A 539,084-nucleotide genomic window follows, 5' to 3' on the forward strand; every position below is an offset into this window, starting at 1 on the left:
AGATCAATCCCAACATGGCAGAAGGATTGAGCCCAGTGTGGGAGAGTGATCGAGCCCAGTGTGGGAGGGTGATCGAGATCAGTGTGGGAGGGTGATTGGGATCAGTGTGGGAGAGAGATCGAGATCAGTGTGGGAGGGTGATCAAGATCAATGCGGGAGGGTGTTCGAGATCAGTGTAGGAGGGTGATCGAGAACAGTGTGGGAGGGTGATCGAGATCAGTGCAGGAGGGTGATCGAGCCCAGTGTGGGAGAGAGATCGGGATCAGTGTGGGAGGGTGATCGAACCCAGTGTGGGAGAGAGATTGAGATCAGTGTGGGAGGGTGATCGAACCCAGTGTGCGAGAGAGATTGAGATCGGTGTGGGAGAGAGATCGAACCCAGTGTGGGAGAGTGATCGAGATCAGTGTGGGAGAGTGATCGAGATCAGTGTGGGAGAGAGATTGAAATCAGTGTGGGAGAGAGATCGAGATCAGTGTGGGAGGGTGATTGAGATCAGTGTGGTAGGGTGATCGGGATCAGTGTGGGAGAGAGATTGAGATCAGTGTGGGAGAGAGATTGAGATCAGTGTGAGAGAGAGATCGAGCCCAGTGTGGGAGGGTGATCGAGATCAGTGTGGGAGGGTGATCGAGATCAGTGTGGGCAAGTGATCGAGATCAGTGCGGGAGAGTGATCGAGATCAGTGTGGGAGAGTGATCGGGATCAGTGTGGGAGAGAGATCGAGATCAGTGTGGGAGAGAGATCGGGATCAGTGTGGGAGAGTGATCGGGATCAGTGTGGGAGGGTGATCGAGATCAGTGTGGGAGGGTGATCGAGATCAGTGCGGGAGAGAGATCGAGATCAGTGTGGGCAAGTGATTGAGATCAGTGCGGGAGAGTGATCGAGATCAGTGTGGGAGAGTGATCGGGATCAGTGTGGGAGAGAGATCGAGATCAGTGTGGGAGAGTGATCGGGATCAGTGTGGGAGAGAGATCGAGATCAGTGTGGGAGGGTGATCGAGATCAGTGTGGGAGGGTGATCAAGATCAGTGTGGGAGAGAGATTGAGATCAGTGTGGGAGAGAGATCGATCCCAGTGTGGGAGAGAGATCGAGATCAGTGTGGGAGAGAGATCGAGATCAGTGTGGGAGAGTGATCGAGATCAGTGTGGGAGGGTGATCGAGATCAGTGTGGGAGAGAGATCGAGATCAGTGTGGGAGGGTGATCGAGATCAGTGTGGGAGGGTGATCGAGATCAGTGTGGGAGAGAGATCGAGATCAGTGTGGGAGGGTGATCGAGATCAGTGTGGGAGGGTGATCGAGATCAGTGTGGGAGAGAGATCGAGATCAGTGTGGGAGAGAGATCGGGATCAGTGTGGGAGAGAGATCGGGATCAGTGTGGGAGGGTGATTGAGATCAGTGTGGGAGAGAGATCGAGCCCAGTGTGGGAGAGAGATCGGGATCAGTGCGGGAGAGTGATCGAGATCAGTGTGGGAGAGAGATCGAGATCAGTGTGGGAGAGAGATCGGGATCAGTGCGGGAGAGTGATCGAGATCAGTGTGGGAGGGTGATTGAGATCAGTGTGGGAGAGAGATCGAACCCAGTGTGGGAGAGTGATCGAGATCAGTGTGGGAGAGAGATCGAGATCAGTGTGGGAGAGAGATCGGGATCAGTGTGGGAGAGTGATCGAGATCAGTGAGGGAGGGTGATTGAGATCAGTGTGGGAGAGAGATCCAGCCCAGTGTGGGAGGGTGATTGAGATCAGTGTGGGAGAGAGATCCAGCCCAGTGTGGGAGAGAGATCGAGCCCAGTGTGGGAGGGTGATTGAGATCAGTGTGGGAGAGAGATCGAGCCCAGTGTGGGAGAGAGATCGAGCCCAGTGTGGGAGGGTGATTGAGATCAGTGTGGGAGGGTGATCGAGGTCAGTGTGGGAGAGAGATCCAGCCCAGTGTGGGAGAGAGATCCAGCCCAGTGTGGGAGAGAGATCGAGCCCAGTGTGGGAGAGAGATCGAGCCCAGTGTGGGAGGGTGATCGAGCCCAGTGTGGGAGAGAGATCGAGCCCAGTGTGGGAGGGTGATCGTGCCCAGTGTGGGAGGGTGATTGAGATCAGTGTGGGAGAGAGATCGAGCCCAGTGTGGGAGGGTGATTGAGATCAGTGTGGGAGAGAGATCCAGCCCAGTGTGGGAGAGAGATCGAGCCCAGTGTGGGAGGGTGATTGAGATCAGTGTGGGAGAGTGATCGAGCCCAGTGTGGGAGGGTGATTGAGATCAGTGTGGGAGAGAGATCGAGCCCAGTGTGGGAGAGGGATCGAGCCCAGTGTGGGGGAACCAATGGAGCCCAATGTAAGAGAGAGATCGAGCCAAGTGTGGGACAGAGATCGAGTCCAATGTAAGAGAGAGATCGAGCCCAGTGTGGAAGAGAGATTGAATCCAGTATGCGCAAGAGACCAAGCCCAGTATAGGGGAGAGATTGAGCCCAGTGTGGGAGAGGGATCGAGCCCAGTGTGAGAGAGAGATTGAGCCCAGTGTCAGAAGAGATCGAGCCCAATGTGGGAGAGAGCTTGAGCACAGGCTGGGAGAGAGATTGAGTCCAGTGTTGGGGAGAGATTGAGACCAGTGCGGTGGAGTGATCGAGCCCAGTGTCAGAGAGAGATTGAGCCCAGTGTAGGAGAGACATCAAACCCAGTGTAGGGAAGAGTTATCGAGCTCCCTATGGTAGGGAGAGAGGTCGAACTTAGTGCGTGAGAGTAATTGAGGTCACTGTGAGAGAGGTCAAACCCTGTGCGGGAGAAAGATTGAGATCAGTTTAGGGGAGAGAGATCAATTCCAGTGTAGGGGAGAGATTGGGCCCAGCCTGGGTGAGAGTTGATGATCAATGTGAGAGAGAGATCTATCCAAGTGCAAGAGAGAGATTGAACCCAGTGTGGGAGAGAGATCGAGATTACTACAGGGGAGAGAGATCGATCCCAGTGAGGGAGAATGTTTGAGCTCAGCGTGGGAGAGAGATCGAGCCTAGTGTAGGAGAGCGATCAAGTCCAGTGTGAGAGAGAAATTAAGCTCAGTGCATGAGAGTCATTGAGATCAGTGTGAGAGTGATCAAGCCCAGTGTGGGAGAGAGATCGAGCCCCGTGTCAGTGGGAGAGAGATTGAGCTCCATGTAAGGGAGAGGGAGATCGAGCCCAGTGTGGGAGAGAGATTGACACAGTGTAGGGGAAAGAGATCATGCCCAGTTTAGGGGACAGTAAGTAGACCCACTGGAGGGGAAGAGAGATCGAGACATGTATGGGAGAGTGATCGAATCCAGTGTGGGAAAAAGTCATCGAGACTAGTGCAATGGAGAGTGATCAAGCTCAGTGTAGGAGAGAAAGATTGATCCCAGCACGTGAGAGTGCTTGAAATCAGTGTGAGAGATCGAGCCCAGTGTATAGCGCAGTCTGGGGGAGATTGAGATCAGCGTAGGGGAGAGAGATCGGTCCCAGTGCTGGAGGGAGTGATTGAGCCCAGTGTGAGAAAGGGATTGAGCCCACTGTAGGGGAGAGAGATTGAGCCCAATATGGGAGAGATCGAGCCCAGGGTAGGGGAGACAGATTGAGCGTGGTGTAGGGGAGAGTGATCGTGCCCAGTGTAGGGGAGAGTGATCGATTCCAGTGAAGGGGAGAGTGATCGAGCCCACTGTAGGGAAAAGTGATCGTGCCCAGTGTAGGAGAGAGAAATCGTTCCCAGTGAACGGGAGAGAGATCGATCCCAGTGTAGGGGAGAGTGATCCTGCCCAGATTAGGGGAGAGAGATCGAACAGAATGTAGGGGAGAGAGATCAAGCTGAATGTAGGGGAGAGTTATCGATCACAGTGTGGTCGAGAGAGATCGAACCCAGTGTAGGGGAGAGTGATTGAGCCCAGTGTAGGGGAGCGTAATCGAACTGAATGTATGGGAGAGTGATCGAGCCCAGTGTGGGAAATAGATATCATGCCTAGTGCAGGGTAGAGTACTCGTGCTCAGTGTAGGGGAGACAGATGGATCCAAGCGTGAGAGTGCTTGAGCTCAGTATGAGAGAGATTGAGCCGAGTGTCTAGTGGAGAGTGATTGAGCCCACTGCAGGGGAGTGAGATCGAGCCCACTCTGGGAGAGATTGACATCAATGTAGGGGAGAGAGAGATTGATGGGGGAGAGTGATCGAGCCCTGTGTGGGAGACATTGAGCCTAGTATTGGGGAGAGTGATTGAGCTCAGCATAGGGGAGAGTGATTGAGATCAGCGTAGGGGAGAGAGATTGGTCCCAGGGTAGGGAGAATGATCGAGCCTAGTGTATAAGAGAGAGAGTGATCCCAAGTTAGGGGAGAGTGATCGAACCCAGTGTAGAGGAGAATGATTGAGCCCAGTGTAGGGGAGAGTGATCCAGCCCAGTGTAGGGGAGAGAGATCGAGCCCAGTGTATGGGAGAGAGATTGAGATCAGTGTGAGAGAGATCGAGCCCAGTGTCTAGTGGACAGTTATCCAGGCCAGTGTAGAGGAGAATGATTAAGCCCAGTGTAGGGGAGAGAGATTGGTCCCAGGATAGGGGAGAATGATTGAGCCTAGTGTATAAGAGAGAGAGTGATCTCAAGGTAGGGGAGAGTGATCGAGCCCAGTGTAGGGGAGAGTGATCGTGTTCAGTGTAGGGTAGATTGATCGAACCCAGTGTAGGGGAGAGTGATCGTGTTCAGTGTAGGGTAGATTGATCGAACCCAGTGTAGGGGAGTGTGATCAAGCCCAGTGTAGAAGACAGTGATCCAGCCCAATGTAGGGGAGAGTTATCGATCCCAGTGTAGGGGAGAGTGATCGTGCCCAGTGTAGGGCATAGTGATCGAGCCCAGTGTAGGGGAGAGTTATCAATCCCAGTGTAGGGGGGAGAGATTGGTGGTCGCAGGGTAGGGGAGAGTGATCGAATGGAGTGTAGGGCAGAGTGATCGTGCCCAGTGTAGGGGAGAGTGATCGAGCCCAGTGTGGGAGAGAGACATTGAGCCCAGTGTAGGGGAGAGTGATCGTGCTCAGTGTAGGGTAGATTGATCGAACCCAGTGTAGGGGAAAGTGATCAAGCCCAGTGTAGAAGACAGTGATGAAGCCCAGTGTAGGGGAGAGTGATCGATCCCAGTGTTGGGGAAAGTGATCGTGCCCAGTGTAGGGGAGAATGATCGTGCCCAGTGTAGGGGACAGTGATCGAGCCCAGTGTAGGGGAGAGTGATCGAGCCCAGTGTAGGGGACAGTGATTGAGCCCAGTGTAGGGGAGAGTGATCGAGCCCAGTGTAGGGGACAGTGATCGAGCCCAGTGTAGGGGAGAGTGATCGAGCCCAGTGTAGGGGAGAGTGATCGTGCCCAGTAGAGGGAAATGTGATTGAGCCCACTGTAGGGGAGAGTGATCGAGCCCAGTGTAGGTGAGAGTGATCGAACGGAATGTAGGGGAGAGAGATCAAGCTGAGTTTAGGGGAAAGTGATCAAACACAGTGTGGTGGAGGGAGATAGAGCCCAGTGTATGGGAGAGAAATCGATCCCAGAGTAGGGGACAGAGATGGAGCGCAGTGTAGGGGAGAGTGATCGAGCTCAATGTAGGGGAGAGAGATTGAACCCAGTGCATGGGAGAGAGATTGGGATCAGTGTAGGGAAGAGAGATCGATCCCAGAGTAGGGGAGAGAGATTGAGCCCAGTGCAGGAGGGAGTGATCGAGACCAGTGTATGGGAGAGAGATCGAGCCCAGTGTAGGGGGGAGTGATCGAGACCAGTGTAGGGGAGAGTGATTGAGCCCAGTCTATGGGAGAGAGATCGTGCCCAGTGTAGGGGAGAGTGATGGAGCCCAGTGTAGGGGAGCGTGATCGAGCTGAATGTAGGGGAGAGTGATCGAGCTCAGTGTAGGGAAGAGAGATCGAACCCAGTGTAGGGGACAGAGATCGAGCGCAGTGTAGGGGAGTGATTGAGCCCAGTCTATGGGAGAGAGATCGTGCCCAGTGTAGGGGAGAGTGATGGAGCCCAGTGTAGGGGAGCGTGATCGAGCTGAATGTAGGAGAGAGAGATCGATCCCAGTGTATGAGAGTGCTTGAGCTCAGTGTGAGAGAGATTGAGCCGAGTGTATAGCGGAGAGTGATCGTGCCCAGTGTAGGGGAGAGTGATCGTGCCCAGTGTAGGGGAGAGTGATCGAACGGAATGTAAGGGAGAGAGATCGAGCTGAATTTAGGGGAAAGTGATCAAACACAGTGTGGTGGAGAGTGATCGAGCCCAGTATGGGAGAGTGATTGAGCCCAGTGTAGAGGAGAGTGACCTAGCCCCGTGTAGAGGAGAGTGATCTAGCCCAGGATAGGGGAGAGTGATCGAGCTGAATGTAGGGGGGAGTGATTGGGCCCAGTGTAGGGGAGAGTGACCTAGCCCCGTGTAGAGGAGAGTGATCTAGCCCAGGATAGGGGAGAGTGATCGAGCTGAATGTAGGGGGGAGTGATTGGGCCCAGTGTAGGGGAGAGAGATCGAACCCAGTGTAGGGGAATGTGATTAAGCCCACTGTGCGAGAGTGCAATCGAGCCCAGTGTAGGGGATTTTGATTGAGCCCAGTGTGGGAGAAAGATTGAGCCCACTGTAAGGGAGACTGATTGAGCCCAGTGTAGGGGAGAGTAATTGAGCTGAATGTAGGGGGGAGTAATCGGGCCCAGTGTAGAGGAAAGAGATCGAGCCCAGTGTAGGGGAGAGAGATTGGTCCCAGGATAGGGGAGAATGATTGAGCCTAGTGTATAAGAGAGAGAGTGATCCCAAGGTAGGGGAGGGTGATCGAGCCCAGTGTAGGGGAGAGTGATCAAGCCCAGTGTAGGGGAGAGAGATGGTCCCAGGGTAGGGAGAGTGATCCAGCCCAATGTAGGGGAGAGTGATCGATCCCAGTGTAAGGGGGAGTGATCGATCCCAGTGTAGGGGAGAGTGATCGTGCCCAGTGTAGTGGACAGTGATTGAGCCCAGTGTAGGGGAGAGTGATTGTGCCCTGTGTTGGGGAGAGTGATCAAGTCTAGTGTAGGGGGGAGAGATTGGTCGCAGGGTAGGGGAGAGTGATCGAATGGAGTGTAGGGTAGAGTGATCGAGCTCAGTGTAGGGGAGAGAGATCGATCCCAGTGCATGAGAGTAATTGAGCTCAGTGTGAGAGAGATTGAGCCGAGTGTATAGCGGAGAGTGATTGAGCCCAGTGTAGGGGAGAGAGATCGTGCCCAGTGTAGGGGAGAGTGATTGAACGGATTGTAAGGGAGAGAGATCGAGCTGAATTTAGGGGAAAGTGATCAAACACAATGTGGTGGAGAGTGATCAAGCCCAGTGTAGAGGAGAGTGATCTAGCCCCGTGTAGGGGAGAGTGATCGAGCCCAATGTAGGGGAGAGTGATCGAGCCCAGTGTAGGGGAGAGTGATTCAGCCCAGGATAGGGGAGAGTGATCGAACCCAGTGTAGAGGAGAGTGATCGAGCTGAATGTAGGGGGGAGTGATTGGGCCCAGTGTGGAAGAGAGATTGAGATCAGTGTAGGGGAGAAAGAGATCGATCCCAGTGTAGGTGGGAGTGATCGAGCCCAGTGTAGGGGAACGAGATTGAGCCCAGTGTAGGGGAGAGTGATCAAGCCCATTGTAGGGGAGAGAGATTGAGATCAGTGTAGGGGAGAGAGATCAATCTCAGTGCAGGGGGGAGTGATCGAGCCCAGTGTGGGAGAGAGATTGAGCCCAGTATAGGGAAGAGAGATCGAGCCCACAGTAGGGGAGGGAGATCGAGCCCAGTGCAGGGAGGAGTGATTGAGCCCAGCGTAAGGGAGAGAGATTGATCCCAGTGCAGGGGGGAGTGATTAAGCCCAGTATGAAAGAGAGATTGAGTCCAGTGTAGGGGACAGAAATCGAGCCCAGTTTAGGGGAGAGAGATCGATCCCAGTGTAGGGGAGAGTGATTGAGCCAAGTGTGGGAGAGAGATCAAGCCCAGAGCAGGGGACTGGCCTAGCCAAGTGTGGGAGAATGATCTGGCCTGATGCGGGGAGAGAGGTCGAGATCAGTGTTGGAGAGAGATCGAATCCAGGGAGGAAGAGAGTTCATGCCCAGTGTAGGGGAGTGATTGAGCCCAGTGTAGGGGAGAGTGATCGTGCCCGGTGTAAGGGAGAGTGATCGAGCCCATGTAGGGGAGAGTGATCGTGCCCAGTGCAGCGGAGAGTGATTGAGCCCAGTGTTGGGGAGAATAATCGAACCCAGTGTAGGGGAGAGAGAGCGAACCCAGTGTAGGGGAGTTTGATTGAACGCAGTGTGGGAGAAAGATTTAGCCCACTGTAAGGGAGAATGATTGAGCCCAGTGTAGGGGAGAGTAATTGAGCTGAATGTAGGGGGGAGTGATCGGGCCCAGTGTAGAGGAAAGAGATCGAGCCCAGTGTAGGGGAGAGTGATCGTGCCCAGTGTAGGGGAGAGAGATCGACCCCAGTGTATGGGAGAGAGATTGGGATCAGTGTAGGGGAAAGAGAGCTCAGTGTGAGAGAGATTGAGCCGAGTGTATAGGGGAGAGTGATCGAGCCCAGTGTAGGGAGAGAGATCGTGTCCAGTGTAGGGGACAGTGATCGAACGGAATGTAAGGGAGAGAGATCGAGCTAAATTTAGGAGAAAGTGATCAAACACAGTGTGGTGGAGAGTGATCGAGCCCAGTACAGGAGAGTGATCGAGCCCTGTGTAGGGGAGAGTGATAAAGCCGAATGTAGGAAAGAGTGATCGAGCCCAGCGTGGGAGGAGAGATAACGAGATTAGTGCGGGAGAGAGATCGAGATTAGTGCGGAATGAAATCGAGCCAAGTGTAAGGGAGAGAGATCGAGCCCAGTGTGGGAGAGAGAGATCGAGCCCAGTGTGGGAGAGAGATCGAGCCTGGTGTGGGAGAGAGAGATCGAGCCCAGTGTGGGAGCGAGATCAAGTCCAGTATAGGGGAGAGATCGAGCCCACTGTGGGAGAGCGATTGAGTACAGTGTGGGAGAAAGATTGATCCCAGTGTGAGAGAGAGATCGAACCCAGTGCGGAAGAGAGATCGAACCCAGTGCGGAAGAGAGATCGAGCCCAGTGTGGGAGCAAGATCAAGCCCAGTGCATGAGAGTGTTTGTGATGTAGGGGAGAGTGATCGAGCCGAATGTAGGAAAGAGTGATTGAGCACAGCGTGGGAGGAGAGATATCGAGATTAGTGCAGGAGAGAGATCGTGATCAGTGTGGAAAGATAGCGAGCCAAGTGTAAGGGAGAGAGATCGAGCCCAGTGTGGGAGAGAGATCAAGCCCAGTGTGGGGAAAGATTGAGCACAATGTGGGTCAGAGATTGACCTCAGTGTGGGGGAGAGATCAAAGCCAGTGTGAGGGAGAGATGGAGCTCAGTGTGGGAGAGAGATCTAATCCAGTGTGAGGGAGAGATGGAGCTCAGTGTGGGAGAGTGATCAAGTCCAGTGTGGAGAAAGATTGAGCATAATGTGGGACAGAGTTCGACCTCAGTGTGGGGGAGAGATCAAATCCAGTGCGAGGGAGACTTCGAGCCAGATGTGGGAGAGTGATCATGCCCAGTGTGGGAGAGAGATGGAGCTCAGTGTGGGGAGATTGTTTGAGCCCAGTGTACGAGTGAGATCGAGTCCAGTGCAGGGGAGAGATCTAACGGGGCAGAGATCGATTCCAGTGTGGGAGAAACATTGAGCCCAGTGTGAAAGAGATTGGGTTCAGTGTGGGAGGCAGATCGAGCCAAGTGTGGTGGTTAGATAGAGCCCAATGTAGGAGAGAGATCGAGCTCAGTGTAGGAGAGACATTGGGCCCAGTGTGGGAGACAGATTGATGGTGGAGAGTGATCGAGCCCAGTGTAGGGGAGAGTGATCCAGCCCAGTGTAGGGGAGAGTGATCAAGCCCAGTGTGGGAGTGAGATCAAGCCCAGAGCGGGGGATTGGCTTAGCCCAGTGTGGGGGAGTGATCTGATCCAGTGTGGGGAGAGAGATTGAGATCAGTGTTGGAGAGAGATCGAATCCCGTGAGGGAGAGAGTTCGTGCCCAGTGTGGGAGAGAGTTCGAGCCCAGTGTGGGAGAGAGTTCGAGCCCAGTGTAGGGGAGAGTGATCGAGCTCAATGTACGGGAGAGTGTTCGAGACCATTGCATGGGAGAGGGAATGAGATCAGTGTAGGGGAGAGAGATTGATCCCAGTGCAGGGGACAGTGATCTTGCCCAGTGTACGGGGGAGTTATCGAGCCCAGAGTAGGGGAGAGTGATCGAACTGAATGTAGGGGGGAGAGATTGAGCCCAGCATGGAAGAGAGATTGCGATCAGTGTAGGGGAGACATAGATTGACCCCAGTGTAGGGGGAGTGATCAAGCCCAGCATAGGGGAGAGAGATTGAGCCCAGTGTAGGGGAGAGTGTTCGAGACCATTGTATGGGAGAGGGAATGAGATCAGTGTAGAGGAGAGAGATCGATCCCAGTGTAGGGGACAGTGATCGTGCCCAGTGCAGGGGACAGTGATCGTGCCCAGTGTAAGAGAGAGTGATTGAGACCAGTGTAGGGGACAGTGATCGAGCACAGTGTAGGGGAGAGTGATCGAGCCACGTGTAGGGGAGAGTGATCGAGCCACGTGTAGGGGAGAATGATCAAACCCAGTGTAGGGGAGAGTGAGCATGCCCAGTATATGGGAGAATGATTGAGCCCAGTGTGAGAGAGAGATCAAGCCCAGAGAGGGGGACTGGCTTTGCCCAGTGTGTGATCTGGCCCGGTGTGGGGAGAGAGATCGAGATCAGTGTTGGAGAGAGATCGGGGAGAGTGATCGAGCTCAATGTAGGGGAGAGAGATCAAACCAAATCAGGAAGAGAGATCGAGCCCAGTTTGGGAGAGAGATCGGGTCCAGTGTAGGGGAGAGTGATCAAGCCCAATGTAAGGGAGAGTGATCATGCCCAGTATATTGGAGAATGATTGAGCCCGGTGTGGAGAGAGATTGAGTCCACTGTGGGGGAGAGTGATCGAGCCCAGTGTAGGGGAGAGTAATCGAGACCATTGTATGGGACAGGGAATGAGATCACTGTAGGGGAGAGAGATCAATCCCAGTGTAGTGGGGAGTGATCGTGCCCAGAGTAGGGGAGAGTGATCAAGCCCAGTGTAGGAGAGTGTGATTGTGCCCAGTGTAGGAGAGAGTGATTGAGCCCAGTGTAGGGGACGGTGATTGAGCGCAGTGTAGGGGAGAGTGATCAAGCCCAGTTTAGGGGAGAGTGATTGAGCCCAGTGTAGGGGAGAGCGATCGTGTCCAGTGTAGGGGAGAGTGATCGTGCCCAGTGTAGGGGAGAGTGATCGAGCCCAGTGTAGGGGAGAGTAATCAGTCCCAGTATAGGGGAGAGTTATCGTGCCCAGTATATCGGAGAATGATTGAGCCCAGTGTGGGAGAGAGATTGAGCCCACTATAGGGGAGAGTGATCGAGCCCAGTTTGGTGGAGAGAGAGATTGAGCCCAGGGTAGGGGAGAGCGATTGAACCCAGTGTAGGGGAGAGTGATCGAACTGAATGTAGGGAGGAGTGATCGAGCCCAGTGTGGAAGAGAGATTGAGATCAGTGTAGGGGAGAGAGAGATCGATCCCAGTGTAGGGGGGAGTGATCGAGCCCAGCGTAGGGGAAAGTGATCGAGCCCAGTGGAGGGAAGAGAGAGAGATTGAGCCCAGTGTGTGGGAGAGAGATTGAGATCAGGGTAGGGGAGAGAGATTGATCCCAGTGCAGGGGGAAGTGATCGAGCCCAGTGTAGGGGAGAGAGATCGAGCCCAGAGTAGGGGAGAGAGATCAAGCCCAGTGCAAGGGGGAGTGATTGAGCCCAGTGTGGGGGAAAGATTGATCCTAGTGTAGGGGAGAGAGATTGAGCCCAATGTAGAACATAGAACATAGAAGGATACAGCGCAGTACAGGCCCTTCGGCCCTCGATGTTGCGCCGACCGAATCCTACCTAACCTATACTAGCCCAATAACTTCCAAATGCCTATCCAATGCCCGCTTAAATGACCATAAAGAAGGAGAGTTCACCACTGATACGGGCAGGGCATTCCATGAACTCACAACCCGCTGTGTGAAGAATCTACCCCTAACATCTGTCCTATACCTACCACCCCTTAATTTAAAGCTATGTCCCCTAGTAACACCTGACTCCATTAGCGGTAAAAGGTTCTTAGTATCTACCCTATCTAAACCCCTAATCATCTTATACACTTCTATCAGATCTCCCCTAAACCTTCTCTTCTCCAATGAGAACAGCCCCAAGTGCCTCAGCCTTTCCTCATAAGATTTTCCTACCATTCCAGGCAACATCCTGGTAAACCTCCTCTGCACTCGTTCTAAAGCTTCCACATCCTTCCTATAGTATGGCGACCAAAACTGCACACAATACTCCAGATGAGGCCTCACCAGAGTCTTATACAACTGCAACATGACCTCAGGACTCCGGAACTCAATTCCTCTGCCAATAAAGCCCAGTACACCATATGCCTTCCTCACAGCACTATTTACCTGGGTGGCAACTTTCAGAGATCTGTGTACATGGACACCAAGATCCCTCTGCTCATCCACACTACCAAGTAGCCTACCATTAGCCCAGTAATCCATCATCTTGTTATTCCTACCAAAGTGAACGACTTCGCACTTAGCTACATTGAATTCCATTTGCCACATTTCCGCCCAGCTCTGCAACTTATCTATATCCCGCTGTAACCTACCACTTCCTTCCTCACTATCCACAACTCCACCGACTTTTGTGTCATCCGCAAACTTGCTTACCCAGCTTTCAAGTCCTTCCTCTAGATCATTTATAAAGATAACAAAAAGCAATGGTCCCAAAACAGATCCTTGTGGTACACCGCTAGTAACTGCGCTCCAAGATGAACATAATCCATCAACTACTACCCTCTGTCTCCTTCCAGCCAGCCAATTCCTAATCCAAACCTCTAATGTATCCTCAATGCCATACCTCCGAAGTTTTAGCATTAGCCTACCATGGGGAACCTTATCGAACGCCTTACTAAAATCCATATACACAACATCTACTGCTTTACCCTCATCCACTTCCTTAGTCACCTTCTCAAAGAACTCAATAAGGTTTGTGAGGCACGACCTGCCCTTCACAAAACCATGCTGGCTATCCCTGATCACGTTATTCCTACCCAGATGTTCATAAATCTTATCCCTTACCATTCTCTCTAAGACTTTGCCCACCACTGAAGTCAGACTCACTGGCCTATAGTTACTAGGGCTATCCCTACTCCCTTTCTTGAACAATGGGACCACATTCGCTATCCTCCAGTCCTCTGGTACTATTCCCGTTGACAATGACGACATAAAAATCCAGGCCAATGGCTCTGCTATCTCCTCCCTAGCTTCCCATAGGATCCTGGGGTAAATGCCATCAGGCCCAGGAGACTTATCTATATTCATCCTTTCCAATATTCCCAAAACCTCTTCCCTGCATATTTCCAGGGCATCCATTCTAATTACTTGTGATTCCATATTCACATCAGCAACAGTGTCCTGTTCCTGAGTGAGTACTGATGAAAAGTACTGATTTAATGTCTCTCCAATCTCCTCCGCCTCCACACACAACTTCCCACTACTATCCTTGACTGGACCGATACCTACCCTAGTCATCCTTTTATTCTTGACATACCTATAGAAAGCCTTTGGGTTTTCCCTAATCCTACCAGCTAAAGACTTTTCATGTCCCCTTCTCGCTTCTCTTAGCTCCCTCTTTAGCTCCTTCCTGGCTACCTTATAACTCTCAATCGCCCCTACTGAACCTTCACGCCTCATCTTTACATATGCCGCCTTCTTCCCTTTCACAAGGGACTCCAATTCCTTACTAAACCACGGCTGCCTCACAAGGCCCTTTACACCATGCCTGACTGGTACATACCTATCGAGGACACGCAGTAGCTGCTCCTTGAACAATCCCCACATCTCATTAGTGTTCTTCTCTTGAAGCCTGTTTTTCCAATCCACACATCCTAAGTCATGCCTCACTGCATCATAATTTCCCTGCCCCCAGCTATAGCTCTTGCCCTGCGGCGCACGATTATCCCTCTCCATCACTAAAGTAAAAGTCACCGAGTTGTGGTCACTGTCCCCGAAGTGCTCACCTACCTCCAAGTCTAACACCTGGCCTGGTTCATTACCTAGAACCAAATCCAATATAGCCTCCCCTCTTGTTGGCCTGTCGACATATTGTGTCAGGAAACCCTCCTGCACACATTGTACAAACACCGACCCATCTAATGAACTCGAGCTATAGCTCTCCCAGTCAATATCTGGGAAGTTAAAGTCCCCCATAACAACCACCCTGCTACCTTCACTCTTTTCCTGAATCATCCTCGCAATATTATCCTCTACTTCTCTAGGACTATTAGGAGGCCTGTAGAAAACACCTAACAGGGTGACCTCACCTTTCCTATTTCTAACCTCAGCCCAAACTACCTCAGATGGCAAGTCCTCTTCCATCGTCCATTCTACTGCTGTGATACTGTCTTTGACAAGTAATGCCACGCCTCCCCCTTTTTTACCCCCATGTCTGATCCTACTAAAACATTTGAACCCTGGAACGTGCAACAGCCATTCTTGTCCCTGTTCTACCCACGTCTCTGTAATGGCCACAACATCGAAGTCCCAGGTACCAACCCACGCTGCAAGTTCACCTACCTTATTCCTTATACTTCTGGCATTGAAGTATACACACTTCAATCCACCTTTCTGGTTACAGGCACCCTCCTTAGAGATCGCTGCATTATTCCTAACTTCCCTACACTCAAGGTCCTGTACCCTAAAGCTACAGTCCTGGTTCCCATGCCCCCGCAGAGTTAGTTTAAACCCTCCCAAAGAGCACTAGCAAACCTCCCCCCAAGGATACTGGTGCCCCTCAGGTTCAGGTGTAGCCCATCCTTTTTATAGAGGTCCCACCTTCCCCAGAAAGGACCCCAGTTGTCCAGAAACCGGAATCCCTCCCTCCTGCACCATCCCTGTAGCCACGCATTTAACTGCTCTCTCTCCCTATTCCTCGACTCTCTATCACGTGGTACGGGTAACAAACCAGAGACTACAACTCTGTTTGTTCTAACTCTGAGCTTCCAACCTAGCTCCCTGAAAGCCTGTCTGACATCCTCACCCTTCTTCCTACCTATATCGTTGGTGCCAACGTGGACCACGATCTGGGGCTGCTCCCCCTCCCCCTTAAGGACCCGGAAAACACAATCAGCGACATCACGTACCCTTGCACCTGGGAGGCAACATACCAAACGTGAGTCCCTGTCGCCCCCACAAAACCGTCTGTCTGTACCCCTCACTATCGAGTCCCCAAGAACTATTGCTCTACCTTTCTCCACCCTACCCTTCTGAGCAACGGGGCCAGGCTCCGTGCCAGAGGCCTAAACCTCGTTGCTTGCCCCTGGTAAGTCATCCCCCCCACAAGTATCCAAAACGGTATACTTGTTCTTGAGGGGAATGACCGCAGGGGGTCCCTGCACTGGCTTCCTCCTCCCACTCCCCCTCACTGTCACCCATCTATCTTGAACTTTCGGAGTAACTACTTGCCTAAAGCTCCGATCTATGACCTCCTCTGCATCCCGAATGATCCGCAGTTCATCCAACTCCAGCTCCAGTTCCCTAACACGGGTTTGGAGGAGCTGGAGATGGGTGCACTTCTTGCAAGTGTACTCAGCAGGGACGCTAATGGCTTCCCTCACCTCATACATGTTGTAAGAGGAACATTGCCCTCTCTGCACTGCCATCCCTCTAAAAGTAAGCTTTCCTTAAAAAAAACAACAACAAAAACCAACTAAATCTAAAGAAACAAACAAGGAAAATGCAGCACTTACCCGCTAGTCACAATTGGTCTTATTATTAGGAGAGAGATCGAGGGCAGTGTAGGGGGAGAGTGATCCAGCCCAGTGTGGAGTAGAGTGTGATCCTAGTGTAGAGGAGAGTGATTGAGCCCAGTGTAGGGGAGAGAGATCGATCCCAGTGTAGGGGAGAGTGATCCAGCCCAGTGTAGGGGAGAGTGATCCAGCCCGGTGCAGGGAGAGAGATCAGTGTTGGAGAGAGATCGAGCCCAGTGTAGGGGAGCAAGATCAAGCCCAGTGTGGGAGAGAGATCGAGCCCAGTGCAGGGAGAGAGATCGAGATCAGTGTTGGAGAGACATCGAATCCAGTGTGGGAGAGTGATCGTGCCCAGTGTGAGAGAGAGATCGAGCCCAGTGTGGGGGAGAGTGATCAAGGTCAATGTAGGGGAGAGAGATCAAGCCAAGTCAGGAAGAGAGATCGATCCCAGTTTGAGCGAGAGATCGACCCCAGTCAGGGAGAGAGATCGGGCCCAGAGTAGGGGAGCGAAATCAAGCCCAGTGCACGACAGTGCTTGCGATGTAGGGGAGAGTGATCGAGCCCTGTGTAGGGGAAGAGTGATGAAGCCGAATGTAAGAAAGAGTGATCGAGTCCAGTGTGGGAGGAGAGATATCGAGATTAGTGTGGGAGAGATATCGAGATTAGTGCGGAATGAAATCGAGCCAAGTGTAAGGGAGAGAGATCGAGCCCAATGTGGGAGAGAGATCGAGCCCAGTGTGGGAGAGAGAGATCGAGCCCAGTGTGGGAGCGAGATCAAGTCCAGTATAGGGGAGAGATCGAGCCCACTGTGGGAGAGCGATTGAGTACAGTGTGGGAGAGAGATCGAGCCCAGTGTGGGAGAAAGATTGATCCCAGTGTGAGAGAGAGATCGAACCCAGTCCGGAAGAGAGATCGAGCTCAGTGTGGGAGCAAGATCAAGCCCAGTGTATGAGAGTGTTTGTGATGTAGGGGAGAGTGATCGAGCCGAATGTAGGAAAGAGTGATTGAGCACAGCGTGGGAGGAGAGATATCGAGATTAGTGCGGGAAAGAGATCGTGATCAGTGTGGAAAGATATCGAGCCAAGTGTAAGGGAGAGAGATCGAGCCCAGTGTGGGAGAGAGATCAAGCCCAGTGTGGGGAAAGATTGAGCACAATGTGGGTCAGAGATTGACCTCAGTGTGGGGGAGAGATCAAAGCCAGTGTGAGGGAGAGATAGAGCTCAGTGTGGGAGAGAGATCGAATCCAGTGTGAGGGAGACATGGAGCTCAGTGTGGGAGAGAGATTGAGCCCACTATAGGGGAGAGTGATCGAGCCCAGTGTGGTGGAGAGAGAGATTGAGCCCAGGGTAGGGGAGAGCGATTGAACCCAGTGAAGGGGACAGTGATCGAACTGAATGTAGCGAGGAGTGATCGAGCCCAGTGTGGAAGAGAGATTGAGATCAGTGTAGGGGAGAGAGAGATCGATCCCAATGTAGGGGGGAGTGATCGAGCCCAGTGGAGGGAAGAGAGAGAGATTGAGCCCAGTGTGTGGGAGAGAGATTGAGATCAGGGTAGGGGAGAGAGATTGATCCCAGTGCAGGGGGAAGTGATCGAGCCCAGTGTAGGGGAGAGAGATCGAGCCCAGAGTAGGGGAGAGAGATCAAGCCCAGTGCAAGGGGGAGTGATTGAGCCCAATGTGGGGGAAAGATTGATCCTAGTGTAGCGGAGAGAGATCGAGCGCAGTGTAGGGAAGAGTGATCCAGCCCAGTGTGGAGTAGAGTGTGATCTTAGTGTAGAGGAGAGTGATTGAGCCCAGTGTAGGGGAGAGAGATCGAGCGTAGTATAGGGGAGAGTGATCAAGCTGAATGTCGGGGAGAGTGGTCAAGCCCAGTGTGAGAGGAGAGAGATCAAGCCCAGTGCGGGAGAGAGATCGAGCCCAGTGGGGAGAGAGATCGAGCCCAGTGCAGGAGGGAGATTGATCTCAGTGCTGCACATAGATCCATCCCAGGGTCGGGAGATAGGTTGAACTCAGTGTGGGAGAGAGATCTAGCCCAGTTTAGGGGAATGAAATCAAACCCAGTGTAGGATTGAGATTGAATTTAGTGTAAGGGAGAGTGAGCTAGCCCAGTGGGTGAAACAGATTACGCCCAAAGTAGGGGAGAGATAGATCAAGCCCAGTGGGGGAGAGAGATCGAGTCCAGTGTGGGGTAAGATTGAGCACAATGTGGGACAGAGATTGACCTCAGTGTGGGGGAGAGATCATAGCCAGTGTGAGGGAGAGATCAAGCGAGATGTGGGAGAGTGATCGTGCTCAGTGTGAGAGAGAGATGGAGCTCAGGGTGGGGAGATTGTTTGAGCCCAGTTTAAGAGAGAGATCGAGCCCAGTGCAGGGGAGAGATCTAACGGGGCAGAGATCGATTCCAGTGTGGGAGAGACATTGAGCCCAGTATAGGAGAGAGATTGGGTTCAGTGTGGGAGACAGATTGAGCCAAGTGTGGTGGTTAGATCGAGCCTAATGTAGGAGAGAGGTCGAGCTCAGTGTAGGAGAGACATTGGGCCCAGTGTGGGAGACAGATTGATCCCGGTACAGGAGAGAGATTGAATCCAATGTGGGAGAGAGTTTGAGCCCAGTGTGGGGATAGAAAGAGAACACGCAAAATGTGGGAGAGAGATCAAGCCCAATGCAGGAGATCGATCATTTTCAGTGTCGAGGGAGGGGGGGGGGGAGATTGATCCCAGTGCAGGAGAGAGATCAAATCCACTTCAGGGGAGAGATGGAGCCGAGTGCGGGAGACAGATCGATCCTAGTGGAGGGGAAAGAGATCGAAACCAGTGTGGGAGAGAGATCGAGACCAGTGTGGGAGAGAGAATGAGTCCAGTGCTGGAAAGAGATCAAATCCAGTGTGGGAGAGAGATGGAGCCGAGTGTGGGAGATAGATTGATCCTCGTGCTGGAGAAAGATCAATCCCTGTGGCAGGGGTGGTGTGGGGAAATCGATCCCACTGCGGAGAGAGATCAATCCCAGTGTCGAGGAGAGACATCGAGCCCAACACAGGAGATAAATTGAGTCCAGTGCAGGAGAGAGATCAAATCCAGTGTGGAAGAGAGATCAATCTGAGTGTAAGAGTGAGATCAATACCAGTGCTGGGGAGAGAGATCGATCCCAGTGTGAGAGAGAGAGATTGACCCCAGAGCAGGAGAGAGATCAATCCCAGAGTCGGGGAGAGAGATTGATTCCATGTGTAAGAGAAATTGAGCCTCGTGAGGGAGAAAGATCAAGGCCCAGTACCATGGAGAGATCAAGCCCAGTTTGGGGGAGAGATCGAGCGTAGTGTCAGAGAGAGATCGAATCCAGCGCAGGAGAGAGATCAGTGAGTGCAAGAGATAGATCATTCTCAGTGTCGGGGGTGGGGGGGAGATTGGTCCCAGTGCAGGAGAGAGATCAAATCCAGTGCATGGGAGAGATGGAGCCGAGTGTGGGAGATAGATCGATCCCAGTGGCGGGGAAAGAGATTGAATCCAGTGTAGAAGAGAGATCGATCTCAGTGCAGGAGACAAATCGAGTCCAGTGTGGGAGAGATTGATCTCAGTGTAAGTTTGAGATTGAGCTCAGTGTAAGGGTGAGTGATCTTGTCCAGTGCGAGAGAGAGATCACGCCCAATGTAGGTGAGAGAGAGATCAAGCCCAATGTAGGTGAGAGAGAGAGATCGAGCCCAGTGTAGGAGAGAGATCGAGCCCAATATGGGAGAGAAATCCAGCCCAGTGTGTGTGAGAGAGAGAGAGAGATCGAGCCCAGTGTAGGAGAGAGATCAAGCCCAGTGCAGGGGATAGATTGAGCCTGGTGCAGGAGAAAAAGTAAGCCCAATGTGGGAGAGAGATCGAGCCCTGTGTGGGAGAGAAGTTGTGCCCACTGTGGGAGAGAGATCAAGACCAATGTAGGGAAGAGATTGTTCCCAGTGAGGGATAGTGATCGAGCCGAATGCGGGTGGAGAGAGATTGAGCCCAGTGCAGGTGAGAGATCAAACCCAGTGCAGTGGAGAGATCGAATCCAATGCTGGACAGTGACTGAGCCCAGTGCGGAGAGAGATCGTGTCCAATGTGGGAGTGAGGTCGAGTCCAGTGTGATGGAGAGAGATCAATCTCAGTGCAGAAGATAGATCAATCTCAGTGTTGGGGATCAGGGGGGAGATTGATCTCAATGCAGGAGAATGATCAATCTCAGTGTTGGGGATCAGGGGGGAGATTGATCTCAATGCAGGAGAGAGATCAAATCCAGTGCAGGAGAGAGATCGAGCTGAGTGCAGGAGATGGATTGATCCCAGTGTCGGGTAAAGAGATTGAATCCAGTGTAGAAGAGAGATCGAGACCAGTGCGGGGGAGAGACTGAGCCCAGTGCGGGCAAGAGATCGAGCCCAGGGTAGGGGAGAGACCAAACCCAGTGCCGTAGAGAGATCGAATCCAGTGCGGGAGAGAGATCGAATCCAATGCCGGACAGTGACTGAACCCAATGCGGAAGAGAGATCGAGCTCAGTGTGAGAGAGAGATCAAGTCCAGTGTGGGAGAGAGACTGAGCCCAGTGTGGGAGAGAGATCGAGCCCAGAAAAGGGGAGAGATCGAGTCCAGTGCGGGGAAGAGATCAATCCCACTATGGGAGAGAGGTCGATCCCTTGCAGGAGAGATATTGAGCCCAGTGTGGAAGAGAGATTGAGCCCAGTGAGTGAGAGAGATCAAGCCTAGTGCAGGAGACAGATTGATCCCAGTGCGGGGAATAGTTCAATCCCAGTGTGGGAGACAGATCAAGCCCAGTGCAGGAGAGTTCGATCCCAGTGTGGGAGAGAGATTGATCCCAGTGTGGGAGTGAGATCGATCCCAGTGTGGGAGAGAGATCAAGCCCAGTTCGGGAGAGTGATTGAGTCCAGTGCAGGAGGGAGATTGAGGTCAGTGCAGGGGATAGATCGAGTTCAGTGCAGGGAAGAGATCTATTCCAGTGAGGGAGAGAGGTTGATCCCATGTAGGAGAGGGATTGAACCCAGTTTGGGAGAGAGATTGGGCCCAGCGTGGGAGAGAGGTCAAGCCCAGTGTGGGTGAGTGATCGATCCCGGTTTGGGAGAGAGATCAAGGCCAGTGTTGGAGACAGTTCAAGCCAGTGAGAGAGAGAGAGAAAGCTCAGTGAGATAGAGAGAGAGATCAAGCCCAGTGTTGGAGAAAGATCCAGCCCAGTATGGGAGAGAGATTGAATCCAGCGCGGGAAGAGATCGAGCCTAGTACAGGAGAGAGATCGAGCCCAGTACGGGAGAGAGATCGCGTCCAGTGTCAGAGAAGGATTGAGCCCAGGGCGGGAGAGAGATCGAGTGCAGTATGGGAGAGAGATCAAGCTCTGTGTGGGTAAGGGATCAATCCCAGTATGGGAGAGAGGTCAATTCCATTGTGGGAGAGAGGTCGATCCCAGTGAGGGAGAGAGGTCAATCCCAGTGAGGGAGAGAGGTTGATTCCAGTGAGGGAGAGAGGTCGAGCCCAGTGAGGGAGAGAGGTCAATTCCATTGTGTGAGGAAGGTCAATTCCAGTGAGGAAGAGAGGTCGATCCCAGTGTGGGAGAGAGATTGAGACCAGTGCAGGAAAGAAATCGAGCCGAGTGCGGGAGAGAGATCGAGGTCAGTGCAGGAGAAAGATCAAGTCCAGTGTGGAAGAGAAATCAATCTCTGTGTAAGAGTGAGATCAATCCCAGTGTCGGGGAGAGATTGAACCCAGTGCGAGAGAGAGAGATCGACTCTAGTGCAGGAGAGAGATCGATCCAATGTAGGAGAAAGAGTGAACCCAGTGTAGAAGAGAGATCGAGATCAGTGTAGAAGCGAGATTGATCCCAGTACTGGAGAGAGATCGATCCCAGCGTGGAAGCCAGATTGATCCCAGTACTGGAGAGAGATCGAATCCCATGCAGTGGAGAGATTGTATCTCGTGTGGTATAGATTGAGCCCAGTGTAGGGGAGAGATCAAGCCAGTGCAGGGGTAGAGAGTTCAAGCCCAGTGTGGGGGAAAGGTCGAGCCCAGTGCACAAGAGAGTTCGAGCCCAGTGTGGGAAAGATATTGAGCCCAGTGTAGGAGAGAGGTTGATTCCATGTATGAGAGAAATCGAGCCCAGTGAGGGAGAAAGATCGAGCCCAGTACCGTGGAGAGATTGAGCCCAGTACGGGGTAGAGATCAATCTCACTGCAGGGGATTGTTCAATCCCAGAGTCAGGGGTGGGGGGAAATTGATCTCAGTATAGGAGAGAGATCAAATCCAGTGCAGGAGAGAGAGTGAGCCGAGTGCGGGAGATAGATCGATCCCAGTGTCGGGGAAAGAGATTGAATCCAGTGTTGAAGGGAGATCAAGACCAGTGTGGGAGCGAGAGTGATCCCAGTGCAGGAGAGAGATTGAATCTAGTGTGGTAGAGTTTGAGTAAAAAATGAGGTCTGCAGATGCTGGAGATCACAGCTGCAAATGTATTGCTGGTCAAAGCACAGCAGGCCAGGCAGCACCTCAGGAATAGAGAGTTTGAGCCCAGTGTATGGGAGAGTGATCGAGCCCAGTATGGGAGAGAGACTGATCCCAGTGCAAGAGAGAGATCGATCTTAGTGTGGGAGACAAATCGAGTCCAATGTGGGACAGAGATCGATCTTAAGTGTAGGTTTGAGATTGAGCTCAGTGTAAGGGTGAGTGATCTTGTCCAGTAGGTGAGAAAGATCGCGACCAATGTAGGTGAGAGAGAGATCAAGCCCAGTGTGGGCGAGAGATCAAGCCCAGTGTGTGGGGAAAAATTGAGCCCAGTGTAGTGGAGAGAGATCTAGCCCAGTTTAAGGGAGAGAGATCGAGCCCAGCGCGGGAGAGAGATCGAGCCCAATGTGGGAGAGAAATCCAGCCCAGTGTGAGAGAGAGAGATCGAGCCCAGTTTAGGAGAGAGATCAAATCCAGTGCAGGGGAGAGATCAAGCCGAGTGTGGAGATGAATCGATCCCAGTGTCGGGGAAAGAGATTGAATCCAGTGTAGAAGAGAGATCGAGTGCAGTGAGAGAGACAGAGAGTGATTAAGCTCAGTGGGAGATAGAGACCAATCCCAATGCGGGTGAGAAGTCGATCCCAGTGTGGGAGAGAGAGCGAGCCCAGTTCAGGAGAGGGATCAAGCCCAAATTGGAAGAGAGATCAAGACCAGTGTGTGAGAGAGAGCAATCCTAGTGCAGGAGAGAATTCAATCCCAGTGTGGGAGAGAGATCAAGCCCAATTTGGGAGAGAGATCAACACCAGTGCAGCAGAGAGATCGAGACCAGTGCGGTGGTGAGATTGAGTCCAGTGTGGGAGAGACATCGAGTCCAGTGTCGGGGAGAGTGATCGAACCCAATGTAGGAGAGAGATCGTGCCCAATGTTGGAGTGGGGTCAAGCCCAGTGTGGGGAAGAGAGATCGATCTCAGTGCAGGAGATGGATCATTCTCAGTGTCGGGGGTAGGGGGGAGATTGATCCCAGTGCAGGAGAGAGATCGATCTTAGTGTGGGAGGCAAATCGAGTCCAGTGTGGGAGAGATCGATCTTAAGAGTAGGTTTGAGATTGAGCTCAGTGTAAGGGTGAGTGATCTAGTCCAGTGGGTGAGAGAGATCGCGTCCAATGTAGATGAGAGAGAGATCAAGCCCAGTGTGGGCGAGAGATCGAGCCCAGTGTGTGGGGAAAAATTGAGCCCAGTGTAGTGGAGAGAGATCTAGCCCAGTTTAAGGGAGAGCGATCAAGCCCAGCGCAGGAGAGAGATCGAGCCCAATGTGGGAGAGAAATCCAGTCCAGTGTGAGAGGAAGCAATTGAGCCCAGTGTAGGAGAGAGAACAAATCCATTGCAGGGGAGAGATCGAGCCGAGAGTGGAGATGGATCGATCCCAGTGTTGGGGAAAGAGATTGAATCCAGTGTAGAAGAGAGATCGAGACCAGTGCGGGAGAGAGATTGAGCCCAGTGCTGGAGAGAGATTGAGACCAGTGCAGGAGAGAGATTGAGACCAGTGCAGGAGAGAGATCAAATCCAGTATGGAAGAGAGATCAATCTCCATGCGAGAGAGAGATCTACCCCAGTTCAGGAGAGAGATTGATCTCAGTACAGGAGAGAGATCGAGCCAAGTGTGGGAGAGAGATCAAGCCCACTCTGGGAGAGAGATCCAACCCAATTTGTAAGAGAGATCAAGCCCAGTGTATGAGAGAGAGTAATCCCAGTGCAGGAGAGTGTTTGATCCCAGTGTGGAAGAGAGAACTATCTCAGTGCAGGAGGGAAATCGATCCCAGTGCAGGAGAGAGATCGAGCCCAGAGCAGGAGAAAGATCGAGCCCAGTTTGGGAGAGAGATCAAGCTCTGTGTGGGTGAGAGATCAAGCTCTGTGTGGGTGAGAGATCAAGCCCACTCAAAGAGAGATTGAGCTCAGTGTGGGAGAGAAATCAAGTCCAGTGCGTGAGGCAGTTTGATCCCAGGGTGGGAAATAGTTCAATTCCAGTGTTGGAGAGAGACCAAGCCCAGTGAGAGAAAGAGAGATCGAGCCCAGTATAGGAGAAAGATCAAGCCCAGTGTGTGAGAGAGAGCAATCCCAGTGCAGGAGAGACTTTGATCCCAGTTTGGGAGAGAGATCAAGCCCAGTTCAGGAAAGAGATTGAGTCCAGTGTGGGAGGGAGATTGAGTTCAGTACGGGAGGCAGATTGATCCCAGGGCGGGAGATAGTTCAATCCCAGTGTGGAGAGAGATCAAGCCCAGTGTGGGAGAGAGATCGGTCCCAGTGTCGGAGAGAGATCAATCCCAGTGTTGGAGAGAGATCAAGCCCAATGTGTGAGAGAGATCAATCCCAGTGCGAAACAGAGATTGATCACAGTGTGGGCGATACATTGAGTCCAGTGCAGGACAGAGATCGAGCCTAGCGTGGAAGAGAGATCAAGCCCAGTGCGGGGGAGATATCGAATTCCAGTTTGGGAGAGAGATCGGGCCCACTGTGCGAGAGAGATCAAGTCCAGTGTGAGGGAGAGATCAATCCCGGTTTGGAACAGATCAAGCCCAGTGTAAGAGAGATACCAAGCCAGCAAAAGAGACTGATCAAGCCCAGTATAGGAGTAAGATTGAGCCCAGTGAGAGAGAGAGATTGATCCCAGTGTTGGAAAAAGATCAAGCCCAGTGTGGGAGAGAGATCAAGCCCAGTGCAGGAGAAAGATTACATCCAGTGCAGGAGAGAATTGAGTCCAGTGTTGGAGAGAGATGGAGCCCAGTGCAGGATAGAGATCGAGATCACTGTAGGAGAGAGATTGACCTCAGTGTAGGAGATGGATCAAATCCAGTGCGGGGGAGAAAATGAGCCCAATGTGGGACAGAGATCGGGCCCAGTGTGGGAAAGAGATCGATCCCAGTGCAGGAGAGAGTTTGAGCCCAGTACTGAAGAGAAATCAAGTCTAGTGTGGGAGAGAGATCAAGCCAAGTGTGTGCGAGAGAACAATCCCATTGCAAGAGAGAGTTCGATCCCAGTGTGGAGAGAGATCAAGCCCAGTTCGGAAGAGAGATTGAGTCCAGTTCGGGAGGGAGATTGAGTCCAGCATGGGGAAGAGATCGAGTCTAGTGCAGGGAAGAGATTGACTCCAATGTGGGAGTGAGGTCGATCCCAATGAGGGAGAGAGGTCAATCCCAGTTTGGGAGAGATGTCAATCCCAGTGTGGGAGAGAGGTCAGTTCCAGTGAGGGAAAGCGGTCAATCCCAGTGTGGGAGAGAGGTCAATCCCAGTGTGGGAGCGAGGTCGATTGCAGTGTGGGAGAGAGGTCGATCCCAGTGAGGGAGAGAAGTCGATCCCAGTGAGGGAGAGAGGTCGATCCCAGTGTGGGAGAAAAGTCGATCCCACTGAGGGAGTGAGGTCGATCCCAGTGAGGGAGAGAGGTTGATTCCACTGTGGGAGAGAGGTCGATCCCAGTGTGGGAGAGGGGTCGATCCCAGTGAGGGAGAGAGGTCGATTCAGTGTGGGAGAGACAGGTCGATCCCAGTGTGGGAAAGACGTCGGTCCCAGTGAGGGAGAGAGCTCGATCCCATGCAGGAGAGAGAGAGAGATTGAAGCCAGTGTGGGAGAGAGATCAAGCCCAGTGTAGGAGACAGATTGATCCCAGTGCGGGGAATAGTTCAATCCCAGTGCTGGAGAGAGATCAATCCCAGTGTGGGAGAGAGATTTATCCCAGTGTGGGAGGTACATTGAGTCCAGTGCAGGGCAGAGATCAAACCCAGTGTTGGAGAAAGATCAAGCCCAGTGAGGGAGAGAAGTCGATCCCAGTGAGGGAGAGAGCTCGATCCCATGCAGGAGAGAGAGAGAGAGATTGAAGCCAGTGTGGGAGAGAGATCAAGCCCAGTGAGTGAGAGAGATCAAGTCCAGTGCAGGAGACAGATTGATCCCAGTGCGGGGAATAGTTCAATCCCAGTGCTGGAGAGAGATCAATCCCAGTGTGGGAGAGAGATTTATCCCAGTGTGGGAGGTACATCGAGTCCAGTGCAGGGCAGAGATCAAACCCAGTGTTGGAGAAAGATCAAGCCCAGTGTGGGAGCAAGATCAATCCCAGTGCAAGAGAGAGATCAAATCAATTGTGGGAGAGATCAAGCCCAATGCGGGAAGCAGTTCGAGCCTAGTATGGGAGAGAGATCGCGTTCAGTGCAGGAGAGAATCGAGTCCAGTGTCAGAGAGAGATTGAGCCCAGGGCGGGGGAGAGATCGAGCCCAGTGCAAGACAGAGATCGAGATCACTGTGGGAGAGAGTATCGGAGATAGATCAAAACTAGTACAGGGGAGAAACGAGCCCAGTGTGGGAGAGAGATTGGGCCCAGTGTAAGAGAGATATCCACCCAAGTGTAGGAGAGAGATTGAGCTTAGTGTAGGAGAGAGATCCATCCTAGTGCAGGAGATTGTGATCGAGCCCAGTGTGGGAGAGTGATCAAGCCCAGTTTGGGAGAGAGATCAAGCCCAGTGCGGGGGAGATATCGAATTCCAGTTTGGGAGAGAGATCGGGCCCACTGTGCGAGAGAGATCAAGTCCAGTGTGAGGGAGAGTTCAATCCCGGTTTGGAACAGATCAAGCCCAGTGTAAGAGAGATACCAAGCCAGCGAGAGAGACTGATCAAGCCCAGTATAGGAGTAAGATTGAGCCCAGTGAGAGAGAGAGATTGATCCCAGTGTTGGAAAAAGATCAAGCCCAGTGTTGGAGAGAGATGGAGCCCAGTGCAGGATAGAGATCGAGATCACTGTAGGAGAGAGATTGACCTCAGTGTAGGAGATGGATCAAATCCAGTGCGGGGAAGAAAATGAGCCCAATGTGGGACAGAGATCGGGCCCAGTGTGGGAGAGAGATCGATCCCAGTGCAGGAGAGAGTTTGAGCCCAGTACTGAAGAGAAATTAAGTCTAGTGTGGGAGAGAGATCAAGCCAAGTGTGTGCGAGAGAACAATCCCAGTGCAAGAGAGAGTTCGATCCCAGTGTGGAGAGAGATCAAGCCCAGTTCGGAAGAGAGATTGAGTCCAGTTCGGGAGGGAGATTGAGTCCAGCATGGGGAAGAGATCGAGTCTAGTGCAGGGAAGAGATTGACTCCAGTGTGGGAGTGAGGTCAATCCCAATGAGGGAGAGAGGTCAATCCCAGTTTGGGAGAGAGGTCAATCCCAGTGTGGGAGAGAGGTCAGTTCCAGTGAGGGAAAGCGGTCAATCCCAGTGTGGGAGAGAGGTCAATCCCAGTGTGGGAGCGAGGTCGATTGCAGTGTGGGAGAGAGGTCGATCCCAGTGAGGGAGAGAGGTCGATCCCAGTGTGGGAGAAAAGTCGATCCCACTGAGGGAGAGAGGTCGATCCCAGTGTGGGAGTGAGAGGTCGATCCCAGTGAGGGAGAGAAGTCGATCCCAGTGAGGGAGAGAGCTCGATCCCATGCAGGAGAGAGAGAGAGAGATTGAAGCCAGTGTGGGAGAGAGATCAAGCCCAGTGAGTGAGAGAGATCAAGTCCAGTGCAGGAGACAGATTGATCCCAGTGCGGGGAATAGTTCAATCCCAGTGCTGGAGAGAGATCAATCCCAGTGTGGGAGAGAGATTTATCCCAGTGTGGGAGGTACATTGAGTCCAGTGCAGGGCAGAGATCAAACCCAGTGTTGGAGAAAAACCAAGCCCAGTGTGGGAGCAAGATCAATCCCAGTGCAAGAGAGAGATCAAATCAATTGTGGGAGAGGAATCAAGCCCAGGGCAGGGGAGAGATCAAGCCCAATGCGGGAAGCAGTTCGAGCCTAGTATGGGAGAGAGATCCCGTTCAGTGCAGGAGAGAATCGTGTCCAGTGTCAGAGAGAGATTGAGCCCAGGGCAGGGGAGAGATCGAGCCCAGTGCAAGACAGAGATCGAGATCACTGTGGGAGAGAGATTGACCTCAGTATCGGAGATAGATCAAAACCAGTGCAGGGGAGAAACGAGCCCAGTGTGGGAGAGAGATTGGGCCTAGTGTAAGAGAGATATCCACCCAAGTGTAGGAGAGAGATCGAGCTCAGTGTAGGAGAGAGATCCATCCTAGTGCAGGAGATTGTGATCGTGCTCAGTACGGGAGAGTGAACAACCCCAGTGCAATAGATAAATCAAGCCCAGTGCAGGAGAGAGAGAACCAGCCCAGTGTGGGTGAGAGATCCATCCAAGTGTAGGAGAGAGATCGAGCCCAGTGTGGGAGAGTGATCTAGCCCAGTTTGGGAGAGTGATCTAGCCCAGTTTGGGAGAGTGGTCTAGCCCGGTTTGGGAGAGAGAGCAAGCCCAATGCAGAAGAGAGTTCGATCCCAGTGTGGGAGAGTGATCTAGCCCAGTGTGGGAGAGTGATCTAGCCCAGTTTGGGAGAGTGGTCTAGCCCGGTTTGGGAGAGAGAGCAATCCCAGTGCAGAAGAGAGTTCGATCCCAGTGTGGGAGAGAGATCAAGCCCAGTTCAGGAGAGAGATCGAGTCCAGCGCAGGGAATAGATCGATCCCAGTGTGGGAGAGGGGTCGATCCCACGAGGGAGAGAGGTCAATCCCAGTGAGGGAAAGAGTTCGATCCCTTGCAGGAGAGAGATTGAGCCCAGTGCGGGAGAGAGATCGAGCGCAGTGTGGGAGTGAGATCAAGCCCAGTGCGGGAGACAAATTGGTCCCAGTGTGGGAAATAGTTCAATCCCGGTAGGGGAGGGTCATTGAGCACAATGTGGGAGAGAGATCAAGCTCAGTGTGGGAGAGAAATAGAAATTAGGGACATGCTTTCAGAATTGCGCCTATTTACCCAACAAAACTGTTATGCCTTCGATTACATACTTGCAAAGGAAGGTGCAGCTTGCACCATTTCTCCACAGAACACAGAAGCTTTTAACCTCCGTGTTGCTGGACCAATCTGCGCCAGGCTGCCTTAATTATGAAACTGGTGACCTTGCTTTAAACAGATTGTACTTCTAGTGAATTTTTTGACCGATCTCGAACCAAGAGGCCCCTTTGGAGGGGTCCATATCTTCATTTGTATTTTTTGATTACCATCTATAAATTTGCTAAACTCGCAAACTGCAGGAATGTGAACTTATGTAAAACGAGACAGGCTCAGTCTTAATGCTTTCTCTCCTCTGGTGACGTTCCCTAGTTGTAACTCCAGTAATATTAGATTTCATGGACTGGATTTTCAAATAAGGGCAGAGCCAGGACACTTCTGGGCACAATTTCAAAGACATGGCCTTGGAAGAACCTCTTGGGACAGTTTGTAATTTTCAAAGTACCAGCGGGGGTGTAAGGGAACAGGAATCCCAGTTGCTGCTAATTAATGGCTCATTAAACTCCTTTAGAAGCTTCTTAATAGGCCTGTGCAGTCAGAACTGAACCTTTTAATGTTTATCCCAGAAAACCCGAGCAATCTGTTGCACATTAGTGCACAGCTGTCGGGGTTCATTGCGGGGACATCAGAATGGTTCTTATTCTCCATTCGAATCTGAAGTGTTGGAGGGGGCTGGTCAATCTCGAGCAGTTTGAATGTTGTCCCTTTATTTTGCTTGCATGGCCACTTTCCTCTGTGTTCCATCCAGGGAGAGATTTTGGAGATGGGTAGTGGCTAGTTTCTGATACTTTCTTGACAGTTGGGCCCGATGTCATTAATCCTCAGATTGTGACCTGTCAAGGCAAGTGAAAATGTGAGCAAACAATGGGCCAAGTGCTGGCAAACGGATCTACATTAATTTAGGATATCTGGTCAGCATGAATGAGTTGGACCGAAGGATCTGTTTCAGTGCTGTACATGTCTATGACTCGAACAGCCAATTTGCTCACAGGATCACTGTACCAGCAGCAGGTGACCCATTCAGGATCACTGTGGTTTAGGCTCAAGTTGTCAGTAGCATTGAAAGGAGGTTGAGAGTCAGAAAAGGCCAGCGATCGGGAAGACGAGGTGTAGTGACAAGCCTTTTGTATATGAGGCCAGTGTCGCAACTCTGTACAGAAAAGTAACATCGTACCCTATCCATAAGGATCACAGGAGCCAGGTTCATAGATTTATTTCTCTTTGCCTGTCAGCTTGGTCACAGTGTGGACAGATCAAACCTGGATGCTCTATGGCCATACCTGAGATTAATTTTCACCCAAATTCTGCATCAACATTTTCTCAATGTTTGTGCTGTAATCAGTCACAGAAACATAGGTATGTAGGACTTAGGCACAAGTCTAGACCAATCAGCCCTTTGAGCTTGCTCTGCTCATGGCTAATCTGGTTATGGTCTTAACTCTACTTTTAACTCCGGACTCCTTTGTCTCACAAAAATCTTTCTAACTCAACCTTAAACAAACTTAGTGATCCATCCATCTCTGCTTCCAGAGAAGAGAATTCCACAGACGAATGACTTTCTGGGAAACAAACTCATCGATTCCATCTAATAAAGGAGACCTTTTATTCTTAAAATCCACCCCTTGTTCAAGTCTCCCTAACATGAGGAAACATCCTCCCAGAATCCATTCTGTCCAGGCCCTTCAGGAATTTACAAGACCCAAAAATGCACACAATACTCTGGATGTGGTCTCACCAATGCCCGACATCTTTCCAGTAAAACATGTCAAATTCTTTACTCACTACCCCTTGCAATAAACAATAACATTCCATTGGCCTCCCTCATCATTGTTGGACCTGCATGCTAACATTTTGTGATCCATGTTCCGGGACGCCCAGATCCATCTGCATTACAGATTTCTCTTCAGGTAAATAGCATACTGTTTTTCTATTCTGCCTGTTCAAGAGTCCATGTTCACATTCAGCTGCATTAAACTCCAGTTACCAAATTTTATTCGCTCCCTCAACGTATCTATATACCTATTTAGATTCGCTACCTGTTCTTGATAATTTATTTCTCTACCTGAGTCATCGGGAAATTTCCTCCTCTCATTCAAGTCATTGATATAATTTGTAAATAATTGCACTGATCCCTGTGGTACTCCACTAGATACAACCTTTCAATTCAAAAAAGACACACTTATCCAAACTCTCTGCTTCCTGTTAATTAGCAATCCTTTATCTTTTATATTACCCCTACATAATTTTCACTTAACTGTGTAGTAACCCATGATATGGCATCTTGTTAATACCTTTTGAAATTCACATGTAATCCACAATTACACGTTCCCCTTAATCTTCTTGCCTGCTGATTATTCAAATAACTCTTACCAAATTAGTTAACATGATTTCCCTTTCACAAAACAAAGTGGCTCTGCCTGACTTTCTATGTTACCTGCTATAACCACCTTAATGATGGGTTCTAGCTATTTTCCAACTGGCTACAGTTTTGTGTTTTCTGTTTCCTTCCTGGCTTGAATAAAAGTGTTACTTCTCCAGTCCTCTGGGACCCATCCTGGAAGCTAGATGTATTAATAACAATTATTCTGTTTCTTTGCAGACAGAAACAACATATACACAGACTGTGTCTGTTCTAACTCAACAAGATAGGTGACAGTCATTCTCTGGTTCACTTTTCAAGGCAAATTCTGGGATTCAGGACCTTCGTTACCTCATAAAGACAGCAGACTATTCATTAGGAATTTTCAGATTATTTAAGTTTGCTATGGAGCAATAGTTTTGACATGACAATCATTATTAGACAGATAAGCATAGAGTGTTAGGGGCAGCATCATTCTCTTCAGCTGAAGGATTTTTGGGTTTTTTTTAAGATTAGATTCCCTACAGTGTGGAAACAGGCCCTTTGGCCCAACAAGTCCACACCGACCCTCCGAAAAGCAACCCACCCAGATCCATTCCCCTACACCTAACTCTACAGGCAATTTAGCCAATTCACCTAACCTGCACATCTTTGGACTGCAGGAGGAAACTGGAGCACCCAAAGGAAACTCACACAGATACGGGGAGTACGTGCAAAGTCCACACAGACAGTTGCCCAGGGTGGGAATTGAACTCAGGTCCCTGGCGCTGTGAGGCAGCAGTGCTAACCACTGAGCCACTCTGCCACCCTTCCTCTTCTCCTAGTCTACCTTTCAAATGAAGGATGCAGCTTCACTGAACTCTAATAAAGATTGCCCTCTAACCCTGGGCTCTCATTGATGTTTTTTTATTTCCAGAGGATGATCATATACACTATATCATTTTGAGTCCTTCTCACTAAAATGACTGATCTACCAAAATGCATTACCTCACATTTCTTATGAATTTCAATGCAGAGAAATGGAAGGTGACATATTTTGCCAGGAGAAACACAGGGAGACGATTCAGGCTCAAGAGTAAAACTCTGAGGGAAGTACAGGAGCAGAGGGATCTTGGGGTTCATGTGCATGATTCTCTGAAGGTGGCCAGGCAAGTTGGGACAGTTGTTAAGAAGGTTTATAGGATCCTTGGGTTTATAAGTAGATATAAGTGCAAGGAAGTGATGCTATTCCTCCACAAATCATTGGTCAGACCACATTTGGAGTATTCTGTTCCATTCTAGGCACCTTATTAAAGGAAGGAATGTAAAGCCCTGGAGAGATTACAAAGGAGTTTTATTAGAATGAGACCAGGAATGAAAGATTTTAGACTCAAGGAAAGGTTAGAGAAATTGGGCTTCTTCTCCCTGGAGCAGAGAAGATTAAAGGGGCCACAGTTGAAGAGGGTGAAGACTTGACTGCCCAGCTGGTTCAGTGTGCTATGTGCTTGATGTGGGAGGTCAACGACTCTGGTGTGTCTGGCTCGTATATGTGTGGGAAGTGTGTGCACATTCAGCTATTGACCGAGCATATTGCAGCGCTGATGAAAGAACTCGAGGACCTTAGGCTCATCCGAGAGAGCGCGATCTTTCTGGACAAGACCTTCAGCGAGGTTATTACACCAATCATGCCAGAAGAGAGCAGAATAGAGCAGACGATGAGGAAGGCAGAGAGGAGACAGGTGCAAGAGACCCCGGGAGAAGTACCTGTCAGGAACAAGTTGAAGCTTTTGGAAACAGTAGAGACTGATGACACTGCCAGTTCGCAAGGCGGCCAGGTCTGTCAATCAAAAGTTGACGCAGAGGCAGAGCGGAAGAGTCGGACATCGCACAGAGCCGTGGTAATAGGGGACTCCATCGTGAGAGGAACTTTCTGGGGTTTATGTGGCAGCAGACGGGATTTAAGGATGGTGTGTTACCTTCCTCGTGCCAGGGTGAAAGACATCGCGGACAGCGTGCAGGAAATCCTCAAGGACGAGGGTGAAGAGCCAGAGGTGGTGGTACATGTCAGCACAAATGATATCGGGAAGAAGAGGAGGAACATACTACAACGGGACTTCGGAGAACTAGGAAGAAGGCTGAAAAGCAGAACGTCCAAGGTGGTTGTCTCTGGTTTGCTTCCAGTTCCTCGGGCTGGTGAGGCCAGAAACAGGGAGATAATGGACTTGAACATGTGGTTGTATTTGTTGGAGTTCAGAAGATTGAGGGGAGACTTAATAGAGATGTACAAGATAATACATGGCTTGGAAAGGGTGGACGCTAGGAAATTGTTTCCGTTAGGTGAGGAGACTAGGACCCGTGGACACAGCCTTAGAATTAGAGGGGATCAATTCAGAACAGAAATGCGGAGACATTTCTTCAGCCAGAGAGTGGTGGGCCTGTGGAATTCATTGCCACAGAGTGCAGTGGAGGCCGGGACGCTAAATGTCTTCAAGGCCGAAATTGATAGATTCTTGTTGGCTCGAGGAATTAAGGGCTACAGGGAGAACGCTGGTAAGTGGAGTTGAAATGCCCATCAGCCATGATTGAATGGTGGAGTGGACTCGATGGGCCGAATGGCCTTACTTCCACTCCTATGTCTTATGGTCTTATGGTCTTATGGTTGGGGAACTGGTGCAGGAAGCAAGGATAAAAGTTCTTGAATCACTGGGGTATACTTTGTGGTAAACATAAATTCTACAAGAGAGACGGTTTGCTGTTAATAGGTTAGGGACCAGCATTCTGGCAGGCAGGTTTTCTACTGCAACACCGCTACATTTAAACTAAGTAGCGGGGGGGAGGGGACAAACTGGGTGTATAAAAAGGAAATTGAAGGGAAAGTTACAACAAGAGAAGTCAAGAAAGACAACTGTATCAATGAGGCAGAAAACTCGGAAAGGGATCATGCTGTAAGGTTGAGTGAAATAGGGGTTGATGGGAAGGGTGAGAGCAGTAACAAATTAAAAATACTATATATGAATGCACGAAGCATTAGACATAAGATGGATGAGCTTGAGGCTCTTTTAGAAATTGGCAGATACGATATTGTGGGGATAATTGAGATGTGGCTTCAAGTGGACCCGGGAAATGAATATTCAAGGCTATACGTGCTATCGTAAAGACAGATTGACGGGCAGAGGCGGTGGGGTGGCCTTGTTGGTAAGGGAAGATATTCAGTCCCTTGCACAGGGGGACCTAGAGTCAGGAGATGTAGAGTCAGTGTGGATAGACCTGCAAAATACTAAGGGTAAAAAGACCCTCTTGGGAGTCATCTACAGGCCCCCAAACAGTAGTCTGGATGTCGGATGGAAGTTGAATCAGGAGCTGAAATTGGCCTGTGGTAAAGATGTTACTTCAGTTGTTATGGGGGATTTTAACATGCAGGTAGACTGGGAGAATCAAGATGGTATTGGACCTCAAGAAAGAGACTTTGTGGAGTGCCTCAGAGATGGATTCTTAGAGCAACTGGTGCTGGAGCAGACCACGGAGAAGGCAATTCTGGATCAGAGACCTCGAAGTGAAGGAGCCATTGGGAAGTAGTGACCATAATACATTAAGCTTCAATCTGCAATTTGAGAGGGAGAGGGTACAGTCGGAAGTGACAGTACTTCTGTTGAACAAAGGGAACTATGGAGCTATGAGGGAGGAGCTGGCCAAAGTTCAATGGTGCAATACCTTAGCAGGGAAGACTGTGGAGGAACAATGGTGGATATTTCTGTGTATAATGCAGAAGTTGCAGGATCAGTTCATTCCTAAAAGGAAGAAATATCCCAGGAGGAGGTATGGGCGGCCGTGGCTGACGAGGGAAGTTAAGAAACATATAAAGTTAAAAGAGAAAAAGTATAACATAGCAAAGATAAGTGGGAAAACAGAGGACTGGGAAGCTTTTAAAGAACAACAGAGGATTACTAAGAAGGAAATACGCAGAGGAAAAATGAGGTACGAAGGTAAACTGGCCAATAATATAAAGGAGGATAGTAAAAGCTTTTTTAAGTATGTGCAAGGCAAAAAAATGGTTAGGACTAAAATGGGGCCCTTGAAGACAGAAACAGGGGAATATATTACGGGGAACAAAGAAATGGCAGAAGAATTAAATGGGTACTTCAGATCTGTGTTCACTGGGGAAGACACAAGCAATCTCCCTGAGGTAACAGTGGCTGAAGGACATGAACTTAAGGGAATCTATATTTGCCAGGAATTGGTGTTGGAGAGACTGTTAGGTCTGAAGGTTGATAAGTCTCTGGGGCCTGATGGTCTACATCCCAGGGTACTGAAGGAGGTGGCTCGGGAAATCGTGGATGTGTTGGTGATTATTTTCCAGAGTCCGACAGATTCGGGGTTGGTTCCTGAGGATTGGAGGGTGGCTAATGTTATACCACTTTTTAAGAAAGGTGTGAGAGAGAAAGCAGGAAATTATAGACCAGTTAGTCTGACCTCAGTGGTGGGAAAAATGCTGAAGTCTATTATAAAGGATGAAATTACGGCACATCTGGATAGTAGTAACAGGATAGGACAGAGTCAGCATGGATTTATGAAGGGGAAATCATGCTTGACTAATCTTCTTGAACTTTTTGAGGATGTAGCTCTGAAGATGGACGAGGGAGATCCAGTAGATATAGTGTACCTGGACTTTCAGAAAGCTTTTGATAAAGTCCCACACAGGAGGTTAGTGAGTAAACTTAGGGCGCATGGTATTGGGGGCAAAGTACTAGATTGGATTGAAAATTGATTGGCTGACAGGAAACAAAGGGTAGTGATAAATGGCTCCATTTTGGAATGGCAGGCAGTGACCAGTGGGGTACCGCAGGGATCCGTGCTGGGACCGCAGCTTTTTACAATTTATGTTAATGATATAGAAGATGGTATCAACAATAACATTAGCAAATTTGCTGATGATACAAAGCTGGGTGGTAGGGTGAAATGTGATGAGGATGTTAGGAGATTACGGGGTGACCTGGACAAGTTAGGTGGTGGGCAGATGCATGGCAGATGCAGTTTAATGTGGATAAATGTATGGTTATCTACTTTGGTGGCAAGAACAGGAAGGCAAATTACTATCTCAATGGAATTAATTTAAGTAAAGGGGCAGTACAGAGAGATCTGGGTGTTCTTGTACACTCGTCAATGAAGGTAAGCATGCAGGTACAGCAGGTAGTGAAGAAGGCTAACAGCATGCTGGCCTTCATAACAAGAGGGATTCAGTATAGAAGCAAAGAGGTGCTTCTGCAGCTGTACAGAGCCCTGGTGAGACAACACCTGGAGTACTGTGTCCAGTTCTGGTCTCCAAATTTGAGGAAAGACATTCTGGCTATTGAGGGAGTGCAGTGTAGGTTCTCGAGGTCAATTCCTGGAATGGAGGGATTACCTTATACTGAAAGACTGAAGCGACTGGGCTTGTATACCTTTGAGTTTAGAAGACTGAGAGGGGATCTGATTGAGACATATAAGATTATGAAAGGATTGGACACTCTGGCAGCAGAAACATGTTTCTACTGATGGGTGAGTGCCGAACCAGAGGACACAGATTAAAAATACGGGGTAGACCATTTAGGACAGAGATGAGGAGAAACTTATTCACCCAGAGAGTGGTGGCTGTGTGGAATGCTCTGCCCCAGAGGGCAGTGGAGGCCCAGTCTCTGGATTCATGTAAGAAAGAGTTGGATAGAGCTCTCAAAGATAATGGAATCAAGGGTTATGGGGATAAGGCAGGAAGCGGATACTGATTTGGAATGATCAGCCATGATCATGTTGAATTGTGGTGCAGGCTCGAAGGGCTGAATGGCCTACTACTGCACCTTTTGTCTATTGTCTATTGACCTTATAGAGATGCTGACAATTATGAAGAATGTTGACAGGATAAAGAAGGATATTATGTTTCCACTAGTTGGTGTGTCAGTAACCGTGGGTTTCAATTTCAAGAGAGCTAGGGGTGAGGTAAGGAGAAAACTCTTTAACTCAGAGAGTTAGAATTTGGAATACACTGCCTGGGAAAGTGGTGGAGGTGGATTCCATAGGAGATTTCAAAAGAAAGCCAGATATATATTTGGAAGTGATGAAGTTAGAGGGCTATGAAGATAAGGCTGGAGAATGGGACTAACTGTATTACTCTTTTGGGAGCTGGTGCAGACAAGATGGGTCAAATGGCCTCCTTCTGTACTGCAAAATTCTAGGATTCTCTGATTCTATGAAGGCAGGAAACTACCTGAAGGTACTGGAATAAAGCCACCTTATTATCTACCCCTAGTTTGAGGTCAGCTAACATTTTATTGAGAACAGAGCCGTCTGTTTTGCGAATGATACTTGGAACACCAGGCATCATATTGGCTGTAATCATAATCTTTAACTTGCCTTTTGTCCTTCGCGATTGTTAATTTTTAGACATAGAGGGATACATCCAAAGCTGCCTTATCAAACGGTTCAAACCTGGCAAAGGGAAAATAGGAAAATTAAGATCTCAAGTTCTTGTAGTTTCCACTTTGAGAAGGAAATATAGGTTTCTCACAACTCATTCTCAACCTATCTATTTCTAAAGTACAAATTCAGTTTCCTACTTTCCAATGCAAATGCTATTGGAGCTGTTAATATTAATACTAGGCTGGCTACTAAACACAAAGCTAACCTTTTAAAATTTATTCACAGGAACACAGGATGAGGGTAACTGGCTGGCCAGCTTTTATTATTCATCCCAAATGGCAGCTGAGAGCCAATCTGATTGCTGTGGGACAACATGAAACTGGAACAATATAGATTAGAGTTAGAATTCCAAAAGAGAAAAGAGACTTTCAAGAATGGCAAGAAGGTTCTGATCTCCCTGCTATAGGAAGAATGTTGTGGAACTTCAAAGGGTTCAGAAACAATTTACAGGGATGTTGCCAGGGTTGGAGGGTTTGAGCTACAGGGAGAGGCCGAACAAGCTGGGGCTGTTTTCCCTGGAGCTTGAGAGGCTAATAGAGATTTACAAAATCATGGGGGGCATAAATAGGGTGAGTAGTCAAGGTCTTTTTACCGGGGTAGGGGAGTCCAAACGATTCCCCCCAGACGTGATCGACGATGCCCTCCACCGCATCTCCTCCACTTCCCGCTCCTCCGCCCTTGAGCCCCACTCCTCCAACCGCCACCAAGACAGAACCCCACTGGTTCTCACCTACCACCCCACCAACCTCCGCATACAACGTATCATCCACCGCCATTTCCGCCACCTCCAAACAGACCCCACCACCAAGGATATATTTCCCTCCCCTCCCCTATCAGCATTCCGCAAGGACCACTCCCTTCGTGACTCCCTCGTCAGATCCACACCCCCCACCAACCCAACCTCCACCCCCGGCACCTTCCCCTGCAACCGCAGGAATGTAAAACTTGCGCCCACACCTCCACACTCACTTCCCTCCAAGGCCCCAAGGGATCCTTCCATATCCGCCACAAGTTCACCTGTACCTCCACACACATCATCTATTGCATCCGCTGCACCCGATGTGGCCTCCTCTATATTGGTGAGACAGGCCGCTTACTTGCAGAACGCTTCAGAGAACACCTCCGGGCCGCCCGAACCAACCAACCCAATCACCCCGTGGCTCAACACTTTAACTCTCCCTCCCACTCCACCGAGGACATGCAGGTCCTTGGACTCCTCCACCGGCAGAACACAACAACACGACGGCTGGAGGAGGAGCGCCTCATCTTCCGCCTGGGAACCCTCCAACCACAAGGTATGAATTCAGATTTCTCCAGTTTCCTCATTTCCCCTCCCCCCACCTTGTCTCAGTCGGTTCCCTCAACTCAGCACCGCCCTCCTAACCTGCAATCCTCTTCCTGACCTCTCCGCCCCCACCCCACTCCGGCCTATCACCCTCACCTTGACCTCCTTCCACCTATCCCACCTCCATCGCCCCTCCCCCTAGTCCCTCCTCCCTACCTTTTATCTTAGCCTGCTTGGCTCTCTCTCTTATTCCTGATGAAGGGCTTATGCTCGAAACGTCGAATTCTCTATTCCTGAGATGCTGCCTGGCCTGCTGTGCTTTGACCAGCAACACATTTGCAGCAGAGTCCAAACTATAGGGCATGGGCTTAAGGTGAGAAGAAAAAGATTTAAAAGGGACCTAAGGTGCGATGTTTTCACACAGAGGGTGATGCATGTATGGAGCAAGCTGTCAGAGGAGGTGACAGAGGCTGGTACAATTCCATCATTTAAAAGGCATCTGTATGGGTACATGAATAGAAAGGGTTTAGAGGGATATGAGCCAAACAATGGCAAACGGAACTAGATTAATTGAGGCTGTCTGGTCGGCATGGACAAGGCTATGAGCCCATAAGACACGGGTGCAGAAATTAGGCCATTCAGCCCATCAAGTCCGCTCTGTCATTCAATCACGGCTGATAAGCTTTTCAACTCCATTCTCCTGCTTTTTCCCTGTAACCCTTGATCCATTTGATACTCAAGAACCTACCAATCTCCTTCTTAAATATACTCAATGATCTGGCCTCCACTGCCTTCTGTGGAAATAAGTTCCATAGATTTACCACTCTCTGGCTGAAGAGGTTTCTCCTTATCTCTGTTCTAAAAGGTCTTCCCTTTACTTTGAGGTTGTGCCCTTGGGTTCTAGTCCCTCCTACCAATGGAAGCATCTTCCCAACATCTACATTTTCCAGACCATTCAGTATTCTGCAAGTTTCAATTAGATCCCTCCATATCCTTCTGAACTCCATTTGAGGACCCAGAGTCCTCATATGTTAAACTTTTCCCCCCTGGGACCATTCTCCTGAACATCCTCTGAACACGGTCCATGGCTAGTGCATCCTTCCTGAAATATGGGGCCCAAAACCGTGCACAATATTCCAAACGTGGCCTGACTATAGCCTTATAGAGTTTCAAAAATACATTCCTGCTTTTTTATTCAAGTCGTCTCAAAACAAATCACATCATTGCATTTGCCTTCCAAATTACTGACTGAACCTGTAAGTTTACCTTGAGAGAATCCTGGACTAGAACTCCCAAATCTCTTTGCGCTTCAGATTTCTGATTTTTTTCCCCAAATAGAAGTCCATGCTTCTATTCTTTCTACCAAAGTGTATGACTTCACACTTACCCACACATGGTGTTCATCTGCCATTATTAGCCCACTCTCCTAATCTGTCCAAATCCTTCTGCAGCCTTCCTGCCTCCTCAGTGCTACCTGTCCCTCTACCTATCTTTGTATTGTCTGCAAACATAGTCAGAATGCCCTCAGTTCTTTCATCTAGATCGTTAATGTATAAAGTAAATAGTTGAGGTCTCATCACTGAGCCTTGTGGAACTTGTCACCAGCTGCCATCCTGAGAAGGAACCTTTTATTCCCACACTCTTTTTTCTGCCAGACAGTCAAGCTTCTAGTCATGCTAGCACCTTGCCTCCAAGACCATGGACCTTTAGTTGAGTCAGCAGCCTCCTGTTTGGCACCTTGTCAAAGGGCTTCTTGAAGTCCAAGTAGATAACATTCATTGGCTCTCCTTGGTCTAACTGCTTGTTACTTCTTCAAAGAATTCTAGCAGTTTTATCAGGCGTAATCTACCCTTGATGAAACCATGCAGACCTTGCCTTTTTTAACAATATATTTCCAAGTATTCGGAAACCTAATCCTTCACAATGATTTCCATGATCTTACTGAGGTTAGGCTAATCAGTCTGTAATTTTCCATCTTTTGCCTTACTTCCTTTTTAAATAGTGGTGTTATGTTAGTGATTTCCAGTCGTCTGCGATCCTCCCTGATTCTAGTGATTCCTGAAAAATCACCACTAACGCTTCCACTATCTCTCCAGATTGGACTATTTCCCTGCTGTGTGACTCTATGACTTGATGTAGTCCAGACCATGCAAAGATGGCAGTTTCCCTCCTTAAAGGATATTAGTAAATCAGATGGGTTTCTCTAGATTAGTGTGGTGCTGGTAAAGCACATCAGGTCAGGCAGCATCCGAGGAGCAGGAAAATCGACGCTTTGGGCAAAAGCCCTTCATCGGGAATAAAGGCAGGGAACCTCTGGGGTGGAAAGATAAATGGAAGGGGGAAAGGCTGGGGAGAAGGTAGCCAAGAGTACAATAGGTGGATAGGGGTGGGGATGGAGGTGATAGGTCAGAGAGGAGGGTGGAGCAGCTAGGTGGGAAGGAAGATTGGCTGGGAGGACAGGTCATGAGGATGGTGCTGAGCTGGAAGATTGGAACTGGGGTAAGATGAGGGGAGGGGAAATGAGGAAACTGGTGAAGTCCACATTGATGCCCCGGGGTTGAAGTGTTCTGAGGCAGAAGATGAGGTGTTCTTCCTCCAGGTGTTGGATGGTGAGGGAGTGGTGGTGGAGGAGGACCAGGACCTCCATGTCCTCGGCAGAGTGGGGGGGGGGGGGGGGGGGTTGAAATGTTGGGCCACAGGGCATTGGGGTTGATTGGTGTGGGTGTCCTGGAGATGTTGTGGCCCTTTCAGAGACATAGTTGAGCAGGGACAGGAATGGTAGTTGCAGGTTCCAGAATTTAGATGTTTCAATAAGAATAGAGAAATAGTAAAAGAGGGGGTGGTGTGGCACTGTTGGTCAAGGACAGTATTACAGTTACAAGAGGATATTTGAGGACTCATCTACTGAGGTAGTATGGGCTGAGATTAGAAACAGGAAAGGAGAGGTTACCCTGTTGGAAGTTTTCTATAGGCCTCCAAATAGTTCCAGAGATGTAGAGGAAAAGATAGCAAAGATGATCCGTGATAGAAGTGAGAGAGACAGGGTTGTTTTTATGGGGACTTCAACTTTCCAAATATTGACTGAGAATACGATAGTTCAAGTACTTTATATGGATCAGTTTTTATCTAATATGTGCAAGAGGGTTTCCTGATACAGTATGTAGACAGGCCAATGAGGGGCGAGGCCACATTAGATTTGATACTGGGTAACGAACCCGGCCAGGTGTTAGATTTGGAGGTAGGTGAGCACTTTGGTGATAGTAACCACAATTCAGTTATGTTTACTTTAGCAATGGAAAGGGATAGGTATATACCGCAGGGCAAGATGTATAGCTGGGGTAAAGACAATGACAACGCGATTAGGCAAGATTTAGGATGCATAGGATGGGGAAGGAAACTGCAGGGGATGGGCACAATCGAAATGTGCAGCTTATTCAAAGATTAGCTACTGTGGGTCCTTGATAAGGATGTACCTGTGAGGCAGGGAGGAAGTTACCGAGCTTGGGAGCCATGGTTTACTAAGGAAGTTGAATCTCTTGTCAAGAGGAAGAGGAGAGCTTATGTTGGGATGAGATGTAATGGCTCAGTTAGGATGCTTGAACGTTACAAGTTAGACAGGAAAAACTGAAAGAGAGAGGGCTAAGAAGAGTCAAGAGGGGACGTGAGAAGTCATTGGTGGAGAGGATCAAGGAAAACCCTGAGGCTTTCTATAGGTATCTCAGGAATAAAATAATGACTTGAGTAAGATTAGGGCAAATCATGGCTAGTAGTGGGAAGTTGTGCGTGGAGTCAGAGGAGATAGGAAAAGCACTAAATGAATAAATTTCATCATTATTCACACTAGAAAAAGACAATGCGGTCAAGGACAATACTGAGATACAGGCTACTAGATTAGATGGGATTGAGGTGCATAAGGAGGAGATGTTAGCAATTCTGGAAAGTGTGAAAATGGATAAGTCCCCTGGGCCGGATGGGATTTATCCGAGGATTCTCTGGGAAGCTAGGGAGGAGATTGCCAAGCTTTTGGCTTTGATCTTTATGTCTTAATTGTCTACAGGAATAGTGCCAGAAAACTGGGGGATAGCAAATGTTACCCTTTTGTTCAAGAAGGGGAGCAGAGACAACCCTGGAAATTATAGACCTGTGAGCCTTACTTCAGTTATGGGTAAAGTGTTGGAAATGGTTATAAGAGATAGGATTTGTAATAATCGAGAGAGGAATAAGTTGATTAGAATAGTCAACACAGTTTTGTGAAGGGTGGGTCACGTCTCACAAACCTTATTGAGTTCTTTGAGAAGGAGACCAAACAGGTGGATGAGGGTAAAGTGGTTGATGTGGTGGATATGGATTTCAGTAAGGCATATGATAAGGTTTCCCACATTAGGCTACTGCACAAAATATGGAGGCATGGGATTGAGGGTGATTTAGTAGTTTGGATCAGAAATTGGCTAGCTGAAAGAAGACAGAGGATGGTGGTTAATGAGAAATATTCATCCTGGACTTCAGTTAATAGTGGGATACCTCAACGATCTGTTTTGGGTCCACTGTTGTTTGTTATTTATATAAGTGCCCTGGATGAGGGCATCGAAGGATGGGTTAGTAAATTTGTGGATGACACTAATGTCAGTAGAGCTGTGGATAGTGATGAAGGATGTTGTAGGTTATAGAGAGATATAGGTAAGCTGCAGAGCTGGGCTGAGAGGTCGCAAATGGAGTTTAATGTGGAAAAGTGTGAGGTAATTCACTTTGGAAGGAGTAACAGGAATGCAGAATACTGGGCTAACGGTTAGATTCTTGATCGTGTAGATGAGCAGAGAGAAGGTACAAAGATCCTTGAAAGTTGCCACTCAGACTGATAGGGTTGTTCAGAAGGCATACGGTGTGTGAGCTTTTATTGGTAGAGGGACTGAGTTTCGGAATAATAAGATCATGCTGCAGCTCTATAAAACTCTGGTGCATCCACATTTGGAGTATTGCATACAGTTCTGGTCGTCACATTATAGGAAGAATGTGGAAGCTTAGGATAGGGTTCAGAGGAGATTTACATGGAGATTGCCTGGTATGGAGGGAAGGTCTTATGAGGAAAGGCAGAGGGACTTGAGGCAGTTTTTGTTAGTGAGAAGAAGGCTGAGAGGTGAATTAATTGAGACATATAAGATAATCAGAGGGTTAGATAGGGTGGTCACTGAAAGCCTTTTTCCTCGGATGGTGATGGCTAGCATCGAGGGGACATAGCTTTAAATTGAGGGGTGATAGATATAGGACAGATGTCAAAGATAGTTTCTTTACTCAGAGTGATAAGAGCGTGGAAAGTACCGCCTGCAACAGTAGTAGGCTTGCCAACTTTAAGGGCATTTAAATGGTCAATGGATATGCATATGGATGAGAATGGAAGTAGGGCTTCAGATTGGTTTCACAGTTTGGCGCAACATCAAGGCTGAAGGACCTGTACTGTGCTGTAATGTTCTAAGTTCTATGTTCAAAGGATTCACTTGTAGTGGTCCACATAGGTACCAACAATATAGTTTAGACAATGTAGGGGAATCCCAGTGGATTAGTAGTTAGCACAGCTGCCTTACAGTGCCAGGGCCCTAAGTTCAATTCCTCCCTCGGGTAATTATCTGTGTGGAGTTTGCACATTTTCCTTGTGTCTACGTGGGTTTCCTCTGGGTGCTCTGGTTTCGTTCCACAGTCCAAAGATGTGTAGGTTAGGAAGATTAGCCATGGAAAATGTCTGGTTACAGGGGTAGAGTCTGAGTGGGATGCTATTGGGAGGGTCGGTGTATAGACTCAATGGAGATGAACGATAACTAAAGTGTGACAGCGAGCCCCAGGACATTTAGGCAGAAAAAGTGCAGTAGAAATTAGCAACAGAATAAGTAAGAGTGGTCAAAGATAAGGCTTAAGGCTCTTTAGCTGAATGCACACAGCATTTGTAACAAGATTGAGGAAATTTGACAGAGCAAATAGAAATAAACAAATGTGGCTTGATAGATATTACAGAGACATGGTTGCGGGGTGACCAAGCCTGCGAACTCGATATTCAACTCGATAAAAAGCTGAATAGATAGGAGAGAAAAGGAAGGGGGATAGCATTGTTAATAAAGAAAGGTATCAACTGGGTGATGAGCAATGTTCCATTGAGGCCAATCCGAGGTTCTGTGCATTGGTATGTGGATTGTGGCATTGAATTGCAGTTCCAGAAGATCACTGATGCCCATGGATTTAGATGGCCATTGCAGCTGGAAAGAAATGAGAGGGAACACTGGTCTTGAGTGGTGACACAGATCAGGAAGTGGAAACAATTTAGGAAAATGTAGGGAATAACAAGGGAATGAAATCATAGGAGGGAGTTTGACCATAGGCCCCCAAAAACTTGCCTCATTGCAGGATATTGTATAAATCAGGGAATCTTGGAGTTAATAGCCATGATCGATTCTAACTTGCACAATGACTGGCAAAATTAGATGGGTGAGTCTAACATACAACACAAATTTGTCGACTGAATCAGGGATTATTTCTTACAGCAATGCATTGCAAAAATCTCCTGGGAACAGGCTACTTTCGATTTAGTAATGTGTAATGAGGTATGTTTAATAATAGTTAAGGATCCGCTAGGGAGTAGCGATCACAACAAGATAGAGTTTCAAATTCAGTTTGAAGGAGAGCAACTTAGGTCTGAAACCAATGTCCTCAGCTTAAATAAAGGCAATTACAGAGATATGAAGAGTTGCCTAACTATCCAGCTGGGAAAATAGACTAAGAGAAAATAGGTAGGTGGGTAGTAGCCAGATATTTAAGCAGATATTTCACAATGCTCAGCAAGAATTTACTCCAGTCTAAAATAAGGACTCTATGTTAAGGATGAATGACCCATAGGTAATAACCATGGTCATGGAGAATTTCTAACCAAACATTTGGATATTCAAAGTGGTGAAAAAAAAAGTAGGCCAGAAGATTGTGTCCAGTTCTGGTCACTCTACTATAGGAAAGATATAGAGGCTTTGGAGAGGGTGCAAAGAAGGTTTACCAGGATGCTGCCTGGACTGGAGGGCTTGCCTTATGAAGAAAGGTTGAATAAGCTCGGACTTTACTCTCTGGAGAGAAGGAGGAAGAGAGGAGACCTGATCGAGGTGTACAAAATAATGAGAGGAATAGATAGAGTCAATAGCCAGAGACTTTTCCCCAGGGCAGGATGGACTGGTACAAGAAGTCATAGTTTGCAGGTATTAGGACGAAGGTATAAAGGAGACGTCAGAGGTAGGTTCTTTATGCAGAGAGCAGTGAATGCATGGAATGCATTGCCAGCTGTGGTGGTAGAAGCAGAGTCACTGGGGACATTTAAGCGACTGCTGGACATGCACATGGATAGCAGTGAGTTGAGGGGTGCATAGGTTAAGTTACTTTATTTTACATTAGGATTAAATCTCGGCACAACATCGTGGGCCAAAGGGCCTGTTCTGTGCTCTACTTTTCTATATTCTATGCTCTAAGATTGGGATTTTCTTTTTAGGAACTAGCTGTGGACAATTGAAAAGTTAATAAAAAGGGAGAAATTTGATTATGAAGGAAAATTGTTAAGAAATATATAAAAAAAGCCAAGAGCTTCTTCAAGTAAACTAAAAGTAATTGAGTAGTTTATGTGAGTGTGGGATCATTAAGAATGTGATTGATGGATTGATAATGGAGAACAAAGAAGTGGCAGATAATTTAAACAAATATGTTATATTGTTCTTCACAGTCAAGGACACTATAAACAACCCAAAAGTAATGAATTAACAAGGCTCTATGGAAGAGAAAGTGAGATGGTGGAGATCAGAGTCAAAAAGTGTGACACTGGAAAAGCACAGCCGGTCAGGCAGCATCCAAGGAGCAGGAGTGGATCTATGGGAGGAAGGATCTTGTAACAGCCTGGATCATGAGGCTCAAAGCATTTGACAAATTAATGGGATGAAATATAAGCAAGTGGCCAGGGCCTGACAGTCTGCATCCAAGGGTTTTGAAGGAAGTTACTCCACAAATAGTGGAGGCATTGGTCAAAATATTCCAGAACTCACTGATTCCAGCAGATTGGAAAATCCCTAATGTGTTGCTCTTGTTCAAGATGGAGTGAGACAAAAAGCAGGAAACTATAGATCAGTTAACTTAACATCTGTCATTGGGAAAATGCTAAAGCTCTTATTAAGAAAGGAATAGCAGGATATTTAGAAAACTTTAAAGCAATCAAAGAGATTTGATATGAATAAGGGTAAGGGAAGTCATATTTGACAAATTTGCTAGAGTTCTTTCTGGATATAACAAGCAGAGTTGATAAAAGGGAACTGGTAGATGTAGAATATTTGGATTTCCAGAAGGTATGCAATGAAGTGCTACATTAAAAAGTTATAGGGGAAAGGGTATTAGCATGATTTGAGGATTGGTTGACCTGTAGAAAACAGAGAGTCAAAATTATTTGGTCTTTTTCAGATTAACAAGATATAACTAGTAGATTGCTGTTAGGATCATTTGTTGCACCTCAATTATTTGTGATCTATGTTATTGACTTGAAAGAAGGGGAATAGTTTAGTGTATGGTGGCTCAGTGGTTAGCACTGCTACCTCACAGCACCAGGGACCTGGGTTCAATTCCAGCCTTGGGTGACTGTCTGCATGGAATTTGCACATTCTCCCTGTGTCTATATGGGATTCCTCTGGGTACTCCGGTTTCCTCCCACAATCCAAAGGTGTGCTGGTCAGGTGAATTGGCCATACTAAATTGCCCATAGTGTTCAGGGATGTTTGGGTTAGGTGCATTAGTCAGGGGTAAATATAGGGTTGGGGAATGGGTCTGGGAAGGTTACTCTTCAGAGGATCGGTGTGGACTTGTTGGGCCAAAGGGCCTGTTTCTGAACTGTAGGCGAGTTCTGAATTCTATGAAATTGGCTGATGACACTCAATATATGGGAGGGTATGTTGAAGTGAGGACTTAAGGAATTTGAAAGGGGCTACATAAAGATTGAACAAAAAGTTAGTAGATGGAGTCTAATTTAGGAAAATGAGAGTTCAAGGTAGGAAAAGTTCAAGAGGCACACTATTATTTAGGTCCATGCCCCCCACCAACCCATTCTCTACTTCCGGCACCTTCCCCTGCCACTGCAGGAATTACAAAACCTGCACGCACACCTCACCCCTCACCTCTGTCCAATGCCCCAAAGGAGCCTTCCATATCCACCAAAGTTTTACCTGCACATCCACCGATGTCATTTATTGTATCCATTGCTCCCAATGCGGTCTTCTCTACATTGGGGAGACAGGATGCCGACACGAATGCGCTTCAGAGAACATCTCCAGGACACCCGCTCCAATCAAACACTTCAACTCCCCCTCCGTCTCTGCCAGGGACTTACAGGTCCTGGGCCTCTCCACCGCCACACCCGAATCACCCGACACCTGGAGGAAGAAAGCCTCATCTTCCACCTCGGGATCCTCCAACTCCTTGGCATCAACGTGGATTTCATTTCCTCTCCTCCCACCTTATCCCTGTTCCAACCTTCCAACTTGGCACTGCCTTCATGACCTGTCCTACCTGTCCATCTTCCTTTCCATCTATCAGCTCCACCATTCTCTCCGACCTATCACCATCTACCTATCGGACTCTCAGCTGCTCATCCCAGCCTCACAAACCCCCATTTATCTCACCAGTCCTTCAGCTCACAAGCCTCATTCATAATGAGAGGCCTTTGCCCAAAACGTTGACTCTCCTGCTCCTTGGATGTTGCCTGACCGGCTATGCTTTTCCAGCACCACACTCTGAACTCCAACCTCCAGCATCTGCAGTCCCCACTTTCACCTAGACTATTATTTATATTGAGAGAGACTCCAAAAGGTATAGCATAGAAGCATCTATGAGTTCTTGTGCTGGTGCAGCAAGTAATGAAGAAGCGAAATCGAATTTTGGTCTTTTATCATGTAAGAGTTGGAGCTTACAAATGAATATCTAAAAATTCGATACTGGTGAAATTAAACACTGAGTACTGTGTGTGTAGTTTTACACCAAGTACTAGTTTGTAAAGTGACATGAGTTGGCATAGCTCAGTTACCTGGGCACCAGTACAGGTCCAATGTCTGTGCTCACTGAGGATACCATGAAGGTCCCACCTTCTCAACCTTGACCCTCATCTGACAAAGTGTGATGACCCTTAGGTTAACCTACCACCAGTTGTCTCTCTCTGACTTTGCACTTCCATTACTTAAGAAAGGATTTATTGACATTGGAAACATGCAAAATAAGTTCACTTGGATGATTCTCAGGATGAATGGGTTGCCTTATCAAGAACAACTGTGCAGATTATGCCTTCATACTCTAGAGTTTAGAAGAATAAACGGTAATCTTCCTGAAATACAAGATTCTGAGGGAGGGGCCAGACCGGGTATATATTGACAAAATGTTGAGAAGACTAGTTTGAGAATCTTGAATAATGAGACATAGTTATGGAATAAGAAAAAACTCATTTAAAACTGAGATGCAAACGAACTTCTCTCAAAGGACAGTGAATATCTGAAATTTTCTATTCCTTCTAACCTGAGGAAGGACATTCTTGCTATTGAGGGAGTCCAGCGAAGGTTCGCCAGACTGATTTCGGGGATGTCTGGATTAGTGGTGCTGGAAAAGCACAGCAGTTCAAGCAGCATCTGAGGAGCAGTACTGCGCATCGGATGCTGCCTGAACTGCTGTGCTTTTCCAGCACCACTAATCCAGAATCCGGTTTCCAGCATCTGCAGTCATTGTTTTTACCTAGTTGATTTCCGGGATGGAAGGACTGACGTGAGGAAAGACTGGATCGACTAGGCTTGTACTCACTGGGATTTGGAAGAATGTTGGGGGGTGGGGGTGGCGGGCTTGCGGAATCGCATAGAAACAAATGAAATTCTGTTGGGACTGGACAGACAGATGTGACAAGAATGTTCCCAATGTTGGGGAAGAGTAGAACTAGGGATCACGGTCTAAGAATAATGAGTAAGTCATTCATGTTTTAGATGAGGTAGAATTTCTTCACACAGAGAGTGGTGAACCTGTGGAATTCACTCCCACAGGAATCTGTTTGAACCAGTTCATTAGATTTTTCAAGGGGGAGCTGGACGTGGCCCTTGCGGCTAAAGGGGCCAAGGGGTATGGAGAGAAAGTGGGAATGGCTACTGAGAATACATGATCAGCCATGATCATATCGAGTGGCGGTGCAGGCTTGAAGGGCTGATTGGCTTACTCCTGGCCTATTTTATGTTTCCTCGCACAAAAGGAAAGGATAGTAAATAATTTCTTCCTGTATGCATCTAGAGAAGGAAAATTTGGAAAGCCTAAAAGGAGAGACATCGGGTCCAACTCAATCTCGGTTCCCAAAATCTTTGCCAAGGCATTTGCTACACTGTCCCAATATCTACAAATCTTATGGCATGTCCACAGACAATGAGTGAGAGCACCAACTTCTATTATACATTTAGGGTGCATTGGGGATGCTCCTGCCTTAAACTTTGCAAGTCACTCTGGTGCCATGTGAGCCCAATGAAATATCTTCACTTGAATAGCCTGAGTTCTATTACAGCACTTTCCCAGATATCCTCCCACATCTCTAAGGAGATCTCCATCCCTATTTCTTGATTCCAGGTTCTATATAACCGTTCCATGTCCTTCAATACCTTATTACCCAGTGAGTGGTAACGAGTACTGACCGAGGGTGCACCCATCGGCTGAAGCACTCTCCTTTCCATATCTGATTTGTACGGATTAGTCATCAATGTGGTCTTTTTTATGTATGAAATCTCGTACTTGAAAATATCGAAAATGGTCCTTGTTAGGCAACCCAACTTCTGACGCAACTGTTCAAAGGACATCATGACCTCCCCATCAAACAGATCTCCAAAACAAGACATGCCTCTGGACTCTCAAATTTTAAATCCAGTGTCAGTCAAGCCTGGCTAAAATGAAAGTAGTTTTTAAAAAAAGCAAAATCTATTGAGGCTCTGGTTGGAGTACCCAATGGGTTAATAATGTCCAATTCTTTTGGTAAAATATAGTAATGTCCAAAATCCTATCATAAATGTGTGGTAAAATATAACAAAAAGCTGCAGAAAGTGGTAACTCTCTGTAGTCTAAAAAGGGGTGGGGCAAAACAGTCACCAAATGACATCATGTCATTTTACGAAGTAATTTTACATACTTTGTTTTAAGAAACAGAGAATTTTCCTCATAATTTTAAAACATTACTTTTAATTCTATTTTTGGTTTTTCTTTGAACTTACACAAATTTTCCATTGTCTCAAAATATTTTCTTTTGTGATAAAGAGGATAGCATACAGACAGAATCTTCCCCAATCTCTTTTGTTTATCCTTTATCTCCTGCAAGGAGTTCAGTTAGCTTAACGCTGCAAAGAGATACCAAAAGCATGGTCCAATGAGGTTACCATAAAGGATTCTCCTTCTCAAACACTCCCCTCACCTGAGGCATGATGACCTTCAGGATAAATCACTATCAGTTGTCTCTCCCTAATGAGAGGAAGCAGCCCTATGGTCTGGCAAGACTGTGGTAACCTTTTAATCGCCTGGAAACAATTTTCAAAATCTGAATCGAAATTGGATGATGTGCCAATTTTCTTTGCATATTTTAGGAACAAAGTGCAGATTTTCACAGCACAGGACATTTTGTTTCTTATCCTTAGACCAAATCTTTTTGAACCTGTAATTCTTTCAGACCATCCCTTATTTCAGCACTGAATATAAAGAAATGTCCTCCTCCATAGGGTCAGGATAAGGACATTGGGGAGTGATGTTGGGGCAGCCAAATTCCTGGGTAAAAACAATGACTGCAGATGCTGGAAACCAGAGTTTAGATTAGAGTGGTGCTGGAAAAGTACAGCAGTTCAGGCAGCATCCAGGGAGCAGTAAAATCGACGTTTCGGGCAAAAGCTCTTTGAAGGGCTTTTGCCCGAAACGTCGATTTTACTGCTTCTTGGATGCTGCTTGAACTGTTGTGCTATTCCAGCACCACTCTAATCTAAACCCCGCAGCCAAATTCCTGACTGTTTTCATCATTGGCTTCCTCATCGTTTTCTCTTGTCTTAATCTCACGTGTGGCAGCTGGTGACCTTCCTGTCCTTCTTAGCTCTTTTGCTCCTCTGTTATAGGTGCATCTTCATTTTGTGTTCATTACACTGGTGAGGGTGAAGCACTTTTAACTCTGCTCCAGCACCAGTATTTTTAAAGAGTCCGATATCATCTCCTTTACAAACGACTTCAATATTTTCCCCACTGCTGATGTTAGCCTAACTGATCTGAAATTTCTGGTTTTCTCTCTCCCTCCCTCCTTTTTCCCATCATGGGATTACATTTACCCCCATCTCATCAGTCATGACTGTTCCAGAATCTACAGAATTTTGGAAGATGACATACAACACATTCTTTATTTCCATGCCCACCTCCTTTAGAACCCAGTGACGTAGAAGAACAGGTTGTGGAAACTGATACCTTTAATTACCATTAACTACTGTGATTTTTTAAAATATTAATTTCTTTCAATTCCTCTACCCAAAAAGCGACTGCTCTTCAAATACTTCTGGGAAGATTTTTGCATTTTCTACTGTGAAAACAGAACAAAACTATTTGCTTAATTCCTCTGCCATTTCCTCACTCACCATTGATGAAAATGTGTTGCTGGTTAAAGCACAGCAGGTCAGGCAGCATCCAAGGAACAGGAAATTCGACGTTTCGGGCCAGAGCCCTTCATCAGGAATGAGGAGAGGGTGCCAGGCAGGCTAAGATAAAAGGTAGGGAGGAGGGACTTGGGGGAGGGGCGATGGAGATGTGATAGGTGGAAGGAGGTCAAGGTGAGGGTGATAGGCCGGAGTGGGGTGGGGGCGGATAGGTCAGGAAGAAGATTGCAGGTTAGGAAGGCGGTGCTGAGTTCAAGGGAATCGACTGAGACAAGGTGGGGGGAGGGGAAATGAGGAAACTGGAGAAATCGGAGTTCATCCCTTGTGGTTGGAGGGTTCCCAGGCGGAAGATGAGGCGCTCTTCCTCCAACCGTCGTGTTGTTATGTTCTGGCGATGGAGGAGTCTAAGGACCTGCATGTCTTCGGTGGAGTGGGAGGGAGAGTCCCACTCTCCCTCACTCACCATTATCAATTTCCCCATTTCAGACAATGAGGGAATTACATTTGTCTTCACTCGTCATTTTCTCTTTAGACACTTAAAGAAGTTCCTTACAAGTTTACTCTCACAGTTTATTTCCCCTCTCCTTACTTTAACCTCTTGGGCCTCCTTTGTTGAATGCTATACTGCTCCCAGTCATTAGGGTTGCTATATTTTTGAGTACCTTTTTACAATTTATTTATGAATCTCCCAATGTCCTTAATTTCCTTTGTTAGCCCTGCTTGTGTACTTTTCCTGCTGTGTTCCTCCACCTGAAAGAAACACATAACTGAAGCAAAGCATGTATTTGTTCCTTAAATTTTAACCATTGCCTAATTTTTAAAAATGAAATTACCCAGTCTATTACAGTCAACTCACCCTCACACCTTTGTTGTTTCCTTTGTTTTGATTTTGGATCCTAGTTTTGGATTGGATTACTTTACTTTCTATCTCAGTGAAGAATTCTATCAATTATGGTCACTTTTTCCGAAAGGACCTCCCATATGAAGATTGTTAGTTAACCCCTTCTCACTGCATCTAGGAAATGCTGTTCTCCAATTAGTTCTTCAAAGTACTGATCTAAGAATCCATGTTGTACAGACCCAAGGAATTCATCCACCAATGTCATTGGGCATGTGGTTTGCTCAGTCTAATTGTAGATTAAAATCACCCCCGTAGCATACCTTGTGTGCAGTTTTGGTTGCCATACTATAGGAAGGATGTGGAGGCACTGGAACGGGTGCAGAGGAGGTTTACCAGGATATTGCCTGGCATGGTAGGAAGATCGTATGAGGAAAGGCTGAGGCACTTGGGGCTGTTCTCATTGGAGAAAAGAAGGTTTAGGGGAGATTTGATAGAGGTGTACAAGATGATTAGGGGTTTAGATAGGGTTGACCATGAGAACCTTTTTCCGCGTATGGAGTCAGCTGTTAGTAGAGGACACAGCTTTAAATTAAGGGGGGATTGGTATAGGACAGATGTTAGGGGTAGATTCTTTACTCAGTGGGTTGTGAGTTCATGGAATGCACTGCCAGTAGCAGTGGTGGACTCTTCCTCTTTATGGTCATTCAAGCGGGCATTGGATAAGCATATGGAGGTTATTGGGCTAGTGTAGGTTAGGTAGGCTTCGGTTGGCGGAACATCGAGGGCCAAAGAGCCTGTACTGCGCTGTATTTTTCTATGTTCTATGTTCTATGATTCTTTATTTTCCTGTTTATTGTCATCCCCTGTGTCTCCACTACTGTTTAGAGACTGACTGACAACTCTCATTAATATTTTCCATCCCTCTGCTTCTTAGCTCCACCCAGACTCGCTATGTCAATATCATTTCTCACTATTACACTGATTTCATCTTGCACGAACAATGCCACCTCAACAATGCCTGTTGCTTGTCCATCGCTAGCTCGGTATTTTGTAAAATGGACCCTTCAGTTTTTATTAATCGATTTGAGACACCAGATGTCAGTGGCCTTGTAGCTTTCATAGCTACAATCTTTAACTTGCTTTTGTCCTTGCTTGTTAGAGCCTTTATGCATTCGGACATTTTGAGAGAGGTTCAAAGCTTTCTTAGTTAAATTTATAATAAGTTTCAAAAGGGAATTAGGAAGATGTCGGTTCTAATTTCTAACATGTTGCCTTGACAAATCAGAGACAACCTGCCTGGTTTAGAATTTAAACAAAACTCGGCAGTTAACTGTCAATTATTATTAACTGGTGCATTCTCCATGGCAATGACTCCAACCATCACAGTTCATTTGCCAAGCAATCAGTACTCTCCTCTCATACAGTATGAATATTATAGAATCATAGAATCTCATAGAACAGAAGGAGACCATTTGACCTATTGTGTCAGTACTGGCTCCCAAAAGAGCTACTCAGTTGTCCCACTCTCTCGCCCTATCACTGTAGCCTTCTAACTTCATCACTTTCAAATACTATCTAGCTCTGCTTTGAAACCTCCTACTGTTTTGAACCTGCCTCCACTACTCTGCCAGGCAGTGCATTTCAAATCCTAATAATGCTCAGAGTTAAAGAAGTTTCTCCTCATCTCATTCATAGCTCTGTTGCTAACAATATTGAAATTGTGACCCCTAGTTATTGATATACCAACTAATAGATACTTTTTTACTCAGTGAAAATTGTTATAATTTTGGATACCTCAATATAGTCACCTCCTAATCATCTCAGCACCAATGAGAATAAGTCAGATCTCTCTAATCTCTCCTTGTATCACAAATCCCTCATTACCAGTATCATTCTAGCAAGCTCCTTTGAACTCTCTCCAGGGCTTTAACATCCTTCCCTAAATAAGGTGTGCAGAATTAAGCACAATACTCCAAATGTGGTCTGACCAATGACTTGTAGACGTATAGCATCACTTCCTTGCTTTTAAATTCAATGCCTCTATTCATACGTCCAAGGGTCCTATTAGGCTTCTTAACAACTGTTTCAACTTGCCTGGCCACCTTCAGAGAATGATGCACATGAACCCCAAGGATCCTCTGCTCTTGTACCCCCCTCAATGTTGTACCATTGAGCTTGTATTGTCTGTCCATGTTTCTTCCTACCCAAGTGATAACTGATATTCCTGTGAATTGTCCTGATGAGAGCTTGGTGAACAGGTTTGACAAAATGTGTCTTTTTTTTTAAAGCAATGGTCAAGTTCTCTAATAGCAAATAACTACACCTATTATTGACAAGCTAACAGCATCTCACATTTCACTTCAGTCACTCAAAGCCAACAAGTTCAGTTGAAGCTGGGCAATAATGAACTTACCAAATGCCAATAAACAGGATAACTACACAGATGAGTGACTAGAATCCCTTCAAACGGAGGTAATAAATATTTATATTGCAAAATTCACTTATCCAGATGCAAACAATTTACATCCCATTAGTCTTCAGAGTAACCACTGTTCCCTGACATTTCCATCTGATTGGAATCATTTTAATTTACATCAGTGGATAACTTACTTTGTTACCTAATTAATTTAATTTGGCTTTATTTATCCATTTTCTTTCAATGTGCTTCCTGTGGAAAAAAGTTTTATTTTTTTTAAGAGACATCTCCTTAAGATACTGGTGCAGGAGCATCAGCTGGTGAGAGCTGTGTGGGGGGCATTTGTTGGGGTGAATGAGGGCAGGGAAAGGAGGTAGAGGGATTGAGAGGCAGTTGGGCTGCAACTGGTCTATGACCCCACCCCAGGTCAGTGAGGAGGAGATCAGCTAGTCTTCCTGCTCCTAATCACACTCGCCTCTGACTGGATGTGTGCCGGCAGGAATAGACTTTGGTGACTCTTCGTGGTTAACAAACTGCTGGGGTAATTTGCTTATCTCACGAACGAAAAATGGCCAATCAGATGAAATATCAACGGACTCATGGTACAACTGTCACTAAAGATTTGAGGGATCAACACCAATACAAATCAAAGGGTCACGGGGTTAAATACGTAATTGTTTTGTTCTCTCTTAAAGTCTTGATTATTTACATATGGCTCAGTAGGAAGCACTTCTCTCACTGAGCTAGAAAGGCATGGATTCAAGTCTGACCTCAGAGACATGGATCCAGGAATCTAGACTGATATTCCCAGTGAAACGTTCAAGCAATGTTGAAGCTGCTGGCAATCAGCTCACATGTTAAATTCCTGATGAAGGGCTCTTGCCCAAAACATTGATTTTCCTGCTCCTCGGATGCTGCCTGACCTGCTGTGCTTTTCCAGCACCACACTTCTGACTGAGATGTTAATTGTTAAACCGAGACGCAGCTTGGAACTGGTTCATTGTTCCATTTGACTCAACATTTTCTTTTCATTCAGCCCTGGGCTGTGGACATCACTGGCAAGGCCAGCATTATTGCCCACCCCTAATTACCACTGAGAATGTGGCGAGGCACTTCTTGAACCCTGGGAGTTCACATGGTGTAGGTACATCCATTGTGCTGTTGTCCGGCAACAGATGAAGGAATAGTATCATAGCTTCAAGTGAGGATAGGGCATCACTTTGGGGCAATGTCTAGGTCATAAGGTTCTGCTGCATCTTTTACCCCTTTCTTTTAGGTGGTAGTTGCCATGGATTTGGAAGATGCTGTTAAAGATCCTGGGTTTATAGCAGGATGCAGTTGCAGAGAGTGGAGGTTAATCCGAGATCACTAAGCAGGGTTTAAGTTCCATGTGAGCTTTCTCCCACAATGAGTCCCAACAGCTTATTCTTTATTCAAGCATCTCCTTAAATACATGCTGTTGTGACAAAGATCAGGGGAATTCTCTCTCTACTTTGACTAATACTTGCCAACCAAGCCTAAACACCTAAAACAGCATACTGAATTGAATTGGATTGGATTGAATTTATTGTCACTTGTACTGAGGCACAGTGAAAAGCTTTGTCTTGTGAGCAATACAGGCAGGTCACAGAGTTAAGTAGCATAGATAGTACATAATAGGTAAACAGCGGCAAAAACAAAACACAAGTGCTGGTGAATGTTAAGAGTTTGTGAGTCCGTTCAGTATTCAGTAGGGAAGAAACTGTTGTGTTCAGGCTTCTGTACCTTCTCCCTGATGGTAGAGGTTGTAGAAAAACATTGCCAGGGTGGGATGGATCTTTGAGAATGCTGGTGGTCTTTCCTTGACAGCGGGCCTGGTTAGATGGGTTCTTTAGATGGGACATTGACCCTTGTGATTGTCCGAGTCGAGTTCACCACTCTCTGTTGCCGTCTCCGATCTTGAATGTTACAGTTGCTATACCAGGTCATGATACATCCAGACAGAATGCTCTCAATGGCGCACTTGTAAACAATGTCAAGGGTATTCGCCAACATGCCAAATGTCCTCAGCTGCCTGAGGAAGAAGAGATGTTGTTGGACCTTTGTAACTAGTGCGTCCACATGAAGAGTCCAAGACAGCTTGTTGTGGATGACCACTCCCAGGCGCATGACGCTCTCCACTCGTTTCACCTCTGTGCTGTTAATATGTAGGGGGGCATGAGTAACATCCTGCTAAAAGTCAATAATGAGTTCTTTGGTTTTGCCAGCATTGAGAGCTAGGATGTTCTCAGTGCACTATTTTTTCAGGTCTTCCACCTCCGTCTGTAGTCTGTTCCGTTGCCATCTGAGATTCGACTGGCTATGGTGGTGTCATTAGCAAACTTGTGAATGGCATTAGTCTGGTATTTGGCAACACAGTCATGGGTATACAGTGAGTACAGTAGGGGGCTGAGTACACACCCCTGGGGGCTCCAGTGTTGAGTGTTAGTGAGGATGAAATATTGTCCCCAATCTTCACTGATTGTGGCCCGTGGGTCAGAAAACTGAGGATGCAGTTGCAGAGAGTGGGGATTAATCTGAGATCACTAAGTTTAGTAATCAATCTTGAGGGAATAATAGTGTTGAAGGCTGAACTGCAATCAATGAGCAGGATTCTTATGTAGCCATTCTTGGTGTCAAGATGTTCTAGGGAAGAGTGAAGCACAAATGATATGGCATCTGACGTGAATCTGTTGGCCCAATAGGCTAATTGGAGTGGGTCAAGAGTAGTGGGAAGGCTGGAGTTGATTAATGTCATGACCAGCCTTTCAACACACTTCATAACCACCGAGGTTAGGGCCACTGGGCGGTAGTCATTGAGACATGCTGCATGAGCCTTCTTAGGAACAGGGGTGATGTTGGCATCTTGTAACAGGCAGGGACAGTGGCCTGCTGCAGGGAGAGGTTGAAGATGTCCGAGAAGACCTCTGCCAGTTGATCTGTGCATGCCCTGAGTGCACGGTCTGGTACTCCGTCTGGTCCCATCACTTTACTTTGATTCACATGAAGGAAAAGTGATCTGACCTCTGATGCAGTGACTGTTGGAATAAGTTCATCAGAATTTGTCGAAATAGGTTACCTCTCTGCCAAAATTCTGCTCAAAGTGAGCATAGATGGGGTTGAGATGATCTGGGAGGGATGTGTCATCGTCTGCTGTCTTGTCTGCTATCGGCTGCTACTGGGTCATTATCTTGTGTGCATGGCATCTCACTCACTGTGTAATTTGGCTGTTGCAACCATGAGTAAACTTTATTGAAATTTAACAGGTGTGCTGTCTGACCATCAAACTTCATCCAATTGGAAAATGGGTCTTTTTAGTTTCCAACTCATGTAGCAAAACAGCATATCATAGGGATAGGGTATTGGATGACTAAAGGATGGAGGGATGGGGACAGTACCTCTTATCATGGTTGACAATCCTAATTAAGCATAGGAATTTCATTAAGAACTTTGAGACGTTTCAAGTCATGAGAGGTGTTTTAGAAATGCAAGATCTTGCTTTTAAAGAAGCCATAAAAAATTGACACAATTTTATATAAATGATTAAGTTTGGCAGGATCAATACTTTATATTCGATGTCATCAGGCAGGTTTTTATCTTTCATTACTTGGAGTGGAATGGGCCATTGCAGGTCCTCGTGTTGGTGTTTCAGCCAGGTTGGGCTTAGCCTGTTTACCAGAGGCACAAATCTCCTGCAGTACACTGATTATCAAAACCCTCTCAGTCAGCACTCCACTCCCTGTGGCAAAGTCTATTCCATGCTGTAGGAATCAGCTGGGGTCAACACTGTGGAATGTATGCCCATCTGAATGAAAATGTCATCATGGCAAATAGAGCAATACAGAAAGGTTCATCTGCTCCCTGGAGGCAATTGTACTGTCCTCACTGAAATCACTGTGGTCCCGTAACAGGGACAGAATCAGGACAGTGTAATTACTTCACTCCTCAACTCATATACGCTCTCCAAGCAGATACAGCCTTGTTCATACATATATACTCATTTGTAATACATCAACCCACGAAATGCAACAATTTTCACAATGGGCATGAGATTTTTGGGCAGCAAACGAATTATATTTGTGTAGAATTATACCTGTTAACATACGAATATATCTTCCATGAACACCAGGATATATTCTCTGTACAGTTATCAGTTATAAATTGCCATGGGATAAATGCACATTATAGTAGGAACAACCTGGACAATGAAATAACTGGCTATTGGGTTTCCACTCAGTTTGTTCACCTTTGGGAGAAAGAGGGAACAGAGCACTGAGTTAGATGATCAGCCATGTTCATTTGAATGGTGCAGCAGACTCAAAGGGCCAAATGGCCTACTCCTGTTTGTATTTTCTCTATTTCTATGTTTATAACTCTTTCTACGACCTACTTTCATGTTCCCTGCACTTAGAAATTTAAGGAAATAAACAAACAAACAAAGAAACATACAGCACAGGAACTGGCCCTCTTGTCCTCCAAGTCTGTACTGACACACTTAGCCCTTCCACACTAAAACTGCCTTCACTTACAGGATCCATATCCCTCTATTCATGTATTTATCCAGGTGCTTCCTGAATGTTGCTGTTGTGTCTGCTTCCACCATCTCCTCTGGCAGACCCTTAATCTTAATGATGATGGAACCATGGCCCCCATTTCCACCTGTAAAGTATCAGGAGGGCTTGAGATGGGCTAATGATGGGCAGTGGATATTCTTTGGGGGCAGTACACTTTTCTAATGAGTAATGGTCACGATTCTCTGGAGCAGAGGTTTGGCCAGAGGCTCGATAATCATGCTGTGCCAACCCTGGAGAGAGGCAGGTTACTCCAAAAATGATAGCTTAAAAACCCAAATGTGAACAGATGAAGTTAAGGTTGTAAATATATCAATGGCTGGGCCATTGCTGAGTACAGTGGGAGTTTTCATCGGCAATAATAACAATAAAGATTGTACAGAACAGGAAGATATCAGGTGTGAAAAATTAGTTACATAGAGAGGCCCACAATTTTACAATTATCTATGAAAGCAGTGGAGATTTCTAAATGGCCTTAAATTTATGACGCATTTCACAGGAGTCAATAGAGAATGACACTGTTCTCAGGTCACATTCTAAAACTATCACAAAGGATAATGAGAGAAGTTAAACTAAGATCTCCATAGTTACGTTCCAACAGAGATCAATAAGTTTTCAATAAAGGTAAATAACTGAAGGTCAAGATTTCATGCATTAAGGCCTTTGCAATCAAATTCGAAGCTAACATAGATCAAGCATTACTTAGCAGGCAGCTAATTCATCAAACTAAACAAAAGGTACTTTTGCATCGGAGCTGAAAAATGTGTTGCTGGAAAAGCGCAGCAGGTCAGGCAGCATCCAAGGATCAAGAGAATCGACGTTTTGGGCATAAGCCCTTAATAGAACATAGAACATAGAAGGATACAGCGCAGTACAGGCCCTTCGGCCCTCGATGTTGCGCCGACCGAATCCTACCTAACCTATACTAGCCCAATAACTTCCAAATGCCTATCCAATGCCCGCTTAAATGACCATAAAGAAGGAGAGTTCACCACTGATACGGGCAGGGCATTCCATGAACTCACAACCCGCTGTGTGAAGAATCTACCCCTAACATCTGTCCTATACCTACCACCCCTTAATTTAAAGCTATGTCCCCTAGTAACACCTGACTCCATTAGCGGTAAAAGGTTCTTAGTATCTACCCTATCTAAACCCCTAATCATCTTATACACTTCTATCAGATCTCCCCTAAACCTTCTCTTCTCCAATGAGAACAGCCCCAAGTGCCTCAGCCTTTCCTCATAAGATTTTCCTACCATTCCAGGCAACATCCTGGTAAACCTCCTCTGCACTCGTTCTAAAGCTTCCACATCCTTCCTATAGTATGGCGACCAAAACTGCACACAATACTCCAGATGAGGCCGCACCAGAGTCTTATACAACTGCAACATGACCTCAGGACTCCGGAACTCAATTCCTCTGCCAATAAAGCCCAGTACACCATATGCCTTCCTCACAGCACTATTTACCTGGGTGGCAACTTTCAGAGATCTGTGTACATGGACACCAAGATCCCTCTGCTCATCCACACTACCAAGTAGCCTACCATTAGCCCAGTAATCCATCATCTTGTTATTCCTACCAAAGTGAACGACTTCGCACTTAGCTACATTGAATTCCATTTGCCACATTTCCGCCCAGCTCTGCAACTTATCTATATCCCGCTGTAACCTACCACTTCCTTCCTCACTATCCACAACTCCACCGACTTTTGTGTCATCCGCAAACTTGCTTACCCAGCTTTCAAGTCCTTCCTCTAGATCATTTATAAAGATAACAAAAAGCAATGGTCCCAAAACAGATCCTTGTGGTACACCGCTAGTAACTGCGCTCCAAGATGAACATAATCCATCAACTACTACCCTCTGTCTCCTTCCAGCCAGCCAATTCCTAATCCAAACCTCTAATGTATCCTCAATGCCATACCTCCGAAGTTTTAGCATTAGCCTACCATGGGGAACCTTATCGAACGCCTTACTAAAATCCATATACACAACATGATTCAGGAATCATTCTTGAAGAAGGGCTTATGCCCAAAACGTCGATTCTCCTGTTCCTTTGATGCTGCCTGACCTGCTGCGCTTTTCCAGCAACACATTTTTCAGCTCTGATCTCCAGCATCTGCAATCCTCACTTGCTCCTACTGCTTTTGCATCAACTGACTAATGCAATTTAACCTCATCTGGCATTCTTTTGCTACAATTCTGGCAATTTCACAAGAACATGTCCATGTTACTCCCATTCTCAGCAGGCTCAATTCTCCTGGCCTTGCTATGTCAGACTGTCCGGTATCCTGTGAGAACCATTCCCCATGGAGTTTCTCCAAACCTGACTTCTCCAGCAAAGCCCATCTCAATGAATCCCTGTGCTTTAAATCTCCAAGGGTCACATCCGATGTTGTAAACAGAAAGCAAATTCTCACAAGGTTCCTGCTTGCTTGCCAATATAAAGCAACTCCTCTCTCTGTTTTGATCCTACCACGCAGCCAGTACTGCCTTCTTTTTCTTCCTCTTCCTTTCTCTGAGTCAAAGAATAGCTGTCCCAGGTATGAAAATTTCCTTCTAGATATTTTATTAATTTCCTGCTTGAGCTTCTTTCCCCATGGCACCCAGATTACAACAGCCTGTCTCCAAGAGAACATATTTAGTATGACCTCACCAAACCCCTTCCCAGAACATTCGCTTTCACTTTAGGTTTGAGGAGATATTCTGGACCATAGAAAGTCCAATGCCTATAACATCATTCTAAGGAGCATGGGCTGCTAAACACATGGATGGGGTCAGGGGACTGACCATTGCCTCCATTTCGGGAAAACTGAATGATTATTTGAAAGAGAGGAATTTGCCAGGCTATTTGGAAATTAGAGAGCAGTGAATTGAGTTTTACATGGATCCAACAACAAGATACAATGTGTGGATTGAACCAAATGGTCACCTTAAAGTGTAAACATCTCTGATTCAACAAAATTATATTTATTTATCAATATTCAAAAGAATAGATAAATATATCTGAATACAACAATTATTACCAAGGAGGTTTAGATGGAAGGAGAAGTCCATTATAAAGAAATGGAATAATAATACTTGATCCAGAGAGAGAGGTCCAACTGCAATGCCAAATAAATAGACTAGGCTCAGCATGACCTGAACTGTAAAATAGTTTTGTTCAATTGATTTATTAACAAGGATGTTCAGGCAATGACAGAGCAACAGTTTAGTTCCTAAAATTTTACATCTTCATAATCAGTGAAATCTATCTGTTGTATGTGGCAGGAGAGCAAATATGTTTTGCTTCCCATTGTCTGTACTTCTCTGTTGCTTGTTTCTGGGGTCTAAGTACACACTGCTTCCTCTACTTCCTCTGTAAGTTCATTCCACACACAAACCATACTCTGTGTAAAAAAGTTGTCCTTATGTCCTTCTTAAATCTTTCTCCTCTCACCTTAAAAATACACTCCTTAATCTTGAAATCCCCCACCCTGGCCTTCACCTTATCTGTACCTCTCATGATTTGCAGCAAGGATATCTTGCTGCAATTGAACAGGGCATTGGTGAGGCCACACCTGGGATTTTGAGATTGAGGGCTGACCTTATAGAGGTTTATAAAATCATGAGAGGTACAGATAAGGTGAAGGCCAGGGTGGGGGATTTCAAGATTAAGGAGTGTATTTTTAAGGTGAGAGGAGAAAGATTTAAGAAGGACATAAGGACAACTTTTTTACACAGAGTATGGTTTGTGTGTGGAATGAACTTACAGAGGAAGTAGTGGATGCAGATACAGTTACAATGTTTAAAAGATATTTGGATAAGTACATGAATAAGAAATGTTTGGAGGGATATAGAACAAACATAGGCAGGTGGGATTATTTTAGTTTAGGATTATGGTCAGCATGGACTGATTGGGCCGAACGGTCTTTCCTATAAATCTATAACTTCAACCCAATCCATACTTGCTTTGGACCCACAAGTAAACTTGGGCCAAAATCAAGGTAAAATGGTAACCTAATGTGAGAACTGAAGAACTGGCCCATTGGTGCTTTCGATGACCAATGCCTACTCGTGCGCCAGTTCCATGACGTTGTCTGTCTGTGGGGCCTGACCTCAGGTGGGTCAGGGGAAACTTTAAAACTGTGCCATAGAGAGCCAGAGATAAAGAAGGAGTGTGTTAGGAACAAGAAATGCTCAATTAACTTTGGCTCCTTGCAGGATATAACTGGGAGACATTCCAAAATGGGCATGTAGGGGACATTAGATCCCTCCAACTGTATGTCAGAGAGAGAAGAGGGAGACACAGTTAGAGTAGAGGTTTTGGAGGCAAACAAGAGTTGTGGGGGGTCAAACAGGAAGAAGGAGCAAAGCACAAATATGCGAGTGAAGAGATTGGGAAATAGGCATCTTTCCAAAACACTTATTCCTTTACTCACTCAGGCTCTGTGGGTGTTGAGTGCAGGATTAGCTTGCCTGTATCTAAGTGACTTGTGACAATAATTACATTGCTATGGCAGTTATCACACATACTGTCAGGAAATATTTCCTAAATGACTTTTGTGAGACAAGGCGTTAGTAAAATGGTTGTTAACGCTAATACAGTACTAGCTTTTTGTTGAATTAACTACATTTAAATTCTTTCACTGATATGTTGGGACTTGAACTCACGCTGTACAGTTCAGTAGTCCCAGATTCTGGATTGCTAGTTTAACAACATCATGCTCTGCTACCATTCCTGTATCTAATGCAGGAGCTGGAGGCAGTGTTTACCCTTTATTCTGCCTGATTCAGCAGTGATTTCATTAAATATGGCTCGCTCATTTTTTACAAGGAGGCACAATGGCATAGTGGTAGTGGCCCTACTTATGGATCAGAAGTTCTGTGTTCAGGTCCCATTCCAGGACATGGTGGCTAAGCAAAGTATATTTGTAATGTGGCTCAACCAGTTGATTATCAACTTGCAAATCCTTCCAATGTTCCCTATTTGGTGGGGAGAGTATTGTGCACAGTCTCATGTGAGATGTGGAGCCGGCCTCTCATGTGATAAACTGGTGCTGTATTCCACGGAAATCTAACTAGAGGCGAGCAGCTGTGACGTAAAGCCGCAATAATATGCACCAAATGATTGCCCTCAAGAGCTGGGAGTGTTCTTCTGAGAGTTGGATTCATGTACATAGTTAGAAAAGAGAGACAGATTTACTTTGCATCCTGGAAGTGTTTGAAGCATTCAAAATCACCAGCACATGCGAATGAACAAGGTTCCTGAATCCATCCTGTGGAATACTGGACAATTTTGTTCAGGGAAGTTTTAAAAGAAAGAGCAAAAAGTATTTGCAGTTAATTGACATCTGTATGCAAACATAAACCTTTGATGTGTAATGCAGGAAATTCAGCAGGAAACTTGCACACCAACTGCAATGTGATCATTGTAAGATAGTTTGTTTGTGTGATAAGCTTTGACAGTGATACCCTGAAGAACTCCCACACTCTTGTTCAAAGAATCTTCATGATCCCCCCACCCGCTCCCAAAAAGGCAGACAGACCCTCAGTTAAACACCTAATCTCTGACAAGTTGGAGAAATCACAAGCCCTGATGCTGTTCTTGGTCCAGGCCTTTGTTCCTAGCCTCATCCCTCCCCACCCCCAGACCTGAGCACAGTTGTCCCACCCCTGAACCAAGCACAATGTCGCCATCCTCACACCATGAACATTGGGCACCTCTCACTTCATGGATTTGTAACCAGTTCCTTGGATCCCTGGGTCCCAGTAATTGGTCTCTGATGTGGCCAACTGTGCTGGGCCCTGCCTCTGACAGAGCAGCACTCCCCCTGTTTGTACAGAGATCCCCTAGAGTGGAATATAGAGTGAAAGTTGTTGCTAATGGATTCAGTGCTGATGCTTAGCGTGTAATGTTCTCCTCTTTTCTGATGTTAGACAGCAGATTACTTTAGTACGACACAAATTGTTTCAGACAGCAGGAAGTGTAGACTGTTGACATTGCAACATATTTATATTCTGGCAATCACCACTCTTCCTCTACACTGTAATCTTTGCTGAAATATTTTCAAGGTTGAGGTAAACTAGGACTGACCCAGTGTCCTGGTTCTTTGACTATTTAGAGATAATGCACAACCTGCAAATTCTCTCTATCCTCAGCTCTCATTATCACTTACTTAACTTCTCTTCTGCCCTGGTTTAATGTCAATAATCTCCTCATCAGCTTAGCCATTTCATACCTCTCTCTCTCTCTCTTTCTTTCTCTCGCTGTCTGAATTCCACCTCCACCTCTCCATTTACCTGCCCTACCTCCACCACCTAGTCCTCAGCAAAAATACTACTTTTTCCAGCCGCTGTCTGTTCTGATGAAGAGTTACCAAACTCAAAATATTAGCCCTGCTTTCTTCCCATGGATGCTGCCAGGTCTGCTGATTTTCATCAGCAGTTTCTGTTTTGGATGCAGATTTCAAGTTCTTTGTTGTATTTAAGAGGATGTGATATTCTAGAATCTGCCCAACTTCTTTTTCTGTTGTGGATACAGAACATTCTAGAATGAGTTCTCTACCAATTGACTTCACAAACTATCTAGATTACCCTTCATATGGTTCCACAATATTGAAACTTTCAGAACGAAGTTGAAACTTTGTTTCGTTTATTCCATCTTAGATAAGACCAACATTTGTTGCTACCCTGAATTGCTCCTTGAAGCAAGTGTCTTACTGCACCATTTTGGAGGGTATCGATTGGGTTGAAGTTATAGATTTATAGGAAAGACCGTTCGGCCCAATCAGTCCATGCTGACCATAATCCTAAACTAAAATAATCCCACCTGCCTATGTTTGTTCTATATCCCTCCAAACATTTCTTATTCATGTACTTATCCAAATATCTTTTAAACATTGTAACTGTATCTGCATCCACTACTTCCTCTGTAAGTTCATTCCACACACAAACCATACTCTGTGTAAAAAAGTTGTCCTTATGTCCTTCTTAAATCTTTCTCCTCTCACCTTAAAAATACACTCCTTAATCTTGAAATCCCCCACCCTGGCCTTCACCTTATCTGTACCTCTCATGATTTTATAAACCTCTATAAGGTCAGCCCTCAATCTCAAAATCCCAGGTGTGGCCTCACCAATGCCCTGTTCAATTGCAGCAAGATATCCTTGTTCCCATATGCAAATCCTCTCGCTATGAAGGCCAACATACCAGCTGCCTTCTTTATTGCCTGTTGAACCTGCATGCTTACTTTCAGCAACTAATGTACAAGGATGTCAGGTCCCATTGAACAGTCTGTTCCCTCAATTTACATAATAATCTGCGCCTTCCTATTTTTGCTACCAAAGTAATTGGTCTTTAGTTCCACTTCTGTGGCTAGATCTTGTGGTTACACTCATTGTGGCAGTGATTTGAGATGTAAATCTTTCACATCATGATTTCCCCACTTATATTATGGCACTGTTTTAAAGGTACCCCTGGCCAACCTGGGATCTTAAACATTACTCTCAGAATCTCGAATCTCTTTTGGTTCCCCACTGAACTCTGACTTGGACAGTTCCAACAGATCGTCACCTTGGTGCTGCAGTTAATTATTTGTTTTGCTACTTGCTAAAGGCTAAGCTTGTTCAGAATGACTGATTTCTCTCCATAGATGCTGCCAAACTTGCTGAGCTTTTCCAGCAATTTCTCTTCTTGTTCATAGTGAATAGGTTTTGATGTTTGTTGATGAAACTTGGGAGGGGATTTTTCCATGATCTCTTTAACAATAAAGAGAAAGAAATGTAACAATCCTGGTGATTCTAGTTGGACATTTACTCTTAATGGCATCCCATGGATTTGAAGGACTTGATTATCAGCACAACCCTGCTGTCAGACTTGTTACATGTGGGAGAGAAAAATCACCTTCTGGTCAAGCTGAAAGTGTCTTGTGTACTTAACCAGGTAAACTTTATTGCATTTTGGCAACTAGTTACAGGATGACACGTTGCAAAGACTTTGAGAATTAGGTCTCACTCCTGTCAAATCTTAAGCTGTTGTGCTTACAAATCCGTAAGATATTATCATAGTGTGTGCACTCAGGTACTTCTCAGTATTAACCCTTTCAGATCCCTATGCAACAAAACTTGTACGACAATGCTCAGAGAAATGCAAAGCAGGGAGGAGAATACATGAAATAGAACACCTATTACTCTTTGGGTTTGCGCTGTGCAGCAATAATTGATGGTACACAGAAATAAAATACTGAAGACACCAAACGTTTGAGATTAAAAACTGGCAGTGCTGGAATTACTGAGTAGGTCAGGCAGCACTCATGAAGAGAGAAAGAAAATTACAGCTTCGGATTAGACAGGATTCCTTACAGTGTGGAAACAGGCCCTTCGGCCCAACAAGTCTACACCGACCCTCCAAAGAGTAACCCACCCAGACCCAGTTCCCTCTGACTAATGCATCTAACACTATGGAAAATTTAGCATGGCCAATTCACCTGACCTGCACATCTTTGGACTGTGGGAGGAAACCGGAGCACCCGAAGGAGATTCATGCAGCCAGGAGGAGAATGTGCAAACTTCACACAGTCACCTGAGGCTGGAATCGAACCTAGGACCCTGGTGCTGTGAGGCAGCAGTGCTAACCATTGAGGATGTGCCATTCAATGGATATTCACACTCACAATATATCTAGACAAATGCAAAATATATACCTACGCACATGCATTCATGGCCATATGCTACAGATCATGCACATGCAAAGTAGAGACACTTTTCCCTAAATAGGCGTAGTGTTCTACCATTATCTCTGCTAAAATGCTATGCAAATGTCTACCAGAATTCCAACCCATGGTCACAGCAATAGACAACGCTGCACAATTTATTTATGTGTTACAAAGTTGCCTTCCTTCCACTTCACTTCAAAAGACTGAAAACGCCGACAATGTGTCTTCTGTTAGTGGCTTTTGTTTTACTGCACATTATGCGTGCTTTTATCCCACGCACATGCCTTCGTGTTTTATGCTGATTCCAATTGCCTGCTTTCACTGTAAAGCTAATCCAGGGGATTGTATTTCGATACATGTGGTCCGAGGCTTGCTCGGGATTCATTGAAAGCAGCTGTGGTATCCGGTGTTGGGGCGGCTCACTGAAGATGAGGAGCATGTCTCAGCACACAGACGCCCAACGCAAGGTCAAAACAAAACCTGTCGCTGGGATGGTAATGGACACTAGCCCAGTCTGTGGCTCAAGCACCTGGAAACAGCCTCATGACTTGATCAAGAGTTCATTATGTCCTGAGCAGAGCGGGAGAGAGGAAGAAAAACAGCCTGGGTCCCTTAGATTTGCAGCAGCTAACTATTAGTTGCAGCTGTTTCAACAATAAACCACTTGAAATACAACCTTGCTGAATTAATAAAATTTGTAGCGGTGCGAGACGTATGATCTCAGATAATTTTTATTGTGCAAGCTGCTGTTTTGAGAGGATATTACACCCTGCATGAAACAACAGCTGAGGAATGTAAATCATTTGGAGCCCTTGGTATATTAAAATTAAATTTAAAAAGCTGCCAGTATCTGATTAGCCTTAACGTATAGACTGATGCTGGTAACAAATCATAAGCCATTAGCAATATTACGTTGCGAGATGTTTTGTTTCACTCAGTACCAAAGCCATAACATGTGCGTTAAATTGGCTCCATAGAGACCATTCTGTTTAAAAAAAATTACATTTGGTTATTAATAAATCCCTGTCCTGGAAGAACAAATATCACTGTCAAGATACATAGTGATTCGAGACATCAGTTCTTTAATGCTTTATAAATGAAATATCATTATTTAGAGCCATGATTAATTTCCTTGATGTGACTGTCTAAGACATTCCTGGACTACATACAACATCTTTGAAAGAAATGTAATCAGTTTTATTCATAAATTGATCTTTGTCAGCATGAGGCATTATGTAGTATTAGTAATTAAATGGAAAGCATGCTTTAAAGGTGAGTAATGTATTTGAAGATTAGCAGAAGCATTCAACGAGTAAGATTCAGGCACATTAGTTACCAATGGTCAGTGCAGTGTGTTACATTATTCCATGGCAGCCATCAACTTCAACTTGAGTGGTAGCAAAAAGATCTGAAAACCCAACCAGCAAAATATTTTGCAGCACATTTTCCAGCCTGTTGCTGGACTGTAATTATCATTCTGCGATCCAAGATGGCGCTGGAATGTGGCAACATCATCCACTTTTCACAGTGCCTGATACAAGTGACAATACTTTAAATAAATAACTCTACTGACTTTCTCTTTGTCAAATACTTCCAGTGGAAAAAGAATCAGTATAGTATGATTAAAGCATTTGCTTTCCCAGGAAAATTTAGAATTTACAATAAAAATGGGTTAAGACAGCCTTTATCAGGAACGGGATGATCTGTCTGTTTTTGCTCCCAGTATTTGTCCCTCCTTCCTCTTTTTCAGGAGTCTTGACATTTAATTAGGCTTCTATAGAGGATGCTGGAAAAGCACAGCACTTCAGGCAGCATCCGAGGAGCAGGAGAATCAATGTTTCGGGCATCAGCCCTTCATCAGGAATGTCACGACACTCATGTCCCATAATGTGAAATGTCAATTATCCTGCTCCAGCCTGACCTGCTGTGCTTTTCCAGTATCATATTCACGACCCTTACTTCCAGCATCAGCAGTTCTCACTTTCGCCTTCTTTAAGGGATGGTTAAATTTGCATTAAATCTCCAAGTATCAACTTTGGGAGTCTCTGACCAAAGGGTTTCTGGGGCGTAGGTGTAGGGTGAGAGAGGAAAGATTCAAAAGGGACCTAAGGGACAAATTGCTCACACAGAAGGCAGTACGTGTATGGAATGAGCTGCCAGAGAAAACGGTGGCGGCTGGTACAATTACAGCATTTAAAAGGCATCTGGATGGGTACATGAATAGGATGCGTTTAGAGGGATATGGGACAAATGCTGGCAAATGGGACTAGATTTATTTAGAATATCTGGTCGGCGTGGGTGAGTTGGACCAGAGGATCTGTTTCCGAGCTGTATATCTCTATGACGATGACTGCATAACCAAACTAAAGGGGCTCGTTGTCTTCTCACCCCAACGTCAGTTTGTTAAAGATAGATTTCCTTGACATAAATTCCTGGCCCAAAGTTAAGAGGAAATTTTAAGGCCTTGGAAAGTTGGGGGAAAGGAACCAAGGTTCTGCTTTCATTTTGTGCCTTGTATTTCCATCACTGAAGTGCAAATTAAACAGGAGAGGGCTTTCCCCAGTTCCCGCCTGGTTTTCCTGAAGAAACACTGTAAAGCACCAAGCACAAGAACACCGGGTGGAACATGGGGTGCTGCGGCTGCCCCTGAATCTCAGCCTCCCAGAGTTTGGGGATCCTCAACAGGAGATGGAGGTTGACCCACTGAAAAAGGTTTTACTGGTGTAACATAACATTCCCTGCAACAGGGACAAGACAACAGATCCATCCAGGTGCATCTGGATAGGTTCAGCAACCTTCCCTAGCCCGACACTCATGTCCCATAATGTGAAATCTGCTGTACACTGTTTAAAAATCAGGCTTCATCCATTTTAAACAGAGCTGAGGTGAAGTTCTTTATCTCTTGGAGGGTTCTGAGTCTTTGCGATTCTCTTCCTGAAAAGTTGGTGGAGGCAGAGTCCTTGAATATCTTTAAGGCAGTATTACAATTGCTACAGTGCAGAAAGAGATCATTTGGTCAATCGTGTCTGCAACAACCTTCCAAAGAGCAACCCACCCAGACTCCCTGCCACTGTGACAACACAGCTAATACACTTAGCACATCCCTTGACACTACAGGGCAATTTAGATTGGCAAAGCAACCCAACTTGCACATCTTTGGACTGTGTGAGGAAACCAGAGCACTCAGAGGAAGTCCACACAGAACTGGGGAGAACATGCAAACTCCACACAAACAGTCACCTGAAGATGGAATTGAACCCGGGTCCTTTGCGCTGTGAGCTAACCGCCCCAGATTATACAGATCCTTGCTCAGCAAGGGAGCTTATCGGGGTAGATGGGAATGTGGGTTTGAGAATACAATCAGATGAGCCATGATTGATCAAATGGCAGAGTAGGTTCAAGGGACCGAATGGCCTCCTTCTGATCAATGCTTGGATGTTGATATGCTCCTGAGGGCATGTGTCAGATGAGCACCAGTTTTCATTGGTCCTTCCATTGCTTGAACCTGCCAATGGAGACAATGTTATGTTGGGAAAGATTGAAAATAACTGTCCTTGATGCAATTTGAATCTTCACAAGTTCATTATAGCGAAGGGGCAACTATCTAATATTCTTGATAAATAATTGCAGAAGTCACACAACACCAGGTTAAAATCCAACAGGTTTATTTGAAATTGCAAGCTTTTGGAGTGCTGGTCCTTCGGCAGATAAAGTGGAGGAAAGTGCACAGGCACATGCCTAATGAAGGAGCAGTGCTCTGAAAGCTTGTGATTTCAAATAAACCTGTTGAACTATAACCTGGTGTCGTGTGACTTCTGACTTTGTCCACCCCAATCTAACACTAGCACCTTCACATAGACTTCATTGAATCCCTACAGTGTGGAAACAGGCCCTTTGACCCAACAAGTCCACACCGACCCTCTGAAGAGTATCCCACCCAAATACATTCCCTTACCCTATTACTCTACATTTACACCTGACTTATGTACCTAAGCTACACAACCCGACTCAGGCGACTGACTGTGTGGAGTTTGCACGTTCTCCCCGTGTCTGCGTGGGTTTCCTCCGGGTGCTCCGGTTTCCTCCCACAGTCCAAAGATGTGCGGGTCAGGTGAATTGGCCAAGCTAAATTGCCCGTAGTGTTAGGTAAGGGGTAAATGTAGGGGTATGGGTGGGTTGCGCTTCGGCGGGTCGGTGTGGACTTGTTGGGCCGAAGGGCCTGTTTCCACACTGTAAGTCTAATCTAATCTAAACCCTGAACCCTATGGGCAATTTAGCATGGCCAATTCACCTAACCTGCACATCTTTGGATTGTGGGAGGAAAGTGGAACAGTGGAAGGAAACCGGAACAGTGGAAGGAAACCCACGCAGACACGAGAAAAATGTGCAAACTCCACGAGACAATCACCCGAGGCTGGAATCGAACCCGGGTCCCTGGCACTGTGAGGCAATAATGTGAACCCCCATGAGTCACCATGCCATCATAAATAGCTCCAGCTATTGCTTTCTATCAGATTCTAACAGTTCTTACCTCACTGAATTGGCAAGGGAAAAGAATAAGTCACCAAGTGACTGAAATGTGCAAGGAACCCAAGCTCTTGATGTCACTTCCCTGGATAACTATAATACCAGAGGGCTAGAATAAAGAAGGAAATAATTGGGAAGGCTAACCATTGCCTGATAGCTTACAAAGGAGTTTGTTCGATTAAGAAAAGAACAATCCGTTCATATGTTGGAATGTCTAAATATTATGTTTGGTGAATTGCAATGCGCTGACACCAAAATTGCAACTGAAGAGAGGAAACAAGAGGCACCTGGAGCTGTTTGAGTTATGATGCTGGAAACGAGTCGAAGAAGAATTTAACAAATGAGATGGTCCTGGAGTTAGAGCAAGAACAGGATGAGTGATGAGGCTGATTACGATGAGAAAAATAACACAGTCTGGGCCACATTATTCAGGAATTAGAAGCAATGAGGCTGGATTCAGTACCAGCTGGGAATGTTACTGGGAATAGATCAAGAGAGGAACAATTAACATAGCTCGATACAAAAACAGAAATTGCTGGAAGAGCTCAGCAGGTCTGGCAGCATCTGTGGAGAGAAATCAGAGTTAATATTTCAGATTGAGTGACCCTTCCTCAGAACCTAAGGAAGTTCAGTAAAAGTTAACTCCAATTTCTCTCCACAGATGCTGCCAGACCTGCCGAGACTTTCCAGCAATTTCTGTTTTTGTTTCTGATTTACAGCATCCGCATTTCTTTCAGTTTTTATTTACGTAGTTCAATGAGGCTTTGCATTGGACAAGTATGTTATCAAGGTAGATACAATCTATCTGCACAGACACCAGACAGTATGGAGTGCTGTGAATCTACAGGGAAAATAAAATGGGAATATCTTCGAACAGCTACTGATCCACTACCTAACTTTGCTGGAAATGGCACAATTGTAACTGGTATCCTTGATGTGTTAATGAGAGATATAGTGCAGAAGTGATGTTTCTGTTATGTGGGTTTGGCACCTCTTTGAGTAGCTTTGTGGTGGTAGAACTAGGTTCCATGAGCCATTTTAAGGCAGAGGTAGATGGATTCTTGATAAGCAAGTGGTTGAAAGGTTATCAGGCGAACTGGGAATGTGGGTTTAACATTATCTTATCGAATGGCAGAGCAGGCTCAAGGGGCCGAATGGCCTACTTCTACTCTTTGTTTGTATAACCAGCATCCAAGGTGTACAGACAGAGTTTTGGATAGGCTTGGGCATGCTGCATTTCTGTCAATGCTGCAGACTTGACTGGAAGCTGTTCTGTGCAAAATCACGGTCGATGGAGAGATAGAGACGTCAAGGCCTTACCTCCATTTTCCACAACCAATCCCATTCCACTCATGGGGATGCCAGACACCAGTCAACTGAGTGAAGATTACAGTGATGGTGGAAAAGCACAGCAGGCCAGGCAGCATTCGAGGAGCAGGAAAATCGACGTTTTGCCCTTCCTGATGAAGGCTAGAATGAAAAGTGGAAGGGCAGCACAGTGGCTCAATGATTAGTACTGCTGCTTCACAGCGCCAGGGGCCTGGGTTCAATTCCAGCCTCAGGCAACTGTGCGTGTGGAGTTTGCACATTCTCCTCGTGTCTGCATGGGTTTTCTTTGGGTGCTCCCGTTTCCTCCCACAATCAAAAGATGTGCAGGTTAGATGAATTGGCCATGCTCAGTTGCCCGTAGTGTTCAGAGATGTGTAGGTTAGATGAATTGTTCAGGGAAAAATATAGGATAATACGGTAGGGGAATGGGTCTGGGTGGGTTACTCTTTGGAGGGTGGGGTTGAAGGACCTGTTTCCACAGTGTAGGGATTCTATGACTGGCTTTACTAGGACTTGGAATTCAAAGATAGGGAGTAGGATGTGCTTGATCATAACAGTGGTTGCAGAAATGTAAATTGGAGGCTAAGGCTGGATAGTTCAATGTTCCAAGTGCAGTGGAAGTTAGTATTTTCTCCAGGGTTAGATACAGAAGGAAGTAACACTGAGAAGTTGGAAGAGCATGTGATAAGGCCTGATGTTACTGATACAGCAGCTACTCCACATGAGATGGCAAGATTAAGGGGGAGATGGTGAAAATGAGTTGGAGAGTTTACATAGAGTGAGAGATCAAGGAAGGGTAAAAGACCAGTGAATTCAGAGGAGAGAAAGCTGGATGAGTGTGAAATCACAGAAAATGCGAATTTGTTCGGGTCAGAGGCCAGTGCAGGAAAGAAGTAAAGAAATCTTGGTAAGGAAGGTTTTATTGTATTTGGGGTGGACAGTAAGGGTTAAAGGTTTTAAGTGAAAGGTAAGTTGGACACATGGAACAAGGTAGAGATGTTAAAAGAGCAAAAAGTGACAGATAAATAAAGGATCAGACAAAGGTACAGTGTGGATGTAGATAAGGTGTGGCACTTTGCCGGGTAGGCCTAGAAACAGGGAATATAACCAGAACTAACATCAGCCATCCAATTGACAGGCAGTCCTTTAAGGTGGGAGCTTTTCTTCCCTGAATGAGGTGGGCAGCAGTTTTGCCTGAAAGCAATGGCCACACTTCCTAACATGAACTGCTGGGATCTTAACCAGGTCCATCCCTGAAATTTCAGTTTCTAGATGAAGAAGCCTTTTTTTCAGTTTGTAAACTTCACAACCATTTCTTAATATTCAAAGTATAAGCTGTAGGATAACCTGGCCATGCAGGATTAGCAATTTGAGGGTTCTCTTGTGTTGTGGTGTTATATCTGCTGGAAACTTCATTTCCACGGGACGCATACATTTGGCAAAGTAAGCAAGCTTGTATCTAATTCATCTGGGCTGTATTTGGGCTAGATTCCACAATTTGAACACAAATGCCTATACCATTGTACCCCACAATGGTACCTTGTGCAGCTGTCTAACTTTTCAGCCAATGTATTGGTTCCACTTGTTCCTTGGGCATCTTTAGCTTGTTAAAACTAACCATGAGGCAGTTTCTACTGATGGTCAAAAGAATGAACTGTTGTGGGTCATGTTTCAACCATCCACATAGAGTACATTAGAGAGCAATGCTTCACCAGCGAAGGTCATGGAGCCATGTTGTTCCATCATGCCCTTTCAAAGGGGTCTGCAAAACCCAAATGCAGTAATGGCCTGAGGTGGGATTGATACAAGGGCTGGGGGAGGTGGGTAGTTGGGAGTGACAATAGAGTGTCACATTGGGTGTGTATCTGTCTTACCAGGGTGGGAAGTGATCATACAGGAGTAAGGAAATTGGTACAAACATCGCCAGATAGACCCACAATTCCTAAGGATTGTCATAGGTGCCAAGCAAATTCAAAATGTCAAGCGTTATAAAATCATTGTACATTCAGTGCTTTCATGTTGACAGTCATTCAGTGGTACAAGACTTGAATGTTGCTGTAAAAAGAGTCATGTTGCTGTAAAAAGAGTCATGTTGCCAACATGTTTTGGTTTATACACATCAGGACCAATGCAAGAATGCCAAATTTCACAACAGTCAAAACAAGTTATACTGCAGGAGAAAAAACGTGTGAATTGCTTCGGAAGCCAACTCTAATTGGCTAATGTGTTGTCATGGGAAAAAATGAATCACTGCTTGAAAATATTTTTCTTAAATTGCAAAGAATAGATAGTTGTGTAAGTATGAATAGATGTGGTTTCTCACACTTTTATATTATGAGTTTTATCATTTAGATTGAGCGCTGTCTGAGATTGTGAATATATCTGATAATCTAAAAGAGATGGAAAACCAACGCTATCGGGCAATGAAAAGAAATCGACACTGTCCAACTATTGGATATTATCCTTAAAGTAAGAAAGATTTGCATTTATAAAGCACTCTTCATGACCCCAGAATATCTCAAAGAGCTTTGTTTTGAAATGTATTCACTGTTATATTGTGGGAATCACAGCTACCAATTTACTCACAACAAGCTCCCATATATAACAATGAAGTTTTTACAATTATTATTAGATTGGATGTGGCATCACTGGCGGGACCAGTCCCTTGTACGGAATGGCTTGCTCGGCCATTTCAGAGGCCAATTAGGAATTGACCATAAAGCTATGGCCAGATCAGGTAAGGATGGCAGATTTTATTCCTTGAAGGTCATTAGTGAGCCAGATTGAATTTTATAACAATTGGCAATGGTTAATGGTTACTGTTAGATAACTTTTTCTAAGTTCGAGATTTTATTGCATTTAATAATCACCAAGTACTCTCGGGGAGATTTGAACCTAAGTCCCCATAGGGTCTGAGACTATAGACTATCAGTCCAGAAACACAGCCACTACATCACTACCTGGTCAAATGAACACAAAGTCTGCTATTGCAATTAAACATAAAAATTGCTGGAAATGCTCAGCATACCTGACAGCATTCAATGATGTTTCAGATCAATGAACTAAAAACTGAAATGCCGATGGTGTCATAATTTTCTGAGCTTCTCTAATACTTGCATTTTTATTTCAGATTTACAGTATCCGTAACATTTTGATTTCATTGCTTTTTTTTATATTGATTAAGGGAAATGTCAGTTGGGACACATTTCTCCAGTCTTCCTTGAAATAATGCCGTAGGATCCCTTACATCCAACTGAAGGGCCAGGTGGGACATCGGTTTAATGCATTATCCAAAGGATGCACCTCTGACAGTGCAGCATTCCCTCAGCACTGTCCTGAATGTGTGCCTTAACTTTGTACTCAAGGCCTGGAGTAGGACCTGAATGTGGAACATTGTGATTCAGCATTGACAGCTGACACAATAAAAAAAAGTAAAGATAATCCTAAACATGTTCAGCAGGGTAATTTAGACCTGAAAAGAAAACAATTTCAAATACAATTTTGTAACTGAATGAGCCAATGCGCAATGAAACATTTTTTCATGTTTGTGGATGAGATGCATTCAATAGGATGGATAGGTCTGACAGCTGCAGAAGTAGGCCATTTGACCCATCAACCCTACTTGCTCTTTAAACAGTTCATAGCTGATCATCCACCTCTATGTCACCTTGCTCCACCATCCCCATATCTCTTGCTATTATGAGCAATGGGAAAGAGCAGCACTGAGACATAATGTAATCTTTTATCTTTTAGATGCAGTTCCAACAATGTTTCCTGCATGAATCGAAAATAATCTTCAGAGTATTTTCTGGTTAAGAGGTGACCCAATCAAAAGGAGACCATCATGGTGATCCCTTGTGAGGGGGCAGTGGGAAATGAGCTAATGGTATCATATTAAAGAAGAGTTTGCTCCAATATGTAAATGGTTTTTATGTCATCCCCTAAGGATTTCTTTGACCTAAACACAGCTAAGGCTTTAAATAAACATTTAGAACTAATGAAAATAGGTTGAAATCAACATGTGTGACTTCAGCAGGAGATCTGTGCTCTGCTGGAGAGAGGTGACGCTGGGTTAAACACCATGTGGTTTTCACTTGCATAAAATAGGCTCAGGTTTTGTCTCTGTTTCAGAAGATAGTTTGTTCAACAACTGAACAATGACCACACTGAAAGGGGAGGCAATGACTTTGTGGCATTATCGCTAGACGTTTTAACCCAGAAACTCATCAAGGGATCTGGGTTCAAATCCCACCATGGCAGATGATGGAATTTGAATTCAATAAAGGATTTCACATTAAGTATCTGCTGATGACTGTGAAACCATTGTTGGTTGCTGGGAAAGCCCATCTGGTTCACTAATGCCCTTTAGGGAAGGAAATCTGCCATCTTTTAACTGGTCTAGCCTACATGTGACTCCAGGCCCACAGCAATGTGGTTCGCGCTTAATAATCAGGGATTAGAAATAAGCACTGATCTGGCCAGTGATACCCACATCTTGTAAGAGAATTTTTAAAAAATCAATAGCTTTTGGACTTCTGATTGTAGATTCTGTGGTTGCTCCATATACAAACACAAACTACAGGAGCAAGGGTAGGCCATTCAGCCCTCAATCCTGTGCCAGTATTCAGTAAAATCAATGGCTGATGTGATTGTGGCATTCTGTCTGCCCCCAATAACCTTTGACTCTCTTCTCAATAAATAACTTGATTCAGAAGATAACAGAGGCAATGATGAGCTTGGCATTGATCTGACTGATCTACCTACATGAGTTTGGTAAAATGAAGGGGGAGCTCATAGAAAACCATTAAAGTTTGACATGATTAGACAGGAAGGATGTTTCCAATGACCAGGGAATCCAGAAGCAGGTAGCACAGTCCAATGCAGGGTCAACCATTTAGGACTGAGTTAAAAATCGCACGATAACAGGTCATAGTCCAACAGGTTTATTTAGAAGTATAAGCTTTTGGAGCACTGCACCTTTGGCAGGTAGTGAGCTTCCAAATTAACCTGTTGGACTACAGCCTGATGTTGGGTGATTCTTAACTTTGCTGAAAATGTGTTGCTGGAAAAGCACAGCAGGTCAGGCAGCATCCAAGGAGCAGGAGAATCGACGTTTCGGGTGTGAGCCCTTCTTCTCATGCCCGAAACGTTGATTCTCCTGCTCCTTGGATGCTGCCTGATCTGCTGCGCTTTTCCAGCAACACATTTTCAGCTCTGATCTCCAGCATCTGCAGTCCTCACTTCTCCTAGATGATTTTTAACTTTGCCCACTCAGACCAACACCAGCATCTCCACATCATTTAGGACTGAGTTGAGGGGAGATTTCTTTATCCAGAGAGTGGTGAATCTGTGGAAGTCTCTGCATCTGTAGGTAGTTGAGGCCAAATCATTGAATCTTTTCTAGGAGTTAGATATAGTTCTTAGGGTTAAAGGGATCAAAGGGTGGGAGAGAAAGTGAGAACAGGGTATGAATTGGTTGATCAGCCATGATCATATTGAAAGGTGGAGTCAGCTCAAAGACCTCGTATTTTCCATGTTTCTGTGTGCCTAAGTGCTCATGTTTAGAGACAGAAAAAGTGCTAAACTTCCCTTTTATAATCTTGTACTCTGAGACTGGAAGGTTTTCTTGGTGGCACTGGGTACTCCAACAGTGCTAGTCTAACTTGGCCATGTGTTATGCTCTCAGCTTGTTCAGCCACTTCATAATATCCAGTGGAGCTAGTCAACAACAGGTCTCATTCACAAGGTTTTATCCATTGGATTTTGAATGGTTTGGGTGGGGATGGGAGGGAAAATGGAAAAGATTGGGATTGCCAGAAATGGCAAGTATTAAAATTGTGTTACGCTCACAGCACTAACATGGTTACCAATAATAAAATTGGATTTTGCTGGAGGAACTCAGCAGGTCTGACAGAATTTGTGGAGAGACAGAGAGATAGGCAATGTTTTGAGTCTGATATAAATCTTCTTAGGAGTTGAAGTGGGAGGTGAAAAAGTGATGGTGTCGAAAAGGGGCGGGAAGGATCAAGTAGAAACAGAATGGCGACGTGACAGAAGGAGATCAGTGAGCTTACACTGATTCTAATTCCTGGCGCCAATCAGGAATGAAAGGTCAACAAACGTTTGCAGGGCATTGGTGACTGGAGATCAAAGGAGACCAAAAGTCAAAGAGAGTGGTGATGGTTGTCATGTTAAAAACAAAGTATTTGTCCAAACCAAGTGTTAACAGCAGAATAAAAATCAGCCCTGATCTTTAGTTGCCAGGTCTTCAAGATGGAGTTTTCAGCAATTAAAGGTCCTTCTTTTGGGCTTTAATATAAAGAGAGAAATCACAGCAGTGTTAAAACTCACAGCTTTTTTAAATCCACACTAAGCCATATGATAAAGATGTTGGACACAAAGGTTGCTGCATGACTGGGCGGAGTGTTTCGGGATGGGAAGCCATGTCATGTGATCTCCAGGAATGCATCCAGTCAGAATTGGCAACTCTCAATGATTCACCTTCATCAGGAATATAGCATTGTAGGCCCACAGTGGGCCAGGAACAGCGTCGGGAAAATCATCACAAGGACAGACAGTAATGAAAGGGGGGGGGAGGGGGGGGGGGGGGGTGGGGGAGGGGGAGGGGGGAGGGAGGTGGGAGAGAGGAGGGGGAGGGGGAGGGAGGTGGGGAGGGGGAGGTGGAGGGAGGTGGGAGGAGGAGGGTGAGGGAGGTGGGGAGGGAGGTGGGGGAGGGGGAGGGGGAGGGAAAAGAGTTTGGACCAAGAAAGGAACAGGCAGGAAATGAACCTGGAGAAGGAGCAAGTGCAGGACTCCTCAGCAATGTGCCAGGGACTGTGCGTGCAGGAATGTGATTCTCCTGATATCCCTGCACCTGGTAGGACAGAGCCACTCTGAAGGGGACTGTGATATCAAGCTCTCCAGGAGAACCGGGGGAACAGCTTAACACAAAAGGAGCATTCAATAAATGACGAGGTGGCTGCTTTGATGATTGAGCTTTGTTTGAGCGACTCTGATCCTGTGAAATGAAACAGGTGCTCTCAATTAGAACGTTCTGGAGCCACTTTCTTACAGAGGAAGGAATGCCTGAGCAGTGGGGAATGGAGGAGGGGCACACGAATATTATGGATATGTTTCAGGAAGTGCACCAACATCATGTACTTTCACCCACATCAAGGCTGTTTGCAATGGAACACCGCTTTCCCCCATTCCTGTTGCTGGATTCCTTTATAGCTTCATGTCTCTGATTGTGACCCAAGCAAGCTTTCCCCTCTTCCAGGCCAGTTGGAAAAAAAATCTTTGACAGGCGCTCAGTGATTTATGAAAAGCAGTGTTCACACTTAACAATGTTTCTCTGTCTTTCAGTTGCACACTACAAAACCCACCACTACTCCCCTACTCACTTTTCGCTGCCTTCACTAACTCCCTCCCACTTCTCCACCCCACCAGCCATCTCCCTCACCGTCCCCTCGACACCTCCTTCAGCTCCCCCACCCTTACTCCTGCTCCGTCAATGACTACATCGCCAAACCTCTCCCCCACTGGCCCCTCACCCCTTTCCCTCAGACCACTACCACCTACACTTCTTCCCCAACACTCTTTCACACCTTCACTCCTGTTGGCTACTGACACCCCCATTATATCTGCACCCCCACATCTCCCTGGATTCCCCCCTACCTCCATCTTCCTGCCCACAATCCCTGTTCCTTGCAGTTCCCACACCAACACTCACCACAAGGTGCCCCATTATAGCAAACACTCTCCATTGTCCTCACAATCCCACTCCACTCATAACCAGCTCCCAACATCTCCATCCCTCCTACAGCCGTTTCCTTAAACACCCCCCTCCAGCCTTACATTCCCTCCCCCATCCCACCAATATTCTGTTACCTCTCCGATTCCCCGCTCTCCCTATCACCCCTTCTTAAAACCAAAATAAATTGTGAAAACTACAAAACAAGTCTGAAAGAACAGATTATTTTAACTCAACATCAAGGAAACACTTGTTGCTTTCTTTTATTATATTAGTATTATGTTGTTAAAATTTTTAGAATCCTCACTGCACTGAAATCAAATATTCTGGCATAGTTTTATCTCTTTGTCTGGTCAAACTCAGCCTTTCCTTGTTTGTTTGGTAGCTTCAATCTAATAATATTTGTGTTTGAAGATTCCTGGATTTCCAAATTTGTTTTAAGAATGAATGGACAGTGGAACGTACATTTCTAATAAGCACTTCTCAGAAGGTCCATATCTTGCGATAACTCCTGTTTACTACAGAGCCGCAGTCTGCAATTTTAATTGTCAGGCTGCAGTTTCTTTTTTGAAGATTGTTCTGAATTTTCAGCTCTTGGCCAGCCTAGAGGATGAAAAGAGCTTCCTAGTCCAACTCTCCTATTACTGAAAAAACTCATGCTGTGGGCCCAGTTGGTGCCTGGAGCCTTAGTCCATTCTGAACCTTAACTGTTCTCTTGAAGAGCACCCAGAAGATTTCTGAGCAAGCTGCATCAGCAAAGATCCCAGAGACATTGGCTTGAGTTTTCTCCTGTAGATTAGATTAGACTTACAGTGTGGAAACAGGCCCTTCGGCCCAACAAGTCCACACCGACCCGCCGAAGCGCAACCCACCCATACCCCTACATTTACCCCTTACCTAACACTACGGGCAATTTAGCATGGCCAATTCACCTGACCTGCACATCTTTGGACAGTGGGAGGAAACCGGAGCACCCGAGGAAACCCACGCAGACACGGGGAGAACGTGCAAACTCCACACAGTCAGTCGCCTGAGTCGGGAATTGAACCCGGGTCTCAGGCGCTGTGAGGCAGCAGTGCTAACCACTGTGCCACCGTGCCGCCCACGCTTTTGCCCGAAACATTGATTTTCCTGCTCCTCGGATGCTGCCTGAACTGCTGTGCTCTTCCAGCACCACACTAATCCAGAATTGTGTTTGCTCACATCCATATTCGTGCACCAGAATGTCAGACAGACAGCTGCCCGATACCTAATGTTACCTTTCCTTTCAAAATTAAAGAGTTAATGGCCAAAGTGTTTTCATTTTGCAAAGTGAACCTTTGCAGAAGCAAGTCCATTTTCTTCCTCTTGGTCAGTATGTGAATGCTTGCTTGTGGCTATGTCTTAGATTTATTTGGCATGGGGGGTAAACATCCATATTTTCATATTCCAAACTGAGTTAATCAGATTTAGGTGATCATTGAATGAGTTTTATTTATAATAAATTAATAATTTGGTATTTAGCAAAGAAAACTGGCTCATGGTGTTTTATTTTTTACTTTCAATCTATTATAGTGAAAGCATAGTATTGACCGCATCAAAAACTGAGTAAAGCAATTAATTATATTGTGAGAGAGAAAGAGTGGGGCCAGAGATGGGCTGTACATTCCTCCAGCCTCAGTTATAACATCCAATACTCTCAACAGTGAAAACCCTCACCAAACTTTCCTTCCCCCTATCAGCCTATGATTTAGATCTCCCAATCATTATTATTTCTTTCAACCACTTAACAATAGAAAATCATATGGAGATTCTCTGGTGCATTTGCTGCACTCCCTCTCAGGATGTGATTACAAAGCAACACTGATGTATATTGAAGAATAGTTTCTCTGCATTCAGAGGAAGTGATAGCCTACCTATAGTATCAATCCAGAGACTCAAGTAATGTTCTGGGGACCTGGGTTCACATCCTACTGTGGTAGAATTTGAATCTAATAAAAATCTAGAATTGAAATTCTAATGATAACCGTGAAACCATTGTCAGGAAAAACCCCCAGGTTTACCAATGCCCTTTAAGGCAGGAACCTGATATCATTACTCTGTCTGGCCAATATGTGACTCCAGATCCTGTTTGACTCAACTTGCCTCTGGACAATTAGAGTAACCAATAAATGCTAGGGGAAAGTGAGTACTGCAGATGTTGGAGATGACAGCCAAGAATGTGGTGCTGGAAAAGCACAGCCAGTCAGGCAGCATCCGAACACTTTAACTTCCCCTCCCACTCTGCCGAGGACATGCAGGTCCTGGGCCTCCTCCATCACCATTCCCTTACCACCTGACACTTGAAGGAAGAACGCTTCATCTTCCACCCTAGGACCCTCCAACTCCAGGGCATCAATGTGGATTTCACCAGTTTCCTCAATTCCCCTCCCCTACCTTATCCCAGTTTCAACCTTCCAGCTCAGCACCATCTTCATGACCTGTCCCAGCTGTCAATCTTCCTTCCCACCTATCCACTCCACCCTCCTCTCCGATCTATCACCTTTACCCTCACCTCCATCCGCCTATTGCGCTCTCAGCTACCTTCCCCCAGCTCCACCCCCACCCCCCCCCCCACTTATCTCTCCACCCTGAGCCTCCCAGCCTCATTCCTGATGGAGGGCTTTTACCCGAAACGTCGATTTTCCTGCTCCTCGGATGCTGCCTGATCGGCTGTGCTCTTCCAGCACCACACTCTAGACAATAAATGCTCCTGGATAGTGACATCCACATCCCATGAACAAAGTAGTACTTTTGACTGTAGCTGACAAATTACCTGAATGAGCTGTACAAGGAGAGAAGAATGGATGGAATCTGAGATTTTACAACTTCAATTAACCATGATTACATAAAAGAAATTCAGGTTTTTGCTTAACACCTCTTCTGTATGAGCATCTCAGTTACATCTGTAGTAAAATGATCAATTTTGACATCAAATCCAAGTGTTACAGAAAATTTAAAGTCACCACTCAGGCTTCCATGAGGAAATTGGAATCACTACCATCCAACAAGTTTGTAAAGTGGACTAACACTCTTTAGAACATAGAACAGTATAGCATAGTTTAGGCCTTTTGCCCCACAATGTTGTTTCAAGCACTTACCTTAATCTAAGATTGTCTGTTGTGTGTTTTAAATTGATTTGTTCCTGGGATTTGGCCATCACTGGCTCTGCCAGCATTTATTGTCTAACCTTAGTGAACTGGGTGGGATTTTTGTGAAAATTGCCAGATCTACTGAGTTTCTCCAGCATTGTCTGCGTTTGTTCCAGATTTCCAACATCCACAGTATTCTGCCTTTCCATTTTGAGGAGGCCTGTTTCTCTTATCTCAATGGGCATTACCCCACCCTTGGCTCTGGGCTGCTGCTGATCCCAATGAGTTGGTGAGTAAGCTCGGGGGTGGCATGATGGCTCAGCGGTGGGTACTGCTGCCTCTTAACGCCAGGTTCCCAGGTTCGATTCCAGCCTCAGGCGACTGTGTGCAGTTTGCACATTCTCCTCGTGCTCCAGTTTCTTCCCACAGTCCAACGATGTGCAGATCAGGTGAATTGGCCATGGTAAATTGCCCATAGTGTTAGGTGCATTAGTCAGAGGGAAATGGGTCTGGGTGGGTTACTCTTCGGAGGGTTGGTGTGGGCTAGTTGGGCTAAAGGGCCAATTTCCACACTGTAGGGAATCTAATCTATCTAATCTTTTTGCCCTCTAGCATTGGGGGTCCTGCTGAATTGGTCAGGGCTCATTTCTATAGCTGCTTAATTGGCTGTGTCTGCAAAAAGTCATCATTGGGGTCTCATAGCCGGTTTGGTGCTTAACAACACTTCCTGCCGAAGTCATGACCAGCTCCACCACAGAACACACCAGATGGCCTCCTTCTTTAGAGACCGCAATTTCCTTTCTCATGTGGACACTTCGTCCACATCCCGCACCTCCGCCCTCAGACTCCACCCCTCTAACCGTAACAAGGACAGAACGCCCCTGGTGCTCACCTTCCACCCTACAAACCTTTGCATAAACCAAATCATCCGCCGACATTTCCGCCACTTCCAAAAAGACCCTCCAAAAAGATATATTTCCCTCCCCACCCCTTTCCGCCTTCTGCAAAGACCATTCCCTCCGTGACTACCTGGTCAGGTCCACACTCCCCCTACAACCCACCCTCCCATCCTGGCACTTTCCCCTGCCACCGCAGGAACTGTAAAACCTGTGCCCACACCTCCTCCCTCACCTCCATCCAAGGCCCTAAAGGAGCCTTCCACATCCATCAACATTTTACCTGCACATCCACCTATATCATTTATTGTATCCGTTGCTCCCGATGCGGTCTCCTTTACATTGGGGAGGCTTTAGGGAACATCTCCGGGACACCCACACCAATCAACCACACCGCCCCGTGGCCCAACATTTCAACTCCCCTTCCCACTCTGCCGAGGACATGGAGGTCCTGGGCCTCCTTCACTGCCACTCCCTCACTACCAGATGCCTGGAAGAAAAACGCCTCATCTTCCGCCTTGGAACACTTCAACCCCAGGGCATCAATGTGGACTTCAACAGTTTCCTCATTTCCCCTTCCCCCACCTCATCCTAGTTCCTAACTTCCAGCTCAGTACTGTCCCCATGACTTGTCCAGACTTGCCCTACCTGCCTGTCTCCTTTTCCACCTATCCACTCCACCCTCTCCTCCCTGACCTATCACCTTCATCCCCTCCCCCACTCACCCATTGTACTCTATGCTACTTTCTCCCCACCCCCACCCTCCCCTAGCTTATCTCTCCACGCTTCAGGCTCACTGCCTTTATTCCTGATGAAGGGCTTTTGCCTGAAATGTCGATTTCGCTGCTCGTTGGATGCTGCCTGAACTGCTGTGCTCTTCCAGCACCACTAATCCAGAATCTGGTTCCCAGCATCTGCAGTCATTGTTTTTACCTGGCTTGTAAATCCAGCATGGTTGATTCTGAATTGGTGCTGGAAAGTGATTCAGTTTCAGGAGCAATTAGGGATAGGCAATAAATGCTAGTCTAGCCAGCGGTGCCCACATACCATAAATGAATAAAAATATGTCTAAACATCTGACAATGTGTACACACCAAGGTACATGCGCTAATACACAGGTAATGCCACTGAATGTGTGCATATGAATATGTCAATTAATGTAATTTACTTGTCTTTGTGTGTGTCTGACTGTCTTTGAGTGTGTGACAGCATCTGTGCAGATCACCAGTTTGAAAGAGGCTTAAGTTTGGCCACTCACTGAAGCAGTTGTTTCACCATGAACTGCAAGAGTTAATATAACAATGCCTTGGAGAAGTGATGGCTTCATTTGTGTAAACGTAATCTGTTTAATCTTATTAATCAGCACTGTCATTCCTGTGTTCCCAAGGTGACCTGTGGACTAGATTCGGCATTGTTTACTGGATGTTAAGGTTTTTTTTGTTATTCTGAATAGATTTAAGAACAAACAAAAAGGAATCTCTCTATACACAGTGCCACATGTCAGTTTGCTTTTAGAAAAGCTGAAGTTAGCCCACATGTATTGGTTGCATAGTGGCAACTTGAAGCTTATTAATTGGGAAATTAAATCATTCTCCTGCACACGATTGAAGCACAGCATCCAGTGATGTTCATTTAAAATCTGTACTTTGAAAAACAATTGATACCCAAGAGAAATTTCCCATTGAGGGAATGTCTGTCATTCTGAATGAAACACATCCTATTAACAGGCATCAGGGATTGTCAGTGTAATCTATGTATTGGAATGGAGCTCAACGTCTGTAGGAAACTGTGATTTCTGCAAGGAACATGCAACTCAGCTACTATTAATATGGTTCTGGTATTTGGAGATTGAATCAGACCCCAAAGCCTCTTAACAGGATCTCGATCTTCCCATTGTAGTTGGAATAATTGATTTGGTTCGATTTGATCTATTGTAATCACATGTACCTAAGTACAGTGAAAAGTACGCAGAGGGTGGTACGTGTATGGAATGAGCTGCGAGAGGAAGTGGTGGAGGCTGGTACAATTGCAAAATTTAAAAGGCATTTGGATGGGCATTTGAATAGAAAGGGTTTGGAAGGATATGGGTTGGGTGCTGGCAGGTGGGACTAGATTGGGTTGGAATATCAGGTTGGCATGGACGGGTTGGACCGAAGGATCTGTTTCCATGCTGTATATCTCTATGACTCTAATGATATTTGAAGGGGGATGGGGCAAGAAGGTGGGAGCCTGGAAATAATTGGATGAGTCATTTACATAAAAAGGTAACGTCACCATAGTCCTGCTCTCTTCGAGAGAGATAACTGGTGGCAGCTTAACCTGAGAGTCACCATGTCTCAGGAACAAGGGAGATGTTGAGAAAGAGATGTACTTTATGGTAACCTCAGCCAGTACGGGAATGGAACACACACTGTTGGCTTCACTCTGCATTATAAACTAGCCTCCCAGCCAACTGAGCTAACCGAGTCCATCATTTACATTGACGACAGGCTGAATGGTCTCCTTTTCTGCTGCACTTTTAGTCCTCACTCCAGTTTACAAATTCAAGTTTAAAAAAAATTAATTAAATTTAAATTCCATGATGGCATTTGAACCCATGGTTTGCCTGGGTTCCTGGTTTACTAGCCCACTGACATTACCGCAATTTTACCATCATAGGATCAGAAAGTCATAGAGATATACAGCATGGAAACAGACCCTGCGGTCCAACCCGTCCATGCAATTCCAAACCAAGCAATCATATTGACAGGCAATATTAAAATCGACACATTTTAATTTTGTTATGCACCTTTGGAAAATACATGAAAAAGAAGCATTACTGTCTGAGAGGTCACCTTACAACAACAGGGCTAAGACTTTGTTGATTGTCTGGTAAGGCTGTGCATTGGCATGCTTCATGATATCATAGGTGCCAAAGTTGCTCTTCAATAGAATGACAACATCGTATAGCAAGCAACCTTTACCAATATTTCTGCTCCACTTCATCCTTCTCCTACCCCATTCCCTCTACCCTTCCCTTATCAGTAAGTACTTCTCTTACTTCCCCTCAAGTAGAGAAATAAAACACTGGGAATCTGAAAAAGAAGCAGAAAATGCTGGAAGTCTCAACAGGTTTGGCAGCATCCAGGGAGAGAGAAAAACTTAGCTAATGGTGGCACTTGAATGCCAGGGGGGTCGGGTTGGACATTCCATCTGAATCCTGGAGAGCTGATTGGAGACTGAGGCTGGGGTCACAGGAGGTGGGGGCAGCATTGTAGCTGTCAGTGGCAGCCTTTTCCCTGAGTCCAAGCCCTTTACTATCATTGATCAGAGGAGTCCCTCTCCCTTCATGGTGACAGGTTAAGCTGCTGGGCACACCCCATGATGAATCCCAGCAGTAGTAGGTAGGAGGACTCACATGGTCTTAAATGGATTAAGATTCAAATTCTCATAGAATCCCTACAGGGCACAGAGAGGCCATTCAGCTCTTCAAGTCTGCACTGACCCTCTAAAGGGCATTCCAGCCACACATGCATTTCCCATGGCTAACCCACCTCGCCTGCACACTATGGGCAATTTTAAAGCATGACCAATCCTATTAACCTGCTTAATTTTGGACAGTGGGAGGAAGCCAGAGCACTTGGCAGAAACCCACACAGACATGAGGACAACACACCAACAGTCAGCCAAGGGTGGAATTGAACCCAGATCCTTGGTACTGTGAGGCAGCAGTGCTAACCACTTAGCCACTATGCCCTCCTGGTGATGGCTTGCTAATGGGACTGCCCTGACTAGGAAACTGTCCTTCCTGCCGCCAAGCTCACCACTTCTAGAGCAGGAGATTCCATTCATCAGTGTGACCTCATGTCAGAACTAGGAAAAGTGGGAGATGGAGCAGGTTCTGGTTACGTGTCAGGGGTGAGGATGTGTGGAGGGTTTGGGAAAATGTGAAAAGGAAAGTTTCTTTGATAGAGCCACACTGACCTTAAATACACCTATTCAAAAGGCCTCGAATCCTCTGTGTAACCCCAAGCTCTCTAGGTAGAAAGTTCTATATTAACACCACCCTCTGAGCTGACAAGTTGTCATTGTTAACGTTAGCCAAATGGAAAGGCATGTGTGCTTGAGTGCACGAAAAATCCATTAAAAATCTGTAGCCTGTCCAATTTTCCTTAATGTACAATCACAAAATGAAAGGCCACCTCATGGGAATAGGTGCAAGTGTTTTGTACCTTTTCCAAAAAGGACACAATAGAAATTGAAAACTGCTTTATGTGGCACACACTATAGAAAACCATTAACAACGGTCTGCTCAGGTACAATTTAGTCAAAGACAGCTCACAAGCAAGCTCCCTGCTGTCAGTTTAATGACAATCCACAACCATTTCCACTGGTCAAATTTGTCATTAATAACAAAGACAGAAGATTATACCAAACACACAGGGGATACTTACATGTGTGAAATATATTTTACATCTTTTAAATATGTTTATAAGAGTCCACTCTATGAGGCGGGTTAACAGAAGCAGGAACATCCAGGAGACTGCAAGCATACCTGTTTGCTCCAAGTGTGCTTAGGTTTTGTGCTAATGTTGTTAGATGAGTCATGGACACAGAAACTGACACTTTCACTTGGGCAGTAGAGACACAGTGAGCTGACCTGACATTGAATGTACACACTGGATGTAAACACGCTGACAGGCCATGTTAGAAGCTAATGCTTACACTACAGCTGGAAGGTTGATGTAAAGTTATGTCATATCACACTGACGTTGCAGCTACATTGCAAATACAACTTGAATTCAGCATCAGTGCCTTAGCCAAAATGAGAACAAATGGAATCCAATTCCCTGGGGAAAAGGGAATCACATTTTGCCTCAGTCCAGGGCAGCACTATGGAAATGCTGCATTGTCAGACTTGCTGTATTTTAGACGAGACATTAAATCTGCCCTCACAGATCCCATGGCATCAGTTAAAAAAGGAACAAGGGCGGTTTTATTTCATCCACTTATGCGACATGGGTATCACTAGCCGGGCCAGTATTCATTGCCTGTCCTTAGTTGCCCTTGAGAAGGTGGTGGTGAGCTGCCTTCTTAAAACAGTTCAGTCTGTGTGCTGTGGGTTGACTCACAATGCCCTTAGAGAGGGAACTCCAGGATTTTGACCCAATGACAGTGAAGGAACGGTGATATATTTCCAAGTCAGGATGGTGAGTGGCTTGGAGGGGAACTTGTACGTGATGGTGTTCCCATGTATCTGCTACAGTTCTCCACAATTTCCTGATTAATATTTATCACTAACCTAACATCACAAAAATATATCATCTGGTCATTATCTCATTATAGTCTATGCATAACTTGGCCACCCAACCACCAATTTTACAACAGTGACTACACTTCATGGTCATTAAAGATGGGTCATCCTGAGCTCATGAAAGGACTATATAACTAGGACAGATCAGGCCTTCACACCTGATTGACACAACAGACGTTGCATTTCAGTGAGATCATTTTGTACGGACACCAATAATGCATATTTGAATTTAATTCTGCATAAAAATGAAATCTCATGGATTCTTTTAACATGTAGCTGAAAAATATGACGGTGTTTATAAGCCCTTCGATAGATTTAAGGTCTACAAAGTCTTAAGCTCCCGAGCAAGTCTCATGTGTTTGGGTGAGAAAACCATATGGGTTGGAAGGGCAATTATCCAGTCATCAGATGAGACATGATCATATGTATTTCACACCTAGACTCACACAGAATAACAGTAACTAGGGAGAGGCATCAGCAGCTGACCTATCATCCTGCAAGAGTATAGAATCAGTGCCTTCAGCTAGAGGAGAGCTATGTGTGAGGGGACGAACTGGCTTTAAAATGGGGAAAAGAAGAAAGGACTTATAGTTACACAGGACCTTTCATAGTCACAGGGAGTCCTCAAGTGGAGTCCATTTTAAAGTGGAAAATATTGGAGTCAATTAGCATACGGAAAGCTCACTCCATTAGTAACTAACAGCCAGTGTGTTTTGTCACACCCAGAAATAGTGAGTGTCATCTCTGGGATGAAGTGGTCTGATGGCCAATATCTCCAACCCGTGGAGAGAGTCATGGACTGACAACACACAAAAGGGCACTTTAACCACAGTGAAACTGGAGGTAAAATGAATGAAATCCATAATCAATATTCCACACAAAGGAGCCAACGTGACTCAGTGAAACATACTCACATCAGGTATATCCGATTTTAATTTGGGGCTAGTTAACCAACAGAACAGCAGACGGGCAATTGGGGACAGGTCGTGTTAGCAAGCTGTAGGAGCTGTGATGTAACATTCCTGCCCTATTCCTGGGATAGGCCCAACGCTGGCCGATGTGGGTCAGCTTCCATTAGCAAACAGACCAACAGACTGCTACACTGACTAAACAAAAGCAAAATGGTCCATGTTCAGTTTGACAGTCTAAATAAATAAACACAATTGGAAAATTATTAGTTAAGTGTTAAAATGAATAGCCATCAAACACAACATAATAAAAGATCCAATCAAGAGGGTCAGTTGTTTTTGGTGTCAATGAGTTGCCACCTGAAGATTTCTTTCAACGTTCACTGAAATGAGCTGTGAAAGCTCTGTGACACTGGATTTATAAATATAGGATGAAGGAGGAGATTACTGGATTTCCTTAGAAATATTAAACATTCTGTAATTAAAATTCAAAGTTACTTCTCCCTGTTTATTGGTGACGACAGAGAGTTGTGTGCAACTTGGCTGTGACCCAGTTATTCTGACGTGATGTAAATTATTTTAGCGAGCTACTTCCAGTTGTTAGAAACTGAACCAAAAGTAAGGGAAAGTTAAAAAGTCACAAAGCATGCGATGATCGCAAAAATGATATGCATTTGATGCCCAAAATGAAAAGATGGTGAACTCTGTTGACTTGAATATGATTCCATTGTCATTGAGCAGCTGGCACCTTCTGTCCTGCATTTGGGACTTCTAAACATAGCTGTTCCATTGCATTTCTGAATGGTCTCTCACAAGCAACCATTCTTAAACTTGGCATCATCCAAAACTCTGCCTCCCCTGTCTTAACAAACGCTAAGTCCCATTCTCCTCCTAACCTTGTGCTCATTGACCTACATTGGCTCTGTTGAAACCAAGTCTTGGGTTAAATATTCTCAAATCTTTGCTTTCAAACCCCTCCAGGGCATCAGTCTTCCTCTATCTCTATAATCTCATCCTGATCCACAACTGATTTTTTTTATAGATGTACCATAGAAAGCATCCCAGGTGGATGCATCACAGTGTGGTATGGCTACTTCTGTTCCCAAGATCACAAGAAACTACAGAAAACTGTGAACACAGCTCAGTCTATCATGCAAACCAGCCTTCCACCCATTGACTCCACCTACATTTCATGCTGCCTCAGGAAAGCAACCAATATAATCAAAGACACCTCCAACTCTGGTTATACTCTCTTTCACCCTCTTCCATCAGGCAGAAGATATAAAAGTTTGAATACACTTACGAACAGATTCAAGAACAGCTTCTTCCCATTTGCTATCAGACTTTTGAAAGGACCTCTCAAATGTTAATTTTGATCACTGTCTTTGTACCTTCTCTGCTGTAACACTGCATTCTGCATTCTGGTCTGTTACCATGATGCACTTGCATGGTGCAATCTGCCAGCATAACACACAAAACAATGCTGTTCACTGTATCTTGGTACATATGATAACAGTAAATCAATCAATCAATTAACCCTCTGAGGTATCTGCATTCCTTTTAGGTGTATCTCCAATTTTAATTGTTGTCCCATGGGTGGTTGTGTCTTCAGTTGCCTAGTCCCAAATTTTGGAATTCCCACCCTTCCCCTCTCAAGTTTGTTTTCCTCCTTTAAGACATTCCTTAAAGCCTGCACCCCTGAGCAAACCTGAGCTCACCCAACCTAATACAGCCCCAATGTGGCTCGACGTCAGACTTTGCTTCGCAGTCGCAAAGCATTCTGGGAAGTTTCTTTGAGCTAAAGGTGCTATGCGAATGTAGTGAAGAGTGAAGGGTTCTGGGAAGTTTCTTTGAGCTAAAGGTGATATGCGAATGTAAGTTGTTGTTGTGCACGGCTGCTTGTGGCAGGATATAAAAATGGAGGGGTATGCGGTATGAGAGGGAGGTCTCTCCACGTATACCACCCAGCACTGAAATCAAACAGATAAAGTAGACAAGGCCTGGTCTGAAGCTGCAGCTGCCCTTCCATTTCAAAGGAAAGTTAAAGAGTTCTGATTTCCCGGGAGGAAGCAGGGAGGGTCAGTGAATTTTTCCTCCCGATCATGATCCTGATCATTTCTGGCTGCCTTGCTGAAGATCAGCAGAACCCAGCCTCGAACCTGAGATCCTCGGGGTCAACATGACATGACCCTGTGAAGACAATGGTATCACTAACAAAGCCAACCAGGAGTGTCAGTCCATCACCGTCAAGCACAATTCGAAAATGATTTATTTATGAACATAAAAGGGAACCTTTTAACTTCTGCACCAAATACCATTTTTTAAATCAGTTGTTGTAGCAAATGGAGAACTTATCAGATGGGATTTTTTTCTGGTGAATGCAAATCTCTGTTAATTATAAATACTGCAGAGCTTTTAAAGATTGAATCTTATCGGACAGTGGGGAGGGAAAATAATGTTATCTTAAGTAGATTGTTATCTGTAATCAAATAGCGGCTAATGTAGAGCAGGGCTGCGTTCCGGCAGTGAACTTCTCTGGAATGGACAATTCAGGAACACACCTCATTAATGTAAGGTGTGACACACACTAAAAGCAGCTGCTGCCATGTTTCAGTCCTGCACAGTTTCCTTGAATTCAGTTGTTAGCCAGAAACACACACACACACACACACACACACACACACACACACACACACACACACACACACACACACACACACACACACACACACACACACACACACCATCGACCACTGGACGCAGAAGCAGAATTGACATGTCCACAGTTACCCCTGGAGAGGTGAACCTCCAGTTCGTTCCCACTCACCAGGACATCTTCAATTTGGCAGAGTGGAAGCAGAGGGGTGGGTTGGGTGAGGAGGTCTGACACATATCTGGAAGTTTCAGTTACAGCCCCATCCTAAGAGTGAAATACAGACAACAGGTTGGAGAGAGGGGTGACCAGAGGTGTTTCCAGCTCAGAAACCCATCCAAATAGCATGACATAGGCCTCAGCTGAGCGATCACCCTCTCCAAGATCATGATCTGGTAGCTGTGGATTTTTTGATCCTTGGATTTTTCTTCAGTCGGCATTGAGGAGCAAACAAGGAAAGACTGGACAGAGATACAGAGTTTTTTTCTTTGAATTCACTCATAGGATCTCGGCATCTCTAGTTGGACCAGCATTTATTATACATCATCAGTTGCCCTTGAGAAGGTGGTGATGAGCTGCCTTTCTTTACCACTGCAGTCCATATGCTGTTGGTAGACCCACAATGCCCTGAGGGAGGGAATTCCAGGATTTTGACCCAGTGACAGTAAAATAACAATGATGTCGTAAAATGCCTAGAGTATGGAAGCAGGCCATTTGGCCCATCAAGTCCACACAACACTCTGAAGAATATCTCACCCAGATCCACCCTTTCCCCTATTTCTGTAACCCTACATTTCCCATGGCCAATTCATATGAGCTGCACATCTTTGGACTGTGGGAGGAAACAACAGCACTTGGAAGAAATCCAGACAGATCAACAGGCTGGAATTGAACCTGGGTTCCTGGTGCTGTGAAGCAGCAGTGCTAACACTGAGCCATCGTGCTGCCCCACGGTATAATTCCAAACCAGGATGGGGAGGGAAATTGCAAGTGGTGGTGTTCCCATGTATCTGGTGCCCTTGTCCTTTAAGAAATACAATGTTTGTGGGTTCAGAATGTGCTGTTTAAGGATTTCTTTTAGTGAATTTCTGTAGTTCTGGAGAAGAGTCACACCAGACTCAAAACACTAACTCCGTTCCTCTGTCCACAGATGCTGCCAGATCTACTGAGTTTCTCCAGCATTGTCTGCGCTTGTTCCAGATTTCCAACATCCACAGTATTCTGCCTTTCCATTTTGAGGAGGCCTGTTTCTCTTACCTCAATGGGCATTACCCCACCTTTGGCTCTGGGCTGCTGCTGATCCCAATGAGTTGGTGAGTAAGCTCGGGGGTGGCATGATGGCTCAGCGGTGGGCACTGCTGCCTCTTAACGTCAGGGTCCCATGTTCGATTCCAGCCTCAGGCGACTGTGTGCAGTTTGCACATTCTCCTCGTGCTCCAGTTTTTTCCCACAGTCCAACGATGTGCAGATCAGGTGAATTGGCTATGGTTAATTGCCCATAGTGTTAGGTGCATTAGTCAGGTGGGTTACTCTTCGGAGGGTTGGTGTGGGCTGGTTGGGCTGAAGGGTCAATTTCCACACTGTAGGGAATCTAATCTATCTAATCTTTTTGCCCTCTAGCATTGGGGTCCTGCTGAATTGGTCAGGGCTCATTTCTATAGCTGCTTAATTGGCTGTGTCTGCAAAAAGTCATCATTGGGGTCTCATAGCCGGTTTGGTGCTTAACAACACTTCCTGCCGAAGTCATGACCAGTGCTATCCCATATTCCCAATTCCTCCGCCTCCACTGTTTCTGCTCCCAGGAGGACCAGTTCCACCACAGAACACACCAGATGGCCTCCTTCTTTAGAGACCGCAATTTCCCTTCTCATGTGGACATCTCGTCCACATCCTGCCCTTTCACCCTCAGATCCCACCCCTCCAACCGTAACAAGGACAGAACGCCCCTGATGCTCACCTTCCACCCTACCAACCTTCGCATAAACCAAATCATCCACCAACATTTCCGCCACCTCCAAACAGACCCCACCACCAGGGATATATTTCCCTCCCCACCCCTTTCCACAAAGACCGTTCCCTCCGTGACTACCTGGTCAGGTCCACATCCCCCAACAACCCAACCTCCCGTCCTGGCACCTTCCCCTGCCACCGCAGGAACTGTAAAACCTGTGCCCACACCTCCTCCCTTACCTCCATCCAAGGCCCTAAAGGAGCCTTCAACATCCATCAAAGTTTTACCTGCACATCCACCAATATAATTTATTGTGTCCTTTGCTCCCGATGCGGTCTCCTCTACATTGGGGAGACTGGACGCCTCCTAGCAGAGTGCTTTAAGGAACATCTCTAGGACGTCTGCACCAATCAACCCCATCGCCCTGTGGCCCAACATTTCAACTCCCCCTCCCACTCTGTCGAGGACATAGAGGTCCTGGGCCTCCTCCACCACCGTTCCCTCACCTCCAGACGCCTGGAGGAAGATCGCCTCATCTTCTGCCTTGGAACACTTCAACCCTAGGGCATCAATGTGGACTTCAACAGTTTCCTCATTTCCCCTTCCCCCACCTCACACCAGCTCCAAACTTCCAGCTCAGCACTGTCCCCAGGATTTGTCCTACCTGCCTATCTTCTTTTCCACTGTCCACTCCACCCTCCTCCCTAACCTATCACCTTCATCCCCTCCCCCACTCACCTATTGTACTCTATGCTACTTTCTCCCCACCACCACCCTCCTCTCATTTATCTCTCCACCCTTCAGGCTCTCTGTCTCTATTCCTGATGAAGGGCTTTTGCCTGAAACGTCAATTTTACAGCTCCTCAGATGCTACCTGACCTGCTGTGCTTTTCCAGCACCACTAATCCAGAATCTGGTTTCCAGCATCTGCAGTCATTGTTTTGACCCAGTGCTATTAAAGGAAAATCCAGCACAAGGCTTCTGTTGACTTTCCAAGAGCATTCTGATAACCAAGTAGGTACCCTGTCCCACCAAAATCTCTATGAATTTACTACTTAAGATTTTCCCAATGAACTTGTTCAAAAGAAACTAGCACACGAGTAATGCAAATGTTTCAAGGTGTTAATCAATTGTTTACAGATGTTTAGGGTAGAGCCAATTACTGATACACAGTCAGACTTTATGAAGTACAGTTGTGGATGGCACGGTGACACAGTGGTTAGCACTGCAGCCTCACAGCGCCAGAGACCCGGGTTCAATTCCCGACTCAGGCGACTGACTGTGTAGAGTTTGCACGTTCTCCCCGTGTCTGCGTGGGTTTCCTTCGGGTGCTCCAGTTTCCTCCCACAGTCCAAAGATGTGCAGGTCAGGTGAATTGGCCATGCTAAATTGCCCGTAGTGTTAGGTAAAGGGGTAAATGTAGGGGTATGGGTGGGTTGTGCTTCGGTGGGTCGGTGTGGACTTGTTGAGCCGAAGGGCCTGTTTCCACACTGTAAGTAATCTAATCTAATCTAATCAGTTATTGCCATGAGGCAAATGCAGTAGCCAATTTGAGCACAGGAGGACTCCACAAACAACACTGTGGTGTTTTGTTCACTCTGGGAACTGCCTCTGAGCTAGCTGGATCGATATTATGTACTATGCACCTGTAATTAAAGGATGACTTGGTCTTGGGAATAAAAACAACACTGTGGTGGATAGCCAGTTAATTAAATCTGTTGCTCAAAACCCCGTCCTGTTTAGGCTGTACCAGGATAAGCATTAACTGCTGCTAGAGGACCATTAGCTCTGTGAAAGTCCCTCTTTAGTCTCCATAAACCCTGGGGTCTTTCAGTTTTGTTGATGACTGAGCACTGCAGACTGAGAGATACAAAAGTCCAGCACTTAATGTTGAGGGACACCCTAAACCTGGGCACCTCCAACACAGAATTATTAGATGAAGACCTGTTAGCTAAGACTGTCCTGTATAGTATACCAGAGACCGGGAAATGTCATAAAACCCCTTGGTTGGCGTGTACTGGGCAATGTTTAATATAAAATCCAAATGTACATTGTAAACGTAACTTGCAATGGGAAATGTAGTGAGGCTCCTCATGTACTGTACCAAAAAAAACTGAACTGCATTGCACTCTAACTTACACAGTTAATGGTAGGGACCTGGGGAGTGGCATCAAACAGAAAGACCTACAGTTTCAGGTACAGTTTCAGGCGTCACAGGAAGACAGGGTGATGAAGAAGGCGTTTGGCATACATCCCTTCATTGGTGACAGCATTGAGTATAGGAGTTGGACATCATGTTATGGCTGTATAGGGCTTTGGTGAGGCTACTTTTAGAATACTGCATACCCTTCTGGTTGCCCTGCTATGGGGCAGATATTATAACATTGGAAATGGTGCAGAAAAGATGCTACCAGGGCAATGGGACTAGATTAGGTTCGGATATCTGGTCAGCTTGGACCGAAGGGTTTGTTTCCATGCTGAACATCTCTATGACTCTGGAGGGTTTGAATTATAAGGAAGGGCTGGATAGGCTGAGACCTTTCCATGCAAGACGCGAGGTTGAGGATTGACGATATAGAAATTTATAAAATCACGAGGGGCATAGAGAAGGTGAATAGCAAAGCAGTTTTCCCCAGGGTATGGGAATTCAAAACTCGAGGGCATAGGTTAAAGGTGAGAGGAGAAAGATTTAAAAGGGACCTGAGGGTCATTTTTTCACACAGACGGTAATGTGTATATGGTATGAGGTGCCAGAGGAAGTGATAGAAGCAAGTACAGTTGCAACAGTTAAACAACATCTGGACAAGTGCATGAATAGGAAGGGTTGGAGGGATATGGACCAAACACAGACAAAGGGAACTAGTTTGGTTTGAGAAACCTGATTGGCACGGGCGAGTTGGACTGAAGGGTCTGGTTCTGTGTTGCGTCACTCTATAACTCTATGTATTGTCAAAGTTGACAACTACATGATGAACTTTTACAAATGTTATGAATAAATTTGTAGCAATAAATGTTTATTTGATAATCCTGCCTAAGGGATGTACATTCGCCAGGACAGCAGGGAGTGTCTTCAAATTAGTGCCAAAGATCTGCTACACTCATGTGTGAGGGGAATAGAGGGAAGACTGGGCAGCAATGGGGGGAAAATGCAGAGAAGTGCAGGGTGTGAAATTCTCCTTCATGGAAGTGGCAGAGACATGAGAACGATTCGATTAGATTCGATTAGATTAGAGTGCTATAATAGCAGGAGAATTAGATGACTAATGTTCGACTTTCTTCATCCAAACTTAACACCTTGGACCTTTCATGGACTATATAAGGTGGCAGAGTGGCTCAGAGGTTAGCACTGCTGACCCACAGGACCAGGGTCCCAGGTTCAATTCCACTCGTGAGTGACTGACTGTGTGGAGTTTGCACGTTCTCACCCTGTCTGGATGGTTTCCTCTGGGTGCTCCCATTTCCTCCCAAAGTCCAAAGATGGGCAGGTTAGATGGATTACCTGTGGGAAATGTGGAGTTACAGGTAATAAGGTTGGGGGGGCAGAATAGGTCTGGGTGGGATGCTCTTCAGAGGGTGGGTGCAGACAGAAGGCTGAATGGTCTGTTTCTGCACTGTAGGGAATCGAAGGCACAGAAAACGTTGATTTCAGATAAATGTAGTTGGCACCTGTCCAGACTGAACCAAGCTTCATGAAATCATCAATAAACGATACCCTGGCTCAACTAAAATTAACATGTCACCAAAATGATTGAAATCGATCACTCTGATCTTTGTCTCCTGTTTGATTTACACCTTTCTGGAAGATCTACATATTGGAGTGAAAGGTACCTGCAGATTAGATTCATAGAGTCATAGAGATGTACAGCACAGAATCAGACCCTTTGGTCCAACCTGTCCATGCCGACCAGATATCTCAACCCAATCTAGTCCCACCTGCCAGCACCCGGCCAAAATCCCTCCAAACCCTTCCTATTCATGTACCATCCAGATACCTTTCAAATGTTATAATTGTACCAGTCTCCACCACTTCCTCTGGCAGCCTGTTCCATACACGCGCCACCCTCTGCGTGAAAAAGTTGCCTGAGGTCCCTTTTATATCTTTCCCCTCTCACCCTAAACTTACACCCACTAATTCTGGACTCCCCTCTACCAGAGAAAAGACTTTGCCTATTTACCTTATCCATGCCCCTCATGATTTGATAAATCTCTATAAGGTCACCCCTCAGCCTCCGACGGTCCAGGGATAACAGCTCCAGCCTGTTCAGCCTCTCCCTCCCAAACCCTCAAACCCTGGCAACATCCTTGTAAATCTTTTCTGAACACTTTCAAGTTTCACAACATCTTTCCAACAGGAAGGAGACCTGAATTGCAATATTCCAACAGTGGCCTAACCAATGTCCTGTACAGCAGCAACATAACCTCCCAACTCCTCTACTCAATGCATTGACCAATGAAGGAAAACATACCAAATGCCTTCTTCATTATCCTATCTACCTGTAACTCCTCTTTCAAGAAGCTATGAACCTGCATTCCAAGGTCTCTTTGCTCAGCAACAATCCCCAGGGCCTTACCGTTAAGTGTACAGGTCCTGCTAAGATTTGCTTTTTCAAAATGCAGCACCTTGCATTTACCTAAATTAAACTCCATCTGCCACTCCTCAGCCCATTGACCCATCTGATCAAGATCCCCTTCTAATCTGAGGTAGCCTTCTTTGCTGTCCACTATGCCTCCAATTCTGGTATCATCTACAACTTACTAACCATACCTCCTATGTTCACATCCAAACCATTTATATAAATGACAAAACATAGTGGACCCAGCACTTATCCTTGTGGCATTCCACTGGTCACAGGCCTCCAGTCTGAAATACAACCCTCCACCACCACTCTCTGTCTTTCACCTTCACGCCAGTTTTGTATCCAAATGACTAATTCTCCTTGTATTCCATGAGATCTAACCTTGCTAACCATGGGGAACCTTGCCAAACGCCTTACTGAAGTCTATATTGATCATGACTCTCCCCTCATCAATCCTCTTTGTTACTTTTTCAAAAAACTCAATAAAGTTCATGAGACATGATTTCCCACACACAACGTAATATTGACTATCCCTAATCAGTCCTTGCCTTTCCAAATACACATAAATCCTGCTCCTCAGGATGCCCTCCAACAACTTGCCCACCACCGATGTCAAGCTCACTGGTCAATAATTCCCTGGCTTTTCCTCACCGTCTTCTTAAATAGTGGCACCACGTTAGCCAATCTCCAATCTCCAGCACCTCACCTGTAATACAAATATCTCAGCAAGGGCCCAGCAATCACTTCCCTAGCTTCCAATAGAGTCTAGGTACAGCTGATCAGGTCCTGGAGATTTATCCACTTTTATGCATTTCAAGACATCCAGCACCTCCTCCTCTGTAATATGGACATTTTTCAAGATGTCACCATATATTTTCCTACATTCTATATCTTCCATGTCCTTCTGCACAGTAAATGTTGTTGCAAAATATTCATTTAGTATCTCCCCCAGCTCCCTCGGCTCCACACAAAGGCTACCTTGCTGATCTTTGAGGGGCCCTATTCTCTCCCTAGTTATCTTTTTGTCCTTACTGTATTTATAAAATCCCTTTGGATTCTCTTTAACCCTATTTGCCAAAGCTATCTCATGTCCCCTTTTTGTCCTCCTGATATCCCTCTTAAGTATACCCCTACTGCCTTTATACTCTTTTAAGGATTAATTTCATCTTTCCTTCTCTTTTCTTAATCGAAACCTCAAACTCTCTAATCATCTATCCTTCCCTGTACCTACCAGCCTTTCCTTTCACCCTGACAGGAATATACTTTCTCTGGGATCTCGTTATCTCATTTCTGAAGGCTTCCCATTTTCCAGCCGTCCCTTTATCTCAAACATCTGCCCCCAATCAGCTTTTGAAACTTTCTGTCTAATACTATCAAAATTAGCCTTCCTCCAATTTAGAACTTCAACTTTTAGATCTGGTCTATCTTTTTCCATCACTATTTTAAAACTAATAGAATTATAGTCGCTGGCCCCAAAGTGCTTCCTCACTGACACCTCAGTCACCTGCCCTGCCTTATTTCTCAAGAGTAGATCAAGTTTTGCACCTTCTCTAGCAGGTACATCCACATACTGAATCAGAAAATTGTCTTGTACATACTTAATAAATTTGTCTCCATCTAAACTCTCAACACAATGGCAGTCCCAGGCTATATTTGGAAAGTTATAATCCCCTACCATAACCATCCTATTATTCTTACAGAAAACTGAAATCTCCTTACAAATTTGTTTCTCAATTTCCTGTTCAATATTAGAAGGACTTCATTCCTTTCTTATTTCTCAGTTCTACCCAAATAACTTCCTAGCATGTATTCCCAAAAATATCCTCCCTGAGTATAGCAATAATGCTATCCCTTATCAAAAACACCACTCCCCCTCCTCTCTTACCCCAACCCATCCTTCCTATAGTATTACTATCCTGGAACAATAAGCTGCCAGTATGCCAGCCCCATGTTCCTAATCATGCCCTAAGTTCATCTGCATTCCTGTTAGGCCTCTTGCATTGAAGTAAATGTTGTTTAATTTATCAGTTCTACCTTGTTCTCTGCTTTGTTCCTTCCTGCCCTGAATATTTGACTCACTCTTTCTCCCAACTGTACCAGTTTCAGATTGATCTCTTTCCTCACTATTCCCCTGGGTTCCAACCCCTACCTTACAAGTTTAATTCCTCCTGAGCAGCTCCAACAAATTTTCCTGCCAGTGTATTCATCCCCTTCCAATTCAGGTGCATTCCGTCCTTCTTGTACTTATCAAACTTGGGAAAAATAATGAAGCCAAACTCAAGATTAAATAAATGAACTGTATTTCAGGCAACAGATTTTTTTTAAACCACAGATATTGAGGCAGAAGAGAGCTCGATGATGGACTCACAACAGCCAGACTGGAAGGCATGTTCTCTTCCTGCTTGTTTTTTTTTTAAAATCACGCAGGTTATAGTCCAACAGGCTTAATTGGAAGCACTAGCTTTCAGAGCACCGCTCCTTTATCAGATGGTTGTCCTGTGCCTTTGCACTGTTTAGCTGACTCTTCATCGGACTGTCTCTCCATGGACGCTGTCTGAGCCGCTGTGATCTCCAGCATTTGTTGTTTTCAGTACAGATCCGCAGTAATTTGATCCTGGAAATTCCTAGGTCTGTGTGTGCCTCCACCTACTCATGCGTCAGTTGTTCTAGGTTTTAGAAAAACCATCCAAAGCTTCACAAGTTGTTTATAACCTCATCGATGGGTCAGTGCCTGTCCTCCCAATCTCTCTCTGAAAACAACGGACAAAATGAGCACTTAAAGCCATAGCATCATCACTAGGGTCAGAACAGACTTTGTTTTCTTTTATTCCTTCGTAGGATGAGGGCATCACTGACTAGGGCAACAGTTACTGCCCAGAGGGCAGTTAAGAGACAACTACATTGCTGTAGGTCTGGAGTCACATGTAGGCCAGACCAGGTAAGGATAGCATTTCCTTCCTTAAAGAACTCTAGTGAACCAGATGGATTTTTCCTGACATTGGGGACATTTAAGCGACTGCTGGGCATGCACATGGATAGCAGTGAGTTGAGGGGTGTATAGGTTAAGTTACTACATTTTACATTAGGATTAAATCTCGGCACAACATCCTGGGCCAAAGGGACATTCTGTGTTGTACTTTTCTATGTTCTATGTTCTAATTAACATAGTCATCATTAGATTTTTACTTCTAGATTTTTATTGAATCTAAATTCCACCATCTGCTGTGGCCGGATACAAACCCAGGTCCCCGGAACATTATCGGGATTGGTGGGTTGATAACCCAACAAGAATACCAATAGGCCATTGCCTTCCATTGGTGAAAACAATGACTGCAGATGCTGGAAACCAGATTCTGGATCAGTAGTGCTGGAAGAGCACAGCAGTTCAGGCAACATTCAACGAGCAGCAAAATCGACGTTTCAGGCAAAAGCCCTTCATCAGGAATCTTGCCTTCCATTGCTTGCCCATGATGTAGCTCAGCGATCCACAACATAGCAAAGTCCTTCCCCTCTTAGCTCTGAGCAACCATATGGAACAGAAACACTTTTAAATAAAGGAACCCATTCCAAAGCCCGATGCTTGGCAATAGGATATATCTTGCCTTGTGTCCCCTTATCCTCCTGAAATGCAGTTTGTGACCTCTGACTTAGTGGTTATGCAAAAATTACATTTGCTAGAGTAAACAACAATAGTTCAAAAAGAGGGGAAGAAAAACCCTCAGTGTAATGAATTCAACTTGAAGTGCTTTTGTAGTTGTGAACCGAGCTACAAGTATGCCATAATGTCAGGCACACTGCAGTTTATTTGAAAACTAATCACGCTCAAAAATTAATCATCAGCCACAAAGAATCACAATGGGACAATGGTAAGTAAAGGACGTACTTTGACTGGAACATTATTATTCAAATGAAAACAACTTCATTGTGAGACCGATTTTTTAATTAGTGGATACTGTTGCTGGGAGTTGAAAGGTAAAACCTTGGTTTTCCTACAGTTTCCAAATGGGGCTGGCAAACTGACAACAGGGTAATTTATTGATCAAGAACCACTTTAAAAACAAAGACAAAACAAAGCTCTGGTACAAATCTCAGCAGCCTCTCCTTCCCCCCCCCCCCACAAAATGGCTCCCAGCCTGAGAGAAGCTCGAAAAGTATGCAGCCAATTTGCAGTTTTATTTGCGTCTTTTTCTGCTCCAACTTGTCTCATCACAAAGTTTGATGGTTGGGGTGTGTGGGGAATTAAGGTGAAACGCAGTTTCAGAGTCCCTGCAGTGTTCAGGTCGTCTTGACAATATTAAGGAACAATAAAAGTTTAAATTCATTCCTGAAGAATAATGTTATTATTACTATTGGCAGTCCCTTGCAGGCAGAATCAGTGTCCTCCATGTGTCTGATACGAGTTGATGAGGCCAGTAATGAAGGTAGCTGAAAAGAACTTGTTTCCACTGGCAGAAGGGTCAGGAGCCAAAGGATGAATATTTAGAATAATTGGCAAAAGCACCGGAGGGAGGCGATGCGGATATTTTCATTGGAACTACAGTAAGTTGTTCTGTAAAGTATTGCGTGAAAGCAGATTCGATTGTAACTTGCTGAGGGGAATTGGATCTCGACTTCAAAAGGAAAAACACTTCCAGGGTTATGGGGAGAGAGCAAGGAGTGGAATTAATTGTAGATCACTCTTTGAAAGAGACCAAGGGCCAAATGCACATTCTCCCTCCCCCACCAAATCCCCTCCACCACCCCTCCATGGTGTCTGATTCTAACCAAATTTTCCTGTTAATATTTGACTTGATATCCGTTTGGTATTTCCATCCGTTCCCTCATCAATAGACCCCCACTGAAAGATCGAGCCAGATTCATTTCCACTGGCTTTGAAATAACAATTGGAATTAAATATGAAACAGCACTGAAATGAAAGGCTTGTGTTTGCTGCTGCTGTAACTGCATGTGCTGCCTCTACAGTTGAAGTGCCTGCAGTGTCAGTGCCAGTGTGTCAAAGGAACCGATCAATCACTGTCCCACTCATCACCACTTGTTTCTACCCTCTCCTCACCTCACACCTCCTTTACTCTCCTCTCAACTCCCTTCATCGCCACTCCCCTCACCTCCACTATCCCCTCTCCCCCTCTCCCCTCTCCTGCATTCCCCCTCTTCCCGTCTCTTCCCCTTTCCCCCACTCCCATCTCCCCCACTCCCATCTCCCCCACTCCCCTCTCCTCCAATCCCCTCTCCTTCAATCCCCTCTCCTCCACTCTCCCTCTTCCCGTCTCTTCCCCTCCCCCCCCCCGTCTCCCCCTCTCCCCCTCTCCCTACTCCCCTCTCCCCTCCTCCCCTCTCCCCTCCTCCCCCTCTCCCCACTCCCCTCTCCCCTCCTCCCTCTCCCCTCCTCCCCTCTCCCCTCCTCCCCCTCTCCCCACTCCCCTCTCCCCTCCTCCCCCTCTCCCCTCCTCCCCTCTCCCCCTCTCCCCACTCCCCTCTCCCCTCCTCCCCCTCTCCCCTCCTCCCCTCTCCCCCTCTCCCCTCCTCCCCACTCCCCTCTCCACCACTCCCCTATCCTTCACTCCCACTCTTCCCATCTCTTCCCGTCTCTTCTCCTCCCCCCTTCTCCCCCACTCCCCTCTCCTCCATCCCCCCTCTTCCACTCTGACCACCTCCCCTCCACTCCCCCTCCCTCACTCTAATCTCCTCTAACCTCCTCACCCCCACACACCCCCACCCCCACTTCCCTCTCCCCCACTCCCCCGACACACTCCCCTCTTCCCCACACCCCAACTCCCCATTCCCCACTCCCCCCTCCTCCATTCCCCCTCTTCCACTCTGACCACCTACCCTCCACTCCCCCTCCCCCACTCCCCACTCCCCAACACCCTGCTCCCCCACTCCGCTCTCCCCCTCTCCCCTCTCCCCCACCCCCTCTCCGCACGTCCCCACCCCCCTCTCCCCCTCTCCCCACTCCCCATGCCCCCACCCCCCTCTCCCCCTCTCCCCACTCCCCATGCCCCCACCCCCCTCTCCCCCACTCCCCACGTCCCCACCCCCCTCTCCCCCACTCCCCACGTCCCCACCCCCCTCTCCCCCTCTCCCCACTCCCCATGCCCCCACCCCCTCTCCCCCACTCCCCACGTCCCCACCCCCCCTCTCCCCCGCTCCCCACGTCCCCACCCCCCTCTCCCCCCCGCTCCCCCTCTCCCCACTCCCCACTCCCCCACCCCCCTCTCCCACCCCCCTCTCCCCCAGACTCCCCTCTACCCAACTCCCCCTCCCCTCTCCCCCACACCACCACTCCCCCACTCCCCACTTCCCCACCCCTCTCTCCCCCTCTCCCCCACTCCCCCCACTCCCTCCTCCTCCATTCCTCCTCTTCCACTCTGACCACCTCCCCTCCACTCCCCTCTCCCCCATTCCCCTCTCCTCCATTTCCCACTCCCCTCTCCCCCAATCCCCAACTCCCTACACCCACTCCCCCTCTCCTCCATTCTCCCTCTTCCACTCTGAACACCTCCCCTCCACTCCCCCCCACACTCTCCACTCCCCCTCCACCTCACCCCCCTCTCCCCCACTCCCCACGCCCCCATTCCTCCATCCCCCCTCTTCCACTCTGACCACCTACCCTCCACTCCCCCTCCCCCACTCCCCTTTCCCCAACTGCCCTCTCCCTCACTACCCTCTTCCCTACCCCCGTCTCCCCACTCCCCCACTCCCCCACTCCCCACTCCCCTCAACCCCATCCCCCCCTCCCCCACTCCTCACTCCTCACTCCCCCACTCCCCTCTCCCTCACTCCCCACTCCCCATGCCCCCACTTCCCTCTCCCCCACTCCCCTCTCCCCCCACTTCCCACTCCCCCCACCCCGACTCCCCTCTCCCCCCACTCCCCTCTCCCCGACTCCCCTCTCCCTCCATTCCCCACTCTCCCCACTCTCCTCTCCTCCACTCCCCCTCCCCGACTTCCCTCTCCCCTCCCCTTCTCCCCCACTCCCCTCTCCCTGACTCCCATCTCCCCGACTTCCCTCTAGCATCCCCCTCTCCCCCACTCTCCTCTCCCCATTCCACACTCCTCATCTCTATTCCCTCACCTGCTCTTTTCCCCTCACCTCCCACTCACTTCCCCAATTGTTAACAATCTTGCCATCCCCTCTCAAATTGTGCACCATCTCTGCCCCAACAGGGATATGTTGGGCAGGAAGGGGGTCTGAGGGACTCTGAGTGAGGTGAGAGTGTATAGTGAGGGTGGTAGGGAACTGAGGGGTATGAGGAGGCTGTGATGGGGGTTTTAGTGAGTGAGGATGGCTTAGGGGACAGTGAGTGGGATGAGAAGGGGTGGTGGGGGTAGGGATAGTGAGGGGGGGTTGATGGAGCAGTGAGGGGACTGAGAGGTCAGTGAGGAGGATGAGGAGGTAGCGAGGGGGTGAGAGGTCAGTGAGGAGGGTGAGGGGGCAGCGAGGGTGGGTGAGGTCAGTGAGGTGGGTGAGGGGGCAGCGAGGGGGGTGAGAGGTCAGTGAGGAGGGTGAGGTGGCAGCAAGGGTGGGTGAGAGATCAGTGAGGAGGGTGAGGGGCAGCGAGGGGGGTGAGAGGTCAGTGAGGGGGCAGCGAGGGTGGGTGAGAGGTCGGTGAGGAGTGTGAGGGGTAGTGAGGGGGGTGGGGCAGTTAATGAGGGGTCATCAGCGAGTGAGAGTGGGATGGTTGGGGTAGGGGTAGGGGCAGTGATGGGCATGAGGGGGTTAGTGAGAGGGGTGAGGGGGGTCATTGAGTGCGGATGGGGAGGGTGAAATTGTCAGGGTGAGGGGAAGAGCAATGAGGGTGGTGGTGGGTTAGTGAGGGGGCAGCCAAGGGGGTGAGGGGGTTAATGAGTGGGTGAGTGTGGGTGGGATGGTCAGGGGTAGGGGATGGGCAGTGGGGCGTTGGGGGCAGTGAGAGGAGTGAGGGGGTCAGTAAGGGGGGTGACGGTGTTAGTGAGGGGGGAGTGGGGGTAGTGAGGGTGGGATGGTCAGGGTGAGGTGAGGGACAGAAGAGAGGGCGAGGGGACAATGAGGGGGGTGAGGGGGTCAGTAAGGGGGCATGAGGGGAGTTAGTGATGGGGGAGTGGGGTGGTGAGGGTGGGATGGTCAGGGTGAAGTGAGGGACAAAAGAGGGAGTGAGGGGGCAGCGAGGGGGTGAGAGGGTCAGTAAGGGGGGTTGAGGGGGGTTAGTGAGGGGGGAGTGGGTGTGGTGAGTGTGGGATGGTCTCGGTGAGGGGGTGTGTGGTTTCCAGGGTGGTGGTGACATAGTGTGAGTTGGCAATAATGGAACCGGCTGATCAACCTTCCTGTTCCCTGGGCGATGACCGGAGACAGAGTGAAATGGAAAACATTTGTGATGAGGCTAATTTTACTCCAGCTTGTTGTCCTCACACATGGTTCTGTCAGGCAAACACTTGCCTTCATGTAGGTGTAAACTGATATTGTAGTCACAGTGTGAGGACCATGTCTCCTCATCTCCGTTCAAATTACCACGAAGAAAACATCCTCACCCAAGTGCAAATTAATTCTCATTCAGTTCTTATCCTTCACACAAGAAGCTTCGCTTTCAGTAAAAGAACTCCTTTGCAAATGAGCTCAGAAGTTATTGCATTTGGTTTTTGTTTAACAGCAACATAATATGCATCTCCTGTTACCAAGTCTACTTCCCAAACTTTAATATATTTCTACCTCCTGCCTTATAATCTCTGTCAACAGGAGTTCTTCCAAACCACTGGTACAAGACCAAATCACATTTCATCATGATCGGAGGTCCCTCACAGACTCTCTTCAACTCTCAGGGTCAGTCTGTCAGTGGCTCTACAGACCGAGGGGGATACCGCAGGCTCTGTTACACTTGGGGCAGGAGGTGGGCCCACGAAGCAGGAGGATCGGCTTTTTCACTTGGTTTCTACTTTTTCCCAGCACCAAGTGTCACCACCACGCTTTCCCGGATGCTCCTCCTCCACTTGGACAATCTCGGCCCTGTGATTCCCAGTTCTCGATGGGAATACCGCACCTCCCCGGTGAGGCCTTGAGGGTATCCCTGAAGCACTTCCTCCATCCTACCTAGGTACCTCACCTGCCATTTTGGAGCTGGGAGTAGAGCTTCTCCTTGGGGAGTCTCGTGTCAGTAATGGTGACGACGTGCCCAGCCCATCGCAGCTGATCAAGGTGTGGGGGGGCAGGGTCAGTGTCTCGATGATGGGGATGTTGGCTTGGCAAGGACACTGGTGTTGCACCTGTGTCCCCAGAGGATTGGCAGGATGTTGCGCAGGCAGCATTGGTGGGACTGCTCCAGGGCCTTGAGATGTCTGCTGTAGACAGTCCATGTTTCAGAGCCATATAAGAAGGCAAGAACCACAATAGCATGTATACCATGATAATGAGGTAGTCGCTGACCTGCACTGGCTTCTGAGCTGACAAATTCTTATCCTCATTTCCAAATCCCTCTGGACGTAGGTTTGCTCACTGAGCTGGAAGGTTCATTTTCAGATGTTTCATTACCATACTAGGTAACATCTTCAGTGAGCAAAGCACTGCTGAAGTTTCCTTCTTTCTACTTATATGTTTGGGTTGGTGATGTCATTTCCTGTGGTGATGTCATTTCCTGTGGTGATGTCATTTCCTGTTCTATTTCTCAGGGTGGTAAATCGGGTCCAAGTCAATGTGTTTGTTAATATAATTCCGGTTGGAATGCCATGCTTCTAGGAATTCTCGTGTGTGTCTCTGTTTGGCTTGTCCTAGGATGGGTGTGTTGTCCCAGTCGAAGTGGTGTCCCTTCCTCATTGTATGTAAGGATACTAGTGAGAGAGGGTCATGTTGTTTTGTGGCTAGTTGATGTTCATATTTCTTGGTCGCTAGTTTTCTGCCCGTTTGTCCAATATAGTGTTTGTTATAGTCCTTGCACGGTATTTTGTAAATGAAATTATTTTTGCATGTTATCTATGTCGGGGTCTTTCAAGTTCATTAACTGCTGTTTTAGTGTGTTGGTGGGTTTGTGGGCCACCATGATGCCAAAGGGTCTGAATAGTCTGGCAGTCATTTCTAGGATGTCTTTGATGTAGGGTTTCTGGGCGCATTTTGTCTGCTTGTTTGGGTTTGTTGCTGAGAAATTGGTGGACTGTGTTCATTGGGTACCCATTCTTTTTGAATACTCTGTACAGGTGATTTTCCTCTGCTCTGTGTAGTTTCTCTGTGCTGCAGTGTGTGGTGACTCGTTGAAATAATGTTTACTGCAATGGCTGTTGGGATGATTGCTTCTGTAGTTCAGCATTTGGTCCGTATGTGTTGTTTTCCTGTAGACGCTGGTTTGAAGTTCCACATTGGCTGTTTGCTCTAGTGTGACATCTAGGAATGGCAGTTTGTTGTTTGCCCAGTGAACAAACCTATATCTAGAACCTCAACCTGAGCAACAAATCTTCTCAAAACTCGCTTCCAAATCCCTCCATAACCTCAGCCCTTCCTTCCTGGGTAATCACCTCCAACCCTCCGAGATACCTGTCCATTCCTGATTGCCCCTTTGTTCCTGACTCAGCCACGTGGGTGGGCCTGCCTTCAGTCTCTAGGCCCGAAAGCTCCAGGTTTTGGAGTCATAGAGTCATATAGCACGGAAACAGATCCTTCGGCCCAACCCATCCATGCTGCCTAGGTTTCCATTTGCCTGCATTTGGCCCATCATATCTCTCCAAATCTTTCCTGACCATATCCAAATATCTTTTAAATGTTGCAACTGTGCCCATCTCGATCACTTCCTCTGGCAGCTCATTCCACAGAACACAGAAAAGTACAGCACAGAACAGGCCCTTAGGCCCATGATGTTGTGCCGAGACTTAATCCTAATGTAAAATATAATAACCTACGCACTCCTCAACTCACTGCTATCCACGTGCATATCTAGCAGTCGCTTAAATGTCCCCAATGACTCTGCTTCCACCACCACAGCTGGCAATGCATTCCATGCGTTCCACATATGCACTACCCTCTGAGTGAAAATGTTGTCCTTCAGGTCCCTTTAAAATCTCACCTTAAACTTATGCCCTCAAGTTTTGGACTCCCCTACCCTGGGGAAAAAGACTTTGACCATTGACCTTACCTATGCTTCTTATGATTTTATAAACCTCTGTGAGTTCACCCCTCAGCCTTGTACACTCCAGGGGAACAAGTCTCAGCCTATCCAGCCTTTCCTTCTCATTCAACCTTCCAAAGATTTACGACCTTTGTAAATCTTTTTTGCTCCTTTTCCAGTTTAATAACACCTTCCTACAGCAGGGTGACCAGAATTGTATGCAAGCGTCTGCAAGTGGCCTTGTTCCCTGAATGTTGTTACATCTCTATGTTTCTCTTTTACTTCAAGATGCTGATTAAAAATCTACCTCTTTTCACCAGGATTTGGTTCATCTATTCTGACACGTCTTTATGTTATCAAGTGTCACACTGTGAGTGTAGCAGCCTGGGAGGTTTTGATGACCTGTATCAATAAGGTTGTCTTGTCACCACAATGAAATGCTGATGCCACACCCAAGGCCAGGCACAGGAACATTTTCTCTTCCTTGGTGGTGCTTTCAAGGAACATTTCACTAGTAACGATCGCTGGATGCACCTTCCTCAACACGGTGATCAGCCTGACTGAAATGGGGAATATGCTGTGTATGCAACCATGCAGAGTCTACAGCACGGGGCTGAACACACTGAGGTATTTGGCAAGCACTCTACTCTCCCAGTCACAGAGAAAGGGCAACAACAAACAAACCGACGTCACCTCTTGGGAGAAAACATTCATGTCAGTGTTGAGCCCAGTTTGAACACCATGCACTTTATGTCAGTTTTACAAATGTTCCTTAACATGTCGTGGGTCACATTACTTTTATAGTCGTCTCCCTGGTAGACAGGCAGGAGGCTGGGAGAACACAGCAAGGCAGGCAGCATCAGGAGGGACAGGCAGGAGGCTGGGAGAACACAGCAAGGCAGGCAATCAGGAGGGACAGGCAGGAGGCTGGTGGAACACAGCAAGGCAGGCAGCATCAGGAGGGACAGGCAGGAGGCTGGGAGAACACAGCAAGGCAGGCAGTATCAGGAGGGACAGGCAGGAGGCTGGGAGAACACAGCAAGGCAGGCAATCAGGAGGGACAGGCAGGAGGCTGGGGGAACACAGCAAGGCAGGCAGCATCAGGAGGGACAGGCAGGAGGCTGGGGGAACACAGCAAGGCAGGCAGCATCAGGAGGGACAGGCAGGAGGCTGGGAGAACACAGCAAGGCAGGCAATCAGGAGGGACAGGCAGGAGGCTGGAGGAACACTGCAAGGCAGGCAGTATCAGGAGGGACAGGCAGGAGGCTGGGACAACACAGCTAGGCAGGCAGCATCAGGAAGGACAGGCAGGAGGCTGGGAGAACACAGCAAGGCAGGCAGCATCAGGAGGGACAGGCAGGAGGCTGGGAGAACACAGCAAGGCAGGCAGCATCAGGAGGGACAGGCAGGAGGCTGGGAGAACACAGCAAGGCAGGCAGCATCAGGAGGGACAGGCAGGAGGCTGGGAGAACACAGCAAGGCAGGCAGCATCAGGAGGGACAGGCAGGAGGCTGGGAGAACACAGCAAGGCAGGCAGCATCAGGAGGTGGAGAAGTCGCGTTTCAGGTGTAACTGATCCATGTCTTCAGGATTGGGTCAGACACAGAGTGTAAAACTATCCACCTCAGCAATATTATAAACCCTCACATAGGCAGGTACAGAGTATCCTAGGATTCATTCATAGGGTCATAGAGTGCAAGAACAGGAACGTTCTGCTGATCTTGACATATCTAAAAAGGTTAAGAAACTCACCTTCAGCTGGAGTATTGCTGACAGCGCTGGGTTCCACACTTAAGGAAGGACCTTGCCACACTGGAGAGATGGCAAAAGAGGTTTAGAAGAATCATTCCAAGGATGAGAAACTTCAGCTTGGAGAACGAAGTGGGTCTTTCGAGTTGAACATCAACGATGGGGTTAAAATAATACTTGAGCTCCAAGCTTAGGTCGTGCATGATGGCACTGCGCCTTTAAGAGAGATGCATTCTGTCCTGGTCCTCATGCAAAGAGGTGTTGTAACAGTGGAACCAAAACGTCTGCTTCGGACAGGCTGCTGGTAAACAGCTTTTGAGATCTCCCTGGATATTTTCATTTAAAAGGAGATAAAAGAATCATGAGGGGTTAGGTCAGAGCTCATGCAGACACAGGAAGATGTTTAGTTAGGTGAACAGTTAGTGATAAGGTTTCTGCTGGCCGTTGAACTAAAAGCTTGAGTTCCTAGCTACCAGAGGAAAGTCTCAGACAGTGAAACTTCCTCTTAAAGATCAGAAGGATCAGATTGTTTCTTTCTTCTGGATCAGAGAGAGACAGAATGTGAGAATCACAACTGTTTTTGCTGCAGTACATTTTTGCCAAAGGGTGCACTTATGGGATGTTGCCTTTATTGAAACAATCAATGATTAGTGGCTAAATAATACATTGTCTTGTTAAGGATTGAGCTATAGGGAGAGGCTGAATAGGCTGGGGCTGTTTTCCCTGGAATGTCGGAGGCTGAGGAGTGGCCTTATAGGGGTTTATAAAATCATGAGGGGCATAGATAGGTAAATAGACAAGGTCTTTTCCCTGGGGTGGGGGAGTCCAGAACTAGAGGACATAGGTTTAGGGTGCGAAGGGAAAGATATTAAAGAGACCTAAGGGGCAACTTTTTCACGCAGAGGGTTGTATGTGTATGGATGAGCTGCCAGAGGAAGTGGTGTAGGCTGGTACAATTACAGAATTTGAAAGGCATCTAGATGGGTATATGAATAGGAAGGATTTAGAAGGATATGGGTCAAGTGTTGGCAAATGGAACTAGAATTATTTAGAATATCTAGTTGGCATGGACGAGTTGGACTGAAGGGTCTGTTTTCCTGCTCTACATCTCTTTGACTCTATGACTCTTCAGTAGAACTAAAACTATGCCATTTCTTTATTTTTATATTTTAACTTTGTTGTAAGAATAAAGTGTGTTTTGATTAAAGCCTTGTGGTGGACCAATCAAATCACATCTTGAACACAACACCTTACACTTACCATTAAACAGAATATAAAAACTCAGGTCTAGCACATCTCCTTATAATACTTTGGGCAGGGATGTGGGGCCTGGTCTGCTCTATAACACGTGCAAAAACAGCCAAACTGCTTTGTTCCAATGTCATTGATGTGGAGCCGCTGGTGTTGGACTTGGGTGGACAAAGTGAAAAATCACACAACACCAGCTGATAGTCCAACAGGTTTATTTGGAAGCACTAGCTTTCGTACCGCTGCTCCTTCATCATAACCACCTGATGAACAGACAGCACCTCAAAGGCTAGTGCTTCCAAATAAACCTGTTGGGCTATAAGCTCGTGTTGTGTGATTTTTCTTATTCCAATGGGAGAGTCACATGGCTTGTTCCAGTGAACAACAGCACAACACATCTGCTGAGAATGTCCTGCAGCACCCACCTCTGATCCTACAAAGCTGATCGTGGTACTGAAAGATAGTTTTACTACTGAAAACGTTACATTCCATGAAGGCATCAATGTACCCCTGGCTCCCAAGCCAGTTTTTATGTAAAAAACGTACTCTCTTGTGGCAGGAGGGGTTAGATGCTGCCTGTGACCATTTGGTTATGGTAATGGGCTGCTCCGTTTCTTAATTAGATTCTCCTAAATGTCAGTAAGTGTCAATCCTCTTGGAAAGGTCACTATGATTGTAACACAGCTAGAATACAATAAGACTGCTTGTTTTGTTGTTTTGTTTTGTTGTCTCGCTTGTAAGAGGAACCCGAGGCACTACAGGGATAATGCCTCCCACCCACCCTCCTCCTCTAACCTAATAATAAGACCCATTGTGGTAAGCAGGTAAGTGCTGCATTTTACTTGTTTTATTCTTTAGACCTAGTTTTTTTTTAAAGGTTACTTTTAGAGGGATGGTAATGAAGGCAGTGCAATGTTCCTCTTGCAACATGTTTGAGGTGAGGGATGCCATATTCGTCCCTGCTGATTACACTTGCAGGAAGTGCACCCATCTCCATGCCTTCCAAGACCATGTTAGGTAACTGGAGCTGGAGTTGGATGAACTTAGGATCATTTGGGAGGCAGAGGGAGTCATAGATCGGAGCTTCTGTCCAAAGATTGCAGACAGATGGGTGACCGTGAGGGGGACTGGGAGGAAGCAGCCAGTGCAGGGACCCCCTGCAGTCGTTCCCCTCAAAGACAAGTATATCGTTTTGGATACTTGTGGGGGGGATGACTTACCAGGGGTAAGCAATGGGGTTCAGGCCTCTGGCACGGAGCCTGGCCCCATTGCTCAGAAGGGAAGGGGGGAGAAGAGCAGAGCAATAGTTATTGGGGACTTGATAGTTCGGGACACAGATAGGCGGTTTTGCGGAGGCGAGAGAGACTCACAATTGGTATGTTGCCTCTGAGGTGCAAGGGTACGTGACGTTTCTGATCGTGTTTTCCAGGTCCTTAAGGGGGAGGGGGAGCAGCCCGAAGTTGTGGTCCACATTGGCACCAACGACATAGGTAGGAAGAGGGATGAGGATGTTAGGCAGGCTTTCAGGGAGCTAGTTGGAAGCTCAGAGCTAAAACAAACAGAGTTGTTGTCTCTGGTTTGCTACCCGTGCCACGTGATAAGTCCATAAGACCATAAGACATAGGAGTCAAAGTAAGGCCATTCGGCCCATCGAGTCCACTCAGCCTTTCAATCATGGCTTATGGGCATTTCAACTCCACTTACCAGCGTTCTCCCCGTAGCCCTTAATTCCTCGAGACATCAAGAATTTATCAATCTCTGCCTTGAAGACATTGAGCGTCCCGGCCTCCACTGCACTCTGCAGCAATGAATTCCACAAGCCCACCACTGCCTGAAGAAATGTCTTGCATTTCTGTTCTGAATTTACCCCCTCTAATTTTAAGGCTGTGTCCATGGGTCCTAGTCTCCTCGCCTAATGGAAAAACTTTCCTAGCGTCCACCCTTTCCAAGCCATGTATTGTCTTGTAAGTTTCTATTAAGTCTCGCCTTAATCTTCTAAACTCCAATGAATACAATCCCAGGATCTTCAGCCGTTCCTCATATGTTAGACCAACCATTCCAGGGATCATCCGTGTGAATCTTCATTGGACATGTTCCAGTTCCAGTATGTCCTTCCTGAGGTGTGGGGACCAAAACTGGACACAGTACTCCAAATGGGGCCTATCCAGAGCTTTATAAAGTCTCAGTAGCACAACGGTGCTTTTATATTCCAACCCTCTTGAGATAAATGACAAGTGATAGAGTGTCGAGGAATAGGGAGGGAGAACAGTTAAATGGGTGGCTACAGAGATAGTGCAGGAGGGAGGGATAAGTATGCACTGCAGGGCAAGAGTTATAGCTGGGGGCAGGGAAATTATGATATGGTGAGGCATGACTTAGGATGTGTTGCTTGGAAAAGTAGGCTTCAAGGGAAGGGCACAATCGATATGTGGAGCTTGTTCAAGGAGCAGCTTTTGAGTGTCCTTGATAAGTATGTACCTGTCAGGCAGGGAGGAAAGGGTCATGTGAGAGAGCCACGGTTTAATAAGGAATTGGAATCCCTTGTTAAAGGGAAGAGGGCGGCCGATGTAAAGATGAGGCGTGAAGTTTCCAATGGGGCGATTGAGAGTTATATGGTAGCCAGAAAGGATCTAAAGAGAGAGCTAAGAGCAGCAAGGAGGGGACATGAAACGTCCTTGGTTGGTAGGATTAGGGAAAACACAAAGGCTTTCTATAGGTATGTCAGGAATAAAAGAATGACTAGGGTAGGTATCGGTCCAGTCAAAGATAGTAGTGGGAAGTTGTGCGTGGAGGCTGAAGAGATTGGAGAGACACTGAATGAATACTTTTCATCAGTATTCACCCAGGAACAGGACATTAATGCCAATGTGAATATTGAGTCACAATTAATTAGAATGGATGGTTTTGAGGTATGTAGGGAAGAGGTGTTGGAAATTCTGGAAAGGGTGAAAATAGATAAGTTCCCTGGGTCTGATGGCATTTATCCTAGGATTCTCTGGGAAACAAGGGAGGAGATTGCAGAGCCATTGGCCTTGATTTTTATGTCCTCATTGTCTACAGGAATAGTGCCAGAAGACTGGAGGATAGTAAATGTGGTTCCCTTGTTCAAGAAGGGGAGTAAGGATAACCCTAGTAACTATAGGCCTGTGAGTCTCACTTCTGTTGTGGGCAAAGTCTTAGAGAGAATTGTAAGGGATAGGATTTATGAACATCTGGATAGGAATAATGTGATCAAGGATAGTCAGCATGGTTTTGTGAAGGGCAGGTCGTGCTCTTATTGAATTCTTTGGGAAGGTGACTAAGGAGGTAGACGAAGGTAAAGCGGTAGATGTGGTGTATATGGATTCTAGTAAGGTGTTTGATAAGGTTCCCCATGGTAGGCTACTGCAAAAAATACGGAGGTATGGCATTGAGGGAGCGTTAGAGGTTTGGATTAGGAATTGGCTGGCTGGAAGAAGACAGAGGGTAGTAGTTGATGGTAAAGGTTCAGCTTGGAGTGCAGTTGCTAGCTGTGTTCCGCAAGGATCTGTTTTGGGACTATTGCTGTTTGTCATTTTTATAAATGACCTGGAGGAGGTGCTAGAAGGTTGGGTGAGCAAGTTTGCAGATGATATGAAAGTCGGTGGAGTTGTTGACAGTGAGGAATGATGTGGCAGGTTACAGCAGGATATAGATAAGCTGCAGAGCTGGGCAGAAAGGTGGCAAATGGAGTTCAATGTAGGTAAGTGTGAAGTGATTCACTTTGGTAAGAGTAACAAGAAGATGGAGTACTGGGCTAATGGTCGGATACTTGGTAGTGTGGATGAGCAGAGGGATCTTGATGTCCATGTACACAGATCTCTGAAAGTTGCCACCCAGGTAAATAGTGCTGTGAAGAAGGCATATGGCTTTTATTGGTAGAGGAATTGAGTTCCGGAGTCCTGAGGTCATGTTGCAGTTGTATAAGACTCTGGTGTGGCTGCATCTGGAGTACTGTGTGCAGTTTTGGTTGCCATACTATAGGAAGGATGTGGAGGCACTGGAACGGGTGCAGATGAGGTTTACCAGGATGTTGCCTGGTATGGTAGGAAGATCGTATGAGGAAAGGCTGAGGCACTTGGGGCTGTTCTCATTGGAGAAAAGAAGGTTTAGGGGTGACTTGATAGAGGTGTACAAGATAATTAGGGGTTTAGATAGGGTTGACAATGAGAACCTTTTTCCACGTATGGAGTCAGCTATTACGAGGGGGCATAGCTTTAAATTAAGGGGAGGTAGGTATAGGACTGATGTTAGGGGTAGATTCTCTACTCAGCGAGTCATGAGTTCATGGAATGCCCTACCAGTAGCAGTGGTGGACTCTCCCTCTTTATGGGCATTTAAACGGGCATTAGATAGACATATGGAGGATAGTGGGGTGGTGTAGGTTAGGTGGGTTTGGGTCAGCGCAACATCGAGGGCCAAAGGGCCTGTATTGCATTGTATTTTTCTACGTTCTATTATGAAAGCTTGTTAATTTGAGCATGATAAAATTGTCTCTCTACTGGTACAAATGAAAATATCTTAAAATAGTGAGTTAAAGTTCTGGTGTTGAATGTTTATTTCAAATACACCACAACCAAGGAGTTGGGACTGGGTTCCTTGGACAAGAGAAAATTAAGAAAAAGTTTGAGAGAAGCTTTAACATCATGTGAGAGCAGGACAGTGTAGACAGAGAGAAAAGGTCCCTGCCTGTAAATAGCTCAAGAACAAAAGGCACAGATTTCCAAATGAAGTAAAAGCGAGGGGAGAAGAAATGATTTCACACAGTGAGGATCTGGGATGTACTGGCTGGAAGTGGGGTGCAGGTAAGTTCAATCATGGTGTTTGGGAGGTATTGAGATGTTCATTTAAATAGAAATAGTGTGCAGAGTAATGAGGAAAAACATACAGTTAGAACTAGAATTAGCTTTGTTGTCACATGAACCCACATGGGTTCACAAGTTGCCAATTATGATGCCAACTTAGGTGCCTAGGTACATAATCTTCAGTACAAATTCTGAGGGGAAATAATTAGAAAAATAAAGAAATTAGAGTTCAGAATAACAGCCGCTCCAACCCAGATCAAGCTGGAGGATGGCATTAAATCATGATGCTCACTCAGAGAGCTGGTGCAGACAAGATGGGCCGAATGGCAGCCACCTGCACTGTAACATAACCACTCTGTAACTCAGCGACTGACAGGTACTAGCGATGGAAGTGCGCAGGAAGACAATGTTTAGCGAGAGGGGATGTGACAGGCTGCATGCAAAACATAAAACAGCACAGCAACACACCTGCCAGCCCAGAAGGTGTTTGTTCCCCTGACATTAACTCTGCTCCTTCCACTGGTTTCATCCTTCACACTGATCACTAATGAAGACATCTGTGCACAGTTTTGCTATTTAAAGATCATACATGAGCATAAAAGATAAGATCAGGACTTGAACCTGCTTTTTCATTCACTCATGGAGCATGGGTATCTCTGGCTGGACTAAATTCATACCCCATCCCTCAGAGGACAGTTAAGAATCAAACACACTACTGTGGGCCTGGAGTCACATGTAGGCCTGACCACGTAAGGATGGCAGTTTCCTTCCCTAAAGGACATGAGTGAACCAATGGGTTTTCCTGACAATGCCATGATTAACCTATTAATTCCGCATTCTTCATCGAATTCAAATTCTACCATTTACCATGGTGGGATTTGAACCAGGATATCCCAGAAGCTAAGCTGAGTGTCTGGATTAATACTCTAGCAATAATATGGCTAGGCCATTGCCTCCCACCTAATCTACCAGTCAGTGAAACCCTGGTCAATCTTTGGTTTCAACCCCACTCCCCAGAGAGACCAAAAACCTGTCTATCCAAACCTTAGAAATATTCATTATTTGCGGGTTGTTTTACCAACCAACCTTTGGTTCCAGGATATCCAGTCCAGCTCTGCTCTTGAACAGAAACAGAGAATGCTGGAGAAAGATTCAGATTTAACATCCGCAGTCCTTTGTGTTCAATTCAGCTCTGTCCCACCCCCATCCACTCTCTGCCATTAAAGTTTTCTTGCTCTGGATTGACCAGATGTTTTTGACTGTCATCTTTAACCTTGTGATACGAACATCTCTGTCCCTTATTGTTCCCCCTAGTGACACTGGACCTACACCTCCCACCTGGTTTACACAGTTCTAGTAATATCTTCGTTCAAGATGGACAAGACACACATTGCTGTAGGAAATTTACCTGAATCCGACCGAGGAATCCTTGTCCCTTGCTACTCCTTTCACTGACACTGCCCCATTCCACATAAAAGTAATTGAGACATATAAGATAATCAGTGGGTTAGATAGGGTGGACAGGGAGAGCCTTTTTCCAAGTATGGTGACAGCGAGCACGAGGAGGCATAGCTTTAAATTGAGGGGTAATAGATATAGGACAAATGTCAGAGGTAGTTTCTTTACTCAGAGAGTAGTAAGGATATGGAATGCTTTGCCTGCAACGGTAGTAGATTCGCCAACTTTAAGTACATTTATGTTGTCATTGGACAAGCATATGGACGTACATGGAATAGTGTAGGTTAGATAGGCTTCAGATTGGTATGGCAGGTCGGCGCAGCATTGAGGGCCGAAGGGCCTGTACTGTGTTGTAATGTTCTATGTACCTAAGCGACTCCATTATAACAACTCTACTACACCTCTCTGCAATGTATTTGTTCCTCTATATTCTTCCCACTAGCTGGGGTTTACATACTACGCAGAGCAATGCCGCTGCACCCTTCATTGCTCTCCATCATCAAAAACACCACAACTCCAGTTTTTTCTCTCCCTTTCTCATCTTTTCTGAGTCACCCTGTAGCCAGGAATATTCAGCACCCAGATCTGCCCTTCCTTGTGCCAAGTGTTTATGGAATGAGCTGCCTCGGGAAGCGGTGGAGGCTGGTACAATTACATTTAAAAGGCATCTGGATAGGTACATGAATAGGAAGGGTTTAGAGGGATATGGGCCAAGTGCTGGCAAATGGGACTAGATTAATTTCGGATACCTGGTCGGCATGGATGAGTTACTCTGAAAGATCTGTTTCTGTGCTGTACATCTCTATAACTCTCTTCTTGCCACTCTGTCATAGTCTCACATGGTAATCTGTGCCTGGAATGCACCAATTTTATTGATTATATTCCATACACTTACATACATCCTCTGTAACCCTGGTATACACATTGTTACTTTCTCTGTCAGTCTGTCTTTACTTATTAACTCCATTCTAGAGCTATATGCCTGTCCCAGAATTTGTAAACCTTAGTAATATCTCCTAATACTCTCTCCTGGTTCCCATACCCATGCTATGTTAGCTTAAACCTGCACCTGACAGGACTGGCCATGTGTCCTACAAAGAGCCCAATGACTAGCTCTGTTTTGTGCAAACCATTCCCAATATCCTGAAAATCTAAAGCCCTCCCTCAAGAACCATCTTTCCAGCCACATGGTCAAACTACCTTACCCTCCTATTTCTGTCCTCACTTGCACAAGACACTGGGAGTAGTCCAGAGATTATACTTCAGAGTAGTACTACTTGCTGCTAACATTCAACCAACTCTCTACATTTTGATTACAAAACCACAAAGTCCTTTCTACCAGTCATAGGCCCTACATGTGGAGAATTATTAATTATTCCCCCAGTGGAAAGTTAAAAACCACACAACACCAGGTTATAATCTGCCAGGTTTAACTGGAAGCACTAGTTTTCTGAGCGTTGCCACCTACAACCACCTGATGAAGGAGCAGTGCTCTGAAAGCTAGTGCTTCCAATTAAACCTGTTGGACTATAACCTGGTGTTTTTTTTTAGATTAGATTACTTACAGTGTGGAAACAGGCCCTTCGGCCCAACAAGTCCACACCGACCCGCCAAAGCGCAACACATCCATACCCCTACATTTACCCCTTACCTAACACTACGGGCAATTTAGCATGGCCAATTCACCTGACCCGCACATCTTTGGACTGTGGGAGGAAACTGGAGCACCCGGAGGAAACCCACGCAGACACGGGGAGAACGTGCAAATTCCACACAGTCAGTCGCCTGAGTCGGGAACTGACTGTGTGGTGTTTGCACGTTCTCCCCGTGTCTGCGTGGGTTTCCTCCGGGTGTTGTGTGATGTTTTAACTTTGTACACCCCAGTCCAACACCGGCATTTCCAAATCATTGCGCACCAGTTTCCTTGGTAACAGGCAATGGCCTGTCCAGGTGGAACTCATCACCTGAACTTCCAGACAGCAGATCCAGGCCCTGTCAGTTGGAAGCTCAGATGGTTAGAGTGTGGCGCTCAGGACAGCAAGGTTGCAGGTTCAATCCCCATCCTGTTCAAACCAAGACTTAAATGAATTGCTTTGAGGGGCCCAGTGTGGCTTAGTGGTAATGTCCTTAACTCTGAGGCCTGGATTCAAGATCCAGCTGCTCTGGAGGTGTGTAATAACATCTCTGAACAAGTTGATTAGGAAAGATTTGTTAAATAAGAAATAATACAGCATACTGAGGGGGCCTTCTTGTGGTGAAGTGGTAGTGTCCTTGCCCCTAGACCAAGAGGCCTAGGTTCAAGTCCCACCTGCTCCAGAAGTACATAATAACAGGTTTATTAGGAAAATAAGTCAAACAAATAAAATACAGCTGACCCAGAAAATTTAATTGGCTACACAGGTGATTACTGGTGGTAGTCAATATGAAAATAAAAAGAGTTATAGTGATTTAGTGGTCACTCAATTGTACATAATAGCTCTTTGGAATATAAAAGTAAAGCCAACCCAGTTTTTGGAACATTTTATTGATGTGATTTATTTCCAAGTCAGGATGGAGAATGGCTTGGAGTGAAACTTGTTGCTGGTGGGTTCCCATGTAACTGTTGCCCTTGTCTTTCTAGATGGAAGTGATTCTGGGTTTGGAAGGTGCTGTCTGAGGATCTCTGGTGAATTTCTGCAGTTTGTCTTGTAGATGGTACAAGTGTCTTGCAGGTACTGAGCGTCGGTGCTGGAGAAAGTCGATGTTTGTGGATGTGGTGCCAGTCAAGAGGGCTGCTTCATCCTGGATGGTGTCAAGCTTCTTGAGTGTTGTTGGGGCTGCACTCATTCAAGCAACTGGGGAGTATTCTATCACACTCCTGACTTGTGCCTTGTCGATGATGGACAGGCTTGGGGAGGTCAGGGGGGGAATACTTGCTGCAGTATTCCTAACCTCTGACCTGTTCTTGTTGCCACTGTATTTATGCAGCACGTCCAGTTGAGTTACTGGTCAATGGTAACCCCAAGGATGTCAATAGTGGGTGATTCAGTGATGGTAATAGCACTGAATGTCAAGGGTGGGGGGCTAGGTGGTGAATAGATTGCTTTTCCTACACTTTGTTTCCACTTCCCTTGTCTATTCTTATTTGCAAAGGATGTAGGTTTCCTTTTAATATTAAAGGTGCTTTATAAATGCAAATTGGTGTTTCTGTGGGTACATTTCTGACAGCTGTTTCTTGATTGGACAGACATCAATTCTGCCGTTTTTCCTGTTGCTTAAAAATAACTTATTAACCACAGTTGGCCAGTTTGAAAGTTAATTAGTTTGTATTAAAATAAAATCAAGGAAAGCTGTTTGGTTCCTGCAGTCCTGCCTCTTGGGCCTTATGCAGCCATGGCACTAGGAAAATGCAGCACATTTGTGTTGTTAGAAGGGATAGATTGGAATATGCATATGAGGTAATACAATTGTAGTAACAAACAATTACTTCATTTTCAAAAGGATGTTATAAAACATGTGTGGAAAATATCAAAACATCTTCCATTAGGTTTCTGAACAATTACAGAGTCTTACGATGTCTGCACCAGTCATTCTAACCATCTGGGGGGGTTGTGTGAGACACACAACATAGGAATGGGAAAAATGAAAAACAAAGTTGCAAAGGTTTCAATCGTCTGTGCATTAACTTAACCTCCCCCCCCCCCCCCCCCCCCCCCCCACACACACACACACCCCACATACACTCACCCCCCACACACCCCCACACACCCCACACACACACCCACACACTACACACTCACACACCCTCACACACACTCACACCCCCTTCACACACACATTCACACCCACACACACTCACACTCCACACACACACACCCTCACACATACACATACACACACACACTCTCACACATACACACACACACATACACAACCCACACACACACTCACAACCTCCCCACACACACACCCAACACACACTCACACCCCCCCCACACACACACACCCCACACACTCACAACCCACACACACTCACACCCCACACGCTCACACACACACCCCCCACACACACTCATATCCCACACACACATGCACACATACGCGCACACACTCACACACACATACACACAATCCCCACACTCACACCCCACACACACTCACACGCCACACACACTCACACACAACCCCCCCCCACACACACACAAATACACACACACTCTCACACACACAAAAATACCCCAAACATATCCCACACACACTCACACTGCACACACTCCCACTCCACACACTCACACTCACACTCCACACACACTCACACCTCTCACACACACACTCACACACACACACTCACACACATACACACACACTCACCGCACACACACACACCCGCACTACATACACACACACACGCACATCCCACACACACACATACACACACACCCACACACACACCCCACACACATTTACACACACACACACACACACACACACACACACACACACACACACACACACACACACACACACACACCCCAAGAGAGATGTTGAAAGAAAATTAACAAGTGGAAGCTTCTAATTCTCTTGGGATTTATCCTCAGCTTATTCTGCAGCCAGTTCAAGCTGGTGGAATAATGCCATTGACGATTTGCATGGGATACATGTGGGGACAGGTATGGAGTAAGGGCAGCCTCAAATGGAATGTTTTCTATTTCATAGTCACAGGAGAGTTACAGCTCAAGATGAGGCCATTCTTCAATCATACCTGCACTGGCTCATTACCTCTAGAATCATTATCTCGTGCTATTCTCCCATTTCCCCCCTTTCGCATATTACTTTTTTTTATCAAAATAAGCCTCTTGAATTTGAGCAGCTTTAGGATTTTGCTGTAAGGAAAGTCAAGGTCCGAGCTTTGGGAAATATTTCCACGTGCACCAGACTTGCCTGCCCCTGGTTTATTCATACAGTCATAGAGTCATGGAGATGTACAGCATGGAAACAGACCCTTCAGTCCCACTCCTCCATACCGACCAGATATCCTAAATTAATGTTGTCCCATTTGCCAGTACTTGGCCCATATCTCTTTAAACCCTTCTTATTCATATACCCATCCAGATGTCTTAAATGTTGTAATTGTATCAGACTCCACCACTTCCTTTAGCAGCTCCTTCCATACCCCTACATCCTCTGTGTGATAACGTTGGCCCTTAGGTTTCTTTTATATCATTCCCCTTCACCCTAAACCTATGCCCTCATGTTGTGGACTCCCCCACCCCAAGGAAAATAATTTGTCTATTTATCTTATCCATGCCTATCATGATTTTATAAACCTCTATAAGGTCACCCCTCAGCCTCTCAACTCCTGTACTCAATGCTCTGACCAATAAAGGAAAGCATACCAAACACCTTCTTCACTATCCTATCTACCTGCGACTCTACTTTCAAGGAGCTATGAACCTGCATTCCAAGGTCTCTTTGTTCAGCAACACTCCCTAGGAACTTACCATTAAGTGTATAAGTCCTGCTCTGATTTGCCTTTCCAAAATGCAGCACCTCACATTTAGCTAAATTAAACTCCATCTGCCACTTCTCAGCCCATTGGCCCATCTGATCAAGATCTCGTTGTACTCTGAGGTCACCTCCTTCGCTGTCCACTCCACCTCCAATTTTGGTGTCATCTACAAATTTACTAATTATGCCACCTATGTAACCATCCAAATTATTTATATAAAGACAAAAAGCAGTGGACCCAGCACCAATCCTTTTGGCACTCCACTGGTCACAGGCCTCCTAACTAAAGTCAGCTGTTGGCTGTCGGACGCAGGATTACTAAAACACCAAATGATCAGACAGCATTTTGGTGTCTGTGTTGTCTAGAATTATCCAATGCAACTAATAAATTAAGTGTTTGATTTTGTACTCTGTGCAGAACCTACGTTCAAGTCCTATTTTGTGTTGATCTGGGCCAAAAGGAAACACGTCAGTTTTAGCCTGGCTGATAAATTTTGTTTACCCAAAGTGCATTCTTGAAGGTGAACACCTGGTGCATCTTCAAAGTCAGCTGATCACTTGGAATTAAAGAGCTCCTGAAGATGTTTCCAAATAAGCTTTTGTCTAAATGGATTATGGTGCACTGCTGTCATTTTAATGAACAAATTATAATTGTCAAGCTCTATAGCATTAATTTAGTGATAACTGCATCCACTGATCGGCTTTTATGCTGTTCAAGGACCCTTTATAGAATACTTCAATTCAAAGATTCATAATATGTTGAGATACACAGGGCTAATGAACACACAAGGCTAAATGCAAAATGTTCATAAAAATACTTTTTCAAACGTCTTCTCTTGCATTAAACTAAGCTCCTTCTGTCATTTGTCAATTAAATATCATTTATTTTATTGCGTACTCACATGCAATATTAAAAGGATATTGCAGTGTTGAGGGAGAATCACACAATATTGACAAAGATTGATATCAGAATGGAGAGGTTAAACCATCAGGAAGGACTGATAGGCTGGGAATAAGGGGAGGCAAACAAGTCACCCATAAGGCTGCTGTGAAATAGTAAAAGAATTTGAGAGCATAGGAGTGGAGAAAATGTAGACACAGACCTAAACTAGAGCCCATAAGTATAAAACTTTAGAGTCCAGAAGACCATAAAACATAGGAACAGAAATTAGGCCATTCAGTCCTTCAATTCTGTTCTGCCATTCAATCAGGAGTGATAAGTTTCTCAACTCCATTCTCCCCCTTTCTCCCTGTAACCCTTGATCCCCACTATACTCTATAACCTATCTATCTCAGCCTTAAATATACTTAATGACCTGGCCTCCCTAACCTTCTGTGGCAGTTAATTCCATAGATTCCCCACTCTCTGACTGAAGAAGATTCTCCTTATCTCCATTCTAAAAGGTCTTCCCTTTACTCTAAGGCTGTGCCCTCGGGTCCTAGTCTCTCCACTCTATACAGGCCATTCAGTATTCGGTAAGTTTCAATTAGATCTCCACTTATCCTCCTGAACTCCATTGAGTATACACCCAGACTCCTCAAATGTTCCTCATATGTTAAGTATTTCATTCCTGGGACCATTCTTGTGAACCTCCTCATAGACATGCCATAGACATCTACAGATAGAAACAGGCCCTTCAGCCCATCAAGGCTGTGCCAGTCAAAAACAATCACCTCACTATTCTAATCCTATTTTCCAAGGACTTGGCCCATACCTAACACTCACAAATGATTCCAATGCAGAATTCAGGAGACATCTCTTTCATAAATAGTGGCTAGAATTTACAATTCACTGCTGTCATGGACGAGGCCAGAGCACTCAAAACATTCTTAAGCAGTCAGCCTGGACCATAATTTTGCAATTTGTTTCAGGGAAAATTACCCAGAGTAAGTTAGCGAGGTTGACTATCAGGTTTAAAAACAGACAAAAATTTATTCACAAAGTTTCAGAATGAAACACAGGAAGAGAATATAGAATACCCACAGAACTCAGTCTGTCCAAACTAGACTTAATGATACTGTTCCAAAAATACACAGAAGTCCCAATAAACAACCCCTTAAACACAGAATAGAAATGAAACCGTGGCTTACAGGGCAAAGATAGAAAGGTGGAAGGAGAGAGAGTCTAGCAGTCTGTTTCCACACAGCCCACTGCTGAACTGATTCAGATAAGACTTCAGCTTTTAGGACTGGCCACTTACCATTCATTATACATTATAGGTCACTTCTAAAACATAAAAGCTCCTCATACCCTTTTCATCTCCGTACCAACCCAGCCGTTTCGGAGCCCAGTCTGTTTTACGACCCCTCTGAAAAAAAAACCAAGGACACAATATCCTTGAGAAAAGGAACAGCTTTTAGAAAAACGAACCAGCTTTGTGACACTACCACCGGGAGCAGTTCAAGTGAGTAGCAGAGATACATTCACATGGGAGCTAGGTAAACGTGTGAGAGAAAGTACAGGAGATAATGTTGGTGAGGGTTTGTATGGAGCTAGCTTACACCAGTCAGGCTAAGTAGCCAGTTTCTCCTTTGAAAGCTCAGCCTGTGTTAAGTTACACAATTGTGGGTTTGTTCATCTGCTCATTCAGTGGTGTGTGCCGAATGTTGCACACTTGTATATTACATAAAACAACCACACCAATCAGGCAGGCAGAAGTGGGTACTGCGGATGCTGGAGATTAAAGTCAAGATTAGAGTGTTGCTGGAAAAGCACAGCAGGTCAGGCAGCATCTGTGGAGTAGGAAAATCGATATTTTGCGCAAAAGCCCATCATCAGGATTCCTAATGCTGCCTGACCTGCTATGCTTTTCTAGCACCACTCCAATCTTGAACCACACCAACCATACTTACCCAAGGCCGGGCTTGGATCACCTGAGAAATACAAACTGTCAAGATACTGTGTGTAAGGTAATGGGGAGCATGGACAGTGTGAATGGAAAGCAGATGTTCCCTTATTCAAAGGCTCAACAGTAAGGGGGTCATAATTCTCAAGTGAAAGGCAGCAGGTTTAAGGGGGATTTGAGGAAAAGCTTTTCCATGATGTCTGCAGCAAGAGTGTCTGGCTGCAGATCCTCTCAGGCCGCATGGTTGGAGCAGCAGTGTGGACACACTGAGGAGCAGTGGGGGTGTGGGGGCGTGGGGGGTGGCCAGAGTGTGTTAGGTATTGATTCTGGGGTGGAGGGGGTGTCTCACTACAGGTAAAGTCAGGCAGAAGGATGACTGCCAGGAGAGCATTCATCCCTCCTATCGACCAATCAGGTCATACCCACTACCTGAGTTCATCCGCCACTACCTCACCACTCCTCCCCCTCTTTATCTGCAGCTCCCCCTACCCCTGAAGCATTGACTTCCACACCTCCTGACACTCTGGAGGCAGGAAACATGTTTCCATTGATGGGTGAGTCCTGAACCAGAGTTTAAAAATAAGGGGTAGGCCACTTAGAACAGAGTTGAGGAGAAACTTCTTCACCCAGAGAGTGGTGGGTGTATGGAATGCTGTGGAGGCCAAGTCTCTGGATACTTTCAAGAAATAACAGGATAGAGCTCATAAGGATAGTGGAATCATGGATTATGGAGATAAGGCAGGAGGAGGATACTGATTGAGGATGATCAGCCATGATCATAATGAATGGTGGTGCTGGCTCGAAGGGCAGAATGGCCTACTCCTGCACCTATGGTCTATTGATGCTGCCTGGCTTACTGTGTCCGTCCAGTCTCCTGTTTGTCTGCCAGGAGAGGTAGGCAGATAGTGCAGGAGTCTCCTGTGACCAAGCCCCTCTCAGACATGAGTACTGTTTTGGATACAGTTGTGGAGAGCCTCTGAGTGGAAAACAGCAGCAACCACCAGGTCTGTGGCAGCACCTCTGTCTCTGCTGTAAAGTAAGGGAGGACAAAGTCTAAGCGAGCAATTGTAATCGGGGACTCCCTAGTCACAGGCATGGACAGATGTTTCTGTGGTCGTGAGCGAGAGTCCAGGATGTCGTGATGCCTGCTGGTGCTGAGGTCAAGGACATCGCGGAGCAGTTGCAACAAATTCTCAAAGGGAAACGTGGACAATTGGAGGTGGCTGTGCAAATTGCTACCAATGACATCGATAGGAAAAGGGATGAGGAGTTAGGCAGGTAAAGCAAGACCTCACAGGTAATAATTTCTGGATTACTCCCAGTGCCCCGTGTCCTACTGAGAATAGCAATAGAAGAAGGCTGAAGAATGTGTGACTGAGGAGCCGGTGTGGCTGGGAGGGATTCACAGATTTGGACTCATTTGGAAATGAGTCGGAAAGTGTGGCGCTGGAAAAGCACAACCAGGCAGCATCTGAGGAGCAGGAGCATCGATGTTTCGGATATAAGCCCTTCATCAGAAATGTGGGGGGTCGGGAAGGAGGCTGAGAGATAAATAGAAGGGTGGGGGTGGGGAACCTGGGAAGGCGATAGGTAGATGAAGGTGGGGAATGTGGTGATGGTGATTGATTGGAGCAGAGGGTGGAGTGGATAGGTGGGAAGGAAGATGGATAGATAGGACAGGTCATGAGGACGGTGCTGAGTTAGAGAGTTGGATCTGGGGTGAAGTGGGGGGAGATGAGGAAACTGATGAAGTCAACATTGATGCAGTGTGGTTGGAGGGTCCCAAGGTGTAAGGTGAGGGACAAGAGGGACAGGTTACACCTGAACTGAAGGAGGAGATATGGGAGATCTACTCAGGAGGATTTAAACTGGCAAGGGATGGGATCCTAAGCAGTCATGAGAAAACAGCGACCTCCTATTGGGAAAAAGGCAGGGCAAGTGATTGAGGCTTTAGTGAGGGAACACTTTGGGACCAGTGACCATAATTCTATTAGCTTTAACATGGTCCACATTTTAAAGTTCTAAATTGGGGCAGGGCCAACATTGACAAAATTAGACAGGAACTTTCAAAAGTGGATTGAGGTTGGCTGATCGCAGGGAAAGGGACATCTGGCAAATGGGAGGCTTTCAAACCTGACATACCATCAGGACCAGCATGTTCCTGTTAGTGTGAATGACAAGGTTGGCAGGAATAGGGAACACTGGAAGACCAGGGATATTGAGGTCCTGGTCAAGAAGAAGGATGCATACGTCAGGTGTAAAAGATGGGATCAAGTGAACCCTTGAGGAGTACTAGGGTTGTAGAAGCATACTTAATATGGAAATCAGGAGGACAAAAAAGAAGATATCAAATGTAACCCAGGACATTGTGGGAAGCTAGGGAAAAAATTGCGGAGCACCAAGTGGAGATATTCATATCATCAACAGCCATGGGTGAGGAGCTGGAAGACCAGAAGGCGGCTAATTTTGTGCCATCATTTAAAAAGGCAGCAAAGAAGTGCCAGGGAATGTCAGGCTAGTGAGCCTGACATCAGTGGTGGGTAAGTTGTTTTAGTGGATTCTGGGAGACAGGATCTACAAGTGTTTGTAAAGACAAGAACTGATTAGGAATCATTAACATGGCTTTGCGCGTGGGAAATCATGTCTCACAAACTTGACTGAGCTTTTTTGAAGAAGTGACCAAGAACATAGATGCGGGCAGAGTGGTTGATATTATTTACATGGACTTGAGCAAAGCTTTTGACAAGGTTCTGCATGATAGACTGGTTAATAAGGCTAGATCACATGGGATCCTGGAAGAGCTAGCCAATTGGATACAAAATTGGCTTGACATCTGGCAAGTGGGAGGCTTTCAAAAGTGACATACCATCAGGACCAGCATGTTCCTGTGAGCCAGTAATTGATGATAGAGGGTTATTGTTCAGACTGGAGGCCTATGACCTGCACTGTGTCCACCGTTGTTTGTCATTTATATAAATGATTGGATGAGAATATAGCAGGCAGAGAAATCGAACCTTCAAATATAAGTGAAACGGCTTTTACTACAAGCACATGACTCTGCAGTGAATTAACTCAAAGTGATTACAATTATGTTGACTGTCCTTGAGCATTTTCCCTGCCTGCTTCATGCTCTTTTAGAAAGATGAAAAAAATAAGCTGTTTTATTAAGGACAGCCCTACCTCACTGAGGAAGTTTCAGGTCAATAAATTTTCAACAACCTGCTCTGAAAACTCTGCTCACATTTTGACAGCTACAACAAATTCCATCACAGCAGCTGAGACACAATGCACAACGATTTAAAAACAACTGACCAACAACATTCGAAACAACTCACAACATTCTAATAAAATAGTCAACTCCCGTATCATCAACATAGACAGACCCTTTATTAATTTCAAGGATTCAAAGCTGTGTATATGCCAAAAATAAATCACTTATTCCCTGGTTAATGTCCTATCTCTGTACCAAATTTCATGGAAACATAGAAAATAGGCATGCCCTTCGAACCTGCTCCACTACTCAATATGATCATGGTTGATCATTCAATTCAGTCCCCTTGTCCCCACTTCCACTCCATACCCTCTCAGCCTTTTACCCCATATCTAACTCTTTCTTGAAAACATTCAATGTTTTGCTCTCAACTGCTCTCTGTAGCAGAGAATTCCACAGGCTCCTCTCTCTCTGGGTGAAGAAATGTCTCCTTACCTCAGTCCTAAATGCTCTAGGCTGTATCCTTTAAATTGTGACCCCTGATTCTGGACTCTCCAGTTCTTTTGAAACATTCTTCCTGCATTTACCCTATCCTGTCCTGTTAGAATTTTATAGGTTTCTATGAGATCCCCCTTCTTTCTTTTATCATGAATATAATCTTAACTGATCCAATCTCTCTTCATACATCAGTCCTGCCATCCCGGGCATCACTCTGGCAAACATCTAATGCAGGCCCCCATGGCCAGAACATCTTTCCTCAGATAAGGAGACCAAAACTACACACAATACCCCAAGTGTGGTCTTACTAAGTCCTTGTACAGTTGCAGCAAACATTCCTGCTCGCTATGATGACCAACATACTACTTGCCTTCTTTACTGCCTGCTGCACCTGTAATGCTTACTTTCAGTGAGTAATGTACAAGGAAACCTATGTTTCATTGCATCTCCCCATTTCCTAGTCTATTGCCATTCAGATATAAAACTGCCTGCCTGTTTTTGTGGATAACCTCACATTTACCCACATTATACTGCATTTGCTATGCACTTGCCCACTCACTCAACTTGTCCAAATCACGCAAAATTATCTTGGAATTCTCCTCACAGTTTACTTTCTGACCCAGCTTTGTGTCTTCTGCAAACTTGGAGCTATTATATTTAGCTCTAAATCATTAATGTATATTGTGTAAAGCTCGGGTCCAAGTACTGGTCTCTGTGGTACCTCACTAGTTACTGTTTGCACTCAGAAAAAGACCTGTTATTTCATTGGAACCCATCCAATAGTCTTCGAGATATAATGTTTACAAAAAGATTAGTAAAGAAAGGAGATAACTTAGCTTAAACGGTGGACACAACATACTGAAATCCAGAAAAAAGAATCCAGTAAGTAAGATAGAAGTAATTTATATAAAATCAGATAATGGAAATACACAGCAAGTCTAGCAGCATCTGTGGAGGGACAATGTTACTCACGACCAGCCACTTTCTCTTTATTTAAACCTAATATCTCTTATTGTCTTATATGTCTCTTGCATGTTTCCTTTCATAACCCTTTTTTTTAGTGGCTTCTATAAGTTGCTTTGTGGCCCTTTGTTAGTCTTTATTCTGTGGAATCCACACTGTTCTTTGCATTTTTATAAGCCCTTTGTTTTAATTTTACGCTGTTCCTTAGCTCCTTTTAGATGTCTGTAGCTGTTTAGTTTCTGTGAGGTGGAGCTTCTCCTTCCCACGGTCACAAACTGCTTCTTTGAACACCATCCATTTTAGATTAGATTAGATTAGATACAGTGTGGAAACAGGCCCTTCAGCCCAACAAGTCCACACCGACCTGCCGAAACGCAACCCACCCATAGCCCTACATTTACCCCTTACCTAACACTACGGGCAATTTAGCATGGCCAATTCACCTGACCCGCACATCTTTGGACTGTGGGAGGAAACCGGAGCACCCGGAGGAAACCCACGCAGACACGGGGAGAACGTGCAAACTCCACACAGTCAGTCACCTGAGGCGGGAATTGAACCCAGGTCTCTGGCGCTGTGAGGCAGCAGTGCTAACCACTGTGCCACCGTGCCGCCATTGTTCCTCAGCAAAGCTGATTCTCCCGGGAAGTTAGTGAATGCCTTCATTCCTGATTGGCTTTTGTTTGTGAAGAGGAGAAAGTGAGGACTGCAGATGCTGGAGATCAGAGCTGAAAATGTGTTGCTGGAAAAGCGCAGCAGGTCAGGCAGCAGCCAAGGAGCAGGAGAATCGACGTTTCGGGCATGAGCCCTTATTCCTGAAGAAAGGCTCATGCCCGAAACGTCAATTCTCCTGCTCCTTGGATGTTGCCTGACCTGCTGCGCTTTTCCAGCAACACATTTTCAGTTTTGTTTGTGAATGTCTAATGCTTAGACCTTGGACTTTCCGAAAAGTGGAAGCTTCTTCTAATCTACTTTGTCAAACACAGTCATGCTTTTAAGGATCTCTACTAGGCCACCTTGCAGCCTACTTCATAGAATCTCAATGGTGTGGAAACAGGCCATTTGGCTCAACAGGTCCACACTGAATAGCATCCCACCCAGACCCATCCCCCTACCCCTGTACATCCCACCTAGCCTGCACACCCTTGAACACTATGGGCAATCTGCCTAACCTACACAGCTTTGGACTGTGGGAGGAAACCAGAGCACTGGGAGCAAACCCACGCAGGCACGGAGAGAATGTATAAACTCCAGACAGGCAGATGCCCAAGGCTGGAATCAAACCCAGGTCCCTGGTGCTGTGAGGCAGCAGTACCTTCTTCTGAAGGAACAACATTGCTTGTTGTTTAGTCTTTCCCAGATGCAACCTCCCATTTCTTGTCTAACCCTGACCAAAACTGAACAAAGGTCAGCAGTTAACTGTCAATCATCATTAACTGGGGCATTCTCCATGGAGATATCTTTACCAATCAGAAAAATATAGTTAATATTTGATGAAGATGAGTTGGACCCAATGTGAGATATGACTTTCAACACCTTCCTCCACTTCGATGGTGATTGTGGCCTGGATTTTCTTTGACTCATTTTCATTTGGGAACCCTTTAAAAATGGTGGTTGTATCCCAAGTCAATGAGCCCCGCACTATCCCCGGGGTTTCCAATCTGTGGCAATTGTCTTAAAAGGGTGTGGGCTGGTTCGGGTCACTCTGGCACCCCTGACCTGGTCAGCCCAATCACGAAGATTAGCTGGGCCATGATTCTGTGGTTTTTCTGGAGTCAGGTCAACATTTCGAAGAGTTGTGAATCCTGGTCCTGGTCCTCAGAGGTGTCATGAGGTGTCTGCAGGAATGAACCTTTTGAAAGGGGAGTCCCAAAGATCCTTTCATACCCAATACACTGACCTATGCCACTCCACCCACACTCCTATTACTCCTCATTCATGTTATACCAAACTATGGTACTTCCCTGCCCGATTACTGACTACATATGTATAGAATCAATGAACTTACAATGACAGCAAGAGTTAGGCAAAAAAAAACCATATACAGTAGCGCCTCGACTTACGAACTTAATCCGTTCCGGGACCCGGTTCGCGAACTGAAAACCGAACTGAATCAATTTTTCCCATTGCTCGGATAGCGTAAGAATGCTTGGACAGCTGTTCACCGCACACGTGCCAAAGACGAACTTAATGAGATCACGCGGTGCCCGAGAGCTTTTGCGTTCAACAAGCGCGTAGCAAAGCAGAACAATGAAACCATGTGGTCGCACATGGGCTTTTTGCGTTCGTGCCTAGACTTTTGTACGTACATTGAAGCAAAATTTTACGTACAATCCTGTTCGTAAACCGATTTGTACGTGAACGGGGTCGTTCGTATGTCAAGGCACTACTGTATTTTGCTTTTAAAAAGTAATTGTGCTAAAGGCAATGAAATGTCAATATGCCAGATCCTTTAAAGTACCAACAGCAGAAACTGTAAGCACTTGAAACCCCTTAACTTGTGTAAATAAATCTCAAGCAACTGGCAGCAGAGGCTAGAAAGCCAGAGGAGCAAACCAAGCAATGTTTCCCTGGGAGCTCAGGTGTTGCAGCTGTTACTAATTTTGAAGCTCTCACTCAAGTCTCATCATATATTTTTATTATTGACTGGGGAGTAATCCTTTGTTCCCCCGTGGGTTCCTGCAAATTCTTTTCCAGTTTGGCAGGTCCAATGGCAACCAGCGCTCACACCTGTTAGGTAGGACTAACACGCAGGCAAATGTAAGATGGATATAACACTAAAATGTTAGATAGAAATAGCTCTCAGGCTGATGTGGCCAGGGGGCCCCAGAAGGGGAAACAGACACGAGGTCTGAGGGAGATAACTGAACCAGTGGAAAAGTACTGAAAGAGCAGTAAAACTTGAAAAAACAGAACAAAGGGGCCATCTGGTACATAGCAAGTTGAGCTAACTGATAGCCGAATAAGGCATGGTCGAACACTGATAAGAGACTGGGGCCAATGACAAACTGTAGAACCGACCACTACCAAATAAGGGAACGGTGCAGGAATAAGGGGGGTATAAGAATAGACAACTTAGAACAAAGGGGTAGAACGCCTTCTCCAGCAAGCCTGATACCTTGCTGTAACTCGATTCTCTCTCGAGTAAAGCTGTCTGTTTCTTAGAATCTGACCCGGTGTCTCATTCCTCCGAAACGAACACGGGGACGGTAGCCCGTCTTAACACACCCTTTCACAAAAACGATCCAGACTTTTTGGGCACTTGTTGGGAATCAAAGGTCAATGTATCATCTAGATCAGAGGTGATGCACCCTAGGATTTCAAAGGCAGGAGCAACGGAAATAGTGGATGTACTGTTCCAGAAATCCTTGGATTAGGGAAAAATCCCAGAGGAGTAGAAAACTGCCAATTACTCAGAATAAGTAAGGAGATAAACAGGTAGCTGGAAGCCTGTTAGCTTAGAATTTATCATTGGAATAATGTGACAAAGGATGCATTGGAAAGCATTTAGAAATATGCAATGAAGGTTTCGGCACCACACATAAAGAAACACATGAATACCCCATTGTGTTAAGTGTTTGATATGACCGAAAGGATTCGCTAACCAATAGAAGACAGACAACTGGAATCGAGAGAGATTTTTCAAGATGGCAACCTTTAACTGGTGAAGTGCCACAGGGAGTGGTTCTGGAGCTATAGTTACTTGCAATATATGTTAACGACTTGATGACAGAAGTGTATGTACTATTGTCAAGTTCGCAGATGACACAAAAATAGCTAGGAAAGCAAGTAGTGTGGCTGACATAAAGATGTTGCAGAGGGTTTTAGACAGGTCAAGTGAGTGTGCATGAGCATGGCAGATAAAATAAAATATGATAAAATGTGAGGCGATGCACTTTGAGAGGTCGAATAGAACAGCTGAAGATTATTTAAACGAGGAAAGATTACAGAAAGCTGCAGTGCAGAGGTATTTGGATCTCCTTGTGCACAAAAAGTTAACTCCCAATTTCTGCAGGTAATAAGGAAAGCAAATGATAGGCAACCTTATTTCAAAGGTAATAGGTGCAAAAATAGCACGGTTTTGTGAAAATTACACAAGTCACTAGTCAGACCTCAGCTGGAAAATACTGTTAACAATTTTGGGCACCTTATTTAACGAAAGATTTATTGGTATTGGAGACAAATGATCAGAGGTTGAATAAGTTGAGTTTGCAATCGTTGGAATTTAGAAAAATGAGAAGCAAAACATAGAAGATTATTAGGAGGTTTGACAAGGTAAATGTGGAGGTGATATTTCCCCTCGTGGGAGAATCTACGATCAGAGGGCATAGTCTCAGAGTAAGGCATCACCCATTTAAGACAGTGATCGGGAGGAATTTTCTCACTCAAAATGTAGTGAATTTGTGAAGTTCTTTACTCTGGACGGGTATCGAGGCTGGATCATTAAATATATTCAAGACTCATATAGACAGACCAGATCACTCAGGGAATCTAGGGTTACAGGAAAGAGGTGTAGGAAAGTAGATCTGGGGATAATCAGATAAGCCATGACCTCATTGAATGGTGAAGCAGCCTTGATGGGCTGAATGGCCTACTTTTAAACTTGCACCTGATGGTCTTAAAGGACGAGCAGAGTACTCTGACTCAGAAGTGAGTGTCACCAGTAACTGAAGTTGACACTGTAAAACTTAAAAATACAGTTAAGTAGAAAGGTCACAGATCTTGTATAAATATCAAGGTGAAATGGATGTAACACAGTGACAGCAAAGGTGGGATTCAATCAGGAGAAAGCTGACCACAGAGATAGTGAGGTTTTTTTTCCATCTTCCATCATTCTTTGCAAGAAAAACTATAGTGACAGCATCAAAGACTGTGAAATATCTGAAGCTATATTGAGAAACCCTGACCAATAATAAAAAGGCACAGCAATCAAACTAATGAAAAGAGCGAGATTTGCTCTCCGTTCATGAACAGCAGATTTAATGTCAGACAATTTCACAATGGGCATTTTGATATTGCTATGCTGCCATCTAGTGACCATAATACAACTTGCCGCAATTTATTATTCTCTTGGCACACGCGTGTTGCCATTATGTGGAGGTGCCAGTGTTGACTGGATTGGACAAGGTCAGAAGTCACACAGACCTGGTTATAGTCCAACAGGTTTATTTGAAATCATAAGCTTTCAGAACAACACTCTTTCGTCAGGTGAGTGAATTCACCCGAACAATGGAGCAGTACTCCAAAAACCTGTGATTTCAAATAAACCTGTTGGACTCTAACCTAATGTCGTTTGACACTTGAAGCTGCATTCTGCACCAGGCCTTTTTTCCTATACGGCATAGTTTATCTGAAAACGTGACAGTTTGCATGAATTACTGAAGTAACAGACCAACTGTTTCGAGTCAAGCTCTTAAAATTAAAACCATTTTCACAGCCTCTTTGTAACAACATTCTAATATAATGATGGATTATCAGATAATAAAATTGTTTTAGAGGATATGTTGGATAAGTTTACTCTATTTCATTTATTGAACCTCAAGAACACCTCATGAGTACTCGCTATGACAGTTTTGACAGCTTGTCATGCTTGTACACAGTTCCGAAACTGTTAGCAAATGCTAAGCATCTTTATCTGATTTGTTCAACATAGCAAACAGGAACATAAATCTCCAAATAAACCTCAGCACTAACACAGTCTACTTGCACAAATTGATCAAAAGCACACACTAATGCGAGTTTGGACAAAGTTCAGGAAATGGGCACATATGAACATAGCTAACATCAAAATGAATCAATGTGGCTATTTTGGTTCTGTTTCATTTAGTAAAATTAAAGACAGCGCTGCCTTTAAGAGTGATCCTTCTTTCACATTACCACTATCAGAAAGTACTGAGGAAAGGAATCAGAGGGGTTGGGGAGGCAATGGCTTATGAGTGTATGCAATCGTTTTCTAAAGAACTTCTATTATCAGGTGACTATCCTGTTGATAATTGATGATTGATCTTAATGTCAACAGGGTCAAAACAGAATCTAGCCAATTCTGGTGATGTTGCTGATGGCTGAAACACTTAAAACAGATCAGAAAAACATTGGAACATGTGCAGCACCTCAGCTGAGATAAACATCTGTTAATGAAAAGCTGGAATCTGCAAAGACAAACACATTTCAGTTATAAAAGCAGCATTATTTACTGACATAAATAACTCCCTCACACGAAATGCTTTCAAAATCATCAGTAGCTTTGCAGATATATACTAACATGCTGCAAAGGTGCAGCTCAATGAATCAATCCACTTTCGCTCTCAGTCACTGTGTGTTCCCCACATTTCTTTGTTTCCCACTTTAGCATTTTTAGGAATTTTAGAATCATACTCTAGGAATAGAAGAACAGGAGGGGGCCAATCAGTCCCTCAAGTCTGTTGCCTTCTTCAACAACATTATGACAGATCCATATACTAAGGATGGATAAGTCTCCTGGCCCTGATGGAAGGTATCCCAGGGTACTAAAAGAGATGGCGGGAGAAATAGCAGGACTGGTGGTAATTTTCCAAAATTCGCTGGACTCTGAGGCAGTCCCAGCAGATTGGGAAATAGCAAATGTGATGTTATTGTTTAAAAAGAGTAGACAAAAGATGGGGACTTATAGACCAGTGAGCTTAACCTCTGTAGTGGGGAAAATGCCTGAGTCTAATATCAAGGAAGAAATAGCAGGGCATCTCAAAAGGAATTGTCCCATTGTATAGTCACAGCATGGGTTCATGAAGGGCAGGTCATGCTTCACAAATCTTTTGGATATTCTATGAAGACATTTCAAACACATGAGGCTGCTGCATAAGATAAGGATGCATGGTGTTAGGGGTAGAGTATTAGTGTGGATAGAGGATTGGTTGGCTAACAGGAAGCAAAGCATGGGGATAAATGCATGCTATTCTGGTGGCAATCAGTGACTGGTGGCATGCCTCAGAGATCGGTGTTGGGAGCACAATTATTTACAATCTATATAGATGATTTGGAGTTGGGAATCACGTGTAAGGTGTTAAAATTTGCCAATGACACGAGGATGAGTGCAGGGCAAAGTGTACAGAGGACTGTGAAACTTTGCAGAGGCACATAGATACATTGAGTGAATGGGCAAATGTGTGGCAGATGGAATACAATGTTAATAAATGTGAAGTCATACAATTTGGTAGTAACAGAAAAATAGATGATTACTTGAATGGTAAAGAGTTGTAACATGCTGATTTGCAGAGGGACCTGGGTGTCCTTGTGCATGAATCGCAGAAGGTTGCTCTGCAGTACAAATAATTAGGAAGGCAAATGGAATTTTGTCCTTCATTGCTAAGGGGGTTGAGGTTAAAAGCAGAGAGGTAATGTTAGAGCTGTATATAGTGCTGGTCAGGCCACACCTGGAATACGGTGTGTAGATTTGTTCTTCTTCCTTAAGAAAGGATGAATTGGCACTGGAGGGGATGCAGAGGAGGATCACTAGGTTGATTCTGGAATTGAGGGGGTCGGCTTATGAGGAAAGGTTGAGTAGACAGGGGACTGTACTCATTGGAATTTAGAAGAATGGTGGGGGGGGGTGTGGATCTTACAGAAACATATAAAATTATGAAGGAAATTAATAAAATAGAAGTAGAGAGGGTGTTTGCACTGGTAGGTGAAACTAGGACAAGAGCTGAAAATGTGTTGCTGGAAAAGCGCAGCAGGTCAGGCAGCATCCAAGGAACAGGAAATTCGACGTTTCGGGCATAAGCTTATGCCCGAAATGTCGAATTTCCTGTTCCTTGGATGCTGCCTGACCTGCTGCGCTTTTCCAGCAACACATTTTCAGCTCTGATACTCCAGCGTCTGTAGACCTCACTTTCTCCTCGAAACTAGGACAAGAGGGCATAGCCTGAAAACTAGAGGAAGCAGGTTTAGAACTGAACTGAGAAGGACATATTCCCCCAGAGGGTTTTTAATCTATGGAATTCCTTGCCTAGGGAAGTAGTTGATGTTACTTCTGTAATTGCTTTTAAAGCTAAGGTAGGAATATAAAATAAAGGAACTAAGGGATATTGTGAAAACGATGAAGTGGAGCTGAGGCCATGAAAAGATCAGCCACAATATTATTGAATGGCGGAGCGGGCTTGAAGGGCCAGACGGCTTACTCCTGCTCCTAATTCTTATGTTATGTTCAGATACCCTTTAATATAGTGAATAAAAATCACTTAACACACCTCGTTTTTTAAAAGCAAATTTGACCAAGCATTAATTTCTACTTATGGAGTAGATTTTCAAACTTCTCATCATTTTTCTTAACTTCTCCACTAGAAGGACCAGCTCTAAGTTTTAGACAATCCTACAATTTGGTGCGATTGCATAGTTTATAAGTGAAATGAAGTGAAGCAACATGCACAAAACTTCACTTGGTTGAATTGCAAGACCTCTTCTGCATTCTGAGTTGACCTCCTTGCCCGTTTAACAAAATAATTACTGGAAATAACTTAGTCGAGCAGACGACACATTTCAATATAATCTCATGGAAGAAACTGAATAATGAAAAGATTAAAGATAGATTTGCATGCATATTATGCTTGGTACTACATTGGGAGGTGAAGACTTTGTGCACTTTATAGCTAGTTAAGTACTGCTGAATTGTAGTCATTGCTGTAGTGCAAGAAATACATCATATTGAATGGTAGATTCTTTATGTTCCTGTCACATTTCTGGGTTGACAGACATTTCTGGTAGAGTTTACAAATGAAGTACATACAAACCAAAAAGAAACCTCACAGCTCTGTTACATCAGTTATTTCAAAGCCTAGTTTTTCCCCATTTTAACTACAGAGACATTTCAGGACACGTTCAGGAGCAATATCTCTGAACAACTGGCAAAAAGCATACTGTCCAGGTGCATAACAACCCGGTGTGGCAATTAGTCTGCCCAGAACTGCAAGAAACTGCTGAAGCTGGTTTACACAGCCCAGACCATCAAGGAAGCCAACCTCCCATCCATGGACTCCATTTACACTTCTCGTTGCCGGAGAAAGGTGTTCAACATCATCAAAGATCCATCCCATCCCAGCAATGCTCTTCTACAACCTCTTCTAATCGGGCAGAAGATACAGAAACTTGAACACACACACACACACACACACACACACACACACACACACACACACACACACACACACACACCAGCAGGTTCAAGAACAGCTTGTCCCCTGCCATTATTCGACTGATGAATGGAATAAGTTCAAATAATGCTGATCCGGTTAATGTTGATCTGGTCTAGCACACGTCCTGTGTAAAGTAACCTGTATGCCTTACTCTGTCCCAGTTACCTTTCACTCTATGATCTGTCTGTACTGCTCACAAACAAAGCTTTTCACTGTATTTTAGCACATGTGACCGTCAAATCAATCAGAAAGTCTTGCAGCTATGATCTTGAAATGACTTCAAACACATATTTACATCAAACCACTATAAAGCAACAGATCCCAAAGCATTCTTCACCACCAATTAGTTTTAATTCTCTTTCATTCCATCAGATTATTGATTGTTATCAAATGTGAAAGCATGGCCTTACAGTTGAATTCAAAGGATTTGCACTGTTCAAGGCAGTCATTTCATCACATTGACAAATTCGATAATTGATAGCCTGGCTAGTTATTTTCTATCCCATCAATGATTGCCACTCTTGTGAGGGCACTCCCTTTTGGCTTGCCAACATAACTTCAGTTTCAGACTATAACCCCCAGGAGTGCCAACCGAGTTATCACATTTATAAGATATTGATAAACATGTAATTACTTAGATTAACAAAATTTAGAGATAGTCAAACCATTGTTCAGATAATATATTTAAAATACTATTGGCTATAATTTGTTTGCTTGTTTAATATTTCATAATTGTTTTGAGCACGTACCATAGATCCTATGACAAAATAAATCTGTTTGTGCTTATGGCACTGTTCAGTACAAATCAAAGTGGTCTGTTTTTATTCCTGGGTCCGGCAGCTCCTTTTATGATTTCCCCATCTCAGCTTCTTCAATATCTTAGCTATTACATCAAAAAACATTTACACAGCCTTAGGCAGACCTATACAAAAGACTTGCTTTGACAGTGTTTTTCATGACCACAGAATGCCCCAAAGTATTTTACAGAGAATGAAGTATTTGGGAAGTGCATTCACTGTTGTAGCATAGGAAACACGGAAGCCAATTTGTGCTTAAGGAACATCTACAATCAGCTATTTAATATTTTTGCAACACAGGCTGAGGATAGACTGTTTGAAATAGTGCACTGGAAAATTCCCACATCCATCTGAGGAATATGACTTGGCAGGCAAAGGGGAAAGAGGCTGAAAGCAGCAAAGGGGCAACTAAATGGATAATCACTAGTTTACAGACCAAACAAGAGCAGAGCATTGGTTGCATTTATTGTGAAGCTGGGGAAGAAAAGTTTAAGGTGACATGGTGTTATGAAATAAACTTTTGGGCAAGTTTTCTGCAGTAGGAAAACAGGATTGCACAAGGACGCTTGATGCTCGATGAGGTCCACCCAGTTGTATGTGTTACAGAGTTAAACCAATATTAAGTGAAACATGCTGAAGTCAACAGATGTTGTAACTTGAGAAACAAGAAGTAGGCACACAGGGTTATTCCCAGCTTTTTCCAAACTAGCGCACATTGATTTTTAGCATTGACCTGAATAATCAGCTCTGGTAAATATGACCTCTATTTATTATTTCAAAGGGCATTTCTGAGAAAACAATATTTCTTCAATACTACACACTGCAGGTTCTGCAGCAAAAAAAGTATTTACTTAGATGAAACCGCTCATGACTGAAGAATGCCCCAAATAACTAAGTCTACCCTACACAAGCCTGAGATCATACAAAACTCACATTATTTAGGTCTTAACCTTCACCAAGTCCTATTCCTTTATCATTGCTGACCTATATCAAACAAAAATATAAATTTACTGACTTAAAATAAGCATCCTTGTTTTCAAATCTTCCTATGGTTGCAACCTCCCCTATCTCTGTAAACCCATCCATACCCACAATCCTCCATAATACTTCTGTTAATCTAATGCTGGCCTCAATGAGCATCCCCAATTTTAATTTCTATACAATTTACGATTGTACCTTCAGCAGCAGAGGCTCTAAAATCTGGGAGTTTGTGAAATCACAGATAGATAGTGGCCTATTGGTATTAGCACTAAGCTATTATTCCAGAGACCGTGGTAATGTTCTGGGGTCTTGGGTTCAAATCCTGCAAAGAGCAATAAATGTCTGGAATTCGGAGTCTAATGGTGATCCTGAAACAATTGTCAGAAAACGTCCTTTAGGGAAAGAAACTGCTGGCTTACATGTGTCTCCAGATCCATGGCAATGTTTGGTGAAATCTGACTGCAATTAGGGATGAGTAATAAATGCTGGTCTGGTCAGTGATGCCCATATCCCATGAATTAATTTTAAAAACTCCCCCACCAATGTGTTTCCTTCCTTTGAGGCACTCCTCAACACCTACCAAGCTTTTGACCACCTGCCGACACCTCTCTGTGTTACTCAATATATTATTTTGTTTCATGATGCTTCTGTCATGCCCCTCAGGTCATTTTGTTATATTAAAGCTGTTAGAAAAATACTAGTTAAGTCTTTCTTTCAGACAGTGCATCACAGAAGTCAATTCAGTCAATATTTATCAGCGTGGGTGTTTGAAGCTAGCTCTGAAATGGATATGTCAAAGTTACAGATACTAAAGGACATACAGATTACAATGCAAAGAGTTTGTACAGCTTTCTTTATTAGGGAACATTTGCACCAAGGAAACTGAAAAACTACAAACAAAAACTAAAACAGAAGAATCATCTCTAATTGATTCTATGAAAAGTGTTAAGACATTAATTTTTCTTACAATGCACAAATGAATCCAAAATGTACACTTTTTTTTTACAACATGGACCGTGGTAAGGAAGGCACTATTCAGCTGCTTATGTTTTAAAACAGTTATATAGAGCACAATCCATGTTTTCCAGTATTTACATTCTGTACCTTATATATTTCGTGCCTTCAGCACTAACGTTATGCTCCTTGCATGAAGAGAAACAACGATGAGAATAACATCATTCATACGTTGGGAACATAAATTTCACCCCCTCTTTAAATATACAGCAAACATCTAAAATCTTAAAAATCTTCTAACACCAAATATTGAGAATCCCAAAACCAGATACGCAATAAATTTAGGAAATGTACTTTATAGTGGTTAATGATAAATGCCCCACCCTCCCCATTGTCGTCAGCGTGTAGGGATTACAGCTCCTCAAAGGCATCAGCAGCTCCATTTTTTAAAAAATTCATTCACAGGATGTGGACATTGCTGGCCAGTCAAGCATTTATTGCCAATCCCCAATTGCCCAGAGAGCAGTTAAGAATCAACACATTGCTGTGGGTCTGGAGTCACATGTAGGCCAGACTAAGTAATGACAGCAGTTTCCTTCCCTAAAAGACATTAGTGAACCTGATGGGTTTTCCCATCAATCAATAATGGTTTCATGGTCATCATTAGACTCTTAATTCCAGATTTTTTAAAAAATTGAATTAAATCCCACCGTCTGTGATGGCAGGAATCAAAACCAGGTCCCCAGACCATTAATTCAGAGAACCAGGTAACAGTTTAGCGATAATACCACTAGGCCATTATCTCTCTCAGAACAGAGATAATATTAAAATAAGTACAAATTCAACATGTGCCTCTTGAGGGTCTTCACAGTAATGAAATCTTAAGCACAATTTTGGGAAAATTAAAAATATTATTTTGTTGCTGCTACAAAGTTCAAAAGATGGTTAACAGCTCAATTGAATCTATGTCACTCAACTGGGCCTTATGGTTTCACCTTCTGTCCATATCAACTTCCTGCAACAACACGGAATGGCAAGGCTAACCAACCAGTTGTCCTGCTGCCTTCCTGCCAACTACTGAAACAGCCAACCGCTGACAGTTCTTCAAGTTGGAGTGCAAAATAGTCACCAAGGAGGGACAGGACATGGCTAAGTCGCCAATGCTTTAAATCCTCTGCTCTCCCAGTTAGTACATTTGATGTAGTCGCATTCAAGGCTAGTTTGAAATACATTTTTGTTAACTGCACAGAATTATTCATAGAGTCATCATACCATGATGGTTTGGGAGCTTCTATCCCTTTTAACTATTGCTCCTACTCTTTGGTGCAGAAGTGGGTGCCACTGCTGCACATGATTTTTTTTTTACACTACTTGTCAACTGCCAAGAGCCCAGTCTACATCTTTAACTCAACTGAGAAAAGTAGCTCAGCTTGCACTGGGATAGGGCAATGACCGACTGTCGTACCTTCACAACCACGAATGAATTTACTGTCCAGCAGAAAATATGCCTCAAGCCACCCATATTTTAAAATACTGGTTGATTAATCCTAGGAGGGGACAAATTTTTAAAAGAGACAAAACAAACACAAAGCGGCGAAGTATTTGCAAAGATTGCAGGAGTTGGGACAGATTTTCTCAATTGTTAGCATGCATGTGAGAGAGAATGCAAGGAAATCACTCGTGTAAAATTCAGCAGTGCAATGCACTGACTGAAAACATAGCAAGCCTATTGGATATATCATTTCATTTGTGAGAAAAGTACATTTAGAAATGCAATACATTAATCTATATAACTTTTTAAACTGGGATGGGAAATAACAATGAAAACCTACTAATACTGTTTCAACCAGAAGGGAAATTAGGCGATGACGAGATTAATTAACACTGAATATTTCCCTTCACTGGGCAAACACCATTATTTGTTTAAAAAGTTTGCTTTCTAATTTCAGGTCTGTGTAGCCATAATTGTAATGCAGCACATTGTCAAAGATGGCATTTCTGTAAGCTTCAGGTCTCTGCAATGTAGTTTTGCCTTTTGCCACATTATTCTCCATGATACAAACAAGCGAGGAAATTCAAGCTTACAAACCTAAATTGACACAAAGTATCTAACAAAAGGGTGTATAGTATGATGGATGCTACGTGTTCAGTTACACCACCTGTAATAAAATTGGTGTGAAATAAATACTTCAAACTTTTTGTAACCTTTTGGCCCAAACACATAAAAAGTGCAATATGTACAGCATTTTGTCTTTTTCTTACTGTGAAATTACAATACTTTGAAACACTTTAGAAAGCACCCTAGTAAAAAATAGTTCTACAGGTAAAAGTTTACAAGACACAGGAGTCCCTAAAACATACCACAATCTGATTAGTAATAATGACAGAATGCCATCTACACAACTGGTGCGCTGTTTGTGTAAACGGATTTCCTTGCTCATTCGTCCATTAATGCACCTAATGCTTGACCCTAAAATCTTTACAGATGCAAGTGGTTCACGGCAGATTTGATACAAACTGTAGAACAAGATTTCTTTTCTGCTCTTATTGGGGAAAAAAATCATTAGACTGTTCAAGGTAACAACTGATTCAGCAGAAAGACATTTTTGATACAGTTCTTCAGGTCACTGTAGTGAAAACTGTTTTTAAGTTGCTTTAGGATAGATTTTTTCATAGAAAAAGCTCTTGCTAAGGAGGTAAAGTTCACCATCCTTTTCTCTCACTGCGTGAGCTCTAATAAATTGAAACTGTTCCAGAGCAAACTCGTAGAACTCGTTTTCCATTTTCCAGATCTCAGACACTTGCAGTCTCGCAATGGTTTCTTTAGTTGGCAGTTTCTTCTCTGTTGTTTTTCTAAGATGAGATTTCTTTCCTGGTTGTAAATAAAGTAACAAGTCAGAAACAAAAAACAGCTCAAGAAGTTTTAGCATTAAATGCCCTTTTGCATGGGTTAAATTTGTAGGTTACTGTAGGTTTTACTTCAGTTGCAAAACTAAATTATAGGTTAGTTGAAGCAGAAAATATTACCAGTGAAAAAGATTAATAAGGTCTTGAGAGTTTCATTACACATGGACAACAGCACAAATCTTAGAGAAACCTGCTGTATTTTGTCAAATATTTTCACTTTTAATGTTTCTTCTTCAAAAATTGGACAAAATCCGAAAGTAACACGACAAGCTAGAAAAACAAACAAACAAATGGCTTTGCAGTATCTATTGTTCTGGTCACACATTTGAAACACCATCACAGTAAATACTGCACCTGAACTAAACTGACACATACACTTCAAGAAGGTCTCAACAGATATTGATGATTAATGGGAACTCTAGTCATATGCTCCCTACATCCTCAGCTTAATGACATTGAAGCCAATTGCATAGCTCTGAAGTGTCACTTAAGAGACTGGAGGATGGTGTTTCAACAGAGACAGGAACTATGCAAAATACTTTTTAAACATTGTAAGGGTTAACTGTGCAATAGATATTTTTGTAAACTGGCTTAAAATATAGTAATTACTACCATTCCATATGTTACAAAAGCATGTTTATGACAAAAATAATAAAGAGATAGGATGGCTTTTTAAAAAAAATTTAGCTTTAGTCTTTGTTGAAATCAATTACTGCTGATGTAGAATGGCCATCAAGATGGAGGAGGTCACATCAAAGTTGCAACTACGTCTCCTCCTTCATGGAAGGGTTTGGCTTGTTCCCCACCTTGGCAGCTTCATGCAGTAAATTCATTGGAGTGGGACTATCAAGTTTTGGCATCTTTAACATTGCAGTGACATTCCGTTTATGTACAACGTTTACTCATTAACATTTTAAAAGCTTTTGGCCATCGTCTAAATTTCATGCCAACACAGCCAAATTTGTATTGTCTACCAACATATCTATTGATACATACCACAAAAAGCAAAGGACCTCATAAAAAGCCCTGTGGAACCCCAACGGAAACAATCTTCCAATCTCAAAAATACTCCTGACAACTGTCCCTTGTTTCCTGTCACAAAAACAATTTTGGATCCAACTCTTCACTTTGACTCAGATGTTTATAGCAGAGGAGGAGACAAATCAGCATATTATGCCCCTATCAGTAAATGGAAGTCCTATTTTTCAGCTCTTAACTCGCTCTCCTGGAGGCTATGACACACAAGTGAATATCTAAATACTGGCAAAATGTTTCATTACAGACATTCTTTTGCTCCATTCTATGCAGAGAAATTAATTTGACTGGGCCTGTATTCATTAGAGTTTAGAGGAAGAATGGGGGGGTGCGGGATATCAGATTGAAACATATATAATTCTCAATAGACTAGATACAGGAAGGATGTTTTATCAGTTGGGGAGTCTAGAACCAGGGGTCATATATCTCAGAATATAGGGTAAGGCATTTAGGATTAAAATGAAGAAAGCTTTATTTACTCATAGGGAAATGAACCTATAGAACTCTCTACCGCAAAAGGATATGGAGGAGGAGATGACGATCTAATGGTCTTATCACTGGACTGTAAAGTTCTGGGGATCCAGGTTCTAATACCATCACTGCAGATGATGGAATTTGAATTCAATATAAATTAAGAAACTAATGATGACCATGAATCCATTTCTGATTGGCAGAAAAACCCATCTGGCTCACGAATGTCCTTCAGGGAAGGAAACGGTCATCTCTACCTGATCTGACCTACATGTGACTCCAGACCCATGGAAATGCGGCTGACTCTTAACTGCCTTCTGGGCAATTAGGGATTGGCAACATTTCACACACATCATCCCTAATTGCAATGCCTCTTTTGGCATTCTCTTTTGAGAAAAGAAATACAAAGTAAACATTAAGAATCTTACTCGATTCATGCACAGGTTACCTCAGTGGTGCTGGAAAGATCGCATTCCTTGTTTCATTTATTCTGTGAGTTTGTGAGAATGATCCTTGATCTGGCTTGACAGGAGTTACTTTTTTTTTTAACTTCTAGACCTACATGTTCTATATCCCTTCTGGTTTTAGACAGCGTTGAGCCCATTGGTATTTGGCTTTCTTTTTTCATCCTCTCCTTTCAGATCTTTGACACTCTAGGGCCTCTGGATCTGTTAGCTTCATCCTTTCTATTTAAGAGGCAACACTTGCTTTGACCCTCACAATTTCATTGAATTGCCCATGCTGACCAAGTTTCCAAGTCTAAACCAGTATGACTTGCTTGTGTTTGGCCAATATCCCTTTAAACCTTTCCTATTCCCATACCTATCTAAATGTCTTTTAAATGCTGTGACTGTACTTGCATCAACCACTTCCTCTGGCAGTTCATTCCACACAAGAACCACCTTTTGAGTGAATTTGTTGTCCATCAGGTTCCTTTAAAATATTTCTTCTCCCACCTTAAAATTATGCCCTCTATTTTTGAACTCCTCCACTCCACGGAAAAGACTTTTGCCATTCACCTTATCCATGCCCATCATTTTATAAACCTTGATAAGGTCACCCCTTAGCTTCCTACACTCCAGTGAATAAAGTCCCAGCTTATACAATCTCTCCTTTCAACTCAGTTCTGGCAACATCCTGGTAAATCTTTTCTGAACTCTGCCTAAGTTAATAATATCCTACCTAGGCAACCCGAACTGTACACAGTACTCCAAAAGTGGCCTCATCATCGCCATGTATAACCTAAACATGATATTCAAATGCCTATACTCAAAGGTCTGCGCAATGAAAGCAAGTGCACTAAATGCCTTTTTAAACAACCCCTGTCTATCTCTGATGCAACTTTCAAAGAACCATGTGTCTGAACCTCTAGATCTTTCTGTTCGACAATACTACCCAAGGCCCTACCTGTAACTGTATAAGTCCTACCCTTGCTGTTGTACCAAAATGCAATATTTCACATTTATCCAAATTAAATACCACCTGCCACTCCTCAGCCCATTGGCCTAATTGACCAAGATCCTTTTGTAATCTTAGGTAACCTTTGACATTGTTGCCTCTACCACCAATTTTGGTGTCATCCACAAACTTAGTAACTGTGTCTTCTAAAGTCTCATCCAAATCGTTTATATAACTGACAAACAAAAGTGGACCCAGTACCAGTCCCGGCAGAACAACAGTGGTTATAGGTGCGCAGTCCATAAAACACCCCTCCACATCACCCTCTATCTCCTACTGTTAAGCCAATTTTGTATCCAATTAGCAATCTCTTCCTACTTCCCATGTAATCTAACTTTACTAATTAGTCCACCATGCAGAACCTTGTCAAAGGCTTTACTGAAGTCCATGTAGACAACATCTACAACTCTGGCCTCAAACTTTTTGATTGCATTCTCAGAAAACTCAAGTTTGCAAGACAACATTTCCCACATATCCCCATGCTGACTATCCCTATTCAGTTCCGGCCGCTCCAAATGCATGTAACTCCTATTTCTCAGAATCCTCTCCAACAACTTACCCACCACTGATATCAGCTGCAAATGTGTTGCTGGTCAAAGCACAGCAGGCCAGGCAGCATCTCAGGAATAGAGAATTCGACGTTTCGAGCATAAGCCCTTCATCAGGAATATCAGACTGATATCAGACTCACCGGCTTATACTTCCCCGGCTTCACCGTGCAGCCTTCCTTAAACAAATACACAACATTAGCCACCATCCAGCTCTCTGGCACCTCACTCGTTGTGGTAGATGATACAAATAGCTCTGCTTGAATGTCTCCCATTAAAGTGGCACTGATGTATTGACAAGTAGTGATCCCAGAAGAAAGTGAAGACTGCAGATGCTGGAGATCAGAGCTGAAAATGTGTTGCTGGAAAAGCACAGCAGGTCAGGCAGCATCCAAGGAGCAGGAGAATCGACGTTTCGGGCATGAGCCCTTCTTCAGGAAGTAGTGATTCCAGTCCACTTCAGCAAAATCATATTACCGCTTAGTAAAACTGGTTTTTCCACAATTGAGAATTTTCATTCCTGGGCTTTGTTCTTTTCTATCAATACTCTTAATCTAGCAGAGTTATGGTCACTTCCATCAAGGTGCTGCGGTGGCAAAGCAAAGCAGGCCAGGCATCGAGGAGCAGGAGAGTCGACGCTTTGGGCATAAGCCCATCATCATTCCTGATGAAGGACTTGTGCCCGGAACTTTAACTCTCCTGCTTCTTAGATGCTGCCTAACGAGATGCTGTGCTTTTCCAGCGCCACACTTTTCAACTCAGATCTCCAGCATCTGCAGTCCTCACTTTCTCCATCACGGTGCTCACCACTAATATCTCTTTCTTCTGTCCAGCTGCATTCTGAGCTAAAACTATGTCAAAGCCTCCTCACTGCTCTTATTGGGTTTGCTGCATACCAGTTCCAATGATACTGACTTATCCATAATACTGCAAAGCAACCCCAGGTCTCAGATGACAATAGTTCCCAGAAGCCATTTTTCCAAATTTCTAAAATGGGCCAAAGGGCTGAGGAGTGGCAGATGAAGTTTAATTTGGAGGAAGGTGAGATATGCATTTTGGTAAAAACAAACATCGGCTAGACTTATACAATTAATAGTAGGGCCCTGGGTAGCATTGCCGAACAAAGAGACCTAGAGGTTCAGATACATACTTTGAAAGTTACATCACAAGGAGATTGGGTGGTTAAGAGATTAGAACTACATTTCCAAGCATACATCATTTTCAGACAGACCTGTACGATATAATTCTGTTGCTCCTCTAAAGAAGCGTGGCAAGACGGCTTCCAAAAGCATTATAAAGTCTTCTAATTCCTCAGTTATTCCAACAAGAAGGTACTCGTTCACCAAGTTGTATTTGGCTTGCTCCAAAGCCCATTTGCTTCCAACATTCCTGTAAAGACAAAGAGTAATGGCAGTTGGCAGTATATAGACAGAAAAAAGGATTTGTACAAATCCTTATATATTTTAATTACAACTGGAACAAAACAAGTAATTAATCTCTCTCTTTTCTGTCGCAGTTACAATCTTATTAAAAACATTGATGTTTAGGAAATAGGTCACAGATGCCACTACCTTTACCAAGGCGAATAATAAGCTTTTATTGACAACCTTTTCTCTTCAAGTCAGATGGGTAAACAGACACTCTGACAATACCAATCACTGGGCATTTTATATCATTCACAGCCAGTTAGCTATCAACAGGGCCAGTAAAAAATCCCAGGCATATTGTGTAAATTAATGCTTAGCATAAATCCCACTGAGCACTGCAATTTCTAAACTGTTTTTTAAAAATGCAAACTAAATCAGAATGTACTTTCGAGTAAAACTGAACATAATCATGTTAAAGTACCCATTCAAACTGAGAAGATGTCATTTGGTGATTATTCGCATACAGCATAATATTTTAAAGATTTCATTTTTAGAAATATAGGTCATTGACTATTTTACAGCAATGTTGCAGTTGCTGCTATTAGCCTGCAACACCAGTAACTCTTCTGTCTAGACATTCTAAACTTCTGGCTGTGCACAAGGTGTGAAATCCCACACTGTGACAAATGGCCCAAATGCTTCTCAAAAGCTCAATGGCTAAGATTGCAGGAACATTCCCGAATCTAACCAAAAGGTTCTTGCTTTAAATATAAAATTTAATTACGGCTACCAGAGATTCACTGTTTTTCTACAATGTTAGCTAGTCAGCACCTACTCTGACGACTCAAAAACTTACATCTCAAAAGATGTCTTGATGTTTCACTTTCATAAAACCTACTGGTTGGATTTTCTAAGGAGTGGCAGTTACAGTTACGTTGCCACTCAGCTCCTACATCTTGAAGAGTGAGTTCCGAACCTCTGGCAGGAGATTCTGATCTTGGAACCTGTAGAAATGTGGAATAAGCCTTCAATCCAACTGTGTCTTCATACTGCAGAATTTTTATGGAAAAGCAAAACATACCGGTTTCTTCACGGCAATAATTGTCAGATTGTGACTAAGTGTCGAGCAGCACGGATGGCTACTGAGATAGGGCAACATGTAAGGTAGGTGAAAGTTTAGAGTCTCAGGTGTCAAGGCCACCAGGTAAGCAACTGATGTTTAGGGTAGGTTAAGGGGATATGGCCTATCAGGGAGATTGGAAGTGTTGGTGGGGGTGGAAATGTAGGCAAAAATGAGGACTGCAGATGCCGGAAACCAGAGTTTAGATCAGAGTGGTGCTGGAAAAGCACAGGTCAGGTAGCATCCAAGGAGCAGGAAAATCAACGGTTTGGGCAAAAGCCCTTCATCAGGAATGTGTCAGGAAAGTAAGTGATGGGAGAGAGGGGAAGTGTCGGATTGCATGGGGCCAGCTTTGTTGACAGCAGCAATTGGTGGGAGACCTTTCTGGAAGCAGAGGTGTAAGAGTCTGATGACGTGTAGTCGACGAGTGAATGAAATTTAGGAGTTAGTTTAGTACTTACGCAGGAGTTAGACTAGACTTTACATACTTTGGATTAGTGGTGCTGGAAGAGCACAGCAGTTCAGGCAGCATCCAAAGTGCAGCGAAATTGACGTTTCGGGCAAAAGCCCTTCATCAGGAATAAACCTTTATTCCTGATGAAGGGCTTTTGCCCGTAACGTCGATTTCGCTGCACTTTGGATGCTGCCTGAACTGCTGTGCTCTTCCAGCACCACTAATCCAGAATCTGGTTTCCAGCATCTGCAGTCATTGGTTTTACCTCTAGACTTTACATAGTTATGCAGGAAATGTTAGACCATCAATTTAAGTGTAGAGAAACCTTATGAATTCTTCAGTTCAAATGGATACTTTCAGAGGAAAAGTGTAGGGAAATTGCCCAGAAAATCTTCAGTTTTCTGAGTAATTCCCTTGGAGTCTGTTATTTTGTGAATTCTGCAGGGTTCCTACACACAACTCTAGCCTGTTCTGCGCAAATGACAATCTGGCTACTGGTAAATCAGGGCCTATGTTTCTGTCAGATGAAGTTGAAACACTACAGTCACTTTTAACAGCAAACAACCTCCATTCAGAAAAACGTAATTGGAAAACCAAGCAGAAATCATCTAATATTGTTTTCTTCCCATTCATGACGCCTCCACAGATGTATCAATGCAGAAGAACCTTGGCTTTCCATTAAGATGACGTGGGTTGTATGAAGAATGTGCCCTTGATGGCAAATCAGATTGTGTGAATACAAGCACTATATAACTTTTATAAAATAGCACATCTCAAGATAAACATGTTGGAAAATCGGATCTGAGATTCTATTGTTTCAATAGTAATGGTACTTCAGTTTATTGCCCTATCCAAAGGATAGTCATCACGCCGGATTTAAGTGCCACCTGGAGTTATGTACTCAACTCTAGAATTCTGGATCCTTACACTACATCTGTCACACAACCATGAGTGCTACCAATCAACCCCAAATTGAGATTAAGAAACGCAAAGTAAAACTCCTGTATGTCTTAACCATAATCCCACCAATACTTCTTATTTTTCATTTCATTCATCCTCATTGTGTCCTAAGTGAAAGGGTACAGTATATTACACTTTGTGCAAATCAGACAGCTTTGAATTGTGGGCATGTACCCAAATGAAAATTATTTCATCTGTGACTGATTTAAAAGTGGTAGACTTTTGAACTTAATGGACTACATTGAATTCAAAACCCAATTCAGAAATTGAGCAGAAATTAATAAGATTAATAGTTTGGGCAGTAGAAAATCATTGGTCACCTCATCTACCTTTCCAAGTTTTCCACCTGGATCCTTATGTGATTCAGAAATTAAGTGTTTTGCATTTCCTTTCCCAGTACAATTTTATTCAGTCCTTCTTTTAAATTGCATGTTACATTTTAAAACAAAAACAAAATCACTCATGAAGTGGGCATAATTGGCTGCCAGTATTTATTCTCCAGCACAAGTTGTCCTTGTGAAGGTGGTGTGAGCTTCATTCTTGAACCACTGTGCTGTCAGTAGACCCACAATGACACTTGGGATGGAATTCCAGGATTTTGATCCGATGACAGTGAAGGAATGACAGTATATTTTCAACTCAGGATGATGAGTGTCTTGGATGAGAACTTGTGGCTGCTGGTTTTTCTATATATATGATGCTCTTGTCCTTGTTGCAGGGTTGCAAGGTTCAAAGAATCTTTGGTATATTTCTGCAATGCATCTTGTAGATGGTATACACTGCTGCTACTGAATATTGGTGATGGGGATAGAGTGGATGTGGTGACAATCAAGTGGGCTGCTTTGCCCTGGATGCTGTCAAGCTGTAAGCGATGTTGGAACTACACGGAGTCATACAGCTGGAAAGGGAACCTTCGATCTAACTCATCTGCGCCGACATGATATCCTAAACTAATCTCCTCCCATTTGTCAGCATTTGGTTCATATCCCTGTACCCTTCCTATTTGTGTACCCATCCAGAGGCCTTTTAAATGTTGTAACTGTGCCAACTTCCACCACTTCCTCTCACAGCTTGTTCTATACAATACACCACCCTCTGCATAAAAGTAGGGTTAATAAGCTTAAGCTGGAAAATGTGCAGCTCAAAGATTGGTGTGGGAGAAATGGATTTGAATTCATGGGATACTGGCACCAGTACTGGGGAAGAATGAATCTGTTCTAATGGGACGGACTTCATCTGAAGCATGCTGAGACCAGAGATCTACCAAATCGCACAACTAGGGCTGTAGACAAGGCTTTAAGATAAATGTAGGCAGCAGGGGTGGGAGTGTTCAGTTACAGGGCAAATTAGAAAGCCCAAATTAAAACAGGAAGTAACAGGGCAGACCTCAGGAAAGGTTATTAAAATCTCCAGCACAGGCACAAATTGGACAGAGTATCTGAAAAGGGTTAGCAATCAATCTTCAAGTACACTGGACAAACAAATGATAATGAAAAGAACGATGGTTAATACAGGACTTAAGGCGTTCTATCTGAACGCATGCAGTATAAGGAGTAAGGTAAATGAGCTTGTGGTGCATATCAAAATTGGCAGTTATGACATGGTGGGTATCACGGAGACGTGGCTGCAAGGGGATTAGGATTGTGAGCTGAATATTCAAGGATATACATCCTATTGAAAACATAAGCAGGTGGGCAGAGGGGGTGGCATTGCACTAATAGTAAAAACTGCAATTAAATCAATAGTAAGAAATGAAGTAGGGTCAGATGGTGTAGAATCTATGTGGGTAGAAATGAGGAACTGCAAATGTGAAAAAACCATAGTTGGAGTCATATATAGGCCTACAAACAGTAGTCAGGAGCTGGGGCATAAGATACACCAGGAGATAGGAAAGATTTGCAGGAAAGGCAAAGTTACAGTGATCATGGGAGATTTCAATATGCAGGTGGACTGGGAAATTCAGGTTGGTACTGGGTCACAAGAAAGGGAATTTGTGGAATGTTTATGAGATGGCTTTTTGAAGCAGCTTGTGATGGACCCCACTAGAGAACAAGCAATACTGGACTTCGTGTTGTTCGATGAAACAGATTTTATAATTGAGCTTAAGGTGAAGGAACCCTTAGGAAGCAGTGATCATAGCATAATCAAATTTACTCTACAATTTGAGAGACAGAAGACAGAATCAGAGGTAGCTGTATTTCAGCTGAATAAAGGCAAGGACAGAGGCATGAGGGAGGAGCTGGGTAGAATTGACTGGGAGAGGAGCCTAGCAGGAAAGACAGTGGAACAACAACGGCAGGTGTTTCTGGGAGTAATTCAGGAGACACAGCAGCGATTCATCCCAAGGAAAAGGAAGCATGGTCCAGGGAGGATGAGGCGACTATGGCTGAGTAAGGAAGTCAGGGATAACTTAAGCAAAAGAGAAAGCATATAAAGTACTGAAGAACAGTGGGAAACCAGAGGATTGGAGAGCTTACAAAGACCAACAGAGGGCAACAATAAAAGAAATAAGGAAGGAGAAAATTAAATATGAGGATAAGCTAGCCAGTAATGTAAAGGAAGACGTAAGAGTTTCTTTAGATGTATAAAGGGCAAAAGAGAGGCAAAAGTGGACAATGGGCTGCTGGAAAATGACACAGAAGAGATAACAATAAGGAACAAAGAAATGGCTGAGGAACTGAATAATTACTTCGTGTCAGTCTTCACAGTAGATGACACAAGTAATTTCTCAAAAATTCAAGACAGTGAGAGGGCAGAGCTGATTATGGTGGCCATTATCAAGGCGAAAGTGCTAGAAAAACTGAATGGCGTGAAGTAGGATAAATGATCTGGACCAGATAGACCACACCCCAGAGTTCTAAGGGAGACAGTTGAAGAGATAACAGAGATATCAGTGGTAATCTTTCAGGAATCACTAGAATCAGGGAGGGTCCCAGAGGACTCGTAAATCGCTGACATAACACCCCTGTTTAAAAAGGCAGCAAGGCTGAAGATGGAAAATTACAGACTGATTAGCTTAACCTCGGTCATGGGTAAGATCCTGGAATCCATCGTGAAGGATGAAATTTCTGAATACTTGGAAGTTTATGGTAAAATAGGACAGATTCAACATGGTTTCATCAAGGGTAGACCTTGCCTGATAAACCTGCTAGAATCCTTTGAGGAAGAATTTAGCAGATTAGACCAAGGAGAGCCAATGGATGTTATCTACTTGGACTTCAAGAAGGCCTCTGACAAGGTGCCACACACTGAGTAAGATCCGAGCCCATAGTTTTAGAGGCAAAGTGCCAGCATGGATAGAAGCTTGGCTTCTGGCAGAAAGCAGAGAGTGGGGATAAAAGGGTCCTTCTCAGGATGGCAGCTGGTGTTTCGCAAGGTTCAGTGTTGAGACCACAACTATTCACTTCATACATTAATGATCTAGATGAAGGAACTGAGGGCATCTGGCCAAGTTTGCAGACGATACAAAGATAGGTAGAGGAATAGGTTGCAATGAGGAGACAGAGAGGCTGCAGAAGGATTTGGACAGATTAGGAGAGTGGGCAAAGAAATGGCAGATGGAACACACAATGTGGGAAAGTGTGAGGTCATGCACTTTGGTAGGAAGAGCAGAGACATGGACTATTTTCTAAATGGGGAGAAAAGTCGGAAGTGCAAAGAGACTTGGGAGTTCCAGTCCAGGATTCCCTCAAGGTAAACCTGTAGGTTGAGTCAGTAGGGTAGTTAGGAAGGCAAATGCAAAGATGGCATTTATTTCCAGAGGACTTGAATATAAAAGCAGGATGCACTTCTGAGGCTTGAGAAGGCTCTGATCAGATCACATTTGGAGTTTTGGGTCCCATATCTCAGGAAAGAAGTACTGGCTCGAGTGTTCAGAGGAGGTTCACAAGAATGGTCCCAGGAATAAAAAGCTTGACATATGAGGAACATTTAAGGAGTCTGGGTCTACACTCGACGGAGTTGATAAGAATGAGGAGTGATCTTGAAGCTTACAGAATACTGAATAGCCTGGACAGTGTACATGTTGGGAGGATGTTTCCATTGGTGGGAGAGACTGGGACCTGAAGGCACAGCCTTAAAGTAAACAGAAAATCTTTTAGAACAGGAGAAACTTCTTCAGCCAGAGAGTGGTGAATCTCTGAAGGCTGTGAAGGCCAGGTCATTGAGTATATTTAAGACTGAGACAGATAGGTTCTTGACTGTAAAGGGATCAAGGGTTACAGGGAGAAAGCTGGAAGATGGGGTTGAGAAACTCATCAGCCATGACTGAATAGCGGAGCAGACTAAATGGGCCGAGTGGCCTAATTTCTGCTCTCATGGTCTAAAATGTTGCCCCTCAGGTTCTTTTTAAATCTTACCCCTCTCACCTTAAACCTGCCTTCTACTTTTGGACTCCCTTATCCTGGGGGAAAGGCTATTACCCGATCAATGCCCCTCATGATTTTATAAACCTCTATGAGGTCACCCCTCAGCCTCAAATTCCAGGGAAACAAACCCCAGTCTATTCAGTCTCTCTCTCTCTCTCTCTCTCTCTCTATAATTCAAACCCTCCAATCCTGGCAACATCCATGTAAATTTTGACTGAAGCCTTTCAAGTTCAACAACATCTTTCTTATACCAGTTAATAGTGTTCATTCAAGCAAGTGGAGAGTTTTCTGACATACTCCTGATTTATGTCTTGTGGATGGTGGACAGACTATGGGGAGTCGGGAAGTGTTACTCACTACAGTAATCATAACCTCTGACCTGGTCTTGTAGCCACTGTACTCATATGGAGAATCCGGTTCAGTTTCTGGTCAATGGTAACCTCAGGATGTTGATAGTAGAAGATTCAATGATGGTAACGCCATTGAATGTCAAGGGTGGTGGTCTAATTGATTTTATACAAGATGGTCATTGCTTGGCAATTGTGTGGTATGCATGTTATTTGCCAGTTGTCAGCCCAAGCCTGGATACTGTCCAGGTCTTAATGCATTTGGACATACTTCAGTGTGTGAGGTTGAGCAAATGGTGCTAACACATTGTGTAATGATCAACAGATATCCTCACTTCAGACCTTACGATGGAAGGAAGGTCATTGATGAAGCAGCTGAAGATGGAGTCTATGCCACTCTCCTGAGGAACTCCTGCAGAATAAGTCTGAAATTTTATTTTCTCCCCCTTGTTAATATATGTTCCACAATTCCCCTTCTCAAAGATTTTTTAAAATGTATGTTTCCTATTTTCTTTCCAAATTAAACTTATGTCTCAGCCTTTTAATCTCAGCCTCAGCTTTAACATTTACCAACATTGAACTAAGTATTACCATTAAATGGGGTGAATCTGCCATTTCTCTCAAGATTGCGGCTGTCTCCATTGATATTTTAGTGCCAATAAGTGCTTGTGCCCATTCTTACTTCCCACATTCAATAAGGCTTCACAGGCACTAGTGAGAAGGGAATTTTCAGTGTCATCAGTCCAAGCTGCATTTCAATCTAAATTACAAATAATACTCTGTGGAATGGATTTATTTTTCAAGCATTAAAAAATATTCTGTAAAGGTGCAACAAATAGTCTGCCAAATGTACATAATTATGTCAAGTCAGTATTTAATTTTGAAAAGATGTTTAATATACGTTTTGAGCTTTAATTGAATACTTTAAATTTTCTATTGTACCTACCAGCATTCTGAACTGTGGCCACAAAAGAAAGGAATCTGAAGCCAAAGTTTCTCTGGAGCACAGTCTGACCCACCAGCTGCAACACATTCATCAAATGTCTGACGATGGGGAGGGGTGAGGGAAGAAAGAGAAAGAAATTGCTGCAAGCTAACAGTAAATCAGTACAAGCAGAAATAAGTGCTACCAATCATTTCATGTTCTCAAATCAATGCTTCAGAAGCATCAGGATGTCAAAGCCAGTCTAGCAATCTTAAGACACTATATGATTTTTAACTCAACTAATTTTGAACATGTTGCAACAAACTATATATCAATTGAACCAGTGCCCTAAATGCTTATGGCTCCTTAAATCTTACTTGGACCAGAATTCCAATTCTTAAACAAATATATATCAAAAACAGTTGAGAAATGCTGATTAAAAATTTTTTATTAACCTGCCACAACCACAATATTACAACACCAGCTGGGCTTGATAAGTTTATTAGAGTAAGTCCCAGTATATTTAATTTACAAAACTATACTTCAGCCAAGTATGCCGTTAAACAGTATGAGCTGCTAGTATTTAGAAGGTGGTTGTGCTTTTAGATTAATACTGTAGGTTAAGTTGAATTTAATTTGGAATGAAGACCATCCCTGTAAGTAGGTTATTAACATGCTTGCCAATTCAACAAAAATATAACCAAGCAAAAGCAGGGATATAAAAACAGAAATTGCTGGAAAAGCTCAAATGGTCTGGCAACATCTGCAAAGAGAAATCAGAGTTAATGTTTCAGATCTAGTGACCTTTCCTCAGGCTTTCTTTCTTTCTTTTTTCTTTTGCTCTTTCTCTTTTTTCTTTTGCTCTTTCTCTTTTTTTTTGTTTTCTTTTAAGCCTGGAGTGTGGCAGGGAGTGAAGGGGTAGCGTCCAGCAGCCACAGCACCAACGCCAGGATGAGCTGGCTATGGCCCAAGGCCTCCCGATGAGCGAGATACAGGTTCTGCGCTGACACCCCAGCCTGGACTTGTGAGCTAAGCTAAGGCTCCAGGTCCGCAGCTAGGCCTGAATGCCTAAAGGAAGAGAAAGGCTGTCTTGCCCCCTGTGTGGAGGTTTTCTTTGTCTTTGGTATCCAGGTATTCCAGTGGCCTGGCAGGTGACCTTGTCCAGGGCTGGTGGTCTCAGTCCAGCATGGCGGTCTTCTTCAGGGGAATCCTCCAGCCCATTATTCCAGCAATCCGGCGTGGCAATTTTGTCCCTGCTACATCTTTCCTTAATCGGCCTTTCCAAAGCCGAGCAGTCATGAACTGAACTGATGAACTTTGTTTTTTTAAATTATGTATGCAAGTGCCATGGTGGGACGACTTATAAAATTATTCACTGTTCTTTTCATGTAAAAGTACACTTGATAAGTTTCTATTCAAGACTGCTCAAGACTACACTGTAAGCAACCAGATATTTCTATAAACCAACAGCTATTCATCCTTGTGATCATAAATTATTTTAAATATCACACAAAGAACTTTTACATGCAGGATCAATAGAAGAGAAGGTGCTCAAGGCTGCAATCAAATCTTGTTCAAGTAGGCTATTAAAAATATTGAGATCTGCCTTTGTGATTCACAGTTATTTGACATTCATTTGATTACATTATTTTCGGCTAACTTGAATGAAAGTATTCTCCATTTACAATTATATATCTGACAGCAAGAATTACAAGGGTGAACTGAATTCAAGTTTTTTTGAAATTTGTTTTGCTCCACGAATTTCCTGCCATATCTCCTTTCCCAGAGTCTCAAGAAAGGATTCAGAAAAGATTTACAAGGATGTTGCCAGGGTTGGAGGATTTGATCGATAGGGAGAGGCTAAATAGACTGGGGCTGTTTTCACTGGAGCGTTGGAGATAGAACCTATAAAATTATGAGAGGTATGGATAGGGTAAAGAGACAAGGTCTTTTCCCTGGGTTTAGGGTGTGGGGAAAGATTTAAAAGGAATCTAAGGGGCAACGTTTACATGCAGTGGGTAGTGCGTGTATGGAATGACGTACCAGAGGAAGTGGTGGAGGCTAGTACAATTGCAGCATTTAAAAGGCATCTGGATGGGTATAGGAATAGGAAGGGTTTAGAGGGGTATGGGCCAAGTGCTGGCAAGTAGGACTAGATTAATGTAGGATATCTGGTCAGCATGGATGAGTTGGACCGAAGGGTCGGTTTCCATGCTGTAAATTTCTATGACTCCATGATGTGTCAGCTTTGGTTCAGGAGCAATATTCTTGTCTCAAAGTCTGATCGGGTAAAAAGTGAGGTCTGCAGATGCTGGAGATCAGAGCTGAAAATGTGTTGCTGGTTAAAGCGCAGCAGGTCAGGCAGCATCCAAGGAACAGGAAATTCGACGTTTCGGGCAAAAGCCCTTCATCAGGAATTTCCTGTTCCTTGGGTGCTGCCTGACCTGCTGCTCTTTAACCAGCAACACATTTTCAGTTCAAAGTCTGATCGGCAAAGGATGAGCAGAGAGGGAGAGAGTGGTGTAGTGGTAATGTCACTGGACAGTAAGCCAGAAACCCGGTTGATGTTTGTGGTCATGGGTTGGAATCGTACCATGACACAGTGAAATTTAAATTCAATAAAATCTGACATTAAAACGTAGCCTAATAGCAACCGGTGTCAACTGTCGTCAAAAAGAGAATCAAGTTCACTAATGCCCAAAGGAAATAGATAAATTCGCTGTCCTTACTTGTAGTTTATGAACCCCTAGACACAATGACTGTTAACTCTCCTCTGAATGGGCTGAGCAAGCCATTCAGTTCCTCTGTAATTAGGAACTGGCAATAAATCCTGGCCTAGCTACCAACACCCATACTCCATGGGCAAATGAAAAAACTTTCAAGGTCCAGTTCTGGAACTTGAACACTATTTCACATGACAATTCAAAGCTTTACTGAGGAATGCCGTACTATTGAGGGAGCCATTCTTTGGATGATTAAGTTAAAGTGAAGTTGAACTTGCAGTGTCAAGGGAATGTAAGAAATACCAAGGTCGTACATAAAGAACAGTAGGAGTGTTCTCTTGGAATCAATGCTAACACCACAGAATTCAGATTGTTTTACGTTTTTATTTTTATTGCTGTCCTCCTCTCATTCTAATTTCTTTCCTCAATTAAGTTTTCAGTCATTCTCTGACCAATCATTTGGCCTGCACTACTTTTTGCACAATAGCATTTCCACAGCTGTCTTAGCTAAGATGGGTTAATTCCAAATAGGCAGCTCTTTCAAACTTTTTAGTCACTAGGACTTAGGTGCCCACAGGATAAAGTCACTAAGCTATCAGATAAATCAGAAATTAATTTACTTAAATTTCATTACTTAATGGAGCCAATAAATATTTAGTTTAGCATTTAGAAAAAGATGTTAAGTAAAACCAAATATGAAATAAGCATCTGCATCTTGCAAATATTCCATTCTAAGAACAAACTCTAAGTCATCTAAGTCATGAACACTGTTCAGTGGTGAAAATGCAACAAAGCTTTGATAGACAGCTGTTCAAAACTAGGTTCTATTGAAAGCTGCTTTTTTTTTAGGTTTAATGTCATTGAGGGCATACAAGAGACACAGAGTTCGATGGCTAGATTGAAAAGTGATTACACAGCAGGATCAGTCAGATAGATGGGTGACTTTCAAGAAAGGTAAGAAATCTCCTGTGGCTATTCCTCTCTCAAACAGATACTCAGTTTTGGGTACAGCTAAAAAGGATAGTCTCTCAGACGAAAATAGAAGATGCAGTCAGACCTTGGGCACTAAAAATGAATCTATGTTAGGCAGGGTTTAATAAAATTTAAAAGAATAATTTAATAGGGGATTCACCTGTCAAGGGCACAGACAGAAGATTCTGTGGGAATGTGCATGAATCTAGGATAGTATGTTGCTTTCCTAGCTCCAGGATTAAGGATGCCTCAAAATATTTGAAGCATATTGTTAAATGGGAGAGTGAGAAGCCGTAAGTTATTGTACACATTGACAGGAATGAGATAGTTAGGGAAAAGATTAAGCGCTCTACAGAGTTAATATAAGAGGTTAGGTAGAAGATTAAAGAGCAGAACCTTAAAAGTAATAATCTCCGATTTACCCATGATGCCAAGCTCAAACAAGGGAAGGAATGAAAGAATAAAGGAGATAAATCAATGGCTGAAGAGATTCAGTGATTAAGGGCCTTGGATCATTGGGATGTCCTCTGCAGTAGAGGGGACCCCTGCTCAAATAGGATGAGTTTCACCTGAACTGGAAAAGGACCAATATCCAAGCAGGGAGACTTACAAATTCTACGGAGGGGGAAGGAATCCTAAGTAGCGGAGTAAATAGAAAGACAGACGAGACTGTTTTTGAATCTGAAAGAAACAAGTTCATTACAAAAGACAGACAAGACCAAGTAAGAGAACAAAGTAACTCTGAAGTAATGTAAGGGTCTTCCAGGTAAGGCTGATGAACTCAGGGCATGTTTGGGAACATGGGACTGGGATATTATATCTATTACGGAAACTTGGCTGAGGGATGGGCAGCATTGGCAGCTCAACGTTCTGGGTTTCAGATGCTTTGAAAGGATAGGAAGGGAGGCAAAAGAGGAAAAGAGGCATTTTTGATTAAGGAAAATATTACTGCTGTAACTAGAGAAGATATTTCTGATAAATCATCCAGTCAAAATATATGGGTTGAAATTAGAAATAAGAAAGGAATGATCACCTTGCTGGGATTGTAGTACGGACCCCCACCTCCCCCCCCAATAGTCAGAGGGAAATTGAGGAACAAATAAGAAGAGAGATCTCAGATATATGTGAGAATAATAAGATTGTAATAGTGGGTGATTTTAATTTTCCAAACATTGAGTGACTAACATAATGTTAAAAGTTTAGATGGTGAAAAATTTGTTAAATATGTTCACGAAAATTTCTTTATGAATATATAAATGTTCCTACTAAAGAAGGAGCAAATCTTGACCTTCTCTTAGGTAATAGGCCAGGGCAAGTAACTCAAGTGATAATAAGTGAACACTGAGTCTAGTGATCACAATTCTATTTCTTTTTAAATAGTTATGGAAAAGGATACATCTCCGATAATAGTTAAAGTTTTTAATTGTATTAAGGCAAATTTAATGGTATGGGGCAAGAACATTCAGAAGTTGTTCAGAGTAGACTGTTTGCAGGTAGAGGAACATTCGATAGGATTAGAGAACAATGAATAAATAAAGAAATTAAGGTTCTAGTCAAGGATAAAAAAGAATCAAGACAACTAGGTTCAAATAAATCTTTTAATCAGTATAAAAATTAAAAATCACACAACACCAGGTTACAGTCCAACAGGTTTATTTGGAAGCACTGGCTTTCTGAGCGCTGCTCCCTCATCAGTCAGTATAAACAGTGTTGTGGCATTTTTAAGAGAGAGATCAGGAAGGCAACAGGGATTCTGAGGCAGCCTTGCCAGATAAGGTTAAAGATAATCCAAAGAGATTCTACAAGTACATTATGATCAAGACAGCGACTAGATAAAAAAATACGACACATTATAGATCAAAGAGGTTGTCTTTGTGTTGAATTTCACGAGATGGAAGTGATATTAAATTAATATTCTACTGTGCAGAAAGAAATGGAGGCTAGAGGACTCAGGGAAAAGAATATTGATTTGAAAACAGTTCACATTAAAGAAGAGGAAGTGCAGGAGGTCTTAAAGTGAAAAAAAGTGGAAAAATCTCTGGGATGCAATTTCATGGAGTCATAAAATTGCACAAACTGAAATAAACCCTTCAATCACTCATCCGAGCCGATCAGATATCCTAAGTTAATCTACTCCCATTTGCCAGCATTTGACCCATATCCCTCTAAACCCACCCTATTCATATACCTGTTAAATGTTGTAATGGTACCAGCTCCAACATCTCCTCTGGCAACTCATTCCATACAGGAATCACCTTCTGCAAGAAAATGTTGCGCCCCAGATCCCTTTAAAACCATTCCCTTTTCACCTTAAACCTATGCCTTCTAGTTTTGGACTCCTCTACCCTGGGAAAAAGGCCTTGACTATTCATCCTATCCATGCCCCTCACGATTTTATAAACTTTTAAAGGTCACCCCTTAGCTTCGGACTCTCCAGGGAAAATAGCCCCAGTCTACTCAGCCACCACCCCCCCCCCGCTTATAGCGCAAACCCTCCAAACCCAGTAACAACCTTGTAAAGCTTTTCTGCACTCTTTCAAGTTTAACAATATCTTTACTGTAACAAGGAGACCAGAATTGAATGCAGTAGTTCAAGTGGCCTAACCAATGATCTGTACAGCCTCAACATGACATCCCAACTCCTATACTCAATATATTGATCAATAAAGGCAAGCATATCAAATGCCTTCTTCACTACCCTGTCACTTTCAATGAAGTATGAATCTGCACCCCAAGGTCTTTTGTTTGGCAATGATCCTCAGAACCCTACCATTAAGTGTATAAGTCCTGCCCTCATTTACCTCATCAAAATGAAATACCTCGTATTTATCTAAATTAAACTCCATCTGTGACCCCTCAGCCAAATCTCCCATCGAATCAAGGTCCCTTTGTACTCCAAGTTAACCTTTTTCACTGTCCACACCACGACCAATTTTGGTGTCATCGGCATACCATTCCTCCTAAGTTCACAAGCAAACCGTTTATATTTAGTGTATCCCAGGATTTTGAGAGAGGTTAGGGAGGAAATCGCGGGGCCCCTTGCAGAAATATTTATACCATCTATAATTAGGGGTGAGGTACCGGATGACTGAAGAGTGGTTAACATTGTGCTTTCGTTGAAGGGATGTAAGAAGAAGCCTGGAAAGTACAGACCTGAGGGTCTGACTTCAGTGGTGGGTAAGTTGTTGGAGGTAATTCTGAAAGATATAACTTATATACATTTGGAGAGGCAAGGAATAATTAGGAATAATAAGCTTGGTTTTGTGTAAGGGGAATGATGTCTCTCAAACTTGATTGAGTTTTTTCCACAGGAATCGATGCTGGACATTTGTTTGTCATTTATAGAAATGATTTAATTGAGAATATAGAAGGCATGGTTAGTAAGTTTGCATTTAACATCAAAATTGGTGGTATCGCGGATAGTAAAGACGGTTATTTAAGATTACAATGATATATTCATTAAATGGGTCAATGGGCTGAGAAGTAGCAGATGGAGTTTAATTTGGATATATGTGAGAAATTGGCATTTTAGTAAAACAAACAACGGCAGGACTTATACAATTAAATGTTGGGCCTTGGATAGTGTTGTCGAACAGAGAGACCTAGCGGTTCAGGTATGTAATTCTTTGAAGTTCCTGTCAAATGTAGACAGGATAGTTAAGAAGGTGTTTAGCTCAGACCTTTGAATATTGGAGTTGGGACATCATATTGAGGTTGTACAGGATGTTAATGAAGCCTCTTCTGGAGTACTGTGTCTAGTTCTGGTCACTCTGTTATAGGAAGGATATTATTAAGCTGGAGAGAGGTCAGAAGACATTTATCAAGATGTTGCTGAGAATAGAGACTTTACGTTATAATGAGAGGCTGGATAGGCAGGGACATTTTTCACTGGAGTGTAGGAAGTTAAGGGGTGACCTGATAGAGGTTTATAAAATCTTGAGGGGTATTGATAAGGTGAATGGCAAGTCTGTTTTCCCTAGGGTGGGGGATTTCAAGACTAAGGGGCATATTTTTAAGGTGAGAGGAGAAAGATTTAAAAAGGCATGAGGGCCAATTTTTTTTTTTACACAGAGTGGTTTATGTGTGGAACATACAGAGGAAGTAGTGGATGTGGGTACAGTTAAAATGTTTAAAATATACTTGCATAAATACTTGAATATGAAATATTTGGAGAGATATGGTCCAAGTGCAAGCAGGTGGGTCGCGTTTTGTTTGGGATTATGGTCAGCATGGGCTAGTTGGACCAAAGAGACTGTTTCCATGCTGTATGACTCTTGACACTATGACTCTATTTAACAGATGAAGGAAAGAATACTTTTTCATGATCTCTACTTGGAATGATTACCAGTTACATGACTAATGTCATTTGTGTGAAAGTGCTGCAAAAATTATTTGCAGTCTATACAGTACAATTAAACAACACAGAAGCATGTTCCAGGGTGAACACCAATGATAGCTTGGCAGAAAAAAAGTGTTGGACAGCATTAGGTCTGTCCTACCCTCATGTCTGGTTATAAAATTTAAAAAAAGAGAGTGGAATGAGTATTGTATCCATTACAATCAAATGCAAGTAGATAGGATAGTGAAGAAGGTGTTTGGTATGCTTTCCTTTATTGGTCAGAGTATTGAGTATAGAAGTTGGGAGGTCATGTTACGGCTGTACAGGACATTGCTTAAGCCACTGTTGGAATATTGCATGCAATTCTGGTCTCCTTCTTATAGGAAAGATGTTGTGAAACGTGAAAGGGTTCAGAAAAGATTTACAAGGATGTTGCCAGGATTGGAGGATTTGAGCTATAGGGAGAGGCTGAACAGGCTGGGGCTGAGGGGTGACCTTATAGAGGTTTACAAAGTAATGAGGGGCATGGATAGGATAAATAGACAAAGTCTTTCCCCTGAGGTGGGGAAGTCCAAAACTAGAGGGCATAGGTTTAGGGTGAGAGGGGAAAGGTATAAAAGAGACCTAAGGGGCAATGTCTCCAGAGTGTGGTACATGTATGGAATGAGCTGCCAGAGTATGTGATGGAGGCTGGTACAATTGCAATATTTAAGAGGCATTTGGATGGGTAAATGAATAGGAAGAGTTTGGAGGGATAAGGGCTGGTTGCTGGCAGGTGGGACTAGATTAGGTTGGGATATTTGGTCGGTATGGATAGATTGGACCGAAAGGTTTGTTTTCATGCTGTACATCTCTATGACTCGATAACAAAGTAAATTGAACTGTCCTAAAATCAACTCTCAAAAACGGTCAAGTAGCTCTCACATTTTGTTATGTTGCTCTGGCTATTGAGATTTTAAATATTATTCCAATTACTTTTGTATTGTGCACATTACCTTTTTATCTCCCTGTTTTCTTCTCTTTAGACCAGGCCTATAGTCATCACCAAAGCGCAGAAAATAGTAGTACGACACTAGTCGCTCAATGGGATCTCGAATAACATTTACATAGATGGGTTTCTTTTTCACACCATATCTGAAGCAATGAAAAGAGAAACAACATTTATTGTTGATTTCAGTGTTAAATACTATGCAAAATGATTTTCAATATTGCTCTGAGAGCAACTGTAAATATTTGTGACTTTAAATATTTTCTGAATTTACAGTTCTACCATTCCACTGCTTTTGTTTATACTTGCTATGTCTATAAATATAGCATAGCAACTAACCCAATAAGTCAATGTTGTACATATAAACACACATCATGTATTTACTGCACCCAAATGAATATTCTTGTTATTTTCAATGAATTAAGAAAAACAGCATCTCTTAATTTTAACCAAGTTTCTATTTTGTTAAGAACTTTGTTCAGGTCTTTATTTGTAATGATGGATGCTAAACATTTTGCAAACAGATTGCTAACAATATAAATGCCAAAGCTTTAAACCCATTTTTATGTTCCAGGAGGATTTCATTTAAATAGAAAACCTTTTACTCCCCCCTAAGAATTAAGTAAGGAATGTTTGTTCAATGAATATAGAATACACCTCATTAATGAAATGAAATGAAAACAGTACAGTGATATCAGTTAACCATATCTGCTCTGCTGCTATCTCTTTGGTTTATTGCCAGACAGCAAGTTAGCATCTTTTTTTAAAATCACCAGTGCACTCCTGAGTTACAGCAAAACAGGGAGCAGAAAAAGTAGTCGTAACTCCTCTGATACTCAAGAGTTTTAAATTTTAAGTAGGTTTGCACTGACAACTAGAGTGTGAGCATTTTCATGGGTAACTTTTATCAAAAGTCTAATTTTTGATTTAAGTTTAGCAATTAACTAAACATTACTCTTTTATGTTAAATTAAAGGAGTTTATTGCTGCCTTAAATCAGTGATAATAGGCTCAAACCCAAAAGATGTAGCTAGTTAATTGCTGACTAAACCAGCTTTTTTGAAATTGGAGTCAGTTGTTTTCAGGAAACAGAAATAGAAACCTCCTATTCAGAAGAATGAAACAGCAATAGTGAAAGCAGATTCCATAATGAGATGTGGCTGTTGATGCGATTCCAAAACAGCACGCTGCCTCTGTGGTCCTATGGTAAAAAGAGATTATGGAGCAGTTCAGGGCACTCTTCTAGGGGAGGGTGTTCAGGACGAGGTCTTGTTCCACATTGGTACAAATGACTTGAGTAGGAATGAAGATGAGGTCCTGAATTAAAGATTTTAGGAAGTTAGGTAAGAGATTGAAACACAGGGCCTTGAAAACAGTTGTATTCAATTATATCCAATTTTCACATACTCGCGAGAAATAAGACAAAACAAGGCGTTGGTTTGGTAAATGTGTGTTCTAGACATGATATCAGGAGCAGGCTACTGTTGTTGTTAAATTTCACTATTCACTTTTTGTTGATTACATGTCCCCAGAGGTCTTGGAACATAGAACATTACAGTACAGTACAGACTCTTCGGCCCTCGATGTTGCCCTGACCTGTGAAACCAATCTGAAACCTATCTAACCTACACTGTTCCATTTTCATCTGTCTATCCAGTGACTATTTAAATGCCCTTAAGGTCGGCAAGTCTACGACTGTTGCAAGCAGTGCATTCCACACCCATACTACTCTCTGAGTAAAGAACCTATCTCTGACATCTGTCCAATATCTATCACGCCTCAATTTAAAGCTATGCCTCCTTGTGCTAGCCATCACCAGAGGAAAAAGGCTCTCACTGTCCACCCTACCTAACCCTTCGCAAAAGTGTCACTAAAGTTGCCAGGGAGGATCACTTTATCATGAATTTGGACTCAGGTCAGGGACTGTCCGACATATAAAACTCTTCTTTGTCTACAGCATCCTCTGTTGAGGAATGTAGTGCACACAAGTTTTGGGTAAGCTGAAGTGGTATGAGGAGTTCCTTTATTCCACAAGGCAAACCTCTGGGATGACCAACTTGTTTTTCATTGTGAAACCCATCCTGAGTAGGTGATTCTGTTCTTCTGATTTACTCTCCTAGAGTAAGGTGGAACTGCCACGTTGTTTCTTGATCAGGTTTTCCCCTGCTTGTTGTATCTTACTTAAGGTGGTAATGTCAAGTCTAAACTTTGAGTAAGGCTAGTAGTTCCAGTCTGTGGATGTTGGTTTACGTTCCAAATTTCATTCTGAGGAATGGAAGTTATCTGCATATGAATTCTTTTAACAAGGAGGGCCATTGTACACCTGCTACCACATAGGTTAGGAAGACCAAGATCTTGATCCAGTGGCAAGGATTTCCAAGACAACTGAAGATTAGGCTGCCTTTAGTTAGGAACGCAAAATGGTAAAAATTACCCTTACTGTGGTCTCAGATAGAGCCTCAGACTTCATTACTCTTACACTCCAAGAGTCTTGGACTCTTACAATTAATGGCCAACTTCCCAATTGCTTAACAATTTTGGCAGCACAAATTCATCAATTGTGTTACGTAGTAAGCCCAGAATTTTGCAATATTTGCTCAAACCTCCCAGGCGGGAGAGTCAATGTCATCAAACAGGTTAACTCACACTGTCAGAAACATGCATCTCCAAAACTGACAGGACCATGTAGAGTCTATGGAGCACCAGAATAACCACTAATGCACTAGTCCCAAAATTGTACAGAAATTTTCATATATTCTATGCTTTCTAAGAATGCCACAATTGATAATGATATCAACATATTTCTTAAAAAAGCTAGCTCTGCCTACATAATGTCAATTCCATGACCATGCTTAGAACAGCATGACATTAAACCAAGGCTAAAAACAACCAGGTCATTGGACTTACCAGAGTGGTAAACTGTGGTGCTGGCAAAGCACAGCAGGTCAGGCAGCATTTGAGGAACGGGACAGTCGACGTTTCAGGCATAAGCCTTTCACCAAGAATAATGAACGTTCCTGATGAAGGCTTATGCCTGAAACGTTGACTCTTCTGCTCCTCGAATGCTGCCTGACCTGCTGTGCTTTTTCAGCGCCACGCTTTTCGCCTCTGACCTCTAGAGTCTGCAGTCCTCGCTTTCTCTTATTATACTAAACACCCTACTGTATGACATTACATCTGGTTCTGCTACAGGCATTCTATCACTGCTTTGGACGTTTCCAAAGACACAAGGGTGTCAAGATCATAGGAATCACCCGAGAGAAAACTCAACTTAAGTGGGCAGGCCATGTCACCCGCATAGATACCTACAGAATCCCCAAGTGGATTTCCCATTGGGGAATTGCTTCTGAGCCAACATTCAGATGGTCACTATAACAGTGCATGGGCATCCTAAAAAAAAAGAGCCTTACTAATGTTTTGCTTTGCAGGCTACTTCTGAGAAACATATGGAAGCAAGCACTGAAATCAGCCAGATGGAGGCAAATTAATTCAGCTTGCCATGCACTGTGTAGCACATGCATGATAACATTATTTCAACTAATGTAATGATTTTCCAAAGCAAAAATTATCTTCAGTAGCTTAGCTCTGATTTTAACAATGATTCCTGTTGGGAAACTCTGCTTCACTTAAAGTTGGTAAAGTCGAGTTGTGCTCCTAAAATTCTAAGGAAGGACATCCTGTATTACTCTAGAAAATTGTTTAGAATGAACTTCATGAAACTGCTCTTCATGTTAATTCTCCCAACTTAGTTTGGTCCATCTTTATGAAAATTAAAGCTTCCCATATTTTTGTCTTATGCTCATTACATGCACCTCTAATTTAAAGAATCATACAGTATGGAAACAGACCCTTCAGTCCAACTTGTCAGTACTGCCCAGAAATCCTAATCTGACCAAGTCCCGTTTGGCAACATTTGGCCCACATCCCTCTCACCCTTCTTATTCATATATCCACCCAAATGCCCTTTAAATATTGTAATTGTAACAGCCTCCACCACTTCCTCAGCCAGCTCGCTCCATACATGCACCAGCTTTCCTGTGAAAATGTTACTCCTTAGGTCCTTATTAAATCTTTCCCCTCTCCCCTTAAACCTATGTCCTCCAGTTTTAAACTCTCCCACCCCAGGAAAAAGACTCTGGTTATTCACCCTATCCATGCCTTTCAAAATATTGTAAACAACTAAAGATCCCTCAGCCTTTGATGCTCCCAGGAAAAGAAAACCCAGCCTATTCGGCCTCACCTATAGCTGAAACTCTCCGGTCCCAGCAACATGCTTGTCAATCTTTTCTGTACCCTCTCAAGCTAACAACATCCTTCCTATAGGAGGGAGACCAGAAAACTGTCCACAGTATTCGAAAAGTGACATCACAAATGTCCTGCAAAGCCTCAACAAGTCGTCCCAACTTCTATACTCAATGTTCTGATCAATGAAGGCAAATGTGCCAAATGCCTTCTTCACTACCGTGCTTCCCAACAACTCCATTTTCAAGGAATTATGCACCTGCACCCCTTGGTGTCTTCGTTCCGCAACACTGCCCAGAGGCCTACCATTAACTGTACAAGCCCTACCCTGGTTTGCCTTACTAAAACACAACACCTCATATTTATCGAAATTAAACTCCATCTGCCACTCCTCATCCCACTGGCTCACCTCATCAAGGTCCTGTTGAACTCTGAGGTAACCTTCTTCACTGTCCACTACCCCACCTATTTTGGTGTCCAAAGTTAAAAATCACACTGCTTTTTTATCAGGTGCCCCGAAAGCTAGTGCCTCCAATTAAATTTGTTGGACTATAACCTGGTATTGTGAGATTTTTAACTTTGTACACCCCAGTCCAACATCATCATCATCAAATCATTTCCATCTCCAAATCATTTTGGTGCCATCAACAAACTTTCTAATCATGTTTCCTATATTCACTTCCAAATCATTTATATAAATAATAAAAAAAGCAGTGGACCCAGCACCAATCCTTGTGGCACACCCCTGGTAACAGGCCTCGAGTCTGAAAAACAACCACTCACCACCACTCTCTGTCGCCTACTTTCAAGCCGACTTTGTATCCAAATGGTTACTGACCCCGGATCTCATGTGATCTCATCTCAATAACCAGTCTACCTTGCGGAATCTTGCCGAATGCTTTGCTGATTACTTGATACATAATTTGCTCAATTATCTAATTACTCAGGGTGGTGGGGGATGAGTGGGCTATAAAACACATCAGTGATTTATATCTTTTCCTATTTCCTAACTCCACCTGCAGTGATTTCATATCTTGATCAAGATTATTGTTTTTGGCTGCCTTTGTCTCATCCTTTATCAGTCGTACTTAACATCCATTTTAGTTTTGCCCATCTCTTCTGAAAGTCCAGTGTTCAAATTTATCAAGAATATTTTCTACATTTGAATAGCAACAGTTGAAAGATTTAAGATTTTATAAATTGAAATTAAATCCAGAGATGAGTGATCAAAATGTAAAAATAAACACATTACGTGGAAATCATGAGTGAAAATCTCAAATGTTTTCAGGATACAACATCTCCAATGAATCAGAAAAGGTATTACATATCTAATATCCATATCTACCTCATCTGCCTAAACAGTATAAGGCAGTGGCTTAGTGGTATTATTGCTAAACTATTAATCTAGAAATTCTGATACAGGGCTGGGGACTTGGGTTTGAATCTCGTCACTGCAATTGAAAAGAAAAACGTTTGGAATTAAGAATCTACTGTTGTTCATCAAACCATGGTAGATTGTCGGAAACACCCATCTGATTCACTAACGTCCTTCAGGGAAGGAAATCTGCCATCCTCATCTGGTCTGCCATACAAGTGACTCCATACACACAGCAATGTGGTTTACTCTCAATTACCCTCTGAAGTGGCCCTGCAAGCTTCAAAATTGAATGGATCACCAGGCATTGACCTAGGCACCAGAAAAGACAACAGCAGAAATAGCCTTGTTGACCCTGCAAGGTGCTCTGCATTTACATCTGTGGCCTGGTACCAAAATTGGGTGAGCTCTCTCAGTCTAATCAACAACAGCCTGACAGTCATATTCATGGAATCACACCTCAAGACAATGTCCCAGGAGCCACCCTGGATATGTCCTCTCCCACTGGCAGGACAGACCCAACAGTGGTGGTGGCACAGTCAGGAGCTACCCTAGGTGTCCTCAATATTGACTTTGCTCTTCATGAAATCTCGTGGCTTCAGATTAAACATGGCCAAGAGAACCTCTTGCTAATTACCAACTACCATCCTCCTCCGATTGATAAATCCGTACTCCTCCAAGTTGAACAACATTTGGAGGAAACACTGAGGATGGCAAATGCAAAAAACATACTCTGGTTGGGGGAATTTCAAAGTCCACTATTAAAAGTGGCTCCGCAACAGTAATACTGATCTAGAGTTTTTGAAAAGATTTGTGGTTCAGGTGGTAGATGAGGTGTAGATTTGTTCGCCGAGCTGGTGTGTTTTTCTGCAATTGTTTAGATTAGATTAGATTACTTTCAGTGTGGAAACAGGCCCTTCGGCCCAACAAGTCCACACCGACCCGCCGAAGCGCAGCCCACCCAGACCCATTCCCCTACACCTAACATTACGGGCAATTTAGCATGGCCAATTCACCTAACCTGCATATTTTTGGACTGTGGGAGGAAACCGGAGCACCCAGAGAAAACCCACGCAGACACGGGGAGAATGTGCAAACTCCACACAGTCAGTCGCCCGGGTCTCTGGCACTGTGAGGCAACAGTGCTAACCACTGTGCCACCGTGCTGCCCAATGCCATCGTGCTGCCCATAATGTTAATAACCTCGCTAGATGACATCGCCAGTGTGTCATGCCTTGTTTTTAAGTGCTTATATAGCAGGCAGGATAGAGCACCAACACTTTGTCAGAGATGCACTGATGATGTCTCCTAGCAATCAAATCTCCACCTCAGTACTACTGATTGACCTGACCGGGTTTTAAAAGACCTATAGCTGCTGGATGAGCTCTGTAGCAGGTGGTGAAAGAGCCAACTAAAGGGAAAATATTCTTACCAATCTGCCAGTTGCCGATGCATCTGTCCAGGACAGTACCGGTAAGACAAACCACTGCAAGTCCTTGGGGAGATGAATTCCTGCCTTCACATTGAGAATAATCTCCATCGTGTCAAAAGGTGCTATCACTGTGCTAAATGGGGCAGATTTCAAACAGATCTAGCAACTCAAGACTGGGCATCCATGAGGCGCTGTGAGCCATTAAGAGCAGAATTGTATTCCAGCACAATCTGTAACTGCATGGCTCAACCATTATCATCAAGCCAGGGGATGAAACCTGGTTCAATAGAGTTCAGAAGGGGGTGCCAAGAGCAGCAGCAGGCACACCTGAAAATTAGGTGTTAACCTGATGAAGCCACCAAACAGGACTACTTGCATGCCAAACAGCATAAGCAGCAAATGATAGATAGATCTGATCAGTTGTTGTAGCTCTAAGCTCTGCCATCTTGTCACATCCATTCATGAATGGTGGTGAACAATTAAACAACTGACAGGAGGAGGGAGCTCCACAAATATCCCAATCCTCACATCAGTGCAAAAGTTAAGGCTGAAGCAATCACAGCAATCTGCAGCGAAAAATGCCAAATGGATGATCCATCTTGGCTTCCTCCAGCAGTCCCTAGGATTATAGGTACCAGCTTTCAGCTGATTCAATTCATTCTATATGACATAAAAAAATGGTTGGACACACTGGATACTGCAAAGGCTACAGACCCTAACAACATTCTAAAGATAACACTGAAGACTTGTGCTCCAGAACTTGCTACTTTTCTAACCAAGCTTTTCCAGTACAGTTCAACTTTGGCGCCAACCCAACAATATGGAAAATTGCCCAGGTATGTCCTGTAAATAAAAAAGGACAAATGCAACCCAGCCAACTGCTGACAGATCAGAACACTCTCGATCATCAATAGCGCTATCAAGCAGCACCTGCTCAGCAATAGCCAGCTCAATGACGCACAATTTAGGTTCCACCACAGCCATTCAGCTTCTGATTTCATCACAGCATTGGTTCAAACATGGACAAAAGAGCTGAATTTTAGAGATGAGGTGAGTGTTACAGCCCTTCACATCAAGGCTGCATTCAACTTATTCTGGCATCAAGGGGCTCGAGCAAAAAATGCATCAATGGGTATTGGGGGCATACCAGACACACAGGAAGATGGTCATGGTTGTTGGAGGTCAGTCATCTCAGCTCTAGGACATCTCTGCAGGACTTTCTCAGCGTAGTGTCCTCGGCCCAACCATCTTCAGCTGTTTCATCAATGACTTTCCCTCTATCATAAGGTCAGAAGTGGGGATATTCATCGATGATTACACAATGTTCAGCATTATTTGCAACTTCTCAGATACTGAGGCAGTCCATGTTCAAATGTAACAAGATCTAGACAATATCCAGGTTTGGCTTGACAAGTGGCAAGTAACATTCACACAACACAAATGCCAGGCTATGACCACCACCAATAAGAGACAATCTAACCACTGCTCCATAACATTCAACAGTGTTATCATCACTGAATCCCTTACTATTAACATCCTGGGAGTTATCACTGGCCAGAAACTCAACAGGTCTTGCCACAAATACAGTGGCTACAAGTTCAGATCAGAGGCTAGGAATACTACAGTGAGTAACTCACCTAACTCCCCTAAACCTGTCCATCAGCTACAAGGCACAAGTTAGGAGTGTGATGGAATACTCCCCACTTGCATGGACAGTGTAGCTCCAACAACACTCAAGAAGTTTGACACCATTCAGGACAAAACAGTCCACTTGACTGGCACTAAAGCCACAAGCATCTACTCACTTCACCATCGACACTCAGTAGCAGCAATGTACATTATCTATAAGATGCAAAAATTCACGAAAGATCCACAGACAGCACCTTCCACAATCATTTCCATCTTGAAGGACAAGGCCAGCAGATACATGGGAACACCACCACTTTCAGGCTCCCCTCCAAGCCACTCAGCATCCTGACTTGGAAATATATCATTATTCCTTCACCACTGATAGATCAAAATCCTGGGATTCCCTCCCTAATGGCATTGTGCATCAACCCACAACAAATAGACTGCAGTGGTTCAAGAAAGCAGCTCACCCCCCACCTTTTCAAGGGCAACTAGGGATGGACAATAAATGCTGGCCCAGCCAGTGACACTCATTCCCTACAAATGAGTTGAAAAAAAATGATGCTTCTCTTGGAGGACGCAAAATGAAATGTCTAGTACATTGTTAAATTGCTCCTCAGGAATTTCTGATTGCTTGGCTCAACATTTCTAAGTCTGTAACTCATATTCCAATACTGTATATATTGGTCTCAAAGAAAGTCAGTCAGTTCAGGTGGTTCTCCATAGGCAAGAAGCAAAAATAATAGATTTTTTTGGGGAGAATGGGGGAGGAGACTACCTAAGCTGTACACAGTTAAAAATCACAACACCAGGTTATAGTCCAACAGGTTTAATTGGAAGCACACTAGCTTTCGGAGCGACGCTCTTCCATCAGGTGATTGTGGAGGACACAATTGTAAGGCACAGAATTTATAGGAAAAATTTACAGTGTGATGTAACTGAAATTATACATTGAAAAATACCTTGATTGTCTGTTGAGTCTTTCATCTGTTCGAATACCATGATAGTTTCACTTCTTTCATGTGTAAATCACAAAACCTTTTTAAAAGTTGCATTCTCAGGTTAGATGTAACAATTGGTGTGAGCTAGACAGGTTGTCTAGTTAACACCAATTGTTACATCTAACCTGAGAATGCAACTTTTTAAAATTTACATCACACTGTAAATTCTTCCTATAAATTCTGTGCCTTACAATTGTGTCCTCCACAATCACCTGACGAAGGAGCGGCGCTAAGAAGCTAGTGTGCTTCCAATTAAACCTGTTGGACTATAACCTGGTGTTGTGTGATTTTTAACTTTGTGCACCCCAGTCCAACACCAGCATCTCCACATCATAAGCTGTACAAGTGTTAAATAAAAGCTTAAAAACTTAACCTTTTGAATTTTTCTCTCCTCCCTTGTCCCTCACCACCATTCATCGATCCTCAGCTCATTTAGCAGAAAGACACCATTATTAAGGCTCCTGCTGGAAGTGCTCCTCAACCATCCGCTTAGAAATGCGTAATTAGATTAGATTAGATTAGATTACTTACAGTGTGGAAACAGGCCCTTCGGCCCAACAAGTCCACACCGACCCGCCGAAGCGTAACCCACCCATACCCCTACATTTACCCTTACCTAACACTACGGGCAATTTAGCATGGCCAATTCACCTGACCCGCACATCTTTGGACTGTGGGAGGAAACCGGAGCACCCGGAGGAAACCCACGCAGACACGGGGAGAACGTGCAAACTCCACACAGTCAGTCGCCTGAGGTGGGAATTGAACCCAGGTCCCTGGCGCTGTGAGGCAGCAGTGCTAACCACTGTTTGATTCTTCCCAAACAATTAGAAAATGCCTACTCACTGTTAATATTTGTAACCTTTCAAAGAACTAAATGACAACGTTAAAGTTGTGCAATGTTGCTGCATCACTCTCAAAGTCTACACCAATTTTTATTCATAGTGCATTTGCTATTTTAAAAGTTTTCTTCACTTGCAGGATATTAACCATTTTTAGAACAGGTTGATAGTCCACTTTTGATTATAAATTAAAATTGATCAAAATTCCAATTAACAGCAGGTGAGAATTGAGGAGACAACTGCACCAGATTTATTTTGATTGGCTTAAAGGTGAACCACTTCAATGAATAATTCAGAGGTACTACTTTCCTATTTGGAGATGTGAACCAAAAACAAACAGTAGTTATTACATAAAATATAATATACCTTACATTTTAAATTTGAAGTATCTTGATAAAGTTCACTTGGAACCAGTTAACAACAGCTTGAAGAGAATATGTTCTCATGCTGTTGCGGCAGATATTTTAAACACTACATGTGTTCATCAATTTAAGTAATCAAATGAGGTGCAGAATGCAGTGTGACATAATGCAACCAAAATCAAACATTCTAAATTTTTCTTTCAGTTCATTTTCAATGATTTCCATGTTTCTCCAGCTTTGAACAGGTCAGTTTTGATTAAATATCCTCCTGACAGCCAAGACACTTCAATTTCCTTGCTGTACTAATTTAACATAGATTAAAATTGGGTGATAGAGTGCCTTTACATCAAACTGAAATCAGACTTCTCCAATAATTTGATGTAATTCTACTCAGTTTTTTGAGAAATTTAAAAGGCACATACACAATAACGAATTTGGACAGGAAGATACCACTTTGAGCAATTTTAACTTTAGATTGAAATTTGGTTACTTATAAATAGACATAGTCAGGGTTTTAAAATGAGAGAAGCTGAAAGATATCAATAATTTAGGAAGAAAAAGTACTTATTTTGGCCTAGTCCTAGACCTGGTCCTAGCCAATGATTATCAAAAAAAAACAAGAGTTTACCTCTATAGAAATTACTGAAGTAATGGAACGTAAAATTATTTGTATTCATTGAAAGCTCATACCAGATTTACTGAACATATTTAGCCTCACCAGCAGCGTTACAACCACACAAGGGTATTGATCAACTTCAACTAGGTTTACTTGTGAAATACTCAAACTGGGATGAAGCCAGACATTTACAAGCAGTCAGGATTTAAACTGCTGCTGACCTGGAATATGTTTCAATGCAAACTGGATTGTCCTACAATTCACACTGACTGCTAAAAAAAATTACTTCCCTCAACTTTTTTTTGATATATATATTGAATGTTACCTGCTTTGGATGCCCTTGAGAGATAGCTGAGTAGTTTGATAAAAATGAATGTCAGTTAACAATTCTGATATGGGACTAGAAGAATGTAAATGCTAAAGGCTGCAAGTCTACTTCCTTAAAAGGATATCAGCAAACCAAAATCCAAAATACATGAGGAATACTTAACATGTACTTAGTAATGGCGCTTTAAAAGGGACATTCGTGAGAAAGCAAGTCATCAATTGGTTTAAAAATAAAATATATTTTTAAAAAGCTAAGTATTAAAGAAGTCAAAATGTCAGGACATTCTAGAAAACATCCTAAAGTGCCTCAGGAAAATGGGGGAATAATTTGCAGAGGTGTATAGAAATTTGGAGGAAATTTTAAGCCCTACATTTCATTTTGAAAGCATTTGTGGTGGAATATAAAAGCAACATTCCACTCAAAATTAAACTGTGTTTTTCAGGGTTTCACTGAGATTGCAGGTGTGGAGAAGCACTGGAGAGTGGCCAATCTAATACTTATTTCCAAAAAGACAGAGCCAACCCAGGTTAATTTAACATCTGTGGCTGGGAACATATTGGAATCTTTAATTAAAGATGAAATTATTATAGATGAAGAGAAAATAATTAGAAACAGCCACCACAGATTTCAGAATGAAAGAACATGCCCAACAAATCTGGCAAACTTCTCTGACAAGGTGACAGATGTAGTGAATGAGAGAAACGCAATGGATATTCTATATTTGGATTAGCACAAAGCTTTCAGTGTGACACCATGAGATTATTGGTGAAGGAAGGTGGTCAGCACAGCTGGTTTGCAGTGCACAGTGATGCCAACAGTGCAGGTTCAATTCCTGTACTGTGAAGATTCTGTCTTCTGAACCTCAAGACCCTTTGCCCGAGGTATGGTGACCCTTCGGTCAAATGCATCACTGGTTATATCTCTCTCTAATGAGGGGGCAGCCCTTTGAGAATATGGCAATTTTATCACTACCTATTGGAGAAAATCAACTGGAATCCGGGAAGAATGTAATAAAGCCTCTGTGCCATAATAACTCAATGGCTAAGATTAATGTGGAAGGAACTAAGGAATGGATAGTAAATTAGAATCACAGGAACAAGTCGAATAAGATTCAAATTTAGGTTCACAGGGTAATAGTATTTTCAAAAGGTTTGTTTTCTGTTCACTTTATACACCAATGATTTAATTAAAGGGTTTGATGGAATTATGTCAAAATTTACAGATTGTACTAGAACTAGACTCTATCAAAAGTCCCTGCTTAATGTTGACTCACTTAATATTGTTTGTCCCCTGTTCTTCTGCTCTTGCCTTCACTGATTCCTTCCCCCTACTGTCCCTGCTCCCTATCCTCCCTCACCTTGGCCTTGTCACACACCAGGCCTTAAGTTCTTATTCTTCCCAGCAGACTCCACTCTGCTCTTACTTTAAGCCTGGGGTATTGTCCTGGATGTTGGCCTCACTCCAGGATTTGCCCATTCATACGTGCATTGAAGTTCCAGGACTTTGTATTGAACAGCTGCCATTAGGTTAAGCTAAAAGCATTAAATGATGAGCGCATTTTTACGGTATATTGTGTTTTTTGTATATTTAAAGATGTGTTTTTATTTTGCAAGTTACTTCAGATAGGAATACACAGTACTGCACAAGCATTGTACAATAATTCAACTTTGTACATTGGTTTCTCTGAGCAAGAAATGTCCACAGTAACCTAACTCTACCTTTAGTGTTGAACCCTATGAGAACATATGATTCAGTTAAAGTTGCAATTTTCAGGACAAAGAATCACAACTTTTAAGCCATAACTTACTATCTAAGTAAATGTGAAAGCAAAGTAAACTGCAAAGGGATATCGAAAGCTTTGTAGGATTGATTAAAAAGAGATCATGAAATTCTATATTGGTACAAATTCATAGAGCTAATGCCCATTTTCTGCAAGGAACCATCATAAATATCTGAACTATTATGGGTGTGTTAGTTTTAGACTTAGTATGCAGTCAGCAGCTCTATTGTGTTTTTATAGCAGGTGAACATGACTCAGTTTATGAGATTTAAAAAGAGAATATTGTTCTGAGCAATTCTGGTCGCCTTCCTATCAGAAGAATTGTGAAACTTGAAAAGGTTCAGAAAAGGTTTATAAGGATGTTGCCAGAGTTGGAAGATTTGAGCTATAGGGAGATGTTGAATAGGCTAGGGTTGTTTTCCCTAGAGTATCGGAGGCTGAAGGGTGACCTCATAATAGTTTGCAAAAGCATGAGGGGCATGGATAGGATAAATATAAAATCTTTTCCCTGGGGTGGAGAGTCCAGAACCAGAGGGCATACGTTGAGAGTGAGACGTGATAAATTTAGAAAGGGACCTAAGGAGCAACCTTTTCACGTATAGGGTGATGAGTGTATGGAATGAGCTGGCAGAGGAAGTGGTGGAAGCTGATACAATTACAATATTTAAAAGGCATCTAGAGGGGTACATGAATAGGAACGGTTTAGAGGGATAAGGGCCAAGTGCTGACAAATAGGGCTAGATTAGTTTAGGACATCTAGCCGACATGGACGAATTGGGCCAAAGGGACCGTTTCTGTGCTGTGTTATGTACAGTATGGAAACAGACCTTTTGTCCAACCCATCAATGCCGACCAGATATCCTAAATTTATCTAGTCCCATTTGCCAGCATTTGGTCCTTACCCCTCTCAACCCTTCCAATTCATAAACCAATCCAGATACCTTTTAAATGTTGTAATTGTATCAGCCTCCACCACTTCCTCTGCCAGCACATTCCATACACTCACCACCCTCTGCATGAAAAAGTTGCCCCTTAGGTCCCTTTTAAGTCTTTTTCCTCTCAGCTTAAACCTACATTTTCTAGTTTTGGACTCCACTACCCTGGGGAAAAAAAGCCTTGACTATTCATCCTATCCACGGGGTCTTATGATTTTAAAAACTTTTAAAGGTCATCCCTCAGCCTCTGACTTTCCAGGGTAAATAGCCCGAGTCTATTCAGCTCCTGACAACCACCACACCCCCACATAACTCAAACCCTCCAAAACCAGCGACAACCTTGTAAATCCATTCTGCATTCTTTCAAGTATAACATCTTTCCTGTAACAACGAGACCAGAATTATTTCAGAATTATTTTAGACCAGAGACACAGTATTTCAAAAGTGGTCTAACCAATGTCCCATATAGCCACAAGTTGACCTCCCAACTCCTGTACTCAATGCACTGACCAATAAAGGCTGTAAGTTGGTAAATTTTGGTAGAAACATGAGAAATTATTATACTTGAACAGAAGTAGTAAGGGTGATATGGAACAGAAGGGACTTAGGAGTTCTGCTTCAGAATACATTAAAAGCAGCTACCCTCAAGTGAGTAGATATTGATCTGCCCTGTTAGTGCACTCATGCAGCACAAAATTGGAGTTCTAATAAAGCTAAATCATGTAACAGTGGAAGCTCCCTTTCTTGAAGGGCATCAGCTGCTCATTTTCATTAATCTGGCAGCTTTCTGGATCTCAATACAAATTAATTACTCTGAAGATATTTAATTCTGTAACTTGTGTAATGCTAATTCAGGACCATAAACACTAGTTACCACAGAAGTCTACAGTGGCTTAGTGATAATCCACAACTCCAGACTAATACCTTAGGTCATAGTTTAAAATCACACACCTTGGAATGAAGGCCACCATGTCAACTGTTGTAAAAACATGGCACTAATGTCTTTTGACAAGATGACTCAGATGGAAGAGCAGAAGCAGACAATTCAGCCAATGAGATCATGGCAGATCTGATAATCTCATCTCCACTTTTCTGCTTTTTACCTGTAACTCTCAAGTCCCTTACTGAATTACAATCTATTTATGTGTTGCTGGAAAAGCGCAGCAGGTCAGGCAGCATCCAAGGAACAGGAAATTCGATGTTTCGGGCATAAGCCCTTCTTCAGTAGTTTCCCGAAGAAGGGCTCATGCCCAAAACGTCGAATCTCCTGTTCCTTGGATGCTGCCTGACCTGCTGCACTTTTCCGGCAACACATTTTCAGCTCTGATCTCCAGCATCTGCAGTCCTCACTTAGTGGTTAGCACTGCTGCCTCACAGCGCCTGAGACCCGGGTTCAATTCCCGACTCAGGCGACTGACTGTGTGGAGTTTGCACGTTCTCCCAGTGTCTGCGTGGGTTTCCTCCGGGTGCTCCGGTTTCCTCCCACAGTCCAAAGATGTGCGGGTCAGGTAAATTGGCCATGCTAAATTGCCCGTAGTGTTAGGTAAGGGGTAAACGTAGGGGTATGGGTGGGTTGCGCTTCGGCAGGTCGGTGTGGACTTGTTGGGCCGAAGGGCCTGTTTCCACACTATAAGTAAGCTAATCTAAAAAAAATTTAGTGACCCAGCTGTCACAACAATGTTGTCTCACAAAAGTAACAAATCCAGTTCTCCAAAGGCTACATGGCCTCGTGTAACCAAAAGTGAACATCACACAGTTCCACTTTTCCTGAGAATTGTAAAGGAAACTGGTACATTATCTCCAACACAGCAGTACACAAACCTTCAATTCCCTGGTTTACATTTCTAATTAAAATGTATTCAGTCATTTATATTAAATTAATTTACACTAGTCCCTGTAATGGTGAACATTAAATTATTTATTAACATAAAAATATCTAATAAAATAATGCCCTTCAGGGAGGTTAATCTGTTATCTGTCTAGCCTAAATGTGATTCCAGACCTTTGTAGAACTATGTGGTTGACTGGCTCTCTAAAATGACTTAATAAACCAATCAGTTCAACAGCAATTAGGGATGGGTAATAAATGCTCGTGACATCATATTCAAAGAAAGAATTTTTCAAATTGAATGAAAATCGTAAATTACAAAGCCCTGTGCACCTTGGCTTCAACAAGCCACCATCAGCAACTTGTTTCCAGCCACTCCAAATTCAATGACGATTACTTTCTACATATGGGCATTCAGACAAATCCCACTAATTTCACAAGATCTTAACCTGCAGAAAAGTCTTGCACCTTCTCAAATACTATCTAACGGTGCAGGTTATCAATATTGACCAGGTTACCTTATCCATTAAACTTGCAACTGCCCCAAATATTTATACCACACTGTAAGGCACATCATTTTCTGAAATTTACTTTGGATTTCTCTGAATGGACATTTTTTATTTAAGTGCTCATATATTTCATCCCCAATGATTCCCTCAAGCATTTCCTTTATTATCAAGATAAAGATATTGAGCCAATACTTACATTTTCCATTAACCCCTTTTAACAATTATAACTATATCAGTCTCACTTTATTCTTAAGGGAGCAGTTTCCAAAACCAACCGGCTTTAAAAATAACGATGAGGAACTTGTTCAGGATCTGTCCCATCTCCCTTTAAAGATACTTTGGTGACTATTATTCTAAAAACAATTTCCTCAGCTATTTTATTACCCTTCTTTTTTCCACAGTATTATTCAATGTTATCTCTTAGACACAATTTTCCAGAGTGAAGGAAAATCATTTGCTTTCCAAATTTCCAATTGCTTTCCAAGTTTTCAATACAGCAACTCACCTTCTAAATAGAACTTTATATCAGTGCATTTAAGGAAATAGAACTTCAAAGGCCATGCTTCAGGCCACTGTCAAAACTTATCCCTCTCTTTCATGAACACTCACAGTAATGGCTCTCCTCCCCAAATACTGGCAGGCCCTAAACATCTGCTCCTATTATGTGATTCAAAAAATTCTTTCAAAATTTCAAAATGATTGATGTCTGTGGCAATAAAGGTACATATGAAGGACGTTCTACAGAAATATGAGTTGATTGCTTTAGGTACTTTAAAATTAAAACAATAAAGCCCTTTGTGGATCTCTCTTCAAACACTTCATTGCCTTGCAATCCATACATATAGTTATATAGTGATGTCAGAATGCATTGGAAATACTAACATTTTTGTTTGTGTATCAGAGTTAATTTTCTTAATGTAAAATCCTGCAGTTGGGATTCTCATCAATAAAAATCTTGGGTGCTTATTTTACCTTGTTTTTGTCAGACTTCCACATTATTCAGAAAGACATAGATTTTAATCTATAGATTTCAATCCTTCTGAACCTACATTATCTGCCTAGTCCAGATTTGGGCAGATAATCTGGGCTACATTTCAATGAAACATGGAGGCATGCCACCTTCCAGAAAAAGTGTTAAATAGAGACATCATTTGTCACCTCACGTGGAATTTTAAAAGTTCAAAAACACAATTGAAGAGGGGGGATTTACAAATCCAAAGTAAAAAAACCTAATCATCAAAAATTCTGTTAAGAATGTGCAATCTTTAGAGCATATGTAACCCATTCAACTCTTCAAACCTGTCTGTCATTCCATAAGTGGTAAGTACCAAGATTTTGACACAATTACAATAAAGGACTGACACCATCTGGCAGGAGAAAGTGAGGACTGCAGATGCTGGAGATCAGAGCTGAAAATGTGTTGCTGGAAAAGCGCAGCAGGTCAGGCAGCATCCAAAGAGCATTAGAATCGACGTTTCGGGCATGAGCCCTTCTTCAGAAATGAGGAAAGTATGTCCAGCAGGCTAAGATAAAAGGTAGGGAGGAGGGACTTGGGGGAGGGGCGTTGAAAATGCGATAGGTGGAAGGAAGCCAAGGTGAGGGTGATAGGCCGGAGTGGGGGTGGGGACGGAGAGGTCAGGAAGAAGATTGCAGGTTAGGAAGGCGGTGCTGAGTTCGAGGGATTTGACTGAGACAAGGTGGGGGGGGGGGGGGGGGGGGGGGGGGGGGGGGAAGAGGGGAAATGAGGAAACTGGAGAAATCTAGGTTCATCCCTTGTGGTTGGAGGGTTCCTAGGTGGAAGATGAGGCACTCTTCCTCCAGCCGTCATGTTGCTATGGTCTGGCGATGGAGGAGTCCAAGGACTTGCATGCCCTTGGTGGAGTGGGAGAGGGAGTTAAAGTGTGGAGCCACAGGGTGGTTGGGTTGGTTGGTCCGGGTGTCCCAGAGGTGTTCACTGAAACGTTCCGCAAGTAGGTGGCCCATCTCCCCAATATAGAGGAGGCCACATCGGGTGCAGCTGATGCAGTAGATGATGTGTGTGGAGGTGCAGGTGAATTTGTGGCAGATATGGAAGGATCCCTTGGGGCCTTGGAGGGAAGTAAGGGGGGAGAGGTGTGGGCGCAAGTTTTGCATTTCTTGCAGTTGCAGGGGAAAGTGCCGGGAGTGGAGGTTGGGCTGGTGGGGGTTGTGGACCTGACGAGGGAGTCACGGAGGGAGTTGTCTTTTCGGAACTCTGATAGGGGAGGGGAGGAAAATATATCTCTGGTGGTGGGGTCCATTTGGAGGTGGCGGAAATGATGACAGATGATACGATGTATGTGGAGGTTGGTGGGGTGGTAGGTGAGGACCAGTGGGGTTCTGTCCTGGTGGCGATTGGAGGGGCGGGGCTCAAGTGCAGAGGAGCGGGAAGTGGAGGAGATGCAGTGGAGGGCATTGTCGATCACGTCTGGGGGGAAATTGCAGTCTTTGAAGAAGGAGGCCATTTGGGTTGTATGGTATTGGAAGTGGTCCTCCGGGGAGCAGATGCGGCAGAGACGAAGGAATTGGGAGTATGCGATGGCGTTTTTACAGGGGGCAGGGTGGGAGGAGGCGTAGTCTAGGTAGCTGTGGGAGTCGGTCGGTTTGTAGTAGATGTCCGTGTTGATTCGGTCGCCTGAGATAGAAATGGAAAGGTCTAGGAAGGGGAGGGAGGAGTCTGAGATGGTCCAGGTAAATTTGAGGTCAGGGTGGAAGGCGTTGGTAAAGTGGATGAACTGTTCAACCTCCTCGTGGGAGCACGAGGCAGCGCCGATACAGTCATCGATGTAGCGGAGGAAAAGCTGGGGCGTGGTGTCAATGTAGCTGCGGAAGATGGACTGTCCCACATATTCTATGAAGAGGCAGGCATAGCTGGGGCCCATGCGGGTGCCCATGGCTACTCCTTTGGTTTGGAGGAAGTGGGAGGATTGGAAAGAGAAGTTGTTCAGGGTGAGGACCAGTTCAGTCAGTTGAAGGAGGGTGTCAATGGAAGGGTACTGGTTGGTACGGCGGGAAAGGAAGAAGTGGAGGGCTTTGAGTCCTTCATGATGGGGGATGGAGGTGTACAGGGGCTGGATGTCCATGGTGAAGATAAGGTGTTGGGGACCGGGGAAGTGAAAATCATGGAGGAGGTGGAGGGTGTGGGTGGTGTCTCAAACGTAGGTGGGGAAATCTTGCACTAAGCGGGACAGGACCATGTCGAGGTATGCAGAGACGATTTCTGTGGGGCAGGAGCAGCCTGAGACAATGGGTCGGCTGGGGCAGTCAGATTTGTGGATTTTGGGCAGGAGGTAGAAACGGGCGGTGTGGGGTTGTGGGACTATAAGGTTGGAGACGGTGGATGGGAGATCCTCTGAGGTGATGAGGTTATGGATGGTCTGGGAGATGATGGTTTGGTGGTGGGAGGTGGGGTCATGGTCAAGGGGGCAGTAGGAGGAGGTGTCCGCGAGCTGGCGTTTAGCCTCAGCGGTGTAAAGGTTGGTGCGCCAAACTACTACCGTGCCTCCCTTGTCTGCCGGTTTGATAGTGAAGTTGGGGTTGGAGCGGAGGGAGTGGAGGGCTGCACGTTCCGAGGGTGAGAGGTTGGAATGGGTGAGAGGGGTGGAGAGGTTGAGGCGGTTAATGTCGCGGCGGCAGTTGGCTATGAAGAGATCGAGGGCAGGTAAGAGGCCAGCACGGGGTGTCCAGGTGGATGGGGTGTGTTGGAGGCAGGAGAAGGGGTCTTCAGAGGGTGGGCGAGAATCCTGGTTGAAGAAGTAGGCGCGGAGGCGAAGATGGCGGAAGAATTGTTCGATGTCTCGCCACGTGTTGAACTCGTTAATCCGAGAGCGTAGGGTGATGAAGGTGAGGCCTCTGCTGAGGACTGATCTTTCATCCTCAGAGAGGGGGAGGTCTGGAGGGATGGTGAAAACACGGCAGGGCTGGGAGCTAGGACCTGCTGGATCTGGGATTGGGGGTGGGGTTGGCGTGGGCGTGGGGGCAGGGACGGAGATCGGCTTGGGTGCGGGGTTAGGCGTGGTGACGGAGATGGGCATGAGGCGGAGTCAGGCATGGTGAAGGAGGTCGGTGAGGGGGCAGGGACGCATGCAGCGTGTAGTTGTGCAGGTTAGTGATGTCACTGGGGGTGGAAGTGGCTGCGGTGACGGCAACGCAAGGGGCGGAAGTGGCTGCGGTGAAGGGAGAAACGGTGTTCCCGACAGCCATGGACCCCGTGGAGGCCTCGAATCTGTCGGCGATGGTCTTCCTGGTGATCGTGGAGGCGGTTATCTGGCCGGCGATCACGGAGGCTGCAAGGTCGGTGAGGGCGGAAGTGACATCATGGTTCACGGCGGCGGTTGCTGCAGGGGCAGCGTGGTTAATGGCGCCAGAGTGATTTCAGAGGCTGATGGAAGATTCTGGAACGGTTGAGGAAACCGGGGTGTGGGTGTAAGTACATGAAAGTTTTTGGTACTTACTGTCTTTAATTTCCGATATAGCTAGAAAGAACTGTTTGTTTAGTGTATGGATTCTTCTGTGGATGAAGAACAGTAGAGGTCCTTTGTAGGTCTGTGAGAGCGTTGTCCTGAGCTGGGATAGGTCTAATTGCAGGAAATGTAGGTAGCGGTGCATGGCTGCAAGCGTGGCGTGGAGGATCCGGAGAGAGGTCGGTTGCTGGAGGCTTCGGATTTGTTGTAGGTACTGGTTGTCCTGGTTGGGTCCAAATTTTGTTGGTCTGAACGTAGTCCGGAATCCGTGCGGGATTAGTCGGTTCCGTAGACAGGTGCTGAGGAAGATGTGGCTGTGGTAGTGAGTCTGTTTGAGAATGTGGCTGAAAAGAGCTTCTGGGCAGAGGAGATGACCTGGGGTGTGCAGTGAGAGAGGGACTCACTGAAATCCTTGTAGAGGGAGGAAGAGAGCTTCTTCAAGGAATGCATCCTTGCAAGAGGATTCACAGTAGGTTAAAATCTTCGAGGAGAAAGTGAGGACTGCAGATGCTGGAGATCAGAGCTGAAAATGTATTGCTGGAAAAGCGCAGGTCAGGCAGCATCCAAAGAGCAGGAGAATCGACGTTTCGGGCATGAGCCCTTCTTCAGGAATGAGGAAAGTGTGTCCAGCAGGCTAAGATAAAAGGTAGGGAGGAGGGACTTGGGGGAGGGGCGTTGGAAATGCAATAGGTGGAAGGAGGTCAAGGTGAGGGTGATAGGCTGGAGTGGGGTTGGGGGTGGAGAGATCAGGAAGAAGATTGCAGGTTAGGAAGGCGGTGCTGAGTTCGAGGGATTTGACTGAGACAAGGTGGGGGGAGGGGAAATGAGGAAACTGGAGAAATCTAGGTTCATCCCTTGTGGTTGGAGGGTTCCTAGGCGGAAGATGAGGCGCCCTTGTGGTTGGAGGGTTCCTAGGCGGAAGATGAGAATATCTGGCAGTCAGGATGGTGTGCAACTTGGAGTTACTGAGGTAATCTTCCATCCCCCTTCCCTTTGAATCATCCCTCCGAAGCCACTCCATCAGGTATTTATTATCCCTTCAAACCTCCCACTCTGATGTTGAATATTCTGTCCTCTGCAAAGGACTTAGTTTGACTGTGAGTTCTTCTTCTGTCATCTCTTATCTCTGCACACATTTCTTTGGACAACAGTCTTCCTCCTGTCCCGCAAACTTTTTTACCGCCTCCAAAACTCTCCCTCGACCGGGAAAATCCCTCTAGCTTTTTATCTGGGATTCGAGGTAATCTAAGATGGAGGACGGAAAAAATTTCTGGCTGTAAGAGCTGCTTTTTTTTGGGGTATTTTGGGTGTTGGAAGTGATTTCCTCGAATTCCAGGAGCAGCAATTACTGTTTCATATGCTGTTGCATTGTTTTGGAACTTTAAACAAAGTGAAAACATCAGTTTAAAAGGGAGAAGGGCAGACAAAGGAAGCACATGGTGAGGACAGTGCAGAAGAGAGAGAGAGAAAATCTGCAGTTACCGCCTTTGCTGTTTGAATTTGTGTATCACTGGACATTGGAGTGCATCTGGGAAAATTAACAAACAGTGAAGTTCACAACTAATCTTGGAGGAACTGTTGGACGAAATTCACAACAAAGAATCAGATAAGTTAATTGTTGTTTTAAGTCTGTCCAAGAGAATGGCTGCAGTAGTGAGTATAGTGGATTCTTTCTGGATCGTATGTTTTTGGAGATAAGACTCTTGATTAAACTTAAAATATAAGCCATAGCTATTAAGTTAACCTGGGGCAGTGTTTGTAGAGGAAAAGACGGTGTTATTTTCTAGGTCTGTAGGTTGTGAAGGAGCAAAAATGGCCTTTGCAGTGATATGTACGTCTTGTCAGATGTGGGAGTTGAAAGAGAGTTTAAGGGTTACTGAGGATTATATCTGCCATAAATGCTGTTGGATGCGAATCTTATTAAATTAATGGATTGGTTAGAGAGACAGATAGAAGCGATGAGGAATTTACAATAGCAACAGTATGTGATGGATGGCAGATATAGGAAGGGGGGGGGGGGGGAAGTCTCAGATACAGTCACATAGATGGGTTAACTCAAGGAAGGGTAAGGGAGGGAGGCAGCTAGTGCAGGAGTCTTTTATGGATATATCCATTTCAAACAGGTATGCGGTTTTGGAAAATGTAGGGGGTAATGGATTCTCAGGGAAACGTAGCTTGAACAGCCAAGTTTCGGGTATTGAGACTGATTTTGATGCAATGAGGGATACGTCGGCTTCCAAGAGATCAATTGTGTTAGAGGATTCTATAGTAAGAGGTACAGATAGACGTTTCTGTGGCCAGCAGAGAAAAAGCAGAATGGTGTGTTGTTTCCCTGGTGTCAGGATCAAGGATGTCTCAGAGAGGGTGCAGAATGTTCTCACCGGGGAGAGGGGCCAGCAGGAGGTCATTGTCCACATTGGAAGCAACGACATTGGAAAGGAAGATTTTGAAGGGAGATTACAGAGAGTTAGGCAGAAATTTAAAAGGTCCTCCAGGGTAAGTAATATCTGGATTACTCTCAGTGCTATGAGCTAGTGAGGGCAGGAATAGGAGGATAGAGCAGATGAATGCATGGCTGAGGAACTGGTGTATGGGAGATGGATTCACATTTTTGGATCATTGGAATCTCTTTTGAGTTAGAAGTGGCCTGTACAAGAAAGATGGATTGCACCTAAATTGGAAGGGGACTAATATACTGACAGGGAAATTTGCTAGAACTGCTTGGGAGGATTTAAACTATAAGGTGGGGTGGGTGGGACCTCGGGAGATAGTGAGGAAAGAGATCGATCTGAGACGGGCACAGCTGAGAACAGAAGTGAGTCCAACAGTCAGGGCAGGCAGAGACAAGGTAGGACTAATAAATTAAACTGCATTTATTTCAATGCAAGGGGCCCAACAGAGAAGGCAGGTGAACTTAGGGCATCGTTAGGAACATGGGACTGGAATATCATAGCAATTACGGAAACATGGTTCAGGGATGGGCAGGACTGGCAGCTTAATATTCCAGGATACAAATGCTACAGGAAAGATAGAAAGGGAGGCAAGAGAGGAGGGAGAGTGGCATTTTTGATAAGGCAAAGCATTACAGCTGTGCTGAGGGAGGATATTCCCGGAAATACATCCAGGGAAGTTATTTGGGTGAAACTGAGAAATAAGAAAGGGATGATCACCTTATTGGGATTGTATTATAGACCCCCCAATAGTCAGAGGGAAATTGAGAAACAAACTTGTAAGGACATCTCAGCTATCTGTAAGAATGATAGTTATGGTAGGAGATTTTAACTTTTTCAAACATCGACTGGGACTGCCGTAGTGTTAAGGGTTTAGATGGAGAGGAATTTGTTAAGTGTGTACAAGACAATTTTCTGATTCAGTATGTGGATATAACTACTAGAGAAGGTGCAAAACTTGACCTACCCTTGGGAAATAAGGCAGGGCAGGTGACTGAGGTGACAGTGGGGGAGCACTTGGGGCCAGCGACCATAATTCTATTCATTTTAAAATAGTGATTGAAAAGGATAGACCAGATCTAAAAGTTGAAGTTCTAAATTGGAGAAAGGCGAATTCTTACAGTATTAGGCAAGAACTTTTGAAAGCTGATTGGAGGCAGATGTTCGCAGGTAAAGGGATGGCTGGAAAATGGGAAGTCTTCAGAAATGAGATAACAAGAATCCAGAGAAAATATATTCCTGTCAGAGTGAAAAGGAAGGCTGGTAACTATAGGGAATGCTGGATGACTAAAGAAATTGAGGGTTTTGTTTAGAAAAAGAAGGAAGCATATGTCAGGAATAGGCAGGATAGATCGAGTGAATCCTTAGAAGAATATAAAGGAAGTAGGAGTATACTTAAGAGGGAAATCAAGAGGGCAAAACAGGGACATGATACAGGTTTGGCAAATAGAATTAAGGAGAATCCAAAGGGTTTTTAACAAATATATTAAGGACAAAAGGGTAACTCGGAAGAGAATAGGGCCCCTCAAAGATCAGCAATGTGGCCTTTGTGTGGAGCCACAGAAAATGGGGGATATACTAAATGAATATTTTGCGTCAGTGTTTACTGTGGAAAAGGATATGGAAGATATAGACTGTAAGGAAATAGGTGGTGACATCTTGCAAAATGTCCAGATTACAGAGGAGGAAGTGCTGGATGTCTTGAAACGGTTAAAGGTGGATAAATCCCCAGGACCTGATCAGGTGTACCCGAGAACTCTGTGGGAAGCTAGAGGAGTGATTGCTGGGCCTCTTGCTGAGATATTTCTATCATTGATAGTCACAGGTGAGAACGTGGTGCCACTGTTTAAGGAGAGCGGTAAAGACAAGCCAGGGAACTATAGCCTGGTGAGCCTGACCTCGGTGGTGGGCAAGTTGTTGGAGGGAATCCTGAGGGACAGGATGTACATGTATTTGAAAAGGCAGGGACTGATTCGGGATATTCAACATGGCTTTGTGCGTGGGAAATCATGTCTCACAAACTTGATTGAGTTTCTTGAAGAAGTAACAAAGAAGATTGATGAGGGCAGAGCAGTAGATGTGATCTATATGGACTTCAATAAGGCGTTCGACAAGGTTTCCCATGGGAGACTGATTAGCAAGGTTAGATCTCATGGAATACAGGGAGAACTAGCCATTTGGATACAGAACTGGCTCAAAGGTAGAAGACAGAGGGTAGTGGTGGAGGGTTGTTTTTCAGACTGGAGACCTGTGACCAGTGGAGTGCCACAAGGATCAGTGCTGGGCCCTCTACTTTTTGTCATTTACATAAATGATTTGGATGCGAGCATAAGAGGTACACAGTAAGTTTGCAGATGACACCAAAATTGGACGTGTAGCGGACAGCGAAGAGGGTTAATTCAGATTACAACAGGACCTTGATCAGATGGGCCAATGGGCTGAGAAGTGGCAGATGGAGTTTAATTCAGATAAATGCAAGGTGCTGCATTTTGGGAAAGCAAATCTTACAGCAGGACTTATACACCTAATGGTAAGGTCCTAGGGGGTGTTGCTGAACAAAGAGACCTTGGAGAGCAGGTTCATAGCTCCTTGAAAGTGGACTCGCAGGTAGATGGATAGTGAATGCGGCGTTTGGTATGCTTTCCTTTATTGGTCAGAGTATCGAGGACAAGAGTTGGGAGTCATGCTGCGGCTGTACAGGACATTGGTTAGGCCACTGTTGGAATATTGCGTGCAATTCTGGTCTCCTTCCTATCGGAAAGATGTTGTGAAACTTGAAATGGTTCAGAAAAGATTTGCAAGGATGTTGCCAGGGTTGGAGGATTTGAGCTACAGGGAGAGGCTGAACAGGCTGGGTCTGTTTTCCCTGGAGCGTCAGAGGCTGAGGGGTGACCTTATAAAGGTTTACAAAATTATGAGGGGCATGGATAGGATAAATAGACAAAGTATTTTCTCTGCGGTCATGGAGTCCAGAACTAGAGGACATAGGTTTAGGGTGAGAGGGGCAAGATATAAAAAAGACCAAAGGGGCAACGTTTGCACACAGAGGGTGGTACGTGTATTGAACGAGCTGCCAGAGGATGTCGTGGAGGCTGGTACAATTGCAACATTTAAGAGGCATTTGGATAGGTATATGAATAGGAAAGGTTTGGAGGGATATGGGCCGGGTGCTGGCAGGTGGGACTAGATTGGGTTGGGATATCTGGTCGGCATGGACGGGTTGAACCGAAAAGATCTGTGGACTCGATGTGCACTTGATGTTGGTCGCCTTAATTTCTCTGCTCCCCCCAACCAGTCTATAGAACATAGAACAGTGCAGCACAGAACAAGCCCTTCAGCCCCACGATGTTGTGCTGACCACTGATCCTCATGTATGCACCCTCAAATTTCTGTGACCATGTGCATGTCCAGCAGTCTCTTAAATGTCCCCGATGATCTTGCTTCCACAACTGCTGCTGGCAACACATTCCACACTCTCACAACTCTGTGTAAAGAACCCTCCTCTGACATCCCCTCTATACTTTCCTCCAACCAGCTTAAAACTATGACCCCTCGTGTTAGGCATTTCTGCCCTGGGAAATAGTCTCTGGCTATCGACTCTATCTATGCCTCTCATTACCTTGTATACCTCAATTAGGTCCCCTCTCCTCCTCCTTTTCTCCAATGAAAAAGTCTGAGCTCAGTCAACCTATCTTCATAAGATAAGCCCTCCAGTCCAGGCAGCATCCTGGTAAACCTCCTCTGAACCCTCTCCAAAGCATCCACATCTTTCCTATCATAGGGCGACCAGAACTGGACGCAGTATTCCAAGTCCAGTCTAACCAAAGTTTTATAGAGCTGCAACAAGATCTCACGATTCTTAAACTCAATCCCCCTGTTAATGAAAGCCAAAACACCATACGCTTTCTTAACAACCCTGTCCACTTGGATGGCCATTCTAAGGGATCTATGTATCTGCACACCAAGATCTCTCTGTTCCTCCACACTGCCAAGAATCCTATCCTTAATCCTGTACTCAGCTTTCAAATTTGACCATTCTAAACTATCTCCTTCTGAACTGATTGCACTCTGTGCTCTAAAACCCATCTCTGATTTTATAATTAAGCTTGACAAAATTGTTGTTGCCTGGTGTACTGACCTCTATCTTGCAGAGGCTGAGCGACAGCTCTCAGACAGCTCCGGAGGAGTTGAATAAATACTTTGCATCAGTCTTCACAATAGAAGACACTATCAGCATTCCAAAATTACTAAATATTCTAGAAACTAAAGGAGGAAAATAACTAAATACAGTATGTTATGGACTAGGCCAGACCACTCAAAACATTCTTAAGCAGGCAGCCCAGACCATAACTTTTGCTGTGTGTTTTGGTAAGTGTACAGTGAAAATTACCCAGGGTAAGTTAGCTAGGCTGACTACCAAGTTTTAAAAGACAAAATTTATTCACAAAATACAGAATTAAACACTAAGAACAGAATATAGAATACCCACAGAACTCAGTCTACCCAAACTAAAAGCTTAATTACGCTGTTCTGAAAATACTCAACATTCCCAATAAACAAACCCCTTAAACACAGAGTAAAAATGAAACAGTGGCTTACAGGTCGAAGTTAGAAGGGCAGAAGGAGACAGACAAGTTCCAATCTCAACTGACTGACACGAGTAGCCTTTCTTCACACACACCACCAGCGAAATGCCCCAAAACCCTCAGCTGGCCACTCCCCTTTCATATACAGGTTACTTCTAAAACTTAGAAGCCTGAAGTGTGAAGACTCATTTGTTTAGGTATAAACAAAAACCCTCTCAATCACCCTTTCACCTCTGTACCACCTCAGCCAAATCGGAGTCTGGGCTGTTTTACAATCCCTCTGAAAAAATCAAGGACTTGGTAACCTTGAGAAGAAGGAACAGCTTTTAGAAAAAAGGACCAGCATTGTGACAAGTAACCATTACTAGAGGAAAAGTGCGAGGGCAACTAACAGGCTGAAGACCGATAGGACCTGATGGGATAATAAAGGAAGTAGCTACAGAGATAGTGCATGCATTACTACTAATCATCAAGGAATCCTAACATTCTGGAAAACTGCCAACATGACACTTTAATTTAAAAAGAGGCAGAAATCAGTAAAGCAACAGGTAACCAAAGGGTAGATGGTTTAACATCTGTGGTTGGAAAAATGTTAAGATTCTGTTATAAAGAATGTCTTAGCAGAGCATTTAGAAATATATGGTATGAACAAGTCTGCAAAGCTGCACAAAGGGAAATCATGCCTGACAATTTTACTTAAATAGTTCAAGGAGATCATAAAGAGGATTGATAAAGGAGGAGTACTGGATATAATATATTTTTATTTCAGAAGATGTTTGATAAGGTACCACCCATTGGGCTGCTTAATGATGACAGCTAGTGGTGTTGAAGATAGTACACCAGCTTGGACAGATTGACAAACTAATGAAAACAGAAAGTTGGCGTAAGGGGCCGGGAGGAGGCACTTTTAGGATGGTAATTTGTAACTCGTGGTATGCCAGAGAGATCACTGCTGAGGCCACAATTATTTACAGTATATATTAATGTCATAGATGAGGGAAGTGTGTGTACTATGTAGTCAAGTTTGCACGTGAAAATCAATGAGAAGGCAAGGAGTGAGAATGACACAGAAAGTCTGCAAAAAAATAACCAGGTTAAGTGGACAAAAAGAAAAACCCTATCAGGTGGAATATCATATGGGAAATGTGAGGTGATGCACTTTGGCAGAAAGAATACAGAAGCTGAATCTTATTTAATGGAGAAAGACTGCAAAAAATGTCAAAACAAAAAGGATTTAAGAGTTCTCTTCAATGAATCACATAAAGCAGGTAACAGAGAAGGCAAATGGAATAATTATTTTATTTCTAAGGGTATGGAGTCTAAAAGTGGGGAAAAGTTTATTAAAACTATGCAAGGAACTAGTTAGACCATAGCTGGAATATTGTGAACAATTTGATCCCCTTCCCTACAGAAATAGGTAATCCAAAGAAGGTTCACTAGGCCGATATTATTATGGAAGGATGACTTATGAAGAGTGGGTGAGTAGATTGGGTCTGTACTTGTTGGAATATACAAGAGTGACAGACAACCTTATTGAAAGTTAAGGTTTTTGGGGGAACTTGACAACATCGATGTAAAAAGGTTGTTAGCCACATATTCTTCTTTATTGTTATTGGACAGTCTAGGATGAGTGCGCATGATTTCAGAATAAGGGGTCACATAATTAAGACACAGACAAGGAGGAATTTCTTCTCTCACCATTAACTTGTGAGATGAATTAGTCATCCTTCACTCTTTACTGGGTTAAAGAAATGTGCTAGCGTCATTTTGAAATTGTTAACAGTTTTATTAATTTCATTTTTATGGGGCTAAAATAACCTGCATTGTGTCTAATTCTGAACACATACAAATAAAAAGCAAAATACTGTGCATTTTGGAAATGTGAAACAAACACAGCAAATACTGGAGAAATTCCGCAGGTCTGGCAACAATGGTGGACAGAAAAAGTTAATGTCTTGAGTCTGATATGACTTCTTCAGATCCACCTTCAAACATCTATAACTTAAAATATTCAGGAGGATGACTCACAGCATCTCCAGCTCTTCACTGTATATGGACGTTTGGATATGGATGGACTTCACTCAAACCTTTCCAGGTAAGGCAGCACTGTCATGGGAACAGTGTAGAACAGAAGTTCCTCATCAACCTCCTCAATCCACCAGCTTCACAGCGACTTATTAGCATTCTCCATTCCCCAATACATCCAATTTTCAACAGAGTCCCCTGTCAAATGCTGAGTCAATGAGGCAACGCTCTATTAAAGAAGCGTCCCCTTTACACTGCTCTTGCACTATCGAAAGGGGTGGCGAGAGTGTGTTCCCTCTGATCCCTCCTTAGTACCCCAGCCCTGTCCCTCTCACAGAGGAAAACGAGATAGAGAAAGACACTGGGAGGCAAAAGAGAGAGATGGATAAAGAGACAGAACAAGAGAAACAGTGAGTGAAATACAAGGAGACAAAGATAGATGGAGACAGAGGCAGACAGAGAGAGAGAGAGAGAGAGACATGGAGGGAATAAGGGAGACTGGACAGAGAGAGTGGGGCAAACAGACAAAGATGGAGACGGACAGAGAAAGAAATAGGCGGAGGGACAGGGAGATAGAGGGAGAGAGATGGAAGGAGACAGACAGCGTGAGTGAGAGACACAAGAGATAGAGAGAGGCAGACAGGGGAAAACAGAGACGGAGAGAGAGATATAGAGAATGAGGGATGGGGAGACAGACGGAGAAAGAAATCGAACGAGACAGATTGGGAGGCAGACAGAGAAGATTTACGAGGTGTTGCCAGGGATGGAGAATTTGAGCTATAGGGATGTGTGAAGTAAGGGGTTAGGGTTAGGATTAGGTTAGAGATGGTTAGCTCACTTGGCTGGACAGCTAGTTTGCAATGCAATATGCGACAAAGTTTGGATTTATTTCCCACACCTTGAAGGAATCTCCCTCTCAACATCTCCCCTCATCTGAGGTATGGAATCAGTCAGTTATCTCCCCAATGAGAGAGCAAACTGTGATCTGATAAGACTATGGCAACTTTTACTTCGTTTGATAGCCACGGGACTGAAGGTATAAGCATAAGCTTCCACGAATGCATTGTTGCACTATTCAAAGCTAGTGCTTGGAACATTAAAGTTTTGTGATTAATGTGGCATTGACATTTCTATTCCTTTCATAACTTTCTGCAAGTCTTTTGATCAAGTGCCTGAGGTTACTTTCATGAAGCAACTGAGATACATAAAGCCAAATCTTGCAATTTATCTGGCAATCAAGAATAGACAAGAGACTTATTAAACTTATCCCTCTTGAAAACTGTATGAGCTGAGGTTATTAAACACCACACACCCCATTAGCTAGGTCTGCTAAATACTTGTTGAGTAGTGTACAGTTGGCCTCAGAGACATTGCTAAAAATGTGGTTTAATTTTCACAGTTGAAATGATGATGTTGATGGACTCATTGGGGGAATCTGGTGCATTTGATGCACCACTTTTAACCAGTGTGGTATGGGTTTTAACCAGTGTGGTATGGTGCTATGTACCTCAAAATTATAGACCCAGATTCTTTACATGAACAAAGCCATTTAGTCTATCGGCTCATGTCAGGTGCACAGCAATCTGGTCAACTTCATTTCAGTCCTTTTCATTTTTATAAACCTCTGTAAGGTCAGCCCTCAGCCTCCGACACTCCAGGGAAAAGTGCCCTAGCCTATTTAACTTCTCCCTATCGTTCAAATCCTCCAACCCTGGCAACATCCTTGTAAATCTTTTCTGAACCCTTTCAAGTTTCACAACATCTTTCCGATAGGAAGGAGACCAGAACTGCACGTAATATTCCAACAGTGGCCTAACCAATGTCCTGTACAGCCTCAACATGATTGGCACCAGGGAATCAACACACCATTCTGATTTTTCACTGCTGGCCACAGAAACGTTTGTCTGTACCTCCGACTAGAGAGTCCCCTAACACAATCGATCGCTTGGAACCCAACGTACCTCTCATTACATTAGAGCCAGTCTCAATACCTGCAACTTGGCGGTTCGTGCTACGTACCCTTGAATGTCCATCACCCCCTAAGTTTTCCAAAATAACATACTTGTTTGAAATGGGGATAGTCACAGAAGATTCTTGCTGGGTATTCAGCCCCCCTTCTACACTCCTTATACACACGACTGTGTGGCCAAATTCTGCCCCAACTCCATTTACAAGTTTGCCGACAACAGCACGGTTGTAGGACAGGTCTCAAATGACGGAACAGAACACAGGAAAGAGATTGGGTGCTTACCAGCATGGCTTAAAGACAACAATTGCTCCATCAACAAAATGAAGGAGCTGGTCATTGACTTCAGGGAGAGGGGAGGAGGGCACACTCCCGTCTGCATAAAAAGTGCTGAAGTGGAGATGGTCAAAAGCATCAAATTCTTAGGAGTGATGATCACCAGCAACCTGTCCTGGTCCACTCATGTTGATGCAATGGTCAAGAAATCACAACAATGTCTCGATTTCCCCAGGAGGCTAAGGAAATTTGGCAAAGACACTTAGCAATGTTTGTAGATATACCATAGAAAGCATTGTACCTGGATGCATAACAGCATGGTTTGGCAATTGTTCTTCCCAAGACAGCAAGAAACTACAGTGTTGTAAACATACCCATCAAGTAGACCAGCCTCCTATCCACTGACTCCATCTATATTTCCCACTGCCTTGGGGAAGCAAACAACATAATCAAAGACCCTTCCCACCTCTGTTATGTTATCTTCCATCCTCTTCCAAAGACAGAAATGTTTGCATACTCATGTGAATAGATTCAAGAACAGCGTCCTCCAATTTAATACTGACCTCACTCTCTGTAAACTTCTTCTGTAGCCATAAGATTGTATTCTTTGCTGTGTCCTATTACCCTGATGCAATTTATATATGATCTGCCCATACTGCACGCAAAACAAAACCTTTCACACAATCTAGGTACATATGACCATAATAAACCAAACCAAATTCAATTCAATCTTCATCATTCTCAAGAACCCCAGCTTCTCTAACCTAATTTCATCACTGAGATCCCATCCCTATTACCAATCTGATAAATCTCTTCTGCACTGTCTCAAAAACTTTCATTACCATTCCAACGTGCTGTGACCTGAAATAGGCACAATAGTCTCGTAGTGGCCTAATCAGATGCTCCTAAAATGATTCAGCAAAATCTTTCTGCTTTTGTACATAGTATCTCAATTTATGAAGTACAAGCTCCCATATGTTTTATTAATATCCTGCCTCCTTCAAGGATATTAGTATTAGCACGTGAACCTCAGATCCCACTTTCCCTCAACCCTCTGTAGAATTATGCAATTAAATCTATATGACCTCTCCCTGTTTCTTCTGCCAAAATATATTATACCCTTATATGAATTAAAGTAAATTCATTCCCTGCCTTCCCACATTGCTAACTTGTCTATGTCCTGTTACAGGTAACTTGTATCATTCACAGTTTGTCTCACCTCCAAATTTGGTTTAATCAGAAATGCCTGCACCCCATTGTACAAGTAATTAACATACAAAGAAAAAGCAACTGACCCTTGGGGAACACCGATATGTGCATCTTCCTATCTGAAAAATAACCATTTACCACAACTTTCTGTTTTCTGCCCTCAAGTCACTTTTTAAAAATCCAAGCTAACATTGATTCACCATATTCACTAAGCCTCAATTTTGTTAACTGGGTTTCAAATATTACTTAACAAAAGCTTTTTAAAAACTGGCACAGATAACTTCACTGCGTTCCCTTCAGCAACTTCCATTACTTCATCAAAAAAATCCAATTGTATTTAATAGCCAAACATTTGCTTGACAAATCTCTGTTCTCCCTCTTTAATTAGCTCAAATTTCACCAAGTGCCCAGTGATTCTTTGTCTGATTAGGATATCTAAAACCTTACCATTTCTGATGGTACACTGCTAATTACCAGGAGTGTACTTGCACCCTTTCTTCAAAATGTGCGACATATTTGCCTTTCTCCAAGTTTCTGGCAAATCCTTTATATTCTGGCAAGATTTGAAGATATTCCACAAACTTTTCACTTCATTGAGCAACATGGGAAGCAAGTCATTCAGACCCCAAGCAACCGATTCATTTTCACACTGTTTAATACACCCCTTCTATCAATTTTCACTTCATCGATCTCTACCACCTTCACTTATCATAATAAACCTCCTACTATATTCACTGTATACCCATGACTGCATCGCCAAGTACCAGACTAATGCCATTTACAAGTTCACTGATCACCATAGTCAGCTGATTCTCGGATGGAGACGAAACAAAGTACAGACGACAGATGGAAGACCTGGAAAAAATGGTGCACTGAGAACAGCCTAACTCTCAACGCAAGCAAAACCAAGGAACATAGTATTGATTTTCGGCAGGATGTTACTCATGCCCACCTACACATTAACAGCACAGAGGTGAAACAAGTGGAGTGTGTCAAGCTCCTAGGAATCCACAACAAGCTTTCTTGGAGTCTTTATGTCGATGCAATGGTTACAAAGTCCCAACAATGTCTCTTCTTCCTCAAGCAGCTGAGGAGATTTGGCATGACGGCAAATACCCTTGCCAACTTTTATAGATGCGCCATCCAGAGCATTCTGTCTGGACGTATCACGATCTGGTATGGCAACTGTACCATTCAAGATCAGAGACAGTTACAGAGTGGTGAACTCTGCCCGGACAATCATAAAGGCCAACCTCCCGTTTACAGAATCCATCTACCAGGCCCACTGTCAAGGAAAGGCTGCCAGCACTCTCAAAGATCCATCCCACCATGGCAATGTTTATCTACAACCTCTACCATCAGGGAGAAGGTACACAAACCTGAACACACACACACACACACACACACACACACCAGCCGGTTTCACAACAGTTTCTACCCTATTGTTAGAATACTGAATGGACTCTCAAACCCTTAGCAATCGCCTATACCTGTGTTTTTGTTTTTGCCACTGTTTACCTATTATTTACTTATCTATGCTACTTAACTATGTGACTGTCTGCATTGCTCACAAGACAAAGCTTTTCACTGTGCCTTGGTACATGTGACAATAAATTCAATTCAATTCAATTCAATATTTTGCCAGCAATATTTCTTACAAAATATTGTTCTTAAATATTCTTGTCTTGCTCTGTATTCCAAAGCAAATAACATCTTGTTTGTCCCCAGTGAGATATACTTTACCATTAACCACCACATACTCCATACATGCCAGAAGATTTATGGCTTTTTTATGTTAACTGCCATTCTTTTCCAATACTCTCTTTGCCAGTTTTATTTCTTTGTTACTTCCTCTCTTACTATATTATGTTTGGCTTAATTTGCACTTAAACAATGTACCTAACTTGCATCATATACCCACTTTTTAAATATTTTATCTTCTCCATTTAACTCCTTATCCATGGACAACTGGCTTTGGTGCCCATATCTTTAGCCATTATTGGAATGCACCTTGCATACATCTTGCAGAGAAGAGAACAACAAAACATGTCCTGTCAACAATGTGTAATTATTTTGGTTCCATTTTACTTTGGTTAGATTCATTCTCATTCCATTGAAATTAGCCAACTTCCATTTTAGAAGTTCAACTTTAGATTGTTTCTTGCACTTCTGCATTGTTACGGATTAACCACATGGACAAACACAAAGTGGATCTGTAACGTCATGAAAGTTTTATGCGGAGCTATGCTTATTACAAGATTCCTGACACCAGTTAATGTAAAACAGGAATAACTAACAAAAAAAATTTTACAAAATTCTAGGAATGGCAATGATACAAACTCTTAAAAAACACTAACTAACTACACAGAATATTATTCTGAAATTGTCCCTCTTTCCCAAGCCAGCACTTATACCTGACAGGGTCTAGATTAGAGTGGTGCTGGAAAAGCACAGCAGGTCAGGCAGCATCTGAGGAGCAAGAAAATCGACGTTTCGGCCAAAAGCCTTTCCTCAGGAATAAAGGCATAACCAGCAGCTGCAGTCCTTGTTTTTACCTACTTAAACCTGACAGACAAAAGGTTAGCAGTGGAAGTTAGATATTACATTAAAGATAGAAAGGTGATCAGCTACGTGATTGGACTCAAACAGCATTTAAATCTCAATTCCAACCTCCAAACCTGTCAAAGCCCTTCTGACCAGCTCTGCAATACTTTAGAGAGGAAAGAGCTGATTCCTTTCAAAGAGTCAGGAAGTTGAGTTGGTGCCCTCTTCTGGGCAGTCCCCTCATGGTACCCTATCAAGTGAAAACACACAATACAACTCTTAGCTGAAAACATCCTTCCAGTCCAACTTTACTCATCCACACTGGAGGGAATCTAATCTAATCCTCGTTTTTCCCTCTACATTGTAACTTTTCATACTGGGATTCTGCTGATTGATCACCCTCATCCTGCAAAACACAAACCAGAGCTAAGCGGGAGTTCAACCCTATGACTTGGCAACAACCACAAAAATGCGGTCATTATTGTGGTTGTTGCCAAGTCATAGGGTTGAACTCCCTCTTAGCCCTGGTTGGCATTTTGCAGGATGAGGGTGATCAATCAGCAGCAATCCCAGTCAATGCTAATCTCTGCTGTCTCCAAGGTTAAGTTCCCAGCAGGGTCTGGCACTGACTATGTCACGATCCTTACACAGAATCCTAGTTTTTGCTGATAGTCTCCATCTTAAAACTTATTTTAGAAGCTAGTTATAAAAGGAAAAGTTAGAAAGAATGGATAAGGCTATAACAATATAAATTACAAAGTATGATGACCACTTTTACCGCCTTACAGACAGTTAGTTCATTGAGCTCACCTAATTTACCAGCACCAAATCCAGAAATACGGGTTCAACTACAACATATCAGTTAAGGAAGCTCTCCTGAACACATTTCAGGAATTCTTCCCCCTCCTTATCCTTTATTCTAGCATTATCCCAATCTGCATTTGGATTATTAAAACACCCCTGTCTTATCATATTTACAGATTTTGTACACCTCCCTGCAGATTTCCCACCAGGTTATAATCTAACAAGTTTATTTGAAAGTACAACTTTCAGAGCACTGCTCCTTCCTCGGGTAGCTAGTGGGGCAGGATCATATGACACAATTTATAGCATAAGGTCAGTGTCATCAATTAAAATGATATATTGAACAAATCTAGATTGCTGTTAAGTCTTTCATCTTGTAGAATGGGTTGCAGGTTTCTGTTCATCAATATGTGAATCCCAGAACTTCTTTTAAGTCACATTCTCAAGGTAACTTAAGATTTTATAAAAAGGTGACAATTCAGCACAATGTATTAAAGGTGCGAGGCTATACTCACAGGCTTATACTCTGTCACGCTCATGCACACATACACACACACACACACACACTCACACTCTCTCTCCCTCCCTCACATTCTCTCTTTCACAGTCTCTCTCTCTCTCTCACACACACACACACACACACACACACGTCTATGGGATGCATTTGCACTTGCAGAATTGTATTTGCAGATACATTCTATTTTTGCTCAAAATGCATCTAACCTATAAACAGTCAATCCATATAACATTTTATAAATTCCTACTTTGGAAATAGAACCAGTCTGACTCAAGATTAGGATACAGAGACTCTAACTTCACACCCTAATGCATTGTCTGAGCTGAGATGTCACTTTCTTTTACAAAACCTTAAGTTATCTCGAGAATCTGACTTAAAAATAGTTATGGGATTTCCATATTAATGAACCGAAACCTGCAACCCATTCTAAAAAAAATGAAAGACTTAACAACAGTCTAGGTTTGTTCAATACATTATTTTAATTGCATGACAATGTCGTCTTTGCTATAAATTCTGTGTCTTTTGATCCTGCCCCACTAGTTACCTGATGAAGGACCAGTGCTCTGAAAGCTAGTATTCCAAATAAATGTGTTGGACTATAACCTGGTCTTGTATGATTTTTAACTTTGAATATTAAATACTAAGTATCAGCATTTCAAGCCATGTTTCCATTACTGCCACTACATCATATTCTAATATGAATATTTGCTTGTAGCTCACCCAACCTTATCACACTTCGTGCACTTACATACATTATTATTTTGCTTCTACACAATATGGCAAAATGATTGGCTTTAAGTAAAATCTAACATTCTCACTCCTTCATAGAGTTCGTTTGTATGCTGTTGCCCAAATTCCTCTCAATTTAGTCTAAACCATTCCCAAACACACAGTGAAGTTCTGCTGAGGCCACCAATCAGTGTAGTGATATAAAAAAAATCACTTTTGAATTGGTGCTTCCCACTCCTGAACAGGTCCCAATGACCCAAGAATCTGAAACATTCATTCCTGTACCATGATTCAAGCTACACATTGATCCTCAATATCATCTTACTTCCAAACTCACTCGTCTAGAGCACAAGAACAATCCAGAGATTATATTTGAAGAGCTACCTATTTAAACCTCCTCCCTGGCTCCAGAAAATCTGAAATAATGCATGACCTTCCATGAGACTGGTATTAACATGCACCATTACTTCTGGCTTATTCCCTTCACCCTGTAGAATATTCTGCACCCTCTCCATGTATCCTTTATCCAAACATCAGTGAGACAGCACACCAGATAAGACTCACAAAGATGGTCTGTTCCCCTAATTATGAAATCTCACACAACAATTGCAATTATACTTTTGGCTGTTCCCTTCTCTGCAACCCTTTGTTCACTTGTGCTGTGGTCCGTATTGCACACATTCAAGTTACTGTCACTCCCAGCAGTCCTAATGCTGAGGACCAATTTAAAACTGTACACACATCAATAGCCCCTCTTTCTGCCTGTGGATGACTCTCTCTAGAAATGTATGACCCAGAAAACTCCTATCTAAAATCTTCCTTCATGCTCCAACTTAACTTCAGCAGCCTCAAATTTAGAAAATGTGAGCCCAAAATCAACTGGCTGGACATGTTTCCTTAGACAAATATGGTCACCAAACCTGAAAACATCCACTTTCCCACAGGTGCAGGAATTGGATACAACAGGTCTCAGCTCCCCAAATGTGATCAAAGAGTCTTCCTTTCGATGTTTGTATGTATTCATTCTTGCACAGTCTGGTTAGTATGCAGTTTAAAGTATTAAATTTAATTCCTGTCTCTTGACTTCCTCTAGATGCATGTTCTTATTGTGACCTAATTTACTGTTATATCTATCTTAATTGTAATTTTTGACATCCAACCTGCTAGTTTAAAAGAATATTCTAGTTTAAAGGCAAAGGAAAGAAAGAAAGAAAGGGAACACCAACCAATTGCTCATCATTTTCATTTTTTTAAAAACATGCTCTAACTTTCTTTACTTTTGTTCATTTGCTTGGGACTCCTGATGACACCCCATCACTGTTCTTAACTATAAATATCTTACACTGTTTTATCATGCTCATTCTGACTCTCTATCACTGCTCTCATTGTTGATCTGTGACATTACACTATCATGTTCTTGCATTCTGATGCCTTACCACTGTTTATAACAATGAGTAGTACCTTCATTTTACAAGCTCAAGGGTATTAAAAATATTCATTTGATGATAAAAATTACATTTCTCATTGCAGATGCATACTGGTACCCAAAGATTTTGATAGATGGCAAGTTTTAGATTGGGCAATCTTCTAGAACATGTACAATGGAGAAAGGCACTCTCATTTTGGGATATTTTAATCATTTATTATAGAGAGGGATTGCAATTTGAGATATTTTAACTGCATTTAGAAGCATATTTTATACCTGTAAAAGCAAAAGGAAATGAGGTCCAAAACATGAGATAGTTAATTTGCATATTAACTAGTTTGAACCTTGTTTCCTCAAATTCAAAGGCTAAGCAAATAATTAGATTGTTGCAGGAATTGATCCACACCTCACTTTGGTTCTGTTAAAGAGTCGTTGATCGCAAGTACAAAGTAAGTAATCTGGCAAGTGTTTCTCGCTGACCGTAAAAGCAAGAAATAAAACCTGTAGACACAGTCAGTCAAACAGAGGTTTGTAAAAACAAATCAGGCAGCAAACAGCTGGCAGAAAGATAAAATGCAGAAAAAAAGGAGTAGTCAAAGTAGGTAACCCACTGATGCAGGAAACATAGTCCATTCAATATTTTGGGTTATGAAATAAAGAAACTAAACAACATACATAAGGCCTCCTTATATACAAGAAACATATCTGTAAAAGACATGGACATTTAATTCAAGGTACACGGGGATACTAATGTTACAGTCTGGTTGATGTTTTCTAGCAAGCAGACACAGAGTAATGTAAATCACTTATGAGACTGATACCATCAATTCCAACAAAAAATACTCAAACTTATAATGGTACTTGTTATTTGCTTCAATGATAACAAAGTCTTGCGACAGATTAAATTTTGTTGCATTATTAGCTATGACTCAGCTGCACTTTTGTCTAAGAGTTGAAAGATCACTGGTTCAGAGCACCATTCCAGGATAAGAGGGAAAAAAAAATCACAACTAACAACCTTCAGTACAATACTGATGGAATGCTACATTGTTGAAGGTGTTGTTAAACTCAGGCTCCGAGATGCGAACATCTCTGTAGCAACGTTTCATAGAGCAGAAAAAACATCCCTGATGACCGAGCCAACATTTATCCCTCAATCAATACCATTTCAGCAGATTATCTGATAGCCACCACACTGATGTTTGTGGTGGCTCGACGAATGTGCTGGAGTTGTTATGCACAAATTAGAATGTTTTTTAACATAAAAATAGTGATTACACATCAAGAGTATTTCACTGTTGTCAAATTGTTTTGCTTGTAAAAGACTCTACATAAATGTAGTCCTTTCCTTCTCCTGTACAAGATGTATCCAAATAGATCTGTTTCATGGCTCAGAATTCCAAACTATGAATACAAAGGTTTCTGCGAGCAATGCAGGACCAAGTTTTCAGGCAATGTAGGAGAGAGAGAAAAAAACAAGACAGACTTGGAAGGAAGGGCATGCTGATTAGTCATCAACAGTATTTGGACTGCAACTACTCACGACTGAATACTTTGCAAGGGGATTTAATCTAATAAATAGACATATTATTTTGAAAGAAGTTGAACAGGAGGACCTACGATTGCATATCTATACTTGATACCCAACATAGTTAGGTTAAACAGGGAACAGCACAGCACAGGAAGAGGCTGTTCATTCCACCATATCTGTGCTGACCATGATAACATTCTAAATTGATCCCAACTATCTGTACATGGCCACATGCCTCACAGTGCCAGGGACCTGGGTTCGATTCCTACCTCAGGTGACTGTCTGCGTAGAGTTTGCTCATTCTCCCCGTGTCTGGGTGGATTTCCTCCGGGTGTTCCAGTTTCCTCCCACATTCCAAAAGATGTGCAGGTCAAGTAAATTGCCCATAGTGTTAGATGCATCAGTCAGGGGCAAATGGAGGGAAATGATTCTCGGTGGGTTACTCTTCAGGTGTTCGTTGTGGACTTGTTGGGCTGAAGTGTCAGTTTCTACACTGTAGAAAATCTAATCCATATGTGTGTGTAAGCTTGGTTTAGTGTGCGTGAGTGTGTGGAGACAGAGAATGGTGCAATGGAGTTACCTGTAGTGCGACATGAACCCAAGATCCCAGTTGGAAAAATGCTGGAATCAATTATTAAGGCAGTAATAGGATCACATTTGGAAATCATAATCTGAATAAGCAGAGTCAGCATGGCTTCATGAAAAGGAACTAATATCCTATCAATTTACTGGAGGCTGTTTGAACAAGTCTCAAATAGTCAGTCTGGATAGTGGAAAATTTGTAGATGTGTTGCATTTTGATCTCCAGAGGGCATTCAACAAGGTAACTCAGAAAAAGTTAAGTCATATGATAAGAGCTCACGGTTTTAAAGGTAGCGTATTGTCAAGGATTGCGAGATGGCTCATGTAAGAAAATAAACAAGTGCAGATAAGGGACTCTTTTCCTTGTTGGCAACCTGTGACCAGTGGGGTTCCACAGGGATCAGTGTTGGGGCTGTAACAATATATATTAATGACTTGGAAGAAGAAAGTGAAAAGGTAGCCAAATTCGTAGATGACACAAAAAGCTGATGGAATGACAAGCTGCAGCAGGAATACAAACAGTTCACAGAGAGACAGTTATAGATTAAATAAGTGGGCAAGGAGTTGGCAAATGGAGTATAAATGTAGAAAATTGTGAAGTTGAACATTTTGGAAGGGAGAAAAAAAACAGTATTATTTAAATAGAATGAACCTACAAGAACCTGCAACACAAGAGGATTTGTGCATGAAACAAAACTAACAGCTGGTGCAGCACAGTCAGGAAGACTAATGGAATGTTGTTCCTTGTTTCAAAGGGGCTGGAGTATACGAGTAAGAGTCTTATTGCAACTAGACAAGGTACTGGTGATGTGATTTAGATTGTATTGTCATCTGTATTTTACAGTAAGAATACAAAAATGTGAAAAACTTTCATTTGTTGCCACAATAGAATTGCATTTTGAATAATTTAAGAATATGTAAAATAACAAAAGATATAGCTTGAAGTAAGTAATCAGTTCTGAGCCAGCTTATCACCTTCAACGATGCCTGCACTGCCACCACTTCGCCGCCATCTACACCTGATCCAGCCAACATCGAAGTCACTGACTTTCAGGTGCCATCTTTGCACTGAGCTGATATTTCTTTGCTACTGCCTCGACACCACTTGTGCCAGCCCAACTAACATCAGAGTCGTTTCTCTCGCTGCTGAGCCCATCACATTGAATTTGCTGTGATGCCCCTCCACCACCGCTTCATTGCCACCAGCACTGGACCCAACCAATGAAGTCATCAATCCTCAGGAGCTCACGAGAGGTTTGCACTGAGAGGTTGGGATTACACTCTTTGGCATTTAGAAGAACAAGAGGTGATCTCTTTGAAAAATATACGATTCTTAAGAGGCTTGACAGAGTAAATACTGAGAGGATGTTTCCCCTCATGAATGTGTCTAGGATCAGAGGGCATAGCCTCCGAGTAAAGGGGCACCAATTTAAAACTAAGATGGAGAATTTCTTCTCTCAGAGCATTGAAAAAAAATACCTGTTTATTATGAACTAAAGCATCTTGAACTAATGGCAATTAAGTAATAGGAATCATTAACTTAATGTAACGCTATTACTTCTAAATTCTCTTTTAAATGAGAGACAGACAGACAGAAAGACAAAGACATTTTTTGAGATCTGTCTTTGCAGACTGGACAATTCTTGGCTCCACAAAAGGAATGGTCACCTGGCCAGGAGCCAATCATAATGACCTCTATTCAGAACCAATCAGCTCTGTGTGGTCTGCTTTTGCTCTCATTGCTCCATGAAAATGCGACATTGTAAGTTACATACAATGTGTTCCAGCAAACATCTTTAAAATTACAGACATGTGTTTTCTTGGTTCAAGGCTGCATCTTCCTTTATTAGTCCATAGTCCAAAAATAAAGGAAATAAAAGTGCGTGTTATCTACATATGGAAAAGTAGCACAATAATGGAGGAGTCATTATAAATATCTATATATTGTATAATTAGTTTAATAGGCGGTTATGTAATTAAGATGCTGCAGATCAATGTAGGCAGGTTGCATCACTAGTTTAAGTAAATTAAAAACCATCAAATAACCTGTTTATAGACATGATGTCTCAGTTAGTTGATATTACCTTGAACGAATGCAAATACTTATAGCATTTTAAATGTTACTGATTATCTCATTCTATTGATGAGCTTGTGTGTTTTGGGCACAAAAGTTTATGTGGTACAACTTTGCCATCTGCTGGTGCACCAGCACATGATGAAACAAATCAAATGATAATGAGCTCAGAACTGAAAACGTTTAGAGCAAGTTATCTGCTACTTGAGAGGAAAGTTCTAGTAGTTCTTTGAAGTTCCAGGCTGAAAACTTAGCTGGATGATTAAAATAGTTGAGTTCCTGTTGGATATTTTACTTTATATGTACTGATGTATCGATGGGCTTGCAAGTTCAATATAAATAAAATCCACGGGTTGACTTAGTCACCATCTGAACCAATATGATTAGAATTAATCTGCTCAGCGTACTCAGGATGTTTATATAGCCCCATCTTCTCGTCGATTGCTTACTTGTTTATCCCCACTCACAACTGAATATGAAAGGATAGAACAATGATTCAATGTATTGCTGTGGAATTGCTTAGTTCTATCTATAATTTTAGTTTTGAAGCATCAATATTTGCATAAACTTGTGTTTTATCTTCACCTGACTTTCAGGTATGCCTGATAGCATTCCAAACATATGTGACTATAGACTACATTGAATCAGAGCTGAGGTGATGGAGTCAGAAAGGGAGGGAGGGTTTAGTGGTAATATCAACAGACCAGCAATCCAGAACCCCAGACTTGGGACAGGAGTTCAAATCCCACCATGACAGATGGTCAAATTTGAATTCAATTTTAAAACATTCTGAAATTTGAGCTACTGTGATGGTACACAGTTCTGCTGATGTTGCTTGGGACTCTCAGAGGTTTAAGAATGCCCAGCTTTGAGCTGCTGGATCTGTTCTTAAACAAACAATCTCACTAGCATGATACAATGGAAGACATCCTCAATGTGAAGTGAAATTCTGTCGGTAGCCACTTTTACCAACACTGTCAAAGATAGGTTGGTGAGATGAAGTCAAGGAAGGAATACTCTCACATCTTGGTATTTGAGACTGCTGCTACAAACCCAGTCTATCAATTGAAAACATCACCGCGTTTCCACCTCAGTTTGATTTGTCCTGCTGTTGGAACAAAATAAGCCCAGAAACGGTAATGGAGACATCTAAGACATTAGTTATTAGGTACGATTTTGTGAAAATGACAAATCTATTGATTGGCGGGATTGTGAGGTAGTTTTCTTTGTGTCATTCCCCAGGATAGGTGGGGAAGATTTCCAAGGATCAGTTGTACTGTATATGCTTCCATTATGTTTGATACGAGGAGCTAAAACCAAGTGGCTCCTGTTTCTTTCCTGCTTTTATCTTTAATGGTCTGACATAGCAATATTTTATTGGGCTGTGTCAGCTGATAATTTAAGAGAAGAGGGAATTGGAGGGCAAGTTTGAGGAAGGGAAAGAGGAGTAGAAAGAACCAGGGGGACAAAAGGCTGGGGGTGGCAAGGAAAGATCTGGTAGAAATGGGGCTGCCGGCAGTACGTAGGGTTTAGGAAAGCATAAATGCCCTCAATGCTCAGCAGACAGCAATTACCCATGGCTGTTTGCCCTCACATAAATTGATTTTTGACCTTACAAGTGTGTCAAGGGTTGCAGAGGTGCAGGGAAGAAACGTGCAGCTGCAGTTACAACCTTATCAAATAATGTTGGGGCTAAATTACCTACTTTTACTGTATTCATTCATGTGCTGCCTGAGCTATTATTCTATATTTTGGATCTGGACAGAAAGTTAATTATTTGTATTTCTTTATTGCTGAAATGTGAATTCGAAATATAGTCTGACGTCCTATTAATAAAAACTCTAAAACTTAAAATGTAGTCGTCATTGTGGGTTAACAGCAACTAGGAGAAATGAGGAATGCACATGCTGGAGAATCAGTCAAAAAGGGTGGTGTTGGAAAAGCACAGTAGGTCAGCCAACATTAGGGGATCAGAGGAGTCAAGGAAATACATCAAGCATGTTTCTATATTCTTTATAAATGTTGTTAGAGTGAAAAATACTTCTCTTTCACACTAGCTTCTGTTGAAGGAATAAAAAAAAAATTCGAATGCATAAACTCTTTATCTATCTTCATATACTGGAAGCTACAGACATAATTTTCAGGCAAGGCAAATACTGAATTAACCACCAGAGGGCAGCTGGAACATGTATATTCTATTTACCATTTGGGTTTCTGCACAGAATTATGCTTACACCTGCATGTACATTTGGATGTTGTGTTGCTGTCATAATAGCACTAACAAGGAGAGTATTATTTTTGGAAAACAAAGATACTGACCAGGTTCCACAGCATTTTTTAAAATATAAATTCACAACAATTCCTAAAAGAAACCACAGCGTTATCTGGCACAGAGAATTAGTTTGCATTAAATATAAAGGCATTTAGGCTCAGGCAACACATAGAATTTATAGACAATTTAGCGTACCTGATTCAGAGAACCAATTCCTATGAACTAAATCACTTACTTGGCAAAGTCCAGATACGCCACATGCCCATGATAAAATCCTGGCTTCATTTCTTTCCACGTAGTAACATTTTTTACAAATCTTGCCTGAAGAAACAGTAGGTTAGAATTTGAGTTATTTTATATATCCCCACGTATCATTCTGTTCGTGATGCAAAGTTTTTTCTCCAATCAGCCTTATCTTTTTTTTAACTGAGCTGAAGTGCGAACTGATAAATGATGGAAAAATACATAAAACTAAGCAAAAAAAATGTAGCAATGCTCAAAAAATAAGAATCCTGACTGTGCAACTCAGTCCCAGCCTACTCAGCCTGGTATTCTAGCTCAAATACAGGTTGGTCTGGCAGGTTCTATCAATGTAGTTGGACATTCTTGGCAGGATAGAATGCACATAACTCCTATGTAAAATCTAGATGAACTGCTCTCATTGCTCTTATATAGGATCATAACCTTTGCTTTCAATTCACAGTTACTGGTCTTAAACTTACTCCAAATTGACAAGATAGAGCAACAGATACACATTTCACAACAGCAGCCATGTGCTCATAATTTCTAAATAAACGCAAATACAATGTAAAAAATAACTTTCACACATGGTTAAAGTTTGAGAGTTGAAAATGCTTGCACCAGTCAATTGTCAATTGCTAGACTCATCAGAATTAAGTTATGAAGTAGATAAAGTGATCAGCACTTCATCTTGGTGCATTTCACATGATGAACAATAGAAAGGCCCTGTCCCGTAGTCAGATTAAATATAATGCAATTCTATCCATAATCCTTTATAAAGAGCTTATGGAATCTTCACTCTAAGGTACTTCTCTTCATATAGCTTGGTGAATAAGTAACCAAAACATAAAAGTATGACTAGATATGATGAATAATTGCCCCAAATGTAACAAAGAATGCAATACATATTTATCAAGAATTAGGACTCACTTGATCTTGCAAAGACATCACAGGATTATTTTTGGTTGTGTTGATATGCAGGACATGGTACCTGTTTTTTGCACACAGATCATAAGCAATGTTTGTAAAAGAAGTACTGGCAGTCTTCGGTACACGATTATAAAGGATGATTATGTCATCCAACTCTTCTTCTCCTGGGTCTTGTCTTGGGTTGTCCATTGTGCGGCGCTGTTCAATTTCTCTTACTTCATGTCTTGCAATTGCTCTCTCTGTGGAAAAAACGTTCAGGGCTTGAAGGCTGATCAACAATGATGCAAGTGACATTTTTAAGACTTCAGTTCAAAACACTATGATAAAGTAGGCAGTAAAAAGTAAACATTTGAACAATTACTCTACAAACAGGTTTCTCTTTTACAAGTCTGAAACTTTGTTACCGAGGCATGCAAAGATTAAATCAGGCAATGTTGAGCGAAGGGGATAAGTTATTTCACTTTTTGTACATGATTTGGAATCAAAGATTTGGATAGAAAGGTAAGATTAAGAGAGATGAATTTGATAAAAAGAATTTTCAGAAAAACATCTGTAAAAACAATCAACTTCTGAAGAAATGAGAATGCACACTTTAAATGAATTTTTTTTTAATCTTCAGGCAGAGGGATTTGTCAATAACTATCACTTACAGCGTAGTTAAAAACTCACTTTCTCCTGCACCAACCTTAAGTTTTTCCAGCTTTTTAACCCATGGATACATAACCCAACATGTCATAGAATCAAAGAATCCTTGCTGAGGAAGCAGGCCATTCAGCCCATCGAATCTACACTGGCACTCTGAAAAGCATCCCACTCAGACCCATCCCATCCTTGTAACTTTGAATTTCCAGCTAATCTGCACAGCCCTGGACACTTTGGACAATTTAGTATGGCTAGTCAGCCTAACCTGCAAATCTTCGTGGACTGTGGGTAGAAACCCACACAGACACAAAGAGAACATGCAAACCCCATACAGTCACCAAAGAATGGATCAAACCTTGTTTCCTGATGCTGTGAAGCAGTCATGTAAACCTCCGAGTGACTGTGCTGTTATAGAGTCATTGAATATATTTCATTGCACTCGTTGAAGGAGTAGAATCATTCATCATGCAACCTCAAGATTCCCGCATTTGACTTATCTTAAGTGTCTGCTACAGAAGTCACTGCCTAATTTATAATTCAGAATCATTGCAGTTTTCAAATTCTTCATCAAATTCAATGAAACAAAGTTAGTTGCTTCAGTCTACATGAATTAAACCGAATTCAAATTAAGTAGTAATTTTTACTGATTAGCCTCGAATTCAAATTAACCAATAATTTCAATTAAAACATTCAAGACTCTTAACAGGAGCCATTACGTGCAATATAATTGTCATTTAAGACGTTGAAATCAAGCAATTTTTATTCAAGGGTTGATTGCACAACGGACGAGATGAAGATGGATGCTCATCAATTATAATTCACATCTCTGAAACCGAAGCGATCATCCAAGCGATCATGATGAGCAGAGCTTCGAAAGCTAGTGTTTCCAAATAAAGTTGTTGGACTATAACCTGGTGTTGTGTGATTTTTAACTTTGCTCACTAGTCCAGCTCTCCAACATTTGAAGCTTACTTCAGGTTCTCTCTCTAAAGCCAAACATGCAGCTATTTCAGCTCTTAGAATAGTCTCAATGTAAACATATAATTTCAGAGCTGGAGGAGGTCCTTCAGTTACTTTTGTCTAATTAGCTATTCTGGAATATCATGGCTGATCGGATGGTTACATTTAATATTTCCATCAGGATATAAAGAAAATTGCCTTCTGAACATTTTTTTTGACCCAAAAGAAGTAAACCTGAATCAGGAGAGAATACTTGTCAGATTGCTTAGTCAGCCACACACCCACCAATCAGTTCTAATCTCAGCTGCATAATAGTAGGCAGAATGGACATTGCACTTCATATTCCTCAACCCTACATGCCCTGAAATTCTCGGACTGCTGCAAAGCTGAGGTACTTTTGACATTAGTCTAACTGTGGAACGCACAACTAAAACCACCACTTATATCAATTAAATCACTAGATGAATTATCATTGGCATTTCGAATTCTGGTCTTAATAAGTTAATGAACAAAATAGCGGAGAGCAATTCTAATTGCAGTACTGTAAAATGCATGATTAAATGCAAAATAACTTCAGGCAAAAGACAGTTTACAGATTTTCTCCCTGGATGCGAGCATAAGAGGTACAGTTAGTAAGTTTGCAGAAGACACCAAAATTGGAGGTGTACAGCTAACAGTGAAGAGGGTTACCTCAGATTACAACAGGATCTGAACCAGGTGGGCCAATGGGCTGAGAGATGAAAGATGGAGTTTAATTCAGATAAATGAGAGGTGCTGCATTTTGGGAAAGCAAATCTTAGCAGAACTTATACACTTAATAGTAAGGTCCTAGGGAGTGTTGCTGAACAGAGACCTTGAAGTGCAGGTTCATAGCTCCTTGAAAGTGGAGTCGCAGGTGGATAGGATATTGAAGAAGGCATTTGGTATGCTTTCCTTTATTGGTCAGAGTACTGAGTACAGGAGTTGGGAGGTCATGTTGCGGTTGTACAGGACATTGGTTAGGCCACTGTTGGAATATTGCGTGCAATTCTGGTCTCCTTCCTATCGGAAAGATGTTGTGAAACTTGAAAGGGTTCAGAACAGATTTACAAAGATGTTGCTAGGGTTGGAAGATTTGAGCTACAGGGAGAGGCTGAATAGGCTGGGGCTGTTTTCCCTGAGCGTCACAGGCTGAGGGGAGACCTTATAGAGGTTTATAAAATTATGAGGGGCATGGATAGGATAAATAGACAAAGTCTTTTCCCTGGGGTCGGGGACTCCAGGACTAGAGGGCATAGGTTTAGGATGAGAGGGGAAAGATATAAAAGAGACCTGAGGGGCAACCTTTTCACGCAGAGAGTGGTACATATATGGAATGAGCTGCCAAAGGATGTGGTGGAGGCTGGTACAATTGCAACATTTAAGAGGCATTTGGATGGTTAGATGAATAGGAAGGGTTTGGAGGGATACAGGCCAAGTGCTGGCAGATGGGACTAGACTGGGTTGGGGTATCTGGTCGGCATGGACGGGTTGGACTGAAGGGTTTGTTTCCATGCTGTACATCTCTGTGACTCTGAGTGCAGCAGAAGCAAAGAAATACCCATAAAGTACAACTACCCAGACAAAACAATAACAAGAAGTCACCACATTTTTGGGACTTAGCAATATATCACCTTTTCTTCAGTGTTGTTGGGCCAAAATCTTGTTTCTCTGACTAACTGTATCACTATGGTGCACTTACACCATCTCGGCTTATACTCATTCAAGGAAACAGCTCATCATCACCGACTGAAGGGGAATTAGGGATGTCAGCAACAGTCATTCCAAGAATGAATTAGACAAAATCCAAAAACAGAACAAAAAAAAACACTGGACAGCATAATGATGATGATGTGCGGCTGTTATTCAGAAACAGACAGAGCTTAGAACATTTTTATGCATTTGATTGCAATTCAAAAGAACTATGTAAAGAATTCATGACATTTTGATATTTCAAATTGAATGTGCTGCTTTAATTACAAAAATGACAATTTCTCAACAAGCACTGTTGAAAATCTGCTTGTATAATTCGCCATGTTTATGAAGTTACAACATTATGGAATTGTTAAAGTGCAGGCCATTTGGCCAATCGTGCCTAAAATGGTACTCCTGCCTTCTTCCTGTGACCCCTTACATTCTTCCTTTTCAGATAATTGTCAAATTTCCTTTTGGCTGCTTCTATTGAGCCTGCCCCAGCATATATTAAGACAATGGATTTCAGACTTTAACCACTCACAATGTGAAAACATTTTCTCATATTGTGGCTTGTTTTTATTATTTTCTTTGGATGTGGATACTGTTAGCTTTGCCAGCATTCATTGCCCATTCCTGATTGTCCCCTGAGAATGTGGTGGTGTGTTGCCTTCTTGAACCAATGTAGTTCATGTGCTGTCAGGAGACCTACAATGCCCTTAGGGAGGGAACTCCACATTTTGACCCAGCAACAGTGAACAAATGGTGATATATTTCCAAGTCAGAATGGTGAGTGGCTTGGAAGGGAACTTGCAGGTGATTGTGCTCCATTTATCTCATGCCCTTGTCCTTCCAGATGGTAGTGGTCATGGGATGGGAAGATACTACCTAACGAGCCTTAGTGAATTGCTGCAGTGCATCTTGTAGATGGTACACATTAATGCATTGATGGTGGAGGGAATGGATGTTTGTGGATGGGAGCCAAAGCAAGCTGCACTGTCCTGGATGGTGTCAAGCTTCTTGAGTGTTAATGGAGCTGTACTCATCTTGGCAAGTGTGACGTATTTCATCAGACTCATAATTTGCATCTTGTAATTGATGGGCATCCTTTAGGAGTCAGGAGGTGACATACTTGCTGCTCTATTCTCAAGTGCTCTTGTAGCCACTGTTTTTATATGGTGAATCCGGTTCAGTTTCGTTTCAATGACAACTTCAGGATGTTGATAGTGAGTCTTCAGCGAGGCTAACACCGGGAGTGGAGGGTTAAATAAAAGCTGGGGCTTCTTTTCCCTGGAGCGGTGAAAGCTGAGGGGTGTCCTTACAGAGTTTTATAAAATCATGAGGGGCATTGATAAGGTGAAAAGCCAACATCTTTTTCCTAGGGTGGGGGAGTCCAAAGTTAGACAGCATAGGTTTAAGGTGTGAGGGGAAAGATTTAAAAAGGATATGAGGGGGAATTTTTTTCCACGTTCAGGGTGGCGTATGTATGGAGTGAATTGCCAGAGTAGAAAAAAGGGCAGGTACCATTACAACATTTAAAAGGCATCAAGATGATTTTTTAATAGGAAGGGTTTAGATAAATATGGACAAATGTTGGCAAAAGGGACTAAGTCAGATTGGGAGGTCTGATTGATGCAGATGAGTTGGACTGAAGTGTCTGTTTCCAGGCTGTATGATTCTATAATTAGGAGGAGTAGGCAATACAGCCCCTTGAGCCTTTCCACTATGAAACACACACTTATGGCTAACCTCAACCCCAACTCCTCTTTTCTGCCCATAACTTTTAATCCATTACTAATTAAGAATCTGTCCATTTCCTCCTCAAGTTTATTAAATATTCTGGCTTCCACTACCTTGTGCAATAGTGAATTGCACACATTCTTGATGCTTTGAGGGAAATAATTCCTTCACATTTCTGTTTTGATCCATTAATCCTTCGCCTAAAACTAAGACATTTTGTTGTAGTTTGCCCTCCAACTGGAAACATCTGCTCCATGTCTACTTTGTCAATCCCCTTTAGCATCTTATATATCTCAGTGGCAGGAAGGGATAATCAACATTGATTCACAAAAGTGAAATCATGCTTGGCAAATCAACAGGGATTCTTCAAGGATGTTTTGAGCACAATTGATGAGGAAGAGCCATTGAACATTAGATTAGACTTACAGTGTGGAAACAGGCCCTTCGGCCCAACAAGTCCACACCGACCCGCCGAAGCGCAACCCACCCATACCCCTACATTTACCCCTTACCTAACACTACGGGCAATTTAGCTTAGCCAATTCACCTGGCCCGCACATCTTTGGACTGTGGGAGGAAACCGGAGCACCCGGAGGAAACCCACGCAGACACGGGGAGAACGTGCAAACTCCACACAGTCAGTCGCCTGAGTCGGGAATTGAACCCGGGTCTACAGGCGCTGTGAGGCAGCAGTGCTAACCACTGTGCCACCGTGCCGCCCACTAAAACATGGTTTACTTAGATAAAAGGTTGGTGTGCAAAATGAAAAATTGGGGGTAATGAATAGAAAATTGGTTGGCAGAGAAAAAACAAGAGTAGTAATAAATGTTCCCCCCTAATTGCAGGCAAGGAACAGTGTGATATCACAGGAATCAATGACAGGACATATATCATTAATGAGCTGTCATATTTTCATTCCTTGCAATCACAATAGATAACCATAGATAAATCTTCTTGCAGTTGATAAGTACTTCATAGCCTGCACCAAAAAGAATGCAGAGCAGATGTACTTTCAAACAGCTAAGGAGTGAATATTGCAGAGTGACGATGAATTCAAAGCAAAAATTAAGAAACAAAAACAAGTAATATTTGCATTTTTGTTTGATCCAGTGGCTAGTTAGTCTTAAAAAGTTTATTCATGGGATGCGGGCATCGCTGGTTGGTCCAGCATTTATGGCACATAGCTATTTGCCCTTGAGAAGGTGGTGGTGAATTGCCTTCTTGCACCACCGCAGTCCATCTGGTGCAGGTACAACTGCATTGCCATTTGCGAAGAAATTCCAAGATTTTGACCTGATGATACTGAAGGAACTATGATATCTTTTCCAAGTAAGGATGGTGAGACACTCAGATGGAAACTTAGAAGTGGTGGCGTTCTGAAACATCTGTTGCCTTTGTCCTTCAAGATGGAAGTAGACATGGATTTGTAAAGTGCTAAGGAACCCTGCTGAATTTTAGCAATGCATCTTGTAAGTGGTGAATACTAACTAAGCATTAGTGATGGAGGGTAGGGATATTTGTGGATGTGGTGCCAATCAAACGAACTGCTTTGTCCTGGATGGTGTCAAACTTTGAAAGTTGTTGCTGGTGCTGAACTCATCCAGGTGAGTGGGAAATATCCCATCACATTCCTGAGATGTGCTACCTTCTGGATGGTGGACAGCCTTTGGGAGTAGGACACGGTGGTAGTAGCTGCAGGATTCATGGCTCCTAACCTGCTCTTGTATTTAATAGAATCAATAGAGTGTGGAAACAGGCTGTTCGGCCCAACAAGTCCATGATGACCCGCCGAAGAGTAGCCCACCCAGAGCCATTCCCCTGCCGTATTTCTCTACATTCCCCACGACTAATATACCTAACCGACACACCTCATTTCTATCAAAAACAGAAATTGCTGGAAAAACTGGAGGATCACTTACACCATGTTTCTGGCTAAAGGTTGTTGCAAATGCTTCAGCCTTTATCATTGCTGTGATGTGCTGTGTTCCCACATTATCAAGGTAGGAGATGTGTGTGGAGCCCCCTCCTCCAGCGAGTTGTTTAATTTCCCTCCACTGCTTAAGACTAGATGTGGCAAAAATGCAGAGCTCCAACCTGACCCATTGGTTGTGGAATCACTTAACTCTGTCTACATTTACAGCACTATTTCCATTAAACAATTTAAAGAAAAACAAAAATCAGGGAATCATTTTGCCAGTGGTGCAGTCAATTTTGCAGCCTTCAAGTTAATTAGCAGTTCACATGCAACTATCCTGAATGCACATACCAGCTTTCATTGCAATAAAGAGTTCAGCCACTTCACCTACAATAACTAGTAAGAACCCATGTCAAAACCAGTAATTTTTAGGCAACTTTAACTGTCTTGCTTAGACCAGTACAGCCAACGTTTCTCAAAGCTCCTATGAAGGAAAATCCATAGTGACTTGGAGGTGGGTGGGTGCAAAAACTGAGAAAGGGTATGAAAATCACATCCTAAAATATTTTAAGCCATAAATTTGTAACAAAAGAATAAAATGAAGTCTAATATCTTGTGGGATTATATAAAAAAAACTTTTAAAATGATTGATAATGATCAATATTAAAGGCATATGTTTGTGGTTTCGCAACCCTGAATCTGTTCAAACTTCAAATCTAATTATAAAAACCATTAATTTAATTAAACAGATGATGTCAATTTTGTGAAATGCATTTAAATAAAAACTATTGTACAGAAATAGCAATAATTGCACATAATTATAAATTACTACTTTTTTGTCTACAATATACTATTGTTAGGGAGTAAAACATATGGGATGGATGCTTGAACCCAGTACAACAGTTGAAGTGGAGACCCAACTTCCATAATTTAACAAGGAATTTTCCATTAATTAGTGACCACAAGTAGGAACTTTCTGTAATAGTTCCATAAAATAATCTGGATTTCACATCATGAGCAACATAGTTTCAAATTAACAAAGAACTGGGCAGACAAAAAGAAAACCAGATTCATAAATATACACACTTGCTGGAATATTACTTCAGGAAAGATTTACAGAGGTTGCCAGGGTTGAAAGGTTTGAGCTATTGACATAGGCTGAATAGTCTGGGGGCTGTTTTCCCTGGAACATTAAAGGCTGAGAGGTGACCTTATGGAGGTTTGTAAAATCATGAAGACCATCAACAGGATGAATAGACAATTTTTTTCACTAAGGTGGAGGAGTCTAGAACTAGAGGACATAGGTTTAGGGTAGAGGGGAAAGATTTAAAAAGGGACCTAAGGGGCAACATTTTCCACATAGATGGTGGTGCGTGTTTGGAATAAGTTGCCAGAGGAAGTGGAGGGGGCTGGTACAATTACAACATTTAAAAGGCATCTGGATGGGTATATGAATAGGAAGGGTTTGGAGGGATATGGGCCAAGCGCTGGCAAATGGGACTAGATTAATTCAAGATATCTGGTCAGCACAGACAACTTGGACTCAAGGGTCTGTTTCCGTGCTGTACATATTGATGACTCTATAACTGTGGAATAGAGCACTGCAGCAAGCCTGAGACTGAGATGTTGGTCAAAGAACACAGTGGTGTGTTGAGTGGCAAGCAACTAGAAGCTCAGTCTTTTTTGTGATCAGCATCTCTGTCTCAGGTTTGCAGAAGCGCTCCAGTGAAGCTCAGCGCCTTAATTTCTGCTTGAGAACCTTGAAGCCTTCTGGGCTTAATATCAAATTCAACAATTTTATTTCTTCAGCATCTTTACACATGCTTTCTCCCACTCCCACATCATCACCTTATCATCACATAGGCTGCAACACACACAACCTATTGTCAGCACCTCATGGTCAACAGTAGCAGCTATTCATTTTCCTGGCTTTGTTCGTCAAACTGATTTTTATCTCTCGTTGGGGTGTATCTCCACCTTACTTCTCCCTCCACCATATCAACTGCATAAAAACCATCCTTTTTCTAGCTGCCATCAGTTCTGAAGAAGGGTCACTGGACCCAAGTGTTAAGTCTGATTTCTCTCCACAGATGTTGCCAGACTGGCTGAGTTTTTCCAGCAGTTTCTAATCTTGTTACAGATTTACGGCATCAGGTTTTTGCCATGTGAAGTAGAAGATCGTCAGTAATCCGCAAGACAGATTGCTAGTTAAACTTCCAGGAGGTTGGTTCTCAGTTGAATTTTAAATCGGAATCAGTTAGGGAGTCTTCTCCTGTAATTTCAAGATATTAGCATTGATTACCTTGGCTGTTTCATTGACTTGCTAATGGCTTGATGGCTTTCTGACACAATTTGCCTGCAAACGGCTTCTTAAAGTTTGCTTTTAAATTTCAGTAAGTACGGTCATCTTATCATGTGACTCCCATTTGTTCAAAGTTATTTTCCAAACACAGTGTGCTTAGTTTGATTATATATCTTATGCTAGGACATTCACATGGTGTGACTTTGAGACAACCAGAGTTATGATATCTTAATGACTCATTCAATTTGGAACACTGTTCAGAAATGGCACTTAATTAACATGTATGGATTGCTTCTTGTCTTCTATTTGGAGTCAAGGGAGGGATTCAATAAACATAAGTCATCTGGTGAAGAATAAGCAGCCATATTCTTTGAAGTCTTTTGCAATCAGTTTTAAAAAAATAAATATTCATGACAAGTTCAAAAGAGACTGTGGCACAACACACCTCTGAAAGTATGTTCATAGTTTGAAGGCAGAACTATGGAACAGATAATTTGCTTAGTTCAGTCTTGACCATCAGGCAACTACTCAGGGTCATAGAGATGCACAGCATGGAAACAGACCTTTTGGTCCAACCCGTCCATGCTGACCAGATATCCCAACCCAATCTAGTCCCACCTGCCAGCACCCGGCCTCCAAACCCTTCCTGTTCACATAACCATCCAAAGGCCTCTTAAATGTTGCAATTGTACCAGCCTCCACCACTTCCTCTGGCAACTCATTCCATACACGTACCATCCTGTGTGTGAAAAAGTTCCCCTCACCCTAAACCTATGCCCTCTAGTTCTGGACACCCCCACCCCAGGGAAAAGACTTTGCCTATTTACCCTATCCATGCCCCTCAACTTTGTAAACTTCTAAGGTCACACCTCAGCGTTTGACATTTCAGGGAAAAACAATCCCAGCCTGTTCAGCCTCTCCCTGTAGCTCAAATCTTCCATCCCTGGCAACATCCTTGTAAATCCTTTCTGAACCCTTTCAAGTTTCATAACACCTTTCCGATAGGAAGGAGACCAGAATTGCACACAATATTCCAGCAGTGGCCTAACCAATGTCCTGTAAAGCTGCAACATAACCTCTGAACTCCTGTACTCTATACTCTGACCAATAAAGGAAAGCATACCAAATGTCTTCTTCACTATCCAAGCTACCTGCAACTCCATTTTCAAGGAGCTATGAACCTGCACTCCAAGGTCTCTTTGTTCAGCAATACTCCCCAGAACCTTATCATTAAGTGCATAAGTCCTGCTAAGATTTGCTTTCCCAAAATGCAGCACCATGCATTTATCTGAATTAAACTCCATCTGCCACTTCTCAACCCACTGGTCCATCTGGTCAAGATCCTGTTGTAATCTGAGGTAACCATCTTCGCTGTCCACTACACCTCCAATTTTGGTGTCACCTGCAAACTTACTAACTGAACCTCTTATGCTCGCATCCAAATCATTTATGTAAATGATAAAGCGTAGAGGACACAGCACCGAACCTTGTGTACTCCACTGGTCAAAGGCCTCCAGTCTGAAAAACAACCCGCCACCATCTTCTGTCTTCTACCTTTGAGCCAGTTCTGTATCCAAATGGCTAGTTCTCCCTGTATTCCATGAGATCTAACCTTGCTAATCAGTATCCCATGGGGAACCTTGTCGAACGCCTTACTGAAGTCCATATAGATCACATCTACTGCTCTGCCCTCATCAATCCTCTTTGTTACTTCTTCAAAAATCTCAATCAAGTTTGTGAGACATGATTTCCCACGCACAAAGCCATGTTGACTATCCCAAATCAGTCCTTGCCTTTCCAAATACATGTACATCCTGTCCCTCAGGATTTCCTCAAACTTGCCCACCACTGAGGTCAGGCTCACTGGTCTATAGTTCCCTGGCTCCATAGAAGCATCTTTCATTTAATGTGTAACATTAAATGACACTTCATGGCATTCATGTAAGAATTTCTATTTTACAGTTTTCATCTGGTAATCAAAACATTCAGGTCAATATTTGATCAGAAAAAATTCTGTATTGTGCACCGACAGCCACAAGGCACGATGAAAGCTTTCACTACTTGAAATAAACAAAGATCACGTATGGCATCACTTCTCAACTCAGTTTTTAAAAATTGCAAGTATTGTTTCTCAATCTCAAATGTGCCTCAACTGGCAGCAAAATCTGGTCAATGTTGGAAAATTATGGGTTCAAGTTCCATATTCTAGAACTTGGAGAGGTAAAAATATAGTTGACATTCCAGTGCATATGCTGGATTTTGAAGCCCTCAGCCTTTGGATGGGATGCTGAACCTATCAAGGCCATAGTTTAAGTGGATGCAAAACATCGAAGGCGCTATTTAGAAGAAAAGCAGGTGACTTATGCCCAGCATCCAGCCCAATTCCAACCCCTCAATCAACATCACAAAAATGAATGATTGCTCTGTTGTTTTTGGAATCTCTCTGCCCACAAACTGTTTGTTACACTTCTGACATTAGAACAGTGATTAGTTCTTGCACTATTTTTGAATTATCGTCTACAGAGATGCACTTTGGAGTATTTTGCCAAGTTTATGTTATGACATAGCACATAAATCAATCACAGAATTCACAACAAAGTCAAACGTAAACCGAAGTGATCTCAACTTCGAATCCATGACATGCAAAATGAGTCTGCCTGAGACCAGGAGGTAACAATGAAATAAAACAAAGTGCAAGAGAAACTGAGCATGTCTGGCAGCTTCTGTGGAGTGAAAAACAGTTCGCATTTTGACTCTGATGTGACTTAATTGATAGAGTGTTTCCAGTCGTACCTTCTCTCTCCACAGATGCTGCCACAGCTTGAGTCTCTGCAGCACATTCTGTTCTTACTTCAGATTTCAGCAGTGCTTTGCTTTTAAGGAGATAATATGGTTTGTGTAGCCAGGGATACAAAAAAACTGATTGTCCCTGCTGTCGTCATAACCAGTGACTTTCAAACGGTGTATCACAGCAGCATCATTTTCAGGAAGCATCACAGCTTTATCAGTGTCGAGGCTGTGTCCATGATTCTGATCTCTGGCACCTTTAGTGTCTATTACTAAAGGTAATACCTGCTGACACCTGGTGTCCCTACTCATTGCACATGCACAGCTTCAGAGCTGCATGCGCAGGCTTCAAATTCCACACACATACGAATATTCATCACCATACATGGGCAGAAGATAGGACCTCAGTTTGATTATGCAGCCTGCTTGCCCCTGCCAGTGAGGCAAAAAGAGCAAAATCCTGACATTGAGATCACCCACTATGTTCTTTGTGAATGCCATTAGATTTAGCTCTAATATTAAAGCAAGCCATGAAAATGAATTACATAAAATTTATACTTTGAAATCAAGTTTGTTCACTAGTTTATGTGAAGAGATGGTGGCTGAGCATCAGAGTTTACTGTTGCACACAAAGGTATGTTAGTTATCATAGGCAAGGTTCTCTACCAGAGAGAACTGACAGAGTTTCTGGAGCTGGAAAAAGCATAGCAGGTCAAACCTGCTGTGCTTTTTCCACCTACACATTTTATCAACTCTTACTTTCCAGCATCTGCAGGCCTCACTATCTCCAAGCCACTGGCAAAGAGTTTGAGCCATGTATGAACTGCTTATGAAAAGTTATTGTCTGACACAGGAGCACAAGGGGAAGAACGGTGGCATAGTGGCTAGCCACTGCTGCTTCGAAACACCAGAAACCTGGGTTCAATTCCAGCCTTGGGCGACTGTCTGTGTGGAGTTTCCACATTTTCCCCTTGTTTGTGTGGCTTTCCTCCAGTTGCTCTGGCTTCCTCCCACAGTCCAAACGTGCAGATTAGGTGGATTGGCAATGCTAAATTGCCCATTGTGTCCAGGGATGTGCAGCCTAGGTTGGTTAGCCATGCAACATGCAGGGTTAAATGGATAGGGTAGGGGGTTGGGTCTGGGTGGGATGCACTTCAGAAGGTCCATGTGGAATTGACTGGCCAAATGGCCTACTTCCACATTGTAGGGATTCTATGATACTTACTGCTAGACTAAGCTAACATATCTCATTTCAGTCATCAAAATGAGTTGAATACTAAAATGCAGGGGAAGAATAAGACAATCCTGACTATCACAGATCAATTTCACGGTTTCAGGTCAAAACTGGGCTTTTGGCAAGTGACAGTGACAGGGACTCACTCGAGATGCTTCCACTAATATCATCAGTTGCAGCTGTCAAGTGCACAGCCTCAAATTCAGAATTTCAAAAGAACTGTAAGAGACAATTGCATTAAACTTCTTTTCAACAAAAAGACTACGACAGGATACATGATTTGCTTTGTTCACTGTTAACTGATTCACCAGAAACATTGATGTTAAGAAGAAGAGGAATAAGCAGAGCTACAGATGGATTGCACATTGAAGCCGAAGGTTGGAGAGGTGCCTGTGCAGTTAGAGTCAGAGAGTTCATAACACAGAAACAGATCCATTTGTTCAACTCATCCATGCAGACCAGATCTCCTACCTAGTCCCATTTGCTGCATTTGGCCAATATCCCTCTGAAGCCTTCTAATTCATATACCCTTTAAAATGTTGTAATTGTACCAGCCTCCAGCATTCTGTTTGGCAGCTCATTGCATACATGCACCATCCTGTGTGTGAAAAAGGTGCCCCTTAGGTCTATTGTAAATCTATCCCCTCTCATCTTAAACCTTTGCCATCTAGTTTTGGACACCTCTATTCTGGGGAAAAAGATCTTATCTATTTACCTGTTGATGCCCCTCATGATTTTGTAAACCTCTATATAGAAGTCTCCCCTCAGCCTCTAAAGCTCCAAGGAAAATAGTCCCAGCCTATTCAGCCTTTCCTGATAGCTCAAACCCTTCAACCTCAACAATGTCCTTATAAGTTTTCTGAACCCCATCAAGTTTCACAAGATCCTTTCCTGTGCTGAATGCAGTATTCCAGAAGTGGCCTCACCAACATCCTGTACAGCTACAACATGACATCTCAACTCCTATTCTTAATGCACTGACCAAGAAAGGTAAGCCAAATGCCTTCTTCACTGCCCTCTCTACCTGTGATTCCACTTTCAAGTAACTATGAACCTGCACCCCATGGTCTTTGTTCAGCAACTCTCCCCAAGATCCTACCATTCGGGGTATTCGTCCTGCCCTGATTTGCCTTTGCAAAATGCAACACTTCACATTTATCTAAACTAAATTTTATCTGCGGCTCCTCAGTCCATCCGATCAAGATCTCCTGTTGACTGCAGCACATGAATATGCGATAATCCTGTGACCATGCTATTGCTGTACTCATGCTGTTTGCAACAACATAACTGTGGACTAGCATTTCAACTGCAAATGTGTTGCTGGTCAAAGCACAGCAGGTTAGGCAGCATCTCAGGAATAGAGAATTCGACGTTTCGAGCATAAGCCCTTCATCAGGAATAAGAGAGAGAGAGCCAAGCCGGCTGAGATAAAAGGTAGGGAGGAGGGACTAGGGGGAGGGGCACTGATATACATGGAACAACATCAGGAGGGAACATTTGTCAATGGAATAAGATTTGCAAGTGGTGCTCTTATCAATTCCTCTCTGGATCAAAACACTCTCAGCACACAGCAAGCCCAGGTTTTCCACTAATCTGATTAAGTTTTATTGGAGACAGCAAGTAGTTATTTGAGGGTATGCGGAATCCGGCATGTGGAATTTTTAAAATGCTAGTTTATTAGATTTCAGCAACAATATGCTCCTGTGTAAATTAAGGATAAAGATGGCAAGATTGAGGAAACTTAGATGACAAGAGTCATTGAAAGGCACAAGCAGAAATTGTTAGAAAAACCAATAGATTTGGCAGCATCTATGGAATAGAAAGCAGAGTTAAAATATCTTGTGTCCAGTTACTTGTCAGTTCTATGAAAAGGGGGAAGAACGCAGGTGACCCGATTAGTAAGTTTGCAGAGGACACAAAGATTAGAAGAGCTACGAATAATGAGGACTACCAGAGAATAAAGCAGGATATAGACAAGTGGAGATTTGGACAGAGAAGTCACAGAATGGGTTTAATTCAGACAAACGCAAGGTGGAAGGCTAATATAGAGAGAAGTATAAAGCAAATGGCAGAACCCTTAGAAGCATTAACATACGGAGGGATCTAGCTGTACATGTCAACAATTGCCTGAAAGTGGCAATGAAAGTGCATGAAATGGCCAAAGAGGCATAAGGCATTCTTGCCTTCATCAATTTAAAACTTGACAAAGTCATGTTGCAGATGCATAACACTTTAATTAGGCCACATGTGGAGTACTATGTACAGTTCTGGTCACCACACCATCAGAAGGATGTGGGGGCTTTGGAGAGGGGACAGAAATGGTTTGCCAGGATGTCACCTGGTTTGGAGGATATCAGCTATGAGGCGAGACTGGACAAACTTGGTTTATTTTCACTTGAACTCTGAAGGATGAGGGGCTACTTGACAGAAGTTTTCAAAATTATGAACAGCATACATAGAATAGATAGTCATTTTCTCAGGGTAGAAATGCCAATCACTAGGACACATAGGGTTTTTTCCCCCAAACAGGTGGTAAATTCCTGGAATGCATTGCCAAAGGTGGTGGTGGAGGGACATACATTTGCAATATTTAAGAGGCATCTCGGCAGATATATGGACCTACTGTGCTTTTCCAGCACCACATTCTCGATGCTGATCTCCAGCATCTGCAGTCCTCACTTTCCCCTAGCGATAGAGTAATAGAGATGTACACTATGGAAACAGACCCTTCGGTCCAACCTGTCCATGCCGACCAGATATCCCAACCCAATCTGGTCCCACCTGCCAGCACCCGGCCCATATCCCTCCAAACCCTTCCTATTCATATACCCATCCAAACACCTTTTAAATGTTGCAATTGTACCAGCCTCCACCACTTCCTCTGGCAGCTCTTTCCATATACATACCACCCTCTGTGTATAAAAGTTGCCCCTTAGGTCTCTTTTATATCTTTCCCCTCTCACCCTAAACCTATGCCCTCTAGTACTGGACTCCCACCACCCCAGGGAAAATACTTTGTCAATTTATCCTATCCATACCCCTCAATTTTGTAAACGTCTATAAGCTCACATCTCAGCCTCCGACGCTCCAGAGAAAACAGCCCCAGCCTGTTCAGCCTCTTCCTATAGCTCAAATCCTCCAACCCTGGCAACATCCTTGAAAGGGTTCAGAAAAGATTTACAAGTTTCACAACATCTTTCTGATAGGAAGGAGATCAGAATTGCATGCAATATTCCAGCAGTGGCCTAACTGATGTCCTGCACAACCGCAACATGACCTCCCAACTCCTATACTCCGTACTCTGACCAATAAACAAAAGCATATCAAACGCCTTTTTCACTATCCTATCTACCTGCGACTGCACTTTCAAGGAGCTATGAACCTGTACTCCAAGGTCTCTTTGTTCAGCAACACTCCCTAGGACCTTACCATTAAGAGTATAAGTCCTGCTAAGATTTGTTTTCCCAAACTGCAGCACCTTGCATTTATCTGAATTAAACTCCATCTGCCACTTTTCAGCCCATTGGCCCATCTGGTCAAGATCCTGTTGCAATCTGAGGTAACCGTCTTCGCTGTGCACTACACGTCCAATTTTGGTGTCTTCTGCAAACTTACTAACTCTACCTCTTATGCTCGCAACCAAATCATTTATGCAAATGACAAAAGGTAGAGGACCCAGCATCGATCCTTGTGGCATTCCACTGGTCACAGGCCTCCAGTCTGAAAAACAACCGCCCACCACCACCCTCGGTCTTCTACCTTTGAGTCAGTCCTGTATATGGAGAAGCAGAGAATAGATGGATATGGACTGCAATAAAATGAAAGATTTTCAGTTTAGGAAGGCATTTGCTGCCACAGACTTGTTACGCTGAAGGGTCTGTTCCTGTGCGGAACTGTTCTCAGTTCTCTCTGTCCTAAATTGCGATTGAATTTATTGTGTGGTTTCCTGGGATATATTGTTCATGAATAGTAAGAAATGGTTGAGTTGAGCTGAGCTGAGCCAATTCTGAAAATACATCTGTGCTTGCAGTTGAAGATGGCACAGTTTTGCCAAGTGTACTTGAAGCATTAATGTTTTTGATCCCCTTTTAGCTTGTTGTATGCACTACGTTGCAAACCTCTCAAGTAAAGTTGCAACCATAGTAGACGCAAGTAAATTTTTCATTTATGAGGAATGAATTCAGCTGAAATAAGTGGGTATGCCATTGAAATGTTTGTCTTATTGAAGTGTGTCTTGATACTGAGGAAGTTGGGAACCACTGCTCTAAACATTTCTACATCTTATTGTTCTTCATTGATGCATTAAAAATTGTTAGCGAGTTTTGAGAAGATTTGTAGCTCAGGTTGAGGTTCTGGATATAGGTTTGCTCGCTGAGCTGGGAGGTTTGTTTTTGAGGCGCTTCTTCACCAAATTAGGTAACACCTTCAGTGAGCCTCCAAATGAAGCGAAGAGCCCCTTCTTTTGGAACTCACTGAAAATGTTACCTAGTATGGTGACGAAGAGCCTGAAAACGAACCTTCCAGCTCAGCGAACAAACTGGAATGTAAACTAGATTTTCACCACTGGTACCTGCATTCAAATCCAATTTACATAGGGTAAAATTTTCTTCTCTGAAAGCCAAGGCTTTAGCCAAGATGTCAAATTAGGAAGAGTTGCACTCCACAATTCATTAAAAATTGCACATGCTATTTAGCATTGGACTTGCACATAAATAGTCTAAAAAGGTCCTTATTTGCTACTTCTCCCAACAGAAGCTGCATGAATTTCCCTGTTGAACAAGAGATAATGTTTGAAGGGAAAACTGTTTCACTCTTCACTCTCAAATTTTCCTTAAATTAATTAAACTGCTATCATTTTCCTGTATTTTTTTGTTAGTTAATCATAGGATCTGAGCATCACCATGAAGGTCAACATTTATTGTCCACCTCAAACAGAGTGAAACTGGATGATTTACTAGGCTACTGAAAGCACAGTCAAAAGTCTATGTTGCGAGTATTCGTAGTCACAGAGGGCAGACTGGCAGATTTCCTTCTTGAACGGACAATGGCGAACCAGATAGGCTTTTATCACCATGTAGTATTTTCAAAACCAATATTAGTGCACAGATACTAACTTCATACTCTAGATTTTATTCAGTCAAATAAGGTTAAATTTATGAGCAGCAGCATTGAGTTGAACTCCTGCCTCTAGTTCAAGCTTCAACATTACTGGCCTTGTGATACAAGCGTTACATAACAATGCCACTTCTAAAGTAGAACACAAGGACATATTTGGTGTACATGTCCTTACTTTACTAATTTTAATACAAAAACTTGAGGGTTCAATCCTTCAATATAAAAGATCAAGTTCAGAACTATTTCCTCGTCTCAAGTGCTTTAGTTATCGATGTGATACAGCGTTACATCAAAGCATTTTGTACAACTGCCATTTCTTCACAAATACCACAAAATCAATGGGACACTGAAAACTAATAGCATTAATGCATTGTTTGAACTGTGGATACGTTTGTCACTACTGTTCATGGGAATAAGCAATTGCTCCCCTGATCTGGTTGACTCACAATGCTAGTGGAATTAACATAAGATCAATATTGTACATGTTAAGTATCCTTTTAAAGGTTCAAGTGAGACAGACCTATACCTATATGATTGCCGGAGACTATTAGTCTGCTTTTTTGGGGTAAGTATGAGACAGAAAACTATGGCAGATATTTGAGAATCGTAACAGATCAAATCGTATCATTTTTTAAAAAAAATAAGCAATGCACGAAGCTAATTCCTGACAAATTGATTAAAGTTGTAATAATCAGGTACACAGCAATAAAATCAGTCTCAATTAGCTAGATGTTTAAAAAAAAATAGTCAACTGTAATATTACACATCCAATATAATAGTTATTTTAATATCCATGGTTAAGTGGGAATTAAGAAAACTGGAATATAAATTTCACCACTGGTACCTGCATTCAAATCCAATTTACATAGGGTAAAATTTTCTTCTCTGAAAGCCAAGGCTTTAGCCAAGATGTCAAATTAGGAAGAGTTGCACTCCAAGATGGCTAATCTGGGTAATGGGGAAAATGTCACGTTCATGTAAGAGAGATCATTGTCTGAGATAATTGAATTATAGGTGTTAGAATGCAGAGATCTTAACTCTGAATTTTGCTGTACTGCATATACTTGATCTAGAAATGCTCAAGACTGATAATTGGTACCTGAAACAGAATGAATACATTTTCAAATAAATTATTCTTTCCAAAAATGCTTTTATATATTAAAACTATACATTATTGCTGCTCTCCAACTGAAGCTATCCGCTGAAGATCTCCATCAGTCACACGGACACTAATTAGGAGTAGAATTAGGTCACCCAGTACCACTAGCCTATTCCACCATTCAACAAGATCATGGCTTACTTAATGATAGCCCCAACTCCACACACTGCCTTCAGTGTTTGGCTCCCTCATTAGTCAAAAGTCTACCTCTTCCTTTAAAATATCCACTTCCACTAAGTGTGCCAAAAATGTTCAACTTTCATAGAAAATATTCTTCTTTACCTCAGTCTTAAATAGAAGGAAACTCCTTGTTATAGTTCCTCTCACAAAGACAAGTATCTTTTCAAGCTCTTCATAAGCTTACTTTTTGTTTATACCTTCCCTCATTCTTCTAAACTCCAATGACTGCAGGCTTATCTTTTTCAAACCTCCCACCAGGGCAACATTGTAGCTCCATGGTTAGCCCTGCTTCCTGACAGCAGTAGCCTATTCCTGATGAAGGGCTTTTGCCAGAAACGTCGATTTTCCTGCTCCTCAGATGCTGCCTGACCTGCTGTGCTTTTCCAGCACCACTCTAATCTAGGCTCTGGTTTCCACCATCTGCAGTCCTTGTTTTTACCTACGTAGCCGGTTTCCACACTGCCATGATCTATAATTCTGTGATTCGTCATAACATTTATGACTCTATAACACTCATCACCACTTGTTTACATACAGCTTTTTAATGACATAAATCCTTAGAGTCTAAAAGGAGGCCATTCAGCCCATCCAGTCCACATCCACCCTCTAAACAGCATCCCACTCGAAACCACCCCTCTATCCTATCCCTGTAACCTTGCATTTCCCATGGCTAATCCACCTAGCCTGCACATCCATGGACACTATGAGCAATTTTGCATAGCCAATAAACCTAATCTGTCCATCTCTGGACTGTGGGAGAGAACTGGAGGGCCGAGAGAAAACCCACACAGATACGGCGTGAATGTGCAGACTCCATCAAAGACAGAGACCGGAGGCTAGAATTGAAGCTAGGTCCCTGGAACTGTGAGGCAGCAGTGCTAACCACTGAGCCATTGTGCCACCCAAGAAGAACGTAATCTGTGAATGGTGGTTAAAAAAGCCATCAAGGCATCGATAAGCTCTCATTTTTCTCTTCCATGGTACTGTTTCCCTATTCCACTTCTACTAGCTGAGAAACATAGAATCAATACATGTGGAAACAGGCCATTCTTTTTTTGTTGCTGTCATAGGTTTTCAGATCATAAACCTTTGTACCTGACAGACAGAAAGCTGTTCAAGCCACCTCGCCCACGTTCGAAGACAAAGGTGTGCCAAGATCTCACTGGAAAGGAGCTCTCTGATGATAAAGCCACACCAGCATTCCATACTGAAGAATACCTACAAACTAAATAGCTTAGTTTGACTATCTCAATCAAGACAACAAATGTTATGGTCCACGATGTTGCCATATTGCCACTGATGTACAACAACAACAAGATGCTGAAGATTCCTGGTAAGATTCAAATGTCTAGGCTCTATAATTGGATGCAGTAACCTGATATCAAAATCAAACATATCACAAAACCAACAGGTGCTACCTACAAGTTGAATAGCAGAGTGTGGAATAACAGCAATCTGAATGAAAACAACAAGTTTACCAAAGCTTGCATCTTCAGCGCACTCCACTAGAGTACAGAGGCTTGGCCAACTTATACAAGGGAGAAGGGAAGGCTGAACAAGTTCCATGTCCACTGTCTCAAATGCATCCTCAACATCCTTTATCAGAACAAGTTTACAATTCAGAGGTACTGATGCATACTCATTTCATCAACATAGACACACTGTTAAGCTAACAGCATCCATGTTGGTTTTGTTATGTTCACATACTAGATACTTTAAAACCCTCCATATACTGGACTAGCTAATGCAAAAAGGATTCCAGCACCTTGGAAAGAGCTCCCAGAGGAAGTGATGGAGGCACTTTTACAATCAGACACATTTAAAAGGCATGCGTATGAGAACAGAAAGAGTTGAGGGGGATATGGGCCAAAAGCTGGCAAAGAGGAGTAGGTCAGATTGAGATGTCTGGTCAGCACAAATGAGTTGAACTGAAGGGTCTTTTTCCATGCTGTATGATTATATTATTGAAATGTCAAATTAAGAGACGTCGGTACTGACAACAGGGAGGCAGTTGCTAATGGTCCTGGCCTCTAAAGGCTGACTATTTGGAAATACATTCTAAGAGACAGGCAGAGAAGCTTACCAGGTTGAAAAGTGGGCCCACAAAAACAGAGTGCACTTTCTCAGCCTGTCATTTTCCTCTACAATTAACCAGAGGCCATCAGGGATTCTTCAGCCACACCGGATATGCACAAGACATCCCTTCCCACTCACATCACAATAATCTCCTACCTGCATCTGCCTATCTCTATCCCTATCCCATCTACATTCCCCCCCATGCCATTATTTCTGAGCTCCCTCCCCAATCCTGATGAAAGGTCTTGACCCGGAAACGCGACTTCTCCACCTCCTGATGCTGCCTGGCTTGCTGTGTTCTTCCTGCCTGTTTGATGCACAACTGAGAGCTGATCACCATAATGCAAACCAGACACCTCACAAGACCAAGACTTCAACCAAGGTTATAAAATCAAAAAGTAATTTTGCTCCACTTATTTTCTGATGGGTGACTATATCTATATTTAGTATCTATATTTGGTACCTGTATTTGTGAGATGCCAATGTCAAGATTAGCATGGAATTAGAAGCTAAACATGCTTACTTTGAATGGGAATATTTGTTACTCAAAAAACAAACTTCATATTCAAGTACAAATTAATCATCTAGGAAAATGCTGAGTGCCAAGGTATTTAAATAACTGAGTGTACTGCATACAGAGTCTGATAAATCCATTTTATGCATGAGGCAATACATGTACTTGCATCTTCCTGCTCAGAGGCTGCTTACAGCTTAAAGATCATACAGTATAAAAGAGTAAAATTAGATTTCAAATTGTTTTCCAGATTGCAGAGTGTAAGCAACATCTCACAATTCAGTCATTAAATGGAAGTAATAACAATTTATAATAAATTCCACAATATATTAAAATAAATGTTATTAAAACATCTGGTTTACTATTTAGATTCCAGTACTTGCACTGAACACAAATCTGTGATATCTGTCTTAACTACACAACTGCAAATGTAGGGCATGTAACAGAAAGATTACCCACTAGGTACATTTTTATTTCTTACACATGAGATGCATCATCACACTCAACATAATCTAATTTAATAGGTTCTCCTGAACACATTAATGAAATATTCTGAGAATGCAGATGGGTAGATCACACATATACAGACAACAGGAAGCAGCCATTCATCTTGACCTGTTCATATTAGTGTTTACATCTTCTCAGCGAGCTAATCATATTTACCCACCTGGTTCCTTTAGCCTTTCAACACTTTTTCTTTCATTTACCCAAGTAACCCTCAATGTTGACACAGATCCTGCCTCAACAATGAAGTGACTTCCACAGGCTCTGAGTGAAGACATTTTTTCTGTCTTCAGGTCCAAACAGTAATGGAATTTGTGCTTTTAAAATTCTATATTTTCAGACAGATCCTAACTGAAAACAAATTGCAAAGGGAATAGAGGAAAGAAATTGTTTGACAAGCTGGAATGATTTTTTTGGGGAGGATACTAGCAGAATAGATCAGAATAAAACAATAGATACATTGTGTTTGAATCTTAAGGTGGCTTTTGAAAAGGCAGGTTAGTAAACAAATTACAGCACAGGAGATAGGGGAAACAGACCGACATGGATTAAGGATTGGTTAATAGACAGAAAACAGTAGGAATAACTGGGGAATAATCAGGTTGAGAATTGCGGGGTGCTGCAAGGATCAGTGCTTGCATCTATACCAATTACTCGGACATGGAGACCAAATAGAATATTTCCAGTTTCGTTGATGATGCAATCATTGATGGAAATGTGTGCTGTGAAGATGATGCAAAGAAGCTTCAGGAGATTTGGATAGGATCACAGTGGGAAAGACAGAATACCATTAGGATAAATATGAAGCTATCCGCTTTTGTGGGAGGAGCGATTGTACAGAGTAATTTGTTAAATAGTGAGAATATGGACAGTTTTGATGTCCAAGGAGGGATGGTGTTCTTGTTCTTGTTATCATGTAAGGACACCAAGAAATCAGGAAAGCAATTGGTATATTGGCCTTTACTGTAATAGGATTTTAGTACAGGGATAAAGATTTCTGAAGAAGGGGTTATGCCTGAAATGTTGATTCTCCTGTTCCTTGGATGCTGCCTGACCTGCTGCGCTGTTCCAGCAACACATTTTTAAGCAGGGGTAAAGATGCCTTGCTTCAACTGTATTGAACCTTAGTGAGACTGCATCTGAATTATTTTGTGGAGTTTTGGTTTAATAGAATGAGCGGTTATCCCAATGAAACTTAGAAAATTTGTGGAAGGGGCATTCAGAAAATTATAGAAGCATTATGACACCCATAGTGTCCACACACTTTGCCAAATGAACATCATGACTTGGTGCCATTCTCTTGCCTTATCTACATATCCTTGTACATTAGATGACTATTGAATAGAAACAATGACACTTGAACACCTCAATTGAACCTGTCTCCCCCACAGTTCCAGACAGTGTATTCCTGAATTAAACAGAGAGGTTTTTTTTCTCATATCATAATTGCTTCTTTTGCAAATCACTTTAAATCGGTGCCCTCTCATTTTCATTCCTTCTACAAGAAGGAACAGTTGCTCCCTACCTACTCTATCCAACCACAGAATGATTGCTATCAGGTCTCCTCTTAATCTTTTTCTTTTCAAGGACAACAGTTCCAATCTCTCCAAGCTATATTAGTTAAGCTTTTCATCCCTGGAACTGTTCCTGTAAATCTCTTCTGTATATTTCCAACACATTCACATCCTTCTTATCGCGTGGCACCTGGAACCATACACAATACTCCAGGTGAGGCCTAACAAAGAAGTCTTATGAAATCTCAGCATAATTTCTTCTCTTTACTCTATTACCCCCTATTAATAAAGCCCATAAATCTGTATGCTTCAGGAACCTTTTAAAACTACACCCCTTACCACGCTGATTACGTCCTTTTGTTCTTGGCTAATCCTGAGGAGTCCATTTTGCAATTGATTCAAACAATTAATTTATTTGGCAGCTTTTCAGGCTATAGGATCAACTTTACAAAATAGGAAGCCATGACAGTGGGGGGGGGATTAGTGGAGGTGCCTGATCAGAAGGACAGAATGCAGTTCCCATTTAGATGGTTGTAAAAAGGTTTTTTTCGTATTTGGGAATTTTTATTACCCCTGCCTTCCATCAGCTAACTATGTACAACTACTGGAGAGGATAAAAGAGGATTTGCAGCGGTGGGAGGGATTACCATTATCATGGTTAGGCTAAATTGCCCTGATTAAAATGAATGTTCTTCCTCGCCTGTTGTACCCCATTAGAATACTCCAGTTGTTGATACCTAGACGATCATTACGGAGGCTCAATGGTTGGTTAGGTTCTTTTATTTGGTGTCACCAGTGCCTCCTAATTAAATTTACCAAATTTCAGCTTTCGCAGGGTGAGGGAGGAGTGGATCTTCCAGACTTGAAGAGATATCAAATAAGCACCTGGTTAGCATATGTTGGTGATTGGGTACGGGCTAATATGGAGTCAATTTGGCTTGATGTTGAAGCCTCGCAGTCGAGATGTCCCCTCCCTAATCTATTATTTATGAATAAGGTGAAATCCATGATCGAGCATTGTAAGAATCCAATCATTTTAAATACGGTGAACGCCTGGAGGATAACAAGGCAAGAGGATGGCAATTGGCTTAAGACCTCGCTGTTTACCCCATTGGTGGGAGCCCAAGGATTTAAACCTGGGTAATGAACTCTGGCTTTAAGTTATGAGAGAATAATGGAATCTCATCTGGGAGATTTATTCAAGGCAGGGTCTTTGTGCCATTTAGCCAGCTAGGTCAGAAATATGGATTGTCTCATAGTGACCTTTTCCAATCTTTCAGATAACAGATTATATACAGAGGAAGACCACGCCCCTGACTCAGTTTTACAAGTCAGACACGGAGAAAAGAGTGCTCCAGTGTACGGGCGCTCTTTCGGTTAGTACTTTGCATCATTTACAAAAAGGACATGCTTAGGGGACTTGGAGAGACTCTGTAGGATGTGGAATCGAGAGCTAGGCGAAGATATCTCATTGGAGGTGTGGGAAGATATGTGGGAAAATGTAAGGAAAATTTCAGTATGTAACATAGCGCAGGCCATGCAATCGAAAATTTTACACAGGGTTTATATGGCGCCAGACAGGCTGGTTAAGTTCAAGACAGGAGTGTCACCAGGCTGTCCCAAATGAAAAATTAGTATAGGCACTCTTACACACTGCCACTGGTCATGTTGTAAGATCCAGAGATACTGGAGTGCTACAGTAAGGGACCTGAAGGACATCCTGGGGATTGAAGTTAACGTGGATCCAGTATTTCTTCTGCCAAATTTGCCCTCTCTGGGGGAACACGGGAAGAGATCGTGTAACGTTCTTGCCAACCGCCAGAATGAGATCCCAGAGGAAGTGATGGAGGCTAGTACAATTGCAACATTTAAAAGGCGTCTGGATGGGGATATGAAAAGGAAGGATTCGGAGGGATATGGGCCAGGAGCTGGCAGGTGGGACTAGATTAGGTTGGGATATATGGCAAGTTTGGACTGAAGGATCTGTTTCAGTGCTGTACAGCTCTATGATTGTGACTCTATTTAAAAGATAATTGTAATGTATGAATGATAATTTTTCTGTCTTGCCAGCACAACGTTTCCACAGATCCCACTGGAGCAGAGTGAACAAAACTTCTATAAAACCATAGTGACAGCAACTTAAAACATCTTATTCCTGAATATTTCTTTAAGAAACACAATATATCAGAACATCATGCTAGTCCTATCACTTTGGCTTCTAAATTGGTTAAGAATGATCAAGCGTATGAGGGGGCATAGCTTTAAATTAAGGGATGGTAGGTATAGGACAGATGTTAGGGGTAGATTATTTACTCAGCGAGTCGTGAGTTCATGGAATGCCCTGCCAGTAGCAGTGGTGGACTCTCCCTCTTTATGGGCATTTAAACGGGCATTGGATAGACATATAGAGGATAGTGGGCTAGTGTAGGTTAGGTGGGCTTGGATCGGCGCAACATTGAGGGCCAAAGGGCCTGTACTACGTTGTATTTTTCTATGTTCTATGTAATGCAATTTCAATGTACAACAAAAGAACAAGAAATAGAACAAAAAGAAATTACAATAGCTTGCTAATTTCTGTACAATTAGATTGTGAGGAGGGGGTTATTAATCAGTTTGATAGTTAATTTTGAGAATTTTTTAAAGTTGAATCAGTTTCACTTGAGAATTATTCAGAACAGCAATTGATTAGGAAGTGCTAATGCTGCCTTTCAAAGCCTCAGCTAGACCGCATTTTGAAAAAAAGTCCATTTCATGAAAGAGAAGCATAATCACCTTTCAGCCGTGTCTCCATGAGGTCGATGTGGTCATCAACAATAAGCCCTGAATTCACAAGCCTCTTTAAACATAACATGTCTGATCCAGCAATATTCCCCATCACCTTCACAGAGATATGTCCATTCCCAGCACTGGTAGAATGTCAACTATTGCAGATGAGATCAAGTGGTATCAATTTAACAGACTGAAGGCACAGTGTATTCTTAACAACAAAATCAACATTTATACAAAATTTACGTAAAGAAATTACCTGAGAACTTCACAGCACAAAAATAGGTAGGTGCCAATCTACTGAAATAAAGACTTGCATTTCCATTGCACCTTTTACAATTAGGACATAATTTTAAGATGTGGCTGAAACATAAGTACTCACTGTGATTTGCAGGATGCTACTGTCAAACCAAAATGACGTCTATCAAATAGAATAGTGTGGTATACGAATTTTAGTGCTGGTGCGATGGTATGTCGGACATACGTCAAAAAAATTGGCAGATTGTACCTAACAGGATATCTTTTCAGATATATGCAACAAGCAAGGTACTGACCATGCCTAACCAGACCATGCTAGCTATACTCTTTACTCAGCGTGCAACATTAAATGTTTTCTACAATTGATAAACATTTGCTGGATAATCCCGGATGTGTGAAGAGTTATGCTGACAATAAATATAAGGTCAAGCTCAGAGTGTGACATGCTCGCATGTACTACAAACCACATATTAAAACAGTTCTCTCAGCAGTCTCATTCAACCTTGTAGATGCAAATTACTGCAGCTGCTGTAATCTGTGCTGAAACAACAAACACTGGAGATTACAGTTGATCAGATAGCATCCATGGAGAGAGAGCAAGTTAACATTTTGTGTTGCGATGACTCTTCATCAAAGCTGAAGTGAAGTGAAGTGTGGAGGGGGCAGCATTTGTGCTATGGTTGGGGGTGGATATGAGGGTGGGACGTGCAGAGTGCTGGCAGACAGAAAATGTTCATATTTCAGATTAAGTGATCAGAATAGGAGAATGGCAGAATAATGGTGTCTAACTGCCAGATTAGAAAGACCAGACAATCCAAGTGGGATAGAGAGAGGGGACAGAGGACATGGTGACAAGAGAATGTAACAAGTAAAGCTAAAATAAAGGGAAGAGATGGGAATTGGTTCACAATTTGAAGATGTTGAACACAATATCAAGTCCAGAAGGCTGTAAAGTGCCTAGTCTGAAGATGAGATGTTGTTCCTCCAGTTTGCACTGGAGACTGCAGCAAGCCAAGGACAGACAGGTGGGCATGCAAACAGGACAGTGCCTTAAAAATGACCAGCTACAGAAAGGTCAGGATCATGCTTGTGCAAAGAGCAGAGGCATTCTGCAAAGCGGTCACCCAGTTTGCATTTGGTTTCACCAATGTAAAGTAGGCCACATTGGGTGAAACCAACACAAGATTGGAGGAGGTACAGGTAATGCTGCTTCACCTGGAAAGACCGTTTAGGCCCTTGGATGGTGAGCAGGGAGGAAACGAAGGTACAGGTGCTAAATGGGGAGGTGCCATGGGAATGGGGATGGCAGTGTTTGTGGTTGTGTAATGGACTAGCATGCCCTGGTGGGAATGATCCCTGCGAAATGCAGACAGGGGAGTGAAGGGAAGATGTGTTTGGTGATGGCATTCTGCTGGAGTCGTCTGAAGTGGTGGAGACTGATCCTTTGAATGTGGAAGCTGGTGGAATGAAAACTGAGGATAATGGGATCTGATCATGGATCATTATCTCTGGAGATCGTTCCCGCCACTGCCTCCATCCTTGCAGGCTCAACCCTGGACAGCTAGCTTCTACCTCCTTCCCAAAATCCACAAACCAGACTGCTCCAGTAAGCTCCATCATATCAGCCTGTTCCTGCCATAACGGAGCTCATTTCCTTCTACCCTGACTCAATCCTCTCTCCACTTGTCCAGACTCTGCCCACCTTCTTCCACAATTCTTCTAATGCCCTCCACCACCTTGATAATTTCCAGTTCCCTCGTCCTAACTGCCTCCTGTTCACCATGGATGTCCACTCTCGCCATACTTCCATTCCCCACCAGGAAATTCTGTAAGCTCTCGGCCACTTCCCAACTAGAGGCCTGAACACTCCCCTCCACTTGGCTGAACATGTTCTCTCACTGAATAATTTCTGCTTTAATTCATTTCATCTCACTTCTGCCAAGTCAGACGACTGGCTTTGATCCGCCTGCATGGGTCCCAATTATGTCTGCCTCTTTATAGGATATATGAAACAATCTTTGTTCCAGTCCTACACTGACATCCTCCCACAAATCTTGCTTTAGTACATCGATGACTCCTTCGGTGCCGCTTCATGCTCCCTCCAGGACCTTGCAAACTGTTCATTTTTGCCTCCAATTTCCAGCCCTATATAACTTGCACATCGTCCATTTCCAATATTTCCCTTCCTTTCCTTAACCTCTCTGTCTCCATTTCAGGGAGTAAATGTTCCACTACCATCCACTACAAAGTCAGGCACCGACTCCCATAGCTATCTTCACACCCACATTCTGCAAAGACTCAATCCCATTCTCCCAATTCCTTCATCTACATCATATCTGTTCAGATGATGCTACCTTCCTTCCAAAACAGTATTGCTGACATGGCTTGCTTCTTCATAACCACAGATTTCCATTCACTGTGGGTGATAGGGCCTGGTGCAGCTGAGGGCCCTGTGCTTCCAACCTTGATACTTCCTATCACTCCCAAAAGGCATGATCGGGAATCCTCATCCTCACTTCTCATTGCACCAGCTTGCACAATCAAAGGATCATTCCCTAACATTTCAGGTAACTTTGGCAGAATGCCATCAAACACTTTTTTCCCACCTCACTTCCCCGTCTGCATTTCGCAGGCATTGTTCCCTCTGGGACACTCTAGTTCATTCAACGAATGCAAACACCACCAGTCCCTTCCCACAGCAACTTCCCATATATCCACAGAAGGTGCAACAGTTGTCCCTTCACCTCCTCCCTGCTCACCAATCAAATACCTAAACAGTCTTTCCAGGTGAAGCAACATTTCACCTGTACCTCCTTCCAATCTTGTGTAACATATTCGGTGCACCTAATGTGGCCGACTCTACACTGGAGAAACCACATGCAGTCTGGGCAACCACTTTGCAGAACACCTCTGCTCCGTGCACAAGCATGACCCTGACCTTCTTGGAGCCGGTCCTTTTAACACAGTAAATGCTCACACGCCCACTTTTCTGGGAATCACAGCGCAAACTGGACGAACATCATCTCATCTTTCAGACTTGACACTTTACAGCATTCTGGACTTGATATCGAGTTCAGCACCTTCAAATTGTGAACCAACCCTGTTTCTTCTCCTTCTTTTAGCTTTACTTGCTACATTCTCTGTCACTATGTCCTCTCTCTCCTCCCCCATTCCAGTGATACTGTCTGCTCTTTCAAGTCTAGGAGTTAGATACACTAATGTTCTGCCATTCTTACATTCCAATCACTTAATCTGAACTATGAACATCTTTTCTAATGTTCCCCCTCCACACTTCACCAGCTCTGAAGAGGAGTCATCTAGACTCAAAATGTTAGCATGGGCTCTCTCCATGGACGCTGTCTGACCCGCTGTGATCTCCAGCATTTGTTGTTTTCAGTCTCATTCGACCTTGCTCTACCATGAAAGCAGAACTATAGGATTTTCCATTGTTCAGCGAAAAACTACAACAGACAGGGCGTTGCCAGGGTTGGAGGATTTGAGCTATAGGCAGAGGTTGAATAGGCTGTGACTGTTTTCCCTGGAGCATCAGAGGCTGAGGGGTGACCTCAGAGGTTTATAAAATCATGAGGGGCACGGGTAGGATAAATAGACAAAGTCTTTTCCCTAGTATGGGGGAAGTCCAGAACTAGACGGCAGAGGTTTAGGGTGAGGGGGAAAGATGTAAGAGACCTAAAGGGTAACTTTTTCATGCAGAGGGTGGTACATGTATGGAATGAGCTGCCAGAGGAAGTGGTGGAGGCTGGTACAATTGAAACATTTAAAAGGCATCTGGATGAGTATATGAGGGTTTGGAGGGATATGGGTCGGGTGGCAAGTGGGACTAGATTAGGTTGGAATATCTGGTCAGCATAGACAAGTTGGACTGAAGGGTCTGTTTCCGTGCTGTACGTCTCTATGACTCAATGACATAGCTAAGGACCCAATTGTAGATTCAGCTATATTTACACTATAGCCACAACTCTAGTACAGTGCAACGCTGCTTCATTTTGGTTGTGTAAACACACTAGTAATAAGTAAGTTTAAACAGACATCAGTCTTCAGTCATAAGTTACTTTTGGTTCAGAATTAAGATTTGGCTACTGCAGCGACAGTGCACAAACCTTAGGGTCAAAATAGGAAACAAATAATTCCTCAAAATAGGTACAGTCAGCTCTTCATTTTATTTCTAAACTTAATGCAGAGTCTTAATGTAGGTCAGATTGCTTGTAAAACAATCATGACTAATTTATGCAAAGCAATCTTTCTTAAAGGACTGACCTAGCAATATGTTAGGGCTTCTATAGGTTATAAATGCAATTTAAAACTTTATATTTAGTAATACCCACATGCATTACTTAAGAAATCAAGAGTATTGCTTCATTTGATCAGCTTTAACTAGTCATAGAAATTAATGAGATTTATTTCTCAAGACACCAAACTTGTAGTATTCTGTGCAATATAATGGTAATAATGTTTAAAGTCTATAAAATCAAATTAGAAGTTTCTTTACCATTGCCCATTAACGTTTTACTTCCAATTGGTGAATGATTGAATATCACTTTTTATTTTTAAAAGCATTGATATAACAGTCAATGCAGATCTGAACGGATTGAGAATCAACAGACTGGAAATTTTTTTTGAATGCCAGTACCAACTGGGAAGATACAAAAACGAATAAAAGTTGAGCGAACCCATCTATCAATTTAAAGAACAATTTGCAATGAGTGCACAGGTCATTCGCAATTTACTGCTTTACATAACATTTTACACTTTTCAGTTTGCAGGAAGCACAAAGGTCAAGATTATTTTACTGAGCCTGGGAATCTTCAAAGTAGACTCAAAGCTGGAGAGCTTTGCAAAACAGTTAGGAGTTTAACTTTTTAAACTCATCCTGACTATGCATGTTCACCCCTTGCTATGCATTGTTCTCTAATATCATCCTTCATGGCAGATACAAGCTTTCTGCTGAATTGAGCTGATTTATTGCTGGCAACTGAGATACAGTGAAAAGTGTTGTTTTGCATGCTATACAGACAGATCATACCACGCACAGTACATCAGAGTAGCAGAACAATGTTACAGCCAGAGGAGGTACAGAGGGAGATTAGAATAAACATTTAAGAGGTTCGTTCAAAAGTCTGACAACACCAGAGACAAAGCTGTTCTTGAATCTATTTGTATGTGTATTCAAGCTTTTATATCTTCTGTCCAATGGGAGAGTATAACTGGGTGGAGAGTGTCGTTGGAAATGTTATGATTTGGAGATGCTGGTGTTGGACTGGGGTGCACAAAGTTAAAAAGCACAACACCAGGTTATAGTCCAAGAGGTTTAATTGGAAGCACACTAGCTTCCGAAGCGTCGCTCCTTCATCAGGTGAAGGGCTCAATCCTAACACACAGAACCTATAGTAAAAATTTACAGTATGATGTAACTGAAAGTATACATTGAAAAATTGATCGTTAAGCCTTTCATCTGTGAGAATACCATGATAGTTTCACTTCTTTCATGTGTAAATCACAAAACCATTTTTTTTAAGCTATTGACAATGGTGATAGCTAGACAATATAGAACATAGAACATAGAACAATACAGCACAGAACAGGCCCTTCGGCCCACGATGTTGTGCCGAACATCTATCCTAGATTAAGCACCCATCCATGTACCTATCCAATTGCCGCTTAAAGGTTGCCAATGATTCTGACTCTACCACTCCCACAGGCAGCGCATTCCATGCCCCACCACTCTCTGGGTAAAGAACCCACCCCTGACATCCCCCCTATACCTTCCACCCTTCACCTTAAATTTATGTCCCCTTGTAACACTTTGTTGTACCCAGGGAAAAGTTTCTGACTGTCTACTCTATCTATTCCTCTGATCATCTTATAAACCTCTATCAAGTCACCCCTCATCCTTCACCGTTCCAACGAGAAAAGGCCGAGAACGCTCAACCTATCCTCGTACGACCTATTCTCCATTCCAGGCAACATCCTGGTAAATCTTCTCTGCACCCTCTCCAAAGCTTCCACATCTTTCCTAAAGTGAGGCGACCAGAACTGCACACAGTACTCCAAATGTGGCCTAACCAAAGTCCTGTACAGCTGCAACATCACTTCACGACTCTTGAATTCAATCCCTCTGCTATGTTGAAGATGTTAGCCTCCTGTGTTTTTTTTAGATTTTAGATTACTTGCAGTGTGAAAACAGGCCCTTCGGGCCAACAAGTTCACATCAACCCGCCGAAGCGCACCCACCCAGACTCATTCCTCTACATTTACTCCTGCTCCTAACACTATGGGCAATTTAGCATGACCAATTCAACTAACCTGCACATTTGGACTGTGGGAGGAAACCGGAGCACCTGGAGGAAACCCACACAGACACTGGGAGAATGTGCAAACTCCACATAGTCAGTCACCTGAGGTGAGAATTGAACCCGGGTCTCTGGCACTGTGAGGCAGCAGTGGGCAGCAGTGCTAATCACTGTGCCACTGTGTCACCCATGTCTATGCCATGATGTTTAGATTGATTCTAATCGAAAAAGTGAGCTGAGTTCTACATGAATGCATGCAGTTTTTGAGCTAGGTACAATGTAACCCTGTAAGTACAAATTCACCCCACAAATTGTGTGTGTTTTTGTCTGGCTGTATGTGTATGTCAGTTTGGGTTGGGGGTTGAGAGTGTGAGAACGCTGTGTGTGCGTATAGTGAGTGTAGAGTGTCTTAAGTCTGTGAGGGGTTGCCTGAGAGAGTGTGGAAGTGTGTGTGCGCGTCTGTGTGTGCATCTGTGTGTGTGCCTGTGTATATAGGAGTGTGCGTGTGTAGTGCAATGGTGGTTACGGTGACCACCATTGCACTATACACACAGACACTCCTATACACACATACACACAGATGTGCACACAGACACCCACACCCACACACACCCTTACAGACACACACACTCCCACACGCACCCCCTCACAGACTTAAGACACTCTGCACTCACTACACACACAAACGCTTTCTCACACTCAACCCCCAACGCAAACAGAGACACATACAGACAGACAAAGACCCACATGCACACATATTTTGTGGGGTGAATTTGTACTTTCAGGATTACATTGTACTTTGCTCAAAAACTGCACGCATTCATGTAGAACTCTGTTAACTCAGTTTTTCGATTAGAATCAATCTAAACATCATGGCATAGACAGAGAACACAGGGGGCTAACATCTTCAGCATATTGTCTAGCTATCACCATTGTTAACAGCTAACCCGAGAATGCAACTTGTTAAAAAAAAAGGTTTTGTGAGTTTCACTTCTTTCATGGGTAAATATCAAGGTATTCTAACAATCAATTTTTCAATGTATAATTTCAGTTACATCACACTGTAAATTTTTGCTATAAATTCTGTGTGTTAGGATTGAGCCCTCCACTACCACCTGATGAAGGAGCGACGCTCCGAAAGCTAGTGTGCTTCCAATTAAACCTGTTGGACTATAACCTGGTGTTGTGTGTTCTTTAACTTTGATTATATGTTGGTTGCTTTCCTGAAGCAATGGGAAGTATCTATGGAGTCAATAGTTAGAAGGCTGGTTTAGTGATGGACTCGGCTGTGCTCACGACTCTCTGTTTCTAGCGGTCTTGGGCAAAAGAGTTGTCATTCCACAGAGGCATTCAGACAGAATACTTTCAATGGTGCATCTATAACAATTGGTAAAGTTCCTTGTGAACATGCTGAATTTCCTTAGTAACTTGAGGAAGTAAACACTGTTGTGCTCTCTTGACCATTGCATCAATGTGGGTGGACCAAGACAGATTGTTCGCGATCATCGCTCCCAGGAACTTGACACTCAACCATTTCCACTGTAGCACTTTTGATGCAGAAGGGTGCATGCCCTCCATCCATTTCCTGAATGGAATGACCAGCTCCTTTGTTTTGCTGACGTTGGAGAGATTGCTGCCTTTACAGCTGCTGCTAAGCGTTCTCTTTCTTGAATTGTCTCACTACTGTTTGAGTTCCAACCTACAAGGGTGGTGCTGTCAGCAAACTTGTAAGTAGGAGTTGAGGCAGAATTTGGCCACACAATCGTGAGTGTACGAAGAGTATAGTAGGGGGCTGAATACGCAGCCTTGTAGAACACCAATGTTGAGGATTATGATGGAGGTGATGTTGCCTATTCTTACTGATTGTTGTCTGTGATTCAGGAAGTTGAGGATCCAAAGGGGGCAGCTGAGCCTTAGGTCTCAGAGTTTAAAGAGGGACATATTTGGAAATATGGTATTGAAGGCGGAGCTGTAGTCAATAAGTAGGAGCCTGATTTAAGTATCCTTGTGTTCCAGGGATGAGTACAGTAACAGGGAGACAGCACGTGTGAATTGCAAAAGATCACAGCAATTTGGTAGGCTGGAGTTAATGTGAGCAGTTACTAACCTGTCGAAACACTTCACAACTATGGAAGTCAGAGCCACTGAGCAGTAGTCATTGAAGCACGCTGCATGAGGTTTCTTTGACACCGGGATGATAGTGGTCTTCTATTATAACGGTATCCATATTTTTCTGTTACTCATGATGTGCTCCGCACCCCCCACCGTGGATAATAAGGATTTGATGCATAGGATCATTCAGAAGAGACTGGCTAAGTAACTACTTAGTTGTTCAGATTGGAGAATTCTAGAGATGCTCAACAGATTCTAGACTGCATTGAAAACAGCAAGTATAGAAGTTTAGATTGGAATTAGTACAGTAAATCAGTGCTTCAGCTGGAAGAATTATTTGTGGCTTTGGACATTGGGGGGTGGGGGGGGGGGGGGGTGCTAAGTACCACAGGAGGGGAATGAGGTGTAGGGGGTAATAGAGGGCTGGATCAGAGTGTCATGACAGCTACAGTACCTTTGGAATGTTGACAGGAGAGAGGACATGTGTTACCTGGTGTCATGCAGGACACAGCAGAAATGGTGGGATCCTTTGAATATGGGGTAGAAAGTGAGGACAAGGTGAACTCTATTGTAGTTCCAGAAAGTAGGGTAATAGGTAAGAGGTAAAAGTGCAGGAAAATGGATTGGAAACATTTGAGGACTCAGTCCTTAGAAATTTTTATAAATGCACCAGAAAGCATTCTATCTGGATGCATCATGGTAGATATGGCAACTGCTCTGCCAAGGACCAAACAAGAAACTACACAGAGTTGTAAACACAGCCCAGTCCATCATGCAAGCCAACCTTCCATCCATTAACTCCATCTATACTTCTCGCTGCCTCGGTAAGGCAGCCAACACAACCAAAGGCCCCTCCCACCGCAGTTATAACAAAATTAGAATTGGAATCCCTACAGTGTGGCAACAAGCCCTTCAAGTCCACACTGACCCTACAAAGAGTAAGCCACTCAGACCCATTCCCCTACGCTGTATTTTGCCTCATGCACTTAACTACACATCTCTGAACACTATGGGTAATTTAGCATTACAGAAAATGCAAACATTGAAGATAGGAGCAGGAGGCAGCCATTTGGCCCCTCGAGCCTGCTGTTATTCATCATAATTATGGCTGATCTTCCAACTCAATAGCCTAATCTTGCTTTCTCCCCATAACCTTTGGTTCCATTTGCCTCAGGTGCTATATTTAGCTGTCCCTTGAACATTCAATGTTTTGGCATCATCTACTTCCTGTGGTGATGAATTCCACAGGCTCACCACTCTTTGGGTGAAGAAATGTCTCATTTCCATCCAAAATGGTCTAACCTGAATCCTCAGACTGTGACCCCTAGGTGGATGCACCCACTATAGGAACATCCTCCCAGCGTCTAGTCCTGTTAGAATTTTGTAAGCCTTTATGAGATTCCCCCATCACTTGTCTGAAGTCCAGCAAAAACAATCCAAACCTAGTCAACGTCTACTCATATGTCAGTCCCGGCATCCCTGGAATCAGCCTGGTGATCTCTTCCAACTTCTTCTGTAGGGCAGGAGATACAAACGCTTAAACACAGGTAACGATAGATTCAAGACCAGCTTCCTCCCACTGCTATTAAACTTCTGAATGGAAGTCTCAAATTTAATGTTCAGCTCACTCTTTGCACATGTTTTTTGCAGCAGTAACTTTGTATTCTTCGCTCTGTTCTATTATCCTAATGCACCTTGTATTGTATGATCTGCCTGCACTGCATGCAAAACAAAACTTTTCACTGTACCTAGGTACATGTGTCAAAAAAAAAATCACTTTTTTTGTTTCAGCTTTCCAGTAATCTCACTATTTTGCTTGTTGTGGGATGAGACTCCATTTCATATCAAAGCTGCATTTGACTATATAAGGTAAGAATGAGTCTTTGCCAAACTGGAATCGACTCGAATTCAAGGAAAACTTTCAAATCATACAAACACAAAAGAAGGTTGTCGCGGTTATTGGTTGTCAATTATCTCAGTCCGCAGCATCACTCCACGACTTCCTCAGGGCAATTTGAGGCCCAAGTGTCTTCAGCAGCTTCATCAACAATGTGCCCTCCATCATGAAGTGAGGATATTTGCTGATAATTGCATAATCTTCAACACCATTAATGAAATTTCAAATTCAATATAGCCATTATCCCTATGCAACAAGACCTGGACAGTATCTAGGATTGCACAAATATGTGTCAAATAACATTTATGCCACACAAGTTTTTGTAATGATCATCTACACCAATAGAGGACCCAAGTGTCATCTTTAATAATCAATGGCATTGCCATCACCGAAAGGTCCATCATCAACATCTTTGCTTTTTTATGGGGTGGTGGTGGGGGGGGGTGGGCATTGACCAAAAACTGAACTTGACAAACCACTATGTATGGTGACTACAACAGCAGATCAAAAACTATGAATTCTGCAAGTAGTTTACCTGTTGTTTCCCAATGCCTGGGATCAGCAATGCACAAGTCAAGGATGTCACGGACTATATTCCACTTGCCTGGATGAGTCCATCTCTAACAACACTCAAGGAGCTTAAAGTAACTGGAACAATGCAGCCATTTGATTGACATCCCATTCACCATCTTCAACAGTCAATGCCCGGCCACCAATACTGCACAGTGACTATAGAGTACACCATTTATGAAGGGCATTGCAACAATCCACCGAGGCTTCTTTTACAGGATCTGCCAAACACATGACCTCTGCCACCTCCAAGGCCAAGGGCACAGACGCATGGGAAGACTACCATCTGCAATGTGACTTCAATTCGTACATCCTGAAGATAAAACCATACTGCCGTTGCTTCAATGTTGCTGGGTCAATATTTGGGAAATCCCTCTCTAACAGTACTGTCACAAGTGGCCCTACACTTCGAGGACTCCAGTGGCTCAAAGTGACAGCTCACCACCACTTTCACAATTGGGGATGGACAATAAATGCATACATACTCAGAGGCAATGACATTCCATGAATTAATTTTCAAAAGCAGGTGTGCCTCCATAAATCATTTTATAATCCAGTCAATTGCCCATGTTAAGGGTGCATCTTTGCAGGTCAATTCACATTCTTGAAAGATGATCTGTGATCACATTATAGATTCTTTGCAGAAGCTATTCATATCATGCAAAAATCAGCATAAATTCCCCTGTACAGACTTTGAAGATTTACTGAGTGAACCGCATAACTGTTTCATTCAACTGTGCATACAAAGTAAATGAATAGGCTTGCTTTCAGCATTATTTTAATTACACATTTCAAATGTTCATATTATTCATTAAATTCAAGTTGAGTGACACTGCAATTTTGCATTTAAAACAGATAATTGATACCATTAACGTTAAAAAGTGTACTTCAACTATTCTAAAATCACAATGTTTACAAAAGACAGATTTTTTTTTGTGCAGGTGAATATTTATTCAAACCAAATGAAGGATGTGTAGCTTTATGCAGAATGTGAAATGACTGCATTGAGTAATGTGACCAAACATGAACTCATCATGCTAGTGCATCCTGCAAGCAGAACAGAATTAACCTCATTTTTTTGCACTGGGTTATAGCAACTGTATTCTCCAGAGTTTTGAAGAATGAGAGGTGATCCAATTGAAATGTACAAAATACATAGAGGGGCAGGCAGGGTAGATGCAGGCAAGATGTTTCCTCTGCCTGGGGACTCTAAAGCAAGGGAGTGCAATTTAGAAATAAAGGGGATGCCATTTAGGTTCAAGGTGAATAGGAATTACTTTACTCAATGTTGCAAACCTTCATTCTCTATCACAGAGGGTTGTGGAAGCTCAGCCTTTGAGTATGTTTAAGGTACAAATTGATAAAATTTCTGAATAGCAGTAGCACCTGGGTTATGGGATGGGGTGAGTAAAAGCATTTAAGTTTTTCATCAGCCATGATCCTATTGAATGGCCTACACTTGTTCTTATGTTCCTAAGTATGAATAAGATATTGTACTCAAAACATAATCAACTTCTACATAGTTATTACATATTCTTTTTACAGGAATTGTATTTCTCTTCAAATGTTGTTTAACTTAGTTATGTCAATTTTAGGTTTGTCACCATAATTACTGCTGTCTACCAATTCCTTATCAATCTGCTCAGCAGAATAAGCTGGGTCTCTGCTTTCAATCAAAACTCAGTTTCAAAAGTAAATTGCTTCAAATAAATCAAGGAACCAAATAAGTAGTCTTTCCTTTAAGGATGTAGGTTTTAACTGTTTCCACCAGCTGTTAATAGAATGGCAGCAGCTGCTTTACAAACTACTTGACTTGCCTATTCGTTGACTTCAAATGGAACTGACCAGTGTTTCCCTGCTAATGTCGAAAGGAGCTAGCATTTAGGAATTACGCAGAGATAATTATACTTGACAAAATGTAAAACCTGAACAGAGGAGAACTTCAGTATTATTTTTCAAATCATTGGCTGATGGCGCCCAAATGAATTCAATACTTTTTTTTCTTCAAGTCTGCCAGATTTTCTTTGTTCTTTTTCCACAAGTAAAGGCTAAAGGACAGGAATTTTCTAGTCAGGATTGACACTTCAGAAAACCTTCCCCATATAAACTTAGACTGCAGAGGAGAGTAAAGTGGATTGCAATAAGGACTTCCATGCTTTTGAAATGTTATTTGAAATAGCAATCTGAGACTCCAAATTAGATTAGATTATTTGTAGTGTGGAAACAGGCCCTTCGGCCCAACAAGTCCACACCAACCCTCCGAAGAGCAACCCACCCAGACCCATTCTCCTAACACTACGGGCAATTTAGCATGGCTAATTCATGTAACCTGCACATTTTTGGACAGTGGGAGGAAACCGGAGCACCCGGAAGAAACCCATGCAGACTCGGGGAGAATGTGCAAACTCCACACAGACAGTTACCTGAGGTGGGAATTGAACCCGGGTCTCTGGCGCTGTGAAGCAGCAGTGCTAACCACTGTGCCATCCATAAACAAAGGAGGGAGTGGTCCACCTTAGGTATTCAAATATAGACTGAACAAAAAAATTGGCAAAGACATTTCACAATTCCACATTTGAGTAACTATTTACAGTTCAGTCAGTAAATCTGACCAACACAGTGATATAGCAACAGTTTTTAATCTATATATAATCCCAAGCATTCTATAAGCCTTCTTAACAATTTCAGTATAGTTAGACAAGAGAATAAAAAGGTATCAGAGGTAGTAGGGAATGTGGAATTCATAATACAGTAGATCAACAATGATCTTATCAACATCATGCAGAATCTAAAATAACCACTCATTTGAGAGATCAATCTGGTAAACATTGTCAGAACTGACTCCAATTCATTCACATCTTTCCTTAATTAAGGTGATCAATCTTTGGAGGGTCGGTGTGGACTTGTTGGGCCGAAGGGCCTGTTTCCACACTAAGTAATTTAATCTAATCTAAAACAGCACACACAATTCAGAATGTGGTCTCCTCAATGCCCTGTAAACTGAAGTGTACCATCTTTACTTTAATGTTCAATTCTTCTCATAACCAAGACTATCATTCTATTAGCCTCCTTGATTATGTGCTTCACCTGTATAGTAACATTTTTGTAACATTTGCACTAAAGCATCTTCTGCACTTCTGAATTCTGCAGTCATTCTGTTTCTATTTTCATTCTCCCTGTCAAAGTGAACATTTTCCATATTATCAATCTGGCAAATTTTCACTCAACCTGTCTCCTTCCATCAGCAAAATCTTGCTACTTTCTTGATAACATACATTCCTACCTTATTTGGTGTCTTCTGTAAAGTTAACAACCATGTAAGTCTCTTGTCCCTTCAGCTAAGTCATTGTAAAGCGTCAAGGCACAAACCGCTGCAGGACACCATTTATTTACATATATTCTGCCAGCCAATGTTGTATCCATGCCAATGTTGCACCAAAATCATGAGCTTTCATTTTTCAAAAATACTTTGATGTGACACTTTATTAAATGTCTTCTGGCAAGTTAAGTACAGTTTACCTCCAAGCTCCCAGATATGCACAGCACATTGCCAGGGTTGGAGGATCTGAGCTACAGGGAGAGGTGAACAGGCTGGGGCGGTTTTCCCTGGAGCGTCAGAGGCTGAGTGGTGACCTTATAGAGGTTTACAAAATTATGAGGGGCATGGATAGGATAAATAGACAAAGTCTTTTCCCTGGGATCGGGGAGTTCAGAACTAGAGGGCATAGGTTTAGGGTGAGAGGGGGAAAGATATAAAAGAGACCTACGGGGCAACTTTTTCACACAGAGGGTAGTATGTGTATGGAATGAGCTGCTAGATGATGTGGTGGAGGCTGGTACAATTGCAACATTTAAGAGGCATTTGGATGTGTCTATGAATAGGAAGAGTTTGGAGGGATACGGGCCAGGTGCTGGTAGGTGGGACTAGATTGGGCTGGGATAGCTGGTCGGCATGGACGGGTTGGACCGAAGGGTCTGTTTCCATGTCGTACATCTCTATGACTATGTTGCTGTTCGAAAGATCTAGATTTAAATTGGTCTTTTGTGACATTTTGAAAGATCATTTCAAGACTTATATTGTTAAATGCAGTCTCAATGGACACTGTTAAATGGTAACAGGACTGGCTCCTCAGATTCGAAATGATGATCAACCTGGAATAATTTCAAAATTGTATGAAGATTCTTATGATACCAAATTTGCTCAATTCAGAAACTTGCATAAAACTGAAGTGAATGAAGAGTCAATAAAAGAGCATGGTCTCCTGGTACATGATCTCGGATGCTTTGGTGGTGGTCATGTTGGGGTTGGGAGGATAGTGATGAGGGGAGTGGGCAAGTGTAGTTAATAAAACTTTTTAGTTTTCAGCGCCAAGTGCAATTCACATTCGTATAATTACAGAAGCTGCCCACGAATCTACTTTTTTTAAGATTAGGTTAGATTCCCTACAGTGTGGAAACATGCCCTTTGGCCCAACAAGTCCACATCGACCCTTTCGAAGAGTAACCACCCAAGCATATTTTCCTACCCTATATTTACCCCTTGTGAATGCACCTAACACTATAACCAATTTAGCATGGCCAATTCACCTGACTTGCACCAGAGCACCCGGGGAGAATGTGCAGACACGGAGAGAATGTGCAAACTCCACACAGACAGTTGCCAGAGGCTGGAAATGAACCTGGGACCCTGGTGCTGTGAAGCAACAGTACTAATCACTGAACCACCGCGCCGCCACTCCCGTTTTGCAAATTTTGAAAATACAGAATAAATTTGAAATAGTGCTTTGGGGGGTGGGGGGGACAGTTTTGTAAGATATTCAATATTATACTGCTTCACATTGAGAAATAATTGAATGCTGAGTCAAACACTGTTCTGGACGACAAAAACGTATCCGACGTTATCAGTGAATAAATTAATAATCTCATTAATTTATTAATCTTAGTGTAGGAGCAGAGAAAACATTGCATAACTTTTGCTGCAAAAAAAAAAGTCTGTTAAAAAATTGAGTAAAAGACCTTTATCTGTTCCACACTTCCAGTTTAAGTTTAAAAAACAATTTCTGCCAGTGTTGTGCAATCTTCTTTTCCAAAGACATTTGCTGGACTTAAAACTGTAACTTAGATGCTGTGTAATGTTGTTCTCACCAGAGGGAGGTGATAGCCATATGATATTGTGAGGAAGCAGCAATGGTTTTGTGGTATTGTTACTGGACCAGCAATCCAGAGAGCCAGGTAACATTTTGTCAACTTCTACTTAAGCCTGAGCACTTTGGTTATAATTCCACATGGCAGATGTTGGAATTTTAATCAATAAAAATCTCGAATAGGAAGTCTAATGATGACTTTGAAACCATTGCAGAGTGTCTTTAAAGAAAAACTGGTTCACTACTGGTTTTTTACTACCATCCTTATATGGTCTAGTCGACAAGTGAGCTGGACCAAGAGCAGGTTGGTTCTTTGATTTGATTATATCAACACTAGAAAAGATGAAAAGAGGAATGACCTGGACACACAAGCTGTCATTGAATAAGGCACGGGAAACAAAGAATAACAACTGCAGCCCTGACAACCCTGCAAAGTCCTCCTTACCATCAACTAGTTCCAAAATTGGAACAGCTGTCTCAGACTGGTCAAAAACTGCCAAACACAGTCATTAGTCACAGAATCATACCTTACACACATCCCAACAGCTTCCCTGCATATGTTCCGTCTCATATGACAATATAATATTGCAGCAGAATTAGGTAATGTGGCCCATCGAGTCTGCTCCACATCGAATCATGGCTGATATGTTTCTTAGATCCCCTTCCTAATCCAGAACCTCTTCTTTAGTAGGGCTCTACTCCACCCTTTTTTTTCCTCTTTTCATGATTTTTTTTTCCCTTTCCACTTACCTCCTCTCCTCAGATGGCGCAGTGGCATCGAGTTGAGCCAGTGGCAAACTCATGGCGAAGGCTCAGCACAAACCAGAGTTGAAACCGAGCACAGACTTATCTGCTCAGTCTGCTATATTTTCCCCTCTTTCTGTTTCAGAAGGATTATAATGATTAACTTGTAACTTTATTTCTCTATTCTTCCAATTTATACCTGGACTTGATATCTAAGCTCCTTCCTTACCCAAGGTGGCATCGGAAACAGTGACTTTGTATACTTTTCACCTTACTCATGTATCCCTGTACTTGAGTACATGTGACAATAAAATCTAACTCTAATTCAGTGACTTGACCTCCATGGTATTCTGAGACAATGACTTCTACAGGTTCTTCCTTAACTCAGTTCTAAAAGGGCCATTCTTCGCTCTGAGGTTGTGCCCTTAGGCCCTGGTCTCTCCTAGTAGAGGAAACGGTAATTCTACGTCCACTCTATCCAGGCCTCTCAGTCCTCTAGATCCCCTCATTTTTCTCAACTCCATCAACTAGACTCAAACCTTAACAGCTCCTCATATGACAAGACCTTCAACCCTGGGGTCATTCTGGTGAACCTTCTTTGCACACCCTCCCATGGCATCACATCCTTCTTTAGATAAGGCCCAAAACTGCTCACGTATTCAAAATACAGTCTGACCAGAGTCTGAAATTGTCTCAGTTGTACATCTTATATTCCAGCTCTCTTGAAATGAATGCAGACGTTGCATTTGTCTTTCTAACTGCCAACTGAACCTGCATGTAAACCTTAAGAGAATCCTGAACTGGAACTCCCAAGTACTTACAAGCTTTCAATTCCTGAAGCCTTTCCTCATTCAGAGAACAGGCTACCAGCAGAACAGTGACATACAGTTAGGAGACAGCGGCCAGATAGTTCCTCAACAATGACTCTATGTTGAAGAACATGTGGAGGTAACACTGACGGTGGCATGGGCAGAAAATGTATCCTGGATGGGGGAATTTCAATGACCACTACTAAGCGTAGTTGGGCAACACCACTACTAATCGAGTACATTGAAAAATTTACAAATTGCCACTTACAGCGCTATCCTAGGTACAAAGGTTCTGATGCTTAGTTACAAAGCTGAAAAATAAGGAAAACAAACCTAAAACGTTAAATATTACAGTGCTTCTTACTAAACAGTAGAAAAACAAAGAAATACAGTTAACAGTTCTACGTCACATTCCATAATCACCTGGCCATGCTGGACTCCCATTCCTCACAATAGGTCAACCTCTCCCACTTCAGGTTCGACCTTGCCCCTACCACCACCCATGCTACTAGCTCTCACCACTTTGCAGCTTGTTCCTGCTACCGTAGCCACGGCTGTCTGCTTTCACTCTCATTGGTTAGGGACAAAACAAACTGCAGATGCTGAAATCCAAGTTAGACAAGCAGGATGCTGCCTGCCTTCATCTATCTCTACTTCACCAACCTGACCCAACCACCCTCTTTATCTGCAGCTCCCTTCAAACCCACCCCCCATGTCCTGAAGAAAGGTTACACCCAAAAAGTCGACTTCTCCACCTCCTGATCTGTCTGGCTTGTTGAGTTCTTCCAGCCTCCTGCTTGCTTACCTCACTATCACTGGCGGCCAGCCCAGGCTTCCTTCATGCTCCTGAACTCATTACCAGCCACCCAAGGGTGCCTGTTCCAGCTCTTGCCACCAGCTGGCCCAAATTGCCTGTTCTGTCTCTCGCCACCGGCTTCCCCATGCAGTCTGATCTTGTTTCTGCTGCCAGCTGCCTCAGGCTGCTGGCTCCAATTCCCACCACTGGCTGTGATGAGGAATCATGGGACTTGAAACATCATCTCTACCTTCTCCCTGTAGATGTTCCTGGGTTTTGCCAGCAATTTTGGTTTTTATTTCAAATCTCTAGCATCTGCAGTTCTTTGATTTATCATATAATTAAAAGCATACTCTCTTTTAGACATGACTGTATAGAAAGGGCACATGGAACACTACACAATAGGGCTAAAGCTTTCCATTGAATATCTTAAATTGCCTGATGGGCAAAAGAATTATGCTTTAAAAAGCAGTTAATACTGCATAGGCAATTTCAAGGGCCAATTTGCACAATGCAAGATTTCCCATGAAATTCCACATGACATTGTTTTCGTAGCGATAAATAGTCACTCTTCGGAACATGGGAAAAACTCCCTCAGACTTGACTGTCACTGAAGTGCCTGTCCCCATTATTTGCTTACATCCTGAGATGAGGTAGAATCTCTGAAGAGAAACTGCTTGACAATTTAAGCAACAGTGGATAATTGTACAAATGTGTGAAAGCATTTCTCAACAACTGTGCGACAGAAATTCTTGGATTTTATTTCTGACCCAAAATACTCTCTTCTCTCTCTGACCAGTTGAAGAACTATTCCAACTACACCTCCATTCAGCGACAGGCAAGTTCCTTAGGTTAAATTGTGATTTCACTTTCTTCCCATCCTCACTATAAAATATTTAAGGTGTTACAACGATTATTGTCTGATTAAATTCAGAAACTGAATAGTTGCCATCAGAGATGCATTACATTTTAACAAAGCAAACAATGATTGCCTGAATACCTATTCAAACACATCGACATCATGATGTTCCCTTAAGAACTCACCTGCAGAAATCAAGCATTTCAGCAGATATTTTTAAAGATTTTCATTTTAGCCTCTCCAACATTTTTAACCCATTCTCTGTCTAATCAAAAACTGAATTCACCATCCCAAACAGACCCTCAAGATCATGGATGACTTCTTTCTTGTTTGATGATTCTGAAAAGGTTAGTGGGTTCATAGAGTCATAGAAATGTACAGCATGGAAGCAGACCCTTCGGGCCAACCCGTCCATGCCGACCAGATATCCCAACTCTATCTAGTCCCACCTGCCAGCACCTGGCCCATATCCCTCCAAACCCTTCCTATTCATAGTTATTCATATATCCATCCAAATGCCTCTTGAATGTTGCAATTGTACCAGCCTCCACCACTTCCTCTGGCAGCTCATTCCATACAAGTACCACCCTCTGCGTGAAAACGCTGCCCCTTAGGCCTCTTTTATATCTTTTCCCCTCTCATCCTAAACCTATGCCCTCTAGTTCTGGACTCCCCAACTCTAGGGAAAATACTTTGCCTATTTATCCTATCCATCCCTTCATAATTTTGTAAGCCTTTACAAGGTCACCCCTCAGCCTCCGACACTCCAGGGAGAAAACAGAACATAGAACATAGAAAAATACAGTGTAGTACAGGCCCTTCGGCCCTTGATGTTGCGCAGATCCAAGCCCACCTAACTTACACTAGCCCACGATCCTCCATATGCCTATCCAATGTCCGTTTAAATGCCCATAAAGAGGGAGAGTCCACCACTGTTACTGGTAGGGCATTCCATGAACTCACGACTCGCTAAGTAAAGAATCTACCCCTAACATCTGTCCTTTACCTACCACCCCTTAATTTAAAGCTATGCCCCCTCATAATATCTGACTCCATATGTGGAAAAAGGTTCTCATGGTCAACCCTATCTAAACCCCTAATCATCTTGTACACCTCTATCAAGTCACCCCTAAACCTTCTTTTCTCCAATGAAAACAGCCTCAGCCTTTCCTCATACGATCTTCCTACCATTCCAGGCAACATCCTGGTAAACCTCCTTTGCACCCGTTCCAGTGCCTCCACATCCTTCCTATAGTATGGCGACCAAAACTGCACACAATAATCCAGATGCGGCCGCATCAGAGTCTTATACAACTGCAACATGACCTCAGGACTCCGGAACTCAATTCCTCTACCAATAAAAGCCAGTACGCCATATGCCTTCTTCACAGCACTATTTACCTGGGTGGCAACTTTCAGAGATCTGTGTACATGGACACCAAGATCCCTCTGCTCATCCACACTACCAAGTATCCAACCATTAGCCCAGTACTCCATCTTCTTGTTACTCTTATCAAAGTGAATCACTTCACACTTACCTACATTGAACTTCATTTGCCACCTTTCTGCCCACAAAAGACTCCTGCTCTAGCTGCCTAACTCTCTTACCCTTCCTGGAGTTAACACATCTATGTGACTGTATCTGAGACTTCCCCACCCCCCCACCCTCTTTCTGTAACTGCCATCCCTCACATACTGTTGCTGTTGCAAATTCCTCATCGTCTCTATTTGTCTCTCCAACCGATCCACTCGATCTCATAAGATTTGCATCCAATAGCATTTATGGTAGATATAATCCGCAGTAACCCTTAAACTCTCTGTCAACTCCCACATCTGACAAGAAGTACATATCACTGCAAAGGCCATTTTTGCTCCTTCACAACCTACAGACCCAGAAAATAACACCGTCTTATTCCTCTACAAACACTGCCCCAGGTTAAATTAATAGCTACGGCTTATATTTTAAGTTTAATCAAGAGACTTATCTCCAAAAACATATGATCCAGAAAGAATCCACTGTACCCACTACTGCAGCCTTTCTATTGGCCAGACTTAAAACAACAATTAACGTATCTGATTCTGTGCTGTGAACTTCGCCCAACAGTTCGTCCAAGATTAGTTGTGAATTTCACCGTTTGTTAATTTTCCCAGATGCACTCCGATGTCCAGCGATACACAAATTCAAACAGCAAAGGCGGTAACTGTGCAGATTTTCTCTCTCTCTCTCTCTCCCCTGCACTATCTTCACCATGTGCTTCCTTTGTCTGCCCTTCTCCCTTTTAAACTGATGTTTTGACTTTTTTTTCCCCAAAGTTCCAAAACAAAGCAACAGCATATAAAACAGTAATTGCTGCTCCTGGAATTTGAGGAAATCACCTCCAATACCTAAAATACCCCCCAAAAAAGGAGCAGCTCCTACAGCCAGAAATTTTTCCCATCCTCCATCTTGGATTACCCAGAATCCTCTTCAATGTGCATTCTATAGATTCTATCAGATTCAATTCACAAATAATGCTTGAAGGGTTATGTAGGTGGGTTGTTTGAATATTTGCACACTCCCATAGACAGATTGACTTCACCGGTGTACTTAATAGTCTCTCAATATGCTTGCTACGATCCTGGATCAGACATTATTGGTTTGATCACTCAGTCTCCTATAAGTCAGTACCGTCAGTCTGCATTTCCCCTGCTCTCCTGCCACAACCAAGGTCGGAGTACAATGGTTGCTTACAGAGTCTGGTGAGAGATGCACATTATTTGTCCTGCCCCGTGCAGTGAATTTTGAGCTATTAGTGCCTTGATTCTGGGCAAGTTGGCTTGGAAAAAGACTGCTTTTATTGCTGCTTGGAGAATTTTGCAATGGCACCACTGGTGACGAAACTCTAGTGCTTTGAGGTGCTCAAATGGGTTGTCCAGATCTCTGTAGCATAATCTTGGTGTTGCGTTTAGATCCTGATCTTCACCTAAACTTGTCCTTCATCAAGCAAACGCTGAGCAAGTGCTCTGGAGGCAATAAAAAATTCTTACCAACAGAACCACCATAAATCCAGAGTTTAAACAATGCTGTTTCATTACATCGACTCTCTTCTCTCTTTACCTTTTTTCACTACGCACCTCATCTCTGTCAAATTGCCAACAGACATGGAGTTAATTTACAGACCTATGGGAAAACATTCACCCTACATATTCTACAATCTAAAATCAAAACCATTCAGTTATAGAGCTTTAGTGTGCAGAAAATATTTGTGTGTACATGGGCTCATTCAGAAACCAAACTGTGAGTCATTGTCAACTTCGCCAAATTATATGAAGAGAACAGCCCAGCAAACGGAGGCCCTCCTCTAACCAGCTTCTAAACTACAACATATCTGCCCAGAGGGAAGATCATGGAAAAAGTGGACAATTTCCTATATTTTGGTAGCCTCCTCATGACAAAACAGACAATGATGACAAAATTACTCTTGGTATTTATACTTCTTTTCTTAGGCATGCATTATTAAATTGAAATGCATATTCTGAAATTAACTGGTTGAGACAGATAGTTATTTGCCCTGCTCACTTTCACTCATGTTCCATATGTCCCGTAAAAGGACACCATGCCATTTCCAACTCTTCCAATAACTTGCCATGCAAAATATGCCTGAAAGACATAAGTAAGACAAGTTTCACAAATAGTGGCACAATTTTTTGATTTAAGAATTTTTGGGCCAATATATATTGCAAAGCATTGTACAGTTAGTACAATTAAGTTACAACATAAATTGATTTGTGAAGCAGTCAAATGTATTTCAATAGAGAATAAGGGAAATGCCAAAAAGGGTGGGAAATGATGGCTCTCGAAAGTTGTGTTTGACCTCAGGACCTTTTCCTCAAAATTCTTATGATCTCTCATGCTTGCCAAATCTTGAGGTCAAGAGGCAAGTAACCATTGTATTACTTATTGGAATTTTAGCTGACACTTCAATAAAGAAATTATCCCCTTAGATCTTGTTCCACTCTGAAGATTAATTTCACTGTAACTAAATGGATGGTGCAGTTTGATTCCCCTATAACATGGCCAGTTTTGCTTACAGTGGAATAATTAAAACTGCTCCAATTCCCAAATAATCAATTACTTGGTTTAATTGATTTTTGTCTTTAAAAATCTATTAAGAACTATTACATTCTACAGAACAGCCCATTTAGTTTCCATTTTCTTCCAATCATGAATAGTATTTTTGTTAGATGTGGTTTATTAATACTTCATAATGTTGAACAAAGAATAGTGAAGTGTTGACCAAATCACTGGAAAATGCTTCTGCACGTAATGGAGCAGAATAAGAAAAATTAGTTTTCTATTTCAATAAACCCTTTTGTCATTCCCCTGCACTATGCATATTAATGTTATAGCCATATGACACCATTTGTGTTTCAATTCCATAATGAATAGAGAATGTACAGAAGTACAGAAAAGTCAAGAACATAGAACAATACGGCACAGAACAGACCCTTCGGCCCACAATGTTGTGCCGAACATCTGTCCTCGCTTAAGCACCTATCCATGTACCTATCCAGTTGCCGCTTAAAGGTCACCAATGATTCTGACACTGCCACTCCCACAGGCAGCGCATTCCATGCCCTCACCACTCTCTGGGAAAGAACCTACCCCTGACATCCCCCCCTATACCTTCCACCCTTCACCTTAAATTTATGTCCCCTTGTAACACTCTGTTGTACCAGGGAAAAAAGTCTCTGACTGTGTGCTCTATCTATTCCCCTGATCATCTTATAAATCTCTATCAAGTCACCCCCTCATCCTTCGCCGTTCCAATGAGAAAAGGCCTAGCACTCTCAACCTATCCTCGCACGAACTATTCTCCATTCCAGGCAACATCCTGGGAAATTTCCTCTGCACCCTCTCCAAAGCTTCCACATCTTTCCTAAAGTGAGGCGACCAGAACTGCACACAGTACTCCAAATGTGGCCTTACCAAGGTCCTGTACAGCTGCAACATCACCTCATGACTCTTGAACTGAATCCCTCTGCTAATGAACACTAATACACCATAGGTCTTCTTACAAGCTCTACCCACTTGAGTGGCAACTTTCAAAGAGCTATGAACATATATCCCAAGATCCCTCTGCTCCTCCACCTTACTAAAAACCCTACCGTTAACCCTGTATTCCGCATACTTATTAGTCCTTCCAAAATGGACAACCTCACACTTGACAGGGTTGAACTCCATCTGCCACTCCTCAGCCCAGCTCTGCATCATATCTAAGTCCCTTTGCAGCCGACAACAGCCCTCCTCACTATCCACAACTCCACCAATCTTCGTATCATCTGCAAATTTACTGGCCCACCCTTCGACTCCCTCTTCCAAGTCATTAATAAAAATTACAAACAGCAGAGGACCCAGAACTGATCCCTGCGGAACTCCACTTGTAACTGGGCTCCAGGCTGAATATTTATCATCTACCACCACTCTGACTTCGACCGGTTAGCCAGTTCTCAATCCAACTGGCCAAATGTCCCACTATCCTATGCCTCCTGACTTTCCGCATAAGCCAACCATGGGGAACCTTATCAAATGCCTTACTAAAATCCATGTACACTACATCCACTGCTCTACCCTCATCCACATGCTTGGTCACCTCCTCAAAGAATTCAATAAGGCTTGTAAGGCAAGACCTACCCCTCTCAAATCCGTGCTGGCTGTCCTTAATCAAGCAGTGTCTTTCCAGATACTCATAAATCCTATCCCTCAGTACCCTTTCCATTACTTTGCCTACCACCGAAGTAAGACTAACCGGCCTGTAATTCCCGGGGTTATCCCTATTCCCTTTTTTGAACAGGGGCACAACATTCGCGACTCTCCAGTCCCCTGGTACCACCCCCGTCAAGGTAGATGGTTGTGAGTAAGTTTCAGAATGTGTGGCCTAGGCAACTGATGGTTCAACCCAATAATGGCATAAAAGATTAGATTTGGAAAACTGAAAGGTGCAGGAAGAGGTAATAGAAGTTGCACAAATAGGATGGGGTGAAGATGATTACACAATTAGTGAGGATTTAACATTCATAACATTGAGACAAATATGAAGGTCAGGTCATACAGGTCAGCAGAAGTGATCAAACAGGCCGAGTTTAGGCAGTGCAAGTGAGTGGCAAGAGGGAATTGATGAAATAGATTCAAAGGTATAGGAAATTATAGGGAAAGGCATCCTAAACAGCAGACAGTTTTGATGATGACTATAATGCAAAAGTTCAGTCCTTAGGCTTCACACAGTGTGAATTAAATGGATGTGGTCACAGAAGATGGAATCAGTAATGCAGGATGCTAGTCTGAAAACAACAGTTCCAGCAGTTTTCAATGGTCAATTTGAACTGACTCATCCAGAAGGTAGCATCAATAAGACAATTTTAACAGCACAAAGACAGACACGGGGTTAAGTAACAAAGGCAACAATGAATTAGCAGGAAATATTACAACAAATTAGCAGGAAATATTACAACTCAACTATCACTGGTTTAGCTATGAGCAAATGTACACACCAGAATCCAAGTTGACGATTTTGTCTTGCCAAGAAATGCCAGGAACATTACTTGACACAAAAGTGGTATTACATCATTATTTTTCTTCCCTGTATATTTTCCAGGCTTCATTTCTGTAGAAAAGTGCACTAAGGCAAAGATTTGGTCAACTCAGTTTCTCAGTCAGGATGTTGTTGGTTAACACTAAAAAAAAACATGAAACTGCAGATGCTGGAAATCAGAAACAAAACCAGAAATTGCTGGAAAAACTCGGATCTGGCAGCATCTGTGGAAAAAAGCAGAGTTAACATTTCGGGTCCAGTGACACTCCTTCAGTTCTTAAAACTTGCTGAGTTTTTCCAATAATTTTTGATCTTGATGTTTAAAGCAATCCAATTAGCTTGGACAAAACAGCTACAACTTTTGTACCACGTGTGTTGATTTCAGCAAGAAGTTTTTAAAAAATGCATGCACTCAATGTTGCTGAAACTGGGTGGTCCAATATTTATTACTTTTCGCTAGTTGTCCTTGAGGAAGTGGTGGTTAACTGCTTTTTTGAACTGCAGTCCATTTGGTATAGGTATGTCCACAATACCACATGGGTGGGAGTTCGGAAGCAAAGCAATCATTTGCTTGTGACTGTAAAGCCGTGACAAGTTGAAGCTATCAATCTCTCGTGCCACATTGACAACAGACAGCATCCTAGTCCATTATATTTGTTTTCCTGATGGTGATGGTTAAATCAAACACTTTACAGGTGCTAAGAGAGTTTACTTATTGGTCACTGAAGATGTTCCTGGCTTTGAAATGCTCAAAACAACATGATCACTGTAGAGCAGCTTCCTGATGCAGACGTGGCACACCTTTGGCTTAGTTCTTAGGTTACCACGGTTGCATGGCTTTCAAGTCAGTTATGTTAAGTAAGTAAACACTCTCTGTCTACGCCCTGACAGCACATGTCAGCAGCAAAAAGAATAAAATGTCAATGTCAAAATACATCCCATTTGAACACTCTTCCGGATTGCAACATTCTTTATTCTGCCCTGCCTTAACTAACCTTACCAATAACGTAGTCATGCTATATCCAAGTGACTTAAAGCCTCTCAGGAGATGTTAACTATACTGAAAATGACTTGTCATTAATAATCCAGAATAAACTCGTTCGGTCTGATTACCATGAGACTAAGAATTGCTATGTTTTATTTACAGTTGTTTATTAAATCTATCTGTTCCAAGATGTTGATCTAGGTGATGATAGCTCTTTTTCCTCTGGAGTCAGAAAGTCACAGATTCGAGTTGGACAAGAGGTTTAAATGTGCAATCCAAACTGATACCAATGCAATTCTGATGGAGTTCTGTATGGTTTGATAAAGTGTTACTGCTGCATTTTGGATGACAGACTGCTTTGCTGAGATCCATCAAAACACTTAAATGTATTTCTTTGGCTGTGAATCATTGTGGGGTGTTCTTAAAATATGAAAAGTAATAATTAGATTTAACCCCTTCAATCTTCTTTACTGACTACTCAAAAGCATTTCTGGCATGCTAATGGTCTCTCTCAAACTATATCGTGTTATTCAGCACACTTTTGTCAACCCACTTTCTCCATCAAACTACCATCTGTGTTTACTGTCTTTTCTTCTTAAGTTCTAATAGAGCCTTACTTTTGGATGGCTTGTAAAAGTATTCCATTGCTGACAAGGTGTTTTCAGATATTGTGTGCACGCACGTTGGTGGGGGGGGGGTGGTGGAAAGCTTCAGATAAATGGGCTTGAGCTTTTGTTTCCACTATTTCCTTCTTTTCAAAGTTTTCTATTCAAATTCCTTTTATGCTCCTGACTGCACTAATACTCCTTTGGTTGATTTCACGAACAGTATGTGTGTCTGTGATCATGTTACATTATTCACTCTTGACTTCTCTGCAGTAATTGCTCTGGCTGGCCCTACCATCTTCTCCATAATTCTTCATTTTCTAGCTCAATGAGACTGGTCTCCCATTCCAATCTACTCAAATACAACAAGGCTACCTCCAGTAATGATTTCTTCTTTGAGTCATTATGAGAGCCTGAAATGAGTTATCGATGGCTCCTTCCTCTTCTAAATTTATTATCATTTGCTCATAGCTAAGCTAACGTAGGCCAAGTTGGTTCAGTATGTTCATCAGATGATGATGATCATAGATGGAAAGCCCTTCTGTACAGTGAACTGGCCACTAGATCATGACCACTTGGGCACTCACAACAATGACAGCTGCAAAAGAAATATAAAGATGGTTGACAAGAACACTGAAAACTGGAATATAGTCAGTGATGACAATGACATCTGAAGGTTGACTGTTTGGAAAGTATTGAAAGAGACAAGCAGAATAGAGAAGTGGGTCAATTTTAATGATTTCATTACCTAAAATTTACTGGAGCGTCTTTTTTAAAGCAAAATGGGATGAAGAGAAACAACGTTTTAAACATGATTGGAGACATTGTTTATTGCTCAAACATTTGTAAAAGTACTAATGGAATAAAATTGCTTTCATCCATAATAGTATCCGAGTAACATGATTGAAGTAGAAGCTTGATTAAAAATCGAAGATATTCATCTCAACTTTTAATAAAAGCCCACTATTTTTGTTTTACGTGAGAAAGCGTATCAAGTTGAGAGCTGCAATATGCTATACATCAACTATACAACCTAAAAGATAGACTCATATCCTTTAGGAAAATAACTTGTCATATCAGACACAAGAGATCAAACATGCGCATTATCAAGAGTAAACATCATTGTCTACAAAGAAACATTATGGAATTCCAACTCCCAAACAACATTCATTAAAACTGGGATTCATTTTAATCTGCAGTTAGAATTGAGAGGTTTATTAAAATTTTAATCTATCAGTTAAAAAGTTTCCTATACGTGGAGACGATAGCTTTAAATGGAGGGGAGATCAAATGATTCACAGATTGCTTGGATGGTGTAACTGTTAGAAGCCAGAGATCAATGCTGCCTTCAAGACACACAACAATGCAGAATCACCAAGAGGAAACCGATAGTCAAGTTCCATATGCATCAAGATGATCTCAACAGTGGCTTTGTGTTTATGTTGTGCTAAATGCTACATAACTACCATACCGTTCTGTAAAAAAATTCCTTACTGTCGTGTTCTGACATCAGCACCTTGATAACTTATGACCTTTATAAGAGTAGATTACATTCCCTACAGCGTGGAAACAGGCTCTTCGGCACAACAGATCCACACCGACTCTCCGAAGAGCAACCCACCCAGACCCATTCCTCTACATTTACCCCTTCGCTTAACACTACGGCCAATTTAGCATGGCCAATTCACCTAACCTGCACATTTTTTCAGACTGTGGGAGGAAACCGGAGCACCTGGAGTAAACCCATGCAGACACTGGGAGAATGTGCAAACTCCACATAGACAGTTGCCTGAGGCAGGAATTGAACCCAGGTCTCTGGTGCTGTGAGGCAACCACTGTGCCACCCTCTACCTTAATTAGCCACTTATTACTTTGTTTAAACCCTCAGCATGCAATTCTTATACCTATTACATTAATCCAGTCATTTGGTTTGTCTCCAACACCACTATACTTTTATTTTTTTGTAATTGTCTCTCTGCGTCAATTAATAGGATTCTAAATCATCCCTTCACTTAATATGCAGTTGTCTACACTTTATTCAGACCATCTGACAACCTTGATCACCTGCACAGACCTATTATTTGGTCTGTCGACACACCATTCACACAATTTGTATGATCTTTTGATCTCTGAGTCTGGGTGATTTCTTCATTTCACTTGACGAAGCGGCAGCACCCCGAAATGTTGGGATTTAAAATAAATCTGTTGGACTATAACCTGGTCTTATGTGACTTCTGACCTTGTCCACCCAGTCTAACACTGGCACCTCCACATCATCGCTAATTTTATTGTGAGAGTTGCAAAGAATTTACAAGAGAAGAATAACAACAAGTTTTGAGGATACCATGAGTAAACCACCAAGTTTCAGCTGTAAACTGTTCTTGCAAACTGCCGTTTCATTACTAAGCTGAAAGGAAGAATTGAGATCAGAGATAAACAATGAAAATTTCTACTTGTAACAAAGCAAAAGAGGGTAAACAATTCAGGACTGATAAGACCGGAAGTATCAGTCTCTTGGGACCAAACGGGCTACTTCTGTCTTTAGCTGGGAAGGTAAAAAGAAGTAGCCCATTGGAAAGTACATGCACAGTGGGTAACTGATTAGTACGAGATGCTGATTTGATTTACTGTAGTCACATATATCTAAGCAAAGTGAAAACCTTTGATTTTTGTGAGCTGTACAGGCATATCACAGCATGCTCAGAATGAGCAAGGCAGACAGGTTACAACTGCACAGGTGCACCAAGCAAGATTAACATTGTATGAAGTTACAGAGTCCATTCAGCAGTCTCAAAGTCAGGGAAGAAGCTGTTCTTGAACCTCGTGGTGCACATGTTCCAAGCTTCTGTCAGGCAGAAGATATAGAAGAGGTTGGAAGAGAGCAGTACCGGGGTAGGAGGGGTCTTTGATGATGTTGGCAGCCTTTCTGCAGCAACAAGTAGTGTAAATAAAGTCCACAGATGGGAGGTTGGTTTCTGTAACGGTCTGGACTATGCACACACCTTTTGTAAATTCTTATAGTACTGGGAAGAGCAGTTGCTATAACCCAGTCATTATGCATGCCAGACAGAATGCTTTCTATTGTACATGTCTAAGGGTGCTTTCAGACATGCTGAATTTCCTAAGCTGGCTGAGGAAGAACAGGCGTTGTTGAGCCTTCTCAACAGTCACATCTACGTGTGAAGTCCAAGACAGGTTGTCGGTTATTGTCACTGAGGAAATTGACAATCTTGACCCTCTCCACCTCAGCTCCACTGATGAAGAGGAGGGTGTGTCCCCCTTATTTCGTCCTGAAAGGAATGATCAGTTCTTTCATTTTGCTGACTTTGAGAAAGATAGATTGATTTCACTGCACCATAATACCAAGCCTTCTATCTCGTTCCTGTATTCTGAGTCATCATTGTTTGATATCGGTCCTGCCACAGTGGTATTGTTAACAAATTGGTAGATGGTGTTCATTCCAAATTTGGCTACACATTTGTGGGTGTACAGATGGTACAGTAGGCAGCTGAGAATGCAACCTTGCAGGGTTCCAATGTTGAGGGTGATCACAGAGGAGGTGCTGCTGTCTATCTTCACTGATTGTGGCCTGTAGGTCAGGAAGCTGAGGATCCAGTTGCACAGGGTGGAGTCAAAATTTAGGTCTTTGAAGTTTTGAGATTAATCTGGAGGGGATTATGGTGTTGAAGGCAGAGCTGTGATCAATGAGTAGGGATCTGACATAGGTGTCCTGGTTATTCAGATTTTCTAGGAATAAGTGTAGGGCGATGGAAATGGTGTCTGCCATGGATCTGTTTCATTGGTAGGCAAATTGCAGGTGATCAAGGTGGGCTGATGACCAGTCTCTCGAAGCACTCGTGATTACGGAGGTCAGAGTCACTGGGCAGTAGACATTAAGGCATGTTTCATGTGCTTTTCTTGGTACTGGGATGATGGAAGGCTTTTTAAAGTAATTCACCTTCTGACTCCCGAAGTCGATCCACCATCTACAAACCACAAGTTAGCAGTGTGATAGAATACTCCCTATTCCTGGGCGGGTGCAGCTCTAACCAATCCAAAAGAAATATGATGTAAAAAATGAGGTCTGCAGATGCTGGAGATCACAGCTGAAAATGTGTTGCTGGTCAAAGCACAGCAGGCCAGGCAGCATCTCAGGAATAGGGAATTCGACGTTTCGAGCATAAGCCCTTCATCAGGAATGAGAGAGAGTAGCCAAGCAGGCTAAGATAAAAGGTAGGGAGGAGGGACTTGGGGGAGGGGCGATGGAGATGGGATAGGTGGAAGGAGGTCAAGGTGAGGGTGATAAGCCGGAGTGGGGTGGGGGCGGAGAGGTTAGGAAGAAGATTGCAGGTTAGGAGGGCGGTGCTGAGTTGAGGGAACCGACTGAGACAAGGTGGGGGGAGGGGAAAATGAGGAAACTGGAGAAATCTGAATTCATACCTTGTGGTTGGAGGGTTCCCAGGCGGAAGATGAGACGCTCCTCCTCCAGCCGTCGTGTTGTTATGTTCTGCCGGTGGAGGAGTCCAAGGGCCTGCATGTCCTCGGTGGAGTGGGAGGGAGAGTTAAAGTGTTGAGCCACGGGGTGGTTGGGTTGGTTGGTCCGGGCGGCCCAGAGGTGTTCTCTGAAGCGTTCCGCAAGTAAGCGGCCTGTCTCCCCAATATAGAGGAGGCCACATCGGGTGCAGCGGATGCAATAGATTATGTGTGTGGAGGTACAGGTGAACTTGTGGCGGATATGGAAGGATCCCTTGGGGCCTTGGAGGGAAGTGAGTGTGGAGGTGTGGGCGCAAGTTTTACATTTCCTGCGGTCGCAGGGGAAGGTGCCAGGGGTGGAGGTTGGGTTGGTGGGGGGTGTGGATCTGACGAGGGAGTCACAAAGGGAGTGGTCCTTGCGGAACGCTGATAGGGGAGGGGAGGGAAATATATCCTTGGTGGTGGGGTCCGTTTGGAGGTGGCAGAACTGACGGCAGATGATACGTTGTATGCGGAGGTTGGTGGGGTGGTAGGTGAGAACCAGTGGGGTTCTGTCTTGGTGGCGGTTGGAGGAGCGGGGCTCAAGGGCGGAGGAGCGGGAAGTGGAGGAGATGCGGTGGAGGGCATCGTCGATCACGTCTGGGGGGAGTCTGCGGTCCTTGAAGAAGGAGGCCATCTGGGCTGTGCGGTGTTGGAACTGGTCCTCCTGGGAGCAGATGCGGCGGAGACGAAGGAATTGGGAATATGGGATGGAGTTTTTGCAGGGGGCAGGGTGGGAGGAGGTGTAGTCCAGGTAGCTGTGGGAGTCAGTCGGTTTATAGTAGATGTCTGTGTTGAGTCGGTCGCCCGAGATAGAGATGGAAAGGTCTAGGAAGGGGAGGGAGGAGTCTGAGACAGTCCAGGTGAATTTAAGGTCGGGATGGAAGGTGTTAGTAAAGTTGATGAACTGTTCAACTTCCTCGTGGGAGCACGAGGCAGCGCCGATACAGTCATCGATGTAGCGGAGGAAAAGGTGGGGGGTGGTGCCAGTGTAGTTGCGGAAGATGGACTGTTCCACATATCCTACGAAGAGGCAGGCATAGCTGGGGCCCATGCGGGTGCCCATGGCAACTCCTTTAGTTTGGAGGAAGTGGGAGGATTGAAAAGAGAAGTTATTCAGGGTGAGGACCAGTTCAGTCAGTCGAAGGAGGGTGTCAGTGGAAGGGTACTGGTTGGTGCGGCGGGAAAGGAAGAAGCGGAGGGCTTTGAGTCCTTCGTGATGGGGGATGGAGGTGTACAGGGACTGGATGTCCATAGTGAAAATAAGGCATTGGGGACCGGGGAAGCGAAAATCCTGGAGGAGGTGGAGGGCGTGGGTGGTGTCCCGAACATAGGTAGGGAGTTCTTGGACTAAAGGGGACAGGACCGTGTCGAGGTATTGGGAGATGAGTTCGGTGGGGCAGGAGCAGGCTGAGACAATGGGTCGGCCAGGGCAGGCAGGTTTGTGGATTTTGGGCAGGAAGTAGAAACGGGCGGTGCAGGGTTGTGGGACTATGAGGTTGGAGGCGGTGGATAGGAGATCCCCTGAGGTGATGAGGTCCTGGATGGTCTGGGAGATGATGGTTTGGTGGTGGGAGGTGGGGTCGTGGTCAAGGGGGCGATAAGAGGAGGCGTCTGCGAGCTGGCGTTTGGCCTCAGCGGTATAAAGGTCAGTGCGCCAAACTACCACCGCGCCTCCCTTGTCTGTGGGTTTGATGGTGAGGTTGGAATTGGAGCGGAGGGAGTGGAGGGCTGCACGTTCTGAGGGTGAGAGGTTGGAGTGGGTGAGAGGGGTGGACAGGTTGAGTCGGTTGATGTCACGGCGGCAGTTGGCTATAAAGAGGTCGAGGGCGGGTAGGAGGCCAGCACGGGGTGTCCAGGTGGATGGGGTGTGTTGGAGGCGGGAGAAGGGGTCGTCAGAGAGTGGGCGGGAGTCTTGGTTGTGAAAGTAGGCACGGAGGCGAAGGCGGCGGAAGAATTGTTCAATATCTCGGCGCGTGTTGAACTCATTAATCCAAGGGCGTAGGGGAATGAAGGTGAGGCCCCTGCTGAGGACTGATCTTTCATCCTCAGAGAGGGGGAGGTTTGGAGGGATGGTGAAAATCCGGCAAGGCTGGGAGCTAGGACCTGATGTGGGACTGGAGCTGGAGCTGGGTCAGGGGCGGGGACAGAGATCGAAGTAGGGGCGGAGTTAGACGTGGTGACGTTGCTCGATGTGGAGGCGGGGTTACGTGTGGTGACGAAGGTTTGCGTGGGGGCGGGGTTACGTGAAGTGACGAAAGACGGCGTGGGGGCGGGGTTATGCGTGGTGACGAAGGTTTGCGTGGGGGCGGGGTTACGTGAAGTGACGAAAGACAGCGTGGAGGCGGGGAAACCTGAGGATCTGTGCTCCTGCAGGTTAGTGATGTCAGTGGGGGCGGAAGTGGCTGCGCCGACGGCAACCGGAGGGGCGGAAATGGTTGCGGCGGCGGAGGAATGGTGGTCATTCCCGGTAGTCGCGTGGGTCGTGGGTCCGTCGGCGATCGTGGAAGCGGTTGTCTGTGCGGTGGTCACCGGGGCAGTTGTTGGGGCAGCGATCGCGGGGGCTCCGAGGTCAGTGGGGGCGGAAGTGACGTCACGGTCGGCGGCGGCCTTTGGTGCTGCGGGCGATGTGGAGGCCACATGTGTAATGGCGTCCGACAGGCCTATAGAAGATTACCAGCCAGAACAAAGGAGTTGGCTTCATGGGCACAACATCCACAGGCATCCACTCGCTCCACCAGTGCACACTATCTACAAAATGCTCTGCAGAAATTCACCAGAACTTCTTAGACATCACCTTCCAAAACCACAACCACTTCCATCGAGAATAACAAGGCCAACCAACACATAAGATCACTACCTGCAAGTTGCCCTCCAAGCCACTCACCATCTAACTTGGAAATACTGTATATATTCATGTGTAGGCTGAATGTTGAAGATTTTTTTTCAATGCTGAACTTAAAGGGTCGACTAATACACGGGCAAAATTTGAGGGGCTGAAATTCATGCTGCAGTTCAAAATACCGTACGAGCAACAAACGTCAATTCAATCACACAAGTAACCCACAGGAAAGTAGAAAAACAATGAACTACGGTAATGGTAAAATACCGGATAAAAGCAAGAGACCAGTACGAAAATTTAATATGTCAAAGCATCATTAAAATCTTGCAAAATCACACTGTTCAACATGATCGTGGCCTGGTATAATGGCACACTTAAAATGAAACATTTATTGAATTCCAAATGTGTAAGCATCTTGAACTTTTCCCACCAAATTCTTCCATTTGCCTCCCATTTACTCTCTTATGTTATGAACCTCAGCAACATCAACACATTCGCCAAAGAATTAAAGATATATCAGTATGTAGTTAATATATCCAACTTTTATTCAGATATAATGGCACAGATAAAATGATTAACTTTTTAACGATATTAACTTTTGGTTATATAGTGAACGAAGTGTGATAAGCAACGGCAACAGTATGATAGATGGCAGTTATAGGAAGGGGGGAAAATCTTAGATCCAGTCACATCGATGGGTTAACTCCAGGAAGGGTAAGAGAGGGAGGCAGCTAGTGCAGGAGTCTTTTGTGGATATACCAATTTCAAACAGATTTGCAGTTTTGGAAAATGTGGGGAGGATTTTGGATTCTCAGGGGAAAGTAGCACAAACAGCCAAGTTTCTGGTGTTCAGATTGGCTCTAATGCAACAAGGAGTACATCTGCTTCAAAGAGATCAATTGTGTTAGAGGATTCTATAGTCAGAGGTACAGACAGATGTTTCTGTGGCCAGCAGAGAAAAAGCAGAATGGTGTGTTGTTTCCCTGGATCAAGGATGTCTCAGAGAGAGTGCAGAATGTTCTCACGGGGGAGAGGAGCCAGCAGGAGGTCATTGTCCACACTGGAACAAACGACATTAGAAAGGAAAAGGTGGAGACTCTGAAGGGAGATCATAGAGAGTTAGGGAGAAATTTAAAAAGGAGGTCCTCAAGGGTAATAATATCTGGATTACTCCCAATGCTATGAGCTAGTGAGGGCAGGAATAGGAGGATAGAACAGATGAATGCATGGCTGAGGAGCTGGTGTATGGGAGAAGGATTCACAGTTTTGGATTATTGGAATCTCTTTTGAGGTAGAAGTGACCTGCACATGAAGGACGGATTGGAAAGGGACTAATATACTGGCAGGGAAATTTGCTAGAACTGCTTGGGAGGATTTAAACTAGTAAGGTGGTGGTGGGTGGTGGTGGGGGGTGGGGGGGGTGGGAAAGAGAGGACCCAGAGAGATAGTGAGGAAAGAGATCGATCTGAGACAGGTACAGCTGAGAACAGAAGTGAGTGAAACAGTCAGGGCAGGCAAGGACAAGGTAGGACTAATAAATTAAACTGCATTTATTTCAATGCAAGGGGCCTAACAGGGAAGGCAGATGAACTCAGGGCATGGTTAGGAACATGGACTGGGATATCATAGCAATTACGGAAACATGGCTCAGGGATGGGCAGGACTGGCAGCTGAATGTTCCAGGAAACAAATGCTACAGGAAGGATAGAAAGGGGAGCAAGAGAGGAAGGAGAGTGGCATTTTTGATAAGCTGTGCTGAGGGAGGGCATTCCTGGAAATACATCCAGGGAAGTTATTTGGGTGGAACTGAGAAATAAGAAAGGGATGATCACCTTATTGGGATTGTATTATAGACCCCCCAATAGTCAGAGGGAAATTGAGAAACAAACTTGTAAGGAGATCTCAGCTATCTGTCAGAATAATAGGGTAGTTATGGTAGGGGATTTTAACTTTCCAAACATCGACTGGGACTGCCACCGTGTTAAAGGTTTAGGTGGAGACGAATTTGTTAAGTGTGTACAAGACAATTTTCTGATTCAGTATGTGGATGTACCTACTAGAGAAGGTGCAAAACTTGACCTATTCTTGGGAAATAAGGCAGGGCAGATGACTGAGGTGTCAGTGGGGGAGCGACCATAATTCTATGCGTATTAAAATAGAGATGGAAAAGGATGGACCAGATCTAAAAGTTGAAGTTCTAAATTGGAGAAAGGCGAATTCTTACAGTGTTAGGCAAGAACTTTTGAAAGCTGATTGGAGGTAAATGTTCGCAGGTAAAGGGACGGCTGGAAAATGGAAAGCCTTCAGAAATGAGATAACAAGAATCCAGAGAAAGTATATTCCTGTCAGAGTGAAAGGAAAGGCTGGTAGGCATCGGGAATGCTGGATGCAGAAAGAAATTGAGGTTTGGTTGAGAAAAAGAAGGAAGCATATGTCAGGTATAGACAGGATAGATCAAGTGAATCCTTAGAAGAGTATAAAGAAAGTAAGAGTATACATAAGAGGGAAATCAGGAGGGCAAAACGGGGACATGATACAGGTTTAGCAAATAGAATTAAGGAGAATCCAAAGGGTTTTTACAAATATATTAAGGACAAAAGGTTAGCTCGGGAGAGAATAGGGCCCCTCAAAGATCAGCAATGTGGCCTTTGTGTGGAGCCACAGAAAAAGGGGGAGATACTAAATGAATATTTTGCATCAGTATTTACTGTGAAAAAGGATATGAAAAATATAGACTGTAAGGAAATAGATGGTGACATCTTGCAAAATGTCCAGATTACAGAGGAGGAAGCGCTGGATGTCTTGAAACAGTTAAAGGTGGATAAATCCCCAGGACCTGATCAGGTGTACCCAAGAACTCTGTGGGAAGCTAGAGAAGTGAGTGCTGGGCCTCTTGCTGAGATATTTGTATCATCGATAGCCACAGGTGAGGCGCCGGAAACGTGGTGCCACTGTTTAAGAAGGGCGGTAAAGACAAGACAGGGAACTATAGACCAGTGAGCGTGACCTCGGTGGTGGGCAAATTGTTGGAGGGAATCCTGAGGGACAGGATGTACATGTATTTGGAAAGGCAAGGACGATTCGGGATAGCCAACATGGCTTTGTGCGTGGGAAATCATGTCTCACAAACTTGATTGAGTTTCTTGAAGAAGTAAAAAAAAAAAAGAGGATTGATGAGGGCAGAGCAGTAGATGCGATTTATATGGACTTCAGTAAGGCGTGCGACAAGGTTCCCCATGGGAGACTGAGTAGCAAGATTAGATCTCATGGAATACAGGAAGATCTACCCATTTGGATACAGAACTGGCTCAAAGGTAGAAGACAGCGAGTGATGGTGGAGGGTTGTTTTTCAGACTGGAGGCTGTGACCAGTGGAGATGTGCCACAGGATCGGTGCTGGGCACTCGACTTTTTTTTCATTTACATAAATGATTTGGATGCGAGCATAAGATGTACAGTTAGTAAGTTTGCAGAAGACACCAAAATTGGAGGTGTAGTGGACAGCGAAGAGAGTTACCTCAGATCACAACAGGATCTGGACCAGATGGGCCAATGGGCTGAGAGGTGGAAGATGGAGTCTAATTCAGATAAATGCGAAGTGCTGCATTTTGGGAAAGCAATCTTAGCAGGACTTATACACTTAATGGTAAGGTCCAAGGGAGTGTTGCTGAACAAAGAGATCTTGGAGTGCTGATTCATAGCTCCTTGAAAGTGGAGTCACAGGTCGATAGGATAGTGAAGGCGTTTGGTATGCTTTCCTTTATTGGTCAGAGTACTGAGTACAGGGGGTGGGCGGTCATGTTGCGGCTGTACAGGACATTGGTTAGGCCACTGTTGGTACATTGCATGCAATTCTGGTCTCCTTCCTATCGGAAAGACGTTGTGAAACTTGAAAGGGTTCAGAAAAGATTTACAAGGATATTGCCAGGGTTGGAGAATCTATGCTACAGGGAGAGGCTGAACAGGCTGGGGCTGTTTTCCCTGAGCCTCTGAGGCTGAGGGGTGACCTTATAGAGGTTTACAAAATTATGAGGGGCATGGACCGATAAATTGACAAGTCTTTTCCCTGTGGGAGTCCAGAACTAGAGGGCATAGGTTTAGGGTGAGAAGTAAAAGATATAAAAGAGACCTAAGGGGCAACTTTTACATGTATGGTACATGTATGGAATGAGCTGCCAGAGGATGTGGTGGAGGCTGATACAATTGCAACATTTAAGAGGCATTTGGAAGGGTATATGAATAGGAAGGGTTTGGAGGGATATGGGCCGGGTGCTGGCAGGTGGGACTAGATTGGGTTGGGATATCTTGTCGGCATGAATGGGTTGGACTGACGGGTCTGCTTCCATGCTGTACATCTCTATAACTCTAAGTACTCATAGACTTTGTACTGGTCTGAATGAATCAATGATTCAAAATGGGCTGTGGTAAACCAAGTGCGCAAAGTGGAGTTCTGAATGAATGAATAGAGATGCAATATAGTAAACAAAGAGTGAGGAATAGAGTTACCAGTATGAATGAATGAACGAATGAACGAACGAACAAACAAACATGATTTAATGCGATATAGTATGGTTGACTTATACAAGATATATGGAAAACACAAGACTTTTGGTCAAAATAAGGCGTCAACCTATGCATGAGATTGACTTATATACAAGTACATATGGTATAATTACTGTTCATTTAGAGTCACTGCGTAAAAATCCTGGAATTCCAGCCTTGAAGGCATTGTGGGTCTACTTACAGCACATAGTCTGCAACAGTTCAAGAAGACAGCTCATCACCACCTTCTCAGGGGAAGTAGGGACTGGCAATAAGATTAGATTAGGTAAGATTACTTACAGTGTGGAAACAGGCCCTTTGGCCCAACAAGTCCACACTGACCCGCCGAAACGCAACCCACCCATACCCCTACACTTACCCCATAACACTACGGGCAATTTAGCATGGCCGATACACCTAACCTGCACATCTTTGGACTGTGGGAGGAAACGGGAGCACCCGGAGGAAACCCACGCAGACACGGGGAGAATGTGCAAACTCCAAACAGTCAGTCGCCTGAGGCGGGAATTGAACCCAGGTCTCTGGCACTGTGAGACAGCAGTACTAGCCACTGTGCCACCGTGCCGCTCTAGAGACGAAGATCAATAAACAACAGTACATCGCATTTTAGAAGAACGGATAGTCCGGAGACCCGCTATAAATTGCTTCCCTGACCGGGAATCGAACCCGGGCCGCGGCGGTGAGAGCGCCGAATCCTAAAAACTAGACCACCAGGGAGACCTGGTAGTCCTGTACAAATTGTGTTATAAAGGTGAATGAATTAAAAGAAAGCAAGAGTAGCCTCCACAAGAAAATTTACTTGGAGGTGCCAGTGTTGGACTGGGGTGGACAAAGTTAAAAATCACAACACCAGGTTGTAGTCAACATGTTAATTTGGAAGCACGAGCTTTCGGAGCGCTGCTCCTTCCTCAGTTCGTTGTGTAATCACCTGATGAAGGAGCGGTGCTACAGAAGCTAGTGTTTCCAAATAAACCTGTTGGTCTATAACCTGGTGCTGTGAGATTTTTAAGAAAACTTACAGAATGGCACCTTTATAGTTTTATACAGGAAACGTGTTTTATCCTTAAACATATAATATTCACTTGCTTTCAGATAATAACAGAATATCTGAATTTTCCTTTAAAACTCTTTCAGTCTCTTCAGAGATTGAAACACCTGATTTTGATGTTACTTCTTACATTAAATCCTTACATTCTGCAGGTATAACATAAGCTCATAAATGTGTGCTATTAACATGCAAGAATTGCCATTAGTATGCTTTGGCGATTAATTCAAAGGAAACACAGATATACATTTATATGGCTCCTGATTTAGCTTGAATGAAATTAGGCAAGACATGGCTTTGTTAAAGGAGAATCCCAAACTTAACTAATCTATTGGAGTTCCTTGAAGTACTGTGTTGTAAATGATGGGGAATATGTAGATATATTGTACTTAAAGATTTCCAGAAGACATGTCATAAAGCGCCACATCAAAAGAAAATAAAAATATGACTGGGTGCAGCATGGATTAAAGATTGCCTAGCTAACAAGAAGCACAGAGTAGGAATAAATGGGTCTTTTTTAGGCTAGCAGGATGTCACAAGCAATGTGCCATACAGTGCGGTGCCTCTACTTTTTGCAATTTATATGACCGATTCATTCAGATGGCATGGTAGTTACATTTTATGACGACAGGCTAGGAAAGCAAGTTGTGAAGAGAGCTTCAGGGGTTTAGAAGGAATATAGAAGTTCAGTGACAGGCCAAATATCTTGCAAATTGAGTACAAAATGGGAAAATGGGAAATTGCCCATTTTGGCGCAAAGGTTAAAAAAGATGCCTATTATTGAAATGATGAAATGTTGCAGAGTTCTGAGATGCAGAGAGATTTGGATAGCTAATGGGTACAGCAAGCAATCTGGAAATATTACGATGATTTATTGCAAGGGGAACTGAATGCAAAAGTAGAGAGGTTATGCTTCAGTTATACAGGGCAATAGTGAGACTACATCTTAAATACTGTCTACAGTACTAGTCACGGTACATAAGAAAGGTGATTAATGCAATGGAAGAGTTCAGAGAAGTGTTTTTTTATTCATTCACATGATGTTGGGGTCACTGGCTAGACCAGCTTTTATTGCCATCCACAAGTCTTCAGAATGCAATTAAAAGTCAACTACATTGCTGCGGGTTTACAGTCACATGTCGGCCAGACCAGATAAGGATGGCTGTTTCCTTCCCTTGAGGATATTTGCTTCTCGGAAAAGTAAAGACAGAAAAGTTAGACAGGCTAGGCCTGTATCCTCTAGCCTTTAAAAGAATCAGAGGCAACTTAATTGAAACAAACAAGATTCTAAGGGAATCTGACCAGGTGAATGCCAAAACAAGGTTTACCCTCATCAAACAATTTAAAGCTAGGGGTCCCAGATTAAAATCCATTCAAAAATCCAAATGGTCATCCATTTAAGACTGAAGGAGATCAATTTTATTCTGAAAGTTGACAGTCTTTGAAATTCACTTCCCCAAAAGACAGTGGATGCAGAGTCTTTAAATATTTATAAGGCAGAGGTTGATAGATTCTTGATTACCAAGCAGATGAAAAAAGCATTGGGAATATGAAGGGATATAGGGTTGTGGTTAAAATCAGATCAACCACGATCTTATTAAATGGTGAAACAGCTCGAAAGACTGATTGGCCTATTCTTATTGTATATTCAAAAGCAAGCTTACATAAAATTTTATAAGTTCCCAGTCATAAAGTTCAACCTTCGTATCCCAAGCATATTTTGTATCATAAGCAGAGTGAAAGAAGCAAAAAAATTAAAATATTTATGAATAACTACCAAATTCTATAATTCATGGGAGATAAAATTATAGGAAACAGCAGTCAGGCTTTTGACAACACTATCAGTCGAAAACCTTTTACAAGCAAAGAGAAATGGATTTTATTATAATAAAACAAAGTAATGAACAAACAGCTGCTTTTAATCAAAATCAGTTAAAACTACAATCATCAGTATCTGTCCATAATGGATTGTATTCATTTAACAAAACACCACTTAGTAAAACTTTTCCATTAATAATACTTAAAGAGTCACTGAAGTGTGTCCCTGTTATCTATTGTTTATGGGCGACACATTGCAGGTTTGATACGGAAGTCATCAAACTGCAATGAAGAAAAATGGTTTCCAGGGTCATTACAGTTTAATATCAGATGGTCCATGGCAGGATCTTGACTATTTTCACATATTATAGAATAAACAAATTAAAAAGTGATGTCAATCAAAGTACAGGTTATGCATCTACACAGTGTATTACAGAATCTGGTTCAAATAAGAGAGAACTGTTATTACTTTCAAAATCAAGTTAGATCATTAGCTTTAAATGTATTCCTAGTTTTCTTTCAGCCACGTCAGAAATGCATTTTTGTGTCGACTGCTGAATTTGTCCAATGATTTAACTGGTTAATGGGCTATTTAAAAGAAAGCCAGTGAAGCCTTAATTGTACAACTCCCATTTTTTGTGCTTAGCTGTGGACAGCTAAGGCAGCAATGGACAACTACGATTAGCTTTAGTGATCTGGATTCTGGATCAGTGGTCCTGGAAGAGCACAGCAGTTCAGGCAGCATCCAACGAGCAGCGAAATCGACGTTTCGGGCAAAAGCCCTTCCTGATGAAAGGCTTTTGCCCAAAACATCGATTTCGCTGCTCGTTGGATGCTGCCTGAACTGCTGTGCTCTTCCAGCACCACTGATCCAGAATCTGGTTTCCAGCATCTGCAGTCATTGTTTTTACCTTGAGTGATCTGGAACAGAGAGGTGGGACATCAATATGTATGTATGTAAAGCAGACGTAGGAAGGATGTGACCTCACATGGGGGAACCTAGAACAAGACAGCATAGCTTTTTTAAAAAAAGAGGCTGCAGTTTTAAAACAGAAATGAACAGTAATTATTCCTCTGAAGGGTCTTGAATCTATGGAATTCACCAATCCAGAATGCAATGGATGTTGGAACATTGAATAAATTTGAGGAGACAGACTTTTAATTTGCAATGGGTTAAAGGGGTGTGGAGAGTCGACAGGAAAGTGAAGCTGAGGCTGAGTTGAGATCAACCATGATCATAACAAATGGCAGAGCAAGCTCAAGGGCTGAATTGTCTCCTCCAGTTCCTACAATTAACAACATTTTTAAAACTGTAACAACACTTATTCAGAAAATGGGTTTTAAAACTGCGTTAACTCAATACAAAATGAAACTTAAAACATTACAAAGTTCTAAAGAACATAAGATTAACTATGTAATGTTGAAAATCACACAACACCAGGTTATAATCCAACCAGGTTTAATTGGAAGCACACTAGTTTCGGAGCGACGCTTCTTCATCAGGTGATAGTGGAGGTCTCGATCGTAACACAGAATTTATAGCAAAAATTTGCAGTGCGATGCAACTGAAATTATACATTGAAAAATTGATTATCTGTTAAGCCTTTCATCTGTTTGAATACCATGATAGTTTCACTTCTTTAATGTGTAAATCACAAAACCTTTTTATATAAAAAAGTTGCATTCTCTGGTCAACCTGTTGGACTATAACCTGGTGTTGTATGATTTTTAGCTGAAAATGTGTTGCTGGTTAAAGCACAGCAGGTCAGGCAGCATCCAAGGAACAGGAAATTCGACGTTTCGGGCCAGAGCCCTTCATCAGGAATGAGGAGAGGGTGCCAGGCAGGCTAAGATAAAAGGTAGGGAGGAGGGACTTGGGGGAGGGGCGATGGAGATGTGATAGGTGGAAGGAGGTCAAGGTGAGGGTGATAGGCCGGAGTGGGGTGGGGGCGCAGAGGTCAGGAAGAAGATTGCAGGTTAGGAGGGCGGTGCTGAGTTCAAGAGAATCGACTGAGACAAGGTGGGGGGGGGGGGGGGGGGGGGAAATGAGGAAACTGGAGAAATCTGAGTTCATCCCTTGTGGTTGGAGGGTTCCCAGGCGGAAGATGAGGCGCTCTTGTACACCCTAGTCCAACACCGGCATCTCCAAGTTATGTAATGTTGGATATTTTAAAAGTATTTAATTGGCCATCAAGAACTTTAGGATTTCCCCAAGGTCCCGAAAGGGCCAAAATTAAAATAATTATTTATAATTAAGTTTTCTCTCAAACGTGAGATAATATTTTTCCTGAGGTATCAAAGGAGGAGAGATAGTGAAAAGAAACACTGCAAGAAACTAATTGGAAACAGTCAGCACATGAGAACTGTTTTGCTGCACTGCCTCTTGCCAAAGCATAGTTTTTGGGATGCTGCCTGTATTGGAACAGTTAATGCTTCCTGATTAAGTAATGTATTTTCTTGTTAAGTACATCACTCGCATATAATTATTATACCAATTCTTCCTCTTGTTGTCAGAATAAAACCTATTTTGATTAAAACTTCGTGGTGGACCAATTGAATCATCTGCAACACATTACCTTACACTTGCCTTTAAATTAGAAGTTGGACTGGAGGCTAAATCCATAATATATTTTGGATGAGACTGATCTGGTCCCTAACACCATGACTACCAACCTCTGTCTTGCAGAGAGACTCTACGTCATCTGTCCTCTTGTTGCTCTTCTAGCAAAGTATATTTTAAAAAAAAGCATCTCTTGCAAAATCTTGCATGATTCAAGACGTGAAATGTGTTTCTCTCTCCAAGTGCTGTCAGACCTGTCGGGTTTCTCCAGCTTTCTCTGTATCTGTTTCAGGTTCCCAACATCCGCAGTGTTTTGCCTTGATCCTTACTCATGTCAACAACTTAGGTAATTCTGCTGAATATCAGCATAGATGGATGTTCTTCGGAGGGTCAGTGCTGTTAACTGCATGAAGGGATTCTATGATTCAGAATGTAAGTCTGAGGCAGGACAGCCACCAGTTTCCTGTTCTAGGCTAAAAACCTACCAGGTTTCAACTTGATTTTCTCGGAGTATTTTCTCTTTTCTAATCTGGTTGAAGATGTCTATCCACACTGGATACAATTCAACATAAGCACTAATGTTTTAGGTGGTAGCTTGCTGAAGTGATCATTCTCCACAGGAGAGCCCATAAAACAAATATTGGCTTGCAAGGTGCTTATGCAGCATAGCAGCCAATTCTCATCTTTTCCTCACCAAATTATACATAAGCTAAGAACTGTTGAGTAAACCAAGCAAGATATCTAAATGGATTCCTTCTTCTAGTCCATGGAGACATAGTACAATTCCAGGTTCTTCTCCACAGTTAACACAAGACAGTTGACCATTTCAGTTGTCAGACAGATGGAGTGACCATACTTCCTGTTGAGACTGGTCAAGTCAGCATAGTAGGTGATGTCTTCTTTGCAGACAGAAGGAATATGCACAGTGTCTGTTTCAGTTTAACATAATGGGTGACAGGTAATTTTTTTGATTCATTTCTCAAGGAAATACCTCATCCAGTTTAAAATTTAAAGCTTGGCAGTTAACAGAGTAGGAGAAAGTGAGGAATGCAGAAGCTGGAGATCAGAGTCAAGAGTGTGGTGTTGGAAAAGCACAGCAGGTCAGGCAACACCTGAGGAGCAAGAGAATCAACCTTTTGGGCAGAAGCCCTTCACTAGGAATTGGAGACTTACAGGGGTGCTGAGAGATAAATGGGAGGGGGAGGGGCCAGGGGAAAGGAGCTAAGAATGCTACAGGAAGATGAAGATGGGGAGAAAGTAATCGACGCGAGAGGAGGGTGGAGCTGATGGGTGGGAAAGACGATGGACAGTCAAGAGGGCAGTGCCAGGTTGGAGGTTTGAGACTAGGATAGGTGGTGGGACGTGAGGTGAGGAAACTGGTGAAACTCACATTAATCCTGTGTGCTTGCAGGGTCCCAAGACGGAAGATGAGGCGTTCTTCCTCCAGGCATTGTATGGTTTAGAGTATGGCACTGGACGCGGCCCAGGACCTGCATGTCCTTGGTGGAGTGGGAGTTGAAGTGTTCAGCCACGGGTGGTGGGATTGGTTGGAGTAGGTGTCCCAGAGATGCTATTGGAAATGATCCACAAGTTAGCTTCCTGTCTTCCCGATATAGAAGAGACCACATTGGGTGGAACGGATACAGTAGATGACATTGGTGGAGGTACAGGTAAATTTCTGTTGAATGTGGAAGGATTCTTTGGGGCCTTCAACGGAGGTTGAGGGGAGGGGGCACAGATTTTGCACTTCTTGCAGTGGCAGAGGAAGGTTTCTGAACTGGGGTGTGAGCTGGTGGTTGGCGTGGATTGACGAGGGAGCCGTGGAGGGAATGGTCTCTCCAAACGCTGATAGGAGTGGGAAAGGAAATATACCCCTCGTAGGTGGCAGAAGTGGCAGAGGACGAGAGGATCCGTCCACATCAGAAACTGTCTCTATATTGGGTACGTGGAACAGCCCATCCTCCACAGATACACTGCCACCATCCCCCAACTTTTCCTCTGCTACATCGATGACAGTATCAGCAATACCTCGTGCACCCTAGAGGAGATTGAACTGTTTTTCAACTTCACAAACATCTTTCAACCCCAACTCCAATTCACCTGGACCATCTTAGGACACCTCCCTCCATTTCCTGGACCTCTCCATCTCTGGCAACTGCCGAACCACAGTTACATCCCATGTGTTTAAAGATGCCCTCCAACACATCTCGCCCACATCCCGCACCTCTGCCCTCAGACCCCATCCCTCCAGCTGTAACAAGGACAGAACACCCTGATGCTCACCTTCCACCCTACGAACCTTCGCATAAACCAAATCATCCACCGACATTTCCACCACCTCCAAAAAGACCCCACCACCAGGGATATATTTCCCTCCCCACCCCTTTCCGCCTTCCGCAAAGACAGTTCCTTCTGTGACTACCTGGTCAGGTCCACGCCCCCTTAAAACCCACCCTCCCATCCTGGCACTTTCTCCTGCCACCGCAGGGGCTGTAAAACCTGTGCCCACACCTCCTTCCTCACTTCTATCCAAGACCCTAAAGGAGCCTTCCACATCCATCAGAGTTTTACCTGCACATCCACTAATATCATTTATTGGATCAGTTGCTCCCGATGCGGTCTCCTCCACATTGGGGAGACTGGGCGCCTCCTAGCAGAGCGCTTTAGGAAACATCTCCGGGACACCTGCACCAATCAACCACACCGCCCCGTGGCCCATCATTTCAACTCCCCCTCCCACTCTGCCGAGGACATGGAGGTCCTGGGCCTTCTTCACCGCCGCTCCCTCACCAGATGCCTGGAGGAAGAACGCCTCATCTTCTGCCTCGGAACACTTCAACCCCAGGGCATCAATGTGGACTTCAACAGTTTCCCCATTTCCCCCTCCCCCACCTCATCCTAGTTCCAAACTTCCAGCTCAGCACTGTCCCCATGACTTGTCCGGACTTGTCCGACCTGCCTAGCTCCTTTTCCACCTATCCACTCCACCCTCTCCTCCCTGACCTATCACCTTCATCCCCCTCCCCCACTCACCCATTGTACTCTATGCTACTTTCTCCCCACCCCACCCTCCTCTAGCTTATCTCTCCACGCTTCAGGCTCACTGCCTTTATTCCTGATGAAGGGCTTTTGCCCGAAACGTCGATGCACTCTGGATGCTGCCTGAACTGCTGTGCTCTTGCAGCACCACTAATCCAGAATCTGATTTCCAGCATCTGCAGTCATTGTTTTTACCTTGTACTACAAACCCACCGACTCCCACAGCTACCTGGACTACAACTCCTCCCACCCTGCCTCCTGCAAAAATGCCATCTCATATTCGCAACTTCTCCTCCTCTACCGCATCTATTCCCAGGATGACCAATTTACCTTCAAACATTCCAGATGGCCTCCTTCTTCAAAGACTGCAATTTCCCCTCCCATGTGGTCAATGATGCCCTCCAGCACATTTCCTCCATTTCCCACACCTCTGCCCTTGAACCCTATCCATCCCAACGCAACAAGAACCCCACTAACCGCCGTATAAATCGCATCATCCTTTGCCACCTACAAACCGACCCCACCACTAGGGATATATTTCCCTCCCCACCCCTATCAGAGTGTTGGAGAGTCCATTCCCTCAGCGAATTCCTGGTTAGATCCACCCGCACCCATCAGCTCACACGCCACTTCCTGCACCTTCTCCTGCCACCGCAAGAAGTGCAAAACCTGCGCCCACACCTCCATCCTCGCCTCCAGTCAAAGCCCAAAATGATCCTTCAACATCCAACAGAAATTTACATGTACTTCCACTAATGCCATCCACTGTATCCGTTGCACCCAATGTGATCTCCTTTACATCTGAGGCAGGATGCCAACTTGCGTATCGTTTGAGAACATCTTTGAGACACACACACCAACCAACCCCACTGCCCGTGACTGAACACTTCAACACCCCCTCCCACTCCACCAGGGACATGCAGGTCCTGGGCCTCCTCCATCATCAAATCCTAATCACCTGACATCGGGAGGGAAACTCCTCATCTTGTGCCTTGGGACCATGCAACCACATAGGATTAGTGTGAATTTCACCAATTGCCTCACTTCCCTCTCCCCTCACTCCAGTCCCAAGCACCACCCTCTTGACTTGTCCATCATCTTTCGCAACTATCCGCTCCACCCTCCTCTTCAACCTATCACCTCCCTCCCCCACCTTCATCTACTTTTTGACTTCTCAGCCACCTTCCCCCCCCCAGCCCCATCCCCCCACCCCTCCCCCTTCCCCTTCCTCTCTCAGCCCCCTGGACCACAAGCCTCATTCCCGATGGAAGGGCTTCTGCCCGAAACGGCAATTCTCCTGCTCCTCAGATGCTGTCTGACCTGCTGTACTTTTCTATTACCACACTCGACAGTTTACCAAGAGTCAACATCAACTGGTGCATTCTCTGTATCAATGCAAAACAGAATTCAGTGGCCAACCAGTCTCCTCTCATGCATTAAGTTATTTCCCCTTCACTTGATTAATTCTTGAGAACTGTGCTGAGAGCATGACAAAAAGCTTCAACAAAATGCAAACCTTTTCAGCAATATTTAAGCTGGTTATGAGATAACCCTAAACATTAAAGCTACTTGCCTCTCACTGTTTGAGATGCACTTTGACTTTAAAAAAAATTACGTTTACATACATATAGGTCTATGGGGTGAATTTGCATTTGCAGAATTGGATTCGCAGATACATTCTATTTTGCTCAAAAAGCACACAATTTGCAGGTAACCAATCCATATAAGATTTTTATAAAATTCTACTTTGGAAACAGAAAAACTGACTCAAGATTGGGATACAGAAAGACTCTAACCTTACGCCTTTAATGCATTGTCCGAGTCGAGATGTCACCTTCTTTATAAAACCTTGACATCTGGAGAATGTGAATTCAAAGAAGTTCTGGGATTTACATATTAATGAGTTCATTTTGGTTTGCAATAGACTCCATAAATGATAATGGAAGCACAAGTTTACCACCAATAATTGTATTTTTACATATAAACTTTCAGAAGATGCTTACGGTAAAAAATTATCTTTAACACAGAAACATACATTTCCAAAAATGAACTAGGTCCCATCTGCCTGCTTTTGGACCATTTCTCTCAAAAAGTGGTTAGCACTGCTGCCTCACAAAGCCAGAGACCCAGGTTCAATTCCCGCCTCAGGCAACGATCTGTATAGAGTTTGCACATTCTCCCTGTGTATGCGTGGGTTTCCTCCGGGTGCTCCAGTTTCCTCCCAGAGTCCAAAAATGTGCAGGTTAGGCGAATTGGCCATGCTAAATTGCCCGTAGTGTTAGGTGAAGGGGTAAATGTTGGGGAATGGGTCCGAGTGTGTTGCTCTTCAGAGGGTCGGTGTGGACTTGTTGGGCCAAAGGGCCTGTTTCCACTTACAGTGGTAAGTAATCTAATCTAAACCTTTCCTATGTACCTATCCAAATGTTTTTGAAATGTTATAGTTATATGTGCCTCTTGCACTTCCTCTGGCAGCCCATTCCATATGCACATTAGCTTTGGTGTGAAAAAGTTGCCCTTCAGGGTCCTTTTAAATTTTTCTCCTCTCACCTTAAACCTATGCCCTTGAGTTTTGGACTTACTCTACCCTTGGGAACACAGCTTGGCTACTAACTTTATCTATGCTCCTCATGATTTTATAAACTTCTATAAGATCACTCTTCTGCCTCTGATGCTCGAGGGAAAAAGGCCCCAGACCTATCCAGCTTTCCCTATAACTGAAACCCTCCAGTCCCAGCAACAGCCTTCTAAGTGGTTTTTATACCCTTTTTAGTTTAACAAAACCCGTCCTGTAACAGGGCAACAATATGCTACATTCTAAAAGTGTCTTGCTCTCTCTTGTATAGCCACAACATGATATCTTAATTTCTGTACTCAATGCTCTGATCAATGAAGAAGAGCGTGCCAAATGCCTTGTTCACCACTCTGTCTACAATGCCACATTCAAGGCACCTGCACCTCTACGGCCCCTGGACAACAACACTCCCCTGGACCTATCATTGAGGACGCCCTGCTTGGTTTTGCCTCATTAAAATGCAATATCTTGTATTTATCTAAAATTAAATTCCACCTGAAACTTCTCGGCCCATTGACCCATCTTATCACTATCTCATTACACTCTTAGATAATCTTCTCCACAGTCCACTACACCAATGTTGGAGCCATGCCTCCATTTGTTTCAGCTAAATAGTTTACATAAATGACAAAACATCAGATCCAGCATTGATCCTTGCAGCACACTGCTGGTCACAGCCCTCCAATCACGGTGGCTTAGTGGTTAGCACTGCTACCTCACAGCATCAGTGACCCGGGTTCAATTCCACCCACAGACGACTGTCTGTATGGAGTTCACACATTCCCCATGTCAGTGTGGGTTCCTCCGGGTGCTCCAGTTTCCTCCCACAATCCAAAGGTTAGGTGAATTGGCCATGCTAAATTGCCCACAGCGATCTGGGATGTGTAGGTTAGGTGCATTAATCAGGGGAAATTGTGAGTAATAGGGTAGGGGAATGGATTTGGTGGGTTACTCTGAGGGCCGGTGTGTATTTGTTGGGTCAAAAGGCGTGTTTTCACACTATAGGGATTCTACGATTCTATGAAAACTCAATCAAGTTAATGAGACATGAATTCCAATGCACGTCATGCTGACAATCCCGAATCAGTCCTTAACTTTCCAAATGCATATAAGTGCTATCGCTCAAAGTCCCCTCCAACAATTAGCTCACCGTTGATGTCAGACTCACTGGTCGACAGTTCCCTGGCTTTTCCTCAATACCTTTATGTTTTCATCTGTTACACTGGATATGAAATTACAGCATTAATAATCACTGATTAAGTGAAATGAGATGATTATAGTTTGCAATAGACTCCATAGATGATAATGGGAGCGCAGGTTTCTGGTATTAAGACTGGCTCTAATGTTCCAAGAGATCAATTGTGTTCGGGGATTCTCTAGTCCGAGGTACAGACAGACGTTTCTGTGGCAGCAGCGAAAAAGCAGAATGGTGTGTTGCTTCCCTGGTGCCAGGATCAAGGGTGTCTCAGAGAAGGTGCAGAATATCCTCACGGGGGAAGAGGGGCCAACAAGAGGTCATTGTCCACATTGGAATCAACGACAGAAGATGGGAAAGGGTTGAGATTCTAAAGGGAGATTACAGAGAATTAGGCAGGAATTTAAAAAGGAGAGTAGTAATATCTCGATTACCCCCGGTGCTACGAGCTAGTGAGGGCAGGAATAGGAGGATTGAACAGATGAATGCACGGTTGAGGAGCTGGTATATGAGAGAAGGATCATCTTTGGATCATTGAAATCTCTTTTGGGGTAGAAGTGACCTGTACATGAAGGACGGATTGCACCTAAATTTGAAGGGGACTAATTTACTGTCAGGGAAATTTGATAGAGCTGCTCAGGAAAATTTAAACTTGTAATGGGGGGGGGACCCAGGGAGATAGTGAGGAAAGAGATCAATCGGAGACTGGTACAGTTGAGAACAGAAGTGAGTGAAACAGTCAGGGCAGGCAGGGACAAGGTAGGACTAATAGATTAACTGCATTTACTTCAATACAAGGGGCCTAACAGGGAAGGCAGATGAACTCAGGGCATGGTTTGGAACATGGGACGGGGATATGGCTTGGAACATGCAACAGAAACAAGGGTCATGGATGGGCAGGACTGGCAGCTTAATGTTCCAGAATACAAATGCTACAGGGAGGATAGAAAGGGAGGCAAGAGAGGAGGGAGAGTGGCATTTTTGATAAGGGATAGCATTACAGCTGTGCTGAGGGAGGATATTCCCGGAAATACATCCAGGGAAGTTATTTGGGTGGAACGGAGGATTAAGAAAGGGATGATCACCTTATTGGGATTGCATTATGGACCCCCTAATTGTCTGAGGGAAATTGAGAAACAAACTTGTAAGGAGATCTCAACTATCTATAAGAATAATAGGGTGGTTATGGTAGGGGATTTTAACTTTCCAAACAGACTGGGACTGCCATAGTGTTGTTAAGGGTTTAGATGGAGAAGAATTTGTAAAGTGTGTACAAGACAATTTTCTGATTCAGTATATGGATGTACCTACCAGCGAAGGTGCAAAACTTGACCTACTCTTCAGAAATAAGGCAGGGCAGGTGACTAAGGTGTCAGTGGGGGAGTACTTTGGGGCTAGTGACCATAGTTCTATTCGTTTTAAAATAGTGATGGAAAAGGATAGACCAGATCTAAAAGTTGAAGTTCTAAATTGGTGAAAGGCCAATTTTGACAATATTAGGCAAGAACTTTCAAAAGCTGATTGGGGCAGATGTTCGCAGGTAAAAGGACGGCTGGAAAATGGGAAGCCTTCAGAAATGAGATTATGAAAATTCAGAGCAAGTATATTCCTGTTAGGGTGAAAACAATGGCTGATAGGCATAGGGGATGCTAGGTGACTAAAGAAATTGAGGGTTTGGTGAAAAAAAGGAAGCAAGCATATGTAAGGTATAGATCGTATAGATCGAGTGAATCCTTAAAAAGATTATAAGAGGGAAATCAGGAGGGCAAAAAGGGGACATGACATAGCTTTGGCAAATAGAATTAAGGAGATTCCAAAGGGTTTTTACAAATACATTAAGGACAGAAGAGTAACTCAGGATAGAATAGGGCCCCTCAAAGATCAGCAAGACAGCCTTTGTGTGGAACTGCAGAAAATGGGGGAGATACTAAATGAGTATTTTGCATCAGTATGTACTGTGGAAAAGGATATGGAAGATATAGACTGTAGCGAAATAGATGGTGACACCTTGCAAAATGTCCATATTACAGGAGGAGGAAGTGCTGGATGTCTTGAAACGATAAAGATGGATAAATCCACAGGACCTGATCAGGTGTACCCTAGAACTCTGTGGGAAGCTAGAGAAGTGATTGCTGGGCCTCTTGCTGAGATAGTTCATCATCAATAGTCACAGGTGAGGCGCCAGAAGACTGGAGGTTGGCTAACGTGGTGCCACTCTTTAAGAATCGTAATAAGGACAAGCCAGGGAACTATAGAGCAGTGAGCCTGATGTGGGTGGTGGCCAAGTTGTTGACGGGAATCCTGAGGGACTGGATGCACATGTATTTGGAAAGGCAAGGACTGATTATGGATAGTCAACATGGCTTTGTGCGTGGGAAATCATGTCTCACAAACTTGATTGAGTTTCTTGAAGAAGTAAAAAAGAGGATTGATGAGGGCAGAGCAGTAGATGTGATCTTTTTGGACATCAGTAAGATGTACGACTGAAGTGGGAGACTGATTAGCAAGGTTAGATCTCACAGAATACAGGGAGAGCGAGCCCTTTGGAGACAGAACTGGCTCAAAGGTAGAAGAAGACAGAGGGTGGTGGTGGAGGGTTGTTTTTCAGACTGGGGGCCTGTGACCAGTGGAGTGCCACAAGGATCGGTGCTGGGTCCTCTACTTTTTGTCATTTACATAAATGATTTGGATGCGAGCACAAGGGGTAAAGTTAGTAAGTTGCATATGACACCAAAGTTGGAGGTGTAGTGGACAGCAATGAAGGTTACCTCAGATTACAACAGAATCTTGACCAGATGGGCCATTGGGCTGAGAAGTGACAGATGGAGTTTAATTCAGATAAATGTGAGGTGCTGCAACTTGGGAAAGCAAATCTTAGCAGGACTTATACACTCAATGGTAAGGTCCTACGGAGTGTTGCTGAACAGAGACCTTGGAGTGCAGGTTCATAGCTCCTTGAAAATGGAGTTGCAGGTAGATAGGATAGTGAAGGCGGCATTTGGTATGCGTTCGTTTATTGGTCAGAGTATTGAGTATAGGAGTTGGGAGGTCATGTTGCTACTGTACAGGATATTGGTTAGGTCGCTGCTGGAATATTGCATGCAATTCTGGTCTCCTTCCTATTGGAAAGATGCTGTGAAACTTGAAAGGGTTCAGAAAAGATTTACAAGGACATTGCCAGGGTTAGAGGATTTGAGCTATAGGAAGAGGCTGAACAGGCTGGGGCTGTTTTCCCTTGAGCGTCGGAGGCTGAAGGGTGACCTTGTAGAGGTTTACAAAATTATGAGGGGCATGGATAGGATAAATAGGCAAAGTCTTTTCCCTGGGGTCGGGAAGTCCAGAACTTGAGAGCATAGGTTTAGGGTGAGGGGAGAAAGATATGAGAGAGACCTGAGGAGCAACTTTTTCACGCAGAGGGTGGTACGTGTGTGGAATGAGCTGCCAGAGGAAGTGGTTGAGGCTGGTACAATTGCAACATTTAAGAAGCATTTGGATGGGTATTTGCATAGGAAGGATTTGGAGGGATATGGGCCGGGTGCTGGCAGATGGGTCTAGATTCGGTTGGGATATCTGGTCGGCATGGAGGGGTTGGACCCAAGGGTCTGTTTCCATGCTGTACAGCTATATGACTTCAAGTTTACCACCATATTTTTAACGTATAACCTTTCAGAAGATGCTTAAGGTAAAAATAACCTTTAGCCAATAAGTATTTTAAAATTAGAGCCTGTAAACAAATAACAGTAGATTGTTCACAAATATCTTTCCCTACTCCCACAATCAGTCTGCCACAATCCAAAAATGCATTATCACAACTAGCTTAAATGTGTTACAGGTGCTGTGCATATCAGTTTATTTTTCCCTCTGAGATTATCTTTCAGTAAAATCTCAATCTTTGGTGAGAATACAGCAATATTTGCAAGTAATGTGGCAACGAAACCAACAGAATATTGAACAGTTCCCCCTGTTCCTTGGATGCTGCCTGACCTGCTGTGCTTTAACCAGCAACACATTTTCAGCTCTGATCTCCAGCATCTGCAGACCTCACTTTTTACTCAATTAACTTAACCGATTTAATCTGTTGGACCAGTAGAGATGGCACAGAAAACTTCATCTCCGGATAGATACACAACTACAAGTTGCTGGGAACACACTATAAATAAAATAATCAACTCACGGTCTAATTACACTGAAGGAAGAACAATTGAAACTAAAGCAAACCAGGGCAGATTCTTGATTTGAAGTCATATCTTACTTTGTACTTTTCGTAATCATTGTATTAAGTAAGTCAACATTTTATTGTTGTAGGCAATATATAAGGAAAAAAAATCAAGCAATGTGCAATATTTAGTCCTCATCAACACATGTATCACATTTATTTTAGACCTACTGAGGCATTTTCCTCCCTCACGAGGACAATGCATACCTAACTGAATCCTCGATACTCATACAAATTATGCTTAATCTTCAAACATGTTTAATCATTTCATGACAGAACTTCGACATAACAAATTTAGAAGCATTATTAAGGCAGGTGCATGCATAATCCCATTCCTCCAATAATTGGATTATGGGTGGTTTGTGGTGCAGAAATCGACCTACTCTAACCTATTACTTCAACTTAGTTTCTAATAAATGACTCATCCTTAACTACATCAGTCTCATTTTGGAGGAAAGTCTTGCATTAAACTGCATATTGTGCCATGAACTCACATTCACTTTTAATTTGCTATGCATTAATGATGAGGAAGTATAAAGAACAGTGACGACAAAAAAAAAATCAGTGCCTCACATGGACAGAATTGTGTTATGAACCGGAACAAACTCTTAGCTTATTTTTAATGAAATCCAAAAGCACACTGGGTCCAGACATCAAAACCATAAGATAAAGGTGATCCAAACAATTGCCTTCTGTGACAAAATACACATGCTTGCTGATAGTGTCAACGATTTGTACATTCAAGTGTTCTACAGTATAGCATGAATCAGTCTGAAAAATTAATGTTAATATTTTAATACTACATTACCACAAATTGCATTATTCATTGTTCCTGTCATTTTGTGACCACTATCATGTGGCATGTTTACTACCTTATAAGTTATACCTTAAAATACATAAGTGGCATTAAAATATTTGCTAGCTTGCTCTTTGAAAGAAAGAGAGTGTATATTCAGTAGGCAATTTAGCTTTCTTCTGCACAAATACTGCAAAACAAGGACACAGTAAATTCTGGGTTAGCGTTACTCTGGAGTTGCTCAGAAATAAATTCCATGCATTTGTACACTCTGCACATTGCCCATATGAGCACTTGCAACCTCAATGTACATGGAACCTGAAGACACAATTAAGGTTTTAACTGAGCACTTTGCATCTGCTTTCGCTGTAGAAAAGGATGATATAAGTGTAGAAATCAGGATACACTTGAACAAACTAGCACTGCGAGGTATTAGTGAGTTTAGCAGGTTTGAAACTGGATAAATTCCCGGGCCACTGAGAGATGAGAGAGGAGATTTTAGGAGTTCAAACATTATATATCAAATTCTCTCTGGCTACATGAGATGTGCCAGAGGTCTGGAGGACAACTCATGGATTGTTCTCTGAAAAAGTCAATGTATATTCAGTAGACAAACTAGCTTCTTTCTCTCAGTATTCCACTATACTTCAGCGTTCAAGAGGGATAATATAAATAATCTCGGAAACTACAGGCCAGTCTAACAAATCTGACTGAATTTTTTTAATGTGTGACTAGCTAAGTGAATGAGAGCAATGTAGTCCACATGAACTTCAGCCAAGGACAAGTCTCACAGGAGACTGGTTAAAAAGCTAAAAGCCCATGGGACCCAAAGCAATTCGAATCCAAAATTAGTTTAGTGACAGAAAGGATAATATAAAGGGTGTTGTTGTGACTGGGAGCCTATGTCTAGTGGTGCACACCACAGATTTTGTGCTGGTCCCTTGATGTTTTGTTGTGCACTTTAATGATCCAGACATGAATATAGGAAGCATGATCAGTAAATTCGCAGATAACATGAAAATTAAGGATGCGGTAAATAGTGAGGAAGAAAGCTTTAGCACACTGGACAATACAGACGGCTGATCAGACAGCAGCACAGTGACAAATGTAACTTTGTTTCAAAACAGTGAGATGATGCACTTTGGTATGACGAACAAGGCAATGGAGTATATTTCGAAAGGTAGCACCTTAGGAGGTACAGAGGGACCTTGGTATGCATGTCCATAAATCTTTGAAGGTAGACACATAAGATGGTTGGGGTGGTATACGGGAACTTATTTTTATTAGTCAAGGCAATGAAAAAAGTGCAAGGAGATTTATGATGGAGCTGTAGGCACTCAAACAATAAATGGAGTACCGAGTGCAGTTCTGGTTGAAAATGTGTTGCTGGAAAAGCACAGCAGGTCAGGCAGCATCCAAGGAACAGGAGATTCGACGTTTCAGGCGTAATGCCCGAAACGTTGAATCTCCTGTTCCTTGGATGCTGCCTAACCTGCTGCGCTTTTCCAGCAACACATTTTCAGCTCTGATCTCCAGCATCTGCAGTCCTCACTTTCTCCCTGCAGTTCTGGTTGCCACATTATATGAGATAGAAGACTGGTAGAACACAGCAAACCAGCCAACATCAGGGAGGTGGAAAAGTCAACATTTTGGATATTATCCCTTCTTCAGGACCAGATATTGGGTTAGGGAGAGCTTCAGATAAAGAAGGGTAGGGGGTTGGGGTGAGGTGGAGAGAGTAGCGGAATAGTGAAGTAGGGATAGGTGAACAAAGATCGTGGGTATAACCTGGTTGGTTAATGGGAGGGATGAATAAATAGCTGGAAGGAAGGGTCAGTGGATGGAGTTAAATGTAGGTGGTGATTTTGGAATGGGAGCCTGGGGATGGGTATTTGAAATTAAAGAAGTGTTAAGTCCTCTGGGTTGTAGATTGCCCAGGTGGAAGATACAATGTTGTTCCTCCAAATTGCAGTCTGATTCACTGCAGAAATGGAGGAGGCAGAGGATGGACATGTAGATCTGTCCTTGACCTCATTGCTTCCAGTGACCTCCCATCCACTGCCTCCAATTTCAGTCCCTCAGCCCTGTCATGCCTGATACTACCTGCTCTCCAAGCCCAATTACCCCTGCTGACCTATCACTGCATGCTCCTGCCTCACCAAACTCATTTCTTCCTACCTCAACTTCATTCTCACCCCCCTGGCCCATGCACTTCCCACCTACATTGGGGACACAAACCACACCCTCTACCTCTTCGGAAATTTCCAGTTTCCTGGCCCGCAACACTTCATCTTCTCTGTGGACGTGCAGTCTTTATACACATCCATACCCCACAATGACAGCATGCAAGACCGCAGTTTTATTTCCTCTCCAATAGAGGCATCCAGCCCCACTCCCACCAATACTGCCCTCCACCTTGTCAAAATTAGTCCTCACCCTCAATAACTTTTTCCTTTATTCTTTGCACCTTCACCAAATTCACGGGGTGGCCATGGGCACTCATCTGGGCCCCTGCTACACCTGCCTCTTGGTCAGTTATGTTGAACAGTCCCTCTTCGGTACGTATACTGGAACTATGCCTCAACCCTTCCTTCCGCTGTCACGTTAATGACTGCATCCTGCACCCAGGCTGAACTGGAGCAGTTCATCAACTTCGCTAACTTCCACCACACACTTGGTCTATCTTGGACATCTCCCTCCCCTTTCTTGACCTCTCTCCATTTCCATTTCTGGCAACAGTTTATGGGCCAACATTTACTATAAACCCACAGACTCCCAAAGCTACATGGACTACACCTCCTCCCATCATGTATCCTGCAAAAACTCCATCCCGTTTTCCCAATTTCTCTGTCTCGTCTGCTCTGATGAGAAGGCGTTTCACTCCCAAGCATCCCAGATATCCTTCTATTTCAAATAAAGTTTTTTTATCCCCCACTACATCAAGACAGCCCTCCACCACACCTCCTCCATTCCTCACTCCACTGCTCTAAACCTTCCACTCCAAACTTAATAAAGATAGAGTCCCCCTTCACCTCACGTTCTAACCTATTAGCCCCCGCATTCAACATATCATCCCCAACCACTTCCGCCATCTCCAATTAGACCCAACCATCCAGAATATCTTTCCTGCCCTACACCTCTCTATCTTCTGCAAAGACTACTCCCCTCACCACTCCTTGGTTTGTGCCATACTCCCCACCAATCCCTTCAAACCCCTCCCCGGTGCTTTTCCTTTTAACCAAAAAAGATGTAACATCTGCCCATACACCTCTATTCAGGGCTCAAACAGTCCTTCCAGGTAGGAGAGGTTCACCTACATGTCCTCCAACCTCCTCTACTACATACAGTGCTTCCAATGTGGTCTTCTACTATATCAGACAGACCAAACGCAGACTAGATTGACAGTTTTTTCTTTGCCTGGCCCCAAACATCCAGCCTGATGACCCCATCGCCCATTTCAATTCCCCCTCTGACATGCCCATTCTTGGCCTCCTCAATTGCCAGTAAATCAGACTACAAATTGGAGGAACAACATTTTATCTTCTGCCTGAGCAGCTTACAGCCCGGAGGAATTAACATTTAGGTCTCTAATTTCAAACAACATTCCCATCCATCCCCTAGCTCCCTTTCCAACCCTGCCCTCTCCTTTCCATTCTACCTACTAACCGTATCTACCCCTCCATTGACCAACAAGGTCGTACCCACTAACTGTCTCCATTTATCACTACCTCACCATTCCGCTACTCTCCTCACCCCACATTCTGCCTCTATCTGTAGCTCCCCTACCCCCACATCTAGTCCTGAAGGGTTAGCACCTGAAATATTTACTTCACCTCCTGATGCTGCCTGGCTTGCTGTGTTCTTCGAGCCTCCTCTTCGAGTCTTCTCTGAACATCACGGTCACATTTCACATTTTTCAAAATTAAAATATTCTGCTTCTCTGATTTTAAAATCCAAAAGTGAGTAACTCGACACTTCTCTACGTTATACGAACATACAAAATAGGGACAGAGATAGAGCATTTGGCTCCCACATGTATTCTGAATGTTTCAACTGGATTTACCTTCTATCATCATTGATAATAAATGGAAAAAATGCAAGAATAAAAATTACTGCTCAAATATACAAACTGTACCATTATATCTTTTTGACATAATTTAAGTCTGGGTGAAAAAAGGTCTCTTTTGAAGGCAGGAATCTCTAATATCGGAAGAAATCCTACAATCAAATCAAGAATGATAAAAGAACATCCAGCAGTGATGAAAGGATTGCACCAAACATTTTCAAATCATGAAATAAACAAGGCACAGTTCACAAAATAAACAGCTTTTATATCTTAAAAAAGTATACTTGCTTAAATGTACAGAACTTTGCAATCTGAAATGACTGAAAATTCTCTTTTAAAAAAAGATACTGCTATAGAAGGGTGTGTAAATTTTTCAAGGAGTGCACATCGGCTACAGAAAACTAAAAAGGACAAATGTTAGTCACAAATGACAGAGTGAATATGCCACAATGGTAAAGATTGTGCCACAGTAAATTGTGCAATCTACACTAAAAGACTAATTTAGACAATGAATGTCAACTCCTTATTCAAATGGTTAGGAACTGTACCGGCTTCACTGTTGTGAAATCCATTTCAAGTTGAAGGCTCATGTCAAAATTGACAGGATTAATCTGTGCTGCAAGGTCATAAATATCTGACAGATCTCTCAATTTTACAGTACTCTCTAAGGACAATAACACCCAACACACGAGTGTCAGTTCCTTCAAAGAACTGACCCAATTTCACTATCTTTCCTCAGATGTCAAAAAAAGTCTTTAAAATAATTAGGCTCTTCCCAATTAAAATGTACAGAGTTTGCTTCCACAACTGTGTTATGTAAAGAATTTGGGGTTTCAAGAGTCTTCAAACTAAGACACATTTTCCCAAACTCTCCCACAGACACAATATGGCACTGACCCTCCACCTGACCACACGTGAACCTCAGTACAGGATGGTTTTACATGCTTATGCAATAAAATGATTTTATATCGTTGGTTCATTAAGCATCAGATTTCCATAATAAGAGATGCTTCGTTCACTCATAAATTTGCAAATAGGTTTCTGATGCTCGAGGAAGGTAGTGTGGTTCCATCTCAAAAAACTTTTGAAAGGTCCTTCCTTTCATCTTTGCAATGAATTTATCAACTACACAGGGGAAAAGAAAATGTTGATGTATTCTGAACATTAGCTAAAATATCCAATTTAAAATGCCAATGGGCTTTCACAAATACTATACATACAGTACTTGCTCTATTCATGTATTTAGAAACATGAAGGCGATCCTCAGTCACACAAACCGAGACAGAAAATAATAAAATCCTACATGGTTCAGAGAGACTCACTACGTTCGTCAAATTTTGTATCAAAGACAGCTATCTGGTCCATCATGCTTTTGAATTCTTCTTCAAATCCACTACTTAAAACGGTCATCTCTTGCTTCCCTGTTACCAATTATCAAATAAGTGGTATCAATACATTAAAACAAAATCAATAAGTGTCGAGCATTAATTCAGAACAGCTCCATAATACAAGTGAGATGGAGAATGGATAACAAGAAAATGAAAAAGGAGCCAAGTGACTGGAAATCAACATTGTAAACAGGCAAAAAATATCAAATTTTGTTAAAATTTTAGGGACTTTATAGGTTCAATACTTCACAAAAACTGCATTAACAAATATTCAAATAAAAGATGAGGTTAGGATATTATGATATTGTCACAAATGAAATAGCATAAATACAATCTAAGCTTTGGTACAATTTTGTAGTCTAGGCTATATTAAGAGTTATGTTCCATCAGAGCTTAAAGAAAATGATTTGACAAGTACAGCTCAGTGGTGATAGTTTTTTGTATGGCTCATCTTGTTTTGAATCATAGAAACTGGAATCAAATATTCCATATTCAAATTATTTTTAAGAATTTATTTTTGCGGTATTTGGCATCAATGGAAAGGTCAACATTCATTGCATAACCTTAATTACCTTTGATTAAATGCTGATGAGTTGCCTTCTTAGACTGTTATAGTCCATGTTGTGCAGGTATACCCGTGTGGTTAAGGATGGGGTTCCATATTTTTGATATAACAACAGTGAAGGAATGGCAACACCATTCCAACTCAGGATAATGCATGATGAGTCTAGTATAGTATTTAGATAGCAAAACATTTTGTACCTAGTGTTTTCCGGTTTGAATTCTTGTCGTTAGGCATTCTGATATCATTTTATAATCCAGACCTGGTCCCAAGTATTTTAGACACACTTAGTTACACTGTTTTGCAGAATGCCTTATGAGATACAATGGTTTCAATGCACCACAATCACATCCCTCCCATCTCAACTATACAGACACACTTAAAATAATTTTCCCAATTTCCAGTAATAATTCCTGATTTTTTTGGCAGAGTTGATGAATAAATATAGATTGTGTAGATGAAAAAATAATTTTCCATTCTTCATTCAGAAAGATAAAATCCAGAATATGTAAATTACATATACAAATACCATGCAGCACACTAAAAGAGCCTGAGTAATGAATCCAGCCAAGTCATGAATAAAATGTCTACGCTGTACATAATGATCGCAATGTATCATAGCAAATGGGATACGATTGAAACCTTACATCAACTTTCATACCATATATCCAATTAAACTTTTAAAAAATTGTGTCGATCACGTTTTCATAAATTACGTGATGTCTAAATGTGAAACTAGCACTACATTTTGATATTTGGTTGCTAAGCCTACTTTATATTTTTATATTAAAAATCACAGGTTACAGAATGAACCAAACCACAAAATTATTTAGCAGAACTGATCACACAATGCAGCAGTTCATTAGTCAGAAAGAAAGCTTTTCAGTGTTATTACTGGTAGTATTAGGATAACACACGTTTTGGCAGATTGGTTTGGCTAGAACATCGCAGGTGAATTAGAGAATGGTATACTCAAGAACGCTTAGCCCCGTCAGCAATAGCGCGATTTCAACAAGACTTGGTTCGTGCACTTTGTTCTGCGCATGTGCCAATGTTCACACCAAATTTTCCATGCCGCTCTGTGCACGCGACGCCTGCGTCATTCTGCGCATGCACAATGTCAGCACCGATCTTTGACCCATTTTGTGCATGCGCGGTGGTAGCTGCTTGATAGAACAGCTTTCTTAAATGTTTAAACGAACTGTGTTAAATTTACTCTTGTTCCATTCATAAATGATTTCAACCTTCATTCAGGTTGTGCTATACTTCGTATTAGACTTGCCGGTTATTTTTCAGCGATTGTGATTGATACATTTTTGCTAGTCTGCCCCAACCCCTCTTTTCCCATAGGTCCCATTATTTCTATTAAGTGATTGTCCATGAAGTGAGGTTTCACTGGAACACAACTATGGCGTTATAGGAGAAGTACCTGTACAACAAAACAACAGCCTACTTATATTAAGAAATTTGTTGCAGTTCATCTTCTGTCTGAGCTTCTAAACTTCCTGAAGGAATGCAGCAACTTGACTTCCATTACATGGCTTCCACTGTGGAAGCTTTACCACAGCATTTCTTCAATAGCGATAACAGCTAGTATTCGAGTTAAATGCAGCAGCAGTCATATGATATGCAAACACACACACACACAAAAATTGCTCCAACAGCAAAAACTCTGGTAAGTCACAACAGACATTTTAACTTAATGGTATATACTAGTAACAAGGGACGGATTTCCATGTCTTATACACTTAACAAGAAACTTGTGTTTATGTAACAATGTCAATTTTGAAAAGTAAAAATATCCACTTGATAGAGGAGCAAGCTAAACACTAAACATAGGTGAAGTTGGAAAAGTGACACAGGATGATTGAACACCATATTTGGGTTTTAAGATGGTATTTAAAGGCAAGGCGTGAGCACGAAGCAAGGCAAAGAAGCCAAATGAAAATATTTTAAACCATAACAGTCAGATCAAAGTTCTGGACTGAAGGTTGATTGTACTATAGGCCCTCCAAAAGTCAGCGGAAAATTGAGGATCAAATATGTAGGAAGATCGCAGACAGCTGTAAGAATAATAGGGTTGTACCACTAGGGGATTTTAACTTTTCAAACATAAACTCAGACTACCATACTGTTAAGGGCTTGGATGGGGAGGAATTTAAAAGTCTGTTCGAGAAAACCCTCTCAACCAATATGTGGATGGCCCTACCAGACAAGGAGCAAAACTCAATTTCTTCGAAGGAAATAAGACAAGGCAAGGACTGAGGTGTTTTACGGGTGCACTTTGGGACCAGGGACCATAATTCTATCAGTTTTAAAATAGGGGAAAGGATTAGCAGCATATACATGATCACAAGGATAGGGTAGGGAAATGGGTCTGGGTTGGATGCTCTTTGGAGGGTTGGTGTGATTCTATGATAGGCCTGGTCTATAAGCTGAAGTACTAAATTGGAGCCAGGCCAATTTTGATGGTATTAAACAAGAACTGGGACTAATACACATAAGATCATTCATTCAGTCTCATTAGTGGATTTTAAACTGGCATTCCTGGCCATCAAAACAGAACACATCTACAATAAGGAGGAATCTGTTTCAATATTCACTACTGAGAGGGGCATCAACGTTTCTGAGGACAGAGTGAAACACATTGCAATGCTCCAACAGGTTGATGTTATGAAGGAGGATGTGCTGAAAAGTTTGAAAAGCCTAAGGATAGATAAATCCTTTGGGCCAGTCAGGATATACCCTGGGGTCCTACAGAAAGCGAAGGAAGAGATTACTGTGCCTTTGGTGATGACCTTTGCATCCGCACTGTCCACTGGAGTAGTGTCAGATTATTGGAGGGTAGAAAATGTTATTCCCTTATTCAAGGAAAGAAATAGGGATAATCCTGGGAATTACAGACGAGTCAGACTTACATCAGTGGTGGGCAAAGTGCTGGACAGGAATCTGAGAGACAGGATTTATGATTATTTGGAAAACCATGGTTTGATTAAAGATCATCAGTATGGCTTTGAGCGAGACAGGTCATGCCTCACAAACCTCAAAGAATTCAATAACATGTTGATGAAGGTAGAGCAGTAGATGTGATGTATATGGATTTTAGCAAGGCGTTTGATAAAGTTCCCCATGGTAGTCTCATTGAGAAAGTAAGAAGGCATGGGATACAGAGAAATTTGGCTGTCTCGATTCAGAATTGGCTGGGCCATAGAAGACAGAGGGGTCGTGGTAGATGAAAAGTATTCAGCCTGGAGCTCAGTGACCAGTGATGTTCCGCAGGGATTGGTTCTCGGACATCTGCGCTTTAGGATTGTTATAAATTACTTGGATGACGAAGATGATAGATGGGTTAGTAAGTTTGTGTCATTGGCAAAGGTCAGTGGAGTTGTGCAAAGTATGGAGGGCTGTTGTAGGTTGCAACAGAACATTGACAGAATGCAGAACTGGGCTGATAGGCGGTAGATGGAGTTCAAAATGGAAAAGTGTGAAGTCATTCACTTTGGAAGGTCAAATCTGAATAAGCGAGATTCTTGGCAGTATGGAGGAAAGAGGGATCTTAGGTCCATGTCCATAAATCCCTCAAAGTTGCTACTCAGGTTGACAGGGTTGTTCAGGCAGCATATGGTGTGGCGGCTTTCAATAGCAGGGGGATTGAGTTTTAAGAGCTGCAGCTCTATAAATCCCTGGTCAGACCACACTTGGAACATTGTGTTCAGTTCTGGTTGTCTCATTATAAGAAAGGTGTGGAAGCTTTACAGAGGATGCAGAGATGATTTACCAGGATGCTGCCTGGAGGGAATGTCTTACGAAGAAAGTTTGAGGGAGACAGGGCTTTTTTCATTGGAGCGAGGAAGGACAAGAAATAGCTTGACTAATCTTCTGGAATTTTTTTTGAGGATGTAACTTTGAAGATGGACGAGGGAGATCCAGTAGATGTAGTGTACCTGGGCTTTCTGAAAGCTTTTGATAAATTCCCACATAAAAGGTTAGTGAACAAACGTAGGGCGCTTGGTATTGGGGGCAAAGGGATTGAAAGTTGGTTGGCTGATAAGAAACAAAGAGTAGTGATAAACGGCTCTATTTTGGAATGGCAGGCAGTGACCAGTGGGGTACCGCAGAGATCAGTGCTGGGACTGCAGCTTTTTACAATATATGTTCATGATATAGAAGATGGTATTAGTAATAACATTAGCAAATTTGATGATACTAAGCTGGGTGGCAGGGTGAAATGTGAGGAGGATGTTAGGAGATTACAGGGTGACCTGACAGGTTAGGCGAGTGGTCAGATGCATGGCAGATGCAGTTTAATGTGGATAAATGTATGGTTATCCACTTTGGTGGCAAGAACAGGAAGGCAGATTACTACCTAAATGGAGTCAAGTTAGGTAAAGGGGCAGTACAAAGAGATCTGGGTGTTCTTGTACACCAGTCAATGAAGGTAAGCATGCAGGTACAGCAGGTAGTGAAGACGACTAATAACATGCTGGCCTTCATAACAAGAGAGATTGAGTATAGAAGCAAAGAGGTTCTTCTGCAACTGTACAGTGCCCTGGTGAGACCACACCTGGAGTACTGTGTGCAGTTCTGGTCTTCAAATTTGAAGAAAGACATTCTGGTTATTGAGGGAGTGCAGTGTAGGTTCACGAGGTCAATTCCTGGAATGGCAGGACTACCTTATGCTGAAAGACTGGAGCAACTGGTCTTGTATACCCTTGAGTTTAGAAGACTGAGAGGGGATCTGATTGAGACATAAGATTATTAAAGGATTGGACACTCTGGAAGCAGAAAATATGTTTCCGCTGATGGGTGAGTGCCGAACCAGAGGACACAGCTTAAAAATATGGGGTAGACGATTTAGGGCAGAAACTTCTTCACCCAGAGAGTGGTGGCTGTGTGGAATGCTCTGCCCCAGAGGGCAATGGAGGCCCAGTCTCTGGATTCGTTTAAGAAAGAGTTGGATAGAGCTCTCAAGGATAGTGGAATCAAAGGTTATGGAGATAAGGCAGGAACAGGATACTGATTAAGGATGATCAGCCATGATCATATTGAATGGTGGCGCAGGCTCGAAGGGCAGAATGGCCTACTCCTGCACCTACTGTCTATTGATAGAGGTGTACAAGACGTTGAGAGGCATAGATAGAGTTGAAAGCCAGAAACTTTTTCCCATGGCGGAAATGTCCATCACAAGGGGGCATAATATTAAGGTAATTGGAAAAAGGTTTAGGGGAGATGTCAGTGATCTATTCTTTATACAGAGAATGATGCGTACATGGAATATACTGCCAGCAGTGGTAGTAGAATCAAATACATTAGGAACATTTAAGCAACACTTGGATAGGCATACGGAAGACAATACAATGCAGAGTATGTCAGTGAGTTAGATCTTAAGAGTAGGATCAAACGTCGGCACAACATCGAGGGCCAAAGGGCCTGTACTGTGCTGTACTGTTCTATGTTCTATTTTGCTGACGGAGAGATGGATAGTCAAGCCTCTTAAATCTTCTTGTTATGTTTCTCCCTATTTAAGTTTTCCCTGACAATTTAGCTGTGCAATATTTCAGTGGTTTCACTGAAGACTTTGCAAGGCCACCACTGAATTTAAATCCAGACTTTTTCTGAAACAATTCTCCTTTTAAAAATACACATTAAAGTAATAAGTGTCTATGAATCCTTCATATCATAAATAGTATTGTATGGTGAAAAACAGACAATCTTCGTGATGGAATGACAAGGTGGTCAGTAGCAGAATCAAAAACAGAAGTTGTGAATAGTTGGCTTTAATCTCAGGTGGCAGCCGGAAAGCGGAGTGTTTCAGTACCTGGAGTACTGAGTTTGCAGCAAGTAACCAAAATAAATTGCTTCATTCTTGCCAATACTTAATGGGTCAAAGTTGCAGATCATCCCATACTGAATAAACATTCTGAAATCTTACTAAGAGTACAGGAGAAAAGTGGCAGAGACAAAGAAATAATTGGTATCAGCACATATGAAAATTCATGCTATTGAATGATCTCACCAATGAGTAGGTACAGAAAAAAAAATTGGTGGCCCATTTGCAATCATGCCAGCTGAGCAATGAGCTCCAGTGTGTGGTTATGTAGTGTATGTAAGGTTATTGTTACACCCTAATGGGATAGCAGACTATTTCTGGAGTCATAACAATATTTAAGTTTCTTTTTTAAAAAGTCTTACAATATGGTGGTGAACCAATCTGCTAATTCCACTATTTAAATAAAAATATCACTTTCATTCTTTAACCCTAAAAGTGAACATTAAATAATAACTGTTTACAACTCTAAGCTACTTTCTCTTAAAAGTCTGTTATCTACCTCCAAACCTATAACAATATACTGACCAAATAAAAGCCCCAATTAAAATTACATCAATCTAATTTGTCTTCTTTCAGCTAAAGATCTCCCTGAGTCATCTTCATTCTTTTGCTGCAAAGATGTTTCAAATGAAAAGGTATTTTTGAAAGAGTGTGTTTTGAATAGCAGTCCTCTCTAGATGGCAGGTTGCACTCTCTCTGACTAACTCTCAAAATGCTGGCTTATTTATACCCCAAAATTCAGATAATCTCATTGGTTCCATATTGTCAAAACAGTAAAATTCAAATTTGATTAGGTTTTAGTATCCTGTGACATAATCTAAACTGATTGGGTAAATTCAAACTGTTATGACAACAGGCAAATGTTACATATTTGCAAGTTTCCAGTCCACACTCAGACAGTTAGTCAGTCACATAAAAAGTGCCTGCAATTGTACCAGACTCTGGCAGCTCATTCCATAAACCTACCACCCTCTGTGTGAAAAAGTTGCCCCTTAGGTCTCTTTTATTTCTTCCTCCTCTCACCCTAAACCTATGCCCTCTAGTTCTGAACTCCCCCACCTCAGAGAAAAGACTTTGTCTATTTATCATTTCCCCAAGATTTTGTAAACCTCTACAAGGTCACCCCTCAGCGTCCGATGCTCCAGGGAAAACAGCCTCAGCCTGGTCAGCCTCGCCCCATAGCTCAAATCCTCTAACCCTGGCAACAACCTTGTAAATCTTTTCTGAATCCGTTCAGGTTTCACAACATCTTTCCAATAGGAAGTAGACCAGAATTGCACACAATATTCCAACAGTAGCCTAACCAATCTCCTGTACTCAATACTCTGACCAATAAAAGAAAGCCGAGCAAACGCTTTTTGGGCAGCACAGTGGTTAGCACTGCTGCCTCATAGTACCAGAGACCTGGGTTCAATTCCTGCCTCAGGCAACTGTCAGTGTGGAGTTTGCTCATTCTCCCCAGTGTCTGCATGGGTTTCCTCCTGCAGTCCAAAAATGTGCAGGTTCGGTGAATTGGCCATGCTAAATTGCCCATAGTGTTAGGTGAAGGGATAAATGTGGGGAATCGGTCTGGGTAGGTTGCGCTTCGGAGGGTCGGTGTGGACTTGTTGGGCTGAAGGGCCTGTTTCCACACTATGTAATCTAAAATCTAAAATAGCCTTTTTCACTATCCTATCTACCTATGACTCCACTTTCAAGGAGCTATGAACCTGCACTCCAAGGTCTCTTTGTTCAGCAACACTCCCTAGGACCTTACTATTAAGTGTATAAGTCCTGCTAAGATTTGCTTTCCCAAAATGCAGCACCTCACATTTATCTCAATTAAACTCCATCTGCCACTTCTCAGCCCATTGGCCCATCTGATCAAGGTCCTGTTGTAATCTGAGGTAATCTTCTTCGCTGTCCGCTACACGTCCAATTTCGGTGTCATCTGCAAACTTACTGACTGTGTACCTCTTATGCTCGCATCCAAATCATTTATGTAAATGACAAAAAGAGGACCTAGCACTGATCCTTGTGGCACTCCACTGGTCACAGGCCTCCAGTCTGAAAAACAACCCTCCACCACCACCCTCTGTCCAAACGGCTAGTTCTCCCTTTATTCCATGAGATCTAACCTTGCTAATCAGTCTCCCATGGGGAACCTTGTCGAACGCCTTACTGAAGTCCATATAGATCACATCTTCTGCTCTGCCCTCATCAATCCTCTTTGTTACTTCTTCAAAAAACTCAATCAAGTTTGTGAGACATGATTTCCCAAGCACAAAGCCATGTTGACTATCCCTAATCAGTCCTTGCCTTTCCAAATACATGTGCATCCAGTCCCTCAGGATTCCCTCCAACAACTTGCCCACCACCGATGTCAGGCTCACTCGATAGTTCCCTGGCTTGTCCTTACCACCCTTCGTAGACAGTGGTACCATGTTAGCCAACCTCCAGTCTTCTGGCACTTCACCAGTGACTACTGATTATACAAATATTTCAGCAAGTGGTCCAGCAATCACTTCTCTACCTTCCTACAGAGTCCTCTAGGGTATACCTGATCAAGTCCTGGGGATTTATCCACCTTTATCGTTTCAAGACATCCAGCACATCCTCCTCTGTAATTTTGACATTTTGCAAGGTGTCACCATCTATTTCGCTACAATCTATATCTTCCATATCCTTTTCCACAGTAAATACTAATGCAAAATACTCATTTAGTATCTCCCCCATTTTCTGCAGCTCGTCACAAAGGCCACCTTGCCGATCTTTGAGGGGCCCTATTCTCTCCCTAGTTATCATTTTGTCCTTAATATATTTGTAAAACTCTTTTGGATTCTCCTTAACTCTACTTGCCAAAGCTATTTTATGACCCCTTTTTGCCCTCTTGATTTCCCTCAAATATAGTCCTACTGTCTTTATACTCTCCCTTCTCACGTGGTTAAAGATGCCCTCCAATGCATCTCGTCCACATCCCGCACATCCGCCCTCAGAACTCACCCCTCCAACCGTAACAAGGACAGAATGCCCCTGGTGCTCACCTTCCACCTACAAACCTTCGCATAAACCAAATCATCCGCCGACATTTCCACCACCTCCAAGAAGACCCCACCACCAGGGATATATTTCCGTCCCCACCCCTTTCCGCCTTCCGCAAAGATCGTTCCCTCCGTGACTACCTGGTCAGGTCCACCCCCCCTACAACCCACCCTCCCATCCTGGAACTTTCCCCTGCCACCGCAGGAACTGTAAAATCTGTGCCCACACCTCCTCCCTCACCTCTATGCAAGGAGCCTTCCACATCCATCAATGTTTTACCTGCACATCCACCAATATCATTTATTGCATCCGTTGCGGTCTCCTCTACATTGGGGAGACTGGCCGCCTCCTAGTAGAGCGCTTTAGGGAACATCTCCGGGAAACCTGCACCAAATCAACCACACCGCCCCGTGTCCCAACATTTCAACTTCCCCTCCCACTCTGCCGAGGACATGGAGGTCCTGGGCCTCCTTCACCACAGCTCCCTCACCACCAGACGCCTGGAGGAAAAACGCCTCATCTTCCGCCTCGGAACACTTCAACCCCAGGGCATCAATGTGGACTTCAACAGTTTCCTCATTTCCCCTTCCCCACCTCATCCTAGTTCCTAACTTCCAGCTCAGCACTGTCCCCATGACTTGTCTGGACTTGCCCTACCTGCCTGTCTCCTTTTCCACCTATCCACTCCACCTTCCTTCCTGACCTATCACCTTCATCCCCTCCCCACTCACCCACTGTGCTCTATGCTGCTTTCTCCCCACCCCCACCCTCCTCTAGCTTATCTCTCCACGCTTCAGGCTCAGTGCCTTTATTCCTGATGAAAGGCTTTGCCCGAAACGTCAATTTCGCTGCACTTTGGATGCTGTCTGAACTGCTGTGCTCTTCCAGCACCACTAATCCAGAATGTCCTCTTGCTGGCCCCTCTCCCCCTTGAGAATATTCTGCACCTTCTCCGAGACTTCCTGGATCCTGGCTCCAGGGAAGCAACACACCATTCTGATTTTTCGCTGCTAGCCACAGAAACGTCTGTCTGTACCTCAGACTAGAGAGTCCCTAATACAATTGATCTCTTGGAACCCAACGTAACTCTCATTGCATTAGAGCCAGTCTCAATACCAGAAACTTGGCTGTTTGTGCCACGTTCCCCTGAGAATCTATCACCCCCTACATTTTCCAAAACAGCATACTTGTTTCAAATGGGTATAACCACATAACACTCCTGCACTAGCTGCCTACCTCTCACCTTTCCTGGAATTAATCCACCTATGTGACTGTACCTGAGACATTCCCCCTTCCTATAACTGCCATCCATCACATACTGTTGCTGTTGCAAATTCCTCATTGCTTCTAACTGTCTCTCCAACCAATCCATTTGATCTGATAAGATTTGCAACCAACAGCATTTATTGCAGACATAATCTGCAGTAACCCTTAAAACTCTCTTTAAACGCCCACGTCTGACAAGCAGTGCATATCACTCTACTCAAGGCCATTTTTGCTCCTGTGTATTTTGTGTCCCTGGGTTTCACCGTAACTTGTTTCCAATTCCAAACTACTCAATCGGCTTTCCTTGTAAACACTACTTTTGGTTTTTGATTATCTGCACATTATTTTTGTGCCTGTATGTTTGACAGGTTCTGACAGGTAGCAAATTACTTGCTGTGAAATTATCCAACCAGTCTGGTAAATCTTGTTTTTTCTTTGAGGAAAACAATTGTCTGATCGCAGTCCAACTTTTTTTAAATAAAAAAAATAAAAGGTATGGTCCTTACAATATTGCTGGGAATAACAGTGAATCGTTCTTTCTAATCTTCTTAATGGGATTGTTTCAATAGTTCTTGTCCACTGTAATACAGTCTGCATTCTTCTTTCACATAACAAATTTTAATGCTAGCTTATTAAAAGTATATTGGCAGCTTGATGTGAATATATTTAGTTTCTGACTTCCATTCAAGAAAGAAAGATAAAATATAAGGTCGATCAAGTAAGGCTTCATTCTGGGACCTGACATGTCCAGTATTATGATGGTGGAGATCAGGACAACACCTTTGCCTCAGATGGAAATCCTTTCAAGTTAGTCAGGATGAGTGAATTAAAACATCACCTAAGGCGGTGACTTGGTCAGTTATAAGCTCGTCTCTTCAGACTAATAATAATTGGTGATATTTCTATCCCTATCAGTGGGGATGTCTATTTTGACCTGATTTTCCCAGTTACATACAGAAAAGCATATGAACTACTCCGCAGCATAATCTTTGGCATAAAAAATTAATACATTAAATCCTGCTGTCTCAAAATTAGAGGGGTTTAAAATTAAGCATGATCTCACAAGCACATTATCATAGGGTGAAACAATGCTTTCATTAATAATTTTCTCAAATAAAAATATTCAATTTCAGTTCATCATAGTCTGTAAAGCTCATGCACCATACTCAATGCATTGAAAGAAATTCACATTTACAAACAATCAGCCTTGAATTATACTTACAGTCATAGAGATCTACAGCACGGAAACAGACCCTCCAGTCCAACTTGTCCATGCTAACCAAACATCCTAAATTAATCTAGCCCCATTTACCAACACTTGGCCTGTATCCCTCTGAATGCTCCCTATTCATGTACCTATCCAGATGACTTTTAAATGCTGTAATTGTACCAGCCTCTACCACTTCCTCTGGCAGCTCATTCCACACACATCTTTTGCATGAAAATGTTGTCCATTAGGTCTCATATCTTTCCGCTCTCACCCTAAACCTATGCCCTCTAGTTCTGGACTCCCCCAACCCAGTCTATTTACTCAAACCATGCCCTTCATGATTTTATAATCCTCTATTAGGTCACCCCTCAGCCTCTGATGCTCCAGGGAAAACTCCAGCCTATTCAGTCTCCCAGCCCTCCAACCCTGTAAATCTTTTCTAAACCCTTTCAAGTTTCACACCATCTTTCCGATTCAAGGGAGACCAGAATTGCACACAATATTCCAGAAGTGGCCTAACCAATTGTACAGTCACAACATGGCCCCCCAACTCCTATTCTCAATGCTCTGACCAATAAAGGAAGGCATACTTACCAGTTCCTAAAATTTCCATTAATCAAGATTATGTTGGAAAGTAGTGTGTGTACAGTTGCAGATCAAACAAAATGATGAGCATAAGAATGACAACTATGACTGCATATGAAAAATTAATCTTTGTGTTGTTCAGTAACAGGCCACTATTTCAGAATAATTTAGCAAGAGCATGTGATCTTCTATGTGGGCGGCATGGTGGTTCCATGGTTAGCACTGCTACCTCTCAACACCAGGGACTCAGGTTCAATTCCAGCCTCAGGCAACTGTCCTGTGTGGAGTTTGCACATTCTCCCTGTGTCTCCTCGGGGTGTTCCGGTTTCGTCCCACAATCCAAAGATGTGCATGGAATTGGCCATGGAAAATTGCCCATAGTGTTCAGGAATGTGTAGGTTAAGTGCACTAGTAAATGTACGGGAATGGGTCTGGGTGGGTTACTCTTCGGAGAGTCGGTGTGGACTTGCTGAGCTGAAAGGCCTGTTTTTACTCTGTAGGGATTCTATTCTATTTCCTGCACTTAAACTTCACAAACTACTCTGACTTTGGATACAAAAAAAAATGCAAAATTATCACATTTGCAAGATCACTCAAATCAGTTCACCAAGAAAATTCATGCATATTAATTTTAATATAATTTCAACACAATTTGAAGCTTGTGCTCCTTACACCATCCCAAACCATATTCACATACAAAGAAATGTCATCTTTCAGCAAATCACTCAGCTCCTGAAACAAAACAAAAATATGCTGGAGAAACTCAGCATGAGTCACAGCGTTTGTGAGGGAGAAATTGAATTCAGGCTTGGAGTATGATGTGACTCCTCCTGACCTCAGTACAGCATTATTTCAAACATGAACTAAAAAGTCAAACTTCACAGGTGAGACAAGAGTGACTGCCATTGACATTAAGTCAGTATTTGACCAAGAAGTGATTCAAAAGGCCCAAGCAAAATTGGAGTCAAAAAGAAACAGGGGTAAAACCCTGGTTGGCATCATACCAAGCTCAAATGAAGATGGACATGTCAACAGAATCTTCAAATACTGAAGGAGTCCATTTCCATACGCAACAAGACCTTGTCACTATTCTGGCTTGGATGCGATTAAATGACAAGCAACATTCATACCACACAAGTGTCAGGCGGTGACCATCTCCAACATGAGAAAATGACCCAGATCCCTTCATATTAAATAGCATTACATTCACTGAACACACACTATCAATTTCCAGGTGATTACCATTGCCCAGAAACTGAATTGGACCAGTGACATAGCACACTAGGGTAGTGCACTGGAAATCAAGCCCCAATATTCCTCAAAGTATCACTAAAGTTAAAGATTTTAAAATGTATTTGTCTTTTCAACCCAGGTTGACAAAAAGCACAGGCCCATTTTCTGTCATAAACAAGAATTATTTATCACAATTAATGACTCTGGTTACAGATAGACAATTATGAACTGTTGACTTATAACCCCACTAGTTAAAACTCCAACAGCTGCCTGAGGGGGAGGTAGACATAGCAACTCTTACAACATTGAAGTAGTATTTGGAGGAGTACTTAAAATGCTGGGCCATAGTCGCCTATGTATGAAGTGCAAGTAAATAGGATTAGTGCAGTTTGGCGTTTGTTGGTCAGCACAGAAATGGTGGGTCAAAGGGCTTGTTTCTATGCTGTCAGAGTCTCTATGAATTATTCCCTTCCAGAGGTCCACTGGCTTTTGACCGGAATATTCACACCGCCAAGTCATTCAGCTACCTGGAAGCCAAATCACATAATTGTTAGTAGGCAGGAGGACTTTGTCTTTCAAAAGTGAAATGTGACCGGTTATCAATCAACTACTTGTGACCAGCCAAACTGCCACTTGTATTCGGCCTTCAGATCCAACTTCTCTCTAACTGGGCTTCCCCACTACTTGAAACAACAGCTGTGAAAACAGCACTTCTCATGGGCGTAAGGGAACTTGCTTTTAAAAAGTGCAACAATACGTGACTTTAAACCAGTCATTTTCCCATTTCAATCCATAATAAATATATAAGAATATCAGGTCTTTACAGGTCTGTGGCTACAAGTGCAGTTCAAAGGTATGCTAGCTTTCGCTGTATAACACACAAATACCCCAAGTCCCTTTCGTGTTGTATCTTTCAGTTTAAATCACTGTTCTTTTGCTCTCCCTTCCAAAATGAACAATTTCTCATTTTCCTACATTATACTCCATTGCCAATTTCTTGCCCATTTAGTACATCTCTATAAAATGTATTGCTCTTGCAACCTCTGCTTCCACCTAGTTTTGTGCCGTCTGAAAATTTGGTTATGGTGTATTTACTTCCTCAAAGTCATTAATATACATTATTGTGGTCCCATCATTGATCTCTGTGGAACCCCATACTAGTCATGGGTCACCAACCTGAAGAAGAATCCCTTATCCCCACTTGATGTTTCTTGCCCATTAATCAATTTTCTATCCATGAACTGCGTCTGGGAGTTGGCTAGCTCATTTGGCAAGACTAGTTGGAGTTGCAGAGTGACAACAGCATGGGTTCAATTTCTGCACCAGCTGAGGCTACCTGAACAAAAGAAAAAGTTTAAGATTCAACAACACAGTACAATACTGGTTAAATTAAAGATTTTGATGGAGAATGCAATAACAAACCAGATTTCGTTCCACACAATAACCCTTTTAGGATTGTGGGATATGAACACTCAACATTCAAGTTTTACTGTGATTGTTTTAAAAATTGAATTAGTTACATGGTATGAAACACAGTCACTTTACTTCACTGCTTTCAAAATAAGGTTCCAACATTTGCAAAAATTAAGTAATTATCTGTTAAACTGGTTATAGCATTATGTTAAAATCAGAAGACTTACTTTGCATTCAATTTCAAATAAATAGCAAAACTGAAAAGGAGACTTTTGTCTAAGTACTAAAGAGCAAAACCTATTTGAATATTCTTTATTATAATCAACTCAACATTTCTGAAGTGACAGTCCCTGGTACAATCGCCTCAAGTATTGTCCCTTTAAATTGCCTCCTGGAGTAGCGTATAAAGTCTTTGTCTCATCTCCAGTTTCAATCAACATGTAGGAACAGGTACTTTAGACAGTGTGTTACATATCTGTAATTCAATCAGAGTGCTCTTGTTGAGGTCAAACTCAGAAGAGCACAACAATTTAAGAATGCCAGGAGAACAGGCTTAGAACTCAACACTGCAGCTTTTATGTAAACACCTACAAATTTGAACTCTAAGAATGTAGAAAAATGTGACACTCTTTATAATCTCACTGCAGATGTGATCAGCTTATAAATAATCAATTAGCAGCATAGAACTTTAGTATGCAGTAAAAGGAAAAAAACTTTCCAAAGCTCGATGCTCAGCCATGATCATGTTGCAAAGTGGCAGCACATGCTCATGGGGCGGCATGGTGGCACAGTGATTAGCACTGCTGCCTCAGCGCCAGGGTCTGAGGGTTAATTCCAGCCTTGGGTGCCTGCGTGTGGAGTTTGAACATTCTCCTCATATCTGCGTGGGTTTCCTCCAGGTGGTCCTGTTTCCTCCCATAGTCCAAAGATGTGCAAGCCAGATGAATTGGCCATGTTAAAAATTGCCCATGGTGTTAGATGCATTAGTCAGAGGGAAATGGGTCTGTGTGGGTCACACTTTGGAGGGTCGGTGTGGACTGGTTGAGGCAAAGGGCTTGTTTCCACACTGTAGGAAATCTAATCTAATCATGTGTCGAATGGCTTACTCCTGCTCTTACATTTCATTGTAACTACATCCACAAAATGTTAACCTGATTAAGATTTATAAAATTATCAAAGATAGTATAGTTTAAGACAAACTTTTTCCTTTCGTAAACAAGTCCAAGGCAGGTGAGTCTTGAATCCATATCTTCTGTCACAAAGTTAAAAATCACAACAAGGTGATGAATTGATAAATCACCTGATGAAGGAGCGTCGCTCCGAAAGCTAGTGTGCTTTCAATTAAACCTGTTGGACTATAACCTGGTGTTGTGTGATTTTTAACGTTGTAGACCCCAGTCCAACACTGGCATCTCCAATTTTGTCACAAAGGTAGGGAAGTTATCATTGCACCACAAGTGCTCTTTATAACAAGGGATGTGTGCGCTTTGGAGCCAAATCAGAGGAGATTCACTACATTGATTCCTGGAATGAAGGGCTATGATTGAATAGGTTGGACATATAATCATTAGCAATTTGAAAAATGAGAAGTGGTCAGACTTAACAATTACAGAGGAACCTCAATTATCCGAATACCAATTGTCCGAAAATCGGATTATCCGAAGGAGATCTCGAGGTCCTGATGGAAACATTCAATCAAAGATGCGTTTCCAAAAGTAATCACGACTTTTGTTTACAGTGATTAAACAGGCACCATCTCCATATGACTGTCTGCCCACTCTCGCTTTCTCTCTCTCTCTCCACACACTTTCCCTGGAGTTCTACACAGGGGTGAACCCTAAACCCCCTTTCCCCAGATAATCTCTACAACATTGCCCTGTACAGGCAAAGGTGGAACCTGTCAAAAAGTTGTAGTAAAACATTGTGTGTGGGGCTGTGTGCGTATACAGGGCTGAGGAGGTGGTGGTGGTGGGGGGGGGGGTCGGTGTTGGATAGGGTTGGGGCGGAGGTCGATGTTGGAGGCGGGCAGTGTGCTGCTACCTCATCTCCTGAATGGGAGGCAGACTTTAACAACTCCAAGCCCCAGAGGAAAGGCATTTAATCGACTATCAGAACAAAATAGTGCCCGCCCATCACATTCGGATAATTGAGGTTCCTCTCTATACTGAAGGGTCTTGACAGGGTTGGTGGTGAGGGAATGCTTCCTTTTGATGGGGAATGCAGATCTGAGTGACAACTTCAGAACAAAGGTCTCCATTTGGACGGAGGTGAAGAGAGAGCTGTCTTCTCAGGATGTTAATCTTTGAAATTCTCCACTGCAGAGAACAGAGTAGGCAGGGCCATTTTTTAAAAAACATGACTACGCGTCCTGCTTAAGAGTCAGTGGTCTGGTCCATATTCAGTGGAGCACTGCAGCAAACCTGGGATAGATATGGCCAGGGAACAAGGAGACGTGTTGATGTAGCAGGCAACTGGTGTAAAAAAAAGATGTCCTCGCAATAAACTGATGACTACAAGGAGGATGGATGATACCTTACAAGTGTTCTCAAATGAGACTAAATGGATAAAACTTGAAACAAACAGGCGGCAATTACGTTAGTGAGAAAAAAAAGCCTTAGAATACAGGACGACACAAACAGGCTCATTTAATGGGTACAACAGTGGTAAATGAAAAGGTGTTATGAAAATAATCAACTTCTTGTTTTTCACAGTTCCTGTTTGCACTTTTCAAGTGGATGAAAAACTAAGGAACCACTTATGCTTTTGTTTAGCAGGCAACACTAACAATGCTTGGAACAAAATCCTGAGGCCCTTTTGATGTGGAATGTTATTTATCTTTCAGTTCCTGTATTCAAAACCAACATAAAATTTAAACTTTAAATTATTCCAGTTTATAGACTGGTCTAACTATTTATTGAAAAAAATTATTCTTTCAATTGAAATCCTGCATTATTTCCATCTGCCATGTACAGAAATTTTTTAATCTGCTCAATCTCCAAACATTAGAAACCAAAAGAGAAAATGTGGAAAATCTCAGCAGGTCTGGCAGCATCTGTAAGGAGAGAAAACAGCTGACGTTTTGAGTCTAACAAAGGGTCAGTTAGACTCGAAACGTCAGCTCTTTTCTCTCCTTACAGATGCTGCCAGACCTGCTGAGATTTTCCAGCATTTTCTCTTTAGGTTTCAGATTCCAGCATCCACAGTAATTTGCTTTTATTCTTTTTTTCTCCAAACATTAGACCTCATTACTAAAATACTGAAAATATTTCAGACAATTATCTGCCTATTATTATTGGAATAAAGAACAAGCACAGCAAATTTCTTTTTCAACTGTGCTCAAAGCGACTGAGCAAAGGAATGCAAACAAGTAGTTCTTCAGCCTGAGCACAAGCTTTTTCATTGGGATAGAATGGGCAATTCGGGTAGCTTCAGGGTATTTGAATAATTCCATGGATACAATGTCACAACTAATATTTTATTTTCATAAAGCATCTGCATGCAACTTAAATTGTCCCCCAAGGGCCTCTAGTGCTCTATTTAATCCTGTTCCCCCACTGAAAATGTTACTGAACTCAAATTCAGCAAACATACTTGGTTGATTTAATTTTCCAAGAAAATATGAAGGAAAGATGCAATCTTGTCATTGTACTTTATATCAATTTACAAAACAATTATATTGTTGATAAATGTAGCCCGTCATTTGCTGGTTAGGTCAAACCTACCAACAGTTTTTATTTGGCAAACCCTCCTCCCTCTACAAGGATTTCAGTGAGTCCCTCTCTCACTGCACCCCCCAGGTCATCTCCTCTGCACAGAAGCTCTTATGCTGCCTAACCTGCTGTGCTTTGACCAGCAACACATTTGCAGCTGTGATCTCCAGCATCTGCAGACCTCATTTTTTACTCGAAGATTTTAACCTACTGCGAATCCTCTTACAAGGATGCCTTCCTTGAAGAAGCTCTCTTCCTCCCTCTACAAGGATTTCAGTGAGTCCCTCTCTCACTGCACCCCCCAGGTCATCTCCTCTGCACAGAAGCTCTTATGCTGCCTAACCTGCTGTGCTTTGACCAGCAACACATTTGCAGCTGTGATCTCCAGCATCTGCAGACCTCATTTTTTACTCGAAGATTTTAACCTACTGCGAATCCTCTTACAAGGATGCCTTCCTTGAAGAAGCTCTCTTCCTCCCTCTACAAGGATTTCAGTGAGTCCCTCTCTCACTGCACCCCCCAGGTCATCTCCTCTGCACAGAAGCTCTTATGCTGCCTAACCTGCTGTGCTTTGACCAGCAACACATTTGCAGCTGTGATCTCCAGCATCTGCAGACCTCATTTTTTACTCGAAGATTTTAACCTACTGCGAATCCTCTTACAAGGATGCCTTCCTTGAAGAAGCTCTCTTCCTCCCTCTACAAGGATTTCAGTGAGTCCCTCTCTCACTGCACCCCCCAGGTCATCTCCTCTGCACAGAAGCTCTTATGCTGCCTAACCTGCTGTGCTTTGACCAGCAACACATTTGCAGCTGTGATCTCCAGCATCTGCAGACCTCATTTTTTACTCGAAGATTTTAACCTACTGCGAATCCTCTTACAAGGATGCCTTCCTTGAAGAAGCTCTCTTCCTCCCTCTACAAGGATTTCAGTGAGTCCCTCTCTCACTGCACCCCCCAGGTCATCTCCTCTGCACAGAAGCTCTTATGCTGCCTAACCTGCTGTGCTTTGACCAGCAACACATTTGCAGCTGTGATCTCCAGCATCTGCAGACCTCATTTTTTACTCGAAGATTTTAACCTACTGCGAATCCTCTTACAAGGATGCCTTCCTTGAAGAAGCTCTCTTCCTCCCTCTACAAGGATTTCAGTGAGTCCCTCTCTCACTGCACCCCCCAGGTCATCTCCTCTGCACAGAAGCTCTTATGCTGCCTAACCTGCTGTGCTTTGACCAGCAACACATTTGCAGCTGTGATCTCCAGCATCTGCAGACCTCATTTTTTACTCGAAGATTTTAACCTACTGCGAATCCTCTTACAAGGATGCCTTCCTTGAAGAAGCTCTCTTCCTCCCTCTACAAGGATTTCAGTGAGTCCCTCTCTCACTGCACCCCCCAGGTCATCTCCTCTGCACAGAAGCTCTTATGCTGCCTAACCTGCTGTGCTTTGACCAGCAACACATTTGCAGCTGTGATCTCCAGCATCTGCAGACCTCATTTTTTACTCGAAGATTTTAACCTACTGCGAATCCTCTTACAAGGATGCCTTCCTTGAAGAAGCTCTCTTCCTCCCTCTACAAGGATTTCAGTGAGTCCCTCTCTCACTGCACCCCCCAGGTCATCTCCTCTGCACAGAAGCTCTTATGCTGCCTAACCTGCTGTGCTTTGACCAGCAACACATTTGCAGCTGTGATCTCCAGCATCTGCAGACCTCATTTTTTACTCGAAGATTTTAACCTACTGCGAATCCTCTTACAAGGATGCCTTCCTTGAAGAAGCTCTCTTCCTCCCTCTACAAGGATTTCAGTGAGTCCCTCTCTCACTGCACCCCCCAGGTCATCTCCTCTGCACAGAAGCTCTTATGCTGCCTAACCTGCTGTGCTTTGACCAGCAACACATTTGCAGCTGTGATCTCCAGCATCTGCAGACCTCATTTTTTACTCAAATGATATTTAAATCCAAGGTATCTGTTTTGCAATAAGCTATTTGATATTGCTAGAAAGGCTCAAGTGCATGGATACTACATGGTTGTATCAAACAGTCCATGAAATAATCTCCAAGACATACATCACTGTTCACAATAGGAATACAACTGAGACAATGAGCATCAGAGAAGTCAGGTTCTACACTCCAAAACTGTGCATGGTTCATATTTTTTTCTGGCACAATTTTCACTGATAGATGTCAAGTACGATGTTAACATTAATATCAAATCTGAGTTTGGAAAACAAGCGGAACCTGGTTCTCAAGATGTAATGTTAAAAGATTAAATGGGACTCTCTCTCTCTCTGGTCATTAATGTAACACTAAAGGGTCAAACAAAGGGTCTTTAGGTGGGGAAGAAAGCCAGAAAAGAATGTAGATGACAATCCATTGTAATTTACATTTCATTTAGACATTACTCCCCTGCTTTTATGAAGTTAATCTATCAATTCAATCTCTTCCATTCAGAAATGCTTTCTGGCCAGAGGTATGTCACACCTGTATTGTCTTGGAATCACGGAGTCAGGAAATCATTTGCATAACAATTCCCTCAGATTAGGACATTAGCATTTGTGTTATCGCCAAGGATGATCGCATCCTGCCATTGTACCTGGGGTAACAAGTTGTTTACGATAGATATGTACAAAGGATTGCTCTTAGGTTTAAAATTTCCCCTGTTATTCCTACACTAAATCCAGACAACATTCCAATCAGTGTTTGTGTCAAAATGTATTATTTTTCTAATTATGATTTCAAGATCACTACAATGAGAATTTATTATGTGGGTAATCTAGTGTTTAAGGTTTCTTCGGCAACTCGAACGATTAATGTCTAAAGTCACTTAACAGACAACGTCTCCTTTAGTTTTTTTTGCAGCAGAGAGCGGGAGCTGGGCGGAAGTGAAGTCGGAGCGCAGAGGCTGTTGGGAAGGTGGATGAGTGTTATTTAAGTAGGTATGTTTTAAGCCCCAGGTCGCACACAGTAGAGCCTCCCTCCCACCCTCCTCCTCTAACCCAAATTAAAAGTCCACAGACTTGCAACAAAACAGAGGGGTCGAGGGAAGTTTCTATTGAGAAAAGAGCGAGTCTTTGACAAAGAAGTTGAGAGAAGTGATTACGCCACAGTTGAAGAGGGTGAAGACATGACTGCCAAGCTGATTCAGTGTACTGCGTGCATGATGTGGGAGGTCAGGGACTCTGGTGTAGCTGACTTGTATAACTGTGGAAAGTGTGTACACATTCAGCTTCTGACAGAGCATATTGTAGCACTGAAGAAAGAACTAGATGACCTCAGGCTCATCTGAGATAACGAGATCTTTCTGGACAGGACCTTCAGCAAGGTTATTACCAAGCATACCAGAAGAGAGTAGAAGGGAGAAGACTATGAGGAAGGCAGAGATGAGACAAGTGTGAGAGACCCCGGGGGAAGTACCTGTCAGGAACAGGTTGAATCTCTTGGAAACCGTAGAGACAGACGTCACTGCCAGTCCGAGGGGTGGTCAGGTCTGCCAATCAGAAATTGGCATGGAGGCAGAGCCGAGGAGTCAAACATCACAAGAGCCTTGGTAATAGGAGACTCCATAGTGAGAGGGACTGAAAGGGGTTTCTGCGGCAACAGACTGGATTTGAGGATGGTGTGTTGCCTTCCTGGTGCCAGAATTAAGGACATCGCAGACAGAGTGCAGGAAATCCTCAAGGGCGAAGGTGAAGAGCCACTCGTGGTGGTGCATGTCAGCACAAATGATATCGGGAAGAAGAGGAGGGACATTCTACAGCAGGACATCCGGGGTGGTTATCTCCGGTTTGCCTCCAGTTCCTTGGGATGGAGGGGACAGGAACAGGGAGATAATGGACTTGAATGTGTGGCTGGGGAACTGGCGCAGGAAGCAATGACTTAAATTCTTGGATCATTGGGGTATGTTTAGCGGTAAGGATAAGTTATACTAGAGTGACGGGTTGCACCTTAATAGGTGGGGGACCAGCATTCTGGCAGGTAGGTTTGCCACTGCAACACAGCTGCATTTAAACTAAATAGTAGGGGGGGACAAACTGAAGGAGGGGGGAGGGGACAAACTGGAAGTTTAAGGAAGTTAAAGGGAAAGTTACAACAAGCGAAGTCAAGAAAGACAACGAAATCAATGGAGCAGAAAGCTCATAAAGGATCATGCCATAAGGTCAAATGAAATAGGGATTGATAGGAAAGGTGAGGGGAATAACAAATTAAAAATATTATATATGAATGCACGAAGCATTAGAAATAAGGTGGATGAGCTTGAGGTTCATTTGGAAATTGGCAGTTACAATGTTGTGTGGACAGGGCCTAGGAAATGAACACTCAAGGCTATATGTGCAATCGTAAGGACAGACTGACTGGCAGAGGGAGTGGGGTGGCCCTGTGGGTAAGGAATGATATTCAGTCCCTTGCGCGGGGGGACCTAGAAATCAAGGGATGTCGAGTCAGTATGGATAGACCCGAGAAATTCTATGGGTAGAAAGACCCTAATGGGAGTTATCTACAGGCCCCCAACAGTAGCCTGGATGTAGTGTGTAAGTTGAATAAGGAGCTGAAATTGGCCTGTTGCAAAGATATTACTACAGTTGTTATGGGGGATTTCAATATGCAGGTAGACTGGGAGAATCAGGATGGTACTGGATCCCAAGAAAGGGAGTTTGTGGAGTGCCTCTGAGATGGATTCTTAGAACAGCTTGTGCTGGAGCCTACCAGGGAGAAAGCAATTCTGGATCTGGTGTTGTGCAATGAACCAGATTTGATCAGGGACCTCGAAGTAAAAGGAGCCATGAAAAGTTGGTGACCACAATACAATAAGCTTTAATCTGCAGTTTGAAAGGGAGAGGGGAGAATTGGAAATGACAATATTTCAGTTGAATAAGGGGAACTATGGAGCTATGAGGGAGGAGCTGGCCAAAGTTCAAATGGTGCAATACCTTAGCAGGGATGGCAATGGAACAACAATGGCAGGTATTTCTGGGTATAATGCAGAAGATGCAGGATCAGTTCATTCCAAAAAGGAAGAAAGAACCTAAGGGGAGTCGGGGTGGCCGTGGCTGACGAGTGAAGTTAAGCACCATATAAAGACAAAAGGGAAAAAGTATAACATAGCAAAGATGAGTGGGAAATCAGAGGACTGGGAAGCTTTTAAAGAACAAAGGTTAACTAAAAAGGAAATATGCTAAGAAAAAAAATAAGCTACGAAGGTAAACTGGTCAAAAATATAAAGGAGGATAGTAAGGGTTTTTTTAGGTGAAAAAAAATGGTTCAGACTAAAATTGGGCTCTTGAAGACAGGATCCTGAAGAAGGGCTTATGCCTGAAACGTCGATTCTCCTGCTCCTGGGATGCTGCCTCACCTGCTGCTCTTTTCTAGCAACACATTTTCAGCACATGGTATTAGGGACAAAATACTGACATGGATTGAAAATTGGTTGGCTGACAGGAAACAAAGAGTAGTGATAAACGGCTCCCTTTCGGAATGGCAGGCGGTGACCAGTGGTGTGCCGCAGGGATCAGTGCTGGGACCGCAGCTTTTTACAATGTACATTAATGATATAGATGAAGGTATTAAAAGTAATATTAGCAAATTTACTGATGACACAAAGCTGGATGGCAAGGTGAAATGTGAGGAAGATGTTAGGAGAATACAGGGTGACCCGGACAGGCTAGGTGAATGGACGGATGCATGGCAGATGCAGTTTAAATGTGGATAAATGTGTGGTTATCCACTTTGGTGGCAAGAACAGGAAGGCAGGTTACTAGCTAAATGGAGTCAAGTCAGGTAAAGGGGCAGTACAACGAGATCTAGGTGTTCTTGTACATCAGTCAATGAAAGCAAGCATGCAGGTACAGCAGGCAGTGAAGAAAGCTAATTGCATGCTGGCCTTCATAACAAGAGGAATTGAGTACAGAAGCAAAGAGGTCCTTCTGCCACTGTGCAGGGCCCTGATGAGACCGCACCTGGAATATTGTGCGTAGTTTTGGTCTCCAAATTTGAGGAAAGACATTCTGGCTATTGAGGGAGTGCAGCGTAGGTTCATGAGGTCAATTCCCCCCGGAATGGCGGGACTATCTTACGCTGAAAGACTGGAGCGAGTGGGCTTGTATACGCTTGAGTTTAGAAGGCTAAGGGGGGAATCTGATTGAGATGTATAAGATTATTAAAGGATTGGACACTCTGGAGGCAGGAAGCATATTTCCACTGATGGGTGAGTCCCAAACCAAAGGACACAGTTTAAAAATAAGGGATAGGCCACTTAGAACAGAGTGGAGGAGAAACTTCTTCACCCCAGAGTGTGGTGGATGTATGGAATGCTCTGCCCCAGAAGGCAGGGGAGGCCAAGTCTCTGGATACTTTCAAGAAAGAGGTGGATAGAGCTCTTAAGGATAGTGGAATCAAGTGTTATGGGGATAAGGCAGGAACAGGATACTGATTTGAGGATGATCAGCCATGATCATAATGAATGGTGGTGCTGGCTCAAAGGTCAGAATGGCCTATTCCTGCACCTATTGTCTATTGATCAGAAATTCATGTTGTAATGGTTTCTCCAAGGACTTTCAGGTGTTTTATCATTATTTGATCTTGGCCTGAAACTTTTTCTGTATTGTGTAGCTTCAAAGCAACTTTATATTTGATAATGCTTTGTCATTCTCTGCCTTTGTATCTTCAGGGCTCGCTTGTTTGGATCGTTGTATGGTTCACATGTATTCTGTCCCTCTTTTAGTTGCATCCCTTTCAAATAGTATTTTACTGTATTTGTCTTCTATGCACTGCTGTCAATTGTTACCCATTTTTCAAAGATCTTGCTTGATTGTTTCTGGATGTGGTGCCATTCAGTCCCTCTATTCCTGATGCTCAGTAGCAGCAGTGTGTACTATCTACAAGGTACACTGCATAAGATCCTTAGAAACCTTACAAACCTAGATGACTTTCAATGAAGGACAAAGGCAGCAGATACATGGAAATACTGCAAGTTCTCCCAAGTCACTCACCATTCTGACTTGGAAATGTATTGCTGTTCCTTCACTGTTACTAGGTCAAAATTATATAATTCTCTCCCTCATGACATTGTTTGACCTACCTAAATCATATGGACTATGGCAGTTCATGAAGCAATGGAAAATAGTTGTGCTTTAGATCGGAAGAAATCAACGCAAGTCATGGAGTGAAGATGATTGACTTCCAACAACTGCAATCATTTTCCTTTGTGCCAATTATGACTCCAACCAGCAAAGAGATTTTTCTCTGACTCTCATTGTGCAAGGGCTTCATGATGCCTCACTCAGTCTACTGTAACTTGATGTCAAGGGCAGTCACTCTCACCTCCCCTCTGGAACTGAGCTCTTTGGTTCATGTTTGGACCTTGGTTGTAGAGAAATCAGGAGTTGAGTGGTCCTAGTTGAATGCAAACGGAGCATCAGTGAGCACATTATTGCTAAGCAAGTGCTGTTTGGTAGCATTATTGATGATAGCATCACTTTGCTGATGATTGAGATTAGACTGATGGGCTAATAACTGGATGTCATGTTGAGGCTGCACAGGACATTGGAGAGGCTACTTCAGAGTACACTGTACAGTTCTGGTCAACCTGCTATAGGAAGATTATCATCAAAAATTGGAAAGAGTACATAAAAGATGCATAAGGGTGAAACTGGCACTGAAGGGTTGAGTTATAAAGAGAGGCTGCGACTTTTACCCTTTGTGGGTACGAGATTGAGGGATGATCTTAAGAGGTTTATAAAACCACAATAAGGTGAATTACAAAGGTCCCTTCCCTAGGCATGGGGAAGTTCAAAACTAGAAAGCATAGGTTTAAGCTGAGACTGGAAACATTTAAACAGACCTGAAGGGCAACTTTTTCACAGAGGGTCGTGCGTATGGAATGAACTGCTAAAATAAATGGTAGATGCAGGTCCAGTTACACCATTTAAAAAAGACATTTGGATAGGTCATAAATAGGAAAGGTTTAGAGGGATATGAACCAAACACATACAATGTTTGGTTAATTTGTTATGGTAAACTTGGTCAACATGGAAAGTTGGGTGGAAGGGTCTGTTTCCATGCTGTATGACTATAATAAGCTGGTTGCATAAAGGACATGCCTGGGCAATTTTCCATATTGTCAGGCAGAAACAACTGTAGAAAATATTTAAGGCAAGACTACCATAATCACACAGTTCATTCAGTGAGTACCTGAGGTTTAAAGATTCAGAAACTCTCAACTTGGATTCCTCATGTGTTGTGCTAGTCAATTTTGGCTCAATGTTTATTGCACAAGACATAAGAATACAAGATGCTATTTATCCAGCCAAATCAAATTCAACCAATTTAACTCCATGAAAATCAATTAACATTGCCCATAAAATGCAGAATAAGTTTTGGTTTATGACTATTAATAAAACTTCACCCCGAACAGGATACAAAACATTTGCAAACATGTAAATAAAATTGTAACAGAGCATCAATTGTAAACACTACGGCAGATGGTGAAATTTGAGTTCAATACAAATCTGGAATAGAATTCTAACCTAATGCTGACTATGTAACCGCTTTCAATTGTCATAAATACCCATCTGATTCACCTATGTCCTTTAGGGAAGGAAGTCTGCCATCCTAAACTGATGTGGCCTACATGCGAGTCCAGAGAAAGAGCAAATTGAATTTTAATTGCACTCTGACCAATTGGGATGGGCAATAAATGCTGATCCAGCCAAGTGATGCTCTTATCACATGAATCAAAAAAAACACTGCCGTTGCACATAACACCAAACCATGGTTTGTTATTTAGGGCCCAAATACATGTTTATCAGATCAGCTTTTAAAACAGAGACTTCAGTTTCACTTTCCCCAATGGAAAATCACTCACCCCCATATTTCTAAGAACAGTTGACTGTTGCTGCAAATGTTTCAGATCAACCCTCTAACAATCATCTTACCTTAAAGCATGGTAACTCAAATTTCAATTCACTTAACGGGATCAATTAGTGTAATGCTTGCATTTACACTGCACGTCATCACATTGTAAAGCTTAGTAATTTTTTCACAATGATCTTTTTATGATGTCAATTGCCTTTTCATGCCAAGGCTAAGCTATGAAGTATGATGGTTAATCTTATCTGAAAAACGTCAATTGTTAATAATGTGGTTAGAAATCAATTGTGGCTGTTAAATAACGTAGTTAAGTAAGTTGTCATAAGAACAGAAGTAGTTAAACATTTGAAAACTTAAAAATATTTTTTGTCTCACACCTGATGCTGAAATGGCAGTTACATAGTATTGTGGTTTATAACACATGCTTTTTTAAGGAACAAACTATTATGCCAAGAAGCAAATTTATGTTTATCTTTAACTCACTGGCTAAACATTTATTGTCCATCTCTATCTGTCCTTGACAAAATAGCAGTAAATTGATTTCTTGAACTGCTGTAGTATTTGGATGTGGATACATTCACAGTGCTGTTGGGAATGGAGCTCCAACTGCATACCCAGAATCAGTGAAGGAACAGCAATATAGTTCCAACTCAGGATGGCATGTGTCCAAGATGGAAACTTGCTTGGTGAAGGTAGTGAATGCTGATCATGGTGGATGGGGTATATGTCCCAATGTCTTCCAGAAGCAAATGTGGTGACGTATGTTATGAAATACTTAGCATTTCCTGGTGCAACAAATTCCATGCATAATTTTGACTGCTAAATCTTCTGCAAGAACTATGAAGAGCAGAGAAAAGCTGAGGGACTCTGGACTCTGACAAAAGATGAACTCTATTATCTAGGAGATTTAAATATGCCCTGGATAGACTACAAGAAAGGAAGATAAAAAGCGTGGTGTTTTCAGACAGCAATACACACCAACAGAAGAATCAAAGATCACCTGTCAACAGAATGCTTGAGACAGTAATACCACAGATATCTAAGAGGCATGAACACAAGTTATGGAGGCACAGCTGTTTACTACTGCCTACACTAAACACCACACTGGATGGCCTACTTCCACTCCTATTTCTTAAATCCCTACAAATTTATCACAATTTTAATTGTGGTCTGTACTTTGAATCTTACATCAGTCAGGAAGGAATCTCAAATCTATAAATTCAACAGTTATGTATCAAATATTTCAAGCAAAATTCTACAGCAAGTTTTAAATGCTTAACTGCATAGAAGAATGCATAGGGTTGCACAGTTGCTCAGTGGTAGTATTACTGCATCACAACACAAGTGACCCGGGTTCAATTCCAGCCTTAGGTGACTATCTATGTGGGGTTTGCACATTATCTGTGTCTGAGAGGGTTTCCTCTGGGTGCTCCCACAATCTAAACATGTGCAGGTTAGGTGAATTGGCCTTGCTAAATTGCCCCTAGTGTTCAACGATGTATTGGTTAAGGGTGGATGTAGAGTAGTAGGGTGGGGGAATGGGTTTGGGTGGGATATTCTTCTGAGGATTGGTGTGGACTTGTTGGATTGAAGGACACTGTTGGGAATTCGATGATGCTATGAAGAAGCTATTCAGTCCAACATAACAGTACCAGCTTGCTGTAAGAGTTACTCAACTAATTCCACTTTTCCATCCTTTCCAGTAACCCTGGAAATGTTCACTCTTCAGATAATTACACAAATTCCATCTGAAAGCCATGATGAAATCTGCCTCTACAACACTCTTGAACAGTGCATTCCAAATCCTAATCATTTGCCACACAGAAAATGTTTCCACATCACCTTTGCCATTTTGCTGCTCACCTTAAACTGATGTCCTTTATTTCTTGATTTTTCCAATTACTTAACTTTCACGTAAGAAAACAATGGTTAACTTTTTAAAAAGGTTGTCTTAATCCTAATATAGTTAACTTCGAGTAAGTGACACCGGGCAGCTGTCGGTAATGCAGCATGACAAATTTTCCGATAATGTAAAGGGGAAACAAAAATTCATAAAAGCAAGGAAACAGAATAGGAAGTGGAGATGAACTGTTTCAAAAACTTGTCATCCCAAAGTGGACACCAAGCATATGCACAATTAAAGAACATACACTGCACTGTACAGTGATATTTTCTAGCAAATATGCTCTGTTTTGGTATGTTACGTTTATTTATCACTGTGCTCCATGACAAATAAAGATTTATTTCTCAGAGAATGATTAATAGAGATGCATTAAAATAGGACAATGAGTAGTTAAGCATAAAGCATGACAAACTGTAAACATTTACAGCATATAGATAATCAATGTGTAAAAAATAATTAGGCCTTTCATAAAGGAAAAGAAAAAGTATATGGAAAGCTTTAACAGTAAGCAGAACAAGTTTGCATACAGCAACAAGGTGTTTTATTATCTGCCATTTCCCTGTCACATTAAACGGCTGCAGAAATAAATTGCTCTAATTATCTTGGAATACTGTTGAGTACACATGCTCCAGTTCTTTGGCACATATTCAAACCGAGCACTTCACGTTTGGAGCTATTCAATCATAAACATTGTTACAAGAGAAATTTCAAGATAATCCTTTCAGTATGCCAAACTGCCAATTCTTCTCTTGAGAACCCATCACCACATGACAGAAAGAACAGGCAAATATTTCAGTCCCTAAGATTTTAAAATGCCAACATTCATAACATTGTAAAGTCATCAAATCTCTTAAGACAATTTTCTCAAATCTGAGCAGTTGCAATGTTAGAGTGGAAAAGGGGAAAGAAATTTTAAAAAACTATGCAGCAGCTCCCAATTTACTGCAAATTCTGATATAGTGGTTAAAGGTCAACGGCTTGAAAACATAGAAGATTGGAAGAGTAGGCCATTCAACCCCTCAGGCCTGCTCCGCCATTCAATATGATCATGGCTGTTCATCAAGTTCAATAATCTCTATGACTATGCCCTGAAATAACTGCACAGTGGCTGTGTCCAGTCATCAAGTCATCTTTTATTTGTTACTGCATAGCACACAGACAGTAACCAGCCAGCTTGAAGTCAATTCTCAACTGAGGAGACTCAAAATCTCCTGGCTGCAGCTTTTTAATGACTTAACGTTTCACCCTTATGTGGCCTAGTGGGATTTGAACATCTCTCCCAGGGTTTATGGATAACGAGACTAGTTACATTGAGACAAAGCCACTGTCTCCTGGCTATATTGGTCAGCCAAGGCTTTCCTAATTGGCCCAGATTAACAACCCCAATCAAGAACCTCCTCATTAACGAGGTCAGCCTGGTCCCAATGACTACAATACCCAAATCCTGCCCCATTCTCCCTTATCCTTTGAATCCTTTAGCCACAGGAGTGATGTCTACCTCGTTTTTGAAAATAAAATGGTTTGTTTCAAACATTCTCTGTAGTAGTGAATTCCGCAGGTTCATCGCTCTCTGGGTAAAGACATTTCTCATCTCAGACCCAAACGAAAAATCTTTCCAAAAACTTGAGAGAAGGTATAAAATGTACGACATCAGTTCAAAGTTTGAGAGAAGATTTGTAGCTCGGGTGCTCGTTGTTGTGGTTCTGTTCGCCAAGCTGGGAATTTGTGTTGCAGACGTTTCGTCACTGTCTAGGTGACATCCTCAGTGTTTGGGAGCTTCCTGTGAAGCGCTTCTGTGATGTTTCCTCCGGCATTTGTAGTGGTTTGAATCTGCCGCTTCCGGTTGTCAGTTCCAGCTGTCTGCTGCAGTGGTCGGTATATTGGATCCAGGTCGATGTGCTTTTTGATTGAATCTGTGGAGGAGTGCCATGCCTCGAGGAATTCCCTGGCTGTTCTCTGTTTGGTTTGTCCTATAATAGTAGTGTTGTTCCAGTCGAATTCATGTTGCTTGTCATCTGTGTGTGTGACTACTAAGGATAGCTGGTCATGTCGTTTCATGGCTATTTGGTGTTCATGGATGCAGATCATAACAGCACACAAACCAACAGCCACTCTCAGACAACAACTCACTAGAACAAAGGACCCGATACCCAGCATGAGCAAAACCAATGTAGTGTACAAGATCCCATGCAAGGACTGCACAAAACACTACATAGGACAAACAGGAAGACAGCTAACGATCCGCATCCATGAACACCAACTAGCCACGAAACGACATGACCAGCTATCCTTAGTAGCCACACACGCAGATGACAAGCAACATGAATTCGACTGGGACAACACTACTATTATAGGACAAGCCAAACAGAACAGCCAGGGAATTCCTAGAGGCATGGCACTTCTCCACAGATTCAATCAATAAGCACATCGACCTAGACCCAATATACCGACCACTGCAGCAGACAGCTGGAACTGACAACCGGAAGTGGCAGGTTCAAACCACTATAAATGCCAGAGGAAACATCACAGAAGCGCTTCACAGGAGGCTCCCAAGCACTGAGGATGTCACCTAAACAGGGGACGAAACGTCTGCAAGACAAATTCCCAGCTCAGCGAACAGAACCACAGTATGACATCAGTATTTGTATAGATGGTAGACATTTTGAAATGTGGAGAAAAACATAAACACTAGTTTTATATTCATTCTTTCATGGGATTTGGATGTGGCAGACATGGATTGCCTTTGTTGGTTGTCTTTAACTGCCCTTGAACTCATCGGCTTGTTAGGCCATTGCAGAGGGCATGTAAGAATTGTGGTTGTCACTGTGGTTCTGGAATCACCTGTTGCCCAGACCAAGTAATTAAAGGATATTAGAGAAACAAATAGATATTCGTGACAATGATAGTTTCATGATCACTAGGGTTGCTTTTAATTCCAGATAGCACATGGTGGGATTTGAACGCATGCCCTCTCAGCACTAGCCTGGACCTCTAGGTCAGTTTATGAGGCCAGTGATATTACCATAACATAATAGATTCCCTGCACAAATAGCCCATGGCATTAAACCAACAAAAAAAAAGCAAAGCCCATATGTAAAAGCTGTGGTTGCAGTGCTGAAATGACTTGAAGTGAATCATAGGTTTCCATAGGAATCAATACAAAAACCAGGAATGCCGCAGGACTCATCATTTCCACATGTAGCCCACAGTACACAAAGTCAGTGACAAGCATTGTTAAATGGATATATTGCTATTAACAATATTAAAGTGAAGGAACATTAAGTAAATCAGCATTACATGAGGACTTGACTGGAAACATTATTTCAGATACCCTTGCCAACTTTTATAGGTGCGCCATCCAGAGCATTCTGTCTGGATGTATCACAACTTGGTATGGCAACTTTACCATTCAAGATCAGAGACAGATACAGAGCGTGGTAAACTTGACCCACACGATCAAAGACCAAACTCCCATCTATAGAATTCATGTACCAGGCCCGCTTCAAGAAAAGGCCACCAACATTCTCACAGATCCACCCACCCTGGCAATGTTTTTGTACAACCTTTATCATCGGGGAGAAGCCTGAAAACACGCACCAGTTTCGACCCTACTGTTGTTAGAATTCTGAACGGATTCAACATTCGCCTGTACCTGTGATTTTGCTTTTGTCTCTGTTTACCTATTATTTACTTATCAATACTACTTAACTCTGATCTGCCTGTATTGCTTGCAATTCAGTTTTTCACTGTGCCTTGCTACACATGACAATAAATTCAATTCAATTCAGTTGACCAACTTGGTTCTATGCAAAAACAAATCTTTAGTTGTCAAGGGGCTGATGTCTTGGATCTGCTGGTGGAGGATGAGTCAATATTTTCACCAATTATGATTCTTGCAACTTATTGACAAATATAAAATTGATGGGGTCCTTCACTGAATGCCCAGAAGACTAAAGTTCTCTCACCCCAATCAATTCAAATCAACAGTGAAATCCTCTAAAAATGTGGGCCATTTTCTGAAGCTTCAGAGCCTCCTCTTAACCACAAAATTCATTGCTGTCGCCAACTGAAATAAGCCATGAGCAAGTCATGTACAATATTCAGGCTTGTATTGACAGGTGGGAAGCAACATTCATGCTACACAAGTGCCAGGCAACAACCATTTCCAACAAGAGAAAATCTAACCGTGGCTTTTTGACAATGACATCACCATGATTGAATCCCCCACAAACCAACTACCAACATCCTGGGGGTTTACCACTAACCAAAACTTAACCAATGTGATCACAAAAGGTCAGATGCTTCGAAACTTGCAGTAACTCACCTAACTCCCCAAAGTCTCTCCGCAAGGCTCATGTCAGGAAAGTGAGCTCTCCACCTGCCTAGATGACTGCAGCTCTAACAACACAAGAAGCTTGACACCATGCAGAACAAAGCAGTCTGTTTGATTGGCACCATATCCACAAACATCCACTCCCTCCATCACTGATACTTAGCAGCAGCTAAGATGCACTGTGGAAATTCACCAAGGCTCCGTAGCTAACATCTTCCAAGTCCTCAACCACCACCATCCAGAAGGACAAGGTCAGCAGATACATATGGACTTCAGTAAGGCATTTCACAAGGTTCCCCATGGGAAACTGGTTAGCAGGGTTAGATTTCACAGAATGAAGGGAGAACTGGTGCACAGTGGCTCAAGGGTTAGCACTGCTGCCTCACAGCACCAGGGACCAGGGTTCAATTCCTGCCTCGGGCAACTGCCTGTGAGAAGTTCGCACATTCTCCCCACGTCTGCATGGGTTTTGTCCGGGTGCTCCGGTTTCCTCCCACAGTCCAAAGATGTGCAGGTTAGGTGAATTGGTCACACTAAATTACCCGTAGCATTAGGAGCATTAGTTAGGGGGAATGGGTCTGAGTGGGTTACTCTTCGGAGGGTCGGTGTGAACCAGTTGGGTCGAATGGTCTGTTTCCACACTGTAGGGAATCTAATCTGATCTAAAAAAACTAGCCATTTGGATACAGAACTGGCTCAAAGGTAGAAGACTGAGGGTGGTGGTGGAGGGTTGTTTTTCAGACCGGAGGCCTGTGACCAGTGCAGTGCCACAAGGATCGGTGCTGGGTCCTCTACTTTTTGTCATTTACATAAATTATTTGAATTATTATTATAAGAGGTAGAGTTAGTAAGTTTGCAGATGACACCAAAATTGGAGGTGTAGTGGACAGTGAAGAGGGTTACCTCAGATTACAACAGGATCTTGACCAGATGGGCCAATGGGCTGAGAAGTGGCAGATGGAGTTGAATTCAGAAAAATGAGAGGTGCTGCATTTTGGGAAAGCAAATCTTAGCAGGACTTATACATTTAATGGTGAGGTCCTAGGGAATGTTGCTGAACAAAGTGACTTTGGAGTGCAGGGGTTCATAGCTCCTTGAAAGTGGAGTCACAGGTAGATAGGATGGTGAAAAAGGCGTTTGATAAATTTTCTTTTATCAATCAGAGTACAGAGTACAGGTGTTGGGAAGTCATGTTGCGGCTGTACAGGACATTGGTTAGGACTGCTGGAATTTTGCGTGCAATTCTGGTCTCCTTTGTATCAGAAAGATGTTGTGAAACTTGAAAGGGTTCAGAAAAGATTTACAAGTATGTTGCCAGGGTTGGAAAATGAGAGCTTTGGGGAGAGGCTGAACAGGCTGGGGCTGTTTTCCCTGCAGCGTTGGAGGCTGAGGTGTGACCTTATAGAGGTTTACAAATTATAAAGGGCATGGATAGGATAAACAGACAAAGTCTTTTCCCTGGGGTCAGGGAGTCCAAAACTAGAGGGCATAGGTTTAGGGTGAGAGGGGAAAGATATAAAAGAGACCTAAGGGGCAACTTTTTCACGCAAAGGGTGGTACGTGATGGAATGAGCTGCCAGAGGAAGTGGTGGAGGCTGGTACAATTGCAACATTTAAAAGACATCTGGATGAGTACATGAATAGGAAGAGTTTGGAGGGATATGGGCAGGGTGCTGGCAGGTGGGACTAGATTGAGTTGGAATATCTGGTTGGCATGGACGGGATGGACCAAAGGGTCTGTTTCCATGGTGTCCATCTCTATGACTCTATGGGAACACCAACATCTGCAAGTTCCCATCCAAGCCACTCATCAACTGGACTTGTGTCACAATCCTGAAACTCTGATGAATATCATTGTGGTTGTACCTGCACCAAATGACTGCAGCTGTTCAAGCTGGCAGCTCACTATCGCCTTCTCAATAGCAACGAGGAATCAGCAACAAATGCTGGCCCAGCCAGGAACATCCACATTCAATGAGTGAATAATTATTTTAAAAACTGCCAGGTCAGCTTTCAGGTAGCTGACAGCCATGATCTCTAATTTAAGAGTGAAGTCACGACTTACTAGGCCAACAATGATCCTTTTGCTCCCAGTTACCTCGACTAGACATCCTCACCTCCTGATTCCTGTACAGGCTCTCCTCCATTCTCCCAGTTCTTCCGTCTCCATCATATTTTTTCTGATGATGCTAACTTCAACAAAGGGTAATCAGAAATGTCCATTTTCTTCCTCAACCATGGAGTCCCCAACACTGTAGTTGACAAAGCACTCAGCTAGGTCCCAACCATTTCTTACACTTCAACCCCCAACCCCTCTCTTCACTCCCAAAATAGTAGTAGGGTCCCTTTCCCCACATCTACCATCCCACAAACATCCACATCCCCATATTCCTCTCACCTCCCCTCCCTTGCCAGTCTTCTACAAGGACAGTTCCCTCAGAGACACGCTGATTCAATCTTCCTTCACTTGCAACATCTCCACCCACAGTACCACATCACTTTCTCTGCAATTGCAGGTATAACACACGCCCGTTTACTTCCTCCCTCCTCTGTATTCAAAGCCCCAAACACCTTTCAGATGAAGCAGCACTTTACCTGCACTTCACTCAATATCATCTACTGTTTTCGCTGCTCACAATGTGGTCTCCACTACATTGGCGCAAAGAACGTAGACTGGGTGATTAATTCATAAAACACTTACATTCTGTCTACAGGAAAGACGACAAGCTTCCAGATGCCTGCAACTTCAACACATCACCTGTTCCCTAGCCGATATATCCCCTTGCTCCTTGTTTCAGAGATTTGGACAGTGTACAGCACATACTTCAAAGCACTGGAGATGTAGCACTTATGATGTCTTTGCAAAATCCTCCAAGGTCAAGAAAGATCCAATAGAACCTCCTCCAAAGCCAACTTGTCCAGTATCAAACTGCTAACTACTCAACACAAACTCCGTTGTACAGGACACTTAGTTTGTATGCATCTCAGAGAACTTGGTCAAGCAGGAGACTCCCAGATTTAGAATTAGAATCCCTACCTGTGTGAAAACAGGCCCTTCAGTCCAACAAGTCCACACCAACCCTCCGAAGAGTATCCACCCAAATCCATTCCCCATTACTCTACACTTACCCCTGACTAATGCACCTAACCTACACATCCCTGAACACTATGGGCAACTTAGCATGGTCAATTCACCTAACCTGCACATCTTTGAATTGTGCGAGGAAACCTGAGCACCCGGAGGAAACTCACGCAGACAAGGGAGAACATGCAAACTCCACACAGTCACCCTAGGCTGGAATCAAACCCAGGTCCCTGTCCTGTGAGGCAGCAGAGCTAACCACTATGGCACCATGCCGCTATAGTGTATTCTCAAAATATTCCTGATTAGGTCAAATATCCCTTTTGACTCATGGGAGCGCCTGGCGTATGTCATAGCAAAACAGTCAAGATTCATCCAAGAGAGCAATCAACATACCATTAATGTGGAGGTATAGGAGGGAGATAACTAACCTGCAAACATTCCCCACCAGCTCCTCGTGAACATTCAGAACCAGCTTGCAGCACAGAAGTAGCAAATAAAAAGAAGGATAGTAATCCACTGCAGAAGGATATAATAGGCTGGCAAAATGGGCAGACATGTGCTGGATGAAATTTATTGAAGAACAATATGAAGTGGTATATTTTGGTAGGATGAAGGAAGAGAGGCAACATGAATAAATTATTTTTAAAAATAGGTGCAGGAAGAGGCAGGTCTGGAGGGTGGTGCCAAGTTGAAGGCTTGGGACTGGGATAATGTGAGGAGAGGAAATGAGGAAGCTGTTGAAATCCACATTTATCCTGTGGTTGCAGGGTTCCAAGACGGACAGTGAGATGGTCTTCCTCCATGCGTCGGTGGTGGGAACAGTTGTCACAGAGATATTCTCTGAAACAATCCGCAAGAAGGTGTCCTGTCTCCCCAGTGTAGAGGAGATCACACCAGGTGCAACGGATACAGTTGATGACATTGGTAGAGGTTAGTAAACAGAATTATAAACTCAAAAAAATCACTAAAATAAATTGGGAAGCAACTTTTTCTCAATAGGAATGTAAAGATTTGGAACACACGATCTGAAAGGGTGGTGACATCAAATTACAAAGAAATATTTATAAGGCAAGTACTTTTAAGTGGACTAATTTGCAAGTTTATTGGAGAAAGCTGAGGTCTTACAGATCTATAGATATTTACAGAACAGAAAGAGACCTACCAGCCCATTGTCTGTGCCAGTCAACAAATATCTGATTATACTAATCCCATTTTACAGCTCTTTGCCTATAACCCTGTGGGCTTTGGCAACACAAGTGAATAGCTAAATACTTTCCAAAAGGTTACAAGAGCTTCTGACTCACCCACCCTTTCAGGCAGATTCCCTCCCACTTGCTAGTTGAAAATAATTTTCAACTCTGCCCAGAAGCTTTATCTCTTACATTAAATGTATGCCCTCATTTATTCAAACTTCTACCAGTGGAAAAATTCCCCTCCTATCCATCCTATCTATACACACAACTGACAGGTTCCCTCTCAACATTTGCTACCAAAATAGAAACAACACCTTAGCCTATCCAATCTTCCATAGTGTGCATGTCCACACACTAAGGTCACTCTGATCTTCAGCACTTACAATCTTCATCCTACAATTCAGTCTAATCCATTATCTTGCCAGCTAACTCTGCGTTACTTCATATTTTACAAGGTTGAATTCCATTTGCCACTGCTCTGCTCATCAGTTAACATGTCATTTAGTTAACAGCTTTCCTACTCACTATTTACCACTCCACCAATTTCCCTGTCATCTGCAAATCATTACTGGATACTACAAATAGCATGGGCCGCAGCACTGAGCCCTGTGGAACCCAAATGAAAGCAGACTTCCAGTCACAGAAACATCATCCAATATCATCCTCTTCTTTCTACCTCTCAACCAATTCTGGGTCTAACTTGCCACTTTGCCTTGAATTCCATGGGTTTTCACTTTACTTGGAACATAAAGAAAAAGAAACCGTAATATGGCATCTGGCCCAGCAATCCTACTCTGCCATTACATAAGATCATGGCTGATCTTTTTGTGGACTCGGCTCCACTTACCACGCTCTCACAATAACCCTCAATTCCTTTACTGTTCAAAAAGATCTATCGGATCTTTGCCTTGAAAACATTCAATGAGATAGCCTCAACTGCTTTACCGGGTAAGGAATTCCACAGAGTCATACCCTTTGGGTGAAGGTGTTCCTCCTCAACTCAATCATAAATCTGCTCCCCATTATTTTGAGGTTATGCTCCCAGGTCTCGTTGCACCCACCAGTGGAAACAACCTCCCTGCCTCTACCTTTTCTATTTCTTTCATTATTTGATATGCTTTCACAAGATCCCTCTCCCCCATTCATTCTTCCAATGAGTAGTGTCCCAGTTTACTCAATCTGTCCTCTCAATTTCATCCGTCTACCTAATGGATATTACATAGACTTTAGCAAAGCTTTTGGTATAGACCACATCAAATGCATTAACCTCAGCAACAGTCCTGGATATCACCTCAAAAATTTTTATCAAATTGCTCAAATGCAGCCTTCCCTTAACAAATCTATGCTATCCCTGATGAATTAATGCTTCTCCAAGTGCAGATTTATTCTGCCCCTCAGAATTCTTTCTAATAATTTCTCCAGATCCGTAAAATTAATGGTCTATCCTTTCCTCCCTTTTTAAAAAATAGGACAATGTTAGCAGTCCTCAGACACCTCAACTGTAGCCAAAGAGGATTTGAAAATTACTGCCAATTGCCCTGATAGCTCTTCTTTTGCTTCCTCAAAAGCCTGGGATGCATCTCTTCCATGCCTGTGGATTAATACACATAAGTCTACCACTTCGGTCTCTGTTAACTTTAATATTTCACAATACTTCACCCTGATGTCTATACCTGCTCTCTCGTCCATTCATCAACACAAAAATATTCATAACACACCAAGGCACCTTCAACACCACCTAAACACACAAATTTTGTTCAAAAAATTTGTGTGTTTAGGTGGTGTTGAAGGAGCCTTGGTGAGTTATGGTGCACCTTATAGATATTATCCAGTGCTGCAACTACTCTGATACCTTGCCCTAGAAAGGTCCAGGTTCTTGTGCGTTATTAGAGTTGCATTTACTCACACAGATGAAGAGTATTTCTTGTAGATGATAATTCCAGTAGTGGCCTTCAGGTATTTCTTGACATCAAATAGACTGAACATTGACTGAAAATTGGGGACCTCAGAAGGAGGTACTTATGGGTGAGGATGTTAGCAAATGCTTGAGGCTCGTCTTTTGTCCTGGACTCTGCCATCAGTAAGGATGGGGATATTTGTGGTGCCTTCACCTCCAGTTAATTAATTGTCCTTTACCATTCACCACTCTACTGCCCTGTCATATAGAGTCAGAGAGATGCACTGCACAGAAACAGCCAATCCAACCCGTCCATGCTGATCAGATATCCTAAATTAATCTAGTCCCATTTGCCAGGACTTGGCGCATATCCTTCTAAACCCTTCCTACTCATGTACCCATCCAGATGTTCTTTAAATGTTGTAATTCACCACGATCACTAGCAAGTACCCCTCAAAAATTAGACCATCCTGAATTAATACCATTCTTTTTCATTGTTGTGGTCCTAAAAACCTGGAAGCATACCTATACCACATGCCATGCAGTTGCTCTCAAAGGCAACCAGAAAATGAAAAATAAATACTGGCCTCAGTGAAATGGAATCCCATGAACCTGCAGAAGTCTTGTAATCCTTTCATCTTTAACTTGTACAAATATAAACTCATCCAAAACTTTTGCCAGCATCATCGTTCACCATTGTTTGTCAGTCAGCACAGATTGACGATGGCCCCTGGCCATCAACAGCTTGATTTAAGCTATCATTCTCATGTTAAATCAATGAAGAACTAAGTAATTAAAATAGAGATGTCAGGCCGGGCAATGTGCTGTAATTGCATGGCGTGTTAAGTTCTTTTTCTCCTGAGGTTCCTTACACACTTGATGCAACTGCAACAAACCAACTTCTGTGAACAGCAAACAAATTTTATTAAACACAGTATAGCATAAGCTTTGGAGAAACTCTGAACACTCCCTCACCATGCTAGCGAGGTGTGTCCAGGGGTCTCTCTCTGGAGGAACCTTTAACACACCTTGCAGGGCTTACAGGTCATGGTAAAAGCTCTCCCCAAACAAAGGAAAGTTCTTTCTTTCTACAAAATCTTTGTATTACAGTTAGTAATGCACACAAGACAACCCCCAATCACTCCCTCACATGCCACTCAAGATACAATGCAGTTACCACCTCACCTCCAGAGACATTGTAACGCAAATCATCCCTTCATGGTCAACTCTGTTGCAAATAGTTTTTTTAAACTAGAGGAGAGTAGTCAAATTCCAACTGTAATTGTTGTGGTTCTGTTCGCCGAGCTGGAAGTTTTTGCTGCAAACGTTTCGTTCCCTGGCTAGGGAACATCATCAGTGCTATTGGAGCCTCCTGTGAAGCTTCACAGGAGGCTCCAATAGCACTGATGATGTTCCCTAGCCAGGGAACGAAACGTTTGCAGCAAAAACTTCCAGCTCGGCGAACAGAACCACAACAACGGACACCCGAGCTACAAATCTTCAACCAGACTTCCAACTGTAATGTTTTGATTGATTACTGGATGAAATCATCCCTGAATGACAAGGAAATGGCAATGTAAACTCCCACACTCCACGTACAAGACAAAGACACACCACCTTATTCCTGGAGAATTGAATTTCTTGCAGGTCAGTTGAGCAAATTAACTCTTTAATATCACAGATGGTCCTCATTGTGGTTCAGACTGACCGGATCTGTAGCAAATGTTGGTTGCTCGAGGAACTCCAGCTCAGCTTAAAACGTTGCAACAAATTAGGGAGAGTGTGTATTACCTGTACATTGTTTCAGGAGGCACCCCTTGCACTAACGACTTCAAATTTGGTCAGTCAGACAAGAGGGGGTGACTGTGAGCAAGGCAATTAGAGTGATTAAGGTGGTGACGTTGAAGGAGTTTCAGTCCTTGAGCTGGTTGAACAGTCTTGAGATTCTTGCTGCTCTGTGGATGAGAGTGGGGGCTGTCAGGAGAATGCACAAACTGAGCATAGTACCCATGGTACAGGAAGCCATTCAAGAAAAGAGAGAAAAGAGAAATGTTGCTGTAATTGGGGATAGTATAGTCAGGGGAATACACACTATTCTCTGATCAGGATCGAGAGTCCCAAAGGCTATTTTGGCTACCTGGTGTCTGGGTTCAGGATATTTCATTTCGCGTGCAGAAGAACTTCCAGTGGGAGGGGTAAGTTCCAATTATTATGGTCCATTTAGGTACCAGCAATATAGGTAGAAAGAGGAAGCATGCACTACTGTGGGAATAGGAGCAACTGAGGGGTAAATTAAACAGTAGAACAAAAATGGTAATAACGTCTAGATTACAACCTGAGTCACAAGCAAACTGGCAAACAAGATTAAAGAGGTAAATTTATGGCTTCAAGATCCATGTGGATGAAATGGGTTTGAATTCATGGGACACTGGCGCCAGTCCTTGGGAAAAAGAGGGAGATGCTCCAATGGGAAAGGCTCCATCTGAATCATGCTGGGACCAGAGTTCTTGAGAAAAGCATAGCAAGGGCTGTGGATAGAGCTTTAAATTAAACAATGTTGGAATTGGTTCAGTAACATGGGCGGTTCGGGATAGAGTTGAGGTCATGGGCAGGTGCATACTTGTGTGCATGTGTGGAGTTTCTCCTTGAACTAAACATAAATGGGAAGGGTGGAGATAATATGCTGGAGCAGGTTCGATGGGCTGAATGGTCTAATTCTACTCTTACATCTTATGATCTTATTTTAAATTTTGCCATAGCCATGACTATCCATATCTCTAAATTCCAACAGTCTCTCTGACATCTTCAATCTCTGCCTGCAGCAGGCCGCTGTCCCTGTGTGTTTCAGAAGGGCCAACATCATCCCTGTGCCTCAGAAGGCTCATGCAGCGTGTCTCAACAACTACCACACAGTGGTCCTAAATTCAGTGGTCATGAAGTGCTTTGAAAGGTTGGTCATAGCATTAATCAACTCCAGCCTCCCTACTGCTCTTGACCCACTCCAATTTGCCTATCGGACCAACAGACCCACGTCAGCTGCAATATCACTTGCCCTTCACTCCTCCCGAGAGCATCTTGACACCAAGAACAGCTACATAAGAATCCTGCTCATTGATTGCAGTTCAACCTTCAACATCATTATCCCCTCAAGATTGATTACTAAAATTAGTGATCTCGGACTAAGCCCCACTCTCTGCAAATGGATCCTCAGTTTCCTGACCCACAGGCCACCATCAGTGAACACTGGGGACCAATATTTCATCCTCATTAACACTTAACACTGGAACCCCTTAATGTACTCACTGTATAGCCATGACTGTATCAACAATACCAGACTAATGCCATTCACAAGCTCACTGATTACACCACCAGAGTCAGTCAAATTCCAGATGGCTACAAAACAGACTACAGACAGGAGGTGGAAGACCTGGAAAAATGGTGCACTGAGAACAACCTAGCTCTCAACGCCAGCAAAACCAAGGAACACATTATTGACTTGCGGTGGGAAGTTATGCATAGCCACCTACACATTAACAGCACAGGGGTAGAACAAGTGGAGTGTGTCAAGCTCCTGGGAGTGGTCATCAACAGCAAGCTTTCTTGGACTCTTCATGTAGACGCACTGGTTACAAAGGTCCAACAACGTCTCTTCTTCATCAGGCAGCTGAGGAAATTTGGCATGACAGCGAATACCTTTGCCAACTTTTATAGGTGGGCCATCGAGAGCATTTTGTCTGGATGCATCACAACCTGGTATGACAACTATACAATTCAAGGTCGGAGACAGTTAGAATGTGGTGAGCTCAGCCCGAGCACTCACGAAGACCAACCTCCCACCTATAGAATCCATCTAATAGGGCCGCTGCCAAGGAAAGACTTCCAGCATTCTCGAAGATCCATCCCACCCTAGCAAAGTTTTTCTATAACTTTTATCATCGGGGAGAAGGTAGAAGCCTGAACATGCACCGGCTGGTTTTGAAACAGTTTCAACCCTACTGTTGTTAAAAGTTTGAGTCCATTCAGTATTCTAACATTCGCCTGTACCTGTATTTTTGGTTTTGCTGCTGCTTACCTATTATTTACTTATCTATGCTATTTAACGGCATGGCTGCCTCACAGCACCAGAGTCCCAGGTTTGATTCCAGCCTCCGGCGACTGTCTGTGTAGAGTTTGCACATTCTCCTTGTGTCAGCGTGGGTTTTCTCTGGGTGTTCCAGTTTCTTCCCACAATCCAAAGATGAGCAAAGATTAGGTGAATTGGCCATGCTAAATTGCCCATAGTGTTAGGTGCATTAGTCAAAAGGGAAATGGGTCTGGATGGGTAACTCTGTATTGCTCACAAGACAAAACTTTTCACTGTGCCTTGATACACGTGACATGAAATTCAATTCAATTCAGTCTCACAGCCATCCAATAATCATGCATTCATCCAACTTCTTCCTATTTTGTTTCCTCTTATTTCTCTGTCATACCATTGAAAGCAAAGTTTTCTTCAAGTTCAATTCTTAGCTTGGAGCAGTCTTCCTGAAACCACCTCCTCTTCCATTAAGTTGCTCCTTAAATCCTCCAACTTTGAGGTCTAGTTTCGGTCAGAATCAGTTTCCCTCTAATTCTGCTCCTGGACAGCACCATGTTTCACTATGTTAAAAATGCAATTAAAACAATTAGTTGCTCTCACTGTGTGACTAATGCTGAAAAGAGTGCATTTATTACCTGCCCTGTTACCTAAAGGAAACTAAGTTTCACTTTGAACTGTTGCCTGATATTTCTACAATGGTGGTGAAAGGAAGGAATGCAGATGCTGGAGATTAGAGTGAAGAGTGTGGTGCTGGAAAAGCACAGCAGGTCAGGCAGCAACTGGGGAGAAGAATCAACATTACAGGCAAAAGCCCTTCATCAGGAATGTCTGAAGGGCTTCTGCCTGGAACGTCGATTTTCCTGCTCCTCAGATGCTGCCTGACCTGCTGTGCTTTTCCAGCACCAAACTTTTGACTTCTACAATGGTGTCAAGTCGGTTCATTCAGAATTTTAAAAAAGCATTCAAGCAATGATTTCAAATGAACAATTGAGGGATGTACGTTGCCTAAAGGAAGATCTTGGTGAGACACAGCATTTCCATTACATTTCTTTTAACTGCAACATTGACAGCCAGTCAGTATACTAAACATTTTTGAAAAATGGAAGGTTTTAAAAAACGTATTCATCAAAATTATTTATGCAAATTAATTCACAGCCACTAATTAACAATTCATTCAAAAATACAAAATGTGGAGATTTTAACTCATGACTTGGTTAAAATTGTATTCATACTCATAATTTTGCTGTCATAGAGTATTCAGTCTGAGTGTTTGATACAGCAGCATTTAAAAATCCTGAGGCTTTCCTTCTTCCAAGGAAAGAGAGAGAAAAAAAAAGAGTGCATGATACACAAAATCAACAATTTTTCTGAAGATATACAGCACCACTTCTCAACCTGTTTCTGTTAGCTCTCATTTGCCAACAGAAGTAGTTTTCCATGATTGATAATGAAGAATGGTGAAATGATGTAACAATCAATGACAAGCATTTTCAATGTTGTTCATGTAAATTAAAGGGCAAATTAATCCTATTAGTTATCTAGAATTTGAGAGAAAATTGATTTAATATTGGAACAATAATACATTACCAGTGATATATAGTTTGTAATTGTTCCTAGGACTGGGAATGAATTTATTCATTCAAATCAGAACTTATAACAGTTTAAATACAAAGCAAAAATCTCACAAAGTAGAGTCGTCAAACGAATGCAGCTAAATATTATGAGTTCAAAATCAGTCAACCATAAATATGCATATTCAGCCACTTAATGAATGTACATTTCCAGATTTGTCTCCCACACCAGTTTCCTTAACACAGGTCATTTAGATTCCCTATTCAGTATAAAAACTGACACTATATTCACATTTAGATCTGGCAATTATTTCAACTGTTCTGCAAACCACCAGGGTATACAAGTAGAGTGGAAAGACCATACTATTAGTCAGTCAATACCATTAACCACAATAGATTTTCCCCTCTGCACCCTACTTCTCGACTTAACTTGCCTGTCGACTGAAAATCTGCTGTAGAGAGATCTTGGGTTTCATTTAATTCTTAACCACTTCAAACCTTCTATGAGTTGTCTTTACTGGAAATCATACAGCGTTAGCGACTAAGGCTTGAATGAAACTGTTAGTTAGGGTCAGTGAAGGCAGCATACTTTCAGCAAGAAGCTGATGACAATTAACTTGGAACCTTTCATGCATCAAGAAAGCCCAGCCAAATCATCTAGTGCTGAAATCTATTCAGGTCCAGAGTGAAAGAATAATGTTACACACTACAGTTAAGCTGCAGCTCGCGATTAGATTTTTTTTCTGCCAAGAAGCATGGCAACTGGAAATAGTGTGTACATAAATTCAAAGATCCACATTTCCAGCTAACAGCTTCAGATTTTTTTTTCCAAAACAAAATTAAAGATGTCATTCATTCTTCATCTGGAGTTATTCTGTTTCGGAGATTGCCATCTTAAGATCATGCTTTTTGCTGTTCATCCTTAAAGGTTAGCATTCTTCCTCATATATCTTGTCCCATTCCCTTTTTGCTCTCACACAAACCTTGTTCCATAATTCTCTCTCACCTGCATATTGACAATTGCCTAATTCCCCCGAAACTCTCATTTTCCTCCTGCTTTCTTTCTCAGTTACCTCCGCAATGTTTCTTCCTCCCACATACTCAAACACTATTCATTCACTTTCTTTACACTCAACCGACCATTAAACTGATTGTGTCCCAAATAATTTTACATTAGCATCAACACTCTACTCTCTATCCAACATACTTCCAAGTTTGCTTTATCATCCACACCAATTTTCCAGAAGTGAAAAACCAGTACTGTTAGAAGTCTTCATATTTGTCAGCAAATATATTACAAGTGTCATAAGCTGTTAAATTAGGAAAGATGATAAAATAGGCTTAGCAGGACTGAGAGAGGAAGGAATGGAGGACATGGCCATTAGGCAGATAGTAGAGACCTCTAAGGCTGACAGTAGGTTGAAACAAAGATAAATAGCTAAATACAAGCTCCCTTGTTCAATGTGGACCTGCCTCAGAAAATAGTGATAAAACAACAGATGCTGTATTTTAAAACTAGTGCCTACACTTCAGTGCTTACAAAATGCTTTAAGACATGCCAAGGATTCAAAATCTGCAACATAAAAGCAAGTTATTTCTGAGATTGCCATCAAGTCTTTACTAAGTGAGGAAGGCTGAGTACAGCTGGAAAGAAAGGTTGCATGGTAATACATACAATGGATTCCTTTTGACAGAGCAGGAGATTATACCTGTCATCTTTTTGCCTTTAATTTCCACAAACCCATTAACAAACCAGCTGTTTCTACCATCAAGTTTCATTTTACCTCACTCTTTCAGGCAGTACAGTTCGACATAACTGATTTCTTGTTCAAACCAAATTTGCTGAAGCAATACGTTTCAAGCAGAAATAACAACACTTCCATACTATTTCTTTCTCTCGACCCCTCCTCAATCAGTGCCCATTCCTCTTTCACATAACAAGCACCTTGAGAATTAGAAGGTCTCAGGACAGACATTAGTTGATTAATGACCCAGCTTATTGTAACCTTACAACAGCAACACCACTAAAACTCCATTGAGATTCATATAGAAAAAGATTTAAGGACATCATTTAACTGATTTCCTTATAACTACCCTGAAACTCTTGATAAAAGCTTCACATTCTCTTACAGCTTACATTATCATCTGCATATTTAAAAGTCAATGTTACCCAATTTCAAACCATTTGTTTTTTTAAAAAAATATTGATCACAGTAAAACCTATTTCTGGATTAGTGGTGCTGGAAGAGCACAGCAGTTCAGGCAGCATTCCAACGAGCAGCGAAATTGACATTTCGGGCAAAAGCCCTTCATCAGGAATAAAGGCAGTGAGCCTGAAGCATGGAGAGATAAGCTAGGGGAGGGTGGGGGTGGGGAGAGAGTAGCATAGAGTACAATGGGTGAGTGGGGGAGGAGATAAAGGTGATAGGTCAGGGAGGAGAGGGTGGAGTGGATAGGTGGAAAAGGAGACAGGCAGGTCGGACAAGTCCGGACAAGTCATGGGGACAGTGCTGAGCTGGAAGTTTGAAACTAGGATGAGGTGGGGTAAGGGGAAATGAGGAAGCTGTTGAAGTCCACATTGATGCCCTGGGGTGAAGTGTTCGGAGGCGGAAAATGAGGCATTCTTCCTCCAGGCGTCTGGTGGTGAGGGAGCGGCAGTGAAGGAGGCCCAGGACATCCATGTCTCCGGCAGAGTGGGAGGGGGAGTTGAAATGTAGGGCCACGGGGCGGTGTGGTTGATTGGTGCGGGTGTCTCAGAGATGTTCCCTAAACCGCTCTGTTAGGAGGCGCCCAGTCTCCCCAATGTAGAGGAGACCACATCGGGGGCAATGGATACAATAAATGATATTAGTGAATGTGCAGGTAAAACTTTGATGGATGTGGAAGGCTCCTTTAGGGCCTTGGATAGAGGTGAGGGACGAGGTGTGGGCACAGGTTTTACAGTTCCTGTGGTGGCAGGGGAAAGTTCCAGGATGGGAGGGTGGGTCGTAGGGGGATGTGGACATGACCAGGTAGTCACAGAGGGAACGGTCTTTGCGGAAGGCGGAAAGGGGTGGGGAGGGAACTATATCCCTGGTGGTGGGGTCTTATTGGAGGTGGCGGAAATGTTGGCGGATGATTTGGTTTATGCGAAGGTTTGTAGGGTGGAAGGTGAGCATCAGGGGCGTTCTGCCCTTGTTACGGTTGGAGGGGTGGGATCTGAGGGCGGAGGTGCAGGATGTGGATGAGATGCGTTGGAGGGCATCTTTAACCACGTGGGAAAGGAAATTGCGGTGTCTAAAGAAGGAGGCCATCTGGTGTGTTCTACGGTGGAACTGGTCCTCCTGGGAGCAGATACGGAAGAGGTGGAGGAATTGGGAATACGGGATGGCATTTTTGCAAGCGATAGGGTGGGAAGAGGTGTGAACCAGGTAGCTATGGGAGTCGGTGGGTTTGTAAAAAATGTCAGTGTCAAGTTAGTCATCATTAATGGAGATGGAGAGGTTCAGGAAGGGGAGGGAGGTGTCAGAGATGGTCCAGGTAAATTTAAGGTCAGGGTGGAATGTGTTGGTGAAGTTGATGAATTGCTCAACCTCCTCGCGGGAGCATGAGGTGGCGCCAATGTATTCATCAATGTAGCGGAGGAAGAGGTGGGGAGTGGTGCCAGTTAATTACGGAAGATCAACTGTTCTACGTAGCCAACAAAGAGACAAGCATAGCTGGGGCCCATACGTGTGCCCATGGCTACCCCTTTGGTCTGGAGGAAGTGGGAGGATTCAAAGGAGGAATTGTTAAGGGTGAGGACCAGTTCGGCCAAACAAATGAGCGTGTCATTGGAAGGATACTGTTGGAGACATCGGGAGAGGAAAAAAATGGAGGGTTTGGAGGCCCTGGTCATGGCGGATGGAAGGGTAGAGGGATTGGATATCCATCGTGAAGATGGGGCGTTGGGGGCCGGGGAAACGGAAGTCTTGGAGGAGGTGGAGGGCGTGGGTGGTGTCTCGAACGTATGTGGGGAGTTGCTGGACTGGGGGGATAGGAGTAAAACCTATTGTCTAGTGGCATTAATCATGCTTTCAATATGGGAACTGTCTACCTTATTGTAAAACCTATTTTATAATAGATATAACTGAACTCCTTATTGCATGATCATTGAATTGAGTCTGACACAAAAACCTGCAGTGAACACAGAAACCTTATTTTCAAACCACTTCAGTCCTTCCTATCTGTAACCTTTGTAGCACTCCAACACTCAAGATCTTTGCACTCTTCCACAGGATTACCCTTTAGCACATCTTAATTTTATCTTTTCACTGCCGGTAACCATGTCTTCAGCTAGCTAATTTTAAGCTCTGAAATTCATGGTCCTGACTTCTCTCCTTCCTCATTTAAGTTGTTCTTTAAAACCTACTTTTTTAGTGAAGCTTTTGGTTATCAGCCCCAATATTTCCTTGTGCTGCAGATGTTATATATTGCTCATAGCGTTTGTTGCAGAAAAACAGGCCAATTGGTCCATCAAGTCCATGTCAGTGTTTACGGTGCCCATCATAATATCTTATCATTATCCTTCATATACTTGAATGAAAGAAGTATTTGCATACCTATATTACTTTTCAAGATCATTAGATATCTCTAAGTGCTTTACAGCCAATTTTTCATTTTTGAAGTGCAGTTACTGTTGACATGTCAGAAACATAGAAACTCATTCACTGTTTTCAGAAGTTTATTGAATGGTGTCTGCCATTTTAGGATGTTGATTGACGGATAAATATTGGTCAAAATACTGGGGATAACCTCCTTGCTCTTATTCAAAATAATTCACAGGATCCTGTTACCTACACTTAATCAGGGTGTACACTTTGACTTTGCATCTTTCTACGAAGAGAAAATTTGACATTCACACCGGTCAAGGGCGAGAAAGTGAGGACTGCAGATGCTGGAGATCTGAGTCGAGAGTATGGTACTGGAAAGGTGCAGCACATCAGGCAGCATTCGGGAAGCAGGAGAATCGACGTTTTGGGCATAAGCCCTTCATTAGGAATGAGGCTTGTGAGTTGGGGGGCTGAGAGAGAAATGGGAGTAGGGTGGGGCTGGGGGGGGTAGCTGGGAATGCAATAGATAGACAAAGGTGGGGTAGAAGGTGATAGGTCAGAGTAGAGGGTGGAGCAGATAGATGAGAAAGACGATGGACAGGTCAAGAGGGTGGTGCTGAGTTGGAGGTTTTGGACTGGGATAAATTGAGGGGAGGGGAAAGGAGGAAACTGGTGAGACTCACGAAGATCCTTGTAGAGAGAAGAGAACTTTTTCAAGGTAGGCATCCTTGGAAGAAGCTTCGCAATAGGGTTGAGGACTGCAAATGCTGGAGATCAAAGTTGAGAGTACAGTGTTTGAAAAGCACAGCATGTCAGACAGCATCCGAAGCACATCAACGTTTTGGGCGTAGGCCCTTCATCAGGAATGAGGTTTACGGGCTGGAGGGGTGGGGGGGGCTGAGAGGTAACTGTAAATGCAATAGAGTCTCAGAGTCTCACCAGTTTCCTCATTTCCCCTCCCTCCACCTTATCCCAGTCCCAAGCCTGCAACTTGGCACCACTCTCTTTACCTGTACATCGTCCTTCCTATCTATCCACTCCACGCTCCTCTCTGACCTATCACCTTCGCCTCCACCGTCGTCTACCTATTGCATTCCGAGCTACCTTCCCCCAAGCCCCACTCCCCCTCCCATTTATCTCTCAGCTCCCCCACCCCATAAGCCTCATTCCTGATTAAGGACTTATGCCCGAAACGCAGATTTTCCTGCTCCTCTGATACTGCCTGACCTGCTGTGCTTTTCCAGCACATTCACACTGGTCAGTCAGTTCAACATTTATGCTCATGCCCTGAAGTGTGACATGAAACCACAGCCTTGTGATTCAGAACTGAATATTCTACTTATGACTAGAATACTTTCCAGCTTTCCTTTTAATGCATTTACAGTTTGGACCATAGGAATAGAATTTGGTCATTTGATCCATCATATCCGCTTCACGATTTAATCATGGTTGATATCAATGCCAGATCCTAAACATGCTATTCACTCTCTGGAAAAGGACATTTTTCCTGAATTCCATCATGAATATTAAGTGAGTAGCTTTAGCAGTTAAGGTTAAGGAGAGCCCAGAGATTCTACAAATACATTCAGGGAAAAGAGGAACTACGAAGAAAACAGGGCTCCTTAATGATCAATGAGGCAGTCAATGTATGGAACTACAGGACAGGAGTGAGATACAAAATGAATATTTCACGTCAGTTTTTAATGTGGAAAAGGGCATGGAAGTTAGGGCTCTTAGTGAAACAAATAATGATGTCTTGAAAAAAAAATGAGTCCACATTATGGAGGTTGGGGGTGGGCATGGAGGAACACATCACTAGAGGTCTTCAAACATATATAGGTAGGTAAATGCCCACAACTTGATCAACTGCATCCCATGACATTGTGGGAAGCTAGGGGAAAAGACCTTGACTATTCATCATATCTATGCCCGTCATGATTTTATAAACTCTGAAAGGTCATCCCTTATAAAAGTTTATAGGGTCATGAGGGGCATCAATAGGGTAAACAAACACAGCTTTTTCCCTTGGGAGGGGGAGTCCACAACTATAGGGCACAGGTGTTTAGGATGAGAGGGGAAAGATTTAAAAGGGACCTAAGGGGCAACTGTTTCATGCAAAGGGTGGTGTGCGTATGGAATAAGCCACCAGAGGAAGTAGTAGTGGCTAGTACAATTACGACATTTAAAAGGCATCAGGATGAGATTATGAATAGGAAGGGTTTAAGAGGGGTATGGACCAAATGCTGGCAAATGGGACTAGATTGGTTAAGGATATCTGGTCGGCATGGATGAGTTGGACTAAAGGGTCTGTTTCTGTGCTGTACATCTCTATTACTCTAAATTGGTTTCATACTTATGATCATACAGAATAAAATCACAAAACAGAATCAGTTATAACAATTGACAAAGAAAATATGGAAATATTACACTTGCACTAAAAAGTAATTGAATGTTCAGTAAAGTGAATGACTGAGATGCTACCAGATTCTGTTGAAAACAGATTAAACTAAAAGTTGATTGGGGTCAGCTGTTCACAGGTAAAGGGACAGCTGATAAGTCGGAGGCTTTCATAAGCAAGGTAATGAGAGTTCACGGACAGCATATTCCTGTTAGTGTGTAGGGCAAATCTGGTAGGAGCAGAGAATACTGGACAACTAGCAATATTGAGGCTCTGGTCAAGGAAAAGAAGGTGCCATATATCAGGTATCGGCAGCTGGGATAAGTGAATCCCTTGAGAAGTACAGGAATTATAGGAGTACATTTAAGGGGAAAATCAGGAGGACAAGAAGTGAACATGAGATAGCTTTGACAGATAAGTTTAAGGAGAATCCAAAGAGATTCCACAAGTATTATTAAGGGCAAAATAGTACAAGTATATTAAGAGCAAAATCAACAGGGCCATCAATGTGAGGAACCACAGCAGACGAGTGAGGTCCTAAATTAATGTTTCACGTCAGTATTTACGGTGGAGAAAGGCATTGAAGCAAGGGAACTTGGTGAAATAAATAGTCATGTCTTGAAAAGATTCCACATTACAGAAGGGGAGGTCCTGGAGGTCTTCAAACACAGAAAAGGAGATAAATCCACAGGGCATGATCAGGTTTATCCCAGGACCTTGTGGGAAGCTAGGGAATAAATTGCAGTGTACCTGGCAGAGGTTTGAAATCATTGACAGTCACGGATGAGGTGACTGAAGACTGAAAGGTAACTAATGTTGTACCATTATTTAAGAAAGGCCGCATGAGGGAAAAACGCCAGGGAGCCACAGACAGATGAACCTAACATCAGTGGTAGGTAAGTTGCTGGACAGCTGAGAGACAGGATTTATATGCATTTGGAATGGCAAAGACTGATTAGCAATAGTCAGCATGGCTTTGTGTGTAAGAAATTGTGGCTCACAAACATGATTTGGTTTATTTGAGGAGGTGACCAAGAAGTTAGATGAAAGCAAAGCGGCAAACGTTGTCTACAAAGACATTAGCAAGGCCTTCGACAAGGTTCCGCATGGTTAACTGGTTAGTAAAGTTAGATCACATGGGATCCAGGGAGATCTCGTCAACTGGATACAAAATTCACTTGACAGTAGAAGTCAGAGGGTGGCGGTAGAGTGTTATTGTTCAGACTGGAAGCCTGTTACCAGCGGTGTGCCACAAGGATCAGTGCTGGGCCCACTATTGCTGGTCATTTATATACAAGATTTAGATAAGAATATAGGAGGCATGGGTGATAAATTTTCAAAATTGTAGATATAATGGACAGTGAAGAAGGTTATCTAAGAGGCCAACAAGATCTTGATCAAGTGGGACAGTGGAATGAGGAACAGCAGTTGAAGTTTACCTTAGATAAACGTTAAGATATTTCGCATGACAAACCTGGGCAGAACAAAGAGAGATAGTGAGGGTACACAGTTCCTTGAAAGTGGAGTCACAGATAGACAAGGTGGTGAAGAAAGCGTTTGGTACGTTTGCCTTCTTTGGTCAGGGCACTGAGTACAGAAGTTGGGACATGATGTTACGGCTGTACAAGACATTGATCAAGGTACATTGTACAAGCAGGAGTACTGCTTACAATTCAGTTCACCTTGCTCTGCGAAGGATTTTATTAAACCTGAAAGGCTGCAAAAAGGATTTATAAGAACGTTAAAGAATGGAGGTTTTGAGTTATAAGAGGAGGCAGGGACCAGTACCTCACCTGAAACACAGGGTGGCCTTAAGAGGTTTACAAAATCATGAGGGCATAGATATGGTGAATAGCCAAGGTCCTTTCCTCAGGGCGGGGGAAGTCAAAAACTAGAGAGCATAGGTTTAAGTTGAAAGGAGAAAGATTTAAAAGGGAGTTAAGGGGCAGCTTTTTCACACAGAGGGTAGTACATAAAAGGAACGTGCTACCAGAGGAAGTGGTAGATGCAGGTACAATTACAATGCTTAGAAGACATTTGGGCTGGAAAGGAAGGGTTAAGAGGGATATGGGCAAAACACAGGCAAATAGGGATGGTTCAGTTTAGGAAACCTAGTTATTATGAACATGTTGGGCCGAAGGGTCTGTTTCTAGGCTGTATGACTATTTACAGGAGAAAGTGAGGACTACAATGCTGGAGATCAGAGACAAAAAGTGTGGCGCTGGAAAAAGCAGGCAGGTCAGGCAGCATCCGACAAGCAGGAGAATCGACATTTTGGGCATAAGCCCTTCATCATTCCAAATGAAGGGCTTATGCCCGAAACATCAACTCTCCCGCTCCTCAGATGCTGCCTGACCTGCTGTGCTTCTTCCAGCTCCACACTTTTTGATTGTGACTATTTACAGTTTACTTCATCGCCTCAATAAATACAAGCTCCTGAGGTTTTACTGTTGGAAAATATGAAAATAATTAGCAACTGAATCTCAGCAAAATTTAATACAAATAAGAAGCAAAGGCATTAGATGACCACATCTCTTAATAATGGAAATGTTTTACTATTTACACCTTTTTCATAATTTTAATTATTGGCACTTAGAAAGAAAGTGGAGTGTTGCAGCAGACATTCAACACAGCATTCTAACCAACCTGCAGCAATGAAGACAGCCTAAATATCTAATTTTCTGCAGTTTTGACTGATGGAACTTGTGTATGTCAGGAATGGGTATCCACAGAATAAACAATGGATCCTACAATATAAAGGATTACACAACGATAATGAAGAAAATGGAAAATGCTCTCTCTTGGAGTAAACATTATTTCCATTGCTATTCACGTCATCAGAATTTTTTTGAAATGCAATTCCTAAAGGGAGATAAAGATCCAAAGATAATTTAGTGCATTTGACCAATTGTCCTGGTCAGCAAACCCATGAAAAGGATGCAAAAAGCAAAAGCAATCTTGCAGCAAAGGACTGAACTGCAGCAAAAATGACAAGCCATTCATTTACTACAGCAATTCAACATCATTTATTAATCTGGACCTTGCATGTCAAATTTCTTGAAAAATAAATGAAACATCTTAAAGGTCAGTGCCAAGAATGTGTAGCATACAGGACCACATGTGAAAAACCCAACAGCAATTTAGACCAACTCAGAAATTCAAATAAAGCTCAGGCAAATTACAAGGTCATTTGGAGCCTGAGATCTGGTTACAGGAGTGCGATGCTCATATTCTGATGCTCAATGTTAGCAGTTTCCACTACATATAGCATTTTCTTTAAAAATATTTCAAACAATTTTTTAAGTAAAAAAGCCCTGAAGATTCCTGCACCAATATTCCAAGAACTATATTCTATTAAGGAAAATATTAATTGGAGTGTTTAAGAAGTTGACTGACAGATTTGTTGATAACTGAAAAATTCCATATTCAGAATAAAGAAGGGACGACAAATTATATTCTTCCAATTGAGCTTTCAACTGTTAGCAATCATATGCATTGTGTAAATATCAAATTAAAGCAGAGCATGAAGTAATTCTTCATTCTTTCTATTGTTCAAATCATGCACAATTCATTTAGCAAACTAAATTTAAGATTTAAAATTACTCAAACAAGATGACGCAACTCTCTTCTATCTGCATTCTCCACTCGAGTAATTTTCACCTTCCTAACAGCATAAGCACCACTTCTCATCTAAACCAGTGACTTATTTTGAGTCTTAAATTGGCTCCTGTAAGGGAAGCGGTGCAAAACATACAGCTGAATACAATTTTCTCTAAATTTCACCAACTGATGCACTGCTTCTTGACTCTGCAACATTCCTCTCATAGATGGTTCTACTACTACTGTGCATTATTGGTTTTTAATGTCAGTGCCTGTCTCAAGTCAAATATGTTTAAACTAATTTTCTAAAGCAACAATTCACATTTCATGTATGTTGATCCTTTATCAGTCAGAGGAATTGGGAGGTCGTGTTGTGGCTGTACAGGATATTGGTTAGGCCACTGTGCAATATTGCGTGCTGTTCTGGTCTCCTTCCAGAAGGATGTTGTGAGACTAGAAAGGGTTCAGAAAAGATATACAAGGTTGTTGCTAGGGTTGGAGGATTTGAGCTATTGGTAAATGTGAATAGGCGAGGGCTGTTTTCCCTGGAGCGTTGGAGGCTGAAGGGTGACCTTACAGAGGTTTATAAAAACCATGAGGGGCATGGATAGGATAAATAGACAAAGTCTTTTCCCTGGGGTGGGAGAGTCTAGAACTAGAGGACATAGGCTTAGGGTGAGAGGGGAAAGATATAAGAGACCGAAGGTGGAACTTTTTCATGCAGAGGATGGTGAGTGTGTGGAATGGGCTGCCAGAGGAAGTGAGTGTCAAGATTAGGGTGGTGCTGGAAAAGCACAGCAGGCCAGACAGCATCCAAGGAGCAGGAAAAATTGAATTTTCAGGCAAAAGCCCTTCATCAGGAATGAGGAAGTGACAGAGGCTGGTACAATTGCAACATTTAAAAGACATTTGGATGAGTATATGAATAGGAAGGATTTGGAGGGATATGGGCCGGGTGCTGACAGGTGAGACTAGATTGGGGTGGGATATCTGGTCAGCATGGATGGGTTGAACCGAAGAGTCTGTTTCCATGCTGTACAACTCTGACTCATGAACAGGTCTTACACTCAATCCAGAAGCTAAAACAGTTCTTAAACAGTAAATGACAGCAACCTTTTCAAATGTGACATGACAACACTGCCTCTAACTGCTCAGTATTTTAAATGCTGCACATAAAACAGAAACAAATAAAAAAATCTTTATTGACATAGAAAAAATGCTTACAATCTCAATTGTTCCTTTAAATACACTACTTTATCTGCCTGCTTTCCTCAATTCAAGTACTAATTCATAATTTTGATCTTCCAGTTTTTCCCATGGTTGGGCTAACATTCTTTATCAACACTATCTGAGCAATAGGCATCTCAAATAACCATAATTCCAACTTGCAAGTTATTTATAATTTGCACAAGCACTTTGTATTTTAAAAAATGCACATACTGCATAAACAAGGGCACAACTCTAATTTCCAACGGTACATAGGCTAATTCAATTGTCACTATCCCACCTTTTTTTTGGGGGGGGTGGAAGCTCTTAAAGAATTACAAGATGATAACGTATATGTGAGACATGCATCGTAATTCGAAGCACTGCAATTGTGACCAGCCCTTGCCTTGACCCCTTCCCAGCCTCATTTAAACTGTACATGTATTGTGACCATCAGAAGAAAATATAACAAGCAGTCTTCTGAAAATCTGCAAGTGGAAACAATGGCCCCAGCATTCAGCACAGGCCTATCATAGTCTTTGGATTAGTGGTGCTGGAAAAGCACAGCAGTTCAGGCAGCATCCAAGGAGCAGCGAAATCGACATTTCAGGCAAAAGCCCTTCATCAGGAATAAAGGCAGTGAGCCTGAAACGTGGAGAGATAAGCGAGAGGAGGGTGGGGGTGGGGAGAAAGTAGCATAAATGACCTGGGGGTTGCAATGGGAGAGGGACTCCCTGAGATTCTTGTAGAGAGAGGAGGAAAACTTCTTCAAGGCAGGCATCCTTGCAAGAGGATTCGCAGAAGAGTTAAAATCAACTAGGTGAAAACAATGACTGCAGATGCTGGAAACAGATCCTGGATCAGTGGTGCTGGAAGAGCACAGCAGTTCAGGCAGCATCCGAGGAGCAGCAAAATCGACGTTTCTGGCAAAAGCCCTTCATCAGGGATAAAGGCAGAGAGCCTGAAGCGTGGAGAGATGAGCTAGGGGAGGGTGGGGGTTGGGGAGAAAGTAGCATAAATGACCTGGGGGTTGCAGTGGGAGAGTCTTTGCCAGCTGCTATTCTTGCAAACCACGCAGAAATGAGCATATCACAGAACAGGGGCGAGACCTGTTTAAGCCATAATGCACCATCCAAGCTCTAGGGTTAGGCATCGAGTCTTCTTTTAAAGAGCCATCAGACAAGACAATACAAAAGGTAACATCCCCTAAGTTGCAAACTGAAGACCTACAAAAAAGCCTTGTGGAGGCATGGGAGGCGTGTGTTGGATGTTAATGCCACAAACAAATGTCTTGGACTTACCCAGTTTTCCCCGAGATTCCTCCAGCTTCTGGATCTGGTTCTCCAGGAACAACATCGCGATCACAAATGCCACAACCCCGAGAAGCTGCAATTTGGGCGGCATGATAATTCTTAGTAGCCCCATGAAATTATCAAGACATAACGCAGGAGGGGAAAGGGGTTGGTGGGGGCGGGGGGACAAGAAAATCAAAGAAAGGAACCGAGGAGTTAAAACAAAAATCACACACTGAAGGGGGAGGGAGAGAGAAATTTTAATTTTTTTTCGCCCGAAAAAATAAATCAGAGATCAGAAGGTTGTAGGGTTTTGCCGACTGATTTGACGGACATTATTAATGGAGTGGCGGGGACGGGGGTAAACACGAGGTAAAGCGCTTCCAGTCACGGCCTCTCGAAGCTATCCGGCATCGGAGCACTCTCGGTGCCTTCCCTCGTTGGTCCTGCCCATCCCCCACCACCCGCCTCAACACAGCGTCTCCCCTCCCCCACAACTCCCGCCGCCCACTCCAACCGCCACCCCGCGTGCACGCTGGAGCGAGAACGTGCACACGCGCACTCCCTCCCTCCCTCAGCAGCCACGCGCCAACTGCCCGCCTCCCCACGCACAAGAGGGCGGCGGACACTCCAGGTTTCTCCAAGGCGATTGGTTCCTCCTCCGCACGTCAAACGGGCCTCTGCGCGTCTACTGCTCATCATTCACGTCAATCATTCTCTGCTGCTGATGAGACCCAAGTCGATTGGTCACACTTCACATCGATACGTCACCAGCCCGCCGCACAGCTCCTAAGTCAATTAGTCCAATTACACGTCAATCATAAACCGCACGGCCAACCGGACTGTTCCCAAAGACGATTGGTTATAGTGCACATCAATCACGCTTCACCGCGCCACCCGGACTATTTTCAAAGCCGATTGGCCTATTCTCAAATCAATCACACATACCCTCCTACAGTCCCCAAAGACTTGCATTCCATCCCATCCAATCCTTCCGCCGTTCGCCAAGCTGGTTGGGGTATTGCAACATCAATCATACTTCACCCCACCTCCAACCGTCAAACTTTAGCTGTCAATGTCAATTGCCTGTTTGAAGGTGATGTTGAGTACGCCTTTAACGTGACAAAAAAATATATTGGTGATGAGTCCAGAAAATAAGTGCTTTGTTAAAAAACTATAATGTGCGGCGTGATCGTTTTCAGACGGGGTGAACTTTATAATTTCCTGTGGTGAGGTAGGAGGGGTCTTTGGGTGATTCAAGATGGCTGCTGAGGTTTACTTATTCTGGCTGTTCCCTTTATTAAATGCGGTAAGTATTGATTGATTTTATATTTATGGGTTCTGCCTTTGTTTCTTCTTTCGTTGTGAGTGTATTAATTTATAGAATGAAGGTTATTCGGCTTTTGTGCATTGTTTCTCGATGTTGTATTGAGCTGGGCCTGAACTGCAGGATGTGTTCCATCCGGTTATTGTTGGGTGACGTGGGCTGAACCCAGTTAATGGAAGAATAACCGGTCGGTTCTAATGTTCCACTTCCTCCCCCACTGTCTTCCGTAAAATTATGGATTTATTTCAGACGCTTGTTGAAGGTATGCAATTCCCAGTTTAAAAAGTTTTTTGATCGGCCCCGAAGTGTTCCTGTAGTTTCCAAAGTGATTGTTCTGTGACAGTGTGAGTTACATTTTTGGCTGTTTTGTTGAGTTGCTCCGTGAAGTGCCAGGATACGCTGCACCAGGTCAGAACAATCAGTCGAAGCTGTAGTGATTGCGTTGATGATGTTGAGTTTTGAAAGCTTTAAATTTGTGAACGTGAGAAGTGAAAATATCCCCAGTTTAATTGTCTTGACAGCACGTTACATTTGGAGATGATAGTAATTAATATTTGTATTTCGCACTGAATATAGTGGGCATGAAAACAAATTTGCCTCTTTACAGGAATTTTCTGTGTGCAATTGAAAAAAAAGTTGTAAAATTAAGGGTGTTGGTTGGCTTAGTTGGCTGGACTGCTGGTTTGCAATGTGGAGTACTGTTGGCAAAATGGTTTGATTTCTGTCCTCCTTGTGAAGGATGCTTGCAAATGTTGTTTCTGCAAAAATCACAAGGCTGAATCATGGCGGCTAGGCTATGTTAGCGCTGAAAACGTGTTGCTGGAAAAGCGCAGCAGGTCAGGCAGCATCCAAGGAACAGGAAATTCGACATTTCGGGCATAAGCCCTTCATCCTGATGAAGGGCTTATGCCCGAAACGTCGAATTTCCTGTTCCTTGGATGCTGGCTGACCTGCTGCGCTTTTTCAGCAACACATTTTCAGCTCTGATCTCCAGCATCTGCAGACCTCACTTTCTCCGCTAGGCTATGTTAGGCTAGGTATGTTTGCACAAGTAGCTGTATCTTCAGAAATCGCAAGGTGGAATCATGAGGGTAAAGTAGGAGAAAGTGAGTATTGCAGATGCTGGAGACCTGAGTTGAAAAGTGTGGTGCTGGAAAAACACAGCAGGCCAGGCAGCATCCGAGGAGCAGGCGAATCGATGTTTTGGGCATAAGCCCTTCTTCAGGAATGAGACTGGTGTGCCAAGCGGGCTGAGATAAAAGATAGGGGGAACGGGCGCTGGGAATATGATAGGTGGAAGGAGGTGAGGGTGATAGGTCGAAGAGGGTTTGGGGTGGAGAGGTCGGGAAGAAGATTGCAGGTCAAGAGGGCGGTGCTGAATCCGGGGGTTGGGACTGAGATAAGGTGGGGGTAGGGGAAATGAGGAAGCTGGAGAAACCTACATTCATCCTGTGTGGTTGGAGGGTTCCTAGGCGGAAGATGAGGCGCTCTTCCTCCAGGCGTCGTGTGGCTAAGGTCTGGCGTTGGAGGAGGCCAAGGACCTGCATGTCCTTGGTGGAGGGGAAGTTAAAGCGTTAAGCCACGGGGCGGTTAGTTTAGCTGGTGTAGGTGTCCCAGAGGTGTTCCCTGAAACTTTCTGCAAGTAGGCGACCTGTCTCCCCAATGTAGAGGAGACCACGATGGTATATACAAAGAAATAACAACTAACCGAATGAATAAAAACTGTTTCAGAATTTGACTCGGGCTGAAATTATTGAATAGTGAAATTTGTTTCTCACATTCTCAATCCCTCTTCCTCTTGCCTGATATATGGTGACATCTCAGGTTAAACCACCATCAGTCATCTATGATGGCCTGTTAAGACTTTGACTTTAACTTTACATAGATTTCCAGAACTACTGTATGGCAATGCTACGAGTAAATTTAGAGCTCATGCAATAACAGATACTAGGACAACATGAGTACAAAATTAGCTGATGGACCATAAACAGGATAATTGGTCAAGGTTTGTGCGAAGATTTGTAGCTCGGGTGCTCGTTGTTGTGGTTCTGTTTGCCGAGCTGGAAGTTTTTGTTGCAAACGTTTCGTCCCCTGGCTAGGCGACATCATCAGTGCTCTGGAGCCTCCTGCGAAGCGCTTCTTTGATGTTTCTTCCGGTATTTATAGTGGTCTGTCCTTGCCACTTCCGGGTGTCCGTTTCAGCTGTCCGCTGTAGTGGTTGGTATATTGGGTCCAGGTCGATGTGTTTGTTGATGGAGTTTGTGGATGAATGCCATACCTCTAGGAATTCCCTGGCTGTTCTCTGTCTGGCTTGCCCTATGATAGTAGTGTTTTCCCAGTCGAATTCATGTTGCTTGTTGTCTGCGTGTGTGGCTACTAGGGATAGCTGGTTGTGTCGTTTCGTGGCTAGTTGATGTTCATATATGCGGATTGTTAGCTGTCTTCCTGTTTGTCCTATATAGTGTTTTGTGCAGTCCTTGCATGGTATTTTGTAAACTACATTAGTTTTGCTCATGTTGGGTATCGGTACCGATATTGTCAACCATATGGGAAGGGAAGTTGCAATGTGGAAGGAGGAGGCCAATCTGAGACTTTGAGGTGGAATTGGTCATCCTGGGAACAGATGACATGGAGGAATTAGGAATAAGGAGGCAGGGTGGGAGGAGGTGTAATCCAGGTAGCTGTGGGAGTCGGTGGGCTTATGTCTGTGGTTATTTTCCTTGATGGAGTTGGTGGGGGGTGGGGGGGGGGGCGGAGGGGGGCGGAGGAGTGTTGGTGTTTTTCCTTGACAGAGTTACCACACAACGCCTGAAGAAGGAACGTGTCATATTCTGCCTTGGGCCCATGCAGCCACATGGGATAAATGTAATTTCAACAGCTTCTTCATTTTACCCCTACCCCCATGTTATCCCAGTCCTGAGCCTCCAACTCGGCACCACCCTCTGGACCTGTCCATTGCTACCCCCTCTGACCTATTACCTTCTCCCTCACCTTTATCCTGCTATTGTGTTCCTGGCAATGTTACCCCCTCCCATTTATCTCTCATCCCGACCCACAAGCCTCATTCCTGCTGAAGAGCTTATGCTCGAAATGTTGACTCTCCTGCTTCTCGGATGCTGCCTGACTGGCTCACCACACTCTTGACTCTGGAAAAACAATTAGAAAAGTGAAGAAATTAAAAAGACCAATATTACAGATCATAGGAATAAATAAGAAAAAATAAAGAAAATATTCAGAGTAAGTCTTTTCAATCCAGTCCAAAACTTCAGTAATTGAAAGAGAGATCTCCACGTCAACTGTGAGGGGGTTCAGGAGTTGAGAAAATGGATGTGTACATAGATTGTTAAGGGTGGCATTTCTTCATGAACCCCTTGGAGAAAGTAAAGACCACAGATGTTTGAGATCAGACTCAAAACGTGTGACACTGGAAAAGCACAGCTGGTCAGGTAGCATGTGCGGAGCAGGAGAGTCAACGTTTCGAGCATAAGCTCTCTTCGTCCGATGCCTGGAGGAAGAACATCTCATCTTCTGCCTTGGACTTCTCCAACCACATGGGATCGCTGTGGATTTCACCAATCTCCTCATCTCCCCTTCCCGCACCTTATCCCAGATCCAACCCTCCACCTCAGCACCGCCCTCTTGAACAGTCCTACCTGTCCACTTTCCTTCCCAATATGTGCTCCACCCTGCACTCTGACCTGTCACCATCATCCCCCCAGCTTCATCTACCTATCTCATTCCTAGCTCCCCCCCCCCCCCCCCCCCGCCCTCCCAGCAACAACCCCCTCCCATTTAGCTCTCAGTCCCCTTGGGGCCCCCCGCCCCACATTCCTGTCATTGCCTTCCTGTGCAGATGATACAAAAACAAATGGAGGGACAGGTAGTCTTGAGGATGCAGAAGGACTTGGACAGGCTGCAAGATTGTATTCATCTACCATTTCTTTGCCAATTGCAGGAAAATGTGAGGTTATGCACTTTGGTAGGAAGAATAGAAACCATGGACTATTTTCTCACCAAGGAAAAGCTTCAGAAATCTCAAGTTCAAAGGGACTGTGGAGTCATGGCTCAGGATTCTCTCAAGGTTCAGTTGGCAGTTAAGGCAAATGTAATGTTAGCATTCATTACAAGACTGCTAAATAGAAGAGCAAAAGTGTACTATTCAGGTTATGTGGTCACTGGAATAGTGACTAGTTTTGGGTCCCTAATCTAAGGAAAAGGAAGCTGTCATTGGCGGAGGTTCAGAGGAGGTTTTTAATACTGATCCTCGGGATAAAGAACTTGTCAAATGAGGAGCAGTTGAGAACTCTGGGTCTGCACTTGATTGAGTTTAGAAGGATCGCAGGGGGATTGAAACTTTCAGAATACTGGGAGGTTTGGATTGTGTGGTCGTAGGGCAGATATTTCCACCATTAGGAGAAACTAGGATCTGGAGCCACAGCCTGGGATGAAGGCACAACCTTTTAGAACTGAGATGAGAAGTTTCTTCAGCCAGAGGGTGACGTCTCTAGAACTCATTGCTGCAGAAGGCTGGGGAGGCCAAATTATTGTGTATTTAAGATTGAGATAGCTAGATTCTTGATCGGCAAGGGGATCAAATGTTATGGGGAGAAAGCAAGGGATTGGAACGAGGAGGGGTGCCCAGTTGATGGGCTGGAATGGACACAATGGTCCAAATGGCCACTTACTGCACTGAAATAATTTTGTGACAAAACTTTCCACTCGCATACCCCATCTTCAATATTTATAGCTTCCACCACCTTGGAGGCGAGACAGGAGTGAGTACCATCTACAAGATGCACTGCCCTGATCCTCCACGATTCCTTTGGCAGTATCTTCCAAACCTGTGACCTCTGCCATTCAATGGGACAAAAGAATTACATGAGAGCACTACTTCCTGCAAGTTCCTTTCCAAGCCACATACTGTCCTGACATGGAACTGTAGCACCATTTTTCGTTCTCAGTGGGTTGGAATTCTGGAACTGCACATTGGGTATACCTAACCCCTTCTCCCATGTACTGTAGCAATTCAAGAGATGGTTCACTGCCAGTTTCCTAGGGGAAAGGTAGGTTGGCCTAGCCAACAACATCCATGTTATGTGACCAAATGTAGAAAATGATCTTTACCTCAATGTTGCATTAAGTTCCACATTCTAATCATTTTCTATTTTGAAAACAAGTTTCTGCTAAATTCCTGTTAAGTTTATTGGTGACATATTGAATCTAGAATCCCTAGTTCTGGACTCTCCTGCACATCGTCATGGTTTAATGTTTCAAATCCTTTTAAGATTATCATAGACCTTTCCAGAGAGAAGACTTTCATTCTATTTGATCTTTCCTGCTAAGTATGTCCTCCCAGTTCTGGTATTCATCTTCTCCATTGCCTATATCTCTTTCATAATTAATAAGCCAGAAGTGTTCATTTGTTCTAAATATGGATTCACGGAGATTCTTCCAATCAACCCAAATAACTTCTCTGCTGGATGTAAGTTTGCTTGCTGAGCTGGAAGGTTCGTTTTCAGACGTTTTGTTACCATACTAGGTAATTCCATCAGTGAGCCTCCAGTGAAGTATTTGTGTTTGTTTCCTTGAGCTGGTGGTGCCATTTCCTGTTCTTTTTCTCAGGATGATAGATGGTATCCAAATCGATGTGTTTGTTAACAAGTTCACAAGTAATTAACTTGCTGTTTAACAAATACTCTCATGGGACAATTTAATATCTTAAAGGTGCAATATAAATGTGAATGTTTAAGCAGCTCTTTGAGATATCCTGAGGGCACGGTAAACTTCTGTTATCATTGATTACTTAAGAACTAATTGTCTGCCAGGTTGTGCAGGGAATGATAAATGTGACTGAATGCCTTTAAGAAGGCTGTCCTCCAGTTGTATGTTAGTTCAAGGACTAAGTTAGACTGCATTAATGGTCCACAAATTTCATACTGATACAGATTTGAAGCTACTTTACTCCAGTGCCATGTTTCAAGTGTACACTGGATGTGTTGGTGTAAGCAGTTTCTAAAGTACTTTCAGGGAATCCTAATTGGTTTTGTTGTTTGTTGACAGGACCAATTTGCACCAACAGCATATAAACCACAGCATCTGAACCTCAGTTCTTGGCCAGTGCTAACGAGCCACAGTCTGCTACTTTCAACTCTTAGCATCACTGGCAACGAAATATATGACAAACAGCCAAACATCTTTGGTTATTCCAAGATAGCTTGGTAACTGTCCACTAAATCATTTAGAACATTTGCACATGTGAATGCAGTGTGTGAGGTAAATGCTCTTCAGTTTCGATTAAACTGAGACATTTGGCATGAATTTCTGAAATTACTCAAACAAAATCTGTTAGTTTTGTGCTGGTGGCAGTAGAACTGAAGAGTCTTCAGAGAATATTGGGGTAAAGGAATCATTTCTTTAAAATAAAATGAAACAAATGGACAAGTACAAGGTGGAAAGGGGTATTGAAGTAGATACAATAAGTTTGGATGTTTGCCCTAGCAGTTGATGCTAAGTATTCTATCTCAATCTGCATGTTGTTTTCTCCAAAGCTTAATTTGGAATTAACTGAATTATATTGGCAGAAATTACATCTTTTTAAGATTGAGGAAATTTCCATTTCAAGAGAGTACCGAACCTTTAGCTTCTATTCCCATGACATTGGGATGTCTGGTCGGCATGGATGGGTTGGACCGAAGGGTCTGTTTCCATGCTGTACATCTGAGTCTATAATTGAATAAAGGATGTGCAGGGTAGTTTTTTTTTCAAATGAAGAAGGAACTGGAAATGAGTTGAACTTGTGCCAATGCACAGTAAGGTTAGTGACTTAGCCCTATTTAAATATAGTTTCAGTTTCAATCTCTTACTACTTCAGTTTTTCTGAAACCTGTGGGCTTGTATAAGCATGGGAATGTCAGAATGCTGACTTTTAAATACTGTCCTGTGCTGCCGTCTAAATTGGCTATCACCTGGTCTGCGGCTACCATTGAGATTTACCCAAGCAAAATTTTAAAAATTGCATTTTTGGAACAAGTTTTGGACTTTAAAGCCTGCCAAATTGCTTTGTGGACAATAAACAATAAAGCTTCATGTGATTTATATAAATAATTATTTTAGTATCCTGTTGTTGGTGTGACTTAATCCTTTTGAGGTTAAAAACAATGACAGCAGATGCTGGAAACCAGATTCTGGATCAGTGGTGCTGGAAGAGCACAGCAGTTCAGGCAGCATCCAGAGTGCAGCAAAATTGACATTTCGGGCAGACGCCCTTCATCAGGAATAAAGGCAGAGCCTGAAGTGTGGAGAGATAGGCTAGAGGAGGGTGGGGATGGGGAGAAAGTAGCATCAAGTACAATGGGTGAGTGGGGGAGGAGATGAAGGTGATAGGTCAGGGAGGAGAGGGTAGAGTAGATAGGTGCAAAAGAAGATAGGCAGGTAGGGCAAGTCCGGACAAGTCATGGGGACAATGCTGAGCTGGAAATTTGGAACTAGGATGAGGTGGGGTAAGGGGAAATGAGGAAATTGTTGAAGTCCACGTTGATGCCCAGGGGTTGAAGTGTTCCGAGGCGGAATATGAGGCGTTCTTCCTCCAGGCGTCTGGTGGTGAGGGAGCGGCAGTGAAGGAGGCCCAGGACCGCAATGTCCTCGGCAGAGTGGGAGGGGGAGTTGAAATGTTGGGCCACGGGACGGTGTGGTTAATTGGTGCGGGTGTCCCGGAGATGTTCCCTATAGGTGCTGGTGCTTGTTCCCTAAAGGTGCTGGCACCCCTGGTGCTCACCTTCCACCCTACAAACCTTCACATAAACCAAATCATGCGCCGACATTTCAGCCACCTCCAAAAAGACCCCACCACCAGGGATATATTTCTCTCCCATCACTTTCTGCCTTCCACAAAGACCGTTCCCTCCTTGACTACCTGGTCAGGTCCACGGCCCCCCTACAACCCACCCTCCCATCCCGGCACTTTCCCCTGCCACCGCAGAAACTGTAAAACCTGTGCCCACACCACCTCCCTCACCTCTATCCAAGGCCCTAAAGGAGCCTTCCACATCCATCAAAGTTTTACCTGCACATCCACTAATATCATTTATTGTATCCGTTGCTCCTGATGCGGTCTCCTCTACATTGGGGAGACTGGGCGCTTCCTAGCAGAGCGCTTCAGGGAACATCTCCTGGACACCCGCACCAATCAACCACACCGCCCCGTGGCCCAACATTTCAACTCCCCCTCCCACTCTGCCGAGGACATGGAGGTCCTGGGCCTCCTTCACTGCTGCTCCCTCACCACCTGGAGGAAGAATGCCTCATCTTCCGCCTCAGAACACTTCAACCCCAGGGCCTTAATGTGGACTTCAACAGTTTCCTCATTTCCCCTTCCCCCACCTCACCCTAGTTCCAAACTTCCAGCTCAGCACTGTCCCCATGACTTGTCCGGACTTGTCCGACCTGCCTAGCTCCTTTTCCACTTATCCACTCCACCCTCTCCTCCCTGACCTATCACCTTCATCCCCTCCCCCACTCACCCATTGTACTCTATGCAACTTTCTCCCCACCCCCACCTCCTCTAGATTAATCCTTTTGAGGCCTTTTAGTAGTAAGTTGTTATGTCAATGAGAAATATAACATCAGGAACTCCTGTCCCAGCCATTATATCACGCAGCTGCCAACCGTCATTGCTTGGGAATATTTTTATTTTGAATTTTTCCATAAAGTGTCTCAAAATCATTTATAGTTCAGCCATTTTCTAATCATTGTAGCTGTTGGTCATAAATCTCTGCTTTCTCTGATAATGACAGTTCTGGAATTGCACTTATTACCTGCTGGTATATTCACTTCTAATTGGACTTGTCACAGAGGTGTCAGTTGTTAAAAGCTGAAGTGTAGCTGGGCATGCAAGCAAAGAGTCTGGCTGTTCCTCACTTATTGCAGAATATAAATGTACATATTGTATGGCTGACTTTAACATGTTTGCAATATAATATTGGATAAGCCGTCTAGTTGTAATTTTTACAGATTTTCTTTTGCGTGCCCTGTCAGCTAATGCTCTGCAGTAGAAACACAGCACAATATAAATTTGGAATGACTGCAGCCATAGTTCTGAAGAAAAGAATAAGCATTTTCTAAAATTCCAGCTGTCTTCATGTTGGATTAATTGTGAAGAATGGGAGTGTACTTCCCTCCTAAACTGCACTTTGGTGATCAGATTTCTCTTTTTGTGGATGCTGCTGGCTTCTCCCTAATAGCCCCTGAATTGAGGGCAGTTAAATGTCAGTCATACTGTTTGTGGTTCTGGAGTCACATCGTCCAGTCCGTGTAAGGCTGACTTCCTTCCTTAATAGATGTTAGTGAGCCAGATTGGTTTATATGATTGTTGCCATGATCAAAATACTGATCAATATTCCAGATGTTTTAAGTTGAATTTAAATTTGGCAGCTGACATCTTGGTCTTTAAACCTGCGCCCCAAGACATTAACCTGGGCCTCTGGATTCCTAGCCCAGTGACTGCCACCATATGAACATATTGGGGCTCTGAGCATGCACACAATGTTCTTAGATTGGGGTTTGGATGTAACTCCTTCATCTATACTCTGTCATAACAGAGCTTAATCCTAATCTACAAGGAGTAGCTTTTTATTTAATACTCTACTTTTTATTTGAAGTATTGCACATTTATTCTGTGCATAAACAAGCTGGCATACATCCGAGATGTGCATCTTCCTTTCAAAGCAAAAAAGAGTTTGAATGATAATGGTCATTTTCAACATGGATGTTTAGATTGATAAATGGAGTGCTAATGAGCACTATTTTGTCCTGGATGGTGTGGTACATCGAGCATTGCAGCTGCATGCAACCTCACATGAGCATTTCACAACTGTCTGGATTTGTGACTTTCTTGTAATGGAGAACCTTTAGGGAGTTAAACAATGAGCCACTTATCATGATATCCATCCTTGACTTGCTCTAATAACCATGGTATTGTGTAGTTTGTCCAGTTTAATTTCTCTTGATGATGACCCAATGAATGTAATGGAGGAGTTATTTGTCAATGATGATCTCAAACAAGCATGGTGTCCCTGTCTTATTTGGTGTTGTTATTATTTAGCTTTTGTCATCCCAAGCCTCTGTGTTGTGGTTTGCTTCAGTTTACTGCTCTTTCTCCTCTGTATGGTTCCTTAGTTTTATCATTTTGACTCTGGTCTGTAATTTAGCATGGTTTTTACATTGCTAGTATGTACCTTTCCATTTCCAATTGATTTTGATATTTATACATCCTGTTTTCTGTTTGCAGATATATATGTGTGGTGCAGAGCTATCATCTGAAGCCTGCCGAGAGCTTGGTTTCTCCAGTAATTTGCTCTGCAGCTCATGTGACCTCCTTGGCCAATTCAGTCTCAACCAGTTGGACCCAAACTGCAGACGATGTTGCCAAGAGGAAGCCCAGTTAGAAACAAAAAAGGTATTGCTTTTGTTATAAATTGCATCATAAGGTTAATCCAGATTATTTAATTGTCAGATGCATGTAGCAAGTTTTAACTACTTAAAATATTTGCTGACACTAAATTTGGAAATGATTGTCTTTTGTTATGAACCAAACCACCTCAGAATATATCAAGGATACCAACTTTTTTATCTTATTTAAAGGCAAGTGTAAGGTGCTGTGTTCCAGATGATTCATTTGGTTTTAAACAAAATTCACTTTGTTTTAGCTGTATTGTAAGAATAAACAAAGAAGATTTGGCATAACTTTAACTCTATTGAAATACTCTATAATATTATTCAACTATTCCAAAATAGCAGCATCCCACAAACATACTCTTGGCAAAAGCAAATTCAGCAAAACAAACTTTTCTAAAGTGCGATCTCCTTTCTAGTTCAGGAGAAAGGAGCACAAAAAAAATCTAACAGCAGAGTAGCTTTTTGCTACAGGAAATAGAGCTGTATGTATCAGCTGTGTGAGCTTTACCCCACCTGCTCAATCTTCCTTTGTCTAATTTAAGAAAAAACATGCCAGAAGTTCAGAGGCATTTGCCAACTGCTTCTGATGTAGACATACTGACACCACTGTGCAATACCTCTGTGCCATAAAACAGCAGAACAAATCTCTCAAAGGCACAGTACTATTGTAATGGTTGGTAAAGTTCACCGCTGATGAATTAATATGCTTTGTTTAGATTTGGAAGTTTACTAAACATATTACTCCATATATTCAATGTTAAAAATCTCATAACACCAGGTTGTAGTCCAATGAGTTTATTTGTAAGTACTAGCATTGCTCTGAAAGCTAGTACTTCCAAATAATCCTGTTTAGACTATAACCTGGTGTTGTGCGATTTAACTTTGTCCACCCTAGTCCAACACTGGCACCCCAATATCCTATGTATTCTGTGACACCAAGAACTATTTGAAGGATACATCGGCAGGGTATGCTGTTTGGTATTGATGCATTATTTTGTAGTTTTACGCTGTTATCCTCTTCACTTAAAGAAGCTTCTGGTTTATGAATCAACACTACAGTCAAATACTTCATTTACACAGAGATGATCCCTACTTAAAAACAATAGGTATATATCTTGGATAGCAGGATTAATGTAAGCCACTGATGAATTAACTTTTACTATGAAGCCTGAGACAAGTCCACGACCTTGACATAATTAGGTTTGGACCCTACATAAGGCATTTGATATGGTTCCGCGTGGTAGGCTCATTCATAAAGTCAGGAAGTATGGGATACAGAGAGATTTGGCTATCTGGATTCAGAATTGGTTGGTTGACAGAAGGCAGACAGTGGTTGTAGATAGAAAGTATTTTGCTTGGAGGTCAGTGTTGTGTGGGGTCCCGCTGGGCTCTGTTCTTGGGTCTTTGCTCTTTGTAGTTTTTGACTTTGATAAGGAGGTTGAGGGTTGGGTTAGTAAATTTGCAGATGACACAAAGTTTGGAGGTGCTGTTGATAGCATCAAGGGTTACTGCAGGCTGCAGCGCGACATAGACAGGATGCAGAGGTGGGTTAAGAAATGGCAAGTGGAGTTCAACCTGGATAAATGCAATGTGATGCATTTGGAAGGTCGAACTCAAATGCTGACAATAGGATTAAAGGCAGGATTCTTGGCAGTGTGGAGGAACAGAGGGATCTTGGTGTGCAAGTACATAGATCCCTTAAAGTTGCCACCCAAGTGGATAGGGTTCTTAAGAAAGCATATGGTGGTTTGACTTTTATTAATGGGGGATTGAGTTTAAGCCGTGAGGTTTTGCTACTGCTCTACAAGTCCCTGGTGAGACCACACTTGGAATATTGTGTCCAGTTCTGGTTGCCCTACTATAGGAAAGATACAGAGGCTTTGGAGAGGTGCAAAGAAGGTTTACCAGGAAGCTGTCTGAACTGGAGGGCTTGCCTTATGAAGAAAGGTTGAATAAGCTCGGACTTTTCTCTCCAGAGAGAAAAGGAGGAAGAGAGGAGGCCTGATCGAGGTCTACAAAACAATGAGTGGAATAGATAGGGTCAATAGACAGAGACTTTTCCTCAGGGCAGGGTTGACTGGTACGAGGAGTCAAAGTTTTAAGATATTAGGAGAAAGATATAGAGGACACGTCAAAGGTACGTTCTTTACGCAGCCAGTTGTGAATGCAAGGAATGCATTGCCAACCGTGGTGGTGGATGCTGGACATGCACATGGATAGCAGTGAGTTGAGGGGTGCATAGGTTAAGTTGTTATATTTTACATTAGGTTTAAACCTCGGCTCAACATTGTGGGCCAAAGAGCCTGTTCTGTGCTGTACTTTTCTATCTTCTAGAAGAATTAGAATTTTGCAGAATTTGTGAATTGAAAAAAGTATTCTTAAGGAGTTTGATTTTAATCTGGTGACTTTTATTTTGTCTCAATGACGGCGTTGCAGGTTCTACGTTTTTAATCATAATTGCATCTAAATTATGGATGAAATCTGGGATGCTGGAGGGAATGGTAACTGCCAGTTACTTTCATGTACTATCAACAATCTGGTTTGAACCCTTCTCTCTTCGTAATCATTTATAGAAACAAGTCTGAGGAGTTTGTCTTTATCACTTGGATTAAGATTGAGATTAAGTTGTCTTTGTTTTTTTTACACACCTACCCATCCCAAGTTTATGCCATGCCATAAATCGAAACTTTTACCTTTCTCCTGTTTCCCTGCTCTTTCCTGTTGTCTTCCTGAAGCTCATTTTATCTTGAGACTCTTCTCTTGCTTCTAACCCTATTTCCACTCGAACTGCTGACTACTGAACCACAGCTCCCAGGCCCACATGCTATTGTTGTGGGTGATTCCCTTAATTTAGCTGCAGCCTTTGGAATGGTTTGCTGTAATGTCCTTATGGCTATAACATGTCCTTATGGCTATAACATGCCATTTCTGATAAAGGGATAATGCTCCTCAGATGTTGCCTGACCTGCTGTTCTTTTTCCAATATCGCACTCATGACTATAACATCCTTTGCATTGTCTAGCTGAATGGAACAGTTGTTGCAGGTTCCATTCTTATCTCAATAGTAACCTTGTCTTTACAGAACTATAGTTAGTTCTACAGTCTCTCAAGGGTCATTTTACCCCTCTTATTTTTCATCTGTGTACTGACCCATGGCAATGATATTAGGTATGATATTCACATGTACCTTGGCAACACCTAACAAACACTGGCTACACTCTATTCTTCAGAGTTCTCTGGGCTGTTAGACAGCTTGTCTATTATCCAACTTTAAATGAATTTAAATTTCACTTGATTGATTTTTCCAACTTTTCAAGATCATAGGGACTACACAGTCTCCATTCCCGAGCCATTGATTCCATTCACCTACGCTGACCAGTGCCTCTGGCTGGACAAAAATATTAAAACTTTACACCAATGATTTTCTTGCCCATTGATTTTGTTTTTCAATCACAAGGCTAACAATTTTCATCTCCACCCATCTACTGCTGAAGATCACTTGTGTGCTTTTGTTGCTTTCTAATTTTAATTCCCTTTCAAGGCTGTCTCCTATCTTCATCCATGCTAAATTTCAGCTCATCCAAACATTTGCTGCTTGTATTCTTACTGGCATCGCGACCATTCATCTTTGTTCACTGACCAGTGGTGGTTCCTGATCAACCATTGCTGCTTTTTTAACTTCTTCAATCCTTTTTTGAACCGGATCCTATTTGCATCTCCCATTTTCTTTGCCCTACCAATGAAATTTGTGCCTTCAGCTGCCACGATTCTAACATGAGGAATTTGTTTCCCAATCCTACCTTCTCCACCTCTTCTCCAAGTGCATCTTAAAACTTGTTTCTTTGATCACCTGAGATTATTCATGGGTTTTCATACCTCCGACTGGCATTTCCCATTCTCTTGTCCAGATTCCTAAAGTTTCCCTGTTTTCCTCCTCCTTTTGTCTTTGCCTCAGGCACTTGTTTGTTCGATCAGATTCCTTTGAAGCATCATGGGCATTTAACTGTGTTAATATTATATTATTCCATGCTATTGATGGAAAGGAGGACAAAAATTATCAGAAAAGACCACTTCTGCTTTTGTTGAGGCTGCAAAGTTTGCATAATTGAAGAGGAAACGAGAGGAACAAACGTTATTGGTCTCACTCCTTTGACCATCTGCCAGAAAACCATCCTTTTTGCCACCTTCATTCATTCATCCACCATCTTGTTGACTGTAGATTTACTGTTCTCGTTCCTCAAAACATTTGTGTGTGTGTGCGCGCATATACATAAAATCTTCTTTCCACATTACTAGTACACCAATTCTTTTGTTGCCCTGCTTAACCTTTGGATGCATAAATCCTCTTGCTCATTAATGTTATTTATGGATTTAGTTGTGTATGTAGAGTCATAGAAGTACAGCATGGAAATACATTCCCTTTGGTCCTACTCATCCATGTCGACCAGATATCCTAAGTGAAGCTAGTCCCATTCGCCTGCACTTGACGCATATCCCTCTAAACTGTTGCTACTCATGTATCCAATTATCCTCATTTGCTGTGTGTAGGCCTCTTGAAATCTGATTTGAAACACAAACCTGGGTATAATTTTTCATATTTACATCCAAAAGATCTACTCCAGCATGGAGGCCAATAAAAAGATCAAATGCAAGGCTTTGCATATTTGGCTGTCTTGAGTTTCCACATAGCTTTGTCAGAATACTTTTAACAGAAGCACAAGTTTGGTTTCTCCTTTTTCTGTTCTGCCACTGAGAGGTTACTTTCTTCTGTCCAGAGTGGACTTGCTGCAATGAGAGTTCGTTGGAACCACTGACAATATAGCACTCCTACTGTATAGGATTATCATCTCTTAATAATAATCATTGCTCTGGGTAATATTTGCTTTGGCTTTCATTTTAAACATTTATGTAATAACAGTAATAGAAATTTCCTTTTTTAAAGTCAATAAAATGTTTTATATGGAGAAAGGAAGGATAGTAAACTGACGACTGGTGTGTTGTGGAATTGCACCGTTGAGATCTTTGTAAAGATACAGATCAAACCAATTATTGTCGCTTGTTTCATTTGTTCTTTCAATAAGTTTCTACCATAAGAAGGGAAATTCGGTACATTGCAGTTTGTATTGCCACTTAAACTTATTTGGAATGAAAATATCAAGCCCCTTAAGAATTCTGTATATTTAAATGAGATCATCTCAATCTAAATTCCAGTGAGTAGAATCCCAACCTGTTTTGCCTTACGAACAAAGACTATTCCTCGCATACTAGGGATAACCCTTGTGAGCCTTCTCTGAATTGCCACAAAATGATACCATTCGTCAAGGGGACTAAAACTGTTCATTGGATTCCAGATATGGTCTTGGCAGCACCTTGTATAGATGCCATAAGGCTTCTCTGCCCTTCAACCCCAACCCCCTTGAAATAAGGGGGGAAATAGAGGGTATAGGTTTAAAGTGAGAGGGGAAAGATCGAAAAGGGACCTTGGGCAACGTTTTCATGCAGAGAGTGGATCCATGTATGGATTGTGCTGCCAGAGGAAGTGGTGGAGGCTGGTACAATTACAACATTTAAAAGGCATTTGAATGGGTATATTAAGAAGAAGGGTTTACAGGGATATGGACTAATAGCTCGCAAATGTGACTAGATTTACATAAAATACCTGATTGGCATGGATGAGTTGGACCAAATGATCTGTTTCCATGCTGTATATCTCTGACACTCTGAGTGTAACTTCGAATCTTTCCTGTCTCATTCTCATCAATAATCTGATTTTAATTTTGTACAATGCTGAGTAACTTACTGTACCTGCTGTACTCTTGCACGGTTTAAAGAGTTTGGGATTGGGAACATTCAGACACGTTATCACCAAATTTTCTTTTAGTACTTTTAAAAATAATCTAGATATTGATTATAAAATTTTAAACTATAAAATGAAATTAGTCTTGTAAATGTTGATTATTTTTAGCAGTATTTAAATAAATGGGAATGACTTGAATTGCAACTGTTTGTCAGGCTACCTGTGAGGATCCTTAGGGAAGGATGTTTTGGCCCGGGTGGGAATTCAATGCATGTTTACAATTTTACGAGGATGATACTTGGATGTCAGGGATTCAGTTCCAAGGAGAGATTAGACAAATTGGTCTTTATTCTCCAGAATATAGAAAGTTAAGAAGTGATCTAATTGAGGTCTTCATGTTATTAACGGGGAAAGACAGAGTAGATAAAGAAACTATTTCCACTAAGAAGTAAGGCCAGGCTATTCACAAGCACTGTTAGAAAACACTTTCATGGGGAAAGAGTAGTGGAGGTTTGAAACTCTTCCTCAATTGGCAGTCAACGTTAATTCAATTGTTTAATGGAAATCTGAGAGAGAAATTTTTGTTTACTAAGGAAATCAAGAGATGAGCCCAAAGCATGCAACACATGTTGCCCAGGCAGCAGATAGCCATGATCTTATTGAATGAGGGGGCCAAATGGCCTACTCCTGGTTTTGTGTTCCTCCATTCAATGCTGACCAGAATGTTTCTTGAATCTTATACTGTCGTTTCACTTTCCAAGAGAAAATGTTGCTGCGGGTCACTCTTAAATGATGTAATTGGATGGGATATTGAGAGTATTCCATTTTCCAAGCAGTTAGCCTTGGCTCATTAATTGCATCCTTGCCTTTCTGCAGAGATTTGAGCATCTCACATGGGTTAGCATTCCCACACATTATTGTAGAGGTGTTATACCAATAAAGGTGTGACGTCTTTTGATGAAATTAGGGTGAGGTGTCATCTGTCCTCTTGGACAGAAAAGATCCCATTGCATTCACGAGAAAGCAGGGTAGTTATGATGTCCCCAGTTTTTACATCCATTAATTGATGTTACTAAAACTGAATATTCGATCATTCATTTTGACAGTAGCAACCTTTTTGCATTCATGTATCCTTTTTTTTTCAATTTGGTTAAGTACTCCAAAGTACTTCGCGTGAACTTTGTCAATAAAATTTGACTTTGAACCATGAGAGAGATTAGGACAGGTAACTGAAATCCTGCTCCGTGTAGACATTGAAGCTTGTCTTAAGAGACTGGAGAAGTTGGGGATATTCTCAAGGTTAAGGTCTGGATACCTGACAACATGCCAATCATGGAATGATTTAATAAACTCTGGGATGTGCAAAAGAGACTAGAATCAGAAGAATGTTAAAAACTCTGTGGATGATGTATCAGTAGGAGGTCAAAAGATAGAATGGGATAATCCCATGTGTTGACAGCAGGATGCGAATTCTGTAATTTGAGGTGTACCTCTCGGGTGTATAACACAATTTTTGTTTTCAGGTTTCGTTTAACCTAACTCCAACTCTTGCATCTCCAGAGGGCTACACTTCATAGCATGAAATATTCATTTCCCTATCTGTTCTCCATTTTCTGTGTAATTAGGCAGCTTACCCACATCCCACAAATGAGCGGGGAGAGGGAAAAATAATAATACTGTGTGGAGCAGCTACGGCTGGAAACATTACCCAGTGGAACCAGAAATGATTGGGTTAAACTCTGTACCTATGCTTTTGAGGGTGTTCTGAATTAATTTGTACCTCTAATTGCATTTACTGCTCATTGTAGTGTTTCTGAGGAGCTCCTTGTACCTGTCATTAATCTACTGAAAACTCAATGTAATGCTTATTCCATGTTTGATTGTCACCTAATGACCATAGTTCTTTTATGTGCCTAAAAGCCATTTTGGTCATATTTTGTAATACCTTAGAATTGTGTCAACTTCGCAACAGATCCGATATTCTGATGCCCAAAGAACAATGGTCCATTGTACTTGTGTGCACAATAAACAGTTTGTCAACGGAGCCAGGAATTTTTCCTTCTTCACTCGTCAATTTTGTAAACCGTTACATAGGCAAATGAGCAGCAATTCTGGCGAATTAATAACAATGTATGATTCCCATTTACTTGTTATTATTGTTTTGCTCTGCCAGCTTGATAGAAATGCTAGATCAATTAAATATAGAAGTTATTGATGTTATGTACTTGGTGATAATGTCACTGGGCTAGTAATCATAGAATTGTTACCATGTGAAAGGTGACCATATCTACACCCGCAATGCTGTTTGGAAGTGAGTTTCAGCAACAGTAGAGTGGCAGTTGTGAACTCCAAGTTACAATGATGCAGGCTGTGCAGAGTTTCCCCTCTTTTTACTCATCTGTTGTTGAAACCTCTCATATATGACTCTTAAATTGACTCTTCTTGTGTGCTCCTAGCTGACACTTTCTACAGTTTGTAAACTTGTCATTAAAACCTTGCTGTCATCACCTAACTTGCATCAACTCCCATTTGCCCTCCAACTGTGCTCGTAAATGTGATCCACTCTAGTATCTTTAAAAGAAGTGACTGTGGAGATAATAGAGGCATTGGTTATAAACTTCCAAAAGTTCTTGGATTCTGAGAGGATCCTGTGGATTGGAAAATAGCAATTGTATCAACGTTATTCAGGAAAAGGAGGAGAAACAAAACAGCAAACTGCAAGTCTTTGAACGAAGTTGTTTGAATGCATTGTCAAGATTATTGCTGGATCCGTTGCCTGGTCACCTAAGTAAAGTTTCCCCCAATGCAGTAAGATGTTTAAGATCTTAATGAAACTGGATATAAGGCGTTTGAGCATAAGTAAGCCATTTGGTCCATAGAATCTGCTTTGCCATATGATGAGATTGTGGCTGATCTGAGAATAATCAGTTTCTCTGCATGCCTTTTTCTTCTTGATCCATGATTCCCTCACAGATTTAAAAATCTGTCTATCTCAGCCTTGAAAATTCATACCCCAGTCTTCCTCATTCTGTTGAAGCATTCCACAGACTTGCTACCCTTTTTTGTCAGATGAAATTCCTCCTCATTTGTCTGAAATGGGTGACCCCTTATTTTGATTGTACCAACTAGTCCTAGACTCTGGTGAGGAGAAACAATCTCTCTCTATCTACCCTGTCAAGCCTTTTTAAAAATCTTGATAAATCAAGGTTTATTCTTCACTCTGCCTTGGGAAAGTAGCCAACATAATCCAAGAATGCTCCCACACCAGTTATACTCTGTTCCACCCTCTTCTGTCAGGCAGAAGATACAGAAATTTAAAAACCGGTTCCTCATTGCTGTTAAACTTTTTGAACAGACCTCTCCTGTATTAAAGTTGATCTTTCTCTGCAGCTGTAACACTATAATCTGCGTTCTGTTCTGTTCTGTTCTGTTACCATGATGTGCTTATCTAAGGTATGATTCATCTATATAGCACGTAAAACGATCCTTCTCTCTATCTCTAGACAGATGGCGATAATAAATCAAATCCAGTCTCCTCTGGTTCATCTAACCTCAAATCTTTATAAGCCAATCTACAACTGTGGGCAACAAATGCTGGCCAGCCAGTGCCTACATGAGTTTTGTTTTCATTCATTTCTGAACTTCTTATAATGAAATCCCTCCAGACCCATAATTGACAGTGAACCTTCTCTGCACTGCCTCTCATGCCAGTATATCTTTAGTTCGATAAGGGAACAAAAACTGTTTGCAGTATTCCAGTTTGGTTCTGATCCCTTTGTATAATTTTAGGAAGACCTTCCTACTTTTATATTCCATATCCTTAGGAGTAAAGGCCACCATTCATTTTGCCACCTGTATTATCTCCTGAGCTCGCATGGTGGCTTTTTTGCAATTCATACGCAAGAAACCTCAGTGTAGTCTTTCTCCATCTGCCAATTTTTTTAGCCTACTCATTTTAACCTGTCTGTATTCCCTCTCTAGACTCGCCATGTAATTTTGCCCTCTGTAAACTTGGTGACAGTACATCGTTTTCTAAAAGTGATCTTTTCAAGATCCAAATACTTCCTGCACTCTGGTTCTCTGCTACTTCAAACAATTTATTTTGTCTTGAGTTTTAAGTTGGTTGATATTTAGTGAAAAAATGGCTCCTTTATTCAACCATATTGTAGAATGTCATACTATTACATGGAAGAGATGTACATGAATTTATGTTTCAAGTTACCACTCCTTGCATCTCAAACTGCTTGCCACAAATGAATTAAAGAAGATTCAGCATTCAGCTATTTTCAAACTCACTAGTCAACAGTAATAAATATAAAGCATATCTTGGTTTTGTGGAATTAATCAATTTAAATAATTGAAAAAAATACAGACATGCACTTTTTATTTGAAATCTGGCTTTTGAGTATAGTTGTGTATAGGATTCTAAGCAAAACATTGAAAGTCAATGTTTAAATTCTCATCAGTGAACTTTTCTCTGATATTATGCCCCATCAAATCTGGATACACAATATTTGCTGGAACAAATTTTTGGAATCGAAGTCTGCCAAAAGTTGCATTTTCCAATCAGTATAACAAAGAGGGATAAGCTGGGAGTAAGTCTAACTATCCATGAAATTACAAAAGAAATTGCCTATATACTTGCAGTTACTGAAAATATCTACTGCATTTTGTGCATACCCATCACATCTATCATTGTATGTTTTAGAACAATTGCTATCTAAGGAAATTACCTTGACTATTAAGACAATTGTACTTTGTACTTTCTGGTTTAAAATCGTACTACTAGATTCCACAGGACTTTACTAGCTTCTTCTCTTTCTTAGCTCAACAACAGCCTCCCAATTTGTAGTCCAACAACAGAGTTTGTTGAAATGAGAAAGCACTAACTAAACAGCTGATGTTCATATCACTTTGTGGAAATGTGAACTCTTCACATGCATGGGATGTGCATAATGAAGTAGTGTGTTTGTAATAGTGGCTGATGCACTCTCGTGATAGTATCAGGTATTTGACCAATACCGGTTCTGTTATTTTTCCTTTATCTGTTCAGAATATAAAAGTACTTCTAATGGGCAGTGTGTACTCTGAATATTTTTATTCACTTTGCAGAGTAAGGGCATCTCTGATTAGGCCAGAATTTATTGCCCATCCTTAGCTGCCCTTGTTTACATAACATTTTTGTCCTGTAGGTTATCTATTACAAGAATTAATGTTTAAATCTTTGTGTTATACTCTTCTCTGCAACTAGTTATACTTACTGCCATTTTATGTTCCAGTTTTCAATAACTGACAAAAATCATGCAGTAGTATTATGGACAGAATAGCAGCTCTAATATTTGAGTGGGAAGCAATGAATAAATAGTGTGCTTTTATCAAGCTGAAAATTAATGTGCTTTTTATTGCTTTAAAGTGGCAAGTCAATGGTAATAAGCAATAAATGAGGGAAGCTGGCTAAATATGAATGTTATTATTGATGCTTGTTACAACTAGACAGTCAGCAAAGTTTAAATTTGTATATGAAAGGATACTTGTTCCTGATGGAGCTGGGAATATAGTTTCTACTTGCATGCAGTGGTATCTGGTGCAGCGACTTGGTGGCTGGGAAGGAGCTGCCCAGAGAATAGCAGGGGGTGCTATAAATAGATTCCTGATGAAGGGCTTATGCTCGAAACGTCGAATTCTCTATTCCTGAGATGCTGCCTGGCCTGCTGTGCTTTGACCAGCAACACATTTTCAGGTGCTATAAATATATTGAGTGGAGCTTAACTACCAGTGTAGATTAGCTTTGCTGAGTGGTCTGTATATTTCAGGAGCTGGGGAAGAAATTTTAAAAAACAGTTAATGATTCAATACTGGGGTCATCATTTTAAACTGATTTAACAAAAAGCTGGGGAAGTGGTGCAGGAGAGAAGCCATGTTCCAATTGCTTGAACAATTCCGGATCATAAGGGACATGTTCAATATGCCTGGGCTGCACCTCAAAAGTTTGTTTTATCTCATTTGTTGAGTATCAGGATGGAGTATGAAATAAGTAAAACAAGGCACATTGTACAAGGAGAGACAAAAAGCAACATTGTATAGAATAGTTTAGAGGTGGAATGATCAGAGAAGCTGAAGATTTGGAGTGCATGTACATCTATACAGAATCTGATTAAATAAAGTTGGTGAGCTGAGACTATATGGGATTTTGATAGTGGCAGTGACCTCTCTGATACAAAAGGTTGGAAACATTGTTTTCCTGGCTGCAAGGTATTCAAAAAGTATGGAGAAGGAAAACATTGAATATTTTTCAAAGAAACTGGAATGGAATGCATTAAGGGGACTAAAATCAGAAGACCAGAGGTAGAATTCCAGAGGATGCAAGCTGTAGTGCACCAAATAGTCAGAAGGAGATGGAGAAATAAATTGTGGGGCAAATTGCAGAAGGCTGCGTAAACTGCTGATTTGGGTATGCTAAGTGTAATTGTTTTATCATAATACACTTGAGGTATAAACACTGAAGTGCAAAGGAGAAATTCCTGATTTGTATACACTCGGTTCTGCTATAATGCGGTAGTTCTGTTTTTGTGCAACTCCATGTTGTAAGAAAATCGTGTAATAGCAGCACTGTTAAACTAATGGGGCTGGAATTGCGTTATAGCCAATATATGCTTTAAAAATTCGCGATATGGAAGCTATATCTGTTTTGTCAATTATAGCGAATTCACATTAACAAAACTCACATTATAGCAGGACAATCTGCACAGAGAATTTTCATAATCAGTGTTTCTAGCCCAGCGAGGACTGAATTGGGTTCCAGGAAATAAAATGGAACACTATGCAAAATGGTGATCATAGTATCATTTAATATTTTGACTTTTTTTCACAGGAACGTAGGGAGTTCAGAGGTGACCTTATCGAGGCTTATAAAATAATGAGGGGTATAGATAAGCTGAATGGTAGATATCTTTTCCTTAACATGGGGGATTTCAAGACTAGGGGACATAATTTTAATATAAAATGACAGATTTGAAAAGGACATGAGTGACAATTTTTTTTGAGTGGTTCGTGTGTGGAATGAACTGCCAGAGGAAGTGCTGGATGCATGTACAGTAGCAACATTTTACAAGACGTTTAGATCTGTGCATGAATAGGAAAGGTTTGGAGGGATATTGGCCATGCACAGGTAAGTAGGACTAATTTATTTTGGGATTATGGTCGGTATGGACGGGTTGGACAGAGGTTGCTATATGACTCTGACTCTACGTAGTTCAAATAGAATAGCTGAGTATCATCTTCTAGAGGCCAATTAAGGGTAACCTTAAAGGTGGCCTCATCAGCAACACTCAGCTCTTGTGAATGAGAATATTTAATAAAGGACAAAATAAAATCAAGTGTGAAAATACCTTGGAGGGCTACATTCAATAAGTTGAAAACAGACCTGACACACTGGAATCAAAATTGGTAGCTAAATGAATGGGCAGTGGGCAAGCTTCACAAGATTCATTGCCAACAAATCGCCCCACCATTTGGAATTGGCTAGGTCAAGGCTGAAGAGTAGGACAGAGATTTTGACTTTACATATGCAGTGTTTAGCTTCCCTTAGTATCCACTAGTCCCCTTCAACAATCTGTTTTAATTGCACAGTAATAGTCAGTGGAGCTCAAAGCCTCAGTATTGCATCTTCCAGGTATTTGATTCTATAGTAATTTAATTTATTTGTAGTAAGCTGCAACAGTCTTGTATGAATATCAATGTGTATTGTGGAGAAAAGTGCATCAATGTCTTCAGAAGTTCATTGTAGCTTCAGAGATTTCCAAAAAGTATTTCACTCATTGGGGTTTAAATTTGAACAGCTGGCTGCCTTGTACTGCCACTGGTGTATTATGATTATTCTCCAAAGTGCATTTAAAAGTGATTCACAACTGATACATTGTTCCTGAATACACTCAATAGCCAGTGAGCTTTACAAATGCACTCTTGTATGCAGTAAGAAATGTATCTGATTAAATTAGTTATTTGTATTCCAAATATAAGAAGACCATTGAGCTGTGTGTCATCGCAGCATGAGATCAATGTTTCTGTTTTAACATTTGGACTTTAATTGGGAGCTATGAGTAACAATTCATACTTGTGTGTTGGGAAGTGAGTTGAGCACTTGCTCAAAGCTGGTATAGAATTTTGGGAAATGACAAATTGCACCCTGGATTTCTAACATCTTTTAAAATGCTATTATACATTTTCTGTGACTGTAAAAGGCCATCAAGCACTGATTTAATTGTCATTTCCAGCATATGCTAATGTGTAAATACAGCAAAATATCTATTTTAATATCACAATATAACAGAATACCTTACAATCTTTGTCAATGTTTTTGTAGTTTAAGTAGCCTGACTAGGAGTTAACTTCATGCATTACTGTATTGAAAGCATTATTGTCCCCGCAAGAAACCTCCTGACCAATATCCACACTATCACAAATCTGCTTATTTGCAACCCCAACAATTTCCAACTTTCCATTTTGTTACCTCCAAATCTGATTATTCCAGCATGCTCCTGACCAGCTTCCTACCTTCTACTTTCCATACGCTTGGGGTAATCAAAATTCTGTCTGTGTATTAATTCACAAAGTCATGTTCTCGCTGATGTATATTGGCTCCTGATTGAACAAAACATGTAAAACTTTCACTCTGATTTTCAATTTCTTCTATTGCCTTGCACCTCCCTCATGTAATTCTTCATTGGTCATGCTGTCAGCTGCTAGGCCTGAAAAGTTTTTTTGTATCAAAACGTCTCAGGCTGTCAATCTCTCTTTATATTGCTTGGTGTTGAACTTTGTCCCATAATTATCCAGTGAATGCAAGTTGTTGTACTTTATTTTCAGAGTTTCATTATTAGTACATTGATTTTTTTCACCTGAGCAAAGTATTGACTTGAACAACACTGTTACATGTTTGTAGCCAGCACATGAGTTTTTAGATAACCATAGATAATGGATAATACCAATTTTTTTATTGTTGAAATTGAAATTGAATTGACAGTAATTTTATAGTATTTCTATTTTTTTTCCCATGTTGCTTTTGTATTAAGTCTGTTAGGAAAAACATTCTAGATCAATTTCCTTTTGACTAGTGCAGTTGGAAGTTTGCCTACTTCGTGGCTTGGGAGACATCCATAGTAAAGTATAGTCATCAAGTGTAGGAAATGTCACTGAGGTATGAAGAAATCAGCATGAGCAAAAATAAATTGGCAAAATGCATGTTGTTGCACATTACCTGTGTTATGTAATTGCTTTCAGTTGCAGCCAAGAAATTACTAGTCAGTACCCATTGGTCAAGTAGTAAACTATATTGCAGTATAATTTATGCTAGACAATAAATCCCTTAACTCGTGCCTCTTGGTGTTATGATCTTCAGCATTGCAATGCTTCAGTGTGATATAATTTTCTTTCTCAGACATGAAAAGTCTTTCATATTCATGTTGCCTTGTCACAGGTTATGCCATATAGACTCTTGAAGAGGACCCTCACCTGCAATTTTAGCATTCCATCAAATAAGATTTGCAGACCATGATTATGAATCTGTCTGGCTTACTAAACCGAAGTGTAACTATATCTTTTGTGTATATAAACATCAATATCAATGGTCATGGAAATTTATTTATTTCTCAAGCTATTGTTACTTTGCTCTGCCATCTGATTTGAAGATACACCCAGTAAGGCAATAGCTATAAATAGCCTTTCAGAAGCTCTCTGACACAAAACTCAAATGTGACAAACTAGCAAATAAAGTTAAAATTTATGGGCTGGTTAAAGCCCACAAGCCAAAGTGTGAATGATCCTGATTCCCACAATTTGAACAATCAACAGAAAAATATTTGTTTAAAACTTTAATTCCTCCCACCCACTTCCTGGCATGAAATTTTGTTTTTCCATTTCTTTACATGGGGGCAGATAGCAAATGTCATCTAGGAGAAAAAATTGAAAGAAAAGCTTAGTGCTGGGCTTTCAAGTTTTACTGTTCCGATTATGCCTCTGATCACTTCTTGACATTTCTTGCATTGTATCAAAGTAACATGCCTTTTTGTTTTGGAGAGAGAAATGTGCCTGTGAAAGGCCATCATACTTGCAAATATTTTGCTCAGTTTTAAGCATTCTTCATTTAGTTGGTCACCCAAAGGACAACTAGGATTTCATGTTCTGCACACCATCAGAGAAAAGTGCTGGAAGAGTTCTGTTACTCAGCATTACTAAACTAGACTTTGTTATTTCAATAGCAAAATCATACACACAAAATGGTATTTTAGATTTGTGTATAGCATATGAGCAGTATATAGGGAAAAAGTTAAGTTCTGAGTTTTGTAAAACAAGAGGTTCAGCTGAGCATGACTCAAATCAGATAAGAACTTGCGGTTAACAGTGGGGTGCTAGAGGCAAGGGTAATGGGTTAACAAGGTGGAAAAGCAGTCGTCATGTAGAGCCATTGAACAATATTAGAAGCATTCAGTGTGTAAAGTCAGTTAATAAGGTGAAAAGTATTCATTTTGTGAAGCCACTTATTCATTGTGTAACAGCAGATGGCTTAATCTTTGCTACTGACACTCGCCAATTGTAATGGTCACCCAGTCAATATGTATTTTGCTTTATCTGGTGCTCTTCCCTGTAAAATGACTATATAGTTTATTTAAGAAACTGCTGTTCCAGAAAGAAGACTGAGAACTCTTGTTTCTGTGCACGTGGGCAATCATTCTCTTCCCCCTCCAGGCCCTGGAATAAAGATGGAAGTAGGACTATACTATGTCTCTGAGCGTTTTGCTTCGACTGAGGGGGGAAATGAGACAACAATTTGACATGGGAACCTGGCTTTGCAGTATGAAATACAGCTCTCTTAACTCATACTATAATTGCATACCTAAAAGATGAACTTGTAACTGGATAATATACAACATAATGATTGAAAATACTTAGCAAATCTGTTTATCATAGTGATTAACAGAAGCTTGTTGCCTTAATGTAATTAATTTGTGTTTTTTATGGCTACTGTTTTGTCTTCCCATCAGCTTTATGCTGGAGCTGTCCTTGAAGTGTGTGGATGAAAATTGGGAAGGTTCCCCCAAGTCCAGGGTAAGTGAATACGTTTGCATGCATGTTGTTAATGAACAATTATTTTAATTTTGGCATATCTTTTCAGGAAAGCAACATTGGATCTTTACACTAAAAGGGAAAAAATGTAAAACTTCCAACATTAGACAAATTTAATTGGTTCATAAAGCTATGGAGGCACTCATGAATTTGTTTTTTTGTGCTATCGTGGTGTAGTGACTGATTTAGAAGACTGTATTGTCCCATGTCAGGATTTGAGCTCAGTTATCTAGGTTGGCATTCTTCAAGCCTCCAAAACAACATTCATTGATCAGTCAACACCATCAGTGCTGGTTATTCCACTCCTGTTTTTCAGTAACTGTGCTGTTTATTATTTATAGAAAGCAAAATGACTGTACTTCAAAAATGATTCACTGGTTGCATTACACTTTCAGATAAGTGGAGGGGATGAAAATTAATTTGATTGAATCTGTAATTTATTTTCAGTCGTAATGCTGACCCATTGTTCATTATGAAAACCCATCTGGTTCACTAATGCTCTTCAGAAAAGGAAATCTGATACACCTGCACAATTAGATTTTGTACTCAATGTTTTTGTGTTGGCACTGCAGTTTCCTCCTGTTGTCTGGCTCTGTTGCCATCTCATTGAAAGATGGCCTGTGAAGATTTGGAGTGTGGGCTTAGAGGGTAGCAACATGAAATTAAAAACTTGCTGGAAGAAAATGTGCAGATGTTGAGTGCTACCTGAGTGATTAGAAGGGAATATCTATCCTACGTGGTTCTATTCTCATATTACTTTTGTACTTTGGTTCATCAGTGATTTGGATTTTAGGTTAGAGGGATTTTTGGATTAATCGAAGATAGAAACCATAGTAAATAAATTAAAGGGCCAAAGGAAATTGAGAAAAGATATTGAGTGATGTTGCAGTGGGTTGCTAAAATGGGAGGTGGAATTTGGTGTCAGTGGAGGTGACATGTTTTGTTTTCCTTTTTAAGGACAAGTACGGTTGGAGTGAATAGCTGGGTAATGTGAAAGAACAGATTTTTAAGAGTTCCAGGTTAGGGCAAAGCAGCTGCACACAAATGAATAAGCAGTTTGAAATGAGTAGACATGGATATAAAATGGATTATAGGAGACACAATGCAGGAAAATTTTTGTATCAATCTATCTTGTGTTTGAAGTATAGTGCAAATGTTCCTGGTTAAAACTACTTCATTTTACTTGGGCCAGGCTTGTTTGTATTGAGAAAATTAGACTAAATGAAGGTCAAACACACAACACCACTGCTTTTGAAGTGGTATTTTTAGATTGTATTGAACAATGTAACTGTGTGGTTCTTTCAGCATAATCTTGATTGTGATTTGATTTCGGTATCTTATGACTTGCTAGGTTATTGTTTCCTGTAACATGCATACAGAATGTGTGTGGAGGCGGAGGAGATTGGAGAGACATTAAATCAGTACTTTTCATCAGTATTCACTCAGGAACAGGACACTGTTGCTGATGTGAATATGGAATCACAAATAATTAGAATGGATGCCCTGGAAATATGCAGGGAAGAGGTTTTGGGAATATTGGAAAGGATGAATATAGACAAGTCTCCTGGGCCTGATGGCATTTACCCCAGGATCCTATGGGAAGCTAGGGAGGAGATAGCAGAGCCATTGGCCTGGATTTTTATGTCGTCATTGTCAACGGGAATAGTACCAGAGGACTGGAGGATAGCGAATGTGGTCCCATTGTTCAAGAAAGGGAGTAGGGATAGCCCTAGTAACTATAGGCCAGTGAGTCTGACTTCAGTGGTGGGCAAAGTCTTAGAGAGAATGGTAAGGGATAAGATTTATGAACATCTGGGTAGGAATAACGTGATCAGGGATAGCCAGCATGGTTTTGTGAAGGGCAGGTCGTGCCTCACAAACCTTATTGAGTTCTTTGAGAAGGTGACTAAGGAAGTGGATGAGGGTAAAGCAGTAGATGTTGTGTATATGGATTTTAGTAAGGCGTTCGATAAGGTTCCCCATGGTAGGCTAATGCTAAAACTTCGGAGGTATGGCATTGAGGATACATTAGAGGTTTGGATTAGGAATTGGCTGGCTGGAAGGAGACAGAGGGTAGTAGTTGATGGATTATGTTCATCTTGGAGCGCAGTTACTAGCGGTGTACCACAAGGATCTGTTTTGGGACCATTGCTTTTTGTTATCTTTATAAATGATCTAGAGGAAGGACTTGAAAGCTGGGTAAGCAAGTTTGCGGATGACACGAAAGTCGGTGGAGTTGTGGATAGTGAGGAAGGAAGTGGTAGGTTACAGCGGGATATAGATAAGTTGCAGAGCTGGGCGGAAATGTGGCAAATGGAATTCAATGTAGCTAAGTGCGAAGTCGTTCACTTTGGTAGGAATAACAAGATGATGGATTACTGGGCTAATGGTAGGCTACTTGGTAGTGTGGATGAGCAGAGGGATCTTGGTGTCTATGTACACAGATCTCTGAAAGTTGCCACCCAGGTAAATAGTGCTGTGAGGAAGGCATATGGTGTACTGGGCTTTATTGGCAGAGGAATTGAGTTCCGGAGTCCTGAGGTCATGTTGCAGTTGTATAAGACTCTGGTGAGGCCTCATCTGGAGTATTGTGTGCAGTTTTGGTCGCCATACTATAGGAAGGATGTGGAAGCTTTAGAACGAGTGCAGAGGAGGTTTACCAGGATGTTGCCTGGAATGGTAGGAAGATTGTATGAGGAAAGGCTGAGGCACTTGGGGCTGTTCTCATTGGAGAAGAGAAGGTTTAGGGGAGATCTGATAGAAGTGTATAAGATGATTAGGGGTTTAGATAGGGTAGATACTAAGAACCTTTTACCGCTAATGGAGTCAGGTGTTACTAGGGGACATAGCTTTAAATTAAGGGGTGGTAGGTATAGGACAGATGTTAGGGGTAGATTCTTCACACAGCGGGTTGTGAGTTCATGGAATGCCCTGCCCGTATCAGTGGTGAACTCTCCTTCTTTATGTTCATTTAAGCGGGCATTGGATAGGCATTTGGAAGTTATTGGGCTAGTATAGGTTAGGTAGGACTCGGTCGGCGCAACATCGAGGGCCGAAGGGCCTGTACTGCGCTGTATCCTTCTATGTTCTATGTTCTATGTTCTAGAACATTGGTGTCTAAGTGGTGTGAGGTTGTTGGAAGCATGGGGATTACACTAACTTTTGTAACTGACCTTGAAGGCTCTGTTTTCCTAATACACTGTGTTGATCAATTTTTTTTATGCTTCTGTTGCAATAAAAAGAAACTTGAGTTTTTGAATTGTGTCCATGCAGTGGCATCAGCATTGAGAGTTATTTCATTTAAAGTGGGGGGGGGGTGCAGAGCAAATTTGGGCTGGTTGGATTTTAAGAATTAATATCTAATCTTCGTCTTTTAATAAAAGCAATTCCTATTCAAAAATCCCTTTTAAATTACTTCCGGATTGAGAGTCCCTTTTTTAAGTTGCAAAGTATTGTTGTAACCTTTTTCTGTTTTTTGAATGCAGTGCATGTATTCTAGTATCACACTACTTCCATCTTCATAGTTCCAGATAATGGAGTTGAGCATTGATTATTATATTCTTAATGTTGATACAGTTAGTATATTCCACTACTTTTTGATATTAATGATCCTGCCCTGTCACAAAATATAAAGTAAGGTACAAGCTGTCCTTACTGAAAGCTTTCAGCCGCTACATGGCTTCTGTAGAGTGTATGCTTCACATTTACCTTCAATTTGGCAGCCACATTGATATCGGGTTGGTACCAAGTTTTCGGGGATAGTTAACCAAAGACTGCTCCTGCTATCTGAAAGCCATAATTGATTCTTGCAAACTAATCACAACCAATTAAGTTTGAATTTACCAATTGTGATCAGTAGTCTAACGTGGCATTTCAGGAACTACTTTATCTTCCTAGCACTAATAGTAAGCCCATGTCAGTTGAAGCTGAAAATGGATCTGACATTCACTGAAAGTCATCTTCAAATTCACCACAAAGGCACAGTCAAAAATATACAGACAGTATTATCATAAACTTGTTTAGAGATTATAGTTGATGTTCAGTGTCTCGACTGATTTTCATTTTGTATCTCAACTCATACCAGAAATTGTGGTACAAGAAACCCTCCTATAGCACATCGCTATTTCATGTCATTCAAAACAAGGAAGCGTGTACTTTGCATATTGTGAAGCTGTTTCAGAATTGACTAATTATGGGCAGCAAAATTTTCTGTCTGTCTGATGTCTGAGCCAACTTGTGGAGGTTCTGTGAGACTTTTTCCCCTCTGAATAGACAGAAAAGCTTGTGCAAAAGTTGGATACTCGATATCCACTCTTCAATCTCCCCAGGATTGCCATTATTGAACTCCTTTGCCGGTCCATGTAGGCCTTCTGTTGATCTCTCTTGTTCCCCTATTACTGAAGGAGCATCAAGCTGGTAACATGGGCACCATGCAAGCAGTGGTTATACGCTCCCTCAGCTAGAGACGGTTCTTTGGTGGAAGCATTTCCCCTGTGGGGCTAAGGATCTTTATTCATTGTCGATGATCCCTGACTTCAACTCTTTACTGATATTGTGATTCTTTTAATTCTTCACTATATTTAAGTTGGATTTCATGACAAAGATCAATGTAACTTTCTTCATCCAACCAAGGCAGCAAATAGTTCCATGTGCATTTCTTTTCCTGTCAAACAGAAATCGGATGGATTTGTTATTTTCATTTAAAGCAATCTTTTACACCATGAAAGGAATATTTTAATAAATCTTCTTTATGCATACAATAATAATAGTATTGTAATTGGAGAATATGGTGCATATTAACTTTAATGTCCGCCTCATATTTTTGAACTTTCTTTTGAGAATTTGTTTTTGTTCTTTACTGAACCTGTTTCAAATCAGAAAGCAGACTTCATGGGTAAATGATTCTTCTATGTTTATGGTGTATTTTTACAGTTTAATTATTTTTAATCACTTCATGTCATGTAAATATGTCAATCATGAAAGTAGCATTAAAATAATCTATTTAATTTTTGAAAATCCACTCCTTCAATTTGCAGCATGTTTTGCCCATGCTTATCTCATTGTTTGCTGCAGGCTTATTTTTAAGGCCATTTGATCCAACCAGTTAAACCAATTAATTTTAAAGGCAGATTAAATTGCGCAGGGTAGTCACAGGCACATGAATATTTCCTGTGAGAAACTGTAAAGGTAAACAGCTGGACTACCAATAGATCCAATCCTTCAACTCTAACTGAATTTAAAGTTTATTGTTGGATTAACCTGCACTCTTAAACTGCCAGAGTATTGATACAACCCCCATCTCCACTTGGCACACTCTCAGATTCTTCGCTGTTTAAACAAAATGGAAATCCAGTATTGATGCAGTAACAGTATCCAAAATGACATTGATTTTGAGTGAAGACATTAGTATTTAAATAAAGACCAGCTTATTCCATTAATAATAATTTAAAGAAATTGCAACATTTACTGCAATTGGCAAAATTGCAGTTTTCATTTGTTTGGAGCTCTCGCCCACAATGAGCTCTAATGCTAGTTTAATTAATAAATTGAAATCTGAGGTTGACCGATGTTTGATAAGTGAGAGTTTTAAAGAATTTGGTGATCTGGTGGGTAAATGAAGTTAAGATATGGATCGACCATGTTATTATTCAACAACGGATCAAGCTTGAAGGTTTGAATGGCCTAATATGTATTGCTTTCATACACTTGTCTGTTGCATTTTCAGTTTCATTGTACTCTGGTTTAATGTGCATCCCTGGTTATCTTGAATTACAGAAATCCAAATCATTTATGCTTTGTTTCCGTCAGAGTCATAGAGCTTTGCAACACGGAAACAGACTCTTTGGTCCAACTTGCCCTAGATCCCTTTTAAATCTTTCCCCTCCCACCTTGAACCTATGCCCCCTAGTTCTTGATTTCCCTTACCCTGACCCCTTGTCTATTAATCCTACCTATGACCCTCATAATTTTATAAACTTCTGTCAGGTCACCCCTCAACCCCTGATGTTCCGGGAAAATAGCCCCAGCCTGTCCTTTTTTTAGTAATTCGCATTATACTGATAAATGGCTTTATTAAAAACAATATTTGACGGCAAATTGACAGTTTTTAATTTGGCAATCTTGAATTTATCCTGATGAGTGCAAGATTAAAAGATTTGGCAATACATCTCTCTCTTCAATTAGCATGCTTCTACTCTCCTTCTGTCTCACCTTTCTCTCACATCAAGCTCTTCCGATTATATTGCAGCATTATGTACTGATGCCCATGTCCAGCTGACCTTTCCAATTTTTATATGCAGGTCTACTTCTGTAGAAATGAGTCAACCTGTTTGTCGAACTTGGTAGTGGTGTTCCTCTTTCATTTTAGTGGAAAAGCACTTAGTGTTTGAACTAACCAAAATGCACAATTAATCTGTTAGCAACTCCCTTTGGTTTTCATGAAGCTATGCTGGCTTGAATTAATTAACATTACTTTTCATCTGGAGCCCTTAATTTGCATTCTTCCTGGAATTAACCACCTTATCTTGTAATATATTTATCACGAGAGAGCTGAGTAAGGAAGGCCATTTGATCCTTTCAGGGAAAATTATAACTGAATTCTTTGTAATGGACAGTTCACCTCCTGCCACTTATGACCCTATCTTCCCTGAAATTCTCCCATGAAGTTTAATCATCCTTCCAAATGGTCAGGGTAAACCTAACAATTGGGCTTCAGTTGAGTTTAATTAGTGTCAAATAGGTCAATGTGTGCTGCTAAATTCAGTTTTCAGTGAATATTAGCATTACCTCAACTCCACTTGGAATGTTACTTCCTTTTAAAACTTACCTTTTGTGTTGTGGCTCAGTACTGTTTGTCCCTGCAATGCCAGGAGCATTATGCTCTTGACTGTGAATACCATTTAAAATGATAAATGTTTCTACATTTGCATGTGATTTGTGAGTACCCGTGTGAAGTCTGGTATTTTGTATTCTGCAAGCAATCTAAACCATTCACATATTAATCAGGTTGCCACAATTGGAATATATTGCAATTCTGAACCATGCTTTAGAGGAAGGAAATGGGCCATAATATTTAATATAGGTTGAATTGTATTGTGCACTTACTGTTTATATTTTACAGCTGACATTGGAAGCAATGAATTATTAGCTTGCAGTATGTGATTTAACTTTTTACATGATGCAGTGAACTAATTTTTTGTTTTAGAAAGCCTTTATGTAGACAAAATACTACAAACACTACATTTTAACATTTTTTAAAATTCCTCTTCAGCTTTTGTCAGAAGTGATAAGCCCAAGATGTTCAAAGGTCTTCAGATCAAGGTAATAATTTATAAAATTGAAAACTACATAGAACTGACCATGTATATTTTAAGGGCTTACCAAAATTGTATATTTTGGAAATCTGAAATAAAGTAGAAAATGCTGGAGAAACTTAGCAAGTCTGTCAGTAACAGAGTTAAAGTTTCAAGTCTGGTTATAACTCCTCTTCAAGGTGGATTCAATTCAATCAGGCTCAAAATTTTAACTCTGACTCTGTTTTTCTCCCTCCACAGATACTGTTCGATCTACAGTGTGTCTCCACATTTTGCTTGTATTTCAGAGCTTGCTATAATTATCATAGGATGCCACAACAAAGTACTCCAATTGATACTTGTCCATTGATGAAGGGCAGGCATGAAAGAGACTTAATGTAAAATTACCAGCTTTCATCATTGTTTCTTATGGCACAGTGTGGCACCTGTTTATTTTCACATGACTGGTATTAACTTCATGACAATACCATGTTAAAAAATGGGAACTGGCCGAGGTAAATATGGTCAACAAAGGAGAATTGACAAAGCTTTGACAAAAGGTCATTTAGCTCTTTTCTCTCCTTACAGATATTGCCAGACCTGCTGAGATTTTCCAGCATTTTTTCTTTTGGTATTTTAAAGGAGAATTGAGTATCATTTGAAATCTTTTGCAACTCAATATACTGTGAATATTTCTTGGTTTCTTGCAATGAATTTTCTTTGCTAAATCTTCACTTCTTAATGGTTGCAAATGTAAGATTTTAGAAAAAGACATTAATAAGCACCTCCACCGAAGGGATACTTAATTTTCTAACCACACAGAGGTCAGATAGGATTATGTCCAAAATACAGCTTTATATTCCACAATTCTCCCTTCTCTGCAGAATCTTGACATGGTAAAGAACTTTAAACTATGAGCCAATTAAATTGTGATAATAAGGCCATGAGGCACTGGCTTTAACTAGGGCAATCAATATTCTGGGTTGCAACTACATCACATCACTCATTGCACTGGTACTCCCTAAAAGTAGTCTGGGCAGCAGTTCTAATAAAGCAGCTTGCTCCACCTTCTTGAAGATAGTTCAAAATGAAAATATTGCAAGTGATGTCCACACCCCAAGAATGAATACAAAAAAGTCAAGTGAAATACACAAGGCTGATGTTTAATCTGGGTCTCTTAGATTTTTGCCACATTTAAGACAGACGTCTTATTGTATAACTGCAGAAGGTGTGGGGAACCAAAAGTGCACAGTCCACACTTGGAACACTTGCAAGTTAAAGGGTATATTTACAGCTCTTCAAAAGAGGGCTTACAGGCAAGAAAAGCTATGACGACAGCATGTGGAGTTTTTTTTGTTAAAAGAAATAACTAGATGAAATTTTAACAAATGTAGATTAAGCACTGCTTTCAAGAAAGGATAGTGGAGTTGTTGACACTTTTCTAAGTAAATATACTAAATAACTCTACTGAAGGTATATAGATATGAGTGATCTTAAGAGTCTTAGCTATCCACTTGCATGAAGTTTAAAATTTAACATCAATGAAAATTGGGAAACATTTTTGTGCAAAAGGTTATTAACATATGCATATTGTATAACTGCAACCAGCTATGTAAGCTGAATCAGTCAAAGATCATGTAAAATAAGTATTTGAAGAATTTTAGTGAAGTGAAAAATGCAGAGGCTGTGGTTGGATGAAATGGTTATCATATGAGGCCAGCATAGACTTGAAATGGCTGTGTGAGAGAGAAGCTTCGCTGATTCTGAAATTGCCAAACCTGTAACTTTAAAGTTTTCCTGAGCAAGTGTGTGAAATAGCCTTTTAGGTAAAGAAATAGCTTTAGGGTAAAGGATTCAGCCTCATGATGGTCAAATCTCTTCCCACTGCCTGTAACAGGAGAATTAAGCATTTGTGACAAAATCCAGTATGGATTCTTTTGAGACCACAAGAAATAGGAACCAGCTGGGCCATTCAGTCCCTTGAGCTTGCTCTGCCATTCGATACAATCAATGCTGATCCAACCTTTCTCATATCCACTTTCCTGCCCTCTCCCCATAACTCTTGATTTCTCCTAATCAAGAATCTATCTATATCAGCCTTAAATTTGCACAAGGACTCTTCCTACAGTTGTTTATAGGAAGGAGTTCCAAAGACCCCAACCTTCTGACACAAAAAACTCCTCCACATCTCAATCTTTAACTGACACCCTTTTATTAAGAGACTAACCTGATTCTGACATTTTTGCCACATTATGACAAATGACTTATTGGCAAGTTTTTTTTTTCTGCACCTGTTCCAAATTCCATGCTGCTTATGAGAAGCTCTAATAAAGGAACACTAATTTCCAAGATCCTTCCTAAGAGGAATGTGGAAAGCTTTCAAAAAGGGGCTTTTTTTGTGTGTGGTTATCAGTACTGAGAATTTTCATTAGGTTTGCTTCACTGAATTTGTGATAGCAATGAGATTTCTCCAAAAAGTCTTCATGGATTTTCTCAGTTAAGTCAGTTGCCATAATTACACTTCTGTGAGCTGCATAAGTTGAAGTTTTAATTGCTAAATAATCAGAACTGGCTTACCCAAATTGAGTGATAAATTAATTAATTGTCTCAGATTGTACACTGACCTGTCTATGTTCCTACATCAACTAAGAACACTATTCATACCGGTCGCATAAGAGCTTTCTATAACTAGCTAAGTTGATTTTAGTAATTTATAGAACAGGCAGTAAGATTGAGTTGTTGAAGTCAGTCCAAATGCACAGCTGCTTTGAGTCAGATTACAAAGCTTCATTTTTAAACTTGCCCTTGTTCCAAAATTAGTGAAAGATCTCAAAAATCTCATCTGAAGTAACATTCCAAATTTAGATTTATGCCTCTGGGGCTCAAGTTTTTACGTGAAATGTGATATCTTGCAAATTTCAATGGTCTCCATTGCTGGTTCATTAATGAAAGACCAGTCTTGCAATTGCAAAGCATCTTTTGCAACTTGTGATGTTCCAAAGATTCTTTCAGTTTAAAATTTTTTCGTACACCTGTTAACTGAGGGAACACTGCCCCAGTGTATGCACTGAGAAAAGGAACCAGACAATCTGTGATACTGTTAGCTGAGGGATAAATATTGCCTTGGACCGCTTTCTTCTTCAAATAGTTCAGTGGGATCTTTTTGTACCTACTTGAGGGAACACAGCCTTTTGTTTAATTTCTTGGTCAAAGGTCGCTGGTACTCTTAATATTGCAGAAAATGACACTCTGGGCTACCTTCTCCATTCTGTAATGGATCTTGAACCCATGATTCTGACAGAGGTGGTATTATGTCTTTGCCATAATTAACACTAATGAAAACTGAAGGTACACCAGTACAATATACATATTAGCTAGCTTGAATTGAGACACTACAATGTTAAAACTTTCTTTAAAGAAATCCGACCAAACTGGAGTTTGTTATAACTGCCTCATATATTTATACTTGCAAAACCAGGAAATTGTAATCAAAAAATGTCCACCACATTGCTTTTGCTCCTCTGAGGGATATATCTCCGAATCTGAAGCTCAATCTTTGTCTATTGGATTGAATAGTTTAGAAACTTTTGTGTTCGGGAGAAAAGCAACTCACGTGTTGTAATGAAATTAAGACATTTGTTTTGTTTATATTTTTGTGTGTGTGTGGTTAGACATGTTCATCAGCATTCTTAAGAAAGAGTTTAAAAGAATAAAACTATCTTTTGAATGATTTGTTATTAATCCCACACTGGAGATTTGGGATGTCATTGGGAGAACTTTCTTTATAAAGAACATTGTCGGTGCAGCAGGGATAGTTTCCTTCCAGTATTACTCTAAGGAGCATCGTGATTGAGCACTGTCCACAGTTCCAGTAGATGAGTTGGAATTTTAATCACTTAGCCTCCATTAAAGTATTAAAACAAACAAAACTCACTTGCGCACACTTTGTCAGAAGTAAGCTTGGCTAGGTCTTGCAAACAATGCATGATTTAGATGTTCTTGGAATTGTAGCAATGATTGGAAGCTGTATCTGTACTATGTGTCTAAAAATGTTTGAATCTGTGTTCTAATTTCTTTTTTCCTTCATTTCTATTAATAAACTTAAAGCAATGTCTGCAGGATTGGATGCTTGTGATTTAGGAAAAGATCTCTTCAGTAAAACAATTGTTTTTATAAATGATCTGTCCAGGCAGGTTCCTCTTAGGAATCTGACTTTGTCTTCAAGGTCTATAGCATAGAAAGAGGCCCTTTGGCCATCCAATCTGTACAGGTCAAAACAAGCACCTAACTATTCCTAATCCTATTTTCAGTACCTGTCCAGAATGTTTTGCTTGTGTATGGTGGTAACATCAACTGAGGATTTTCCCTGCATATGAATTTCAATCACAAGATAAATTCTGTACATAGAACATAGAAAAACATAGCACACAATGATGTTGTGCCGAGGATTATTCCTAATCTACAGTAAAATAACCTAACGTGCATGTCCAGCAGTCCCTTAAATGTCCCTAATGACTTTACTTCCACCATCACTGCTGGCAGCACATTCCATGCATTCACAACTCTGTGTAAAGAGCCTACCTCTGACGTCTCCTCTATACCTTCCTGCTCATATCTTAAAACTATGACTCCTCGTGCCAGTCAGTCCTGCCCTGGGGAAAAGTCTCTGGCGTTTGACTCTATCCATGCCTCTCATTACCTTGTATACCTCAATCAGGTCACCTCTCTTCCTCCTCCTCTCCAACGAGAAAAGTCCGAGCTTAGTCAACCTCCTGGTCATAAGACAAGCCCTTCAGTCCAGGCAGCATCCTGGTAAACCTTCTTTGCACCTTCTAATTGGAACAGGCAAGCTTGGCATTATAGCCTTTTACTGGGTATAGATAGCAGGAGGAGTTGGCTGGGAGGTGGGATGCCACTGTAGTAGAGTGTTTGTTCATCTTGGGTTCACTTCTGGAATCCTCCGATCACAGATTTACTGTTCTGAACTCCGATTGGACCTTGAAGTACTACTGTGTTGTGGAGTGCAGCCGAAATACAAACCTATCTTATTTGTTTGTACAATTTCTACTCCAGGTAGATAGATGGTAATCGTCATCTCAATGGAATGTATATGTATGTTTTCCCTCTCTTATGACATAATTTGCCAAACTTTGTCTGAAAATACTTAAAAATTAAACATTTATGTAATATATAATACACAGTAATGTTTGCATTTTTAAACCAAAGGCATTTGTAAAATTACATACAAAAACAGCTACATTTCAGTAAAATTATTGGACTGTCATGCTATAAAGCAACTATTCCAGTAGGTAAATGTGTCCATTTTTCTCCAGTTCTTCCATTGGCCTACAGGAGAGCAGAGGTCCTGAGGAGTGAGCTAATTTTTAAAATTTTATTTATTGTAGTCAAATGTACTTAAGTACAGTGAAATGCTTTGTTTTGCAAGCAGTGCAGGCAGATCATAGCCAGCAAGGCTATACAGATCAAAGGGTGTTTAGATAGAGGCATGCAAGGTTACAGCTACACAGAAGGTGCACAAACCAAGATCAGCATTATTTGAAGTTAGAGAGGTCCATTCAGAAGTCTAATAATGACAAGGAAGAAGCTGCTCCAAACCTGTTTGTGCGTGTGTTCAAGCATCCGAATCTTCTGCTGACGGAGGTTGTAGGACAGCATTACCACGATGGAAGGGGTCTTTAATGATCTTGGCAGCCTTTCCACAACAACAAGAAGTGTAAATAGATGAAATTTTAAAAATAAATCCAATCTATTGAGCAAATTCGAAGTGATGCAAGGCCTCTTTTATGTCCACAAAGTTCAGATCATGTGAACTTGATGAACCAGTTCAGTGAGTTGAGATGGTGATGGTGGGAAGTTAAAATCCTGGCACCTAGACCCAGAGTCGCGTATTAGTCATTCAATTGAATGAATTCTAACTATAGGTGTAGCTGCTACAGTTTGTCAGGGAAAGGAAGGGAGAATGGAATGTACATAAATTGCCTTGGAAGTGAATTCAGGGAACTGGTGCAACCAGGTAATGCTAATTATTGCAGTAAAAAGCACTTGGCCAGAGCTGTCATGGAGAAATTGATGTTGAATGGCAGTGCAGATGTAAAATTGCTTCATTTAAACTGTTCACATCCTATTTCAGCAATCCAGCATATTTTGAAACCAATACCAATTTTGTTACATATTAGAAAGTCTGGAAAAAAATGTTTATAAACCACTTATTTATATGAACATCAAAAATATCAGTAAAAAAATCAATACACATATGTCTTTGTATAGTCTCCTTTTTATTCAACTTTAAATAATTGACTAATAGAAAAGGGGCATCTTGCGAAGGCAAGTTTATAACTGATTTAAAATACCTAAGTTTTATTTTCTTTGGCCTTTTCTAGTACGTGCGTGGCTCTGATCCTGTGCTAAAGCTTTTGGACGACAAAGGGAACATTGCAGAAGAGCTGAGCATTCTCAAATGGAACACTGATAGTGTGGAAGAATTTCTCAGTGAAAAGTTAGAACGCTTATAAGTTACATAATTGATTGTTCTTGCAGTTTACGGAGTTATCATTCATATACAGGACTGTGCTAATATCTGGAAACCACCTGTGTCATGCCAGTGAAATTGGTGACACAAATTGATAAGTATAGATCATGTTATACTTTGGAATGAATCAAGCTGTTATTTGAAATTATCTGGAATTTGGTCCATTTAGTCACACTATCATATTTTATGTTTGGAAGTATTGTTTTTCTTTTGAAACAGATGTTCTGTATTATTTCACTTCAAGTCTATTCTAAAATTTTCTATTAAATGTAGATGGTTTTTGTTGGCTGTAATTAGATGCTGCCTGCTATTTACTGCAGTGGATCGGATGCAATAAGTATTTGCTCTTTTGTGAAGGCTGCACAGGAAACCTTTTTAAGGGTATGTATAGCCTGATGTCTTGTGCATTTACTGATGTTTCTGCTCTGCTGTAATACAAGTGGGTTGGAAAGATGACCTTGTTACATTTGGAATAATAAAAAGTTATTTCTGAAGCATTGCTTTAATTTTATTAATGGAATCAGTGACTATCGATGTTAAACTACCAATGCCAGTTTTTTTTTCTGTCCATTACAGTGCTGTTTAAACTTAATTGAAATATCTACAAAACTATTGTATACTGAACTCAGGATTCCTCCATGTGTTTTATTTGTAGACCAAAATTCATATGATTTTGCAGTATTGTTTGAAAACCTGCTAATAGGGGAGACAGTATCTTAGTGGTATTATCACTAGACTATTAATCCAGAAACTCAGCTAATGACTGTGGACAAGAGTTCGATTTCTACCATGCCAGTTTAAAAACAAAATGTGAAATTAAGAATGATTCATGGTTTATCAGTAGATTCTTAACTGTCAGGGGAATAAAACCCATCTGACTCACTAATGTCCTTCAGGTGGTTGGCTCAAAGGTCCAGCAGCATCCAACGAACAGGAAATTTGACGTTCCTGCTCCTTGGATGCTGCCTGAGCTGCTGCGCTTTAACCAGCAACACATTTTCAGCTCTGATCTCCAACATCTGCAGACCTCAGTTTTTACTCAAAGGTCCAGCAAGCCACTATGACCTCTCAACAGACCATTTGGCATTGACCAAGGCACTAGCGTGCCTCTGATGATCCTACAAAGTCTTCCTTACTAACAGCTGGAGACTAGTGCCAAAATTAGGAGAGTTTTCTCACACTAGTCAAAAATAACCTGACACTATCTGTCCTGTTGTGAATGCAAGTCCCAGGCATGACTATCACCATCCTGGATATGTCCTGTTCCAACAGTAGGATTGACCCAGCAGAGGTGGCAGCACAGCATTCGGGGAGGAGTTGTCCTCCACATTGACTCTGGACCCCAAGACTTCAGGTTGAATATAGGTAGGGAAACCTCCTATTGAATCAGTACCCCTCCATGTTGAACAACACGTGGAGGAAGCACTGAGGAAGTCAAGGGGACAAGATATACTCTGGGTGGGGATATCAATACCCACCACCAAGAGTAGCTCAGCAGCAGCATTACCAACTGTGCTGGTTAGATATTAAAGAAGATAGCTGCTAATATGCGTCTGCAGTATGTGGTGAGGGAACCAACAAGAGGGTGGGAAATCTACTTGACCTCATTCTTAGCAATCCACTGGCTGTAGATACGTCGGTCTGTGATTAGATTGGTAAGAGTGACCACCTGACAGTCCTTGTGGAGACTTAAGTCTTGCCTTCACATTGAGAATACCCTCCATTGTTTTATGTGGCACTATCACTGTGCTAAATGGGACAGACTTTGAGCAGATCTGACAACTCAAACCTTGGCATTTATGAGGCATTGTGGTCTTCAACTCCAGCACAATTTGCAATCTATTAGCCTGGCATATCCCAAACTCAACTATTACCATCCAGCCAGGGGATCAACCCTGGTTCAATGGAAAGTGTAGGAGGGAATGCCAGGAGCAGCTCCAGATAGGCATATCTAAAAATGCATCAACCTGGTGAAACTACTGAACAGGATATTTGCATACCAAAATGCATAAGCAGCAAGTGAGACAGCGAAGTGATTTCCCCAACCAATGAATCTGATCTACTGTCTGCAATCATGAATGGTGGTGGTCAATTAAACAATTCACTCAAGGAGGAGGCTCCACAAATATCCCATCCTCAATGATGGAAGAGCCCAATACATAGTGCAAGTGCTAAAGCTAAAGCAGAAGCATTTGCAGCAGTCATCAGTCAGAATTGCCAAGTTGATGATTGAACTCCGACTTTTCTAGTGGTCCTGTAAATCACAGGTCCCAGTCTTCAGCTGATTTGATTCACTCAATGTGATATTAAGAAATCATTGGAAACATTGGATATTGCTAAGCTATGGGACCTGAGAATATTTCAACATCAGTATTGAAGATTTCTGCTCCACAAATTGCTGCTCCCCAGCCAAGCTGTTTCTGTATAGTTATACCATTAGACTCGACATGACAATGTGGAAAATTACTCAGGTATGACCTGTACACACAATGCAGCAGGACAAATCCAACCCTGCCAATTACTGCCCCCTCCATCTACTCGATCATTTGTAAAGTGATGAAAGTTGTTATTGAAAGTGCTATCAAACAGCACTTGCTCAGCAATAACCTGCTCCCTGACACCCAGTTTGGCTTCCACCCGGGCTATTCAGCTCCTGATCTCATTGAACAGACACTGTAATCATGGACATTCTAGAGTTAAGACTAAAGTGATAGCTCTTGACAGCAAGACCAAATTCAACTGAATGTGGCATCAAGGAGCCCTGGCAAAACTGGACTCCATTAATATCAGGAGTCAAATGGTTGTTTGTTAGAGGTCAATAATCTCAAAATCAGGACATTTGTGCAGGAGTTCCTGAGGATAGTGTCCTATGCCCAATTTTCTTCAGCTGCTTCATCAATGACCTTTCATCCATTATAAAGCTAGATGTGGGGATGTTTTCAGATTGTACCATTTGTGGCAGCTCAGATATTAAAGTCATCCATGTTCAAATGCAACGGGATCCAGGTTTGGGCTGACAGGTAGAACATACATTTGCACCAGCCAATGACCAATAAGAGACCAGCTCGCCACTGCCCCATGACATTAAATGATGTTACCATCATTGACTCCCCCCAGGAGGGTCAATATCCTTGGGGGTTACCATTCAGCAGAAACTCAGTTGGACTCTCTGTATGAACACTGGCTACAAGAGCAGGTCAGAGGCTAGGAATACTGGGATGAGTATTTCACCTCTTGACTTCCAAAGCCTGTCTGTCATCTACAAGGTACAAGTCAGGACAGTGATGGAATACTCCCCACGTGCCTGGATGAGTAGAGGTCCAACAACATTCAAGCTTGGATAAAGCTTCCCCTTGCTTGCTTGGTATTATATCCACAAGTATCCACTCCCTCCAGCATCAATGCTCAGTAGCAACAGTGTGTACTATCTACAAGATGCACTGCAGAAATTCACCAAAGGTCCTAAGACAGCATTTCCCAAACTCGCAACCACTTCCGACTAAAAGGACAAGGGCAGTGGATGTAAGGGAACACCACCCTCTACAAGTTCCTCTCCTAGCTACTCGCCATCCTGATTTGGAAATAAATCGCCATTCCTTCAGTGTCACTGTGTTAAAATCCTGGAATTTCCTCCCTTTGTGCATTGTGGGTCAACTTACAGTATATAAACAGCAACAGTTCAAGAAGGCTACTTGCCAATACTTTCCCAAGGCCAACTAGGTACAGGCAATAATTTTTTTTCTTTTATTTCTATCTTTTTTTACTCTTTTTATTCAAAATAGAATTGGACAGGGAAATAATATACTCCACTCCCTGAGGCACCCAAGGTACAGGCAATAATTGCTGGCCAGCCAGTGACTCCCATAGGTCAATTAAAAATGACCTGGAATTCTGAAATGTTGGTGTCAAACATTACGAATGCACATTGATTTTCTTTTATAAAACAATTTGCTGACCAAGGTAATATCTGATCAGTGTTTGGGGTGGTAAGACTGAAACTCAGCAGTAATAAAATCACTGAAAAAGAATCTTATTGACATTCATTCGATATAGTCCAATCTGTTATAGTGCATAGATGTAGCAGGATTCTCTAATTGCTTGTTTGTGATGTGTAGTTTGGGAAATATGATTACAGTCTACACTGGGCAGCATGGTGACTCTGTGGTTAGCACTGCCGCCTCACAGTCCCAGGTTCAATTCCAGCCTCGGGTGACTGTCTGTGTAGAGTTTGCATGTTCTCCCCTTTGGTTTCCTCCCATAGTCACAAAGATGTGCAGGTCAGGTGAATTGCTAAATTGCCCATAGTGTTAGATGCATTAGTCAGAGGAAAATGGGTCTGGGTGGGTTACTCTCCAGAAGGTCGGTGTGTAGGGAATCTAATCTCATTTGTGGACTTCCTCTAATTGTAACTGGTTTAGCTATTCTCTGATTTCTGTATTTGTTCTTGCTCTTTGCAAATTCTCTCTCCTACCATCATTTTAATCTGTTATACTTTATTAGGCGAAATACTTTTAACCATGGCTGTCTCAATCATTTTGTCGCCTCTCCTCCTCCTTGCATTCTGCTCCCCTTGGTGTTCTCTTCCCTGCCACCTCACCCCACTGTCCTCTTGCCATTGTTTGATTATTGAGGATCTAGAGTTTGAATGGGCTTCTTAAACGTGTAACATCAAGCGATGAACCAACAGTGGAAGTATCCTGATTTCTAATTTGTCTGGGAGTAATTTCATGCTGTACCACTGCTTATTTGCGTGTTACGAAGAAATTTGCTTTTTCCTTCAACAATCTGGGATTTAAACTGATACACATAGCTCCCTAGATTTCTTTTGCATTTAGGATGATGCAATTTGTCCTTCGAATAACTTCTAATTCAGTCACATGGTTTCTCAGTGATAGCTTGCAAATAGTGACTTGAGCTAACGAACCACATGGTCATGGTCAGCCTGGAATGGATTATTCCCATTCTTTAGTTCAGATGGACGAAGTATTCCTTGCCCCATGGATGGGTGTTTGCTAATGGAATTGTTAGAAACAGGAGAGAATGACTGTTGGACCACAATTCTAGTGTTTTTACACTTTTCACAATTCCTGCCTGTCCTCCTGAAGAAATTGACTCATGCAGTGAGCCATATTTTGGCATTAATCGATATCGTACTCAAATGCCATGGTGGTGAACTCATAATGTCATTGGACTAGTAATCCAGAGACCCAGGTTAATGCTCTGTGTAGATGGATTCAAATTCCACCATAGAGGAGGCAGTGGCATAGTGGTGATATCACTGAGACTAAGAATCCCAAATCCCACATGAATGCTTTTGTGTTTGATTCCCACCATGGCCATTGGTAAAATTTGAATTCTGTAAAAATGTGGAATTTAAAAACAGTTAGCCTAATGGTGACCATAAACCATTATTGATTGTTGTTAAAAAAAATTCATTTCTGTATTATCTTTCAGAGATGGAAATCTGCCATCCTTACCTGGTCTATGTCCAGTCATGGAATCCTTACTTTGCCTGCACTGACCCTCCTACCCTTACCCTGTATTTTCCCCATAGCTAACCCAACTAGTCTGCATAACCCTAGACACGATGAGGCAATTTAGCATGGCCAATCCATCTAACCTGCATATTCTTGGACTGTGGGAGTAACCCATACAGATGTGATGAGAACATACAAACTCCACACAGGTAGCTTGTCAAGGCTGGAATTGAACCCAGGTCCCTGGCATTGTAAGGTAGTAGTGCTAACCACTGAGCCACCATATACTCAACTCTTAACTGGCATTTAGAGATGGACAATGAATGCTAGCCTGGCCAGTTATCCTGTGATTATTTTTTTTTAATGACAATTAGTAGCCATTCAATTATTCTCTATGGTGGTGATCCTAAATCCACTCAATTGTTGCAAAATTTCATCTAGTTCACTCATGTCCTTTTAGGAAGGAAATTTGGCATTCTCACCTGATCTGTCCGATACGTCACTCCAGACCCACAGCAATGTCGTTGACTCTGAACTGTCTTCTGAAATAGTCCAACAAAAATTTCAGTTCAAGTGCGATTAGGTGTGGGCCATAATGGACTTTATCAACAAGCATTGAACTGTGATATAGACCTTCACTCTTTCTCACCAGTTCCCACGTTTGTGAAAATTGAGGTGAAATTGTTTCCAAGACCATCTCAATGGTAAGAGATTTACAGCAATAATATTACAACTTGAAATTCTGATTAAAGATGCTCATGATTGCAAAACTGTAGTTTCAACCAGGCTGTGACTACTTGTGAAATGGGCTCACAGTATAATTTTGCCAATAACAGTTTTATTTCAAGAGAGAAATTCATGAAAACACGGAACTTTAAAATGCTAATCAGTCCGCTTCCAATTCTGGCTATTGTCTTTCAGGAAGAATAGGAAACTGCATCTGGAATGCTGTGCACAGTTTTGATCTCCAGTTGCAGTTCTTGCAATGAAATATTAATATCATTTGCTACAGGGCAATCTTTGAAGTGTTTCTTTTTAAAGGATATCTACTTGCTGATTTCACAAATTATTGATTAGAACGTGAAGGAGAAGGACAAAAACTCTCATTTGAAAAACAGGTGGAGGAAAAGGTCATTTAAGGCAGAGGTAGTTAGATTCTGGACTAACAATGGAATCAAAGGTTGTTAGGCATGGGGAGAAAAGTAGAGTTGTGGTCACAATTAAATCAGCCATGACTGCATTGAATGGCAGAGCATGCTCATGAGCATGAATGACCTACTCCTGCTCCTAATTTATAAGTTAATGTCAATTACTGCAAACCACCTCACGTGACAACTATAGTTTGAGTGTGAGAGATTGCAGTCAGTTATTTAATCATGACACTTCAAAATATATTCAAAGACTTTGTTTTCACCACCTTCTCAGGATGAAAGTAACAAATATTTATGACCCTCTGTGGGAAACACATTTTCTTCATCAGTTCCAGTGGCTATATATTGAACTTAACAACCTTACAAGGAATTCGTCTAGTAAACCTCCTCTGAACTACTTCCAGTGTGTTTATATCCTTCCTTAAATAAGAAGATCAATACTGGTGTAGTAGTTCAGATGTAATCTGATCAATGTCCTTTGTAACTGAAGCGTAATCTCCAACTTTTGTATTCAATTCCTTTCACAATAAACCATTACATTTTATTAGCTTTTCTAATTACTTATTATATCTACAAGTGAACTTTTTGTGAATCATGCGGTATGGTACCCAGATCCCTCTTCATTTCTCATGTCATCAACAACCATATTTTTGGTTTTTCATCCAAATCATTTAGGTAAATTATAAAAAAAGAACTTGAGGACCCCAGCACTGATCCCTGTGATACACCATTCATTACATTTTGCTAACCAGAAAATGAGCTATGTAATATTTCCTGTTGGATAGACAATCTTTCAACCATGCTGACATGTTACCCCCCCAAGCCATGAGCTTTTAATTTCCACAATAACCTTTGATGTGGCATTTTAACAAATGCCTTCTGGAACTCCAAATGTAGTACATCCATGAATCCCCCTTTATTCATAGCACATGTTATCTCCTCAAAGAATCCTAATAGTCAAACATTACTTCTTTTCACAAAACCTTGTTGACAATGCCTAATTACCTTGAATTTTAGATGCCCCACTATAACAACTATTAATTGCTTTTTACATCTTTCCTGTGACAGTAAACTGGTCTGTAAGTTCTTGTCTCCACCCCTTTGTGAATAAAGGAAGTATGTTCACTATTTTCCAGTCTAATGCATCCTTTACTGAAACTAGGGCATTTAGAAAGAGTACAAGCAATGCATTGACTATCTCACTAGCCACTTCATTTAAGACCCTCAGATGAAGTTCCCATGGACTTGTCGGCTTGGGGCTGTAACAAATTGTTTGGTGTTATATCCTGGTGACTGTAACTTTCCTGAGTTCCTCCTTTCTAATTCCTGATTTATAACAATTACTGGAACCCTCTACAGTGAAGTCAGCTCATTATTTTCTATTATTTATTCCCCACTGTCAGTTTCTATGGAAACAATCTAATGGGCGGCACAGTGGCACTGCTGCCTCACAGCGCCAGAGACCCGGGTTCAATTCCCACCTCAGGCGACTGACTGTGTGGAGTTTGCACGTTCTCCCCGTGTCTGCGTGGGTTTCCTCTGGGTGCTCCGGTTTCCTCCCACAGTCCAAAGATGTGCGGGTCAGGTGAATTGGCCATGCTAGATTGCCCGTAGTGTTAGGTAAGGGGTAAATGTATGGGTGGGTTGCGCTTTGGCGGGTCGGTGTGGACTTGTTTGGCCGTAGGGCCTGTTTCCACACCGTAAGTAATCTAATCTAAAAAAAACATTCACTTTGTTGCTTTTTGGAATATCTATAGAAAAACTATCTTTGTATTTCTAAGTTAAAAATCACACAACACCAGGAGTTTTAACTTCTACACCCCAGTCCAACACCGGCATCTCCAAATCATTTGTATTTCTAGCTAGTTTTCTTTCAGATTATACTTTTCCCCGCCCTATTATTATTTTAGTCACTCTTTACTTTTGTCTAAATTCTGCTCAATCTTCTAACTTGCCACTCATCTTTGTTCAATTATATACTTTTTCCTTAAGTTATACATGGTCTTCAACCTTTTTAGTTAACCACCAGTGATGAGTCCGTCCTTGCAATTGTTTGGTGATTCTTTTTAAAACAAGATTTATTAGAAATCACATGACTGTTGATGACTGCTTGCTTTGCTGTAGACACACTCCAGAAAATCCTTCACTTTGACCTTTTGCCTTCAGGAATAACCTCATTGGACAAAGTGTTTTTAAGAAAGCTATTCTGTATAGAGAATTTTTTTCGCTTATCTTCCAGAACAGCCACACAAAATTATATTAGTTGGATAAGTATTAGTACTTGTATATTAACTGGCCACATACGTTATCCAAAATTGTTTCCACTTTGAACAATTATTGACAAATCAATAATTCTGTTTAGAAGAAAACTAATTAGTACATGTTTCTGTTTACGAAACATGATCTGGATAACTTATTTAATTGGTCATCATAGTAAAACAAAATTACTTTTCCAGCTATATTGTGTAATGACTTTATCTTTTTATTTGTTCAGTATATTTGAATGTGGAGAAGGACTGTTTTAACAATCTAGGATTACTGCACCTTTTAAAGTTAAGCTCCCAACACTTACTGTAAGTGCTGTTGACCCTGCTGTTTGTTCACTAGTGGGAAAAGTTCACTTGCAGATGAGCTGGCGCCAAGGAGTGTTCACAAAATGTGATTTAGCGGGCAACAAGTAGCTGATTAGTCTGTGAAGTTGTGACTAGTTATCAATGACAAGGCTTTCTGCCTCACAACAGCAATGTGATTGGCTTCTATCTAGCTAACCAGCTTGTGGGTGTAAATAAATATTACCCAGACGTTTTCCACCTTTGGAAAGAAAGGTGCTGTCTTTGAATGTGTAATAAAAAACAGTAAAGCCTGAAAAATGCCTGTTTATTTCCCATCATGAGTTGCTGTAAACTATTGACTTATTAGTAAAAACAGAAACTTTCAATTGTGAGCTAGTTGCTCTGTGCCTCCTGCAGGCAAGTGAAAATACCTGGAGAAGCGAGAGTGTTGAACAGCAAATCCTGGCAATCCAAAAGAATCAACTCAGTGAACCCTGTGCACAGGGACCATTGAATAGCCTTTCCAGTTTATCCCTTCACCCATAACACTGATGTTTGTTTTCTCTCGTGTCTGTCTGTGTGTGTAAGGGGAAGTTTTATAAGGGGGTTGGCATTTAAACTAGTAAAAGTTATTTGTCAACTATTTATAATTGTTTATCTATAGCTTGAATCTATTTAAGTACAGAAACCTTGTCTGTGTATCTTGTCAACTGGGTCTTAAAAACATTCACAGATAAATTGGGGAGTTTTACATATGTCTATAACATTTTTAACTTATGTGATGATTTTTATGGCTTGATTTTTAGCACAATATCACAGTGAGGGGTGACAGTTGTGAGACTAGAGCAATAGTACATTCCTGGCACGAAGCAGGCAGGGAGCAGTGTCAATTCCTTTCATTATCTTGTCCCTATCACCACCACATTCCCTTTTGCTCTCCTCACTTGATTGACAGGGTACCAGGGTGCCTTGATCAGTTTGCTAATCCACCTTGGAATCCTCACACTCAGCCAGTCAAGCTGGAAGTATCTGTTGGACAATCATGAATGCTGTTCTCTTTCTCCTGGGTCACCTATACCTGCCTCACTCACAAGTACACCCTCCTGCCCTTTACCATTGGCAAAATCAGAAGACTGTGTCCTATCCCAAGAGATGTGACCACCTCCTGGAACATAGCATTCAGGTAGCTTGAACTCCCCTTAAGCCATCTCACTGTGCACAGCTCAGCACCCAGCTCATAAACTCTGAGCCAAAGTTTCTCATGACACAGGCATATTTGTCATGGACCATACTGGCATGCAGGAGCTCCCACCTCCCACAATGGCAACACATTACCTGCTCTGTCCTCTTTATTGTGTATTAATTAATATATTTTTATTAATACATTATATTTAATCAACCCTAGTATTCCCAATATGTTCTAATGCCTCTATTATCAATACATTTCCTGAGCTTTAAAAATATTAAGGCGAGCAGGATAGTAACCAATTGATCAGTTCCGTGTCCCTGTGATGTTGCCTTGATTTTTATTTGTTTACAGTTTGGGAGTGAGATTTCTTAAGTTGAATTCCTGCTGGTTCCCCACTTCTTTTCCTGCATGTTTTCAACTCATGCTCTCCTGAAGACTGACGAAGAAAGAAAATGAAAGAAGTATCTACCTCCTTTCCTCATCCTCTCATTGACAACTTTGGCCATGTTGCACTTTTTTATTAAGAACACAATTTCTTCAGTGCATCTTGTAGATTGTACACACTCCTGCTCCTGAGCATCGATGGTCGAGGGAACATCTACTCCCTTCACTATTGACATTCAGCAGCAGTGTGCACCATCTACAACATGCACTGCAGACGTTCACCAAAGATCCTCAGACAGCACCTTCCAAACCCACAACCATTTCCATCTAAAAGGACAAGTTCCCCTCCAAGCCACTCAGCATCCTGACTTTGAAATATATTGCCGTTCCTTCGCTGTCAATGGGTCAAAATTCTGGAATTCCCTCCCTGATGGCCACAACAACCCACAGCAGGTGGACTGCAGCTCACCATCACCTTCTCAAGGCCAACTCGGAAAATGCAGTAAATGCTCATCCAGCCAATGACACCCAAATCGCAAAAATGAATTAAAAAGAAATTGGTGCAAATTTAGGCCACTTAATAAGACAATGTCTGATCTGCTCTTGGTCTTAACTCCTCTTTCATGCCAGCTCCTCATGACCCTCAATGGTCTCCAACAACCCTCTGGGATAGAAAATTCTTCAAAATTCTCATGAATAAACGCCTAACCTTCAGTTCTATTTGGTCAGCCAACACCAAGATCTCAAGAATCAACTGAGTGAATCTTTTTTTAAGAATCTCCAATTCCTATATCCCCTTATGCAAAATACAGGGACCAAAATGATACACTACTCCAGGTTTGACCTCACCAACACTCTATAGAGTTGTAACAAGACTTCCTGATTTTTAAACTTCAAACTCTCAGCAATAAAGGCCAAGATTCCATTTGCCTTATTAATTATACACTTCATGCACCAGTTTCTTCCATGCTGCATGCTTTGGAGTCTCTGTTTGTTTATGAGTCTGCATAATAACCTCACATTTTCCTACTCTAAACTCCATCTGCCAGGCTTTTGCCTCTTCACTCAAACCCAGCTATATCCCCTTACAGATTCCTTATATCCTCATCACAATATGGCCTCCCACCTATTGTTGTACTGTCATCAAATTAGAATACATTATACTCTTCCCCCTCCTCCAAGTCATTAATATAGATAGTAAATAATTGAGACCCTAAGCTTGATCCTTGTGGCACTCCACTAGTTATATTTTTCCAACCTGAAAAAACTCATTAATCCCAACTCTGTCTTCTGAGTGTTAATCAATGGATCCTCAATTCATGTTAATATGTGACCCCCAATTCCCTATGCCATGACTTTTATGTGGCATCTTATCAAGTGCCACCTGAAAACCCAAATACACTAATCCACCAGTTTTCTTTTATAAACTTTGCCATAACCTCAAAGAACTCTAGCAAATTTGACAAATAAAAAAAACTGTGTTGATTCTATTTAAATGCTTTTATTTAAATATCCTGTTGTTTCCTCCTTAGTAAGGAACTCTAGCATTTTGATTAAATTAGATTCCCTACAGTGTGGAAACCGGCCCTTTGGCCCAACAAGTCCACACTGACCCTCCGAAGAATAACCCACTTAGACCCATTCCACTACATTTATCCCTGACTAATGCCCCTAACCTACACATACCTGAACACTCTGGCAATTTAGCATGGCCAGTTCACCCAATCTGCCCATCTTTGGATTGTGAGAGGAAACCGGAGCAAACCCACGCAGACACGGGGAGAATGTGCAAACTCCAAACAGACAGTTGCCTGAGGTTGGAATTGAACCTGGGTCCCTGACGCTGTGAGGCAGCAATGCGAACCACTGAGCCACCGTGCTGTCCAATGATCAATGTTTGGCTAATTGGCCTCTAGTTTCCTGCTTTCTATTTCCCTCTCTTCATGAACAGGAGTATCATGTTAATGGGTTTCTAACCCACTGGAACCCTCCTGGGATGAGTTTTTGGAATATTTTGACCAATGCCACCACTATCTCTACAGCCTCTTCCTTTAAAAACAATGGACACGGGCTATGAGGTCCTGGTGACTTCTCTGCTTTAGTCCTGTCAGTTTGTCAAATACTTTGACCCATGTGGTAGGGACTGTTACAATATTTTTCTTCCCTCCCTTAGCAACTTACTTATCTGTTATGTTTGGGGGTTTTAGCATGTACTCCATTGTGGAGACAAATTATTCGAATTTTGTGCCATTTTCCTGATCCCCATTATTAATTCCCACCATGATCCCACAAACACTTTAGCTACTCCATTATTATTTACCCGTAGAAGTTCAAATATCTCTTGCTAATCCATTTTCTCCTTCTTTCTTACCTTTTTAATCATCCTCTACTATTGCCTAAAATGTTCCCAATCCTCTCGCCTACCATAAGTTTTCACAAATGTGCATACTGTCATTTTTGATTGGATTCTCTCCTTGACCATCCTTCTCATTCAGTCCTTTTTTCTGACTGGAATAAATGTTTGCTAACCATTACAAAATATCTGCCTAAATGTTCCCTGATCATCCACCACCTTTCTCTTCAATCTATTTCCCCAGCCCACTATTGACAACTCTTTTTTTTCACACCTCTGTAATCACCCTTTTTTAAGTTAAGGACAAAGATTTGAGACCTGAGTTGCTTTTCTTCAAACTGAATTTGAAATTCTATCATGTTGTGATTTCAACACCCCCAAGAATCATTATTTATGAGAGCTCTTAATAATCCTCCTCATTACACAGTCCTGGATCTAAAATGACCTATCCCTGGGAAGGTTCTGCAATGTACCACTCTAAGAAACAATCCCTGATGTGCTCTACAAACTCCTTATCCATGTAACCCTTGTCCATCCAATGTATCCGACCAAAATGCATCCATGACAATTGTGGTGTCCTTTTCACATGCCTCCATTAGTTCCCAATTTGTACTTTGTCTCACAGTGAGACAACTCTTCAGGATGAATAGACAACTCCCACATATAATTTCTTTCCCTTGTTTTTCCTTACTTCCACCCAAACTGATTCCACATCATAATCTATTGCACCTACATTACTAGTCACCAGTACACTGAACACTCCTTTATTAATAAAGTTACCAGACTTCCCTTACCTTTTTGATTATTCTTCCAGAATGTCAAGTACTCTTGAATATTGAGTTCCCAGTTTTGGTTACCCTTGTTCACATATCTATAATTGCTGTCGAGAGTGTGGTGCTGGAAAAGCACAGCAGGTCAGGCAGCAAACGAGGAGCAGGTTCCTGATGAAGGGCCCTTGCCCAAAATGTCAATTCTCCTGCTCCTTGGATGCTGCCTGACCTACTGTGCTTTTCCAGCACCACCCTCTCCACTCTGATCTCCAGCATCTGCAATCCTCACTTTCTCCTATCTATAATAGCTTTCAAGTTAAATTCACTTATATCTATTTGTGCCATCAAAGTCATCTCCCTTGTTACAAATGCTGTGTATTCAAATAAAGAGCCTTAAACTTGATTTTTTAACCATTAATACTTGTTTTGCTTCAAAGTTTTTGCTACATTCTTCCACATACATTTTCTACCTCTCCCACCCTGGACATAATCTCTTCCAACCTCTACTATCAGATAGAAAATACAAAACCTTAAACACATGTACCAATAAGTTCAAGAATAGCTTCTTCCCCGCTGTTATTACCTTTCTGAATGGACTTCTCAAATTTCAAATCTAATGTTGATCTTGCTTTTCTATACTTTCTCAGCAGCCGTAACTTTGCATTCCTTGTCTGTTCAATCACCTTATGATCTTTGTATGTTATGATCAGCCTGTACTGCAGACAAAACAAAACAAAACACTATACTTAGGTACATGTGGCAATAATAAATCAAGTCAGAATTTTGATTATTGTTCACCTCTTCCCTTTGCTCTCTTACTTCCTTTTTGAACGTCCCTCAGTTGAACCATTCTGCACTCAGTCCACTCTCCCCAGTTAGTTTAAAGCCTTATCCACAACCCTAAATATACAATGCTGGTTCAAATGAAACCTATTCAAATGGAATAGCACTCTTTCCCCAGTACTGGTGGCAATGCCCATACATCAGAACCCATTTTCCCCACACCAATCTTTGAACCATTTCATTTACCCTACACTAATTTGCACCTGGCTGTCAGGCAGTAACCTGAACATTATAGCTTCTGTGGTTCTGCTTTTTCATTTAGCTCTGAGCTGCTCATAGCATCTCAACTAAATCTTTATCCTCATCCTAGCTCTGTTGTTGTATCTACCTGAACCACGACAACTAGATCCTTCTCTTCCCATTTCAGGTTCTTCTCCAGCCAAAAAGTGATGTTTCGAACCTTACCATAAGGAACCATATCCTTTAGGACTCTATATTTGCAGAGCACAGTGTCTGCTCCCTCAGCTAGGCTATCTCCTATTACAACCAGGTTTATTTTCACACACCAGCCCGACTTGAATATCATTCTGGACTACGTGGTCCTTTCGTTCATCCTCCCTAAGGTTTATGCCCCTATCCATATCAAGAGCAAGAAGATTGTTCTTATTGGACAGGGGAACTGGCTGAGACTCCCCCATAGCTAAGCTCTGGATTCCCATACCTGCCTGACATGCAGTCATTTGCTCCTAACCCTAACCACAGACCAGATTTGATAGAGCTAATGTAAAGAATGTGACTACCTCTGAAACACAGTGTCTGGCATCCCCCTTCCTCCCCAGTGTAGTGCGGTGTCTGCTGCTCAGATTCCAGCTCATCAACCCTGAGTCGAACTTCTTTGAGTAGCCAACACATGCTGCAGATGTTGTCCCTGTGGATCAGAATGGTATCCACCAGCTCCCACATTCTTTAGCTGCAACACATCATCTGCCCAGCCATCACTATTCTATTTAAATAATTAATTTGGTTGATAAATATTTTAAATGTGAATTTCTTAACTGTACTGTTCTTATGCAATAACATCTTTTGATTTAAGCTACTTGCCTAATCAAAAGTGACACAGAAATAATACCCACCAGTTATCTCCCTGTGATCCTGTAATATTGCACACTGGCAGGTTGAAACCAGTCGAAGGGAGCTCTCTGGTGTCAGCTTTTGTGTCTTCTCACCAATGTCTTTCTCACGTAAGGTCTACTCTTCTCTTTATGAAGCAGCTTTCACTGCTCAGATTATACTTGTTAAATAAGAAGTACACGTCTACCAACGACAATGTGTATTTATTTATCTCTTTTAATCTAATAAGACACTTTAATTGAACATAGGACAGTACAGCACAGTACTGGCCCTCAGTGTTGTGCCAACCTTTTATCCTAATCTGAGATCAAACTAACCTACATACCCTTCATTTTATTATCATCCATGTGCCTACCCAAGAGTCACTTAAATGTCCTTAATATGTCTGACTCTACTACCACTGCTGCTCAGTGCATTCCACACACCCATCATTCTCTGAGTAAAGAACCTATCTCTGACATCTCCCGTAAACCTTCCTCCAATCACTTTAAAAGTATGCCCCCTCGTGATAGTCATTTCCACTCTGGGGAAAAAGTCTCTGGCTATCCACTCTATGCCTCTCATCATCTTGGACACCTCTGTCAACTCACCTCTCATCCTTCTTCGCTCCAGTGAGAAAAGCCGTGGCTCCCTCAGCTTTTCTTCATAAGACATGCCCTCCAGTCCAGGCAGCATCCTGGTAAATCTCTAAAGCTTCCACATCCTTCCTATAACGAGGCGATCAGAACTGAACACAATATTTCAGGTGTGGTCTGACCAGGGCTTTATAGAGCTGCAGCATAACCTCGTGCCTCTTAAACTCAAATCTCCTGCTAATGAAAACCAACATACCGTATGCCTTCTCAACAACTCTTATCAACTTGGGTGGCAACTTTAAGGGATCTATAGACAGGGACCTCAAGATCCCGCTGTTCCTCCACACTGCCAAGAATCCTGCCTTTAACCCTGTGGTCTGCATTCAAATTTGACCTTCCAAAGTGAATCACTTCACACTTTTCCAGGTTGAATTCCACCTGCCACTTCTCAGCCCAGCTCTGCATCCTGTCAATACCCCATTGCAGCCCTCCACTTTGTGAAGCTTTGCAAAGCAATTTTGACACTGAGACATTAAGGAGATCTTAGAGCAGGTGAGCAAATGCTTGGTCAAGGGCATAAGCTTTAAGAAATGTGTTAAAGGAGGGAAGGGAGAGAGACAGTTGGAGAGGTTTAGGGAGGGAATTCCAGGGTCTTGGCAGCTGAGGGTGAGGCTGCTGGTGATAACATAATTAAAATTGATGATCCACTAAAGACCAGAATTAGTGGAATGCAGAAATCTGAATGTTGTAGGGCTGGAGAACTGACAGAGTAAGTACATGGAGGGATTTATTGAAAAAAGGATAAGAATTTTTAAAGTCAAAGTATTGCTTCAGTGTAAAATCATTCTTGAAACTAAGTTGCTCATTCTTTGTCTGACAAAATACTGACACTGAACCTCTGATTGAACTTTGGATAGACTGGCAGATTGAATGACAACTGCTAAATATAACCCATAAACAGCAAGTCTGGACTGTCCAATAAATAGATTACAAAGAATTATGACTCTGACTCCCCTCAAAGCTGACACAAGTCTTCCATTTGGACACAGCTGTTGATCCAACCTTTAAAAAGATCCGCTGAATGTTGACCATGTACTGATGTTTATCCAAAAATCTTGGAACAAATTGCAGACTGGGAATTACCATTCTGCCCAGCCAGCTATTGGGAATACTACTTGGTCAATAACATAAATTTATGTTCAACTGACATTAAAACACCAGTTTTATTTTGACAGGAACAACTTGCAACATTTGATTTTGGCATAACAGACATTAATATATATTCTCTACGGTTTAGAATTGGAACTGCAATTAGCTTTCTTATCATAAATACTCAAGTTCCAAAAGAACAGGAGTACAGTGAGAAGCGTTCAATGTCACTAACACGTGGTGCCAACTTAGATATAAAGTACCGAGGTACATATCTTAGGTACAGAAAGTTAAAAAAAATAAAGAAAAGAAATTACACTACATTACAGATATATACAGAATAAGTTGGGAAAATAAAAAATAAACTAAAACGATTACAGTCTTTCTGTTGGTCTCACCAAGCACCTCCCAGCTACTATCCATCTTCACGCTGGGCTCTGCTGGTCATTCTCACTTCGCTCTGGTCCTCTGGCAGAAGAGGAAAAAGACAAAAGAGAAAAGAAAAAAACAGGTGGACCATACCAGCTCTGGCTGGAGTATCCTACTCCACCACCACCTTGGAAGAAAAATGTTTGGGGTATCAGTTACTAGCATTAGTTTTAATCATGTATACACCAGAACAGCAAAATTTAATTTCATGATGAATCCACCATAGACAAAATTGCTTTATCTTTAGTCATGAACAGGAAACATTGTCTACTTTTTGGCATTTATTTTCTGACGGCATCCTTTCTTTGCTGGCCTACAGTTCGGGAGGTACCTATCGCCTCCTCTGATGCTGTTAGAAATTGGAGTCCCTTTAAAACTGAATTTTACTGCGTGCCCCCAGAGTTTATGTAACTGTTATTAAAGCAGTTACTTACTTTCCCCAAACACATATAATTTGTCATAAACAAGGACACAAGGAAGGTGACAGACAATAAGTACAATCAAGTCTGCTATGTTTTATAAACTGACATCAGAGAGGTATTTGATACCATAGAGACCGTATCATAAAAGCACTGTTCAGGAAACTAAAAGTTTTGTTTCCAAAAAGGACAAAAACTAACTTTCAGATGAAGTTGGGCAAGTGCAGAACAAATCTCCTGATATTGTCAGTATTTGTCCCATGTCCATTCACCAGAAACTTTCAAATGGGTCATTAACTTAGTATAAACTAGCAGCCCTTGGGAGGATTGTAAGATGTAGGAACAGAAGTGGGCCATTCAGCCCATCAAATCTGCTTGGCCATTCAATGAGATCATGACTCTTCTGATAATCCTCAACAGGCCCAACATAATCAAAACTCTCATCATGACACAATCCCTGCTTACCTGGGATCAACCTAATGAGCCAAATCTGGACTATCTCTAATGCCAGTTTACCTATCTTTAACGGACCAAAACTGTTGACAATATTCTAGCTGTGTTCTGACTCGTATCTTGTAGAGGTATTGCAAGAAATAAGAAAGTGTTAGGGTACATCATCAAGTGCTTGGAGTCAGAGAGCAGTGGAGTCCTCATCAAGAAGCTGTCTCCTTCAAGTGGACCACAGGATATTGAGGAAAGACCTAGGGAAGGGTCGCTAACATTTCCTCCACAGAGTAGGTTGCTGCTTTCACAGTGTTAACAAGATTGAGATTCTCTGTCAACTGCGTGCTTGTCCTCAATTGTCCAGGAGCCATCCTCACACCATGTGTTGTACACTGTTTGTTCAGTTAATCAATGCTACTGCTTCTTAAATGTAATAACTACCTGAAAATCCTAATGATCGGTTGACTGTGGTCCCAGAGCCCCCAAAACTGAACAACAGTTTGCTGAAGTTTCAGCTAAATTATAGTGATAACAAATAAACTTGCATTTAAATAAAACAGTCCATGACTTCAGGTGACCACAGAAATAATTTTCAGTCAATGAAATGCTATTTGAAGTATACCTTATGATAATTTCAGCTCACCTATCCACTCCAAGCTCCCACAAGTAGCAACATGATCGTGATAAAACCATCTGTTTCCTCTAACACTAACGGAGTAATAAATATTAGCCAGGATACCAGGATAAAGTCCCTGACAATACAATGCTTACCAAGTAGTGCTTGGGAGTGGTCAGCCTAGATTCCGTGCTCAAGCCTTAGAACATAGAACATAGCTGCAAATGTGTTGCTGGTCAAAGCACAGCAGGTTAGGCAGCATCTCAGGAATAGAGAATTCGACGTTTCGAGCATAAGCCCTTCATTCCTGATGAAGGGCTTATGCTCGAAACGTCGAATTCTCTATTCCTGAGATGCTGCCTAACCTGCTGTGCTTTGACCAGCAACACATTTGCAGCTGTGATCTCCAGCATCTGCAGACCTCATTTTTTAACATAGAACATAGAACAACACAGTGCAAAACAGGCCCTTCAGCCCTAGATGTTGCGCTGATGTGTGAACTAATCTAAGCCTATCCCCCCTACACTATCCCATCATCATCATCCACATGTTTATCCAAGGATTGTTTAAGTCTCCCTAATGTGACTGAGGTAACTACATTGGCAGGCAGGGCATTCCACCCCTTACCACTCTGAGTAAAGAACTTGCCTCTGACATCTGTCTTAAATCTATCACCCCTCAATTTGTAACTATGCCTCCTCGTACAAGCTGACATAATTCTAGGAAAAATACTTTCACGGTCTACCCTGTCTAATCCTCTGATCATCTTATATATCTCTATCAAATCCCCTCTTAGCCTTCTTCTTTCCAATGAGAACAGACTCAAGTCTCTCAGCCTTTCATCATAAGACCTTCCCTCTAGACCAGGCAACATCCTGGTAAATCTCCTCTGCACCTTTTCCAATGCTTCCACATCCTTCCTGTAATGGGCCAACCAAAACTGGACACATTATTCCAAGTGCGACTGCACTAGTGTTTTGTACAGTTGCAGCAGGACATTACGGCTCCAGAACTCAATCGCTCTATCAATAAAACCTAATACACCGTGGATCTATGTAAATGGATTCCAAGATCCCTCTGTACATCCACAATAGCAAGAATCTTTCCATTGACCCAGTATTCTGCCTTCCTGTTATTCATCCCAAAGTGAATCACCTCACATTTATCTGTATTGAACTCAATTTGTCACCTCTCAGCCCAATTCTGCACTTTATCCAAGTCCCTCTGCAACCTGTAACATTCTTCCACACTGTCAGCTCCTCCACCTACTTTAGTGTCATCTGCAAACTTACTAACCCATCCACCTATGCCTGTGTCCAAGTCGTTTATAAAAATGACAAACAGCAGTGGTCCCAAAACAGATCCTTGCGGCACACCACTAGTAACCGGACTCCAAGCTGAATATTTTCCATCAACCACCACTTGCTGCCTTGTTACAGAAAGCCAGTTTCTAATCCAAACTGCTAAATCACCCTCACTCCTGTACATTTTCTCCAACAGCCTACCATGTAGAACCTTATTAAAGGCTTTACTGTAGTCCATGTACACCACGTCAACTGCCCTACCCTCATCCATGTGCTTGATCACCTTCTCAAAAACATCATTGAGGTTTGTGAGACACGGCCTGCCCTTAACAAAACCATGTTGACTATGTGCAATCAAGTTGTTACTTATAAATTCAATCTCTTATAATCCTTTCAAAAACATTTCCTACAACAGACATAAGGCTCACTGGTCTATAATTACCTGGGTCATCTCTACTGGCCTCTTTGAACAAGGAGGAGAAAATGAGGTCTGCAGATGCTGGAGTATGGTCAGGATGTTGCCTGACATGCTGCGCTTTTCCAGCAACACATTTTCAGCTCCTTGAACAAGGACACAACATTTGCAATCCTCCAGTCCTCTGGTACTAAACCTGTAGATAATGATGACTATAAGATTAAAGCCAAAGGATGCAACACCTCCTCCCTAGCTTCCCAGAGAATCCTTGTTTAAATCCCATCTGGCCCAGGGGACTTGTCTACTTTCACTTCTTCTAGAATTGATACCCTCTTCCTTACTAACCTTAATCCTTTCTAGTCTAATATCTCATATCTCATTCTTCTCCTCTACAATATGCTCCTTTACACTGGCAATGTTATCACAGGCAATGACCGTCTCCAATCAGAAGGCAACTAGTCATTGGGCATTAACATTCAATAACATTCCCATCACTGAATCACACATTATCAACATTCTATCACCATTGACCACAAAGTAAACAACACCAGCAAAATAAAATTTACTCCAAATGCCATAAAGTTGGGTCAAATGTGGGCAAGGAAGCCTCTCACTAATTATCACCATCAGCTGAGGAATCATTGCTGTCCACACTGAATACTACTTGGAGGAAGCCGTGATAGTAGCAAAGGTTCCTGATGACTCTGATAGGTGACTATCACCAAGCATGACTTGTGAGCGACACTACTGACTGAGCTAGTTGAGTCCAAAAGGATATTGCTGCTTGACTAGGTCTGCGGCAGGTGGTGAGTGAACCAACAAGAGGGCAAAGCTTGATCTAATCCTCACGAATCTCCCCGCTACAGATGCATCTGTTCATGTCTATATCAGTAGACGTTATAACCGCACAATCCTTATAGGGACAAAAGTCCTATCTTCCCATTGAGAATACCCTTCATTGTATTGTGTGTCACTATCACCATACCAATTGGGACTGGCTACAAATAGTTCTGGAAACTCACGACTGAATATCCATGAGGCACTGTGGGCCATGAACAGCAGCAGAATAGTACTCTAGCACAATCTGTAACCTCAGGACCCAACATAACTTTACTCTACCATTGCCAACAAGCCAGGAATTAACCTGTTCTATGAAGAGTGCAGGACAGTATGCTTTGTGCAGCACTAAATATGCGTATAAATGAAGTGTCAACCTGGTGAAGCTACCAAACAGGATTACTTACATAGGAGAAAATGGGGATTGCAGATACTGGAGATCAGGGTCGAGAGTATGCTGCTGGAAAAGCACAACAAGTCCGGCAGCAGCCGTTGAGCAGGAGAATCGATGTTTCGGGCGTAAGCCCTTCATCAGGAAAGGCCAAACAGCCTTAGCAACAAGTGATAGATGGAGCTTAGCAATCACACAACCAACGGATCAGATTGAAGCTCTGCAGTCCTGCCACATCAAGCAACGATTGGTGATGCACAATTAGCAAAAGACTGGAGAAACAGGCTTCGCAAACATCCCAGAGGCCACAGAGCCCCATCCATCAGTGCAAAAGGTAAGACTGAAGCATTCACAGCTATCTTCAGCCAGAAATTCAGAGTGGATGATCCATCTCAGCCTTCTCCAGTGGTCCCTAGCATCGCAGATACCCATCTTCAGCCAACTCAACTCACTACAGGTGATATCAAGAAATCGCTGGATGCATTGGATGCTGTAAAAGCTACGGGCCCTGAGAACATTCCAGCAATAATACTGAAGGCTTGTGCTCCAGAATTTGCCACACCCCTAGCCAAGCTGTTCCAGTAAAGTTACAACCTGACAATATGGTAAATTGCCCAGGTATATCCTGTATACAAATGCAGCTTGGCCAAATGCTGCCCCAACAGTCTCCACTCAATCACCAGTAAAGTGATGAAATAGGTCATGCAGCATTTATCTGCAGTAATCTGCTCACTGACTCTGTTTGGGTTTGTTGTAAAAGCCCATCTGGTTTACTATTGTCCTTTAGGGAAGGAATTTTAGCAGGGCCTACGTGTGACTCCAGACTCCAGGAAAAATCAATCTGCTTGATTTGCACCAAATCCACAGACATCCATTCCCTCTACCACTGACACTCAGTAACAGCAGTATCCCACCTCCAATTCGCCAATACTCCTCAGAAAGTACCTTCCCAACCCATGGCAAGTTCCATCTAGAAGGACAAGGGCAGTGGATACATGGGAACACCACCACCTTCAAGCTCCCCTCCAAGCCACTCACCATCCTGACTTGGAAATATATCACTGTTCCTTCACTGTCACTGGATCAAAATCCTTGAATTCCGTTCCTCAGGGCATTGTGGGTCAACTCACAGCAGGTGGACAACTGTTCAAAAGCTCACATCACCTTCTCATGGACAACTGAGGTTTGGGAAATAAATTCTGGCCAGCTAGTGATGCCTATGTGTCATGATTGAATCAAAAAAAGTATCCTGTATACCTTCTTAACCACTTTATCCACTTACCCTGCAACCTTCAGGGATTGGTGGACTTGCACACCAACCTCCCTCCTGGGGCTTCCTGGGTTTCGAATGCCATACTTTCCCACCACTGCCCATTCCGCTCAAGGAAAAGGAGAATTCCACTCATGATAGCATCAGGTCAGCACCTCCTAATTCCTCAGAAAAACCTTCAAATAAAAGGACAAATCCAAAGATTGGAAAAAATAAGCCAGTGATTATCCACAGCAGGAAGCATGGCCTGGTGATGATGTCCGATGAGTGTTGGACAGGTTTTATCTGGGAAAGGGACACTTGAAGCTTATTCTACCCTGACTCGTCCTTTATTCAAAACAAGGGACTCTTGTGACACAGTGGTAGTGTCCCTACTGCTGAGTCAGGAGATCCAGGTTCAAGTCCTATCTACTCCATCTGGACGGGTTGATTAAGAAAATAGCCTTTATGCAACACAATACATTATCTCTTTCAAACTGTAACACAGCTGCATTTCAAAACACATATGGTTGTATTTATTCTAGCTCAGCTGCACTGTTTGACCAAAATTGGGATCTGCAACTGATAATTTGTGCATTAGAACTGATACACGTTTATATACATATGTTATATACAGTTGTAGTGAAGTGATTGGGAGAAAACTGAACAAGTATTCCGTTTGTCTTGAACTTATTCTGAACAGGGATATAAAGGACTGAATTATATTAATCAGAGTAGTTTAACTATGCTTCAGGCTTTCACTTCCCTATGATTCCTTTGGTAAGTAACATGTGAGTTGAGTCACATACCAGAAAGATCAAAGAGTACATTCCTATTCTGTGGGGAGTTGGCTGATCTCAGAAGAGCACAGACACCATTATTGATGGCACCCCCTAGGGTTAGGGAGGAGAAGCTCAACCAAGTCTCCTGCCCTTGGTTTGGATGCAATAATACTTGCTGAGGAGAGTCTTTGTGTCCATGTGCTTATCAGTCAGCCCTTCAACCACTGCAGTCAAAAGGCAGATGTGTGGGAAATAGTCACTTGGGAAATACTTGAGGGCATTGAGAACCTGCGAAATGGGGAGAAGGAACTGTGCAAACACACTTCCTGTAGTTCACAGGAACTGTGGAATGGCTTGCATTTAACATTTTAACAATGCCGATTTACTATCCTAATTATACCAGCATCTCATCATGCTGGAATGAAATCATTAATTAAGAATTTTATAGTTTTGCACCAAATGGAGAGTGAAGATTTATTGGCTGCAGGCAGGCAAGTGGAGTTGAAGTTAAATTTAGATCAGCCATGATCCTATCGAATGATGGAGAAGACTCGAGGGGTTGAATGGCCACCTCTGCTCTTATTTTTCTTGTTCTTCAAATGACTTGCTTTGTACCTTTAACGAGCAAAGGTTGTGGTCCTTAATACACTATTTTAATCAATGCGAATAAGGAGAACGTAAAGTTCATGAACAGTAATTTTATATGTTACATTATTACTGCTGTAGACGCAGAGGTTGATACAACAGAACCAAAATCCTTCTTCTATATAATGGCTATGAAATAACTCCACAGAGGCCAGTATCTTATCATCAAGTCACTCTTTATTTTCATGTGGAGAGTCCTTGACACTGATCCAGCTCCCTCAGAGCCAGTGCTCAGAGATCACAGAACCTCTGACACTCCTGTTCTTATCTGTCAGCCAGGGCTCTCTGACTGGATCAGATTAATAACCCCAATCAGGGAACTCATATTCCAAGAAGTCGACCTGACTGACCTTGTTTCAATCACTGCAGATTTTATTTCTATTTACTTCCAATATTCCAATTTAAAAGAAATGCATAGTGTGTAGAATTGCAACAAACGTAAAGGCTTTTCACCTTTGAAGCTCATTCATGGAAAAGTGAAAATATGTTAGTCCTTAAATGGTCAAATGATTAGCTCTTCTGATATGACATGCCCAAACATTATTCCTCATAGAATTCAGTTCCAATTGAATGAAAATTCATTTTGTTGACTCTATGCAGTTTTCTTTGAACCTTGCTGCCTCTTTTCAAAAGTCCATTTTGTGAAGCTGAAAGCTGACCTAATCTTTATTGATCAGCAATGGTTAGGTTGGGTATTTTTTTTAAAACAGTGCAGTAAACTGGTAATGACCTGCAGTGGGCCTGTAAATCTGATTCGGTCAGATCTCAAACGTTGATAGCTTTTCGATGATTCTTTGTTGCTTGCTTTCTCAACATCCCAATTGCAACTCACAATGTTTGACAATTACTGAACGAAAGAGGTAATAAAAGTCCACAGCTACACAGACGGAATATTTCATTCATGTTACACTTCACAGCACACAAGGCTTGTTGAGAAAATATTCTGCTCTTCACTGCTCTTGATAAACAAAGAAATTAGCATAAAACAATAACCTTTTATTATCACCACAGGACTAGCCATGTGCAATTTGATATGCATTCTTTTAATCTGTATTTATGGTATTTAAAAATAACACCTTTCCATATTTAAAACAATGTGCATTCCAACATAGAGATGATCAAAAGTACTTATTCAGGATGGGATTTGGCGTGTAGTTTATTCCCTCAGAATTTGCTCTTTATAGGAAGCTGCATTGAGGAAGATTTTGACGTGGGAAGGCTGTTGCCTAGCACTGTTCTGACTGACCAGGTAACTCTTCAGCTCTTACCACTTGCCATTGGCATATCTGAAGGATAAGTAACTGTTTGGCTTCCTTATGATACACAGGACAGCACAGTGGCTCAGCAGTTAGTGGTGCTGCCTCACAGTGCCAAGCACCTGGGTTCAATGCCACCTATGGGCGACTATATGTGTGGAGTTTGCATGTTCTTGCTGTACCTGCATGGGTTTTCTTTGACAGTCCAAAGACGTGTAGGCTAGGTGGATCACCCATGGTAATTTTGGCATTACGGGCCTGTGTCAGGGTGGGAGGGTTGGTGCAGACTTGATGGGCCGAAGGCCTTTTGCTGCACTGTAAAAGTTCCATGAATTCTATTCTGCTTTCCATGAGCATTAAGTGCTAAAATGTTACTTGAACCCAGTGCCCAGGGACAAGACCATCAGAAATAGGAACAGGGGTATGCCAGGAGACAGTAAGGACCGCAGATGCTGGAAGCCAGAGTCAATAGGTGGGGAGCTGGAAAAGCATAGCGGGTCAGACAGCAACAAAGGAACAGGAAAGTCAACATTTCAGGCCAAAACCCTTCCTCCTGACAAAATGTTTTGGTCAAAATGTTGACTTTCCTGCTCCTTAGATGCTGTCTGACCTGCTGTGCTCTTCCAGCTTCACATTCAGCTTTACAGGAGTACAACTCCTTGAGCTTCCTCCATAATTCAATAGAAACATGGTTGATCCAACAGCCCTCTTATCGTCTTCCTGCCCTTTCCCAGTAACTCTTGATTTCACCGACTGATCAAAAATCTCTCTCAGATCTTAAATAGACAAAAGCACTCAGGCCCCACAGCTCTCTGGCAGAATTCCAAACATTGACAACCCTCTGAGAGAAGAAATTGTTCCTCATCTCAGTCTTAAACCCTCGCCCCTTTACACTGAGACTGTAACCTCTGGTCTGAGTTTTGCCTATGAGGGGAAAACATCCTCTCAGCATTTACCCTGTCAAGCCCCTTTAGAACTCAGTGAGATCACCTCTCATTGTTCCAAACTCCAGTGAGTAGACTTTCAACCTGTTTAGTCTTTGCTCATAAGACAATCCCTTCATAACAGGGATCATCCTCGTGAACCTTTTCAGAACTGCCTCCAATGAAACGGTGTCCTTCCTTAGAGAAGGGGGCCAAAACTGCTCACAATGCTCCAGATATGGTCTCACTGGCACCCTGTACAGTTACAGTGCAACTTCCCAATTCTTATCCACCAAGGTAGGTTTAACACCACTACACTCCTAAGTCTTCTCCAGGATTTGTAAGACACATATTGAGGCTAAGCTTTCCTTCACGCTGTTTCACGAATGGAACAAAATTAATGTCCCAAAAATATTTGTTTTTGACACTTTGTTCTTTGTGAAATTCATCCTGATAACCCCTTCCCTCCATCTGCTTATCACAACATCCCCCTTTTTTCTAAAGATAAAAAGACACAATTGTTAGCAATTGTGATAGAGAAATGCTTCAACTGTGTCATGCATTTTGACAGAGTTTGAAGACGTTTAACAACTTGTGTTTTGCTTCCAACAGGGTAGATTTACCTAATGCAGCAAAGCTTACATTAGCCCTCGTAAGTTAAGAATCTAGATGTGGGTAATGTGATATTGAAGAATCCAACAGAACATTTATCACAGCTCACTGTTATATGTGAACATCAGATTCCAATCATTGAAGTGTATGAACAAGTACTAGGCTGTTTGGTAACACAGAATGTTTTCATCAGTATGTTTAGCTTCAAGTAATCTGAATTAAGATGAAGTCTAAGATCTTTATACTCTCAGGTTGCATGCTATAACACAGTGTTGATAGCATGAGCATTGTCTTAAAGGTATATGTACATGAAATATGATACAACATTCCCCATTCTCCAAAGATAAAAATGTATCTCAAACATATAGACACAATTGTCAATTCAATAATTTTACAAACAGGTAAAAACAGTGTTTATACATTTAATAACTCAGACTTCCAAGCAACATTTTGGAGGTTGAAGAACTCTCCCTGATCTACTGATTGCATACCTGTCTGGAGTGGTGTGCATTGTTCTCACTTGCTCTTGGTTGACAACTTTGGTTGGCTTGTGGATTAATAACTGCCATTCACTATCATCAATCACCATTGTCAGAGAGTTCGTCCTCACTCTCGGTATGTATAATTGGTCTATTGCACATTGGTCTAAGCTGTCTTCTGTTCTTTCGCAATGTTGCACCATGCTCAGGATTAACTTCCTATGAACTGGGCTGTTTGCATATTCTAGAAACATTTGCTGGTATCTAATTCATTGTGTTTAGATTTCTGACTGACACTGTCTGGCCAGTGCTCAGTTGTGGTAGTTCTCCATCTACTGGTCATGTATCTTTTTCATTTGCCTCTGTCTTTGAGGAAGAAAGTCCCATGTTTTGGAATGGATAGACAATTGGTTGCTAGGCAGCTTGTTTGCAGGTTCCCTCCAAGCATAGGTCATGCTGGGAATGATAATCCCTTCTCCACTGGTATTATACAAAGATGCAATGCAAAAATCTTACTTATTACTCAACGTTTCTTCATTCACTTGTGGGATATGGACACCACTGGATTGGGCCAATGTTTATAGCCCATCCTTTTAGCTGCCCTTGAGAAGTTGCAGTCCATGTGTTGTAGGGATATCGGAAGTGTTGTTAGGCAGGGAGTTCCAGGATTTTGACCCAGTGACAGTGAAGGAACATATTTCCAAGTCAGAACAGTATGTAACTGGGAGGGGAGCGTGACGGTGGTGGTGTTCACATGTATTTCCTGGAAGGAAGTGGGTTTGGAAGGTGCTGTCAAAGGTGAGTTTCTGCAGTACATTTTGTGAGATGGCACTCATTACTGCTACTGAGCATTGGTGGTGGAGGGTGTTTGAGGACATGAGTACCATCAAGCTGGTTGCTTTATCCTGAAAGATGTTGAACTTCATGAGTGTTGCTTGGGGTATATTCTATCACCCCTATGTCAAGTTTGTGGGTGTTAGAACTTAGGGAGTCAGGAGGTGAATGCCCACCACAGGACACCTACCCTCTGACCTGTTCTTGTAGCTACGGTACTTATATGGCTGGTACATTTATTTTCTGGCCAATGATAACTCCCAGGATATTGATAGTAAGGGATTCAGTGATTGTTATACTATTGAAGGCCAAGGGGAGATAATTAGATGCTTTCTTGTTGTGGATGGTATTGCCTGGCATTTGTGTAATGTGAATATTACTCTTGTCAGTCCAAGCCTGGATATTATCCAGATCTAGTTGTATTCGAGCAATGTCAGCTTCAGTTTCTGAGGAGTTGTGAATGGTCCTGTACATTGTGCAATCATCAGCAAATATCCCTACTTCTGACCTTATAATAGAGGGAAGGTCATTGATGAAGCAGCTAAAGATGAATGGGTCAAGGAGATTACCCTGAGGATCTCCTGCAGAGATGTCCTGGAGCTGAAATGACTAACCTCCAATAACCGCGACCATCTTCCTTTGTGCCAGGAATGACTCCAACCAATGGAGTGTTTGCCCCATAATTTCCTTTGATTCCAGTTTTCCTTGGACTTCTTGTTGCTAGACTTGGTCAATGGTAGTCCTGATGTCAAGAGCTATCATTCTCACATCACCACAGGAACTCAGCATTTTTGTCCATGTTTGATGATTATTCATTTGATCTCATATAATCTCTTCTACTGAGCCATCTGAATGTGATAAGAATGTGACATGAATCACTCCCCACTTTAAAAAAAGTCTTAAAATTGTTTGCCACTGAAAGCCTGTTTCAGTGTAGGGAATGTAATCTAATCTAATCGAGAAAGGTGGTCAAAGTCCGTCTATTCTGGAGTATCAAATGAACTGAAGCTAGCTGTCCTCATGTGAACAAAGGTTCCACTCACTGCATTAATGAGTCATCAACCAACTAGAAACTTAGAGAAATAGCCTTTCACAAAAGATGAAAGGTAAACTTGCCCATGCATTAGATTGTGAATAGGTCTGTTGTTATTTTCACCCAGGGAATGGTTGAACATTGTATGGTTGTACAGGCTCCCTTTGTTGCTGGGGTTGATACATTTTGCAATCCTCATATGTCATTCACACGTTATTGAATGCCCTCATTCATCTTTAGCCAGCTTACAGATTCAATTGTTAATCTTCTTGTGTGGTCAATATTAACATGGCCTTGGCAGAAGTTGGTCATGAGATCCTGGCGTGATGCTTTTGGTATTGGGGTTTATTTGTTTTTGAAAATTACTTGCCGTGATCCACCAAGTTCATCCCTCTGTATAGCCGAAATGGACAAATCTTCTCAAGCACTTCTTTAAGACTGTCAGTCATGACCAGAGAATTGCCATTTTCCAACTCTTGTAGATGCCTCACTTTCAGCAACTTTGGCCAATATGTAATAGATCAACCTCGAGTATGTCTTCAATTGCACCTGATTTGAGTACATCTTCTGTTGTCTGTTTCACCACAGTAGCTTCAATCTGAGTCATATGAAGTGGGACTACATTAAGGTCCATGCATATTAGTATTCTGTCATTGCTGGATCTTGAGAAACTACCAGCAGAATATTTTGAGAATCCAAGATGATGTCATCAAGATGGTGGCATTGTGAGGCTCCTGAGCTGGGGTTCATCCATTCCAATTGCTTATCTTTGCTTTCTTTTTTACCCCTTTTTCTTTCTTCTCTTTTCCTGTATTTACCTTTTGTTCTGAGTTTGGATGTATAGGCAGCAAAACAAACTCACGAAGGTAGTGAGCAAGCACAGCGCGGACTCGAGTGAGCCCATAATTACTTTTCTGGGAGGAGCATGGGAGCTGGTATCGGAATCGGTGGCTGCTTTATTGGTGGAGGTGTCACTGGCGGGACAGGCTGAGTGGCGAAAGATGACGCAAGAAAATCGATGACTTTGTTGTTAGTTGGGTCTGGCGCTAGTGGTGGCAAAGCAATGGTGGAAGGGCATCACGGTGACATCAGCGAAGTGGGAGCAGCAGTGGAGGAGGCATGGTGGTGCAGGCAGTGTAATGATCAGCTATCTCAGGATTGATGGACTCTCTTTAAGTGATTTTTTTTGTTCTTAAGCTATTCAAAATGGCATCAGATCATGGTGACGGTGGAAAAGCTTCTCACTGTATTTTATTGTTTTTCTCACTGTAAAATATACATGACAATAAAATCATTCCTATTCATTCATATTCAGATGTGCTTGTGTCTTAGCGTTACAGTGTGCCAGTGTTTCAAATTGGTGACGTTTCAAATATTGTGAGACCATCTCCAATAGGCTCCATATGGAGCATGCATTGATGAGGCAGATGGACTTCAGGATTCAAGATTAATATCTTGGCATTACATATGCATTGATTTTTATTTTAATGTGTGTCATCCTGCCTTTTCATGGCATTTGCTATTTATGGCTGTAAAAGCATCTGAGCAGTTTATGTTTTTGACCACGGGGTGTGAGATCCACAAAATGGAAAGATTGGTCACTCTCTGACATTTTCTTGGTTGACTCAGAACTCAAACCTCAGTACCAATTTGCTCATTTGAGACGTTAACCAATAAAATGACAAGAGACAGTGCAATATGGTAACTTCACTTAATTTTAATGTCATTTTACTTGACTAATGTCACCTCCCACTAATTCCTGCCTGGTTCCTTACATTATCAATGGGCTCATCCTGTTCATTATGATCTATTTATTATACTTTTATGACATTTTTTTGTTAAAAGAAAGATTGTTTCAAATACTCTTTACTCCTTTGTTTCAGAAGGGAGGTGTTTTCAGCCAACACTCAATCATTGATACTTTTAGGATCATTATCTCAATCTATGTTTAATTGGCACAGCTCCAGATAAATTAGTCGCTTGTGACTGACCATGTACTTTGTTTCTGAGATGCTACATATTTAATGATTTTTCCTCCTCTATGTGGTGCTTGACTGTCTGGAAAGAATTTTGATTAGGTTTTTTCTTAAGACCAAGGATACAGTGCAAAAAAGTTGCTTGTAACCTCAAAATAATACAGAAGTTCACAAAGTACTAATATAACCAAATGGTTATAAAAAGTAAAAAGAGTGAATTATTCTTCATTATATAGTCTTGAGTGATGAAAGCTTCATGGATTATGCAATTACTAAATTAAACACATATTTTTACAAAGTTAGCTGACACCAACGTTACATTTAGGTAAAAGATTACATTTGGTCATGTATAATTAGTTACTTCCAGAGGAAGTGGTGGATATGGGTACAGTTACAATGCTTAAAGGACATTTGGATATATACATGAATAAAAAATGTTTGGAGGGATATGGGCCAAGAGCAAACAGGTGGGACTAGTTTATTTGGGATTATGGTCAGCATGGACTGGTCGGACCGAAGGGTCTGTTTCCGTGCTGTATGACTCCATAAACCCATAAAATAATTTATAAAAGAGAAAGAGCACAGCTGTGATCACAATTTGTTTTCAGACACTTCCATTTTGACTCAGTCATTGAAAAGAAGGAGCTGAAATTGTATATTCTTTCTAACTCGGTATCGGGGTTTACATGTTCTCACAATTATAAAATGGGAATGAATTAAACATTGGCTTTGTCTGTATCTCCAAAAAAAATTGTCTTCAATCCATTTACAATCCCATGGTGCATCTCTTTGTCATAGAGTCATAGAGTCATAGAGATGTACAGCACGGAAACAGATCCTTCGGTCCAATCCATCTATGCCGACCAGCTATCCCAACCCAATCTCGTGCCAACTGCCAGCAACCAGCCCATTACCCTCCAAACCCTTCCTATTCAAATACCTATCCAAATGCCTTTTAAATGTTGCAATTGTACCAGCCTCCACCACTTCCTTTGGCAGCTCATTCCATAAACGTACCATCCTCTGTGTGAACAAGTTGCCCCTTAGGTCCCTTTTATATCTTTCCCCTCTCACCCTAAACCTATGCCCCTAGTTCTGGACTCCCCGACCCCAGGGAAAAGACTTCATCTATTTATCCTATCCATGCCCCTCATGATTTTATAAACCTCTATAAGGTTACCCCTCAGCCTCCGACGCTCCAGGGAAAACAGCTCCAGCCTGTTCAGCCTCTCCCTGTAGCTCAAATCCTCCAAACCTGGCAACATCCTTGTAAATCTTTTCCGAATCCTTTCAAGTCTCACAACATCTTTCCGATAGGATGGAGACCAGAAATGCAGCAATATTCCAACAGTAGTCTAACCATCAAGGCTCTGACCAATATAGGAAAGCATACCAAACACCTTCTTCACTATCCTATCCACCTGCAACTCCACTTTCAAGGAGCTATGAACCTGCACTCCAAGGTCTCTTTGTTCAGCAACACTCCCTGGGACCTTACCGTTAAGTGTGTAAATGAAGTTCAGTCACATGATATTAAATTACCAAACTCTACTAAAACAGAAAGTAACTGTGTTCTGTAGCTGTTAATGTTTGTCCATAGATCTGAAATCACAGAAGCTGATTCAGCTGATTATCAAAATTATTTAATGATTCACCCTGAGTCTTATTGATCTTCAATAAGGTTGCCAAATATCTATCACCAAGACCTTAAATTCTTTTTTTTATGTACAAATGGTCACTGCTGCAAGTCATGACACCTATAGCAGAGTATCTTTACCCTGATGCAGCAATGCTCATATTGTCCTTCTATGAATCTAAATGTGGAGATACAGAAGCGTCTGGGCTAGTATTAGGCTATTCGGTTACACTGAGGTGTATACTTTTATGTTTCAGGTTGGCCAAGTTAAGATCAGGTCTGAGATTTTTATATCCTTAGATCACATGCTACGATGCAGAGATGATATCATCAGCATGTCTCTTAAAGATATAATGACTATGAGCCATAACATTTAAGATACAATAAATTATTGAATTCTAGAGAAATGAAGCAGCCATTTTTCACTTAACATGACCTCATCGATATTAAATAATTAGATAAATGATCAATTACTATCTAGTATTGGCCAGGGTAACTGGAGAGCAAGTCTTATCATTAATGTAGAATTAGAAAGTTACTGGATGGTAATAGACAATCATAATGGACAGTACAAAGGGCAGATCCTGTAACTGAGCCTTTTTCTAGAATTGAGCATGTAGATGGCAAAAGGATATTTGAAATTTGTGTGTATTTGTATCTGCACACATAAAGAAAACTTGAATTACAGAAATATTGTGTAGAATTATGAATAAGAGTCTTATACAGAGGACGTTATGACAGCTGTAGGCTAATGGGTACACTTACCTTTGAGTCACAAGGTCCTGGGTTTGAAGTCCCAAATCAAGCTTTGAACGTGTAAATAACAAGCCTGATCTTTCAGGCCTGTACAAGGGAGTGTGATGTTGCTGGGCTGCGGTTTATAAAATGAGACCTTAAACCAAGGTTCCACTGAGGTTGATTTTGCTCCTAATCTCATTATAGCTTTGGTCCAAATATGGACAAAGGAGCTGAACTGCAGAGATGATGTGAGAATAACTGCTCAACCGAATGTGACATCAAGGAGCCCTAGCAAAACTGGAGTCAATGGATATCATGGGCCGAAGGGCCTGTTCTGTGCTGTACTTTTCTATGTTCTATGTTCTATGCATCAGTGGGAAAGCTCACTGCTGGTTGGAGTCATACCTGGCACATAGGAAGATGGTTGTGATTGTTAGATCTCAGCTCCAGGACATCTCTGCAGGAGTTCCTCAGGGTAGTTTCCTCAGCCCAAACACCTTCAGTTAGTTCATCAATGGCCTGTCCTCCAGTATAAGGCCAGAAATGGGAATGTTCACCAATAATTGCACAATATTCAGGGCCATTCACAACTCCTCAGTTACTGAAGTAGTCCATGTTCAAATGGACTAAGACTGGGATAACACCTAGATTGAGGCTGAAAAATGATAAAGTAACATTTGTGCAACATAAGTATCAACAATGACCATCTCCACCAAGAGAGAACCCTTATCTCTTGACATTCAATAGCACTGGATTGCTCACTATCAACTTCCTCGTGTCTGCGTGGGTTTCCTCCGGGTGCTCCGGTTTCCTCCCACAGTCCTAAGATGTGCCAGTCAGGTGAATTGGCCGTGCTAAATTGCCCGTAGTGTTAGGTAAGGGGTATATGTAGGGGTATGGGTGGGTTGCGCTTCGGCGGGTCGGTGTGGACTTGTTGGGCCGAAGGGCCTGTTTCCACACTGTAAGTCTAATCTAATCTAATCACTAACTAAAAACTGAACTGGATGAGCAGTATACATCCATATGGGCCATCTAAAGTAGCCTGCTTGTTTGGCATCCAATCCACAATGTTCAGTATTCACTCCCTTCAATGCCCAAAAGCAGCATTGTGTACCATCTACAAGATACATGGCAGCAACTCACTGAGGCTCCTTTATCAAGATCTTTCAGACCTACAGCCACTAACGCACAGAATGACTAGGGCAGTAGATGCATGGGAACACTATGACTTGCAAGTTGCCCTCCAATACATTCACCCTCTGACATGGAACTATATTGCGACAACTTTAGCATTGCTGGGTCAGAATCATGGAACTCCCTTCTTAACAGCACCTTTGTTTGCATTTTACTACATGCACTGCAGTAGCTTAAGAAAACAAATTACTACCACCTTTTCAAGGGCAATTAGAGATGGGCAGTAAGTGCTGGCCCACCAGCAACTCCAACAATCCATTCATGACATTTTTAAAAATATAAAACATTCCATAGTAGAGTTTTGAAGAAGAGAAAGAGCTGGCTCCAATATTAGGCCAACATCAATCCCTCAATCAACATCATCAATGATCACCTTCTGGATTGATTCAATATCAATCAAAGTGAGAAAAGGAGCAGAAACAGTGGGCACCAAATATTAAAGCCAAGGGTCTGGAGAGATGATTTGGAGATGCCAGTGTTGGACTGGGGTATACATAGTTAAAATCACACAACACCAGATTATAGAACATAGAACATAGAAAAATACAGCGCAGTACAGGCCCTTCGGCCCTCAATGTTGCGCCGACCGAATCCTACCTAACCTACACTAGCCCAATAACTTCCAAATGCTTATCCAATGCCCGCTTAAATGACCATAAAGAGGGAGAGTTCACTACTGCTACTGGCAGGGCATTCCATGAACTCACAACCCGCTGTGTAAAGAATCTACCCCTAACATCTGTCCTATACCTTCCACCCCTTAATTTAAAGCTGTGTCCCCTTGTAACAGCTGACTCCATTAGCGGTAAAAGGTTCTCAGTGTCTACCCTATCTAAACCCCTAATCATCTTGTACACCTCTATCAAATCTCCCCTAAACCTTCTTTTCTCCAATGAGAACAGCCCCAAGTGCCTCAGTCTTTCCTCATACGATTTTCCTACCATACCAGGCAACATCCTGGTAAACCTCCTCTGCACTCGTTCCAATGCCTCCACATCCTTCCTATAGTATGGCGACCAAAACTGCACACAATACTCCAGATGAGGCCGCACCAGAGTCTTATACAACTGCAACATGACCTCAGGACTCCGGAACTCAATTCCTCTGCCAATAAAGCCCAGTACACCATATGCCTTCCTCACAGCACTATTTACCTGGGTGGCAACTTTCAGAGATCTGTGTACATGGACACCAAGATCCCTCTGCTCATCCACACTACCAAGTAGCCTACCATTAGCCCAGTAATCCATCTTCTTGTTACTCCTACCAAAGTGAATGACTTCACACTTAGCTACATTGAATTCCATTTGCCACCTTTCTGCCCAGCTTTGCAACTTGTCTATATCACGCTGTAACCTGCCACATCCTTCCTCACTATCCACAACTCCACCGACTTTTGTGTCATCCGCAAACTTACTCACCCAGCTTTCAAGCCCCTCCTCTAGATCATTTATAAAGATAACAAAAAGCAATGGTCCCAAAACAGATCCTTGAGGTACACCGCTAGTAACTGCACTCCAAGATGAACCTATACCATCAACTACTACCCTCTGTCTCCTTCCAACCAGCCAATTTCTAATCCAAACCTCTAATGCACCCTCAATGCCATACCTCCGTAGTTTTTGCATTAGCCTACCATGGGGTACCTTATCGAACGCCTTACTAAAATCCATATACACAACATCTACTGCTTTACCCTCGTCCACCTCCTTAGTCACCTGCTCAAAGAACTCAATAAGGTTTGTGAGGCACGACCTGCCCTTCACAAAACCATGCTGACTATCCTTGATCATGTTATTCCTATTCAGATGTTCATAAATCTTTTCCCTTACAATCCTCTCTAAGACTTTGCCCACCACAGAAGTCAGACTCACTGGCCTATAGTTACTCAGGCTATCCCTACTCCCCTTCTTGAACAAGGGGACCACATTCGCCATCCTCCAGTCTTCTGGTACTATTCCCGTTGACAATGACAACATAAAAATCCAGGCCAATGGCTCTGCTATCTCCTCCCTAGCTTCCCAGAGGATCCTAGGATAAATGCCATCAGGCCCAGGAGACTTATCTATTTTCATCCTTTCCAGTATTCCCAAAACCTCTTCCCTACATACTTCAATGCCATCCATTCTAATCACTTGTGACTCAATATTCACACCAGCAACAGTGTCCTGTTCCTGAGTGAATACTGACGAAAAGTATTGATTTAGTGTCTCTCCAATCTCCTCCGCCTCCACGCACAACTTCCCACTGCTATCCTTGACTGGACCGATACCTACCCTAGTCATCCTTTTATTCCTGACATACCTATAGAAAGCCTTTGGATTTTCCCTAATCCTACCAGCTAAGGACTTTTCATGTCCCCTTCTCGCTGCTCTTAGCTCTCTCTTTAGATCCTTCCTGGCTACCTTATAACTCTCAATCGCCCCAACTGAACCTTCACGCCTCATCTTTACATATGCCGCCTTCTTCCCTTTCACAAGGGATTCCAATTCCTTATTAAACCACGGCTCCCTCACAACACCCTTAACTCCATGCCTGACTGGTACATACTTATCAAGGACACTCAGTAGCTGTTCCTTGAACAATCTCCACATATCATTAGTATTCTTCTCTTGAAGCCTGTTTTTCCAATCCACACATCCTAAGTCATGCCTCACCGCATCATAATTTCCCTGCCCCCAGCTATAACTCTTGCCCTGCAGTGCACACTTATCCCTCTCCATCACTAAAGTAAAAGTCACCGAGTTGTGGTCACTGTCCCCGAAGTGCTCACCTACCTCCAAGTCTAACACCTGGCCTGGTTCATTACCTAGAACCAAATCCAGTATAGCCTCACCTCTTGTTGGCCAGTCTACATATTGTGTCAGGAAACCCTCCTGCACACATTGGACAAACACCAACCCATCTAACCCATTATAGTCCAACATTTGGAAGCACTAGTCTTCGGAGCACTGCTCCATCGTCAGTTGGTTGTAGAGTATAAGATCGTAAGACTCAGAATTTTTTGCCAAGGCTTTAAAGAGAGACAGGTCCATCGCTGAGTGCTCAGACTGGCGTATTCCAAGCTTCACACAGATAAACCACTGAAGCTTGGGGGCAGCTGCTGCAAAACTGCATTGAGGGGGAAAAGCCCTCCCACCACAGTACACTGAGAGACTAGAAACTGCGTATAAACCCGGGGCCTATACATCCGACATATCATGAATTTTGTAAAGAGTAACTGTAATTGTAAATATAGTGAATAACATGTCCCTTATTAAAAGAAATTGGTTCATTTTGCATTTATGTATTGTCAATTTTGAAGGGTCATCCAATGGACTTTTAAAGATTTTATCAATGATTTAAATATTGGGGAAAAAGACTTACCAGATTCAGTCCTTGCCATCAGTGGGATGTGGACCTCTGTTGGCCTTTGCAGTATTTTCCAGTTTATGGGAGCAAGGGTTTTTTTCCTCCCTCCCCTCACACAGAGGCTGGACAGGTTGGAAATCAGCCTGGCTTCCCAGCCGTAAGAGGTTATTTGTGAATAATTCAGGGTCTTTTCAAATGTTCTCACATCTCCATTGGGTCATGAGCATGACTGCCATTATCTCTATCTCTATTTGCTTTGCAAAGACGATGGTGTGGCTTTGCCTCTGTCGTAACCATATCAATACAGCAAGTTAACATCAAAGCAACCATACCTGACCACAGAGCTCTTCCCTCACTGGCTATTAGTGCTTTAACCTAAGGGTCACCACACCTCAGCTGAGGGGAGAGGCTGAGAAAGAGAGTTCTTCATGGTAACCTCAGCTACAACAGAATCAAGGCCATGCTGATAGCATCATCTTACATTACAAATCAGCCATCCAGCCAACTAAACTAACCAACCTAGAATAAAAACAGAAAAACAGGCTGCTAGCACCAGTTAGTCTGTGTGTGCATCTATACTCCACAACTTTCTCCTCTGATGACACTCACCTCACAACTATCTGTCTGTGTATCTTCTGCTCCTCCGTCCTTTTGACTACATGTCTCCCTTCCTAAGAAACCTCTTACATTTTCTTTAGGCATATTAAACAGGCATGCTTTGAGCTGAAGTGGTTGCATTTTAATTTACCATATTTGACATGGAATACGTGAAATTTACGATCTGGAAGTGTGGTGGAGGCGCACTTAATTGAGGCTTCTGAAAGAATAATAATTTAAATAGAAGCAAGTGCAGGGTTATGAGGAAAAGGCAGGAGATCAGCATTAAGTTCAAATGCTTAGAGAGCCATGACTTTGTTTTTAGCTGATCTTTTTTATCTTATTCAAAACAAAGATTAACGCCTATTTTAAATCTCTATCACTATTTTCCTATCATTAGCACTCCTTTTGCCTTCCATACTGGACACCTTCGCCATCTGTTCTATTCACTCCTTCCCCATCCACCTTTTCTTTTCAGCATAAAACATTTCCAGCCCCTTCAGGTTCCGAACAGGTCATATCAAACTGCAAACATTAAGTCTGTTTCTCTCTCTCCGAGGTGCTGCTAGACCTGAGAAATTTCTCCTGCAGTTGTTCTCTCTTTTTTTAACTTTCAGACTTCCATTTATGCTTTCATGAAAGAACATTTTTTTAAACAGCACAACCAGAATAATTTGTCATCCTGTAAGAATAGAAGACAAAAAATGGTTGCAACCACAATGGATTCCCCTTGAGAAAGAAAGGATCATTTTTTAAATACAGTGTCACTATGCTGCTCAAACAAGTTTATCTTCAACAAGATGATATTTTTTCAAGTGATCGTTTGAAACTGTAAAGTGCAGCATAATGATTAATATTTTATTGCCACAAGCCCTACTTATCATGGCTCGCATTTCTTGACATTTTTCATGTTAATGTGATCGAAATAGAAAAGACTTGAAGTGCAAATGTGACAATACAGAGCCATATGCAGCTCTGGAATCAAAGGTGCATTCCTTACTTAGAATAACAATATGCAATGGATAACAATGTAATCTGCACAGTCTGACCACTAAAGGCATGGCAACAATCAACAGTTCATTGCTACTATTGTTGAGAGAGTGAGAAATATAAAGGGCTCTTGGAGATAAGTACCTAGGAACTCTCAGCTCCTATTCCAGCTGCCTCCTTGAATAGAACTAAATTAATTGGTCTCTGATGTGAAATGTCAATCCCCTTGGTGATTGAGTGTAGTTTTCATCAATAAGAAGTCAGCGAACCCTAAAATAAAGCATCTCGCTACTCTAGTGATTGTAACAAGGTCAGCCTGGTGGACGTCATAGAATATGAGTTCCCTGATTGAGGTTGTTCACCTGGTCCAATCAAGGAGCTCTGGCTGACAGATAGACAGCAGTGTCCGAGGTCCTGTTCACTCTGAGAGCTTTCTTTGAGGGAGCTGAATCAATGTCAAAGAATCTCAACAAAGGGGGACTTGGTAATGGGATACTGGCCTCCATAGAATTATTTCAGTGACCATGTCTGGAATGTTTTAGGTGATTCTTTAGATTCTCGTAACAGTGGTGGCTGTTGATGAAATGATCAGCAATGTTGAGGGTGAAATCATGCTTGTATAGAGAAGCTTGTGACTGTTCACAAGCTCATAGATTATCATGAGTTTCAGGGGTAGCTCATTCTGAAGCATTGTTCAATGTGATGTGCTGATGGTGAAACCCGTTATTCTCCTGTCATGATTCAAACTAGTACTGATGCTTCCATGACAGAGCTCAGTGGAGAATCCACAAGAAGAAACTAAAAGTTATGGCAGTTTGATAAAACAAGAAAGGATTCAACGTGTTAAATGCCTGAGAGGGATGGAAGCTTACAATCCCATTAATATGCACAGTATTTCTCAACATGAAATTGTTATGACACAGGGTAAACCCCTTTGTTATTTAAACCAGCAACAAGGAAAAGATTCAGCCCGGTGCTGTAATCTGTTAAAATTCGAGAGGCAAAGAGGTAAATATTTAAAGAAAAAAATGAACAAAATTATTCTTTAAGTCCAACAGACAATATTAAAACTAACAACCTTTTACAACTCCTTTCTCATAAACCTACCTTTCACCTCCCACTCTACAATGCTAGTCCGATAAAAAAAAACAATTACGATTTACGAAAGAAAAAACACATTTCAAAAGCAGTCAGCTTTGCTGAATCACCTTTGTAGATTCTCTCCAGGTTGATTTTGATGTTCAGTGGTGTAGACAGGGTGGAATGGTGGCTCAGTGGTTAGCACTGCAGTCTCACGGTGCTAGGGATCTGGGTTCAATTCCTGCCTCAGGTGACTGTGTGGAGTTTGCACTGTCTGCATGGGTTTCCTACCACAGTCCAAAGCTGTGCAGGCTAGGTGAATTGGCTATGCTCAATTGCCCATAGTGGTGGGTGAATGGGTCTGGGTAGGTTATTCTTTGGAAGGCTGGTGTAGACTTGTTGGGCCGAAGGACCTGTTTCCATAGTGTAAGTAATCTCATCAAACAGAGAGCTCTTGAGCTAGCAGCCCGTATGTGTTGGCCTTTTGGCAGTTCTCGCTCAACTGTTCAAAAACATCCAGTTTTACACCCCAAAACATTGGATAATTTCTTTGGTTTTAATATTATTGAAATACTAAATTCAAACTTGATTGGATTTTAGTATCTTAACTGATTGACCAAATTTGGATTTGTTTTTGTCTCATGGTAACACACCTGCTGCTAGCTATTTCAACCAAATGTTACATTGTTACCTTGTTCAGAACACTTCGTGTTGTCTCAGGTAGGCCTTACTAGCTTTTCAATTCTCTTAAAGGTACAGGACCTCTACACCTTCATCACAAAATATATCAACTCAGGTGGTTGTGAAGAGTGACAAAAACTACAATGACTAAATTTCAAGCACTAACTATTTAATGCATCTTGTGAAGAGAAATCAGGGTTAATGTTTCGAGTCTGGTGAACAACCAAACTTACAACCACTTCTATCTAGAAGGACAAGGGAAATACATGGGACACCACCACCCACAAGCAATGTTCTCTTGAAGCTACACAGCTGTGTTCATCACTCTGATGTTCTGTCCATGTCAATCATGGCATAGACATCTGGTTCTGGAAGTTTCTGCCATGCATGGGTCTTACAGGGAGTGCTGCCTGCAAGTTCCCCTCCAGGTCTTGGAATATATCGTCTTTCCATCAATGTTGTTATGGACTAGGCAAGACCACTCAAAACATTCTTAAGCAGGCAGCCCAGACCATAACTTTGCAATTTGTTTTGGTAAGTCTATAGTGAAAATTAAGTTAGCAAGGTTGACTACCACGTTTAAAACAGACAAAACAAATTTATTCACAAAATTATACAATAAAACACAAAGAACAGAATAAAGAACCCCTACAGAACTCAATCAATCCAAACTAGACTTAAGTATGCTGTTCCGAATATACACAACAGTCACAATAAGCAAACCCCTTTAAAAACCAGTACAAATGGAAGACAGGCTTACAGGTTGAAGTTAGAAGAGAGAGAGAGTTTCCACACAGCTCACGTTGCACTCCCAACCAGTTCTGGACTGAACTAAACTGCTCAGCTAGAGAGCTGACCACTCCTATTTCATTATATAGGTCACCTCTAAAACATGACCACTTTGGCCTGAAGTCTCATCTGTTTACGTATAAAAAAAGGCCTCTCAAAATCCTTTTCACCTCTGTACCAAACCAGTCTGATTGGAGCCCAGCCAGGTTTATTACCCCTCTGAAAAATATCAAGGACAGTGTATTCTTGAGCCAAGGAACATCTTTTAGAAAAAAAAAGGACCAACTTTGTGACAATGTTGCTGGGTCAAAAGACAGGAATTCCCTCCCTAACAGCACAGTGGGTGTATCTATATCCTAAGGACTGCAGTCGTTGAAAAAAATGATTCACTTCTCAACTGGAGATTGGCAAAAAAAATGCTGGGTTGACACAATAATGTCCATATCCCATGTAAGTATAAAAAAATTGACAGGAGCCATCACAATTCTTGCTAATCATTGTCACTGGTTGACAATTTAATTTATATTGATGAGAAATGAGGGTGTAATCTTTTTAGGCCCTGACTGACTTTGGACAATGTTGGGAAATTGTGTGAAATATGGAGCAAATCCTTTTTCAAAGTCAAGACTGGTAAATTGCATTTTCCAACTAAGTCCAAGACGGTGAGTTGAGATCCTTGTAAGTAATGCCAAGAGGCCTGCTATTTAGGATTAGCACTCATTAATAGCCTCTTTACTAACTAACCTCACCTTATTAATTTGCAGGCTCCTGATCCTTCAATAATTTGACAGAAACTAAATGCCGAGAATTCTTGATCTGGAAGTCTGAGCGAGTACCTGGTGACACCAGCTCATCGCTAGCTCTTCAAACCTCCATTTTGGATCAAACACCAGAATCTCGGGGCATGCTTCATGGGCAGTGACCACATGGTCCCCATGTCCATGGACATTGGCATCTGATACGTACCAGCCTCACCACCTCGTCATGACACATCTCCGACTCTGAATGTACCAGCCTCACCACCTCATCATGACACATCTCCAAATCACTTACAGTTCACTTCTGCATTTCCAAGCTGCACTTTGGTTCTCACCAGCATCTCTGATTGAAGTGTTGCTGCAAGGAAACTGGGTACAGGAACAGACCCCCAGCCCAGGGTTCCCCTCAGAGCCGTGCACTTGCTCTCTAAGTGGACATTCCATTTGCACCTACATGGATACTCTGCCTCATCTTGCTTTTGAGCTGTTTGGCTGCCAGGCCTTAAAGGCTGGTGGTACTTTCATCTTGACTTGTTGCTTAGCAGAGTCTAACAGGAGGTGATGGCCTAGTGATATTCATCATTAGACTATTAATCCAGACTCTCAGCTACTGCTCTGTGGACCCAGGTTCAAATCCCACCGCAGTAGATGGTGGAATTTGAATTCAATAAAAGCAGTCTGGAATTAAGTGCCTAACGATGACCATAAATCCATTGTCAATTGTTGGGAAAACCCATCTGGTTCACTGATGTCCTTCAGGAAAGGAAATCTGCCATCCTTACCTGGTCTGGCCCACTTGTGACTCCTGACCCCCAGTGATGTGGTTGATGCTCATCTGCCTCTGGGCAATAAATGCTGGCCCATTCAGTGACACCCACATGGGGATGAATTAAAAAAAGGCCGATTAATTTGACTGATCAGAAATTAATAAGGAGAGAGACAGCTTGGCCGTACAAAAATAGTCCCCTCCCTGCAGCATCCAATTGGATTTTAAATGGATCCATCTGTTAGACTATGCCAAATGCTGATCAGTCTATGTTAAGGGAAAAAGTGAGGACTGCAGATGCTGGAGATCAGAGATGAAAATGTGTTGCTGGAAAAGCACAGCAGATCAGGCAGCATCCAAGGAGCAGGAAAATCGACATTTCGGGCATGAGCCTTCCTGAAGAAGGGCTCATGCCCGAAACGTCGATTTTCCTGCTCCTTGGATGCTGCCTGACCTGCTGTGCTTTTCCAGCAATACATTTTCAGTCTATGTTAAGGTCAACTCCCTGAAATCACAGACTCAAATTTGCCTTATGCAGGTTCAAAGTTGTGCCCTCACAGCCCATTGTAAACTATTTTTTTCTAGATTTGACCTTTCCACATTGCTTACAATCTTGTAAGTCAGCATTAGATCTCGTCATCACAATGTCATTTCAGGGCTGAAGAAACTATATCTCCAGTCTCTCCTCACAACTCAGGCAGCTCCAAGACCAGAGATCATTCCTATTGGCTGTACTCTGTGCCAAGAGTCTGAAATGTCTTCTCAATGACCTGGACCTGGGACAGTATACACGGTTTGGTCTAATCAAAGGACTGCAGAGGTCAATCTTGACTCCTTCGGGCTCATTTCTGCATGTCAGTATCTCTAAAGTTCAACTTTCAATTGATTCTATTGATTGTTAGCTCTACGTTGTTTGAGAAAAATTGTAAGGATCAGTCCAACTATTGCAGACCAATCAGTTTAACTTTGGTGGTGGGGAAGTTTTTAGAAACAATTATTCTGGGTAGAATTAGTAGTCACATGATTACGGGTTGACGATAAAGAGTTAGCATGGATGCTTAAGGGGGAAAACATATGTAATAAACTTGCTGGAGTTATTTGAAGAAGTAGCATAAAGTATTAATGAGGGTAACTCTGTTGGTGTGTTGTATGTGGATTCCCAGAAGGCATTTGATACAGTGCCACACAACTTGTGAGGAAAATTATAGGGTCAGTAAAAAATGGATACAAAATTGTTTGAGTGACAGGAAATAGAAAGCAATAGTCAATGGATGCTTTTCAGTCTGGAAGGAAGTTCGCCAGAGTCCAGTGCTGGGACCCTTGCTTTTCCCAAAATATATTAATGATCTGGATCTTGGCATGCAGAGGGCAATTTCAAACTTGACGGAGACACAAAACTTGGAAGAATTGTGAATTGTGAGGATAGTGTGGAACTCCAAAAGGACATAGACAAATTGGTGGAATTGGCAGATAGGTGACAGATGAGATTCAGCTGTGAGCTGTTGCATTTTGATCAGAAGAACACTGAAAGACAATATTAAATCAGGATTTACAGTTCTGAGGGGAGGGTGCAGGAACAGAGGGATCTGGGTATATTTGTGCATGGATCATTGAAGGTGACAGGACCAGATGAGGGATCGATTAATAAAGCACACAGAATCCACAAATTAATTAAAAGGGGCAAAGTGCAAGGAGGTGATGTTGAATTTATAGAAGGTACTTATTAGACCTCAGCTGGAGTATTGTGTACAGTTGTATGTGCTACATTGTAGGAAGGATGTGAATACAGTCGGCAAGGTGCAGAAACAAATGACAAGAATGGTTCCAGGGAAGACAAACTTCAGTTCTGAAGATAGATTGGAGAGATTGAGAAGAAAGCTAAGTGGAGAATTGTTAGAAGTTTTCAAAATCATGATTGCTGGATAGACAATATAGGGAGAAATTATTCCCACTTGCAGAAGCATCAAGAACCATGATGGTCTGGGCTGTGCACACCACCTTCGGTACTTTATTATGCACAGGGCAGAGCAATTGCTATCGCAGGCCATTATGCACCCAGACAGTGTGCTCTCAATGGTGCATTTGTAGAAGTTGGTGAGGGTCCTTATGGACATGCCAAATTTCTTGAGCTGCCTGAGGAAGAAGAGGTGTTGTTTTGCCTTTTTGACCTTCGTATCTACATGGGAAGTCCAGGTCAGGTTGTCGGTTATCGTAACTCCGAGGAATTTGATGGTCTCCACCCTCTCACCCTTAGATGCGAGTGTGTTCTCTTTCCTTTCATTCTGAAGTAAATGATCAGTTCTGCAGTTTTGCTGATTTTGAGAGAGAGGTTGTTCTCACTGCATCACGTCACCAGGCCCTCTATCTCCCCTCTGTATTTTGACTCGTCATTGTTGGGTATCCTTCCCACTATGGTGGTGTTGACAGTGAACGTGTGGATGGCACTTGTTTGGAATTTGGCAACACAGTCATGGGTGTACAGCATCCTTGTCGGGGAGTGGGGGGGGAGGTTGCCTCCAGTGTTGAGGGTTATCGTGGAGGAGATGCTGTTGCCTATCTTCAGTGATTGTGGTCTGTGGGTCAGAAAGCTGAAGATCCACTTGCAGAGGGTGGAGCTGAGACCAAGGTCACAGAGTTTTGAGATCAGTCTGGAGGGGATAATGGTGTTGAAGGTGAGAGCTGTAGTCAATGAGTAGAAGTCTGATGTACGTGTCTTTGTTATCCAGATATTCCAGGGATAAGTGCAGGGCTAGGGATATGGTATCCACTGTGGGCCTGTTTCATTAGTAGGCAAATTGTAAGGGATTGAGGCAGGCTTGAAGACTGGAGCTGATGTGGGCCATGACCAGCCTCTCTAAGTACTTCATGACTATTAAGGTCAGAGCCACTGGGTGATATGCTTTAAGACATGTTGCATGTACTTCCTTAGATACTGGGATGATGGTGGACTTCTTGAAGCAGGTGGGGACTTCAGCTTGTAGCAGAGAGATGTTGAAGATGTCGGTGAACACCTCCATCAGTTGGTCTGCACAGAGTCTGAGGAGTCAGCCGGGGTCATCTTCTGGGCCCATCGCTTTCCTTAAGTTGACTCCCAGGAAAACTGATCTGACGTCTGCAGCAGTGACGGAGGAAACAGGTGTTTCTGGGTCTGTCAGGACAGGTGACACCCCACCACTGGCGTTCTGCTCAAACAGAGCATAGAAAGCATTGAGCGCATCAGGGAAGGGTGTGTCTTTGTTCACTATTTTGCTCTGCTTTATTTTGTATCCCAGTATGTTGTTTAGGCCTTGACGCAGCCGACATGAATCTATATGGCTGGTTTGGGCCTCTAACTTGGTCCAGTACTGCCTCTTGGCATCTCTGATGTCTTTGTAGAGATCATATCTGGATTTCCTAAATGGGTCAGGGCCATCTGACTTGAATGCTGTATGTGCCTGCTCTTCAGTCAGGAGTGGATTTTCTGGTCCATCCAAGGTTTCTGGTTGGGAACACTCAGATTGACCTCTTTGGTACACAGTCTTCCAAGTACTTGCTAATGAAGTCCGTGATGGTGGTGGCATACCCGTCTAGGTCAAGTACTTGAACATGATCCAGCCCTTCGATTCCAAACAGTCCCAGAGAGGGTCTTTCACAGCCTCAGAGCAGCATTTTGTTCATTGAGGTGTTTTTACACTACGCCCAACATCACTTAACTGTTCCTTTCATTTCCACTGGCCCTCTAATTTTGTATAATCTGAATATTTGAGCAGTCATTAATGGATTTTTCATGCTAAATAATTGAATTTAGCCAGAAACAATCACCATCCTGACACGAGCCTTACATATTTCACTCAGTTCTTTCACCTCTCTCATACAACTCCTCCAAAATACAGCTTGTCATTTTGTATTCTAAAGCCAGTATTTTTAATAATCCATTGCCAGGATTACCTTTCAATCCACAGATCTTTGAGTTTGACTAAAGCTCTCTGTGAGTAACTTTGTCAGCTACAATTTGTCACAGGCTTGCTACAAAACACTTGAGACGTTATCTTTTCCCGCAAAGTCAAGATTGGTCAGGAAGGACCTTCTACTTTGAAATCTGTGTTGACAGCTCTTACTTAATATGTCATTGTACAGCAATCTGGAAGCTAACACCTAACATTTCATTCCAGTATTTTACTTAGGATGGAAGTAAGGTTAGGAAAGTTAATGAGTCTGCAGTTGACTTCTAGTTTATTGGTTAGCTCAGTTGGCCGGACTGCTGGGTTGCAATCTAGCGTGGTGCCAACAGTGTGGGTTCAATTTCTGCACTAGCTGAGATTGCCATTAAGGACTCTCCTTTTTAACCTCACTTCAGCAGTGGTGATCTTCAGGTTAAACCACCACCAGTCATCTCTGTCTGATGAGAGAGCAGCCCTTCAGTAGAGGACTACGGCAACTTTAAGTTCATCTGTGGATAGAGGATACCTGGGCATCTTTCTACAATATCAGGTAGGATCTGGTGTTGCAGTTGTATAATAGCAGCTAGACATGAAGATATGACTGCTTCCTCAGCAAAAGTCTACAGCCTCTACAATTCTAGACGAAGTACTATAGCCAGATGTAGTCCACAGTCTTTAGTGTAATTATGCACTCAGCCATTTATTGATATCATGTGGAATAAACCAAATTGACTCAAGGCTGTTATGTTTCATGGTGGGATCTCAGGAGGAAGCTGATTGAGATGAGTGTAGTCATACAAACAATTGACATTGATTAAGATTGTCTCCTTGTAATGAACATAGAACTTAAGTAAATGCAATGAAAGCCCTAACACACAAGCCACAATTGAATTAAAAACAATTACTGGAGAAACTCAGCAGGTCCGGCTGTATCTGCAGAGAGAAAACAGAGCGAACATTTCAATTCATTTCAAAATAGTGATGGAAAAGGATAGACCAGATCTAAAAGTTGAAGTTCTAAAACTGGAGAAAGGCCAATTTTGACGGTATTAGGCAAGAACTTTTGAAAGCTGATTGGAGGCAGATGTTCGCAGGTAAAGGGATGGCTGGAAAATGGGAAGCCTTCAGAAATGAGATAACGAGAATCCAGAGAAAGTATATTCCTATTAGGGTGAAAGCAATGGCTAGTGGGTATAGGGAATGCTGGATGACTAAAGAAATTTAGGGTTTGGTTAAGAAGGAAGCATATATAACGTATAGACAGGATAGATCAAGTGAACCTTTAGAAGAGTATAAAGGAAGTAGGAGTATACTTAAGAGAGAAATCAGGAGGGCAAAAAGGGGACATGAGATAGCTTTGGCAAATAGAATTAAGGAGAATCCAAAGGGTTTTTACAAATACATTAAGGTCAAAAGGGTAACTAATGAGAGAATAGGGCCCCTCAAAGAACAGTGAGGCGGCCTTTGTGTGGAGCCACAGAAAATGGGGGGAGATACTAAATTAATATTTTGCATCAGTATTTACTGTGGAAAAGGATATGGACTGTAGACTGTAGGGAGTAGATGGTGACATCTTGCAAAATATCCAGATTACAGAGGAGGAAGTGCTTGAAACAGGTAAAGGTGGATAAATCCCCAGGACCTGATCAGGTGTACCCAAGAACTCTGTGAGAAGCTAGAGAAGTGATTGCTGGACCTCTTGCTGAGATATTTGTATCATTGATAGTCCCAGGTGAGGTGCTGGAAGACTGGAGGTTGGCTAACATAGTGCCACTAATTAAGAAGGGCGGTAAGGACAAGCCAGGGAACTATAGACTGAGCCTGACCTTGGTGGTGGGCAAGTTGTTGGAGGGAATCCTGAGGGACAGGACGTACATGTATTTGGAAAGGCAAGGACTGATTAGGGATAGTCAACATGACTTTGTGGGTGGGAAATCATATCTTACAAACTTGATTGAGTTTTGTTGAAGATGTAACAAAGAGGATTGATGAGGGCAGAGCAGTAAATGTGATCTATATGGACTTCAGTAAGGCGTTTGACAAGGTTCTCCATGGGAGACTGATGAGCAAGGTTAGATCTCATGGAATATATGGAGAACTAGCCATTTGGATACAGAACTGGCTCAAAGGTAGAAAACAGAGGGTGCTGGTGGAGGGTTGTTTTTCAGACTGGAGGCCTGTGACCAATGGAGTGCCACAAGGATCGGTGCTGGGTCTTCTACTTTTTTCCATTTACATAAATGATTTAGATGTAAGCATAAGAGGTACAGTTAGTAAGTTTGCGGATGACACCAAAATTGGAGGTGTAGTGGACAACGAACATGGTTACCTTAGATTACAACAGAATCTGGACCAGATGGGTCAATGGGCTGAGAAGTGGCAGATGAAGCTTAATTCAGATAAATGCGAGGTGCTGCATTTTGGGAAAGCAAATCTTAGCAGGACTTTTACACTTAATGGTAAGGTCCTAGGGAGTATTGCTGAACAAAGAGATCTTGGAGTGCAGGTTCATAGCTCCTTGAAAGTGGAGTTGAAGGTAGATAGGATAGTGAAGCAGGCGTTTGGTATGCTTTCCTTTATTGGTCAGAGTATTGAATACAAGAGTTGGGAGGTCATGCTGCGGCTGTACAGGACATTGGTTAGGCCACTGTTGGAATATTGTGTACATTTCTGGTTTCCTTCCTATCGGAAAGGTGTGAAACTTGAAAGGGTTCAGAAAAGATTTACAAGGATATTGCCAGGGTTGGAGGATTTGAGCTATAGGGAGAGGCTGAACTGGATGGGGCTGTTTTCCCTGGAGCGTTGGAGACTGAGCGGTGACCTTATAGAGGTTTGCAAAATTGTGAGGGGCATGGATAGGGTAAATAGGCAAAGTCTTTTTCCTGGGGTTGGGGAGTCCAGAACTAGAGGGCATAGGTTTAAGGTGAGAGGGGAAAGATATAAAAGAGACCTCAGGGGCAACATTTTCACGCAGAGGGTGATATGTATATGGAATGAGCTGCCAGAGGAAGTGGTGGAGGTTGGTACAATTGCAACATTCAAGAGGCATTTGGATGGGTATATGAATAGGAAGGGTTTGGAGGGATATGGGCCAGGTGCTGGCAGGTGGGACTAGATTGGATTGGGATATCTGGTCGGCATGGACGGGTTGGACCAAAGGGTCTGTTTCCGTGCTGTACATCTCTGTGACTCTAAGTCCACTGATTCTTCTTCAGAATGATTAGTAGCTAGGGAAAGGTTGGTATGTATGCTGATGATGTTGGGTTTGGGGGTGCTGAGTGAGCAGATAGGCACAATTGAAACCTCTTCTCACCTTGCATTTGCTAAAAGGTGTCTTATTTCATGGCCAGATGTGCTGGGCTATTTAGATTAGATTAGATTAGATTACTTACAGTGTGGAAACAGGCCCTTCGGCCCAACAAGTCCACTCCGACCCGCCGAAGCGCACCCACCCAGACCCATTCCCCTACATTTACCCCTGCACCTAACACTATGGGCAATTTAGCATGGCAATTCACCTGACCCGCACATCTTTGGACTGTGGGAGGAAACCGGAGCACCTGGAGGAAACCCACGCAGACACGGGGAGAACGTGCAAACTCCACACAGTCAGTCGCCTGAGTCGGGAATTGAACCCAGGTCCCTGGCGCTGTGAGACAGCAGTGCTAACCATTGTGCCACCGTGCCGCCCTTTTTTTATAAATTTATTGTAGTCATTAGCTTCCCAATTGCAGATATTTCTTGAGTTCAAATTCCACCTGTTTCCATGGCCGGATTCGAACCCAGGTTCCCAGATGTTATCGGGTCTCTGGATTAACAGTCCAGTGAGAATGCCACTAGGCCATCAACTCATCAACTTTCTTGAAAGACTATTATGCAAATACTGCTTTGCTGTGTGAAAGTCGCACTGCACAATAAATTAATTATCCTCATGTTGTTATCAAGGATTAGCACACAGCTTCTATCCACTAGTTAATTTTATTAGCAGCTACCCAAAGGCATGTACTGCATGGTGATTGGTATAGAATATAAAACCGCCCGTATTATGTATTGTGCAACTCTCTCCCATTCAACATGTGAAGTTTCAGGATGAAACGAATTTTGTTTAATGTGGGTCACGCATATTGAAAGGTACTCTGTAAATGGCATCACATGTGCATTTCCAATGAGGCTATGGGAATAATGTCATCTTTCTGAAGACTTAACAACTCATTTTAGTAGAGATGCCAGGGTGATGGCGATTTCAACGGATTAGCAATCCTGAGGCCCAAATGAAAGTTCTGAGGATGGATACAAATTCCATCACTGCAATGGATGCTTACACCTAGAATTAAAAGCTAGTCTCGGTGATGGCAGCCAAGAGACAATCATCAGTCATTGTAAAAGCCTGCCTGTTCATTAATGTCCTTTAGGGAAGGCACTCTGCCATCCTTACCTGGTTTAGCCTACATGTGACTCCAAACCCACACTGAAGAAGGGTCACTAGACGAGAAACATCAACTGTTTTTCTCTCTTCACAGATGCTGCCAGACCTGCTGAGTTTCTCCAGCAATCTCTATATTTGTCCCTATAGCGTTAGTCTGGGTGTCTGAATTAAGTCCAATCCTACACCTCCAGCTTTCCCTACTGACTGTCAGCATCTCATGGTGTGACTTATGTTCCTTGTCAGTCATACCTGGATTTCCATTAACTTACTGAAATCCATGACCTTCCTTCATATAGATTCTCTTTAAAAAATAACCTTGACTAATTGTTGTTTGCTTTCCTCATGTACATAGCCATAACAGAAAAGGACACCTGTTTGAAATGTCATGGTTTGTTCATTCAATCCCTGTCAATTTTTCTTTCAAATGTGTTCAACTTTTCATACTAATCACTGCACTCAGAAGCCTATTCCATTGCATCAACTGGTCCGCGTGAAGCCTTTCCTGATACCAGTCATTTCACTAGTTTGAAAATACCATAACTTTGTTAGAAGTACTGACATTTCTACACCCTGCAAAGGTTAACCATTTGGTTGTTATTCTGGCGTGGTGGTATTAACACTGGATTGCAAATCCAACATCCCTGAGATTAAGGTTTCTGGAGAACATCATGGATTTAAAACCCAATGTGATAAATGCTTTGAAAAATCTGGAATAAATGCTAATCCAATGGCGATCATGTAAACTTTATTTATTCTTGTGAGAACCCACTTGCTTAACCAATACCCTGTAGGGAAGGAAATCTACCATCCTTACCTGGTCTGGTCTGCCTATGACTCCAGACCAATAACAATGTGGTTACTCTTATTAGCCATCAACTATCCTTTGGGCAATTAGAGTTGGGCAATAAATGCTGCCTAGCCAGATTTCCCCAGAGTGTACCTATAATTTAATCCTTGAATCATTTGCTCAATGTCAAGGTTATTGTCTGAATATCTGCTTGATTCTGAATATCTCTCTGTCCAGTCTCCATGGTGAAGTATTCAAAGTAATCCATAGAAATGCAGAATCATAGAGGTATCCTCTGCATTTTAAATCCCAGTCATTTCTCATATGGTACAATAATCTGTACCATTGCCCTTATGTATTTCAACACTATGTATGCAGTCAATCTGCTGCCAGCACTTTTTCTTTAAGTGTACTGCAATTTATTGACCATATTAAAATTAACTTGTCATTGATCAACTCATTTGCACATTTTGTCTTCATGATGTGTAGTCTCAGAGATGTTTCAACTGGCCCTGCTAATCCTGTAACAAAAGCAAATTTGATCAGTTTGCAGTTTGAACGTCTGAATAAAATTCCAGGAGGATTGGGAACTCCAACCCCTATTTGTGTGGTCGCCCATTTAACATTTCTCCCCCTTACCCACCTAAGTCTACTCGAGTGGGAGTATTAAATATTTTGCTTTACTAATATAAAACAATTTTATATATAAAAACAAAGGAACCTACAAGGCGACTCATTTAATATTTCTCCAGGAAAATACAATGTTGCTCTTGTAAGCTCTCAATGTTTGGCACCATCACCTGCACACAGTAAGCATTGCAGCATTCAAGCAACATTCTCAACTGCCTTATCTGCGAGAATTCTCCCGAATTCTGCTGTAATCTATTTCACCAAAAGATCTTATCTTCACTGATTTCAGTGAACAGTTTCACTGTATCTTAAATAGGTCAAGTTTACTGCTCTCCAGAATGGCACAATTGCTCATTTGAGAGAGATTCCTCCTCTTCACACTTACATTCTGCAGTAAATCTCTTTTAATACAGGTTTGGGTTTGTAATGCAACTTACTGGCATTGGAAATGATTAAATAGATACTGATTGGACCTGTGAAATGGCAGAGTATGCACCTCCAGTGCCTAATGTCACAATTTAATGCCAGTGGTCAGCTCGTACAAACTCCAGAACCTAGATTAAAGGGCCTGTTTACCCAGCTGTTCATCCTTGTTATCTTGCTCTGCATCAGCCTCATACTCCTCGACCTGGCTCAGCACTCTGTTTTCAACTGAGTCATTCTTTGAGTTTGGCTCTGGTATACTCTGCACCCAAACCACTGACCAGAAAAGAGCCTTCTCTTCAGTGTTCCCTAGATGTTGTGACTTGACTAAAAAACCTTCCATCTCTAATGCACACTGGGCCCTTGATCTATTTCATTATTAGTGCTACCATCTGGTGACTATAACTGGTGCAACAGGATCTGTCACTATTTAATAAAAAGCCTGCAATAGTCTGGAGCCTGATGTTTTTGAAATGGACTCAAGCAGGGGCCACTTATTCTATCTCAATTTCGCAAACCAATGAAAACAGAGAAAGCGAAGGGCACAGTGGTATGTCCCTAGCTTTATGGCAGGAGTTCCCATGTCCAAATGGTTGATTTAATAAAATAAACTTTAATCTTTATGCACTATGAACCTTAGTTCATACTGCAACACAGACACAGGAAGGGAAATGTTCATCATTTTGACTCTGCTGCATAAATACTGTGGCAGTTTCTAATAAAGTTCATGCTGAAAATTTCTGCAGTTGGTTGTGTGCTACAGTAACCCTGATTTGGTAGATTAACTCTTTATTTCAAGGATTGGAAGTGAGTTCAGCAGAGAAAGTTTGGCATGAAGTTCTCCATTACTAGTTTTGTGTTAATACAGAACATAGAAGAACATGTACACAACAGTCCTGGTTTAATTGTGGAGATTACATTCCAATGATCCAATTGTCTGATCTCCTAAGGCTTTTTTTGTGACCCCTATTTGCCCTTGGTAAGATGATGATGATGAGCTGCCTTCGTGAATCTCTATAGGTTGCATGCGGTCGTTAGACAAACAATAGTGTCAAGGATAGAGTGCCAGGATTTTTTTTAAACCCAGCAGCCCTGAAAGCACAGCAAGACATTTCTAAGTCAGAAAGGTAACTTCCAGGGAGTGGTGTTCCTATATATCTAGAAACAGGAGTAGGCTATTCAGCCCTTTGAGCCCATTCCATGGGATCACAGTCGACCTGTGGCCCAACTCCACATATCTGACTTTGGCCCATAATCCCTTAATATCTTTGCATAACAAAATTTGTCTACCTCAGCCACCCTCATCCTTCTGGATGGCATCTGCTGTGTGATTGTAAGGTGTTGGCTAAAGACCCTTGGTAAATGTTTGCAATGCATCTTTCAACTGTGCATTGGTAAAATGGATGTTTATTCTTGAAAGCCACCTTACTGTTCTTTGATTGACCTCTTAGTCTCAGCTTTGGTTCAGTTGACAGAATTTGTACCTCAGAGTCAGAAAACTGTAGACTCTGGTATTCCTGAGACATTCCACAGAAACCATTTCTCTCAGAGGGTGGTGGGTGCTCAGTTTTGGAATAAAGTCTGAATTCCTCGTCTCTCAAAAGGAACCTTACTCTGCACCTGAACTGCTGTAACCTGCAAGGTTATGGACCAAGTGCTGGTAATCAGAGACATAACATACTGAATGGCCTATTTCTGTTCAGTAACTTTCCTATGGTTCTAGAATCTGATCTCTGACCTACCCCACAGCACCTGTGTGACCAAGACCTTGAACCTGTTCACATTATGGCTGACCTGTAACTTAACACCACCTTTTATCAAAATAAACTCTTTCATGGATGGAGCATAGAGACAGCAAGGCCATTTGTGAGCCATTCTTCAAGTGCCTCAAAGGGAATTGAAAAGTCAGACCAGAGCCCAAGTAAGGATGGCAGATTTTTATTCCTAAAGAACAGAGTGAGATTTTATAACTGACAATTGATTTAGTATCAATCAATATTATCTCAGACATACCCCCCAAAAACTTACCAATGTGCTGCCAAAGTGATCTGATGACATCTCCCACTTGACTAAATAAAAGACTGAACTGTGGGTTTTAAACAGTTACATGACACAAAATTTTAAAATTTAATTTGATCTTTCCCTTTGTATTCCTTGCTCTAAAATCCTTATGCACCTTGTATGGTATTCATTGCCTGTGCTGCATGCAAAACAAAACTTGTCACTGTACATCATTACATGTGACAATAATCAAATCAAATCAAAGCCAAAATGCAAACTCTATTCCGTCTCCCACAGATACTGCTAGAATGCAAACATTCCCCCTTCCTGCTTTTAATAAAATTCAAGTGTTTAAGAAAGCACAATCTAACAACCACTTGAAATTATTCAATTCTCATGTAGATTGCAAAAGGTGCTGAAAGAACACAATTAATGAAGTGCGTATAATGGCAGGGATGGGGTGGGGAGAAAGGGGTGGCAGTTTGATATCTGTCAGTGCAACGTTTGAGCAGTTGAGAAGATGAAACCCTTTGAGCAAATTTCATTTTTTTCCAAAATTAGGTCAGGCCCTGTCAGATAATTTGCACTGCTGACATTGGTGCACCCAACACTGTCATTCACTATTTGACTGGAGGAGGCTGCAATGAGATCTGAAGAGTAACAAAGTAAAAACTAAAAGCAAAATATTGCAGACGCTGGAAATATGAAAACCAAATACTGGAGAAACTCAGCAGGCCCGACAGTATCTGTGGGAAGGAAAACAGTTAGTGTTAACTCGAATGTGATTCTTCTTCAGAATTAGAGTGACAATGTCCTCAACTCTTACATTAAGGGTGATCATGATTTGGAGGAGCTGGTGTTGTACTGGGGTGGACAAAGTTAAAAATCACACAACAACAGGTTATAGTCTAACAGGTTTATTCAGAAGCACTAGCTTTCAGACAATAGACAATAGGTGCAGGAGTAGGCCATTCAGCCCTTCGAGCCTGCACCGCCATTCAATATGATCATGGCTGATCATTCCTGATCAGTATCCGCTTCCTGCCTTATCTCCATAACCCTTGATTCCACTATCTTTGAGAGCTCTATCCAACTCTTTCTTAAATGAATCCAGAGACTGGGCCTCCACTGCCCTCTGGGGCAGAGCATTCCACACAGCCACCACTCTCTGGGTGAAGAAGTTTCTCCTCATCTCTGTCCTAAACGGTCTACCCCGTATTTTTAATCTGTGTCCTCTGGTTCGGCACTCACCCATCAGCGGAAACATGTTTCCTGCTGCCAGAGTGTCCAATCCTTTCATAATCTTATATGTCTCAATCATATCCCCTCTCAGTCTTCTAAACTCAAGGGTATATAAGCCCAGTCACTTCAGTCTTTCAGTGTAAGGCAATCCCTCCATTCCAGGAATTGACCTCGTGAACCTACACTGCACTCCCTCAATAGCCAGAATGTCTTTCCTCAAATTTGGCGACCAGAACTGCACACAGTACTCCAGGTGTGGTTTCACCAGGGCCCTGTACAGCTGCAGAAGCACCTGTTTGCTTCTATACTGAATTCCTCTTGTTATGAAGGCCAGCATGCTATTAGCCTTCTTCACTACCTGCTGTACCTGCATGCTTGCCTTCATTGACTGGTGTACAAGAACACCCAGATCTCTCTGTACTGCCCCTTTACCTAAATTAATTCCATTGAGGTATTAATCTGCCTTCCTGTTCTTGCCACCAAAGTGGATAACCATACATTTATCCACATTAAACTGCATCTGCCATGCATCTGCCCACTCACCTAACTTGTCCAGGTCACCCTGTAATCTCCTAACATCCTCATCACATTTCACCCTGCCACCCAGCTTTGTATCATCAGCAAATTTGCTAATGTTATTGCTGATACCATCTTCTGTATCATTAACATATATTGTAAAACGCTGTGGTCCCAGCACGGATCCTTGCGGTACCCCACTGGTCACTGCCTGCCATTCCGAAATGGAGCCGTTTATCACTACCCTTTGTTTCCTATCAGCCAACCAATTTTCAATCCAATCTAGTACTTTGCCCCCAATACCATGCACCCTAAGTTTACTCACTAACCTCCTATGTGGGACTTTATCAAAAGCTTTCTGAAAGTCCAGGTACACTACATCTACCGGATCTCCCTCGTCCATCTTCAAAGTTACATCCTCAAAAAACTCCAGAAGATTAGTCAAGCATGATTTCCCCTTCATCAATCCATGCTGACTCTGTCCTATCCTGTTACTACTATCCAGATGTGCTGTAATCTCATCCTTTATAATAGACTCCAGCATCTTTCCCACCACTGAGGTCAGACTAACTGGTCTATAATTTCCTGCTTTCTCTCTCCCACCTTTCTTAAAAAGTGGTATAACATTAGCCACTCTCCAATCCTCAGATACTGATCCCGAATCTATCAAATTCTGGAAAATAATCACCAATGCATCTACGATTTCCCGAGCCACCTCCTTCAGTACCCTGGGATGTAGACCATTAGGCCCCGGGAACTTATCAACCTTCAGACCTAACAGTCTCTCCAACACCAAATCCTGGCAAATACAGATTCCCTTAAGTTCAGGTCCTTCAGTCACTGTTACCTCAGGGAGATTGCTTGTGTCTTCCCTAGTGAACACAGATCTGAAGTATCCATTTAATTCTTCTGCCATTTCTTTGTTCCCCGTAATATATTCCCCTGTTTCTGTCTTCAAGGGCCCAATTTTAGTCCTAACCATTTTTTTGCCTTGCACATACTTGAAAAAGCTTTTACTATCCTCCTTTATATTATTGGCCAGTTTACCTTGGTACCTCATTTTTCCTCTATGTATTTCCTTCTTAGTAATCCTCTGTTGTTCTTTAAAAGCTTCCCAGTCCTCTGTTTTCCCACTTATCTTTGCTATGTTATACTTTTTCTCTTTTAACTTTATATGTTTCTTAACTTCCCTCGTCAGCCACGGCCACCCATGCCTCCTCCTGGGATCTTCCTTCCTTTTAGGAATGAACTGATCCTGCAACTTCTGCATTATACACAGAAATATCCGCCATCGTTCCTCCACTGTTGTCCCTGCTAAGGTATTGCACCATTGAACTTTGGCCAGCTCCTCCCTCATAGCTCCATAGTTCCCTTTATTCAACAGAAGGACTGTCACTTCTGACTGTACCCTCTCCCTCTCAAATTGCAGATTGAAGCTTAATGTATTATGGTCACTACTTCTCAATGGCTCCTTCACTTCGAGGTCTCTGACCAATTCTGGTTCATAACACAATACTAGATCCAGAATTGCGTTCTCCCTGATCGGCTCCAGCACCAGCTGCTCTAAGAATCCATCTCTGAGGCATCCACAAAGTCTCTTTCTTGAGGTCCAATACCATCCTGATTCTCCCAGTCTACCTGCATGTTAAAATCCCCCGTAACAACTGTAGTAACATCTTTACCACAGGCCAATTTCAGCTCCTGATTCAACTTACATCCGACATCCAGACTACTGTTTGGGGGCCTGTAGATGACTCCCAAGAGGGTCTTTTTACCCTTAGTATTTTGCAGCTCTATCCACACTGACTGTACATCCCCTGACTCTAGGTCCCCCTGTGCAATGGATTGAATATCCTCCCTTACCAACAAGGCCACTCCACCCCCTCTGCCCGTCAGTCTGTCCTTACGATAGCACGTGTAGCCTTGAATATTCATTTCCCAGGCCCTGTCCACTTGAAGCCACGTCTCAGTTATCCCCACAATATTGTATCTGCCAATTTCCAAAAAAGCCTCAAGCTCATCCATCTTATTTCTAATGCTTCGTGCATTTATATACAGTATTTTAAATTTGTTACTGCTCTCACCCTTCCCATCAACTCCTATTCCACTCAACCTTACATCATGATCCCTTTTCGAATTTTCTGCCTCATTGATACAGTTGTCTTTCTTGACTTCTCTTGTTCTAACTTTCCCTTCAACTTCCTTTTTATACATCCAGTTTGTCCCCTCCCTCCCCGCTACTTAGTTTAAATGTAGCAGTGTTGCAGTAGAAAACCTGCCTGCCAGGATGCTGGTCCCTAACCTATTAACAGCAAACCGTCTCTCTTGTAGAATTTATGTTTGCCACAAAATGTACCCCAGTGATTCAAGAACTTAAATCCTTACTTCCTGAACCAGTTCCCCAACCACATATTAGAGCACTGCTCCTTCATAAGGTGGTTCCTGATGAAGCAGCAGCACTTCGAAAGCTAGTGCTTCCAAATAAACCTGTTGGACTATAACCTGGTGTTGTGTAATTTTTAACATTAAAGGTGATGTGATTGCCCTTCACAGGTGCATTAGACAAAACATGGCACTGAGCAACATAAGGAAATATTAGCCGAGATGAATTATAAACTTGGTTATGGGGTAGACTTTGGAGAGTGCCTCAAAGATGACAGCAATGCAAAAATGTGGAGGAGTGTAGAGTATTCCAGAAATTGGGGCTGAAGCAACTGGAGGGAAAAGCAATTGAAATCCACAATGCTCAGGAGATAGAAACTGGAGATATTGGAGGGTTTTGGGGCTGGACGAATTTATGGCTGTAATGAGGGATGAGATTGTGAAAGGATATGAAAATAAGGATGAAAATTTCAAGATCCACCCATTCCTGACCAGGAGCCAATGTAGCTCAGTGAACATTTGGAGTGGCATTTGGTGCAATCACCTGAGTTTATGGGAGGATAGAATGTGGAAGCCAACAGGGCAATTAAGGAGGTAGAAATAAGCTGCACTTTACCGCAGGGTTAGATTAGATTACTTAGTGTGGAAACAGGCCCTTCGGCCCAACAAGTCCACACCAACCCGCTGAAGCACAACCCACCCAAACCCATTCCCCTATACCTAATGCTACGGTCAATTTAGCATGGCCAATTCACCTAACCTGCATATTTTTGGACTGTGGGAGGAAACCGGAGCACCCGGCGGAAACCCATGCAGACATGGGGAAAATGTGCAAACTCCACTCAGACAGATGCCTGAAGCGGGAATTGAACCCGGGTCTCTGGCGCTGTGAGGCAGCATTGCTAACCACTGTGCCACCATACCGCCCACTGGTTAACGTGACACAGTCTGCAAACAGACAGGCTCAAACCTAGACTGCTGTTGGGGAACGGAGCTTGGATCAGAAAAAGATTGAGGTCTTCCTAATATTTAACTGGAGGGTAATATCTGCTCGTCCAGTACTGGATATTAGATATAGATAACTTAGCAAATGGAGTTTTTGAGGGAGGTGATGCTGGGTGTTGTCAGTGCACACGGGAAAGCCAGTACTATACTTTCAGATGATGTCTGTAAGGGAGGACAATGTTGAGAGAAGTAGTAGAGGGCCGAGGGCAGGTCATTGAGGGGGGCAGTAAGTCAGAGCAGGAAAAAAGGGATTGCAAATGTTTCATTGGTTACATTTAGAATAGAACCATGTGAGAACAACCCCACCCAACTGAACAATGAAGAGCTGCTGGAGGAGCAAAGCGAATGACCTCATCAAAGATTGTAGACAAGTCAAAAAGGGTGAGGAGTGAAATATCACCTTTGTCTCAATAACGTAGAATGCAATTAGTGACTTTGTGTCCTTCCAATCAGACTTCCTTTGGAGAAACAAAACAACACTTCACACAAGAATTTGCAGTTAAGATGGGAGTGGATGTGTGCCTAATATACATATATGAGTGAGATGTGTGTCACTGGGAAGGCCAACATATTCAGCCCATCCTTAAGTGCTCAGTGAGGTAATGTTGGCAAGCTCTCTCATTGAACCACTGCAGTCCACAGGGTGTAGGCAAACACAGAGTGCTGTTAGAGAGTTCCAGAATTTTAAAATCCACAATGAAGGAATGGCAGACAGAGGTCCATTCCACCCTTGGTCATCTGCTGCCCTCGTCTTTCTAAAAGATAAGGTCATGGGATTGGAAGGTGCTGCCAAAAGGGAAAAAGGAGGTGACAATTTATGTTTAAAATCTATTACAATTGCAAAACAGAAATTGAAGCAACATCAAAAATATACTTGATGAATCAAATTAAACTTAATAAACATTAATAAGAATAAACTTCACAAAGATAAACTTAACAAACAAAACTAAACTTAGTAAACATTAAACTTATGCCCAGCAGCCACATCCAATTATCTTCTGTTGCTGGGTTTTACACAGTCTTCAGGCTTGACACACTATTTTGAGTATCACTGACCAGAACGCCCAGCAATCCTATGTTACCTCCTGTCCATCACAAGGTTCTGAGACCACCAGAGATGGCACTGGTAACTCTGGAGGACCGCATGTTCCTGACAATTTTTAAAAAAGTGCGTTGAATGCAATGTTTTGATCCTGGAGCTCAAGTTTGAAAGAAAGCTTGCTTATCTTTTTGACAGGTGCATTCCAGAACTGCCAGCAAGTGAAATCTGCAGCATTAATGTGGAAAGGCTCTCAATGTCTGGTGATGCTTGAAGTGGATATTGCAAGGTCAAATATTCAGGCTCACAGCAGCACATCTCTGGAGCTAGAGTCAACAACAGGTTGGTGAAGCCAGCTGGAGGAAAACACCATAAAGTGTATCCTCTTAAAATGAACCAGCCAGCCATGTACCGAAAGAGACTTTCTCCAACACAAAACAAAGGGCGGAAGACGGCAATGCAGGAGAAATCTTATGTGGTCTACTGATTATTTCCATTTAATTCAAATGGCCTCATAAGTTCACCAACTATATAGTATAGCAGTGAATGTACACACATGGTTTCAAAATATACACATAAAATAATAAAAACATAATTTTTCACAATTTGTTTTATTTTGGCAATGCTGTACATCAGTTTTAACATTTAGTCAAGCACATGTAATTTATAAGCTGAATTCCATGTTTCTGGAAATAAAGTTTTAGAAATACTGGGACTTTGTATTCAAGTTGGTTTAATTAAGAAATGCATTTTCAACCACTAAAGTATGAAAGTTATTTTAATGAAATATTAAATAGAAAATGAAGCTGTTATTGTTGAGCAAATAATATTCATGGCACAAAAATATTCAAAGTTTTTAAAAGCAAGGGCTTATATACTTGCTTTAATGAGTGCAACATGCAACTTTTGCCATTCATGGAATTCAACTGATCCCTAACATTTCAGAGACACGTTGCATGGAAGACATTTCATAAACTGCTTTATACAAAGTTAGCTGTAATTAAATATATTGCAATTACAACCAATATGAAAAGGCTCAGGTTGTCACATACTCAATTTAGCAGCTCCAAATATGTAATGGGGACTTTTCCTTTCTGATTTCCTCTTTCACCCATTAACCAGTCAGAATCCATTCCCGGCAAACTATAAACTGTTATGACCTGAAACAGAAACCAGATCTATTACTAGCTGTGGCAAAGGAGGGAGTGGGAGGAGAAGCTGACAGGGGTGAAAATGGGAATAATGGAAAGCGAGGGGAAAATAGATGATTGAAGAGGAAAGGAGGGTACAAATGGAGAGATCCAACTAAACTACAGAACAGGAATTAAAACTATATTCTACAGTAAATGTCAGGACATGCCATGGTATGAAGGTGAATATATTATTACAAAACAGATATTCGTATAAAGCACTGATGGCAGCATAATATTTCCATTAAAAAGTATTTGAAAAAACAGGTTCCGATTCAAGCTATTCTGATAATGCACCAGAATCTCCCACCCCATCCTCTCAACAGCAATATATCATACAAATAACCATCAATTCCACCACATCTCAGTCTCTTGGCCAAGTTGAACCAGATCATGATGACTTACTGCTGACCTTCAGACCACACATCCTAAATCCATCAATGTAACTCATGCCCAGATCCACATCACAGTCTTTTCCACAACTCCACAAACACATTGCTCATTCACTTGTCACCAGCTCGAATTCTTTAATGCCATCTTCGCATTCTAATGCCATCTTCAGCTTCACAAAGCTACAAAGCTCACATATTGCTTTTGTCTTGCTCATCCAATCACTCTGGCCTCAAGGACATATATCACTTTGGTATGCTTACATCTCCAGACTCTGGTCTTCTATACAATCCCATTTCTCTTTGGCCCTTGGCTAGTAATAAACCTTCACCTATTTTGGTATGGCTCTCTTTAACACCATCTCTAAATCTCTCTCTCTCATTTCTTAAGTATCCTTCCATGGCTTAGTGCTCATTCCTGCGTTTCTCCTCATTTTTATTTCCTGCTTGATCCGATCCACTTTCCATGCTAAAAGCACTACAAAGTTTTTGGTGCTTTACTGGAGCAAGAGTGCCAAGAAGCTCGATTCCCAAGGTTTAGGTTTAACACACAGAGGAGATTTTGTTTTAATATTCCTTCTTGGCATATAGTACCTTGAGAAGATGGTGGCTGTGCTCAAGTGTAAAGGGGACAGGCAGATGAGGACATACTTAAAACGTAGCTCTCTAAATTAGGATTCTGAGCCACTGAACTGTAACCAGAAGTGAAATTGAGTCTTTTGGAATAAAATTGCAGTTTACTGGAAACAGGCAAAATTCAGTTCAAGCACTTAATATCCACATGCTTTTAAAATTGGAAATGGAATAACAGACTAGATCAATAATTAGATTCAAATTGTCTTGCTCTTCAGCATTCAAATTATAAATGCAATTGTGTGTACATCAGCTTATGCTGAAGTATCATTTCAAATTGAATAGTCCCCATTACTTCAGTTACAAGCACTCAGGTCTCACCGAGAAAATGAATATGCTGTTAATATTGAGTTTTACTCTACACTACACTCTACAATACAAAGCAGGTAACATAGGGTACTACTTTAGTGGAGCTTTGAGCGTTTAATTCAACAAAATGGCTCAAATGCACAAAGCTGAAGTAAAATTTATAGCATTGCATGGGAATTCTCAAATTAGCTCCAATAAACATTCACCACATTGAGTTTAACATAGGAGAGAAAGAAATTGGGGAGCTATTTGTAGTGAAAATTAAGTCCAAGGAATATCCAGTTAAGAACTTCATCAACTCCAATACAGCTTGAACTGTTTATTGCCTCTAGGCCCCCGATTCTATTTCTGTAATTGTTCTTCATATTTTGATTGCTCTCCAATCCTGAACAATAGACGCATAATATGGTCAAAAACGTTTGATCAATTTAATTCACTTGGTTCCTTGATACTTCGGCTGAATAAGACATTAAGTAGCTGATCCACACAGACCAAGACCTGAGAAACCTTCAAATAGAGTGCATGCCAAAAATGATCTCAGCAACCTCATATCAGAAAGAGAAACAAAGGAAGTGGTCAATACCCATTTTCTAATAAATAACGGCCACTTGGAAATATGAAAGACCAAACTCTATGGCACAAGAGAGATGAGTTAAGTATTAAAAACAGAAACACTAAGATAAGGGAATCCAGAAACCCCTATTCAACGAGACAGTGGATTCATAAATACAACTTTGAATATACACAGATATAGGAAGAGTAGGTAACTCAGCTATTCAAATCTATAACAGCCTGCCTGATTACTCCACATTCCTGCCTACTCATGTAACCTTTCATTCCCTTACTTACCAAGAAAATATCTACTTCAGCCTTAAAAACATTCAAAGACTCTCATTCCACCATCTTTTGAGGAAGACCTCCAAATACATATAGGCTTCTGCAAGAAAGCATTTCTCATTTGTTCACATTGCACCAGCACCTATTTTTTAAATAGTGCCACTTAGCTCTAGATTCTCAGAGGAAACATCTCTTTTCATAACCTCCCAGTCAGAGAGGAGGCATTCTGTGAATCTGATTATTGTGTCTCCATAGCCAATTCAGGGGAAATCTATAAATAATGAACATAATTTGACCGTATTATTAGGAAAACATTTCTTTTCAAACAAACATTTGGGCACTTTATGACATACCTCATCAGCCAGAAGTGACAACTCATTACTGTCTGCAGCATCATAATCATACAGCACCCGTGCCTTTCTGGTACCACTGGATGCCACTTTATAATCATTACTACCAGGTACTGGACAGTTTGGTATGCTCAGCGGGATGGAAGATGCAGAACTTGGCACAGTGCTTGGTGGAAGGGAAGCTGAAGCTGCCTGATTGTTGTTGGAAGAAAATGTGGTTGGAAAACTGAAAACAATAAAAATAATTAAGTTTTAATTCATATAACAGCAATTTCTAGACCTAATCTCTAGGTCATATGTCACCTCCTTTTAATATTATGTTTTCATTCTGGCACCAACCGTAAAATGTAAGTGAAGGAGAGATTGATGACATTACCAAAAAACATGCATTAAAATCAATTAACACAGGTAAAAACAATGTAGTTTGCAACATGGCATAGAATGCATTCCTTTTTCGTGGTTGTAACCATAACACTCAGGTAACAGGTTAAACATTAAAAAGCTTCACTCCAGTGAATGTCATTGAGCTGCCCAGTCCAACTCTCCTCTTTATTGCTACCTTTGCTTCTGGAGCCATGACTCACCTTTTCTCAGCCTAGTATAAATACCTCCCTATTTCTCCCTTTTTTTTTTAGCTTTGACAAAGGGTCAGTTAGACTCGAAACACCAGCTCTTTTCCCTCCTTACAGATGCTGCCAGGCCCGCTGAGATTTTCCAGCATTTTCTCTTTTGGTTTCAGATTCCAGCATCTGCAGTAATTGCTTTTATCCACCTATCCCTTCCTCCCTTTCTTTCTAGTTCTACATATTCGCTCTCTTTGGATAATTGCTCTACTTGTTTTAGAAAGCCATGATTAAATCTGCCTCCATACCAGCCCCTGGCAGTGTATTCCAGATTTTAACTCATGTCACCTTTCATTCATGTACCATTCATCTTAATTTGATGTCTTCTGGTTCTATCCCTTCCACTAATGGGAACACTTTCTCCTTACGTACTTTGTACAGATGCATCACGGTTATGATTACCTCTACCAAACCTGGTCTGGGCAGATCTAATGATATCTAACTTGTCACCAATGTGTAATAGTTATCACCTCAAGGAAGGAATAGACTCTATACCATGTTACAAATTAAATAGGCAAAAATAATGTAAACAAAAATTAATGTTGATGCATGTTTTTCAGATCCACTTTCTGAGAGAAGGAAAAATCCCAGCTTCTTCACTCTGACTGAAATCATTCACATAAATCTATTCTGCACTCTCTCAAACACCTTCATGAGCTTTCTGAAATGTAGTAATCAGAACTGGATGTAATATTCCAGCTGTTGTCAAATCAGTGTTTTATAAAAGTTCACCACAATGTCTTTGCTTTTGTATTCTGCCTCTATTTAAATGCAGAGTTCCATAAACTTTAGTCACAACTTTCTCAACCTGCCCATTGCCACCCTCAGTGATTTGAGTGCATGCAGACACACATAGAAGTCCCTCTGTTACGGTGTTCCTCTATATGTGAACCTTTCATTTTTCAGAGAGAAACTGAGGAAATGATTCCAAAGGAACTATTGGATGGATATGGAGGCTTTGGAGAGGTTGCAGAAGAGGTTTACCAGGATCTTGCCTGAATTGGAGTGTATTAGCTATAATAAGAGATTGGACAAACTTGGATTGTTTTCACTACAGCATCAGAAGTTGAGGGGTGACCTGAGTGGCATGAATAGGGTGGAATCTTCCCCCCCCATGATGGAAATGTTAAAATATTAGGGTGATAGGCTTAAGGTGGCAGACAAAAAATTAAGGGAGATAATTTTCTTTAAAAAGAAAAGCACAGAGGATGGTACGCGTCTGGAAGACGTCGCCAGGGGAAGTGGTAGTAGAAGCAATATATGTCAGCAATGTTTAAGAGGTATTTAGACACATGCAAACAGGCAGGGAATATAAGGATACAGACCATATGCAGTCAAGTGGGATTGTATCAGAAGGGCTTCACAGTCAACACAGACATAACAGGCGGAAGGGTCTGCTCCTGTTTTCTCACAAATCAATTTTGGCTCCCACTCTAGCTCCCCTGAAGTTTAAAACTCACATCATTGTATTTCAAACACCCTCTGTGGTCTCAGATCTTTCCCTCCCAATCTCTGTGATCTCCTTCAGGCTCTATGACCTCAAAGCTCTACATGGGCTAAGGAATGGCAGATGGAGTTTAATTTAGATGAATGTGAGGTGCTGCATCTTGATAAAGCAAATCAGGACAGAACTTATACACTTAATGCTAAGGTTCTGGGGAGTCTTGCCAACAAAGAGACCGTGGAATGCAGAGTCATATTTCCTTGAAAATGTGGAGTCGCAGCAAGACAGGACAGTGAAGGCAGCATTTGGTACTCTTGCCTTTATAGGGTAGTGCATTGACTATAGGCGTTGGGATGTCATGTTGCAGCTGTACAGGACACTGATTAGGTCATTTTTGGAATACATCATGTAATTCTGGTCCCCTTGCTGTAGGACATTGTGAAACTTGAAAGAGTTCAGAAAAGGTTTACAAGGATGTTGCCAGGACTGGAGTATTTGAGCTACAAGGGGAGGCTGAATAGGCTGGGGCTATTTTTCTAGGAAAGTCAGAGATTGAGAGGTGACCTTTTAATGGTTTATGAAATCATGAGGGGCATGAACAGGGTGAAAGCCAAGGTATTTTTTCCCCAAGGTGGGCAAGCCCGGGCATAGATTTAAGGTGAGAGGGGAAATTTTCAACTTTTTCACATAGAGCATGGCATGTGTATGGAACGAGCTACCACAGGAAGTGAAGGAGGCTGGTACAATTACATTTAAAAGGCATATGGATGGGAACATGAATAGGAAGAGTTTAGAGGGATATGCTAGCAAATGGGACTAGGTTAACATAGGATATCTGGTTGGCATGGACAAGTTGGACCACAAGGTCTCTTGCTGTGCTGCACATCTCTATGACTCTATATTACCTGTCATCATTCTAAATGCAGAACGCTATGTGAGTTGTTTAAATTTCATCTGCCACGTGTCTGTCAATCCCTCCAGGTTATTACTTCTTGAGGTCTATAACTATCCACCCCTTGGTTCACAATGTGCAAATTTTCACATCAAGTCTTGATTCATTAAAATAGACTGAGGAAAACAGTAGTTCTATTCAGACTTCTGGCAATCTGACTATAACTCCAATCTGAAAGATAATCACTTACCACTACTTTTTTGAGAAAGAAAACTTGAACTCCTATTCCTATTACACATCAAGAAGCCCCAAAGCATTTTAGCCATTTAATTACCTTTATTGGTTTGAAAATTTGTAAAATTGTCTGTAGCTCTGTGCTAAATTATACAGGAAAGATTTAAATATCCTTAAGCTTACTGTGATGGTATGAGCCATTATTTACTGCAGAAAGGCTCTTTTCCACTGAAAAGCTTTATTACCTTCCAAGCTGCTTCTGTAAGTCAACCATATACTGGTAACACTGAGCATAGTACGTCAATTGGGCATCAACATAGTCATGCAGACAACGAAGGTGATGAGCCTGTGGGAGAGAGAAACAAAATGCAGAATGGAAAAGATATATTGGCAAAAAGGTCACTATATCAGAAAAATAGATTGTTTTTCAAAATCATCCAAAAGTTAAGAGACAGTTTAATGTGTTTAGAGTGAAATAGTATCTGTAATTACCAGTCAGGTTTCCTCTAATGGCTGTTAATGCACATCAGCAGGCAACTGGATGAGATGACAGCACATGAATAAGCAATTCAGTAGGGCCACTGATAAGGGTTAGAGGAACTTACATGAGTGCTGCTAATTCCTTCAAGCAAAAGTCTTGTGATCTCTGCTTGGCGGTCAAATTCACTTTGCGTAATCCGCATTTCCTGCTCAGCCTACATAAAGAGAGTGTGAAAACAAACGCTCAGACATTTGAACGAGAAAATATCTTTTCGGGGAAAAAAGGCACTTCTACTTTTTAAAATAGATATTAGCTAAAAGAAATTCTGCTTGCCAGAAGTATCTTTAAAATTCTGAGCTCAAAAATCCAATAACAAATGTAGAATTTATTTTCTAACTATTTAACTCCCACATTAAGAAAAAGTACTACATTTTAAAATGCCCAAGTGATAGATAGATGATAATTTCAGTTGAATTCTATTTACACATTTACTAGACAACGATCTAACTGTACAATTAATCAATAGTTTGCTACAAGTATGAATTTAAATGCATAATCACATTTGAAATTAACTAAAGACTAAAAGAGAATGGCAACTGTCACCTCAAAAATCTAGCAACAGCATCCAACAGGCGGTTTATGTTCATTCACTCAACAGGTTTTACACAGATTGCAATCAATAACAAGTGGAATTTAAAAAAAAATCCTTTTCTCTTGCATGCCTTGATGCAAGCTTTCTTATTTTGACACTGATAACATCACAAAAATAAGCTTTCAAAAGAGGTCCCGTGGGTCAGTTATTATGCTTATGCAGTTTTTTGAATGTCACTTACTAGCATGCAGTTTATGTATATTAATAAATATTTTCTATAATAGCAGTTTCCTTTGGCTAAATGTAAGTTTGTAGAATTCCCAGATGTGAGTCAACACCTGCAGGAATTGCACACATTTAAAAAAAAAGCGAAAGGCGTTAATCTAGAATTAAATTATTGTAGACTTTGTGCAAGCTTAATTACTAAAATGGATAATAATATACTTTAAAGAATCAAATAAAATAATCTGAAAATACATGTAATAGGAAGAGCTTCAAGATCTAATTTTAAACCTATTATGTAGAACTGCATAAGCATTCTAATACATGGTTATTAATAACCAAGAATGTAATTACCAAAGACTATTAAAAGTGCACAGCTTGACTTGACATTTAATCATTTATATTGTACAATATCACAATTCTTGTAGTGAAAGAACTAGGTTAAACAGTAATCCATTTTAAAAATAGCAATATTAGCATCAGACTGTACAACACATGCTGATGCTATTTGTTAATGCTCAAATAAACCCTCTCTTTTCTCCCACCCATTCCTGAACAGCAAATCCTTTGATTTAACTTGATTTTGTGAAGAATAAATTTATCAGCCTGCTGATGCCTGACTCAATAGTTTGATTGACAGCTGTTTCGGTGAGTTAGGGTCAGCTCCCTTATAGCAGAGGGGATGCAGAAGAAACACAAAGGCATGGAACTCGGCTGTGAATATATAGGCATTGCTGCACAATACCATCCTGAAGCTCCTTCCCTAATACACCGGACAAGGAAGCCATTTTACAACAGGACTATATTTCCATAAAAGAGCTGATTATTGTTAGGTGCTTAAGAAAATACAATATCTGATGTCAATATTTACTTATTGCTGCTACACAGATGCCAAATGCTCAAACTTTTTTTGAAAAGCAATTCAAATATTATTCACATCAGGTTACAGTGCCCTAAGCACTCGAGGGTTCAGGTTTATGACAAGAAAACAGCTTTACTTTTACTTACTTTCGTCACCTCCTCTGCCCAAAGCTGTCAAGCATTTAAACAAACAACAGTCACTAATTTGCAATACATTTGTCAAATGCACAGACTTTTTAAATGAAATGGATGACAGATATATAGGTGTATTATGCTAATTACTGCTCAACAAAAGTACCATAGCAGTGAAACGTACGCATGGAGACAAAAATAAATTGAACTGGAGCACAAATGATACATGATGTTAATCTGATGAGGAGTTTTGAATTTCCAGTTAACACCATAATCTCGTCAATTGTGATCCATTTCACTTGTGTCGCACTTTAATTCAGCTTATCAATTATCAGAAACATGCTTGCTAAATTCTGAATATTTTAAACAAAATGCTAATATCTTTTTCTTCAAAAATTTTGAAAATTTAAATATTTTATCATTGGAGTATCAAAAGAAAAGCAAGTCTTCAATGCTGCCCAAAATCAAAATGATATATTAACAGACATCATAAGTTTTCAGCAACTGAGGATTGATACATTATTGCAATGTGCACAAAGTGAAAAGCACTACAGTGTAAAAAAGCAGAAACTAGAACTTGTGCTCCTAAAGCAGACCCACATCATGATTCTTACAAATGCAGGAGTGGCCCTGGACAATGGATTTTTCAGACAGCCTTCCAACCAAATATTGTCACAGGAAGATACCTATCATCAGAGAGAGAGTCCTCAGAAGTGGCTATCTTGTGGTTTGTCCAAAACAAACGTGATAATGCAAGTGGAAGGATCACCAAGATTGGAGTCCAAAACTTTGTGTTCTATAAGGAGCTATGCCAGGATTTTTACCAGTTTATTCCAAAACCATAAAATTACAATAAGCTGAAAAGGTACAATGTGTCAAAGCCTGAACTGCTTCATTGAAACACTTTCATTTCTGAAAATCCTAAACAGCTACTCAGAACATACTGCAGGATCTCAAAACTATAAAATTATATTGATCTGTCAGTAACTGTTCAACTCAGCAACCAATAATGACAACTGCAAGGTAGTCTATCTGTGGTGATGTAAAAATGGTTTAAACATCAATTCAATCCAGTACAATTAAGAATGGATCTTGTGAAACTGCTGCTGCAGCATAAACATAAGATAACCATTGTTACAAAAATATAATTAAGAGTTTTACACACAAGTGGTAAGAATCAGGAATGTGCTGGCACAAAGTGGTTCAAGCAGAATAGCATTTATGGGACAATAGCAGCAGGCAGGGTAGGAAGATGTAATTATGAGTACAGTAGGGTCATGTGCAATCCAGACACTAGCATAGACCATTAGGGCCAAAGGGTTGCTACTCTCTACAAAGGATCTATACAATACTACAGCTTTCTTCAGGTGTTGTATGGAAAAATTCACTTAATGTAAATACTGGTAACATTACACATGTTACAACATGTTGGTGTATAGGTTTACAAAGCAAATTTTCAGTTTTAACCAGCTGTCTACAAAGCAGGAAAATATGTAGACAGGCAGCAAATAGAGGGTTGACATTTCCTGCAGGAAAGAACAGATATCTTGTACAATTAATTTACTTCTTATTAATATTTTCTAAACAGAAGATACCCATCCTACTGACGATGGGCAAGGAGCATGGCTGAAAATGAAACTTTGAGAACCATGCAATGCTTGCAAATGTATGACAGTAAATTGTCTAATAGGATAGTCCAGTATAATTTTAAACGTCCACAGTTAACGGGGTAAGGGGAGGGGATACAAAGTGGTTATGCCATAATCCCAGCAAAGGGATTCAGCATGACAGTTCTAAAAGAGATCAAAAAACCCTCAACCTCTACATGTCTTGGTAATAAGTTTGTATAATCCTGCAGAACATGCAAAGGTATTAGAAGGTTAATGTTGAATATGCTCTCTGATACATCTAAAAGGCTCTCAAGAACTGTTGTAAATATTAGGCAGCAGCTGGGCATATCTAAAGTTGAAACAGCCCATTGTGAAGTGTTCTCATTTTGAATTGCCACAGCAGCTTATCTTTAAGCATAAGCTTTATCCATACAATCACTCACTACTAAAAAGTGCAAAACTTCTTGTCTTGTTTCTACCTAATCTTCTTCAGTAGAGAATGACTAAGATCATAAGGTATCAAAAGATATTGACTAAATATTACAGTAGAACAAATCACTATAGATGCTGGAATTTGTATTGAAAACAAATGTTGGAGACCACTGCAAGTCAGACCACTGCAAGTCAGACCACTGCAAGTCAGACCACTGCAAGTCAGACCACTGCAAGTCAGACCACTGCAAGTCAGACCACTGCAAGTCAGACCACTGCAAGTCAGACCACTGCAAGTCAGACCACTGCAAGTCAGACCACTGCAAGTCAGACCACTGCAAGTCAGACCACTGCAAGTCAGACCACTGCAAGTCAGACCACTGCAAGTCAGACCACTGCAAGTCAGACCACTGCAAGTCAGACCACTGCAAGTCAGACCACTGCAAGTCAGACCACTGCAAGTCAGACCACTGCAAGTCAGACCACTGCAAGTCAGACCACTGCAAGTCAGACCACTGCAAGTCAGACCACTGCAAGTCAGACCACTGCAAGTCAGACCACTGCAAGTCAGACCACTGCAAGTCAGACCACTGCAAGTCAGACCACTGCAAGTCAGACCACTGCAAGTCAGACCACTGCAAGTCAGACCACTGCAAGTCAGACCACTGCAAGTCAGACCACTGCAAGTCAGACCACTGCAAGTCAGACCACTGCAAGTCAGACCACTGCAAGTCAGACCACTGCAAGTCAGACCACTGCAAGTCAGACCACTGCAAGTCAGACCACTGCAAGTCAGACCACTGCAAGTCAGACCACTGCAAGTCAGACCACTGCAAGTCAGACCACTGCAAGTCAGACCACTGCAAGTCAGACCACTGCAAGTCAGACCACTGCAAGTCATCTAGACTCAAAAGATTAGCTTGCCCTCTCTCTATGGATGCTGTGATCTCCAGTATTTGTTTTCAGACTAAATATTATAATTCTGTGCATGACAGTTTGTGAACTTTTATAAATGTTAAAGAAAATTTGATGTGAACATTCTGAACTGAAAGGGTCAATCCAAAATTGTATAATTCCAGAATAAAATTGTACAATTTCAGAGGACATGGGGGTAGGGGTCAGAAATGGTGATGAAGTAAACACAATAAAGACAGCTATACCTCCTCTTGCTATCAAATATCATTTACTGAATGACAGTCACAACATGCGACTAACAAGAATTAAAACAAAAATGAATTAATTTAGCAGGGCAAGAGATGCATCCATCTGAAAGAGAGCAATTTTGCTTCCTTCCCAAAGTAAATGCTGACACATGCACATTTGGGAATTGAGGAATCAATTTAATATTTAAGACAGCCTCAAAATGCAGTGCAACAGAGAAGTGGAAAGATTCTATTTACCATTCTCTATTCACGGCAGCCATTTACAATTGAAATGTGTAAACCATTTCACAAAATCATTCAGGGTGCTTGAAATTATATTATAAAATATTAAAGCCCCAAGGAAAAGAAAATTGAAAATCTAGAGAAATAAACTGTAGTAAAGTAGGGAGAAAAAGTTTTCAAATGAGTACAAGACTATTGATTCAAATCTACCTTGTTTATTAGTTTAGACAAGATGACAAGTACAAACTTGTCAACCCAGGATCACCTTGGGGCTGTGATAGCAAGAGTAAGCATTCAAGTATAAAGTCAAAACACACAAGGCCAACAAACCTTCAGCCATGTTACATGCAGCAAGTTCAGCATGTAAGAGAAATTTACCATAAAGTTGTCTCCTTCAGCTTCAGAAGCATTTAGTTGCTAGAACATTCAGGTAAAGTAAACAAGGACAAGAGACATTCATATTAGCCAGATGACAATAGCTTAAGCTGAAAAGCTGAACAGGTGAACACTGTATAAATACAGTATACTTTAATCAATAGTGGATTCAGGTTCACTGTGATGTTATTGTTATATTGCACGACATAATGCAGTATTTTAGAAATCATAAAATGCCAACTCTGATGCATAAATGTTTGGGGAACACTACCCGACAAGCAGTGCCTTATCTAACTGGCCATTAGTGTGAGCTCATGCACTGGCTAGTTATTTAATTGGAGAGCACGAAGACTAATTCCCTTCTCACTAACCACCACTAACAATCAGTAGATGGTGCTAACAATCTGATGTAGGATGTGTGATTTTTTTCCTCTGCTGCGTCGTCTCATGATACTTGTTAGGATCCCAACTGCTTTGGTAACTGGCATCTGCTAACTCCCAGCTGAACACCTCAATCTAAATGCTTAATAACTTGATGTTAAAGCACTAATCTGGATTCAGCTCAGAATCAGAGATGTACAACATGTGAACAGACCCTTCAGTCCAACCCACCTATACCGACCAAATATCCTATGTTAATCTAGACCCATTTGCCCCATATCCTGCTAAACCCTTCCTAGTCATATACCCACCCAGCTGCCTTTTAAATGTAATTGTAAGAGTCTCCACCACTTCTTCCAGCAGCTCATTTCATACACACACCACCTTCTGCATGAAAACATTGCCCCTTAGGTCCCTTTTAAATCCTTCCCCTCTCATCATAAACCTATGGTCTCTAGTTTTGGACTCCCCAACCCAGGGAAGAGACCTGTCTATTTAGCCTTTCTATGCCCCTCATGATTTTATAAACCTCTATAAAAGGTCACCCCTCAGTCTCAGACAGTCCAGAGAAAATAGCCCCTATTCAGCCCCTCCCCATAACTCAAACCCTCTAACCTCAGCGACATCCTTGTAAGTCTTTTCTTAACTCTTTCAGGTTTCACAACATCGTTCCTATAGTAGGGAGACCAGAATTGTACACAGCATTCCAAAAGTGGCCTAACAAACGTCCTGTACAGCCGCAACATGAACTCCCAACTCCAATACTCAATGCTCTGACCAATAACGGTAAGCTTACCAAATGCCTTCTTCACCATTCTACCTGCCTATGACTTCACTTTCAATGAACTATGAATCTGCATTCCAAGGTCCCTTTGTTCATCAACACTTCCCAAGACCTTACCATTGACGTGTATAAATCCCACCTAGCTCAAATCAACTGAATTAAATACCCTCACACGCATATGGTTAAGATAAATATAAATACATTGATCAATACAGTGTCAAAGCAAATTGCAGATCTGCTAATCCTTCGATTGTTCCATAACCTGTATCATGCATTTTTAAGCTACTTATGAACTTCCTCTAACACAGTCAAGCTTTTAAAATAACTTACACCATTATTCAGAATCAAAATGGTTTAATTTAGGTTTAAACAAACTTAAATTCTAACTAATTCAAAAATGGTATTTAGAAATGGAATGCTTTCAAACTGGCATCAGAATTAAACACATTTAGGTCAGATATAGCATGGTTAGAGCAGTGCTGGAAAAGCACAGCAGGTCAGGCAGCATCCAAGGAGCAGGAAAATTGACATTTCGGGCAGGAGCCCTTCACTAGGAATTCCTGAAGGTGCTCCTGCCCGAAATGTCAATTTTCCTGCTCCTTGCAGGACCTGCTGCGCTTTTCCAGCACCACTCTAATCTTGACTCTGATCTCCAGCATTTACAGTCCTCACTTTTGCTGAGATATGCATAAATGCGTTCCTCTGTGACAGGCAAGAAGGGGCAAGATAAAGGAACCTTGGATGATGAGAGCGGAGGAGCTTATCGTCAAAAGAAAGAAGGCAGCTTACGTAAGATGGAGGAAGCAAGGGTCTTGCTCAGCTCTAGGGGATTACAGGCAGGCAAGGAAGGAGCTCAAAAATGGTCTGAGGAGAGCCAGGATAGGGCATGAAAAAGACTTGGCAGGGAGGATTAGGGAGAATCCAAAGGCATTATGTGAGGAATAAGAGAATGATCAAAGAAAGAATAGGGCCGATCAGGGATAGCATAGGGAACTTGTGTATAGAGTCTGAGGAGGTAGGGGAAGCCCTAAATGAGATTTTTGCTTCTGTCTTTACTAAAGAAAAGGACCTTGTACTGAATGAAACCACTGAGGAGCAGGTAAGCATGCTGGAATGGATAGAGATTGAGGAAGCTGATGTGTTGAAAATTTTGACAAACATTAAGATTGACAACTCGCCAGGGCCAGACCAGATTTGTCCTCAGCTGCTTTGGGAAGAGAGAAATGTGATTGCTTCGCCGGTTGCGAAGATCTTTGCATCCTCACTCTCAACCAGAGTCGTACCTGAGGACTGGAGGGAGGCAAATGTAATTCCTCTTCTCAAGAAAGGAAACGGGGAAATCGCTGGCAATTACAGACCAGTAAGTCTCACGTCTGTCATCTGCAAGGTGTTAGAAAGGATTCTGAGGGATAGGCTTTATGACCATCTGGAAGAGCATGGCTTGATTAAATGCAGTCAGCACGGTTTGTGAGGTGCAGGTCATGCCTCACAAATCTTACTGAGTTCTTTGAGGATGTTACGAGACAAGTTGATGAGGGTCAAGCGGTGGATGTGGTGTATATGGACTTCAGCAATACGTTTGATATTTCCCCATGGTAGGCTAGTGCAGAAGATCAGGAGGAATGGGATACAGGGAAATTGAGCTGTCTGGAGACAGAATTGGCTGGTCGACAGAAGACAGCGAGTGGTAGTAGAAGGAAAGTATTCTGCCTTGTAGTCAGTGGTGAGTGGTGTTCCACAGGACTCTGTTCTTGGGCCTCTACTCTTTGCAAGTTTGTAGAAGACACAAAGGTTTGAGGTGTCGTTGACAGTATAGAGGACTGTTGTAGGCTGCAGCAGGACATTGACAGGATGCAGAGATGGGCTGAGAGGTGGCAGATGGAGTTCACCTAGATAAATGCGGAGTGATGCATTTTGGAAGGTCGAACTTGAAAGTTGAGTACAGGATTAATGACAGGATTCTTGGCAGTGTGGAGGAACAGCGGGATCTTGGTGTGCAGGTACATACTTGCAGAACGCTTCAGGGAACACCTCTGGGAAGCCCGAACCAACCAACTCAACCACCCTGTGGCTCAACAATAACTCTCCCTCCCACTCCACCGAAGACATGCAGGTCCTTGGACTCCTCCATCGCCAGAACATCATAACACGACGGTTGGAGGAAGAGCGCCTCATCTTCTGCCTGGGAACCCTCCAGCCACAAGGGATGAACTCGGATTTCTCTAATTTCCTCTTTTCCCCTCCCCCCACCTTGTCTCAGTCGATTCCCTTGAACTCAGCACCGCCATCCTAACCTGCAATCCTCGTCCTGACCTCTCCGCCCCCAACCCACTCCAGCCTATCATCCTCACCTTGACCTCCTTCCACCTATTACATCTCCATCGCCCCTCCCCCAAGTCCCTCCTCCCTACCTTTTATCTTAGCCTGCCTGGCACCCTCTCCTCATTCCTGATGAAGGGCTCTGGCCCGAAACATCGAATTTCCTGTTCCTTGGATGCTGCCTAACCTGCTGTGCTTTAACCAGCATCACATTTTCAGCTCTGATCTCCAGCATCTGTAGACCTCACTTTTTACCTAAGTAGACAGGGTTGTTAAGAAAGCATGTAGTGATTAGATTAGATTAGATTACAGTATGGAAATAGGCCCTTCGGCCCAACACGTCCACACCGACCCGCCGAAGTGCAACCCACCCATACCCCTATATTTACCCCTTACCTAACACTACGGGCAATTTAGCATGGCCAATTCACCTGAACTGCACATCTTTGGACTGTGGGAGGAAACCGGAGCACCCGGAGGAAACCCACACAGACACGGGGAGAACGTGCAAATTCCACACAGTCAGTCGCCTGAGGCGGGAATTGAACCAGGGTCTCTGGCGCTGTGAGGCAGCAGTGCTAACCACTGTGCCACCGTGCAGCCAAAAGTGTTTTGACTTTCATGAACAAGGGGATTAAGTTTAAGAGCTATGTGATCTTGTTGCAACTCTATAAAACTTTGGTTAGACCGCACTTGGAATACTGCGTCCAGTTGTGGTCGCCCTATTATAGGAAAGATGTGGATGCTTTGGAGGTGGTTCAGAGGAGGTTTACCAGGATGCTGCCTGGAATGGAGGGCTTATCTTATGAAGAGAGGTTGACTGAGCTTGGACCTTTTTCATTGGAAAAAAGGAGGAGAAGGGACCTAATTGAGGTGTACAAGATAATGAGAGACATAGATAGAGTTGATAGCCAGAGACTTTTCCCCAGGGCAGAAATTGTTCACACGGGGGGGTCATAGTTTTAAGCTGTTTGGCGGAAAGTATAGAGGGGATGTCAGAGGCAGATTCTTTACGCACAGAGTTGAGAGAACATGGAATGCGTTGCCAGCAGCAGTTGTGGAAGTGGGGATATTTAAGAGACTGCTGGACATGCATATGGTCACAGAAATTTGAAGGTTCGTACATTAGGTTTACCTTACCTGAGGATCAATGGTCGGCACAACATCGTGGGCTGAAGGGCCTGTTCTATGTTCTATATAGCATATGCCGAATGAAGAATCTCTACCATACACCTACTACATGCTTTCCAGCACATAGCCACATTACTTCAGTGACTTTTCAATTACCTATAGTCCTCCAGCATTATTAAAATCTAACACAAGAAAGCTCAAAAATTAGAAAAAGCCTCTTGGTTAATCAATTCTTGCTCAAGTACAAATTGTGTTGTTCGAATCTTGAATCAGAATCCACACAGTGCAGAAAGAGGCCATTTGGCCTCAAGTCTGCACCACCCTCCAAAAAGTATTCCATCCAGATCAAGCCCCGCATCCTGTCCCACTAACCCGCATTTACCGCAGCTAATCCACCTAGCCTGCACATCCCTGGACACTATGGGACAATTTAGCATGGCCAATCCATCTAACCAGCACATTTTTGGACATCTAAATATCTGCACACCTAAATATACTATAATAACCCTAATCACTTTGCTTCTATTGTATATGGTAGTTTCCACAAGCATTTTTTACTTTAGAATAATTATTTTTTTTGCTATCAGTTGCTGGTCCCTAACACATCATAAATGTGTTTTGGGATAGAGAACCAGGCAGAAAGCTTTTTCAATCACCTCAAGACAAATTCTAATACAGACTGGCAAGATGAAGGAATACTGAGCTAATAAGTGAGCTACCCATTCTAACTGTCATTCTTGTCAGTAGTCATTTAAGGAACATCCAATGAATCATCTTACTTCTTCAATGAAGGGTTACTAATAATTGAAGGAAAGTGATTTACTTTGTGTCAAATGATTAGGCCTAGCTCCTTTTTCTCTAGCATCCCAACTCAACCACATCCAGTAATGTACCATCTTGAATGTGGAATTCAAAATACTTATCTTCATTTATAAATCCCTTCTTGTAGCATTCACGTGCAGCTTTCTCTAATCTTACATCCTCATTCTTACAGCCGACATTCTGCATATTCTTTCTTCCCTCCTTTGTTCAATTTGTCAGTTGCCTTTTGCCACAATATTCCTGCTTTCTTGAACACACTTCCTCAATTTTTCTTCAGTCAATCTATCATTGTCGAAAGATTTCTCAAAACTACTTCACTTTAGTCACGTGCACGTAATATTTTCCCTTTTCCTGGGTGACTAGTCTCTCTCATCCTATTTCCCAATCTCCAGGATGTGGGGTTCTGGCAAAACTATTTAATTGCATCTTTCTGCACCAATTGATTTGACTAATCCTTGTGGTAAGCTCAAAACAGAGGGCCGTGTAGAATGCAGAAGGACAGTGCAATCTTTATGTGTGTTTATCACCCCCTGAAAAACTCTTTAATACATGTTGCTTCTTTTAGGGTCAGGATTTTACAGCATGGAAAGATACTCTTTGGTCCATCTTGTCTGTGCTGACTAGATACCCAAAACTGATCTCGTCCCATTTGCCAGCATTTGGCCCATATCCCTCCAAAACCCTTCCTATTTGTGTACTCATTCAGATGCCTTTTAAATGTTTTAATTGCACCTGCCACCACCATTTCCAGTGGCGGTTTGTTTCATACTTGCATTACCCTCTGCATGAAAATGTTTTCCCTTAGGACCCTATTAATCTTTCCCCTCTCACCTTAAACCTATACCCTGTAGTTTTAGACTCCCCTACCCTAGGAAAAAGACTTTGGCAATTCAACCTATCCATGCCCTACATGATTTTATAAACTTCTATAAGCCTCCAACGAGCCAGAAAAAGAAACCCCAGCCTATTAAACCTCTCCATATAGCTCTAACCCTCCAATCCCAGCAACTTCTTTGAAAGGATTGAGAAAAGATTTACAAGTTTAACAACCTCCTTCTTATAGCAGGGAGACCAGTATTGAACGCAGTATTCTAAACATGGGCTCACCAATGTCCTGTACAGCTGCAATATGATGCCCCAAGTCCTATACTCAATGCACCGACCAATAAGGCTTCTCATGAAAAACCTTCTCCCCTCATTGCCATGCACTGATCTCTGCCAGGAGAGCTCATCAATATACTTGCTACCTCTACTTCTACACTACCATCACCCACCCAGGGGAGGTCAAAAGCCCAGCAATTTCAAGAAGTGCAGTATAATTACAACAATTATCCATCGCAACTTGAATTAGGAAGTTCCTTGGAATTTTATGAAGTAATATACTTTAGGGCCTTTTGCACACCCAGATTGCCTTCATACTCACCTTCACTTTAGAGTTACAATTGAACTTAGATTCAATTAGCCATTGCAAAATCTAAATGTCTCAGGGTTCAGAAAGAGGCCATCCATTTTGTATTCGAGACACACAAAAAGAACTCTCTCTTGTGATGAAAAATTAGGAACTGTGGAGTAGCAAAGGAATTTAGGAATCCATGTAGGTTACATTACAAGGATCACTTATGTAAGCTTGGTTTACAAAATTATTTCAACTGAAAATTACAGGAAGTTCAATGCATGGAATCAACCTCCTGTTGGTACATTGTGACTTGAACATTGCTACCAAAGACCACATATAATTTACATTTATCAATCTGATATTCAATACTTCTGCCAAACGTGGAAACGAAATGTCCAGCTTGGGACCATCCGGACAGGAGTCTCTGCTTTCTCCTATTCCTTTTGCTCTGCATGTCTCAAAATGGGAGCTAGAAAGAGAGGATATTTAATCACAGATTCCATGTACAACCTACAGACTAATTGTGCAATGGAAGACGGCAGACTTGCAGTTATATTACAGCTTTTATGACCTCGATGTTCTAATGAAGTTCTTTTCAAGTGTAACCCCTGTGGTAATGCATGAGCCAGTCAACTCGTACACAGCAATTCTACAAACTACAAAGTGATAATGACCAGATGATCCATCTTTGTAACAGTTGAGGGATGAAAATAGTATTTATCCAGACACACTCCCTTGCACTTCTCAGAAATAATGTTATGAATCTTTAATACCCAAGATCACCTGGCTTGAGCTGCATAGCAGGCCTCTGGTTTAACATCTCATCCAAAACTCATTTTCAAGATGTGCAAAACAATCACTATGCACTGCATTTAAGACTCTGTGGTAGGTCATGAACCTATAACTTGTTGATGCAGAGGCAAAAGCTAAACCGCTGGACCCAGACTGATACTAAAATTGTTCGAAGTATGCTGCACTTCTCAAAAAATACTATATTTATTAAGGAAAAATAATACCCCATTTTTAAAAACAATAATAAGCTGGGCATTACTGATGAGACCAGCACATGCTGTCCACCCCCATATGCTCAGAGGGCAGTTAAGAGTCAACTTCATGGCTGTAGGTCTGGAGTCACCTGTAGATCAGATCAGAATGGCCAGAACTTTCTCCCTAAATTACATTAGTGAACTGAACTTTCTAAAAACAAAATTAAAATGGTGATATGGTCACCATCAAGCCAAGGTTTCATTTGATGTTCTTATTTAATTCAAATTTCCCTGTCCACCATGGTGGGATTTAAACCTATGTTCCCCAGAATATTTGCACTGGGGTTCTGGTGACGTTACTACGATACCACCACTTCTAGTGTGCTTAAGAGAAATCATTTTCCAGCATTTTGAATCAGTTACTTAAAACATTAACTTGATATTTACTTAAGATAAAACCTTAAATTAAACTTACAAACAAAATTATCCAATATCATAACAAAAGTTGTTATTTAAGGCTGTTTGCATTTTAAGAATAATTCACTATACATTCATATACAAATCTCCAGATTACTTTTCAAGTATATATGGCCTCAGTAGTTGGAAAATTTCCAAAGTAGATCTTTACCTAAAAGTTACAACAGGCTACTCATACCAGTTATGTACTTTACTTACTGCTGACCGGGCCTCTGAGACTTTTGCTTTCTTCAGTCTTGCTTTTGCTGCATCCAAATCTAGTCTCTTATTCTGCAGTAGTTTACGTTCTTTCTGCAACCAACAATCAATCCTGAACATCAATATTATAAAACATGAATAAGAATTCAGTTGAACAAATCGTTTAACACAAAGAACTAGTCTTCCCATTCTGCATCACGATCCTTGACAGTGCTTTGCCAGACTGTTAGCGTAATGAAGGGCCTGTCTACGCAGCTATTCTCCACTGAAACTCAGTCTGACATGGCAAATAAATCAGGTACAAAAGCTGAACAATCTCAGAAGAACTGTATAACTGGGTCATGGAAAAAAAAGAAAACAAATACACAATGGAGAAATTCAGCAGGTCAAGCAGCATCTATGGAGAAATACATCCAGAGTTAACATTTCAAGTTCACTGAGTTCTGAAGAGTCATACCAAACTTGATAATCGTTTCTCTTTCCACAAGTGCTGTCAGACCCACTGAGTTTCTCCAGCACTGTTTTAGATTTCCAGCATCTGCAGTATTTTGCCTTTACTACAGAGAAAGGAAAGCTGTCTTTATGAGGCTAACTGGGGTAGCAGAATGTGCTGTAATTAATTCCAAGCATCTGCAATTTATTCAGGCAGAAGTGGGCACTGCAGATGCTGGAGATTAGAGTCAAGATTACAGTGATGCTGGAAAAGCACCTGATGAAGGGCTTTTGCCTGAAACATTGATCTGCCTGCTCCTGAGGTGTTGCCTGACCTGCTCTGCTTTTTCAGCACCACTCTAATCTTGACTGCAATTTATTCAGTTAAGATTTTTAAGTCAAGTTTCCAGTAGGTGATAGCTGCTAAATTACCCAGCATTATTAATGCTGCCAGTAAAATAAATTGAGGGAGAATTGCCCTGGGCAGTTGTCAACAACACCCAGTTATCCAATGTTATACAGTTAAATCTTCCGTTAGGAGTTAAATGTAAGTCTCTAATGCATTTCAAAAAAGTGTCAGAGTGCAGAATTGATACACAGAAAAAGAAAATCAAGTCAAAGTTTTCTCTTGCCCACTCTTGATGGAAGGTGCTCTCCTACAAAATCATGAGGTGTACGCATGCCAGGAAGGAGAGAAATTTCACATCCCCAGAAAACACAGAAGTTGGAGGACTGACCATAAAAGCAAGAAACAACAAAGTTGCATTTACATTAAACAGGAAGTGGCTTCAACTTACAGATATTGTTCGGTAGTCTCCTTCCAAGAAGTTCCTGAGGGGGGCCAAAAAGTTAACTTCTGAGGAATGTATTAACTCCCTTTCTGCAGCACCAATTCGGTTTTCAGTTTCTCCACATTTAATAAGAGCACTGCCTGTTGCGGAAAAAAAAATTACTCAAGCTCGGTCTTTACCTAATTAAAGTATGGACTTTTCTCACTTCTATTTCAACATAATTCTGTTATTATACTTGAGCTATGTAGCATAATGGGGGAATTCCCTACAGCTGGGATTTCAGAGACCTAACACAGCAACTTACCCTGTGACAGCAATTTTATGGCGATTTTGATACTGGTCTAGCAGTGAAAATATAACCGGACCATCATAACAGCACAGTATCATGATTCCCTCAGATAGGCAAATAACCTGAAAAGAAAGGAATCCCCAAACAACTCTGGTACAAGGAAATGATGGACAAGATTTCAGTTTTTAAAACTTCTACTTGAACAGTCAAACCCAAAAATCAATGTAAAAATAAGCATACATTGACAATTTTTTTTAATGCAAAAATTTCCAATACTACAAAGACAAAGGACATTCAATTAAAAAGGACCACAAGCGCAGTTTTAATTCCAACTCTGGTGCACAGAATCCTGCAGTCCTTGAGTTTTCCCACTGGCTGCAAATTCAATTAGAGGTTCCAAACATGATTAACATCAAAGAACACATGCATTCTCAGGTTCTATTGCCCTGATTTTTTAAACTTTCCAGAGTTCCTTTTCATCACTGTCCACTTCATAGACGAAGCCCCTGATATAAATGGTCATATTTTGTTATAGTTTTACAATTCATTCTCATTTAGTTTGCTTGTTCCTACCCACACAAACTGTGCATATGCAAAACTTTAAAATTTCTAATCACCAAATTAGCTGATACGAAATTAACTTCTGTTTCCATTTTCTGGTCAACTAGTTCCCATCTCCATCGCAAACTTGGTTACAGTCCACTTCACCACTTTGCCTCTTAATTGAAACCTCTCTGTCTAGTCAGACTAATTACTCTTAAATATAATTATCTCAGAGCCAGGATCTTGAATGGTCACTCCATCCAGAGATCTCTTTTTTTTTAAACTTTGGATCAAAAGGGACAGCTCAAAATAAGAATCTTTACATGGAACAGGGTCCATCTCAATAGAGATTCCTCCATGGATGTTTATCACCAGGCAATCAAACCATTTGAAAGTGATTAGAAATTTTAAAGTTTTGCACAGAAGCCAACAAAATGAAACCAGTGTTGTATATGATGAGAGTTACTCCCAATATCCAGGAATTATTAACAGTTTGATTGTTAACATGAGGATCATTGTTTGGCTACGACTCTTTTAGATAACATTACAATCAGACTGGCTGCCTCTCCTAATATTATAAGATGGCACAAGAGGTTCAAGTCTAATGAGAGAACATAAACTAAGAGCTGGAGGAGGTCATTTGGTTTGAGCCTGCTCTGCCATTCAACAAGATCATGGTTGATCACCTCCTTCAATACCGTTATTTGGATGGTGAACTTCATAGCTAAAGTACTGAACTCAATTACATTCAGGTTAAAAGTTATACTTATCATAGAATGATACAATACAGAGGAGCTAATCATATTTGTGGCATTCCATGGTATTATTTTAGTCAAACATAACATCTTAAAGAAATAAGTTGCTTTAAAACTGCATTTAATAATACAAAAGGAAGTTAGACAAAACCTAAGTGGTTGAATTTTCTTACCATATGCAGTGCCAGGACCAAATTCATTTCCAGCCTCAATCATATACTGCCCCAATTGTTCACAGTTATTTAGGCGAGATGGTGCTTTTCGATCCAGTTTCTCATACACAAATTCTTCTATTCTTGTATCTGAAGCAAATGAAATTTGATTTAGAGGTCATATGCTAATGGATCACAAGACATCAAATGAGATTCATTTTCTGCATTTGCACACATGCAGTTTGAAAACTACTGTATTTGCATTGTAACAACTATTATGAATTCAGACAGAATATCTCAAGGTAGCCAAACACAGCAATTGCTTAATTTCAACATTTAATTATTCTATTTGTGGATTGTTAGTTAAATAGAAACAACTGTAGGTTATTTAGCCCCCCAAGCTTGTTTGGGGGACTGAATAACCTACAGTTAGGTTAAACTAAACAGGAACAGAGTTTCTGATCCGGAATTGTTGGACTCTCAGAGCTTCAAAAAAAACACTTCTGGGTGCTGTGGATAGAGGGGTCAGAATCAGGTCACAGTTGAGAATTAAAATGGCAAAAACCTGAACCCATGCTTGTGGACTGAAGGGAGGAGTTCTGCAAAACAACTACCCAGTCTAGTTTGGTCTCACTGTATTTAGAGGAATGAATACAGCAAACTAAATTCAAAGTAGTCGTACATTGCTGTTTCATCTCAAAGGACTGTTTGCAAAGTAAACAGCAAGGAGGTGGTACGACGGAAGAAAAGGGGTTTAAAGATGAGAAATGCTACTCTGAAATGCTGAAAAGGGACAGAAAGATACATTTGGTGGTGACATCATACTGAGGTGATGAAGAATAGTTTATTGAATGCAGAGGCTGGTGGGGTAAATGGCAAGGGGGGGTTGTGAAGAAGAATTCTCACATGCTTCAGGAAAGGGAGGGGAAGCGAGGGTGTAGCAGAAAAACATGAAATGGAGCAGAGGTAGTCAAACATTTTGTCACCACAGTGGGGAGGGAATTTTCAGCTGAGAAAAAAAGGAAGACATATTGAAAGTGCTAGTATGGAAGTCTACATCATAAAAAAATGTGACGGAAACAGACAATGTGGAAGAATTTTGAATAGGAATCTCTACAAAAAGTGAGGTGTGCAGTCAAAGTTTATTGATTTATTTATTCCTACTTTCAACCATGGTGTTGGTCGGTATAATGCTCAGAAAAATGACTTTTCTTTGGATAATGCAGTTGTTGCTGGTAATGTTGCAGATGGTTAAAACATTGTTTTGAAACATTTATCGCAACCATTTAAAATTTTTCAATATGCTTTCTGAGAAATCTTCAATTTCCTGTCAGTGTTTCTTGCTGAAGAGTTTTTGTAGCAGAATGTTTTAAAAATAAGCTTTACTAACAGTGGATACATTTAGACAATGAAAATACCAAAGTGTACAAAAGCTGACACCTGGGCAAACCACAAAGCCATAAACTCTTAATTATGAAATTCTCTACAGTTTCAAATCAAAAGTTCTGCCCTATGTAACCTCAAGCCTTGAAAAGGCAAACTCTTCAGCTAATTAGATTCTTTCTTCATCCTAACAAGATACAATTAAGAGTTAAACTTCCAAGAAGCAAAGTTAGAATAAAATCAAATTACATGCTCAGAAGCATGTCACTCTTAAAAGAAAATGCCATAAATAAAAGTGTTTAAACTTGGCCAAAATTAAATGTAAGGGCTCTTTCATGGGGTGAATTCGGCTTTCCAAAAGGGTTTGATGCATTCAGCTAGTATTAAAACATTAAAAAACGCATGTAACAGTACATATGCTTGAATTTTCAACATCCAACATGAACTGACTGAATTGATTGTCCCAGTTAAGGGTTAAAGCTTCCTCACATCCTGTGAACTGCAGTTCTAAGGTTACTGAATTTAAATCTCATACTAAGTTGGTGGCACCAGGGCATTTTCTAAACATTCTGTGCAATAAACTATTTCTTACTTGGATTAGGTTGCAACAACACCTCAGTCTGTTTCATTATTTTCTCAGTCCATAGCTTTGTGCTTTCAGCTTTGCTCAGTAGATTCTCTAGGTGGGCATCCAACTCCGTCTTCTCAGCTTGGCCCAATTTCTCCTCTGTAAACTGAAGCAGATTAATTAGATCAAAGTTACGTTTATGAATTGCAGAAAGACTTTCAGTTTTACAACACTGCAAGTCCAACATACATGAACTGTAATGGTAGTATTCAGGATAACAACTCTCAAAATTACCCTCCTGCTAAGACAGCTAGTACAAACCCCAGGGTTGAACTGCACTGTCTGAACATCCTGGAAGTGGGTGGACAGTCATGCAGAAGTGCAGAAGACTACCACTCCAATTAGACAGTCATTTGTTACTACCCCCCTCAACTATTATCAAATTAAATTCTCATTCAGCTCCTTTCATTCAGAAATGCTTTCATAGCCATCCCCCGAAGCTAGGTATTGTCGCACCTGCATTGTCTTGGGGAAACACGGAGTCAGGAAAGTGTCTGCATAATGATCCCCCAGGATTAGGGCATTTATACTTGCACTATCTCCAAGGATGATCTCATCCTACCATTGTACTTGGGGTGGCATATGGTTATGGGATAGGAGTGGCCAGAGTATCTGTGAGCATAACCAACTGACCTGTATAAAGGGGATTGTTTTCTTACTTTATTCGGGGTCTCATTTTGACTCGACTTTTCACGACTAGCAAAGAATGCCAGAGGGATGATTTAAATTTTCATCCAGAAATCAATAAGGACATTACAGTTGGAATTTGACAACGCCCCTATAGTTTCAAAAAACTAATTGCAAAAGATTTGACCATGAAGGGATGATTTGCATTACGATGCTTCTGGAGGTGAGGTGGTAACTGTATTGTATCTTGAGTGGCATGTGCCTGTGAGGGGATGGCTGAGGGTTGTCTTGTAGGCAGTATTAACTGTAACTTTGAGGGTTTTATATTAAGGAAAGACTGCTTCCTTTGTTCAGTGAGAGCTTTTGCCAAGAACCATAAACTCTGCAAGGTGCATGTTAAAGGTTCCTCCAGAAAGCTTGTACTGTACTTAATAAATTTTGCTTGTTCACAGGAGTTGGTGTGTTGCAGTTGCATCAAGTGTTTAAGAATCTCAAGAGTAAGAGAACCTAACATGTTCTGTATCCAAATGGCTAGTTCTCGCTGTATTCCATGAGACCAAACCTTGCTGACCAGTCTCCCATGAGGAACCTTGTTGAACATCTTCCTGAAGTTCATATAGATCCCGTCCACTGCTCTGTCCTCATTAATCCTCTTTGTTACTTCTTCAAAAAAACTCAATCAGGTTTGAGACCAGATTTCCACGCACAAAGTAATGTTGATTATCCTGAATCAACTTGTGCCTTTCCAAATCCCATTGTAATATAAGGTATCCTTCTTCACTATCCACTATACCTCCAATTTTGGTGTCCTCTGCAAACTTACTAACTCTACCACTAATGTTCACATCCAAATCATTTATATATATTTATTAGTGGACCAGCACTGATTCTTGTGGCACTTTATTGGTCACAAGCCTCCAGTCTGAAATCCTGTCCTTCAAGATTCTCTCCAACAAATTGCCTGCTACCAATGTCAGGCTCACCGATTTCTCGTTCCCTGGCTTGTCCTTACCAGTTTTCTCAGATAATGGTACCACCTTAGCGAACTTCCAGACTTCTGGCACCTCATCTGTGACTATCAATGGTACAAATATCTCAGCAAGAGGCCCAGCAATCACTTCCCTAGCTTCCCACAGAGTTCCAGGAAACACCTGACCAGCTCCTGGGGATTTATCCACCTTTATACATTTCAAGACATCCAGTACTTCCTCCTCTGTAATGTAGACTATTTCAAGATGTCACCATCTATTTCCCTATATTCTATATCTTCCATGTCCTCCACAGTAAACAATGATGCAAAATACTCATTTAGTATCTCCCTATCTCCTGTAGCTCCATATAAAGGCCATCCTGCTGATTTTTGAGGGGCCCTATTCTCTCCCTGGTTACCTTTTTGTTCTTAATGTATTTGTAAAAACCCTTTGGATTCTCCTTAACCGTACTTGCCAAAACTATCTAATGTCCCTTTTTTGCCCTGCTCATTTCTCTCAAGTATACTCCTACTGCCTTTATACTCTAAGGATTCACTCCATCCAGCTTGTCTATGCCTGACATATGCTTTTTTTTCCCTTAACCAAGCCATCAATTTCTTTAGTTATCCAGCATTCCCTATACCTATCAGCCTTTCTTTTCACCCTAACAGGAATATACTTTCTCTGGACTCTTATTACCTCATTTCTGAAGGCTTCCCTTTTTCCAGCTGTCCCTTTACCTGCGACATCTGCCCCCAAAGAGTTTTTGAAAGTTCTTGCCTAATACCATCAAAATTAGCCTACCTTCAATTTAGAACTTTACCTTTTAGATCTATCTATCCTTTTGCATCACTTTTAAATCTAGAAGAATTATGGTCACTGGCCCCAAAGTACTCCCTCACTGACAACTCAATCACGTGCCCTGCCTTATTTTCCAAGAGTAGGTCAAGTTTTACACCTTCTTTTAGTAGGTATATCCACATACTGAATCAGAAAATTTTCTTGTACACAGTGAACAAATTCCTCTCTAAATCCTTAACACTATGGCAGTCCCAATCTATGTTTGGTAAGTTAAAAACACCTACCATAACCACTTTATTACTCTTACAGATAACTGAGATTTCCTTACAAATTTGTTTCTCAATTTCCCTCTGACTATTAGGGGGTCTATAATACAATCCCAATAAGGTGACCATCCCTTTCTTATTTCCCAGTTCCATCCAAATAACTTCCCTGGATGTATTTGCTAGAATAGCCACCTTAAGTACAGCTGTAATGCTATCCCTTCTCTAAAATAGCACTCCCCTCTCACCTCCCTTTCTACCTTTCCTGTAGCATTTGTATCCTGAAACATTAAGCTGCCAGTCCTGTCCATCCCTGAGCCACGTTTCTGTACTTGCTTTGATATCTCAGAGTATGGTTAGAAACATGGGGCTGAGATCATCTGCCTTCCCAGTTAGGTCTATTGAACTGAAAAAAAAATGCAGTTTAAGTTATCAGTCCTACCTTGTTCTCTGCTTTTTCCTCCTGCCTTGACCGTTTGACTCTCTCCTTTTCTCAACTGTACCAGTCCCAGATTGATCTCTTTCCTCACTATAGAACATAGAACAGTACAGCACAGAACAGGCCCTTCAGCCCATGATGTTGTGCCGACCACTGATCCTCATGTATGCACCCTCAAATTTCTGTGACAAAAATTTCTATCTCCCTGTAAATTCCTCATTGCCTCTGTCGATCTGATAGGATTTGCAACCAATGGGGTTTATTGCAGACATAATTCTCAGTAACACACAAACTCTCTTTAAACTCCCACATCCGACAAGAAGAGCATGTCACTGTACTAAATGTCATTTTTGCTTCTTCCAATCTACAGATCCTGAACATAACATTGCTCCAGGCTAACTTAATACTTATGCCTTAAGAGACATATCTTAATAAAACATATAATCAAGAAAGAACCCACTCTACTCACTATTGTAGATTTACAGCAAGACTATACTTAAAACTATTAACTTAATCTATTGCTGTGTTGTGACATCTCTCAAAAAGGTTCATCCAAGATCAATTGTGAATTTTGTTAAGTTTTCCTAGTTGCACTCCGATGTCCAGCGATACATGAATTCAAACAGCAAAAAGCAGTAACTGCACAAGTTCACTGCTCTGATAAGAGTCTTTATTTTTCTCACTGATCTGCAAAGGATTTTTACAAGCTGCTATAAAGTTCTAGTGCAACTTTAAACTTTGATATGCACACAACAAAAGCAAACCAAAAGCATGATGCATTAAGATTTTTAATGACGTCAGTGGTAAGTTAATTTTCACTTTATTGCAGATGCTGGAACTTATTGAAAATTACAATTACAGAAGAAAAGGTGAATTGTGTGTTAAGGCTGGCATAGCTTAAGACCAATGCTAGTTAAAAATGAATTAGGCTTTTATACGCTTTTTACAATTTGTATCACGCATATATCCAAGTTTAAAACTGCACAGAGACTTTAGAAACACCCCATATTTGTATTCAGATGTAATTATCCAGCACACATTTACCCAAATAAACTAATCAAAGCAACAGTCAACACAAATTATCAGCATTATCTGAACAAGGCTCATTAAAAATCTAATTGTCAAAATACATGGAATCATGAATTCAAGGATCAGAGATTTCAGTTATTTTATTCTGTAAATAAAGACCTCATTTAACTTGCCAAAATTCCTAGCTGACAATAATAAATGCTGACCTTGTTAGTGAAAACTGCATCTCGTGAATAGAGACAACAAAAAAACTTTTGAAATAAGCTCAAAAACACCATAGTTGAAAAACAGTTTTCCCTCTCAATTATTATAAACCTAAAAAAAAACTGCAAACCTCAGAGTAACAATTACAGATGAACAGCAGTTTCCTTGGAGTTATAATGGGTCTTAAGTTTGTCAACATTTTATACCTACTACTTGTAGGAGAATAAGACTGAGGCTAAAAGCATCCTACATAATTAACATCGCGATCTAACGTTAAGAAAAAATAAAATGATAGAAGTTTGAGAGATTGAGCATCTTCAGATTTTAAATGAAATCAGATTTCATTATGCTTTCCTTTATTGGTCAGTGTATCGAGTACAGGAGTTGGGAGTACACGTTGCGGCTGTACACTGGTTAGTTAGGCCACTGTTGGAATATTGCCTGCAATTCTGGTCTCCTTCCTATTGGAAAGATGTTGTGAAACTTGAAAGGGTTCAGAAAGATTTACAAGGATGTTGCCAGGGTTGGTGGATTTGAGCGATTGGGAGAGGCTGAACAGGCTGGGGCTGTTTTCCTTGGAGCGTCGGAGGATGAGGGGTGACCTTATAGAAGTTTACAAAATTATGAGGGGCATGGATAGGATAAATAGACAAAGTCTTTTCCCTGGGGTGGGGGAGTCTAGAACTAGAGGACATAGGTTTAGGGCGAGAGGGGAAAGACATAAGAGACCTAAGGGGCAACTTTTTCACGCAGAGGGTGGTGCGCGTATGGAATGAGCTGCCAGAGGAAGTGGTGGAGGCTGGTACAATTGCAACATTTAAAGGGCATTTGGATGGGTATATGAACAGGAAGGGTTTGGAGGGATATGGGTTGGGTGCTGGCAGGTGGAACTAGATTGGGTTGGGATGGACAGGTTGGACCAAAGGGTCTGGTTCCATGCTGTACATCTCTATGACTCCATGACAGAAGGTAATTTTGATTTAAACTTTAATTGAATTTACAACTCTTAGTCTAATGTGAATTTAATCTGTACCACACCAGGAATATAGGCAAATCAGTTATCACAAGGGACTATGAATACTGGTCACTGTGGTGAACTCAACAGGGAATCATTAGTAACTCAACACTGATATAATGTAATGGATTTTAAGAGTCCTTGAGGCTTCCTACCCACAAAGATTTGGAAGCCAAATGCTGGATGTCAGCATTAATCTCATATCCTGTTCCCATTAAATTCTTCTGCAACAACCTCATCTGAAGAAAGTAAACATTGCAGTAATTAAGTACAAAAAATGTCTATGCAGCAGAAGTGATATAAAAATTATGAAATAGAACACATACTGGCTAAAATAGTGAGAAGAGACAAGAGGGCTCTCTAGGCTGATTCCAGGATGGAGAGATTGCCTTTTGAGGAGTGGTTGAGCAGGTTTTCCTTGTACTCACTGGGAGGTATTACTGAAAGGCAACCTTATGGAAATATATAACATTTTCAGGCAGCTTGACAGGGTAAATGGCATGATGCAAATATAAGAAATAGTTTGCTGGGTGGAGATGGATTAGCAACTCATGTTTCTGGGGAAAAAAAAACCAAGCTCTGAGTCACTGGAGAAGAAGTCTATAGCACAGCTTTTGTTTTGCATTCATTTGAAGTCATTTGTTTTATCTCAAACTCACATACTACATGTACTTCTTGTGTCCTTGAGCAGATCTACCTTGTTAGACAAAGCAGCTAACAGTAGAGTACCTTGTGATTGAGCAACTGGTAAAATTAGGAGACAGACATTGCTTAATGAATAGAGATATTGTTCAAAGGCTGACTATGATTCAAAGCATTTTTTTCCCACTGAGGAGACATCTGGACTCACAGCTATTTAAGTACATTCTGTATAGATCTGTGTACTACTGATTGCTGGGAAAGCTATCCATCTATTAATGACTTTTTAAAAAATTATTTCATGGTATGTAGCATCACTGGTGAAGCGAATATTTGATGCTCAACCCTAACTGTTGAACAGAGTTGCTTGCTAGGCAAGGCACAAAACAGCAATCTGTATTATCATATACAAGTCATGATAGGATAGATATTGTGGGGGACTTCCAGTAAAGCAGTTTAGTCAACAATACCTACATCCAAAATCATTTGGTGAAACACACTTCAACTAATTTTAAGAAACTGCTTCCCCCACTCCACCCTAAGTTATTACTGAATTCTTACATCCCATTTTCCTTAACCCACTTTCTTTCATAGTATAGTGAAATTGTGACTTGTCAAAATTAGAATCTGAAACACTGGTTGCATCAAAATTGATAGTAATTCCCAACAGCAGAATAGGCAATCCAACAGAAGGATCCCCAGGATAATACAGCTCTGGTAAACTCCAAATTAGCCAGATTATCCTATGATGAAGGGTTACACTACAGCGCCAATTCATAGGCGAGCCATTATTTGACAAAAGCCCTACATGTATGGCTTGACCAGTTACTTACCTACTTCCCTAACTAAAGCCACAAAGCAATAGAAGTAACCAGGGTTGTACATTGCAGTACGCAAACATGACAAACACATTCGGCTGCACAGACAAGATAGTCAACCATACTGCATTTGCCCAAAGACAGTATGGTAAGCAGAGCGTTTTCGGAGCTAATTTCAAACATTTTAAAATGGCTTTGACTGTACAATGTTGGGTCATTGTGAGATGTGAACAAAATGATAAAATAAGACATTTTCAATATATTTAGTTATTACTGCATATTTATTTAGTTCATTTCCACAGCATGTTCTTCGACAAAAGTGGGTTATGTAGGAATTTCCTTGGCTATCGTGAAACCTTGCTAAATACAATTTTGAGAGTGGACCCCGCAAATAAACCTATTGCAATTTTACGGCATTGAATTTTAGGTCACACTTAAATAGAACCAGTTGCTTGGTTTGGTAGCAGTCACTAAATCCAACCCGTAATTTCTCTCTAGCCCCCAGAACTGGAGCCATGCACCAAGGTTTGAAGTTAGTCCCCCACCTTTGCCAAATTCATAAAACATCCTACTCTGCCAGAAAAATCCAGTTTAAAATTTCTCGATCCCTCACACAACTGGAATTCCAGTCCTGGGAAATCAGACAGTGAATTTAAGGATGGAAAAATACACAGGTTCAAGTACAAAAGTTAAACAGAAAGAAGGATGTAAAGAGTGAGTTTGGTTGGTAAGGTTCCCCCATTCCCCAGCCTCTGTGAAACGAGACAATGTTTACATTTCAAGACTCTGGCTTGCAACAGAAAAGACATTTTCTTTAATGCAGGAGCAGCACAGAAAACCAAGCTATTCCACCAAAAGTATTTTGAAGGTAAGATTAGATTAGATTAGATTAGACTTACAGTGTGGAAACAGGCCCTTCGGCCCAACAAGTCCACACCGACCCGCCGAAGCGAAACCCACCCATACCCCTACATTTACCCCTTACCTAACACTACGGGCAATTTAACATGGCCAATTCACCTGACCCGCACATCTTTGGACTGTGGGAGGAAACCGGAGCACCCGGAGGAAACCCACGCAGACACAGGGAGAGCATGCAAACTCCACACAGTCAGTCGCTTGAGTCGGGAATTGAACCCGGGTCTCAGGCGCTGTGAGGCAGCAGTGCTAACCACTGTGCCACCATGCCGCCCACTAAGATTTAAGATTCACCTCAACCACTGAAGACCTCTTGTGTTTTAAGTTTGACAAAAGAAATGTTGATTCCATGAGGAAATAAAATGCTGCACTTACCTCAATTCATGCCAGTGTCTTGATTTAAAAATGACAGAAACACACAGCTTGAATTTAACAGCAGACTATTACCCTGATAACAGCAATTTAGCAGTGACAGGATGATGACTACATTCCTTCAGTCAACTAACTTCACTGCACTCTGTTACCATGTATACAAAGTTATTTGATAGGTCACAAAGCAGCAAAACTCTAAGATGCAGCTTGACTGCTGATGGACATATTCTTCTTGCTAAATATTTTCAGTTCTATGAGACGCCGCAAAAATAAAAAATGCTAAAATATTCATATCATATTGCAACAGAAAAATACAATACCCAAATAGTATATCAGTCCAATAATGTACCTTAACACAATTTAGATAGAACCAGTATCTTGGTTAGGAACCTGTTTTATTTCCACTCTGCACACAAGACAGGCCACCTGGGGAAGCAAATCTTTTAACAAAGATCACATACAGAATTTTCTACTAACAGCAGTTACTTTGGACAAATGTGGGTATAGGTGGACTGGACACCTTTTTGGCAAATGGTGCAGGATTCCAAAAAAAGCCATAATTTGACAAGTGATAATACAAAAGAAGCTTGATTTGAGTTAACAGTATCATTTGAACAGTATACAGAAATGAACAGCATATTGAAGTTAAACACTAGATGCATTATGCAAACAATTGACAGATGTCTAGTTTCAACCCATGAATGAAAAACAGACAGTGAAATTATTTGTTTCATAACCACAAGTGCAAAGCTTGCCACACCCTACAATTTCAACAGAGGTTGTCAAAAATTAACCCGTATGAGCCAACAGAAGCAGACTTAATCCAACAAGCAGAATTAAAATTATGCATGCTGGCAATAAAAACAAAAATCAGGAAATGCAAGACATAGACAGCTGCTCCATCAGCATTTCAAAAGTAAAACTAGCACTTTACTCCAAGATGGTAAGCAAGCTAAATAGGCTTTCTGTTCCCCATTCAGAGAACCATTATAATTACTCGATATTTTCAGGAAATGTCCTGTGTTGTGAAGGTTTGGTGAATTTAAATGCACCCTGCCAGTACTAATGCAACAACACCTTGCATTTATAAACGTAAAAAATGCCAAGACATTTCACAGAAAGGACAAGTAAAATGATGAATGCCAGCCCCAAGTATTAGGAGAGGATGATCACCAATTTGGTCAAAATAGCAGCATTTTATGGAGCATACGAAAAGAGGGAAAGGCACCAGCAATTTAGGGAAGAAATATTGGGTGGGTGATGAATAGCTGACAAGACACAGCTGTCATGAAGAAGGGATTGGATGAACAGAGAATTTGGGGAGTGGGTGGAAGATTGTGTGGGGATAGATAAACTGATTTTATGACAACAAGGAGAATTTTAAATCTGAAGGGTAGGAGGGCCAAGAGCTAAAGCAGGTCAGCAAGAAAACAACTGACCAGGATTTGGAATGGAATACAACATATCAAGCTAAATTCTAGATTAACAGTTATGGAAAGTGGAGGATTAAGATTGACCAGGAACAGCTGGAACTCAAAGCGTCCAGAAACAGATGAGTGTTTCAGCAAACTTGGAATAATGGATATAGTAAGCACTCAGAGCTCAGGGCCAAAGAGAATGCTGAAGTGGCAAAGAATTGGCAACAATAGGAGGCAGTTGCCAGACAGAAGATTGGAGTCGATGGCAAGGACAATTATGTGGCTAAGATTGAAGATTGTTTTCATCAAGGAATATTCACTTTGCAAAATGCAGCTGAAGGAAATCCTGACTTATCAAGACAGCATGGGCTAGCCAGCATCTTGACAATGCTTAAGTACTGAAGGTAACAATAGAGATAGCAGATGCAGGTAATATCAGCATCCCTGTGAAGCCTGCCCCAATCTGTAGGAGTTGCAGGTAAGTGTGGAAGAGGTAGCGATTAAGCAAAGAGATCCTAATGGACTTTGGAAGTAGTATTGGGGCAGTAAGGGAAGCCTTTGTGAGAGAAATATCTTGCTGTCAAAAGTACCCAGGGTACTGGAGGAGGTGGCTATAGAAATGTGTTGGTGATTATTTTCCAGAGTTCGATAGATTCAAGATCAGTTCCTGCGGATTGGAGAGTGGCTAATGTTGTCCCACTTTTTAAGAAAGGAGCGAGAGAGAAAGCAGGAAATTATAGACCAGTTAGTCTGAGCTTAGTGGTGGGAAAGATGCTGGAGTCAATTATAAAGGATGAAATTACAACACAACTGGATAGCATAACAGGATAGGTCAGAGTCAGCATGGATTTATGGAGGGAAATCATGCTTGACTAATCTTCTGGAATTTTTTGAGGATGTAACTCTGAAGATGGACAAGGGAGATCCAGTGGATGTAGTGTACTGGACTTTCAGAAAGCTTTTGATAAAGTCCCATATAGGAGGTTAGTGAGCAAACATAGGGCGCATGGTATTGGGGGCAAAGTACTGACTTGGATTGAAAGTTGGTTGGCTGACAGGAAACAGAGTAGTGATAAACGGTTCCATTTCGGAATGGCAGGCAGTGACCAGTGGGGTACCGCAGGGATCAGTGCTGGGACTGCAGCTTTTTACAATATTATTAATGATATAGAAGATGGTATTAATAGTAATATTAGCAAATTTGCTGATGATACAACGCTGGGTAGCAGGGTGAAATGTGATGAGGATGTTAGGAAATTACAGGGTGACTTGAACATGTTAGGTGAGTGGATGCATGGCAGATGCAGTTTAACATGGATAAATGTACGGTTATCCACTTTGGTGGCAAGAACAGGAAGGCAGATTACTACCTCAATGGAGCCAAGTTAGGTAAAGGGGCAGTACATAGAGATCTGGGTGTTCTTGTACACCAGTCAATGAAGGCAAGCATGCAGGTAGTGAAGAAAGCTAATAGCATGCTGGCCTTCATAACAAGAGGGATTGAGTATAGAAGCAAAGAGGTTCTTCTGCAGCTGTACAAGGCCCTGGTGAGAACACACCTGGAATATTGTGTGCAGTTCTGGTCTCCAAATTTGAGGAAAGACATTCTGGCTATTGAGGGAGTGCAGCGTAGGTTCACGAAGTCAATTCCTGGAATGGCAGGACTATCTTATATGGAAAGATTGGAGCGCCTGGGCTTGTATACCCTTGGGCGGCACGGTGGCACAGTGGTTAGCACTGTCGCCTCACAGCACCAGAGACCCGGGTTCAATTCCCACCTCAGGCAGCTCTGTGTGTGGAGTTTGCACATTCTCCCCGTGTCTGCGTGGGTTTCCTCCAGGTGCTCTGGTTTCCTTCCACAATCCAAAAATGTGCAGGTTAGGTGAATTGGCTGTGCTAAATTGCCTGTAGTGTTAGGTGAAGGGGTAAAATGTAGTGGAATGGGTGTGGGTGGGTTGCGCTTCAGCGGGTCGGTGTGGACTTGTTGGGCGAAGTGCCTGCTTCCACACTAAGTAATCTAATAAAAAAAAGAGTTTAGAAGACTGAGAGGAGATCTGATTGAGATGTATAATATTATTAAAGGATTGGACATTCTGGAGGCTGGAAACATGTTTCCGCTGATGGGTGAGTCCTGAACCAGAGGACACAGCTTAAAAATAAGGGGTAGGCCATTTAGGACAGAGATGAGGAGAAACTTCTCCACCCAGAGTGTGATGGGTGTGTGGAATGCTCTGCCCCAGAAGGCAGTGGAAGCCCAATCTCTGGATTCGTTTAAGAAAGAGTTGGATAGAGCTCTCAAGGATAGTGGAATCAAAGGTTATGGAGATAAAGCAGGGAGAGGATACTGATTGAGGATGATCAACCATAATGAATGGTGGTGCAGGCTCGAAGGGCAGAATGGCCTACTCTTGCATCTATTGTCTATTGAATACCTAAAACTCGAACCAAACAATATCAAAGTGCAACGCAGAAGACAAATTGCGCAAAACAGAAGACAAACTGTAAGGCATCCGTATGGTAAAATGTTCAAAGGTTGCAGAAAAGTCAAGGAAAAGAAGGATGAATAATGCACAGCCTGTGATCAAAGTGGCAATACTCAGCAATGACAGAAGGCAGAGTGTTTCTTTTTGATGCACATAGTTGAATTCTTGAATTCCTGGTGAAGCTTATATACCTAATTCTGATTGGTGTGGTGTGTTTTTTTCTGCAGCTGGTAGCAAACGTTGAGAAAGCTGCTTAAAAGACCCCAACCCACCTTTATTCTTAAAAGGCAGCATTCCATTTCACTTGACTCAACAATCAAACAAGTGATTGCATCAGTGCATCATATGGAGAATCTTAAGTTGTCAGTGATGGCAGACTAACCTATTGATTTCCATTTTCTAGTTTGAATAAGGTAATCAACTCAAGCGGGGGAACCAAAGGTCCTTAGCAGCAATAGTACAACATGCCCATCCTAGTCATTACCAAAAAAGATGGCACGACATTCGCTGATTAGCAAACAATTGGCATACATCACAAAACAAAATAATTTGAATACATTGTACTATTTACTCCAAAATTGCCAGCTAGAGAATATATATTATTTCAGAAATCTCCAAAAATATACAAATGAGAAAAGCCATACAGTGGAACCTCTGATACCAAAGTCCCACCATCCAATCACAGTATTAAACTTTGCAACAAGGTTACTGTCTTATTACTGTTGTTTACTCAGTGTACCTATCTATATCTATTTGTAGACTGTCTTCCTCCAACTTGCTTGTGTACCTACCTTTGTAATTCACGTTGTAAGTTTGCTCACTGAGCTGGAAGATTTGTTCTCAGACGTTTTGTCACATGCTGGGTAACATTATCAGCAAGCATCTGTTTGAGTGCTGGTGTTCTGTCCTGCTTTCTATTTGTGTATCTTGGTCTGTTAAGGTGGGTGATAAACTTCTAGTTCTTTTTCTAAGAGGTTGGTAAATGGGGTCCAAATTGATGTGTTTGTTGATGGAGTTCCAGCCTCTAGGAATTCCTGTGCATGTCTTTATTTAGCCTGCTCCACAAATGGACGTATTATCCCAGTCGATCTGGCGTACCTCATCATCTGTGTGTAAGGATCCTACCTGAACCACAACGTGAGCCACAAATCTTCACAAAAATTCTAAATTTGTTACAATATATTCAATCCCTTCATCCAAGTCATTACACAGACTAAATATTTGAGGTCCCAGATCCCTGTGATACTCCAATACTGACCATTTGCAATCTGGAAAATGCCTCTTTAGTCCAATTCTATATCCTATTAGTTTGCCAATCCTCTATCCATGCCAACATCATGAACTCTTATTGTGGGTAATTTTTTATGTGGCACCTTATCAAATGCCTTTTGGAAATCTCAATCCACTGGATTTATCAGTTCTGCCTGTTACATCTCAAAGACCTCTAACAAATGGCGGCACGGTGGCACAGTGGTTAGCACTGCTGCCTCACAGCGCCTGAGACCCGGGTTCAATTCCCGACTCAGGCGACTGACTGTGTGGAGTTTGCACGTTCTCCCCGTGTCTGCGTGGGTTTCCTCCGGGTGCTCCGGTTTCCTCCCACAGTCCAAAGATGTGCGGGTCAGGTGAATTGGCCATGCTAAATTGCCCATATTGTTAGGTAAGGGGTAAATGTAGGGGTATGGGTGGGTTGCGCTTTGGCGGGTCAGTGTGGACTTGTTGGGCCGGAGGGCCTGTTTCCACACTGTAAGTAATCTAAAATGTGTCAAACAATTTCAAAACTTATGGCAATTGATAAACTAATCAATAAACTTTATTTTTCATAAAAACTTGTTGACTCTGCCCAATTGCATTGATTTTCTAAAAGCACCACTGCAACTTCAATTATGAATTCCAAATTTTTTGCAATAACAAACATTAGGTTAATTCAATTCACTGAACTTAACATAACTAATGAGGTTAATATGATTTTACTCCACGTGATACTAAGAAATGGCCAAAGACAGTAGACGGTGCAAAGCGCCTTTGAGCCCTGACAACATTCTCACAATAGAACTGGAAGATTGTGCTCCAGAACTAGCTGCACCCTTAGTCAAACTGTTCCAGGTCAACTTCAAAACTCACAACCTGCCAAACATTTGAGGGATATGGGCCGAGGGCAGACAGGTGGGACTAGTTGGCATTACGGTCATTATGGCTAGTTGGACCGAACGGGCTGTTTCTGGCCTGTATGACTATATAAAATGTGGAAAAATGTGCAGGTATGACCTGTACAAAAAAGCGGGACATATCCAATCGGGTCAATTAATACCCCATCAGTTTACTCTTAATCATCAATGAAGCAAGGGTTTGTCGACACACTATCAAGTGGTACTTGCAAAGGAATAACCTGCTCAGCTTGGATTCTGCCTGTGCCATTCAGCTACTGACTTTATTACAACCTTGCTTCAGGCATTGATAAGAGAGAAGAGGGGAGACAGACTCGCCTTGACCAAGTGAGGTATCAACAAGGCCCACCAAAACTACAGTCAATGGGAATCAGGAGGAAAACTCTCCACTGGTTGGGGTCACACCGAGCACAAAGAAAAACTGTTGTGATTTTTGGAACTCAATCATCTCAGCCACAGAACATCACTGGAGTTCTTCCGGGTAGCTATTTTCTAATCAACCTGTTCAGGGATGTTATTACACACTTCTGGAGCTGGTGGGATGTAAACATAGGCCTCCTAATAAGTGTCCAAGGCCCAAACATCTTCAGCTGCTTCATTAATGCCTTCTATTGAATGCTTAACATTATTTACATAATGTTATAGTCATATCACTGGATGATTAATCCAGAACCCTAGGATAACAGTCTGGGAAGATGTGCTCAAATCCCATCATGGCATATGGTGAAATTTCAATTTAATAAAAAAAACCTAGAAATAAAAACTCTTATTCTAGCCTACTTACAATCATGTAACAACTGTCAATTGTTGTAAGAAAGAATATTGGTTTAACAATGTCCTTTAGGGAAGGAGATCTGCCATCCTTACCTGGTCTGGTCTACATGCGACTCCAGACCTGCAGCAACACAGCTGACGTAACCTCCCTCTGGACAAATAAGGGATGGACAACAAATGCTGGCTGAGCCAGAGATGCATATATCTCATTAAGGACTGAAAATATTAAGACAAGTGGAGATGTTAGGTGAAGAGTGCACAATGTTCTGCATCACTCTCGACTCCTCAGATTCTGAAGCAGTCCATGATCTCACACACCAAAACCTGTACAACATCCAAGCATGGATTAGGTGGCAACTAACATTTGTGCCAAACAAGTGCCAGGTAATGGCCATCTCCAACAAAAAGAATCTTACCATCGTGCCTTGCCATTCAATGGCATTACCATCTCAAATTTGCACTAACAACACAGTGACCAGAAACTGAACTATCCATGTAAATACCGTAGCAAGAAGAGATGGTCAGAGCTTGCAATTCTGCAGTGACTAACTCACCTTCTGTTTCCCAGTGCCTGCCCATCATCTATAAGACAAGTTAGAAAAGTGATGGAATATTCTCCACTTGCCTGGACATGTGTAGTTCCATCAACACAAGTGGGTGACCCAGGGCAAAGCAGTCCATCTGACTGATGTACCATCCACTACCTTCAACTTTCACTCCCTCCACTACTGATACACTGCATTTATTCACCGAGGCTCCTTCAACAACATCTTCCAAAGCTGAGAACTCTACCTCCTAGAAGGACAAGGGGAGATGATGCATAGGATCATCACCACCTGCAAGTCCCACTCCAAGCCACACACAATCTTGATTTGGATCTACATCAAATATGTCACTAAATGACCATCTGAACAACACTGGGTATACCTATACCCTAAGGGCCACAGTTGTCCAAAGACAATAGCTCACTACTGCCTTCTCCATTGAGAGATACTCATGTTATGACCTGTGGGTGCAGTCAATCAAAAATCAACAGACTTGTCAGCTTTCAGTTTTTCTCTAGTGAAATCAGTACATTCCTCTCTCAGTTTGGTCCACACTTAAGGTACGTTACCACAAAAATACAAATTACTTGTTCAAAACTTCTGCCATTATTATTTTCTAACTTCATCCAAGAAGGACCCAGTCCTTACCTTCATGACTAGCTTCCTTTTTACAGAGTTGCAGAAGCTCTACATGTCTGGTTTTAAGTTTCTCACTAGTTTACCTTTAATCTAACGCCTGCCTCTTTAATGTTTTCGCTAGTTTCTGAAATTCTGTCAACCACCCACGCCCGGTAATCGATGTGGAGCATCGACTTTCAATTTGCCACTAACCTCAGCTCAGAAAAATCAGAAATGCACGGAAATCCACAAGTACAAAAATAATAAAAATGCTGCAGATAGCAAAAGAGACAGACAGGTCCCAATTGTGGTGGGGGTATACTTCCTCTCGAGAATCTGACAGGAGTGACTACACCCCACATTAACCTTCCGGACACAATAGGAGCTTTCTGTTTCTATTCTGAATTGGAAATGCCATGGTCTGGGAAGGGGAAGAGGTTTATTTTCCTTCTGCCAAGAGTATGGAAATAAAACAGAGAGTGTAGCTTGAAAACAAAAAGAAAACGACAGTCACCAGTGAGACAAACCCAGTAATTTACTCCAATGAAACATCACCAGGAGCTGGGCTGGGAGGGAGTGCCCACTGCCCCCAGGGGAGCCTGGGCGCCGCCTGGCACCGAGTGGAGCTTGTTATTTCTCACTTTACAACCGGGGATAAGGGGAGTTGGGGGGGGGGAATGGCCTACTTGACCCCTCACCCCCTCAGCACGGCCGCCTCAGACCCCGGGCCTGTCAAACCTCCACATCCGGGCCGGGCCTCGCCCACTCGGCCTCAGCGCCCCCCCCGCCCGCCTGTATGAAGCCCTCTACCTGGACGGCGCGGCTGAGGAAGGTGCCAGCTCCGGCCGCCAGTTTCTTCACGTTGAAGTCCATGGCGTCTCGAGCGGTGTCGGGCTGGGGCTCGAGCCGCCTCCTGTCCTGCCCCCCCCCCCAACACACAAACAAACAGACCCAGCCAATCACCGCCCCTCCTCCGCGCCGCTCGACCAACCGCGAGTCTGGGTCCACCCACGGGGTCATCCAATCACCGCCCCCTCTGCTAGAGAACCAATCGCCATCCCGTATCGTGCTCCAGCCTTAACCAATCATCGTCCCCTCCTTTGGAGAACCAAACGCCGTCCCGAATCGTGCCACAGTCTTAACCAATCACCGCCCCCTCTGCTGGAGAACCAATCGCCATCCCGAATCGTACTCCAGCCTTAACCAATCACCGCCCCCTCCGTTAGAAAACCAATCGCCATCCCGAATCATGCTCTAGCCTTAACCAATTACCGCCCCTTCTGCTGGAGCAGCAATCAGTTGTCCATCGTGCCACAATCCTAACTAATCACCGTCCTACCGGCTGGAGAACTAATCGCCATCCAGAATTGTTCCACCAGCTTAACCAATTACCACCCCTTCCGCTAGAGAACCAATCGCCATTCCGACTCGTGCCTCAGCCTTAACCAATCACCGCCCCCTCTGCTGAAGAACCAATCGCCATCCCTAATCGTGCCTCAGTCTTAACCAATCACCGCCCCCTCCTTTGGAGAACCAATCGTCATCCCGAATCGTGCCTCAGTCTTAACCAATCATCGCCCCCTTTGCTGGAGAACCAATCGCCATCCCGAATTGTGATCCAGCCTTAACCAATCACCACCCCTTCTGCTGGAGAACCAATCAGTTGTCCATAGTTTTACCCAGTCACCAACCCACCACTGGAGAAGCAATTGCCATCCCTAATCCCTTCACAGTGTTAATGAACCACCGTCCCCTCTGCTGGGAAACCAATCATTGTCCAGCAACCTGCACCAGGATTACCCAATCACCACCTCGCCACCAGAAAACTGTTCACCGTCCACAGCTCTGCCTTGGGTTGAACCAATCATCATCCCCTAAAACAGGAAACCATTAACCGCCGGAGGATTAACCAATCGGTGTGTACTTGGACGGTCATCCACTGCCTGTCGTACAGCTTGAAAATTAGCCAATAGGCGTCCATCTCAGACGACGAACCAATAAACAACTGGAACCCTTCCTCAGGATTACCCAATCATCACCCAACCAGTCAATCAACCAATCAATTCCCAGGAACCTGGATTAACCAGTCAGCACAACCAAGATTTTCCAGATTCTGGATTAGTGGTGCTGGAAGAGCAAGATTTTCCAGGTCCACTCTAAATTTGACTCTAATCTCCAGCATGAACAGTACCCACTTCTGCCTAATCAACACAACCACGGTCATTTAGCAACCCTTAGGAATAACAACAGTAAAATAAACATTGAAAGAACTGCGGATGCTGGAAATCAGAAACAGAAATTGCTGGAAAGGCTCAGCAGGCCCAGCACCATCTATGGAGAGAAATCAGAGTTAACGTTTCAGGAGAACTTCCTGATAGAGATAGATAGATTCTTGATTGTAAAGGGGATCAAGGGTTATAGGAAGAAAGCAGCAGAATGGAGTTGAGACGGCGTGGTGGCACAGTGGTTAGCACTGTTGCCCCTCAGCGCCAGAGACCCGGGTTCAATTCCCGCCTCAGGAAACTCTCTGTGTGGAGTTTACACATTCTCCCCGTTTCCTCCGGGTGCTCTGGTTTCCTCCAAAAATATGCAGGTTAGGTGAATTGGCCATGCTAAATTGCCCGCAGTGTTAGGTGAAGGGGAATGGGTCTGGGTGGGTTGCGCTTCGGCGGGTTGGGGTGGACTTGTTGGGCCGAAGGGCCTGTTTCCACACTGTAATCTAATCATTCATGATTGAATGATGGAGCAGACTCTGTTTAAGCACAGATAACAGAGTGAACAAGGTTAATTCCTGTTACAGCAAACCCACACTGACAAAATGAGCTGGATTAGACAGACAGGAGGCTGGAAGAACACAGCAAGCCAGGAAGTGCAGAAGTCAATGTTACAGGTGTAACCCCTTCTTTAGGACTGGGGTGGTGGATGTGGTGGGGAGCTGCAGATGAAGGGGGTGGCGGGGGTAGGGTGGTAAAGTGGGAATAGCGTGAAGATAGACAGAGGCTACGACCTGGGAGGAATGGATACAGTTGGTAGCAGGAAACAGTGGCAGTGAGGGGGAGGGGCTGGGAAGGGAGTGAGGGGATGGGGAGGGAGGTTATTTGAAATTGGAGAGCTCATTGTTGAGTCCTCCAGGCTGTAGGATGTCCAGGAAGAAGATGAGGTGTTGTTCATCCAATAGGAGCTGTGGTTTGTATTGGCAATGGAGGACATGAAGGATGGTCATGTCGGAAAGGGAGTTATTGGGGGAATTGAAATGGGCAGGAATTGAACAGGGAGGTCCAGTCACTGGGAGGAATGAAGGAGCAGACTTGATGGGCCGAATGGCCCAATTTCTGCTGCTATGTCTTATGCTCTTATGGAGAATAACAATAACTTTTGTGTAATTACAGTCTTCCATGCACAGCCAACAGATAACAAAGTGGACAAAGTTATTTGCTGTTACAACAAACTTGCACTGACATGGTGAGCCAGATTAGACAGATAGGAGGCTGGAAGAACACAGCAAGCCAGGCAACATCAGAAAATGGAGAAGTCAATATTTTGGGTGTGACCCTTCTTCAGGTCGGGGATTGGGTTGGGAGGGGAGCTGCAGATAAAGGGGGTGGTGGGGGCAGTGTGGTGAAATGGGGATTATTGAACACAGAGTAGAGAGTGTGGTGCTGGAAAAGCACATCAGGTCAGGCAGCATCGGAGGAACAGGAGAACCAACGCTTCAGGCAGAAGCCCTTTATCAGGAATTCCTGAAGAAAGGCTTTTGCTCGAAATGTTGATTCTCCCACTCCTTGGATGCCTCCTGACCTGCTGTGCTTTTCCAGCACCACACTCTCAACTCTGAACTCCAGCATCTGCAATCCTGACTTTCATAGGTGAAGATGAGTAGAGGGTACAACCTGGTTGGTCAATGGGAGGAATGAATCCGGTTGATGGTAGGGAGCAGTGGAAGGACAGGGGAGGGGCTGAGAAGGGAGAGGGAAGTTATTTGAAATTAGAGAATTCAATGTTGAGTCCTTCGTGTAGGCTTCCTAGGTGGAAGATTAGATTAGATTAGATTCACTACAGTATGGAAACAGGCCCTTTGGCCCAATAAGTCCACACTGACCCTCCAAAGAGTAACCCACCCAGTCCCATTTCCCTCTGACTAATCCCTGAACACTATGGGGTAATTTAGCATGGCCAATTCATCTGACCTGCACATCTTTTGACTGTGTGAGGAAACCGGAGCACCCAGAGAAAACCCACACAGACATGGAGAGAATGTGAAAATTCCACACTGACAGTCGTCCAAGGCTGGAATCGAACCTGGGACCCTGCTGCGAAGCAGCAGTGCTAACCACTGACCCACCATGTATCTCTACAGGATTATGATTGATTTAATTATGACCTCAACTACACCATTCTCCTTAATCTCAATGTGCTTCGAATTTCCTGTTCATGTCAATCTACCTTTGCCTTAAAAATATCCAATGGCTTCGCCTTCGCCAACCTGAGGAAGAGAATTGTACAGATTCATAATGCTCCGAGAGAAAAAAATCCTCCAGCTTAAATGGGGCAACAAGAGGAAACATCCTTTCAGCATCGATCCTGATGTCCACTGAGGATTTTATGGGTTCCCTCAATCTTCTGGGCTCCAAATGGTTGACCCAGCCTGTTCAGTGTCACACTTATAAAATAATCCCCTCATCCCAGGAATTAGTCAAGTGAATCTTCTTTGAATTGCTTCTAATGCAAATATATTCTTTCTTAAGTAAGGTGGCCAAAATTGTGCAGAGTCCTGTGGGTGTGGTTTCCATAACACAATGAACAATCATAGCTAAATATCCATGTTTTCATATGCTGTTCCCTTGCAATAAATCACATTTCAATTTCTTTCTGCATCACTAGTATTGAATTAAAGCTTCAGCATTTAGAACTTAGATCCAGTAATTATCATAAAATGGGAAATACTGCATTAGGGATATTACCACTATTTGGGAATTCTTCAGTGGAAGTTGTGGTAAATTTTAGGATATTGATGCTGTGCTTTAAGATACTGAGGAGAATCTTCAACATTTGCCCAAAATAACACAAATCTTTCAGTGTGGACAAATAGCTATCCCAGAGTAGGCAGTCTGAAGAATATTGGTTCATGCTTCCATTTAAATGGCACATGCCCAGTGTTGGCTTCATTCATGGGAGTGGAATATCACCCGTTTCCAACACTGAATCAGCTGACACCTTAAGTCCCGATCCCGGGAGGCCCTCACGTATTCTTGTGACAGGTTGGAAAGTTTTTTTAAATGCATCCTCTTAACTTCACAAAGATAAAGATCGAATCCTGCGGCAGATGTTTAGAAGTGGCCTATTAATTGTGCCCAAGGTAAAACACAATCCGCCCACTGGTACGGGGAAACTTCAATTAGCATCCTGCAATGATCTGTTTTGTGGTGCCTCCCACAGGAAACGGGAGGGAAGGCTGCTGCAAGTCCCAGGTCCCTCCTGGATATTGCTTCAGGAGGTGACAGGAATCAATGAGATTGTTAACATTGCTTGATGGTTAATTATTGGCAGCTTATTTAGGTTGAGGATAAAATAACACCACAGAGACTGGCATATTGTCAACAAGTCACTGGTTATTTACACATGAACAGTCCTTGAAATAGTACTTGCCTCATTCAGAGTCAAGCATCAAAGTGTCAGTATCTCTGATACTCACCATCCTGCCCCTATCACGCCCTTTATCTGCAACTCCCCCCCACATCCACCCCCAGTCCTGAAGAAGGTTATACCCAAAACGTCGAGTTATGCATCTCCTGATGTTGCCTAGCTTGCTGTGTTCTTCCAGTCTCCTGCTGGTCTACACAAAATGTAGGAGCAAATTACTGCATTAGCTGGAATCTGTACTGAAAACCACAAATGCTGGAGATCACATTGGTCAGACAGTATCCATGGAGGGAGAGCAAGCTAACGTTTCGTGTCTAGGTGACTCTTCATCAGAAGTGACACAGATCATCTTTAGTTGTCCGCCAGGGCTCCCTGTTTGGACCAGATAAAGGGCCCAAATCAGGGAACTCGTATTCTATGAGGTGCAGCTGGCTGAGTCTCTTATACTCACTACAGAAGACCAGCTAGATGATATTCGTAAAACACTCCTGCCACGTGGTGGAAACCATGGGTGGCTATGAGGGGGAGGGGGTAAGGGGTTGTGATTTTGTTTTCTGGGCTTTAGTTTGCTCCTGGGAAGAGGCCATTAAAGCAATGAGTCACTGATATGGGGCTCTCATTGCTCGTGGAGGGGAAGCTCTTTCCAATCAATGCAAACTGATAACACATGGGCAAGTAGAGATAGCAGGTCCTGAAACCTTCACAGTTCTAGGCAACTTCTGAATGAAGAAAGGGAAGAAGTACACAAGGAGAAAGTGAGGACTGCAGATGCTGGAGATCAGAGCTGAAAATGTGTTGCTGGAAAAGTGCAGCAGGAACAGGAGATTTGACGTTTCTTCAAATAAGCCCTTCTTCAGGAAGTACACAAGGAAAAGGAAGCTGTGATTGGCAAGTCTCTCTTGGAGCTGCGGTAAACCACATCTGTGCAACTCAAGCTGATAATAGGAAGAGTCAAGCTGCAGTAACTATAGGGGAAGTGTCCGGTCGACATAGCAAGGGAAGATCTTATGGTTCCTGTGTGTGTAAACTTTATAGAACAGGAATACAGCTGTTATATCCAGTTGCATAACATCTGTCAGCCATAGTGCAGGTAGCTATGAAAAAATGTTTTAGAACAGATTTGTCACGGAAAGAAAGGAAATTGTAAAACTTGTCTGCTATGGAAGAAAATGAGGGTAAAGTAGAAACTGTGGGAAAATGTAGGTAAATATGCTTTGAGACTTGCTGGCTGAATTCAACTTCTGTATAATATGACATTATGTTTCAAAATATATCAAGCTTTTTTGTTGAGAAAAGCCCATATCCAAGGTTAAGTGATAAAGTACAGTACAAGATTATACAGAAAGTAGGGATCTGGTCATATGAAGCTAGAGTTTTAAAAGCTTGTGTATTCTAAGACCAAGTTAACAAAGTCGAGTTAAAGAATTCCCACTATAGAGCATGATTTTGAGGTGCTAGTGTTGGACTGGGTGAACAAAGTTAAAGAACACACAACACCAGGTTGTAGTCCAACAGGTTTACTTGGAAGCACTAACTTTCAGAGCTATCCTCTACAATCACCTGATGAAGTAATGACGCTCCAAAAGCTAGTACTTCCAAATTAACCTATTGGACTATAACCTGGTGCTGTGTGATTTTTAACTATAGAGCAGATAGTCTTGTATTCTCCACAGGGGTATGTAAAGGAGGGAACAGTGTGTCAAGTTTTCAGGAACTTATAAGGTAGATGAATAATAGATGGAATATTGAGCATAATTGTGAATAAAATCTAGTTATTTGAAACTATCTTACAAATGTGCCACAAAACTAAAGATTAATCCTTGCTTCCTGCAAAAAACTTAAACTCTAAGTGTTTATCCATGCTGTTGTTACCAGAAGGTCACTGGAGATGGCTCCCGTTCAGCACAGTCTAAATAAAACACTCGAGGTTACCATATGAATAATTGGGCAATGTATGAATCTTGCGCAAACAAAAAACAGTATTGAGCAAGAACAGAAACAAACACAGGAAGTGCTTGAGAAGCTCAAAAGATCTGGCACCATTCTGTGGAGAGAGAAAGACTGAGTTAACCTTTCAAGTCCATTGTAATTCTAAGATTTTGAATGGATTTGGGACGTGCCTCCGGTCTGTGTTGAAGATCATGGCACCATGGGTCAGGTCTGCCTATGGGCAGAGACCTCAAGAAGATATCTCAGAGAAGTTGGAACTTCCTCTTCAGAACTGGACCTGAAACATTAACTGATTCCTCTCCATAGATTCTGCCAAAACTGCTGAGATTTTCCAGCAATTTCTGTTTTTGTTTCAGATTTCCAGCATCTGGAGTTCTTTTGCTTTTTGTTGTCCGGATCGAGAAATATGTTCTTGTGCAAAATCTGAAATAGTATAACTGCTTTCACAGCATTTTGTAATTGACAGTAATATCCACCCCTGGAGCAGAGACACTCCACAGGATTTATTTCTGTTTTTCAGATTTTTCTTGTGCCACTTCTTACATTTATATATTTCAGAGTATCTATGTTGAGGAAAGGTGTCTTGAAATTCTATGAACTGCTTTCATTGTGAATCTATCTGCAATGGATCATCCCCCTCTAATGAAAGAGTAGCCTGATGGTCCTCTGGGTCTATGGTGACATTACTGTGTTTGTACTTGATCTATTTGCAGAATTTGAATGAATCAGGAAGCTATAGTTACAACATTGGCTGCAACTTTGGTGCCTTCCTTCCTGTATGTCTCTAAGATTGGCTCTTTATCCACTTGCCTGTGACTGAGGTGGTAGGCACTGCTGTTCCAGTCCAATCTAATGTGATGTCCCACAAGTGCCTGTCAATGACCGTCTCCAACAAAGGGGAATGTAACCAAATCTCTTTTAACACCGCTGAGTTCTCCCCCTACAATCTCGCCATCAACATGCTAGGAGTTACCACTCATGATTGGAACTCGGCAAACAATACAAACACTGTGGCTACAAGACCAAGTCAGAGTCTGGCAATTCTGCAGCAAGTAACATACCTCCTAACTTCTGAAAGCCTGTCCATTATTTATGAGGGCTGAAAATGTGTTGCTGGTTAAAGCACAGCAGGTTAGGCAGCATCCAAGGAACAGGAAATTCAACATGTCGGGCCAGAGCCCTTCATCAGGAATGAGGAGAGTGTGCCAGGCAGGCTAAGATAAAAGATATGGAGGAGGGACTTGGGGGAGGGGCGATGGAGATGTGATAGGTGGAAGGAGGTCAAGGTGAGGGTGATAGGCCGGAGTGGGGTGAGGGCGGAGAGGTCAGGAAGAAGATTGCAGGTTAGGAGGGTGGTGCTGAGTTGAGGGAACCGACTGAGACAAGGTGGGGGAGGGGAAATGAGGAAACTGGAGAAATCTGAGTTCATCCCTTGTGGTTGGAGGGTTCCCAGGTGGAAGATGAGGTGCTCTTCCTCCAACCGATGTGTTGTTATGTTCTGGCGATGGAGGAGTCCAAGGACTTGCATGTCCTCGGTGGAGTGGGAGGGAGAGTTAAAGTGTTGAGCCACGGGGTGGTTGGGTTGGTTGGTCCGGGCATCCCAGAGGTGTTCCCTGAAGCGTTCCACAAGTAGGCGGCCCTTCTCCCCAATATAGAGGAGGCCACATCGGGTGCAGCGGATGCAATAGATGATGTGTGTGGAGGTGCAGGTGAATTTGTGGCGGATATGGAAGGATTCCTTGGGGCCTTGGAGAGAAGTAAGGGAGGAGGTGTGGGCGCAAGTTTTACAATTCCTGCGGTTGCAGGGGAAGGTGCCAGGAGTGGAGGTTGGGTTGGTGGGGGGTGTGGACCTGACGAGGGAGTCACGGAGGGAGTGGTCTTTGCGGAACGCTGATAGGGGAGGGGAGGGAAATATATCCCTGGTGGTGGGGTCCGTTTGTAGGTGGCGGAAATGACGGTGGATGATACGCTGTATACGGAGGTTGGTGGGGTGGTAGGTGAGAACCAGTGGGGTTCTGTCTTGGTGGCGATTGGAGGAGCAGGGCTCAAGGGCGGAGGAGCGGGAAGTGGAGGAGATGCAGTGGAGGGCATCGTCGATTACGTCTGGGGGGAATCTGCGGGGAATCTGGTGGTGGGAGGTGGGGTCATGGTCAAGGGGGTGATAAGAGGAGGCGTCTGCGAGCTGCCCTTCCACTGACACCCTCCTTCGACTGACTGAACTGGTCCTCACCCTGAACAACTTCTCTTTTCAATCCTCCCACTTCCTCCAAACTAAACGAGTTGCCATGGGCACCCGCATGGGCCCCAGCTATGCCTGTCTCTTCGTAGGATATGTGGAACAGTTCATCTTCCGCAATTACACTGGCACCACCCCCCACCTTTTCCTCCGCTACATCGATGACTGTATCGGCGCTGCCTCGTGCTCCCACGAGGAGGTTGAACAGTTCATCAACTTTACCAACACCTTCCATCCCGACCTGAAATTCACCTGGACTGTCTCAGACTCCTCCCTCCCCTTCCTAGACCTTTCCATTTTTATCTCAGGCGACCAGCTCAACACAGACATCTACTATAAACCGACTGACTCCCACAGCTACCTGGACTACACCTCCTCCCACCCTGCCCCCTGTAAAAACGCCATCCCATATTCCCAATTCCTTCGTCTCCGCCGCACCTGCTCCCAGGAGGACCAGTTCCAATACCGCACAGCCCAGATGGCCTCCTTCTTCAAGGACCGCAGATTCCCCCCAGACGTAATCGACGATGCCCTCCACCGCATCTCCTCCACTACCCGCTCCTCCGCCCTTGAGCCCCGCTCCTCCAACCGCCACCAAGACAGAACCCCACTGGTTCTCACCTACCACCCCACCAACCTCCGTATACAGCGTATCATCCGCTGTCATTTCCGCCACCTCCAAACGGACCCCACCACCAGGGATATATTTCCCTCCCCTCCCCTATCAGCGTTCCGCAAAGACCACTCCCTCCGTGACTCCCTCGTCAGGTCCACACCCCCCACCAACCCAATCTCCACTCCTGGCACCTTCCCCTGCAACCGCAGGAATTGTAAAACTTGCGCCCACACCTCCTCCCTTACTTCTCTCCAAGGCTCCAAGGGATCCTTCCATATCCACCACAAATTCACCTGCACCTCCACACACATCATCTATTGCATCCGCTGCACCCGATGTGGCCTCCTCTATATTGGGGAGACGGGCCGCCTACTTGTGGAACGCTTCAGGGAACACCTCTGGGATGCCCGGACCAACCAACCCAACCACCCCGTGGCTCAACACTTTAACTCTCCCTCCCACTCCACCGAGGACATGCAGGTCCTTGGACTCCTCCATCGCCAGAACATAACAACACATCGGTTGGAGGAAGAGCACCTCATCTTCCACCTGGGAACCCTCCAACCACAAGGAATGAACTCAGATTTCTCCAGTTTCCTCATTTCCCCTCCCCCCACCTTGTCTCAGTCGGTTCCCTCAACTCAGCACCACCCTCCTAACCTGCAATCTTCTTCCTGACCTCTCCACCCCCACCCCACTCCAGCCTATCACCCTCACCTTGACCTCCTTCCACCTATCACATCTCCATCGCCCCTCCCCCAAGTCCCTCCTCCATACCTTTTATCTTAGCCTGCCTGGCACACTCTCCTCATTCCTGATGAAGGGCTCTGGCCCGAAATGTTGAATTTCCTGTTCCTTGGATGCTGCCTGACCTTCTGTGCTTTAACCAGCAACACATTTTCAGCTCTGATCTCCAGCATCTGCAGACCTCACTTTTTACCCCATTATTTATGAGGCACAATTTAGAAGTGTAATGGTATTGTTGCCACTGGCCTGGGTGAGTGTAGCTCCAATGACATGCAAGTAGCTCATTCAGGACAAAGAATACCATCTGACTAGTATACCACTCATATCTTAAATGTTCACTCCCTTCAACACTGATGTACAATGGGAACAGTTTGTTATATAAGGGCCCAAAAGTCTGAAAGGGTTAGTTCTTTGGAATACCTTAAACACCAGCCACTAACATGAATTATGTAAAATGTGGACAGAACAGACAAGATTATGGAGCATTCAGATCATCCTCATAATCTTTAGAACAATGTCAATCGTATTGATGTGACAGGTAACCAGCAGTAAATGACTTCTTGTTCAATGTAAGTGCCTCTTCTCATTGGACCTGGAAGAAGTTTTCTTCAGTAACAGGAGAAAACCAGGTCCTGTAGACCCTACAGCTAAAGAAGTTAGTGGCAACAAACCTGGTAAGATACAGACTTGGTTTTAGTATACATTCAACATTATGTGCCAACTGTAAGATGTACTGCAGCAACTCACCAAGGATCTTTTAACAGTACCTTACCAACCCACCACTTTTCTCACCTAGAAACACATTCGTGGAAACATAAACAATTACAGGATCCCCTCCAAGTCACATGTCATCCTGACTTGGAACTACATCCACATTCCTTCATGTTGCTGGGTGACAATTCTGGAGCAGCTTCCCGAACAGCACTGTGAGTGTCAAATCCTAAAGGCTACAGAAGATCACAAAAGCAGCTCACAATCGTGCCCCCAAAGGGTCATTAGGAGATGGCAGCAAATGTTGGTCCAAACAGTGATGGGCACACCACGTTAATTAATTTCATAAAAGACCCTGACAACTATAATCATCCCTCGAAGAATGGAGATGAATTTGGGATTTTTATTTCAAATAAAACATTTTATTTGGCTGTACAAAATGTCATGGGACCTGGACTAAATTAACTGGTAAACCACCAACTTGGATATTCCAATACCTTACCTCATCCAGCATCCTTTTTTGTAATTCATTTACAGGACGTGATCATCATTGTCTAGTCAAGAGTGTGGTGCTGGGAAAGCACAGCAGTCAAGCAGCATCTCAGGAGCAGGAGAGTTGACATTTTGGGCATAAACCCTTTGAAGGGCTTATGCCAGAAACCTTGACTCATCTGCTCCTCGGATACTACCTGACCTGCTGTGCTTTTCCAGTGTGATGCTTCTCAACTCTGACTCTCCAGCATCTGCAGTCCTCACTTTCTCTCACATCACTTCCAGGTCAGCATTTATTGCCTATCCCTAGTTTCCCAGAGGGCAGTTAAGAGTCAACCACATTGCTGTGTGTCTTGAGTTACATGTAGGCCAGATCAGGTAAGGCACGGTACTTTGCATGAGTGAACCAGTTGCCACGATAAGACTTTTAATTCGAGATTTTAAAATTTCACCATCTGTCATAGTGGGATTTAAACTTAGGATTAATAATGATGTCAAGTGATAATACCACTTGGCCATTGCCTCTCCCAATATGTTGCTGGACCCCATCACATTGAAGCGTTCTTGGCTTAAAGAAGTTTTATCTATTATTTTGTCCTTTATTGTCACGTGTATTCAATATACAATACAGTGAAGAGTGTATACCGTTGCCCTACATTAACATTAATGTGCTATTCACATTAACTCAGAAAAAATTTTAAAAGAAGTTAACTTAGAGGTAGTCCAACATTTCCTTCACTGCTACGACAGGATGCCACCACAGGAGTCCCACCCTGGGCTTCCCAGCCCACGCCATGCCACTGCCAAGGGCCCACTCCAGGTTTCATAGGCCGACTGACCCACCAACTCTGTAGCCATACTGCCTCAGAAGATACTGCTGCTGTCCAGAGCCCATTGAAGCCGCCTCCTGCCAAGAATCTCACTTTATCAGGCAAGTTTGAGAAAAAAAAGGAAGAAGGGAAAAGAAAGAATAGAAATGCAGATGAAGAGAACAAGTCTAAGTACAGCAGCCCAGGCATTGCCTATAAGGGGGTTAAATAGAAGTTTGGGAAACAGCTGGACGCTTCCTGTTTCTGTGATGGTTTTTCCAATCTCTCATTGTGACAAATCGGGAGTAGAGAAATGAATGGGAATTTCAAAGTCAGTGTATGTATTTTGAAACAGCAATCCCACAAATGAGGATGATTAAATTATTTACGCACAAAATCCTTCATTTTTGATGCAAAGTGTCAAATTCTGTAAATTCAATCCAATTCCGTTCAGCTTAAGTTTAATTGAAAGTAACGTGTCCTAACTTGGGTAATTGCAGAAAAGGAGCATATCTCTACAATTCTTTCACTTTAGCTCCTATTCATCATTTCATGAAAAATCAAGGAGTATTATGTAAATATTGCATTAAAGAAAATTGAAATATTACAACATGTCAAGGAACCAAACTGTTTTGTGAAGAGATGATTTTTATGTTTTCTTCAGTTATTAAACTCCGCCATTGAATACATTGCTTCCTATAATCCCTCAAGACATCATTCAGCACATTTGGGCAATTGCACATCCATTTTAAAAGGTTGGGTTTATTGTAAACTATTTCTAGGTGAATATGATTACTATTGGAAAAGCAACACCTTGTTGAAGCTTTCCATCTTGTTATGATACAGAGACAGACAGATGAAAAAAAACAACCTTTCTATCTCTGTACTCACAACACAGTGAAATTAAACCATTGCTCGCCCTAAGTAGTCACTCTAATGGTTCCTAACTAGACCCTGAAAAACATGTCCCAGACTTTGTAAAGAATTCATTTCTAGACACCAATTTTGTATCTTTAGTGACAGATTCCACAATTTATTGAAAGGGGGGCTAAATGATCTCATGGTTTTATTGTATAGACTATTAAGCCTGAAACTCAGCTAACATTCTTGGGACTTGGGTTCAAAACTGTACCATGGCAGATGGTGGAATTTGAATTAATTAGAAAATATTCAGAATTAATAATCTGCTGATTACTGTGAAATGATCACCAGAAAAAGAACGTTTGGGACATTAATGTTCTTCAGGGAAGGAAATCTGCCATTGTCACCTGGTGTGGCCCACAACAACACAGTTGACTCTGCACTGCTCTCTGAAATGGCCTAGCAAGCCTTTCAATCGCTATAAAGTCTCAACAAAGAAATAAAAGCGGATGGACCACCTGGCATTGCCTTAGGCACCTGAACAAACAACTTCACAAACAGCCCTGTCAATATGTGAGTCTGCCTCATTAATATCTGGGGGCTAGTGCCAAAATTGGAAGAGTTGTCTCACAGACGAGTCAAGCAATAGCCTGACATAGTCATACTCATGGAATCAGATTTTACTGACAATATTCCAGATACCACCATCACCATCCCTGAATCTGTCTTGTCTCACCGGCAGGAAACACCCAGCAGAGGTGCGGCACAATAGTATACAATCAGGATGGAGTTACCTGGACATCCTCAACATTGACCCCATGATGTCTCAGGTCTCCAGGTTAAACATGGACAAGGAAATCTCCTCCTGATTACCAGGTACCATCCTCCCTTGGCTGATGAATCGGTGCTCTTCCATGTTGAACAATACTTTGGAAGAAGGACTGAGGGTAGCAAGGGCACAGAATGTACTCTGGGTGGGCGATTTCAATGTCACTGGCTCAGCAGCAGCACTACTGACCAAGCTGGTTGTGTCTGAAAGACATAGCTGCTAGACAGGGTCTGCAGCAGTGGTGAGAAACTCAAGAAGAGGGAAAACATACTTGGAGAAAGTGAGGACTGCAGACACTGGAGATCAGAGACGAGAGTGTGGTGCTGGAAAGGCACAGCAGGTGAAGCAGCATCCGAGGAGCAGGCGAATCGACGTTTCAGGCATATGGCCTTCAGGCATTTGAGGCTTGTGGGCCAAGGGGGCTGAGAGATAAAAGGGAGGGGGATGGGGGTTGGGGAGAAGGTAGCTGAGAATGCAATAGGTAGATGAAGGTGGGGGAGAAGGTGGTAGGTTGGAGAGGAGGGTGGAGCGGATAGATGGGAAAGGTGATGGACAGGTCAAGAGGGCAGTGCTGAGTTGGAGGCTTGGGACTGGGATAATGTTGGGGGAGGGAAGTGAGGAAACTGAAATCCACATTAATCCCATGTAGTTGCCTGGTCCCAAGGCCAAATATGCGGTGTTTTTCCTTCAGGCATTGGATGGTAAAGCTGTGGCAATGGAGGAGGCGCAGGACTTGCATGTCCTTGGTGGAGTGGGAGGAGGAGTTGAAGTGTTCAGCCACGGTGCGGTAAAGTTGGTTGGTGTGGGTATCCAAGAGATGTTCTCTGACAAGTAAGCGTTCTGCCTCCCCAACGTAGAGGAGATGACATTGAATGCAACAGATACAGTAGATGACATTGGTGGAAGTACAGATGAATTTCTGTCAGATGTGGAAGGATTCTTTGGGGCCTTGGATGGAAGTGAGGGGGGAGGTGTGGGCACAGGTTTTGCACATCCTGTGGTGGCAGGCGAAGGTGCCAGGAGTAAGGTGTGGACTGGTGGGTGGGATGTGGATCTGACAAGGGAGTCACGGAGGGAGTGGTCTCTCTGGAACACTGCTAAGGGTGGGGATGGTGGTGGGGTCCATTTGTAGGTGGCGGAAGTGGTGGAGGATGATGTGATGTATAGAGGTTGGTGGGGTGGAAGGTGAGGACCAGGAGGGTTCTGTCCTTGTTGTGTTGGGAAGGGTGGGGTTCAAGGGCGGAGGTACCAGAAGTGGAGATGTGCTAAGGGGCATTGTTGACCACATGGGAGGGGAAATTGCAATCGTTAAAGAAGGAGGCATTCTGGGATTTTCTAAGGTGGAATTGGTCATCCTGGGAACAGATATCACGGAGGCAGAGGAATTGTGAATATGGGATGGTGTTTTTACAGGAGGTAGGGTGGGAGGAGATGTAGTCTAGGTAACTGCGGGAGTCGGTGGGCTTATAGTAGATGTCTTAGGATGGTTGGTCGCTGGAGATGGAGATGGAGAGGTCCAAGAAGAGGAGGGAGGTGTCCAAGATGGTCCAGGTGAATTTGAGGTCAGGATGAACGGTGTTAGTGAAGTTGATGAACTGTTCAATCTCCTTGTGGGAGCACAAGGTAGCCCTGATACGATCTTTGATGTAGTGATGGAACAGTTGGCGAGTGGTGCTGGTGTAGTTGTGGAAGATGGACTGTTCCACGTACCCAATGAAGAGGCAGGCATAGCTGGCTTCCATGTGGGTGCCCATGGTCACCCTTTTGGTTTGGAGGAAATGTGAGGATTGGGAGGAGAAGTTGTGAAGGGTGAGGAGCTCTTCAGCCAGGCCGATGAGAGTGTGAGTGGAAGAGTACTGGTTGGGATGGTGTGAGAGGAAGAAATGGAGGGCTTGGATCCCTTTGTCATGGTGGCTGGATGTGTGCAGAGACTGGGTGTCCATGGTAAAGATGAGGCATTGTGGCTGGGAAACTAAAGTCTTGGAGGAGGTGAAGGGCATGGGTGGTGTCCCAAACGTAGGTGGAGAGTTCCTGGACTAAGGGGTCATGATGATGTCAAAGTATGCAGAAATGTGTTCTGGATGTAAGTTTGCTTGCTGATCTGGAAAGCTCGATTTCAAACAGTTCATCACCATAGTAGGTAACATCATCAATGAGCCTCCAGTGAAGCACCAGTGTTAGTGACCCACTTTCTATTTATGTGTTTCGGTCTCCATGCGTTGTCGATGTCATTTCCTGTGGTGAGTTCAGTGGGACAGGAGCAGGGTGAGACAGTGGGTTGACTGGGGAATTCAGGTTTGAGAATCTTTGGTAGGAGATCGAATCAGGTGGTGTGGGGTGTGCGGATGATGAAGTCAGAAGCTGTGGATGAGAGATCTCCAGAAGTGATGAGGTTGTGGATGGTCTGGGAGATGAGGTCATGGTTTAGGGGGCTGTAGGAAGAGGTGTCTACGAATTGGCACCTGGCTTCAGCAGTGTAGAGGTCGGTTTGCCAAACTACCACTGCGCCCCTGCCTCTTGTCAGTGGGTTTGTTGGTGAGGTTGGGGTTGGAGCAGAGGGAGTGGAGGTCTGTGCATTGTGAGAGTGGGAGGTTGGAGCGGGTGGGGGGATGGTGGAGAGGTTGAGGTGATTGATGTCACAGCGGCAGTTAGAAATGAAGAGATCGAGGGAGGGTAACAGACCAGCACAGGGTATCCAGGTGGATGGAGTGTGTTGGAGTGGGTCCTCAGCCCTTGACCTGTCCATCACTTTTCCTGTCTATCGGCTCCTCCCTCCTCTTTGGCCTATCACCTTCTCCCCCACTTTCATCTGCCTATCGCATTCTCAGCTACCTCCTTCCCCTCAAAAACACCATCCCCTTCCATTTATCTCACAGCACCTCCCCCCTCCCCTCCCCCCCCAGCCCACAAGTCTCATTCCTGATGAATGATGCCCAAAATGTCGATTCTCTTGCTCCTTGGATGCTACCTGACCTGCTGCGCTTTTCTCGCACCACACTCTTGACCTCATCCTTACCAATCTGCCAGGTGCCGGTGTATTTGTCCATTATGGAATTGGCAAGGGTGATCACCGTACAGTCCTTGTGAAGACAAAGTCCTGGCTTCACATTGAGAACAACCTCCATCATGTTATGTGGCACAATCATTGTTCTAAATGGGACAGTGTTCACACAGATTTAGCAACTCATCCATAGGCTATCAAAAGCAGGAGAATTGCACTCCAGCACCATCTGTATCCTCATGGTCCAGCATATCCCCATCCAATTCTTACCATCAAGGGACAGTACAGGAGGGCATGCCAGGTGCAGCACCAGGCATAACTAAAAATATGGTGTTATCCTTGTCAATAGACAATAGGTGCAGGAGTAGGCCATTCTGCCCTTTGAGCCTGCACCACCATTCATTATGATCATGGCTGATCATCCTCAATCAGTATCCTGTTCCTGCCTTATCTCCATAACCCTTGATTCCACTATCCTTGAGAGCTCTATCCAACTCTTTCTTATACGAATCCAGAGATTGGGCCTCCACTGCCTTCTGGGGCAGAGCATTCCACACAGCCACCACACTCTGGGTGAAGAAGTTTCTCCTCATCTCTGTCCTAAATGGCCTACCCCTTATTTTTAAGCTGTGTCCTCTGGTTCGGGACTCACCCATCAGCGGAAACATGTTTCCTGCCTCCAGAGTGTCCAATCCTTTAATAATCAGGTTACCAATCAGGATTATTTGCATGCCAAACAGCATAAACAGCAAGTAATAGACAGAACTAAGTGATCCCACAACTCATGGATTATATCTGCAGACCTGCCACATCCAGTCATTAACAGTAGTGGCCAATTAAACAACTCACTGGAGAAGGAGACTCCATAAATAGCCCATTATCGGTGATGGAACAGCCCAACATATCAGTGCAAAATATTAGATTGAAGCTCTCGCAGCAATCTTCAGCCAGAAGATCTCCATCTTGACTTCCTCCAGTGGTCCCCAGCATCACAGATACCAGTGTTTAGTCAATTTGTTTCACCCTATATGTTATCAAGAAATCAGAAGGCACTGGATTCTGCAAAGGGCAAAGGCCCTAACAATATTTTGCCAATATTTTACCGAAGACATGTGTTCCAGAACCTGCTGCTCCCCTAGCCAATCATTCCAGTACACTTGCAACACTGGCATCTACTGACAATGTGGAGAATTGCCCAGGTATTTCCTGTACACAAATGGCAGGACAAATTCAACCCAGCCAATCACCGCCCCATTGATCTACTCTCGATCATCAGTAAAGTGATGGAAGGTGTCATCAACCTGCTCAGCAATAACCTGTTCAGTGACACCCATGTTTGGGTTCCACCAGGGCCACTCAGCTCCTGTCGGCATTACAGCCTTGGTTCAAACATGGACAACAACGCTGAATTTCAGAGTTGAGGGGAGAATGACAGCCCTTGACATCAAGACCGCATTCAACCAACATCAAGGAGCCCTAGCAAAACTGGAATCAATGGGTATTAGGGACAAACTCTCTGCTGGTTGGAGTCATACCTAACACATAGGAAGATGGTTGTGGTTGTTGGAGGTCAGCCATCTCAGCTCCAGGACATCTCAACAGGACTTCCCCCATGTGTTGTCCTAGGCTCAAACACTTTCAGCTGCTTCATTAATGACCTTCCCTCCATCATAAGGTCAGAGTGGGGATGTTTGCTGATGATTACACATTGTTTAGAATCATTTGTGACTGCTTAGATACTGAAGCAATCCATGTCGTAATGCAACCAGATCTGGACAAAACCCAGGCTTGGGCTGACAAATGGAAAATAACATTCACGCTACACAAATTCAAGCAATGACTATCTCCAGTAAGGGAGAATCTCCCCATCTCCCCTGACATTCAATGGTGTTATCATTACTGAATCCCCCACTATCAACATCTGGGGGATTATCATTGGCCAGAAACTCAACTGGATTCATTACATAAACACAGTGGCAGGTCAGAAACAAGGAATACTGTGGTGAGTAACTCACTTCCTGACTCTCTGAAGCTTAGCCACCATCTATAATGCACAAGTCAGGAGTCTGATGGAATACTCCCCATTTGCCTGGATGGGTGTACCTCCAAAAACAGTCAAGAAGCTTGACACCATCCAGGACAAAGCAACCTGTTTGATTGGTACCACATCCACAAACATCCATTCCTCAGTAGCAGCAGAGTATATCATCTACAAGATGCACTTTAGAAATTCACCAAATTCACCAAAAATTCTACCCAGAAAGACAAGGTCAGCAGATACATGGGAAGACTACCATCTGCAAGTTCCCCTTCAAACCACGAACCATCCTGACTTGGAAATAGATTGCCATTTCTTCACTGTCACTGGGTTAAAATGCTGGAATTCCCTCCCTAACAGCATTGTGGGCCTACCTACAGCATGTTGACTGTAGCAGTTCAAGAAGGCAGCTCACCACCACTTTCTCAAGGGCAACTAGGGATGGATAATAAATACTGGTCAGCCATACCCATGTCCCACAAATGAATAAAAAACTAAGTGCAAACTAATATAAGCAGGGAGAATATTAAGCAGCATGATTAACAACTGTGCTTTAACCCTAAAACATTTTGTTTCAGCCCCGTTCACACACAAGACAAATGATCAAACTAACAGAGTTAAGGCATAAATAAAAAAAAGTAACAAAAGTGGCCAGATTACTTAAACAGCTTTCACAACGCAATCTCTCACAGGAACAAATGTGGTCTACTTGGCTGTTTCCCATACAGTGTAGAGCAGACCCTTCAGCCCAACAAGTCCACACTGACCGTCCAAAGAGCATCCCATCCAAACCCATTCCCCAAATCTTACCCCTGGCTAATGCACCTAACCTACACATCCCTATGGGATACTTAGCATGGGCAATTCACCCAACCTGCACATCTTTGGACTGTGGGAGGAATCCAGAATAAACCCACGCAGACACGGGGAGAATGTGCAAACTCCACACAGACAGTCATCCGAGGCTGGGTTCGAACCTGGGTCCACGGTGCTGTGAGACAGCAGTGTTAACCACTGAGCCACTGAGCCACTCTATTCCTGAAATGTTGATCAGGACCACCTTCTCAGTTCATCCAAGCTAATACTTCTAAATAAGCTTTCCTCTCACTGACCTCTTGCAAGCTGATGTAGAAGTTTAAGCAGGGAACTTTAAAAGTTTCTTGCTGTCTCAGCAGCAACCCAGAATCATCTCACAGAAAAAAAAACTTTAATGCTGGTTCCACCTTCATAGTCTGATTGAGCTTCCCAAAGTCTTGATCATCATTCAAAAACTGCCATCTGCTTAAACATAAGGTCTGTTTCAGACTTGCTGGAACCGAATCCCAGGTACTGAACCCATTAATAGCCAACTACTTCTGTTAATTTAAACAAAATGCTTTTCTTGGGGTAGGGTGTGGTCTTTGTGTCTTTTAGAATCGTTCGATCAAGTCTCAGCCTGCAATTAGCATCCAGGTCCAGCCTCACAAACAAATAGAGCTTGCGTGGTCTGTTCTTTCTTTTTCAACTCACGTTAACCCAAAGTCCATCAGTCATTTCCAGATTATAAAACAAAATTGATAAAAGAATAAAATAAAAATAACAACATATCAGAAACAATCTTGCACTCATCAGTACAAAAGTAAGAATGCCACATTTTAAACTAATACAGTAATTTGTTTTTTTTTGCTGATTTTTTTACCTCAGCACCCATGTTGTGTGTGTGCAGGTGTGAGACACAATGAAAGACACAAGGTGTGCAAATCTTTATTCATTTTCCACCGCCAGGAAGGAAGGAAACACCCAAGTGGCTAGTAACAAGCAGTGCTCCATCACTATAATTTGTACCACAGTCAATGAGGATGCTGATTGGCTGACTTTATGGAGAGAGGAAAAGGAATTATAGGCTCCCCCAGTGCTGGGGCATTTCAAAAGAGGTGCAAGTCTTGAACATGTTCCCATTGTTTGCTCTGAATAGATCCCTGTTATAAATGAGCCATATCGTAGCGTCATTGAGGTCTACAGCATCAAACAGGGCCTTCGGTTCAACATGCCCATGCCGTTCAGTTTTCACAATTTAAACTAGTCCCATTTACCTCATTTGGTCTATATCCCTCCAAATCTATCCTAACCATATACCCATCTAAATGTTTCTTAAATGACAAGATTGTACTCGCCTCCACCGCTACCTCTGGCAGCCTATTCCAGACACTCACCACCCTCTGTGTGAAACTAATAGCCCCTCTGGACCCTTTTGTAACTCTCCCATCTCACCTTAAACCTACTCCCTCTAGTTTTAGACTCCTCTACCATGGTGAAAAGCTGTCTACTATTGACCTGATCTATGCCTCTCTTGATTTTATATAAGATCACCCCTCGGTCTCCTCTGCTACAGAGAAAAGGAAGTGCCAGACTATCCAACCTCTCCTTATCACTCAAACCTTCCAGTCCAGGCAGCATCCTGGTAAACCTTTTCTGGACTTTTTTCTAGTTTTATAATATCCTTTCGATAGTAAGGCAACCAGAACTGCATGCAGTACTCCAAATGTGGCCTCATCAACATCTTGTACAGCTGCAAAAAGACATTCCAACTCCTGTACTCAATGCTCTGACCAATGAA

At 42.8% G+C, this 539,084-nt stretch overlaps 3 protein-coding genes and 1 non-coding gene across 4 annotated transcripts; 1 reads left to right on the plus strand and 3 right to left on the minus strand.

Annotated features, from left to right (window-relative positions):
• Window positions 1-147,522: 147,522 nt before the first annotated feature.
• Window positions 147,523-368,814, minus strand: LOC132819184 (heparan sulfate 2-O-sulfotransferase 1). Its single transcript, XM_060830621.1, has 7 exons — window positions 368,360-368,814; window positions 220,142-220,380; window positions 219,207-219,292; window positions 172,629-172,767; window positions 163,621-163,718; window positions 155,291-155,448; window positions 147,523-150,512 (listed from the first exon to the last, which is right to left on the minus strand). The coding sequence occupies exons 1-7, from the start codon at window positions 368,481-368,483 to the stop codon at window positions 150,286-150,288; spliced, it is 1,071 nt and encodes a 356-aa protein (XP_060686604.1). The 5' UTR covers window positions 368,484-368,814; the 3' UTR covers window positions 147,523-150,285.
• Window positions 287,483-287,554, minus strand: trnae-cuc (transfer RNA glutamic acid (anticodon CUC)). Its single transcript has one exon. It is a non-coding gene; the product is annotated as a tRNA-Glu (tRNA).
• A 737-nt stretch (window positions 368,815-369,551) lies between the features above and the next one.
• selenof (selenoprotein F) lies at window positions 369,552-411,383 on the plus strand. The gene is made up of 5 exons (XM_060829980.1): window positions 369,552-369,659; window positions 379,963-380,130; window positions 396,966-397,029; window positions 404,318-404,367; window positions 410,741-411,383. The coding sequence occupies exons 1-5, from the start codon at window positions 369,612-369,614 to the stop codon at window positions 410,870-410,872; spliced, it is 462 nt and encodes a 153-aa protein (XP_060685963.1). The 5' UTR covers window positions 369,552-369,611; the 3' UTR covers window positions 410,873-411,383.
• Window positions 411,384-474,635: 63,252 nt separating this feature from the next.
• LOC132818847 (endophilin-B1-like) lies at window positions 474,636-517,505 on the minus strand. The gene is made up of 9 exons (XM_060829981.1): window positions 517,369-517,505; window positions 500,421-500,562; window positions 498,467-498,595; window positions 496,713-496,846; window positions 495,484-495,576; window positions 481,505-481,594; window positions 481,145-481,245; window positions 477,710-477,932; window positions 474,636-475,158 (listed from the first exon to the last, which is right to left on the minus strand). Exons 1-9 carry the CDS (start codon window positions 517,429-517,431, stop codon window positions 475,051-475,053), a joined length of 1,083 nt encoding a protein of 360 aa, XP_060685964.1. The 5' UTR covers window positions 517,432-517,505; the 3' UTR covers window positions 474,636-475,050.
• Between the last annotated feature and the right edge of the window lie 21,579 nt (window positions 517,506-539,084).

Source organism: Hemiscyllium ocellatum, chromosome 9, assembly GCF_020745735.1.
Source record: "Hemiscyllium ocellatum isolate sHemOce1 chromosome 9, sHemOce1.pat.X.cur, whole genome shotgun sequence".
In the NCBI taxonomy this organism is placed as follows: Eukaryota; Metazoa; Chordata; class Chondrichthyes; order Orectolobiformes; family Hemiscylliidae; genus Hemiscyllium; species Hemiscyllium ocellatum.

Coding starts and splice junctions, on each gene's coding strand:
- LOC132819184 (XM_060830621.1), bottom strand. CDS start 368,483: ATGGGGCTACTAAGAATTATCATGCCGCCCAAATTGCAGCTTCTCGGG. Junction 219,293..220,141: donor TGATGTCTTTGCAAGATCAA/GTGAGTCCTAAT, acceptor CTGTTTCTTCAG/GCAAGATTTGTAAAAAATGT. Junction 155,449..163,620: donor GGCCACAGTTCAGAATGCTG/GTAGGTACAATA, acceptor TTGTCTTTACAG/GAATGTTGGAAGCAAATGGG.
- LOC132818847 (XM_060829981.1), bottom strand. CDS start 517,431: ATGGACTTCAACGTGAAGAAACTGGCGGCCGGAGCTGGCACCTTCCTC. Junction 496,847..498,466: donor TGGTCCTGGCACTGCATATG/GTAAGAAAATTC, acceptor TTTCCGCAACAG/GCAGTGCTCTTATTAAATGT. Junction 477,933..481,144: donor TTACAGAAGCAGCTTGGAAG/GTAATAAAGCTT, acceptor TATTGTTTTCAG/TTTTCCAACCACATTTTCTT.